This window comes from Muntiacus reevesi, chromosome 3, assembly GCF_963930625.1.
Source record: "Muntiacus reevesi chromosome 3, mMunRee1.1, whole genome shotgun sequence".
Taxonomy (NCBI): domain Eukaryota; kingdom Metazoa; phylum Chordata; class Mammalia; order Artiodactyla; family Cervidae; genus Muntiacus; species Muntiacus reevesi.
In genome coordinates this window covers 121,643,695-122,220,410 of record NC_089251.1, presented here as the reverse complement: position 1 = coordinate 122,220,410, position 576,716 = coordinate 121,643,695, and the positions used below count along the sequence as shown (strand labels likewise).

At 41.6% G+C, this 576,716-nt stretch overlaps 5 protein-coding genes and 1 pseudogene across 17 annotated transcripts; 3 read left to right on the top strand and 3 right to left on the bottom strand.

Moving 5' to 3' along the window:
- Nucleotides 1-17,985: 17,985 nt before the first annotated feature.
- IRS1 (insulin receptor substrate 1) lies at nucleotides 17,986-77,673 on the bottom strand. Its single transcript, XM_065930449.1, has 2 exons — nucleotides 73,105-77,673; nucleotides 17,986-19,023 (listed from the first exon to the last, which is right to left on the bottom strand). The coding sequence occupies exon 1, from the start codon at nucleotides 76,834-76,836 to the stop codon at nucleotides 73,126-73,128; it is 3,711 nt and encodes a 1,236-aa protein (XP_065786521.1). The 5' UTR covers nucleotides 76,837-77,673; the 3' UTR covers nucleotides 17,986-19,023; nucleotides 73,105-73,125.
- Nucleotides 77,674-109,388: 31,715 nt separating this feature from the next.
- On the top strand, nucleotides 109,389-251,255 carry RHBDD1 (rhomboid domain containing 1). 3 transcript variants are annotated; one of them, XM_065930446.1, is made up of 7 exons: nucleotides 109,389-109,515; nucleotides 137,132-137,629; nucleotides 139,220-139,352; nucleotides 170,646-170,734; nucleotides 174,030-174,086; nucleotides 193,167-193,310; nucleotides 248,612-251,255. In XM_065930446.1, exons 2-7 carry the CDS (start codon nucleotides 137,197-137,199, stop codon nucleotides 248,722-248,724), a joined length of 969 nt encoding a protein of 322 aa, XP_065786518.1. In that variant the 5' UTR covers nucleotides 109,389-109,515; nucleotides 137,132-137,196; the 3' UTR covers nucleotides 248,725-251,255. The 3 variants fall into 3 exon arrangements, with proteins under 3 accessions (XP_065786518.1, XP_065786519.1, XP_065786517.1); XM_065930447.1 differs by lacking the exon at nucleotides 248,612-251,255 and adding an exon at nucleotides 240,069-240,161; XM_065930445.1 differs by lacking the exon at nucleotides 248,612-251,255 and adding an exon at nucleotides 209,829-210,047.
- On the bottom strand, nucleotides 183,900-186,397 carry LOC136163185 (uncharacterized). The gene is made up of 2 exons (XM_065927626.1): nucleotides 184,870-186,397; nucleotides 183,900-184,121 (listed from the first exon to the last, which is right to left on the bottom strand). The coding sequence occupies exons 1-2, from the start codon at nucleotides 186,375-186,377 to the stop codon at nucleotides 184,007-184,009; spliced, it is 1,623 nt and encodes a 540-aa protein (XP_065783698.1). The 5' UTR covers nucleotides 186,378-186,397; the 3' UTR covers nucleotides 183,900-184,006.
- On the bottom strand, nucleotides 235,594-403,376 carry COL4A4 (collagen type IV alpha 4 chain). Of its 10 annotated transcripts, none has more exons than XM_065930419.1 (48): nucleotides 403,238-403,374; nucleotides 386,262-386,430; nucleotides 384,469-384,511; nucleotides 375,695-375,772; nucleotides 356,384-356,518; nucleotides 355,215-355,259; nucleotides 353,988-354,104; nucleotides 350,020-350,088; nucleotides 348,698-348,733; nucleotides 346,611-346,673; nucleotides 346,229-346,264; nucleotides 345,752-345,793; nucleotides 342,415-342,495; nucleotides 341,541-341,594; nucleotides 341,215-341,274; nucleotides 339,847-339,891; nucleotides 339,457-339,510; nucleotides 338,615-338,684; nucleotides 337,721-337,825; nucleotides 332,081-332,245; nucleotides 327,191-327,284; nucleotides 325,905-326,064; nucleotides 320,514-320,586; nucleotides 319,231-319,337; nucleotides 317,904-318,087; nucleotides 316,234-316,302; nucleotides 313,907-314,014; nucleotides 313,199-313,417; nucleotides 311,140-311,301; nucleotides 308,637-308,807; nucleotides 307,077-307,220; nucleotides 304,681-304,788; nucleotides 303,066-303,247; nucleotides 301,056-301,119; nucleotides 297,885-297,959; nucleotides 293,221-293,328; nucleotides 292,539-292,646; nucleotides 282,824-282,895; nucleotides 281,518-281,655; nucleotides 281,311-281,424; nucleotides 279,325-279,480; nucleotides 274,863-274,970; nucleotides 270,361-270,486; nucleotides 265,926-266,042; nucleotides 263,761-263,949; nucleotides 261,513-261,799; nucleotides 260,422-260,664; nucleotides 254,576-255,872 (listed from the first exon to the last, which is right to left on the bottom strand). In XM_065930419.1, the coding sequence occupies exons 2-48, from the start codon at nucleotides 386,315-386,317 to the stop codon at nucleotides 255,831-255,833; spliced, it is 5,082 nt and encodes a 1,693-aa protein (XP_065786491.1). In that variant the 5' UTR covers nucleotides 386,318-386,430; nucleotides 403,238-403,374; the 3' UTR covers nucleotides 254,576-255,830. The 10 variants fall into 10 exon arrangements, with proteins under 10 accessions (XP_065786501.1, XP_065786496.1, XP_065786497.1 ...); XM_065930420.1 differs by lacking the exon at nucleotides 403,238-403,374 and adding an exon at nucleotides 402,898-403,213; XM_065930422.1 differs by lacking the exon at nucleotides 403,238-403,374 and adding an exon at nucleotides 401,854-401,871.
- A 90-nt stretch (nucleotides 403,377-403,466) lies between these two features.
- On the top strand, nucleotides 403,467-571,837 carry COL4A3 (collagen type IV alpha 3 chain). Of its 2 annotated transcripts, XM_065930430.1 has the most exons (52): nucleotides 403,467-403,704; nucleotides 480,333-480,389; nucleotides 482,259-482,348; nucleotides 486,816-486,860; nucleotides 487,463-487,507; nucleotides 488,125-488,187; nucleotides 489,203-489,256; nucleotides 490,882-490,908; nucleotides 491,417-491,494; nucleotides 493,893-493,955; nucleotides 494,082-494,117; nucleotides 495,939-495,980; nucleotides 499,015-499,092; nucleotides 500,637-500,699; nucleotides 501,089-501,148; nucleotides 502,118-502,162; nucleotides 502,450-502,503; nucleotides 503,403-503,444; nucleotides 505,445-505,529; nucleotides 506,946-506,981; nucleotides 508,973-509,137; nucleotides 510,695-510,787; nucleotides 511,302-511,397; nucleotides 513,185-513,255; nucleotides 514,200-514,382; nucleotides 516,394-516,562; nucleotides 518,870-518,962; nucleotides 519,978-520,079; nucleotides 521,003-521,100; nucleotides 521,675-521,825; nucleotides 522,198-522,311; nucleotides 523,306-523,473; nucleotides 524,868-524,957; nucleotides 525,318-525,452; nucleotides 538,847-538,945; nucleotides 539,683-539,772; nucleotides 540,102-540,241; nucleotides 542,523-542,649; nucleotides 543,913-543,993; nucleotides 544,601-544,699; nucleotides 546,166-546,213; nucleotides 547,767-547,952; nucleotides 548,622-548,752; nucleotides 559,744-559,816; nucleotides 562,100-562,171; nucleotides 562,261-562,386; nucleotides 563,456-563,554; nucleotides 565,422-565,634; nucleotides 566,560-566,737; nucleotides 566,865-566,979; nucleotides 567,946-568,118; nucleotides 568,998-571,837. In XM_065930430.1, the coding sequence occupies exons 1-52, from the start codon at nucleotides 403,618-403,620 to the stop codon at nucleotides 569,080-569,082; spliced, it is 5,013 nt and encodes a 1,670-aa protein (XP_065786502.1). In that variant the 5' UTR covers nucleotides 403,467-403,617; the 3' UTR covers nucleotides 569,083-571,837. The 2 variants fall into 2 exon arrangements, with proteins under 2 accessions (XP_065786502.1, XP_065786503.1); XM_065930431.1 differs by lacking the exon at nucleotides 500,637-500,699.
- Nucleotides 479,598-479,716, top strand: LOC136165564 (U4 spliceosomal RNA; annotated as a pseudogene).
- Nucleotides 571,838-576,716: the final 4,879 nt, after the last annotated feature.

The window sequence follows — 576,716 nt, the reverse complement described above, 5'->3', positions numbered from 1 at the left end:
TTTATCTTTATATTTTTACTTTAAATTTATTTTTACTCCTACCTTTGCTTTATTCATTTATTTATATTTATTTTTGCTTATAAATTATGTTTTGTGCCTTCACCGATAGATCAGGAAATCAGTGTATGTTCATGACCTCCATTTCATTTTCTATCACAATCACTTCAAAATCATCAGAACTGATAAATATTCTCATTTTCAATTCCATCACAACATATCGGTATCAGTCTAAATGGAATCCATTATGATGCTAGCCCTTTTATTGTGCTTTCGATTCTGGTTCCCAGCATCCCCCACAGGTCCTAGCTCTCAGAAGAGAGGAGGTTTTGTCCCTGTCCTGTGAGGTTTCACTTCTGGGACGGCTGAAAGAAATGTAGCAAATTTGGAAACTAGTGACTCTGGGTTTCAAGCCCTAGGCAGGAGGCTTGGTAGAAAATACAGAGTCCAAGAGCCTGTGGAGAAGGCCACGTCCTGCAGCAGAAAGAAGGCAAAGCCATGCCAGTAGGAAGGCCTTGTGTGAACGCGGCTGATGTGCCTTCCTGGGACTCAAAGATAATCTGGGCAGAGGCTTGGTGGAGGACATAAATCCTGCTTGAGACAACAGAGACACTGAATCAGGAAAATCTGGGTTTAAGTGGTAAAGTGGTCACATGTGACCACCTCCCCTCCGCCCCCTCCCCCCACCCCCAGGCTAGATAGGCCTGGGAACATTTAGCTTACATCTGACATTAAAATGTGACTCAGTAGAAAAATACATTTTTGGGGGTAGATAAATAGCAAGGTCTGCTAAAACAGAAATGCAGGATTATAGATGTTTATATGATTCTCTTACTCTAATAGATACAGATGTGCAGTTTTGTCTTGAAAGAACGGAAGGCAAAGCTGGATAAAAGAAGGAAATATGTCCTCCCACAGCTACTTACAAGCTTTCTCAGAACAGAATTTAAACTCACAGTCATTCTCACCTTTCTATTCTCTCTTATAAAACACACACACACACACACACAAAATACCCTGGGATTTCATATTCCACTTCCAAATGTCCAGAACTTCCACCCCCAAATCTTCAAGGGCCGAGATCCAGAAACACGAAATCACCTTGTCGCAACTCTTTCCTGTTGCCATCATCCAGAAGCCACGTCTTCCTTCTCTGAATTCTCATGATATTTTATCTATATCTCTCATGGAACTTATCTCTTTCTGGCTTGTATCATAGTTGTTTACACGTATGAGACACCACGGTCCAGAGAAAATAACCACTGTGGGCTTGAGAGTCAGACCTGTCTGGGGATGGATTCCAGGTCCTTCCCTCACAAGGTGGGTGGCCTTGGGAAAATACCAGCTCTTGAGGGCCTCCTTTTTTTTGGCAAAATATAAAAGTAATAGTCTCTCATGATGGTTTTGAAGACAGGAGATAGTATACATAAAACACAGTGCTCAGGAGCATACCAAAAATGTCAGTCATTAGTATTATCGTTATTTATCACGTTATTTTTGTATTTCTTATCCCCCCTATGAGAGTATCTATTTATCCATTCATTCAACAGACATTTATTGAAGACAAACTAACATGACAGGCACTGGGGACCACATGGAGAAAAAGATAGAGAGTCAGTAGTCTTGCCTGGAGAATTCCACGGACAGAGGAGCCTGGCAGACTATAGTCCATAGGAGTCAGACACGATTGAGTGACTGAACACAAAGCCAGGATGTAAACAAGCAAGGAAACAGAGATAGTTTCAGATGAAGAGTAATGCTGTGAAGAAACTAAGACAAAACATGCCATAGAGCGTCAGAGGTCGGGGGAAAGAGGAAAGGTGTCTCTGGGAACGGAGTATTTGGGTTAAAATCAGGATAAGAGGTCAGCACCTACGAGAAGTTCTGAAGCCAGAGCATTTCAGGAGAAGACCCCAGCGAGGAGGCTCTGAGTGAGGAGTGAGCTGACAGCAGTATCGGGAAGGAGGGCAAGGTTGGAGGATGGAGTCCCCCAGGGACTCTTGATTTTGTGTATGGATTTTTTTTTCTTCATTATACCCTTTTTAATCTTTGCACTATTGGTATACTTTGTGAACTGCTTTGTTTTAGCCAGAAAGAGAAAAATGAATTTTGTACATTAAAGCGTATATGTGGACTCAAGAAAACTGGTACAGATAAACCTATTTGCTGGGCAGGAATAGAGACACGTTGGTAGAGAATGGACCTGTGGACCCAAGGTGAGGGTGTGGAAGTGTGGAAGTGGGGGGAGGTGGGATGAATTGGGAGACAGATTGACAGCCCCTCAGGCTCCAATGTCCATGGAATTCTCCAGGCAAGAACACCAGAGTGAGTAGCCATTCCCCTTTCCCGGGGATCTTCCCAACCCAGGGATGGAACCAGGGTCTCCTACCTTATGGGCAGATTCTTTACCGTCTGAGCCACCAGGCAAGGCCCTAATATATACACCACCATGAGTAAAATGAATGGCTAGTGGGAAGGTGCTGTATAGCACAGGGACCTCAGCTTAGTGCTCTGTGACGACCTAGAGAGGGGCGGGATGGTGGTGGGGTGGCGGGAGGAAGGCTCAAGAGGAAGGAGATATACCTATACAAATAGCTGATTCACTTCCTTGCACAGCAGAAAATAACAAAATATTGCAAAGTAATTATACCCCAACTTAAAAAAAAAAAGGCACATGAAAAGGTGCTCAACAGGTTCATCATTAGAGAAATGCAAATCAAAACTACAATGACGATCACCTCATACCTGTCAGAATGGCCATCATTCAAACAAAAAAAAAATCTACAAACAATAAAGGCTGGAGAGGGTGTGGAGACAGGGTGGCGTCGGTGGGAAAGAGCCCGGATTTTATTCTCACTGTGGTTGAGCAGCTCCTTGAAGACAAGATCCACTGGCTTGTACTGGGTATTCTGTCTGCCATTGGGTTTGCCTCCTGGAGGGATGCTGCCCAGGATGTAAGACTGCAGATTGCTGTGAAAGGTAGAGAAGAAGGGAAGGAAGGAGAATGGGAGGGGAGAAAGGGAAGAGAGCTGGAGGGAAGGAAGGAGGAGGATCAGAGTCCAGACATCCATACAGCCAACCATCCATATGTGCGATTCAATGCTTCTCTCCACTGTCAGGGGCTCAAGGAAACACCAAGGCCGGCGCTAGTGGGTGGGGAAAGCTTCCATCCTCCCACGAACATCTGGTGTCACCCTGGTCCCTTTCCTCGCGTGGTCCTAGATGGTGGCGGGGGCTGAGGAGCCCGGAGATCTCATCACTGCCCCTGACTCGCATCGCTGGCAGCTCTGTCTCTCAGGTCGCCGATAACGACTGTCAGATGGTCTCCCTATGAAGCAATAAGCTTCCCCAAAACAAAGAGGCCAGCCAAGCTCCAGGAAAGCTGCAGTCTGGACAAAACACACCAGCCTGGAAAAAATTAAGAGTTCATGAGCAACTGAACAAAGGACCTCCGGGAAATGCAACGGGTTAAACACGAGCACACAGTGTTCCTGACACCCTTGAACGCGCAAGGAGAAAAATCATCACACATCCCTGGTAAGGGGAAAAGAAACCACGAGAGAAACAAGTCCGTGCTGTCGCAGGAGAACTAAAAATAATGCCGTGAGAGTTTGGGCCCGCCCCGAAATGCAGGGAAAGAGAGATGATAGGCAGCAGGGGAAGATGAGAAATGAGACAGGACGAGGGGGCCAGAGCCGGCCCTTTTGTCTTTCAGAGAGCGCTCCCTTCACAGTCTCGGTGGCACACTCCCCCCGGACCCCCTCCTCTGTAAGAACACTCTGGGCAGGGAGAATCTAGGCTATTGATGAAGCAGACACAACAGCTTCATCTTAAAGATATTTCTTCACTAATTTGGGTCTTAAATCTAAACAGAAGTAAACTCAACCCCAGGGGCCAAATGGTGCAGCAGGTATTTGCTAAGAGACAAACCTCTCTCCAAGAAGGCTTATGGATCAGAACAAAGCAACAGCTTTTGGATAAGCAAGAAGTATGAGAGTGGGAGACCTGGGGGTCATATCGGAATCCAACTTATAGGTGAGCACGTGTGGAAGGCATGAGCGTTTCTAACCTCAGATCAGATCTTGAAGAAAGTAGAGCAATAATCAGAATTAAAGGCAGAACTAGCTCATATGTTTGTTATTTGTCATGTCCAGTTTCCTCATCGGTGCCACTTTTGTGCTCAGAAACTGCATGAGTGCATCTCCAAGAAGGGGTGCCATGGTTACAAAATTCCATCTATGGTTTCGTCATAACCTTCCTTGGACCACAGGCCTTTTCCACCAGAAAGATAGACTCCAGACTTCCAACAAGGAAGACTTCTCGTGTCTAAGGCCTTTTAAACTTCATGGTTATAAAAAGGTAGACCCAACTCTTCTGGTATGAAGGAAGAGATTTTGTCCAAAAGTCATAAAAATGTTTAGAATTTAAATTATTCTGCAAGGTCTACAATGTGTGGGGTGCCAGCTATGGGCAAAGCACTGTATCAAGTGCTCTGCATGTGGTGAAAGTGCCTTGAATGCTCTCCAAACCTCTGCAAAGTAAATGTCATCAGCCGTATGTTCCAGAAGGTAAAGCTATGGCTCCAAGTATTTGAGCAATTTTCAGACAGTCCCCTGGCTAATAAATGGGATTTCCAGGGTGGCCTAGGACTGACTAATTCTAACACTACAGCCCTTTTCTGGAACAAAAACGCATCACTCCACAGCTACATAGAAAAAATTAAACGGCATTGACAAAAAAGAAAATATTAAAGGGCAGATTTCATCTGTACAGTCATCTTTGGTGAAAATCTTTGATAACTGATTATGTTTTCATTGGAGGCTGAACATCATAATGCAATACACACAGCGGATATAGTCTTCTTACCTGAAATACCGTATTGTAGTGTCCTAGAGAAGATACTTTGAGTTTATAATCTCCAAAGAGAAATGGTCTTTGTAAATTTTTGGCTGGGGTTTTCCTTGTGTCATGAGGATCAACTCCATTGCCGGGGCACCAAAGAGTAAAAATAGATTTCCCATTAGTAGCAACAAGTAGGAGTTGTTTGTCAGCCAGAAGGAAATTCATTCTTTTCCTGCTTTAGCTCTTTTTCTGCCAGCAATTAAGCAATGTTCATCAGAGGGTGAGTCATAGCCAATTTCATGTACTGGTAGAATAGGTTGTTGTTGTTGTTGTCCGGTCAGTTGTGTCTGACTCTTTGCGACCCCATGGACGGTAGTACAACAGGTCTCCCTGTCCTTCACTATCTTCTAGAGTTTACTCAAAATCATGTCCATTGAGTCAGTGATGCCATCCAATCATCTCATCCTCTGTCATCTCCTTCTCCTCCTCCCTTCAATCTTTCCCAGGATCAGGGTCTTTTCCAAGGAGTCAGTTCTTCAGATCAGGTGGTCAAAGTATTGGAGCTTCAGCCTCAGCATCAGTCCCTCCAATGAATATTCAGGACTGATTTCCTTTGGGATGGACTGGTTGGACCTCCTTGCAATCCAGGGAACTCTTAAGAGTCTTCTCCAACACATGGTTCTATACTCCTTTCCCAATTTGGAAACAGTCTGTTGTTCCATGTCCAGTTCTAACTGTTGCTTCTTGAGCTGCATACAGATTTCTCAGGGGGCAGATAAGGTGGTCTGGTATTCCCATCTCTTTAAGAATTTTCCACAGTTTGTTGTGAGCCACACAGTCAAAGGCTTTGGCATAGTCAATAAAGCAGAAGTAGATGTTTTTCTGGAACTCTTTTGCTTTTTCGATGATCCAACAGATGTTGGCAGTATGATCTTTGGTTCCTCAGCCTTTTCTAAATCCAGCTTGAACATCTGGAAGTTCTCGGTTCATGTACTGTTGAAGCCTGGCTTGGAAAATTTTGAGCATTACTTTGCTAGCGTATGATGAGTACAATTGTTCGGTAGCTTGAACATTCTTTGGCATTGCCTTTCTTTGGGATTGGAATGAAAACTGACCTTTTCCAGTCCTGTGGCCACTGCTGAGTTTTCCAAATTTGCTAGTATATTGAGTGCAACACTTCCACAGGATCATCTATTAAGGTTTGAAAGAGCTCAGCTGCAATTCCATTGCTTCCACTAGCTTTGTTCATAGGCCCACTTGACTTCGAATTCTAGGACGTCTGGCTCTAGGTGAGTGATCACACCATCGTGGTTATCTAGGTCATGAAGATCTTTTTTGTATAGTTCTTCTGTGTATTCTGTGGGAAAAAAGCCCAGCTTATCAGAAATGTTTTCATCACTCCAGAAAGGCCTTGGATTCCAAAAAATCATTTTGTGAAAGGAGAACACCCAAACTCAATCCATCTGTAGAGCTGAGGGGAGAAAGTGGTGGGGACAAATTTCACTGATCTAATATTTTGCCATAGGCTAGCCCCTAAATTCTATAAAAATTTCATAGCACCACAAAAATCACGAAATTTTCTGATTCTAAGATGCCATCTCTCTGTTTTGAATCTTTAATGACTGTACTAGAAGTCATAGACGCCATGCCCAGGAATAAAAAAATACACAGTCATACCCAGGAAAAACACTACATTTGCTTTTAGAGTGTAGACAAATTTCTGGATGTCAGGTTAAGATCAGATAACCTTCATATTTTATAAACAATGAAGGAAAGAGCCAGAGAGGAGTGCTTTGCTCAAAGCCACTCAGCGGCAAAGCAAAGATGAGAGTTGAAGTGTTGCACAGTCACTAAAAGAAATACCCCCATCAGAGTCTCATCTGTCAAACATTTCAGCAAACACAAATAGCAGGGTTACTCTATTCAGGAAGAAATTTGTTTAGCTCAGCCAACCTCATTTTCTTTTTCAAAAGATGAAGTAAACCAGGTTCAGAAATCTAATACTTTTTTACATATGGGGCATGAGACCCTGCTAACTGGAGAAGTTGGTATGTGGTAGTGATGCAAGTGGTATGTAAAATTAAAGGAACAATTTGAATTTAAACCAGAAACTCGCTGCTGATGTAAAAAACAATTTAGCCATTTTAGATGCATCATTAACTTTTCCTCCTAGAATTTTATGATGGGGTGGGGAAGGAGAGGGGACTGTGGTATGCATGTGTGTGTGTGTGTGTGTATAAGTGGTGTGATATGGTGCGTGTGTGTGTGAGATGTGCTGTGGAGGGTGTGTGTGTGTTTTGGCTGCCATCTTCTGTGAAAAGCAAATGTTAAGTTGTAGTTAATTGAGCTTCAAGAGGTTAAAGAGAGACAGCTGAGGAGCACTTGCACCCAACCTAAGAAGAGCCCCCCAGAATCATCAAAAAGAACGTTAGACTTGGGAGGTGGGAGTGGGGGAAGGGAACATGTTGTGTCCAGCAATGGGAGTGTGAATCAAGAACTCTTCCCGTGGTTGCTTAAGTAAACGGTTAATAATATGTGGAAGAAAAAATATATATTTTTAAATAGATTTATTGCCCATATATTAGCACCTGAAGAACAAATAAAGTAAGTCAGCAGATCAAACCAGTCACTCTTAAAGGAAATCAACTCTGAATTTTCATTGGAACAACTGCTGAAACTGAAACTCCAATACTTTGGCCACCTGATGCAAAGAGCTGACTCATTGGGAAAGACCTTGATGCTGGGCAAGATTGAGGGCAGGAGGAGAAGAGGGCAACAGAGGGTGAGATGGTTTGGATGGCATCTTTGACTCAATGGACATGAGTTTGAGCAAACTCCTGGAGATGGTGAAGGACAGGGAAGCCTGGCACGCTAGAGTCCATGGGGTCACAAAGAGTCAGATATGACTGAGCCACTGAACAGCAACAAAGTTTAAAAGAAAACAAAGTTAACAAGAGAGAGAGAGAATTTCCCACAGGGCATTTTCTGACAACCCTGGGTCAGAAATGTGTATCAGGATTTCAGTGAACAGTTCTTTTTTCCAGGTTCCTTGTCTTTCAATTGTTGAAACTCTGGAGTTGGACGGGACTGAGTGGGAAGGCCAGCACTACACGTACCATCAAATGACCTTAGACAGGTTCCCTTCTAGATGTGTTTATTTTACTCTTCAAAATGGCGTTATATGCAATATCTACAAACGTTTGGGATGAAGGCATAGGAGCTGATCCATGAACAATGACAGGCATGTAGCAAAATGCTTGAAAATGTGAGCCGTGGGTGTTCCTCGGGTTTTCACTATATCTGATCCAGAAGGAGTTCTGAATTCATGGGCAGGAGACTGGGGCCCTTAGGTCCCTGACTTTACCTAAGAACAAGGAGTTGTACCACTGATGTGTAAAGGATTTAACCCTTTCAGATTCTCTGATGCCTTCTGGTCTCTTTGAAAGCTGGCTACAGGAGCCTTTCCACCTGGTTACTCTGAGTCCCACATTCCAGCTTTCTGGTCCTTATAGCTGTCCCATTTCAATGCTGTCTTTGTCCCAAACTCCGCACCTGACTCTCCAGGTCGACCTCAGCCACCCTCCAGGATAGGACTTCCCAGCCTGTGCACCCACTTCATACACTGCAGACGGGGCCATGAGAGCACCACAAAAGGTGCTAAAAGGGCATTAAAGCCCTTTCAGGATCTGTTTTAATCAACCTGGTACAGATACAGTTTTAAAATAAAGTCATGTTAAATAGCAGTAGAACTGAAATTCAATTTTCTTACCCACAAAACCATGGTCCAGACATAGATCACTTTCAGAACAAATATGAGAGTACCACGGGAACAAGAACTGGGGCAGCAGATGCAGGAAATGTGGGTTGATCCCTGGTTCTAGAAGATCCCCTAGAGTAGGAAATGGTAACCCACTCCAGTATTCTTACCTGGAAAAATTCCTTGGAGAGAGGAGCCTGGTGGGCTACAGTCCATCCATGGAGTTGCAGGGTCGGACATGACTGAGCACATACTCTCTGCTCTGCCACATCACAGCACGTAATGCATACGAGCTCAGTCACATCCGACTCTTTGTGACCCCGTGCATGGACTGTAGCCCACCAGGCTCCTCTGTCCATGCAATTTTTCCAGGTAAGACTACTGGGATGGGTTGCTATTTCCTCTCCATAGCACATAGCAATTCCTCAACAATATCATGGATAGGATGAAGGAATAAATAGTGGGATTTTATAATTTTAAAATTCCAAGGAGTTGCTTTCAAGCCTAATAACTTTTAACAATGGTTCTTTTTTTAATCCAATAATCTTCATCTCATAGGTTATCAAGTATTATCTTTCTGACCAGAGTCCATGCTCTTGGCACTGTTTTCATTCTCAGCACTACAGTTGATGACAAGTTGGGAAAAGAACCTGGGAAAGGATGCCTGTTTACTGTTTCTCCCATTGGTCGAAGTCCTGCTATTCTGGAGACCATAGTCTATTTTGAACCTCCTTTAGAATCTCTTCAGGAAATCCTCTATTTGAAAGTGATAACCTTTAATTGACTATTTGTGCTTTTTTTTTTTTGGCTCTTGATCTAGAAAAACTGAGGCACCAAGGACAAAGTATCATTCTAGATTTACTCTAATTCAGCTCCATGTGCTTAATTGTAAAAGCATTTTAGTATTTGTAGGCAAAACTTAAAGAAGTCCATTTAGCACTTCAACAATCAACCACATAGGTTGATCCTTGGGTTGAGAAGATCCACTGGAACAGGAAATGGCCACCCACTCCAGTGTTCTTACCTGGAAAAAGTCCATGGACAGAGCAGCCTGGTGGGCTACAGTCTGTCCAGCAGCACTGTAATTGTGGCAGCAGATCCAGAAAGCTCCTTGAACAGGGTCAGAATTTCAGAAGCTCACGAAAGGCTCTCTGTCTCATCCCAATGCTCTCTCTTAAAAAGCAGTGATTATAAGGCTGGACGACCTTTTTCCATAAAGGACCAGATGGTAAGTGTGCTACTTGGGGGGCTGTTTGCTCTTTGTCACAGTTACTCAACTCTGCCATTGTGGTGCCATGGGCAATATGTAGATGAATGAGCAGACCTATGCTTCAATAAAACTTTATTTACAGAAACAGGCTCCTGGGCTGGATTTGGCTTCCAGACCATAGCTGGCTAACCCCTGATTGACTGATCACGGAGTGTTGTGATGTATGGTAAAACCAGCACATGGGGATTCACTAAGATTCTCATCCAACTCCCTTTGTGTTTTATGGAATATTTTTTCTTTCTCATTAAGAAAATCAGACATGATCAAAAAACCCAGAAAATTTAAAATTCATCCATAATGCCATCAAACATGCCACCACTTGTAATGTTTTGAGATTTTTGTTTGGGATTTTTTTTTTTTTAACATTTATTCATTTATTTGGCTGCATCAGGTCTTGGTTGCAGCATGTGGGATCAATTCCCTGACCAGGGATCGAACCTGGGCCCCCTGCATTGGGAGCTCAGAGTCTTAACCACTGGGCCAGCAGGGAAGTCCCTGGGATTTTATTTTATAGAATCAGGATAATGTTGTATTTACTGCAAATCTAACTAGTTCTCATACTTTTATGCTAAGTTTTACATTTCTACTTTATAGATTGTGCTTTTTCAGGAGCCAGGAGAAACTCCAGCAACGTCATCATTTCTCTCACATTTACAATTAGAGGTTGTGGGACTTGAGATTTGAAGAAACTTATACAGAGAAGGGAGCAGAAAGGATACTGCCTAGTGACTGCCAACAGTACATTCCTCCAAGGTCAGGGTGTAGAACAGCCCCAGAGAGGAGTGTGTCTGTGTGTGTGTGTGCACGTTGGGGAAACAACTTGTCACTAATACAGCTTCCTGAGGCCCCTGTTAAAAATCCTTATGTTGTCAGGAAATTCTGTAGGTAGTATACAGTCCAAGTTTTGAGATGCACTGTGGGTTCATGGGGTTCAGGACACGTCACCCGCAAATACAGCTCTTTGGCCACTGAATATTTTAAGCTAAATGAGTCTGAGAAAGCAGCAGCAGCAGCAGCAGGAAGGTCACCCTGACCTTCTCCTGCCCTTCTCCCCTGAAACAGGTCATAAAACCGTCATGTGAGAGGTGCCCTCAGAGCATATACCTCAGAGGTATACTCAGAGCAGAGAAGCATCCTTATCCCCAAAGACAAAGAGATGCCAAGAAGAATGCAGACAGGACTTGCTTAGTTTCCCCCAGTTTGGTACACTAGCCCCACACTACTTATCCTATTCCTCCACGAGGGTCTACACTCATCAAATGCAGTGCAGAAACACTCAGCTGTTTCTTCGAGTCCTTAGAAAGCCAGGGCACCCATGTCATGTAAAAATTCGTGCATCTCAATTCATAGGTTTTTCTCTGGTCAGTTTGTCTTTAATTTTCAGTCCAAACCAGGCACCTTCAGAGAGTTAAGGAAAACCTTTTCCTGCAGGGCATATGAGAGAGGGTATTCCTCTACTGAGGCAGCTTTGACCATTCTATCACTTCAAGTCAGGACCCTCTCCAGCTCAGATGACCCCACTTTTTCCTATCGCCAATCTTGGTCCTTGATCTAACTATCAGTCTCCCTACCAGAGAATGTAAGGAGTTCTGATTGAAAGGATTTAAGGAAGCAATATGTAAAACCTGATGCCAAAGCACACCACACACACACACACACACACACACACACACACACACACACACACACACACACACACACACACATACACACAGGCATCTGGACTTTTTTTGTGGCTTTCACATCTCACCTACTGTCCTGGTATGTTCCTGAAATAAAATTATCTCTGTTCTGTTGCTGGGGACTATGTAGGTGGCTCAAGTGGTAAATAATCCACCTTCCAGTGCAGGGGAAGCAGGAGATGGGGGTTCAATCTCTGGGTCGGGAAGATCCCCTGGAGAACGAAATAGCAACCCACTCCAGTATTCGCGCCTGGGAAACCCTATGGACAGAGGAGCCTGGCGGGTTACAGTCCATGGGGTCTCAAACAGTCCTTGCTGAAAAAGGGCGAATTTTTTGTTGGCCTATTTTTGGCCATGCCTCACAGCTTTCAGGATCTTAGTTCCCCACCAGGGATCAAATCCTGCGCTCCCTGCAGTGGAAGCGCAGAGTCTTCACCACCTGACCCCCAGGGAAGTCCCAGGGGTGAACTTAAGCAAACCACTATGGAATCAGAAAAAGATTTTTTACACTAGACACAAAGATAAGGAATTGAAATAAATGTAATAAGGGTCTGTCACTTTGTAGGGTGAAAGTTATAAGTTGGAGAGAGTTTTTCTTCCTGGCTCCTGTGAAATCGTATTTGCTCAGTATATTAATACAAGGCAGGTGAAATGATAGTGTTTTTAATGTACAGAATTTAATTTTTTTTTAAGTACTTGGAAACCAGAAACTTGCAATGGTGAAGATGGGAATACAAACTTTGCCATCGCTCACTCCAGGGTTGAGAGGCTGGCCATCCCACAATATCCCGGGACAACACCACGTGCCTTCTCTCTTCTGCTTGCCTTTCTGGGAAAGAAGGATCAAGATAGTATCTACCTCTGGTTGCTAAAAGGGCAAAATGAGATAACTGTTGTACATCCTGGCGACTATGAATGCAGAATAAATGCTGCTATTGTTTATAATAGAATCAGTGAGATAATTACAGATTCTCCTTGCCTGCTCATTCTCACAGGCATCTTGCTGACAACATCTTTCTTGCTAGTCTGTTCCGGCATATGTGTAAGGGTAGTAAGACAATTATTGCTATAAGTTGGGCATTAATTCACTCTAACTAGACTTCCCTCAAATTAATACTAATTGGTGATGTTTACTTGTAATTTCAATAGAAGTTAAGAGTGATGTTTGCTTTGCAATACCACTGGGAGAGGGAAAAAATCATGTTTTTTAAAAGAATAAATGGAGGAAGCCAATATAAAGTGAAGAGGAAATAATGACTTCAAGCATTTATTCAGTCACATTGTGCATGACTTCTGAACAATAAAAATATCATTTACACTGCATGCCAGGCAGAAGGAAGAGTCTCTGACCTGGTGTACCAAGTAAGGGTAAGAAAGGCAGAAATCTGTCTTTTTACTCTCAGTGGAGCATCATGCTCATCAAACAAAAATTAATTTAGAAAATTATATCTCAAATCTGTTTCCAAAGTGTTCAATAATTTGGGTCTGCCCTAACAATATGAGACACATCCATCATCTGTTTATTTAAGCAAGAAAGCTCAATTTGGGAGGACCTGGGGAGTTGGCTGTTTATATATTGGTCACATAGTTTATTATTTTCAAAAATCCTTGATATTTCATCCCTTCTTAGAGCGAAAACAATCCAAAAGACTCCACTTGTACAGAAATCAGGATTTTCCAGATGTGCCAACCACAAGGGTCACCTATTTAAATACACCATCCCAGGCAGCTCCAGGGGATCAGCATTTTGAGTAAGTGACTCCAGTCACCAGATAAGCTTGAGCAATACTTCCCATACCCATTCTCAGCCCTGACCTGTACTGCAGTCCTATATTTATAGAGAATATAAAAAGCAACTGGAGGTGCAAGGAACTGAGAGAGTAGCAGCAAAACATATACATTACCATATGTAAAATGACAGCTAACGGGAGGTTGCTATATAACACAGGAAGCTCAACCTGGTGCTCTGTGACAACCAAGGGTGGGATGGTGGGGGGTGGGAGGGAGGGTCAAGAGGGAGGGGACATAGGGCTGATTTAGTTGTTGTTTGGCAGATATCAACACAACATTGAGAAGCAATTACCCTCCAATTCAAAATAAATTCTAAAAAAAGGAAAACAACTGATACCCAGCCCCACCCCAGGCAAAGCGCATCAGCCTCACTGGAGGTGGCCTGGTCCTTTTTGTTTTTCAAAAGCTACTCAGATCTGCGTCAGAAAAAAGAGCTTTATTGAAGATCATCAAAGCTGTTCTGTTATAGCAGCTCTCAACAGCTCAGCTGGTAAAGAATCCACCTGTAATGCAGGAGACCCCGGTTCATCTCCTGGGTTGGGAAGATCCCCTGGTGAAGGGATAGGCTGCCCACACCAGTATTCTTGGGCTTCCCTCGTGGTTCAGACTGAAAAGAACAACGCTCCTGCAACGCGGGAGACCTGGGTTCGATCCCTGGGTTGGAAGATACCCTGGAGGAGAGTATGGCAGCCCACTCCAATGTTCATGCCTGGAGAATCCCCGTGGACAGAGGAGTCTGATGGACTATAGTCCATGGGGCCTCAAAGAGTTGGATGCGACTCAGCACAGCAACAAAACACATATCTTTCCACCCAGGGAAGGATGGATTTTTGCTCCTCTCTCTCTTCCCATTACTTCACCACCAAAAGCAACTCATAGTCTGTCTTTTCAGAGGACTTTTTCTTTATCCTCTTGGCCATTGGAAGCCAGGTGAAGAGGGACAGGATGAGGTAAACCTATCCATTCAAAAATCATTTATTAAAGCATTTAAACAGTGTACACTGCTCTTATGCAATCAAGTGGCCCAGAAAACTTTAATTGGTAGTTTGTTTCATGTCCCATAATCGAAAACATGAAGGATCACTAGCATTCACATCCGTGAATTCATTTAGACAGTTTTCTTTAATTAACGATGAAGACACTACAGTTCTAAGTACCAGACAGAATCAGGGGGGAAAGAAAAACTGAAAAATAAGCATAACACTCTAAAGAAAACTTGGAAAAAGTGAATCTAAATAAAAATATAGACCTGGCCTGGTACCCATTACATATATACATCATACATATGTTATACAAATATATACAGTAAATGTTTTGGTAGCAATATAGACCATGCATTGGTCCTTTTGAACACAGATGAAGTAGCACCAGAAGCAGCGCCACCATCTTAAGATGATTAAACCTAACTGCACACACATCAAATGAAAAAATATGTATGTATTTAATTTGGCCCACCCTGTAGCCAAGAGGTGTAAGGAAAGAGCTGTGTAAGAAAAATGGTTCAGGGAACTACATTCTTAAGCCAATAGCCAAATTCTAACAAGAAAAAAAAAACCACTAAAGATGTCCATACAAATTTTTCTGTTTACTGAATTTGTCCTATCACATGACATCTTGATCAACACTGAGGAAATTAACAACAACAAAAAAAACCAGAAGTAAATAGCCAAAGTCTATAATACCAATATCTCTTGGTATACACATCACAGATGCCACCAACACATTAGGAAGACAGCTCTCCAGCCATGCCTTATGTTTTTCTAATCATACTAGCTAATTCTAAGCTCTGGATTACTGATAAATTCATTAAAAGTAGGGTCAAACACCTCCAATATCATTCCACCTCCTCCCAGCATCTAAGTTGATGCTCTGGTTACAAGTAGGGAAGAAATCTAATATGCCATCTGACCCATCCCTTGTCTGTCCACCCTTAGGAGACTGATTACATATAGAGCTGTGGAGGGACCCTCATGATCCTCTCTGGCTTGGCTTTAGAAATGACCAATGGCTCCAAGTGTTTAACCCATTGATGGTCTGCTGATTACAAGGCTCTATCTGCCCTCCACGACTAAGCTTACAGAGTGAAAGTCTTTCCTCTTACTATTGGCAAAGTCCTATTTCCTCACATCCCTAAGAGCGTATGCTTTCTTTCAAATTTCTCAGCAAGCTGTATAAATGCAGCATTAACTCCAGCGAACATATACGAGGCCCTAGGAACGGTAACTCTCCGGTCAAGTCACCGCAAAGGATGGAGTGTCTATTTGGCCTTGATCCATTCTCCTTCCCATGCCTTCCAGAGGGTCTCATCTTTTCCGAGTCAAGGTCTCCATCCGTGAAGTGTTTCTAGTTCCATTGCCTCCCTGTGTGACAGGCCGACCCATAGAGCTCTGCTAAGGCAGCTGGAACACTGCACATTCATCTCATTTTTTGTGGCCCTGTCATCAGTGGATGATGACCTTCCTCCCCCCATTGTGAAATCACCCGTAGTAAATAAAAATCCATTTTCAACTACATGGTATATTGCATTCAAGATGCAGGACTGAACAAAACAGGGCTTCAGCACTGTCAAATACTGTTTCTTACGGTTTAGTAAAACTGTTTTAACACTTTAAAGATCTCAGATTTAAAAGATAGCTAGGAGGCAAGCATCAGGGAAAGAAAAGTTAAAAATCTCTACTTTTGGCTAGATGAATTTGGGAATATTCATTTTTTGCAGTCAATGTCAGTTCATCAAGAGAGTCCCTGACCTTTGAAAGTTAGCAAGAAATAGCCACAAATGTAACATCAGTACTGAATTGTCATTATTGACTCAGGTGGTTGATCATTAATGGATTCTCTTCACTTTTAGCTGGTTCTAGGACCTTTTTTTTCCCCCCAGGATAAAGATATCATCAAAGTCATGGAACATATTTGTTCTTTCCACAAAGGAGAATTTTAAAACTCTGCCTAAGTCTCTAAGAAAGAACACTATGAAAGGTTGGTCTCATGAAGAAAAAGCCACTAACTTATAGGTTAACCAGAGGCCACTAGAAGTCCCATTAATGTAAGCCCTTGGCTGGCCTACAAATACTTTGAAATGGATAAAAGCCAAGTCTCCCAAATAAGAACTGAACACAAGGACTTAGCAGCTGAAGGTCAACTCCTCACGGAGACAGAACATGAGTTTTTGCCTTAAATACCAGCAACTTCCAGTTTTAAACGGGTGAAGTTTGATAGTACCAGCAGACCCAGCTCAGGGACCACTAGGAACAGCTTAAATAGGAGTGTCTTACCTTTATACTACATGACTCAACAAAACAGACGAGAGAAACAGAAACCAAGAGATGTTTTTTCCAGTCTAGTTCATTTCTTGTTGTCACCCAAAATATGTTAATAATCCCACATGCAGAGGTACCTTGGTAATACACATTCAGAGTTTAGGTTCCTTGAGAAATAACCACCTTTATAGGGAAGTGGGTGGGGCTGACTTTGTTCACTGATCTCTCTCCTTGACTACTTATGTCCTCAAGGGAAGAGAGCGGGACAGCTTGCTTCCTTCCTACACCAGCGAGAGTATGAGTCAGAATACTTGAAAAATAAGAGCTTGACTAAGAAAGTCTTTTTTATGAAAGGGTACAAAAACAAAACACTTTCATATCAGATTTTAAAAATCGGTGGTGTTCCCTTCTAATAGGAAATGATGTCATTCAGTAAGTTCCTTGAAAACAATGGGTTCTTATGACTACAGACCTATTTATCTTAGAAATTGATGAGCATGCAAATGCTTAGAATCTGCAATAGTGAACATTGTACAAGAGTCTGTGAGGTACATGTCATCCAGCTGAATTAACAGTAACACGGGCCTCAGCAGGGGAAGGGGTCCACTGGTTTCTATTCCCTTTTGAGTAGAGTGGGGGATTGGGAGGGGGGTCCCTGACCCGTTGATGAGCAGCCACTGCGATGGCCCCCAACCCTGGCCCCTTCCTGGCAAAGCCTCCCCCAACCAGGGAGCTCAGCCCTTCAGTGAAAGAAAATCTTGCTCCTCTCAACAGCAGGGCTGGGGATTCCTGATAGAGCATTGACACAGGCTCCAGGGGAGTCTGATACTAGACTTAATTCACTGAACTTTTAGGAAGTTTCCTGATCAAAAGATTCAAAACTCTGTAGGCAATTTCTTTTAGTACGTTCATTGCCATTTCTCTTTCACGAGGAAAAATTCTAAGATGTGTGTACTTTGCAAACAAGAAAAGGATTAACATTTTCACTGCTGGCTAGATGTTTCCCTAGCAGGTCATTAGCTTTGACGTGCTCTCTGCGCCCTGGGTCTTATTAACTAATCACACACCAGTAGCCTGGGCTTCTGGCCAGGCCAGTAGCCACCAGGGCGAATGGACCAAATTCCATTCAGTTAAATAATGTAACACTGGACGTTCTCAGAAAACACGAGATAAGAGTCTTAAGGAAAGTGACATATAGTTCTGGTCATCGTGAAAAACATGTTCTGGAATTTTAATTTCTGGTTATAAATGAAAGACAAGTACTCACTTGTCTTACATCTTTCTTGAGACAATGCAGGAAATGAAAGATCCTAACGTGTGCAACAGGAAAAAAAAAATTTGGTGGCAATGGGAACAGGAAGCTTACAGAAGTGGGGGAAGGGGGAGAAGAAAAGATCAACAGTCTCTAGTTTATTATGAATAGAAAGAAATTTCCAGAATTTACAAACACCCACATTATTCATTCCAAAGAGAGCTTTTGATTCAAAGGGATCACCCATGTTTCCTCCTCTTTACAGTATATACAAAGGAAGACACTGATTGCCTTTTCTTGTAATTTTGCTTCCATTCAATTGCCAATTTTAAGCTGACACTTGAAAATACCCAGCAGAATATATCCTTCTTCAGTTTCATTAACATGGCCTATTGCCTTACAGAAAAAAAAAAAAAAAAATACAAAATTAAGATCAATTCTTGTAAGGATCTCAGCTCAACATCAAGGCTATATTACAAGAGATAGTATCAGCAAATAGAACTATACAATTGAGAACCAAAATCTATGGCACTATGATTCTTATTATATTACTTTTCTGAATTACAATCTTAAAACAAGGATCGTACCCTATTCTACTCTTGTTAGCCTTGTTTTAAGCATTTGCTCCACTCTTTACAATAGAACACTGTATACCTCAGTTTGACATCCCCCCCAAAAAAGATGTGCTGTAAGAAAAGTTACATTTTAATTAAAAAAATTACACATATAAATCAAAAACCTATGTTAAATATTTAATACTCTCTCCACCCAACGCGAACAGTTCCATAGGAAATAATTTACAATGATGCTCTGTCGTACACAGTTTCAGCAGCAGATGAAATGTGTCTTGTAAATGCAATGAGCGTAAACTCATTCTCCTGTGGCACGGTGGCCCATCAGCTCATGTGGCCAGCTAAGTCCTTAAGGTTGAAGATGAAGTTTATGCAGACTCATTGTTCTGGGGTCACAGTGCTTTTTTTCTTGGCACGATATAGAACGTGCAGTTCAGTCAACAAACTCCTGAGGATTGTGTAAAGTAAACAAACTGAAATGGGTGCATCGTACCATCTACTGAGGAGGAAGATGTGAGGTCCTGGTTGTGAATCATGAAATATTTAGAGTCTGGGTACCCATGAGTTAAAGGAGGATTTGCTGAGGTCATTTAGGTCTTCATTCTGAAAAGAAAAATGAAAGAATCCGTCATTATCAGCATCTCAAAACACACGTTCAATCTTTTTTTTAGGGTTATTCTTTAAAAAGGGACAGCGGGACAGCATGGGATAAACTGAACTCACAGGCACAAGCAGTCCTGAGTACTTCAGAAAAATAAACAAACTGTATTTAACTTCTTTTTTTCTTTCAAAATGCAAGAGTCTAAAGCAATCACAAACTCACAATAGTCAATATTAAGTCAGCAAACCAATCGATGTGGTTTGGAGGTTTCAGAGGTTTAGCAACACAAAAACACAGAACACTTTGATGTTCTTATGATCAAAATAAAAACGTCCACTGCAGCTTTCATGTAAAACAACTACAAAATATGGTAAGCAGGTTACCGTCAGGCTATGCTTAATCTTCTTTTGATTAAAAGGCAACTGGAGATTTTAGAATTTGAAGTTGCAGGGTTTTCCCATTATAAAATCTGAAATTGGTTTTTAAGTTGACATTGGTTGATAGGAAAATTCGAGATGCAAAAGAATGTCTAAGCAAAAGAGACCTAATTAATCATTAAATTTAAAAAGGGGGTTCTAATTTAGGTCTAACAGAGATAAGTTATTCTGGAAGAAACACAACATTTCTTCTACGCAGTTTAAAAGTCAGATTACAATGAGTGTTACCCATTCCCCTGAGAAGGAGACCCCTTCTCAACCTTATAAAGTCTCATTTGCTCTCAAGTCTTAACATTAGATGGTCCTTCTGAGGGCCTTCTTTTTCACGTATCAAAAAGGTATCTATAGAAACATCAATATTTATAGGATGTCCTATAAGCAGGAGGTGGCACAGCAGAGCTAATCAATAAATACCTGTCAAATAAGTAAATGGTTGCTTTAAGTACTATCGAGGCTACAATGGTGAATTCTGCTATAGGCTCTGCTTTTCAGAAATTCCAGCAAGGAATGTAAGCTTCATTCACAAATAGAGAGAATGCAAAGTAAAAACAGGATGAATCCCACAAAAGGTGCAATAGGCAAAAAGCTGTTTATCAGTGGTCCCCAATCTTTTTGGCACCAGAGACCAGTTTCATGGAAAATAATTTTTTCCAGGGCTGCAGAGAAAGGATGGTTTTGAACTGATTCTCATAAGGAGCGTGCAACCTAGATCCCTTACATGCACAGTTCACAGTAGGATTCACACTCCTATGAGGATCTAATGCCGCCACTGTTCTGATGGGAGGCAGAGCTCAGGCGGTAATGCCAGCAATGGGGAGCAGCTGCAAATACAGATTAAGCTTCCCTGTCTCGCTCATCCATCACTCACCACCTGATGTGTGTTTCAGTTCCTAATGGTCTACAGACCAGTACCAGTCCATGGTCCAGGGCTTAGGGACTCCTGCCCTAGATGTACAGAGGAGGGAAGAAGGTTTCTAGCTGGGAGTGTAAAGTAAACACTGCACTGACACAGTTGGCTTGGTTTGGAAGCCAAGAGTCTGGAGATGTGGAAATGGTGTTTCAGTAGTGGCACATAGCAGGAACTCACTAAATATGAGTGGAACGAATGAAAGGGACAAGGCATACGTCCCACGGAGGGCACAGGACAAAATAAGCCCCGGGGGGATGAGCACACAGCCCTGATTGGGCCAAGTGAAGAAGGCAGTTTTGTCAGAACACAGGGTATCTGCAAAGGGGAAAGAGGAGAGACGTCTACAAACATAGGTTGTGTAGATGGTAAGGAACCGTGAATGACAGACCAAGACGTCTTTAAGTAAGTGAAGGGACCACAAGGACATGCTTTGTGATATGATCAGTACACAGCAGTAATGATCCATGTCCACGACAAGGACAGCAACAGACCTGAAAGTCCACACAAGGTAAATGTTGACCAATGCAAACTTTTTTTTTCTTTCTCTGCCTCTCTCTCTCCTCTTTGCAGGAGAGCATGGCTGGGACCCAGCAGCATTAATCGTCTAACCACTGAAAAAACCTGAAAGTACCACTTTCAGGTAAGCTAAAATTTACCAGATAAGGATTCAAGTTTTACTAAGAGATTTCTGTTCATTTCACAGTATTAACTTCAGTCCTAAATGACAGATAAAGTCTATGTTTCTACTTATAAAGAAAAACTTGACATGGAGACATGAAGTTAAAAACAAACAAACAAAAAAGCAAAAAGCCAGGCTTATCTCTTTCATTATCAAAGAGACAGGATTTACTTCATGTGATTGCTACAAGTGAAACAATAACTTAGCCTTTCCAAAACCCCAGAGATCTTACTTTCAAGTTTCTTCTGAATCCATATTGCAATCTATCAAAATGTTCCTACTAGGATATCTACGTACAGCTTAACACAGCTTCATACATCCTAAAATTAGGTAGGAAGGCCATGTTTTATTAAAAGGCTTGAGACAAACATACTGCCAATTTAAAAAGTCAAGGGTATGCTTTTGATTTTACATCTGGCTCTCATCCAGAAGAGCTGAATGAACAGCTTAGCCCAGGAACAAACTATAACCAGTTGTGTCATCACACATGCCAACCTGCAAGGATGCACAAGGGTGGAAATTGGGGCCCCTTTGAGGAGAGGAAAAGAAAAATATATGGTCCCTGGAGGCTGAAATCTATTGCTTTGGACCACACACACATACCCTTGCACCCTTGAAACCATCCTGGTAATTTTTCACAAGTAGTATGTTCAAAGGGCAGGAAATCAAAGGATATATCAATTCCATCATACACTGTCCCCTCCAAAAAATTTTGGCATACTACTTTTCAAAGCCTTTATCGTAAATCCTGGTCAACATAGGCCTCAGTCACTAATGCTACTTACCAGTGCCAGCTGGTCTCGGAATAAGGTAAGTGAGAAAGTGGTAGGTAAGGCTGACATGGAAGGGATAGGAGCAGAAGCTATCAATAAGCAAGAGAGGAAAATTTAAAGGGACAGTCTGAAGTTTGCCCACTGTTTATTTTTGTGCAAGGGGGTGTGTGTGTCTGTACATAAAGTTTAGCTACTGAGTAAACAAGACAGATTTTTCACAAAGACCCTCAGTGAGGACTCTTGCACACAGCCACCTCAGATCTGCATACTTATTCCAAGCATGCAGCATTGTTCAAAGCATTTTTGGAATGCCTTCTTCAAGACCCCTTTCTTTCTTGCAACTGCCTTCTCAGCTTTGGGCATACCCTTTTGAATGGTCTCTATAGCAGCCAGCTTGGCCCTTGGAGGGCACATCTGATCTTTGGAGACAGTCAAAAAGCTTTGAGACCCAAATATGGTGAATAAAAGAGCTGATTAAGCTGGGAAATGGTTCCCAGTGAGGTATTATCTAAAGCCAAAGAACTCCAAAACTAAAGTTTCAAAAACATCACTAGAGTTTTGTTGGAAAGGAACTGTCCTAACTTTACAGACAGACCTTACAGATGCCTCATGGGACTTCAGTTTATCTGTCTATATCCCTACCACTACACACTTGCAATCCATACGGCTGAGCTTGAATAAAGCAACCCACTTGAAGAAGGGCACCCATGTAAATTTGTTTGCATGCACGGCATGATATAGTGACTAAATGACAAAAATAGACATCATCTATGAATGTATATTCATACATTTTTGCAACTTGGGAATATGTTTAAAAAAACAAAAAGCAATACCCATCCATTCTAAGCTCCTATAGTCATTAAATGTAATAAACATCTGTTGAGTAACACAAATACAATGGTAAAGACTATAATACATACTGAAAAAGAAGACACGGGTAAAGTGTGTTTAATGCACTTTATATATACCATTTCAAGACTCCCAGTCAACCACACAAGGCAAACATTGCTAGGATGTTTTACAAAAACTCATTTGTAGCACTCATAAACTGGAAACAAGAAAATGCAAAACATATCCTTGGAGAAGAACTGTGCAAATATCAAATGGTGATATTCCTGTGATATATTCTCTCCAGTTACATCACTGGGGAATAACTTTTGAACCCAGAAATATGATGCACCTGTCACAAGATTTAGTAGCAGGAAATTACATTTTGACAAAAATTTCATCAGCACATCAGCATCTATGGTCCGCATGTGTCTTCCTCACAGGATAAAATCCGCCTAATCCTGTTGCCAGTAATGAAAAATGTAATTTTTAAAGCATTATCAAATAAGTCAACACTCGAGTATGCTACTTGAGACCTATGGATTATTGCATTATTGTATCCAGTAGGAATTTACATCTCCTGGACTCGACCCACTTAAACTCTTGGCTAGAGCTGAAAAACAAATAAAGCTTCTGCTGCCTTTCACACTGTCTCGGCCTACTCATTAGTCTCCACTGGGTGAGCAGCTGAAACAGCATACAGTTATGATATAAGTACAAAAGAAGGATCTGCGCCTTTTCAGCAATGCATTTTTAGTCAAACCCACTGTCTAAAAGTTTTTATCTTGTATTTAAACACCTTGAAACTTCCTGCCAACTTGTTAAGTGCAGCATAGTTGGAATACCTGGTTAGAACATCACTTTCTACTTTACTAAGAAAACAGAAGTAAAAATATTGTAAATTGCTTGGCTGTTGTCATGCACTAAAATGTAGCCAGAAAGAAACTCTTCCTCATCCAACTATGGTGGAAAAAAAAAAGACTGTAGTAATGACTTTTCTTCAATGGAGATCATTGTTTGAGATTTTACACTATAGACTCAACTAGAAAAATTCATACAAATAAATTCCTCCACTTGAAGAAATGTGTCAAACAGCATATTTCTCGCTCGCTTAACATAAACAGCTGTGACTAGGAAAAAAAACTTCAGAATAATAAAGAAAATTTATAAAAGACAGTAAATATAAGGAAGGAATAAACATAATGCATTAGAATCATTATAATTCCTGTCACCTAAGGAAAACTACTATTTAGTTATGGTTCTGATTTCACTATTTACTTAAAAATTTTGAACTTTTAGTATTCTATATATAATGTCAAAGATGTTTAAGTAGTAAGGAAGATAATGCTTTAATAGATTTAATATTTAGATCTTCCCCATTCTGAAAAATCTGTTATAAGATAAAATGTTAACCAATTTTTTAAACCTTCTTGGTATTTTAACCCCTTTCCCATTCTTCCCATTGTGTTTGGGGAGAAGTATGATCATTTAAAAGCAGAAAAATAAATAAATAAGTAAAACCCTCTGGCTTCTTGGGTTTGTTTTCCAAATGCCTAAGTCCTTAAGGAAATGGCACAAGCAAAGTATTTAGAAAAATTGGTGGGGGCATAGGGGGACTCCTTTCAGAGGAGAAGATTACCTTTGATTGGGATTAGAAAAAAAAAGAAGATGGAAGGGATGTGAGAGCAGAGAGGTTGGTGGGGAGCTCTGTACCTTGCCCGAAGCTGAACATGGCACCAGTGATATCTCTCTATATTCTGTCTTCCCAGGTTTAATTTCTTTTTCACACAGTTATATTCAACTGTGTACTACTAACCATGACCACAGTTCATTTCTTCGGCTACCCCACTGATGCTAATGCAATTAATTCACAGTCACGTACGGATATGAGAGTTGGACCATAAAGAAGGTTGAACACCGAAGAATTGATGCTTTTGAAGTGTGGTGCTGGAGAAGACTCTTGAGAGTCCCGTGGACAGCAGACAAATCAAACCAGTCAACTCTAAAGGAAACCAACCCTGAATATTCATTGGAAGGACTGAAGCTGAAGCGCCAATACTTTGGCGACCTGATGCAAAAGAGCCGGCTCATTGGAAAAGAGCCTGATGCTGGGAAAGATTGAGGCCAGGAGGACAAGGGGGCGACAGAGGATGAGATGGTTTAATAGCATCGCTGACTCAGTGGACATGAGTTAGCGCAAACTCCAAGAGATGGTAAAGGGCAGGGAAGCCTGGCATGCTTCCATGGGGTCACATGGGGTCACAAAGAGTGGGACACAACTGAACAACACGTGGCCAATTTAAAGCTGACCAAGCCTTCTAGAATGCTTCCGTATAATAAAACACCTTAGAAGACACTGCAAAATTACTGTTTTTAAGTGTACCTGAACCCTGAAAAACAGGCCCAGTAATTCTTTTTTAAATCATCAGTATCAAATACATTGACAGTCCTGGTGGTGTACCATGTCATCTCACATGGATAAGCAAGAGCAGGGATCTGTCTGATGGACTGTGTGAAAGCCCTTATGCAAGGAATGTCCTGGCTCAGGGTTTGGCTTGTTCCATGTGCGCTTAATGGTAGCATCTAAGGCAGAAGCAGAGTTACCAGCCCAGCTACCCAAGGAACAGAGAATTAAATCCAGACAGCTTCAAGTTTGGGACAGGGGGACTGTCTCTCTGCTTTTCACAAGGTACTACTGGAAGTGTGCGGGCAATCTGAGACTTTGGGAAAAGACAGATCTAAGTAGCGAAAAAACATTCTCTTTTAAAGCCTTCAGACCATAATCACCAAAAAGAAAAAAAAAAAATCAAGTGAGGATTGAACTCAAGAAGTCAAGTTGGAGGTAAGACCCAAGGTATTTGCTACTTTTATGTTGAAAGGAGACAGCCATTTTAGCTAAAGAAAGGCAATGAACATCTTTCAAAATAGGCCAGAAGTGAGCTGGAAAGACTTGGTTTCATGGTCTTAAATGGCAAAGGCTAACCGACCGGCCAAGCCAGTGCTTTAATGGAGCTGCTTAAATAGCAGTTTTGCCCAGTGCGAGTCACATGGGGGAGGGCTGGTGAAAATAACACGATTGCTGGCCAGCCCTTCCATGGCGCAGAGTTGCCAAGGAAAGAAATTCAGGGAGGGCTGCCAACATGTGAGAGGCCATCTCGCTCCAGCTTCCCTTTTGTCCCAGGGAAAGACCTTCTGGCAGGGCTGGTGACTTCAGGGGACCACCAATGAAGACAGGCACACGTATTATGCATAGGAAAGAAGAGAAGGAGGGACCGAGACACTGCCCATCACGCCCGCCAGCTCCCGCTGTGGTCCAGCCGGGTGATGCTGTCAGAACGTGGATTTCTCCTTCCCCCGCAACAAAGGGCAGAAGACGGAAGGGGCTGGAAACTTTTCAAGAAGGCTAGGGATTTATGGAGAAGACGATTTAAACAACGACAACATACGGTCCTCAACCATGAAAAGTATTCCATCAATGACCTACTAAGGAAATCTGAATAAATATTCAGAGATCTTTGAAGCCAAAGACTAACCACTTCAGTTACTACCCATGTTTTTCTTAAAGACAGAGCATGCTGATAAAGCCAAAGGTAATTAAAACATAAAGCAAAGGGGCTGTCAACCGCCTAACAGTCCCCCCCACTAAATGTGAACCCAAATGCCTCAAATCTCTCTTCTGCCAAAATTCTAATCTGTCCCCACGTAGTAATACATGAAAATCAAGGCAGAGGAAGTCAGAGAAACAATCCCTCTAATATTTCAAGTCAGACCACGTGTGCTGGGGGACAGGAAGTTTTCATTTTCACAGAGCTCAACTAAAATAAACCTGTTACTTGAAGACATGAAAATAATATGATCTCATCTTCCCTACCTGAGGAAGAAGGTCATAAAAGTTGCCTTCTTCCGCTTTCATGGGAGCTCTTTCTGCAGTATATTCTCCCCAACAGGAATTACAATTGCACCTCTGAGGTTTATATTGTAATTTCATACCAGTTTTGCTTGTTTGTCTGTTTGTGTCATGTTCAGAAATATGGGACATAGCTTTTATTTGGCTCTGATACAAATCTGTAGACTTAAATGACCATCACTTCATTTACAGTGTGGTATAGAGAGAGTAAAAAGTGTTTGCAAGACCGTTTCTATTAATTAGCCAAAAGGAAAGCAGGTGAATCTCATCCCCTTGCCTTTACTTCTTTCTGCTGAACACTAAATAGACATCACAGTCTTTGCCCACTCCCTAGAGTCGTCTCATAAACTGAAAGAAAGCAAGGGCCTGAGTGTACCTTCGAGTAATTGTCTGGCTGTTCAGTGTTTCTTATCAGCCATCATCAGCTTCTCTGTAACAGCCCAGGAACAAGAGTATAGAACAAGCATCCGCACAGACGGCCCTAGGTCTGCAGAGGGCTGAGGCAAGGATCATTAATGCCACTGACATCACTTTTGGCAGCCAGAGAAAAGGGAAAACCTGTGTTTAATCTATTTCCTACTCACCACAAGTTTTAGTCGGAGTCCCCGATAATATGGGTTGCGGTTAACTTTATGGAAGAATTTGGTAATGCAAGAAAAATGTACTGAATTAAACAAGCATCTTTCAAAGGAACCACGAGGTACCACAACCATGTGGCCCTGATCTCCCTCCTGTAGGTGTTTTGGTCATTAAACTGGCCTAACAGAGAACAGGGCCATTGCCAGCTGGTCCTAGGAAAGTCAAACTCAGTAGAGGACTTTCCCTACTACACGCATCTGATTAACATCTCCGGAAACACATCATTGTAAATCACAAATAAAAAGGATTTAGCCTTTGTCTTCCTTCTTCTTGCTTTGAGTATATCAAGGGGAAAGTGTTGGGGAGAATTCATCTGGGATTTTGGCAGTTAAGTATGCGTGTGCATGCTCAGTTACTCAGTCATGTCTGACTCTCTGCGACCCCAGGGACTGGAGCCTGCCAGATCCCTCTGCCCATGGGATTTCCCAGGCAAAAATACTGGAGTGGGTTGCATTTTCTTCTCCAGGGGATCTTCCCAACATAGCGACGGAACTCGCCTCTCCTGCATCTCCCACACTGGCAGGCAGATTCTTTACTACTACTCCATGCAGTTAAGTGAGCTGTTTTTCTTTTTTTCCTTAAGCAGCCTAAATAATGAAAGAACACTCTCTGAAACCGACTGTTTCCCTTGAGTTGCCGCTACCTGAGTGATATGTGAATAACCCATAAGCAATCTTGAGTTCTAAAATGTAGTTTAGGACACTCCATCCAGCAAGGTTATTTTGAGAATGAAGATAGAGCCATTACATGGTTGTTATGTTTTTTTTAAAGACTGATCAATTTTAACTCAGGACTTATTTCCAAGTTAAACTTAAAAAAAATACTAAGAATGTACATTCTCTCTTCTCCTGCTTCTCTTCTCTCCATAATTTTGGGCATGTTACAAACCCTTGTAAACCTCAGAGTTGTCACCTGTAACATGGGCTAACAGTCCCCATTCTATAGGGTCATCACTTGAGGTTCAATGAGATAATACATGAAAAGTTCTCATCATTGCGCCTCACACATAAAAAGCCCTCAGACATTAACTCTTACTGGTACCATTCTCATGAAGAACTAGAAACCCTTGGATCTCATATCCCCTCCTGATACCTGAATACATAGCAGCCAAAAATGTCCTGGTGGGAGAAGGAAGCAACAGGGAAGCCACAGATCAGATGGCAGCCAAGAACCGAACCTGAAGTCAAGATTAGGAGGTGTCTTGGGAAGAGAGAAAAGTTACTTCAGAGAGGAGGTGGGTGTGGGGGAAAGGCCAGAACATAAAAGTAGTATTAGTAGTAAAACGCTAAAAATAGGACCTTGTGAGATGAAGTCCTTGGTCTTTAGACCAAGACCTGCTTACCTACTGAATACAAAGGGAACAACTCCAGTTGAACACTGGGATAAACAGCATCAGCAGGCCTTTGAGTAGCTCTTCAGTGGATGCCATCTACAGGAATGTCACAGAAAGGCCACTTCTGCTGCTTGCCAGGAAGAAATTAGAAGTTTGAAGATTCCCCACCCTATCTAAGTCAGCAAATGAAAAGACTTACACATGAGAGAATTTACAAAGAGTTCTCATGAATAGACTTGAATGGATGTTCACTGAGATTCTTTTGCACTATCTCCAGGTGCTAAAGCTTGTTTCTAATTGTTGGGGAAGGAACTGAATGGCTTTTGTTTCCGAATTCTTTTCCCCAAACTCTCAACTGAACAGGAGAGTGAGGCCAATGCTGCTTGAGGAACTTGACGAACAACTGAAATTGCTGCCAGATGCACATGTCTAATTGTTGGCAGCTGGAAAAGGAAGGGAAGACATCAGAAAGATGATCTGAAATAATTGATAATGGACACATCGCTCTCATCTCTAAGGTCTTTGAAGCAGACAATGATGCAGATTTCTAACCAACTGCAAACACTTCTTTATTGTCTTGGATAAGGGGGTAAAACTTTTCCAGTGGAAAAGAGGGGCTGACCTTTCATGCACTGACCTCAAGCTCCCGGTCCTCCACTTTCATCTTTCAAGTCACACCACCACTGTTCCCATTCTTCCCTCTTTTCTTTCATTATTGGACATCTTAGCCTAGTCATTTTTGACCTGGAAAATGATATTTGCTGAAAATTCCCTACCAGCATGCTGAATTAAGTGCTTCAAGCCAGTTCAGGGCTGAACTAGCAGCATTCTGAAGACAGTTGGACCAAGTTCTTAATGAAGAGGTAGCGACAACTCTTAAGGAATCCTTATGAAGACTATTTATTGAGGGCTCTGAGGGAATCATAGTCCCAAAGGAAATAAATGGGGTCTGTGAAGGTGATCCCCAGGCCCACTGGAGGACCAGGCAAAAGTCACGTGGACTTCAGCTAAAATGTGCTTGTGGGGCTAAGCCCACTTCTCATGCCCGAGACCCTCTAGCCTCCATGTATTCCATGAAGTCTCTAGAGCAATAATTCTCAATTTGAATGGGCAGGAATAATTTCCCCCTCAAGAGACACTTAGCAATGCCTGTAAACACTTCTTCTGGTTGTCACAGCTGGAGTTCAGACAAAAGAGAAACTGTTGGTATTTACTAAGTAGAGACCAGAAGTGAAAAGTGTTAGTCGCTCAGTTGTGTCCGACTCTTTGCAATTCTATGGACTGTAGCCTGCCAGGCTCCTCTGTCCATGGAATTTTCCAGACAAGAATACTGGAGGGGTTACCCACTCCCTTCTCCAGGGATCAAACCCCAATCTCCCACACTGTGGGCAGATTCTTTACCATCTCAGCCACCAGGGAAAGCCCAAATGGAGAGCAGGAACACTACCGGATATCCTACAGTGCCCAGGCCAACTGTGACAAAGAATTGTTGTTGTTGTTGTTTAGCCACTCAGTCGCGTCTGACTCTTTTCAACTGTAGTCCACCACGCTCTTCTGTCCATGGGATTCTCCAGGCAAGAACACTGGAGTGAGTTGCCATTTCCTTCTCCAGGAGGTCCTCCCGACCCAGGGATCAAACCTGCATCTCTTGCATTGGCAGGCGGGTTCTTTACCACTGAGTCACCTGGTAAGCCCACAGCAAAGAATCACCTGGCCCCAAATGTCAGTTGAGCTGAGTCTGAGGAACCCTGTTCTGAAGTTATTGCTGTAGCTGGAGGAAGACACACACATGCTTATCAACTGTTTCTGGAATTCCCACCAGTTTTAGGGAAGAATCGGAGGGAAGATGCGCTCTTGGTTCTGAGGCTTTATTTCTGACTGTCACACCATGACCTGAGTCCCAACGGTGCCTCCCAATTTATCACTGATGGGAAGTTACCTCCACTGTGTCCTGCTCCCTCATGACCTAGAAGACATCTAGTTAATCTGATTAACCAGTCCTACCCCGTGTTTGCCTATGTCCCTGCTCCAAAGGAAAACAGGAATCTTCTGGATGCAACGAACAAAGCTGACTGAAGAGGAGAGACAGCAGGATTGCTGAGGCCAAAGCAACAGGTCTAGGGGAAGACTATCATTCTGACCCACAGGAGAGAGATCAACCCCACAAAGAAATACATCTGAATTCTCCCAGGTCTGTATCTCTGCCCAGCTGAGCCAGGACCTTCTGTCTGGTCTTGAATGAGTCATTTGATCTCATTTTGCCTCCATAGAACAATGAAGTGGAGAAAACATCTCGTTCTCACAATCACTTGCAAAACTCCATTAGATGACAAGAGGAGGACATTGTGAAGCAGAAGACAGTTTCCTTACGTGGCTTGTGACTATTAGTCCTGTTCACTGCCATTCAAATATCTGGGAGGGGGAAAAAAATTAAGGATTAGGTCCCCTCTGTTCCAGAGTTAGTCAACTTTTAAAATAAATCCACTAACTTTGCTCTCTAAGGGGCAACTCCTAAGTCACAAAACTGTTTCCCACACGTTGTTTTCACTTTATGAAATAAATATCCACCTTGGAAGATGATTTATTACAAAAAAAAATAGTCAAAGTACAAGACTGAGATAGAAACAGCAACTGGAATTTCTAAATATAAGATGTGTTCCCAGGAAGACACTTTTAGGTCTGTTTTCCCTCAACTTAAACTTGAAGAAAAATAACAGAGGAGGTGGAGGAAGGGGGCAGGGCACATGTACCATCATCAGTAAGAGAATTCAGGGTTCAAAATTCTAAAATCTAGACCATGCGCAGAAAGAACAAATTGATTTCCAGGTAGTAAAATACAGATTTTTTTCTCATAAAACTTCGTGATAGTAATAAGAACAGATCCTATTTTCAATATTGGCCCCAGAAGCTGCCACGGTCCTAAGATACACAAAGAAAACAATAGCGTCTATTCTTTCTTGACTGTAGTCTGAGCTGCTGACAAAATGCCTTCAAAATAAAACCGAACCACACAATTTCACCATTACTATCCACCAGCGACAGGCTATAATTAACACTTAATTAACAGCTCTATGATGAGCTCTGCTGAATTCTGCTCAAAAATTGCCTTACATTTTTTCCATAAAACCAAGTCACCAGTGGACAACGGCCTACCTGTTTACTTGGCTTCTCCACGCTTTTCTTCCTCAACAATCAGTTAAGGAACGGGACTACGTTGAGGTCCAGACCAAGACAGATTCTTCAGAGATGCTCGTCTTCCGACGTTTAGCTCTCTTCACTCCCAATCATCAGCAGTTCCTAACAGAGACCCTAATACAGCCACTGACTTAACACACATCGTGTCTTCTTGGAGCCTCCCTAGAGAACTTCCAGTAGAAATAAAAGCCATTGCAGACTCTTTCAACAGAGGTACAAGCACTGGAAACACCCAGATCCTTGCTAATTCCCATTCTATAGAAATTAGCTGGAGAAAGTCAATAGGAAAGTGACTTGAGAACCACTGCACATAAGTAAATAAGCTGGGACCCTTCTCCATGGTGGCCCTGTGGCCCTGCCTTTGGCCATTCACTTGTTCCAGAGACAGAGCCAGGAAATATAAGAAAAACTCAACAAAAAGTGAACTCATACAATATCACTTATATGTAATGAACTCATACAATATCACCTATACGTCTAATCTAAAATATGATACAAATGAACTTATTTACATAAGAGAAACAGGTTCACAGACTTAGAAAACCAACTCATGGTCACCAAAGGAGAAAGCAGGGGAGAGATAAATTAGGAGTTTGGGATTTGCAGATACACACTACTATATGTAAAACAGATCAACAGCAAGGTCCCACTGTATAGCACAGAGAACTATGTTCAATATCCTGTAATAAACCATAATGGAAAAGAATATGAAAAAGAATATATCTATGAATCACTTTGCTGTACCCCAGAAACTAACACAATGTTATAAATCAACTATACCCCAAATTTTAAAAAGTCCATTTAGCAAGTTTTTCCCACCTGAGAGCACTATCAAAGTGGTAAGGAGGATGTTACAATGACTAAGCAAAATACACACATGGATGACAATTATCCCAATTTTTGTTTTAGACACCCCATTCCTATTGCTATAGGCAACTTCCACTGCACGATCAAGTCACTGTATAAAGGTCTCATGGATTAACAGGAACAGAACAGTCAAAGCAGTCTCAGGCCTGATATTATGGGGACTTCCCTGATGGCTCAGCAGATAAAGAATCCACCTGCCCATGTAGAAGATGCAAGGGACATGAGTCCAATCCCTGGATGGGGAAGATCCCTTGGAGGAGGAAATGGCAACCCACTCCAGTATTCTTGCCTGGAAAATTCCATGGATAGAGGAGCCTGGCGGGCTACAGTCCAAAGGACTGCAAAGAGTCAGACACAACTGAACAAGTGAGCACAGTGGTACCTTGACCGTGTGGTTAGTTAAGAGTTAAAATGATCACTAAAAGAGTTGCCTGAGCTCACGAAACTGGTTAGTAGTAGCATGGAGGTAAGACGGAGCCTCTCCACCCACATTCTTTCTAACCATGAGTCACTGAACTCTCAGTAGCCCAACTCTTTAGAAAAGCAAAATAGAAAAAGAAGATAGGATAGTATTCCATATATATACATGCAAAACAAACTCCGTGGCAGCTCAGTGACTCAGCTACAAGCAGGGGGTTTCTTTAGGTGATGGATGTCAATACAGAGCAGAAAAAGACCTCCTCCAAAGCCTCTGAAGACTATACATTTGTTGTAACTGAAGATTACACAGCAATTTAGTTTGAAATCTTTTAACATCATGGGTATGAACAGGAGCTGAGATAGAAGAATACTTGCTAAAAATATTTCTGCTTTTGCAGTACCATGCCTGGCTTTGGCCTCCACTGTTAAGGCATACTAGAGAAAAGTACAGAACAAATAAATCACAAAGAGAGAAAATAAAGCAGTGTTCATCTCACTTTAATGTGCTTAAGGTCTCCTGAAGATTTGGTTAACAATGCAGATTCTGAATCTCTAGGTTTGGAGTGGGGTGGGCCCCAGATTCTGCATTCCTAACCAGCTCCCAGGTGATGCTGGGGCCGCTGATCAGAGGACCACACTTCAAGAAGCAAGGGAGTGGTGATAGTGGCATAGTCGTTAAGTTGCATCTGACTCTTTTGCAACCCCATGGACTGTAGCCCGCCAGGTTCCTCTGTCCACAGGATTTCCTAGGCAAGAATACTGGAGTGAGTGGCCATTTGCTTCTCCAGGGGATCTTCTCGACACAGGAATCGAACCCACATCTCCTACATTGGCGAGTGGAGTCTTTACCACTGAGCCATCAAGGGTTACACACTGAATCAAAATATGCTTCCACTTTCCCCGTGAGTATTAATTCATCCTCCAAAATCTCTCTGAAGAACAAGGATGATTCCACGTGTTGGCATCTCATCCCCGGAACCATCGATGTGTGCAGAGGAAGACCCAGAAGCAGCACATTGGATAGTATCAGGGGATGAGGCAAAGCCGTCATGACTTAAAGGAATCAACATTTGGGAAAAACTGAAAAATAAGCACAAAAAGATAGTCTGTGTGTGCTAATAATTTCCATTCAGGTCAACAGGCAGTAGGAAAATGATCCCCATTTCTACAGGAAGGCAAACAGCCCTGATTCAAGCACATGGCCATCAGTCTGATTTATCAGGTAGTCAGTTATCAGATTCCACTTCCCTATGCAAGAAGTTTCACAGGAATGCAAAGCCTTCATTCTTAGATGGCAGCTTCCTTCCCTGGGCTGGACCCTGTGCTGTGACCAGGAGGTACAAGTTTACTGGTCTGGAACAGAAGCCCAGGCAAGGCAAGCATAGATTTCTAGTGGCTTGAGAAAACAGCAGGAAAATGATGAGGTGGCCAGAGATAGTCTCCAAGAGCTAATTGCACTGGGCACGGCACTTCATATCCCGGCCTTCCACCCAAGTTGGTTACCCCAACCAATTGGGACAGAGAATGTACTTCGCCAAGATCTCTGGGAGACAACAGTAAGGGACATGGCACTGTGGAAGACTTGAGCGCCCCCAGCGCTACCTATCGGGGACGCAGGGACTTGAGCAACCTTGAACAACATCAGTGAGTTCCTGGTAAAATGCCATTAAAAGCACCTAAGTCACTAGCCTGTAGCAAGGCTTAAATGAGAAGGTGACTCTAAAACATGTGACACAGACTCTTGACAACTGAGCCAGTTGCAGAACAATTCATTCATTCTGTCCAGGAGCTAGAAACCACCAGAAACCATAATGGGAGGGGGACAGAAGAGGAATGAAAGGGGAAAGAAAGTACCTGACATTGAAGCGCTCTGCTCTCGGTCATGCCCAAAAAGTGTTGTCATGGAAACTCCAACATTTACACTCATCATATGACACCACTGGTCTCAAATTAGGAATATTTCCCGAGTTACAGCTGTTTTAACACTGGGTATGAAGGCACTTCCGATGTGGTTTTGAACTTACAATTTAAAAGCTGAACCATTATTAAAATTGATTGTCCTTAGTGAGTATAAAGCACTTTACGCTTTACTAGTTGAAAGGAAAAGCTACATCTAAGCATGGTAAATTCACACCATATTCCATATATTCCATGAAGTTTAATTTCCTAAGACTGTGGAAAAGCTTCATTTGACTAATATCTTTCCCCTGATAGTTTTTGAGGTTTCTTCTCTTCAACTCTCAGCTTGATTTATCAGTGTTTAATATATAATTGGCACTCAATAACTGTATTATCTAAAAAAGTATCTATAGGAAGGAAAATCATAAGTATTCATACACATATTCTAAGGTCCAAAAGACTTAATTAAGGGTAATTTCAACAAAAGAAGAAATGGGTTATGAAGTTTTCTGAGATTTGCCTCACATTTGGCAGTGAGTAAAGTCAGGGTTTGTTAACCTTTTAAAAGGATTATCCTCTTTTGCTAAAAAAATAAAAATCTCAACCAATTTTTTAACACTACAAGTTAACTGTGGCTAAGAAAATAAAGAAATTTTAATATCGATTATAACTGATTTCAAATAATACAAACTCTTGTCTTCTCCTTCCTTCTCAAACATTTCAGCAAACCATTCCTAGGGTAAAGATGTGGTACATAAAATTACCAAATCCACTAACACCCATGAACACATCACAGTAATTTAAAGTCTTCATCAACAACATAGCCAGCATTTGCTCTATGTCAGGCACTATATTAGGGGTTTTAATATGCATTGTTTCATTTAATCCTCACAGCCACCCTAAGACTGTCCTACTATCCCTGTTTAAAAATGAGTAAATTGAGGTTCAAAAAGAATGTGTAAATTCCTCCAGATCTCAAAGCTAGTAAGTGGGGCAATTTGGATTCAAAGCCATGCTCTTGATCATGAATGTATAGACAATGCTATAAAAAGAATGGGTGGAAGTGCTGTCAAACCTCTCATCTAAATAGAGGCCACTAGAACATACAAAGTTATTTTTATAAAAGGAAATGAAGAGTAAGCTTCGTGTTTACAAAGGGTAATGAGAAATTACATAGTGAAATGCCATTCTGATAAATCTATATGAAATCAGCTAAAACAACATTTCACATAATAGGCACCTGGATCTCGGAAATGCCTTCACTTCTGGAAAATAGTTTGCAAAAGAGATTGTCATCATAAAAGCACCTCTTCAGCCTTTAATTCATGCCCTCCTGGAAAAACAGTAAATATGAACTCTCTCATTCCCTGGAGAGTCTAGACAGTGGTAGATGCAAGCAACTGGGTGTGACTAATAGATTCTGACAAACACACACACACAGAGCCCTAAGGTAAAGAGTGAGGCCTCACATTTACTGGCCCCATAAAATAGAAACCCTTTTCACTCTAGGATCGTAGCTCTTCTGGCCCAATGCTTGCAGCTCAAGATCTAGTGGGCTCGGGGCTATTTTTATCTGACAACTTTTCCTTCAGTCCCTTCCATCCTTTATTTAAAAAGCCAAAATAAAAACCAAAAAAAAAAAAAGGATACTTATAGAGCCATAAGCCATACACTAGAATAGGTAAAGAGAAGTCCTCTGACATAAAAACCCACAAAAGAACAGAAGATGAAAAAGTAAATCACAAACAGCTGCATCTCCCCTCCCAATTGTTTACATTCTTAGACATCCACTTTTCAAAAATATTCCCTACGTAGATCAAAACAGGCTGTACTTTGAGAAGGGGCAAACAATGACGCTAGCTTTAAGATATTACACAGTTTACATATAAACAGAGCTGAGTTTATGTGCCTTATTCTGGTTGTCGAGAACAGATCTGAAGGGCTCAAATAGAGAGCTATCATTGTGTTAATTATCTGTCTACAGAAAACTCTAAAATACAAAGGTGACCTTTACAATTCTCTAGCTTGAGTGTATGTTCCCCATTTACGGTATAAGATACTACTGGTTTCACCAATCAAAATAATCCAAAAGCTTTCTCAAGTTGAACTTGGGGAGCACAAGCCCTGGCTGACACTGAATGTAGTTACTGGGGTCACTCTGTCCCTTCATTTCCCATTCTTCCCCGCCTCCTCCTCTCAACTTTCCCCCCTCCTCCTCCCAACTTCCCCCCTGCCCTTCCCGCTAATCCCTTCTACCTATTTATCAAATCAGAACCACCCATAAATACTTCTCAGCATTGATATTGATTCTCATCACTGTTATTGGCCCCATACCAATAACCACTGTTCAGATTCTTGCCTCTGAGAATTACAACACGAATCCACCATTAACGAACTCTAAGGGCATGGATCTGCCCATTCCATCATCACCTATGCACCTGGAAGAGAAGGGAGGACTTCAGTCTCTAAAAGTCTAGTTTGTTACATTCTCAAGACACCAGTAGTTGGCAAAACCTCTTTAAAACACACCACCCATTCACAGACCTCGTGGCATTTACTTTGAACTGTCCATATCAAAGGGGAGACTTCATTCTAAAATATTCCAGCTTTAACTGAAAACAAGCCCACTCCATCAGGAGCAGCCAATTAATGACAGCCAATAAGAAAATTCAGGTAGACAAAAGATTTGGCTGTCCTGAACTATCATTAAGAAATCATTTATCCTATACCCATGTGTTTCAGGTACAAGCCAAGGTGAATCACCAGCTTCATCTTTCTGAGAAAGTTCTGATGTTAAAATCTGGCATTGATGATCTCAATGAAATCAAAGCACATGCTCCGTGGAAGGTGGTGAAACAGCCCTGAATATGCATTCCTTGTCAGTGAATCATGGTTGCCCAAAAGTTTCCAAGGACTGTTTGTAAATATTAACCCTACAACAAGGTCAATGTCTTGACATCCAGAAAGGTGGCTCCAAGTGTTTCACACCCCGAGGTTTCATGATGAATAAACAAAACAATATAGTCTACCTTTAGAATATTAGTGAAAAAAGGTAGTTTTGAAATCAGATGACTTTATTGATCAATTATACCTTTACTGATACATTACAATAGCAATGTGAATTCAGACTCAATGGTCCAAACTACAACTCCAATAGAATTACAAGGAAGCAGCAAACTGACTCCTTTAAGATATAATGGTTCCAAGCAGGTTTTTTATTGATCTTTGCTGCCCAGATTCATCATTAAAAGGGTTGGCTTATGTATATAAGTTTGCTAAGGAGGGAAGTGAAAATGTCTGTAGAAGCTTCAATGCTCTGGAACAGAACTCTTCTATTCAAAAATGTTATAATTTTAAAAAAAGATATTGGGACTTCCCTGGTGGCTCAGTGGTTAAGACTTTATGTTTCTACTGCAGGGAGCACGGGTTCTACCCCTGGTTGGGAAACAAAGATGCTGCATACCGCGTACAGTGTGACCAAAAAATAATATATATATTTAAAAGAAAAAAGATATGACGGTTTCTCTCCTTAATAGTCTTCAGAGAAGGAAACCACATGTAGCCAAAGAGGGGTCTGTATCCTTATTTTCAATGATGAAAGGCAGATATAAGAAGTACAAATTTGATAGTTTATAAAGTGTTACAATGAATGGGTCATGACAATGACTCCAAGTAATACAACATTTGGGGAACCTACAATATACAGAGTGAGAAGTCCTAGCACTTAATGGTTAGCACCACTTCTGCAGATCTAGTCCTGGATATGCAAAAAGCCAGCAGCTCCAAAACATGTTCTACAGAACAGGAGCTCCAAGAGAAAGAAGGTTCTGTGGCTAATGACACTTAGGCAGTATCTCCCTCTTGACATTAGAACCTTCACATTTTGTTTAACCATGTGTTTCCTAAACTTCTGATCAAAAATATGTAGATTTTATTTCATAGTAATGACTCTAACATCCTGTGAAACACACTTTGGAGAAGACTATGTTAAAAATTCCACGACCACCCCCCCGGCCCCCACCCCTTGCAAAAAAGCATTTGCCCTTGAACTTTGCTATTCAAAAAATATTATGATGACATATCACATAAAATAGTATACAGAGATAAACTAAAGAAATGTATTGGGGGATGGAAAAGTTGATAAAAAAATTAATTGAACACAAAAATATACTTTGAGAGTATCATATCTGTTTTTTATTCCTAAATTCCTAATATCATTTGTAGTCAATAATTTACAATGTGGCATGCATATATCAAAAGTATTATTTGCTGCTTTGATTTTTTAAAGAAAGTGAATATACAGAGAGAAAATGAACTGAAGAGCGGAGAGAGAAAACTTCCTTCCCTAATCATTTAAAATAGACTTGATTTGACTTCAGAAAAATCATCCTTTAGTTTTCCTGGTTCACGTATGAAAGGTGTTTTATTTTTACCTTCATTGGTGGATAAAGGTCATATAAATGAAATGGTTTATTACTGTACAAATAGTTTTAAATAATAATTGAAGAAATACAGACAAAAGTAAAAATATTTTACACTGCTAGAAAAACCAACTCTACCATTAGGCTACCACTATGACCAACCACCTAGAAAGAGTACATTTAAAATTAAAAAAGAAAATGAATGACAATATATATTATTTCAAAATATTAAACAGAATATATTATTTTTAGCCTCAATAGTTTCTCAAGATACGGCTGGGCATTCTGGAAAAATGTGAAATTTGAATGTTTAAATGTGAATATTTAGATGGGCAGAAATTTTACTTTATGAGGTTAAACCTTGATTAAAATAGAAATAATTATAATAACTAAGACTATGACTTTGATCCCTTTCTTGGCTTCCAAAAGGCTGTGGTGATATGCATATTTTCTAAGATATCTTTATGTATATAAGTTATAAACTCCCAGAAATATGGAAATGAAACAGAAAGAGCATAACATTTTATAGGAGTAATCAAAAAGACAATGGTGGCAGGGAAGGGAAGTTAAAGCACCAGATGTAAATGGCAACAGCCCCACAAGGGCTGTTGAGGACACAGTCCAATCGAAGATGCCTAAAATGTCCAAGGAAGTGGAATTTTTGCAACTCTTCTGATAGACACAGGGATTATCTTGAAGACGTTTTTATAAATCCCTGTAGCAAAAATGCTCAGCACACATTACAAATTATTGTAGCCAATAATTGCAGAATAAGAGAGCCTGTGCAATTATACATTCACTTCTGTTTGTGCCCAGAAGATGACTCATAGAGGCCCAGTGGGGGATCGTGTAAAAATAAGCCCTAATATCCAAAACTGCCTGTTTCAGGGGAAAAAAATATTACACAAGGCTCAAAGCACAAAGTCACAACTAGTAAGTAATATTCATTAGGCACTCATGTAATATTGAAATCCAAATGCTCATTTATAAATGTGAGATAAAGTTGCTGTATTTTTACAAATGAAATGCTGGTAAATGGAAAAGTTCTTTCCACAAAGTATAACATCTTGTACAGAGCAAACTTTTACAGTGGTCTGGAACAAATGAACTTCTAAACATGGTACCTGCATGTAATAACGGGGCAAATGAGTACTGGGTTCTTGAGTCTGAAATTACAAAGGTTTTGACATCGCCAGCAAAGCATGGCAGCTGGCAAACATTCCGAACCATTAACCCACCAAACAGCAGCTGAAGCAAGCCGCATTCCAAAACTCTACAACCTCTTCTTATAATGTAGTAAAATGCTGATGTGCAGGGAAATTTATTTCCTCTACTAAGGCTGAATGAAGACCATGTGAGCATAGAAGAGCTCATTACAGAGCAGAGAGAAATTTTCATATGTATTTTAAAAGTGAATGAAAAGTAACACCAAAACTTAACAATTTTCAAAATTCATGTGAAGGCAAATAAAAACCATTTTCTAAATCTAATTTAAAACATGCCATTTTTTTTACACTAGCAAAAACTCTAGAGACTCGAACGTCATAATAAAATGTAAATATGCCATGAATCATGAAGCCATGAAAACAAACGGAGATGTTTTGTCTTCTAGAGCTCTGTTAGAATTCATGCACAGGCTTAGAGAACAGAAAAGTCACTCACAGAATAAGCCCACCCTCCAAACAAAAGTCTTCTCCTTTAGGTGCATAAATTAAATTTAGAGTTCATTTTGCTTGTTTCATTTTTACATTGTTTGTTTTGTTGTCTTGTGCCCTAAAGACAAGATTAAAACTTAACTTTAAAACCAAGATTCCATAAGTGGCTTTACAAAAATGTTGTCTGAAATATTATTTCAACAAAAGGTAGCATTTAAAATCTCTATATTCCTTGGAGCAAGTTGAAATACCCAGTTAGTTTATAAAATGTCAGTAGCAGAGAATCTCAGGAACAGCAAATCTAACGGTGTCCGGTCCACACTTCCCTACAAAGATAAGCAGTCATCCTTTTTTTCCCTTCTTAATCTGCTGTGGCTCCATTAGTAAGCCCCTAAAAATGTAACCTGGCATTTACGCTCTTATCCATCTGGAATGTCTCTACGTCAGAGGAAAACCCTCACCCCCCTGTGAAAGATGAACAAGGACACAGCTGGTGGAGATCTGGGCACGCAGGAAGGAACCCCGCTTAAGTGCCTACATCCACATGGCTCAGTGGTTAATCCTGCATATACCCTCTTCTTCCCACCTTCCGATGAAGCCAGCGAGGAACTGAGTGGTTTGTTTTTTTTATCACTGAATTCTGTACTATTATCAGACACCTAACAATTCTTTTGTTGAAAAGATATTACAAGAACAAAGCCTGAAAACTTGCCATCGAAGCTGTCTGAAGTCCAGGGTGTTAACCGTCACTAGAAACCTTGGAAACAAATGTGTACAAGGTTAAGGCCAGTCTTGTGAAAGTAACATTGTGAAATCTAATCCTGCACCTCTGCCCCCCTCCCAGCAGCAGACTCACACATGTGCCTTGCAGTGGAGATTTGGGAATTGCTGAGGTTTTCCACGCTGCTTCCATGAAAACCAACACTTCTAGGTTTCACTGCTGGCTCGCGATGTGAAGCTAAACTTAGACATCAAGCTGCGTTCTCTATCAAGCTACAACATCTCACTGGCTGTGGGCAGGAATGCGAACGTACAGACAACTCTAATTAACTATTGGTTTTAACGCTCAAAGCAGGGCAATCAAACCCAGCTCTCCACATAAGTTAACTACAACGGCAAAAAAAAAAAAAAAAAGCTTTGGCATGCTTTCAAAGCCTGGTGGGCTATGGTCCATAGGGTCGCAAAGAGTCAGAGAGGATGGAAGTGACTTAGTACACATGCATGCTCGGTATTAAATTTAGCTTTTGTTGAACCTGAGGTTTTGACAGTACAACCACAGGGGGTGCTATTTACACCATCATCTGTATGAAACAGTCCCAAGGAGTGGTGATCAGGTGGTTGTGGGTTTTATTAAGTCTACCCAGAGGTATAATTGGAAATTATCCATTTTATCTCTGATACTATGCTTATGTAATTCTTCCCAACCACTTCCTCCACACTGGTCAGCTGTCAATTACAGTGATAAAGTTTTGCTTCTCGTCTAGTCAGTCAGTTCAGTCGCTCAGTCGTGTCCAACTCTTTGCAACCCCAAGAACCACAGCACGCCAGGCCTCCCTGTCCATTACCAACTCCCAAAGTCCACCCAAACCCATGTCCATCGAGTCGATGATGCCATCCAACCATCTCATCCTCTGTCATCCCCTTCTCCTCCTGCCCTCAATCTTTCTCAGCATCAGGTCTTTTCAAATGAGTCAGCTCTTTGCATCAGATGGCCAAAGTATTGGAGTTTCAGCTTCATATCAGTCCTTTCAGTGAACACTCAGGACTGATCTCCTTTAGGATGGACTGGTTGGATCTCCTTGCAGTACTAATAACTGAAGACACATAATTCATGTCTCCTGTGATATAACCATCTAAAAAGGCATGAGACCATAGAAATGTAAAAACAAGATAAAGAGTAAAACATTACAATGTAAATTTTACCTAACAGGTCTATGTAAAATTTCTGTTGCCAGAACTCAATTCTGTTGCTACAGCTGGAAAGCAACCACAGACAATACATATATGGGTTTAGCTGTGCCCCACAAAATGACAGAAACAAGCGATGGTCAGATTTTAGGCTCTAAGAATAATCTGTTGACTCAATCCAGTGTGAAGTCAGTAAAACCACATATTTCACTGTAAATCAGAAATAAGAATACAAATGGGAGAAAGAAAGATAGTGCTAAGTCATGTCTGACTCTTGTGATCCCATGAACTGTAGCCCACCAGGTTCCAACATCCATGGGATTTCCAGGCAAGAATACTGGAGTGGATTGCCATTTCCTTCTCCAGGGGAACTTCCCGACCCAGGGATTGAACCCAAGTCTCCCGCATTGCTGGCAGATGCTTTACCGACTGAGCTATGTGGGAAGCTTTTAAGAATACAAAAGGGACTGCACATAAAGCCAAACTGAGGGGTGAGGGAGGGATGGATCAGGAGTTAGAGATTAGCAGATGCAAACTACTATATACAGAATAGATAAACAAGCTCTTGCTATTTAGCACAGGGAACTATATTTGATATCCCGTGATAAACCATAATGGAAAAAAGAATATATAGGGAATTCCCTGGTAGTCCAGTGGTTAGGACTCCATTCTTCCACTGCAGGGGGCCTGGGTTTGATCCCTGGTCAGAGAACCAAGATCCTGCAAGCTGTGCAGTGTGACCAGAAAAAAAAAGGAAAAGAGTGAGTGTGTGTGTGTGTGTGTGTGTGTGTGTGTGTGTGTGTGTGTGTGTGTGTACTGAATCACTTTGCTATACAGTAGAAATTAACACAACCTTGCCAGTCAACTATTCTTCAATAAAATTAAAAAAAAAAATCAGCTCAGAGTAACTACCCTATAAACCGAAAGCACCTATCAAATGCAAGGAAACAGGTAAGGAAAACAGCTAACAAGTGGTCTGCCCAAATATAAATAGGTTATTTTTATTCCTATGGAATATTATAATACTATTTTGATCACCCAGAAGAGAACAAGACTACCTTCAGAACATTCTGTGTCTTTATCTTCCTTTAAAAGCTTTTGTAGTAAAGAAGGCACAGAAATTTTCTGAATGGAAAGATAAAAGGGGAAAAGAGACAATATCTTCAAAGGCAAGGGATGAAGATAGTGTAAGGAATAAAGAAGCTTCGAAGACCACATGGCTCAGTCGCTTACACTGGAGGGTCTTGTTAGTTTTAAATACACCATTCTCTAAATATTCCCCATACCACTCTATTTTCGGCTCCTTTTTATTCAAATGACTACATTTTTAGGGTTTTTCTTTTTATACCATATTGTGGTTTCTTCAGTCCTGGAATTATGCAAGGTTCTGTATGAAGGCTCTCTGGGAAGGCTACTATGCACATTTATGACAAAAATATGACAAACAAAATCCATGAGAAGTGCCAAAGATGCCACATCTCAGATCCTGGTGGTTCCCCCACTTTAAATGCTAGCATGACAATGAAATGAGCCACTCAGAGAGCATGACTTTCAAAAGATACCATCTGCTTTCTCTCCCTCTCTAGCACCAATGATCCAAAACATTATAGTACATTTGATTTCCGATACCCAAGGTATCAACATTTTTGTGGTCTTTCTTGGTTTCTATAAGTTATATTCCATTTGGAATTACTCATTATCCTCACAATAATTTCAAATCAATTTTAAATGTCATCAGAAAGGATGTTACATGAATCCCCCATTCACAAAAACTCTGACTTCTGAATTGAATTTCTCTTTAGCAATACCAAAATTATTCTTTTCTTCTTTGGCAATACCAACAATGAACCTCAGGACATTTAAGATGTCCTACTTAATATAGAAATCTTTGAATCAGTCACTTAGTAGTCAGAGCTTCAAAACTCATTTATATCAATGTCATACAATATATAAACCACAAAACAAATACTAGTACTAAGATGAAAACCCTTGACATAACTTTGCAAAGGAAGCATGGATAACTTTTAACAGTACACAATCCAGTATCATTTTTACCCCATTTGAAAACAAGTTTTATGATTTTTTTCCCCACACCAGATTTTCTAAATAATATTTTGCTTTTGCTCTTATTGCACTAATTAAAGTGTGTGCTCCTTTGGTGATAACAAGGGATCACTAAAGAAATGTGACAAAGATTCAAATTTAAAATATGGATTTTTAAAACTGGACTTCACAAACCTAACACAAAAAGACTGGGGAAAAGAGAGAACAAATGAGGATGTTATGAATCCAGAAAAGGAGTTGAGGCAGCCGATCATGGTGTTGGCATCATGGCATCATCACCTCTGTGCAAGAATGCTCTATAGTCAACTTAAAAACTCAGTGTTATAACTCATAAGTGTTATAAAAGTTCAGTGTTATAAGTGTTTTAAGACATAAGTGGTATAAGTTCAGTGTTGGGAGTCATCAAGTTCTTATGCTCATCTGTACATATGTGAAGGAAATCCTAGTGCCTTAGTCATCTAAAGAATCTGCCTGCTAATGCAGGAGACGCAGGAGATGTGGGTTCGATCCCTGGGCCAGGAAGATCCCCTGAAGTAGGAAAAGGCAACCCACTCCAGTATTCTTGCCTGGAAAATTCCATGGACAGAGGAGCCTAGCAGGCTATGGTTTATAGGGTCGCAGAGAGCTGGACACAAAGCAGCCCCCATGCATACACATGTGAGCAGATCAGAACCAGATCACCTGCCTCACTGGTTTTCCTACAAGATTATGCCCCACATGCGACTAACGAAGTGCTCCCTAAAAATCTTAAAAATGCAACAAACTAGTGAATATAATAAAAATAAAGCAGACTCACAGAACTAGAGAACAAACTAGTGGTTACCAGTGGGGACAGGGAAGGGGGGAGGGGAAAGGGTAGGATAGTAAGAGGGACAAACTACTAGGTAAAAAACAAGCTTCAAGGATATACTATACCACACAGGGAGCATAGCCAATATTTTATAATAACTATAAATGGAGTATAACCTTTAAAAATTATGAATCACTACATTGTACATCTATAACTTAATATTGTATAGCAACTATATGTCAACAACAAAAAAAATTAACTAAAACAAATAAAGACCTAATGGGGCACAATGACACACACATGATAGTTACAGAAATACCATCACTATAACGCTTAGAACTCTACCGCCCAAATTTTGATTCTTGGTAATTCTCTTCAAAGCCAACAAAATCCGCTTCTATTTCCATTTCCTTCCCCTTGGATTATATCCCTATCTACCTCAATCTCATACTAGCACTTCATCAATTCATATTTCTTAGGAAAAAAAAAATCTGCTCAAACTCTCCTCCTTCAGGAAACACACAGTCGAGCTGACATGAGAATTCGACATGAGATAATCCCTTTAAGATCTAAAATGTTATTGACTAGTAAGTAGCAAGCTCTTCATGAATAGCTATTTGTTGTCAGACAAACTACTTTGGAGGGTCCTCTTGATGCAGCTGTCTTCAGGACTGGTTCATATCCAGCACTCAAGGCCAGGAGGAATTTTGATGGAGGCCCTATGAGGAATCGGCAACTTACTTGCGTTTGCTACAAAGTTGGCTAGCATCACTGTTCCAGTGAGTTCTTGAAAACAACCCATGAGCACTAATGGCCTTTCTTGGGCCCACAGAAGTGAAATATCTCTGGAGTTTTGCCACCTGCTTGTTTAACAACTGGCCTCGCAGCTCTGAAACAGTAAGAAACTCCAGTTTCTACGAGAAAAATGTGGGGGGCAAAATAACTGGCTTCCCATGACTGTCTTCTACCACACCCTGAAAAGGAATATGTATGATGCTATTATCAGCTGAACCTAACTGGTACCAGAATAAGGCCATTTTTAAAAGTAAAATCTATTTAACACAGGGACCTGATTTTCATAGTGAAAAAGAAAAAAAAAAGCAAGGGAGAGGTTGAATGGAATTTTATATCGGAAAACTAAAATATTGGACATATTCAAACTAAAATATATGAGAAAGAGCTCTTTTATCCTATGTTTATCAAAAAAGCTTTAGTTGCATCTACTAGCAAAGTCTCAGAATGAATAGACTGTGGTTGAGTATTCATTTTTTGAATTATTTATCCTTCATGTTTCATCTTTGATTTCTTGTTTGGTTTTCATAGAACAACCACATAAAGGATCATTTCTATAAAAATAGTCAAAGGTTTCACTAGTTTCCCCAAGGGCTTCTCATCTGATAGCTTTACCATTTGCATTAAAAGTACTAAGAAAATAATTACCTTTGATTTGTTTCTTCAACCACTGACTCATCTAATTCTGCTAGATCTTATCATTGACTACTTGAGAATCCTAGCCCTTCTTTAACGACTCTCATTGACTTCATGAAATCCTGCACCTTTTGCAAAATGTACGTTTTCAATGTTGACTATAATGACGGAGGCACAGTCCCTGGTTTAACGATCATTGCTGTTCAGTTGCTAAATTGTGTCCCACTCTATATGGACTCTACCAGCCTCCCTTCCTTAGTTATTTGTAATGTGATCATAACTCAAACTGCTACAAATCCATCTAGAGAGAGAAAAAACTCATTTAATTATGTTGTTTTTAGTCGCCTTCAGTCATGTCTGACTCTCTGCGACCCGATGGACTGTAGCCCACCAGGCTCCTCTGTCTATGGGATTTCCCAGGCAAAAATACTGGAGTGAGTTGCCATTTCCTTCTCCAGGGAATCTTCCCGACCCAGGGATTGAACCCATCTCTCCTGCATTGGCAGTGGATTCTTTATCACTGAACCACTAGGGAAACTTGGTATTAATGGTAGTGAGATAATATACAAGGGGAGTTTTAAAGTGGTTCATTCATAAATGGATATTTTTATAGCTTCTACTTCCCAACTAAATCCTTATAGCTGCAGGAACTTGTATTATGAAGATCACTCTTCCACCACCACCCACCCCAGTCACCCATCTATTAGGGTTTCATCAACCCGTTCACACATCCCTATGAAACTACTACAGCCAGCTGTCCAGAGCAGCTCCAAATAAGAGTGATCACAGAATTAACACTTTAAAGCACATGGCATATCCAAACATCATGAAAAGTTACTTCGACCAACATTTTCCAGGAAGTAGGTAAAATCTGATTTAAAGAAAGCAATAAAAGTCAGTGCTAACTCATGCTACCTGACTGGTGCCATATGTTTCCATGATAGGTTTTAAATGTCACAGAAAGAATGCTCTCAAACCTAGGTGTTGGAGAGACTCGTCTCTAGCATACACAAGATTAAAGGATTAAAATGAACTAATATTGCACTTCCTAAAACACACAGATTTCCACTCAGGGCCAGTCAACTAGCAGCCAACTGATACCAGAGAGTCTAAATTTGGATCTCATAATCTAAAAACCACTTAAGATAAAAAGAGTGCTGAAATAAGTACAAGCACCAATAGGGCCAATATGGGAATGGGTCATGTCAGGTGATATGGATTCCAAAACAAAAACAACCGAATCAAGGTATAAAAACTGGGTTAGTTATTTATACTTGGTATGCTTGTTGGAGGCTTATACCAAGGCTCTTACCCCAGAAGGAAGGGCTTTTGTCATTTCTTTCTTTTTTTTTTGGGGGGGGGGGATGTTGGATGATCTCTCGGTTTATTTTTTTTATTAATTATTTTTAATTGGAGGGTAATTGCATTACAACGTTGTGCTGGTTTCTGCCACACATCAACATGAGTCAGCCACAGGTATACATATGTCCTCTCCCTCTTAATTTCCCATCCCACCACTCTAGGTCATCACAGAACACTGGGTTTGAGCTTCCTATGTCATACAGCAAATTCCTACTAACTATTTTACATACAGTAATGTGTATGTTCCAATGCTACCCTCTCAATTCATTCTACCCCCTCCTTCCCCCACTGTGTCCACAGGTCTGTTTTCTACGTCTACAACTCCATTGTTGCTGTTATTGTTCAGTCACTCAGCCACAACTGACTCTTTGCGACCCCAAGGACTGCAGCATGCCAGGCCTCCCTGTCCCTCACTATCTCCCAGAGTTTGCCCAACCATCTCCATCATTACCCTGCAAACAAGTTCATCAGTACCATCTTTCTAGATTCTGTGTGTATGTGTGTGTGTGTGAGAGAGTCACTCAGTCATGTCTGACTCTTTGCAACCCCACAGACTGTAGCCTGCCAGGCTTCTAGACTCCATATTACATATATATATACATGCATTAATAATGCCATTCTACACAGAAGAATTGGGATCTGGCTTTAAAGAAACTAGAGAGGCATGTCTTACAAGGAAGGTGTCAACAATCACCAGGTAGGTGGCCGAGCATCCAGCTTGGCCTGGAACTAAGACCAAACTGTAGTCATAATATTCAAAGGACCCCGTTTGGCCAGTGGGCATCCCAGGGGCCTGAGCAGTAGGCTGCAAAGGCAAAACTGAAGAGGAAATCTCCTGAATGCACCCCTGGGTGATGCTGGGAATGAATGTAGGAAAACCAATCTAGGTCACAGGTGGCTTTAGTTCCTATCTAAGAGATCCCAGCTGATTGGCTCTATCAAAAGAAAAAACTCCATACAGAAGAACTCCATGTCTCTGCAATAGGAAACTTGATAGACATGTTGGGTGGTCCTGGCACATATGCTAACCTCTCTTAATGGAATTCCCATCACACTTAGAATGAATCCAAATGACTCACCACAGTCTATCAAACCCGCCAGGATCTGGCCCTAAATTACTAGTCCAGGCACATCTCCCACCTCTTTCTCTGCTCCTCTGGAAGCATTGGAACATGCTGGAATCGTTTCCATCGTAGGACTCCATCTGCTGCAGCTCCTCCTGAGAACAGTCGTCAGCAGCACAGTTTACATGACTTTCTCCTGCACCTCATTCAGGTGTTTGCTCAACACTGCCTCCTTTTCTGACTACCCTTATTAAAATCAGCCCATGCTACTACTTCACCTCTATCACTATCCACTACTTAAGATTCTCTGCAATGCTTAGTCTCTGAAATTACATGACTTTTGTTTGCTTGTTTATCATTTGTCTCTTCCACTGCAATCATATGTACTCCATGAGGACAAAAAAAATTTCACTCTGCCTGATTCACTAGAGAATCTCCATTTTCCAAAAACATATCTGGGCACAGAATAGATATTCAACAAGTAACTGGACACATTTCGATTGCATTGATACCAATACATTTTATGACGTAATAATGAAAATAAGCAAATAATCACTGATAAGATGAAAACAACCCCAGTCACAGCCAAAGGGCTAATCAAAGGCAAAGTGTTTGTGTACTGCGTAATATGCCAAGAGTTGACTGGCAAAACTGCCTGGAGCACTCCTCCGTATTTGCTGACCTTAAAATCCACTTGAAACTAGGCTCTGGCTATTACCAATTTGGATGCCCTCAAAAGTTCACTAAGTTCTTGATTCTTCTTTAAAAGTCATGAGAGCTGACTGAGGCAGGATAGATGGTACCTTCTGTGACCCGTTCTCCAACAGCATTGTAACACTTATTTGCATGACAGGACCATTCACACAGTCTCTGTATTTTATGGAACTCCATTCAGTATAGCTCAATATTGTTTATACAACTGAAAAGATAATCAGAACCTAGAAACTGGTACTAGAATTCTCCGAATCCAATGCTACCACCATCACCAAATCACTCTGTGACCACAAGAATGCTCTTAAAAGCATTGAAGACATGCCAAAGATTGCAATCAATGGCACAGAGTCAGAAAAGAGTTATGAACAAACAATGAAACTGAAGTCAACTGAGGACATCAGCCCTTGCCCAGCCAAGGATGGTCACTGGCAACGCAAAATACAAACGTCAAAAGCAGGACAGTCCAGGTCCCTATGATCAGTGACTGACAAGGAAAAAGAAGCTCAATCAAGACTGCCCACGGTGTCTCTGGGAAGTTCAAAATTAGACCAAAGCAGTCCAGGCCTCTAGCACCCCATGGAACCACTTCCGGGTATAGCCTTCCAGCCAACCAGGCCATGGATGGAAGACATAGCCATGCAAGACATGTCATTTCAGGCTTCTTAAGAGTTTCACTGCCTCTTAGGCAAAGAACTGACTCATTGGAAAAGACCCTGACGCTGGGAAAGACTGAAGGCAGGAGAAGGGGGTGACAGAGATCAAGATGGTTGGATGGCATCACCGACTTGATGGATATGAGTTTGAGCAAGCTCTGGGAGTTGGTGATGGACAGGGAATTCTGGCGTGCTGCAGTTCATGGGGTCTCAAAGAGTCGGACACAACTGAGTGACTGAACTGAACTAAAGAGTTCCACAAGAGGCTAGAGACTTAACTTCCATTTGAAAAGCAACAACTTACCATCCCATCATTGCAACATCAAAGTTGTTTAATAAAGTGATTCTTTTAGTGGTAAAAGGGGAGATAAGAGGACGATTCCGCTGGTCATTATCTCTAGAAAACTTTGCATCTATGACTCTTGGAAAACAGGTGTGTACAAAAAGTCATAAGTCAATGGGACAGTCTTCCAGCTTTTCTGAATGAACTCAGGTCACACTGATAAAAAGCATACATTTACCTTAGTTAAGACATATCATCCATTGATTGCCCTACTATTATATAAGACATGCCCTTTCAAGTTGTGTAAAATATAGCATCATGGTTTTCATTACTCTCCTATATGAGAAGTACAGTCACTGGGAATATACTCCTCTCTCAGAAACAAAACAGGAGGTTGAAAAAAAGAGCACTAATAAAGTTCTAGTAGTCATGAATGCATTTTTAAAACTTTATGGTTAGGGTTGACTAAGTCACAGATGCTCCGAGAGAAGGAAATGGCAACCCACTCCAGTATTCTTGCCTAGGAAATCCCATTTGTCAGAGAAGTCTGGCAGGCTACAGCCCATGGGGTCGCAAAGAGTTGGTCATGGCTTAGTGACTGAGCACTCACTCAGGATGATAATAAGGGTTCTTGGCTGATGCTACCACAAAAAAAGCTGTGTCATCTTGAGCAAGTTATTCAGCTTCTCTGGGCCTAAGTTTAAAAGTGAAGTGAAGTCGCTCAGTCGTGTCCGACTCTTTGAAACCCTGTGGACTATAGTCTACTAGGCTCCTCCATCCATGGGATTCTCCAGGCAGGAATACTGGAGTGGGTTGCCATTTATCTATAAAATGAGTGTTTAAAGCTTTATCATCTTTAAGGACGCTTACAGCCCTATTATTCTTCTTAATAAACTCAAGAGAGTCATACATGGTTTACAAAATCCACTCTACATGGAAAACAAAATAGCAATAATAACTAAAATGCTAACTCCTGACCTCTGGGTAATTATACATCATTAAGTAACTATGGCCAATGACCAGCTACAGAAGTGTGACACAGTTTTACACCTCCTCCAGTTTACTCCATTGTACTCATTTTTCCCCTGTTTTCTTTTTCCTTGACCAATGGAGCTGAATGCCCTGAACTTTGGACTACAAATGCACCAAGTGAGCCCTTGAAATTATTGTTCTCTACAGCTAACTAGCATTGTACACCTGAGCAAAGGAAGGAGCACACGGCTGTAGACGCCTCTACGGTCATGTGTACCCTCCTGCCATTTGTTGTTGCTGTTGTTCAATTGCTTGCTAAGTCATGTCTAACCCTTTGTGACCCCATGGACTGCTGCACACCAGGCTCCTCTCTCCTCCAATTATCTTCTAGAGATTGCCCAAATGCATGCCCACTGAGTCGCTGATGCTATCTAACCATCTCATCCTCTGCCTCCCTCTTCTCCTTTGGCCTTCCATCTTTCCCAGCATCAGGGTCTTTTCCAATGAGTTGGCTCTTCCCATTAGGTGGCCAAAGTACTGGAGCTTCAGCTTCAATCTTCCAATGAATATTCGGGGTCATTATCCTACTGTCATTATCCTTCCCCCAAAACCATGACCTAGAAAAATGCAAGTCAGGACCAAGAATGTGCTCACATCTAAATACCCACTCTCCCCTGTGGGGGAAAAATAAAAGGTAACTTTCAAAATCACAACATAGCCCACACTACCAAGGTCATTTTACCCCAGCAAGAGGAAATCCCATTCTTTCAGCTAGCTTACACGTTCCAAAAAGCTTGCTTTCTTTAGGACTAGTAAATTGCATCATTCAAATTCTAAGACCAACTTGAAAGAGTTAATCTAGTTCCTTCACTAAGTAAGTGAGTCATACTTTCCTTTCCCTGTGGCCTCAAGATGGTCACCATTCTACCCAGCACAGCCAGGAACACCAGTTTTCTCTGGCAAAAGGTGCTGGGACTCCAGAGTAGAGATATTTATCAATAAGAATTCTGGGGAAGGAAACATTCAGTGCCACCCATCAATACTTTTATTTTCCATATTTAATGTATAAAAAAATCCACAGGAACTATAAAATGCATGCACACACCTCCTTTTAAAATTTAACAAATACACTGCAGTCTTTAAACTTGATTTATACTTTCAGCTTCTAAAATAATTTAGCCCACGTGTAGAACTTTGTTCCTTCTGTGCCAAACTAATAATTCCTAGAATTTCACAGTACAAAATACTCATGCTCCAAGAAACAAATATCTGAACTAGAGAGTCAGAGTCAATGTATCTTTTCAGGCACTCAGTCACAATATACTTTTCCAGTCAAGATGTATAGGAAGCTGACTGAACTCGGAAAGCATTTTGAATAAGGAACAAACATAAACCAAAAGCATCCTTGTGTTGTAAGGGCAAAAGGGAAGTGGAGGGATTTAAACTCAAACCACTGCAAACCTTAGGTTCAAAAGGCAATTCATAGTTTCCAATTGCACTTTTACTTGATTCAAACAAAACTGTGAGATTGGGGAAATACCACTATAGCCAATGTTAAGGACCAGAAAATTAGGTCAAAGAAAGTTGGATCCCAGGAAGTGGCTGAATCAGGAATAAAATTCACCTCCCCTTATTTCCTGCCTATGCTGGTTCTATCATATCATTCAACCCTTCATGTATTATAGTCTACCTGGCCTTGCCTTGTAAACATATATAGAATCAACCTTATATGTACACACACAGTAGATGAGCCAATGGGATGAGTGAACAATAAAAAGGTTCTTCTCCTAGCAGAGTAAATACTATTGAGTAGTAGGAAATGAAATAATCTTATCAAGACAGGAAAAATGATGCTGGCAAATTCTCCCCAGATCCCTAAGCCCCCCTACTCCCCCTTTCTAAAATCCTCTTACAGAAGCTGATTACAAGAAATCAGGAAAGCAGAACTGAAACCAAAAGCTTATCTGACTGATAAGGACACACTTACACAGGATGCAATAAATTACCATTGCTTCCTGTTTTAAGTATTCTTATCTGGAGGACACTAAATTTTTTTTTTTTTTTTTTTTTTTTTACCACAGAACCTCACATTTAGGACACGTCCCAAAATAGGAGCTTCTGATCTTCAGCTGTCAGCTGAAATTGTTTCATAAATAGCCCAGCATATGTACTCTGGAGGCTTGCTAACACTCTAAATGCAAATATAGTCCAGTCACACCAATTCCTCTTAGACTTCGGTGGCAATTGAAAAGGTGCAAAATCCAGCAGCCCCAGAAATTCTACAGAGGATCCCATGAATGTCCCCAGTCAATGACCTATGGACCTCTATTTGGTTATTTTTGGAATTTTGAAACAAAAGCCATTAACAGAAACAGATCCCTATTTTTATTATCTGGTTCGTAAAAGAAGGAAGATTTATTTCAGGTCAGTTAATTTTTAAACAAGTTTAAAAATAGTTTTTGCCCAGAGATTCATTTTGATGAAAAGGATGTGTTTAAGGAAACCCTTGGGTCCTATATTTTTAAACAACTTTTCCAGAAGCTTTGCTAGTCAACAAGTACAGACAACAAAACTGATTATACGGGAACGTGCTTGAAAAATTACACATGTAACCCAAGGTAAGAATACATGCAGACACACACATACACAGTATAAAAGACGCCTAGCTATAATCTTTATGATCTAGTATGTCAGGAATTCTATTGCCAGAATTACACAACAAGTTGAGACAATTTCAGAGAGAGAGAGAGGAGAAAAAAAAAAAAATCAATTTTTTCCAAAAAAAAAAAGAACTATGGCACATAGCATAAATGGCCTGGGACTGTATCACTTGTCTTTTGTATCCTTGTATTTGAGCAAAATATCTATGCCTTTATGGCCCTCTTATCACTCTGTGCTATGATTACCTGCCCTACAGCACGCTCACCCCAGGTGGGTAAAAGGGGGGTTGACTGTTCTCAATGGAAGTCAATCTACAAGTGTAGCCTTAAGATTGATTTCACCTTGAACATAGTAAATGCTCAAAAATTTTTGTTGAGTGTTGAAAAACTCTTCAATATGCTCTTCAAGCCCCTTTTAGCCATTTGTTAAGTAATCGCCTTTTTTTAAGCCCAAGTGATAAGCACAGATTCCCACCGAGCGGCCCCTTTATGAGTCTAGGAACAATTCTGCAATCCAGGAAGGAAAGTCCTGTCCCCAGACTACAAGTCCAGACAGGAATGAATTTTGTGGCCGTCTTGTGAAATCCATGTCTGGTGTGAACCACGTCTTGTGTGAATCACACTGCACCCAGACCAGGTTGCAGTGCCTGACCAGTTCCAGATTCCTACTGCAGAATCGATGATGACCATGCTCACAGGATCTGGATTATTAACTTGATTCTTTGCGATCTGGGAAAGAATTATGGTAAGAAAAAAAATGTGTTTTTAAAATATCTATGTGAAGTTGCTTCAGTTGCGTCAGACTCTTTGCAACCCTAACTATAGCCTCCCCCACCGGGCTCCTCGGTCCATTGGATTCTCCAGGCAAGAATACTCAAGTGAGTTGCCATGCACTTCTCCAGCAGATCTTCCTGACACAGCGATTGAACCCACATCTCATAGGTCTCCTGCATTGGTAAGTGGGTTCTTTACCACTAGCGCCACCAAAATAGCTATAGCAAGACAATATAATAAAATATTCTTTAAAAGATTACTAGTGGAAGGATTCATATAACTGTTTCAAAAAATCCAAGTAGCTATGTCCTTGGAGGAAGAGAGCTCAAGAAGGCGCTGGTGATCACAGTGGCTCCAAGGTGATACAAAAATCGATAATGTTCTGATCTGCATTTCTCTAATAACGAGCGATTTGAACATCTTTTCATGTGCCCATTGGCCATCTGTATGTCCTCTTTCACATTGGTCAGAATGGCTATCATCAAAAAATCCACAAACAAATGCTGAAGAGGGTGTGGAGAAAAGAGAACCCTCCTACAGTGACAGTAGTGGCGTAACTTGGTAGAGCCACTGTGGAGAACAATATGGAGGTTCCTTAAAAAACTAAAAATAGAGCTACCATCACCTTGAAATCCCACTTCTGGGCATATATCTGGAGAGAAACATGACCCAAAAGGATACATGCACCCCAATGTTCATTGCAGCACTGTTTATAATAGCCAATACATGTAAGCAAATGTCCATCGACAGAAGAATGGATAAAGAAAATGTGGTACATATATACAACAGAATGAATTCTCAGCCATTAAAAAAATGAAATAATTCCATTTGCAGCAACAAAGACAGACCTAGAGAGTGTCATACCAAGTCAAGTAAGTCAGACGTAGGAGAAATATCATATGTTTGTTTATCTAGTCCACTGACCTCTTATGGGATATTTTCTTACATGTGTTTGAAGACCTTTGTGAAGTCAGCTTTTAGTTTTTTTAGGAAACAAACTATGGTACATCCATATAACGGAATATTATTCAGCAACATAAAGAAATGAACTATCAAGCCACAAAAAAGGACATGAATGAACCTTAACAAGCATACCACGAAGCAACAGAAGACAGTCTGCTAAATAAATGTATGTGCTGTGTGATTCCAATTATATAACATTTTGGAAAAGGCAAAACCACAGAGATGTTAAACAGATCAGTGGTTTACCCCCAGATGCTGGGTATTAGTAAGAAGTTTAAATAGGGAAGCACAGGGAGAGTGAAACTATTCTGCATGATATTGTAATGGTAAACACAAGACAACAAGCATTTGTCAAAACCTAGAACTTTATAGCAAAAAAAATAAACCTTAAGTGTGTGCAAAAAAAATATTTTTTAATTCAAGAGGTCATTGATTATAGGTGGAATACAGAATGTGATGGAAGCATCTAGATATATCACCAATGCATGATGCAATCTCTCTGAGGCAGGTGGAGATATGAGGTGTTGACCTAAGTAACTCTGGAAATGTGGCAAAAATCTACAAAACTAAAGGCAAAAGAAACTGCACTCTGGTTGATAAAGTCGTTTCCTATAGGGCATCTGTTGACAATTCTGACACTGCTACATACACATATGCAGTGGAATTGAACCAGTAAGTACATGGATGAAGGGTGGTGATAGCCAGGTTTCTCCCTGTTGGGGTGGGAGGTAAAGATAAGCAAAGGGCAGAGGCTAGAATAATCCACCAATAATCTGATCAATAATGATCCACTGATCAGAGTTCAGACATTAGTATGAACCCACGATTAGCTTAAGTTACTTACAGATGGTTACATGCAGAAATTTTTATAGATATATGTGCGTATTTAGTTGCTCAACTGTGTCTGACTCTTTGCAACCCTTTGGACTGTAGTCTGCCAACCGACTCTGTCCGTGTGTGTATGTATATGTGAATATACATACAACATTCCTACCTGGAAAATTCCATGGACAGAGGAGCCTGGCAGGCTACAGTCCATGGGGCCACAAAGAGTCAGACACGACTGAACAAACATACATATATATATGTATACTATATATTATTACATATATTATATATTATTATATAAACATATATATAGTATTATATATATCTAGGTTAATATACACACATACATTTCCTTGCTCTGACAGCTAAGAGAGCAAAAAAGAAATAACAATCCAGTAGCAACAAACAAACCTAGTGCCAAGATCTTGGTTTCTAACACAGTTCTCCAGTAAAAGGAATCAGAGCTCCCTAGACGAATGGATGATATTAGGACAGGGGCAGGAAATAAATAAGATAATCATGGAGCATCTTACAGCAATAGAAAATAGAGAAAAGTTTTAAAACATTCCTACTGGGTTAAAAATGAGTGATAAAACAAGGTTAGGTGATTATAAAAATATTCTTGTGTTCTGCTATCTAAATGGTTTTCAAACACCTTTAAATTTCCTGGCCACTTTAAAGAACCCTAAATGGTAAATTGTATTTGATGAATTCTTCTTTTTTACAGAAAAGTAGGATGATGCAAAATTTCTTTCTGAGGAAACTGACTGCAATTAAATGTCAGCAAATAAATATATATTTGAAACCGAGAAAGTCATATTCAGTTTAGTGAACATTGTCTACTCACTGATGGAACAGTTCATGTTTATGGCTATTGTCTTCTAAGAATTTCTGTTTAAATTTATTTCCAGTCTCATTTCCTCTTTTAGTAAACTGATTAATAACAATAGCAATGTTGCTATGATTTCCTGTTTTATATTCTGCACATTTAAATGCATTGTTTTATTTTTTTAATGTTTTTTTAGAATCTTACTGTACCTATAGAAGTTTATATATATATATAAATTTAAATATTCTGATAAAAATATAATTTATATCTTCAATTTAAAAATAAAAAGGACAGGGGTCTTGTTTCTTTTCATCACTACTAAAAACAGAGTGAGGGAAATAATCTCACATTTCCTCACCATAAAACCTGGTAACCACTAAAAAAGTCACCTGAAAATGGTGGAATTTACTCTTGTGGTGTATGGATATACCAGGAACATACCGAATATCCTTATTAGTAATATACACAGTAATATAAAAATAAAAGCATTTTTTAAAAAAGTAGTTTCAAGATACTGGTCTTTCCTTCCAAACATTTTATACAAAGAATAGATGCAGAGAAAAGTAAACATATTAAATAATGTTCCATCAGAATTTTCAAACGAAACTTCAGAAGAGAATTGGTATGACCCATAACCAGTTTTGCATGATAGTCTTCAAAAGAAACCTCTGAAACAGTGAAAACTACTACCGTCCAGTCCCACGACATACGCTGTGGTTCACGACATCAACACACACACGTGGCCCGACACACAGAGGTGGCCACACACAGACCAGCCTTTTCTCGGGCCTCCTGGAGATCCCACTCACCCCTCACACTCCTTCCCCGAGGGTCATCTGTTCCAGATATTGCCTTTCACATAAGGCAATCTCTCCCAAGCAGACACACACACCAATTTCAAGTCTTTACTTCCTTCTCTTTCATATCCTGTCCCATGAGGTCAGAAAAATGTGCCTGTGTTTCATTTGTGAGTCACAAGGTAACCTTGATCACAACTGAAAAGCCACAAGGAGTATAAAAAACATACTTAGATCCAGGCACAAGGATGCGAAGAGTAAAAGTACATGAACAAATCAAGGTGAACCCTTCAAGTCCATGAAAAGGGCTGGCAGTGTTTGTCCCTTCTCAGTGGGCCTTATTTGTCCCCCAAGGAAGCTGATTCTTTCTAGCCTTTCTTTCAACAGGTCCTCAAAAAGAAAAAAAAAAAAAAAACAAGCTCTATGAGGGGCCTAAATTTTCACCTGTTTTCTTTACAGTTGTAATTTAAGAACTTAGGGATACGCTTGGCACCCAGGAGAAATTCACTAACTCCTTGTTGCATTAATTAACCAGAACGTTTGAGTCTTCAGCACTTCCCCACAGCTATCTTCAAGTCGGGTTATGATTTCCTCAAATTTCCAGGTTCAGTCATGACAACAGCTTAATTATGGAATGAATGGAAATATTCAAGAAGTACTTACCAAGTGTCAGACAGTGGTAATGTAGCTAAGAAAAACTCTAACTCTCTGTCCTCCTGAATAGAATATGATTCTGTTCTATAGATAAATGAGGTGTTGGCACCTTTCCCATACTGTGGTTTAAAAACATATGGTCCCACATTCATTCATTCAGTATCTACAACAAAGAGTGTCAACCAAATGCCAGAGGCATTGCACTAAGCATGTAAACCTTGTCAACCACCCTGGCAGAGAGAAAAATAGCCTAATTCAATACCAGACACACGCCCAATGAAAATACTTTCACATTTTAGAAAGTAGCATAAATGCCAACGTGACTATGTAGGACCAAGGAAATTGAAGTCCTATTTAAGATAAAATAGAACATATTTATGTTATAGATCTTGGGGGTTTGTAGGGTTTTATATTAAAAACAATAAATTTTTGCTATATATAAAATTGCTTGGATGCTGTGAGCTTAATACTTAAAACTTCAAGCAATGCTGAAAAAATTACTATAATAAGTGATAAGCTAGTTGAGAACACAAGTTTAATCCTTTGGCCATCAAACTACCCCAGCCTCAACCAAGCACAGAAACAGAATGCAAGAGTCAAGTCTCAGATATTGGCAATCAGGGTCAACTGCTCAGACCAAGGTAAATTTTTAGCAGAGTAATAACAAGTACCACATTGGCAAAATGGACTCGTTTAAATTTAATTCCTTTCCCCAGACCTTATTCATATTTCAGTAGAAAGGCTAATTAGCAACAATATACTCAAGAGGAAAAAAAAGGATGAGCATGGGGACAAATTAGAAGGGTCCTCTATGAATCACATACTTAATAACTGGCCTGTTTTTGAAAAATAGAGGTAACTATGATACAATAATTGTTTTTCAAATACTTTTTGCATTGCTTTTGATATCTTCAAACCTCAGTAAAAATGCTATGCTTTGACCTAGATCAGTAGGCTACAATTAACATCAGAAGAACTCTATTAGTAGAATAAAAGTTGATGAACTACTGTTGGAAGCAGAGAAATAAATCTTGTCAAAACAAAGCAAAGTTTCTGTCAATCTTTCAAAGAATGGTTTGGGGGAGCAAAGGAAGTATGCAAGGATTTCAGACACAGCAATGATGCAGCTGTAACTAATTTTCCCCAAGTTTCACATCCGGTCATATCAGACTGCAAAGATTCCTCTAATTCTGTTTGATGATTTTTTTAATATCTTGTTAAATCTGAATTTGATTTTTAAAATATTTGGCAGGGCCTCAAAACAGATCCACAGTGTTGTTTTCATTTAAGATTTTTCTAAAGCTATCCTCTCCCTGGATTCAACAACTCTCTCCTTAACTGTCGATAAACAAAGTTTTAATTTGGCAAGCATTTTGTGAGCACCTCCACTGATACTGGAGTCATGAAATAATTAGTGAGACTACTCTCAAATAGCTTACAATTTTTAGGAGGAAAGAGGAGCATGAAACCAGTAATTCGAGTCAAGAAAGGGGCTTCCAGCATCTCTCAGGAAGGGGTAAACTTTCTGAAAGAAAGGAAAGAGACAGCGTGCTAGGTACACTGGAACCCAGAAACCAAAGGCTCTAGGTATTTTCTTTGATCTATTAAATGAATTGATTTTACACTGCAAATGCAATTTTATAGATAGTGAAAATCCATTCTGAACTCATCAGAGCTAAGAACTCTTCATGTATGTCTCTAAATACCTCCTGTCGCTGTTTTTTAAAATAATATTCTGCAAGCCAAAAAAAGAAAAAGCCTGAAGTTTCTTTATCTCATGAGTAACCATGGAATGGTGTTCTATTCTTAGAGAAGAGACATTCATTTAAAGTCCACCAAAAAGTAGCTAGTGAATTAGATCAAATTGGGTGGCATGGGGTTTTGTTGCGTACTTGATGCTGCAAAGACACTTTCCAAGAGCCCAGTGGGGTAGGAAGCAGGCTATGAATCTCACAATGACATTCCTCCAGAGAGTTTCAAGCTGGAGGCTAAAAGCACCAGCCATTCATTTTTCCATCCTGAGACACATTCCTCACCCAGTTCAAAGGCCCAAGAAACAACAAGCCTGCACACTTTCTGAAGGTCATCCCTTGCAGGGACTTGTGAGGGACCAAGCCTGCAAGATATTTTTAAAGACCTAGTTTTAGGAATAGAACACTTTTTATCAGACTGTAGTTTCCTCTCCATAACCCTCTGCTTCACCTCCCCAGCTCCCCGCCTCCCCGCCTACACACACACACACACAGTAAAGTTTAGGCAAAAGGGAAAGTCTTAATTATAATCTCAATGACATCTAGGGTGCCCTACTAGTGGAAGTAAAGTATTTTCAGAAATTAAGTCATTACCCACTCTTTCAAAAAAAAATGCAATATTTATATTCCTTAACCTGAGGAATGGGATCAGGTTTGAAAGGAAGTTACTGTTTAACTGTGGTTTAAAGCATACACTGGAATTGGGCAAGGGGGAAAAACAGCAATCAAGGGAGGATTTGGGGGTTAGGTGGGAGTTGCCAAAAGTAGGTTATAGATACCCGGCTCAGCCAGACCCTCAAAACACTTTAAGGAAGTCCCTCCCCTTCCCCTACCATGACATACTTCCTACAGTGGCCCCATTTTGTTTTGTTCTGTAACCCTGGGATCATTTAAGGCATGGGGATTCTGGTAAAAGAAAAAAGTAAATGCTGACCTACCAGAAGATCTGGGGCAAAGAGCTACAACCCTGCCTTGGCCTTGAGGGGGATGTTGCCAACCCTTTGGGTTTGCTTTCCGATAATTAGCAACTCTTGTTACCCAGATCTGGACTTGTATTCAGGTGGGAAAACCTCTTTTAAGTCATTTAAAAGTCTTTGACCCTATTTTGGTCATGGCTCCCCAGCTCTCCCCACTCAAGTTTAAGTTCTCATCTGTTTCAGCTTCCGGGGTCCGTGGGGAGAGGGCAGTTTTGGTGAAGAGGTAGAAGAAGGATTGTTCAAGATGCCTCAAGACCCTCTGGGCTCTGGATGCCTTTCCAGGACCACAGTTCATTTCCAGTCCTATCTGAGCCATTTGGGGGCTATTAGAAAGTAAAATTCTCCAGTCTAGGAAAACACCATGAATATTTTTACCAACCACCAATGGCATTAAAAATATAGACAACAGCCTGGTATGAGAAACCCCAGTAGTCACGTTTTTTGTTCTTCTCAGAGGTGAACTTCTAGCTTTCACCCATCCAGCAAGAGGCATTAATTCTTTCAAACTTTCAGAACTATGAGACTTCGGTGTCCAGAAACTCTTCAGAAAGATCCTTAACCTTTATACTTAATCCTACTACACTATATTAAGAACTAGTTATTCATTCAGTCTTAGAGAGGTTAAGGGTTGGGTGTCAAATGGTCGAGTACTACTATGAAAGTGAACCAGGGAAGTAAAGAAAGCAATGAAATGATAGTATGTGAAAATTTAGATACCTTCCGCTTCTCCATCAATTAGGAGAAATGCTTCAAAGTTAGAAAAAGAGACCATTTCTTAACCAATGCTTTTCTTCCTTCCTGGGTTATGTGCTTATTTTAACTTGACGATTCAAAAGAGGCATGGAAAAGAGAGTACTTTTCTTTTTCCCTTTAACAGGAACAAAGCATTGAATCTACTATAAGAGGTATCTTATCTGCTGTGTTCTTTCGTTGCAGAAATGTGAGGTCTGAGCGTGTTCTTCTATGGAAGACTGAGTTGTTGGGCATGTAACCAACTTTCTATAACTAAGTTTCAAGATTTATGAGCAGCTCATCTCTGGAAAGACAAACAAAAAAACAATGTTGGTGGTGACCTCTGAGAAAACAAACTGGGATACAGGTGTGGGAGGAAGCCTAAATGGTCACTCTATACCTCTAAAAAATGTGTAAACCACTTGAAACATATAGCATGTTACATGATTGCCTATACCAAAACAGTAAAGAGAAAAAAAAAAAAGTTTGGATACAGCAAACTATCATAAAACTTGGTGGACTTTTTAAAAAAATGCTTTTTTAATATTTCTAGAAGAAACTACTGCAAGCTTAAAAATAAGTATGACTGCACTGCACACCATCAACAAAGAAAGAGAGAGAAAAGAGAAACGAAAAAATCTCAAAAGAGATTATACTTCCCACCAGAAGCAAGCTCAGGAACCAGAGATCAGAGGGTTAGAGGTTTTCACTACTAAAAATAAAAGCCACCTACCCAAAGGAAGGGGGGAAATGTCCTTGAATAATAGAGCTTCCAAGACCAAAAAAAAAGAGATTTCACTTTTTTTTTTTTTGCAGTTCTCATCCTCACCCCATGCTTCCTAACACTGACCAACCCATGACAAGTACTCACTAAACTTCTGCTCATTTAACACCTGGACCCCTCTCCTGGCTGCTTCACTTAGAGTAAACATAACTTTTTCATGCTTCTTGAAAATGTTATGTTTGCTATCGAAAGAGCCAAAATTGAACCATTCTTCCAAAGGAGAGTTGCAACAGCTTTATAAACTCTTTTAATATACTAGTGTTATGGTGAGGCAGGAAGTTGAGGTTAGAATGATTAAGAAAAGTACAAAACTTTAAGGCAGATGGACACCTGAAGAGTAGGGAAAAAATGCTAGTTTTCATGAATTACACCTTCTGAATATTCCTTGGTGGCTTCTTAATATTCCCTGGTGACTCAGACGGTAAAGAATCTGCCTGAAAAAAAAAAAAAGAATCCGCTTGCAATGCGGTAGACCTAGGTTCAGTCCCTCAGTTGGGAAGATCCCCTGGAGAAGGGCACAGCACCCACTCCAGTACTCTTGCCTGGAGAATCCCCATGGACAGAAAAGTCTGGCGGGCTTACAGTCCCTGGGTTCGCAAAGAGTCCAACATGACTGAGCAACTAAGCAACTAAGTGTGTGCACACACACCTCTAAATCTTGATTTCTACCCTTCCCCAGAACACTCCCCCCCACCCCCACCAAGTTCTACCAGAAGGAATTTGGTAGTTCTTGGATAAACTCTCTTCATTCCCATTTTCATCCCCATTTCCTTGTCTCCATCCCCACCCTCTTAGCAAAACAAGTGCTATCTGGAACGCAACAGGTGCTCAATGGTACTTATTGAGGCAAAGGGGGAAGGAAACGAAGAGGAAATTGTAGTTTAGGGTTTGTCTGGCCAAAGAAAATCACTGACATTGAGGAAGGGAGGTGGGTGGCCTCTACAGCTTTGGAAAGTTCTTCTGATTATTTCCACAATCCCTTGGACTCAAGGATAAGTGTGATTATTCCTCACATTCCATAGAGCCCATTCAATAATTTTAAAAAGAAAATGGAGATTATTTTATTGGCAAATACTGAATTATAGTTAAATACATAGTAATTGGGAAGATCCCCTGGAGAAGAAAATGGCAACCCACTCCAGTATTCTTGCCTGGGAAATCCCATGGACAGAAGAGCCTGGCAGGCTACAGTCTATGGGGTCGAAAAACAGTTGGACACGACTTAGCGGCTAAACAGCAACAAAAAATCAAAGTAATTACTGAATATTTCCGAGACCGTCAACTGCTCTATTTTTAGCAAATCTCTTTTTTTAAATGTTGCCAGTCTCATTTAGATCATAATCTTCCTGAAAGTAAGAATCATGACTGTGCAAAATATAATTTGTTTGCCACACTAGATATATTTGAAGGAAAACAACAAAAAGAATGCCTCTTTGATCATTTCAACAAACATAACACAACTATGAATTTCTCAAGATGAACTAATACTGCTCAGTTATATGACCTAAATATGTCAAGGACAATCAGAGAACTCACACTGAAGAATTTTTTGGTCAACAGAAAAAAAGAGGGGAGGGTAGTTTATCAAAGTCTTTTCCTTACTATAGTCTTTCCCTTACTACAACTTGAGTTATACAGACATCTTCTTCAGTCTGACCAATTATCATCAGATGCATGTGAATTTGCCTCTAACAGAGGTGATGCTGGACAGGGTGACACAGAATGGAAAACAAAAACAAAATCACAGAATGGCAAAGACCATGAATGCAACTCGGTTTACTCAATAGAATATTCAATCTAGGGTAATAAAATCACAAAAATCTCCTCTCTGATTGAAGATAAATACAATTAAAATTATACTCTGACCCATATTCAATTCCATGGCCATCATTAACAGAAATGCAGAAAGGGGGTTGAAAAAGCAAAGCAGCATTTTTAAAAGCTGTGTTATTCAAAGATCACTGACTCATTGAAGAAGCACAAATAACATTCAGCCAAACAAATCTGTTTTAACAGACTACAGTAGAGCCTGCAGCAAAACTATTAAAATGGAATATGTTCCTCTTCCCATAGATGACAGTACCTTATACTTATCTGCTCTATTCTCCCCCTATTCCCTTAAATTAAGAATGGGAGAAATACTACCATTTTCATAACAGAAGATAAGAATAGGGGGAAAAAAAAGATATACTAGTCTATCGTTTTAAAAAGATTTACAAATTATTTTTTGCCATATTTCACCATTGTTTGAAATGAGTATACTATGATACCATGCTAATATTAAAATGTAATTCTGTTCAAGTTCAAAATGATTACAACTTCTCAGCCTATTTCAATAACATTTTTAAGAGAACTTTTCAAGTTTGCCACATAGCTATAGATTTTCATGGTAATGAAATAATGTCAATTACATAATTATAAATGTGGTACAGTATCTATAATTTAAAATACAAGAAAAGTACTAGTATGACAAAAGTTACAGAATATTTAGTGTGAAACTGACTTCAAGTTAATCCACCAGAAGTAATTTTCCTTTAATACAATTTCCAGTAACTCTGTAACATGAGGAAATAATTGAGGAAATGGTTTTCTTTAAAACAAAGCAAAATAAAACCTTAAAATGGTGAAGCGTTCCATTATACTAAAACTACCAACCCACCAAAATAAAAGGAATCATTTATATACAATACAGCTAAGAAATAGATCTGATTATAGGAGGAAGACTGGAAAAGCATTAGGTCAATGAAGTTTTGAATGAAAGAGTCAATAGACTATTCTAATGATTTATGAAATCCACATGGATGTGCCCAAAGGCTAGGACCGTCTGAAAGCATTGGCAACTGGACAGGGAGGGTTACACTGGGTCAGCAAAGCACTGAACAGCTCAGATGACCAATCAAAAATCTGACGCACAAAAACTGCACAATGCTAACTTCCGCCAGCAAGAGAAGCTTTGAGTTTTTTCACACACCTAACAGAGGAAAAATAAAACTAAACAAAAAATTGTGCATGACTTCCTAGAGTTCTCAATTGGCCTCTCTGATTTGCTCTCCATTCATTCAAGCGGATATCTCACTGAAGCATTCTGATGGAACAACTGAGAAACATTATCCATAAACAGACCCCCAGCTCTATTTCAACAGAATAACGCCATGGACATGAATTGGTTAAAGCCTGACCTAAACTGTCAATAAGGAATCTTCCTACGATGCAGGAGATAAGGGTTGGATGCCTAGGTCAGGAAGATCCCTTCAAGAAGGAAATGGCAACCCACTCCAGTATTCTCGCCTGGAAAATCCCAAGGTCAGAGGAACCTGGCGGGCTACAGTCTTGGTGGTGGTGTAGTCAGTCCTTAAATCATGTCCAACTCTGTGACCCCATGGACTATAGCCCAGCAGGTTCCTCTGTCCATGGGATTTCCGAGGCAAGAATACTGGAGTGGGTTACCATTTCCTTCTCCAGGGGCTCTTCCCCACCCACGGATTGAACCTGGATCTCCTTATTGCAGGCAGATTCTTGACCAACTGAGCCACCAGAGGCTACAGTCTATGGGGTTGCGAAAAAGAGTGGGACAGGACTTAGTGAGTAAACAACAGCATATTGTCAGGTGGGGAGGGGTGCTTCCAACAGCTGACCTTAAAGTGAAGGAATCAGCAGGTAACTTACATCCTTCATTCAGTTCAGTCATGTCTGACTCATTGCGACCCCACGGACCGCAGCATACCAGGCTTCCCTGTCCATCACCAACTCCTGGAAGCTTGCTCAAACTCATGTCCATCGAGTCAGTGATGCCATCCAATCATCTCATCCTCTGTCATCCCCTTCTGCTCCTGCCCTCAATCTTTCCCAGCATCAGGGTCTTTTCAAATGAGTCAGTTCTCCACATCAGGTGGCCAAAGTATTGCAGCTTCAGCATCAGCCCTTCCAATGAATATTCAGGACTGATTTCCTTTAGGACTGACTAGTTTGATCTCCTTGCAGTCCAAGGAACTCTCAAGAGTCTTCTCCAACTTACATCCTTACATAAATTTTATTTTTAAAAGAGGATGGGGGAGAGGAGCCAAACTGAGTTTAGAGAAGGTTCCAAAAACTTAGACTGGTATAGTCAGAAAGGTTTGTCTTAAGGTCTGTTAAAACCTGAAAATGCTCCATCCAAATAAGAAAGGTTGAAATCAGTCCTGAATTAAATCACAAGAGTGATTCAGAAGGTAGAACGGGACAGAACATTCTAACGCACTTCATTCCAACCACAACAACAGCTTCTCCAGAAAGAATCCTCATTACAACTGACCCATTAAAGAATATCTGTCATTTTCTACAAAATATCGCTATGTTTAGAGCTGCAAAAGAGGTTAGAATAATTTAGTACAAAATTCTCAAGTTACTGAAAAGGAAATAGGTCCAGAGAAACTAAGCGACTTTCTCGAGGTCACCCAGCTTAGGAAGGACACAGGCTGTATTACAACCCAAGATCTCTGGTTCCCAGAAACTGTTTTTTCCATTCTATCATTCAAGATGGAGTTAAATTATTTTCCAGGAATTTTGATAAACAAACAACAACAACAAAAAAAAGAACAGGGAGAGGGGAGGGAAGTATTCCCTTTTGAATTCCAAGTCTCTTACTCTTAAGACAATTTTGGAGATAGTGTTTATTTGGGGGTGGAGGGGTGGGGGGCAATCAGATAAATGACTACAATATGTGAAATGTTTATGGATTTATTTTTAAAATAAAATGCTACCCAAACATTGGTAGAAATCATGAAATGCTCAAAGTTTTTTGGAACAGAAAAGCTTGCTCCCACCTGCTCAGACACAGTATTGGGGCACAGAATTACCCAGGGGGCACAGAATTACTTCCTTACATTTTCACCTGTGATGTTTCAATCAACATCTAAGGAAAAATGCTGCCTTTGGGGCTTATTCAGCGACTGCAACAGTGATTGCCGGCTGCTGAGAAAAACTTATTTGAGAGCCATGGAGAGAAGAAAATACTTCCATGGAATTTCTCTTTGTTACTTTCCCTCTTTACTGTAGAAAAGACAAATGTGAACAAATTTCCAATCTCATCTAGTTATACAGCGCACAAAAATTTGGTGATGTTGAGGGAGAGCAACACCAATTTAGCAAGCTTTCAAAATCAGTTCGTCCAGCCTGTCTGATGAGCTGTCACTAGAGCTGTCACTGGTGGGGGAATCGGTTTTTTAGAAGCAAGCCGCATTACCTCCAAGCTCAGTAAGGAACCCTATCCAAGCCCTTATAATGAATCTCCAGATTCTCACGACTGGCAAAGATATATCAGATGTTTTCATTTCACCGGGAACTCCCGAGGGCCTAGAATGGTCAGTTTTTGTTGAGCTTACCTAGCTTCGTGCTTTGCAAACTGCAAGCACTCAGTAAAGTATTAACTCCAAGGCAAATTCAAGCCAAATGTGTTTTCCGAATGATCCCCACACGGTGCCTGCCACAGCACTTGTATTTTCTACGCCAATGTTTTGTTTTGTTTTTCTCTCCTCCCTCCTAATAGTAAGAGAAGTAAATGTAAAACTCCTGAGCCAACCCAATCAGTTCTAAGCCACGTGCTGTAGCTTCCTGGGAAGGTGAAGGAACAGGAACGTGGCGTAGTAGTAAACCGTAGTAAAGAGAGGAGGGAAACAAAATGGGGCACGTCACATGGTCACGGCCTGGATTTTTCTCAATTAAATATAAGAGGAAGTGTGCGTTTCCGGCCTCTGTCAGTGGGCTGGTTGGACTTTCTCATTCTTAGGATTCTGGTCTGGATGCACACTAACAGGGCCGAGTGCACAACATCCTCCGGGAAGGGGGTGGAGGGGGCGTGTGTTTGGCTCGGTTCTCGCGGCCCCAGAGGGAAGGGGTGGCGGGAGAGGGGTAGGCCACAGCCCGGATGCCTGGCCCGCCGCCCACGCCGGACCCCGACCAAGGCCCCCCAGTCGACCCCCTTCACCCGAGGCCCCTCCCCACCGCTGCTGCAGCACAGCCTGCGCTCGCGCTGATTGGCTCTGGCGGGGGCCAATCAGCGCCCGGCTGCCCCGCCCACTCGGGGCCAGTCTCTGCCCCGCTCTGCCCAAAGGCTCGGCCGCCGCCGCCACCGCCCACCACGCGCCGCGCGCGGAATGGGGTCCGGCCGCCCCCGCGCCCTCGGGCGACCGGCGACGGACCGGGTGGGAGTCTGAGGGTAGCCTCCGCCTGGATACTAACCCCTCCAACCCCGGGCCAAAAGGGCTTGTAGGAGGGAGGGGGAGCCAAGTGCCAAATAAATAGAGAGGCATGCAAGAAGCAAAGGTGACCGTGGAGATGAGAAAGTGCCAGACAAAAAGGCCACACAGCGAGGTGACAGGAGGGAGGAACGGGGAAGGAGAGATGGGAGGCAGACTTGGAGGTAGGAGTCCTGGAAATCACAGCTAGGAAATGCAGTGGAAGGAAGAAAAATGGACTTTTTCCCCAAGGGGACAGAACAAAATGACCCCCCCCCCCAAAAAAAAAGGAACCTAAAATAGATGGCAGGAGTCTATGTCTTTGCCAAAGCCTGCTCTACCTGCCCAGCAGCAGTTTCCAAACAAAACAAACTTGTAAACGCTGGTTGAAGATAGCTGGCTGCTGTGCCCTTTCTGCCCTGCTTTCGGGGCTCTCCATTAACTCTGGGGAGAGTAGGCCACAAGTACTGCGAAATTCTGAAATGGAGCCAAAGAGAGAGAAAGAGAGAAAAAAAAAAACAGACAATGGCAGGAACATTAAAGAAGAGGTGGGAGACGAGGGGGATGGGAGAGGAGGGTACCGGGGAAAAAATCCAGCAGGTTAGAACCCAGAGGAGACATGGATGGACGAGAGAGGAGAAGGGAAACCGAAAAGGTGATCAGACAGAAGGTGAATCAAGGGCAACCAACACTCCCGGGCCCCTGCGCTGAATGCCTCGGAAACATTCTCCTGTAACAGACGGTGGAAACCAGTCAACAAGCCGAGGCGTTTAAAATGAGTTAAGAGAAAGAGCACACACACATCTCCAAGCCCCTCACTCCTTTTCCTGGTTTAGGTTTTACCTGAGAAATAAGAAAGACAGGCAAAGATAGCAACTGCTGAGAAGTTAGGATTTGGTGCCTCACTTAAAACACACACACACACACACCCTCACCTCTCTCCATTTACATCTTACAAATACACATTGTAGAATTTTTCTGGCATGGTGCTGTCCATTGCTGGTCTATTGCTGCTCCAGAATTATTAAGGAATGATTATTTGGTTGTTCCAGAATACTATATTTTCCCTCAGAAAGTTAAGACTAGAAGATTGTTTTGTTTGGGTTGGTTTGTTTTTAATGTATCCTCAATAAAAGGAGGATTTTATTTTAAAGCCGTTTTGAAAAATGAAAACTTTATTTGGTCAACTTCCTTCAAAGCAAAATATTATTTATTCTACTTTCAAAAACAAAAAACCCTGATCAAATTAAGAAAACAGGTGAGTTGTTTCTTAGCTTCTTCTTTCTTCTTTAAAACCAAAATCTTGGCTCTGCTGGAATTTTTTTTCCCCCTTTCTAATTCCCCATTCCTTTATAAATGAGAAACTTTGCAACACAAACAGCTAAAGTGCTAGAGGGATCCACATGTCCCAAAACATCATTTGAAACAACCAAAATTTTTACTGTTGATGCACACAATTAAACCTCTCTTGTAGAGAAGGAATCATGAAAATAAATCTAAATACTAATCAAATAAATGTTTTGCATAATATCCCCTAAAATCTTAGTTTGAATGTTTGTATGCCTGTACCTTGTTCCAGAAAACAGCAAATGATATGGGTCAAATATTAGAATCAATAGGAATAAGAACCCAAAATACACATGAATTTCTTATGGATGGGCACATATTAAGAAGAATAATGTAAAAGCACATTTTATGAAACATATATAAAAAGGTTATCACAAGATAATGTTTGTCAGAATAAAGTGTTTCCAAATGCTGGAAACGTCTACATTGCCAACTCATCACATTATTTGCAAACTATACTCCTCTCCTCTTCCCACAATTATGACCACCAGAAAAAAGGCTCAACAGAATGAAGGGCAGGCTAATTTCCTATTAGAAATGTTTTTCATTTTCAGTACAGCCTTAGCCACAGAAGACCCGAAGCCAACTTTCAACATTAATGAGGCATCCACTCTAGAACTTAAAAGGCAAACAGTAAATATCCTATAAAGGAAGAGGACAAGGTTTAGCCCTGACATTCAATGCAGATGAAAACCAAACTCTTCCATCTCCCTGTCTTAATATTTCTTTTCAATGTAAAAATGTTAAGCAATTTTACAGAAGATGTACAGTAGCCCCTATATGATCTATGTGGGGGTCTCTGAACAGGCCTTAGCAAGAACAGACAACTGTAAGGCTGACACGGTGGGATGAATTTTCATAACTCTTAACTCAATAATGGGTCCCAGATGCAGGCAGACTTCACTGTGTAAAAGCAGCCATGCCTGTGAGGTGATGGGTCCGTGTGTGGGTAATATTTCATAAATCTTCATTCAGAAACAAAATGTCACCAATAATTACTTTCTAAAGAGAGTCATAGACAGACAGCTATTTCTCTAAATCTGTAAGCCTAAAGCAAGCTCTTACTTCTGAATCTTTTTAGGGCAACAGGAATAAAAATTGATGCTTCCCACTGCTACTTATGTTGCCTTGGTATTGTGAAATCACAGAACTAAAGTACACAGGGCAACTTGATAAGATCACCCTTAAGAGTTCTGAGAAATTACCTTGAAATGAAGGGCTTAGCCCCTGGATTAACAAATATTTTTGTAGAACTGTCCCTTCTAGAGACTGACCTCAGTATATAGTCAAAAGAAAACTTCCAGAACTGGTATTAACAGGATATATGTCTTGGAAATACTAAAGTACTTCACTTGGGAAACTCAAGGGGAAAAGCTCTCTGGAGTGGCTGCTCCTATGGATTTATCTGACCGTCAGGCACATGTCCCCTCCTGTGCCCAGACCTCTCCCTCCCAGGAGTGCACTCCGTACAGAAGCAGAGGGAGGAGAGGGAGGGGCCCTGGGGCAGAGGCACAGAATTTGAGCACCAGGTTAAAAGCAGTTTTGTCTTCTGACTTTGTCACCATGAAACGCACCTGCTGTGATGTCCAGTTGAGCTACTGGAGGTCCTCTGGCTGCTTCTGGAAAGTGATGCTGGCATAGGCGCTTAGATCCTCGCTGGAGCGGCTGGTGGGGCCGCTCTGACTACTGCCCAGAGGCTGATGAGGGGCCGGGAGTGGAGGAGGCTGCGGTTGAGGTGGGCACTCTTGAGGGCGCTGTTTGAAGTCCTTGACCAAATCCAGGTCAATGTAGTTAAGACCATTCTCCAAACCCCCAGCGGCCCCGCACACTGGGGTCAGCTCCTTGGGGGCTCCCCCGAGCTCCCCAGGCCTCAGCCACACGTTCTCGAAGGAAGCAGAGCTGTGGCGTTTGACATCCTCGGCGCTGCTGCTGCTGCCACCAGCACTGCCCCCGACGGCAGCCCCGGCTCCGAAGGGCACCGTGTTGCCCACCCGGGTGGCACTGGGCGTCGAGGAGAAGGTCTCGGAGCTGTGCCGCCTCCTGCACCCTTGCGGGTCGGCACGGATCACTTTGGCACTCTGGTTGCGGTTGGGACTGAGGTTCACCCGCGTGAAGGCGCTCGGGCCCCCCAGCAGGGCCGAGCGGGCCGCCAGCTCCCCTGGACCCGGAGGGGCAGTGGAGGAAACAGAGGCCGTGGAGGATGAGGAGGGAGCGGCCGCGGTGGCCCCGGGCAGGCTGGCTTCCTCCACAACGACGCCCGTCCGCATGTCGGCGTAACTGATGGGCGCGACGGGTGAGGTGTCCACGTAGTTCTGCCGGGGACCGCCCATCTGCATGGTCATGTAGTCGCCTCGGCCGCTGGGCACCGCCCTGGTCGGCCTGCACACGCTAGCAGCTCCAGGGGGCGCCGGGCCCACCCTGCCCGGCTGAACCCCCACGCTCTCCTGCCAGGTGGCCCTCCGGCCCGGCCCCAGGTCCATGTTCATATACTCTTCTGCGCCTGTCTCCTCCTCTCTGGGAGCTGGCTGGAGCTGGGACGGACACCTGATGGAAGGCGAGCTGTGGGACGCCACCGGGCCCGATAAGTAGCCAGGCTGATCGCTCCCAAATTCAATATTCACATACTCCCCTGGGCTCTTGGGCTCCGGAGGGAGCAGCAAGGGGGGCGGCGGCTGCTGCTCTCGGGCCCGAGGTAAGGTGCTGGCCTTGGGATCCCCCAGAGACAGCCTCGTGGGCCGAGCCAGGCGGTTGTTGGTCTGGGCAGCTGTGTCCACCTTTCGAGGCAGATGGGCCTGCAGGACCTGATGATGGAGATGCGGGAGCCCCGGCTCCGGCCGAGCCCCACAGTATCCCCCGCCCAGACTGTCGCTGCTGGTGGACGACGAGGAATCTTCTGCGGCCGCAGTGTAGAGGAGTCGACCGGAACTGGAGGAAAGGCGGAGGTGCTGGTGATGCCGGGGCTCCTCCAGCTCCCCAGGGCGCTGGGTGTGCTTAAAGGACCTTGGCAATGAGTAGTAGGAGAGGACAGGCTTGTGCTGGGGGTCCTCGGGGCCATAGTAGCAGTCGGAGGGGCTGCTGGTGTTGGAGTCCCCGACGGGCGACATGTTCATGTAGTCACCTGTACAAGACAAGAGTTTGCCACTACCGCTCTCCATCGGGAGTTTGGGGTGTGGCAGGGCATGAGAGTGGTGGGCCCCTACGCCGTTTGCCCAGAGTTTGCCATAGCTGCTCCCAGAAGGGGCAGCGCCGCTGCTGCTGCCGCCACTGCTGGGCCCACCTCCAATGTCAGGAGAGCAGCTGCCGCTTGGGGACATCATCATGTAGCCATTGGGGTCCACTCTCTGGGGATGGCGTCTGATGGGGTTGATGATCTGCTGCGGGGCAGACACGCTCTTGGGGCTCATGGGCATGTAGTCCCCACTGCCTTTCCGGCTGCCGGGCACCGGGGCCACCCCGGGGGACATGGGCATGTAGCCATCATCAGTGTGAAGGCTGGAGGTGTCTGGGCGGTGGTGGCCCCCACGCCGCTCCAAGGGGTGCATTTCCAGACCCTCCTCTGGGTAGGAGTGGGTGGGCACGAAGGCGGAGTGCCGGTAGCTGGGTACTCGGCCTCCACTGCCACCTCCTGGTGGGTAGGTGGGCATCATTTCGGTATATTCCTCAATGGAAGCCACAGAGGACTGAGACGGGGTTTTCTGGTGGGAAATGGTAGGCGAGGTGCCTGCAGAGTGAGTCCGCTTTCGGAACCGATTATCCAGATCTGCCACACCGGCTGCTTCTTCTCCTGGCAGGGCTGGGCTCGTGCCCAAGCCGGCAGCTGGCACGTAGCGGTGACCATTGCCACCCCGGGGCAAAATGTAGTGACCATTGGGGGCAGTGAGGGTGGAGGCCCCCTTGCCTCCCATGCAGATGTAGTTGCTTAGCTCCTCCTCACCCCGGGCAGGCGGGGTGTGGCCCAGGGAATCTGGGGTGACGCTGCGGAAAGAACTTCGGAAATCGCAGGGACTGGAGCCATACTCATCGGAGGAGATGAAGCCGCCATCACTGGGGGAACCAGACACAGAAGCACTAGACCGCCGCGGGAAGAGGCAGTCCGAGGTGGAGCCGTGGCCACTCGTGCTGCTGGACGACAGACTGACCGGGCTGGTGGCGGAAGGCGAGCAGCGAGAAGAAGGCATGGGGATGGAGCGGCTGTGGTTGAGAGGCGGGTGCAGCCGGGAGCTGCCTCGATGGCGGTGGGCGTGGGTCCTGTTGGTGCTAGGACTCACAGGACTGCCGTCCACAGAGGCGGGGCGAGACATGGTGCCTTCGCCATCACTGGAAGCACGCACGCGGAAGGAGCCCTGCTTCCCGCCCACCAAGCTGGCCGGGGAGGTGGCCGTGATGCTCTCGGTGCGCGAGCGGCGGGTCAGCCCCACCTGGCTGGGTGGAGGGTTGTTGAGGTGATGCCTCCGCAGCGGCACACTGATGGGGTTGGAGCAGTTGGAGGAAGACTGACTCTTGCTTCGAGGGCGGAACTCATCGCTCATGGCCCGCATGGCCTCCAAGATTGTCTCGTGCATGTTCTGGGCCACCACGGAGTCGTCCACCTGCATCCAGAACTCCCCCGGGCCCGTCACTGCGGAACGGCCCACTTCGATGAAGAAGAAGTTCTCTGAGTGGCCGCAGCGCCTGATGTTCATCAGCTGCAGCACCACGGCCGCCGCCTCCGAGTTCAGCTTCACGAAGCTGATGGTCTTGCTGGTCAGGCAGAGGCGGTAGATGCCAATCAGGTTCTTTGTCTGACCCAGGCCCTTGGGTTTCAGGATCACCTGCCAGACCTCCTTGAAGGCGGGTCCTGGGGGCACGTCCCCGTAGCTCAAGTCCTCCCCGGCCTCCCCGAGGCCGGAGCTGCCACTGCAGCTGCCCCCGCCGCCTCCAGCCCCAGGCGCCGCGGCCCCGTCGTGGTGGCCCTTGGCACGGTTGTGCAGCTGCAGGAGGGCCTGGTACCAGCTGTCCTGCTCGGCCTCGCTGTCTGCCGCGATGGCAAAGTGCTCGTCCCGCGTGTAGAGGGCCACCAGGTGCTTGTTCTTGGAGTCCGCCCGCTTGTTGATGTTGAAGCAGCTCTCCAGGGGGATCGAGCGTTTGGGGGCGCTCGACTTGTGCCGCCACTTCTTCTCGTTCTCGTAGTACTCGAGGCGCGCCGGGCCCCCAGCCTCGCTGGCCGCCCGCAGCACGAAGAATCGCTTGTGCATGCTCTTGGGTTTGCGCAGGTAGCCCACCTTGCGCACGTCCGAGAAGCCGTCCGTCTCCGGAGGGCTCGCCATGCTGCCGAGCAGAGGGAGGCGCCGAAAAACAACCGGGTGGGGGGCGGAGGCTCCTAGCCGCGGCCCCGCACATGCAAACAGGGCTGGAGGCGGCAGAAACCCCGACTCCGAAATCCACGCCGCCCTCTGCGCCGGGGAGGGGCGGTCGAGGGAGGACACAGCAGCTGCGCCAAGGAGATAGCCCCGACCCGAGTTTACTGGCGTTTCATGCCCTGGGGGGAAGGCAACGCGTCCGGCGCGAGTGCAGCCCGGATCCCCCGAGAGCCAAGTCTCCTCTCAGCCGCCGCGATCGGGAAGAAGCTAAGATGCATCTCTCGCCGCCGGGGCCAGAGTCCGGCGCTGGCAGGCGGCGGCCCGGGCGGGCGGGCGAGGTTGGGGGGGGGGGGGGGTCCTCGCCTGGCCCCTCCAGGCGCGCGCGCGCGCCTTCCCTCCGGAGTTCCTCTCTGGAAGTAGCGATTCCCGAGGCAAATTAAATATCCTTGGGCAGGGGGAGGCGAGCTGCCAAGTCCCAACGTTGCACGGGGTTCTCCCTCCTCCTCCTCCTTCGCCTCTTCCTCCGCCTCCTCCCACCCCCCGACCGTCCCCGCCGCCACCAGCCGCCCAAATACCAGCTCAATCGCGGAGACCGCGGCGCTGCGGCTGTTGCTGTTGCTGCCGCAGCCCGCGGACGCGTCCTCTGCAGCCCCCGATCGGGCCCATGTCGGCGGGCGGAGAAAGTGGCTTTTCCACGCGAAACGCGACTAGGCAGCCGGGGAAGCTGGGGGCGCGCCGAAGGGACAGGCTCATCCCTGCCCCTCGCTCCAGTCGGCCGGGGAGGAGGGGAGGGGATGAGGGCGGGAGGCGAAGGTGGGGGGGGGGGTCGGGGGTGCGGGGGGGAGAATGGGGAAGGAGTCGGGGGAAGACGCCTCTTCCCCGGGAGGCGCTGTCGCTACTTATCCCCTCCTCCCTCCTCCTCCTCCGAGAGTTGCCGAGAGCCCCAACCAAAACAAGCGGCGGCGTCTGGCTCTGCGCGCCGACCTCGCCGCCGTCTCACTCGGGAGGAGAAAAAAACACGTGACGGAGCCTCCGCGCTCCGCAGCCCGGCCGCCGCCGCCGCCGCCGCCGCCGGGAGGCTCCCGCCCGGGTCTCTACATTCCCGGCCGAGCCCGCCCCGCGCCCGCCCCTCTCCGCCCCCCGGCTGTGCCGCAGAGGCGCCGGCGCCCGGCCTCGGCACCACGCTCGGGCAGCGCCCCTACGCGGCCGGCCGCCCGGGCTCAGAGCCGGCCTCCTCGCGCGCCACCCAGGGCGCCCCAGGCCCGCAGGAATCCCCGCCGCGGGCGGGGGTGTTTGGGTGTCTCCCCGAAAGCACGAGGGGAGTCTGGGAAAACGGGGGAGGGGGGCGAACCCGGGAAGACGCAGGAGTGAGGGTGGGGGGCGACGGGGGGGCACTGCGGCTACTGGGCCCTGCGTGGGAGGGCCCGGGTAGGGGGGGACTCGAGAGCTGGGCTGGATCTTACCTAACAGGTAAGAGCAGCCCCTCCGGAGAGTGTTTCTTCCCTCCCTGGAAATCTAAAAGCTGGATTTCAGTTTCAGTGTGATAGGCCATGGTGAGATCTGTATTTTCGTGAGGTTTTACTACAGGACTTCTGGGCCAGCCTTTCACCTTGGAATCCCCGAATTTGCTGCAGTGAAGTACCACGACAGAACAGAGGGACGCCCAAGGGCAACGACTGGGGGAGGGAAGGAGGAGGTTATGGTCACTCCCAAACTAGAAGAGGGAGCCCGGGGAAGTGTCGTGTGTCCGGAGTGGTGGGGTTAGCTACTGATCCATTAGGGAGAGAATGTAAATATCACAGCTTCTCCCCACCCCATCCCACTCCCGTCTCATCCTAGCGAGCGGTCGGGGAGTCACACCTTGGGAGTGAAGGCTTGGGGAGAAATGAGACTCCCCTTATCACATTCCGAAACCTATTTGTGATTAAAAAAAAAAAATGTTAGGGACCTACAGAGGGTTCGTAAGGCCAAAACCCTACTGGGTAAACATTGGCCGAAGTGTCTGTTTCACACACAGCTTCCACACCCATCGAATCACCCCATAAAATTTTTACCCTTGACTACAAGGATAATCGGGAGAAAACAAGGACGGTGCCAGCTGAGCTGTACAGGAAAATGCGTGTTTCGTGGGCAGCAGAGGTCAGCAGCTTGGGTCTACCTGCGGAGACTCTTAGGCTGTTAGCTTGCGGTATCAATCACCACAAGCAAACGCTCCCCAAAGTTTCTTGTTTGTTAAGGTGATCTATAGATCATTAAGGACCCTTTAAAAAATGACTCCTCGTCTGTTTGACGTTATCTTATTTTACCACCCCAGTCCTGACCCGTTTGGGGGGTCTCCACCACCCCCTCCGCGTAGGAGACCCTCCCCAGTCGCCAGCTCTCAAGCACTGCCCGATGCTCGCGGCAGTGGAGGCGCTGGGCATGCGCTGGGCAGGACCCGCTGGGCTGCGGAGGAGCCAGCCTGGGCCTAATACCGGGCTGAGGGGCGGGGAGAGTTTCTTAGGGTAGCCTGCTGATTGGTGGGGCTGCCTGTCTTTCAAACCTTGCACTGCAGGAGGGGAGGTGGGGAGAGAGGGTGAGGGTACCAAGGTAGGTTGCAAAGCGTAGTAAAAAAAAAAAAAAAAAAAGAAGAAAGAAAGAAAAAAGAACCAAAGGCGCCATTCAGCAGCGTGTGAGATACGTGAACTGGGGTACCCGGTATCTGTGGAGGAGCTGCACCCCACCAAAGCCTGGGAGCGTTTCATTTCTTCCCTCACCTTCTTATTCCCTACCATCATGCAGCCTCAACTGAGCCTGGTTCATCTGTAATTTGTGTACACGCTGTTGAATTGAAAGCCCGCCCTTCTCTCCCTCTGACAGCTTGGTGATGTGGGCACACGTGCCCGCAACAGCAAAGCTATAAATAGCAGATGTAATCCGGTAACTAGGCGGCAATGACAGTGACCGGGATTCTGGGGGGAACGCATGTTTTATGGCGAGTATAAGAAGGGAATGCGAATAGGAAAGTCTGAAGTTAGTAGTAAAGTAATTGTGGGGTTTTACCCTTGGGGGGGAGGGGAGGTAAAAGTGTTGTTTACTAGTAATAATGTAATCTAAGGTCAAAGGGCTTTTTACAGGTTTGATGTTTAGCGCAGGGTGGGGGTGGAGAATATTTCACATTTTGTAGGAAAAATAATCCAAACCCATTTACTTTAGAAATGATGCTCCTCTTCAAAAATAAAACTAAATGAAGGTAGTATATACCTCTATGGGAAACAAAATACTGTTGTCTAGGAGAAAGAGGGATCTGAAAGATCAACCTAATTTGCAAATATTTTAGAAAAATCTTCACAGAAAGGTTAGAATTTTGATCACATAAAAATGTTATTTTTTTAATTATAAAACCGTTTTAAAAAAAAAAAAACTCTGTGGGAAAGGATCTCTGCTTTAAAAGCCCACTTCAGTGGCTAATATATTCATTAGAAATCATGAAATAAGTCAGATTGCTGACATTTTTTTTCCAAATCAATGGATTTCCCATCATAGATAATCACTGATGGTAAGATATTCTTGTCCTTTCTTCCTACTTGTTGATGTTTTACTGCCAGTGTTAAAGGTGTTTAATAGTTAATTAAAATTATACTATAGTAATTCATATTTCTTTACTTTCTTCTTTCATTAATGGGTTGAGCTAACTCTGGAAATGCATATATGGTTTATATAGAAAGTAGAAAGGATGCTTTTGTGGAAACTAACTGAAGTAATTTTGAGCAGGTACAAGTCTTATCCTGCCAGCCTCTGCTAAATTAGTCTTGTGGTGTACTATAATGAAACATACTGTATGAAAAATTGACTCCCAACTGAAAATTCTCAGAAACCAAAACAGCATCGTTACCAAACACTAATCTGTTGCTCAATGCTGCCATCTATAGGACACTTAGAGATGACTTGCATAACAGGCTAGAGTGTGGCAGTATTAGTCCCTCAGTTATGTCTAGAGACATGCGACCCCATGGATTCTAGCCTGCCGCTCCTCCATCTATGGAATTTCCCAAGCAAACATACTGGAGTGGGTTGCCATTTCCTCCTCCAGGGGATCTTCCTGACCCAGGGATCGAACCCACAACATACAGAAGTATAAGTTACTGGCAAAAATAACCAAAATGAGAATTGAGTTGGCTGAAGGGTCAACTAACCATTTGAAAATTAGAAAGTATTTCTTATATAAAAGTGATGCTTTACTTCAGTGAAATAGATTGCAACTGGAGGAGCTGTTTATATATTACCAACTCTAGAATTAGTTTTGACCATTTAGAATGATCCTTGGAGGAAAATAAAATTGTGTAGATTTTCTAACTTTAGTAGTTTTTTTAAATTTTAAGATTGCTCTCAGTGGTAAGCAATATTTGAATGCCTACTCTTCAAGACAGTATGAAAAGTATAAAAAGAAGCAGTTTTTAACAGTTTTGGTGGGGTAATAAGAGAGATACAAAATAAAGATAATTGATAACTAAAGTGTGTGTGTATGCGCACATGCGTGCCTGCACGTTCATGCATGCGAATGCTAAGTCACTTCAGTCATGTCTGACTCTTTGGGACCTATGGACTGTAACCCACCAGGGTCCTCTGTCCATGGCATTCTCCAGGTAAGAATACTAGAATGGGTTGCCATGTCATCCTTCAGCGGAACTTCCCAACCCAGGGACCAAACCCTCATCTCTTACATCTCCTGCATTGGCAGGCAGGTTATTTACCACTAGCATTAAATGTCAAATAAGTGGTATTTACTTAGAGTAGGTGGAGATTATGCTAGATAAAATAACTAAAGAAATATTTTGGAGGAAAGGAGCCTTAAGCTTGAATCTGAAGGGTGGATATAATTCATAAGTGATTGGTAATTTTTTCCCCCACTCAGGCATTTTAGAGTACTTCCTTGGGTTAGGCGTTAGGCTGGCCACAGAAGATCTAAATACCCTAAGAGGATCCTTCCCACAAGAAGCTTGCAGTGAAGAGAGACAAACGAATACAGTTCAAGGTACTGGGGTCTCAGGCCCCTGTGATCTACAGAGCGCCGTGATCTCAGGTGAGATTCCATAAAAACCAACTGCCTTCTCATTTTAAAAGTCATAAGTCACAGAGTCAACTTAGGGCCCTTCAGTTGTCTCTCTCCTTAATAACCTTATTTTCTCTTGTAATTAAAATCTTTCATCCTTTTGGATTAAAAATGTAAAAGTGAAATTAAGATAGTGAGCTGAAAAATCACATTTAGCTGGAAAATTTACAAGATCAATGCATCTCAAACCTGAGGATCTTGTTAAAATGCAGGTTCTGATTTAGAAGTTCTAGGGCAGGCTGAGGTCTGCATTTTTTACATACTCCCAGTGATGCTGATTCTGCTAGGGAGTAGATGTGGGCAGTACACTTGCAGTAGTGAAGTTCTAGGTGATTGATAGTTCATTTAAAGGCACAGTAATATGATGCTGTGAAAGTCAGGCAAGATACTTACATTTTAGGATTGTATGCATACCAAGAACAACAACAATAAAAAAATCTACTTAACTAGGACAATACAGAATGGAGGTTTCTCTCTTTTCAATCCCAAGTATCATATCTTTCTGACAAGTGTGAAGAGTTAATTCTGTCTCAAACATTTGTGTTAGTGTTTTCCAAAGTGTGAATATAAATGCACTGTGAGTGCTCAGTCAGGTCCCCAGCTCTTTGTGACGACTGGACTGTAGCCCATCAGGCTCCTCTGTCCATGGGACTTTTCAGGCAAGAATACTGGAGTGGATTGCCATTTCCTCCTCCAGGGGATCTTCCCCACTCAGGGATTGAACCCGAGTCCCCTGCACTGCAGACACATTCTTTACCCCTGAGCCATTGGGGAAGCCCCACAGAGAATGTTACTTACAGTAAAATTTGAGAATCACTGGTTTAGGCACACAGGAAAATTAATTAAATACTTTGGGAACAAGATTTCAGAAAGACACTAATACTTTCAAAAGACAATTTCAAGACTTTTTTTTTTGGTTTTGATATAAATTAAGCCAGAGATAAGGGGCTTTGCTCAGTGGTAAAGAATTCGCCTGCCAACACTGGAGACAAGGGTTCCATCCCTGCATCAGGACGCTCCCCTGGAGAAGGAAATGGTAACCGACTCCAGTATTCTTGCCTGAAAACTCCCATGAACAGAGAAGATTGGTTGGGTCACAAAGTCAGATACAACTGAGCACCCATGCATGCAAGCCAGAAATAAATAGATGGATGAGGTTGAAGGAAAGGGAGGAGGTGAAAACTTCATGCCACTGTTTAATTTTTCCATTTCACAAATTTTACCAATTGGCGATTTTTTTTAGGTTAGTCCTTAATAACTGACACTTATCTAAAAGACTTGCTTTTGCTTTTTAAAAATTGTCTTGATTGCTTTAATATGTTTTCATTTTCCTCTGCATTCTTTGTCGAGGATTGAGGTTTGGCAATTTGTTGTCTTAGATAATGCCATCAAATCTGTTGATCAGTTAGTTAATCTAAATAAAGAATCCTCAGCTGTTTCTTATATTTAAAGAGACATATGTTTTATGCAGAAAAGCACATGCCTAGAAGGGTTTGTAAACTTCATAACACTTCTTGTTGATTTTGCCTTATCTTTCTTCTTTAAGTTTTTGTGTGGGTTTTGTTTGTTTTTTGGTGCAATGCACTCAGTATAAAATGTGATAACTAAAAATTATCTTCAAAATATTATTTGTTTCTTAACAGGAATTGAAGTAATGATGAATTTCAATGTCTCTGTTAGGTGGCTCGGGTAAAGAACCCACCTGCCAATGCAGGAGTCATAAGAGACATGGGTTTGATCCCTGGATCGAGAAGATCTCCTGGAGGAGAGCTTGGCAACCCACTCCAGTATTCTTACCTGGAGAATCCCATGAACAGAGGAGCCTGGCAGGCCACAGTTCACAGGGTCGCAAAGAGTCAGACACGACTGAAGTGACTTAACATCCACGTACCCAGGGCTCTAGAGGTAAAAACTAATAGATGTTACTAACAAAGAATTGCTGGGTCCACATGACCCTCACTTTTCTCACACTCTCTCCTTAGATGCAAGGTTAAAAACCATCCTTTTTTCTTCTCTCTCTCTTTTTTTAAAATAGTTCCTCAAACTTCAGACTGGGGCTCGTGACGTCAGGTCCTTCATTTTAAAAAACAAAAGCCAGCTGATTAGAAGTTTAGACATATTTGCTATGTGTGGATTAGGAAGATAGGAGTTAATCTGAACTCAGGATGTTTGTAATTACATATTTACCAGCGGTGTTGCAGGGTTTGGCTCTTCAGATTGGCAGAGGACCACCCACATCAGAATCACCTGGGTGCTTAACTCAAAGCTTACATCCTCCCCAACTACTCCCCACTAACCCTCTCCCCCGCAGGGTCACAAAATTGGATGTTCTGTAGGTCCACGTGCCCTTCCCCATTTCCTACGCCTACTCCCAGGAATTTTATGTGTGCTAAGATTTGAACACTACTCATTAGTTTGCATCTAAACTGTTTATTTCAAGTGAGGATATTATGAAATTCCTATGGATTGAACTCCAGTAACTACTACATTCTGTCAATAGTTTTATTCAGAAATACTCTACCATATTTCTTAAAAACTTTTGACCATGACCTAGAGCAAAAAAGAAAAAAGGACTTCCCTTGTGGTTCAACTGATAAAGAATCCGCCTGCAATGTGGAAGACTTGGGTTTGATCCCTAGGTTGGGAAGATCCCCTGGAGAAGGGAAAGGCTACCCACTCCAGTATTCTGGCCTGGAGAACTCCATGGACTGTGTAGTCCGTGGAGTTGTAAAGAGTCGAACATGGCTGAGCGACTTTCACTTTCACTTTTCACTTTACAGCAAAAATACATTTACAAACCTCGTACCTCAAGCCCTGTCCACGGGTACACTTAACCGAAACAAACTTATTCTTACTCTTTGCAATGCACTCAGATCATTCTACTTTCTTTCTGTCCCCCTCTCTTGCTCCCCTGGCTCTTTTTCTTCCAAAGTTTGCCAAGATCTACTAAATTAATTTCCAAGCACATTCAGGTGTCATGACTTACAGTGTGAAAAGTTTGACTGTTAGCCTTCTGGTGTCTGTAATGTAAACTTTTAGAGATTTCTTAAAATTTTGAGAGAGGGGAGAGGGGAAGAGAGAGGGATAGAGAAATTTATAGGAAAGATTTCCAAGATAATATGTCCTCATTTTTACCAATTCTTTTAAAAAATATTTTCAGATGAAAGTTTACTTCTAGAAATCTACTTCTAGATTTATTAAAGTTTACTGATTTAAAATTTTCCCAGTAGCAAATAACAGCTTTCCTCTTTATCTTGAATTACTTTTTTATATAAATACTATCTGGCAATTTATTAACCAACAGAGCATACCAAACAACAAACTGTTTTATATCTTTCAGGAAGAAAAAAAACTAAATTTGAGAAGACGGGCACCCACTGAATTTGGACACAATTACGAGGTGCTTTAAGTATTTCCTTGGGGAGGGAACACAACACTTCTACTCAATTAAGAGAAACATTTGTACAGTCCAGGTCTTTATTTTTACACCCATCATGCCATGAATTCATAGAGAATGGGCTCCAACAGTTCAACTGTTAGAACTGTTTTTAACTCCTTAACATTGATCCTCACAAAGTGAACTTCTCCGGGTAGAGGAAACTGGTGTTTCATCTGAACCCAAGCCCCTTTCTCTTTGGTTTCCTTCTTCTGCTGATCATTTTCCTTCACACATTTCAGGAAGTTATCTCGACTCTAGGAGTGCTTCATATGCTTGATATACACATTAATTGTCTTGACCAGAATCTTGCCTTTAACTTGTTTGTTTACAGTGACACCAACAGCATGCTGGGTAATGTAGACTCTCCCCGTTTTGCCATGGTAACATCTGTGGGGCATTCCTTTTTGAATATTACCCATTCTTTTGATATCTACACCATCACTTCTCGTAGATTTGCATGTAGGTAGCCAAAGGAACAATTCCAAGTTCTCAAAAAGGCCTAGAGGATGTGTGGAGGGTACCCCTCCTCTTTCCCTTTCTGCTGGTCATTTTGGTGAATTGCTGGAAGAAGGTGGTTCCAGCCAAAAGGCTGAATTACTTTTAAAGATTAATGGAAAATAATTTAGCACATTCAAAGGACCAATATCAATATCAGCAATCATGTTAAACTGGAAAAATAAGAAACAAAATCGTATGTAAAATAAATCAATACCCAACAATATAATTATGTAAAACTGAAATGATTATATCATTGGTGAAAGTGAAAGTCACCAGTTGTGTCTGACTCTTTGTGACCCCACAGACTATGCAGTCCATGGAATTCTCCAGGCCAGAATACTGGAGTGGGTAGCCATTTTCTTCTCCAGGGGATCTTCCCAACCCAGGCATCGAACCCAGGTCTCCCGCATTGCAGGCGGATTCTTTACCAGTTAAGCCACATGGGAAGCCCTTTATGTCATTGGTGGACACACAATTTACCAACAAGTAAAAACCATACTCTTGAATATTTATGTAATTACTAAATATACTTAAACACATATATCTGTGAATTGGAAAGCTTTACTATTGTTTCAGTTCTGCAATTTTCTCATCATGATATAAAAGTAAAAAAATCAAGAAAATCCATTATAATTTGTTTTGGGTCAACTGAGAATGGCAGTTGAGCCATCTCATCTTTGCTCAGTGGTGATCTGCCCACTCCCCTCAGAGATCATGCTTGTTCAGTTCAGTCGCTCAGTCATATCCAACTCTGCGATCCCATGGACCACAGCACACCAGGCCTCCCTGTCCATCACCAGCTCCCAGAGCTTACTCAAACTCATGCCCATTGAGTCGGTGATGCCATCCAACCATCTCATCCTTTGTTGTCCCCTTCTCCTCCCGTCTTCAATCTTTCCTAGCATCAAGGTCTTTTCAAATGAGTCAGTTCTTCACATCAGGTGCCCAAAGTATTGGAGTTTCAGCTTCAGCATCAGTTCTTCCAAAGAATATTCAGAACTGATTTCCTTTAGGATAGATTGGTTGAATCTCCTTGCAGTCCAAGGGACTCTCAAGAGTCTTCTCCAACACCACAGTTCAAAAGCATCAATTCTTCAGTGCTCAGCTTTCTTTATAGTCCAACTCTCACATCCATACATGACTACTGGAAAAACTATTGCCTTGACTAGATGGACCTTTGTTGGCAAGGTAATGTCTCTGCTTTTCAATATGCTGTCTAGCTTGGTCATAACTTTTCTTCCAAGGAGCAAGTGTCTTTTAATTTCATGGCTGCAGTCACCATCTGCAGTGATTTTGTAGCCCCCTAAAAATAAAGTCATCCATCGTTTCCACTGTTTCCCCATCTATCTGCCATGAAGTGATGGGACTGGAGGCCATAATCTTTGTTTTCTGAATGTTGAGCTTTAAGCCAACTTTTTCACTGTCCTCTTTCACTTTCATCAAGAGGCTCTTCAGTTCTTCTTTACTTTCTGCCATAAGGATGGTGTCATCTGCTTATCTGAGGTTATTGATATTTCTCCCGGCAATCTTGATTCCAACTTGTGCTTAATCCAACCCAATGTTTTTCATGATGTACTCCACATATAAGTTAAATAAGTACGATGACAATATCACCGTGCCATCTTGCTTATGCATATGGACATCTGCACAGATGGCAATGCTTCCCACCAAAATTGCTTATTCTCTTTCAGTTTGGCCAAGGTTAGGTGTGGTTTATTTGTTGGCAACAAAATTGACAAAAATCTTTTTTTTTTTCCTCCTTAACAGCCTTTTCAATTTCTCTTTTCCTTAATTCCCTTCCTATCACATTTCAACAGACTCTAAAATGAAGCACCCCAGGTGGTTCAGCACCATGGAGAGCGTGAGGAAGAGAGATTACCAACATATCCTGATCATACAGGTGGGGGAAAAGATGCTCCTGAAATAGTTGCTGGACAATTTTCACTTAAAGGACATTACTGTAATGAAGAAAAGTAGAATCTTGATTCTCTGATATTTGGGAGAAGTTATTTTTCTGGACATTGTGTCAGTTTTTTTCTAAAACTTCTTCATCAAATTCTACGTAATTTAAGACAAGAACACACCCAGCGTAGGTAGAACCAGACACTGCCAGTACAAAGCATCTTTTGAAGTTTCATGTTTATGATGTGAGGCCTTTTATGTAAATTTTCAAATTTTTTAACAGTTGGGAGCCTTACCCACCTACCATGGAAGAGAATGCAATCATTCAGAGATACATGAAGTTGAGGATGGGTAATCAGAGGATTGTGTGAAGTCTCCCGTCTTATGTTTCTAGAACTGCCCTGGGAACTTGCAGCTTGTCCTTCAGTTCTGTGAACTACCTAGAACCCTTTCAGTAGTTTTCCTCCTCTCCCCTTTTAATTTTCCATAAGCTAGATTCATTTGAGTTTTGTTACTTGCAACTGAGTGTGTCCTAGCACTGCAGATATGTAGGATGAGATGGATAAATAAGAAGAAAGGTAATTCTAGGCTGGAAGCAAAACAAGTTTATAGCAAGGAAGCAGGGATGTAACCTGGGATTTTCTGGGACTGTGAGAAAATGAGCTTAAGAAAATTGAAGTGGTTTATAAGGAATGTATTTAAATAACTTCTCTGTACTAGAACTGAGTAAGAATATATTAATCTTTCAGCTCTTCAGAAGGCAGTTGAACAAGAGCTATACAAATTTTGAATGCATATGCCATTTGACCCAGCAATTCCACTTACAGAAGTGAATTCTATGGAAATAATTGTTCATGGATATTCATTGAAATTTGTCTTGTCATAGAAAGTGACTGGAAACAACATACATGTCCGTCAATACTGAAGTTATTAAATAAATTATTCCATATTTGAGTGTTGAAATACTGCATAGCCATTAAAGATAATTTAGGAAACTTATTTGTGTCACTGTGAAACAATTCTCACAGGAAAAAAAGTCAAGGTACAAAACTGTATTATAAATGCTCTCATTTGTGTTTTTTAAAAATCACAGGTATATTTTTATACATAGACAAACTCTAGAAGGGCAAAGAAATCTTAGCAATGGTTTTCTCTGGGAAAGGGACTCTGTTTTCCCATATTTTCTTATACTGCTTGTTTGTTTTTTTCAACTACATTCTTGTATTACTACTGGAATTAAACCATGATATTTAATATAGCAAGTGTAGAACAAGGAAAACTTTAATAACATGCAACGGTTATCACTTGCTTAGGAATTTCTATATAGCCATTGTTTTAAGCCCTTTAATATGCTTTCTCATTCAGTCCTCACAGCAACCCTATAAGAAAAATGTGTTTCTCAAATTGCACTTGACGTTGCTGCAAATAAGGCTCAAAGAATCTTAATTCAAAGTGCCATAATTCCAAACCCTGGCTCCAGAGCTTTTATCTTTAACCATTCCACCCCTTTGCCTCCATGAGTTGCTCCTGATTTTCCTGTAATACACCCAAGGACAGATTTCTGTGGCTGAAAAACTAAACTTCCTTGTAGAAAGCCTATCAGTGGCATCCAGTAAGGATTTCTTCATAATGACAATAAAACAAAGTAGAATAAGCTTACCCTTCTGTACCAGGAGCTTAGATTCAGGGTAGAGGTTTTCTTAAACTGAGAGTTAAAGTAAATGCCTCTTTGTAAATTTCACTAGAGAGCAATGAACAATAATAGTTTCTCCAGCAGTTGGAGCCATTAAATTGTTTTATCGGGGTAATGACAAAGTTGGACTTTGTAGTTAGATCACTCTTGTAGTTTTGGAGGATGGACCTAGAAGAGAAAAGTTTGGAGGCAGAGAGGTAATTGACATGGAAATTTATTAGGCATCTACACAGCACTCACTTTCTTCATCTCCTGCCAAGAGCACCCTGATCCTCTGTGGATTAATTCATAGAAGGTGATTAATTTAAGCCTTCCTTAGAACTGAATTGTCTTGTTCAATTGGCTCTGCCACTTACCATCATTGTAAATGTTGATAACTTATCTAACCTGCCTCATGTCTCAAGTATTAAAAACATGGGAATAATAATGGTTATCTCATTGGGCCATTGTGAGATTTTGAACAGATAGTTCCTATATTATCAATGCTTTATAAATATTAGTTACCATCATTATTGTTGTCTTAGCCATGTATTCTGAATGGGATTACTCCCACCAGTCATCTCTCTCATCTTTAATCCCTCATCCCTTGCAGAACAGGGCCTACCATGCAGTGGTGAGAATCATAGAAATTTTATCCTTCAAGAAGGGGTAAGAGTTTGCTAGGTCAACTCTCACCTTAACTTACTTTATTTTTCTTAAGTATCACAAGTTACGTTAAATATGCATGCATGTGTGCTAAGTCATTTCGGTCGTGTCTGACTCTTGGCAACACTATGGACCATAGTCCACCAGGCTCCTCTGTCCATGAGATTCTCCGGGCAAGAATACTGAAGATCCCCAGGGGATCTTCCCAACCCAGGGATCAAACCCACATCTCTTACATCTCCTGCATTGGCAGGTGGGTTCTTTACCATTAGCTACCACCTGGAAAGGCACAAGTTAAATATATCTCCAGGCAAATATGTGTTGAATAACGATGGTTTAAGGGAGCATTCCAGGCATGGAGAACTGTGTGAACAACGGTGGAAAGTCATGAAGAAAAGCAGGCGTTCTGTGTGGACTGGAAGAAAAGGAATACACCGCCCGTCTTAAATGAGATCATGCATATAAGGGATTAATCACCTCATAATCATCACAGTTCCATTATAAGAAGCAGGGACTACAAACTCTTTGAGGAGAAGAGGGTCCTCTTCATTTGAGAATCACTCATAGTACCCCATTGTAGAGCTGAATGCTTTTACATTAACCTCGAGGACCCACACAGCTGACTTTGAAAGCAGATCAAAGAGTTTGGAATTACTTAGCAAATAATAAGGAGTACTTATGATAAACAGGGGAAGTAACATGAGCAGATCTGAAAACAGAATAAAATGGAAATCTTGGGCAAGGTAGGTTAGGTAGAAACCTGTTTCAAAAGATCAAATGAGATAATGAGGGTCTGGGTTAGGTTCATGGTGATAGAAATGAGGAGGAAGGAACATATGTGGAAAAAAAAAAGAGAGAGAGAAACAACTCAGAGATGGGGATATTGGACTTTGAAAACAGCCAGCTGTTTGGAACAATTGTAAGAGAGAAGTCAAAGATGACTGGGATTTTGATCCTTAGCAGTTGGGAGAATGGTGGGACATCTGACTACTTTTTACATTTTTTCTATAAGAAATGGAAGACTATATTATGCACAGAAAAAGTAGTAGCTGGAAGTTAGCATGTTTGTGCCAGTTCCCAGTCCCTCAAGCCCACAAGGGTGACTTAGTTGGCTGATACAAGTTTTGCACAGGATATAGAGAGGAGTCCAGGGCTACAGGCCTCACAAGCAGCGAACAAGCCACCCTCCATCCTTGCCACGCTCCAGGGAGTGGGCAGTTACTGGCAGTCACTCTGTGCTCCTTGATCTATTTGACTGCTCACATGACTAGCTACAGAAACTGCCCAGTGTCAGAAGACAGATCTGTGTACCAGCTGGACACTAGGAAACAGTTTTCAGAGACTGCTTTGGGCCCATGGAGGATGTCCCTTCCAATGCCATTTTTTCAAGTGTACTCATGGATCAGTTTTAAGGAAAACTGGCTTGAAGTTATTTTCTTTTCTTTGCTCAAACTCTAACTTAATTAATTTTTCTTCTCTTAATCCTTATTCATTATTAATTAGAATTGTTGGTAAGCAACATTGGTTTTTGTCATGAAATTTCTGACCAGTAATTATATAAGCTAATTTCTACAATAAGCATGGTGAAGATTATTTTTATAACTCAAAATAATGGTGTGTTATGAGCAGTTTCCTAGAATCCGCTTTTGGAATCCTTTGCATCTAGTTTGGAGATTCTTTTCTATAATAAGGATCAGCACATCAGATAATACAGTTACTAAACATTTCATCCAAGCTTTTAAAATGCATTGAATATTTTACTGCTTAATTCCTCTAGGTAATGTAGAAATCTTTGAAGAATTTTTATATTGTATTAATTGAAGCATATCAAGGTCAATTGATTCCAAAAACCATAAACTCTACTTACATGACATGAGGCAAAAGTAAAAATTAAAACTTGTGATCTCTATTCCACTTCATTAATTCTTTTTGATGGAGGAAAAGGGTTATTTGAAGAGTTGTCACTAGATTTGTCCCTAGCAAAACTGAAGTGCTTATTGTTATTATTAGTCGAGTTGCTTGTCAGTTGGAAGACTGAATTTTCCAGAAATTCTTCAAAGTGTAACTTTTAAGACTCTGGCTACCAAAGGTTAATTCTTATCTTTCTCTAAGTTGTAATACATTCATGGGTTCTTCAGACATTAAAATCAAGGTCGACACTTTGAAGGAAGTAAAAATAAAAGTAGGCATTTATAGCTTTAAGTTTTGTTTGTTTGTTTTACAAAAAGAACTTCTCTGGGTGTCTCGTTTGTGAGGTAATGCTGTTGGCTCCTCTATTAGTGTGCAGGTTGGGCTGTCTTTGTCAACGTATCTGGCTTCAGCTAGGAGGTGGATTCATTAATGTTATGCTGACTTGCAGGCTACAAAGCCTCTGACGAAAGGTCATCACATCTGAAGTCTGATTTTATGTCAGTAGTTGACCTTCTTTTCACCTTCTTCCCCATGGACTTCTTAACTTAGTATTTCTAAAGATATTATACAGTGCCATCTTGCTGACTTAGATGAGACTATGACAAATTTAATGTCACTTCACCTTTGCAAGGGAGAATTCAAGACCTATCACTGTGTCCAGAACCCAAGTAGCATATTTGAATATTGTGAACTGCAGAACTGGTTGCATTAACTAGACTGGAATGGAAATGATGAAAAAAGGCAACTTGTGCAAGGAATTATCAGTTTATCTTCTGGAGAAGGTTATCTCAGAGGTCAAATGTTTCTTTTGTCTAACAATGTTGGAATAAAGAAACATTCCTACTTATAGTCCAGGCTAAGGGATGAATAATCTTTTAAACTGTGCCCTGTATCCAAAATGCTGTCATTTACAGGGTGTGAACACAAGATAGAAAACACAGGTTTAATGCCTTTCCCCACTCTCAATGTTTTTAAAGGAAAATTTGCATTTTGGTTGATTTTTCACTGAAGCAAAATGACAATTTACATTTCAATTGTGGTTTTCCCTAGGCACGCTAAAATGTGGAGTTCATTGAACATGTCAGTCTATCAGCATTTTCTACAGCTATTGTTTCCAGTGTCTAAAATGGTGTGACAATACCACTTTGATGATACTGTTTTTGTCCTGTATGACAGCGCATAGTGAATTATATACTCCTAATAATACATTTACTCCGTGAAGGTATGAGCAGGCAAGGTCAGAAGTTATGTTAATCATTTGGGGATGGGCTCATTTGGTCAAATGTCATCAAACAATCTTCTGAGAGCTAAAAATTAGTCAAATTATTGGCTTAACTAAAATGCCTGATGGGTTAAAGTAAATGATTATTCAGTTCTGTCACAGACAGTTGATCTGGTAGGCCTCGTTGACAATGTTCTAATTAATGCATTATAATAGTCAATCAAAAATTACTTACTGGGCACCGATCAGGTACATTACACTGATACTCAGTAGGGAGCCACAAGGAAATAACCCACTAAGACATTAGCTAAATGAAGACATAAACTGAGCAACCATAAACTGCAAGCTAATGGGGTAGACATTTGTCATTATGAAGTATCAACCTGTAACTATGGGACTGAATGACCCCAAAACACAGATGTGTTATGATCATCCAACTAAGCAGGGATCCAAAGGATCTAAAACCTAACCCTCTTTAAATCACAGCTGCCTCTGCCTGGGAAAATAGGGAAGGTGCAGAAGTTACGACTGTCAGTAAAATGACCACATAGCCTGCAAATTCTCCAAGGGAGGAACTCCGTTAATAACCATTAGAATCATCTGGGGATCAGGGAGCTTGGACAAAGTCAGATTGCTAGAAGCCACCTGAGACCTAATTAATGCAAATCCAGTATGCACATTTTAAATAAGCTCTTTAGTTAATTCTGGAGTAGACAGAGTGTAGTTTACATACTGAGAAATACACTTTATGGTTTCACCTAGAACCCTAGACCTATACCATCCTTTTTGTTTCTTTTGGGAAAGTACAACTTAAGTGTATTTTTAATGTATATGAAGTCTAATATGGATATGAGAATTCAAAACTATGATATCATTTTCAGGTATTATTTCTATTACTATTATCTTACTTTCTTAAATCTGTAACCTGGTAGCCTGCTGGCCGGATGTGGTCCATGGGTGGTTTTTTAAATTGGTCCAAATAGCATCTTTAAAATTAATTGTCAACATAAAGATTAGAAGATGATACATCAAAATTTGAAATTCTAATTTCTCTTTAAAAATCAGATGGTCTGAGAGCATTGCCCCTTGATTCCCAAATGGCCTCAGTCCGCCAGAACGGAAAAGCAGCTGCCGCTTTTGATGGCCAGTTTGCTATGATCGCGTGGCTCCAGGTCACCCCCCTGACACCATGGCCAAGTATCAGGTGCCATTTGTCACCACAATGTTTCAGATGCTTTCTTCCATCCAGCCCACTTGACTCATTTGTATCACCTGCCTACCTACTGGAGGCCCTAGAGTTGGTGACCCCTGTCTTAAGGGTGCTTCAAAACCAATTGCTTTTGAACAGTATTTGATGATGAAGACAGATATTCTGCATTCAGACTTGTTCGACTGCATCCCCCTGGGATGCCCACACTATGCTCCTGGGCAGAATCTGGGCTAATTCGTTTAAAGAATGCCCATTAATCAAAAGAAGGTCCAATCTAACTCAAGTCTTTCTAAGAGGCTACACAATTTGCCTTGTCTAACTGATGTGCATATTTTATTTTGTGTGTGTTTTTTAAAGCAAAAGGAAAGATACTGCTAGAGATTATTGTTTTACAGAAAACATGGTTACTATACTTTACCAAAAATAAAGATAAATAATAAATTTAAGAAACTCTTAAAAATTCATTTTAAATCAATCACATGTGATTAATGGCCCAAGAATATTAAATAGGCAACATGTTGTCCATTTTCTTTGTTCTATAAAAAATATAGTTAAAATATTGTGTATTATTTCTCAGCAAGGCCTCAAAAATAAAATGTGTTACCTTTACCCCAGACCAAATATAATCTGGCAATGGAAAAATAAGCCTTTCTCTTCATCATTTTCATCCGCTTGATTATGTACACTGAAAATAAGTCTCAAGGAAATTCAAAGTAAAAATCTGTTTATGAAATATTGCCTGGGTTTAAGTTTGAAAACTGCATCTCATATCATTTCTCTCCTGCAGTCCGGGTGTCCCTTTTAGCAGTGGAAGCTCTGTGGATGAGTTCATGGTGATTTAGGTGTGGGTTTTAAGTCTCTCATATTTTGTCTCTGTGAACTTAAAACTAGTCATTTTGATTATGAGCTTCTTATCTGTAAAATGTGATAATAATCCTACTTCATAGACTCATTAGGAGGATAAATGTGGTTTTATGAATGAAGTTCATGGCACAAGTTCAATAAATGATGAAGGTGAAGTCGCTCAGTCGTGTCCGACTCTTTGCAACCCCGTGGACTGTAGCCCCCCAGGCTCCTCTGTCCATGGGATTTTCCAGGCAAGAATACTGGAGTGGGTTGCCATTTCTTTCTCCAGGAGATCTTCCTGACCCAGGGATTGAACCCAGGTCTCCCACATTGTAGGCAGACGCTTTGCCGTCTGAGCCACCAGGGAAGTCTAATAAATGATGGCTCTGTTTTAATCAATGAGGGTGACTCTTTTTCTGATACTGTTGTTGTTCAATCTCTCAGTTGTGTCTGACTCTTCGTGACCCTGTGGACTGCAGCACGCCAGCCTCCCCTGTCCTTCACTATCTCCCAGAGTTTGCTCAAGTTCATGTCCACTGAGTCAGTGACGCTATCTAACCATCTCATCCTCTGCAGTCCCCTTCTCCTTTTTCCTTCAATCTTCCCCAGCATCAGTCTTTTCCAATGATTGGCTCTTCTGACACTGACTAAACAATATTTCATAGGTCCTGAGAAAAATCCCTAAAAAAGTATGCCTAAACCCTTGTTTCAGTTTTCCTTTTAAGGAAATTTATTCACCTAACAAAAGAAAGGCAAAGGAATGTATTATTCATGACAAAGCAGTGTTTAGGCTAATAGCTAATCATCACTGCTGACTCTTGTTCAGTCTCTAAAAATTAAGGTCTACAGAAAAGTAAATGTTTCTTTTAAAAATAAACTTTTATTTTTGAAAGTAAGATCAAAGAATCTATTACCACAGATCCAAAGGGGAATTGCTGGAAAGTCAGGTGATCTTTCAAAGAATTGCACTGAAGAAATGGGGCCTGTTAGCTAGACCAAGAAGGTGGATTAGTAGCACCCCCAGTATCAGTCAGACCTTTTCTGCTCTTTCTCTAGACTTCTGGATAAATCCATCCTCACTTATCCCTGCCACTCAAGCTGTTGTTTTTCCACCTCGGAGCAGAAGACTGAATATGGATGATGGAAAGGTTGATGTGACAGTTAACATCTTTTTGAACTCTTACTATGTGCCAGTCACTAAGATATATGTTTTATATGACTTATCACAATCAATCTTGACAAGAAGCCACAAAGGAAGGAATTATTGCTCTGTTTAAGAGGTTGGTCAGATCACACAGTCCCTTGGTTGGACTGGGACCCAAGCCTGGTTTGCCTGAATTCAAGCCAGTTATAAATGCAATAATGATTGGTAGTGTTTTCTGTATTTTTTTTTTTAAAGCAGTGAATGAATATATTTTTTCCTGTTAAATTTAAAATAGTCAACGTATTCTTTGCTTGAATTTGTTCCAGAGCTGTTGACTTTGTTTAGTTATATTTTTTTCTTTATTCTTTTCCTATGACTTACTGGCTCTCAGTAGATAGAGATTTTTAAACTCTTTTTTTTTTTGACTCATGCATTATTATAATTTCAGAGAAGACAATGGCAACCCACTCCAGTACTCTTGCCTGGAAAATCCCATGGATGGAGGAGCCTGGTAGGCTGCAGTCCATGGGGTCGCTAAGAGTCGGACACGGCTGAGCAACTTCACTTTCACTTTTCACTTTCATGCATTGGAGAAGGAAATGGCAACTCACTCCAGTGTTCTTCCCTGGAGAATCCCAGGGACGGCGGAGCCTGGTGGGCTGCCGTCTGTGGGGTCGCACAGAGTCGGACACGACTGAAGCGACTTAGCAGCAGCAGCAGCAGCAGTGATTGCCTCTCATGGACATCATAGCACAAGATATATTTATTAAGTAACTGCGAGTCATGTTTAGTTTACTGACTACTTCGATTTTATTTTGTTTGTTCCAAAATATAGCAAAACTGTATATTCTACCCATTTTTCTACACCATTAAAGTTTTAATTAAAGTGAATTTTTAAATGTTAAAAATTATGATGATTCTTTATATCTCAAACTTTACCTTCCTTTTGGCTCAGCAACTCTTAGGTCTAATCACATTTTAATATCTTTCTATCTTTGGTTTTTTCCGAATGTGCTATTTATTTTTTCTTTAGATCTTAGAATCTTAAAATACTTAAGCTGAAAGAGAACTTGGAAATAATTTCATGTGATTATTCCATCTTACAGTTGAGAAAATTGAGTTTTAGAGGGTTTAAATGACTTACACAAGACCACATAGCTAGTGTGAGAGTTGAATATCACATTCCCTGAAAACCACTAGGGAGTTTGGGTTTTTCAGTATGAGCCACCCAGTTTTCCTCCTTGCTTGGCCCTGCAATAAACTTTTCTCTCCCCCAACCTTTGCAGTTTTGGTTTGTTTGACCTCACTATGCAACAGGTACACAAACTTGGGTTTGACAACAAAATGATTCAAAAATGGTGTGTATGTATATAATGTATGTCAATTAATATATTAATATTAATACAACCTTCATAGATAGGGAGAGAGAAAAAAAAGCAACAAATGTTAACATTTAGGATATTTTGCAAATATACAGAAATTCTCTGTACTATTTTTGCAACTTTTCTATAATGTCTGCAACTATTTCAAAATAAATTAAAAACATAATTGGGACCATGAAAACTTATGTGATATGCATCCACTTAAAGACTGGCATTCTCATAACTTAAGAAAAATAAACAGTAAGCTATAAAAAAAATCTTCACTTAAATATATTTAACATTCTCAGATAAATGTCAGCCTTTACTTAGATAGTTATCAATTGAATAACAAATTCCCTGGAAAAGAGATGCTTTTGTTAGAAGTCAGGTGTGTTAGAAAAAGAAAAATCTAAATTATGTAAAGTGAATCTATCTGTGTTCATAGGTGATGTCAAAAATTCCCTCCTCTTCTGCTCTGCCCATGGCTTCTATTTTCCCTAATCCTATTGTAGTAAATTAGGCAAAGCCTTAGTAATAATTCTGCAAATTTTCCTACTGTTCCTTTTATCCCAATTTCTCTCCTTCCACTCAAGATCACTCTGCTTCTTGTTCCCTCTAGTCAGGACTGACACAAGTTGGGAGACAGGTGTACTCATTGACCTTTAATAAAATTCATTCACTCCTAAGTGTTCTTTCAACAGCCCTATATTTTAAACATGGTATGTCTAACTGTGGGCTTTCCAGGTGTCTCAGTTCAGTTCAGTCACTCAATCGTGTCTGACTCTTTGCGACCCCATGGACTGCAGCATGCCAGACTTCCCTGTCCATCAGTAGAGGTTGTTCAAACTCATGTCCATCGAGTCAATGATGCCATCCAACCATCTCATCCGTTGTAATCCCCAGGAGACTCTGTGGATAAGAATCCACCTGTCAATGCATGAGACACAGGTTCGATCCCTGGGTCAGGAAGATCCTCTGGAAGAGGAAATGGACACCCACTCCAGTATTCTTGCCTGGGAAATCCCATGGACAGAGAAGTTTGACGGGCTGCAGTTGGTCGCGACTACACACACACACTCATGCCTAATGGTGGATGGAAGGGCACTTTTTGAAGAGATTTTAACTATTAGCCAACAGTGGTGGAGATACAGCTGTATATATGTCCTTAAAGAAGGTCCTAAAATCATCATGGACCATGGACTGGCAGGAAAAACAGCCTAAAAGCCTGCATCACCTACTGCTACTGTCTTCACAGCCTCATTTTCCGTATCCTGATGCAAATTCCTTCTTGAATATTTTTTCCTAGCAAGAATATTTGCAGATCTTCCTTTGCTAAGAATTCATTATCTGAATTGTTTTTTCATAAAGGACATATAGAGTCATCATGATATATTCTGTCAGATTTGAGGAGATGTAGTTTGGGAAGCCTTCTATGAGATCTCATATGGCACATAGAAAATGTGATATGGCAGTTTGGAGTGAAATTATTCATTGTAGTCATGGAAGCATCAGAATTTTAGTTGATATAAAAACAGAAGTGGCAGTTGCAGATGTAAAAGAAAAATGTTGTTAAAGGAATGGTTATTAAAATAAACTGCTTATTTAGGCTTTATTATTTGAAAGAAAAAGGAACTCTCAAACAATATCTACTATTATCCTGTAAACATAAGGAACAATGGGACATCTGTAAACTCAATTTAATTTTTAGATAATAATCATGATGAGTCAAAATACGATTAAGGAAGATTTATCCAAAACACTCAACAGGAAAAAAAAAAAAACCTTCCTGAAATAGAAAAATGTAGAAAATTGAAAGAAACACAGTCATTCAAAATAATTCTGAAATGGATAATAAATAGCTGTCATGTTATCTTTTATAGTTTAGATAATTAGAAACAATGAAAACTTAATGTAAACATGTACATGAATAAAAACAAAATTACCTTTTATGTGGACAATGATGTATCCGATGCCAAGCAGTACTAGATTTTAATATTCAGAAGTAGAAATAGTTTATGAGAAAGTTTGAGCCAGGAACTTCTCTGGTGGTCCAGTCGATAAGAATCTGCCTTGCAATGCATGGGATGCAGGTTCGATCCCTCATCGGTGCCCTGAGACCCCACGTGCTGGCAGAGCAACTAAGCCTGCTTGCTCCAACTACTAAGCCAAGCGCATCAAGGAAAGATCCCACATGCCACAATTAAGACCTGACACAGCCAAATAAATAAATATTTCTTAAAAAAGAAAGCTCGAACCATTAATCCCTCTAACCACTAGCTTTGTGAGCTTTGGTAAGTTACTTAGACTCTCTGATCCTCTGTTTCCTCATTTTCAAAACGGAGGTGAAGTGCCTGGCCCATAGTAGACAATCAACAAATGATGGCTAATAGTAGTTAGTAAAACAGTTCATGTGTATTGAGTGCTTATTGTGTCCCAGGCACTTTCATGAGAGGTCTAAATGCATTATCTTACTTGTCAGGGAGATGTCACAGTAATGGTAATAGTGAGATCTTATAAGATCTTAGAGGAGTGACAAAATAATTTTAAAATTTACTAAAATAATACTGAGTTGTAAGAAAATACAATCTGTATCTGAAGGTCTTAGGAGTAGAGTCAAGGGTTGGGTTAAAGTTCAGGGAATCCTGAGACTGTTAAGCTACTACCCTTCCCTTCTCTGGGTGCTTTGAGAAGTACTAAGCCTCCAGCTCGCCCATGAAGGTACTGCCGTTTCAGATGCTGAGATGAGTATGGCCTCACCATCTCTTGATCCTTCTAAGAGCCTGGGTCCCAAGAGAGAACCTTTGACTGACAGCTTCCCAGTTACATTCTTGCTTCATTAGACTGACTGAGTCGATTAGTGACAATTGATATGCAATTATAATAATGACCATAATAATGTTAAGATAATTAACCATCAAAGGTCTACTGCAAGTGCATTGCTCCTATTTGCACTTTTAGTGATAACTATTACTTCTAGGACTTCTCTTGTTGGCTGTAGAATGAACTCAATCATAATCAATTCTGAATTGTATATTCTTGATTTAAACCAATGACAACCACTGAAGTTCTAAAGCACATGTTTCCTTATAAAGGCTCAAAAATCATTCATTGTAAGAATTTCTAAAACATTAGCAAGTTGCTAGCATTCTTATTATTGTTTCAAGGGGTATTTAATATTCTCTATATTTTACATCCACAGTTTACCTCTAAACTTTACTAATTATTCTCCTGATTTTTTTTCCCATTCCATTTAGTCCAGTACATACATTTTAATGCTCATTCTGCTTGTGCTTAGCGTCACTCAGTTGTGTCCGACTCTTTGTGGCCCTATGGAATGTGGCCCACCTGGCTCCTCTGTCCATGGAATTTTCCAAGCAAGAGTACTGGAGTGGGTTGTCATTTCCTCCTCCAAGGGGTCTTCCCGACCCAGGGCTCAAACCCACGTCTCTTAACTCTCCTGCATTGGCAGGCAGATTGTTTATCACTGAGCCACCTCCTACACCAAGAATATTGGACATAATAGCATAAACTTTTCCTTTTCATTCCTTATTATTGATCAAAATAATACCCTGCTCAAATGTTACACAAAATATAAATCACAGTAATGATTGATTCCTTGTAATATTGTTCTCACTTTACTGGGTTTTTTTTTTGGGGGAGGCGGGGGCACCTGAAATTCTCTTCATTCATCTCAGTTAAAGAGTTAATTTAGGCAAATTGATAAGCAGTCCACACGCCTAAGGCCCCTTTAAGGAGGAGGTGAACATTCTTTTTCACAGTCTTTTGCCTTAGACACATAGGCCTCAAAGGCAGCAGTATCTCTCATTCAAGGACACGTTTTTTTTGAGCTCAGAATGTATGTTATAGGAGAAGGTCTGGGTAAAACTTCCACAACCTTGAGCTCTGGGTTAACCTGTTCCTTCTGGCTAATCTCATGCTGCTGTCATCCCAGGATGTATGTTATGGGAAAGGGTCTGGGCAAAATTTTCACAGTCTTGAAGTTTTTGTTTGTTTGTTTTTTTCGTATTCTCAACAACTAGCAGAAAAGTATATATTTCCCTACTTAAAACTAGCAAGGTGGGTAATATTTCTACCCCCTCTGATGTCTATGTCAGAAGTTTCTTTCTGTCACTATTACTTTAATAACATTTCTACTACACAAAGCTCTGAATGACTGAGACTGTCTTTGGTCCCGGAGTTAAATCTTCTCCTTTGGTTACCATGATTCTGGCAGAACACTGTAAGCTTTCATCTGTCATCAGTAGGTCCAATCCCACTTGTACCTCAAAGAAACTACTCAGATATCAACTCCACAAAGCATTCTCTCATCTCTGCAGTTTTGGTCAATATGATCTTCCTTTGAAGTCTTAAGTTAATTTAACTAAACTTCACCTAGAGCAGTTGGTTCTTTCTGGTTTCACTGAAATGTATGTAGACCCCTCTGCTCCAATACAAGACTAGAAGATCCTAGAGTATGGCTTCCAAAAACAATTTTGAGGTATCAACAGGGTTTACATACCATAAAGTTCACCCATTATCTGTGTATAGTGTGTCTTTGTGACTTTAATAAATTTACAGAGTTTGGTTACCATCTTCACAAACCAATTTTAAACATTTCTATAATCCCCCAATATTTTCACATGTCTATTTGCAGAAGTACGAGTCCAAATTAATAGTCTTTTTTAATATAAATATCCAATCTTCCTAGCATTATTTGTTTAAAAGACTATCCTTTGCCTTGGCAGTTTGTTGAAAACCAACTGACTACATAAAGGTTTATTTAAATTCTATTCCATTGATCTCTATGCCTCTTCCTACACTGATAATAACCTGTCTTGATGTTTGTAATGTTATCAAGTCCAAACTCAATCTGCTCCCTGCTTGACAGGCTAGTGAATCCGAGAGATGAGGTGTTGAGGCAAGAAACATGACTTTATTTGGAAAACTGGCTTACCAAGAAGATGGCAGACTGATGTCTCAAAATAACCATCTTATCTGGGTCTGGATGCCAGTTTCTTTTATAAATCAGAGGTGGGAGGAGGGGAGGCAACAAAGTAAAGAGGCTGTTAAGGGAAGCACACTGATTGAAACCGCCCACCCTGGCCAGGCACCATAGTAACCATTTGCATGAGTTGTTTTATGACAGGAGATCCTGATAAGGAATACGGAACTATTAAGCCATCACCAGCCAGAAGAGTTCCGGAAAGGTCGAGAGGAGACCCTGCCTGTCCATCCACTTCCCAGAATCCCTCTTGCTAGCATCCATCTTGGTTGAGCGATGCGTGCGCCACCAGGAAAGACTCTGAATTAGAATGGTTGGCCAAAGACCACCAGGAAACTAACCCCATCACCATAAAACCCAAGACTGCGAGCCACATGGCAGAGCAGTCCTCCTGGGTTCCCTCACCTACTGCTTTCCACCTGGGTGCCCTTTCCCAATAAAATCTCTTGCTTTGTCAGCATGTGTCTCCTCAGACAATTCATTTCCGAGTGTTAGACAAGAGCCCAGTTTCAGGCCCTGGAAGGGGTCCCCCTTCCTGCAACAAGGCCATTAATCTGCAAATATCTCCTAGAATGGCAGGCCTCAGGCAGGGGGATGTGTTAGTTTCTTCCTTTCTGCCACCTAAGGTGGATACGGTTCTGACGTCCATGGGGTCACAAAGAGTTGGACACTATTGAGCTACTGAGCGACTGAACTGAACCGCATTGACCTAAGGAGGATAGGGTTCTGGACAAAGTCACTTCAGTTTAACAGTCAGGCAGAGGGGCAGGATTCTCTAAGGTAGGCCATTATGTATGATTGAGCTTCCATGGTGGCTCAGATGGTAAAGAATCTGCCTGTTATGTGGGAGACTTGGGTTCTATCCCCGGGTTGGGAAGATCCTCTAAAGAAGGAAATGGAAACCTGCTCCAGTATTCCTGCCCAGAAAATTCCATGGACAGAGGAGCCTGACAAGCTCCTCTCCAGGGGGTCACAAAGAGTCAGCCACGACTGAGCAACTAACACACATATATATAATAACAAAAGCAAGTCAAAGAAACAGTTCCAACGTGGAATCAGAATTGGATTGTCCCTGCAAAAGTAACTTTAGAGTACATTTTGAGTAGTCTCATTCCTCTAATTTTGTTCTTTTTCAACATTGTTTTGGCTATTATAGATGTTTATAAAAATTATAAAAATCAGCTTGTCCAATTTCTATCCAAAAAATCCTAAGAATTTGAGAGATTGTGTTGATTCTATTATCAATTTAAAACTGCCATCTTAATAATATTACAATTCGGGTCCATGAATATGGAATATTAATTTCTCTCAGCCATTTTAAGTAGTTTTCAGTGTATGAATCTTCATCTCTTTTGTTAGATTTATTTCCAAGCATTTTATTCTTTTGATGCTATTTGTAATGAAATGTGAAATATTTCTTGCCTTATAGGTAAAGAAGGATATCACAGCCAGGAGGGATTCCAGCCTTTCAAATGCAAATTTCTTAGCCCAGGAAACAGTACTGGTTACTAGGCAGGCACCAACTGCAATCTAGGCAGCATATTAAAAAGCAGAGACATTACTTTACCAACAAAGGTCCATCTAGTCAAAGCTATGGTTTTTCCAGTAGTCATGTATGGATGTGAGAGTTGGACTATAAAGAAAGCTGAGTGCCAAAGAATTAATACTGTTGAACTGTGGTGTTGGAGAAGACTCTTGAGAGTTCCTTGGACATCAAGGAGATCCAGCCAGTCAATCATAAAGGAAATCAGTCCTGAATATTCATTGGAAGGACTGAAGCTGAAGCTGAAACTCCAATAATTTGGCCACCTGATGTGAAGAACCGACTCATTTGAAAAGACCCTGATGCTGGGAAAGATTGAGGGCAGGAGGAGAAAGGGATGGCAGAGGATGAGATGGTTGGGTGGCATCACTGACACGATGGACACGAGTTTGAGTAAACTCCAGGAGTTGGTGATGGACAGGGAGGCCTGGCATGCTGCAGTCCATGGGGTGGCAAAGAGTTGGACACGATTGAGTGACTAAACTGAACTGAACTGCTTCTCAGGTAAGCTCTGAGCAGCTGGGAGTTGGGGCGGATGTTAGAAAGTGCAAGAGGCAGCCATCAGCTACATCTGCAACCCATTAAGGAGAAGGAGGGCTTAAGGAAGAGAAAAGTGAAAAGCAGGATTTGGCCCCAGATAGATGAGAACACTCCTGAGAGTCCCTTGGACAGCAGGGAGATCAAACCAGTCAACCTTAAATCAACCCTGAATACTCATTGAAAAGACTGATGCTGAAGCTGAAGCTTCAATTCTTTGGCCACCTGATGCCAACAGCCAACTCAATGGAAAAGACTCTGATGCTGGGAAAGATTGAGGGCAGGAGGAGAAGGGAATGACAGAGGATGAGACGGTTGGATGGCATCACTGACACAACGGACATGAACGTGGGCAAATTCCAGGATATGGTGAGGGACAGGGAAGCTTACTGTGTTGCCGTCCGATGGGTCGTGTAGAGTCTGACACGACTTGGCAACTGAACAGTGAACAGGTGAGATGCATATGAAGAAAATGATTTTAGTAAGCTTGGACGCTTACATCTTCCCATACATAAGAGTGCTAAATCCCTTAATGCACGATATCTGGTTTTCCTTAATTAACAATAATCTTTTAATATTCAGATTACCTGCCCCTTGCTACAAAACTTCTATATAGCTCAATTCCTCCCCCAGCCTCCTGCAAAACAGTTCTCTTGGGGTCACCTGAGATGCCGTCATGAAGGCTTGAAGTCCTCATGGATCCCATGGAATAAACCTAACTCAAATTTTAGGCTGCATGTATTCTTTCAGTTGACAGAAATTATCTTATTTTTGGACTTTTAACTTGTATTAGAGATACATTTGAAAAATTTTGATCTTATATTCAAAGACTGTGCTAAACTCATTTATTAATTCTAGTAGTGTTTGTATGTGTGTACCCCACTGTTTTTGTGGCCTGGAGAAAATACTTTAAAAGAATATAAACTCTGCTGTCAGTAAGTTCAGAGGTCTATAGATACCTCTTAGGTTGATAGTGTTGTTCAAGGCTTCTATAGCCTTAGTGGTTTCCTGTCTAGTTGATCTACCCATTATTGACAGTGTGATATTAAATTATCAAGTTATTGTCTATTTCTACCTTCTCACCAATTTTTGCTTTATGTATTTAGGACTGTTTCAGGTGCATGTACCTTTCTAATTGTTACAGTTATTGACATTTTATTATGAAATGTCTGTTTCTAGAAATACTTGTCTTAAAGTCATTTTATCTGTCATTATTATTGCCACAGCAAATTTCTTATGGTTGCCATTTGCAGGGCCTATCACTCTTAAGTATTGTTGTTAGTCTTTTTGTCGTAATACATGATGCAATTTTGTACTTAAAGTTATTTTAATTTTGAAGTTTCATAATAATTAAGCTATAAATTCTTTGATGAGTTTCACACACCTTTCCCTACAGTGTTGGGTATAATAAATACTTGATCCATTAAAAGCAATCAGATAAGAAACAAGTTCCTCTTTAAACAAAAGAATCCAGTTGTGTTATTTGCTAACAGTGTTGTCGTCTGATGCTTTGTCACCTTCAGTATAGATTTTGAAACCTGAGAATGACACTTACCTGCCCTCCTGCAAGTTCCAATCCTAGACTTATGAAATGTACAAAGGTGTATTCAAGAATCACATTTTAGGAGCACTCATTTAAGTCAGATGGCTTAATCCCAGGCATTACTGCTCTCATGAAAAACTTTTGTAAAGAACATTGGGACTCCCCTAGTGGTCCAGTGGCTAAGACTTCATGCTCCCATTGCAGGGGGCCCAGGTCCAATACCTTGTCAGGGAACTAGGTCCCACATGTTGCAACTAAGACTTTGCATGCCACAACAAAGGTTGAAGACCCTGCAGGCTGCAACTGAGTCCCAGTACAGCCAAATAAATAAATATTAAAAAAAAAAAAAAGCAACAGAAAATTGTCCAGACCATTACATCAGTTCAGTTCAGTTGCTCAGTCGTGTCTGACTCTTTGTGACCCCATGAATCGCAGCACGCCAGGCCTCCCTGTCCATCACCAACTCCCGGAATTTACTCAAACTCATGCCCATTGAGTCGGTGATGCCATCCAGCCATCTCATCCTCTGTCATCCCCTTCTCCTGCCCCCAGTCCCTCCCAGCATCAGGGTCTTTTCCAATGAGTCAACTCTTCGCATGAGGTGGCCAAAGTATTGGAGTTTCAGCTTCAGCATCAGTCCTTCTAATGAACACCCAGGACTTATCTCCTTCAGGATGGACTGGTTGGATCTCCTAGCAGTCCAAGGGACTCTCAAGAGTCTTCTCCAACACCATAGTTCAAAAGCACCAATTTTTTGGCACTCAACTTTCTTCACAGTCCAACTCTCACATCCATACATGACCACCGGAAAAACCACAGCCCTGACCAGACAGACCTTTGTTGGCAAAGTAATGCAACTTTACTCTTCATGAGAACAGTATACTGTTCATGAGAACCCCATGAACAGTATGAGACCATTACATAGGTCCCTGATATTACTCATAATGTGCATAATACTGCTTATTCTCACAATTAAGATACAAGAGTACACTTGAACTTTAGGAATCATTATCTTACAAGGTAATTTATAATCGTATAACTTGTGTTAAATGACCTTTTCAAGTATTGATTCTTTGATATTTTGAAACCTTGCCTCAGAAAAAAGATCTTGTTGACTGCCACATATGTTTATGTTAAAGATATTACAATCATTATCCAAGTGATCTGTTTGTCAATTTAAATAGCGTCTGAGTTTGATACATATTGATGTCGATGGGCTTAAAAAAATTTCTGTCTGCTCAATGAATCCTATAGGACAAAAAAGGGTCATTTTTAAAAAAGCTATACTTTTTCTATACTCTTAAATCGCTATGAAATTGTTCACTGATAATACTTGGAATCGAATATAATTGCCTAAGTATACTTCTAACCCCCCTATATAATGACATTTTTATGAGATTATTACATTGAGCCTCTTTGATTTGTGGCTTCCTTAAAATCACCTAGGTATTCGATATGTTAGGAAAGGGACAATAAAAATTACACAATTATTGAAAGGTGTAAGTGGTGGTAGAGAATGGAAGCTAAGGATTAGTATTAGCTAAACTGGTGCTCATGATCTTGGATCAGGAATAAAAGGGAACATCTTCTTTTTGAGAAATTAGTTTTTTTTTTTCTAAGGAAGTAAGGAGAAGGGGATGACAGAGGATGAGATGCTTGGATGGCAGCACCCACTCAATGGACATAAGTTTGAGCAAGCTCAGAGAGTTGGTGATGGACAGCGGAGTCTGGTGTCCTGCAGTCCATGGGGTTACAAAGAGTCGGACACGACTGAGCGACTGAACTGAACATAACTGATACAAAAATATTCCTACTGGCAATTCACCTCCACCCTTCAGCTGAATTTCTATTTCGAGAAACACAGCTTCTCCTTGTCAGCCATATTTTCTGATCAGCATATTGTTTTCAGAAGAAAGGAATAACTTGCAAGGCTCAAGGAACATACTTGCAAGTTGCCAAGATTCTTCTTTATCACTTGAAAGTCTGTTATACACCCTGCACGTGAGCTAAATCTTCATTTAAATGCCAAACTCCAAAATAAACATTTCCATGAAGAATTCTTGCAATACATAATAACAAACGATAATCAAAACACTTCTGATTTAGGCAGTTTTTAAGTAGACTATCTAAACACAGCTGCTACAACTTCCAATAAACACAGGGCAGCATAGAACCACCCGCACTTGGTTGCTCCCTTGGAAAACACGTTATCTTCCCCTTAGTTATCATATTGCATGTAGTACAGTATTTAACTTAACCTGACTCCAACAACAGAACATAAAACTTGCTCCAGGGCAGAAATGGATCCATAATCAAAATAGCATCAAATGATACATTAACAAAAATTACTTAACACCTAAAGCCTCAAAATGGCAAATGAACTTCGAAATGTAGCCTCCAAGGGAAGCTCTAGGGAGTGAAATGTACAGCCACAATCTTGTTTTGCTAGCTTGCTTTGTAACCACGGGTTCCGCCCTGAGATAGGTGATGAGCTAATCTTCGGTGTCTGATAACTCATGAACAGGTGTCTCTTCCGCCATCCAGTTCACGTGTGTTATTCCTCCACACAGTAGGTCCTGAGCCCGTGGGAGGACTCCGCCCGGAAGGGCAATTTCTCAGCCCCGATCGGGCCTACTCCATCCCACATCCAGGTACTCGAATGCAGGCTTTACGCATGACGGGCTGCCAATAGTTACTTATGGCAGAAGGAATATTATTATCTAGGTGTCACTCAAGCTTGGAAGACAAGTGGAAGGTACAAACCCTCCACACTCTGCTCGGCCGCAGCCCTTTCCCTGTCGCATCCTAGGAGCCTCCTCCAAGCCACCAACACCGCTCTCGGTCCAGCGGGGAAACCGGCGAGGAAGAGCACGCACGTGCGCGCAACCGAGCATGCGCCGTGGCCCGCCTACTGGGCGACGGCAGACGTTGCAATATCAACCACTCTCTCTCCCCGCCCCCAGGCCGCCGGGACCTGGAGCGTCCGGGATCCGGCGCTCGTGCGTGATGACGTACTTGCTCGCGAAGACGTGGGGACGCAGGCGGGCCGTAAGAGAGCGTGAGTTTCCGCGTCTGTTCGTCGCCGCTCTGGTAGTCCAGTTGGGGCCGCGGGCGCCGGCGGCTGTGGGGCTAGGGCTGCGGACGGCTGTCGGCGCTTCCTTGAGGCCCGAGCAGGGGCGGGTTTGGAGGCCCAGCCTCCGCATCCAGGGATCTCTAGCCGCTCGGAGAATGGGGAGTTTCCGGAACAACTCTATCCGGGGGTCTAAGCGTCTTCACCCTCCGTCTCTGCTTGAGGCTGATTTCACCGGGAAGGACGGGCAGAGGCGTTGAGAGGATGAGATCGTTGGTTTCGGGGAGAGGGGATGGTTAAAGAATCCCTTATGAAAGCGGGAAGTTTAAAGTGGTGTTGCATCAACAGTGGCTTGTGGTTTCAGTTTCTCTTGTAAAGAGTAACTCTTTCTCTGCACCAGTGTATGGCAAACACAGCCCTAACCTGAGTAGTGATTATTTCCCTTATTAGGGGACAGGAAGTAAACTAACTGTTCACAACCCTTTTATGTCCGGGCCTTATAAACCTATTCAAAAACGGATCCTATGTGTTTATGTTTTTCTAAACCAAGCGTAAGCTCTCTTGAAGACTCAGGGTCACCAGCACAATAAATTATTGCGTAGTCATCACTGAGTCATTGAGATGGGTACGCCCTTTTGCAGTGACAGCTGGACTTTGCGGCTTTTTTTTTTTTTTTTTTTGTCCTTTGGAATTGTTTCTTAAAAATCTGTCTGACGTCTCACATTTATATGACACACTTTTGTGGTTCTAATAACTTTTAATTAAATCTAAAACTTTTACTAATTTGCTGCTGGCGTGGCAAGGGTTGGGAAAACAAGTCATCTTAGAAGAATGCAGTGCGTTGCGTTCCTAAGTTGTCTCAGTATTACTGGCATCAACACCACCTGGGAACTTGTTGGAACTGCAAAGTGGAGAGTCTTACCCCAAACTCCATGAATCAGAAATCTGTTTTAAGGAGATTGCCAATTGATCCCAGTACACCTGGGTGCTACAGTTTGAGAAATGCTGGCGGAAGTGAAAAAGAGCAGCCAGCCGTTGTGGAGTCACAGAATGGAATTTGAATCCAGGTGAAGCCTTTCCTAGGTTTAGGATCTTGGACTAGTTACAGGTAACTTCATAGGGCTGTGGGTATTCTGTGTGAAAATTCAGGAAAAATGTTTTAACACAGGTGGGAAACGAGATGTTTTTAAGTAATTTGCCTAAAATAAGTACATAGATTGCGCTAGAAGGATTCTTCTTTGGTTTATATAGGAGTTGTAGTGCACGAATATTGTGCCTCTGCTGCTGCTTAGAGGACAGTTTGTTTATGGATTCTCATTGTGTTGTATACAGTTGAGGTTGTGCAGTGTAGGATATTCAGTTAATACTTATACTGTGGTGTTTAGAACCACATTGGTAATTGTGTTAAAGAGTAGTTTTTAATTCTTTGGCCTCTTGGTCTTTCCCATGTAATTGTACCTTCTTTTGATCCAGAATTTGGTAAAAAAGCTAAAGTAGATAACTGACCATAGACCAGCCTCAGCCTTAGAGTTGAGAAGTATTACAGAGCAGTGACTGGGAAACAAGAGGCAAGACTGAAGATGTTTCGCTCCTTATCTTTTTTCCCACGTATCATACAGCTCCACGATATTAGCAGAGAAGGCCTCATCCTATCCACTTATCTCTGTTTTCTGGAGGCATCACAGGAATTAAGTTAGATATGCCCTCCATCCACTGTTTTGACCAAACGTCAGTTGCAGTGTTTGCTTACAACTTTCTTCCCTTTTCAGGGCGTCAATGTTGGGGGTTTATAGAGAAATATTCAGGGCCTGAAGCCAGCTGCCCTAAAGCCTAGACTCACTGTGATGTTGAGAAGAGTGCCACTGAGACAGCACGTCACTCTGATTAGTCCTCTGCCCCTAACTCCGCACTGTGGTTCCTGGGTATTGTGGTGAGTTTTCAGATTAACAGGAGTCAGTGTAGATTTCAGCTCCTATAAGTAGTTTTGTTAATGTTGCTACTAAATTAACACTGTTCCACCATGAAGCGTTCACTTTTCACAAAGACCCATTTTTCTTGTCCTCTGTGTCTGAGAGGCAGATCTCTGTGGTTGGGGTCAGACAGACCCTGCTTTGAACCCCGCCTCTGTTATGTACTGATCATGTCGAGTAGACAAGTTAATATCTTCCCAGTACTCATTTCCTCTCCTATAGAGTAGGAGTCATGGTATGGACTACCTTAGGACATTGGATAAAATAAAATCAAGTGCAAAACACGTCTGTTACTCTGAGAGGCTCAGTTAACTGGTAAACGTTGGACAAAGGTAGTGATCACGTCAAATCTAGCTTGATCTCATTCATTGCCTCATAATATTTTTATAAATGAGGTGATTCTGTTAATTACCTAACTGCACTGCTTTTTTTTCTTTTTTAAAACAAAATGCTGAGGAGTCAAAGCTTTCATGTTATTATGTATGAGAGAAAGCAGACCCTTGGAGAAAGTTAAAACTCAACCCAGTGGAAGAACACCATTTTCAGGTCTATACTGTAACAGAGCAACTTTCCTGAATTGTTTTGTGTGTTTACTGAAAGGACAATGTCAGGATCGGGGGCTAATATTTAAGTATCTTTAGTTAACAAGGATAGCTAGAGGAAGGGGCTCTTGTCACATCAGATGAGACTTCACTAAAGACATGCAGCAAAGAATAAGAAAACGATGTCAGCTCTGAAATCATTATTTTTCAATATGGATGCTTAATGATAGCAAAGTGAAAAGTTTTGTGTTTCATTTTTTAAAATACCAAAAATCTCTTGTATTTCTGTGTATATTACGTATGAATATGTGAGCATGGAAGGCGTCATTACTAGGTCGTAATTTTGTTTACTTGGGAATGTATGATCATGTGGGAGTGGGGACTGATAATCCATACATTATACATGTATTTGTAAAAATTCTTTTAAAAGCCATTACAGAGATAGAAGTGCCTTAAAAAGATCACCTTTTGTGCTGCAGTTCCAGTCAGTCATCTAAGCAGGGGACCTCAGATTTTCATAGAAGGAGAAACTGTTTAGCATCATCTTGTAAAGCTCAGGAGCTGAGAGGCTTTGAGAGAGTTTGAAGGGCTTATCCTGAACCTCCTGCAGTGACCCTCCATGGAGGCTGAGTCAGAAGGTGTGAAACCCCTCATCTTGGTGTGGAAATCCTCAGGAGATGAGCGGTACTGTATACCCAAGAAGTCTGGGCACTGAGAATTCCTGAGTGGGATTCACAAACATGTTCTAAAAACAACTTCCAGGGTTTTCAGTGATGTCAAACATGCCACACATATGCTTTTCTTGCAGAGAAATGAGTGGCTATTAGAAAAGAAAAATCCAGGCTTCAACGTGATTTATACAAAAATAGGAATCTAGGCACATTTTTTGAGAAATCATCTGAGGTTTTTTTTTGTTTTAATCACTCTAAGCTTGTGACATCTGTTAGCACAGTTAAAACTATTTACTATTTTAACTGACTGTTGTTTAGCATTATAAGTGACTCAAGGAAAAAGAAACAAGGAGTCAGTGGAAATATATTACTTGTGTTTACTGTCCTTTGGTTTTCTGTTGTATGAAAACAGCTGGTTTGCATTTATATGGCAAAAGGTTTTTCTTAAAGAGTTAATTTCCAGTTAAGAGTGAGCTTTCATAAGAAAAATAATCTCAAATGCTAAGTGTTTGTTAGATTGTTATTAATATCAGTAGTAGTCTTATCACATCATCCTTTTTCACACATTGAGGAGGGTTTCCTGGTGACAGCTGGAGTGTGTGTGGGGGGGAGTCACTTTCAATCAACCAGCTGCTCTGTGCAGCATCATGATGGTGATATTTCAAAGCCCGTGGATAATTTTGGCCTTATTCAGAAGAGAAAATGTATCAAATTTCTGGGAAGCAATAGATAGTGTGCAAGAGCCCTTGGGGATCTAGCTGGTAGCCAGCTAACAATGTGTGCATTCAGGTTTGCATGTTGGTGTTATTTACCACCTCCTCTTGTGGACATTGTTACATGGATATCATAATTATAAAGCAATAATGTCTAGTTCCATGGGGGCAGAAGGCTCATTACTTTATGGAGAGGAAGGGAGAATGGAAAACAAACTTTGGGGATGTACTATGTGCTTTTACATGACAGGCTTTTACATTTCTTCCCGATGACGCCAGAAAGTAAGGGGAATTTTCATCATCCATGGATAAAGAAAGTGAAGCTCAGCAGGATTGATTATGTGATTTGCCCAAAGCCACGTACTAGTAAGCATCTAGATTTGACCCCAAATCTGGCTTTAGCCCCAGGAATGTTGTTACTACACCAGTGGTTGTTTCTCGATGGTGTTCAGTTGCTTATGCATTTTTTTAATCCAAAGTCAGAATCTCAGGATAGTTATATGAATGAAATTTAGATATAGATGACAATGACTTCAGTTTTATATAAATAATATATAAGGATGTGTGTGTTTCCCTTGAACAAAGTCTCTTGGGCAACACTGTGAAAGAAATTTTGCTACCTTTTTGTATGTTACAAATACCAGACATTTGCAGTGATGGATATTGTAATGAATCAGTTGTGATTCTGAGTTTGAACAGATGTAGGAATAAACATTTTGCCTGATGCCCAGGTAGTAGAAGTTTCTTCATGCCAGAGTCTTCAGGTCTTTCTCTTTCCAAGGAATGTTCATTTTGTATTAATAAGGGACCTTTTTGCTTTCTAAACGTTCACCCTGTAGCTGTTACATCCACCAAATGATGACTTAAAATTTCATCCATTTCTTTTTGTGGAATGGCTCCACTGTTTTGACTCTGAGTGTCCCGGTCATTTCATCTCCCTCCTTGTTGCCCACAGGATAATACTTGCTCCAGTACTTTCTTTCTTTCTTTCCTGCTACACCCCATAAAGTGTTAGTTGCTCAATCGTGTCCGACTCTGTGACTTCATGGATTGGGGATTGTAGCCTGCCAGGCTCCTTTGTCCATGGGATTTCCCAGGTAAGAATACTGGAGTGGGTAGCCACTTTCTTCTCCAGGGGATCTTCCCAAACCAGGGGTTGAACTGGGGTCTCCTGCATTGCAGGCAGATTATGGAGCCATAGAAAAGTCCACATCCTATACTGAATTTTAAAACTTACCTTGTGCTGTTTTCCAAACACTTGATGCATCTTTATTTGCAGACCTGTTACAGTTCTTTATCACACCATAAATGTTGCTGTTTGTCTATCTGCTTCTCTCTCAAAACTATGATTGTCTCTAAGGACAGTGCTTGTCTTTTAGTAGATGCTCAGATATTTCTTAAATGATGGAATATAGATGAAGATATATTGACTTACATGCTTAGTGCTTTTATTGCTGTAGTTTTGCATTCATTGGTTTTCTTCTCTGGGTTCACGATTAGAGAAATGTGGATATTTAGATCTGTTAATGAAGTGCATTATGGTGGAAAGGAGGGTTAAACCTTTCCACAGAAAAACATGTAAGAGATACCTCTGTGTTCCTTCCTGAAGGCTGTGAAATTGAAGTCTCTTACCCCTTTGTCCTTTTTTCCTCCCTCTCTCTCTTCCTCCTCTCCTTCCTCCCTCCCTTCCTCCCATGAATCTGAATAATTCATTGTCCTAAAGTTCTAGCCAGAAGTTCCTGTCAACTGCTAACATTTCATTAGGTGTGTAGACTAGTCTTACTTTCAGTGCAGAACAAAGGGGGTACATCACTTCAGTAATTAGAAGTTTTCCTTAAAAATCGTCAATCTTGTATAAGTAGAAGACACATTTAAGACAATCAGATCTTCCTTTTGAAAGAACATTCTTCATTTAGTGTCCAAATTTATGCACCAAGTGTGTGGCATTGAGAGGGCTTTGTCTGGTGTACGCAGAAGCTGCTCTTGTGCTCACCTCCTCAGCTGTGTGCACGCCTCTTCGGGAGTAGCTTGTGTGTGGCCGACCTTTGGGATGCTGCTTATATACCCTACAAGTTGCGGTTCTCCTGTCAGCTAGAGTGTTGTATGGACTCAATAAAAAATGAGAGTTGGTGATGCTTGAAAGACACTAGGATCTGCTGCTCGCCCTTGGCAAACGCCCTAAGATCTGGGTAGGGTTCTTCGACTGTGAAAACAGACATTAACTAAGTTACCTTGATAACTTGTTCAAGAAAGGAAAAGCTGCTCAGTCATGTCTGACTCTTAATGACCCCATGGACTATACAGTCCATGGAATTCTCTCGGCCAGAATACTGGAGAGGGTAGCCATTCTCTTTCCCAGGGGATCTTTCCAACCCCTGGGTCAAACCCAGGCCTCCCACATTGCAGGCAGATTCTTTACCAGCTGAGCCACAAGGGAAGCCCAACTTATTCAAGAACAGGAGATTTAATGGAAATATATGAATAAGCTCAGGAAATCTACAGAAAAGTCAAAACCACAGGACAGCAGCCAGGTGAGCTCTCGAGGCTTGAGTAGACTTGGGTAGATCTGGAAAATTCTTTAATGTTCTGAATATCAGATCCAGAAGCTGTTAGTATCTCTGCACAAGTTTTAGATTCCAGGAAGAGAGCTGTTATTCCAGTTTTGGTCAGCGTCACCCTCGAATCCATGTAGGAAATGCACCTTGATTTGTGGTACTTCCAGGACCACATAGCGTCACCCTCGAATCCATGTAGGAAATGCACCTTGATTTGTGATACTTCCAGGACCACATCCAATGGAAGTGAGAACCATCTCTCACCTGTTACTGAAAGAATGAAATTGATGCTGGCCAGGCAGCAAAGCAAAACAAAAAAACCCAAGCTGTCCCCACCACCTGGTAATTAGCCAACGTCCTGTGTGCTTGAGGAACATGAACATCTTTGATGTCTGGCATGCCATTCCCCTCTTGACTTGTTCCTGTGCTAGGAGGATTTCAGTTCCATAAATAATTCACTAACAGTTCTTACATGCCTTAGTTTAAATGGGGTTGTGGCTCTCACCTTTTCATTGACTTTAGGTAAACAAAGAAGTCTGGTGTGGAGTGAGTGTGAGTGTAGAATCGCTTAAATCCTCTTGAAGGGAGGGACGGTGGACTGCTGGCATTGCTGCTGCCTGAGCGCCTCCTGGTTTAAGGACCCACGTCTGAAGGGCTGTCAGTCGGAGGACTTTAATGAGCCCTCATTACACTAAAACTTGTAGTCTGTGAGAGAAGGAACTGGCTTATGATTGATACTGGAAATCATAAGTGATGATGGATCAGAATTGGAGTTGGCACTAATTCACCTCACGATGGAGCACAAGTCAAGATTATATACAAAATCCAGTATTTCATTTTTCATGTATAAAGATCATCTAATCAAGAGTATTACACTCTAAAAGGGGGGGAGAATTAAAATTTGCCATCTGACTTATTTTTTTTAATCCTAAAATGGAGGCTCATTATATTCTCAAATGTAATGACCAAGATCATCTTGATGAAAACTCTGTTTTGAGATTTTATTGTTAAATTTATTTTAATTAAATTTTTTTGGGGGGGGTTTGTTGTGCTTTCCACATACCCCATCATGTTTTTTTAAAAAGTGTACAATTGTATCACACAATACAGTTTAAAAATGTAGGATCATAGGTAGCCCAGAAAGAGGCTATTTGGTTACTAAGTTATAAAATCAAGCTTTTTAGAGTTTTTAATCTTAAACCTTATTTTATGTGTTTATATGCATTAAAAACCATATCACTTTCCAATTTTTGATTTTATATATATATATAATCTCATTTGAGCTTCACAGTCCCAAATGTGGCTACATTATCTCCTTGTACTGGTGAGAAACCAGCAGTTAGTAACTTTCCTATAAAGTCACATGGCTGGCGTATTTTGGAGCTTTTACCAAAGACCATGCTCTTAACTACTGTCCTGTACTGCATATGTTAATATTACTAGTCCTGTATGTCATTTTGACAAAAAGCACCATGATGTTTCCTTAGCCAGGGTCTGTCTGTTTCTACCCCCGCCCACTCCCCTTTCGCTGACAACTTCTTTGTCTGCGGAAACTGTTCGAACGTGTTGTGCTATCCATCATCTTGTGCGTCTGTGTGCTGTGGATGTGGCAGCAGCTCCTGTATTGCAGCAGTTTGCCCTGTGAAGACTTGTCCTTTATGTCTTAGAGCAGCCTGACAGCCTCTCGTGTTGAATTCAGCAAGGTTGCTTTTCGTCTAACAAAGCTGAATGTTGGCTTTCTAGGTGAAAAAATAATTAAATGCTTTTAAGGATGTATTCGATTAACAGGAAGCAGATCTGTGTAAATTAATGATAGCCATAATGATGTCATAGCCTTGTCTTTTGTTATTAACCAGGTAATTGACCAGAAGTGGAAGCTTACTTCACCAACAGTGGTTTGACCTTGTATGCTGCCCAGTTAGTGAAACATGCACAGTGCGTGTAAATGCGGTCGGCTCATTGAGCTGCGTGTGTTGTCAGAACATCTGATCTTGGGTTCGTTCTTTCATGCTTCTTTACTTGTTTGCTGAAATTGTTGCCCTCGAATGTTGTACTGATATCTCTTACTAAAAGCATCTGGCCAGACACAAATGTTTTGTATCATTGAATAATTGTAATTGAACGTGAAACCTTGACACTCCTAGGACATACAGTCAAGTAAACAAATGCCAAAATTAAATGAGTCTTGGTTTTAAATTCCATGTGAAGGACAGTGAAACAGCTTTTGGTAGAGAAGACTTAAGGGGGAGAAAATGGGCACACTTTGTAGGTTGAAAGAGAATTTATCCCCTCTTATTCTAATTTGTCCAAGAAAGTTCAGAGTATATGGTGTTTAAATATTTGAGGGATGAAAGCCTCTAACCTGGGTAGTTTGGGTTACAGAGTGGAATGATAGAAATAAAACACAGAGTGGATGTGGGATAACATTGGCTAAAGAAGAGTGATTCCTGAATACAGACTGTCCTCCTTCCCACACACTTTAGACTTGAGGAATAGTCAGCTCTGCCAAAAGTGACAGAGGAATCCCCCAAACCACCAGACTATGAAATCATGCAGTAAAAACCAGACAGCTAATGGTGCAAAGGGTGCTAGGAGCAAAATGCGCAAAAACTTTATCAGTGGTACCTTTAAAAAAAAAAGATAGGAACCTAATGGTAGCATGGTTTTACACTCCTTAAATGATAAATATAGAAGTACATAAGAAATACAGCTCTTTACCTTCCCAGAATTCTAAACTTTGCTGTCAGAAGTGGATGTCAGAAAGACTGAAGCTTGTGAATTGCTGTCAGGTGGTGGAGGAAGGATCATCTGGATGTGTGAGTCGTAGCTGGAGATGTAGAGGTCCGTGACTCATTAAGTGCGCAGTGAACTTTAGGCCACAGGTGGGTGTTCAGAGTGTGCAAATGTGTATGTTTTATGAAATTCTGTGCAGCTTGCTTTAGCGGAGTGCAGTTTCCTGCATTTACCTAGGACTTTTTGCTGATGAAACTGCGCAAATCCGATACAGACTTTGTATTCAATTTGTTCCCTGATATATAAATATTAATTTCATTTGGACAAATCTGCTTGTTACAAAACGAGCAGTATAGCAGAGCTGAGCAGCCTAATGCATTTAAACTTCGCTAAGCATATTTTGGGCTTCTGTGGTGGCACAGTGGTGAAGAATCTGCCTGCCAGTGTGAGAGGTGTGGGTTCAATCCCTTTGTCGGGAAGATCCCTTGGAGGAAGAAATAACCGACTCCAGTATTCTTGCCTGGGAAATCCCATGGACAGAGGAGCCTGGTGGGCTACAGCCTATGGGGTTGCAAGGAGTTGGACACGACTGAGTGACTAACACATATGCTAACAGCACAAATACCTTTCCTCCTTTTATCTGCTTTTTCAAAGTCTGATGCAGGTGAGGAATCCTCCCTAAGGTATTCTCTGGATTGAATTGGCATCACTTTTTTATATTGGCACATATTTGTGCATTTATATTGGCACAAATTTGTACATTTGCCCATTTTCAGAAAGTGTCAGTTTTAGAAATGACTTAAGACAGAAGTTGGTAGTAAAGGGGGAAAAAAGCAAGCAAATGACTGAGTAGCTCTCAGCAGAAGAGAGCACAGGCACTTCTTAGGTGAAATTAAGCCTTTTCTAGCTCTGGTAGGATTTTGCACAGGGAAGGAGAAGTCTGAACAGTGTTTTATGACAATGTGGAAATGATTCCTCCACAGCAGTCCCTCGGGTGAGTGAGACCTATGTCAGGGCCTCAAATAATATGAAGGTGCATTTCTGCAGAAGTCCTTCAAAGGCAACGTGATGTGATCCGACCAGGCAGTATTTGGAGATTTGGCAAAGAAATTTGCCCTGGAAACTCAAAGCCCTTTTCCTTTGCCTTGTCAGTTCTCTAAAAATGTATTGTTCTTTTGTTAAGATTCTATATACACCCAAGTTCGAACCATCTGTTGAGTTACTCATCACTGGGTACTTTCTTATGTATCATGATCACCCTGAGTAAAATAAGAGGAAAGATTGGGTAAAGGTTACCCTTTCCTCCCAAAGAGGCTGTTATATAGAAATTTTTACACTTCATGAGTATTACCTAAATATTTGTTGACTGTGAAAAGAAGATACCCCTTCCAGGGTGAAACACAGGGCTAAGAGTTGGAAAAGTGTTGTTTAAAAGTTTGATGTTGTTCAGTCACTAAATCAGACTCTGTGACTTCATGAACTACAACACGCTAGGCTTCACTGTCCTTCACTATCTCCTGGAGTTTGCTTAAGCCCACATCCATTGAGTCAGTGATACTATCTTATCCTCTTCTGCCCTCCTCTCCTCTTGCCTTCAGTCTTTCCCGGCATCAGGGTCTTTTCCAATGAGTCAGCTCTTCTCACCAGGTGGCCAAAGTATTGGAGCTTCAGCTTCAGCGTCAGTCCTTCCAATGAATGTTCAGGGTTGATTTCCTTTAGGATTGACTGGTTTGATCTCCTTGCTGTCCACATTAAAAGTTAGAAAAGATGTTTGCCTCTCTGTGGCTTAGATTAAGCCTTACTTTGCAGGATTGGACCTGAGGGTGAAAGAATGCTGGGCAGGACACCCTTCACATCCCCCTGCTTCATGCCCTTCTTTCCGGAGTCCTTGTCAGGTCGAGCCCTGGTCCTGGTGGGAGAAAAGTCAGCGAGGAAGCAGGGGCTTTTGTTCCTCAGCTTCTCTATGTGTATAGAGTATATTCCAAAATGAGAAAAGTGACATTTGGATTACTGTTACTGTTTTGTTTCTTAACTTGATTTTAGAAACAGATTTTGTTGTTGTTGTTTTTTAAGCTATGGCAATGATAATTACCAAAAGAAGTTGGGTATTTGAACATTACTTTGTACCTCAAGTTACTTTGTGTCAAGAAACAGTTATATTTGGTAGAGTAAGAGCTCTGTGTTCTGAAATTTTCTATATTTGAAATAACTCAAAGTGCATATATATTTTGGTGTGCGATGAAAGTCACCAACTGCACTTTCTTAGCAAAGACAAATCTTTATGCTCGAATAGTGTCCTTCCTAATTCTTTTGGTGGTTGAAGTGTCATATCTCTTATCAAAAGACAGTAGGAGTGACTTCCTATTTCAACTCTGATGTGTAAAGAGCTTGCAGGTGATTACCTCAGTATTCACAACAAGAAGAACCCTGAACAAACTGAAAATCAGTGACTTTTTCTTAGATCTGTCAGAATTGAGGTCACAGGGCAAACTGTCACCCCAGATCTGGAGATAAAAGTTTATTTTGAGAATTGCAGCCAAGCTTGTGCTCACAGTAGAAGTACCTTTGTTCTTGTTGTTGAGTTGCCCAGTCGTGTCCAACTCTGTGCAACCCCATGGATTGCAGCACGCCAGGTCCCCCTGGCCCTCACCATCTCCCAAAGTTGGCCCAAGTTCATGTTCGTTGCATCAGTGATACTGTCCAGTCATCTCGTCCTCTGATGCCCACTTCTCCTCATCTGCAACGCAGGAGACCCGAGTTCGATCCCTGGGTTGGGAAGATCCCCTGGAGATGGGAATGACTGCCCACTCCGGTATTCTTGCTTGGAGAATTCATGTAGTACCGCTTTTAGTGGGCTGCCCCGGTGGCTCAGATGGCGGAAGTTCCATACCTAGTGATGCGTGGCTCAAGAGTTGGTTAGAACTTGGGCTTATACAGCATCCTAGCTAAAGAACAGTACATCTCTTTGAGAAGTGACAAGACGAAGGAAAAGGGCTTTGAGTTTCTAGGGCAGCAAACGGAAGGCAAAAGGGTCAGGGAACTAATGGAAGATTAGGGCTAGTTGATGAAGCTTGCCATGCAGATTTTTTTTGGAGCCAATTTTAAGGTTGTCTCTGGTGATTAACTTCTGTCCTGCCTGGTAGAGGGGGAGTGGTAGGCATATTTATGTCCTGCTTTTAAGCAGACTGGGGAAGCAGAGAGCTCTAGTTGTATCTGCTTGTTCTTAATTATATTCAGCTCAAGATAATCCTTATGCCAAGTGGCCTATTTGGGGGTGCGCCGCTCCTGCCCTACAGCCTACCTAGGACCACGGCCACTGAGCAGTATAGTAAGTCACTGAAACGCTTACACGGTAGTCCTGACAAACTGCTGGAGAACAAGAATAGGCTATCTTAAGAGTCAGAAACTCACAACTTTCGTGCAGACACACCTGACTCACAACTTCCTTTTAAGAACAAGGACTCTGGAGCCAGATTATCTTGATTAAAATCCCCTACTCATCTGTACAATGGAATAATACCTGCCACATAAAGTTTAGAGGCTTGAACGGGATATGCAGGATGACAAAGCTAAGACGACTTAGTGATGAGTTTGATGTCCTTTGTTCACAGAGTGGGAGCACAGGGCGCCTCCCAAGCAGTGGAGCCTTATTCCTGGGGAATCTGGGGCCAGGGCGAGTTTTATAAGGGCTTCCCAGGTGGCATAATGGTAAAGAATCTGCCTGCCAATGCAGGGGACGCAGGAGATGTGGGTTCGATCTCTGGGTCAGGAAGATCTCCTGGAGTAGGAAATGGCAACCCATTCCAGTATCGTTGCCTGGAAAATTCCATGGTCAAAGGAGACTGGCGGGCTACAGTCTGTAAAGTCATTAAGCGTTGGACCTGACTGAGCACACACACATGTACGCACATGGGTTTTACAGAAAGTTAGGAGACGTAAGGAAGAAATGGCATGGTTGGCTAGGAGGTAGGAGGTGGTTTCCTTTTGAGGCCAGCAGGACCTGTTTTTCAAAAGAGTAAGGTGACCTGACTAAAGCTGATCTGGAGGATTGTGCTTGGCGTTAGGTTTCCCGGGCAGCGAGGCTGCTCCCATAAAAGCAGGCTGACTTGGGTTTAGATTTGTGAGCCAGACCTTTGGGACAGCCTTCATCTTGTGGGTCTTGATGTATGAATTAACTTTGGCAGGCACAAGTGCATGCGTAAAGCTTGAGAGCAGTGCTGCCAAGGATGAGCTCGTACTATATAAGAGTGTAACTTTAGTCAAAGTTTTGACTTTTGTGTTTGACCCGTGTTGAGGAAACCTTAAACCCAAAACCCAGTAACAAATGTGTATCTCTGTTTAAGTCATTAAAACACAAGCTGAGATTGAATGTGTTTACGGTGTGCTTGACATCATTCTAAGCACTCGGTGTTTTAGGTCACGGAATCCGTGCAGGAATTCTAGGACCAGGTTTGTTGCTATTCAGTCATCCAGTTGTGTCCAACTCTTCACAACCCCCTGGACTGCAGCTTGCCAGGCCTCCCTGTTCCTCACCATCTCTGGAAGTTTGCCCAAGTTCATGTCCATTGCATCAGTAGTACCATCCAGTCATCTCATCCTCTGACACCCTCTTTTCCTCCTGCCTTCAATCTTTTCCCAGCATCAGGGTCTTTTCTAATGAGTCAGCTCTTTGCATCAGGTGACCAAAATACTGGAGCTTCAGCCTCATCATCAGTCCTTCCAATGAATATTTAGGATTCATTTCCTTTCAGATCAACTGGTTTGATCTCCCTGCTGTCCAAGAGACTTGGACAGGATCAGGTTTAGCTATTATTATTATTATTCCATTTTCATAGCAGGAAACAGGGGCTTAGGTTAAGTGACTTGCACAACTTCACACAGCTCTTAAGGCTAAAACCAGTCACTGGGATCAGTTTAGACTCCAGAATATGTGCTGTCAAACCCCAGGGTATCCTGAAAACACAGTGTGGTAGAGATGATAAAAAGCCTCTGGTGACATCCTGTTGGCACAGGTGGTTTGTGCCTATGGAAGGCATTGTGGGAGATTTCATGAATGCTGAGATGACTGAGAAATCTGACACTAAGGATGCCACTCAGGAGTGGGGCTCTGAAGATTGGGGCAGAATTGAACGGGTTGGGAGGGGTGGCAGGGAGTGTGTCTCACCTCAGGGCGTGATGCCACATCCCTGTGCCCTGGGTATCCTCTGACAGACTCCCAGCCTCCAGTACCTGCGGTTCTTTACCCGCGTGTTTTCTGTGACCCCTGACATCCACCGTTCCTGCTCTGACAAGCCACCAGTGACAGGGAGTTAAGGCAGAGTCCTAGCCCTTGGCATTAACACTGGGGCGTGTCTGTACCAGCTCCCAGAGTTCCCAATGAGATAAAGCCCAGCACCCACAGTGATAGCTCACTTGACGATACATCCATTTCAGTGGGTCTCATTATTGCTATGAGCAATACCTACCTTAAACTGGGTGGCCCTACCTTAGCTCTTTGGCGAGATCTTATTTTTCATGTAAGCAAACCCTTGGCTAAATGGAAATATTTAAACTTTCACCCTTTTAATCACTTTTTTTCTCATTTATTACTACCTAAAATAGTTCTCATTGAATTTTATGCCATATAAGGAGAGATTGAACTAAAAATGAAACATTGTTTTAGCCTTTTTTTTTTTTTAAAACCTATAAGAATTCTCTTAAACTTGAGTTTACCACCAAGAAGCAGTTATGTGAAAGCAAAGTAGCTGACATCTTGTTTCAGGGTTTCTATTGAGTTAAAAAAAGATGGACTGTGTATCAGAAGTTTGAGCTGTTTCCTGGTCTGCCTCTAGATCACAACCTAAAATTCCAAAAGATTTTTATTTAACCCTATATAGTCATTCCAGGAATCTGTTATGTGCTGTGGAAATGTGCTGCTGACAAGTGCTCAGTCGTGTCCGACTCTTTGCAACCCCATGGACTGTGGCCCTCCAGGCTCCTCTGTCCATGGGATTTCCCAGGCAAGAATACTGCAGTGGGTTGCCATTTCCTTCTCCAGGGGATCTCCCCAAGCCAGGGATTGAACCCAGGTCTCCTGTATCTCCTGTGTTGGCAGATGGATTCTTTGCCACTAGCAGAACCTGGGAAACCTGTGGAAATGTGGACATTTACTTTTTGAGTGATGGACAGGCAGGTCCATGGAAGTCTCGCAAAAGCATAGACAGTAGTGGCAAGGGTTGCGTTTGTGAGAGGCAGAAGGTTGAAGGGCTTGCCAGATTAACAAGCACTGTCTGGTGTAATGAGCTGCTTTTGAGTTCCGGTAGTCAGGTTTAAGAGCATTGTCATCTTGGTGTCTTTAAATGAGAAAGAAATGGGATTTCTCTCTCTTAAGCTTTCTCACCAAAACTGCTGAAAGGATTTCCATTAAATTGGGCAGTTATGTTCAGAATACTCAGACTTAAAAGCTATGGGATGTATGTAAAATTCACTTTGGTGACCTCTGGTGGTGAGAGAGCCCCACAGAACTGCCCATCTGTGGAGATGGCCATAATTATTTAGCACCTTGGACAGAGGAATTTAACATTTTCCCCAGAAAGTCTCAAGGGCAGAAGCTTCACTGTGCTCCTTCTCATCTGGGCAGCTCTACAGAGCAGGCTTCAGAATGACTAGCAAGACAGTAAAGTGACTGTTTTTTGTTTTTCCTCAAGTGCTGGAGAGACCAGCTGGTGGACAACATGGAACTAAGTTTGTCTTCCCCAGATTGTGAGAATTAAGTGAAATGAAGCAAGTATACTATTTTGTAAACTATAAATAGCTGCATAAATATTAGTTATTATTGAGAACACTATACAAATATTATAGGACTGAAGTATAAGCTAAAATGCTTGAAGTTGATCTGATGATTATTTTATATCAGCTAATACTTACAAAGTCCTTACTATGTTTCAGGCCTAGTCCTATGTGTTTTACATATACTCACTCATCAACTACTCTATGAGGTAGGTCTTAGTATTTTTTTTTTTTTTTTTAGTAGTATTCTTTAGTATCTATTTTATAAGGGCTTCTCTAGTGGCTCAGAGTTTAAAGCGTCTGCCTCCAATGCGGAAGACCCGGGTTCGATCCCTGGGTTGGGAAGATTCCCTGGAGGAGGAAATGGCAACCCACTCCAGTATTCTTGCCTGGAGAATCCCATGGACGGAGAAGCCTGCTAGGCTACAACTCCACCGAATCGCAAAGAATTGGACATGACTGAGCGACTTCACTTCACTTCCCTGGTGACTCAGTAGTAGAGATTCCGAGTGCCAATGCAGGAGACATGGGTTTGATCCCTGGGTTGAGAAGATCCTTTGGAGAAGGAAATGGCAACCCACTCCAGTATTCTTGCCTGGGAAATCCAATGGAAAGATCCTAGCAGGCTACAGTCCATGGGATCACAAGGAGTTGGACACATTAACAAGTCCATACAGATGATGACAGGGTCATAGAATTCCAAACAGTTGAGCCGGAATTTGAACCCAAGCCATTAAGCTTCAGAGTCTACTGTTAACTATGATACTATCCAGTCTTATTAGAGTGATGATGTAGAGAAAGCTGATCTAGGTAAGAAAACATGATGGGCTGGGGGCAAGGAATAACATGATGACCTTGGATTTTAAGCAAATTGAGTCAGGCATAACTTAAGTAAGATTGGGGGAGGAGCATCAGGTGATAAGGGTCTGACCTTTGGTTGGGTCTGTCACCACATAACATGTGACATTATTAATGGCTGCTTACTTGTCTGGAACATTACGTTCTGTGTCATTTTAGTGATCTTAAATCCTAACTCCCCGGAGATCATCTATTTTGTCTTCCACGTGGATGACATTGATATTAGTACTTAGGATGGCCTTGTAAAAGATAGTTGGACCTAGTTCCATAAGGTATGGAAAATTTTGTATTTGTTTTCACTTGGAGAGAGGAGCTCTCATGTGTTAAAAGCTAGGTGTAGTGTGTTTAAGCTAGGTCTGGTAGCTGAAAATCAGAAAGATTTAGCCCATTGGTATCTGAGAGAGAGTTTAATGGTTGTCTCGAACTGGGTAAGAGTTTCTTACACAGTTATGAAGATGAAGTGTACGAGATTGGAGAACCATTGTGTACATGGGGATGTCAGCAGTCTTCAAAAGGGGAAAGTGTTCTCAATTCCCGGTTTCTTTTGAACCAGAGGGCAAGCTGTAGATATTTCCATGAACAGACACTGGAGTGTAATTACTGAGTGTCACGATATTCATAAAGACTAGATTCCCATTACCTTCTTCCTATAATTTGATTCCGGTTTTCATTGTTTATTCACGAAGTCAGTTTTCGTTCGATTGTCCTCATTTCTTTGTATCTCTCTGCCTCTAATGTGAAATAAGAAAACAGAATCCTATGCCGATGCTCTTTGATTTTTATCATTAATGTAGCTCATGAAGTCATGTAACAGATTTTGATGGCCAGAAAAAATCTGTTGTTTATGTCATTAAATGTTGATGGTCCTCTGTCGCAGCTTCCACACCGGATCCCCGGAGTTCCCCATTGACTCATCAACTTAGGGAGATGATGCATTCTGGTCAGTTGAACACTGTTCAGTGGTATGAAGCCAGACCATCTGCTATTACATTTAATGTTTTAAGTACTAAGTTTTAAAAGTAAAATTCCTATGTTACTGATATATCTATGTATATTGTATTTAACAACTATCACATTTTAAGCTATGTAAGCTTTTTGAAATGCATTCATATATTTGAAAAGGGGAACAAATTACTTCACAAGTGTTTGGTTCATAAATTCTTGTTTTCCACTAAATGCAAATACATATTATACTGAAGCATTTTCTTATTTTCAAAAATATCTTGAAAATCTGCACTTTGTAGTTGGGTTTTCTTGGAGCTAATACCTTTAGGAAAAATAAAATTATGCTAAAGTATATCAGGAAGAAGAACAGATTGTATTATTATTGTCCTGAACCAAAGCATTCTCATCTATTGGCCGTATAGTAACAGGTGGTAAAAGCAGCCTCTTACGTTTGGATTAGAAAAACCTTGAATGAAAGGTTGCTGAGAGTTATGGTGTCAATGAGAAGAAATGATCCATTTCAGTTCACTCTTAGAGAAAACAGACTATGCTGGCAGTGAGAGAGAAAAAATGGATCTAATTGTTTTGTGAACTCACTTGGGCGAATATCCAAGTCAGTGTGGTATTTATGATGCTCTAATTTGTTGTTCAGCTCTTGTAATTTCAAAAGTCAAGGACGTTTTTATGTTTAGCATATCCAGTCTGCTATTTCCATAGTTTTTTTTTTTTTGCTTTATTTGAATCGATAAATCATACTGACCCTCTGCGTCTTTCAAAAAAAGATTTTACAGTGTGTAGAGTTGAATGTCTTGGCCCCAGCTTGGCCCCTGCTACTGAAGTGCATTCTCCTTCACTTTTAGCGCATCGCATCACAGGGGAAGAGATGGATGGTAGTGCTAAAGTTCTGGCAGTTTAACCAGGATGACTTTGTGGTTCCATCTTTTTTTCATCATCTTTCTTTTTTTTCTGAGGTGTTTGTTAAACTGTTCCTTGAAGGGGGTGTGGGAGGGAGGTTGAGGGAAGGGAAATGTTTATCTGTATGGTTACGTGTACCACTGAACATGCATATTTATATATATATATATATATTTTTTGAACATGTATATTTATATTTTAAACATTAAAAATTTAAGCATTTGCTCAACATCAATAGTTGCTAGAGAAATGCAAGTCAGTACTGCTTCACACCCACTTAGGATGGCTATAATAAATAAGATGGATAAAAACAAGTGCTCTTGAGTATGTATGAGTATGGAGAAATTGGAACCCCTTACATTGATGGAGAAATATTGCCGGGAGAAATATCAATAACATCAGATGTGCAGGTGACACCACGCTTATGGCAGAAAGTGAAGAACTAAAGAGCCTCTTGATGAAAGTGAAAGAGGAGAGTGAAAAAGTTGGCTTAAAGCTCAATATTCAGAAAGCTAAGATTGTGGCATCCGGTCCCATTACTTCATGGCAAATAGATGAGGAAACAGTGGAAGCAGTGGCTGACTTTATTTTTCTGGGCTCCAAAATCACTGCAAATGGTGATTGCAGCCATGAAGTTAAAAAATACTTGCTCCTTGGAAGGAAAGTTATTACCAACCTAGACAACATATTAAAAAGCAGAGACATCACTTTGTCAACAGAGGTCCGTCTAGACAAGGCTGTGGTTTTTCCAGTGGTCATGTATCGATGTGAGAGTTGAACTGTGAAGAAAACTGAGCACCGAAAAATTGATGCTTTTGAACTGTGGTGCTGGAGAAGGCTCTTGAGAGCCTCTTGGACTGCAAGGAGATCCAACCAGTCCATCCTAGAGATGATCAGTCCTGGGTGTTCATTGGAAGGACTGCTGTTGAACCTGAAACTGCAGTACTTTGGCCACCTAATGCAAAGAGCTGACTCATTTGAAAAGACCCTGATGCTGGGAAAGATTGAGGGCAGGAGGAGAAGGGGACGACAGAGGATGAGATGGTTGGATGGCATCACCGACTCAATGGACATGGGTTTGGGTGGACTCCGGGAGTTGGTGATGGTCGGGGAGGCCTGGCAAGCTGCGGTTCATGGGGTCGCAAAGAGTCGGATACAACTGAGCAACTGAACTGAACACTGATGGAGGGAATGAAAAATGGCACAAAAATTTGGAAAACAGTCTGGTAATTCCTCAAAAAGTTAAGCATAGAGTTACCGTGCTAAGTCACTTCAGTCGTGTCCGACTCTGTGAGACCCTGTGGACTGTTAGCCCACCAGAATCCTCTGTCCATGGGATTCTTCAGGCAGGCAAGAATCCTGGAGTGGGCTGCCATACCCTTCTCCAGGGAACCTTCCCAACCCAGGGATCGAACCCACATCTCTTAAGTCTGCTGCTTTGGCAGGCAGATTCGTTACCACTAGTGCCATCTGGGAAGCCCCAGAGTTAACCCAGCAATTCTCTTCCTAGGTATATGTCCAAGAGAACTGGAAAGATATGTTTCTAAAAGAAATTGTACATGAATGTTCATAGCAGCAGTATTCTTTATAGCCAAAAAAGTGGGAGTAACCCAAGTGTCCATCATAAATGGGTAAAACAGTGTGGTTTATCTATATAATATTGTTGGACCATGAAAAGGGACTCTTAAGTACTGATGCTTCATACAGTGTAGATGACCCTTGAAAATAGCGTGCTAAGTGAAAGAAGTCAGACACAAAAGGTCACATACCATATGATTCTGTTTGTATGAAATGTTCAGAATAGGCAGATTCATTGAGGTGAAAAGTAGGTTAGTGGTTGCCAGGTACTGGGTAGGTGGAGGGTTAAGGAGGTAAGTGGAGAGAGTTTCACTTGGATGGAATGAAAATATTCTGGAATTAGATGGTGGTGGTGATTGTGAAGCCTTGTGAATATGCACAACCCACTGAGATGTGTAGTATAAGAGTAAAATTTATGGTGTGTGAATTATAGCTCAGTTTTTAAAAATCAACACTTAAGCATCTGGAAAGTCAGGCATTAGCAAAATATTCAACCTGAGTGATAGCAGGCCTCTGATAAATACTTGCAAAGTGACTTAGACAAACATACGTTCTCCTCTATGATTTTTTTAAGAGGATATGCTTAAATATATATGGAACCTAAATTAAATTTTCCAAAGGTGTGAAGATAGTAATAATGACATATCATTAATCTGCCTCAAATATGTATTGATAATCCTTTTATTGATTCTTAAAGAAAAATCTCACAAAATTTTAAAAGATCTCAATGAATAATTTTAAGATCTGTTGCACTTTTAATGACATAGAAGCCTGTTTTCAGAATAGTGTTTGATTTTTCCTATTAGGACTATAGTTTCTTTCTTGTGATGTTAATTTGGTTACTATCAGATGCCAAATTGGGAATATAATTTATAACTGGTATGTATGTTTGCAGTTTAATAGCCTGAGTTCTTGAACATTTAAACTGAAAATTGAGATACAATGTCACCATGATAAATGGTAATGGTGAAATATTTCTTGCTTTTATAAGTAGAATTGAAAATCACTATACTTAGTTTCTTTTCCCTTTTCGTAAAACTCCTTTCCCCTGTGAGACACGTTGGTTTCCCAAATTATAAATTCAGTTTCTTTTGTTTGTTCTAACTACTTAGTTTTTCTTATTACATACCTGTTTAATTTTTAATTTCTCATTAAAAGTAAATGTGGCTAATTTTCCTATCAATATTTTAAGAGGTCTTCCATTTCTCTCTGTCACAGCCATGATGCAGCGCTATCTTGTATGTATTACTGCATAATTAAAATGCCATTATTTTATCAAATAGTTCCGGCAAAGCAACTTATTAATACATTTTAAATGGAACAGAAGTTTATTCCTGTGAAGTTGAGGTAAATGTTACAAACACTGTTCAGGAACTGAAAGTATTAAGTGGAATAATGTGTATAGTGCTATGAGGAAGGCTGCTGCAATTGTAGGAAAAATACTTAGGGGTGAATGTATCATAGGTATTCAGACCTTGTCAGTCAGTCTCATTTATTGTATAACGTAGATATATTTAACATGCTAATTTTGATTCATTGGACAAACACAAGTCATATAAGTATATGAGTCACTGTGCTAGGCTCTGAGTATTCAGTGGTAGCCAGCATTTATGCTGTGACCATGGAACTCCTGGGGTCCTGAGTGGCTGGATCATAGCTGATGAGGCAGAGACCAATGTGAGATGAGCCCAGAGGGGCAGGCGGGGCAGTCCTTATCACAAGCATGTAGCTGTGGTCAAGAGTTTGGACTTCATCCAGCCTTCAACAATAAGCCTTTGAAGGCTTACCACAGGGGATTCCAGCTTCAGTTTTATAAAGATTACTCTGAGCAGTGGTGGAAAATGGTTGGTGGGTATAAGAAGGAGAAGCAGAATTTGTTGTAATCCAGGCAAGCTGTGATGGTGGTTTAGATTAATGTAGTGGATCTAGGGGTAGAAGGAGGGAGATTGATAAAAAGTAGTTTGGAAGAATTAAAGTGTAGTGGATGGGATTAGGGGATGAAGAGGGGAAAGTATGTGTTGAGGATGTCATCAGCATCTCCAACATGAATAGCTAGGTAGGCAGAGATTCTGTGTCCTGAGATCTGGAGCGTGGGGGGAGGGCCAGATTTGGAAGGGACCTTCCAATGCTCAGGTTGGGACATGTTGAGTGTGAGAGGAAGGAAGTGCTTATAAGTCGAGGGCAGGGTTGGAGCGAGGGCGCAACCTGGTCTTCCTTGAGCTGGTATGACTGGTTATGGTCTGGGTACAGATTAGAATAAATAAATCACTTTCAAAACCAAACACATTGCTCCAGTTTCTAGCTCATCAACCTTGCTTCTGTGCTGTCTCCTACAGCTTCAGTTCAGTTCAGTTGCTCAGTTGTGTCCAACTCTTTGTGACCGCATGTACTGCAGCACACCAGGCCTCCGTGTCCATCACCAACTCCCAGAGTTTACTCAAACTCATGTCCATTGAGTCGGTGATGCCATCCAACCATCTCATCCTCTGTCGTCCCCTTCTCCTGCCTTCAATCTTCCCCAGCATCAGGGTCTTTTCCAGTGAGTCAGTTCTTCACATCAAGTGGCCAAAGTATTGGAGTTTCAGCTTCAGCATCAATCCTTCCAATGAATATTCAGGACTGATTTCCTTTAGGATGGACTGGTTGGATCTCCTTGTAGTCCAAGGGACTCTCAAGAGTCTTCTCCAACACCACAGTTCAAAAGCATCAGTTCTTCGGTACTCAGCTTTCTTTATAGTCCAACTCTCACATCCATACGTGACTGCTGTAAAAACCATAGCCTGGACTAGTCAGACCTTTGTAGACAAAGTAATATCTCTGCTTTTTAATATGCTGTCTAGGTTGGTCATGGCTTTCCTTCCAAGGAGCAAGCGTCTTTTAATTCCTTGGCCGCAATCACCATCTGCAGTGATTTTGGAGCCCAAGAAAATAAAGTCTGTCACTGTTTCCATTGTTTCCCCATCTATTTGCCATGAAGTGATGGGACCAGATGCCATGATGTTAGTTTTCTGTGAAAAAGCCAATTTTTTAACTTTCCTCTTTTACTTTCATCAAGAGGCTCTTTAGTTCTTCACTTTCTGCCAGAAGGGTGGTGTCATCTGCCTATCTGAGGTTATTGATATTTCTCCCTGCAATCTTGATTCCAGCTTGTGCTTCATTCAGCCTACCATTTTGCATGATGTACTCAGCATGTAAGTTAAATAAGCTTAGCTTAGCTTTCTAGAAATTTCTCTATATTGGTGGACAGGACAATATTCATCTTATAGTAAATGCCACTTGTGATCTGTTGTCTTTAGTGTTCTTAGAACCGTGCCTTCCTGACCCACAAGGTCAAGTTACATATTTGATCTTCACATGAACTAGTTGGATTTTCTGTTACCTTGTTACAAACAGACTACACCCCTCACCTTGGATGTCTGACTTGGTATAACTTATAAGAAAGGAAGCTGGGCCACAGATCTGATATGAAACAATACTGATTGATCTTCGCTACTTAAAACTCAAAAGTTCCTTCTCTTGGCCTTTGTGAAAGCAGAGCCTGACACATGTTATGCACTTCTCACATTGGTTATGATTTTATCTGCCTTTGCAGTGTTAAGCATAGCATGTTGTTTTATTCATCCTGTGATTTTTTTGCAGCCAGTATTTCTATTTCCTTCAACAAATAGAAATGGGCCATTTAAGGACTGAGATTGCAAGTATTTTGGCCTTTGCTATGCCTCTGGTGCCTGGTACAGGGGCTGGCATGCATTCAGTACTTGCTATCTATTAAATAAATTAGTGATTGAAGGTATGGCTGAATAGTCATTCTGTGAGAGCAAGAGATTGGGCAGATTATAGTCTTCCTAGAAGGTTGTGTCTCTGAAATCTGAGAAATAAAGCCTGTAAAATATAAATTTGGGAACCATCCTGATAAAAACAATTATAGAAACCGTGAGAGTGGAATTCCATGAGTGTATGCAAAACAGAGTGTAAGAATGGAGGGAAACTGAAACGCCAAGAAAGGGGGATTGGAAGGAGTCAGACCTACAGGAGAGCCCAGCGGCCCAGGGGAGCAGTCATCAGTGGGGAGACAGAGGTGAGAAGGGAGGAGAACAAGAGGGGGCCTTTGGGTCTGAGCAGAAATCAAGCAAGTGTAATGTGATCCTGGGTGCACAGCCTGAGAGGCTTGGGGAAATGCCACTACCTTTTTGTTTGTACTCTTCATCTCGAGTAATTCCAGTTGAGAGGGAACTTTTTCTTAAGCAAAGACATAATTACTTTTGGTTTTCTGCTGCACATATGCCTGGTATCATAGGACACTGTACTAATACTGAAGGGTTTATTTTGTGATCTTTTAAGCTGGTTACTTAATGACCATGGCCATATTTTTCCATTACTCCCATTACAGGTAATGATGTTTGATATATATATATATATATATATATATATAACACTATTGAGGGGAATTGCAAACTTGTCACAATAGTTGGAGATTTGAAAATCAACCTGAAAGTCAATGGGAAAAATGTAGACTCTTTGTCCAAGATTATCTGGGAGCTTTTTAGTTGAAATTTTATTAAATTCTGTAGTTTATGAGATTGCTACAAAGCTATAATGACATACCCTGGCAATAAAGAAATTTGGTTGGTAATAATGGAGATACACATATGACACACATATATATGTATAATTTTTTCTTTTAGGCATGATGTTAATAAAAATCCATATGGGGGACGGGTTGGGGAGTACATTTGAGTTTTATTAGAATGCTGTCATTTGTGAAAGCTTTTTCTCTTAATTAAGATTATTTTATTGTAATGAAAAGTTGTTGTTTAGTTGCTCAGTCATGTCCAACTCTTTAGCGACCCCATAGACTGTAGCCCGCCAGGCTCCTTTGTCCATGGAATTCTGTAGGAAACTGTACTGCAGTGGGTTGCCATTTCCCTCTCCAGGGGATCTTCCTGACCCAGGGATCAAACCCATGTCTCCTACGTTGGCAACTGGGTTCTTTACCCCTGAGCCACCTGGGAAGCCGCAGTGAAAAAAGACGCTACCATTTACCCAGCACCTACTTTGTTCTAGACATGTTACAGTGATCCTTGGAAGGAGGTATTATTTCTAATTTAAAATGAAGAAATTGAAGTTTAAGTAGTTTGCCCAAGGTTCCAGGGCTAGTAAGTAGGAGAGTCTAGCCATTTTTTAAATCCAGATCTATGCACTTTCCAGTCTGCTGTCTGAATGAGAATCTTTAGTGTATCAGAGTGAGGTGTATATTTGATTGGAAGCCAAGAAAGCTCAGAAAAAGGGAAATCAGGCAAGTCAGAAAACCACTAGATGAGAACTTTTTCAGCATCCTTTCCCCTAATCTGCCTGTTTACCCATATCTATACCTGACACTTGTCTTCTTACTTGCGGTGGACAAGGCTGCTCCTCTCAGGACTTGACTCCTTTTGTTTATCTCTCGCATCTTTAGTCTGTTTCCCTTTCTTGACTAGCTTCTTCCCAGAAGCGTAACCTATACCCTTTCCAAAGCAAAGGCCTTCGGTATTGTTTAATCATTGCTGTGTAACAAACCACTCCAAAACTTAGTGAAGTTAATTTAAGATATTTACTGGGCTTCCCTGGCGGCTCTGTGGTAAAGAATCAGCCTGTCATTCCAGGAGACACGGATTTGATCTGTGGTCAGGAGGCTCCCACATGCCACAGAGCAGCTAGGTCTGAGTGCTGCAATTACTGAGCCTGCTCTCTGGAGCCGGGAACTGCATCTCCTGAAGCCCCCACACCCTAGAGCTTGTGCTCCAGATTAAGGGAAGCCCCCACACTGAGTAGTGGGCCCTGAAAGTAGAGAGCAGAGCCTGCTCACCGCAACTCGAGAAAAGCCTACACAGCAATGGCCAAGCACAGCCAAAAATAAACAGATGGAAAACTTTAAATATCTTATTGTTGATAAAAGCTATCATTTGTTTAGTTCACTGTTTTTTGAGTCAGCAAATTAGTCTGGGCTCAGTTGGATTTGTGTTTTAGGCGCTCAGTTGTGTCTGACTCTTTGCAACCCTATGGGCTGCAGCCTGCAAGGCTCCTCTGTCCATGGGGATTCTCCAGGCAAGAAGACTGGAGTGGGTTGCCACGCCCTCCTCCAGGAGATCTTCCCAACCCAGGGATCGAACCCAGCTCTCCCGCTTTGCAGTCGGATTCTTGACTGGATTCAGAGCAACTAGGGAAGCCCAAGAGTACTGGTGTGGGTAGCCCTTCTCCAGGGAATCTTCCCAATCCAGGAATCAAACCGGGGTCTCCTGCATCGCAGGTGGATTCTTTACCAGCTGAGCTGCCAGGGAAGCCCCCAGTTGGACTTACTTATTTGTTTTTGGTCAGTTCAACAGGTCTGTTTCTGAGGCATTAGCTGGTCAGTGGCTGCAGCCATCAGGTGACTAGAGCCCGTGTTTCCATCCTGCAGCAGGCCAGCCTGGACTTGTGCATGGTTGCGTGGGAGGGGTTCAAATGAGAGCGGAAGTCTGCAAATCACCTGAGGCCTAGAATCAGAACGAGTGTCCTTTGCTCTTCATTCTGTCAACCAAAGTAGGTCACAAGATCAGCCCAGGGCATGGAGAAGTAGACCAGTGAACAGGGTACTCTTTCCTCGCTGGTGAATCCAGTTTACCCTTCAAGACCATAACCGTGTCAGGCTGAGGCACGGCCTCGGGTCGCGGCTTCCTAGGTCCCTGCATTTAAACCACTGTATGGCAGCTGTTGGTTTACGTCTTAGTAGACAATGAGTTCCTTAAAGACAGTGACCGTGTTTCAGTCCAGGATTTGGCACATAGTGGAACATTTGAAAGTGGAAATTTTTGTGAAAATAAAGCATTCTAGCAGTTAACATCTGGCAATATGGACTAGAAGATAATATATGCTTGCATTTTAAGACTTGCCAGTGTCAAACAACTTTGGGGCAGACTCTAGTATATCAAAATAAAAACTTCTTTAAAATTAGAAAACATTCCGAGAAGAAATCACTAAGTATCTGTGTACTATCATTAAATATCTGTGTACTCTCTTTGTCTTTTTGTTAGGTTATAAGTTTTTTTTTATACAGGAGGCAAGTCACATTTTTATGGCATGTTTGTCAGAAAAAGCATACCCAGCCATTCACTGGCCCACTGGGATTTGGGATAACATTTCTCCTTTAGGATGTACAATGAGGAGAGATGGCAGCCGGTGTCCTGGGAGTTGCTCTGGGCAACACAGAATATAAATGTTTCCATTAAATGGGAGATGAGATGTATGTAACATAAGCTCATCTTTCAGTGAGCATGTCTTGTCGATGCCCTAATTCTTAATTGGTGGATTCTCATGTGCATTTTGTTTATTGTGTTTTAGATTCAGCTGCCTGTGTATTCCCCAAACCTGACCACATCTTCCCATCTCCAACGTGATATCTCACCATGCATCGGAGATCAAGAGGAGTTAGCATCGGGCTACTTCTGCTCCTTTCTCAAATCTTCCAGGTCGGGATCAACAATGTTCCACCTGTCACCCTGGCAACGCTGGCTCTCAACATCTGGTTGTTCTTGAATCCCCTGAAACCGCTACTTAGCTCCTGCCTCAGCGTGGAGAAGTGTTACCAGCAGAAGGACTGGCAGCGCCTGCTGCTTTCCCCTCTTCACCACGCGGATGACTGGCACTTGTACTTCAATATGGCATCCATGCTGTGGAAAGGAATTCATCTGGAGAGAAGACTGGGCAGTAGATGGTTTGCCTACGTCATCGTCACATTCTCCCTCCTCACTGGGGTGGTGTACCTGTTCTTGGAATTTGCTCTGGCAGAATTTCTAAATGAGCCTGACTTCAAAAGGAATTGTGCTGTGGGTTTCTCAGGTAAGGCAGACACATGTATCAAGGTAGCCTGCATGAAGACAGTAAGGGAGGTGAAGCGGGGGTCCCAGCCGGTGAGGGAGCTGACATCTGAGTGGCTAAGGACTGCTGGGGCTTGGATTTTGGAGAAGAGGCTTATTGGGGCACAGGAGAGTCATTGATTTTGCTATCTCCCATTATGCCGCATTGTTCATTCTTGGACCGTTTACACTATGGTCTGCCCAAAGGTGGTTTTCCAGGAAATAGGATTTTGGAAATATACCCTGGTTCCGTTGTGATGGGGCCCAAGAGAGAGATGCACTGGTGTATTTGTGATAGGGAGTTCTCTAAAAAGATCACGCCTCTCAATAACACCATTAAAATAAACGTACCACACCCTATGATGGCACCTCCTTACCGTGATATTCTCTGTTCGTGTGTGTGTGCTCAGTCATGTCTGACTCTTTGTGACCCCATGGAATGTAGCCCACCAGCCTCCTCTGTCTGTGGGATTTCCCAGGCAAGAATACTGGAGCAGGTTGCCATTTCTATCTCCAAGGGATCTTTCCGACCCAGGGATTGAACCTGCGTCTCTTGCATCTCCTGCTTTGGCAGCCGGATCCTTTACCACTGCGCCACTTGGGGGGCTCAGTCTCGTTGCACAGTTTATGCTGTTTAATTAATGTAACAGGCCCATAGGGAGGTGGCCTTGTGTTCATTTCCTAAGTTAGGAAGCTAAGGCACAGAGAAATTAGTCACGGTTATACACCTTGTAAGTGATGGGGCTGGGATTTGAACCTAGTCTACATGACAATCCACATGTTACCTTGCCTCTCACTGTTGCCCGTCACTAGTTCTTTTCTTATTTTTTTCTTGTAGGACTGAATTGCCATCAGGACTTAACATAGGTCTTCTAAAAATTAGAATGTGAAGGGTAGGAGGGAAATTGTCCTGAAACAGAAGGAAAACAAACCCTTTCCTGTCCTTTCCCCTTTCCTCTAAGATACATCTTCATGAGTCTAATTGTGTGAGAACAAAGGAAATATGCCCTGCCTTCAATATATCTTTCCATAGGAGTTAGAAAAACACACATTAATGGTGTTTTTTCAAATTGAGTTAAAAATCACATAGCATACAATTAATGAATTTGAAGTTTAAAATTCAGTTGCATTTAGTACCATTACTAGTGTGTTATTCCCATTTTGTGTGTTATATATTTAATAGCATACTCAAAGTCAGTATGAACTTCTGTTAAGAAACATTCAAGGAGATTTCCCTGGCGGTCCAGTGATTAAGGCTCCGGGATGCCATTGTAGGGGTTGAGGGTGTGATCCTGGTTGGATTACTACAGTCCTACATGCTTTTCGGTGCAGCCAAAAGATCAAAGAAAAGGAAAAAAAAAAAAAAAAAAGAAACATCGAAGGAATGGTTACCTTCAGGATTGTCTTTCTGCCAAATGTTCAGGTTGACTTTTTATAAGGAGTAGGATATATATCAAAGCCAAGAGTTGAAGTAGTCAGATAATCATTTTCACTTCAGTTAGTTTTTTTGGCCATTGTTGATAATCTCTGCATTTGGATTGCTGATATTTGTATCCTCTTCATTCTCTTTTAGGAGTTTTGTTTGCTTTGAAAGTTCTCAACAACCACTGTTGTCCTGGAGGCTTTGTCAACGTTTTGGGCTTTCCTGTATCCAACAGATTTGCTTGTTGGGTGGAACTCTTGGCTATTCATTTCATCTCTCCAGGGTAAGTGTTTACTCTTAGAGAATGCAAATGAAGGACCTGATATTCCATGGAGAAAGAACTGTAGTAATAATGAGGTAACTGGAGTTTGTGCTTTAACTCTGAGGACAGAATCCAGTTAATAGTTTTAGTGTCAGATATTCCTGTGTTTGAATCCCATCAGCTACTGAGCTGTGTGATTTTGATGTACTTGTCTTATGTGAGTTTCCATTTTTCACCTTTTAAGTAGAACCTGGTACACAGCTTAGGGGGTTAATATTAACCAGCCTGTCAATTAGTGAATTCTAATAATGATAATTCAAAGAGGCAGGTAGAAACCACATAATTTTAAAGATAAAAAAATCAAAAGATATTTTAGAGGACTAATGCTTTTAAGCCACTTTAGTTGTGAATTGTCTTGGTGATTTGATGATACACTCTATAAGCAGAAGATTTTACCCACGGTCTTGACATATGAACTGGATCAACTCTGAACTGTTTTGGCGTGGATTCACCTCCGTGTCACTGTGGCTGTGTCCCTGGAGCTCCAGGGAACATAGTTTGGAAATCCCTGACATCTCTAAGTTTTCCTCTATAGATGGGGAGAAGGAAATTCAGAAGGCTTGGAGACTCACTGAACAGCTGGTGGTAGATACCAGGCTAGTTAGGATTCCAGCCTTCTGATTCCGGGTCTCTATGTTCCCAGGGGAGAGGGGATGGCGTTGGAGGGTGCTTTTCCACTTTGATTCTTTTCTCTACTTTCTCTTCAGAAAAAGGAGTGAATTGTTTTATATTTCCCTACCTCTTCCACCAGCTGCACTTCTCTTAATCTGTGTAATGCAACTGGAAGCCCATGGTTTGCATATTTATTTTTAAACTCTGGGGATCTGGATGCTGTTTGGAGAAGGGAGAGATTCAGGAAAGTTCAGAAAGAAGTATGGATATTTTTTAGCTGCTTTTCTTTTCAGTAAGGAGCTCTTTTGTTTTGCTTTTGGTTTGTGACCATGTTGGGTGTCGTACTTTATTTGAGAGTGTTCTTCTTGGGCTGCGTGTCAGGCCAGTAACCTTGAGTCCTTCTTTAATGCTAATTTCCCATCCCGACAGGGCAGCCTTCGCCAGCTGGTCTGTAAAAGGCAGCGGTGTGGCCACTGAACTCCACTCATTTGCAACTGTATTGTTATCTTGTGACAGTTCCACCAAGAAAGCCTAACAAAATCTTCAAAGTTTTCTTTGAAAAAGGGTCCAGTAATGTGTGTCCCCTATCTGAACAGCCTTCCCTATACCTTGTCACTCACAGCTCCCTGACTTGCTCCATGTGACTTGGTTCTCTGTGTAGACCAGAGACTCTTGTGTGTGAGGGCAACACCCAACATTCATATGAAAATCACTCCCTCTGGTACTTGAACTTTTATTCTATAATGAATCCATTGAATAGCTGTGCCTTTAATATTCTCATGCAACTATTGCTTAAGACTCTCATCATGCATTTTTATTTTTTTAGGAACACCTCCCCCATCCCCAGCCCCGTCCTTTTTACATAGAAAAGGCATGGTTGCATTTTTATGTAATATGCTTATTCTGCATGGAGGGACCTGATACTCTGAGCCTGGGAATTAAATGGAATTTCCTTTGAAGTTTGAAAGACTAAATCTTTTGGTTTTTGAAGATTTGACTACTTTGAATGATAAACTGATGATATCCAAGCATCTCCTTCTGTGGTGTGTCCAATAGAGACAGAGTTGAGGGCTGGTCCAGGAAAGCTAAGAAGGGAGTGCTTCTTTGAGATGGATCTTGGAAGAATGGGAGAAACCAGAGCTCTGCTGCTCCGCATTGTTATTCTCCTGGTGGTTGTCAATTAGAATTTTCATTGGGAAAACACTACAAATCTTTAGAACAAAGCCTGCTTTATTGATGGGTTTAATGAGCTGCCCTTTGGGAGGGAAAAAAAAAATCTGCCAAGCAAACATTTGTGGCCCACTGTGTTTTATGAAATCCACAGAATTAGTAATTTCCCCCAGTTAGGGAGTTTTATGGAGGGAAGTCACTCCAAACAGCCAGCCCCGTGAGAGGTATGGACCTGCACAGCGGGGTGAAGTAACCACTCTTCTTTGCTTGGCCTTTTGCTCTTGATGCCGAAAGCTCAGCTTCTCTTTACGCCAATGCTGAATCACATTTTGGAGACAGTTTGGGGTGAAGTAGAAAAGGATAGTTTTGTTGCTTTGCCAGACAAAGGGGGCCACACAGCTGGTTCAATGCCCTCAAACCCTTGTGTCCCCACTTGGGGAAGATAGTGAGAAGTTTTATGGTAATTGTTTGAAGAGGGAATGATCAGTCCATGGCCATTTCTTCTGATGAATTAGTGGTGAGGTAAGTAGGAGTCAGCATCATCAACTTTCAGGTCCAACTAGTCTGGGGTCTATAGGCTTGTGGGCGGCATACTGTCCTTAATCGTTAACATCTCCCACTTTGAGCTGGGGTCAGAATCTGCAGAGCAGCTCAGAGAGGTTGTGTGTATCCAGTAATGGAGAAGCAAGCAGGACCTTGCCTCGAGGCTGCTCTTGACTGTCGGTCCCTGGCTTTGCATCCTCTCCGTTTCCTGATTAACAGCTGCTTGCATCTGCTCACTGGACTCAGGGAAGGTCCTGGAGGCTAAACGAAGGCTGTTTCCTACAGCCAAAGAAATGGGGGACACAAAGGCCTTGTGCCCGGGAGCCCCGCACGTGTCCCTTCCACATTCCCGTGGGTGGCTTGCTGCAGTGACAGCTGTGCCTCATTGGTCTTTGCCTTTCCCCGTGTGTCCTGGGACCGCGCTCGGTGGTTGAGTCTGAAGAAGTAACCCTGCTCCTTAAGGTGGTACAGGAGGGAGGAGATGCCAAAATTCTAATTTTCACCTTAAAGCTGAAATTTTATTAACCATAGATACCATTGGGGTGTTTTGTTTTTTTTTTCTTGAAGGCTCACATTGTTTATTTTTAAGAAAATGCGTGCCATTTCTTATTTAACCGTGGGCAGTCAGTTTTTCTTTCGAGTAAGTGTGATGAGGCAGAGTTCATAAAAACAGTGGCCAGTTCATCTCACAGCTCAACCAACCACACTGGTGCTTCTCTGGGAGATTAGTACCTTAGTTGGATATAGAGTTGAAGCGCTTTATGCTTATTTCCCATTTTGTCACATAATATATGAAAAAGATGTATACTTTTTAAGAAATTAAAATTTTGCTATTTATCAAGGATATTCTTAGGCAGAGCTTCCATTTTCCCCTTTGAGTGTGAATCTGTGGCTGTGAGACACCCAGAACTCTTGATATTTTTTTGGAGTCACTGCCTTGATTCACTTGATTCAAGCAGCCAAGGCACAAGCGGTTGTACCCCCCTATTGCTTTTATGTCGTTGTTGTTTAGTTGCTAAGTCTTGTCCGACTGTTTGCAAACCCCTGGACTGTAGCCTACCACCTCCTCTGTCCATGGCATTTCCCAGGCAGGAATACTGGAGTGGGTTCCATTCACTTCTTTGGGGGATCTTCCCCACCCGGGATCAGACCCCTGACTCCTGCATTGGTGGGTGGATTCTTTACCCCTGAGCCACCAGGGAAGGCCCCCTTTGCTTTTATATCATTAGTGAAAATGCCAGCACATGGAGAGAGGCTCAGTAGCATTATGAAAATAGTTTAGACTTCATGAACTGCTGGAAGGGCCTGTGGGACCTCCCGTGGTCCGTGGAGCCCACTTTGAGAATCACTGCTCCCAGCTCTCAGGCTGCCTCTCTGGCACTGCACTTGACTGTGTCTTAACTTGTGTGAAAAGAAAGATGGTAGCTTCATGCAGCCAGGGCTGGGAGAGAAGGGGAAGCAGTGAAGTGTGCAAGAACACATGTAACCATTGAAATCACTAATTAACAATTCCTAATTAGCCTGAACTGTTAATGCTTTGTCTGAAGGAGGGTGGCCACTTGTCTCTGTCATTACAGGGACTGATTATAAGTTCTGTTCCACACGAACTTAGATGCAGGGAACTCCCTATCCTACTTTGAGTTCTGTCCTTGCTTACATTTTGTGATGAGGTGCTTCTGGCATATTCGTCTAAAATGCAACATGCATGTTCTTTCTTCCCCAGTAGTGCTGAGATAGGGAACATAAAAGACATACCTTGTGTTTGAGTGCCAGTTGACACCTCTGTGGAGTTAGCTACGTAGCAGTCTGTTGGATTTTTGCCTTGGGAATTAGGAATGAGGTTGAGGAATAACAATTTGGATGATGATGGTTACACCATCTCCTGTCCCACGTGTTCTTTTAGAACTTCACTTAGAGATGGGGCCCAGGGCTCCTTCCCGTGAATTGAATGGGTTTGTGGCTCATTGCGATCAATAGATGGCAGCAGAAGTGCCGTGTTACTTCTGAGGCGAGAAGTCCCTTGCCATGTGAGCGGCAACACTGGCTGCGGAGCCCACATTCCCTGGCACCCCCATGCTGTGAGGAAGCAGCCCAGAACACGTGAGTGAGTGACTCATAGATATACCTGTGTCTCAGCCCAGCCTCAACATGGTGGGGAAGAGACCGACCATCCCGTGTGCTTCCTGAATTCCTGACCCACAGAATCTGCAAGTGGAAGGAAGCAAGTGTTGTCCTGTGCTTCTGCATGTGGGGAGATTTGTCCTGTGTAACGTCAGACAGGTGAATGAAAAAGAAGTGGGGAAGGTAGAATGAAAAGCAAAGGAGTACACAGGACAGTGTGGGAGAGAGGGGAGTGAAAGTGGAAGAGAGCCAAGGAGGGAGGCTTGGGGAGGAATGCATGCTGGGATACTGTGGTACCACGGGTCACAACAGCATCACCCATCAGGTGGCAGGGCTTTAAAGCAGTGGTTGGCACTTGTGGGTTCCAATCCTTTAAAAGGTTCTGAAATCAGTGTAGTGAGACCCAAGCAGCATTTGAAAGAGAGAGAGAGGAAGGAAGGAAGGGGGAGAGGAAAGAAAAGAGAAAGAAAGACTAGTGTTGAGTGTGGTAAGGGTATTATTTCCAGGAACATATGTTTTGGGTGTATGTGTGCTACATTTCTAAAGTGTATTTTTATTGTGGGATACAGTACAAAAATTTTGGGAGATGCTGCTTTAAAGCAGCTATTGGTTGCTTAAACTAGAGTTAAATGCATTTACTCTAAGATCAGGGACATTTATTGTCTTCAGTGGAAGAGCATTAGATCACCAAGTCTTGAGGGGCAATGAGAATAGGCTATGATGACAGACTTCTGCCAATTTATTATTTTTCATTAGAATAAGTATTAATTCACAAGACTTATTAATTAATAATCATGCCAGCTCTCCAGATAGCTGTCTATATGGATATGTGTGCTAACGGATTTAGACTTCACCTACCTAAATCAGAACTGCCAGTAACGATTGCTCAGTTATAAACATTATTCTTAAAAATCCTTTGGAATTCAAGAGAAAGGGTTGATCTAGAGCAAAGGAGACAATGAAGTGTAAAAGTTAACACATTTTCTCCAAATGTGCAGCATTCCTTTCCAAGCTTTTTAATGTATTGATAGAATTATTTCCAATAGCTTAGTAGAAAATAAAACTCAAATGAATACAGGGTTAAAATACACCTTGGGAGTTGGTGTAAACAAACAAGTGACAAATAGGTAAATCCAATGATACCCAAGTTACATGTGCTTTGGAGAGAAAGCTCCTTTAACAAGATGGACACGTACACACTACTATATTTAAAACCGATTACCAACAAGGACCTCCTGTATAGCACAGGAAACTCTGCTCAATGTTATGTGGCAGCCTGGATGGGAGGGGAGTTTAGGGAGAATGGATACATGTATACATGGCCTACTCCCTTCACTGCTCACCTGAAACTGTCCCAGCGTTGTTAATTGGCTGTACACCAATACAAAGTAAAAAGTTTAAAAAAACGGCCTGATGGATGAGAGCTAAGGAGGAACCGTGGTCTTCTCAGGGCCAGGGAGGGTAGTGGCAGCTCATTGAGAGGAGAGACAGCTGCTGCATGAGATTCCTGTTTTTCAAGTGTGGATTAAGCTATTTTTTCAAGAAGTTACACCAGTTCATTATGTCATTTTTGTCAGTTTTAATACAAATTCACTTGTATTGGGGGGGGCATCATTTTAAAAAAAACAACTACTTTTTTAGTAGGTATAATGTACTGTTGCCAATGTTTGGTGTGCTTGTGTATGTGTATATATATACGAATTTATTTATTGGCCAGAGTGAACGTTTTCTGAAGCATTGTTTTTCTGTTTATATTATACAATTACATCTTTTGTTTTGTATCTACTGGCATGCTTGCATTTTTCTACTAAAGTCGGATGACACGTGTGTATAGAGTTGATACCCACCCTCTGGTTTATTTCATGGAAGCATGTTTTCACAGCCTGTTAACTGGTTCAGCTTGAGTCAACATTCCAGGACTCTCCTGAGCAGATTCTTCTTCTGCATTCCTTGGGTGTCCATTTATACATTTCCTTCCTTCTCTCTTTACAGGCTCCCATAAAGGAAAGTTATGTGAGTTATAGAAAAGAGTGAGTTAGTTAGTTTGTCTCCCAGGAGGGCTTACAGTTGCACAGAACTCAAGGTGAGAGCAAGACTTAATGAAAGCAATGATTCCCTTGAGTTAGGTTTTATGAGATGAGAATGAGAACTTTGGAGGCAGAAAACTTTCCCTCCCATTAGGACTGGAACTTTTTGAGGGACAAAGGAGTGTATAAATCATTTCCCTAGCTCTGGAGTCCAGGCTTGTGGCAAGAGAGAAGGCCCGGTCTTGTCCTGGACAGCTGACCCATCCCTGACCACTTACGAAGACCCTCAAGCTGAATAGGAAGTGCATTAAGAGCAGAAAAGAATTTTATCTGACTGCTGTGTTTTCTTCTTTCTTTTCTGAGAGATTTAGTGTAACAGTTTCTTTTAAAATCTGGTTATATTACCTAAAGAATTAAACTGAAAAGAAAGCAGTAGCCAAATGAGAGTATAACCTAATTTCTCAGCTCCTAATTGAAAAACAGTATATTCATGCCTGCATGGCATGGCTCATAGCTTCATTGAGTTTCTCTAGCCCCTTCGCCTTGATAAGGCTGTGACCCACCAAGGGGTATTCACTGTAGGAAAGTTCAAAATATATACAGATAAAGAACACAAATTGCCCATAATCTCCTACCCAGAGAAAACTACTTTTAGCATTCTGCCATTGCATACCCCTCACCTCATATACAATTCTGTTTCCTACTTTCTTGTTTAACTTATTACATACAAGCACAGCTCTTCAGAAGCCTCATTTTTAATGGCTGTATAATGATTTGTGTTGTAGTTTCCTTATTTTATCATTCACTAATTTTACATGCTAATTTTATTACCTAATCATCCAAATTACAAGTGAGAATGTTTAATTAAAGCATTATTTGCTAGTTTTGGCTCCCAGATCTGAATATGTCCTTGGAGTAGATTTCCAGAATCAGTTCATGGGTTTGAACTATTTTTCATGGCTCTTTTATGCATATTACTTACTTGTTTTCTCTCAGTTTGTTCTCATTTACAGCCCACCAACAGCATGTGGCAGCGCCTACTTCCCCACTTCTTGACTAGACTGAATATTTGCTATAATATTTTTTTAAAAAATCTGATATGTAACAAAAATTGTTTCCTTACTGCTGTTTATAATCTTTTGTTAGTGAAATGGGTCAACTTTTTATTCCTTTCTAGTAAGCTTTATTTCCTTGTCCATGACTTGTCTTTGTGTCCCCAAGATATTTTCAAGATGCTACACAAACTTAGTGACTGAACAAGAAGAACAAATCAATTGTTTATTGTTAATGAGTGGTGACTCTGAATTTCAAGGGGTTCCTGTTAGGTTATATATACTAAGAGACATTAAAAGGCAGAGACATTACTTTGCCAGTAAAGATCCATCTAGTCAAGGCTATGGTTTTTCCAGTGGTCATGTATGGATGTGAGAGTTGGACTGTGAAGAAAGCTGAGCACCGGAAAATTGAAGCTTTTGAACTGTGGTGTTGGAGAAGACTCGTGAGAGTCCCTTGGCCTTCAAGGAGATCCAGCCAGTCCATCCTAAAGGAAATCAGTCCTGGGTGTTCATTGGAAGGACTCATGTTGAAGCTGAAACTCCAATGCTTTGGCTACCTCATGCGAAGAATTGACTCATTGGAAAAGACCCTGATGCTGGGAGGGATTGGGGGCAGGAGGAGAAGGGGACGACAGAGGATGAGATGACTCGATGGTGTCACCGACTCGATGGACACGAGTTTGAGTAAACTCTGGGAGTTGGTAATGGACAGGGAGGCCTGGCGTGCTGCGATTCACAGGATCGCAAAGACTGAGCGACTGAACTGAACTGAACTGAAGAGACATTAAGTACACAGTACAGTTTTAAGTTCTGTAAATAATAACTTGGGCCTTCCCTGATGGCTCTGCGGTAAAAAATTAACTTGTAACTCCTTGACTAAACTCAAGGAGTTGGTGATGGACAGGGAGGCCTGGTGTGCTGCAGTCTATGGGATCATGAAGAGCTGGACACGACTCAGCAACTGAACTGAACATTGAAAAGAAATGAAAAAATGAAAAGTTGCTCAGTCGTGTCCGACTCTTTGCCACCCCATGGACTGTAGCCTGCCAGGCTCTTCCGCCATGGGATTTTCCAGGCAAGAATACTGGAGTGGGTTGCCATTTCCTTCTCCAGGAGATCTTCCCAACCCAGGGATTGAACCCGGGTCTCCCGCATTGTAGGCTTTGGTATATTTGTTACAGTTGATGATCCAATATGACACATTATTATTAACTAAACTCCTTACTTTATACAGATTTCCCTAGTCTTTACCTGATGTACTTTTTCTGTTCTAGGTTGTTAACTGGACTCCTATGTGACATTTCATGTCTCCTGAGGCTCCTTTGTTAATCAGCTTGGGCAGTCATAACAAAATACTATAGATTGGATGGCTTGAATAACAGAATTTAATTTTCTCACAGTTCTAGAGGCTAGAAGTTCAAGATTAAAGTGCCAGCATGGTTGGTGTCTAGCGAGGAGTCTCTTCCTAGCTTATAAGGGCTGTCTTCTTACTGTGTCTTCACATGACAAAGAGGCCGAAAGAGAGCATGCAACCATCATGACCTTACCTAAACCTAATTCTCTCCCGGAGGTCCCATCTCCAGCTATTTTCACACTGGGAGTAAGGGCTTCAACATATGGATTTGGGTACGGACAAAATTCAGTCCATGGCAGCTCCTCTTGACTGTGAAATTGGTTTTATTTTTAACAAAGAGTTCAATTCAGTTCAGTCGCTCAGTCGTGTCTGCCTCTTTGCGACCCCATGAACTGCAGCACGCCAGGCATCCCTGTCCATCACCAACTCCCAGAGTCCACCCAAACCCATGTCCATTGAGTCGTGATGCCATCCAACTATCTCATCCTCTATCGTCCCCTTCTCCTCCTGCCCTCAATCTTTCCCAGCATCAGGGTCTATTCAAATGAGTCAGCTCTTCACATCAAGTGGCCAAGTATTGGAGTTTCAGCTTCAACATGAGTCCTTCCAATGAACACCCAGGACTGATCTCCTTTAGGATGGACTGGCTGGATCTCCTTGCAGTCCAAGGGACTCTCAAGAGACTTCTCCAACACCACAGTTCAGAAGCATCAATTCTTCGGTGCTCAGCTTTCTTAATAGTCCAACTCTCACATCCATACATGACCACTGGAAAAACCATAGCCTTGACTAGTCGGACCTTTGTTGACAATGTAATGTCTCTGCTTTTTAATATGCTGTCTAGGTTGGTCATAGTTACAAGCTATTTTTCCTAAATGTCCATGTGTATAAGCATTAACTTCTTTGTTTTGCCCTCTTGTGATTCAGAAGCAGTGTTCAGTTAGCCATTGGCATGGCTTTCATGCAAGTTTTTTGTTTTCTTTTTTTCTTTAAATTAATTTATTTTAATTGGAGGCTGATTGCTTTACAATATTCTGGTGGTTTTTGCCATACATTGACATGAATCAACCACGGGTGTACATGTGTCCCCCATCCTGAACCCCCATTCCTCTAAGCAAGTTTTAATTCAGGTGTATGAACATATATTGTCTTTTCTTAAATGGCACTGCTGTGGTTCCATTGTAAGATGTGCATGTCCTACACAGAGGTAGATATGAGAAATTTTCATCCCAACTAGAGCACACCAGCGTGGAGGACTCCTGCTGTCGGTAAATTACTCAGACCTTGTTTTATACCTGCTTCACCCAATTGGTTGGCTCAAAATAACAGAGAAGAACAGTAGGCAGAAATGAGGAAGCAGCTGTTTTTCCAGTTGAATGCAGAGTTGTCTGGAATAAGGTTCACTGCACAGGTTGAAACTAATTGGCCATCATGCTGTGATGTAATTGTGGGTTTGTGAATGATAATACCTACCTAATCTGTACTTAACTAACTAGGCTTGTTAATGATCAATTCTGGTGACTTGGTGACAGGTGCAAGGCTTGGGTTTACTGTATTGACTGTCTCAGGTAATGATGCCTACAGGTTAGTTTTAAAAGAAAATTTTTTAAAAATTAAAAAAGTCATATGCCGTAAGTTAATAGATGCATCTTATTAAATTAAAGAGCCTTGTGTAATAATGTGTTTTACAGGAGAAGGTGTTTTTTAGTCTGAAAAGTTAATTACCACTTGCAGCAATTATTTTGAGTTGATTGTTTTCTTACTAATAGTTTTTTCATTAAAAAAAATGAGCCCTGTGAAGTATAGTACATTTATTTCCCTTGGGAGTATCAGTATTTAGAATGTGCACTTTGGTCTACTTGGATCTTTTTTTCAGGAGACATTTATTGCAGATAAATGTTACACAGAGTTCACTCTCAACTAATAAGATGGTAAATCACATCTCTGGAGATGTTGTGGTATATTTACTTAATTCTTCCCATTTCAGTATAAGAAGGAATGTTTTTAAATAGAAAGTTCTTTATATTTGCTAATTTCCCCTTCCTCTTCTGCAGCATTAAATGATTTTTAGTTAAAAGTCTTGGGAGTTAAATAGTCAAGAGGACTGTTTTCCATTTACATTCAGGTTTGGTTTAAATTATGCAAAATGAAGACAGTCGGTGCTATGAATTGAAATCATTAGTGCATCAATTATTCCATGATAACCAGCTGAGAACAGGCTGCAGACTACATGAATGTTCCTTCTATTTCAAGTTGGCTTCTCATTAGCTTATATGAGAGATAAAATAATTTGATTCTAATTTATCTCTCTTTAAATGGACATTGTTCCCCTCTGAATTCAAGACGAGAGCATTTTAATTTTGCAGTTGTTTATAACACACAGGTCAAATAAATAACAAATTTTATTTCCAGCAATATATGTCTCCTTTATGATTTATATTACTGTAGTTTCTTGATTCTAAGACATACTTTTTCCCCCTGCATCTTTTTAGGGCAAAATAAGCCATGAACATAATAAAAATAACATCATAAATCTGTGGGGATAGTAAGGGTTATTTAGCAAATAGTTACTTGAAGAAGAGTTTAACCATTTGGAAGAAACTGTTGTTCAACTTAGAGTTTTAACTCACTATACCCTAAAACAACTTTCATGTAGCTTATGTTTAGAAGATTTAAAAAATAACATCTAAAAAATATCTAAGAAATTTCAGGGAGCGGGGATCGGGATGGGGAATACATGTAACTCCATGGCAGCTGCAATGTTGCAAAGTAATTAGTCTCCAACTAATAAAATAAAATTTAAAAAAAATATATCTAAGAAATTTCAGTGAGGTAAATTTTTCAGGTCTTGAGTTGGGAGGAAACTTCTAAACATAAAACAATAACAATCTCAAATGAAGGTAAAAGCAATTTTTTCTAGGTCCAAATATTATTAGTTAAAAGGCCAAAAATATATCAGAAATATATTTGGAAAAAGAGGATCATATTTTTGTGGTGAATAGTACTAATTGCAAGAAAAAGTCCATCAATAGGCTGTTAACAGAAAAAAAAATCAATTTTATGACCTAATAAATGTATGATAAAAATTCATTATTGACCAAATAATGAATATTAAAATAATGGACTATTTTACTTATTAAACCAATAAAATTAAAAGATTATCACTGTAGTTAAGAGTTTGGTGATATGAAAGTTTACATAAATTTCTGCTGGTGCTATATTTTGGTATAAACTTTCTGAAAAGTCATTTGGTGATATGTATCAAAAACTGCAAAAAGTTTATAGCCTTTAATTTGGTAATTACTTTTCTAGGAAATTGTCCAAATTAGAAATAACAGTAAATACAAAATAGATGTAACTTACATCTATCTTTTTTTTTTGTATTTACTGTTATTTCTGATTCATTATCATAAACTGTTGGAAAATTGGAAACTACTAAACAATCCAATAATAGGTAAATGGTTAAATGATAATGTAGTATAATATTATATAGCCATTAAAATGCTATTTTCAGAGATTATTTTAATAGAATTGGAAGATCCTCAAGTTAAGAGTAGAAAGTAGAATACAAAGTATTACATATGATGTGGTTTCAATTTTTTCTTCCCAAACTAAGAATAGTCACAAAAAGGGCTAAGGAAAAACAGATAGCAATATTATTAGTATTAATGTTATGGAATTTTATCATTTTTCTTTAACTGTTATTTGGTCAGATTCTCTATAGTGAGCATGCATTATTTTCATGGAATGACTTGAGTTATTAAAATATAAACAGCGTATTTGCATGATCCTTAACTTTCTTGTCCCTCCCAAGTTCCAGGAGGGCAGAGCTATCATCTGTCCTGTTCTCTGCATATCCTCAGCGTCTACAACAGTGCTTGATATATCATAGTTACTCAGTAACATGTACGTTTGTTGAATAAAGACACTTTGAGGTGACTAGCCCAATTAAAGACAACCGGCAAAGTGTAAGTTGAGTTACTGACCTTGTTCAGAAGTCTAGAGTAAGTCAGATGCAAAACCTGAGTGCCGAGTTGGAAGGCACATCCATTCAAATGGACAAAGAGGAAAGGCCATTTAGGAGGCTTGAGAGGCAGCTGACCAATGGGGCTAGAATGGTGGAAGTGCCCCTGGGCTCATCCCATCCTCCTGAGAGACCGCATGTTCCTAAACGAGATAATGAAATAAGCAGGGACTGTGCGCCGGCTACAAAGGCAGCTTTAATCACCTCTAAAACTGCAGAGGTCTTACAGGCTATGTTGTCTAATCACAAAGCAATGATAAGGACTTTAAAAACTAAATATGAGGGGCATCCCTGGTGGTCCAGTGGCCAAGACTCTCAGCTCCCAATGCAGGGGGCCTGGGTTCGATACCTGGTTGGGAAACTAGATCCCACATGCTGCCGCTGAGACCTGGTGCAGCTAAATACATAAATACTTGAGGGGGTGGGCACTGAATATGAGTAAAAGGAAAAAAAACAATTCTAATAATTATTCTTAATCACTTAGAAATTTAAATAACTCCTTGATGAAGAGGAAATGATAATTAAAAAAAAAAAACTTTAGAAATGAATAGCTGGAGCACTCCATATCAAACCCTTAAGTTCTTTCTATAATATAGTAAACAAGTTTTTAAAAAACTTTAAAAGGTCAATAAATGAAGTCCTCATCTTAAACTAGAAAAGGAATCAATACAAGATTAAGGAAAGATGGAATTGGTAAAAAGTAAAACTTTTTTAAAGAAGAAAAATAGATAACTGGAGGGCCATATCTTTAAAAAGATGAATCAAATGGGCAAACCTGTGGCAGGCTTAATTAAGAAACTTAGAAGGAAAATTTGAAACAGTAGATATGAAAAAGATGTAAGCATAGATAAGGAGGAGGCTGGATCAACTTTCAAATGGATGTATGTTTTCATAAACTTTTTTTCCCTGTATTAAGAGATAGCTTTTTGATTATTAAAATGTTGGACTCATTAAACCCAAAATTTCTTTGAAAACATTATTGAACAAATAATACGGATATGTAATTTTTTACAAGTCTCTGAGTTTCCAGGAGGTATTCCAACATCAGTATTGCATCCAAACTTGTAGAATTTATTTGATGAGATCTTACCAAGTGTCAGTTTGTGAGGACTTAAATCCTGTAACTTTGGAGGGAAGATGTCCCAGTGTAGGTGACATTGCCCAGATTTTTTTTTTTTCTTCTTCTTCTTGTTTAGAGCTTCCTGTTTTAGTGGCCATGCGGGACTTTAGCTCCCTGACCAAGGATCAGACCCATTCCCACTGCTGTGGAGGCACAGAGTCTTTAACTGCTGGACCACCAGGGAAGCCCTGACATTGTGCAGATTTTGTTGAAACAGTTGATTTTACTTTGAGTGTGGTATGCATTCATCTCATGATATAAACCAAGTAACTTGAACTCTGAACAAAGGCTCGCTTTGCTTCCTTTTCCTCTCCAGTGATTTCGTGAAGTGTGATGCTCCAAGCAGGTAAAAATACTTGAGGACTTGATAATGAAAGACTGTATACAGAGTCTGCTTCTCTAGCACATGTTTTTATAGATGTTGAAAACGTTGTTGTCAAATGGTATTTTAAAAACTGTCAGGTGTGTGTATTTTTCAAATGAGTTTTAAATAATTCAGTACTATGCAGGCGGTAGAAAAACTGCTTTATAAACTGGCAGTGCTCTTTTGTACTGAATATACAAGTAGAGTCTATGAATTAAAAATGAACACTTTCTGATCCATCTTTTTACTAATAACTGGTGTAGTGTTGATGGAAATTCACCGTTACTGTTTTTTCTTTGTTTTTTACATTTTCCCGTTAGAGACTTGCCTTGAAGTTATTTAAGCACAGGTATCTCATGTATGTGTGCGCATGTTCTGTCGTGTCTGACTCTTTTGCGACCCCGTGGACTGCAGCCCGCCAGGCTCCTCTGTCCATGAGATTCTCCAGGCAAGAATACTGAAGTAGGTTGCCATTTCCTCCTCCAGGGGCTCTCCTCCACCCAGGGATTGAACCCGTGTCTCTTGAGTCTCCTGCACTGGCAGGCGGGTTCTTGACCACTCTCTCACCTGGGAAGCCATCACACGTGTGCTTACGGTGATACAGGTCTCTAACGGGAGCAGTGTCTGGTTTGTCTATCCTGATGGCTGACTCCTGGCAGCCTCCTTCCCTTTTCTTCCCTCTTGTGTGCTGCTGACGGAGGGGTGAGGAAAGAGTCCATGTGGAAGACAGTTCACTTTGAATAAGTGTCACAGTCCTCAGAGCTTGCCCATCCAGACAGTTGGTGTCTGAGTAAACTTGTGGAATATTAAAAGTCCTCTCCTTGATTTGAGAGTCTAATTGGGAGTAAAAAAGTAAGGGTCATGGATTATTATGAGTCTTCACCACATTTCTCACTGATTCATCACTCCTCGTATTTCTCCTGACTCATCCAGGAAAGCTCATCTCTGCAAGAAGCTAAGTGGCATGCATCATCCTGTGTACAGTTCTTCTTCCTGCCTATAAAGAATTATAGTTTTTCTGAAGGCAGAAAAATTTTCTTCTTCATTATGGTCATTACTATGGCTCATATTTGATTTTGTTTCCCTCAGGTGTTTTGCACTAATAATAGTGGTATTAGTCATGTTCTAAAAAGATGCTTACTCCTTGGAAGAAAAGTTATAAGCAACCTAGACAGCATATTAAAAAGCAGAGATATTACTTTGCCAACAAAGGTCCATCTAGTCAAGGCTCTGGTTTTTCCAGTAGTCATGTATGGGTATGGATGTGAGAGTTGGACTGTGAAGAAAGCTGAGCACCGAAGAATTGATGCTTTTGAACTGTGGTGTTGGAGAAGACTCTTGAGAGTCCCTTGGACTGCAAGGAGATCCAACCAGTCCATCCTAAAGGAAATCAGTCCTGAATATTCATTGGAAGGACTGATGTTGAAGTGAAGCTCCAATACTTTGGCCACCTGATGTAAAGAGCTGACTCATTGGAAAAGACCCTGATGCTGAGAAATATTGATGGCAGGAGGAGAAGGGGTTGACAGAGGATGAGATGGTTGAATGGTATTACCGACTCAATGGGCATGAGTTTGAGTAAACTCCAGGAGTTGGTGATGGACAGGGAGGCCTGGCGTGCTGCAGTCCATGGGGTTGCAAAGAGTCGGACATGACTGAGCTACTGAACTGAACTGAGCTGAATCATGTTCTGTAGTTGTCAGATCTCTTATCTGAGAACCTCAGAGTGAAACATTAAGTGGCTTTCATGGCAAAAGATTTAAGGTGTATTTGCCAGGATGGAAAAATGACCGTAAAGTCACAGTGGTTGAAAACACCTGTCTTTAAGCTTTTTTGCGTTATAGCGGTTTTAGGGCCAATTTTAGAGATTTGCCCTAAGAAATGGTAAAAGTTCACTTAAAATTCATAAATTCCACTCCAGTGTCTCCCAGTGCACCACATATGATTGCTATCAAGATGGCTATCAAGTATCTTGAGCAGACTGATTATACACTGTTTAACACACACCCTTTGTAACGGTGTTTCAGATAATACAAGACTGACTCGATCTGAGTACAGTAGGGACCCCCTTCTGAGTGAATATGTTCCAAGACCCACAGTGGATGTCTGAAATCAGGGATCATGCTGTACCCTATATGAATGTTTTCCCTCTACATACATACCTAGGATAAAGCTCAACTTATAAATCAGACACAGAGATTAACGGTTATTGTTGTTGCTGTTGTTCAGTTGCCAAGTCACGTCCAACTCTGCAACTCCGTGGACCGCAGCATGCCAGACTTCCCGCCCTCACCGTCTCCTGGAGTCTGCCCAAGTTCACATCCATTGAATCAGTGATGCCATCCAATTGTCTCATCCTCTGTCACCCTCATCTCCTCCTGCTTTCAATCTTTCCCAACATCAAGGTCTTTCCAAAAAGTTAGCTGTTCACATCAGGTGGCCAAAGTATTTGAGCTTCAGCATCAGTCCTTCCAGTGAGTATTCAGGGTTGATTTCTTTTAGGATTGACTGGTTTGATCTCCTCACTGTCCAGTGGAGTCTCCAGAGTCTTCTCCAACACCACAGTTCGAAAGCATCAATTCTGTGCTCAGCCTTCTTTATGTTCCATCTCTCACATCCATACATAACTACTGGAAAGATTAACAGTAACAATAATAAAATAGAACAATCACAACAATATCCTGCAATAAAATTTATGTGGATGTGGTCTCTCAAAATACCTTATTGTACAAATTTAATATTTTTTCCATCTTAATTAAACGCTTATCACACACCACGATAGCCAAACTTTTGCAGTTTGAGATGTGCCAGCAAAGCTAGCACAATTTTTTTTTCCTGCTCAATTTCATTGATAGAAGATTCATTCTTATTGCAGATTTTAGCAACTTCAGTGTACAGTTTTTCCTCTTTATTAAGTTGAAAACTTTTACCTTTTCACTTAAAGGAAATACTTTATGGCTTATCTTTGGCAGATCTGAATTGCCCTTGTACTTTGGGGCTGTTATTAAGTAAAATAAGAGTGACTTGAACACAAGTCCTCCAATATCATGATTGTTGATCTGATAACCCAGATGGCTACTCAGCATCTCCAGCCATATATGCTGGACAAAAGGATGGCTGAGAGACCAAGACAGTGACAGATTTCATCAGGCTACTCAGAGCAGCACACAATTTAAAATTTATGAATTTTTTATTTCTAGAATTTTCCATTTAATATTTTTGGACCACGGTTGACCTTGGGTTGCTGAAACGTCAGAATGCACAATTATGAATAAGGGGGCACTGTTATATTTAGTCTGAAATGACTCAACGAGAGCTGTTTTTCCCTGTCCACATAGAGGTGGACTGCCCAGCTAACGAGATGGGTGTTTTTCCTATGCTCCATATTATTCTAAAATCCTCTTCTGAAGTCTTCATTTTTAACGATGACTTTGAGGTCTTTTGATCTATATTCCATAGAATTTTGCATGCTGGTTTCAGTTGAGTTTTCATAAGGTTCAGCTCAGAATCAGCACTTAAAAAAAAAAAAAGATTGGATGGGGAACGGGCAGCAAAAGATCTTAGAAAACAGTAAAGAAAATTAAAACCACCTGGTGAAGCAAGTCTTTTAGTAGATTTGAAGGAGGTACACATAGCTGTTTTGAAAAAGTTTGTTGAGGGGTACAAATTAGAAATCAGTAGATTAGTTCAGTTTGGGGAAATGTTTTATGGGTAAAACACGATCCAGTATATTGTTAGACTTGTGTTACATGAACTGTTATATGGCTTCTGGTCACGCATGTGGCGTCTTATCCTCATGTTCCTTGTTGAAGATTATACATCCTAATTATGCTTTCCCAAACTTAAAAAGTCTGAGCAAAGGCAAGCAGAAGGTGTATCCATCAGTGAGGAAGTGCTGGATACAGATGCATTACTCTTTTCTCCTTCTTTCAACACACAATTATTGAACGCCACTCCTGCTTTCTCTTAGCTCTCCCTTTCACAATCCTGGCCCTTGGTTTTACTTTTCAAAAATTCAGTTCCTCATCTGTTATGTAGGAACTGCAACAGTATGCATCCCGTGGATTTGTTGGGAGGACTAAAAAGATAAACAGAAAACGTCCTGAAATCAGTATCAGACTCATTGGAAAAGCTCCCACCATTTCAGTGCCTCTGAGCTGTCTTGTGTGGGTACAAGAAGAGTGGCAGATGAAGCTCACACAAGTCCAAGGACATCAGAGCCCCTGAGAATGACACCTTACTGGATAAAAGTATCTACGTATTTTAGAGAGCTCTTAAAAATAGTAGATGCTCCATCACTCAGTGGTGTCCAGATCTTTGCAGCCCCCTGCCCTATAGCCTGCCAGGCTCCTCTGTCCATGGAATTTTCCAGGCAAGAATACTGGGGTGGGTTGTCATTTCCTACTCCAGGGCATCCTCCCAACCCAGGGATTGAACCCGCATCTCCCATGTCTCCTGCACTAACAGCCAGGTTCTTTACCACTAATGCCATCTGAGAAGCCCTTTAGAGATAGTAAATGAGTATTTAAAAAGAGTGTTTCTCAGTTTTAACAAGTGAGATGAGTGGATTTTGACTCCCATTTTAATACTTCCAGTGTATTAAGCATTATATGGACCAATTTTATGTGTATTTTCTCTTTTAATTCTTGCAATAGTATTTTTATTTTCTCCCGCACATGATAAATTGAGCTGTATCTAATACAAGGGTGTGGTGGTTGGTTTAGTTGCTCAGTCACGTCCAACTCTTGTGACCCCATGGACTGTAGGTGCTAGGCTCCTCTGTCCATGGGATTTTCCAGCCAAGGATACTGGAGTGGGTTGCCATTTCCTTCTCCAAATACAAGGGTGTAAGTTCTGGGAATTCATAGAGTGAGTTGAACATTTGCGTTAATATTTCTTTAGTGTGGTAACATCCTTTTTGACACTTTTATTAGAATTTTCAAACTTTACATGTCTGGCTTTCTCACAAGACTGCAGCAGAGATGTCTATCAGCACTGATGTCTCATTTGAAGGCATGACTGGGGAAGGATCTGCTTCCATGCTCATGTAGCTTTTGAAAGAACTCAGTTCTTCGTGGGTTGTTGGACTGAGAGCCTTGCTCTTGGCTCTCAGCCGGAGGCCATCCTTAGTTCTCTGCCACTTGAATCTTTCTGTAGGTCAGCTCACCATATGGCAGCTTCCTTCATCAAAGGCAGCAAGGAAGAGTCTGCTCACAAGGCAAAAATTAGAGTTTTATGTCATATGATCATGGAAGTGGCATGCTTTATTCTATAGATTAGAAGCAAGTCCCAATCCCATCCATGCTTATGAAGAAAGGGTTTATGAAGGGCGTGAATAGCAGGAGTCACCAAGCTCATCTTAGAATCTATCCACCAGGACTTCTTTCTCAGGAAAGCTCTCTCCACACAGTGACAGGGTTAACCAACAGCTCATGTCTTACGTCCTAAGGCTAGCAATTCTAGGGAAAATAGAGCCACTCATCTCCTTGTCGTCCGTACATGTACCTGTTCCTTAGCAGTTAGGATTCTTATGGAAAACAGAAAGTAACTCGGGCATATTTAACCGTGGATAGACTTATTGGAAGGATGACAAGCCGCTCTTAGGATTGTTGAGAACAATGGAGTGTTGGGCGGGGGGAAGACCTGTGAGGTCTGGATGGACCCCTGCGCCCCTTCACTGCACTCTCAGCACTGTATTCTCAAGATGAGGCGTGAGGTGTGTCTCACCGGCCGTGTATCGGTCCCATGTCTGTGCTCCAGCTGCCAGCAGGGCAGATGAGGGGACATCTGCCCTGCCTGGGCCGCCTCCATCAAAGGTGGGACTGTGTATCTTCAGCTGTGACAGTGCTCCTGAGATGAGCCCGTGTGGATCTCATGGCTTCACTGGGATTACATTGTCCACCCAGATGTTCAGCCTAGTATGTTGTCTTACATAAACGCATTCTACTCTAATGGGCGGTTTTCAGAACTGTGCAGCTGGTGGTTCTTTGCCCTTGTTCAACATCAACTCTGCCTCACAGGCATACCAGTAAAGCAGCTACAGGAGCAGCATGTGATGTCCATGGCATGCCTGGGTCTCTTAAGTCATGGAGAAGGTTGGGCATTTGTAGAATTTTGTTTCAGACCAGATTTAACCACAAATGGAATTTACCTTTTCTGAAATTATAGGTTAGCCTTATGATCCAGTTTTGTTTCCCCAGTCTTTCTGTTGGATTTAGAGGCTCAGGGATTACCCTAACTCTTTACTGTCTTCAATTTTGACCATGTTTATATGACTTTCTTGAATACGTGGGTGCATTAGCTAAATTATCATGTTGTCCTAAGAACAAAGAACTTGTAAATCTTTTGAAGTAAGTTCACATGTTTCCTTGCACGTATTTTCAAAGCTATACCTACTCTCTTGCTGCCTTTCAGAATATATTAAGACCAACTTACCAAGAAGGGAAACAGATGTCACTTCTCTGGGGGTACATTGTAGGGTAAAGAGTCTTGCCAACACTCAAAATGTTTTTCTTGTTAGCCTGCCATGCCAGCTGAAATCTCATCATTAGAATTTGAATTTTGGCTTAAGATCAGTGGGCCTCAACCCCAACACATAAAATCACCTGGGGACTTAAAAACAACATAATCAACAAGTAACCCAACAAACAGCAATACCAGGTTACCACTCGAGAACAATTCTGCAGAATTTCTGCGAGTGGTGTCCAAGGAGCTATGACTTTGAAAATCTCTTAAAGAGACTCAGTTGAGAGCTAGGATTGAGAGCCAGTGAGTTAAGACTCCCACCTGGTAAGAGAAGCCTACCATTTGTGTTCTGGTATGTATAAGCGCAGTGTGGAAGTCACTACCACAGTTCACAGCCAAGACTGTTCCTTGCTGTCCTTCTCTTCTTGTGTACCCCATGAAGAGCTCTCATTAATTGGGGTCATCTAAGCCAGCCTCTGCCTACAGCTTCAAAGAGCCCAACTACCATAGGGCCATGAGATTTCCAGTTATGACACTGCTTCTGAAAATACCTCTAAAAGGCTGATTTGCTTCATAACAGTAGCATATGTTAAAATCAGGCTATAAACAATCCCACTTCTCTTTCATTTCACATTTACTTTCTGGAGGTGATATGCACATAACCATTCATGTGGTATCCAGAAATATTTTCGTCTGTAGTAATAGCAGATGGCAGAGCGTTTTTCCTATGCCAAGTTACATTTACTCTGCCGCAGCACAGTGTGGAAGTGATCATGGCCTCTTTCAAATAGTCTGACTCCCCGTGTGCGTTTCAGTTGTGGTGGGAAGTTTTCTTGCATATCACTTCAATATGTTGTAGATTTACTTGGAATCCTTGGAATGTGTGCATGGTGTAGTCACATGAAAAGTACTTTGAAAAATATTTTTGAAGCTTAATGATTAAAGGTCATCAATTCAGGCAAACAATTCGTAAGCATTTGCTGTGTGCTAAGCTAGTGGTTTTTCACTGGGAGAGGTGGTGTGAGCTCCAGGAAGGATCTTGGAAATTTACAGGGTTGTTTTCAGGTATCATAACGATTAGTGGGGGAACCTGCAGGACCATCCCCTTCAACAAGAATGTCCTGCGCACACCACACCCCCATTCTGTTGAAAGGACTTTTATGTAGGTGAAAAACCTGTTTATGATTATCTGAGCCTGAAACCTAATTGTGCTTTTCGTGTAAACACAAAGATTTTCCTCTTTGGCATGGGTTTAATAGGCAGTGACTTTTTCCAGGAAAATTGTAAATAGAATTGTAAATGTAACTTAAGAGAAGATTGTACCTTGCATTATTCAGAGTCAAAAATCTCCCATAAAGTCATGTCACCAGTGAAAGCCTTCCTGCAGTGTTTGAGTCACAGAAAGCCCATCTGTCCCCGCCTGCATTTGTGAATCTCGCCTTCATGCAGATTCCGTACATAGGGGCAAGCAAAGGACCACTTTATGTGTCTTCTGGTGGTGGTGTGCCTGGACATTTTTTTAAAAATCTTATTTATTATTTTTGGCTGTGCTGGGTCTTCGTTGCTCCGTGAGGGCTTTCTCTGGTTGCGGCGAGTAGGGGCTTCTCTTGTCGGGGAGCATGGGCTCTGGGGCACAGGGGCTTCAGTAGCTGCAGCGTGGACTCAGCAGCTGGGTGCATGAACTCAGTTGCCGCACGGCTTGTGGAATCTTCCCGGATCAGGAACTGAACCCGGGCCCCCTGCATTGGCAGGTGGCTACTCACACTGGACCACCAGGAACGTCCCTGAACATTTGTAATTCATCGTCCTTTACTGTGTGATTTAAAAATTTCTTGTGTTTATGCCTGGGGCATTGAATTGAGATTGAGTGTATGTGCTGTGTCTGTGTTTTTAAAAATATGTGTGTAGATACGTTGTTTATAAATTCCATTACAAGAAAACAGTGAGCATTAAAGAATATTCGGGCTTGGGGGTTGTTGGGTGTGATAGGGTTCGTGGCCAGTAGGTTCAGGAGCAGGGCAACGGCAGACACACCTGCAGACAAAGTCTTAAACGCTGGAGGAACTCAGACGATACCGCAGGAGCCGAGAGCCGCCCCTGCCTGGTCCTGAGGCAGCGGTCAAGGGTGATCAGGAAGGCTGTTTGACTCGGGCTCAGTGAGGCGAAGGGCACAGTGCATATTAAGCTGTGCGGAGTGGAATCATGGCTTTTGCAAATGGCTCCAGCCTGGGATGGGGCAGGGCTTGAGGGCAGTGCAGAACAGATGGAGAGATTTGGGGCAAATGGAACTTCCTCAACAGTGATATGGACGATATGGGAGAGGGTACTGTAGGAGGTGTCCGCTTACATGAAGTGTGTGGTGAGGAAAAGAACACCGGCCTCACTTAGAGTTAATACTGACTCTGTAACATCTGTGGTCCAGTTAAGTGTATTGGGTTACTCATTTATTTTGTGTGTAATTTCACTTACCGGTTGCTTTCATTTAATTTGGCACAACTTCTCATTGTTTTGAAGGAGCTTTGAATAATAGCACAGCCTCTAAAGAAACTTACTAATGCTACAAAGCTAGTGATCTTGATTTCCATCTGGAGGTCAACTTAGAAACACTAGCATGTGCCAAATGGAGGAAAGCTTTCTTAATGATTTACCTCAACAGCAACAGCAAGAGTATTTAGATTTATCCGCCACATCAATAAGAGAAATGTTGTCTTTTAAATGAGAGCCTTGTCCAGTTACTGTTTGCTTTGTATCTTTTTAAAAAATCATGAAATTCTTCCCAGGGTAGCTCAGTGGTAAAGAATCCGCTTGTCAATGTAGGTGACACAGGAAATACAGGTTTGATCCCTGGGTTGGGAAGATCCCCTGGAGGAGGAAATGGTAAGCTACTCCAGTAATTTTGCCTGGGAAATTCCATGGACAGAGAAGCTGGCTCCAGTCCATGGGGTCACGAAGAGTCGGACATGACTGAGCACACACCCAGTAACATAGTGAAAACACTCTTTTAAGGAATTTGGAACAAAGAAGGGGGGATGTTCTTTCCCTCCATATTATTGGTGGTTATTTTTATGTATTTCCTATTTTTAGATGTGTATACGTGTATTTGTGTGTGTATAATGCATCAGAACCAGGGCTTCCCTGGAGGCTCAGACAGTAAGGATTCTGCCTGCAATGCAGGAGACCTGAGTTCGATTCCTGGGTCGAGAAGATCCCCGGAGAAGGGAATGGCTACCCCCTCCAGTATTCTTGCCTGGAGAATCCCATGGACAGAGGAGCCTCGTATGTTATATACTTAAAGATAAAATATCATGGCCCTGTGTATACAGATATTCTGGGAGTCAAGTAAAGTTAAATATATGAACATTATTTTGAATCATTCTTCCTCTCAATTTCCAACTTGGTATCCAGCTATCTAGTGAATACTCCCCTCAGTATTTCTGTTTAATTGTCTTGCAGGCATCTCAGAGTAAACACATCAAAATGGAGCTCTTACATTCTCCCCTCTCTCACTCCCCTTTTTCTCTGGTTTTCCCCATCTTAGTAGGTGGTTCCCTCATCTGTCTCATCATACAGGCCAGAAGCCTAGCTTTTTCCCTTTTCCTCACCTCCTGCACTGAATCTATCAACGAATCCTTTATCTTGGCCACCAAATAGACCTCAAGCCATTCTTTTCTCTCCACACTTACTGCTCCCACCCTTTTCCAAGCTGCTGCCATGTCTCACCTGAGCTATATCAGCCTCCTTCCTGGTCTGCTGACGCTCGAGAGTCTGCTCAGCAGACAGAATAGATCACTCTTAAGAATTCTCCTTTTTAAACTTCTCCAGTGGCCTCGTAATGTACTTATGAAATAACCCAAATTCCTCTGCATGGCACATAATGCCTACAGGACTTGACCTTTACCTGTTTTCTAAATTCATCTCATGCCAAAATTCATGGTTTCCATCATCTCATTGTATTCGGCCACCTCATAGCCATCTCAGTGTTTATAAAACACCAAGTTCTTCCTTTCCTCAAAGCTCTTCCATATGTACTTTTCCCTGCCAGAAGCTCCCATCCTCGCCTTGTGGCCTGCCAGCTTCAAATCCTGTGTATGTCACTTTAAATGCCACTTAAGGAGCCATCCCAGACCACCCGAGGGAAAGTGGAGTTACTTCCCTACACTTAACACAGTTTACAGTTAGTGTGTGTGTGTGTCTGTGTCTGTTTCCCCACCATTATAAGCTCTGTGAAGCAGTGACTATTTTTCTTGCTTATGTAGTAGTCAGTCAATAAGTATTTGGTGAATGAATGAATGCTACTTTCTTGAACCAGCTTGTGGGATTCTCTTGCTGCCAGGCTGAAAGACGTGGACTTGAGACCCAAGGAATTGCTTGGTGTCGACTTTTATAAATTGGAAGCTCTGGTGTAAGAGAGTCTCCTCCAACCTTTGTAATGCTTATTTTTGTCTAGGTCTTGTTTGTCTGGGACTGAAGTAAATGTCAGCGGTCAGCTCCCAGTTCTGTGTTTGAGGTTGGGGCCATGTTTATCTAACCGACATGGAGAGTAGAGATTGCGTTACCTTTAAGGAGATATAATACTGGAAGGCGACTAGTTTTTCCTTCTGAGGCCACAGCGCGCTGAAGAGGGCATGAGGAAGGTACGGTGAGAGACACATAGATCAGGTATCTCCCAAAGTGCCATTGCTAAAGAAACAGGCTGGCTGTGGTTGAACAAAGCATCACAGATAGAAAACAGATGGTTTAAGAACAGGGTATCTTGGGAAGAAGCCACCTGATCAAGATTTTCCGTAGTGATGTTCATTAAAGCTGAAAAATTCTTGCTACATCTTGTTTCTGTCATGGCAGTCAGGGACCTTTTATTAAGATGGCCAAACCTTCTGATCCACAGTCCCTACCTGGTAGTAACTGCTTTTACAGGAGGAAATTCTGGAACATCCAGTACCAGAGGCCACTTCTAGCTGACTGTCTTTAACCCTACCTTATTGTCTTACCTTATCCAACACTGGGTCTCCATCAAGTTGCGTCCTTAATGAGGTCTTTTGCTGTTCATCCACGGTGAAATCACGCCTTAGAGTAATTCATTTCCTGCTTTCTGAACTGTGCCTGAGAGGATCACCTCTTCAGTTGTAGGCAGAGTTTGCCGTTTAACAGAGGTCCTGTAGAGCTTGTCCTGGCTTCCAATCATGACTTTAGTTTTGGTTCTTCAGAAGCGCATTTGACAGTGGGAACATTTGTATAACCGCTTAGCTCAGCCTGACAAATAATTTGCCTGTTAAAGGAGTCGGGATCAGCCGATGCTGGCATAGTAGGAAAGAACACTGTGTGTTGGTATTAATAATATTGTCTGCGTATAGTCTGTGGGACTAAAATCCACAATAGTATCTTTTCTTCAGCTTTATTGAGAGGTAATTAACCTATGATCCACAATAGTATCTTAGTTTTGCTCCCAAATTACCTTTCCACCATCACTATGTAGCAACATTGATTTGATATTTGCTTTTCATATTTTTTTTTTAGTTTTTTTTTTTTCTATAAACACGTATTGAGCTCCCACTCTGTGCTCAGTACGCAAGTTCTGCATAGCTGGAGGTCCACAGGATGAAAAACAATGATGATTTTTCATAAATACAGAAAGACATGAGACCTTAGGTTGAAAAAACAACAGCAAAGCTCAAGGAGGGAATTCAACCAGTCTACAACTGGAATGACCCATAATGACAGTAAATCTAACACAAAGAGGGAATCTTACAGGCTGAGCCTTTAAGGCTCTCTGAGGAGAGCCAGGTCACCTGTAGAAGGATGACTGTCCAATGGTCAGAGCATTTCTTAGCAGCCGTAGTAAATTCAGAAATAGGACCTTCTCGAACATACAAAGACTGGCAGAGTTGTTTACTCTCAGACTTGAACTGAAAGAATTGCTAAAAGTTGGATTTTAGAGAGAAAGAAATTGATCCCAGATGTAGGTTCCACCATGAGAGAGCAGTGGGCCGACAAAGAAGTTGGACATGTTCATAAACTTAAGTGATCTAAGGAAATGGCTGTCTCTGTGTTAGGATTTGAATACAAACAAAATGTTTTTCCAATTGAATATGTAACTGCTTAGACTTAGTGCTGGTATTTGAAATTCTTCTGTTTGTGAGGAATTGTTTTCAGGCAAGGATTTTTAATCAGAGGTCCATGGATAGGGTTCAAAGCATCTATGAAGTTCTTAAAATGATAAGTGACATACCGTGTGAATGTGGAGTCTTTCCGCAGACAGGATTCATGGCGTTTATCAGACTTTTAAAGGGATTTAGAACCTGGACAAGCTAAAGGACCACTGGATTATTATATTGTCCCCCTATTAAGAAGAAAATAGCACTTAACATCAGCACTGAACTCGCTCGGACAGTGGGATCGGAGCGTCTGGACTTGAGTATCGGGTCTGTCGGTACTTTGCAGAACCATTGAGACCCTGGACAGGCGATTTGCCTTCTGTCTGTAGTTCACACAGCGCATAACCTGTGTGGCCACACACGGCAGTGGTGTATCTGGCTCTTGTGACCGCATCTCACCATCGCAGTCAATGTTTGACGGTAGCTGTTAGGATTTTCTAAAGAGTTCGTCTTGAGCTACCAGAAGAAGGAAAGCTTCTAAGTGATCAATTTTAGACTATGATAATAGACTTAGTGCTGTTGTTTTGTTCCGTGAACACATGGCTTGTGGAACATGTTGTCCAAGTGTGCAGGAGTGAGCACGGGGGGACGTGTGTGTTCAATCATTGTCTCTCCCAGTGAAACTTGATACTAAAGCAGGTCTTCACTGGTGACCGGTGTTCCTTGTGCTGTTAGAATGTAGTTATAATGTAGGTCAGATGTGTGCATTTTGTGTGTTAGTTTTAATTCTACTTCTCCACTCCTTCAGGAGTTGTTTACTAAGAACTGGAGTCAGGCCACTTATCAATGCTTCCGATGCTACCATTTGTGGCCGTGGATGCAGAATTGAGGACAGTGGTTCTGTCCCTGAGGAATTACTGTAGATTAGGATAGAGGAGAGCAGGTCGCCACCAAATCCTCATCCTAGCCTGAGACCTTCTCAGGCTGTTCCTAAAAGCAGGGTTTCCCCAGCCTGCCACTTGGGGTGTCAGCCCGCAGGTATAAGTAAGAGCAGAGGAGGGTGCGCCTTCCAGGAGGGCTGCCGTGTAGCTCGGGGAGCCTCAGATGTCAAAAATGCTGAAACATCTGTCTAGCATGTGCCATTATGATCATGGTAACACTGTCTGTTTCTGAAGCTGTGACATTTGACATTCCCAGCCACTGGTCAGAGAGCCCAGGTGTGTCTTCTTCCCTCAAAACCCTGGGCCTCCTTTATCCCTGCCTCCTTCCCAGCACCCCCAGGAGCTGGGATAAAGTGTCCTAATCCTAGGACTGGGCTGCCCCATCCTACCGGGGAGGAGATAGCACCCAGCTCCACTTCCATTTCCTGTCTGCAGGGCTGTTTCCTCTCTCATGACTTGGGTATCTCTTAGAAGGCGAAGGGCAGTGGTTTGTCAAATGGTTACCTACAGCATGGAGCAGGTCAACTCACCTCTTGAGACAAGCATATGATTCCTTTGTCATGGATGGCATCCTTCCCTTTTCTGTCTGTAATGTTGGGACTTTCTCAGGGGTTGTTTGTTTGTGTTAGCTATGCCGTGCAGCAGGTGGGATCTTAGTTTCCCGACCAGGAATCAAGCCTTCACCTGCTGCACTGGAAACGCAGGGTCTTAACCACTGGACCACCAGAGAAGTCCTGAGAGGTTCTCAGTTTAGACTGAATAAGATCATAAGCTCTTCTTGTTTTTTAAAAGAAAAACATTTCTATATAGCTTAAATGAAATGATAAGGACAGTAAGAGTGTTGAGATGGGACTTCAGTGGAAAATGCTGAATTTAGGCAGATAATGAAATACAGTCTCAGGTCTGCCAAGCCTCCCTTCCTTCGTTATTTGTAATGTGATTATAACTCAGACTTCTACAAACACATTTAGAGAGAGAAAAAATTCATTTAACTATGTTGTTGTTTGGTCGCCCAGTTGTGTCCGGCTCTCTTCGACCCCGTGGACTGTAGCCCGCCAGGCTCCTCTGTCCGTAGGATTCCCCAGGCAACAGTACTGGAGCGGATTGCCATTTATTCCTCCAGGGGATCTTCCCGACCCAGGGATAGAACCCAAGTCTCCTGCATTGGCAGGGAAATTCTTTACTGCTGAGTCATCAGGGAAGCTTAATACAATATATACATGTCTTTTTTCTTTTTACTATATTAACTATATTATGCTGTAATTTATAAATGAGGTTTAAACTTCATTGTTTAATAGGTTGGGACTTAAAATTGACATTTTCTTCCATGTCATGTTACAGCTATCTAATTTACCATAAAGATTGGCTTAAATAGTTTCAAAGATATCAATGTATTTTATTCTTTTCAGTTAAATTGAAGTTACTGTTTTTAAAAATTTGATTCTGGCCTCTTCTTTGTGTCTCTCAAACCACCTCTTTCTTTGCCATTCCTTGAACTAGTTGGAGAGTTTATTTGCCTAAAAATAGAATAAAATAAGTACAGTTTGGGTTTTTTTTTTTTTTTGGAAAAGCTAAAGGAAAGTACAGTTAATATTGTTCTTCCCTGAAAATGGGAAACTGTCTGAGGCCATGTTTTTCTTATCAGGTCAAACATGCTGTTAGTTAGAGATATTTGATGAAAGTAACAGCTATCCTTAAGGAATGGTTATGTGTGTGTGTGTGTGGGCGTGCATTTGTGCACACATGCATGCCCACACATGGTGTGACTTTCAGTGTGTGTAGACGCATACAGAGCCTTGTTTGGGCAGTAGTGTGATTGAGTTGGCTGTTGGGCAGGACCATCCTAACTACACAAGGCTTCCTTTCATCTTTTTCTCTGAAGTGCTCCCTTGTCCGTTTCTTTCCTGCGAGCCAGGAAGTCTCCCCAGCCTTGAGGCCATGGCAGTTGCTTGTGGCTGCCTCACTTGTGGCGTTAGGGCCTCTTGCCCCTGCCCTTTGCTGCCGTGGTCACGAGGTGTATTGGGTTTGATTCTACGTCTCGTGAGGGTGACAGCATCAGCGGCACGGCCCGGTCCCTGCCATGGCAAAGCCTGTGCTCCGAGGCTGAAGGTGCAGCGACTTTAAATCGCCTCCTGCTCTTCTCGCTGAAACCATCCTGGGACGCTGGAATCGTGCTTTCCACACATATTTGGGTGTCTGTCCTGTGCCAGGCACCATCCTAGGTGTGCGAGATACCTCTGTGTAAACCACAAAAGTCACCGTGCTCTTGGCGTTCACATCGGCTCCGTGGTAACTTCTGAAGGAAGAGGAACTCTTCACCTGGGATGTGAAGAGTTGTTATGACGGGGTACTCTTCAGCCTAGCCTGGGGGTCACCAGTGAGCTCTTGAGGGGTATGGCAGTGGGCTGTGGGGGTGGGTTTAGTAGGAGATGAGGATGGAGAGAAGAGATGGGCAGGGCCATGAGTGCGGGGGCCTTGAGCGCAGGCTAAAGGGTCTGTAAGCAGGGAAGTCAGTGAGCCCCACAGGGTAGCAGTGACGACGTGACCTCACCTCTGTTTGGGGAACATACCCGACGGAGGGCCTGGGCTGCCCTGAGAGCAGGTGCTGGGGGCGGCAGAGAGCCATGCTGCATGATCTTCCATTTACTCTTTTTACTCATTCAGCATGTACTTAGCTGGGGCTTGCCTTGTATTTATATTTAGAAGCAATTGCTAATCTTAGATGCTATTTTAAGAAGAGTGGAACCGATTTATTCTCTATCTCATCTTTCAAGCTTGAAGTTTACATTTTGAGGTTTTTTGGGGGCTGAGGGACTGAAAGATCCACATTTATGCTGGGGGGTGTGGGAGGAGGTGGACATCTCAATCTCTTCTACAAAGTGTCTCTTGTTCTTTGCCTCACTAGTCAGGGTGGGAAAACTGTAGCTGTCTGCTCTGTGGTGAACACAGGTAACGCCAGAGCCTCACAGTAGCTGTGACTAATTCAAGATTTAATTCAGAGGAAATGCATTTCATTGATACTTCCTGATAAGAGCTACAGACATAAAACTGGAAGACGTATAATGGGTTGTTTTGACAAAAACGCTTCTGCTGTCCTGAAGGAGACCACTCACTTCTCTTGGTCAAGGAGAGAGATTGCCTTTTAAACCTGTTATGTTTGTTATTCATTGTACTTTTTTTTTTTTTTTCCTCGTAAGGTAGGAAGTGATGTCCTTGGGACTGAGTTAAATGCTGCTCAGCATGAAAGATGTGATGCAGAGCTAGAGTCTGCAAACTGTGACTCACTGACACGCCCCTGGCTATTGAGAAGACCGTGGGTGCTCCGCAGCAGAGCAAACACTCATGAAGGTTCTCCTTCTCTCCTAGGACTTCCTTTGCCGGGCATCTGGCTGGAATTCTTGTTGGACTGATGTACACTCAAGGGCCTCTGAAGAAGATCATGGAATCGTGCACAGGTATGGAGCAGACAGGGCTTCTCCATGGCTCAGTGGCAAAGAATCCACCTGCCACAACACAGGAGACACGAAAGGCACTGGTTCGATCCCTGAGTTGGCAAGGTCCCCTGGAGAAGGAAATGCAACCCACTCCAGTGTTCTTGCCTGGAAAATCCCATGGACAGAGGAGCCTGGCGGGCTGCAGTCCATGGGGCTGCAAAGAGTCAGACACGACTGAGCTGAGCACACAGCCCAGAACACCTTGGCACGACTAGTTGGAAGTTCATCTTCATTTTAACCCCAAGTTTCCCTGTGAGTCAACTTAGGAATTCCCTAATGGGCTCTTTTTAAACTAAGAGGTGAACCAGCTGGCGCTGGTCCTCAGCTCCAAAAAGGAGACTGAAACCCCCACTTTTAAACCTGCTGGTTTCTTAGGGGACAAATGAGGTACACACTTATACCCACAGCATTATTGCCACTCACTGAAAACCACTATTTCCTTGAAATTCAGAGAACTAAAGCAGGTTTAAAATATGCTTTCTTCTGTAATATTCCATGAATTCAAAGTGCAAGGCAAAATTAAAAAAAGAAAGACAAATCTGTGTTGAAGTACAAGGTCAGTATTTTAAAGAATTCAGAATGACTACTAGGTCCTTGGCAGGCGAGACATATATTCATGCATGACCAGACCAAGTCTGTTATTCCTGAAGCATGGCTCCTGCTTTGTAATTAAAAAAAATTTTCCCTTCTAATTGCTGCTCAATGAAAATACTTTATTTTACTTAGGAAACCTACGAATTTTTTGGCTCTCTTAATTGAAAATGCTGTACTAGTCGTGACTTATAAGGGAACTGTTTTGCCAACACTTGTTCTATAGACCATATGAGTTCCAATATTTCATCTTTTACTCATGGGCAATCTTCTGAGACTATTTTACTTTCTTTTGAACCATAAATAATTTGTTTTCACTATTTGTGCTGATGACTGGTATTCTTACAAACTGTATAATATTCATGATATTAGAAAGCTTTCCAAACATTGTGCCCTTGCCTTTATTAGCTGGTTGTATTCACTTTTAGGTAATTTTTACAGACTGTGTTGCATCCACGCAAGTTTTTATTTTCCTACGTTTGCATCTTACTGTGTTTCTGGTGTGTGTGCCTGGAGGAGGCCGCAGGAGCTTCCTGTATTGAAAATGTAGAGTTTTATTATATTTTTGATACAGGGTAATTATGGAAATCCAGTTATGAGTTTTGTTGCCCACATGTCCTCAGTGCTGATATAGGAAAAGAAATAATTCTTGGGAGTCTAATATTTTGTTTCCTTTTTGTATGGGGGTGTCTGAGGATTGAGTGGTTAATAAAGCTTTCTTACAGACATACTACGAAATTTAGGCAAATATTTTGTTTTTAAAGAGGATTTCCCCCATAATTATAACATTTTAACTTTTAGTTTCCTGCTTGAAACCTTGCCTGTTTTCTAAGACGACTTATTTTTATATAATTCTATTTTCAGTATAACAAATAGAAAATTGAATACTAGAACTTGAAACATTCAGTGCTGTTCACAAATAGCCTGTAATCTCTGCCTTTTTTTTCTGGCAAAGCAAGAGAAAAATCTAGAGTGATTTGAGAACTGAGGTGCCACAGGAGCCCTGTGGAAAATATATGAAAGCAGCTGTCTGACAACTCCTGGGAAAGGAGCATCACGCTGAAGGTGTCGCCTGTTACTCTTCCCTCTCTCCTTTCCTTCAGCAGTGCTGAATTTTCTATCCTTTTGCCCTTTAGGGGTAAGAAACAGAAAAGTCCCTTTGGAGGGGTAAGAACATGGCTCACGAACACCCTTGTTATGGGGCATGTTCTCTCTATAGCCAGAGCATCTCTACTTGTACAGAGATCTCAAAGACCAAGCTTGGTCCTGTAGAAGGCAGAGACCATCTTATGTTGTCAGGAACCTTAAGGAAGTTCAGAGAATATAAGTTAGAGTTTCACTGTCCCCACCACGTTCTGTTCCCTGTAGGACTAACCCCAAACAAAAGAATATATTTTAATTGTTCAGAAATTATTTATAATGACTTTGAGCTTTGTTACAAAGAAGCTAGTAATTGTTGGAAAGAGTGGTAGTTACAGATTTAGGGCTATTCTATTTTTATTCCAGTACCATCTTTTTTTGTTTACTATAGTTTTATAGTATACAATGGGCTTCCCAGGTGGCTCAGTGGTAAAGAATCTGCCTGCCAGTGCAGGAGACAAAGAAGACACGGGATCGATCCCTGGGTCAGGAAGATCCTCTAGAGAAGGAAATGGCAACCCACATCACTAGTCCTGCCTGGAGAATCCCATGGACAGAGGAGTCGCAGGCTACAGTCCAAGGGGTCACAGAAAGCTGGGTATGACTAAGTGGGCACGGCTGTGTGACTGGGCACACACACGTGCACATACTGTTTTGTTTACTGTAGCTTTATAACATCAGTCGCAGTCAGGAGTTGTTAAGACAGCTATTATCAAAAAGACAAGAGATAACAAAGTTTGGTGAGGATGTTAGTGAGAATGTGAATTGGTGCAGCTGCTGTGGAAAATAGCATGGGGAGTCCTCAAAAAATAAAAAACAGCACTACCGTAAGATCCAGGTTCCTGATAGCATTTGTTCACTATAGCCAATATAGGGAAACATCCCAAATGTGTGATGAATGGGTGAAGAAAATGTGGTATGTGTGCATGTATAATGGAGTATTATCAGTCATAAAAAGGAAACTAGTCCTGTTTTTGACAAAGTGGGTGAACCAGGAGGACATTGTGCTAAGTGAAATAAGCCAGATAATTAAGTATGTTGTCACTTACATGTGAAATCTAAAACGCTGAACTCACAGAACCAGAGAGTAGAATAGTGGTTTCCAGGGGGTGGCGGGTGGGATAAATACAGAGATGTTGGTCAAAGGGTACAAGCTTTCAGTTATAAGGTGAGTAAGTTCTGGGGATGTAATGTTCAGCATTGTGACTATAGTAAATAGCACTTCATTATACTTGAAATAGTACTTGAAATTTACTAAGAGAATAGATCTTACATTTTCTCATATGTATATACACACAATGGTAAGTATATAAAGTGATAGATGTGTTAATTAACTTAATTGTGGTTATCATTTCATAATATATATGTGTATTAAATCATCCCATTGTACACCTTTTAAAAAAATCACCACCAACCTAAACATGTACAGTTTTAATTTGTTAATCATACCTCAGTAAAGCTGGCAATAGGGGTTAGGGCAGAGTCTATGGCTACAATTAAATTTTTTTTTTTCCTTCATATTTAGGCATTTTCCCCTCCAATATTGATTACCCAGGACAGCAGTACTACTTTAATAGTTCAGGTAAGTAACTTTATTTCATTTAATACAGTTAAACTTGTTTTTAAAAATTATACTGTTTATTACTACAGAGCTCCTGTAAGGTAATATGAGTTTATGCTTCTGGAGAGTACACCAGATATTGGGTCCTTGTGCCTCTAATGTCCCTGGAACCTAGATGCGGGGGCTGTCCAGGGAGCATATTTGGATGTGAAAATGTTGAATGATTGGCTTGAGGTTTCTCAGACATGTTAAGATTTATATGAGAAACAGGCCCCTTGATACTCAGCTTAAGAGACCATTCACTGGCTAAGTGTTAGAAGTTACTTTCATATATATATAGTTCTCCACGGTCCACTCCACCTACATATTCAGGAAGAATCACACTTACTGTTAAGAAGCTAAGATAGGTATTCCTCTAATAGTTAAAGAGGCGAAGGTATTTTTTTCTAGAGGTCTTTGTAAATAGGTAGAAAGGACTTCCTATTGAAGCATATGACCTGTTTTAAGCTAAAACCCTTACATTCCAGCCTGACGAGGCTGCACTGTAATATCCTGGATCAGTACCAGCAGACAAGCGTCAAAGAACCCAAGCTCCAGAGGCAGTGGGTGGCTTTATAGTCCTGCCTGCCGAGAACCATTGCAGTTTAAATATGGAGTCAGCAACCTTTCCTGTAAAGGGCCAAACAGCTACTGTTTGAGGGTCTAAAGGCTTTGTTGACCATATATAGTTTTTGTTTGAATTAGGCAACCTGTCGTCATAGTGTGACGACGACCATACACTGTTCAGTCACTCAGTCATGTCCTATTCTTTGTGACCCCATGGCCTTTAGCATACCAGTCTCCTCTGTCCATGGGGTTTTCCAGGAAAGAATACTGGAGTGGGTTGCCATTTCCTCCTCCAGGGGATCTTCCCAACCCAGGGATCGAACCTGAGTCTTTGCATCTCTTGCATTGGCAAGTGGGTTCTTTACCTCTAGTACCACCTGGGAAGCCAACCATATACTATTCATAAGCAGATGTCCTTAGTTATGTTCCAGTAAAACCTTATTTATAAAATCAGGCAGTGGGCTGTATTTGTACTCCGACTTGTAGCTTTTCGACCCCTGGCTTAAATAATACAAATACCAAGAATTATATAATGAGATCCATATTGGTGCTTCTGCTTTATTTTCCCATACAGTTTTCTGATCCTCAGTCTGGTTTCCGCAGTAGCACTCTGAGAGTGGTCGTGCGTGCATGTTTGGCAGCCTGACCACTGTGGGAGAGAGAGAAGCAGCTATAGTCCTTGTCTCAGAGTTTGTAACCGGGACTTGATTGTAGGTGCCATGCATTTGGAAAGGCAAAAGAGTAGAAGTGAATAGGACTAATCTGAGTGTAGGAAATAGAATGGTGAACCATGGAGTCAAGTAGTACAGAATAACATGATAGTTAATGTTCAACAAAATCTCCAATTGACCCCAGGAAGATTTCTGGAGGTTTTTCTGTACACATCGTTTTCTCCTTTGCTGTATTCCGCCCTGCAGATTCCACCTTTGCTCAGGGAGCCTGCTGCATCTGGCTGTATCCTTCCCTGCTCCCCGAACCACAGTCTAGAGAGTGCCTTCAGGCTCATTTCCTTTATTTTCCTTCTCTCAAGATTCAGAATCTTGAAGTGCCAATTATACAATGCCTGAAAACATCCATCTCATGTGTTTTCTCCCTTCTTCTACTTGATTTGGTAGAAGATCTCGTCTAGTGCCAGCTGCTCCTTCCTGGCAGAGGTAGGAGTCCATTTCAGAGATACTGATGCAGTGCAGTCAGCGCTCAGCCTGGAAGGGAGGGAGCAGGGTTGCAGTTACCAGAGGTCATCTAGAAGAGGTGGAGCGCTGGGTCTTGATGCATTAAGTAAGCATCCTTATTTAACTTGATGGAGTTAAGGAAAGCAGTGAAAGGGAAGGGCTTTTCAACCCTTTATGAAAAAGCCTGGCTGGAATTATCCAGAATGTAGTGGAGTGCCACTGAATGATTTACTCCGTAGAATGATACTCTTAAGATTACGATCAAGATATGTTTTTGATGTAGTTGTAAAGGCTTGGATCATGATGGTCAAACTTGGCTGTTGATGTGAACCACTTGAGAAGATTTTACAGTGTGTCCATGACTTGAATTCAACCCAGACCAGTTAAGTTAGTTAAGTTATAATTGGGGTAGGGACAGGGGCTTGGACCTTTTATTTATTTATTTATTAAAAAAAAAAAAAAGCTTCTCAAGTGATTTTAATGGATTCAGGAAGAAAAATCATAGGCTTAGATGGTTGGCATTGCCTAGGCTTATGGACTACAGTGATGAATACTGTTGTTCCCCAGAGGCTTCACTCTGAGGCTTTTACTTCTGATGCTCTGGATGCTTAAATCCTGCAACTGTGGTCTTGGTGCAGGAGAGGCACAGTTGCTACACAGTGCAAGCTCACTTGCTTCTATCTGAACTCACCTGACAAGAGGAGGTGTGATGATTAGTTGTCAACAGAGCTGATACAGTCTTATGGAAGGACACTGGGTCCTTTTGGTTGTTGGTTATGGAGGCCAGCTCACACTGACTTAAGTTTGAGTAGAGGTTTCTCAGTCCATGTGACTCAGAAGAGGTGAATCATACAGGAAGACCGTTTTGGCTCTGTCTCCCATCGTGATTTCTCTCTTCCTATTGGCCTTATTCACTCCAGTATATATGGCTCATAATACCTCAGAGTGCTAAAGGAAAAAGGACTTCTCTCCTGGTTCATTTTTTAAATCTCCAAGAGAAACAGGAATGATCCTCTGGATGAAGAGAATAATAACATATTTGTGCATAGACGTGGCTTGAACTATCATCAATGACCTCATCCCAACATCTTCTGTGACAATTGGGAATTGAGGTTTAAAAATGTTAAGTATTTTGGCTAAAGTCATACAGGTACTCAGCTACACAACTAGCACTAAACATGCAGGTCACTGATTCCTAGCCCCTGCTGTTTCTCTTGTATAGGGATATGACATAGACATTCTACTGATTTAATCTTAGCAAAGAGGGCAGTTTCCCTTACTGACTTGGCTTTCATCTTTTTTGAACTTCCTAAGAAAAAAGGGAAACTTGCTAAAAGCCTCCTTCATATGAAAGAGGCATAAGCATAGCAGACACACAGACCAGAGATTGAAAGGCAACAATAAAAGCCTCTCTCGCCTTCCTTTCCTATCCCCTGTAAGATTACCATATTTATATTTCTTCCGCTGAAGTGATTGGATTTCTTCAAAGGCAGCACTACATAAGGCCAGGTGGCCATGCTAATGGTCACCTAGGGAACTTTTATGAGAGCATATGTATCTCTTACAGGCAATGATTTATTCTGAATATGGCCGTCCTTAGCTGGAAAAGAATTTATAGGTCACAGAACCTCATGAATGTTTAAAAAGCTGTTACCAATCTTTCTGATCTTGGTGGTGTTTCTTGATCTCTTTTGCCGTGAAATCCTGGTATGTGTATAGGGAACAGATGGAGTAGTTTATAGAATAATGATAACCAGAATTTCTTTTATTACAGAGCCAAAGTATATAACTACAAAAGAATATTAGACTAGCATTCATCGCAGGATATAATTTAAACTTATTTATTTTAAGTGTTTGATAGTTAGGTTTTTCTAGCCATGTTTATTATGAAGATTTAAAAATATCTTATTGGGCCAGTGGAACAGCTGTAGGAAATTTTTGGTCCTAGGAGATCTGTCCTCATTGTAATAGATATTGATGGGTCCTGTTGATAACTTGGGACTGATCATGTAGAACCACACTAGTTTAACCACACTAGTCTTTTTGACTTAAAGCACTAAAACTTTCCCTTTCTGTCTCCCCATGTTTTGTCTGGCAAGTACCAAATTAGATTTTATAATATTCAGATGTTTAGAGTTATAGGCTTTATTTTGTGAAGGCACTGCTCAGTTGTGCTTTAAATAAGAAATAGCACGAAGAAAGATGTTCATCTCTATCAAGAAAACATTGCCTCAAGTCGTAGCAAATTTATCTGTCAATTGAAACTCCACAGATGTATGTCGTGTTTCTGGTATCTGTGTAGATAGATATTCAGAGCTTTGGGGCTATTTTGGATTTTGAATTAGCTGAATATTTTTGAGGGTAGGTAGGTAGAAATGCTGCTTAGACCTTCTGCAACAAAATGACTTTCCACAGGGATTTGAAAGTGGTAATGAGCCATATGGGAAAGTGCCCAGTGTGCTTTTCGTGTTGCAATAAAATAATTGGCACTCTTAGGGAATTGGGCAGTCTCTCTATTCAGGATTGCTGAAGCATCCTGTGGTATTTAGTGATTTGTCCATAAATATTCTATTATGTTCTGGAATGGTTGTCCCTGTCTTTTTGTTCTTTGTAAAGCAGATGTATTTATTATGTATTGATCATTTGTCCTTATGTGAAAGGTTTGGGGAGTTGTTTTTTGTTTTTTTTGTTTTTGCTTTTCGATGACAAGCACAGAAAGCAGGGTTTGTAGCAGTGCCATAGTCTCCTTTATCTTAGGATATGAAACTTGCTGGTATGTGTTCCCCAACACAGTAGTGGGAGCTGAATTTTTCTGATTGTTCTGTTGAGTAGAAACCAATTTGAGGAAGAGTGTTCATATTAAAAATTGTGTCCAGATCCTATTTCAGTCCTAAATCATTGAGGGGATTTGAGGATATATTCTTATCCTGATTTAAATATCATAATGTTTATATTTTGACTTGGGAAATGTCAGAGAGAATACAGAAGTTGGGTTACAGGAGGTGTTTGGTAAATCCCCATTAATTTCTGGGCTTCCCTGGTGGCTCAGCTGGTGAAGAAAGTGAAAGTCACTCAGCTGTGCCCAACTCTTTGTGACCCCATGAACTATATAGTCCATAGAATTCTCCGGGCCAGAATACTAGAGTGGGTAGCCATTCCCTTCTCCAGGAGATCTTCCCAGCCAAGGGATCAAACTTAGGTCTCCCACATTGCAAGTGGGTTCTTTATCAGTTGAGCCACCTAAAGAATCCACCTGCAGTGTGGGAGACCTGGGTTTGATCCCTGGGTTGAGAAGATCCCCTGGAGAATGGAACAGCTACTCACTCCAATATTTTAGGCCACCTAAACAATAGAAAATTGCATAACTTCTTTGGAAAACATTCTAGTGGTTTCAAATGGTTAAATATAGGATTACCATATGACCTAGTAGTTCCACTCTTAAGTACTTACCTAAGAGAAATGAAAACATATGTCCAAATAACAACTTATATACAAATATTTGTAGCAGCATTATTCACAGTAGTAAAATGGTAGAAATAACCCAAAAGACATCAGTCGGTGAGTGAATAAACAAAATGTGATATATTTATACAATGGAATATTACTTGGCCACAAAAAAGAATGAAATAAGGATTTGTGCTACAACATGGATGAACCATGAAAACATTATGCTGAATGAAATAAGCCATACATGAAACACCACATATTATATGATTCCTTTTATAAAATTGTCCAGAATAGGCATAGCTATGGAGACAGAAAGTAGACCAGTGTTTGTTTAGGACTAGGATGATCAGCCTAAAACTCAGTATTCAAAAAACTAAGATATTGGCATCCAGTCCCATCACTTCATGGCAAATAGATGGGGAAACAATGGAAGCAGTGACAGACTTTATTTTCTTGGGCTTCAAAATCACTGCAGATGGTGACTGCAGTCATGAAATTAAAAGACACTTGCTCCTTGGAAGAAAAGCTATGACCCACCTAGACAACATTAAAAAGCAGAGACATGACATTACTGACAAAGGTCCGTCTAGTCAAAGCTATGGTTTTTCTAGTGGTCATGTATGGATGTGACAGCTGGACCATAAAGAAAGCTGAGTGCCAAAGAATTGATGCTTTTGAACTGTGGTGTTGGAGAAGACTCTTGAGAGTCCCTTGGACTGCAAGGAGATCCAACCAGTCCATCCAAAAGTAAACCAGTCCTGAATATTCATTGGAAGGACTGACGCTAAAGCTGAAACTTCAATACTTTTACTACCTGATATGAAGAACTGATTCATTGGAAAAGGCCCTGATGCTGGGAAAGATTGAAGGCAGGAGAAGAAGGGGATGACAGAGGATGAGATGGTTGGATGTCATCACCGACTTGGACATGAGTTTGAGCAAGCTCTGGGAGTTGGTGATGGTCACTCCAGGTGAAGCCTGGTGTGCTGCGATTCTCGGTGTCACAGAGTCGGACATGACTGAGCAACTGAACTGAACTGAGGCTGATCGGGGGTTAGTAAGTGAAAGGTTGTTGATTTCACACACACAGGCACACCATAGAGTTAGTAAAGTATAGCAGAAAACATGTTTACTAGGAGAGTAAAGAACTAGAGCTTCAATCATCCTTTCCTTGTCTTGAATATCCCGGACAAGTCCCCAAGATGAAAGGTTGTTGCTCTGAGCTGTGTGTTACATGGGATCTGTGACCTCCGGAGGAGAGGATTTTGATCCGGGTCCAGAGATGAGGCTTGACTGCTTGGAGCTTTTTGTATAGCAAAGTTTTATTAAAGTGTAATAGAGATAGGGAAAGCCTCTGACATACATCAAAAGGGGACAGAAAGAGTGCCTGCCTTCCTAGTTTTTAGCAAGGTGTTTTGTGTCTGATAGAAAGCTATTTATCAGATAAGAGAGATACCTCAAGGCTGAAGGAGTTGCACCAGGCCCCTTTCCCACAATATGCGCTTTTGAGATAGAATGGCATGAGGTGTGTCATCCCCAGGCCATAAAACAATTGACAGGAATACTGGTTTGTTGAGCCATTATCAGCCCAAGGTTTGAGGAAAGAAGAAAAGTCTTAGGGGGAACCATTTTGAAGAAAGGCAAATTCCAAAGCAAATACATAGTTTCATTAACATAAGAAAAACACATTGGTTAGCTCAAGGCAGAACCAGGTGTCCTCAACACAGAATTAAAAGAAGCCTCTTTTAATTTTGTGTAGAGAAGTAAAACGAACTGCCACTTGCAGTTTATTTCCTCCTGCCACTCAGGAACCTCTGACCTTCCTGCCTGTTAACTCTCTCATAACTAAAGAGTGCAGGTTTCTCTGGGGATGATAAGTGTTCTCAAATTGTTTATGGTAATGACGGCACAACTCTATGAATTTACTAAAATCCATTGAGTTATATGCTCTAAATTGATGAATTATATAGTATGTCAGTTAAATCTCTTGAAAGTTGTTGTAAAAACACAACCAATAGACACAGATACTTTACATGACAAATATTTATATAAGCACTTATAGTTAGATTATCCAGCTGAATTTTATTGTCATTTCATTTTTTAAAACTAATTACCAGAAATTCTGAACATGAAATTTTAATTAACCAGGTTCTACCCTCCAGTGTTCTTCTTGTTGGCTTTTTTTCCCCCCCTTATAGTCTTATTAAAGCAATAAGTTTAAACTCAGGCCTGTACTATGGTGATATGGAATGATATGGAGGCATATGGCACAGGATCCATAGTGATGGGTAGGAATTTTCATCAGCAACAGGAAGCACATTGATTAAACATTTGAAACATTATCTTCAAAGAGTATGACAGTGGCAGGAGAGTGTTATGCCCGATGTCCGAATCCCCGAGCGGGAAGAGAGAAGGCTTCCAAGGCAATGCAACTCGCAAAAAAAGGGAAGTTTATTACTGACTCGAGCCAGGGCCTTCTGCCTCCGCCATCACAGTGGTGCAGGGTCAGAAAAGCCCTGAGCCCAAGCTGTTACAGAAATTTATAAGACATGCATAATCAATTAGTAGCTGGCTTAAGCGGATTGGTTACATGTTTACAAAGCAATTCTATTGGTACAGACTTTCGCGGGCTTTTTCAAACCTGGGCTTTCGCGGGCTTTCTCAAACCTGGGCTTTCGCGGGCTTTTCAGCTTTCCCCTTTGTCTCTTACTGGGCGCATATTGATTGGCTGGCTTCAGGTTACCTGATGGGGGTGGGGAATCTTACCATTTCGGGGAAAGCTAAAACTTAGGTCCAGGCTGCCTGTCATGGAATTAACCCTGGCAGCCTCACATTCCCCCCTGTCTTCTTGTTCCTATAGAGGAATCTTTCTCTTCATCCTGGGCTACCATCTGATATTGCTGCCTTAATACCATAATCTGAATTGTATTGAGACGTTCTTTAATAAATGACATTAGCCGGTTTAAAATACAAGGGCCAAATGTAAGTGTTAATAATAGCACTATAAGTGGCCCCAGGAGGGTGGAAACTAAGGTGGTCAGCCAGGGGGAGCGTTGAAACCAAGACGCAAACCATCCCTGTTGGGCCTCTCGTTCCCTCTTACGTTGCGCCAGCCCTTCTCTCACTTTTGCCATAGATTCTCTTACCACTCCTGTATGGTCTGCATAGAAACAACATTCTTCTCCCAGAGCCGCGCAGACCCCACCCTGTTGGAGAAAAATTAAGTCTAATCCTCTCCTATTCTGCAAGACCACTTCAGACAATGAAGTCAGAGACTTCTCTAAGTGGCTGATTGATTTTTCTATGCGAGCTATATCTTCATCTATGGCGGCTCGTAGGGAGGAAAACCCTTGGCCTTGCAGAGACAGTGAAGCTATTCCTGTCCCTGCTCCTGCCAGCCCAAGACTGAACAAGGCTGCCATGGTAATCGCACTGATTGGCTCTCTCTTTTGTCTTAGCAATTCCCGGTCCCAATGTGAGTACATAACCTCTTCAGAGTGGTATAAGATTTTTGGCATTACAGCAACCAGGACACAGAATTCTTGATTCTGGTTAAAAACCTTCACATTTAAACATGGGGTTAGCCCAGTATGTGAACAAATCCACCAACCCCCAGCCTCTGGCACAATCCAATTTTTGCCATGTAAGCGTAGGTTACTGATAGTCCGGGCACAGAGGGGAGTTTTATCACGTGGCACTGTGCCCAAACAGAGTCCCTGTCCCCAAACTTCATTCATTGTGAGGCCAACCTTGCGTTCTTCCCATCGGCATTGGGGCGGGTTCTGGCCTGAAGACAAGTGGTAAGAGACATTGAGGCCTATAGCCTCATAAAAAGGTGGGTGAAGATTATAACAAAGCCAACAGGACTGGGTCGCGTTAGGGTTGGTATGGTTTAAGACCGTAAAGGCTGCATTCACTAAGGCCCATAGGGGGTCCTGAATTGTTGAGCTAATGGTAACAGCCAGAGGGCCAGGGGTCTCTGTCAATTTGCCTCTAAGGCTCGGAGTAGAGGAGATGTTAAATGTTCCCGGCGAGCTTGGTCTGAAGGTAGTTGGCTTGGGGGTCGCCTTGTGCCCCTGTAACGTTTTGATCAGATTGGGACCTAAACTATGTACCTGCACTGGCTCAATAACCTGTTTAATGATCAAAAGCTCGCCTGGGTAGGGGCCGGGCCAATTTACATGAAGCTGAAAACCCCAAGTCAGTCCTGAGGTCCAGCGGTTTTCTTTTTTCGCCCGTTCCTGGTTAAATTGTACTCGTACCTGAGGGCCATGGTGTCTACGGTCCTTGAAGGTGAAGCTAACTAGATCTCTGTTTCCGACATCCCACCTCTGGGGTCCATCACAAGAGGTCACACAACTCCAGCTCCTGCAATAATAGCTTTCTATGCCACCACAGGTTTTCCAGTTATTTCTTACATAGCCCGGGCAAGCCCAGAACCCCAACCTATGGTTTTTTATCCCATCCCTATAATACTTATCATAGAGACCGTCCTGCTTTGCGAAGAGGCTTGAGAGGTCGAAGTTCAGGTCCGGCCACCAGGTGTTCGGAGGGTGGATTCCTGATGTCTCATTGAGCAGCTCATGAGTTTGCCCGTCGCTGAGTTTCCAGGTGATCTTAGCAGGTTGATGGGGGTTATGACTGGTCGCTCCTGGGTCGATGAGAGCTGCCATCAGCAGGAGAATTAGGAGGCCTCCCGGCGGGCGAGTTTCAGTTTCAAAGGATTTGACGGGTGAGGACTCGCCTTCCATTCTGCTCGTGCTTTTTCCTGTTCTTCCGGCGTGGCTTGCCGCACGTGATTGCAGTGAACCCAGGGTCCAATTCCGTCGACCTTGACAGCAGTAGGAGTGGTAAGGAGAACAACATAAGGGCCTTTCCATCTAGGTTCTAATACTCTAGATTGGTGTCGTTTTACCCAAACCCAATCACCTGGGCCAATATTATGTGAGGGAAGAGCCCTCCTGTTTTGGCCCTCGTGTATCTCTCGAATCAATTTCCAAACATGGTTATGCACCTTACTTAATGCCATCAGAGTTTGCTGGAATTGTCCCAAAGTAGGGGGTGGCAGGCATTTTCCTTCGAAAATAGGATACACAGGAGGGGGTCTCCCATATAAAATCTCAAAAGGAGTAAGATTCAGCTTATAAGGGGTGTTACGCGCCCGAAAGAGTGCAAAGGGAAGGAGGGTCACCCAGTCCCCGCCAGTCTCTATTGCCAACTTTGTCAAAGTTTCTTTTAGGGTCCGATTCATTCTCTCAACCTGTCCTGAGCTCTGGGGATTATATTCGCAATGTAACTTCCATTTCGTCCCCAGAGCTTGGGCCAGCCCTTGTACAATCTGGCTCACAAAGGCAGGTCCGTTATCAGAGCCCATAGTCACCGGCAGCCCATACCTAGGCACTATCTCCTCTAAGATCTTCTTAGCAACCACTATTGCTGTCTCTCCCTTAGTGGGGAAAGCTTCTACCCACCCCGAGAAGGTATCTACCAGAACCAACAGATAGCGATACCCGTACTTGCCTGGCCTTACCTCAGTGAAATCTATCTCCCAGTGTTGCCCTGGCTCCTCCCCCCGGTACCTCATTCCCGAGTGCTGCTTCTTCTCTGCCCTCATCAGCTGGCACGCTTCGCAGGCTTGAATTATCTCTCGTACAGCTGCATTTTGTCGAGGGAACCTCAGGCAGGCCGTCTGGAGAAGTGTTAGGGTCTTTTTTTCTCCCAAGTGGGTAGTTGTGTGCAGGTGTTCACACAGGTGACGACCCAGGGTGGCAGGCAATATCAGGTTGTTGTTTTGGTCCCGGTACCATCCATCTTGGTCATCCTTCTGGAGGGTGGCATCCTTGTTGATCCAAGCGAGATCAGGGAGGGAATAGTCGGGGACTGGCGGCAGAGTCCCCATACCAGGAGGTGGAAGTCCCACAGCTAATATGGGGGCGGCGTAGTCCCGGCTAGCCGCTTCTCGAGCGGCCGCATCAGCGGCACGATTGCCCCGCGCCTTAAGGTCTTCTCCTTTCTGGTGACCGGGGACATGTACTATTGCTACTGCCCGGGGCAGTTGGACAGCCTCCAGGAGCCTGCGAATCTCGGGCAGATTTTTGACCTCTTTTCCCTCAGCTGTCCGAAATCCCCTTTCTTGGTATATGGGACCTTGAATATGGGCAGTGCTGAAAGCATATCGGCTGTCAGTATAAATGGTGACTCTCTTCCCTTTGGCTTGCTCTAGAGCCTGTATTAGGGCAATCAATTCTGCTTTTTGCGCAGAAGTGTTTGGGGGAAGTGTCTCAGCCCATATTGTCTGCCCTGAATCATCAACTATGGCGGCTCCCGCCTTCCTTTGCCCATCTTTTACATAGCTGCTCCCATCGGTGAACCATACTAGCTCACTGTTGCTTAAGGGAACATCAGTTAAGTCTTTTCGTGCCGCCAGGGCCTCAGCCAGTATCTCATTGCAGTCATGGAGAGGGCGGTCCTTCTCTGGGTTAGGTAGGAGCGTGGCCGGATTTAGGAAGCAAGGGGTCTGAAAACGCACCCGTGGGGCATCGAGCAGCAAGGCCTGGTAGTGTGTCAAGCGGGCATTGGAGATCCACTTACCCGGCGGCTGCTTTAAAACCCCTTCGATGGCGTGGGGGGTGTACACCGAGAGTTGCTGTCCATACGTCAACTTGTCAGCGTCGCGGACGAGGAGGGCTGTAGCTGCAATGATGCGAAGGCAAGGGGGCCACCCAGCGGCCACCGGGTCTAATCGCTTCGAAAGGTATGCTACCGGCCGCTTCCATGGTCCCCATTGTTGCGTCAAGACCCCCTTTCCTATTCCTTGCTTCTCATCTACAAACAGCTGGAATGGCTTATTTGGGTTAGGCAGGGCAAGGGCTGGGGCTTCTAGTAGGGCCTGTCTAAGCGTCTGGAAAGCCTTTTTCATTGGCTCAGTCCAAGTCCAGTTTGGGGTCTCTTTACTTCCCTCATACAAGGGCCGGGCCTTCTCAGTAAACCCCATAATCCACAGTCTGCAATATCCAACAGTCCCCAGAAACTCTCTCACCTGGCGAGGGGTTTTGGGCTCTGGTATCTGCAATATTGTTTCTTTCATGGCCTGAGTTAGCCACCTTTGTCCCTGCCGGATCTTATACCCCAAATAGGTGACCTCTTGCCGGGCTATTTGTGCCTTCTTTGCGCTAGCACGATACCCCAAGATGCCTAGGGTCTGTAAGAGGTCCCCGGTGGCACGGCTGCATGCCTCCTCTGTGGTTCCAGCCAACATGAGGTCATCTACATATTGTAGCAGAATGACCTCTGGGTGGCAAGCCCGATATTCGCAGAGGTCCTCACTCAGAGCCTCATTAAACAAGGTAGGGGAATTCTTGAACCCCTGTGGGAGACGGGTCCAAGTTAATTGTACTACCGGTTGGCCCTCCCCCTCAGTCCACTCAAAGGCAAATATCTCCTGGCTCTGGGCCGCCAGGGGTAGGCTGAAAAAGGCATCCTTCAAGTCCAACACAGTATACCAAGTGTACTCAGGCAGTAAACTGCTCAGGAGGGTATATGGGTTAGGGACAGTGGGGTGTATGTCACTCACCCGCTTGTTGACTCTCGCAGGTCTTGGACAGGTCTGTAATCTGTCCCCCCTGGCTTCTTCACCGGCAGTAAGGGGGTGTTCCAAGGGGATTGGCATCGCCTGAGAATTCCGGCATCCATGAGACGTCGAATGTGGGGAGTGATCCCCCGCCGAGCTTCCTGGCTCATGGGGTACTGTTTCACCCTCACAGGAACTGCCTCTGCCTTTAGCTCGATGACGACCGGATGTCTCTGTTTGACTAGTCCCATCCCTGCCGTTTCTGCCCAGGCCAATGGGTATTTATGGACCCACGGTTGTACATCTAGTGCTATGGTCTCTGAGGGCTTAGGCACAAAAAGTCTGTATTCATCTCTTAAGGCTAGGGACAAGACATGTATCGGTTGTCCAAGTCCATCCGTGACTGACATTCCCCCAGGGTCAAAATGGATCTGAGCATTAACTTTAGTCAACAAGTCCCGTCCAAGTAGAGGGGCTGGGCATTCTGGTATCACCAAAAACGAATGGGACACCTGGTGGGTCCCCAGATTTACTTTCCGTTCTGTGGTCCAACAATATCTTTTTGTCCCCGTGGCTCCTTGCACTAAGCTGGTTTTTTTAGACATTGGTCCCAGTTTTTTATTTAAAACAGAGTGTTGGGCGCCAGTATCTACCATGAAGCCAACGGGTTTCCCCTCCACATGTATGGTTACCCAGGACTCGGGGAGGGGCACTGAGTCTTGACTCCCCTAGTCACTGTCTTCCCCCGCATATAGAACTCGAGTTCCAGGGGAAATTTTCTCTCTCTGGGTCATTCCTCTCTTTGAGTCCCTCTTAGGGCACTCGTTTTTCCAGTGCCCCTGTTCTTTGCAGTAGGCGCACTGATCCTTCTTTAGGGCCTGCCTTTTTGGTTTTTCTTTTTCTCCCATCCGGGGGTCTCGAGGTTCCCTCAATTCTGTTCCGGCCTTTATCCCAGCAAAAAGGATCTGGGCTAGCTCCCTCTGGTTCTTCCGGTTTTCCCTCGCCCTATGTTCCCTATCTTCTTTCCTGATCTTCTCAGCTAATTCCCTTTCCTCCCGTCGAATTCGTTCTTCCCTTTCTTCTGGGGTCTCCCTATTATTAAATACCTTTTCAGCTACTTTCAGTAAATCCTGTATTGTCTGTTCTCCCAATCCCTCTACCTTTTGTAATTTCTTCCTAATATCTGGGGCTGCCTGATTTACAAACGCTAACAGAACTGCAGCGCGTGACTCCTCAGCCTGGGGGTCCATAGGTGTATATTGCCTGAAAGCTTCCATCAGCCTCTCTAGGAAGGCTGCTGGGCTCTCAGTGGGCTCTTGCCTTACTAGATTTACCTTTGCCAGATTCGTCGGCTTTCTTGCTGCAGCCCGCAGGCCAGCCATTAGAGTCTGGCGGTACACTCGGAGATGCTCCCTACCCTCCACCCGCTCAAAATCCCAGTTAGGCCGCAACAGAGGAAACCCCTCGTCCACGAGATGAGGCTGGGCGGTTGGTCTCCCGTCGGCCCCCGGGACCCGTTTCCGTGCCTCTGCCAGGATTCGCTCCCGTTCTTCCGTGGTGAAGAGCACCTGCAACAGCTGTTGACAATCGTCCCAGGTGGGGTTATGAGTGAACAAAATGGAATCTAAGAGGTCAATGAGGCCTTGGGGTTTCTCTGAGAAAGGAGGGTTCTGGGTTCTCCAATTGTACAGGTCACTTGTGGAAAAGGGCCAGTACTGATAGGTTCGCTCTCCGTCCGGGTTAGCTGGTCCCACTCGGACGGGGAGCGCCTGAACAGTGGATGAAGGTAACTCTGGGTCCCCAGGGTCTTGCCCACCTCTATCTCCCCTAGTTCTCCCCCGGGTCCCCAGTGCCGGTCCCCCCTCATGGTCAGTTCCCGTTGGCCCTTTTAAACCTCTCGGTTCACCCGTGGGAGCTTCTCTCCTCGGAGGGGGTTGCGAGGAGGGCACATATGGCGGAGGCCTTATCTCCGTTTCTAGATCTATCAGGTTTGGATAAGATGATTCCTGAAGGACTGGTTTTGGGTCTTCTTTCTTTTTGGTTTCCTCCGGGGGGATCTCCATCACCAGGACCTGTGAATTGGAGGAACTAGGAAGTGTATAAACAAAAGGTTTTAACCATTTAGGTGGATTTTCCACTAAATCCTGCCAGACCATGACATAGGGGACCTGATTCGGATGGCCCCAGGGATCAGGAGCCATAATCTTCTCCTTCACAGCCTGTATGATGGACGGTTGAAAGGTGCCTTCCGGAGGCCATCCTACCCGAAAGGCGGGCCACTCTGCAGAACAAAAAGTTATTAATTTACTTTTCTTGACTAGCAAAGACAAGTTATGGGCCCTGGCCCTGACATCCGAAAAATGGTCAGTCATGAGAGAAAGTGGGGTAGATTCTCTCTGACCCATGGTTAAAATAAATGGTAAGGAAGAAAGAGAGAGAAAGTCACTGAGAACGACCACCAAAAATCCTACCGGGAGTGGTGGCGGCCAAGAGGTTGGGCTTATGGTATGCTTTTGGAACTGTTTATGTGCCTACGTCGTTGCACAGAAGTTTTCTTGCTGGGGGCGGGCACCCTAGGGGTTTCTAGCCCGTTCCGTGACCCCCTTATCCTCTCACGGGAGTCTTCAAGTGGCAGGCGCCCTAATGGCCTTTAAGTGCCTGACCCGTGCCCACAAGAAGAATTTTAGGCCACGTCCTCAGTTAGGGATGTTAAAGGAGAGTTTCACCCGGTCGGGCTCTAGTTACTGAGGCTCACTTATTGTAGGGCCTTCAGAGTCCGCCAGAGTGTAGCCCTGGCCAGGATTCATCAATTGCCCCACAACCGTTCGCCTGTTCACTGAAACTCCCGAAAAGAAAAGGAGTGGAGGGGAGATCGGAGAAGAAGAGAAGGAGAATAAGTCAGAAGAGAAAAGAACGATGCCCCAGAAGAGAACGAGAATAGAGACAATGCCGGCACACACAAAAACACGGAGAGCCGAAGACAAACACACGGACAAACAAACGTCGGCCGACGACACAGCGCTAGATTTTCGGGCCCCCTGAATTTTATCTTACCGAATGGCGTCCGCTGTTCACCAGACTCGGGGTCGGGAGAGGAACTTTCTTCCGCGCGGAGTCGGCTGCCTCCCAGCGCGTCCGCTGGCCTTGGCCTTACGCCGGCTGGTCCCCCCCCTTTCTAGAAAGCCTTCCCTGCAGAGTCGGCTGCCTCCCAGCGCGTCCGCTGGCCTTGGCCTTACGCCGGCTGGTCCCCCTTTACAGAAAGCCTTCCTTCTGTGCCAGATACGCACCCTCCTGCTCCCCAACAGGGCCCTGAATTTACTGTGGTCTTTCCTGAGCACCGGTGTTATTATTTATCCTTCCCCCTTTGTCCTGGAAGCGTTCTCTTCTCCCGGTCAAGGGATCCCGGACGAGCCCCCAAATGTTATGCCCGATGTCCGAATCCCTGAGCGGGAAGAGAGAAGGCTTCCAAGGCAATGCAACTCGCAAAAAAAGGGAAGTTTATTACTGACTCGAGCCAGGGCCTTCTGCCTCCGCCATCACAGTGGTGCAGGGTCAGAAAAGCCCTGAGCCCAAGCTGTTACAGAAATTTATAAGACATGCATAATCAATTAGTAGCTGGCTTAAGCGGATTGGTTACATGTTTACAAAGCAATTCTATTGGTACAGACTTTCGCGGGCTTTTTCAAACCTGGGCTTTCGCGGGCTTTCTCAAACCTGGGCTTTCGCGGGCTTTTCAGCTTTCCCCTTTGTCTCTTACTGGGCGCATATTGATTGGCTGGCTTCAGGTTACCTGATGGGGGTGGGGAATCTTACCATTTCGGGGAAAGCTAAAACTTAGGTCCAGGCTGCCTGTCATGGAATTAACCCTGGCAGCCTCACAGAGAGAAGGAAAAAAATTAAGTGGACTTCTTTCTCATTATGGGCTTCCCAGGTGGCACTAGTGATAAAGAACCTAGCTACCAAAGCAGGAGACGTAAGAGACTCCAGAAGATCCTCGCAAGGAGGGCATGGTAACCTACTCCAGTTTTCTTGCCTGGAGAATCCCCATGGACAGAGGAGCCTGGTGGGCTACAGTCCATTGAGTTGCAAAGAGTCAGACGTGACAGCAATGACTTAGCATGTGCACGCTCTCTCATTATGCCAGAATTAAGTTGTTAGTCTTCTGTGGGGAAAAATAACCTCTTCCAAACAAATTCCATAAATGTGAGCAATAAAATAAACTCAAACTGAGTTGAAAAATTTGGTGGAAACATCTTGCAAAAGTCACTTTGCCCCTTGTTAATAGTTTGTAAAAGCTTGACTCTTAAAGCATTATTTAATGGCCACGCTATCTCTTCTCTTCTTTGATCTAGCAACCAGTTTCTCGAAAGGGTTGGAATAGAAACTATGGATCTCTGACATAGAATTACAATTAGAGAAACTCTTATCATTTATACCTCACTGTAGTTACTACCATCTGAAGTATCATACCTAACACAGAAGTCCTACAGTATATGTTTTAATATTGATCTGTCTGTCATTGTTGGAGCCATTGAACAGGAAGGCTTTATCAACTGACATTTTAACCATTCTCTCAAGTCCAGCCAAGTCTTCACTGAAAATACTTCCAGGGTTAAGTAACTCTAAACTGAAAGAACCCACTCCATATGTCAGTAGCCCATTCCAGCCCCCCTCCAGTACAACTCATGACTTCTAAATTAGTATCTTCTTATGTAAAATAGTTAATCAGAACCTAATATAGAGCACAGACTTTCCAGGTAGCTCAGTGGTAAAGAATCTGACTGCAATGCAAGAGATGCAGGTTCGATCCCTGGGTCAGGAAGATCCCCTGGAGAAGGGCATGGCAACTCACTCCTGGAAAATCCCATGGACAGAGGACCCTAGTGGGCTATAGTCCATGGGGTCTTTAAGGGTCAGGCACAACTTGGTGATTAAACAACAAGTGTGTAGCACAGGGAATGCTACTCAGTACTCTGTGATAACCTACCTGGGAATGTTGTGCAGTTGCTGAGTTGTGTCTGACTCTTTGCAACCCCATGGACTGTAGCTCGCCAGGTGTCCCTGCCCCTCGCCACCTCCCAGAGTTTGTCCAAGTTCATGTCCATTGAATTGGTGATGCCATTCAACTCTCTCACCCCCTTCTCCTTTTGCCCTCAATCTTTCCCGGCATCAGGGTCTTTTCCAGTGAATTGGCTCTTCACATCAGGTGGCCAAAGTATTGGAGTTTCAGCATCAGTCCTTCCAGTGAATATTCAGGGTTGATTTCCTTTAGAATTGATTGGTTTGGTCTCCTTGCTATATGGGAAAGTTAAAATGAAAGAAAGTGAAGTTGCTCAGTCGTGTCTGACTCTGTGCGACCCCATGGACTGTAGCCTGCCCGGCTCCTCCATCCAGGGGATTTTTCCAGGCAAGAATACTAGCGTGGGTTGCCATTTCCTTCTCCAGGGGATCTTCCCAACTCAGGGATCAAACCCAGGTCTCCCATACTTCTGGTAGACTCTTTACAGTCTAAGCTACCAGGGAAGCCCAAGTGAAGTGAAAGTTGCTCAGTCGTGTCCAACTCTTTGTGACCCCATGGACTGTATAGTCCATGTTTGAATTCTCCAGGCCATAATACTGGACTGTGTAGCCTTTCCCTTCTCCAGGGGATCTTCCCAACCTAGGGGTCAATCCCAGCTCTCCCTCATTGCAGGCGGATTCTTTACCAACTGAGCCACCAGGTAAGCCCTGCTGTATGGGAATAGAATCTAAAAAAGAGTGGGTAAGTATGTTTGTATGTATAACTGATTCATTTTGAAGTACTGTAGAAACTAACATAATACTGTAAATCAGATATACTCCAATAAAAGTCAGTTAAACATAAATGAATATCTACTTCATCTTCAGCACATAAGGACTCAGGCGTGTCCAGTCCCACATGAACAATGTGGTACCATGGTGACAGGATAATTATTACCCACCTGCATGAAGGCATTCTCCATTGGTCATCTTTTTTTTAAACTTTCTTTTTTTTTTAATTTAAATATATATTTTAAAATTTTGCAATGTTGTATTTTTTCTGCTATATAGCAATACTAATCAGCCATAATTATACATATGCCCCCTGCCTCTCTAGTCTCCTTTTCCTACCCCCTCTCATCCCCCCAGGTCATCATACAGCGCCAGTCATCTTTTCTTATTTTGAGAATTATTACTCTAATCAAAGTAATGACATACATTATTTTAATGTCTTTTGCTTACAAAATAGGAAGTATGAAAAGGAATAGTCCGTGGCATTGTTCCATAACTTGTTCATTGTGCCCGTAGGCTATTCTGGATATCAGGATTATTACCCATATGGCGGGCGAGGTGCTTATGAAGATGTCCCCAGGAACTACGACACGTACACCGCGGGACTGAGTGAAGAGGAGCAGCTGGAAAGAGCATTGAGAGCCAGCCTCTTGGACCAAGGTAGGGGATTTGCACCCTTCATTTATTTTAAAGTACATACCTCACATGGTGTGATGTCTGAAAAAGGGCTGTTTGTAGCAAATTAAACTTTAAATAGTTTATAAAAAGGAGATGTAGATGAAAAAAATGTGTGCAGATTGTGATTACAAAGAATGGGGTGAGATGCCATATTCCCAGCAACCTAAGCTAATAAGGTGCCAGACTATGTATGTATTGTTAAAGTGGTTCTTTTTATAGGCCTGCTGCACTCAGTGCTTTGGCATTAAAGTCAAGAAACCTAAGAAAAAAATTCTTAGGTACATGAACGAAGGGTTTACGTTGGAATGCATATCTCTAAGGCAGGCTATATGGCACTATACATCAAAGTGTCGCCAGCAAGCCTTCTTCAGAATCACATGGGCAGCTTGGTGAGAATGCAGACTCAGGGTTCAGCTGCAGGCCTGCTGAACCAGTCTCCCTGAGGGCAGAACCTAGAAATTTGTATTTTTAACTGACTTTCAGATGATTCTTTTACCAATTAGTGTATGAAAAGAAAGTGAAAGTGAAGTCTCTCGGTCTTGTCCAGCTCTTTGCGACCCCATGGACTGTAGCCTACCAGGCCCCTCAGTCCGTGGAATTTTCCAGGCAAGAGTACTGGAGTGGGTTGCCATTCCCTTCTCCAGGGGATCTTCCCGACCCAGGGATCAAATCCAGGTCTCCCACATTTCAGGGAGACGCTTTACTGTCTGAGCCACAAGGGAAGCCCTATGTGAAATAGTATATGAAAACCGCCCTATTTATTTTGCCATCTTTCTTCTAGGTTTAGTAATAAGTTTTGGTATTCCTGTTTTTATTGTTTGTGTGTCTGAGTGTTAGTGACTCAGTCATGTCCAGCTCTTTGTGATTCCATGGTCTGAAGCTTGCTAGGCTCCTCTGTCCATGGAATTCTCCAGGCAAGAATATTGGAGTGGGTTGCCATTCCCTTTTCCAGAGGAATCTTCCCAGCCCAGGCCTCACACATTGCAGGCGGATTCTTTACCATCTGAGCCACAAGGGAAGCCCTTTTGTTGTTTAGTAGTGACTGAAAATCATCTGTTGATTTGATAAGCATTTATTAAGGTCTTGTTATGTTTCATGTACTATGTTAGGAAATACAGAAAGGTAAAAAAAAAGTGGGGGGGAATCTTCCCCCACAAAGTGTAATTTCTGATAGGGGAGAGGTCTGTTAGATGCCATTGTTCTTGGGTTGCTGAGCTGTGCCTGACTCTTTGAGACCCCATGGACTGCAACCCGCCAGGTTCCTCTGTCCATGGAATTTCCCAGGCAAGAATACTGGAGTGGGTTGCCATTACCATCTCCAGGGGATCTTCCCAACATCTACTGCATTGTCAAGAGGATTCTTTACTCCTGAGCGACCAGGGAAGCCTGCTCAATACCATAAGTAACCATAATATTAGGTACCTAAGAGAGGCTTCAGCCATTTGCTGGAATCAGTGAGAAGGGGTGAGCTTTTTCTTAACTAGATCTATCAGAGTTTCACAGAAGAGGTGGTATTTGAGCTTATCCTTGAAGAATGTGTAGCATTTGCTGAGATGTAGAAGGGCCTTCCAGGCAGGAATCATATCCTCTCAGACACAAGAGTAAGGGGTGTGGTCATCCCATCCTCACTTTTGAATAAAGTGCTAAGAGAAGAAGGGGAAGAAGAGTGGGCAGCTAGGCTGGGGCCTGATCACAGAAGTCCCAGAATTAAATAGGCCACGTGGAAAATGGGTCTGGTATATGATGTAACCTCCAGTAAGAGTTCTGCACGGGAGAGTGATGTGATCAGAGCTGTGTTTCATGGATCCAGCAACAGTCATGCCAGGAACAAGGACTGAGCATGAATGGGGGGTATCGGGCATTTTACAACATATGACAGGAGCACACAGATTCCCACAACTTGGTTTCTAACATTAGGAATACAGTCTTAGCAGTAAGAGTGTGCGTGGAGGTGGGCAGTGACAGCAAGAGGGAAGACAGATCAGAAGACTTGAAGTAGTCTAATCACAGAGCAAAGTCTGGATGATGAAGGTGGCTGAGGCAATGAAGAGGAAGAGATAAATCAGGACTTCTCAGATGAAGAGTATCAGAACTGTGGTCTGTCAGTCGTCTATTACTGGGTAAAATCGCACAGACACACTTGGCCTAAAACAATACATGTTTCTTCCACATATATGGTTCTGCACGGATGATCCCATGGGCCAGGCTTCGCTGGCCTTGGCTGGTGTGCTGAGGTGTCTGCAGTGGTCAGCTGGGGTTGGCTCTTCTAGGACAACCTCCTCTACCTGCCTGCCTGACTGCTGTCTGATGCGATGGTGGCGATCCGTCTACACGTGACCCACCATCCAGCCGGCCAGCCCAGGTTCGTTCACCAGGCCTCAGCCCGAGGGTTCCCAGGGAGAATGTGGGAACATCCTTAAGCTGGTGCATTGTTGGTTCTGCTGTATTTTGTTACCGAAGCAAGTCAGGAGACCAGACAAGATTCAGGGAATAAGGAAGTAGATTCCTCCTCTTCCTGGGCTGAGCTGTAGAGTCGCATTGCAAAGAGGATGCACAGAAGCAAAGATGGATTAACCAGGAATATTCTTGCCATCACCAGCTTTAATGGACTGCCGGTATCACAGTCACTGGAAGCGTGCCTTAGCCTTGGAATCCTAAACACTGGGGCAAGGCCCAGAGGCTGTATTTTAACAAATTCTAAAGGTTAGTCCTGGGCACAGCAGGTGCTTAATCACTCCAAGGTAAGACATGAAATATTATGGGAGGTAAGGATATTATGTATTTAATAGTTTAATTTGGAGCAAACCATAGTTTTAACAGAACTGTGTCTGAATTTGCTACCTTGGACTGTCCATTGCATGTAATACGATATGCTCTATTGGATGTAAATCTTAGAAGTGCAGTAGAAATGTTATCACTGATAAAAATATTAATCCCTGTGTATCACACACACACAAAAGTAAGGAAGTCAGGGCAAAGCTACTAAGCCTGGACTTTGTACAAAACTTTATTTAGTACCATAGAGAGACAACAGGAGGGGATTTTTGGAGTGATGGCAATATTCTGTATCTTGGTCATTGTGATGGATATACTGCTCTTTGCGTTTGTCAAAACTCACCTAACTGTATCCCACAAAGAGAACATTTTCCTTAAAAGGTGTTTTAAAAGATGTAAGTAGAAATTAGCAAGAAACCCAATGAAATAACTGGTAGTCTTGCAAACAAACACTATAAAAATCATTAGTGAAAAGGCCTTGTTTAGAAATGAAACATTGTTATAACTGATTCACTTTGCTTACACCTGAAGCTAACTCAACATTGTCAATTAGCTATATGCCCCCCACCAAAAGGAAAAAAAGAAACAGGCCATTCACATGGTGATAAAGGGTCGCTTCCTAGTGGACATGTTAGTAGGGAAGCAGGGAGACTTGGGGTTCATCGCCTGAACCCAGTGATTAAACCTGGCAGCATTGTTATGGGATGGCCTGATAGCGTATGTCTCCTGATGCGACGCCATATGAGGAACACAGCATCGACTATGACGGAGTCTTACTGAAAATGCTTAGTCTTCCAGAGTAAAGGTCCATATACAGGAAATACATGGAATAGCGGAATAAGTCAAGACATCATATAAAACATGAGCTTTCTACAATTCAATGAGACTGATCTCCTGGAAAAAAAATCAATGTCAGATAAAAAGCAAGATGTGACTTTTATATTAAAAGGAAGTAACAAGCAAACACAAGCACCTTGAAAAACTGGTTCTTATAAAGAGACCTTTTTTGAGGAAACAGAAACTTCGTATTTGGGCTATATGTCAGATGTTATTTGGGAAATAGACTAACTTTCTTTGAGGTGACAATGGTATTATGGATAAGTAACAGAAGGTCCCTTATTCTTGGGAGATACCACTGAAGTATTGTATTTGGAAGCAAAGTAATATGTCTGCAACTTACTTTCAATTTTTAGATGAAAACAGCTCTCTCCTCTCTCTCCTTCTCATTCACTCACTCAAATAAAGGTGAGAAACTGCAAACTTTACCCTGAAATATATCTCTTGAAAATCCAGAATGACAATACTAACAATTCTAATTAGTTCTACAATTAAGAAACCAATTTATGAAATTAATGTTTTCCAAACTTACTTGACCACAGAACTTCGTTTTCAGTGAATGTTTTTAAGAGCATATGGAACTGGTTCCAATGAAACTGATCTGAAGAGATCTCTTAAAATGTGTATATGTACAGTAATGGGCAACAGCAAAGGAAATAACTTTGCAAATTGTTTATATTAATTTCAATTTTATTTCCCTTAAAACATTTCATGACTGTCTTACTAAGCGTGAGAAGTCAAGGAGACATTTTAAAAAATGGACCTTATTATTTTTTAGCCTTATTTCCTGTAGAAAATTGTTTGGTTTATTTTATAACCATTGACCATTATGGTAGGTACCTTTGTTTTGAACCTTACTTTTTTTCATTCATTGTTATGTTGTAATCATCTTTTCATGCCATCAAAAACTTTGAAACATACAGATCCTCCATATATTTTCTTAAACTTACACCTGTTTCTTTTTTTTTTTAAAGACTGGAGATCTTTTTTAAAGATGAGAGATCTGGAGATCTGTCTCAAAGAGTTGGACACTGCTTAGCGACAGAACCTGCAGGCACAGCGTGTTATTAATAATAGTATTTTTAATTGTGTGTTTGTTGAGATCATTATATATTTTTCTTCTTTAGTCTATTGTTAATAACTTAGTAAATAATTTCTATTTTCAAACTCTGTCCTTGGAATTCTCCAGGCAAGAATACTGGAGTGGGTTGCCATTCCCTTCTCCAGGGGATCTTTCTGACCCAGGGATCAAACCTGGGTTTCCTACACTGCAGGCAGATTCTTTACCGTCTGATCCACCAGGGAAGACCCAGTCTATTATTAATAACATACTAAGTAATTTTGATTTTCAAACTTGAAGCAGGTTTGCATTCCCAGGTTAAATCTCATGTGTTTGTGATGTTTACGGTGCATCTTGGTGAAGTGCCATGTGTACCCAAAAAGACTGTGTGTTCTGCTCTAGTTGGATGGGGTATTCTACAAATGTTAATTATATTAATTCAGTTGATAGTGTTGCCCAGGTCTTCTAATCCTTGCAGATTATCTGTCTACTTGTCCTGTTGAGCACTGTATTTTGAATTTTGCAGAATTACTATAATATTGAACATGTACTATAAGGTCACCCTCAGTGTACCAACAGCTTTGAATCCCTCCACCGCCACCTTGTTTCTGGGTGGGGGCTGATGTGGCTGAGTGTTTCTCAGTGTCTGCTTGGACTTCATTTTCAAGTCCTTGTGCTGTAACTGGGTTAGGTACTCCGTCCCCTCCCTTACCCCTCCTCCGGCGGGTGGCACACCATTGTTCCTCCTTGTTGTTCAGTCACCCAGTCGTGTCCAGCTCTTTGTGACCCCGTGGACTGCAGCACGCCAGGCTTCCCAGTCCTCCACTATCTCCCGGAGCTTGCCCATCAAGTCGGTGATGGCATCCAACCGTCTCATCCTCTGTTGCCCTCTCCTCCTGCACTCAGTCTTTCCCAGCATCGGGGTCTTTTCCAAGGAGCTGACTCTTCTCTTCAGGTGGCCAAGGTATCGGAGCTTCAGCATCAGTCCTCTACTCTTTCCTGACCCAGGTATTGAACCCGGGTCTCTTGCATTGCAGGCGAATCCTTTGCTATCCGAGCCAACCAGAGAAAGCCCATTTACCTGTTGCTCTCTGCTTTTTAGCCTGGCCACGGGAGCTGGTGCAGGGTGTGCTCTAACTCAACCTCAGTTCAAGAAGTTGCTGTGTCCCTTGGTTTGGAGGCATGGTCTTTTCAGTGTCCCTGATCCTCCCTCCGGTTTAGAGGGTTTTTTTTTTTTCTTCCTCTTTCTAAGCTGTAGAAGGCTTTCACTATTTCCGTAAGGGAAACTTGGTTTTTGTCTTTCTTGCAGACATTTAAGTCTTTTGTTCCTTAGAGACAGTAGAGAAGAAGGATTCAGGCAGTCTTTCCTGTGGTGACTGCTGTTCTGTCCCTCAGGGCTACCCCAGGAAGGACAGAGGACAAAGGACACTTGCTCTGAACTCACCTGTGTCTTTATAAGGACCACTGGAGGTCCTGAGAAGAGCCTGAAAGTTGGGTGTGAATTCCTTTATATTGCAGCCCCCTATGTGTTCTGTGTTATGTATTCAAAGAATATAATCTTGCTAGCTGTCTCTCTGCCTTAGCAGTGTGTTAACAGTGTTGGCTGAATTCTTCTAAGTGTCCAGTAGAGCCTGTCCTGGGTACCCAAGGACTCCTGGAACATCTCAGACTTCAAATTAGCTGACTGCCCTACTGCCGTCCCTTTCTCATAGGTTCAGGACAGAATATTAGTTTGCAAATTGTCCAGCATTTATGCTTAAAGATGATAGTGGTGCTTTTTCCAGTTTTCTATATCCCCAATGGAAACCAGAAGTGTTTCTGAATCTTCATTGGGGGTTTCAATTTATCATCTTAGTACATTTATTTATTAGCTTTTTTATTTTTAAATAAGGAAAATCTTCCCCTCTTGAAGAAGGTAGAATCTATAGGCTTGTCTTAAAAGCCAGGGTAAATGCTCACTTCTTTTTCTTTGATTCCCAGTTTTCAAAAAAGAAGTTAGCGTAATAGTCACCAATAATACTGGGATATGAAAGGGCCAAATTGTGGAAATTCATTTGGCAGAATACCAGTCCAGCAAGAAACATCCAGCACCAAATTAGTTTCAGACCTCTCTTTAGTTGGATATACTGGAAGAGTAAATTAAAGAATCAAGGTAGCAACTTTTTTTAACCTCAGAATTTGCTGTTGTCATATTTCTTAACAGTGTACCTGGCTATAATTACAAGTCCTAAAGCTCATGCCAGGAATAACAATTCCAAAGGAGCCTTTGTAGAAAAAATATCGAAATCCCTATTATTTCAAGAGGCTTTTGCACATTTACTACCATTAACAGAAATCTTGTCCTGTTCCGTTGGCAGTCTCAGCTTTTATAAACGAATCCAAGAGGCAGCTGATGCCACAATAATAGAAAAATTCTGGATGAGAGCCATCTCTTTCTTTGAGTCAAAAGGCAGATGCCAACTAGGAACATTAGCTCATTGCATTTTCCTCTCCCCCTCCCCCACATCCTTCCATGTATAATTTGTGCCTTTTTTTTTTTTTTTTTTTTTTTTAAATAGCCTGCCACCAAGTTCAGCTGTCAGTTGGGTACAAAGCTGTGTCCTTTTCAACTTCTGTCTGCCAGCCTGGAGCATGTGTACTGGTTTAAACTGGAAATCCTCATGACATGTGGAGTAACGTGTGTTGCTTTTCCTAGACTCCTCTGAGAGGCAAACGGCCACAGTCACACTCCGGCTCTCTTGTGAAAATCAAGCAGAGTTGTCACCCCCTCCCCACACTGTACAGTTGGGGTTACTGGCTGGCCATATGTGGAGCTATGGTGGGATAAACTATAATACAAAGGTCTTGGCTTTAGATTGAAATGAGTTCCTGCTTTGTCTCTTAAGTCCTCACATATAATATTAATCAGGGGAGCCATACTGGAAAAGAGTATCTAGGTTCCAAATTAGTATGTAGGGCTTTTGTTGCTAAAAGATCACTTGTCAGTATCTTTGAATCCTATTTATAGTCATTTATATTCGTAGGGACCAATTCAGGTATATTTTAAGTGAAAAAACAAAGAGAGGATTTAACTGAGTTGTCTGTTTTGCCTTTTATTGAAGCTACACCAAAGTATATGCAAATAACATTTGTTTATTATTGTATGGAAAATTTTGAAAAAAATGGAGTAAATTACATACATGTTTTTAATCTTTCATCATATGGTATATCATATGGTACGAAGAGAAAAGGCTTAGAACCGCAGTGGTCTGAATGTCAGTCCTCACTGAACTAACTTTACTTGAGATGTGTGTCACTGAACCTAATCAGATGTTTGCTTTATTACTATTCTTTTTTTAATAATAAGAGAGTTGAAGTGGGTCCCCTTCAAAGTTTTCTTTCTTTTCCATTCTTCTGTGGTAATGGACTGAGTAGGCAGGCATAGCCAGAAAGAAATGGGGACATTGAGAGGTGTCGGGCATTGACACGTTTGTCATCTAGGTCTCAGGGCTGATGGCTAAAAGATCATTTCTATGTTGGAAGATAAAGTCACACTACTGTCTAAGGCAGATCTACATTGATATGTAAATACGTTTGATGGTGGTACCTTCTTTAGTCGCTTGATTGTATGAGTCTTCACTGGCCCAATGCAGGCATAATGCAGTTGGCGATTTTTAACGTATGCAAATGTTTACGGCTCGCCTGCTTGGCCTTGCAGGCGTGTTGGAGGCCAGAACAGAGATGCACAGCTCATTCTCTGTGACCACTTAACTTTTTTTTTTTTTTTAAGTAATTTGATGTGTTTTCCCCTAGGAAAACTTTCTCTATAATGAAAAAGTGCCATCTGCCAGATTTCCTAAAAGCAATTTCATCGCAGAACACTTCCTTTAGATTACTGGTTCTTACTCCCTACTCTCGACATTAGAGATATTCATTTCAGTGAGTAAAGTTTGATATTTGAGACTGTAGCTAGATGTGAAATTGTGCGTGTAAAGAAATATAAATACATGCTTTTTCAAACCTGCGAACTAACATGTGAATATATCCCAGTCAGGAAGGGAAAGAATAAAATAAGTGGACCAAGGTTCTGTTTAGGTTGCTATTGGGAAGGAGCAGGCTTCTGTTGAGGTTTTATACTTAGAAAGATTAACTCTATCTTGGCCACTGCTAATATAAAAAAAAAATAATGATACATGTAATTGAAACACATTTGAGAAGTTGACATTAATAGTTCTTTGTGAATTTTTTTATAATTTTCCCTTTGCCACCTACCCCCACAATCACCATTTATTTAAAGTATTATTCAGATGCTAATGAGTAGATTTAACAATAAACAAAACTCTAATGAAGTAGTTCCACTCACCCACATCTTCTCCATCCTGTTTTGGGGGCTAGCAAGTCTTAGTGGTTGCAGGAATGTTGCCTGGTGGATTGATCACATTGCTCTGGATGACTGTTCATTCTGTTCCTTAGCAAATCCCTCTTGAGGCCCTTGTCTGTGTGTGATACTGTTGAGTAATAACAGGGTACAGAAATGAGTAGGTCTTCTTCTTTGTTTTCAAACCCAAAGTATTATTCTTTTTGCTGAATGACAGGAGATTTAAGTGACTTCACTTCAGCTACCCCAATATATTGGATTTAGGAAAGAGATAAAGTAACTTTTGAAATGAGTTGGTTCCTTTACTTATCCATCTATGAAATTCTCTGATTCAGCAACTGTGATTCCTTAAGCTGTGTAAGAATTTTATAGAATATCAAATTTATTAATATGATGATTGGGATACTCAGGTTATCTATACAATTTTTTTCTTTTTTTAATCTGTACAATCTTTAATACCAAAGTTATTGATGGGTATATTCAGTGTCTCATAAGATCAGACTTAACTAGAGAAAACTCTTTTAATATAGGCATGTTTAAGAGATTCCTCTTTCCTATAAGATGTTTTAATTAGGAAGAGAGTTGTCAAATAGTGCTTTAAAATGATAGTATATTCTATATTCTTATTAATCAAACAATTGGAGGTGTGAAAAATTTTCTAATTATATGTATCTATACTAAAATAGGAAACAAAACATATTCTCTTTTGTTTGGAGCTAAAGGCCTAGACTTTGTTTCACTGACTCAGCAGTTGACATTTTAATGAATAAAATTAAATAAATTAATTTTTTAAATTTGAGCCTTTCTTGTAACGTATACCATATAATTGTACCATATAATTTTAAGTACATAACTGCAGTCTTGGGGAGGGACCTCTTATATGAATCCTTTGCTTAACTTACTTAAATTATTTTTAAAGTAGGTAATGGAGAATGATATAAGACTATACCATTTTCAAACACAAATGACATGGAGAATGACCTTAAAGGTCATCATTGTCTGACCCTTGACTTTACCCAATGAAGAAGCAGACTAGGAGAAGTCAAGAGACTCACATCCTCTCCCAGTGTGTATCTATGTCTGTTAACTATGGACAGTGGCCTGCCCTGGGGATGCCGGAGCGACGTAGGTCGGGTTCCCCAGGCATGAGGATCCTGGGAGTCAGGACCTTCCTGGAAGGTGCGAGATTGAATCCACATTTCCTCGTGCTCCTATGAGTCCAGGTGGAACTCATAGCTGAACCTTGAATTAGCTTCCACATCCGTCTTCTGGGCTGCCTGCAAATGGATTCCCAGCTTTCTCCCAAAGTTCTCCCTGAATTCCAGATGTCCCGGGGTGGGTGTTGCTGAGGGCCTGAGACAGGTGGTGATGAGCACCTGAGCTCAGTTCAGTTACTGTGGTCTTCTAGAATGTGGACAAGTGTTGTCATGCTGGTTAGAAAAGAATATATTAACGTGGAAAATACAAATCACCAAAAAGAAAAGACAAAAATTAGTTCATAACTCCATCACCCACATTAAAACCACTCACACTGAATCTTTGCAGCTACCCATAAGATAGGCACCCAGAAGAAACCGCTGTACATGTTTTGGTGATTTTTTTTCCAGGTCCATGAGCATTAGTGATTCTGTGCCAGGAAGGTTCACAACCCCACACAGAAGCCTATGAGATAAGCATTTGTCTTTGTAGTCATTGTTTTAGATTGGGAAACAGAGAAGTTAATTGGCAGGCCTGGAGTCACATGCTGAGTGGCAGACAACAGGCGAGAAGGCCAGACTCCTCTATTCCTTACTGGGACACTTTCTACGTTGTCCAACATAGCCTCTTCAGGAAAAGTGCCTGTGGGCTGCTGTGAATTGTCAGCTATGGAAGAGTCCAGCGTGAATCTGTCTGTAGCCCTCCACACAGTCAGCCCGCATGGCTGAGCTGGAGTTATGTTTGTATTCTTGGAGGTGGATCGGCCATTGCAATCATCCTGACATCAGAACGCTGAAAACTCTTAGGTAGACATGGTCATGATAGTACAGTCTCAGCTAAATTGAAAAAGATAGTATCATTTACAGAATGACAGTGACATTTCTCTTACTGTTGTCTTCGCATCATTGGCCAAGTTCTTTGGTTGATTTTTTTTTTTTAAGTAAAAGATATCCTGACATTAATTAAGAATTGTGAAATCAATAGTTTGTATAAGAGAAGAATGACCTACTTATGGCAAGAAACTTGCGTCTTAGGTATCTAATAGAACACTCACCAAAAAATATGCTTCCTATAGACAGTCATAGATAATCTTCTGGGCAGTCGTTTATTTCTACCAAAAATTATAGCATGTGAGTTTGAAAATATTGTTTTTACTGTGGGCTTAATTAATGTCATTTGAATTGTTATTTGCACTGCTTATTTAAATAGAACTCAATTTTTCTTCAATGGCTTTATTTTTAGAAAAAGATTCATAACAAAAAGGAATAAATGTGCTTGCACTAAGTGTGCCTTAAGACATCAGAATTTTACATTGAGCTACCACCTGCCAATGCAGGAGATAAAGCAGACATTACTTCAATCCCTAGGTTGGGAAGATCCCCTGGAGGAGGAAATGGCAGCCCACTCCAGTATTCTTGCCTGGAAAATCCCATGAAGAGAGGAGCCTGGAAGGCTACAGTTCATGGGATCGCAAAGAGTCAGACACAACTTAGCTACTGAGCATAAGACAAAAACAGCAACATTTTACACATTCCTCTAGCTCCTTGCTGGGCTTCCCTGGTGGCTCAGGCGGTAAAGAATTCGCCTGTAATGCAGGAAACTTGGGTTTGATCCCTTGGTTGGGAAGATCTGCTGGAGGAGAGGGTATGGCAACCCACTCCAGTCTTCTTGCCTGGAGAATCCCCATGGACAGAGGAGCCTGGCAGGCTATAGGTCCATGGCGTCATAAAGAGTCGGACATAGCTGAGCGACTAAGCAGCAGCTAGCTCCTTGTTAATAGGAATCATTCATGTGAGAATTTTCACTGTCTTTTACTCAGCCTCTTGAATCTTACTCGGAGTTGCACGTGTTCATCCATTTTGTTGTGTTGTTTTGCTAGTGAGAAAAATCAAGAGTCATATGTTGGTTTCCATTTATTACAGAACCACAAATAGCTTTCAAAGTGGTCTAGTTTCATCACATGGCAGTTATCCAAGGATTCAAAACTATTTATAATTCTGTTGTATTTTGTTATGGAGAGCCAGATGTGAGAGTCATGCATAATATGTATTTATATATCTTCGTGAATCTCAATTAGGGATCAGCAGTCTTCCTGTGTCACATCTGTGTTATTTAAATCTACTTTTGTTGTAACACAGGACCAAAATTGTGCAGTGTTATGAAGATTACTATAAATATTAAACTGATTAAAATTACATTGTAATCATCTGCTTTAGAAAAATTGCAAATGGCCTAATCATGCCCCAAAAGGAAGTAGGTGAAATAAATCATGATCTAGAATAATACTCAGCCACTAAAAGGAGAAGCAGGTTCATAGTGAGTCAAATGAGCAAGATATAGCAATATTCTAAGTAGAGACACATCTATTTTTGTAAGACCTAGTAAATGTACTATTAAAAAGATTGGAATAATATTTAGCAAAATGCCACTCATCCTATTTCTCGGGAATAAGATTATGGTGACTTACTTTCTTGTTTTGACTTCATGCCATTCTCTCAGATGTCTGCAAAATCATGTAGAACTTTTATTAAAAAAAAAAAATATGAAAATCTACACATTGCTAAAAATATGCAGTATTGGCCTTCCTCTTCTTTGATGTTATCCGCAGCCCTACTCTGTTAAAGGCATCAGCTTATTTTTTGTAGAGAAATGCAGAGAAAACTCCACTTCACGCCTTCACCTCCAGCCTCTGTGGGCTACTTACTCCATCAGAGTCATGAGGGAGATGGTGCAGAGCTGATATCGAAACTAGGATCTCTCTACATCCAGTCCCCACTTTTCCATTTTGCTCATTTCCTTCTTTCCCTTCTCATCTATCCTTCAATCCTTCCAGGCTAAAAGTATCCACATACTCTGGGCAGGAAGAACAGTGGCTTCAGTGACCAGTAGCTAGCTCTCTCTGGCTGCTTCAGTGATTTCTTTCTTTTTTTTTTTTCTTTAATTAATTTGTTTTTAATTGAAGGATAATTGCTTTACAGAATTTTACTGTTTTCTGTCAAACCTCAACATGAGTCAACCATGGGTATACATATATCCCCTCCCTTTTGAACCTCCCTCCTGTCTCCTCCCCATCCCACCCCTCTAGGTTGATCCAGAGCCCCTGCTTGAGTTTCCTGAGCCTCACAGCAAACTCCTGTTGACTATCTATTTTGCATTGGTAATATAAGTTTCCCTGTTACTCTTTCCATACATCTCACTCTCTCCTTCCCTCTCCCCATGTCCGTAAGTCTGTTCTCTTTGTCCGTTTCTCCATTGTTGCCCTGTAAATTAAGGGATCCAGAACACACTGGATCCTGTCTCAGTGGAGTGTTCAAGAACCACGGCACTAGGCATTGCCATCTGACTTTACAGTTCACAGAAGTTAAAGCTGCACACATTTTACTAAGCGCATTTTTTTCAGATCAGTTGTGCGTCACCTCAGTGGAAGGTGTCTAGTGATTGACACTCAGAAGTTTGGGTCTCCAAGAAAAGGGGGAGTCTGGCATGTTTTCTGTGGAAGAGAATTTTTGTATTGCAAAATACACTTTTTGTGTTTCTAGGAAACAGTGGGAGTTGACTCTAGGATCATAGTGTTCAGGATTCCCTGCAAATCCCTCCAGAACAACACAAAACCCAGTAGTTTGTAATTTTCATCTCAGTGAGACTAAAAGGAGCTCGGGGTGATGCCGAAATAAAATGTAGCCTAGCCCACCGACATTAAGGGAGATAAAGTGTTTAATCAGTGTCTTCTAGAAAGAAGTGACATCTGCATGGAACACCTGCTGTCTTCATTATAACTTTAAATGAGCTGTGTCTCTGGGGGTTAGCAGGCCCTTCTTTTGGCACACCGTGCTGTTGCAGAGATAAACTTTAAGCCCCAAGTAATTCACCATCGTGTGGAAGATGCTTTTTAGGGAGACATGTGGGGGTAAGGAGGAAAATGAGCCCCTGCCTTCAATCACTCAGGCCCAGCGAGGACCATCTTGAGCATAGCTTTGACACTGTGACACTTGTCAGGTTATGACAATGTTTTCTTACCCCCTCGGCAACCCTAATTATTTGCTAATTATTATCATTTTAATGTTTTATGCATCAGGAAGGCATGAAGACAGTGTTTCTTGGTTTATGGCCATAACTGTTTCCTGGAATTCTGGATTTCTTTCTTTTTTTAATTTTAATTTTGAACTTTTTATTGTGTCTTGGGGTGTCACTGATTACCAATGTTGTGATAGTTTCAGGGGAACAGTGAAGGGACTTAGCCATACATGTACATGAACCCTTTCTCTTTCAAACTCCCCTCCCACCCAGGCTGGCACGTAACACTGCGCAGCGTTCTTTGTGCTCCACAGTAGGTCCTTGTTGGTTATCCATTCTCAATATAGCAGTGTGCACATGCCCATCCCAAACTCCCCTAACCGTCCCTCCCCCTCTGGCAACCATCAATGCGTTCTCTAAGTCAGTGAATCTCTTTCTGTTTTGTAAGTTTATTTATAGCATCTCTTTTTAGATTCCACATATAAGGAATGTTATAAGATATTTCTCCCTCCCTGTCTGACTTAAACTTCAGTCAGTATGACAATCTCTCGGTCCATCTGTGTTGCTGCAAATGGCATAATTTCACTGTGTGCTTTGAGGAAGGGATCTGACTAGTCACTGAGCACTGCCCGTGTTGATGGCTTGTTTCTCTTACACTTTGGCTCATTACTGCAGGAGCAGACAGTCCTGCATGTGAGGGACAAGGATGCATAGAAGGGAAAGAGCAGCAAGGAGCGCTTTCTCAGAGAGCCTTTCAAACCAGTTACCATTTTGGCAGATTATCATCTAACCAAGAATGATTTCCATAAGCGGTGGCTGTGAAAATGATGTTTAAGCAGCCATGTGGTTCATCTTATTAGCCTGAAGGGAAAATAACTCACCACCAAACTCTGCCATGGTGTAGATAGGATTGTTTGAAACCCAAATCAAAACATCTGCTGTTTTTCAACTGTGCGAACCTAATGCTTTGTCCCCGTACAGCTGCTGTGCACTCTAGCTCTTAGACCTTGACACCAGACAAGGGGGACATCTTCAGAGTTAATGAGCTATTAGGACATTCTTTCCTGTCAATTAGCTGGTAGAATAATGAGATCAAATGAGCACTGTCCTTAAAAAACACCCAGACTTGTATTTTCTAAAAAGAGTGTCTTTCTCTGCTGTTTTAGTGACTTGAATAGAGAGACAACTGTTTAACATGAAAATAAAAACTGCACCTACAGCAGACAGAAGAGAGATATACAGACAGGATCCTACTTACTCTAAACTCAGGATTCACAGATTTTCCTCTTGAGTGGATGTAATGACAGCATAACAACTGCTTTCACCTTGATTGTCCTAAAGACTGGCAGACAAGTAATTAGGGGGTGAGCATGTTTTCTCATGTGAATACATGTATCATATCTAAAGTTTGAGGCAATCAAGGTATCCTAAATTTGAATTAGTGGGCTCCAGACCATGGACCATCTAAGGATTTTGATTTTCCCCTGAATGGGATGAGAAGTTAGGGAAGGGTGTGCCTGAAGGAGAGAGGGGACCATGGGGAAAGGCCCTGAGATGAGAGGGTGGCCCATTGTAGGTTCTACAGTGGTTGCAGCACCAACAGAGTTTTCAGTGTGCGGATCAGAGTGGCAAATGGGTGGGAATCGGGTTGTCAGAGGCTCATTAAGGGTTTTGCACTTGACCTTGGAGACAGGGCAAACCATTGAGACTCGAGTGCGGGGGTAGCAATAAGGTGAAATCTGGATTTTAAGCTCACTTTGCTTTGTGTGGGTTACAGGAGAGAGATGGAATTTGAGTTCCAGCATGCCAGGCACCATTATTTAATGACATGCATGTGTATATATGTGTATGTGCATGTGTATATTTGTGAGCATGTATGTACATGTGTGTTCACTCAGCCTGACAACTGCAAATGAAGTGTTACTATTTACCCATTTCAGAGAAGAGGAGACTAAACTCAAGGCAGGCAAACTGGAGTCCCATAGCTAATAAGTCATATATAGAGATTTGAGCCCAAGGAGTCTTGGTTCCAGAGTCTGTTTACTTCATCATTACATTGTTTTGACTTTCACATTGTATTGGTAGGGTCATTGTCACAATATTTTACTTGATAATTAATATAGTTAGTAGTATTCTTAATGCTACTAGTATTTTACTAGCTTAATGAACTGTTTTTGGTATTCATACTCATTCTTATAGGAATGAAATTAAAAATTGTAATTAGCTAGTTTTCTGTAAAATATTCATCAAAAACTTTCAGGCTTCCCTGGTGGCTTAGTGGTAAAGAGTCCACCTGCCAAGGCAGAAGACACAGATTCGATCCATGATCCAGAAGGATCCCACATGCCACAGAGTACTAAGTTCGTGTGCTATTAACTACTGAACCTGTGCTCTAAAGGCCGGGAACCAAAACTGCTGAGCCCACATGCCACAACCTGCTGAAGCCTGTGTGCCCTAGGGCCCATGCTCTGCAACGAGAGAAGCCACCGCAATGGAAAGCCTGCACGCTGCCGCTAGAGAAAAGCCCGAGCAGCAGTGAAGACCCAGCACAGCCAAAAATAAAAATAAATAAAAATTTAAAAAAAAAGGTTCATCAAAAAGTTTCAAATTAAGTTTTCCAAATAGAGGTTTTTTAATGTCTTCTTGGTCAACGTTAGCCTTCCTATGGGAATTTCTACTACACATTTCATGGTTGAGTGCTTCCAGAACCTTCAGTGGAGACGTGTGAAAGTGGAGGGAATATAAAATCCCCGGATGTTTTCCAGCCCACAGCTAACACTCAGCCAACGGTAGACAAAATCTTCCACTTCAGTGGAAAGTTAGAAAAGATGATATTAAATGGAGGAGAGTGGACTTTTATGAAAGGTACAGCTCACTGATATCAAGGAGAATTAAAGGAGTATTTGTGACCACGCTTGGTTTCTGGAAAAAAGAGAATCACCATTGGATCCAGCATGACTGTGGGTCCATCTAAGGCCTATAAGACAAGAAAGGTCAAGTGTACTGTTACTGAGTAACTCGAGACGATGTTTCAGTGATTTGCGTGATTTTCAATCCTGGCTGCCAGTCAGAATCATCTGAGGACCTTTTAAAAATTATTGGTGCCTGGACCCCCAAATAAACCAGAGTCCACAGCCAGTGGGGCAGGGGTGAGGGTGTGTACACGAAATCAGCCATGTGGGCGCAGGCTCTAGGATTGCGTTATGAGCATCCTGCGATTCTTGCAGGTCTTCACGTGGGGAGCTCCTTGAGGACAAAGGAGAGAAGTTTCCATTTATTTCTGTGTCACTCTCTAGCTGTAGAAGAAGACAGAGGGTACCTTTAAAAAAAATTTTTTTAATTGAAAGTACAAATAGTACCATCCATTTAGTAGTTACCTAGATTTCTAAATTCTATGTAATGTTTAGAATATATGGAAAACCCATATTGTGCCAGGTATGAGCAAGGTAGCCACCCCTCTTCCCCTTAAATGAAGATTAAAACCAAAGTCTCTGCCTGCAGGAAACTTAGTTAAGTGGAAGAGAGAGAGAGAAGGTTGGAAAGAGGGAACTAAAAAGGAATCAGCAGAAACAGCCGTTGTCTGGGTAAACCTGTTGTTAATCAAAGAGAAGGGTGACTGATGGTCTGTAATATTTAGGAATGGGATGGATTGATGGGAGGGAGAGAGGAAGAGAGAGTGGGTTGTGAGTGGTTTCCTCTTAGGTTTCCATGAAAAGAAAGGAAACCATTAAAACCAACTTACATCACATACTAATTCTTCTTGGAAATCATGCAATTAAGAAACTGTAGAAGAGCATGTTTGTTTTTCATTTATTCTGTTTTTTAGGCTTGCCTTTATTGATGAGGAATGTTGACATAAGCATAAAGCAGCACATTTTAATGATTATTTCTTGTAGTGTGTTTTCTTTTTCAATTATTTTGCCTTTTAACATGTTTCTTATTACAGAGGCATGAGATTCTTTTCCAGGCCTTTTAGTGATTAGGAAATTTGCAATTCACAAGAGCACCAATTAGAGACGATTATAACCTGACGGGCATGACTCTGCCATTAGAGGAGAACTCAGCTGACACTTTCAGAAACTGTGCAAAAAAAAAATGTTAGTCTAAGAGCCCTGTGGCAGCAGTTTGGCCTTATAAGAATTCCGCAGAGTTCTTGTTTGTAATAATATAGTTATTCCTTGGATTATAATAACTGTGTAAGAGCCTTAACACTCACCACCTTGGTCCTAACCCCCTTGGCACAATGCACCCTAGAAAGAGAGGGTATTGACTGGAGCCATGCGACTTGACCACTCGTCCTGGAGTCTGCAGCATCATACTCCCTGTTCAGAGCTGTTTTTTTTACTGTATCCTCTAAGTTCACTTTTAAGCATAATATGCGATCAGAAAAATGAACGGGATTATTCAAAGAGTAATAATACACATTCTCACCATTACAACTATAGGATTGGCCAAAAAAATTGTTTGGGTTTTTCATAAGCTGTTATGGAAAAAACCCAAACGAACTTTTGGGCCAACTCAATACATATCCCCCTCTACCTTAGAGGGTTGTTAATAAGATCCTTTGGTGCCTGCATTTGCTTTGAGGAGTGTCTGTTGACCAACTAGAGCAGAGAGGTGAGGATCTATCCTTTAAAATAAATGTTAACAAGTTCCATTGACCAGCTTGCATCAGCTAGTTTTCTAACATGATGTTGGGAGCTCTGGTGGGTTTTCTGGCATCTTTATTTAACTGAGCTTTCTTGTGGATGGATCCAGAACATCCTCCAACTGGATTTTCTTCTTATGCATTGAGTGTCTTGATGCTGTGAATTTTTGGCCAGATTCATCTTTAATTAATTGATTAAATTAAGTATCAAATGATTTTTAAGACAAAATTAGGAGTCAACTTATATTTTCTTAGTCTAATTTTATAACCTTTGTACACAATTGGATTTTCAGTTGAAATCAGCCCTAGTATTGACGTTTTGCTAAATGCCAAACATTAGCTCTTTGAATTGAGGGGGACTCCAGCAACTGCTTCTCATTCATTCCCTAAACACTCCCGGCAGCATCCATGTGCTGGGCCGTCTTCACACAGTCAGAAATGTGCGTCTTTGGAAGGACCTTTTAAAGCAGCACAAAGTGAGAATAATTCTCTGTTTTGAGCCCCCTTGCCCAAGTTGCTACTTAAGAGGATCAAAAAGTTGATTAACCCAACTTAATTTAAAATTGTCTTAAGGTAGTTATTTTAAGGTAGTTATCAGATACAGTTCATCTAGACGGCCGAAGCTTTGCCTATCAAGAATTTGGTTTTTTTCTTTTGAACTTTTTATTTTATTTTGGGGTATAGCTGATTAACACTGTTCTGATAGTTTCAGGTGGACAGCGAAGGGACTCAGCCATACATACACATGTATCCGTTCTCCCTCATCAAGGCTTCCCCATCAAGGCTGCCACATAACACGGGGCAGAGTGCCCTGCGCTATATAGTAGCTGCTTGTTGGTTATCCATTTTAAATATAGCAGTGTGTACACATCCCTCCGTTTCCCGCAGGCAACCATAATGATGACTGTGTTTTAAAAAACATGTAAAGCAGGGAAACAGGGCAAAGATAGGAAGAGCGGAGAGTCTGTCTCCGCCTCAGTCTGTGAGGAAGCCCTTTGCAGCCTGCCTTTCACGCCTCCACACAGTGTGGGCTTCACAGCCAGTCAGGCCCCAGTTGGAGTCCCAGCTGTCTCTCCTTCATCAGCGAACAAGGTAATTAGGGGATTTATGGGGATTCTGTGGCTGGTGGTTAGACCCTCCTCTCGAGGCCGTGGTGACAGCCGCCTGAGTCCTGGGATGAGTGCCCCCACCACCCAGCTCCCAGAGAAGGCCCTGGGAGAGCTCCTCCTCTTTCACACGTGCTGTCTTCGCTTATCTTAGGCCACTGGCTAACATTTATCTTTTGGCATTCATTTCAAGCCATCCTAGAGATATCTCCAAAAAAGATGATAATTGTAATGAATGCTTAAGCACTAATATTTAGCAAGCCCCCTTGTATGTACCAGGCCCAGCAAGGACATTACATGCATTTTTACCTCCTGAGCTACCAGGGAAGCCTTACATGCATTTTTAAAAATTTAGTTTGTACAAGAACTCATGAGGCAGGGCACAGCTGAGGCATACATATTAAACGTATTAGGGCTTGGTTCTGATTCCAAAGCACCGCATCCTGCTCCAAGGATCTCGTTCTCAGAGTGTGAAATTCTGTTTCTACCCCCATCCAAAGCCTCCTGGGTGGCTCAGTGGTAAAGAACCTGCCTGCCAGTGCAGGAATGAGGGTTCTATCCTTGGCTCGGGAAGACCCCCTGGAGAAGGAAATGGCAACCCACTCCAGTGTTCTTGCCTGGAGAATCCCATGGACAGAGGAGCCTGGTGGGCTGCAGTCCATGGGGTTGCAAGAGAGTCAGACACAACCTAGCAACTGGAACAACAACTGAACAACAGTCAGCCAGCACATACCTTGAGCTGGGTGCTGGTCTAAGCCCTTTCTTTGTATTAACTGAGTTAAGGTTCACCGTAACTTTCTGCAAGGTCTGTTGATGTTCCCATTTTTCAGATGAGAAAACCAAGGCACAAAGGGGCTCAGTAACCTTTCCACTTACCCAAGGTCACAGAGTGTAAACTGGGTCTCAAACTCCGGTTCTTAAAGCCCCCAGCTGTCCTTCCCCTTTACACTTAAGCGGTTCTTAACACTTGTTTTACAATAAGTCTCAGACTAATTAATGAAAAGACAGGAATTCTCTCCTCCTCACCTTAACCATCCCAGCTATTCTTTCTGCTTTTCCAGTAAACTTACAGAATTCTTTTCCTTATCCTTGCTACAGTCCTTCTGAAGTAGTGATATATTGACTGTTTCATCCAAAGGCTAAACCAAGACTAACGCCTAAGCAAGGAAGAACAAATAGTGAATTCATTAACTGGGAATCTATTTACAATCCCCAAGGCTCATTGTGCAGGCAGTGCTTCTGTATCATTTAGAGTTGCTAATAAACGAAAGTCTTTGCATCTTTCCAAGCGTCTTGATATTTACCAGTCTCATATTTTACCATAGGAAGTGGCTTCAACAAGCATATTCATGTGTTGACAGTTCTAATTAATACAAGTAATTAGTCCTGACAGTAGAACTGTGAAAAGAAGACCCATTCATAAATTTGCTAATTATGTCACTCTGCTCAGAATTTAATTGCAGTCTAGTCTTTAATCATTTCTGTATATGGGCAAAAGGCCAGCTGACTAAATTCTTCAGACTTTTACATTTACCACTCGTAAAGGAATTTTGTCAAAATTAATTTATAATTGGAACATAACGGTCCGGTGTGCAGAAGTGGTGAAGAACAGCGCTCCTTCTGCAGAGAAACAAACAGGAGAATGGGGAAAGCCAGGCAATGAAGGAGGGAGGGAGAGACGAAGGCATCAAGAGCGTCCACATCCTTTCTTAGGTATCTACATCTATGAGGTTTTGTGTACTCATATTTCAGTGTTTTTCTAAAAAGTCAGGTAGTTTTATTTAGGCTGTTCATATGCTCATGGTACAGAAAATTTCAAGACAATTTGTTACCCGGACCCAAAGTTGAGCCCTCCTCTCTCTGATGTTAATAGCCTATTTTTCAAACAAGGACATCTGTTCTAAAACAGGGTTTTTCTTACTGAGCTGTTAACCTCGTCTGTGTGTGTGTGTGTGTGTGTGTGTGTGTGCTCAGTCATGTCCAACAATCTGTGACCCCGTGGACTGTAGCCTACCAGGCTCCTCTGTCCAGGTCTATGGCATTTCCCAGGCAAGATTATTAGAATGGGTTGCCATTTCCCCCTCCAGGGGATCTTCCCGACCTAGAAATTGAACCCGCATCTCCTGTGTCTCCTGCATTGGCAGGCGGGTTCTTTCCTACTGAACCACTTTGTGAAAGTGTAAGTTGCTCAGTCCTGGAGAAGGAAATGGCAACGCACTCCAGTACTCTTGCCTGGAAAATCCCATGGATGGAGGAGCCTGATAGACTACAGTCCATGGGGTTGCAAAGAGTCAGACATGACTGAGCGACTTCACTTCTTTTCCACTGTACCACTTTGTGAAAGTGTAAGTCGCTCAGTCGTGTCCGACTCTTTGCGACCCCATGGACTATACAGTCCATGGAATTCTCCAGTCCAGAATACTGGAGTGGGTAGCCTTTCCCTTCTCCAGGGGATCTTTCCAACCCAGGGGTCGAACTTGCATCTCCTGTGTCTCCTGCATTGTCAGGCGGGTTCTTTACCACTGCGCCACCTTTGGGGCTGGATAGTGCCTTGTTTCAGTGGGATGGGGCCATCTGTGCACTGTGGGATGTTGAGTAGCATCTGACTTCTTACCCACTGCGTGCTCGTGCCCCCTTCCTCCCAGTTGTGATGGCCAAAAATATTTCCAGACACTGCCATTGTTCCCTAGGTGGGCTACACTGGTTGAGAGCCACTGCACCAGAGTGTAAGTTTAGATGAAAAAAGAATCAGGTAAACTTGTGTATAGGATGCTTACCTAGAAGCAGTTGTAGCAAAATCAATAAAGCACATCACTTAAACACAATTTGGTAATACGAAATTCAGATGGAATGATGCTCCTCGAGTTTCAGTACCTCCTTCAGTATCAAGTTCCCTCTGGTTCTCTTGGATTGTAAGTACAGTAGTGTTTAGTATTAATAGTAGAGTAGTTGTATCTAAAATCCTTTGCTTCTCGTGTTAGATACACTGGGCTCTTAGCTTTCATGCATTTTAATATTTAGAGTTCTCACCACTGTAAGATGACCTTAAAGTTATGGATACTCGGCTGCAGGTGTTCTTTGTTTTTAAGTTCGTGAATTCCTCCCTTCTTGTCTTGCCTCCATCCGGTGCTTAGATGTTCAGTCCTTTGTTTCAGTTACTCTATTACAAATACTTCAGTGCCTTTGCTGCTCAGTCCTTCGGGACATCTGGGACCCAGCATCTGGCAACTGAGCCCGATTGGAGAATGTGACCCAACAGAGCAGACGGAGCCTAAATGACATCGACATTTCCCATGTCCTCGACTTCCCAGAGAAAATGGAATCCACCTGTAGGTAACACCTTTGGCATCTCATCATGAAAACTACAAACCTACCTGCATCCACTCGCATACTTGTTCCTCCTGACAGCTGGGCAGGGAGGGCTCTTTCCTCTTTTCAAAAGCTCGTCGTTCACCTGTCTTCTCTGCTCGGGAAAATCTGTTGTTACTGATTAACTCTCTCTCCATTCTGTCTTCAGGTTTTGAGTCTTTACCAGATCCTTCCTATCAACATGTAAACCTACTCAAGTCTCTTTCCTCCCTCATCCCAAAGAGAAGGAGACAGGTCAACAACTTGACTGACTTTTATTCACCACCTTTCCTTTCCATTTACAGTCTCCAAAGTCTTCACTTTCACTCTGGATCTTCCCTCCATTTCTTCAGTCGTGTTGCTGCCTGCTACCCCCCTCCCCGCCCCGCCCCTTACTCTCATGAAAGTTCCCCAGTGATCTCAATGTTGCTGAGGCTTGGAGACACTTTTCTTCCTTAGATGTACTTAATGTTACGTACTCGCTCCTTGAAACCCTGCCTTTTTCCTCCAGTTCTCCTGATGCCCACCCTCCCAGGTTTCCCACTGCTACTCTGCTCTAAACCTTTTTCTTGGTCTACTTTGCAGGCTCCCCCCATACCCCCACCACCACCCCCTGCCACCTTGGAATATCAGTTTTCCTAATGACTTTATTCTAGGTCTTCTTTTCTTCTCTTAAGCTTTAGTTACTATTTGTACTTCAAATTTATCTCCTCCACCCAGATCTCTTTCTGAAATCATAGATAAATGAGCTCAAGGACATCTCACATGCATCACATACAAACCTGAATTTATGGTAGCTTTTCTACCTCCCCAACTTGCTCCCTGTCAGGTGTTACCTCCTGGATATCGGTCAGTAACCAGGTGATCTTGATCTAACTCAAAATATGTCTCAAATCCACGTCCACTCGCCTGGGCCACTGTTATGACTGGACTGTAGGAGGTCAGGACAAAGAAGTGTAAGAGCCAGATTCCATAGGGCCTTTCAGGCCATTGAAGGACTTCAGTTTTTCTCTTGAATGAGATGGGAGCTATTGGAGGGTTTTCAGCACAGGAGTATCATAATAATTTAATTTGATTTTGTAAAGGATCACTTGGGCTATTGTGTTGAAAATAGTCTGTGGGGTGGCATAGTGGGTTGAATGGTGACCCCCACCAAGAGATATATTCACCCAGAGCCTTAGAATATGACTGTATTTGGAGTAAGCCTCTTTGCAGATGTAATAAAGTAACAAGGTGATATCATCCTGATTGGGTGGGACCTAAACCTAATGGACATGAGTTTGAGTAAACTGGGAGTTGGAGATAGACAGGGAGGCCTGGCGTGCAGCCGTCCATGGGGTCGCAAAGAGTCGGACACGACTGAGGGACTGAACTGAACTGAACTGAAACCCAATGACAGCTGTGCTGATGAGTTAGACAAGGGGAAGACAGACACAGAGGAGGAGGCACAAGTGGAGACAGAGGCAGAGGGGAGCAGCAGGAAGACCAGTCAGGGTCCCGCTGCAGTGATTCAGGCAAGGGAGGACCACTGCCCCCATTCTGATGGCAGCCGTGGAGGAGTGCAGGGTGGTCAGCTTCTGGACACATTTTGAAGGCAGAGTGGAAGAATCTTTGACAGAATGGCGGTGATTATGAGAGAAAGAGAAGTGAAGGGAGTAACATTTTTGGCTGAGGGCACTGAAAAGTTGGAGTTCCCATTAACCTGAACACATAGAGCAGGTTTGCAGGGGAAAAAACTAGAGCTCAGTCTTGAACCTGGAGAGAGTGACAAACTTTGAGAGCTCCACGTGGGGATGGAGTGAGATTAAATGACAGGTATGGTCTGGAAGTATCAGCATGATGTAAATAATATTTAAATTCATGAACGTAGATGGAATCACCAGGGAACATAAATGGAATCCTCTTCTTATCAATGGAGAAGAGGATCAAGGACTGAGCTCTGGGGGTTTCCAAGAGGTTGAAGAGAAAAGGAGGCCAGCAAAGGAAAGTGAGAAGGAACCAGTGAAGCAGGGTGAAAAAACAGAGGAAAAGAGAGCAGGTGGTCTAGAACTGAGGTCCCCAGCCTCTGGGATCTAATGCCTGATTATCTGAGGGGGAACTGCTGGGAATAATAATAGAAATGAAGTGCACAGTAAGTGTAATACTTGTGTGTGTGTTGTGTGCGTGCCGAGTCACTCAGTCATGTCCAACTCTTCTCGACCTCATGGATTGTAGCCCGCCAGGCTCCTCTGTCCATGGGATTCTCCAGGCAAGAACACTGGAGTGGGTTGCCAGTTCTTCCTCCGGGGAATCTTACCAACCCAAGGATCAAACCCAGGTCTACCTGCATTATAGGCAGATTTTTTTTTTTTTTACCAACGGAGTCATCCAAATCATCCCTCCAAACCACCTGCCTCCCGGGTCTGTGAAAAAATTGCCTTCCATAAAACTGGTCCCTGGTGCCAAAAACGTTGGGGACCACTGCCCTCGAGGACAAGTTTTTCTAGGAGGAAAGAGTATTCGTCTGGGCTAGGTGCCCTGGTGGTCCTGGGCGGACAAGGACTGAGAAGTGACCTGTGGGTTTAGCAATGCCGAGGTTAGCAATAGCCCTGACAGGAGCTGTTTCAGGATGTGAACCGTTCCTGGTGTGATACAGACCCTGCTATTGTACCTTGTTCCACCAGAGTTGAAAGCCCCGAGCTTCTAAAAGCTTCAAGTTTCTTAATCATCCCCCACCCCTAATAAAGGGTGAAGAGAAGGACCCTGATGACTCACATAGGCTCCATTACTACTGCTGGGTTCCCCAGCCTTAAGTAGTATTAAATATATGAATTCCTGATGCTACTCATCCTAAGCAGCAGAGAATCACCCATGTGAGAAGCGGCCTAACCACAAAGCAACATTTGCCTTTGGTGTGGACCATCTCGCCTTGTGCTTTTTCAGCGTAAGGCCAATAGTGGAAATTCCTAATTTCCCTGCTGTAGTACATGACCGTGTCTGGAGGGGTTCTCCTCAGGGCCCTGCTCAGTGGCTCTAGAGCAGCACCGTCTTACAGAAGTTTCTGCAGTGATGGACGTGGTCTTTTATCTTCTGTGTCCAAAATCGTAGCTGCTAGCCACATGTGCTGAGTGCTTGGAATGTAGTTAGAACAACTAAGGCGCTGTATTTTTAAGTTTACTTAATTTTAATTCATTTACATATGAAAATAGCCATGTGTCTTGGGTGAGACCCAAAAGTCTGTAGTTCAACAGGCTCTGCAGGTGATTCTCTTGCACACTGCACAGAATGGTTTCCTAGAGCTGGGCTCCACCCCTAGAATTCCTAACTTAATGGGTTTGGGGATGAGGTGTGAGAATTTGGGGCTTCCCAAGCTCAGTGATAAAGAATCCACCTGCCAATGCAGGAGACACAGGTTTAATCCTTGGGTCAGGAAGATCTCCTGGAGGAGGAATTGGCAACCCACTACAGTTTTCTTGCCTGAAAAATTCCTTGGGCAGAGGAGCCTGGTGAGCTACACTCCGTGGGGTTGCACAGAGTCAGACATGACTGAGGCTGGCACACAGTAGGCATTTGACTTCTTAAGAGGTTCCCAGGTGATGCTCGGAAGCTGAACTGGAGGTGACTTTGAGAACCTGATGTACAAAATGGGCCTTCTCTTTGGCCCAGATCCCCAAGAGTCAATTCCGTAAGTGCCATATAACAAATACTTTGTCAGGATATCCCGAGTATATCCTATGAACTTTATGAAAATCTTTTTAGCTATTTTTTTCTCATGATCCAGTAATGAGCAGTGCCTGACTCATTGAGGAGCTCACAGTTCTGGGAACTGAACCAACAAGTCTGCAGTCTTTAGGACAGGCCTTCAGGAAGGGTAGGCTGATGCTCCGGTGCTTCGGTGGAATTTCTTCTTTGTCTAGGAAACCTCAGTTTTGCTCTTAGTGGTTTTCAGCTAATTCAGTCAGGTCCACCCAGACTTACTAGGATGGTCTCCCTTGAAGTCAACTGATTAGAGACATAATGATATAAAGGATCATAGCTTGAAAGATGTGGTATTTGTTTTGCTCCTTGAAGAATGGGAGAGTCTAGTCAGTGAGGACTAAGGGAATAGATATTTTAGGAAAAATGAGCAATCAAAGGTGCCAGGACAGGAAAGTACAATTGGTATTTGCAGACTGGCCAGTTGTTGCTGTATGATCTTTCATTGAATCTCCCTTTCTTCATCTAAAAAAAATGGGTTAAATACTTGTCATAACTGTCCCCCAAAATGGAACGAGGTGGTGTTTGAGGGTGCATTTTAGAAACAATAAACACTATTTGATCTCTAGTAAAGAAAGCAGAACACCTAAGAATTGATGCCTTCAAACTGTGGTACTGGAGAAGATTCCTGAAAGTTCCTTGAACAGCCAGGAGATCAAACCAGTCAGTCTTAAGGGAGATCAAACCAGTCAGTCTTAAGGGAGATCAACCCTGAATATTCACTGAAAAGACTGATGCTGAAGCTGAAGCTCCAGTATTTTGGTCATCTGTTGCGAACAGACAACTCTTTGGAAGAGTCCCTGATGCGGGGAAAGATCTAGGGCAGAAGGACAAGAGGCCATTAGAGGATGAGATGGCTGGACGGCATCACTGATGCAGGGAACTTGAACGTGGACAAACTCCAGGAGATGGTGAGGGACAGGGAGGCCTGGTGTGCTGCAGTCCATGGGGTCGCAAAGAGTCAGACACGACTGGGAGACTGAAGATCAACAGCAGCAAAGCACTATGAATACCAAGATACTTTATAGCAATGTTAGTGGTGGTAGTATTTGTGTATAAGTTTGTGTGGCGAAGAAAAACAAAAAAGTTTGGGCAGTAAAAAAGAGCCTGATTCTTGTGGGTTTTGTCTAAAATAATGCTTGTTTTGGGAGAAAAAGTATAGGGTTGGACAAAAAGTTCGTTCATGGTTTTGCATTACAGCATATGGAAAAACCCAAATGAACTTTTTGGCCAACCGAATAGTTTCAAATGGGTTAATAGGAAATAAAAATGTCCCTACATATGCAGTCACACCTGACTGCAAAAATATCCCTACATATGCAGTCACACCTGATTGCCACAGAGGTGTGGTAGGCATTTGATCAGAGCCTAAGATAGCTCAACATTCTTTCCACAAGTAGACCTTAGGCATCTATTTTGGATGCTTGAGATATTAGAGGTGAGGTAGAGTCATTTATTATAAAATCATTGAATAGTTTGCCTAAATAGGGAGAGAGAGTTAAATGATTTTCAAGAAAGTTGTTCCCAGGCAACTGCCCTTGTAGCCAGTTTACCTGGCCATCAAAGAGAGCACTGGGTGGGAGTGTGGGGATGCCAAAGTGACTACCATTTGCAAACCTCTTTTCTCTGTCCCCCACCCCCCACACCCCAAGCTCTGCTCTACAAACCAAGCTAATTTTGCCAAGCCAATTTCCCCTTGATTTTTAGAGCCCTATGCATTTTGGATGAAATTTAATCCACATGTTCCTCCTGAGTCTCTTATGCCCAAGCCATGAAAATGTTATTTGTAAAATGTGATTCCATGTTTGAAGTCACTGTAAAGTATTTTTAGTAGATTTTCGTTCTTCATCATGCAAAATTTTTCTCGGTTTGTTTTCTTGTTTTATTTAAACACATTGTATATGATCCTAACACACATCCTGTGGTGAGACGCAGAAGGAATCTTGAAGCCAGAAAGAGGGTCTATTCTAACACAGGTGAAGGAGCCAGGTTCTACTTGCACAAGTTTGTAACTATTATCCCTCTTCACTTATGTTCTGTCCTGACCTCCTTTTCACCTGGTCATATCCTACCCCAGCCTTCTCCTACCTGCTCCCTAAAAGGGTGTCCATGAAAACGAATAGGGAAAAGAGAAAGTGAGAAATAATAGAATCAAACTGCCTCCTAGGACACATTTCTGTGTTATGCCATGTGACCCTTCCTTTCCAAAGCTGAGATCATTTTCTCCTTTTACATGCATGCTAACATTGCCCCCCCTGGGAAGATTAGGCTATTTCATGAAATGTCTACAAAAACGAGAAGTAAAATCAAATTTAGGAGCAGTCTGCAGTTTCTCATTCCTTGGGCAAAATAGATGGTGGTATCTGTTTAGGGCTGAGCTAATTGAAAAATGGTTTTATTTTTACCAAAGCAAGCAATTTTTTGTTTGTTTATTTTTAAACCATGGTTTGTGTGTATGTGTGTAAGTGTGTGTATTTGTGCGCACACGTTGCGAAGTTGTGTCCGACTCTTTTTGACCCCATGGACTGTATCCTGCCAGACTCCTCTATCCATGGATTTCCTAGGCAAGAATTACCGGGATGGGTTGCCATTTCCTTTTCCAGCGGATCTTCCCCACCCGGGGATTGAACCTGGGTCTCCTGCATTGCAGGAGGATTCTTTACCTGCAGAGCCTTTAAACCGTTGTCTCTTTGGAATCTCATAATATAGACCCGGTTTTATCTTTACTCGAAGCATCCTGGTTTATGTATGTCTGTCTCTCAGAGACATCTGTGGGCTGCAGAAGGGCACCAAAGCAGCCTTGTTTTTAGGGTCTGGTGGAGATTTGTCTCTGTTCTGAGCACTGATTCCCACATAGGCAGCAGGTATAGCACCCAACATGGTAAGAGACATTTCCCACCAGGAGGAGCTAAGATGAGAGGGGTTAAATTTTGACTTCTCATGACTCTGAGCTTATGAAATACTTTCCTACCATTTAATGAAACATTGGTCCTCAAAACTGCCCCTAAGGCTATGGTTATCTGGTTGGTTATTTTTTCAAGAAGAAAATGAGGCCCAAAGGGGTAACTTTCTTAGGCATGTCATAAGGTGGTGGGGGTTATTCACATGTGACTCTGTCTCTGCTGCACTGTACACTCCAGGGGGCAGAGACGTCCTGTCCGTCCTGTGGGGGCATTTGAGGACTTCTGTGGGCTTTAATTTTGGAAGCCCCACCCCCACTCCATATCATCTCAAATGTGTTCAAACATGTGACATCCCAGCCGTAGTATATTAATACATTTTTAAGTAAATGGCTGTAAATATATATATATCCTATTTATGAGTTGAGATATTAAATGATCAATATGGTACATTTCATAGGCATTTAATCAAATATTTATTGCTGTTCAGTTTTATAGGTTGTTTTTTTTTTCCACTTAGGGAGTCAATTAATTATTTTGAGATCTCAGACATTTTCATAGGCTTAGTCCCTGAGTACTGGTCCCACAGAGGATAAAGCCATCCCCCTGCTCTTATACTTTTCTGCTCTGGAAAGGGGCTTAATAAATATTTGTTGGACGAATGACCACTTAGTGACAGAGTGAAGGAATGAACAAATGGCTAAGTAGTAAATGGTAAAGTCTGATATTAAAGCCCACGTAAGCCCTGGATGGCCTATTTCTTTTACACAGCCATCCTGGTGGACACCCCCAAACTCCATTCAAAACATGGTCCTTGTCTTTCTCTCATTGTTCTTTTTCAAGCCGATTTTCTACCCTATTACAGCTAAGGCACACGGAAGAACAGACTACAGGTTATTTGCATTTCGGTAGTTCTTCTGAGGGCTTCCCCGGTGGCTCAGTGGTAAAGAATCTGCCTGCCAATGGAGGAGACTCAGGTTTGATCCCTGAGTTGAGAAGATCCCCTGGAGGAAGAAAGGGGATTTCAGTATTCTTGCCTGGAAAATCTCATGGACAGAGGAGGTTGGCAAGCTATGGTCCACGGATTCGAAAGAGTTGGACACAACTTAGTGATTACTACTTAGCGACTACACATACACTCAGAGTTCTTAAGAAGGAGTAACCACCTCAGGGTGATAATCAGTTCTCTGTTTAATTGCCCTGGTTTATTTGCTTTGCCTTACAAGTGTGGGATAAATGGTGGCTGTTATTATTATTCAAATACTCATTTTTTGACAAAACCGAAGAAGTGTTTTTGCCTGTCTTTTTTGTTTTGTTTAGAATTCTAAGTGTTAGCTCTCAAGTGTTTCTCATGTGATATCTGTGTTTTCAGATGTGACTTTTTTTAAATCTAAAAGTGAATCTTTGTGGTTTCTCTTCAGAGCCCTTAGATTTGGATTTGATAGCTATTGAACATGATAGAAAGCTAGAGTTCCCTTCTTAGGCAAGGATACGCAAAGGAAACGATGAGAGGGGAGAGAGATGAAGATTGTGTAAAGGACAGAGCCATGCTTTCTTCCTCAGTCCTGAGTTCACCTCTACATGCTAGATTGCTTCAGTCGTGTCTGACTCTTTGTGACCCCATGGACTCTAGCCCACCAGGCTCCTCTGTCCGTGGGATTCTCCAGGCAAGAATACTGGAGTGGGTTGCTATGCCCTCCTCCAGGGGATCTTCCTGACCCAGGGATCAAACCCACATCTCTTAAGTCTCCTGCATTGGCAAGTGGGTTCTTGATCACTAGCGCCACCTGTGAAGCCCTGGTTTATCCCTAGAGAAGTGGATCCTCACTTGTCTTACATAAATGGATACCAGGATAGATTGCTGTTCTCAGATCATCCCAAGGTCTTTAGAGGCTGTGACGGATCTCGCTGGATGGATCCAGGGCAGACCAGGGCTAAACCAAAGACCTGCAGTGCCCCTTGATTGGCTGAGTTTGTGGGCAAATGATGCCCACAAAGAGGTGCAATGATGGAACTTACTGTCCATCCATGGGAAGTCTTTGGCATTGAGTCCTTCAATAAATACTCACTGGCCACCTGCATGGGGACCACCAGCAGGACCAACCAGACTTCTCCCTGGAGTCCAGACCCTTGATCAAGCTCTCGCTTGAGGTATCACTTGAAATGACCTTGGTTTTTATATCTCATTTTTTGGTTGGATTTGGTTGTATGTGCACAAGTGTCCTTGTGTTTTCAAAAGGCTGAAACCTTCTGTTTATAACGTTGGAGAGGGAAAGAAAGCCTGTAACATAGAAAATGGAAATGTAAAACTTCAGTTCCTCCACTGCTTTATTTTTTCCGATTTCTTTCAAAATCTCTTGATGGACTTGGACTTCAAAATAGAGGAATGCACTTTTCTGGTAAGCGGCCTGAGCTGACCCCTAAAAACGGTGCGCTATTCACTCGACCCAGGAAACCCCACAAAATCATGCAAATCAAGAGGTTCAAATCTTCGTGTTCACTTTAAGGACACTCGTGAAACTGCCCAGGCCATAAAGGGTATGCATATCCGAAAAGCCACCAAGCATCTGAAGGATGTCACTTTAAAGAAGCAATGTGTGCCATTCCGTCGTTACAACGGTGGAGTTGGTAGGTGTGCACAGGCCAAGCAGTGGGGCTGGACGCAGGGTCGGTGGCCCAAAAAGAGTGCCGGATTTTTACTACACATGCTCAAAAATGCAGAGAGTAATGCTGAACTTAAGGGCTTAGATGTGGATTCTCTGGTCATTGAGCACATCCAAGTGAACAAAGCCCCCAGGATGCGACGCAGGACTTACAGAGCTCATGGTCAGATCAACCCCTACATGAGCTCTCCCTGCACATTGAGATGATCCTTATTGAAAAAGAACAGATTGTTCCTAAACCGGAAGAGGAGGTTGCACAGAAGAAAAAGATATCCCAGAAGAAACCGAAGAAACAAAAACTTATGGCCCGGGAATAAATGCCGCAGAAAATAAATGCAAATAAAAGTTAAATAAATAAATAAATAAAGGAATGCAGAGACCTTCTTGAGTTTGTGTTGTCCTCTGGCACTATCCTTCCTCACGGATTCCTGCCTGAATTTCCAACCTGGGCACTCTTGTGCATGTTCAGTATTTGCTTTTTCCAGTGTGTGTATGTTGTATATATACATATGTGTCCTACACATGGCCATGTATACACACAGACATATATATATGTATATATATGTATGCATATGTGAGTATATGATTGTCCTTAAATGATTTGATTGTCCTTAAATGATCTTTTTCTAAACTCATCTAGACCATTTAATTTGTGGCAGGAATCCCAAAGTATATTCTCCCCAGAGGAAGAACAAGATTTGCCTGGCATCAATTTAAGAAAATAATTACTTAAGAAAATTGTGCAAGATGTTTTCTTACACTGGAGATTCTGGTGACATGCAGTGGGGGCCTGCGTGCGGGGACCTCAGGCCTAATTTTGTCTAAAGAAGTTGGGAAGATAGTATTTTCTTTTTTTTTTTAATTGAAGTGTAGTTGATTTACAATGTTATATTAATTACTGCTATACGGCATAGTGATTCAGTTATATATATGTGTGTGTGTATTTAATGTTCTTTCCCACTATGGTTTATCATAGCATATTGAATGTAAGTTCTCTGTGCTAGACCTTGTTGTTTATATATGAAAGCTTATATCTGCTAACCCCAAACTCCTTTCCATCTCTCCACTAGGCTCTTCCCCCTTGGCAACCACCAGTCTATTCTCTGTTGTCCATGAATCTGTTTCACTGATAGGCTTATTTTGTCATATTTTAGATTCCACACATAAGTGATATCATATGGTATTTGTCAGGAAGGTAGTATTTTCATATTCCACTCAGCTTCCTCATGCTTTGTCATTTACCCAAAACTATCCCCTTTTGAAGATTGGTATTTTCTTTATTTAGAGCAAAGCTCCATTGCCTTGGAAGTATTTTCAAAAACAGTTTCTAGATGTGACCTCTCACTCTTCCTGCCCTGTCCCCTTCAACCAGGAACTTTTCCGTTATTTTACCTTTGAGTTGTTTTCTTTTTAGAAAGCAAGGTAAATTCAACTGAGAATAGGCAAGTGGAAAAGTCGTAGAGATAGTCATTCTTGGAAAGGCCAGGCCTCATATTGTCACTGCTGTTATTGTCTTTTAAGGAGTGATAGCCAGGGGAGAAGAACCTTGACCTGATTCTTTCGCTGACAAAATCACAGCTGATCTTATCTCCCTGGTAGCATGTCTGTGAGCCTTCACATACAGCTCTAGGGCCAAGAACTATGAGTATGCTGTCCTAAAGTTGTAATCCTGACTGTTTACCCTCCTAGCTGCCCACTTCTGTGCATCCCCTTTTGTTCATATGAGCTAGTCAGTAGCAGAATGCCCACCTACCCACGGTGAACTTGAGACTTTGAAGGAAGGAGACCCACATGCCTCATAGCCTTTCCTCGATCTTGACAGATGGCCGCCGTGTTTCTCATCCAGGACATCTTTTACGCAGCACTGGGTGTACAATTTAAGTAAACAGAATTCCGACTCTTCTCTGAGTTCTAAGCATACTTAACCATCAAATGTAAGTCTGAAATTTGGTTTGAAATTAACTGGGCCATTTGCCTGCTGTTGAACCAGGTGGGAGGAGAAAGTCAGTTGAGAGACACAGAATTCTTTCATGGAAGGTTAACAGCCTACCAACTGCACATTGGATTATCTGTGGCCCAACTTCAAAGAGAAGCCACAGTTGAAACACAGTCGTGTTCTACCCTGCCTGAGCACGATGGACTGTGTCCTGTGGCCCGCTGAGCTGTACGGGTGAGGGCCCCTTGTGCTTGTAAGCTTGCTCTCTGGGGCACCTCTGACGCCTCCAGGACACTCATTTCCCTGAGAAGAAGTGGAAGGAAACCTGTCTGCCTTGTACATCAGGTTGCCAGCCCGTTACAGGGAGAAGGGGCCTTAGGAGGGCGCCCCCTGGTGCCTGGGCGCTGCTTCTAAGCCTGCAGCAGGTCCTGTGACCGGCCTGCCGAGGGCATCTGGAGGGACCCCAGTACTGTTCTTGTGATTTTTTTTTTCTTTTAATTTTATTTCTGACTCTGCTGGGTCTTCATCGCTGCGCCGGCTTTTCTCTAGTTGTGGCGAATACGGTCTACTCCCTAGTTGCAGTGCACAGGCTTCTTAGGGCAGTGACCTCTCTTGTATTGTGTTGAATATCTTGTACTGTATTGACGCACAGGCTTCAGTAGTTGCGGCTCCTGGGCTCTGGAGCCCAGGCTCAGTAGTTGTGGTTGGGCACATGCTAGGTTGCTCCTCAGCACGTGGGATCTTCCTGGATCAGGGATAGAATCCATGTGTCCTACATTGGCAGGTGGACTCTTTACCACTGGGCCACCAGGGGAAGCCCCCGTCCTTGTGATTTTTTTTTTTTTTTTTGCTCTTGATGGTATTGCCTATGTAAAACTTGCGCTTCATTTATTCTGCCCCCTGTCGTTTAAAGAGACATCATCTTTTTTTAAGAGGCCCCGCGCCAACAGTGGCAAAAGGCCATGTGTTTGGTACGAGACACAGGTTCCTGGCTGTGACAAGGATTTGTGCCTGACAAATCAGACTAGGAAACCAAGTCACTGCCCTCCTGAGGTTCGTCTCTCCATGGAACAGGGACCTTTGTGGTCATTTCATCCCATGCCTTTGTTTTCAAAATGAGGACCTTGAGGCCCAGCGAGGTGAAGGGCCAGGGCTAGGCCTTGCCCCTCTGGTTTCCCAGTTTGGACTTCTGTCAGCCCTGCAGCTCCTCCTCTGTTTTGTTTTGCATTCACTGCGGCCTTGCCTTCGTGACCGCCTCCTCTTTCTCTCTGTAAACATTAATATGAAATATATTTGCTTTGCTTTTCAGCCTTGCCCGCCACCACCCCGACCCCCACCCGCCGTGTGTCCAAAATAGCCGCCGGAATCATGAGAATGTTAGGTCTTCAGATGTTTATAATCTGAAAGAATCCCTTCTGTTTTTTTTATAATAAAACTACTTGGATGTCGGTATTTTATGTTGGAAAGGCAAGCCAAGTTCACAATGCAGCAATTACAATGCAATGCATTATGTATAATTTGTAGCACGCCCCAGGAGCAACGGTAAACCGTGAAATGCCATCCCAGCCCCACAGCATAATTAGCAGGATCAAACGCTGCCCAGAGAGGAGCACAATGGTTGTCGTCCGAGGTCCACCAGAGTAAGGGAAAGTTCCGATAAAAGCAGTACACCCCAAATTATATAAAAAGCAACCCCTATATCAGGCTGCAAATGTCAAGAACCTTCACTGCTAATTGAGGAAACCTTTTGAGGTTTAACAGCTCATAAATTCGCACTGGGAATGCCCCATTGTTCTGGGGTTATAAGTCTTGTCTTTGAAATTTAGCAGTTGTACTTTTATATTGCATTCCTCCAAGAGTCCCGTTGTAAACATGAAGGGTTTGCATTTTAACATAAATTTGAAAAATGTGGTTTGAAAAGAGCTCACCACATCAAAGGGAGGCTGTTTGGGCATGTTTCATAAATTCTTTTTTCTATAGTATTTAAAGCTACAAATGACTCATGGAAGTATGTTCCATTTAGATCAGTCATACTAGTGTAGCTTTTAACGCCCTTGTTTTTCCTTCCCTAAGAGCGCCTGTGTCAGAAAACAAGTCTACAAGCCTTTGACCAAATCAGTTGTCCTTAATCTAGAATCTTCAGATCCATAGAGACAGCTCTGGAAATGTTGTTCCACTTGATCTAAATAGCAATAAATTTTGTGCGTTTTCATGGTTTTTTTTTTAAACTCAAAAATCTCCCCCTTATGAACTCTCAATGTTTTCTTTTATCCACATGACAATTACAGTATGTAGTCCATGGGGTGACAAAGAGTCGGAGATGACTGAGCAACAGGCTTCCCTGTTGGCTCAGATAGTAAAGAATCTTCCTGCAATGCAGGAGACCTGGATTCGATCCCTGGGTTGGGAGGATGCCTTGGAGAAGGGAATGGCAACCCATTCCAGTATTCTTTCCTGAAATATCCCATGGACAGAGGAGCCTGGCGGGCTACAGTCCATGGGGTCACAAAGAATCCGACATGACTGAACAACTAACACACACCCCTGTGTCCTCATAGTCCCCCAGTTTTAAAAACCCACAATGTTGGGTTTTTGTTTTTGTTTTTTTTTTTATGCTGAGCTACCTGCTAATGTGAAGAGAGATGTGGGTGGTGGTTTCTGAAGCAGCGTGGTTGAGGGGAGTGTGGGGACCACTGCTCTTTGGTCTGGCCTCTGGGGATCTCAACCTCAGGAAGTCTCACATGCCACGCTTGAGCCTCAGTCTGGATGTAAAATGAGGACACTGGTTAAATGCCTCCGCATCTTCCTCCCTCCAGTTCCTGCTGGTTCCTTTATTTATTCATCCCTGGGGCCAGGAGAATTTGAACACAAAGCCTCCTGCTCACCCCACAAAGCTCACCACCTTAGGAGGATGTGCTAGACTGAGATCACCAGAATCCTGTAATTTGCTAGAAACTAACTAACCTTGGCATTGTGTGCTTTGGAGGAAGGAGACGTGATCCTGGGAGAGTTCAGAGCAAAGTGGGGCATGCCACTTGCCTGAGAGCTGGGGGAGGTGGGGAACAATCCCTGGGAGTCGGTGCTGAGGGAGGGCAGGCTTACTGGACTGGCTACAGAGCTTGATCTTTGTTCTTGGGTGAAAGGAAACTCTTAGAGGACTTTAGGCCGAGGATAAAGTTGATGAGATGCATGTTTTTGGAAAGCGTTCCAGCTCCCCTCTGGAGGATGGCTGGCTGAAGACCAGAGCGCGGGGCAGGACGCGTCTCAGGGCTCAGGCACCAGCCAGCCTTCCGAAGCAGGTGGCCCAGGCAGGGCTGGTGACAGGGCAGGTGCTGCGGAAGGGACGAGTCAGAGGGACGTTCAGGTGACGATGACAGGATCTGGTGATGGGCTGAAGGGGGCAGGTTAGGTGGGGGCAACTTCCAGGACAGCTGGGGTCTGAACATGTGTGACTGACTGAGTGGATGGCAGGAACGTTCCTGGGGTGGGGCAGCTTGCAGAAGGCCATCAGTGTAACAGCAGGAGACCCTGACCCTCCAATGCTTTGGGCCAGGCGCTGGCGTCCTTTACTCCCTTCCATCCAGAGCACATTTCTAGGTAGGTTTCTGCATCACACAGACAAGAAAATTCAGGGTTGATGAGGAAAGTGACTTCTCCGAGGGCCCAGTGGAAGGGGAAGAACCAGTATTCAAAGGCAGCTCTGTCTGGCACCAGAGCCCGTTCCCTTCCACCAGAGCCAGGTGGCCAGAGGGCCCTCTTATAAACTCCGATGTCCACTTCAAACTCGAAAGGGGGTTGAATTCTTCAGGATGAGATGGCTGAAAGAGAAAACAATGAAGCCTGGTGGCAGGCCCAGAGCCCCGAGAGACGCAGAGTCTGGTTCTTCCCCATCTTAGCTGTGCGAAGCAGGAGACCCAGTCACCCTCTCTGGGCTTCAGTTCCCCGGCTCTTAAATGCAGACAGAATCCCGCCATCCCAGGTCCTCCTCAACCCCACTCTAAAAATCCATGATTTTAAGATGGGCTGGCTGCATCTCACGTGGAATCTCCTTTCCACCCGTGACACAGTCTTTAAAGCGTCTTTCTTAACTGTAGGTAGGCCTTTCAGTACTCGCCTTTTCTCTGGTCACGGCACACACTTAGATATTCCCAAAGATGCTCAAGAGAGCAACATTTTCCTCCCCACTTACCTAAAATCATGTTATCCGAAGTAAGCTTCACTCTAGATTCCTAACTTGGCATTTAAAGTTCAAAAAATTTCGTACTGAGATCTCCCTGTCTGTTCATAAGTTTGATTTTATTAGAAATTATTTGACAGACGCGTAAGAATAAGGTAAGGAAATGGCACTCCAGCAGTCTTGCCTGGAGAATCCCATGGACAGAAGAGCCTAGGGAGCCACAGTCCATCAGGTTGAACAGAGTCGGACACAACTGAAGCAATTTGGCACAGCAAGAATTAGCTATTTTTATTACCGAGTCTCCATAGCACAGGCCATTTTAGAATCGTTTCTGAAGAAATCTAGGTTAGTTAGAGGCAGACTATTTCAAAGGGGTGCCCACAGTCTGAGAAAGCCCTTGGCTCCTCCTCAGACTGGGAGGGCTTGTTCATTGGAGACATTTCAGTCGCAAGGCACGTCTGTTAACACACATACCCGTGCCCACACACAAGCACGCACACACACATACACGCTCTTTCTTTAATGGATCAGAACTTGGTATGGGTGGGGCGAGTTAGTCAGACCTAACAGAACACAGAATACAGCAATGCAGCTCAGGTTAAATACCGTCGAATACAAAAAACAAGCATGTTTTTAAGATGGCGGTCCTGCATCTGGGGTAGTTTATCGCGTCATGAAAGTTCCCCACCGTCCCAGTTCAGGGCCAGCTCTGACCCAGAGGAAGCATTTCTCAGCTCCTGGTGCAGAGAGCAAGGCTCCTGTCTGTTGGTGTTTGTGCAAAAGACTCTCCCAGCTCGTCCACTCTGAAGAGATTCACGTGCGTCCCCCTCACCGCCCCGGTTATCTAGGCCTTTGCCAAGGAGCCCACTCTGGTTTTCTAACCCACCAGCCATTCAGAAATCACAGGGCTCGGACTGTTGACACGGATGTTGTTCCTCTTCCAGTTACTCTTCCTCTTGGCCCCTGCTCTTTTTTAACCCAGCAAGTGCATCTGCCAAGGCCCTTGCATTGTGGTTTCCTCATGGACTTGGGCTGGTGAGTCTCTCGATGCCCACCCCAGCCCAGCCTGCCAACCAGGCCCCTTTGAGACCAACTGTGATGCACCCTCATTGCAGGCTTTCCCCCGAACAGCTTATCTTCCTCTCTTTCCACCTGCAAGAGAAGCCGGTCAGCAGCTTCCAGCTCTTGTGAGAGCTTTGAACTACAGTGTTCTCCTTGACTGCTCATCATCTTGGGGACCGTTTCCTAGGTCAGGGATCGTTTCTGTAATTGTGCCTTGATAACTGATGTCTCTTGACGTGTAGTTATGCACTTAACATGTAGTTAAGTCAAGTTTATTTGAAAAGTGGAAATAATTTGAGTTTTTACAGTCTTTGCGACAGCATTCATCAGGGATATACATATCACATCTCATATCTCAGCCTGCATCCAGGTACTGAAGGCCTCTAATGTAGTGGAACCCCAGAGCCCAGATGGCCTCCATGCAATGGTTAGGGGGAACAAATAGATGAACCATGTTCCAAAGCCTCCGCTCGCCTTTTCTCACCCATTTATGCCTCAGGGTTTGGAAGCTGGTTGTTGGCAGAGGCGAGAAACCAAGATTCCCGGGCCTTGAAATTCCCTAGCTGCTACCATTTACCTCTATCTCTCAGGGTCCTCTAGCCCCATGGGCCTGATCTGGCCCCCCGGACCCCGGCCTCCTCTCTGCTGTCATGTTAGTTGTTGTTTTGGTTCATTCAGCAAACATTTATGATGCACCCACACTGTCCCAGGCACCTAGGATTTAGAGGTGAGTGGCTTTGCTCCTAGGACAGGCTGAGCGGCCAGTGTCAACCACTCTCACATTATAATTAATAGACTCACCAGGGCAACACTGTGATCATATTTGGTATATTCTTCAGGAGAACTGGGTTGCCTTGGTGTCTTACATTTAAAATCCATCTCCTCCAGGACTGAGCCCAGCACATCCCGGAAAACCACCGGAGCGGATTCTTTACCAACTGGGTTATCAGGGAAGCCCCAGGGAGGACATGACAGAAGACAGTGTTTTCAACAGCAAATGGCATCGTGCCAGTGCTGATGGTCACAACCACACAGAACCCCGGAATATAGCACAGCATCCCTCTGGCCCACGTTTCTCAAAGTGGGGCCCAGTAGCATCAGACCCACTCGGGGTGCTTGTGAAAAGGGCAGATTGCTGGATCACGTTAAAACCTAGAACCTGCCTCTTGCCATGTTCGCCCACGTGCAAGTTTGGAAGTGACTGTTGCAGACCCAGTGTCTCGTCTCTAGAGCTTTGATGCGCCACACGCTCTGCAGGACGGTGACATGGAAGCAGTGGGTGGATGTAGGACCTGTTACATGTTTCATCTTAATTGCTGCCAGTCAGTCTGGCCACCAAGCCTGGGGCCAGCAGTCCCAACCCCCTTCCCTCCCAGACCCCACACCCTCGCTTCTCCTGACACGCAGTGACCCGGCAGTGGTGGTTCAGTGTGATCTGGACGTGACCCCTGAGTGCTTGCTGTCAGCGAGAAGTTCCTGATTAAAGTCTCTTTGTCCCTTTCCAAAATTCTCCTGTTGACCTTCCATCTTTTTACTTTCTTTTGTTCTTTGATTTCTTGGGATGATCTTTACTTACATTTTTTTATTTGTTGTTGTTCACTCACTCAATCACGTCCAACTCTTTGCAACCTCATGAACTGCAGCACGTCAGGCTTCCCTGTCCTTCATCATCTCCTGGAGTTTGCTCACACTCATGTCCATTGAGTCGGTGATGCCATCCAACCATCTCATCCTCTCTTGCCTCCTCCTCCTGCCTTCAATCTTTCCCAGCATCAGGGTCTTTTGTAATGAGTCAGCTTTTCACATCAGGCGGCCAAAGTATTAGAGCTTCAGCTTCAGTTCTTCCAATGAAAATTCAGGACTGATTTTCTTTAGGATTGACTGGTTGGATCTCCTTGCAATCCAAGGAACTCTCAAGAGTCTTCTCCAATACCACAATTCAAAAGCACCAGTTCTTTAGCACTCAACCTTCTTTACTGATCACATGGATCACAGCCTGGTCTAACCCAGTGAAACTATGAGCCATGCCATGTAGGACCACCCAAGACGGATGGGTCATGGCAGAGAGTTCTGACAAAACGTGGTCCACTGGAGAAGGGAATGGCAAACCACTTCAGCATTCTTGCCTCGAGAACCCCATGAACAGTATTGTTTTATGCCCAAAGGTTACAAGGTATTTTCAGAAGATGATTATTTGAGTCAGTTCTAGGGAGGTGGATGAACCCAGAGCCTGTTATACAGAGTGAAGTAAGTCAGAAAGAGAAAAACAAATATAGTATATTAATGTATGTATATGGAATCTAGAATAATGGTATTGATAAACACATTTGCAGGGAAGGAATGGAGACGCAGATGTTGAGAACAGACTTGTGAACAGAGGGAGGGAGGGAGTGAGTGGGACGAATGGAGAAAGTAGCACTGACATACGTACATACAGTGTGTAAGATAGACGGCTGGCGAAATGGTGCTCTAAAACACAGGGAGTCCAGTCCGCTGCTCTGTGATGGCCTACAGAGGTGGGGTTGGGGAGGGGAGGGGGCTCAGCACAGAGGGGGATGGACCCGTTCAGTTCAGTTCAGTCGCTCAGTCATGTCCGACTCTTTGCGACCCCATGAACCACAGCACTCCAGGCCTCCCTGTCCATCACCAACTCCCAGAGTCCACCCAAACCCATGTCCATTGAGTCGTGATGCCATCCAACCATCTCATCCTCTGTCGTCCCCTTCTCCTCCTGCCCTCAATCTTTCCCAGCATCAGGGTCTTTTCAAATGAGTCAGCTCTTCGCATGAGGTGGCGAAACTATTGGAGTTTCAGCTTCAGCATCAGTCCTTCCAATGAACACCCAGGACTGATCTCCTTTAGGATGGACTGGCTGGATCTCCTTGCATTCCAAGGGACTCTCAAGAGTCTTCTCCAACACCACAGTTCAAAGCATCAATTCTTCCGCTCTCAGCTTTCTTTATAGTCCAACTCTCACATCCATACATGACTACTGGAAAAACCGTAGCCTTGACTAGATGGACCTTTGTTGACAAAGGGATGGATAGATATATAATTATGGCTAATTCGCATTGTTGTATGACAGAAAACAACACAACATTGTAAAAAATTTTTTAAAAGCATTGAGGTTTCTGAGGGAAATATGGCTAATTCCAAGTGGTCTATGATTTTAAAAGTCAATGATAACATTACCTTGGGCCTTTGCTTAAAAAACTGGACGTTGATTCAAAACTCAAGTCAAAGGAAATGAGAAAAAACTGAAATAGGTCTAAATATCATCAACAGTGCTTCTCTCTACCTCTGTCTTCGAGTCTGGGCAAAGAGTAAGCGTGTTGGGGATTTTGTTGTTTTCTGAGTGGAGGACCTGGCCCTGTGCGTGACAGAGGGGGCACTGTCTACTGGGGTTTTATCCTTTCTGGGGAGGGAGCCACTGTCCCAGGCAGTTATGAGCCCACCACTTAGAGCAGGGCCTCACCCACTAGGAGGCACATCCCTGCATCCGTCAGATGGCCGAGGGTCTGCTCAGCAGCAGGGATAGTTAAGACCTGCTGAACTACTGGTTACCAAGCTGCTGCCTTCCAAGACACCCCATGACCTCTCTGATCCCGGGCCGACCAGGACAGTGGCAGCTGAGTGTCCAGGATCACAGGCTAAGGAATTGAAAACATTCTCCAGGGAGGAACCTGGAGGTGCTACAGGCCTTTGAAGATTTCCAGGACTCAAGTGTACTCCCGTGTGTAACACCCTGGTCCTGTGCAGTTGGAACCACTGCATCAGGTACCGTGAACATGAGCGCCCCATGACCCTCCTTGACCTTGCTTCCTCCCTGGGGTAGCAAGGTCCCTGGGGTCGTCAGCGCAAGGAGAAGGGGCAGGGGGATAGAGGGCTGGGGCACATTTAAGTGAGGGTCTGGGTAAAAATGTAAACCAGGAAGCAGAGCCACTTAATACCGAATTTAAAGCATTTTTAGGACTGCTGCATCCAGGATTCGTTGTCTGATTATCACAGATTGTATCTGTTTCTCTCTTCTCATTTGGAGTTAGAATGATCCCAGTCATTTCCAGGAAGAAGCATGCAGCCGTGGAAGGCAATATGTACCATAGCAAGGGTAAATTCTGAGTTTAGAGCTGGTTAAAATATCTACATCCACATCCATACCCATAACCACATCTGTATCTCTCCCAGGGCCTTGTCAGTCTCCTTTGCCCTGGAAGAAATCTGGTATGACATAGAAACTGCTAGACGCTGGCCAATAATCCCTGGGTTTCAGACCATCTAGACAATAAACAACTCCATAATATTCAGTGCAGCAGCTTCTGTGAGAGCCCATCTGTTTCAAAATAACCCTAATTCTGCTTACTATGCGGAATGCTTTGTTGACTGGAATTTGTCCTAGTTTTCTGCAGCAGATTCAGAGTCATAGGCCTCTCACTCCACCTGCTGGCAAGTATAAATACTGGCCTGAAACCTGGGGTGGATATTTTCAGTTGGAAAAAAAAAAAAAAAATCTGAGCTGTAGCTCAGGGATTCTCAAAAGCTAGCGTAGCTCAGAGTCACCTGGGAGCTCATTAAAAATACAGTGGCCCGGGCTCTGTGCCAAGCCTATGAATCGGAAACTCTCAAAGAGCTCTCCTGGTGATTCATACACTCACATCTCTGTTAGAGAATCTGGAATTCAGGGACCTGAGCCAGCGAAGGTCAGGGATGACCCCCCGCCCATCCTGCTCATTCTCGAACAGGGAAAGTGACAAAGCCAACTTTAGGTACCCACTTCTATACTGGTAACTCTTGGTGGTGAGAGTCAAGGCTTTATTCCTGGATTTCCCTGGTGGCCCAGTGGATAACAGTGGATAAGAATGCCTGCCAGTGCAGAGGACCCAGGTTCGATCCCTGGTCTGGGAGGATTCCACATGCCATGGAGCAACTAAAGCCTGGGCCCCACACCCACTGAGCCTGCACTTTAGAGCCTGCGCTCTCAACAAGAGAAGCCACCGCAATGCAAAGTCCATGCACCACAAGGAGTAGCTCCTGCTCGCCTCTGCTCGAGAAAGCACGCACACAGCACCGAAGGCCCAGCACAACCAAAAAGGAGGGAAAAAAGCTTTATTCCTTACCCAGGGCTCAAGGTGACATCACCAGTGATAAGTCATATGATTGTGTGGCGTGATGGGAAGGGCACTTATCCTCGATAGTATTCTGCCCAAAACCCTAACCCCAGTCGAATGATGAGGAAAAGCATCAGTCAAACCAAATCGAGGCACATTCTATAGGCTAGTACTCCTTAGAATTGTCAAGGTCACGGGAGATAAGAAAAGACTGAGAAAGTACCACCGGCAGGAAGACACTAAGGAGACCTGACAACTAAATGGAGTGTTGGACCCTGGAACAGAGAAAGGAAATGAGTGGAAAAACAAGTGAGATCCAGGGCAAGTCTGGAATTCAGTTAACAGTAACATGCTCATCCCTGTAAATGGTTGGTCTTGACAACTAGACCGTGGTAATATGTTTGGCTCTATTACCTCGCAGACTTTTTTAAATCTAAAAACTATTCCCAAATAAAAAGTTTATTAAAAATTAAAATATCAGGGGGTGGGAAGGGACACTAAGTTAGATCAGATGAGTTGGAGAAAGTTTGCAAGGAGCACAGCCTGGCCAAATCTCAGTCCAACTGTCAGAAATCACGGCCAGGCTGGCTGACAGGCAGGCAGAGTAGCTGCCCAGACCACCGGCCGTGGAAGAGGCGGATTGCTGGCATGACCCACTCTGCCCTCTTTGGCCAGCCAACCCTGATGCCTCATTGGGTGGGATCTTACATCTCTGTGTGGAGGTCTAAAATGTCCAGTCTAGCTCCCTCATTGTGCAGACGGGAGCCTGAGACCCTGGAGAGAAGTGAATTGTCCAAAATTCTGGTGGAGCCAGATGCAAGCCCACCTGTATAAAGACCATGTGTTCTTTTCCCCAGTGATTCTCAGTCATTTGATACATTGTCTACAGGAGAAACACCTGGGTGGGTTTTCATTAAAATATAGCTTTCTGGGCCCCAACCACTTAATGCAAAGAATCTCTGCCTTTAGGATCTAGTAACTCTGCATTTTTAACAAGTTCTTCTTTATTTGCACATGAAACTTAAAGAATCTTTGCAGAAAGCCAGACAACTGTCCCATTCATAGATTCTCCAAGACAGTCTAGCTTTGCCCAGACCTCTTGCATTTGAGCTCCTGAAGGGCTCTGACTCCTGTCTCCATTGGCCAGCTGCTTGCTTTCTATGGAGACTGTGCTCATAGTCCAGGGCTACTAAAAGGCCTGCAAGGGGAGAATTCAGTCCCAGCTGAACGCTTTTATGATGATGCCCTAGCAGGTGGTGAGCTGCCGGAGCAGAACCCTGTGGGTCTTGAGAGGAGGCTATTTAATATCTTTTTGAGCTCAATTGATTATAGTTTAAATAATCTCATACCCATTTCCCTCTCCTTTTAAAAAATAATTAAATTATGTTACTCAGGCCTTCCCTGATGGCTTAGTGGTAAAAAGAATCTGCCTGCCAATGCAGGAGGCATGAGTTTGATCCCTGACCCGCGCAGATCCCATGTGTCGTGGAGCAACTAAGCCCAAGTGCCATAACTACTGAGCCTGGGAACTGCAACTATTGAAGCCCACATGCCCTAGAGCCTGTGCTCCGCAAGGGAAGCCACCACAGCTAGAGAGTGGCCCCTGCTTGCCACAACCAAAGAAAAGCCCACACAGCAACAAAGATCTAACACAACCAAACATAAAAATTGAATAAATTTTAAAGTTTTTTTTTAAGTTACTCAAAGATAACCCTATGATCAATGAACAAAAGGAGGTGTGGGATCCAGGCTCCAAGGAGCCACTAGAAGTTCCATCCTGCTTGTCCTTTCCCCACCATGGCCCGTCTTAACGTCATCAGAAAGTCCAGGCAATGAAGACAGTGGAAGCCCTCTGTCTATGAGAGGAAGATGAGAAGTCAGAGCTGACAGAGGACCAGGCGCTGGAGGAGCCAGAGACTGGTAGGTAACCATTTGGACCTCGGCATTCCCTGCAGGCCACGAAGATGCAGGCCAGGCAGGAGGTGCGGGGCAGTGGCCCCCACTGTGAGGTCCTGCTAGGGCCCTGTTTGCAGGCAGGTGTGGGATCTCCATCAAAAGCATCCAGAGAGGCTGCAGCACCCTTCCTGGGCGAGTCAGGCATGTTGGTCTCGGAGCTTCAGAAAAGAGTGTGGGATTTCATCTTTCTGAAAGGTCTTCATCTTTTATCTGGCATTGTCTGTACTCATGTATATGTGTGTGTGTGTATTTTTTTTTATCAGAACTCTCTGCCCACAAAAAGACTTCCTTATTCCACTTTCTTCTGTTGTGCAGTGTTCTCCAATCTGTCCCTTCAGACAGAGCTCATGTCTGGGTTCTCTCTGCCATCCCAGCCAGGCATGTGGGACCTCATGGTACTAGGCAATGAGGATATGGGAGCAAAGGGAGGCCTGCATCTAGTTTTCCAAGAATTTTCTCATATCTGTCCAGTGGATATTCTTAGGTGATTTTGAATTTAAAAACAAAAATAAATAAAAGATGCAGTCCCAGAGTGTATGGAACTGGGAAAGATACTCTTGGAGACAGTTAACCTCAGTCTGCAGAATCAGCTGATGTCACTGAGTAAACTCCATCTGAGACACCTCCAGATTGGTGAGCATTCTGTTTTAGATCAAAGAGAATTGGAAACATCCTAAAATTTGAAACATTTACATATTAAATTGTATATAAATCATTGTATAGATTTTAATACTAAAGAGATTTTTACTAATGGGATTTTATGTATAAATATATATAAAAGGTGCTTGAAAATCATTCCTAATTTCATTAAAATCCCTCTTGATAAAGTATTAAGGTGATGACAGAATTGTGAAAGGATCACAGACAGATTGATTTAAAAAATGGAAAATCCCTTTAGTATGAAAATCTACATCCATTTGTTTATTTTTGTTTTGTTTTGTTTTAAAAAATCTGCATCCATTTGTTTAAAGAAATACATACCTCATGTTACAGTGTTTCCTAATGGGAGACATTTTGCTCCTCAACCTCTCTCTCTCTCTCTCTTCTTTTTAAAATTTATTTCGGCTGCACTGGGTCTTAGCTGTGGCATCTAGTTCCCTGACCAGGGATTGAACCCAGGCCTGCTGCATAGGGAGCAGAGTCTTAACCACTGGACCACCAGGGAAGTCTTCAGCCTGTTTCTTTGCTGCTCCTCCAGCCTATTGAGAATTATTTCTGTAAGAACTTAGAGGCTGTTCTCTGTTTAGAAAATACATGATGTAGTTAATTACCAAGCCTGACATACACAACTGGACCTCTTGCCTAAAACCTTGTCAAGGGAGATCCTAATTCTGGTTACTTTGTTATCCAGAAAATCTTGCTGTTTGCAATGAGGCTTATCTACAGCAGAAGGTAACATTTTCCCACTGCATTCTAAACAGACCCTGCCTCCAAATCAAGTGTAAAAGCAATAGTATTGTTCAGGTTTACAGAGTCTGGTTTCAGAATTAAGGAAGACAACTGAGACACAGCATGCCTGGAGCAGAGTAGAAACAGACATGAATTTGACTTTGGACTCAGTTCCTGACCAAACTGTGTGGCCACGGCAAGCTCCTTAAAGTCTTTAAGCCTCAATTTTTCTAGCTGTAAAACAGACGAACTTCTACTCAGAAGGATAAGTAGAATAAAAGCTACATAAAGCAATATGGTGAATCTCACAAACATAGTGTAAAATGAAGCTACTCACAAAGGGTACATATTGTATGAATCCACTTATGGACAAAAATAGATAAATCTCTGCTGTGAGAAGTCCCTGGACCAGTGCTGGGAGGGAGCACATGGAGGCTTGTGAGTGCTGGAAATACTCCTGTGTTTTGGTCTGGATGTTGCTCCCATATGTTCCGTTCATGAAAATTAATCAAGTTGTACACTTTTTCAAAGGAGGGGAGAGTAAGTAGGGAAAGCATGTAGCAATTACCCAGAAAACATTATCTCCCCCTGGACTTTCTCTTTTTTTTTTTTTTTTGCCACATGGCATGTGGTGGCTCAGTGGTAAAGAATCTGCCTGCGATGCAGGAGCTACAAGAGATGAGAATTTGACCTCTGGGTCAGAAAGATCCCCTGGAGAAGGGCATGGCAACCCACTCTAGTATTCTGGCCTGGAGAATTCCATGGAGAGAGGAGCCTGGAGGGCTGCAGTCAATGGGGTTGCAAAGAGTCAGACACGACTGAAGCAGCTTAGCACATGTGTGGGATCTTAGTTCTCTGACCAGGGATTGAACCCATACCCCCTGCATTGGAACCTGGAATCTTAACCTCTGGACCACTAGGGAAGTCCTGGACTTTCTCTTTTTGTTCTAGAGCTCAGACGGTGCATTGTCTATATTGCGAAAAACTCTAGATCTGACCGTAGACCCAGTATTTTGGATTACTCAAATTGCTGACTGAATTATAGCCTGTTGATTTTAAGTCAGTTGTGGCTAGTTAAGGTCCCCCAAATTAGCCAACTAGAACAGGCAGAGAAGTAGAACAGGGAAAGTAGCAACTGAGTTGATTTCCATTCAAAGCTTCTCATTTGGGGATTCCAGGTACTGTTTCAGAACTAAGAAATTCCTACTCCTGTTCCTTGATTGGTGGTATTCAGTCACTAAGTTATTTGATGCTTTGCAGTCCATGGACTGAGCACACCAGGCTCCCGTGTTCTTCACTATTTCCTAGAATTTATTCAAATCCATGCCTGTTGAGTCAGGGATACTATCTAATCCTCTGCACCCCCCCTTCTCCTTTTGCCTTCAGTCTTTTCCAGATTCAGAGTCTTTACTTTTTCAACTCATTGGTTGAGGAGTAAAAATGTGAATTTCCCTCTCTCAAGTCACACCTGTTAATAAGTGTTACATTACTATAAACCATAATGAAACTTCCATCTGTATGAAAATTATGAGACTTTAAGTGATTTCAAACTCTTTTTAGAGATGGACGGATGGATGGATAGATAGGTCATTGTAATTAGTGACTCAAACAATAGAGTAGTCTTATTATCCTTGTACACCTCCCACTTTCAAAGAATATCTTGCTAATTATTGCACTTGGGATTTCTTCCAGGTCTTTTTGGTCATAGTAAATGATTTAGCAACTGTGCTATCAGAAAGCATTTTGCAAGCTTTAAAATTCATGGAATTCTAACCAAGTAACATTTTTTGAAAGACAGACTATGGGTCCCATGCTACTGCCCTCATTTGACAAAGGAAAAAGAACATTTAGAGGTTTCTTGGTTTACAAAAAATGTTTTAAGTGATTGCCTTCCATGGGTCCCTGATTTAAGGGAAAGATATGCCATCCTGCGACTTCATTTTAGTGTAATTTCACTGAATGGTCTAGAGGGCTCATCAGATCATGGCAGCATCTATGAATACCAGCAAATTAAGCATCTCTGTTTACAGGGATGGCGAACAGTAGGGAGAAGGGCCATCAACTCACGGCATTCTTTTTAGCAATTCTTATGTGGATGGAATTGCTTCTCCTCCCTCAGATGTAAAACGCAGAGGTTACTGCATTATACATAAGCGTAGAGAACTGAAAATTTTTTCCATCAAGAACCACAGGTCAATAAATCTTATGGTCTCACCATTGGTGCCATAATTGAGCTAAATCTTCTTAAACTGGGCACTGTTCCTGAGGTTCTTTGAAGCATGCTCACTCTTTCTTTCAGTAAAATTGAGGGCTGACCTCCATTTACAGGAACACAGAAGCAAGGCTCATAAATACTAATATTGTGTACCAAGTTCATCAGAGCAAGGCCGTTTCACCCAAGTCTGTAAACGTTCAATGCATGATTTTACTCAGCAGAGAAAAGAAGGTCTCCAGCTTTCCCAAAGCCTGTAAGGCTCCTTCTGGTTACAAAAGTGGGGGTCACAAATTACCCCTTTTGCATCTGTTTCTTGGAGGGTAAATATTTAACACATAGTGACCCAACGCTTTGTACAAAACACTCCCAGTTGTTCCTCAAACAGAATTAGGCTCTATCTTTTAAAACATTTTTTATTTATTTATTTTTGACTGCACTGGGTCTGCGCTACTACACACAGGCTTTCTCTAGTTGTGGCGAGCAGGGGCTACTCTTTAGTTGCTGCGCGTGGGCTTCTCATTGCAGTGGCTTCTGTTGTCGAGGAACATGGGCTCTAGAGCACAGGCCCAATAGTTGTGGCACACAGACTTGGTTGCTCCTCCATGTGGGATCTTCCTGGACCAGGAATCGAGCCTGTGTCCCCACAGTGGCAAGTAGATTCTCAACCACTGGACCACCAGAGAAGTGCTGGGCTCTTATCTTTTAAGAAGTCATTGGGAATTTTATTTTGTATCTGTCTTAGTCAGTGATAGTAACAAGCAGACATTTAGCCCCTGATTCTCACTGATGTTAGAGGTTAAAAGTCCCAGCGTCCATTGGCCATCAAGCACTAACTGCATGCCTGGCACTCAGCATTTTATATGCATCATCTCTCCTTATCCTCTCAACAACCTAACAGGGGAGGTACTGTTACTAGTCCCATTTTACAGATAAGAATACTGAGGCTGAGGGATGGTAACCTACTTGCTCAAGGATATATAACCATACATGGAGGAGGCACAATTTAATTCCAGTCATCAAACTCGAGTTGTAGCAAGGACCCTGGTAGTCACCTTGCTCCTCAGCCTCCTCTGACAAGTGACCGAAACAGAGCCTCATGGAATGAAGCCTTCCCTGGGGTCTCCCCCGCAGCTGTATGCACAGCTGGAAACATCTCCCATTTCCAGTACAGCCACAGGGACCTCTTCTTCTTTTACCATCCAGCTGAGGCCCGTTCGGATCTTTTCCTATGTGCTCAGGCTTTCCAAGTGGCGCTAATGGTAAAAAACCTGCCTGCAATGCAGGAGACATAATGAGACGTGGCTTCAATCCTTGGGCTGGGAACATCCCCTGGAGGAGGGCCTGGAAATCCACTCCAGTATTCTTGCCTGGAGAATCCTATGGACAGAAGAGCCTGATGGGCTACAGTCCATAGGGTCGAAAAGCGTCGGACATGGCTAAAGCGACTTAGTACATATGTAATCAATGTAAGTAGATATTAAAAGCACATTTCTTAAGACCCTTTGAGAAATAGCTTCAGAGGATTCTGGAGTCTAAGAGAGAAATGATAGATCATGTGACACAAGAGGAAAATACAGAAATGGATTAAAAAACAAATGAAAAAGTGTCGATTTGGAAGACAGAGCTCAGATGAGACTGAGCAGAGCAGCTGAGAGGCCCTGACCCAAAGTACAAATGATGAATAGGATGGGTGGGTTGCCGACTGATATCAAATACTCAATTGCCTTTAAAATATCACAGATTAATTTAGACTTGAAAACTTTCCAAGAAAATTAACCACCAGCATTAAAAAGAATGGAGTTCAAAACCTGAAATGAAAGGATTAAGTCATTCTTCAGACAATAGGGTGGTTTGATAAATCAGAAACAATGTTTGAAGGACTTAAAATATCCACAAGAACATCCAAGTCAGGCATTGTCCATCGTTGTTGTTTTGTGGTTGCTATACCCGAGGCCTTCCCAGGGATCCTAAAAAAACCCCAATGACTCCAGCAGTCAGTAGAATTTAAGGGGACCCAATGTGGGAACTTTGTGGTGGCTCAGACAGTAAAGAATCTGCCTGCAATTCAGGAGACCTGGGTCGGGAAGATCCCCCGGAGAAGGGAATGACTGGCTACCCACTCCAGTATTCTTGCCAGGAGGATTCCACGCCTGGCATGCTACAGCCCATGGGGTTGCAAAGAGTCGGATACAACCGAGCGACTAACACTCTCACTTCTGCGTGGGAACTTCGTGGCCACATCTGTCATGACAGCAGAGTCCCATCAAGTTGAGGACTTAGGCTGGTTCTTCTTTTTCTCTTTTCAAATAGTGAGCTCCCCACATATCTATACAGGAAAGGGACTCTCTGGGTTTGGGCAGGAGGATAAGGTAGAAGGAAAAGATAAGATGCTTAACCTACTCGATGTGTTAGAAGGAACGGGATTGCGGGAAAGGGGAGGAGAACTCGAACTGCAGGCAGAACACCTGGGTTCATGTTTTGCTTCTCCTCGTGCTAGCTTCGTGACCTTAGCTTTGTCCCTGACTCTTCCTGAGCCGCAGTTTCCTCCTCTGTAAGGTTGGCTTCATGAAATCTGGAATAAAAACTAATTGAAATAGGATACCTTAAAAGGCTCTCATGAAGGAGTGATTATTTGTTCCTCTCTTGATGTAAGTTTTCTACGTGGGCACGTGGCATTTCTGCCGTTAGCTCAGCCTTGGCTCTCCTCCAGCGCCCCAAGCGGGGCTCCAGAGAGCTTTTGTGCGGGCTGCCCACTTTGAGATCTGGACCCCTGGAACCTTCACAGTCTGTCCTCTCTAATTTCTCCCTTTGCGGAACAGCTTTTTCTCTTGGACGCTGCGAGTCCCTTTGGGTGTCTGAGCATCTTTCAGCATCTGTGGGCTCGCGCCCTGTGGCCTAGAGTCAACATGCCACGTTGAGCTCGCTTCTGACTCTGCCCACAGCCCAGGCCTCCCAGTTCCCTGCCCAGCTGGAATGGGCTGTCACACACTGGCCCATGCTCATGAGTGCAATTAAGGATGGCCTTGTTAAAAACAACTGTCAGAGGAGAAGCAGGATTTGGATCTCATTGTATAAAGTAATTTGAAGCCGTAAACTAATAGTAATTGGATTCATGAGTTTCTCTGTAATTTCAAAGTGTTTACCACTTTAAACAGAGAGAAAGCCCTTTACAAATGTATATGGCGAAAGCTGTATCCGGTAAAACTTTTATAGGATTCATGGAATCTCTATGGTAAAAGTGTTCTGGGTTTGAACATCATCTTCAGTGAACGTTGGTAAAATAATGGATATTTCGCTGATCAAAAAAACCTCGAAGTGGGGTTTATCCAGTGGGAGGGAGCGTCGGGCTTGGCCCACCCCGTTCACTTTTGGGTGAACTAGTCAGAAACTGTTACAAGAGGTCTGGGAGGGGTAATTCCCTCATGTCTCAAAAGGAAAGGAGAACCACATCTGGGTGAGCCTTGGGGTCTCTCTCGCAGTGTGGACCAAAAACTGCCTTCTTAGACATTTCTGTCTGACCGCTGAAATGCTAGTTGTAGCTCAGCAAACTGACTGTTAGTTTCACACTGCTTTCTCTGTCATCTTTTCATCACAGGTTTAACAGTCGCCATGTCGACATATTACCTATCAACATCTCCAACACTCAGAGTGTGAGCAGGAGGGATCACCTGTTTACTTGTTTTCCCTCGTGGCTCCAGCCCCCTTGCCCACCACCTACCCTTCCTGGCTTGGCCAGAACTTCAGAGTCAGTTATCAGAACCTCAGAGGGCAGTGTTGAGTGTGGTGGTCTGGCTGTAACATACAGAACTTTTGATGGATGTAGGTGATGGAAGCAGGCCTTTCAAAATGAACTCACAGAGTTAGCAGAGACTCAGAAGGGGAAAAGTACAATCTTTTTGGTCCACGTGCTGAATAGTGAATCTACTATTTGTCTGTATCCATCAGTGATACCCTGCATGGCTGCCTCATTGCGAACATTAAAGCTCTTTTATTAGACTTAGGTTGCTGGTTCCTTGAGATCAAGGACTGTCTGTTATTCCTTTATTACCCTCGCCCCCACAACAATGCCTGGATCTTCCATTGGTTTTTTCTTTGTTTGTTTTTTTAATGCAGTAAACTGAAGTGCTTCTGTCATTGCAAATGATTTTCTTGGTCTGTTTGAAGCCCCAAGAAGGTCTTTTCAGTAATGACTTCTACGGTCCTTCATATGATCTTCACATACTATGCCTGTACTTTTGCCTGCCTGCCCCAATACTGGTCATTATGGTAACCCAGCCTTTGCCCTATGGGCCATGATGCCCCGTGGGTGCTTGTGCATCTGACAAGTGTGATTCCCACTGGCTGGTGAGGTACAGGAGACAGCAGGTTAGAGGGAGAAAAAGGGAGACCCTCAGACTCATTGGGAGACACCCGCGAGCACATCCAGTGAAGACATTACAGATAGCGACCAAGTTATTTCTGGGCATAAACTCAGCCCTTGAGACATTAGGGAAATTAAATGATGCGAATTATGGAGCATGGTGGGGAAAAAAAAAAAACAACATAGAAATGGGAGAATTGTCAAGAAGTTTCAAAATGAGTCAAACTAGCTTCATGGACTAACTAGACCTCACTAAAAACGTTTACTTGATGTCGCAATGTCATATTGACAGCTGCAGTTGAAATATGTTTGTTCTGTCTCTGTTTCGTGCTAAAGATAACACCCAAGCCCTCTCCCTCCCCCGCCCTTGGGATCTGGGGTGCCAAGCCCTGTGAATGTCAGAACAAGGGCAGTGCTTGATTCTACCTGTGCTTTCTCTTCAGGAAATCGCAGAAGCAGCCCCCCGGCCTACGGGTTCCGTCTCTCACCAGAAGAAGAAATGAGGAGACAGCGGCTGCACAGATTTGACAGCCAGCGAGGCAGCCCAGCCTTGTGAACAAACACAGTCCGGCTGTGCAATAATTACCCGCAGACCCTCAGTTTTGTACAAAGGCAGAGAGGGCGCGTGACCGTCCCAGTTGCTCACCTCTGCAGTGGCCTGTCATCCTGCAGCCACCATGAGTCCAGCTGATGTTTTGAGCTAGTTGACATCTTGAGACCAGGCTTGTTTTGACAGCCCCCAGCTCTCTGGGAATGGCACTCTTGACCTTGTTCCCTTGCAGACAGAAGCTCGGGCGTCTCCACGTGGGGACCAGTTTCCACGCTCCCGTCTCTCCTGCTGACTCAGCGGAGCTCCTGCCTTGTTATGTCTTTGAGGACTGTGACCTTTGCCAGGAGATTTGTGTTCACCAGCCCAGAAGATCAGGTCCTCCTCCTGCTCAGTGCCCGACTTGGCAGGAAGCGGGGAGCCATCCCTTGTCCTCCTGGCACGTTGCCATGTGACTTTCCAGGCACCGGATGTAGCCATCATTGCAGGGTGTCGTCCTGGCCTCCCTTGCCCAGACGCCTCGGTTCCTGGGGCCCCCGTGTCTGAGCGGTGTCTGCAGTGAACCTGCTTTTCTCTGATGCCCCTCTGCCTTCCCAGGATGTGTCAGTGGGAAAGCTTAAGTTAGACCTCAGACGGGAAACCAGTTCCACACTCCACGACCCGGCAGGCGGCACCGACAACCCAGCTCCTCTCCATCCCAGAGCCTCTCCGGGGACGATGTCACATCCTGGAGCTGCGACTTGTATTTAACTAACCAGCAAGGCAGCAGCAGGTGCCACATGCAGAGGAGTGACCAGCAGCTTGGTCACAGAGAAATCTTTCCTGAGGAAGTATTTTTTTTTTCTCATAAAAGTGCCTTTTAATTGACCACTGTAACAGCCACCCTCCAAGACACTCCCCTAACACACAGACCCCAAGTCACTTAAGATGTGTTTCCTGGTGCTTGTGTTTCATGAATAAAACGAAAAGGTCGAATATCACTGATGTCTTACATCACTGAGGTATTTATATTTAAAGAGAGTTAGAAGCAGAAAAGGATCTTCTCTATGGCTTTATCTAGCATTTATATAATTTTCTGTTTATGAAAGTAATATATATACCTTATATATGCATAAAGCCAACATCTGGCAGGAAATGCACCTACATATTAACAGAGGTTATTTAGGAAGGTGGAGTGCATAGGATTTTGCTTTCTATTTTTCACAATTTTATATTGTTCTCTTTTTAAAATGTGTGTATATGTATATGTATATGTACTACTTTTGCAGTAGGGAAACTGATTTATATAATAATGAAGAAATATATAACCAGGAAAATGGATTCAAGAATAAATATTGTGTCTCTGTTGATAAAATTTACAATATAAACAAATACAAAAAAATACATGTGCAATTTAAAAATCACCTGTCTCCACCAGGGTTAAAATTTTAAGGATATTGCTTTCTCAGGCTTTGTATATGTTTCACAAGTTTGGAGCATACCAACTATGCAGTTTTGTGTCTGGTTCCTAATCTCAGCTGACCTGGATGAGACTTTGTCACTTGCATGTAAATGAGCTAACAAACCACGTGAGATCTGGGAGCACTTTGACCTGCCAGCTGGAACAATGTTACCTGAGCTCCTCAGCTTAATTTCTGACAGATACAAAGCGACATGCAGCACATTGATAGTATGAATTGTATCTCTGAGCCTTGCAGCTTCAAACATTTTAAAATTGAATTGTTTAAGCCAAATGTCATTCCTCTTCTCCCAAACTCTTCGAACTTGTTTCCCATGACCTCTGCTGGCGATGCGTGCATACTAAGTCGGTTCAGTGGTGTCCGACTCTTTGCAACCCAATGGACTGTAGCCCACCAGGCTCCTCTGTCCCTGGGATGCTCCAGGCAAGAATACTGCAGTGGGTTGCCATTTCCTCCTGCAGGGGATCTTCCCAACCCAGGGATCAAACCCGGGTCTCTTAAGTCTCCTGTATTGGCAGGCGGGTTTACCACTAGCGCTACCTGGGAAGCCCCCTACTGGGAATAACCTCATTCTTACATTCCATCTTCTGATAGCACATTGTAAAGGTAACTCTGACATTTATATTTGGCTCTATGATTATTTGTACACAACTGTAGAAAGACATGCCTCTACACAGGAGCACAGATTATGAATGGCTGTGGAATGAGGTCTCGTTAATGCCACACTTTCCAGCTCTCCCACTGCATCACCCAAAGGCTGGCCCCTGCCTCCCAGTAGAGGCTTATTCAGTGGTGGTTTCTCACCAGAGTATTTTTTCAATGCAGTAAAAGTCCAGCCACTGTATACGGAGGTATTTATAATTTTTATGGCTGTCAAGTCTAGTAATAGTAGCTCCTTGCTCTGTTTCACTTGTCAGATGTAAAGACACCAGAACTGGATTTCAGATGGTGTAACTGTAATAGGCACACCTTATTTATGGAGTGGATTATCACTAAACTTTACAGATGTGGGAAAGGTCATTTCAGTTATAAATATAAACCAGTTATCTTAGCACAACAATAAAGATGTTTTGGAAATTATTTTAATTATTTTGTTCAGTTAATAGGCTTGCTTGTAACCAAGTGCTTATTATTTTCAATATCCATCTTATTTTTTCTTCCTACAGTAAGGAATCTCCAAAGTTACACCACAAAACTGAAACTGGGTTGAGAAAGACAAACAAAAGTCAGTGTATTCAACTAATTATCTCTCAGGGAGTAAGCATTTAGAGGTGGTTTTAAATTTGGTTTCTTTGCTTAATAGTGATTTCCCGGTTGTCTGTTAAACATTCCCATGCTTTGGTTGTCATCAGTCAACTTAGGAGACCTCTTAATTCAGACTCTTTCCTTGGTTTTCAAGATGAGGAACCAGTTAAAATTGCTTCCTCTTTATGAACTTGAATGTATTTAGTGCCTGTGATTCCAAAGTTGTACTTAATTGTTCACAGCCCCTCTGTCCTTTTAAGCTCTCTGTTGTTGAGGCCTGGACAGTAAAAGGCTGGTTTTTGTAGAATTGGGGCCAGTGTACATATCCATCACACATTCTGCTGCTTGGGAAGTAAGTTAAGAATCTGAATAAACGGAGTCGCTCAGTTGTGTCCGACTCTATACGACCCTATGAACTGTAACCCGCCAGGCTCCTCTATCCAAGAAATTTTCCAGTCAAGAATACTGGAGTGGGTTTCCATTTCCTACTCCAGGGGGGATCTTCCCGACCCAGGGATAGAATCAGTGTCTCCTGCTTTGGCTGGCAGATTCTTTACCACTGAGTCACCTGGGGGATTAAAAGACAGACCTATCACCAGAAAAGGACAGTAAAACCCAGAGGGTGTGGCAGACTAGCCGCCTCCTTCCTGGTCCTAGTTTCTCTTGAAAGAGTCAGTAAAGAATTATATTCAATTAATAACTGATGAGAAGAACTGACTCATTGGAAAAGACCCTGGTGCTGAGAAAGATTGAAGACAGGAGAAAGGGGCAACAGAGAATAAGATGGTTGGATGGCATCACTGACTCAATGGACATGAGTTTGAGCAAGCTCCGGGAGATGGTGAGGGATAGGGAAGCCTGGCGGGCTGCAGTCCATGGGGTCGCAGAGTCGGACACAATTGAGTGACTAAACAACACGTCATTAAAAAACAAAATCCTATCATCTCTTCCCTTCCCTTCCTGTGGATTACTGCAATCATTTTCTTTTTGCTTTGCCCCAGTGTTTTTTAGAGTCACAGACTCCCTGCTTAAAATCTCTGTTCATTGCCCCACTCAATACTTAAAACTCATCTTCACTCAGTTCTACACAGCGCTGCCCATTAATCTTCCAAAATGCACCTTTGTGATGCCACCCACCATCTCAGTACCTTTTTATCATTTCTCTGTTGCCAAAGGATAAAGGTCAAACGCATTCGCCTCAACCATGGGGCTCCAGCCAGCCTTTCAGCCTCACCCTCACTTGTCCCTAAGGGAGCCTGTGCTGCCGCTAACAGGTCTCATTGCTGTCCAGGCCATGAGCATTCCTGACCCTGTGACTTCCATGCAGTAACCTATCCCTCTCTCTTAGATCCTCATCCAGATCCTCCCCGTTCTGCCCCCAGAATGATCTGCCCTTGGAGGGTGTTCATCACAGTTTCCACACGCTGCTTAGAATCGCTAGTTATCCTGAAGTGAGAGAAGGTCTTTGGACTGTAAGCTTCACAAGGGCAGGACTTTGACTGTGTTTCTGTGCATCTCCTCATAGTACCTGATACAATGTCTGAAGTGTTAAAACCAATAAAGTTTTTGTGGAGTGAAACAGAAAGCTCATTTATAACATCACCAGTGGCACACGTGAAAAGGTGTGCCTGTTGCTGCTTGATGTTGTTGACTATGTGTCTGTTTTCTTGAATCACAGGAAAGAATCACTTGAAAGAAAGCTTTTGTCCATGTTGTTCAGTCGGTCGGTCTTGCTCGACTCTTAGAGACCCCACAGACCCCACAGACCGCAGCACGCCAGGCTTCCCTGTCCAGTATCTCCCAGAGTTTGCTCACACTCATGTCCATTGAGTTGGTGATGCCATCCAACCATCTCATCCTCTATTGCCCCTTTCTCCTGCCCTCAGTCTTTGCCAGCATCAGTCTTTTGCCCATAGAAGCAGAAACATCCAGGCCTTCCCCAAGGCTTACCGGATGGTGGGGAGAGGTCTCCATCCTCCTGTGCCCAAAGCTGGTTCCATGTCATGAATGCTGCAATGAAGTGCACAAAACTCAAGAGTCCAGGACCTTCAAAGCATATCACCAAGGAGCCCCCGTGGCTACCACCAAGTCTGGCCACTGTTCCTTCACAGGTGTGTTAGTGTGTCTGTTGCTCACTGCTTTTTCCCCCATGGCATTTTTGACATCTTGTTCAGGAATCTTCGGATGAACTGGCAGATTGGAACATACGATTTATACTTTATCAAGGAAAACCAGAACATGACTAGCAGAAATCACTGAATTTTGTTGTAATACATATTGCTACTTGGGCAGAGAATTGTGTGATAAAACCAGTAGTATGGGAGGCCATGGTGTAGCGGTTAAAACACAATCTTAAGCAATTGATGGACCAGGGTTCAAGTTCTCCTGGTGTTGACTGTGTGACCCCGAGCGAGTCACTTATCCTCTCTAAACCTCAGCTTCCTCATCTGTAAGATGGGATAGTTGGGAGGTTGAAGAGAGCTTGTACCACAGGGTTCATACTGTTCCTGTCATATGGTAGGTGCTCAAGAAACATTCATTTGCTAACATTATTGCTCTTTGAGTACACGACTGTGCACGCTCAGCTGCTAAGTCACGTCCAACTCTGCAACCTCATGGACTGTATCCCGCGGGGCTCTCCTGTCCATGGATTTCCCAGGCAAGACTACTGGAGTGGGTTGTCATTTCCTCCTCTGCAGGATCTTCCCAACCAAGGGACCAAAACTGCATCTCCTGCATTTGTAGGCAGACTTTTTTTTTAACCACTGAGTCACCTGGGAAGCCCAGTTGGACCAAATAACCACTGAAGTTCCCTCCTAATTAAAAAAAGGTGCTCCATGAAACAGCTATTGAATATCTGCACTGCACCCACCCCTGTGCCATGAGAATAAAAATACCTCCTAACCCCTAACTTTCAGTTACTCTGGTTGTCAGTAACAGTACCTTACATTTTATATCTCTTTGTGATTATATTTCTTAGTTTTTTAAAGATTTTTTTGAACTTTTTTAAAGTCTTTATTGAATTTGTTACAATATTGCTTCTGCTTTATGTTTTGGCTTTTTGGTGTGAGGCATGTGGGATATAAGCTCCCTGAAAAGGGATCAAACCCACACCTCCTGCATTGGAAGGCAAAGTCCTAACCACTGGACTGCTAGGGAAGTCCCCTATAGCTCTTACTTTTAACCCTTAGAGCAGCCCTGTGAAGCAGGTGGTCTCATTTTTCAACTGGTAGGACAACTGAGACCCACGAGATCAGAGCCCCATGCCGGCGGGCGAACGCAATTCAGCAGAGTTTTGGTTTCATGTCCACCCCAGCTCACCACTGCATGGAGGACTGCTCCCTGGAGCCTCAGAATCACGCTTTCCCAAGCCCGGGGGGGGGTGGGGGTGGGGGATGGGGGGGGCGGGCACTATCTATGCTCCCCTCATGCTTTTCCCATCTGCAGATCACACTTCTATCATGTAACCTTTCCTGTTCCCCCCCACCCCCGAGCCAGCCCTAAGGCAGGCCATATTACAAGGTAGGTTAAGTAGTAAACTCACTTTGGCTTGAAAGAAAATAAATGCACCAGATAAAACACAGTTGCTTTTGGAGGTCATCAGAGAATTTTATATATAATAAGTGATAGTATAAATTGCAATACAACATTTCAATGTCAATAGCAAACCAGGCTCCTTGCAAATGTTACATGTTGAAAGTCTTTAACTTTACAACTGTAGGTTAGATAAAGGGATGCAATTTATCAGACACATTTCACATTTTTTTCCTATGAATCATTAAATATTTAAGCACCATAAAATTCAAGCATTTCACATGGATGTGGCAGCCAACCTTGGTGGTTGAAAATGCATTATGCAGAATCTCTGGAAGATAATAACAGTGGCAATTGCAGAGTACTGATTTTTAATGTCAATTGTTTTGTTCCCTGCAGAACTTCCTGATAATGATCCTGCAGGAAACAGTGACTTTTTTTCACATGTGGTACAGTAACTTTGAGAATTGAAATAAAATAGCTTTCCCAAAGATGTTAAGAATTGACCAGGTATAAATAATTCTAATCAGTAATTTATATGCCCTGTGAGAATCATCATGTTCTACTATGTAAAGAATCCCAAGAAATATGTTTTCATATGAAAGGGCTGGTTTTAAATCGGAGATGTGGCCATAATAAATGTATGAGGTCAGCTATGTGCTGGACATATAATCTTAGAGTTAATTTTCAATGCAAGAGTAGGCATTAAGCCCCATGTTGTAAATGTGGAAAACGGAGGTCAGGGAGTTGGTGTAACACACAGGGTGCTGCCGCTGGAAAGGAACAGCTGAATTGAAACCTAGGTTCAACCAACTTTAAGGCCACATCTTTCCACTGTTCTTGAAGCCCTACCAAATAAAAGTAACAATGATAAAATTAGGCTGGTGAGCTGACAGAAGAACAAATCCATGTAATTTCCTGAAACACAGAGAATGATTTATTTTATTATAATCTCTAAGAGGCTCAAAATAAAACCCTTGATAAATCCAGTTTTAGTAAACCATTCTGTTACTCTTTTCGTCAGCACCAATAACACATACAAATTTTGTAGAGGGGATTTTATGCTAGGACACTCAACATCATGAGGGAACACAGCCTACAGCATGAGTTAAGACATCACATTTCCACAAAGAGTCTTCTCTCATTGTCAAACCTCTCAAACGTTATTTCTAAAATTTCAGTTTATGGAAAAGTATGCTACGTTTCAGAGGAGCCTTGGTGACTCAGGGGTAAAGAATCTGCCTGCCAATGCAAGAGACATGGGTTTGATTCCTGGGTCGGGAGGATCCCCTGGAGAAGGAATTGGCAACCCACTCCAGTATTCTTGCCTGGGAAACCCATGGACAGAGGGGCCTGGCGGGCTACAGTCCATGGGGTCACAAAAGAGTTGGATATGACTTAGCGACAAAACATAAACAAATAAGCTATGTTTCAGGAGTGAGTGATGGTTAAAGTTCATCAGTCGGCTTTCTGTCAACAATTGTAAGATGAGATTGTGGGTGTGCAGATAGGTTGTCACATTAAAATCGTTTGAAATAAGAAATGGTTTGTACTTGTAACCATTTTGTCAATGAGAACCGATACCCAGAGCTGAACATCTAATGTCTAATGATGCATATTTGAATTGTCAGTGAAGAAAGAATTGAAAGTCAATAACATGCTCAGCTCTACATGAGCCCTGAGCATACAGCAATGAATGAAGCATGGTCCCTGCCCTCTGGGCTTACATTTTAGCAAGAGAATGAAGGCAGCGGGATGAGACGTTACAGGAGCTGTGGGGAAAGCATGAGAGAGTGAGCAAATCCCTGACTCGTCCTGGGAGCAGCAGAACGGAGGCCAGGTCATCATCGGGGAATTCACACAGTCCTCCCTACCAGCTAATTCAGTCTAAAGATAAGTTGTTGTCTGCCAGGTAAACTTACGGGGGTGGGACAGGGACATCGCTGGTGGAAAGAGCAGGAGCAAAGTCACAGAGACAGGAATGTGCCTCTGTGATGAGCAGAGAGTTCCCACAGGGCCTTTCCCCTCATGGGAAGCCATCTAGACTTCGTGGGCAGTGGGGTCATTTACCACTGCAGACAGTGACTGCAGCCATGAAATGAAAAGACACTTGCTCCTTGGAAGAAAAGCTATGACAAATCTAGACAGCATATTAAAAAGCAGAGACATCACTTTGCCGACAAAGGTCCATAAAGTCAAAGCTATGGTTTTTCCAGTAGTCATGTAGGGATGTGAGTTGGACCATAAAGAAGACTGAATGCCGAAGAATTGATGCTTTTGAACTGTGGTGTTGGAGAAGACTCTTGAGAGTCCCTTGGATTGCAAGGAGATCCAACCAGTCAATCCTAAAGGAAATCAACCCTGAATATTCATTGGAAGGACTGTTGCTGAAGCTGAAGCTCCAATACTTTGGTCACCTGATGCGAAGAGCTGACTCGCTGGAAAAGACCCTGATGCTGGCAAAGATTGAAGGCAGGAGGAGAAGGAGGCGACAGGGAATGAGATGGTTGAATGGTATCACTGACTCAGTGGACATGAGTTTGAGCAAGCTTTGGGAGATAGTGAAGGACAGGGGAGCCTGGTGTGCTGCAGTCCATGGGGTCGCAAAGAGTTGGGCATGACTGAGCAACTGAGCAACAACAAAAACCAAAGAATAACAAAATCAAGTTTGCATCTCGGAGAAATGATGATGAGAATTTTAAACTGGAGGCAGCAGCTGGGAGATGTCTACTACACGAGCAGAGGTGAAGGACAAAGGCTATGTTAAGACAGGTGCAGTGAGGTCGGAGAAGATAGCAATCCACAGGAAGTGGCAACTGAGGTCTGGGGGAATCTGAGAAGGGAGGAATTATGGTGGATCGGCCTCCCTCCGCTGGCAGCATGGATGGGCCACTCATTGAGAATAAGAGCCTGAAAGGAAACACCCTGACCCCCAGCTCATAGCAACTGTCTTTGGGCAGTCCAGAAGCATTTCAACTAACTCGCTGCAGGAGAGGGTTTGGGAGAAGGACCTTTTGGTAAGGATAATCACCAGTAAGGGATTAGGAGAAGAACTTTAAAGCTCTGTTCATCCTTCAGAGAGAAAGGAGAGAAGTACCCTGAATGGGTACCTAGATAAAGAAACTAATGGCCTAAAAATTACTGTGGTTTTCTAATGCAAGATAGTTATTTTTTCCATCATTTTGCCTTTTCGAGCATTGAAAATAATTTTTCAAAATCAGCAGGCAGCATTTTACTGCATTTAGAGGGGACTCTTGTGATACTAGTATTTTGAAATCAGCCTTGTACACTACCGTGGGCTCACTGTGGAGGAACTTGTCTACTTAATTCAGGCTGTTTTTTTTTAATTTATTTGGCCAGTTTGTTAAGATAATATTCTAATACTAAAATGAAGGTGTTTAAAATAGCAAACAAGATATGTTTCCTTATGGTCCATCAATCACCCTTTCGTCTTCCCAGAAAATGTTCTCAGAACAATTTCGTGAATGAACAAGATGAATTTTTGGAAGGCTTGAATTTAGGTAATATATTGAAAAAAACTTTTGGAATCAGAAAATGGTAATTATAAATAAGGTTGAAATTGGCTTAAATTTCAGGTGTACGCAAATATTTAACATGCCATAGCAGAGTTTAAAAAAATTAATAAATGGGTCAAATGAACTAGGAAATATTCTGGTACATCCAAGGTAATATTTCCTCTTAAAATGTACATTTTTCTCTTTTTACCAGGAAGCAGGCTTAAAATAAATTGCCATCCTGGGGGGCAGCCCAGAGCAAGATTCATTTGAAATACATTCTGCATATAAAAGCACACTCCAAATCAATATTTGGCAAGAAAAGCATTTCTTATAAACAAAGTTTTCATTATTATTAAGTGCATTGAAACTAAGCACTAAAATGAGTGTCACTTTCTCATGGGAAATTTCTTTAGTTTTCTCTAAAATACCAATTTTTTAACATGAGAAAAGGAAATTTAATAAAAGTCTTTTCCAATAAGCCTTTTGATTTTCAGGATTAGACCACAGAATTCTAGCAAAATAGAAAACATATCCTTTTGCTAGACAGAAAACTACTCACTATAAAATGACATGACCTCTAAGCTTTTATTAAAAGAATAAAAAGCCAAATATCAAACTGCTGCCTTGGTCTAATATTGATATAGAATACAAGAATGTTTTTAGGATAGGAAAAACAGGATGCTCCTGTAAAACCAATAACAGAACACAAGATTCAAGCTGTAGGTTGTCTTTGTTGCATTTAAAAGTGTCAGGTCTTTGGTGGGGGTGGGGGGTGATGATGACTTAAATGAATCTTCTTACCTTAGTTTAATTAAGTCGGCCCTTAATTTTCTCCCAAGCGCATAATGATAGCTCTGTCACTTCCCTGCATGAGATGCCATTATGTGGATGGAGGGAAAGTGTCCTTTGTGGGGCTGTGGGGCGGCTCTGTAGGCGTACCCAGGGGAGGGAAGGGGTCTGCTTTGTGTGAACGTGGCCCCATGTGGCTCCAGGCCCATTAACACACACACACACGGAAGACAAGGCAGACCCCGACTGGGCCAAAGCGGCCTGTTTGGAAGTTCACTGCAGTGGGGAATCAATTTTTGTGAATCACTGCCTTAATATTCATTAATAGCTTTTAGGCTCTTAATCCCTTATTGAACATATTTTTGCCCCATAATTGCTACTTTTCCAAAGGGTTACCAAAGTAGGCATTTCTATTCTCTGAAAAATGCAGAAGGGAACATAATGTTTTATGTTCATCTGTGATGTGTTTTATGCTAATGTTGCATCTCTGGAATATACCAACCGTGGTCCTTCATGGCATAATGATTCATTCTGCTTTGAAATGAACTGTTAAGGCTGGCTGTGTGGGTTTTTTTTTTTTTTAATCTCCTTGGGTCATGGTTTTACAATTATTTAAAGTGCATGGAAAAATAGATTACAGAGGAAATCATTTTGAAACGTAGGAAATCTCTACTTCCTAGTTCATTTGCTGGCCTATTTTTTTTTTTTCCTGTAATATCCATCCAGAAGCCCATTGTATTATAGAGTAATTGACTTCAATTGTTTGAGTTGCTATTAACCAATGAATGAAGTTTCCAGTAATGTCAGTTGTAATCTGGCCTTTATCGTCTATTTGCCTTCCCCTGAATTAGCATACTTTTAAATAAAGCCAGCTTTTCCCACCATCTTCAATGAAAGAAGAATATCTGGGTGTCGTCTAGATTGGTAGGTCCAAGCAAATCCATATGTGTAGCACTTGCTTAATCTGTCTGGAACAGAGGAAGGAATTATACAGTCCTCTGGGAATAACCACATCAAAACAGAAGGAACGGCTAAACCAGGAGTCTAAGATGAGCACCACTGAATCTCTTAGCACGTCCTAGGATATCTCAGCCTCCTGGCAAGTTTCTCTTGGCGACCTGATTGTGAAAGATGGGATCTTAGCTATGCTTCACACAGACCTGGCACCTGCTGATTTTCTGGCGTTGAGCATGGCTTTCTTTCAAGGTGTCCGGTAACGGAGCAGAGGAAAACTGCAAGTCAGGTCTCACCGTTGTCAGCCAGAAACTATACTTGTTGGCAAAAAAGTGGCAAGTTCCCTGCCGGCCTTGGCATTCCAGGAACGGTGCGGCTCTGAAATCCTCTAGGCAGCTGCCTGGGGACATGAGGGCCTGCCCGCCTCCTTGATCCCCAGCGCCTGTGTGCTACCCAGACAACAGGAGAGAATTAGGGCTCAGACATGCACAGGCAACCCCAGACCCAACCAGTGACACACCCAGGTCTGCGCCTGACTTTACATTTTCCCTAAAAATCATGCCAGGAAGAAGAGACTATGATCTGCTAAGAAAAGGTGGCTCAGTGGTGAAGAATCTGCCTGCAGTGCCTGAGATGCGGGAAACACAGGTTCAATCCCTCGGTCGGGAAGATCCCCTGGAGGAGGAAATGGCAACCCACTCCAGTATTCCTGCCGAGAAAATCCCATGGACCAGGGTAGCCTGGCAGGCTACAAGTCCATGGGATGGCAAAGAGTCAGTCACGACTGAGCAATCAGGAAAGGATGGGCTAGCCTGGTGGCTCAGTGCTAAAGAACCGGCCTGCCATTGCAGGAGATCCTTGGGCAGCCAGATCCCCTGGAGAAGGGAATGGCAGCCCGCTCCAGTATTCTTGCCAGGGGAATCCCACGGACAGAGGAGCCTGGTGGGCTGCAGTCTATGGGGTCACAAAGAATCCGACCGGACACAGCAACTCCATAACGACAACAAAGCAACAGCTACATGGGAAAGGAGATGGGTGCACACACACAAAGAAACCCCTTTCACTAAGGGCTGATGCAAATCCATCCTCTAAATTCTACCCAAGTAATAAAAAAATTCATCCACAATAAGCAAAACAGAGTGGCCCTGTGTCTCAGCAGGCTATAGTGTGGTGTGGCCTTCATGACTCCCATGCCAAACTGTCGCCCATCGGCCCTGGATTCTCAAAACTACGGTCCAGTCCAGATGGAAGGGGTGCGGAGGCGGGTCTTAGGGACGGCAGAGGTGCGGGGGCTCACCATGAGGAAGGAGTACCCGATCCAGAGGCTCCTCCAGGCTCGCGGACACGGGGGGATGGACTGGTCTTGGCTGTGCACCGCCACGGCCTGGGCAGGGGCCTCGCACACGGCGCAGCGGCTGATGTAAGGGCGGATCTCGTCCTCCGAGAGCGGCTTCATGGGCAGAGGCGCGGTGCTCGCCAGCCAGTAGGACCTGTCGTTCCTCCGGGCATAGTGGCACACCTGGTGGATGTTGCAGTAGGCGAAGGGCAGCGTGCTAAAGATGGGGAGGCAGGAGCCTGCCAGACCTGGGCAGGGGAGACCACGTCGAGGCTGAGTGCTGTGCTCTGGGATGACCTTCCCTACCTGGGCCCCTCTGCAGACACTCATCTGGCATTGGGTGGGGGATGGGGACGGGGGCACAGGGTGGGGGTGGGGGGGCCTGGCCAAAGCCTGCTGCTGTGGGCACCTGACCACTTCGGCCACTGCTCAGGTCTCACGGGTCAGGCCGCTTTTTCCCCTGGATCCCACATCACTCTCCTGAGTCAAGCAACAGGCCAGGATGCTCGAGAGAGACGTGAGCACACCTCTTCCTCTCTTCTCGGAGAGCTTCAGGAATTTTCAGGAAGCTGCTGGCCCCGCTTGGTGGGGGTGGGGAGCTGGAGGAGCCAAGAGGCAGTGGGAATACAGCAAGACAAGGCTTGAGAAGTGGGGACTCGGGGGTACCCAAGCCGGATGGCTGCAAGAAGTGATCAGAAGCCAGGACCTGAATTCCGAACAAGGTTTGGCCAGGTTTGGAGATGGTGGTGATGGTTCAAAGGAAAGGCCTGTTTATACAGCAGTAAAGATGGTCAGAGGTAATTAGGGAGCAGGAGCTCAAAGGACTCAGAGCAGTTCAGCCCCGGGGAAGGTGGGCAGAGCAGGTCTGGGTCTATGTCTAGCGTTGCTAGAGTATTAAGTTGGCCAAAAAGTTCCTTGGGGTTTTTCCCGTAGGATTACACATTTTCAGCCAATCCAATAAAGCAGACCAGAGGATGCATGCTTGGTCCACCTCGTTAAGGAGTTTGGGTTTTATTCCAAGAGCTCTGCAGAGCGCAGTCACAGTGGGGTGGCTCTGGCTAGAGCAGGGCCGGGGAGCTGACACTGGCGCCCCCCACAGGCCTGCAATGCTTTTATCACCCTTACTGACAGCGGGGTCACGCCCAGTGAGAGGTGACAAGACGCAAGTCACCACCAGCTGATCCTGTGGGCACAGCCCTCCTGCACCTACCACTTCAACCACCACTATCTTAGGGAGGACATGAGTGTCAACATCTGGGGACTCAACCCTCAGCTTAGAAGTCAGTTTCTGAGGCTTACAAATCCACTATTGGAAGTTGACAAAGAGTGCTAAGGAATGACACTCCAAGTAAAGTTCTAATGTTGTTAAAAGGTGTAAATTTGCAACTAGTAGATACATAAGTCCTAGTGATCCAATGCATAGTGGAATGAATATAGACAACAATATTGTATCATAATCATCAAATGTATGAAGAGATGAGGTCCTAATTATTCCCACCACAAAAAAGAAATGATAACTATGTGATATGATGGAGGTGCCAACAATCGGTACCATGAAGTCATTACTATATATATATGCATCAGATCAACACCTTCGACACCTTAAACTTACATGTTATATGTCAAATGTATTTCATTTGACAATGAATTCCAAAAGAGTACTGGAGTGGGTTGCCATTTCCTTCTCTAGGAGATCTTATTGACTCAGGGATTGAGGGAGTTTCTCCAGGAACCAACCATATCCTGATTAAATCATTTACATTGGGAAATAAAAGTTGGTTTTTATATCAGAGTTATACTTACTGAAAATTATTTTTAAACTAATACTATGTAGTCAGATTATAATAATTATTAAAAATTATAAATAACATAACATTTTAAATGGTTATTTTGTAAGTTTATTTTATAATAATTATAATTTTAAAAATTTATAAAAATTTTATATTTGTTATTTTAAATTTTATAATAATTAGTATTTAAAATTAGAAATAAAAATATAGTAATGATATAGCCAGTATGAGCTTTCTTGGCACCTCACAGGGTCATAGATTTAACAAAATTAATTGAGAATTAGCATGGTAGTTGAAAAAGAAAAAAAAAATTTCATAGAAAATGAGTGATCATTTAAGATGTTAATGAATCCATGAAACTAACCCAAAAGTCTTGCTCATAAGCAATGAACTGGGGTGAACACATGCCATCTACGTACCTAGGTCTTGATTGTGAGCTTTCTCCTGTCCTTCCAGGTATAGCAGACTATACCCAGTCCAGAGCCTGGGCATGCCCGTGGGGCAGGTGGGTTCTCCATCGGTCTGACTGTGGAGAACCAGGAGGAAGCCACTGAGGTATCCAGGGCCAAACCCTATGGGCCCAGGATCCCCCACGGGCCCAGGAGGGCCTGGAAGAATAAGGAAACATAAAGAAAGGTGGTTTAGGGAGCTCAGTTTAACAGATATTTCCAAGTACCTCTGTCTGATACTATGCTAAGTACTCAGAGAGCAGAGAGGAATGTCCCCCTTACACAACTGCAATGCACCCCAACAACTCATTCAACAAGGACCCCGTTTAGCAGCTTCTAGCTGCTTGGGTTACATCAGCGTACAAGCAGTAGAAAATACCTGCCCTCCTACAGCTTACATTCTACTTGAAGAGGAGAAATGACAAGTAATAAGCATAATGAAAAGGTAAACTATGAAATACTCAATAAAGGGTAAGGGCTGAGAAGAACCACGATGGGATAACGACAGCCAGTGTGCGATCTCCCAGACTTTTCCAATTAGACTAGGAGTCTGCTATCTGAGAAGGTGACTCTCAGGGGTGGGCCTGTCTTACACCTCCCAGACTCACTCCATGGTCCTCCCACATTGTCAGTTCCATTCTAAAGACAAGGGTTTAGAATCCATTGTGATTGTTGTTTAGTTGCCAAGTTGTGTCTGACTCTTTGCAACTCAGGGACTGTATAGCCCATGAGGCTCCTCTGTCCATGGGATTTCCCAAGCGACAATGCTGGAGTGGGTTGCCATTTCCTACTCCAGGGGATCTTTCCAACCCAGGGATTGAATCCGGGTCTCCTGCATTGCCAGGCGGGTTCTTTACTGCTGAGCCGCCAGGGAGGCCCATATGTTTGGCTTTGTATCTTTTTTTATACGAAAGGCAAGTGGAAGAAGCCCAAGTTCTAGATCTCTAACTGGCTGATGGGAAATGAACAGCTATACAGAATATGAGCAGGGACATCTCCTTCGGCCTCTCTAAGGGGGTGACCTCCTAAAGAAGGTCAGTGACTACTTCTGATTGCCAAAAGCAGAGGGTGGAGTTAGACTTTGACACCTTTAAAAAAGGTGTTTGTTAAAAGTTTTTGTTTCTGGAAGACTGGCAGCTCTTCTCATCTATGCTGTAAACCAGAGGCTATAACCTCGTAGCTTGTGGACTGCATCAGGCCTGCTCATGTGTTTTGTTTGACTTACCAAGATTTGACGAGTTAAGATTTCAGACTAGAAAAGCAGAGTATAGGGAATAGTGGGCCCACATTTCTACACAGCCACAATTTCCACATAAGAGAAGCCGAGCCCTGCTTTCAAACTGCAGCCCCCATTTTCCCAAGGCCCCTTCCTCAGCATCCCAGCTCCCCCACACCCCTTCACCTGCTTCTCATTACTAAGCTGGTACTGCCAGATATTCTCCACAGAGGAGACTGTATCTGGGAGTCTTCAGGCCCTAACATATTGTTTGATGAGTTATATTTCAGATTTATATCCTAAAGGCTCTTATCTGCCTTCACCACAGGCCCACTCACAAGTGGTTATGAAGAAAAGCCTTGTGTTCTTTGTAAGAGGCATCATTGACTCAATGGACATGAGTTTGAGCAAATTCCAGGAAACAGTGAAGGACAGGGAAGCCTGGCAGGCTGTAGTCCATGGGGTCGCAAAGAGTCAGACATAACTGAGCAAGCTGAACAACAAAATGTACTGATGGCTGTATGATAAGACGAATGAACTCGGAAAACCAGAGACCAAGTGATTCAGCCAGTTATGGACGTGAGACCACCCCTGCTGACCCTAAGATCTTCAGCACAGCCTCTCAACGGTACAGCATGACAGGATCACACTGGGAAAGCGAACAGCAGAAACGGCTGAGCCTTTTATGCTAATGAATAGTGCTTTGGAAGAGTAATGGACACAAGGCCTTGACCCGTTTTCATGATAGTCGAGCATCAGTTAGAATGTGGGGCGGGGGGTCCATTCTTTTCTGTTCCTGTTGCTTTGTCTCCCTAGAGCCTGGTGAGTTGGTACCTAAGGCAATGCTTGAGAGGTCAGACCTTGTACACAGTTCTCAGATTCACTGGGCCAGAGGAAAGAAGAGAAATGGAAACTCTACCTGGTGCTCCTGGACAGCCTGCTTCTCCCATGTCACCTTTATGACCCGGAGGCCCAGGGGGCCCTGGGAGGCCATCCTCACCCCTCCTGCCATCCAGCCCGGGCTCTCCTTTGCACCCTGCAGGACAGTTCACAACAGCAATGGCGACAATGACGTGACACCTGCTAGGCTAGCATTTACTGCCTGAATTCCACTTGGCAGCCTGGGGCCTCCCATCTGGACACACCTGCATTGGCTCGTTCATTTTGCAGGTACGTGAGGTCGGGATTATACCACCTCCTCTTGGCAGTTGGGGTAATTAAGACTCCAAGAGGTCAAGTACCTTGACCAATTAAGGCCAGTGAGCCAGGAATGGGCAGAGCCAGGATCTGAAGCCAGACCAGCAAGGTGTTGAGTGAGGCATTTTCATATTTTCTTCGTAGTCTTGTATTTGGATCTGGTTGGGTTTGTTTTTTTTTTAACACCGAACATCTATGGCTTTTGTCATTGAATATTTTCCTTAATAATGATGCTTTAGAAGCCTGAATGGAGGAATGAATACAACTGAAGAGCATTCAGTTGAGAGACAGTCAGGTTAAATTTAAAGCAAGAGCAGCAACTTTTAAAAATCAGCTGTTTGTTGAGAGTTCAAGGTACTAGGGAGCAGGGTAATCTCTTTATGTGAAATTATCTGATTCAGTCTATACAGCAGCCACACGACTAGGTGCTACCACGTGGGGAGACGGAAGCTCAGAGAGGCCACGGTGAGGGTCACGCGTGCTGAGGACATGGACCCAGCAGGCCAAGTGCAGAGGCTGCGCCAGGCATCACCAGCCCCGCGCTCGGGACACGCTGCAGGGCTCAGGAGTGCTCCCTGGGGCTTCGGCAGCCAGCCGTCACCCTGAGACTCCAGCCGTTCTTCCCTTAAGTGTTTAGTTTATTTCAGCCAAGGCATTAATTCATCAGCCGTGATCTGTTTTGGTCTGGGAAGCAGACTTGGTCCCTACCTGTGGCAGAGCTCGCAGCCCTTACCGTAATTATCTGAATTACTAGCCCCTCGAGGGTTCCGGTGTCTAATCGCTCTCCCTTCCGCGATCATTGTCCTTCTCTAGCCAATCTCTCTCTCTCTCTGCCATAAATCAGTCTAAAACCAATCATTATGTCAAAGAGGCTTCACTCCAGGAGCTGCCCCTCTTTTCTGCACTGGGCTGTGTTCTGGAGGCAGCGGGAGCTCCCTGAGGGAATGGAGGAGGGGCTGCCACACTCAGGGGACCAGACGACTCCCCTCTCACACAGGCCCCCCTTAGAGCCATCTGAAATGTGTGTCCCCCAAACCTTTACATTTTGCATCCCCTGCCTGAGTGGCCCCCATAAACCTCCTCTTTTTGTCCTACAACCAGCAGCCCCTGTACCCGATGTTGGTCACAGTACGTTCGATGTGGGCATCAGGGGTGCTCCTGGCTTTTGGGGTGCTCTCATGTCACTTCCTCACCTCTTGGGTCATAAATTCTCTTGGAACGTGCTGCACGTCTGGACTGTGTTCTTACATAGTCATCACTCAGTAAGTGAGAAAGGAACCCCTCTCCTCCTCCCTAGTGAGGGGAGGGGTGTCCCTCCCTGCCTAACTAGGCAGAAGCCTCTTCCTAGATGGCGCTGCTCTCTTTCCACCAGCTTCAAAGGGAATATCTGTTATTTTGGAAGGAACCTAGGGCCCCGCGGTGAGCTCAGAGCATTCTTCTCTTTCCATCCAAAGACATGATTCCAACATGTAGCCGCGGGGTGATTCTGGAAAGGGCTGCCCAGGGTTAACAAACCAGCAAACCAACAGGTGTATCGCAGAGAAGGCAGTAGCCGTTTCTTTCCAACTCCCCAAATGCAGCAAGCCCCCTGGCCATCTGGAAAAGAGTCCCCCAACCAGATGTTACAATATGGGCTTTGCTCCCTTTCGAGGAAGACAAACGGAAATTGTAAGCGGATGACGTTTTCCAAGCCCCAGGAAGGAAGGCTTTTGTTAACTTGACATGTAGGCCCAGAGCTTTTCATCTGGAACTTGTTTGCAGAAACAGAAAAACAAACGTGTGCTCGGTGGAGTCTGACTCTGTGACCCCATGGACTGTAGCCCACCAGACTCCTCTGTTCATGGGATTTCCCAGGCAAGAATACTGGAGTGGGTTGCCATTTCCTTCTCCAGGGGATCTTCCTGACCCAGGGACTGAACCTGCATCTCCTGCATCGGCAGGCAGATTCTTTACCATTGCACCAGGAACAGACCTACATCTGAAAGCCCAGCACTGTCGGATGGAGTCCCTCCTCTGAGAGGGTCAGGTGTTGAAAAGAAATGCTCCCAAACAGGATGGAGGGAATGGCCATGAGACAGTAACAGTTCAACCCAGAACGGAAACCACTTTTAAGTTCATCACAGGAAGCCTCAGCCTTTGAGGGCCACTCAGGAAGGATAATTGTAGAGATGAATGAGACGTGTGGAGAAAAGCATTAGACCTTCTGTTATCCAGGGTTCTTAACAAATTCAGGTTTTACTTGGTGTGGCCGTTACCCACTCAGATTGAGCAGGAAGGAGCCAGAAGTTCATTTTTTTCTCTGTAGATCTCAGCTGCAGCACTTGGCTACAAGATCAGCTCAGAAATGAAAGAGGTCTTGACGGAAAACAGGAAGAAAACCATATTATTTTAAGCCGAGGTGGTACTTCTGTGGGGCAGTTGATCCTTCACAACCAAACTCAGGGTGGTCCTCAATGCCCTGCTCAGCCTGCTGAAAGAATCTCCTTCAGAAAAGGAAAGATGACCCAAACCCATAAGGGTTCCAAATTTCCAAATTTGCTGCCATATCGAATGCAGTACTTCAAAAGCATCATCTTTTAGGATTTGAAACAGCTTAGCTGGAATTCCATCTCCTCCACCAGTTTTGTTCATAGTAATGCTTCCTAGGGCTCACTTGACTTCACAGTCCAGGATGTCTGGCTCTAGGTGAGTGATCACACTATTGTGGTTATCTGGGTCATTAAGATCTTTTTTTGTATAGTTTTTCTGTGTATTCTTGCCATCTCTTCTTAATCTCTTCTCCCTCTGGTTAGTCCATACCATTTCTGTCTTTTATTGTGCCCATCTTTGCATGAAACATTCCCTTAGTATCTCCAATTTTCTTGTAGAGATCTCTAGTCTTTCCCATTCTATTGTTTTCCTCTATTTCTTTGCTTTGTTCACTTAAGAAGGCTTTCTTATTTCTCCTTGCTAGTCTCTGGAACTGTGAATTCAGTTGGGCATTATCTTTCCCTTTCTCCTTTACCTTTCTACTTCTCTTTTCTCAGCTATTTGTAAGTCTTCCTCAGACAACCATTTTGCCTTCTTGCATTTCTTTTTCATGGGATGGTTTTGGTCACCACCTCCCATGCAATGTTACAAACCAAATGGTTTGGTTTAAATACTTAAGAATCCGGCCACCCTGACAATGACTGAGCAATGCCCAAGTCCATTAGGTGAATAAGGCCATCTTTGCCAGAATTTAGAGTGACCCTCCCCCTCTTTCCTCTTCCTCTTCCAAGAGATACACCTCCTCCTCCCTTCTTATGGGCTGTTTCTGCTCCATGGAGCCCCGATTCAATAGTTTTTAATTCAAGGTCAAACCTAATAATGATTAGGTTGATTATTATCATTACCAAGGTCATTATCATACTAAGGTCATTATCAACCTAATAATGACTACTCGTAGAGCATTTACTCAGTGATGCTAAGAGATTTCAAAGCTTCATGTCCAGGGACTTCCCTGGTGGTCCTGTGGTTAAGAATTCACCTTGCAATGCAGGGGACATGGGTTTAGTCCCTGGTTGGGGAACTAATATCCCACATGCTATGGAGCATCTAAGCCTGCATGCCACAACTAAGACCCGAGACAGCCAAATAAATAAATAATTTAGGCAGATAATTATTTCTTGGGGAAAAAAATTAAAAAACCTCATGTCCAAAAGCCGCCAAAGGATAAAAGTTAAAAAAGGCGTTCCCCTAAAAATAGAAGGAATATTGTAGATCCCATTGCGTGCATGCATGCTAAGTCACTACAGTCATGTCTGACTCTTTGTGACCCTATGAACTGTAGCCTGCCAGGCTCCTCTGTCCATGGAATTCTCAGGCAAGAATAGTGGAGTGGGTTTCCATGCCCTCCCCCAGGGGCTCTTTCTGACCCAGGGATCAAACCCTGGTTTCTTATGTCTCCTGCATTGGCAGGTGGGTTTTTTACCACTAGGTCCACCTGGGAGGCCCATAGATCCCATGACTACATGATTAAACCTTTGGATAAATGTAGAAAAACTGTTAAAGGGGAAGGAGATTTTCATGCTTGATCCTCAAGAGTTGTTTAAGTTCCATACAAAAACCTACATAGCAAACACCCAGGTTTTCATTTCAGCAATCTTCAATGCCAGTAATCAGAGCGAGGTTCATACCTGGTCCCGGTGGGCCTCTCATGCCAGGAATCCCCATGGCTCCTTCCGGTCCTCTCGGGCCTGGTACCCCAGGAAGCCCTGGGATTCGGGGGCAGGCATCCAAGTCTGCTGGGGGCCCAGGCTCACCTGAAATTGGAATCACCACCTGTATAAGGGGTTCAAATGCTTATGAACCAGTGCCTTCTGCAATTTGGATGGGCTTCTGACACCACGCTGGAATGTTATCAAGAATGTTCAGCCATCCATGTCAGCTCTGTGAAGACAGGACTCTGTCTTGTTCACTATGGGGGGCAGGCAAACTTCTCCAAATCTTTTCGTTGAGTGACTGAATGAATGAGTGAATAGGATTTCAGAGGAAGCAAAAGAAGTAGGAAATAGTGAAATCTGGCTGAGACAGTGACTGTTTGGTGCACTTCACGGGATTTGCCGTCTTTGGGCCATTTCTTACTAGGTGCCGGCCACAGGTGGCATGGGGAGAGGACCTGGTGGGTTCCTCACACTTAGCTTTACATTGCTTTAATTCAGCTGTCTACACTGCAGCCAGCTGGGTTTCCAGTGTCTGCTACTCAAGGAGACATGATTTCAGGATGGCTAGAGGCACTGAGGCAGCAGTGATTTTCTACCTTGAGTGCACGTTGACATTATCCAAGACAGTTATAAACATTCAGATATCTGGGCCCCATCCCAGAAATAGTGGGTTAATTGGTACAGGATGTGGCCGGGGCAGTGACCTCAGGCTTGACTGTACAATAAATCCATCTGCATAGCTCTTCAAAAATACTGCTGTGGAATTTAGAAACACAGTACAGATGAACCTATTTGCAGGCAAGGAACAGGAATGCAGACATAAAGAAGGCAAATGTGAGCACGGGGCAGGGAAGGAATGAAATGGGAGATTGGAATTGACGTATTAATATATATATACTGCCATGTGTAAAACAGATAGCTAGTGGGAACTTGCTACATAGCTCAAGGTGCCCTGTTGACGACCGAGGTGGGTGGGATGGGTGACGGGGTGAGAGGTCCAAGAGGAAGGGGACATGTGTGTACAAATAGCTGATTCACTTTGCTACACAGCACTGTAAAGCAACTGTAATCCAATTTTTTTAAAAAGTACTACTGCCGGCACCCCACCTAGATTATTAGAAAGGAATCTGTGTGAGTGAAACCCAAGCATCACTAATTTTTTAAACTCTCCAGATGATTCCAATATTCGCCCAGGCTAAGAAGCACCACTGGAAAGCCGTAGCTGTGACCTAAATACATCATGACTGTCTCTCAGGCTTGTTAGAGCCCTGAGTCTCTGAGCCAGTAGGTCTGGGGAGGGGGCAGCAATTTGCATATTCTAATAAGTGCCTGGGTGAGCTCAATGGTACTGATGTGGGAATCTCACTTTGAGAACTGTAGCCCTAAAGGTTGAAATTTTTTAAATTCTTGGTTACATTCACATCTCTAAGATGGTTTTATTCTCTCCTAAATCTTCATTCAGTCTCCCAGCAGTCATTCCACAGAGGACCAGAAATAATAGCTCTAAACAAAAATGATGACCGCTAACACCTAGTGGATGCTTTATCATGCATCAGAAGTGAAAGTGTTAGTCGCTCAGTCGTGTCCGACTCTTTGGGACCCTATGGACTGTAGCCCGTCAGGCTCCTCTGTCCATGGGATTCTCCAGGCAAGAAGACTGGAGTGGATAGCCATTCCCTTCTCTAGGGCATCTTCCCAACCCAGATCCAGGGATCAAACCCAGGTCTCCTGCCCTGCAGGTGGGCTCTTTACCATCTGAGCCACCAGTGAAGTTCAACATGCCTCAGACCTCCTGCTAAATGCTCTATGACTGAATGTTCCCACCCAGGCTGTGGGTATGTGCTGCGGTCATTAGAATGTTATAGGGAAGAAAACTCAGGTCCAGGGAAATAAATGACATTTATTTATCGACAAATAAATGTCATGCAGCCAGTTTGTGGCATAGTGTAGGTTAAAATCCAAGACACCTTGGCTCCAAACCTGTGCTCTTCACCACCACCCCATACTGCCCTTCTTAAGGACTCTGAATGTCTACGTGCTGAATTCTAAGAAGTGCAGCATATTGTAAAGCACATCCTTTAATTAGTTATCGATTTCTTAAAATTCATGCAAATGTGCCAAATCATTTTAAAAACAAGGATAAAGAAGTGAGAAGATCCTAGAAAACCTGGCCATAATGGCAACGGAGTCTACACGATAGTAACTGTGTCTTGGGAAATGGACTTGAATACTATAAGCAGTTTGGGATTTAACCTCCTAGAAAATATTGTGTGAAACCACAAATAACACCAAGTTAGAGGTCTTTTCACGGTATGAATAGTTTAATGTAAAACTTGGCTTTTTTACTCAGGGTGAATTGAGAGATGTATATTTCTTATTTTTCCTAGATAATCTGGTGTGTTAAGGTGGAAATTCACCAGTGGGGATGGAGTGGAAGCAGGTAAGTAAAGGCAGGGCTGGGTATTTGGCTGGTACTTTATATTTAGGATGTTGATGTTATCATCTAGTGAGTCACAATATATACTGTGACTACAGACATTAAAAAGGCTAAGTGAAAACTCATTAAATATACAGCAATAATTTTAAAATATAAACATTAAAAGCAGCCAGATTTCTTAAAATTCTGATTTTGCTTTTTCTTTACTTTTTGACAAACCAGAAGTTGAAAGAAAGGGACCCAGGTATCTCTTCTAAGGGCCCTAAAAATAATATACAGCGTCTGTATTCAGGGCAACATTGCTTGGGGTTAATAACAGTCTCTTGGAGAGAACAAACGCCCACATTCAGGGTTTTCCTTTCCTTCTTTTGAGAAACTCTTTTTATTCTCTTTGAAAATGCCAGACACAAAATCATATGTTGCTTTTATAATGTAGAGGATTAAGTGCACACTTAGTTGAAAAGAATGGCATTTTCATTTTAATACACAAAGGAACTTGCTCATGGAAAATGCACCTTGGGTGTGACAGGAAAGGTTTGCCACAGCCCCTGACCGGTGGTCAGGACCCATCTTTTCGTGTTGTTGATATTGTTTATTTTAGGGATGTTCTCTGTATTCATATTGCAGAATTTAGAAAGGAAACGTACACTGGTAAGTACTGTAGCATCTCACATAGAAAGCTCATTCCCTGTGCCTGAACTGAATTATATAAGCCGAGTCTCTACACTGCCTTGACAACCTCTAAGGAGGTTCAGCACTGGGACACCGTAATATAGGGTTACTATATCTGTAATGAGGAAGCGGAAGCATTCAAATCTAATATAATTAGATTTAGCACCCCATCTAAAAAATTGAACAAAGTTGCCCTCACAAATACAGTGAAAAAAGCAAGTATGAAAATGACTGGAAACAAGATTTAAAGGAAATTATTCATCTTATAGCAAGGCTTACCTCTGGAACCTGGAGAGATCCAAAGCCAAAAATGCGAGGCCACATAACGATTTTCATAAGGCGGAAAGAGATTATAAATGTGCAAGTTAGGACAAAAGTGAAATAGATTGAAAATGCAAATAATAATTTGAGGACAGCATAGACAACCAGCAGAATGACGGCATCTTATTTACATAAAAAGTCCACATCCTTGTTACTGACAAGAATGGCTATGATGAATGAAGTTTTCATATCTAGAAAGACCTGAAATGAAACCAGCTTGCACAATATAAAATTCAAGTCGGTTTCTTACAGCAAATATGCCCTAATTTAATGTATGGAAAAATTCTGTCCTTTCAAAGGCTTCTGGAAATTCCATATTAATTTGCCGAGTTTTGTAGATTGTTCACATAAAAGAAATACAAGATGAATCATAGTAGATCTTCATCATGTTGTTCTGTGGTCCATCAAAAACAGTACAGTCTTCGTACTCTTTGGACTAGAGTGCTAATTTAAGAGACTGCAAAATATTCAGAACTGATACCACACTGCTGTCATATTGACTTAGGATCCTGAAGGATATGACTTCTGCCAATCTCAGATACACATGTGTGCCCTTCCAACTCTTCCTTGGCTTCTTTTGACTTTGATGAAAACCTGTTGTCTATAGAGCTGAAAAACCAAATTGCCTTTCATCTTCATAGAAACTAATATACTTGACAAGAAACATTAAAATAAAACATCTAGAAAAATTAACGGTAGGAAATTTGGAGACAAGAATATACAATGTTTACATACAACGATCAAGTCTGTCTTCGGATCTTGTGTGAAGGAACAAGAGTTTATTTATCTGAGAAATAGTGTATGTAAAACCAACTCCTAACTTTCAAACTCACTTGTTCTAATTATAGGTAAGATTTCCAAACCTGAGACTCTGTCACGCAGCTTGAGATAAACATAATCTTTATAAAAAAGAGCTTAACTTCCTAGAATTTGCTGATAATTTCAGAATAATTACTTTCTGAAAGATGACCCTCATAGTAAATATTTTTTAAAAAACACTCCATGTGGGCTGCTAGCTGGAGATGATTAGGTGTTAGACACTTACCCGGAGGACCCAAAGGCCCTCGTCTGCCTGGAGCTCCAGGTAAACCTTTGTCCCCAGGTAGCCCAGGACTTCCAGGTGGCCCCTGTGGCCCCGGGAATCCCATTGGTCCTAAAAGAAACATGAAAAGGAGGGCACTAGAATGACGCATTATAAAGACAACAACAACTTGATGGACTGAATTCAGAGGTTCGCTCCAGCAAAATGCAGGGCAAAGTCAGCCTCAGATTGGAGAATAGCTCCCTCTTTCTTCTGGAAGGCTGAGAAGAGTTGCCTCTGTCTAAAGGAAACACAATAATCCATCAACAGGACAAAGGAAAATTAATCCATGACCAGGACAAAACTAAGTGAGGATGAAAACCCAGTAACCCTGAACTTCCTCTGGAGACAGTCAAAGGACTGCCACAGAAAGGGAAAATTAGGAAAGATGCTCCACTATCTGGGAACACCCACCCTGATCCTGAGAGTCCACCCTTCTCTTCCCCACTCTCTCAATTTCAGCCAGAGCAGCCACTCAAGTGCCTCATACACACTGTTCCTTCTCCCCTCCTCATCCAGGAAGTCCTCCACATTCTGTAGGGTGCAGATCACACCAAGGAGGCTCTCCCTGGAATCCCAGCCCAAGTCCAGTTGCTTTGCAATAAGCACTCAGAGAAGTGTGCCTCACCACCCAAAGCAAGTCTCTCATTTAGCATAGTTCTTGTTCAGTTGCTTGGTCGTGTCAGACTCTGTGACCCCATGGACTGCAGCATGCCAGGCTTCCCTGTCCTTCACTATCTCTCGGAGCTTGCTCAAATTCATGTCCATTGAGTCAGTGATGCCATCCAACCATCTCATCCTCCGTTGTCCCCTTCTCCTCCTGCCTTCAATCCTTCGCAGCATCAGGGTCTTTTCCAATGAGTCAGTTCTTTGCATCAAGTGGCCACAGCATTGGAGCTTCAGCTTCAGCATCAGCCCTTCCAATAAATAATCAGGGCTGATTTCCTTTAGGATTGACTGGTTTGATCTCCCTGCTGTTCAGGGTACTCTCAAGAGTCTTCTCCAGCACCAAAATTCAAAAGCATCAATTCTTCAGCGCTCAGCCTTCTTTTGGAGTAGCAAATGTCAACCTACTCCTGTATTTCTTAAATGCCTGGAAAATTCCATGGATAAAGGAGTCTGGAGGGATATAGTTCATGGGGTTGCAAAGAGTCAGACACGACTGAGTGACTAACACTTCAGCCTTCTTTATGGTCCAACTCAGTTAATATAGATGGATACTTTAATGTGAGTATCTTTCTTCCCTTATGAAACCATATATTTAACTTAATTAGTGGGTACTCCTTTTGAATTTGTTCACTACTATATTTCTGTGGATTCCTAGTAATAATTTATGGAACAGATCAAATATTTCCCACTGGGTAAGTCTAAAAAAGATAAGCTGAAGAAATTCCCTCATCCTTTTAACAGTTAAGCACTCTTTGGCCCTAGGCTCACTGGAATGGGAATTAAGAAGCATAATTAGAGGTTCTACCAATATTTCCAACTCTTGGTACACCCTTTGGTAGGTTGCTATTATTTATATGTCTTGCTATTTCCCTAATCCTGAAGTATATTTCCAGGTGAAAGCTAATTCTCTAGGGAAGACACTGGGGAGGAGTGACTTATTAGGGAGAGGAACAAGGCTGTATAGCCAGCCCCCTTTCTCTCTCTTGGTGATTTGAATGCTAGGTGTATCTGACCAATCCAGGAGTTTAATTAGAAGCCAAAATACCAGCAGATATAAGCCACAATTTCTAAAATTGATTTTACCGCTAATAAAGGTGAATAGGATGGCTGAGTACTGTTGTACAGGTTGTGCACTGCACAATTTCAGGGATGCCATTTGTGTTCTAGTCATAGCAGCCTCATGGTGATTCTGACCTTCCCTCTGCTCTAATCGTTTAACGTATTTCACATTTGTTTCAGAAATCAGAGTGCTAGTTACTGGTATCCTGTAAAGTTCAACATTTGCATCTCAGGTATCAAGTTTCCTTATTTATGATATAAGGGAACTAAAATGGATAATCTTTATTGGTCTTTTCTCAACAAAATGTCCTATGAACCTTATAATTCTCTAAAACTGTTACAGCCAAAAACTAAGGTCCCCAAATATTCAGTTCAGTTGCTCAGTCGTGTCCAACTCTGTGACCCCGTGGACTGTAGAACGCCAGGCCTCCCTGTCCATCACCAACTCCCGAAGTTTGCTCAAACTCATGTCCTCAAATTGGTGATGCCATCCAACCACCACATCCTTTGTCGTCCCCTTCTCCTCCTGCCTTCAATCTTGCCTAGCATCAGTTCAGTTCAGTTCAGTCACTCAGTCGTGTCTGACTCTTTGCGACCCATGAACCGCGGCATGCCAGGCCTCCCTGTCCATCACAACTCCCAGACCCATGTCCATTGTGTCAGTGATGCCATCCAACCATCTCACTCTCTGTTGTCCCCTTCTCCTCCTGCCCTCAATCTTTCCCAGCACCAGGGTCTTTTCAAATGAGTCAGCTCTCCACATCAGGTAGCCAAAGTACTGGAATTTCAGTTTCAACATCAGTCCCTCCAATGAATATTCAGGACTGATTTCCTTCAGGATTAAACGGTTTGATCTCCTTGCAGTCCAAGAGACTCTCAAGAGTCTTCTCTAACACCACAGTTCAAAAGCATCAATTCTTTGGCACTCAGCTTTCTTTACAGTCCAACTCTCACATCCATTTATGACCACTGGAAAAATCATAGGCTTTGACTAGATGGATCTTTGTTGGCAAAGTAATGTCTCTGCTTTTTAATATGTTGTCTAGGTTGGTCATAGCTTTTCTTTCAAGGAGCAAGCATCTTTTAATTTCCTGGCTGAAGTCACCATCTGCAGTGATTTTGGAGTCCCCCAAAATAAAGCCTCTCACTGTTTCCATTGTTTCCCCATCTATTTGCCATGAATTGATGGGACCAGATGCCATAATCTCCATTTTCTGAATGTTGAGTTTTAAGCCAGTTTTTTCAGTCTCCTCTTTCACTTTCAACAAGAGGCTCTTTAGTTCTTCTTCATTTTCTGCCATATGGGTGGTGTCATCTGCATATCTGAGGTTATTGATATTTCTCCTGGCAATCTTGATTCCAGCTTGTGTTTCATCCAGCCCAGCATTTTGTATGATGTACTCTGCATATAAGTTAAATAAGCAGGGTGACAAGACACAGCCTTGACATACTCCCTTCCCTATTTGGAACCAGTCTGTTGTTCCATGTCTAGTTCTAACTGTTGCTTCTTGATCTACATACAGGTTTCTCATGAGGCAGGTAAGAATTTAAGAATTTTCCAGTTTGTTGTTATCCACACATCAAAGGCTTTGGTGTAGTTAATAAAACAGTAGATGTTTTTCTAGAACTCTCTTGCTTTCTTGATGATCCAGTGGATGTTGCCAATTTGATCTCTGGTTCCTCTGCCTTTTCTAAATCCAGCTAGAACATCTGGAAGTTAATGGTTCATGTATTGTTGAAGCCTGACTTGGAGAATTTTGAGCATTACTTTGCTAGTGTATGTGATGCGTGCAATTGTGCGGTAGTTTGAACATTCTTTGGTGTTACCTTTCTTTGGGATTGAAATGAAAACTGACCTTTTCCAGTCCTGTGGCCACTGCTGAGTTTTCCAAATTTGCTGGCATCTTGAGCACAGCACTTTCACAGCATCATCTTTTAGGATTTGAAATAGCTCAACTGGAATTCCATCACCTCCACTAGCTTTGTTCTAAGGCCCACTTGACTTTGCATTCCCCAAATATTAGCAGTTAGGTAAAACCTAATTAAAATAAATATTTTAGTCTTAAATAGTGGGAGAATTCAGTAGTGAAGACACTTTTGTGAATATAAAAAGGCAAAGTCAGCAGTCTAAAACTGAGCTGTCCAATACGGAAGCCACTAATGTGGCTATTAAACAGTTGGAATTGGCAAGGTCAAACTGTGTTCTGCTCTAAGTTTAAAATACACACCAGATTTCAGCATCAAAGAGGAGCATCTTATTTGGGAAAGAAACTAGGTTTGTACAACCAGCCCTAATTATCCCTTTGATAATTTATATTGATTTTATGTTAAAATGCAATAATATTTTAATATATTATGTTAAAGTAGGAAAATCTATTTGTTTCTTTTCCCTTACTAAAATGTGGCTATTACATCTATTCATTACATATGTAGCTTGCATTAAATTTCTATTTTGTAGTTCTTGTCTAGAAGATTATCAAGCATGTTATTAGGGACTGACGATGAACTTGTGTCTCTTCTTCTTACTTGTCCACTGTCACCCAGATTTTAGGATTCTGGGCAAGTCAGGACATTCTGGAAATGTAGTCATTATTGCCATAGAAAATGAGAATGACCTCACAGTGGTGCACACCCCAGACCTGCGAGCCAGACAGGGGAAGTCATCTAGTACACTTAAAAGAATTATTTGCATTCATACCTTTCTGGCCATGTTTTCCATCACATCCTGGGAAGCCTTTGTGTCCGGGAGGGCCTGGTGGGCCCGGGAGACCTGGAGGCCCCGGCAGACCACAGTCTCCTGGTTCCCCTTTCAGAAGGTCGACACTCCCAGGTGGCCCTGGAGGCCCGGGTATTCCTGACCACACGAGTAGGCAAAGAGATTCTTTCAGTCAAAGACAAATGTGCATGCCTAAGAGCTTCTTAAGGAAAGGAATTTAATCATTTACAAGCAAGGGATGCAAGAAATTAGAATAAGAAGGTCAATAGTATCAGAGGTGAAGCAGTATGTCTCATGAAGCCCAAGTTGAGAAATGTAAATAGTCTGTTAGTAACTATTAGGACAAAATGAGCTATGCAAAATCTTCCTTCCCTTCAGAGCCATCCTTTTGGAAGCATCAGTTTGTGACTTTTCTTTGCATTGCCATCCCATTGCTTTCATGTGATAAATGGATGGATGTATAGATAGATGAATAGATGGATGGGTGAATGGATGGATGGATGGATGGGTAGATGGACGAATGGGTGGATGGATAGATGGATACATGGATGGATGGATAGATAGATGAATGGATGAATGGGTAAATGGATGGATGGGTAGATGGATGGATTGATGGGTGGATGAATGGGTGGATGGATGAATGGGTGGATACATGGATGGATGGATGGATAGATGAATAGATGGATGGGTAAATGGATGGATGGGTAGATGGATGGACAGATGAATGGATGAATGGGTAGATGGATGAATGGGTGGATGGATAGATGGATACATGGATGAATGGATAGATGAATAGTTGGGTGAATGGGTAATGGATGAATGGATAGATGGATGGGTGGGTGGACAGAGAGATAACAGATTTTTAAGAAAGTCTGACTAGACTCCTTGGTGGTCCAATGGTTAAGAATCTACCTGTCATTGCAGGGGACATGAGTTTGATCCCAGTGAGGGAAGATCCCAAATGTCTGTACACCACAACTAAGCCCATGTGTCACAACTACTGAAGCCCAAGCACCCTAGAACCGTACTCTGCAACAAGAGTAGCCCCTGCTCGACATTACTAGAGAAAGCTCATGCAGCAGCAAAGACCCAGTGCAGCCAAGAATAAATAAACCAAAAAAAACAAAAAAAAGAGAGAGAGAGAGAAAATCTGACTGATGATAAATGAATATCCACTCAATTAAATTTAAAATCCTATTTGAAAACCATTCTCTACACATGGTATTTGAGCTCAAGTTCTATTCCTACTTAACTTCTAACCTTCTTAGCATATTTTTGGGCATTTCAGTTTTTCATAGTGTAAAGCAGAATTATATATTTTTTATCCCACCCTCACTAAAACCTAAAGATTTAAAGGTTTTTGTCTCTCTGGAAGAGTTTTATGAGCTAGTAGGAATATGATTGCCTGCATTTGGCAGAAGGCTGCACGGAGCCACACTCTTATTCCAACTCCCCAGTCAGCTCTGGTTCAATCTTACTTTGTTAAATATTGACTAGCTAGAGTTCATCCCAGTGAAGTGATAACAGGAACAAAATGTACTGTGAGCAGCACATGAAGAGACTGTGTGTGTGAGAGAGAGCGAGAGAGAGAGGCAGGGGTCCTGTCATCTCTGGGCTGAGAGCAGTGCTCTATGTGCTAATACTGAGACCCACAAGGAGGATGGGACCACCTCCTGATGGTCCCTTCTGCACCCTCAAGCTCAGCATCAAGCCAGCGATAGGCAAGACTTGCTCTGCATCAGAGGTGGTCTGATGGAGTTGAAATAGAAGAGTGAGGGGTCTAAGCACTGGTCCTGGGTACAGTCCTCAGAGCTCCCCACGGCCCACGCTCCCCATTTTCCATCTGCCAAATTGATGGGGCTGCTAACGTGCTTCTACTTGACCATTCTCTCTGCTCCTCCATCCCTACAGGGGGGCAAGCATCTAAGGCAAGCAGCAGCATCACCCTTTGCCGTGACTGTCCCATACCTCTTAGACCATCGGGGCCAGGAGGTCCCTGATCTCCAGGCAGACCTGGGTCTGGAATGTCATCCTTAAGAGCTTTTCCTGGGGCACCTGGGGGACCAGGCAGTCCAGCTCTCCCTGAGGAGGAACGTGTTCAGCTGTTAGTCTCATGACATTTGGGAGGTTTGGTTTCAGTTATCAAGCGAAGGGCGAAGCATACTGCTTTCTTACCTGGGGGTCCTGGGGGACCTGGCGGACCTCTTTCTCCAAAAAGTCCCAGAGGAGAAATTCCTGGGTTCCCGGGGTCTCCTGTCTCCCCTTTAGGGCCGGGCATTCCCACTGGACCCTGGGGGCCCATTTCATGCGAACCTTAATGAGGAAAACAACATTAGCACTGCATTTTCTCCTGCTGTGTCCCTGGCGTGGGGGCTGGAAAGGAATTGCTTCCCAATGGGCATAGGACAGGAAAGGAGTGCATTCTGCCGAGATCAACATTGTCCACAAGAGTGATCCGAATGGCTGCACAGTCTTCCGGGGGTCACTGTCCCCTCTCTTATGACCCATCACACCTGTCCAGCATAGCTCTAACTTATTTTTATGATTGTTTCCCAGATTTAAAAACACAACCACTTAGTGACTATTCCAACCCTTCAACCTCTACAATCGTTAAGAGTGAAATGAATGAGATGGAAGAGTAAGTGACTGTGAATAAACTGGCTTGAGGTTTAAGATGGAAACTGGCAAATAAACAGAATCATTGTGTGGTTCCTCTTCCCTGAAAAGGTAGAACTCCACTGGTTTCTTGGAAAGGGCACACATTTTGCCAGACGATTTGGAAGAGCCAATAGCAATCCTAAGTGACCTGAATGACGTCTTGATCTTCCAAATCATATAAACGTTTTCTCCCTCCCCAACTACAGATTCAAACCCGGTAGCACAATTCAGTCCTTTTCTCACCGTCTCACAAATGGCAAGTCTGCTTCCAGCTACCTCGTCTGATTGCAAGCTCTTTTTCTGAGAAACTAATGCAACCAATGTGAATTCTATTCAAATAACAGAACAAGCTAAGATGTTGATGATTAGCCTATTTGTGGCATCAAAAATAACAGCAATTTGTTCAGGTAATTTGTTTTCACAGCAGGCTACTGAAGGATGCTGAAGTATTAATTAGACCCACGTGGTTGTACTTGGCATGACAACATGTAAAACAATACTCTAGTATCCTGACTATTTATTTGTTATTCATAACATTTTGAAATCTAGCTCCACCTAAGTGATTATGCAGAATATTTTTAATAGATAGTCACAAGCAGTATCAACAATAGGCAATGTTAACCCTCCATTCCTGCTTATATTGGGTTTTCTCAAGTGCCCGTTTGATAAGTCATCATCAAAACTAGAAACAGTTCCAACACGGTGAATCTAAGCTAAACCAGTGTCTCAGTTTCGCATCCGTATCTTGTGAAGGGAGGAAACACCAGTGGACTCCCATGGTTCGTTAATGGCAGTTCAGCCTCTTGCAAAGGTTCTCTCTTACCTGAAGCGCCTTTGCTGCCTTTTGGACCCTTCAAACCATGCAAGCCGTTCAGGCCGGGTGATCCCGAGGGACCTGAAACACATCACACGTCTGCGACCCACAGGGGAAGACCCTCTATTCACATTCTCTGACTGTACCTCGCACGCACAGTCCAGAGGAAGGTTAACTGACAGGGACCCACGAATTCTCCAGGTGGGAACCATGAGACCTCACCATCTAAACATCATAGGAAGGCAGAATCCTCGCCAGGGATCATCACTAGACACGTTCATGTGATGGATGTTTTCTGTTAACATAGACTGCTTAACATATACCTTTAAATATTATATATTTAAGTATTCTTTCTCATTATGGTTTATCACAGTGAAAGTGAAAGTGTCAGTGGCTCAGGCGTGTCCGACTCTTTGCGACCCCATGGACTAGAGCCTGCCAGGCTCCTCTGCCCATGGAATTCTGCAGGCCAGAATACTGGAGTGGGCAGCCTTTCCCTTCTCCAGGGGATCTTCCTGACCCAGGGATCAAACCCAGGTCTCCCACACTGCAGGCAGATTCTTTACCATTAGAGTCACCAGGGAAATATTTTTTTCCCATTATTCTTTATCATAGAATATTTAGTATAGTTCCCTGTGCTATACAGTAGGACCTCACTGTTTATCCAGTCAATATATAACATCTTGCATCTGCTAACCCCAACCTCCCAATCCATCCTTAATGCGGCATATATCCTAGAACATAACTTTATTTTTTCATAATGTTTTTTTTTAATGTGGACCATTTTAAAGTCTTTATTGAATTTGTTGCAATATTTCTTGTGTTTTAGTTTCTGGCTGCGAGGGATGTGGGCTCTTAGCTCTCCGACTGGGGACTGAACCTGCACCCGCTGCACTGGATGGTGAAGTCTTAACCACTGGACTGCCAGGGAAGGAAGTTTCCCTTTCTTTGGTTTTAACACAGTGCTGTTGGTTTCTGACCATATCATGAATCTCTTTCTCTCTTTCTAGACAGACACAGTCTAGAATTACCGAATCTTGGCATAGGAAATGACCTCCAACTTTACAACAATAAAGTCATTCTAGATAAGGAAGAGATTGGGTGGGAGTAAACCCCTGCTTCCCTCCTCCCATGCCCAGAATCTTCCCTCTCCGCCACGATCTGCAGATTTTAATTTCTTCACAATCTACCTGGATAAATGTAGTGACACAGTAAGGACAGGTGGGTCTGTAGCACACCAAGGAATGCGTGTCCTGCTGATATTTATGAGCACCGTGCCCTTCAGAGAGAACAGGCCTGCAGCTCAATGTGGCTGCAGCTATTTCTCTGCCACCAATTCTGTCAAAGAGAACCTCTCTGACGCCTCTTTACAGAAACCAAATTTATTTCATGATGATCACTGAGAACTCCATTCTCTATAACTGGATAGATCTCACTCATGCCTGCATCTCCTTCTAGAACCTTCTGTCAGATGTCACTAAGGAGCCATCTACTCATCTGATGTGTGCACTCGGTCGCTCAGTTGTGTCTGACTCTTTGCAACCCTATGAACTGGAGCCTGACAAGCTCCTCTGACCATGGAATTTTCCAGGCAAGAATACTGCAGCGGGTTGCCATTTCTACTCCAGGGGATCTTCTCAACCCAGGGATTGAACCTGGGTCTCTTGTGTCTCCTACATTGGCAGGCAGATTCTTTACCACTAGCACCACTTAGGAAGCCCAAAATAAACCATAAACTGTTACTGAGAGATACTATGGGAAGATCGAAATGAACTCTTCTGTCAACCCAATATGTATTATATTGGGTTGGCCAAGAAGTTCATTCGGATTTTTCTGTGTAAGATGTTATGGAAAACCCCGAACAAACTGCTTGGCCAATCCAATGTAATATGTGCTACATGACATATAAATATATGGATTTGTAGGGAGGAAGTAAAGGGAAGCAGGGAGAGAGGGAGGGAACAGACAGGTTACTAATCTGTACAGAACATCCCTCGCTGCTGAGTCTTCTGCCAAGTGCTCCATGCATGTCCGATGGACATGTGGATGGATATGGGAGAAGAATCTTCTCAGCCCCTGGCCAAGCCTGCTCAATAAATGTTTGTTGAGTGAGTGAGTGAATGAATGAGGAAATGACCAAGTCTAGGACAAGGAGGGTGAGGGACTGAACAGGGGGAGTTGTTGTTTATTGCTAAGTCATGTCCAACTCTTTGCGACCCCATGGACTGCAGCATGCCAGGCTTCCCTGTCCTTTACTATCTCCCAGAGTTTGCTCTAACTGATGTCCATCAGGTTGATGATACAATCCAACCATCTCACCCTCTGCTGCCCCCATTCTCCTCCTGCCCTCAATATTTCCCAACATCGGGGTCTTTTCCAGTCAGTCAACTCTTCACATCAGAGGGCCAAAGTATAGGAACTTCATCCTCAGCATCAGTCCTTCTAATGAATATTCAGGGTTGATTTCCTTTAGGATTGACTGGTTTGACCTCCTTGCAGTCCAAGGGACTCTCAAGAGTCTTCTCCAGCACCATAATTCAAAAGGATCAGTTCTTTGGAGCTCAGCCTTTTTCATAGTCCAACTGTCGCGGCCATACATGACTACTGAAAAAACCATAGCTTTGACTATTGGACCTTTGTTAGCAAAGTGATGTCTCTGCTTTCTAATATGCTGTATAGATTTGTCAGAGTTTTTCTTCCAAGGAGCATGCATCTTTTAATTTCATAGCTGCAGTCACCATCCACAATGATTTTGGAGCCCAAAAAGATAAAATCTATCACTGTTTCCACTTTTTCCCTGTCTATTCGCCATGAAGTGATGGGACTGGATGCCATGATCTTAGTTTTTTGAATGTTGAGTTTTAAGCCAGCTTTTTCACTCTCCTCTTTCACCTTCATCAATAGGCTCTTTAGTTCCTCTTTGCTTTCTGTCATTAAAGTAGTATCATTTTTGAACTCTGTGGGAGAAGGTGAGGGTGGGATGTTTTGAAAGAACAGCATATATATTATCTATGGTGAAACAGATCACCAGCCCAGGTGGGATGCATGAGTCAAGTGCTCGGGCCTGGTGCACTGGGAAGACCCAGAGGAATCGGGTGGAGAGGGAGGTGGGAGGGGGGATTGGGATGGGGAATATGTGTAACTCTATGGCTGATTCATATCAGTGTATGACAAAACCCACTGAAAAAAAAATAAATAAATAAATTTTAAAAAAAAAGAAAGAAAAAAAATAAAGTAGTATCATCTGCATATCTGAGGTTGTTGATATTTCTCCCAGCGATCTTGATTCCAGCCCAGCATTTCACATGATGTACTCTGCATATAAGTTAAATAATCAATATACAGCCTTGACATACTCCTTTCCCAATTTGGAACCAGTCCATTGTTCCATGTCTTGACCCACATACAGTTTTCTCAGGAGACAGGTGAGGTGGTCTGGTATTCCCATCTCTTTAAGAATTTTCCACAGCTTGTTGTGATCCACACAGTCAAAGGCTTTAGTGTAGTCAATGAAACAGAAGCAGATGTTTTTCTGGAATTTCCTTGTTTTCTCTATGATTTAGCAAATGTTGTCCCTTTGATCTCTGGTTCCTCTGCCCTTTCTAAGTCGAGCCTATACATCTGAAATTTCTCGGATTACATATGACTGAAGCCTAACTTGAAGGATTTTGAGCATTACCTTGCTAGCATGCAAAATGAGTGCAATTGCACAGTAGTGGGAATATTGTTTGGCACTACACACAATTTGGCATTCCAAATTCCTTTGGAATTGTAATGAAAACTGACCTTTTCCGGAGTTGTGGACACTGCTGAGTTTTCTAAATTTGCTGACATATTGAGTGCAGCACTTTGACAGCATCATCTTTTAGGATTGTAATCAAGGAGGGTGAGGGATTGAACGGGGTGAGAGAAAGCTATAAAAATGAGTGAACGCCAATCTCTGTTTGCATGTCACATCTTTCATTGATAGATTTATAGGATGAGTCAGATTGGGGGAAGTTAGTGTTATCCATTTGTATATAAATAATTCAAGCACTCATTATTTCTTCATTAAGGTAAATCCTCTGTAGAGTTCTTATTGGAAGATAGAACAGTTCATTGGTTCCACTTTATTTTTTATCAATACTGGAAGCAGAGTTATTACTATTTTAAAATCTAAACATTAAATTGGTGCAAATGAGTCATATTCTCTCGAAACCAAAAAAGGGGGGAAGGCACCCCCATTTTTCCTAAAGCTCTTATTTCCTAACCACTTTTATCAGGTCTAGCTGAGCTTGTTTTCCAATTCTCTTTCCTACTTATGAGCAAATGTTTCAAGTTTGCACCAAAAGAACACACAGACTTTCTTCATCTGCCAAATCTGGATATTTATTGCCATCTATCTGAAACGATAATACATTTTTTGAGACTACTCTGCTATTTCAATGTGTTTTGATCTCCAGCTTAAGCCACTGAGATTGACGGCTTGGGGACTTGGCTGGGGGTGGAATGTCTCAGCTCCTGCCAACTCCCCATTGTCACATCAACACGTCCAAATCCTGCTCTGTCACAATTTCAGCCTCTCGCCATTGTTGAACTGGCCGACCCTTATCTGACCCAATGTTATCTTTCTAAATTGAATGCAGCTACATCTGGGTAGGGTTTTAAGGGCAATTTTTCCTTTTTTTTTTTTTTACTGAAAGCTTTTTATCCATCCCATCTCTAAATCAAAAAGTTGTTCATGCATAAAATACATACAGGGCAGATGAGAGGTAATTAGGCTCACAAAACACAGTCCTCGGTAATGAGGCTTTTTTTTTTATTTACCTCTCTGGTCATCCTCCGGCTTAGCAACCACCATTTAAGGCTGCATATCGCTGCACACACAGGCGAGGGCGTTCTCTAGTTGGAGAATCTGATCTCATCTCCCAACTGTAAGCATAATTAAAGCTTCCATCTCTGTGAGCCAGCAGACTCGTGACCAGATGCCCACTCTGAGGTTTTCTTTTGTTGTCAAACTGAAACTGCTTCCCTATCCCCAGGAAACTTTCACAGTTTATACCTTTAATAGGGTGACCAACTTGTTCGTGTCTGCTGGTGCCTAGCCTATTTCTAGCACTGTGGGTTCTGTGTTCTGAACATTTCTTCTGGCCAAGGCAAAGCGGGACAGCTGGTCACCCTAACTTGAAAGCTGCTGGGAAAGAGACCTTTCTTTGAGCCTCTAGGTAATAGTTGAGCAAAGTGGAAAATGGCAAAACAGATTCTGAAATAAGATGGAATTCTCCTTTAATTCAGCAAATACCCGAGTGCCTACTAAGGGAATGCACAAGAGCCTAAGATAGGGTCCCCTACACTTGGAGCTTCAGCCCCCAAATGTACCTGGTGACAGGCACTGAGGAGACACGGGGCTGAGAGAGCAACCATCCCTGACTTGACAGAACCATCAGGCAATTGCCTCAAGGGTGGTAAAGGCTGTGCGGAAGGGTCAAGGAGGGGGCTCTCGTTGTAAAAAGGGAGGATGTGTCTGATTTTCACAACTGTGAGGTCCCGGGGCTGTCTGTGCTGATAAAAGACTTCTCTGGGAGCTTTGTTCTTATGAAACAGTTTACTTGCCATCGGCCGAAATAACCCAGCCCACATTCGTTACATGCTTTCATGCCAAAGCTTATTATTTTAGGCTTCTATTATTACAGTCTTCTATAGGGCTTCCCAGGTAGCTCAGTGGTAAAGAACCTGCCTGCAATGCCGCAGATGCAGGTTGGATCCCTAGGTCAGGAAGATCCCCTGGAGAAGGAAATGGCAACGCATTCCAATATTCTTGCCTGGGAAATCCCATGGACAGAGGAGCCTGGTGGGCTACAGTCCATGGGATGGCAAAGAATTGGACACAACTTAAGAACTAAACAACAGCAATGATGAATGCCTAACTAGGAATTGAGCATATATAGGTACTGGAAGTCTAAGCACCAAGCTATTTTTACCTATGTTGAAGTGAAAGTTTAGATCTGATGGAACACAAGCAGGACTCAGAATCCATATGGCCTGTTCTAGTAGAGCAAACAACTTGGAGTTCAGCAGCTGGTTTGTTCAAACAAGATAATCAGTCCCCTTGACTTATTTAGAACATACTTCAAATATTTAGCTTCTCAGTTCAAAGCATTTCTGCCAGAGTGTGGTTCATTTTTCTATCAGCATGATAAATGACAGCAATGGATTTATATTGTAGACGTTTTCATTCCTAAGAATGTATTTCACTGTTTTGTGGATTTAAAAAGGACTGGTTGTTCACTGGGCTGTTTGCAGGGAAACAGTGTCCCCGTATGGCCAAGAAACATCACTGCAGCATCCATCTCTACACTGGGATATACGTTTGGCTCAATTTCCTCATTACCTCACTCCTTCTCTTAGCAAACTTGTTTCATAGCACCGAATTATGATGTAATTGGAGATAATTTTGTTATTCGATCAAACTCACTAGCTATTAGTTTTTTAATAACCTCTCATACTGAAGCTATGTGGTAAGTGCAAACAAATTCAAGGAAAGGAAGAATCAGCAATCACAACACGAGCCTTGTCATTTGAGTCAAGCTGAGCGTATAAAACGGCACCCGGGCTTCCCTGGTGGCTGAGATGGTTAAGAATCTGCCTGCAATGCAGTCTACCTGGGTTTGATCCCTGGGTCGGGAAGATTCCCCGGAGAAGGGAAAGGCTACCCACTCCAGTATTCTGGCCTGGAGAAATCCGTGGACAGAGGAGCCTGGTGAGCTACAGTCCATGGAGTTGCAAAGAGTCAGACACTACCTAGCGACTAACATTTTCACTTTTCAGGACACCTGAAAATCCTTGCCATTTTACTATACTAGGAGGGTAGGAAGAAGTGGAGATTCCGTGAAAGTAAAGCAATGGAAAACATTTTCTTCTGGTTCTCTACCAACTTTGTCTCTTAAACACTCAAAAAAGCATCAGAGAATACCCCAACAGAGTTGTAGGGTTTGCCAGAGACAGGAAACAGCCACAGTAACCAGAGAAACTCGTAAAATAACAAAATTACTTTGCTTGGAATCCTAAATTTACCACCAATCACTGCACTTCACATTACTAAAAAGGCCAGTGAAGAGGAAGAAGAACAGTGCAAAGATATCTTATTTCTGTACTGGTGATGGGAGCTCGCACTGGTCTAGTTATTTGGCTGCATAGAAGTATATAAGTGTATACCAGCTCTTCAAAATAAACAACTTCCCTCTATCTATCTGACAAATGAAGAGGTGAGAGTGTAGAAAAATGTTACTTGGATTTTCAAAACAATAGACTGAGTGAGCCCAAAAGAAGGGATTTCCAATTCTCCTAAGAGGAAGTACTCTTTATTTTACCAAAATTGACTGACTGTATTTATGAGACAACTAAGGACCTCTTGGGTGGTGCTAGAGGTAAAGAACCTACCTGCCAAAGCAGGAGACCCACGTTCCATCCCTGGGTCAGGAAGATCCCCCAGAGGAGGGTAGGGAAACCCACTCCAGTGTTCTTGCCTGGAGAGTCCCATGGACAGAGAGGAACCCGGTATGCTACAGTCCATGAGGTCACAAAGAATCAGACACGACTGAAGTGACTTAGCACCCACACACATGAGCCAACAAACAGAATTGGGAGGAAAGGGGAAGAAGGAGATAGAGGGGTCTTGGTTACAGAAATCTACCAAGTAAGGCTTGACCCTTCAACTGTTGACTGAGGTAAAGACAGAATCTCAACTTCATAGCTACTCATTCAATTGTTCATTCTTCCACTTCTCCATCAATTAAACAATTAATTATATTTATTCACAAAAATAAATTTATAAATTGTAATTTTAATTTATAAATATATTTACACTTTATTTATTTTTATAAATAATCACAATAAGCCAACCAACAGACTTACTAGGAATCTACTTGTACCAAGGATATAAAAAATAGTTCTTAAAATTAAAAATCAAGCTACCATATGATCCTGCAAGCTCACTCCTGAGCATATATCTGGAGAAAACCATAATTTGAAAAGATACATGCATCCCAGTGTTCACTGATGCACTATTTACAACAGCCAAGACATCGAAACAGCCAAATGTCCATCAACAGATAAATGGATAAAGAAGATGTGCTATACATATACACAGTAAAATATTACTCAGCCATTAAAAAAGAATGAAATAATGCCATTGGCAGAAACACGGGTCAACCTAGAGCATATCATATTAAGTGAAGTAAGCCAGACAGTGAAAGACAAATATTATATGATAATGCTTATATGTAGTGATAAAAAAAAAATGATACAAATGAACTTATATACAAAACAGAAATAGAGAAGGGGACATATGTACACCTATGGTTGATTCATGTTGATGTCTGGAAGATACCAACACAACACTGGAAAGCAATTGTCCTCCAATTAAAAATAAATAAATTATATTTTTGAAAAACAGAAATAGAGTATAGAAAACAAACCTAACTGTTACCAAAGGAGAAATGGGGGGAGGAATAAATTAGGAGTTTGGGATTAACATACACAATATTATACATAATATAATCAACAAGGACCTATGTATAGCACAGGAAGCTAATATCAATATTTCATAATAACCTATATGGGAAAAGAATCTGAAAAAATAGATATACATGTAAATATGATTGAATCACCTTGCTGTATACCTTAAACTAAGACAACACTGTAAATGAACTATAGTTCAATTCTTAAAAATGATTCTTGGTTTTTAAAAAAACTTATATTCTGGGATTTCCCTGGCAGTACAGTGGTTAGGACTCCATGCTTCCAATGCAAGGGTCAGGAGGTCGATCCCTGGTTGGGGAACTAGGACTCCACATGCCTCATGGTATGGGCAAAACATTTAAAACCTTTTTTAAACTAAAAAAAAAAAAATTAACATTATATTCTGCTTGGTGAGAAAGATCTCTAAACCAAAACAAATGTGGTACAACATAAGCATTATGCTAGAGATATACAAAAAGTACTACGGAAAAAAATATTTTTTTCTACAATGAAAGAAATGGACTGAAAAGGAATTAGTACCATGGATGAATGGAGGGGTATGAGATTTGTTTATATATATAAACAAATATACATATTATATATATTATATATTATAATATACAAATATTATAATATATATATACACACACATATATATATATTCTATTCTACTCTATTCCACAAGACCTATATTATAACCAATCTACTACACTTTTAGAGGGATAAAAACTTAACCAGGAGAAAAGCATTTCTTCATCAAACAATGTACACGGGTTCCTCCTTCACCATAACATCTTATTCTTTTCTCTTCCTTCTACTTTGCACAATTGGCAAATACACATTTAATATCTGTCTCCCCTTCTCAACTGTGAACTCCATGAAGGCAGGAACTATGTCTGTTTTCTTCAGCATTATGTGTCTAGTGTCTAACAGAGAAATCTAGGACACAAGAACTTGACTCTCAGGGGAGAGGATAAATGCAAAGGCTCAGAAAATTGTGGAAAACAATGGGAGAAATGTCCTAAAAATGAGCATCATTTTGGTAGAGCTGGTCAGGGGACCAGGCCAGTGCTGCCTGAGTAAGAAAGAAAAGGAGGTGTCCATGGGCATCCTGGAAAAAAGGGGACCCCAGAGCATGTCCCTGGGGTGTGAGAGAGGCACTGTGAACTTGTGGGAGCATCACTGGCTAGAACTTTCTGAGGGGTCAGGGTTCCTTTTGACTTACCTTTTATTCCTGGAAGACCTGGTGCCCCTGGGTCCCCCAGGATGCCTCTTGGTCCAGGATCCCCTACTTCTCCTGGAGGTCCCTGCAGCCCAGGCCCCCCTGGATTACCTGAGGATGACAGGGTGGTTTTGCAGGCATCCAGATGATACACAAGTTTCATTAACTGGTGAGACCATCTATATTCTTAATATATGGGTACCTGGGTATTGTTTTATTACTTTTTCTTCCTTAACCTCCTAGTTTTAATCTCAAGAGGAAAAAATACACTTCAGATTAAAGTTGCCAATTTTGATTTGAAATTTTCACTTGATTATGAATTGGCAGGAGGAGGAGCCATTGAAATGTTGTGTTGAACGGGTGAGGTTTGTCTGAAGGCTAAAGAAGAGGAAATCAGCATCCTGAATGGAAGAGGCCTTAGGGAAGGCTGGAGAGGAGCTTTTCTCTGTCAGCCCATCACTTTGTGCCTGGCATCCTCCTTGGATGAAGACAGGTCTGTCTTCATTTGTTCCTAGACCAACCCAGTGAGATCAGTCTATCTCCAACTTAGGAGTCAGGGATAGGTACATTTAAGTGACTTGTTCAGAGTCACAGGTCTGGGAAATGGCAGAGCCAGCTCTGGACCAGTCTAAGAGACAAGAGCTAGATGAGTGCCCAGGAAGTCTCTGGGTGCCTTTCAAGTTACCTGGACATCCTGTTGGTCCAGAGAAGCCAGGAGGTCCTGGCCTTCCGGGGGGTCCTCCAGGACCTTGAGCACCAGGCAAGCCCTGCTCTCCAGATGCTCCCAAACGCCCTAAACAAAGAAGGATCGAACATCTGAGTAGTTGCAGCTGCTCTCCAAAGTGGTGAATCTATAAAACCTCCAACTTCAGTTCTTGCTTTTCTACTCTCATTTTTATATATATATAATTTTTTATTGAAAAGATATAGGAAAAATTGAAAACAAAACACCTATAATCCCACCAACTTAACATAGTATTTCATATGTATAACATTGTGCAAATAAGGCCTCCAATTTTATATTCTGATTTTTAATTAGTATTGTATCATAAGTAATCTTCCAAGCTTCATATCATTTTCATAATTATTGTTTTGAAACAACTGGCTGATAGTTTATTGAGTTAACCCTAATTAAATTAATTAACTAATTTTCTCTACTATTGGCCATCTGAATGATTTCTAACTCTTACTGTTATGCATAATGATCCTTATATATTTTCAATCTTTTTTTTTTTCTCCTATTAAATTGTTTCCTTAGGAAAAATTCCTAGGAGTAGAATTTTTAGGTAACAGAGTCTGATATTTTGGTTGTTTTCAATGCATTTTTAAGGGCTGAAGTATTTTAAAGTAAATCACAGACATCATGGAATTTCATCCCTAAATATCTCAGGAGGTATGTCTGAAAACATAAGAACATTTTCCTATGTGGCCAAAATAACATCATCACAGCCAAGAAAATTAATCATGTTCAATACTCATTCCATGCTTGAGTTGTCTCAATTGTCCTCTTAATGTCCTTCACAGCTGGTTTGTCCTCACTGGGTCCCTTTCCAGAACCACATATTACATCTGGTGGGAACATCTACTAGGTTAAAAAAAAAATCGACCTTGGTCCCCTTCTCAGGACAGTGACATGCTGAAGAGGAAGGCTCAGCTGCTTTTAGTGTCCAAGAACAGACCATTCAGCATTTGGTTCTTGAAAGAGGTTGCCTAGTGGTTTTGGATAAAGTCTTCATCAACTCACATCACCACACATAACCCACCCACAGCCCCACAACTCCAAGAGCATAACATATGCTTACTGAAGACTGTTTAGTTTTTGGATTTGCTTTCTTGCTAATCTAGTAAGAATAAAATGATACTTCAGACTTTAAGTCATATTTGATTACTAGAGACGTTGACTTGCCATGTGTTTATTCATTATCTATGACTTTAATACAATTTATATTTATAGGATAAACCAATAGTCTGTGCCAAAATTCATCAGTTGAATCTGCAAATAAATTACACGGTACTGTATTTATAAACCCACGGAGGTCAGAGTCACTATTCTAAAACACAAGAAACAAGCCTGTGTTAGTCTATACTTGTTCCTGATCAAATTTCAGATCATGAGCTTCACTGTGTGTTGTTTTATTTATCCTGAAAATATCCCTGCAGTAAAGGTGTTAGTTGTGTTAGCTGCTCAGTCGTGTCCAACTCTCTGGAACTGTAGCCTGCCAAGCTTCTCTCATGGAATTCTCCAGGCAAGAATACTGGAGCGGGTTGCTATTTCCTTCTCCAGGGGATCTTCCTGACCCAGGTATCAAACCCAGGTCTTCTGCATTGTGGGGAGATTCTTTACCATCTGAGGGCAGCAATTTCCTATTTGCAAATGAAAGTTGTTTAGTTGCTAAGTCATGTCCAACTCTTTTCCAACCCCATGAACTGTAGCCTGCTAGGTTCCTCTGTCCATGGGATTTCCCAGGCAAGAATACTGGAGTGGGTTACCATTTCCTTCTCCAGGGGAATATTCCCTACCCAGGGATTGAACCCAGGTCTCCTGCACTGGCGAGCAGATTCTTTACCACTAAGCCACCAGGGAAGCCCTTTTGCAAATGAAAAAACTGAACTATTAAAGCCTTGCTTCTCCAATCACAGTTGTATTAAGAACAGAACTTCTGAGTTAATCTCTACTGTATTTGTTCTCTGAAACAAAGGGGAAGTAGAACTGAACCCAAGGCTGCAGGTCCATGCCTTCTTGTTAGGCTTGTTCAAATTCAATCCAGCTTTTTTCCAGTCAATGAAAATTGCATGTTTAGGTAAACTCTGTGCTGGTACATAAAGTATGATGTAACTTTAAAAATTTAAGCAAAAGCCATGGCATTTGGGAAAGGGAATGATTTAAATGGTGATAACCACAGGAGACCAGGGAAATATAATACCAAGGCAAATTTTCTTGAAAAAGTGAGCCTATATATAAAATAACTCAGCTTTATGATTTTTAACTTAAAATATTAGGTAATATAAAAGGTCTCCATTTTGGACTACTTTCAGCTCATGAAATCTTACTCTCTTAAAGATTTTACATAAAAATAGCAGTAAGTGTGGAAAGATTTCTTCATGTTTTGCTGATGATGACAATGATGAATTACACTTTATATTTGTGTAGCACTTTTTGGTTTACAAATCACTTTTAAGGAATCTCATTTGATCTTCAGAACAACCTGTGATCTGCTTAAGGCCAGTTTACAGATGAGCAAACAGCTCAGAGATGATAAGCAACTGGCCCAAGACCACATATTCAGTGGTAATGGAGGTTGATTTTGAACCAGTGATTTTCCTTTCTGAGACCTCATTCTGCTACTTTTTATGAACCCCTACAATGCTAACCTCAAAGCTATTTTCCCCTCCAAATGTACACACATAAGCTATACATCTCAGTTAAAATTATATTATCTAAATCTATTCGACACGCCAGAGGTAAAAGACCCAAAGGGAAGGGAATGGGAAAGGAAGGTTTTGCCAGGGTAATGGCTTGTTCTTCTGTTAGATTTCCATTTTAGCAATTTATGATATAAAAACAAGTTTTAATTCATTCTTATTATAAATATGGCTTCCCTGTGCCTATAATTTATTGAATTGTGAAGGTAAATAGAGTGTAAATGGCTTCCCTTGTGGTTCAGATAGTAAAGAATCTACTTGCAATGCAGGAGACGTGTGTTTGATCCCTGGGTTGGGAAGATCCCCTGGAGAAGGGAATGGCTACCCAGGCCAGTATTCTTGCCTAGAAAAATTCCATAACAGAGGTGCCTAATGGGCTCTGTAGTACCTGGGGTCAGAAAGGGTCAGACACGATTAAGCCACTAACACACACACATAGAGTGTAAAGACAACTGAAACTCTATAAAATGTCTAAAGTTAAAAAACAAATTTTTATGTATTTTTTAAAATAAATAAATACATAAACAAGTGAAATAAAAACAAAGAAATAAAAATTCCCATAATAGATCTGCTCAGATAGTCTGTCATATGGAACGAAATGTCACCATCACCAGAGAGAATTTGAAGATAAAACATGGAACTATTAATATGAGACATTTAATTTACAAATGCATGCTCAGTCATGTCCGACTTTTTGTGACCACATAGACTGTAGCCCACCAGGCTCCTCTGTCCACAGGATTCTCCAAGCAAGAATACTGGAGTGGGCTGCTATTTCCTCTGCCAGGGGATCTTTCCAACCCAGGGATTGAACCGCTGTCTCCTGTGTCTCCTGCATTGGCAGGTGAATTCTTTACCACCAAGCCACCTGGGAAGACCTTAATTTACAAGGTCCTCGTTTAAATGTAAATCTGGTCTCTAACCTATCCACTATCAGCTTAAAAGCCCTGGGCATCACTGATTGAACCAATTACTGGTGGAGAAACAAATATTCCTTCCTGGCAGTGGATATCCTTGTGCACACACCTTTGTACATCTGTCTGATTATTGACTTCAGGTGTATTCCAACACGCAGAATTAGTAAAAGGCTATGTGTATTTTGTCAGCTGTGGGTCATCTACTGTAGGCAGCCACAGGCTCTATGGAGAGCAAGAACTCACTGGAACACCATCATCTGTTCTGAGGGATTACACATCAGCTGTTGCTGATAAATAGAGTACTGTTTCCAAAGACTTGTAGATGATGAGCTTTACATTTTTTATTTTTTTGGTTTGGTTTTTAGTAAATTAGATACACAGGAAATGCAGTATTCTATAATATTATATCTCAGGAGCAGCAGCCCTCGGGTCATTCACCTATGCTTTTGTGAGTAGAAAAGAAAGGGTTGGAATGAAAACCTGTCAGTTGAGTGGTTCTTGCTAATTATCATTTTTAATTACAGAGATTGTAAAAGGGTCCAAATTTTCACTTTTGACCCTGGGAAGTGTGTTGTTAACATCCCAAGTCATGGGACCCATGATGGAAAGAAGATGGAGAGTCTTCAGTGCTTTCCTACGCCAGTGTTTATACATAAGTTTTCTGTTTCTTTCTTTTTTTAAAAAAGATTTATTTATTTATTTGGCTGTGTCAGGCCTTTATTGTAGTGTACAGGCTTCTCTAGTTGTAGCACGTGGATATACTTGCCCCATGGCATCTGTGATCTGAGTTCCCTGACCGGGGATTGAACCCTTAGAAGGCAGATTCTTAACCTCTGGACCACCAGAGGTTAAGTCCCTACACGTAGTCCTTCTGATACGTAACTTAATGAGTAAAGAGGGGAGAAAATACTGATATAATCATTCCCAGCGAGGAGGATGAAGTAATTGTTCTATTTATCAAAACACACTTACTCTTTCTTGTTTGAATAAGAAAACGATGTGTCTGTACCTGGATATCCGGGGCTACCTGGCTCACCCCTTGGACCAGGTAGGCCAAACTGACTTGCAGATTCCCCTTTGTACCCTGTAAGTGATAAAATACACACATTATTTAAGAGAGTTTGTATTTTTTTCCTCCAAGTGATGTAATAACTTTCATGTATTTGTGTTTTTATCGTCTATCTTCAATGTTCCAGGAAAGGATTTTTTGAAAAATGCTTTTTTTTTACCCCTACATAAGAACATAGGGGATGCAAGGTGAGATTTAAGAATATAAGTAAGAACACAGATCCAAGGTGTGATTTAAACACACACACACATGTTTATAGTTCATAACAGTCATAAGAAACAAAGGATCTTAGTAAGCTTAAATTTTTAATTTTCTAAAGTAGTTTCAAATTTAGATGTCTATTTAAGAAATTACTTGGCATTGAGTAACTATATCCTCATACTGTTTTTCAGGAAGAGAAAGCAGAAATTGTTACTGTTTCAGCTACTGCAATCACATTTCAAGCTCTCTGAAAGGAAGTTCAACTTAGTGTCCTTGTTAAAAAAAAAAAATCACAAAAAGTCATCTTATTGATGACTTCACAAGGCACATTCAAAGGCCATTGTAGGCCCTGATTCTCACAGTCCACAGAGCTGTTCCGCACTGCTGCTGTGTCCTTTCAGACACAAAGACTCATTAATACATCATAGCTGAGAGTCAATTAAAAGCCGCTTACTCTATGGAAGGAAAGTTATGACCAACCTAGACCGCATATTAAAAAACAGAGACATTACTTTGTCAACAAAGGTCCGTCTAGTCAAGGCTATGGTTTTCCCAGTAGTCATGTATGGATGTGAGAGTTGGACTATAAAGAAAGCTGAGCACCAAAGAATTGATGCTTTTGAACTGTGGTGTTGGAGAAGACTCTTGAGAGTCCCCTGGGCTACAAGGAGATCGGTCCTGGGTGTTCATTGGAAGGACTGATGCTGAAGCTGAAACTCCAATCCTTTGGCCACCTGATGCGAAGAGCTGACTCATTGGAAAAGACCCTGATGCTGGGAAAAATTGAGGGCAGGAGGAAAAGGGGATGACAGAGGATGAGATGGTTGGATGGCATCACTGATTCAATGGACATGAGTTTGGGTAAACTGTGGGAGTTGGTGATGGACAGGGATGCCTGGCATGCTGTGGTTCATGGGGTCACAAAGAGTCAGATACGACTGAGCTACTGAACTGAACTGAACTGAGAGTCAATTATAAACGGAGGGTTCAAAATGGTGTAGTAGGGAAGGGCAAAATAACTGATGTGGTTGTAAGAGAAGAAGAGAGCTGTAGCACCTGCCCACCAACACCCCTTTAAAGGGGTCTCACCCACACCTTAGAGAAGGTTCTCCTCCACCTGACACTACTCCTAATTGTGGTTAGCCCTTTGAAGGGTACAAATCTGGTCCATCCCAGGTCAGCCAGCCTTTGAGAAATTGTAATAAAAAGTAAGAACTTGAGTTCCTTGCCTACTGAGGCAGAAATCAAAAGCATTTTCATGATGGAGGTTGGTTATCACAATGTCCTGGTACAGATCATGTTCAAGTGCAATCCAAACATATCCAGAGAGATCCAGAAAGGATACTGAATACAGAGTGATAAAGCTGGTTATAGGCAGAAAAGTGAAAATCAGACCATGGAGACAAGTCTCAAGAGAAAAAACTATGGATTGCCCGAGGGGTAGGTTCCATCAGACTGTGGTCCCACAGAACCATAGCTCTTATTTGTGGGCTCCACGAGACAACTTTTACTTCAGTATCTTCATTGTACTTCATTTTCTGGAAAAGATGGCCAAATGCAAGGAGGAAGGAAATGAGAAGAAATAGGTTTGTTCTTTGAGAGAGGCGAAACATCTAAAATAAATGCATAGATGAATAGGAGAAAAGACAAGGAGTGTGTTCTGAGCACTGAAGCTATACAATGTCAAAATCAAACATGAAAACTTTCCTATTTGTACGTATTTCTGAGGAGAAGATTTAAATTACTCTTTCTGAATAAGTAAGGGTGTACAGTTCATTTTTTTCATATAGCAATTATCCCATTATTTATGGAGTGTCTCTGAAAGTAAAAAGCATATTTCACTGGTAGTAAGGGAGAAGATTTTTAGGCAGCTCAATAACTACTGTTTCATATTTTAGGGTTATTTATTTTAACCTATATTGAAATAAAACATAACTGTACATCAAGCCTGTAAATTCACAGATAGTGAGGGTAAGGCTAAGGTTAAAAATGTGAATCATTTTAAAGTAGATTTAAAGAAAAATATTAACCCAATAGCACACAAAAATAGTAAAAATATTAAAGCTTGTGTGTAAACATTGCAATTTAAGATAGCCTGATTTTTGTTTGCTTGTTTATCTGCATAAAGAGTTAATGAAACCTCTATTTCTAAGGACATTGTTAACCTGGGGTTAACTTTTTATTCTATTTTCCTAGAAATCTGGTAAAGGTAGAATGTAAGTTGTGTTACAAGGCAACACTGTCTCTGGCATAAATTAAACTAAGGCCTGTGAGGCCAAATGCAGCCTGCAGACTTTTGTAAATAAAGTTTTATTGGAACACAGCTATACCCCTTTGTTTTCATGTTTGCTGTGTTTTCGTGTACTGTTGCAGCAGAGCTCACGCAGCTAAAGATATTTACGATCCGGCCCTCTGTCAAAAATACATTTGCTGACCTTTGGCTTACGGTAAAAAATCCCAATTGTAAATTACACTTGGCCCAGGAGTTCTTAGTGACTAGTACCACTTGGTGAGAAGCCAAGGCTGTGGCTTTCTCTATCTACCATGACTCTTGTGACTGAGCCCCTATAAGCTGCACCCATGCAGTTTTTAGAAGCGATACTGGTTCCTTGGGGGCATGAGACATGGGCCACCAAGGTGAGCTGTCACTCACGGAGCTGCAGTCACTAGAACGGCTGTGAGGACTCCTACCAAGCACGCGGACATGTTTTCTACACAGTACCGCTGGATCTGAATGACAAATACAGATGATGGAGGTCTTATCTGACTGTCCAGTAGAGTCTGTGAAGAACTCTTTCAATGTTGCCGTTTGATACACTTTGCTTTTCATGCCAAAGGTACTTGCTTACAATGCTACAAACACCCAGGACTATGAGCTTGGTGGATGGCTACTGTATTTCCAAGTCATACCTTTACGTCCTCTTGTACCATCAATTCCTGAAGGTCCCGGGCACCCTGGAGAACCTGGCTCACCCTGATAGTTTAATGAAACAGAAGTAAGACTTTAACTGAATTTCAGATACAAATGACACACTCTTAACATGACCCCATTATCATTTTCTATAACAAATTAGGCTTTTATGATTTGCTGTGGTAAAGAAAAGTGGAAATGCATTGCAAGCATATCACTGCATGCATCCAGTTTGTAAAAAGCTGACAAAATGCTTCCAGAATTAGCAATACCAACAGGAGGTATCCAGTTCTCTATAGTTGATTGTAAAACAGTAATTGCATCACATCATTTGAACTTGAAGCTTTGAATGAACGAACTGATACCAAATAAAATATTATTATAAAGCAGTTAAAAAAAAAAGTAGTTCATACCCAAAGCTTTAAAAATCTATTTTACTCCACAAATGAGTAGCAAAGTATGTTAGACATTATCCAGAAGTTGTAAGGTAGGCTCCTGCAGTTGTACTTCCTGGGGTATTTTGCTCATGATTGTAAAGATAAAAAAACATTTACATAGACAGCCCTCAGATTGGGAGAAAATAATAGCAAATGAAGAAACAGACAAAGGATTAATCTCAAAAATATACAAGCAACTCCTGAAGCTCAATTCCAGAAAAATAAATGACCCAATCAAAAAATGGGCCAAAGAACTAAACAGACATTTCTCCAAAGAAGACATACAGATGGCTAACAAACACACGAAAAGATGCTCAACATCACTCATTATTAGAGAAATGCAAATCAAAACCACAATGAGGTACGATTACACGCCGGTCAGGATGGCTGCTATCCAAAAGTCTACAAGCAATAAATGCTAGATAGGTTGTGGAGAAAAGGGAACCCTCTTACACTGTTGGTGGGAATGCAAACTAGTACAGCCACTATGGAAAACAGTGTGGAGATTTCTTAAAAAACTGGAAATAGAACTGTCATATGACCCAGCAATACCACTTCTGGGCATACACACCGAGGAAACCAGATCTGAAAGAGACACGTGCACCCCAATGTTCATCGCAGCACTGTTTATAATAGCCAGGACATGGAAGCAGCCTAGATGCCCATCCGCAGATGAATGGATAAGGAAGCTGTGGTACATATACACCATGGAATATTACTCAGCCGTTAAAAAGAATTCATTTGAATCAGTTCTAATGAGATGGACGAAACTGGAGCCCATTATACAGAGTGAAGTAAGCCAGAAAGATAAAGAACATTACAGCATACTAACACATATATATGGAATTTAGAAAGATGGTAACGATAACCCTATATGCAAAACAGAAAAAGAAACACAGAAGTACAGAACAGACTTTTGAACTCCGTGGGAGAAGGTGAGGGTGGGATGTTTCAAAAGAACAGCATGTATATTATCTATGGTGAATCAGATCACTAGCCCAGGTGGGATGCATGAGACGAGTGCTCGGGCCTGGTGCACTGGGAGGACCCAGAGGAGTCGGGTGGAGAGGGAGGTGGGAGGGGGGATCGGGATGGGGAATACGTGTAACTCAATGGCTGATTCGTGTCAATGTATGACAAAACCCACTGAAATGTTGTGAAGTAATTGGCCTCCAACTAATAAAATAAAATTTAAAAAAAAAAAATTAAATTAAATTAAAAAAAAAAAAAAAACATTTACAACAAAATCTATGATGTCTGCCATTGGATAGGAAGGCTTTGAAATCAGAATTTGGGTCATTTTTCACATGACTCTTTAATCTGGTGTACCAGCAGTCCTGAGGCAAGTCTCTATGAAGCTGTTTAAACAAAGAAGGAGTAGTATGCGGAGTAAGTGACTGGTCACTGGAACCAGGTGTGAGCACTGGCCAGAACTTAGTTACATCATGGCCTTCCAGAGTCTCCTTTCTTCTCTCAACCAACTTCTTATACTGGCAAAGTAAGATGCCTAATGGGCATCCCCAGGGTGAAAGGTTTTACTATGTCTTTCCGTCCAAGACAGCAGCTGCTTACCTGGTCACCCGGAAATCCTGGAAAACCAACGACCCCTCTCAGCCCAGGTGAGCCCGGAGGGCCTGGGGGTCCAGGAAGCCCTGGCTGCCCATTTCTCCCGGGCTCCCCAGGGTGAAATCCAGGTGGTCCATAGCTTCCTGGCTCTCCTCTCCTTCCTTGCATCCCAGGATGACCTTTATCACCTGATGGAGTTGGAAGAATTACAGACCTCCTGGAGGAAATTTGGAGCTGGGTGATAGTTAGAAAACAGGTCTTTGGTCCTACTTATAGGAGATGAGGGCTTCCCTGGTGACTCATATGGTAAAAAATCTGGAATGTGGGAGACCGGGGTTTGATCCTGTGTTGGGAAGATCCCCTGGAGGCGGGCATGGCAACCCACTCCAGTATTCTTGCCTGGAGAATCTCCATGGATAGAGGAGCCTGGCAGGGTGCAGTCCATGGGGTTGCAGAGTCAGACACAACTGATTGACTAAGCATATAGGAGATGAAGCCATGTCCTAGAGTTAAGAATACTAACCCTGTTCTAAACCACATCACAAGAGTTTCTGGCTTCTGTGATCTCACCGTAAAAAGGAATATTCCATAAAGAAACCCAGGGCTATCCCAGAGAGGAATGCTTTATTTATTCCAGCATCACTTGCTTTATTATAACATGCTTATTTTATAGATGAGGAAGGACTTAACCCACAGAAGTTAAAACATTCATCCTCTAACAACTAGTTAAAGAAAGAACCCAGATCTCATGCAGATCAGGTCTAAACCAGGGAGGGGGAACATAAACTTGCCATCAAACCACTTGCTCTGCAGTGTATCTGAGGGCCAGCAGCGCGGGCCTCAAGGAGCATGTTAGAAATCCAGACCTGCTGACTCAGTAACTGCATTTTAACAAGGGCCCCCAGGGATGCCCACTGAAGGCCGAGGAGCACCTTTTGTGCTTGAAATTCTGGATAGTCACTGTGCTATTCGTTTTAATGAAAGTGTTAGTCACTCAGTTGTGTCCACCTCTTTGCAACCCCATGGAGTGTAGCCCACCAGGCTCCTCTGTCCATGGGATTCTCCAGGCAAGAATACTGGAGTGGGTTGCAATTCCCTTCTCCCAGGGGATCTTCCTGACCCAGGAATTGAACCTGGGTCTCCTGCACCGCAGGCAGATTCTTTACTGTCTGGGCCACCAGGGAAGCTCAAACCGAGGAATACTATAAACCTGGAGCCAGTGTTTCAAGTATCTGTTTGAACTGATTCTCATTTGGAATATCCAAATCTATTTCTTTTTTATTCTGCAGGTACAAGGGCTTAATTGTTCCACAGTACATGGGATCTTCCCGGATCAGGGATTGAACCCGTGTCTCCTGCACTGGCAGACAGATTCTTTATCACTGAGCCACCAGAGAAGCCCCTAAACACATATGAACTACAGCTAAGTTCTAACATGGAAAAAAAAGTACCATGAGGGAGATTCCTAAGCATGCATCTTTATTTTTATCTAAAGAATGAACTTTCCTAAACTCTGTATTACAGTTTCCTTGCAAAAGTTGTCTAATATACATGCTTGTTTGAATGACCTGTAAAGAAGCTAATTTACTTGGTATGGTTAAAAAACATAATAAGCATTTACCATTTTCTCCTGGGAATCCACCATCCCCAGAAGGTCCAGGTTCTCCAGTTTCCCCCTTCTTAGAAATAATATCCATTTCTCCTTCATATCCCGGGGGTCCTCTTGCTCCTTTAGATATTAATTACATAAGAGCAAAACAAATTATGACTGTAAAAGAAGCATCAGACATGTGATTATTCCTTTGTGGCTCTTTACATCCAGTTTGCAGATTCTCATTCAACCAAAACTGTATTTATGTTCATAGACTGCACGGTATCAACATTGTTGATTGACTTCATAAAGGAAGGTCCATGCCTTTTACACTCCTTTCCCACCTTGTCCAGCAATGGTGTCTGATATATAGTAAGTCCCTACCTATGAATGAGTTATGTTCCTAGAGTGCGTCTGTAAGTCCAATTTGTTTTTAAGTACGACAAAGTTAGCCTAGGTTCCCAACTAACATAGCTAGCTTATATAGTACTATACTGTAATAGGTTTATAATATTTTTTACACAAATAATATATAAAACACACACACACAAATTTTTAATCTTATAATAGAGGATCTTGAAAAATAAAGTAGTACCTTACAATAGCTGCATGCAGGGACTGGCATCGAGTGAACAAGCAAGAAGAGTTACTGACTAGAAGAGGGACAGGAGGTGGGAGATGGCAGAATTGAAGGATCGTCAGCAATAGGAGACAGGGCAAGAGGCAGTTTCACTCATGCCTGACATTGATGGAACGCATGTTTGCATCTTTGAAGGTTCACAACTTGAAGATTCGTGTGCAGGGGACTTACTGTACGCTGAGTGCTCAGGGAATGTTTGCTAAACTCAAGCAAACTGGTCTCAGTGAAAAAAGGCTTGAAAAGTTCCAGGTCTAAAATACATCTCTTTATCCTGTAAATTTTAAATTGTCCATCTCATATTTTCCAGTTCCTCATTTTCCCCTTCCTTACTACCCTCCAATTTTCTCTTACATTAAAAGAACTGACAATTAATTTGGTTCTCCACATAGAGAATTCTAAAAGGTAGGAGGGGTGGACAATATTTCTCCTCGTTTGAGCAAGTACTGGCCAGTGGTAGATGTGGAGTGGTCTCATCCCAGCTTGGAGAGAGTCACTTACTAACAAGTCAAGAATTTTGTAAACTAGTTGCTAAACCACTGGTTGTTTTAAATCAGTCATGGTGGGAGTATTTGCAAACACTACAGATCTGGGCATTTTTAAAAAATTTTATTTGAGAGCCAGCCTACCAGCACATCACTGGAATTAACCCAATTTTAAATATTTTTAGTGACATAATTATATAGTAGCATAATAGCACAGCAAATATCACTTATCTAAGCTAGCAGAGAATGACTCTTTCATTCCTTGATTCTACATAAATAATTTGCTGGTTAGTAAAACAAAAAATAATAGTATAATCAATCAACTAAAAGAAATTTGAATAAAGTATGAGGCTATTTGCCCAAAGGGTTTTAAAGACAAAAATTTTTGTTTTTAGAAATTGTCAAGCCTTCCTTCTTAACAGTGGAAATGAATTTGTACCTTCACTCTCCACAGCCTCTTTGGCTAAGAAATCAAAGTAAATATTTAACAAGAATGGGCACAGAACACTGACACCAGTGGTCTTGAAACTTTTTTTTAATAATAGTGAAAACTCTTTTTTTAAATAAAGCTTGGGAGAGATGCAATTCACAGCCCAGATGAAAGCACACTCAAATAGTTGAATGGTCAGCAGGCTATGGCCCAAGAGCCAAATCCTGCCTGCTGTCAGTTTTTATATAATCTGTGAGCTCTGAATGATTTCACAATGTTAATCACTGGGGGAAGGGACTCAAAATAAGAAGAATAAAATGACATGTGAAATTAAATGAAGTTTCAATTTCAGTGTCCATAAATAAATTTTACTGGAACACGGCTATGTTTTTTTGTTTACTTGTCTGAGGCTGGTTTTGTGCTCTAAATACCGAGTTGCATAATTTCGACAAAGACCATAGGGTCTGCAAAGGCTAAAATATTTATATCTGGCTTTATACAAAAAACTGGTTTGTTTGCTTGCTTGTTTTCATTAAAAAACTTGAAGCAGGATTTGGGGGCCAGGAGCCCTGCTTGCACCCCATTCCCAAAAGGTGAGAAGGTTTTCTGAAACCCAAAAGCTACCCATCAAAGCCCTTGTTAATTTTCTCTGTTAATAGAACAATTCATTTACCACAGTCATCTGTGATAAGACTGAGAGGTAAGGAAAACAAATTTTGTTTAAAATCCTAAAACAAACACCACAGATTCAGAAGGAGCAGAATCTAAGTGACAAAAGGATCCATTTTATTTTTCAGGGATTGTATACTTACAGTTTCTGGCCAAAGACTGAAAACAAGCTGTGTTGCATCAAGAGGCTGTTAGCTGCATTTACCTTTGCCACCTTTCAGTCCTCGGTCTCCCAGGAAGCCAGGCCAACCCTTCTCTCCGTGTTCTCCCTTTCTGCCAGGGTGTCCATCCTGACCAGGTTTTCCTCTCTCTCCCGGAAAACCCAGGAAGCCAGACAGCCCCTGGGGTCCTGATGAATGAGAACATGAAAATTTAGGGGAAGTTTTATAGGCTAGTATGGTTCCTGGAACTGTGTTTCTTTCTTTCTTTTTTTAAGATTTTTGATGAAGAGCATTTTTTGCTATTTATTTATTTAGGCTGTGATGGGTCTTCATTGCAGCGTGGGCTTGTCTCTAGTTGAGAAGAACAGGAGCTACTCTTCGTTGTGGCGCTCCAGCTTCTCACTGTGAAGCGCAGGCTCTCGGGTGCTAAGGCTTCTGTAGTTGCGGCACGTGAGTTCAGTAGTCGTGGCTCCCAGACTCAAGAGCGCATGCTCAGTTAGTTGAAAGGCACAGGCTTAGCTGCTCCCCGGCGTGTGGGATCTTCTCCGATCAGAGATCAAACCTGTGTCTCCCGCATTGGCAGGTGGATTCACCACTGAGCCACCAAGGAAGCTGGGTGGGGACCATTTCTAAAGTCTTATATTTAATTTGTTACAACGTTGCTTCTGTTTCATGTCTTGTGTTGTTTTTGGCCACAAGGCATGTGAGATCCTAGCTCCCTCACCAGGGATCAGATCTCCACCCCTGCATTGTGAAGTGAAGTGAGAACCACTGGACCCCCAGGGAAGTGCCTATCTGTGTTTCTGGCCATCCATTAGAGACACGAACTTGCCCCAACTCTGAGCTTGTGCTCAACCGCTATCAAACTCACACCTGTAACAGCCATGCTGTCCCACTCAAGCTTCAGTTTTCCGCCCCACAGATCTCAACTGTAGGCCCTTATGCTTCTGAGTCCCAACTCCATAAACTTCAAGGGAACTGGGCCTGGGAGGTGGGGTGGAGTGTGGGGGCCCGTCCAGGGTGGATGCACACCTGCCCTGACCCCACTCTCTATCAGGACCCCCGGTCCTTTGGGCAGAAATGTTTATGGGTTCTGTATACCTAACTCCACCACACCCCTTTTTCCCATTAACTTAAACCAAAACATTCTGCCCCTGAAAATCACAATACAGAGGACACGAAGGAGGAAGGAGTCCCATGGGAAATGATAAAGCCAGGCTAATAGGCCAGTCAGGCTGTTTCCTGGGTCCAGAAGATCTGCTGGAGAAGGGATAGGCTACTCACTCCAATAGTCTTGGGCTTCCCTGGTGGTTCAGCTGGTAAAGCCTGCAATGTGGGAGACCTGGGTTTGATTCTTGGGTTGGGAAGATATCCTGGAGAAGGGAAAGGCTACCCACTCCAGTATTATGGTGTGGAGAATTCATTCCATGGACTGTATAGTCCACGGGGTTGCAAAGAATCCAACATGACTGAGTGACTTGCACTTTCACTTTCAATAGACCAGTTAAATCCTACAGTAAAGTCACATGTACAAGAGTAGTCTTCACCTGGCAGTGGATTTTAAGTTTATAAACTAAGGGAAATATTGGAAAAGCGATACACACCCTTTGGGCCTGGAAGACCAGGTAGCCCATCGTCTCCAGTGGGGCCTGGGAGCCCTGGAAGACCCGGGGTTCCATCTGCGCCCGGCCGTCCCGGGACTCCAGGGAGGCCCTTCATTCCAGCAGGTCCCAGAGGCCCCATGTCCCCTCGCTGTCCTTTCCATCCTGGGGCACCTGTGATGTGACAAACAGCAGTGACAACGAGGCATGAAGACTGAGAACCAGCTTCACACATGAGCAGGGAAAAAAAAAAATCCAGAGTAACTTCAATTGTGTATCTATGGCCAAGTAAACAATACTTATCAGCTAAAATAACAGTAGCGACTTTCCATCAGTTTAAGGTTATATTTTTCTGGCTGCTATAAAAAGAAAGGCAGATTATTTAAGTAAATATTTCCCTGTTGAGATGCATTATAAAGAGTCTTTTAAAATGGAAAATGGATAAGGGTAAAGAATTTGTATTTACTCTAGGGTGAGGTGAAGGTGGGAACTAACAGAAGAAAACATTCCAGGTGCTGTTTGAAGCTACCGCCAAGTGAATTTTGGTCAAGCTGTTTACTGTAATGAGAGAACTATAGGAAACAGCAACGTCATCTAGTATTACGGTGGTAAAAATAAAGTTCTAGTGGCACAGTTTGCTCCCATCTCATTCGGCTCCTTCAAGAAGGCATATTCCTGGTTTTGGATAGATGCCATTAGGATCTAAATAATAGATGACAATCTGAATGATGAAATAAAGATCCCATTGGAAATAGCCCCCTGGCACCCCTGTGTTGAGAGAGAGCTTTTCATGGGTCTTTGAGCTCCTATGATATCTTGCTGGCTGTGCCAAGAACACAGAGTCCGGACTCACCCTTATCTGGAATATTCTCAAGGTTGCATTGGCAGTGAGCAGCCTTGACATGATCTAGTACCTCCCCTGTGAAGAAACTGATGGGAAGAGCTGACTCATTGGAAAAGACCCTGATGCTGGGAAAGATTGAGGGCAGGAGGAGAAGGGGACGACAGAGGATGAGATGGTTGGATGGCATCACTGACTCAATGGACATGGGTTTGGGTGGACTCCGGGAGTTGGCGATGGACAGGGAGGCCTGGCGTGCTGCGGTTCATGGGGTCGCAAAGAGTCAGACACGACTGAGCGACTGAACTGAACTGAACTGAACTGTGAAGAAAACTGGGGCTTCCTTGGTGGCTCAGTGGCAATCAATCTGCCTGCAATGCAGGAGACACAGGAGATGTGGGTTTGATTCCTGGGTCAGGCAGATCCCTAAGGGAAGCCATGGCAACCCACTCCAATATTCTTGTCAGGAAAACCCCATGGACATAGGAGCCTGGCGGGCTACAGTTCATGGGGTGGCAAAGGGTCAAACACAACTGAGCCACTAACACTTTAACACTTTCACTTTCTTTCTGGTGAGAAGAGCAGGCTGTCATGCAGGTTACCTCATTATTGACCAGAGGATTTTTGCAGGAACTAACGCCTGTGGCCAGTGATTTTTATCTTGGCTGGCCAAAAATTAATTCTGTTATTTCGCTAACACTTTGCTGGCTATTTCATTCCATGTATGCTTAGTCACTCAGTCATGTCCAACTCTTCGACCCCATGGACTCTAGCCCACCAGGCTCCTCAGTCCATGGGATTTGAATGCTGGAGTGGGTTGCCATGCCCTCCCCCAGGGGAGACCCAGGAATCAAACCCGCATGTCTCCTGTGTCTCCTACCTTGCAGGTGGACTCTTTACCTGCTGAACCATTGGAGAAGCCCCAGTTACATCTGACACACCTGTAATGCCATGTACCATGTATTGGTACCATGAGTTTTAGTTTCACTTGCCATGTCAGAATCAATCACTAAAGTTTTTTGTCTTTTTGTTGGCCTAATATTCATATTGTCTGAATCAGAACTATATTCTGAAGAACTATCATCTTCTGAGAAACTACTATATATGTAACATGGACAATCAGATAAAGTATCTGTATAAAATTCACCAAAAAATTCTTCTTCAGTCAAAATTTTTGCAATGCATTAATTTTTAAAATTTTATGGTAATAAACTTTGGTTTATAAAATACACTAGGTTAGAACAAAAACCTAACAGGATAATGTGAATGATAATGACAATAAATTGTATAATGAACTCTTGATCATTTTAAGCTCTAACAACTTCACATGGTGATGTTAACTGTAATCACTCTCTAAAAATGTATTAATATATCTCCAATCAGTAATGTGTTACTATACAGCCATAGTAACCCAGGCTCAGAAACTGCAACCCATCATGTATGCAACATCCACTAGCCATCTTAGATCACACCTGAGAGACTTGGGTGACATGGGGGAATGTCACCAACAAGAAGCTCATGCTACTTGCTGTGCTGTGAATAATAATGTCCTTGACCCGAAAGTCTTGCTCCTGTCAGCACCCACAAAAGAACAAGTGAGGTTATTCCTCTGTAAGTAGGTACATCCCATACCTGTCGCAGTTCTTGACACCTGCCAATGCTTACCTGGACTGCCTGGAGCCCCGGGGAGCCCCGGTTGCCCTGGGATCCCTGGAGCACCTCTTTCACAGGAGTGACCAGGGGGGCCTGGGATCCCTGGAAACCCAGCATTTCCCTCTCGGCCTTTGGGACCTTGGAGACCTGGAAATCCGGGCATGCCAGCTGGCCCTGAAATGACAGTTCATTGTGATACTCAGGACATAAACCACACAGATGGCCTACGATGGTGTTGGTGTGGATCAGTATTGGAGGTAAACATTTTGATCCTGACTCAGGGCTCCAATGAGTTACGCCTCTGAATGCATTTTCTTGTCATAGATTATAGTGAGCTCCAAGTATGCCCAAAACTATGCCTGTCTATGAGAATTACTTGGTAAGGTTATGCAGACAATACAGAAGTTGCTTATGCAAACTTTTTTTAAAATGTAGCTCTTCCTGATTTTAATTAATCTCTAACATTGCAGCGGCCCTTACACCAAATCTCCACACTGCTTATACACCCTGTGTACATTGTCTGAATTGGCATTTTGTAAGTGATTTCATCACTAGAACTCTCAAATTTTTATATATTGAGAAGACAATACCATAATTTTCAGGAGGGGTAAAAAGTCTTCCATAATTCTGTACTCTAACCTAAAAATCTATTTTATTGTTTCATGTTTTCATTGTATTTTGGTTCATGTGTTTGCATTTTTTAAATAGTAATCACAGAGCACTTTCAGTTGTTGGATTACTTTACATTGCAAGTTAATATGCAAATATTTTCCATTTTATTGTAATCTTTACAGATATAGTTTTAATTGTTAATGCTGTTCAGTTGCTAAGTCGTGTCCGACTCTTTTGCAACCGCACAGACTGTAGCCTGCAAGGTCCCTCTGTCTCTGGGATTCTCCAGGCAAGAACACTGGAGTGGGTTGCCACTTCCTTCTCCAAGGGATTTTCCCAACTCAGGAATCAAACCCATGTCTCCTGCATCTCCTGCTTGGCAAGCAGATTCTTTACATTAATTGTTACAGCTGAGTAGTATTCCTTTGTGAGCATGTATATATATTACTTTACTGTTTTCAATTGTTCCCCTATTGTGGATAATACTATAACAGTATTTTCATATTAACTTTCACATTCTGTTGAACACATGCCTTAAATACATCTCAAAAGTGAGATGGTGGGATTACTGAGTCAAAATTATTTTCATTGACTCACATAATGTATTATCTTGTTCTGTTCCAATTAAATGGGTCTCTGCTTATGAATGTTTCTGGTTTATATATAAACTATTGAATAAGCTCCCTGAGGACAAAAAATGTGGATTATTCACCGGCCCCCTGTCTTCCCTGCACTGTTATATAGTACTATCCTGGATACCTATTAAATACAGGCCCGTCCGTTGTAAGAAAAGAACTAGAAGGGTGTGTGTGAAAGTCTGATCTGTGGTCCACTTTTGGTCACCAGGCTTCAGGGGCTAAAGTTCAGACTGCTGGGTTCCATGAAATTCTGATGCAATGAATCACAATTTCTGAGACTGGGGCCCAGAAGATAATGATGTAAATGACCCCCACCCTGGGATATTTTTAAGTACAGTAAAATCTGAAAGCCTCTGCTGGGGATCCTGAAGAATCCAAAGTGATTTCAGAAAAGAATGGGAATCAGTGCCAGGGGCCATCTCTGGAATGAAAGTCCCTCCAGCCTGTCACCTGTCCACCTAATACAGCATCTGCTGGCATCCTGTTCTGCCCTCTCTCAGTTGGGCAAGAGCAGTGGGAGGGTCACAGGGTTCCTACTCCTCAGCACTCACATACTGTCCTGAGTCCAAAGCAGGAGGACATCTGGTAGCCACTGGATCAGATTGAACTGACTGAGCCACAGTAAAACAACCAATAAAATGCAGAGGCAACTCTGGGTATGCAGGTTATTAGAAACGTAGCCACTGCCCATAGATGAGGGAAGATGCTCGAGTGAACATTTAACATTCTAGATTTTTAAGGCGAGACAAATCTAGACATTCCTCAGGGACCTGTTCAGGGACTTAGCTTTATGGACCGAGGGGACAGTGCAGCCTTCATACCTGTGGTCCCTGGACGCCCGACATCGCCTCGGAGTCCTTTGGGCCCTGGTGCTCCTGGAAGACCACTCTTTCCCGGGAGTCCTGGGTAGCCGATAGCAGGATCTCCTGGGGGTCCTTTCTGACCGTTCACTCCAGGTGAACCTGGAGCGCCTGGGGGCCCAACAGGGGAGGACCCCTTTTCACCTCCCAAACCTGGTTCTCCTGTATCACCACGGAAACCTATCCAACAGAAAAGTGTTTAACTTTTTACACGTACAAACATAAAACCAACACATGTGTAAGCATACTACTTCAATTAAAAACACATTATTTTAAAATACAGGGGTACTTACTAAAATTAAAGGGTAACTTAATAGGCAATATTGGGGGTTTTTTGTTGTTTTTGAAAAATTGTAACTGTGTTTCCTATAAGCCAATGATGTTTCCATATTGCTTTCATTTACTGGCAAACTGTCTAGACTGAGCAGTTTCTAACAACATAGACCAATGAATAGCCTATAACTCATGCTCCAGGCTTAAGGGGCCCTGAAAAGTTACAAAAGTATAACCCAGAAGTTATCAAAACATAGCTAAGTGCTTAATGTATCAAAAAAAAAACAAAACAACAACCCATCCCCCACTCACGTAGGGATCCCTGGGCCATTTGCTGACTGTGATCATCCAGTTTAGAGGTATCCAGACATTTCTAAATGAAAAGCTCTTATTTACCAGGTGGACCAGGTCTTTCTGAGATTCCTGGTTTGCCACGTTGACCCTTTTGCCCATCCAAACACCTCAGCCCAGGAGCACCCCGATGACCTGGAAGTCCCTTTGGACCTAAACAATAACAACAAACACAGACTCGATAAAACACAAAGCAAATGAGAACAAAATAAGATGACTTAAAAAAAATCCAAAACTATGTTAAATCTTTTTTAGGATATTTTCACTTTATGGAAGTAAAAGTGTTGCCTGCGTGTGCCTGATCAGTTGCTCAGTTGAGTCTGACTCTGTGACCCTGTGGACTGTAGCCCCCAGGCTCCTCTCTCTATGGGATTTTCCCAGCAAGAACACTGGAGTGGGTTACCATGCCCTCCTCCAGGGGATCTTCCCGACCCAGGAATCGAACCCACATCTCCTGTGTCTCCTGCATTGCAGGCAGATTGATTACCGCTGGGCCACCAGGGAAGCCCTAGCCATATTTACATAATCATTTTATGTCATGTGCTCCAAACAAGTATTTCACAGAGATGTGTATTAAGTTACTTTCTCAGAAGCCATACAGTAAAGAATTTACACCACCATTCAGACGAACCTTTTGGTACTTTCCTGCGCTGAGTCTCAAACACAAATACACGAGTACAACCTTCCTTCTAAGAGGACAGAGGTGGTGGCCAGTGTGTAGCTTGATGAGAAAACACCAGAATAAAGACCAAATCTATTTCCCTGCATTTACTACATTTGCCCTTATATGAAGTACAGGCAAAAACTACCTGCAAAAGGAATTGAGTTTTTTTAAACTTTCTGTGATTTCTTGCTAGGAGCTATCTCAGCTAAAATAACTTATAAATTATGGATTTCAAAGGAGTTAACAACTGCTAACTGAAACTGAGTGTTCACTTCCCTTGAGGCTGAAGCTGCTGAAAGTAATCACACACATTTTTTTACCCATCCATAGGGGTTCCCTGGTGGCTCAGAAGGTAAAGAATCTGCCTGCAATGTGGGAGACCCAGGTTTGATCCCCAGGTCAGGATGATCCCCTGGAGAAAGAAAGGCTACCCACTCCAGTATTCTTGCCTGGAGAATCCCATGGACAGAGGAGCCTGGCAGGCTACAGTTCATGGGATCACAAAGAGTCAGATACAACTGAGTGCCAAACACATCTGTCCATGACAGTACCATTCTATGTGAAAATGAGCATTCAGTGAATCCACCAACAGTTCTTCACTCCATAGACACAAAATTACACCTCCACAAGCTACCGTCTTGTGGTGGGTGGCCTGTATGTCCCACACTTTGATCTGGGGCTTGGTCATGTGACTTGCTTTGGCCAAAATGATCCTCACTAACACCATGAAGCAATGAGAGGTGTGAGGAGTGCCGGTGAAGCTGGACGCCACCCTTTTACAGGAGCCACAGGAGCAGGGCATACCCTGGCACCACAGAGGTACGTGTTGCAGATCTAACCTGACCTGGAGCCAGGGACCAAGTCAACAGAGATCATCTAAGGTCAACCAACTACAGACCCATACAAGAGAAAATAAATATGATTTATTAAGCCCACTGCAACTTGGAGGTTGTTACACAACATATTGGGATGAAAGCTAGTGGTTAAAGAGGGCAATAGAAGGTCATTCATCATTCAACCTTTAAACAATTTCTGTAGTGACATAGAACAAAAAGGTGACCTCTAGTGGCCATGCTAGTACTTAATGAATCAATTTAAGTGAACTCTGAATGAATATTGGGTTGGCCAAAAAGTTTGTTCAGGTTTTTCTGTACGATGTTATGAAATTTCTGGCCCACTCAGTAAAAAAGAACTAGGAAAAACAATCCCTTATATAAATTTTGGGTTAAATTCAGCTATAAATAAGTGATTGAATCAAGTGACATGATTGTATAAAAGTGTAGTCAGGGGTGTAGATGTGTGGGCATTTTTCAGGATGTCTCTAGTCAGAAATCTGGGTCTTTTGGACAGCAGAATAGAGTAAAACTTAAAATTAGTAAGCAACTTTTTCACTATTGGGGGAAGAGGTAAAGAAAAGATAAAGTTTTAAAATGTTCAGTTTTTGTGTTAAAAGGGCAGTCAGTTTTGGTGACACGTGATCAAATCAAGGTAAATTTTGCTGCACAGAAATATTATTCAGAGTGTGTTCGGTAGACTGGGGACTTAGGGGTAATGCCTATAAATCCTGTTTCCCCCGAGTCTCTCAAAACTTTACAATCAGGGTAGAAATAGCCTGAAGAACTCCCTGAGGATTTGCTATTGGTTTATCTGTCTTGCAGGTTCTTTTACTTTGAGAATGTGTATGTCAGGAATTTCTCCTTGATCTTACCTGGAGGACCATCAAAACCTGGAGGGCCTGGCCTCCCAGGGTATGTTACGTTACAAGGAATTGTGTCACCTGGAATGAAAAAGAAAAAAAAAAGTGACATTCATATAATTGCTAGATCTATGCAAGTCTCATTAACAGCTTAATCAAAATGCTTTTTCATATAGAAAATGTGAAATTCAAAAGAAAAAGACTCTTGGCCATCATTAGTTCAGTTCAGTTGCTCAGTCGTGTCCGACTCTTTGCGACCCCATGAATCACAGCACGCCAGGCCTCCCTGTCCATCACCAACTCCCGGAGTTTACTCAAACTCATGTCTATCAATTCGGTGATGCCATTCAAGCATCTCATCCTCTGTCATCCCCTTCTCCTCCTGCCCCCAATCCCTCCCAGCATCAGGGTCTTTTCCAATGAGTCAACTCTTCATAATGTCACTTGAATTACTTTTATTTTTAATTTCCAGAGGATCTAACCTGAAATCTGAACCTCAACTGTCAGAACAGTAATAAACAGAAGGGGAATAAGGAAAATGTTGATTCTTAGAAATATTTTAATTAATAATCTATAGAAAATAATAAATTTATAGGTCCATGGATGCCTAATACAGTGGAGTCAGAAGCTCTGATAAATCATGAAACAGTAGTAAGCATCCAACACTAAGATTCCAAGATTTGGTTCTGGATGTAGGGGAATTGTGCCCCAAGAAAAAGAGACTGGGAGAGAGATTAATAAAAAAAAATGCCATTTATTGAGGGCCTGCCACGTTTCAAATATATTCTCTCTCTCTTGTTTTCCTAATGACTCTACAATGTGGTTTTTGTCATCCCTCATTTTATTTAGTGAAAAAAAACCTTCAAAGTTGTGCCTCTGAGTTCTCGTCTCCTTTAAAACGCAATGTTCCCCTTTTAACAGAAATTACATCTCCTAATGTATTACACTAAATGCTGTCAAATAAAAAATGAACCACATGAATAAAAATCATGCTAGATGATTTTGATGGTCACAAACCATAATCTTAATCCATATCAAATTTTGAGTTATTTGTCTTTCTATGTCGTCAAAACAAAAACCAAAGATATATTATAAAATCCCACAATTAACTATGTAACCCAAGTTACATGTACATATTAAAAAATCTTAAATAAATCTTTTTCCAAGTTTTTAAGTTTTCAGCTATAAAACTACAAAGCACTTTATTGTTTGGAATTCAAATAACTGTCAAATATATTTAAAAGACCACTTTTTTTCTCCCTAGAATGCTTACAAATGGATTTTCATGTGCAATGCTGTATTTTAAAATGAAATGTTGGTGTTTTTTAACTAAAATACAACAAATTATCTTGAAACACTGTAAAAAAGAGAGATTTTTAATATATACACATATGTAATTTTAAGAGTCAGACTGTCCACAGTGATATGGAGAAATGAATGAAAGGCAATTTGCCAAACCAGTGAAACAGCAAAGACAGCTGAGCATTTTAAAGACTTGTTTTAAATATTGATTATGCTGCAATGCTTTTATTTGTTGACAACATTCAAGGTTTGAACAGCAACTTGTAGGAATTTTATTTTAGAGGTTCTGCCACAGCTGTAATATCTCTGCTCATAAGAGAGGCTCACTTTAGTTTCCGTAATTTCACCTGACATTCTGCCACAAGAACATTCAAAGTTACCTTTCTGACCCTTCCGACCATCAGGACCCCTGTTGCCTGGGTAGCCTGGAGCTCCTGGTTGCCCTCTCTCTCCTGGAGGGCCAGGAAATCCCAGGCCTGGGGGCCCCCTAGGTCCTGCTCTGCCAGGGGGGCCCGGCGGTCCAGGAGGCCCTTTATCACCTGGGGCTGCATCTTCGTGATCACCCTGGGAATATTTGCATCACAAGTCAATCATCAATCTTTGAAAGGCCATGAACACAAAGCTATCATTGTCATCGTAGGCTACAGAAACGCATGCAGAAAGCCAGTATTCCAGAAGTTATTTAATAGCAAGTGTGATTTAAAATGTTTAACCTAGGATGCATGAGACAAGTGCTCGGGCCTGGTGCACTGGGAAGACCCAGAGGAATCGGGTGGAGAAGGAGGTGGGAGGGGGGATCAGGATGGGGAATACATGTAACTCCATGGCTGATTCATGTCAATGTATGACAAAACCCACTGAAATGTTGTGAAGTAATTAGCCTCCAACTAATAAAAAAAAATAAAATAAAATAAAATAAAATGTTTAATCTAGATTTTTTACAGACATATACAGTATACGTTCTTCAGGTGTGTGTGTTATGCCTCAAATACAGAAAGTTATGTGTGTTACATTTTTTATTTTTAAAGATTTTTTGATGTGGGCCATCTTTAATGTCTTTATTGAATTGGTTACAACATTGCTTCTGTTTCCTGTTTTGGTTTTTTGGCCGGAGGCATGTGGGATCTTAGTTCCCTGACAAGGGATTGAACCCATGTTCCCTACATTACGTCTTATAGTCTTTTCTTATGAATTTCATTAGCTACATATGCTCTCCATCCAAAACATGTTTGAAAAATGCAGAAATGTCATTTATTCGCTGGACCCTGCATCAGCCAATATGTCTATCCAGTAGATCTGCACTAGTTCCTCCTTTCTGGTTTGCCACTTTGCCTCACCTGCTCCTCCATCAGGGACCAGGACTGAAGGTAATTTTCAAGACCTGTGTGTATCCTCCACCCTACAGAGTCAACTGAACAGTCCTGAAACCAGTGGGGGCTTCACAGAGACAAGGACCCCAGAAGGAAATAAACACCGTGAAAATAATACAAAGACTAGAGACAGAACATCTTGCCGTGATGAACCACCACTCAGGATTTTAGACCATCTGCAATATGCCATATCTTTATAACAACCATCATTTTGTGGCAGTGAATCAAAGGCGACTCTGATTTATAGCACGCTGACACTATACTGAGTTTAGCTTTTTAAACTGGGATGCTTTGTGACCGTATGAGTGAAACTCTACAGCAGGAGAATTATACATACAGGCGGCCCTGTATCCCCCTTTTCTCCAGCATATCCATCTCGACCGTGTTGTCCCTGCTGTCCTGGAAGTCCAGGGGGCCCATCAGGCCCTCTCTCTCCTTTGTGTCCTGGGAACAAAGGCCAAAAAATTTAAGTCCTTCTCAGCAGTGATCAAAGGCGAAAGGAAACAAAGGACTGAAAAAAAAAAATAAAGGCAATGACCTTGACTCTGCATGGGCAGGTAGAGATTCCTCTGAGTGTCTCAGCTGACTAAAGTCACGCACAGACAATCACACAAAATCAGAGGGGAGATTGACAGTGGCCAAACCTGCTGATTTTCTTATTAGAGAAGCATTTCTTTTCTCATTCTGACAAAGAGATTGTGTGTGGAGGTGCCAATCTCTACAGCATCTTCCTCAGCTTGTGTGATGCCAAACTTGGTACCCATGCCTTGGCTATAGTGAATAGGGAAATGGTCCATGGTCGAGTATGTGCCCCAGGCTAATCCAGTCCTTCCTGGACATTTTTTCCTAGCTAGAGCAAAAAGAAGTAGAGCTCTCTTTCACCTCTGGTTATGAACTTGGAGCCACCTGCGGGCACGTACCCATAGCCCAGAGAAAATCAGATGGGGAGAAAATGCAGACGGCACAATGAAAGATACAAGATGCTGAGACAGCCTCCCGATGCAGGCGTCCCAGTGCAAATCATACATCTAACCTTTCAAATTTTTCTTACGTAAGTCAATAAATTACTTCTCTAAAAACACTACTTCAAGCTGGGTTTCTGTCACTTACAACCAAAACATTCTTTTTAAAAAAATATTTATTGGACTTTGTTGGGTCATGTTTGTTGCAGCGTTCAGGCTCAGTTGCCCTGTAGTATGTGGGATCTTAGTTCTCCAACCAGGGATCAAACTGGCATCCCCTGCATTGGGAGGTGAAGTCTTAACCACTGGACCACCAGGGAAGTCCCCCCAAACATCCTTGATTAATACAAGATACTACAATGCAGTGAATAAACCCTGGACAAGTCAAAGGAGGTCTTGTTTTAATCAAACCCAGTTCACAACAAAGAGGATTTGAGTATGTGACTAAATGAGTGTTTGTGTTTTCAGATAAGATACAGAGGATTTAGGTTCAACATTCACACAACTCTGAAGGGCAGGAATATGTTTAAGCAAACTCTACAATCTCAAATCGAATTACAGAATTGACCTTAGGTCAGAGGGAAAATTAATGCGAAAGAATGGTTCATACATCATTCATAAAGTGGCAGCAGGGAGCAGAGTGATTGATTATGCTCACCTTTCACTCTTGATACAACCATGTCACCTTTTTCTCCTTTGCTGCCAGGTAGTCCTGAGGCACCAGGTTTTCCCTTGGTGAAAAGAACAAGTCAGTTTAACTGTGATGAGTCAAAAATTATTTGTATACACCTAACCTATCTCCTCTTTCCTTCTAAATCACCTGTTCTAGATTCTAGTTTGGCACCATTGATATCATTCTTTCCTCCCTGCCTTATAAAATCGAGATTCTTGAATTGCATGTAAAACTGGTGGGATCTGAATAAAGTCTGCGCTGGGGTCAATAGAAATCATTGTCAGTTTCTTGGTTTTGGCAATATACTCTGTTCAGATAAGATATCACTGGGGGCTTCTCTGGCGCTCAGTGGTAAAGAATCCGCCTGCCAATGCAAGAGACAGAGGTTCAATCCTTGGGTCAAGAAGATTCCCTGGAGGAGGAAATGGCAACCCACACTAATGGTCTCGCCTGTGAAACACCCAGGAGCTTGGTATGCTGCAGTCCATGGGGTCACAAAAGAATCAGACACTGCTGAGCAACTAAACAACAACAAGATATCATTGGGGGAAGCTGGGTGAAGGATTTGTGGAACCTCTCTGTATGATTGTGCAACTTTTGGGGAGTCATAATAGAAAAGCATCACAAAATAATTTACAATGAAAAAACTTGACTATCTTGGGTGTTGTAGTGTAGAATTGGGAGGAAAAGTAGGGGAGGTAACCACTAGCTGCCACTCGAGGGACCTCCCTGGTGAAAGTGAAAGTGTCAGTCACTCAGCAGTGTCCAACCAACCCAAGGATCAAACCCAGGTCTTCAGCATTACAGGCAAATTCTTCACCATCTGAGCCACTAGGGACATCCCTGGTGGTCCAGTGGTTAAGATTGTGCTTCCAATGCAGATGGTTCGATTCCTGGTCAGAGAACTAAGATCCCACATGCTGGAGGTGTGGCCAAAAAATTTAAAAATTAAAAAAAAGAGCTGCCACTAGAGTTGAATGCAGACGTTAGGGATGAAAGTGATGAAAACAACTGTGATACTGATGAACACTGATGAACAAAAGAAGGCAAAATAAGAACGCTTTCTGTCATCAATGTATTTCCACTTTATGACAAGTAAACAACTGATTTTGGCCAATGGGTTTATCATCTTTTGATCTCAACACTGCTCTGAGACTGGACTATTTGGGTCATGGTTTTGTAAGTGTTACATATTATCAAATATTAAGCTATCTCAAAAATCTTTTATCCTACTTTTGGTATATTAGAATGGCCAAGCATTACAGTAAGTACAGTTATAGACGCACACTGTACATAGCTTAAGGTCACTTATCTAGTGACTTCAATAATCAAGAAACATAGGTAAGAATCTGGAAGGAAGTAAAAATGACTGAATAGAATATTTGCTTTGCTTATACAGATGCTACTTTGTCTTATCTTCATACAACCTAACACCGTGTTCTAGCAGACTTCATTATCTTTGCCTAGTTTCTATTCGTTTGGGAGCAGTGAACTATGAAGGGGAGTAGAGGTACCAGTGGAAATAAGTGCAATGGCAGCATCAAACAGTGAGAGAAGAAACAGCCTAAAATGTACACAACAGGTATCAAAATCAAAGTGGACCAAACGGTTGGGAGCCACTTAGTGTAAAGAAAATATCGCTTTGCACACACCACTCAATACGCCCCAAAATCTCATTCTAGGACACCATCCTTCATGCAATGATGTCCAGAAGGGAGAGCTGGAAAAATTTCTTTGTAGAAACAGCCAAATGAGATAAGAAAAGAGCTTTAGAAATCATAAGGTGGGAATATAGGTGAAGCGTTCGTTGTCTTAATTCTTACTTTTACTGTCTATGCAAAGTCTTAAGTTAACAATGAGACTGGCCAAAGTGTCTGGCAGACAGCATCCAATCCAAGAGCTGGTTAATGAAAATGCCCTTCTAGTACATGAACTATCAAGACAGAAAGCTATTCCCAGAGCACATGAACCAGTTTCTCTCCAGAAAGAGATTGACAGTGGCATGCTTAAATAAATAAGACCGGAGTACCCTAAAGATCAAACTCACCCTGGGAGCCTGAACAGTTTACTTTTGCGAGCCCATGGACTCTTTGCAACCCCATGGACTGTAGACCATCAGGCTCCTCTGTCCATGGGATTCTCCAGGCAAGAATATTGGAGTGGGTTGCCATTTCCTTCTCCGGGAAATCTTCCCGACCCAGGAATCGAATCTAGGTCTCCTGCATTGCAGGCAGATTCTTTACTGTCTGAGCCACCAGAGAAGGCCTACACTCTCACCATGAAGATCAAATTCACCCTGGAGTCTGAGACGTTTATTAGCCAACACATCAGAGACTTGGGACAAACAGTTCTGATGCTCTGCCGGTGTAGAATTTTAAGTATTAGAGTCAGATCAGTGACTTAGTTGAGCTAGTAAGGGGAAAAAAAACATTACCAGCACTGTGTTTGGATTTTGATAAAGAGATTTACTGAGAACCTACAAGTTGCCAGGCATTATTCTGGGCACAGAAGACACTATAGTTAACAAAACCATCTTGCCTTCACAGCCTTGGATTCCAGTGAAACAAATGTGGAACCTAAAAAATTTCCAGGGCAGAGGTTCCCAGCTGGCTTGGAATGGAGAGTTAGCCTAAGACCTAACTAACATGTGTTAGTGAGAGCACTAAACACATGTGTTAACACAACAACAAAATCTCAGCAGCAACAAAGAAGACCTCTCCGCCAGGCATGTACCAGTTATTTTATACACAGCCAAAACAGGGACTTCAGCTGTAGATGCCCATCAGGGGGCCGTGCCCTCCTGAGAAGCAGGCAAAAGGGCAGAGTGAGGACTAGGGCACCCAACCTCTTCTCACAGGCACGACCTCCTCTCACAACCTCCTCTCTTAGCTTGTGGCAGCAGCGGGAGCACATCGGCCTGTGTTAATGAACTTCCAGTTTCTCAAAGGCAGCCACAGATCTCATATGAAGAATGCAAAAAGAAACACTGTGAGGACGAAACCAAAACTGCCCGAGGTTTAGCCCTTGTCAGCCTGTGGCCTTTGGTTTGTCCTGCAGCTCCTCAGGGACAGTGACCCTGGTCATCCGGTTCACTGGTGTGTGACAGCTCTCAACGCATGGCTGAGCTGAATTCCTACTAACCCTGGAGGACAGGTGACGGGATAAAGATTTTCCAGGAAGGCCACGGAGATCACCAGTGTCAGGTTTGGGGTGTGAAGCTTGGTCCACGTGCTCCTAAGCCCCATGCCTTGCACTCGAGCATCCTGGTGGGAAACTCCCATCCTAGGAAGTGCTCTCAGGCTAAGGCAATGACTATAAAGCTTTGGTCCAATTACAGAAAAAAAATGGCAGAGAACGTAAACCTACTTTTCTGTTTTGTACTTAGACACCAACCTGTGGCTGCTGGGGCCAGGGATCAGCAAAAGAGAGATGTACGGAGGAGCGAGAGTGCCCTGTCTGTGGGTCCTTTTGTCCATCCCTCGCCCCCTCCTTTCCTTTCCTGTGTCCCATGGTGTGAACCTGATCCCTAACTATGATCCCAATTTGATGAATTTAATACAGAGAAGTCATATGAACAGAAGCATACACGGAACAAAGACATCAGAAATACAGCCAATTAAATACAACATTGTAAATGAACTATACTTCAATATAAATTAAAAATTTAGAAACATTAAAAAGGTAAGCCCTGGAGCAACTGAATTACATAAACTTTTGCCAGGATAACCCTGGATGAACCTGTAACTCACAGGCCAAGACGCTAGCTCTGAGAAGCAACTCAGTGTGAAGGCAGAACAACTTTAGAGCCAATAAAACCTTCACTAAGATTAAATAACGACACGGAAAAATGATGATGAAAAATTGTTGAATTAAAGAAATCAGACTATAAAATGCAAAATACTTAGTAATTACAACCACATTCACTCAACATATGTGTATGAAGGATGTAGCTTCTCCTTGAGTTGACTTTGCTAGTGTGACAAGTGGGGTGTGGGAAGAGTGAAACAAAAACCTTCACTTAAGGCTCTGAAACTGGGATCTTATTTTCCCAAGATTTCCTGAGGGAAATGGAAAAGAGTGCACTGGGGCTGATGGTTGGGCCACAGGCCACCCCAAGATTAAGCCTCTGTAACAAAGGCTGTCCCCAGCCTCCAGAGGAGTGCCCTGGAGGACATTGATCTTATTCCAAGGGACAGCCTCAGTCCACGGCACTTGTAATGGTTCCTTGGAATGGTCAGCAAAAGAGTCACGGCAAGATCTCACCCACCCTCTGGCACAAAACATCATGTAAACTCTGACGGAGCCAATATTTATAGCTCCAGGACAATCGCTCATCTGGATCCTTCACTTGAATCATCTCAGCTTCTACTCAACACTTCCACTTGCTTGTCTAATTGGTGCCTCGAACTTATAATGTGCCCAGTGGCTCTGCATCCTTTCGTACCCCAGGCTTACTCTTCACGTTGTCCTCCCATCTTGGCTCCATCCTTTACTTCTCTGCTTTTCATATCCCATGTCTAGTCTCACAGCCAATCTGTAGGCTCTGTGGTCAAAACATATCTCCTCCTGCCACACCCAACATTAATATGGAAACCTGTCCACCTTCATATTTCACCAGGATTACTGGAGCAATCGCTCAGCTAAATTTTCCTACTTCCTCCCTTATCCTCTCTGGTCTGTCCTTAACAAAGCTACCAGTGTGATATTGTTCAAACCAATGTCAGATTTATCCCTCCTTAAGATTCTCCACCAAAAAAAAAAAAAAGATTCTCCACCAGCTGCTTAATGACATTCAGAGTACAAGTTCTAAGCCAGCCCTTCTACAAAAGGCTATGCTCTCCAACCCCTCCTAACCTCCAGCCATTTCTTTGACTTCATCTGCTACTCTGCCCCTCACTCTTTCCACTCAAACCACACTAGACAGCAATGGACTTTATTGCCATCTGCCATACTGTACATTCACTTGTCTATCTGTCATACTGTGTGTATTCTCCCAACAGAGAAGGGGCCCCAGGAGGGCAGAGATTGTGTTCTGGTCCCTGCTGTATCTGGAATAGCACCTGGAACACAGTAGGTGCACAATAAACAACTGACTGAACAAATGAATGATGAAGGGATGAATAAAAGGACAGAGACAATTTTTTGCCATTAATATACTTAAAGAGATTCAAAACATAAACTGTAATTCAACTATACTTCAATAAAAATAAATTAAAAATACATAAAAACATATATATCATATTATATATATTAAAATATACATATTACAATATATACAATATATGTATTAAAAACATATATATCACACTATAAATTAGAGAGAGGTACAACTGAATTATAACTCTGTTAAAAGATTAATACTGGAAAGTTACTCACCGGTGGCCCTGGAGATCCTTCGGCACCAGGAGGGCCTGGGGAACCTTTTTCTCCAAGCCACCCAGGGAACCCCAAGTCTCCTTTACTTCCTTGCCTCCCAGGAGGCCCTGGAGGGCCTGGTGGGCCCATGGGACCGGGCTGGCAGGCACAGAGCCCTGAGCTCCCTAGACAGAGGATAAAAGGCAGCTTTGTTATATTTCCTGAATGAAATCCCAATAAAGTCCTTACTATACAAAACCAATAGTGTGAATAAGAACAAAAAGGGTCTGATGCACACAATTCTTATCACAGACAACTGACAACATGTGATGGGGGAGGGGTACAGAGCATGATGTGGAGGTAGCTATGGGCTATGTGGGTAGACATATTGTTTCTAGACAATGGGGTGTTCTGTGTCTTAAAAAATTTATCCTGGTAAAATCAAGAGGAAAAGCTAATGCTGAATTCTATTGCAGAAACTTTGAAAATAAGAAAATTTCTTATTTTTAAAAGTTTAGATAGCTCTTATTTGGATCCTACTTTAAAAAAAAAAATCTCTTAATTTGGTTCCTGCTGAAAAAAAAAAACAACTAAAATTGGTTAGAGTATAAACTTTGAACATTTAAAGAATCCAAATAAAATATGTAAAGAGGATTATTGAATGCACTGCATATCACAGTTGATAATTCACTAAATGCATTTTCTACTCATCAGGTAGAAAAAATGCCTTTAGGATAATCAAAGTGCTCAGCTCTCATATCTGTCTGACTCTGTTGGTCAAAAATGCACCAAACAAGTGAAAGTGTAGAAACAGAGAGCTAGAGGCATTTGGTGAATCTAGGAAAGATGGGACCCACAGAGAGAAACTGAAATTGAAGATCAAAACTGTCCTACCTCTGCTTTTTTTCAAGGAATTGAGATGATTTCATGGAAAAGAGTCGCCGCTTTGAGACAAATCTCATGGCAGATAAGTGTCTCCTTTATACTCTAAAATATGGATTTGACTTTTTGGCAAGGTCTAACCACGTCACGGAGAATGCAATGGCAACCCACTCCAGTACTCTTGCCTGGAGAATCCCAGGGACGGGGGAGCCTGGTGGGCTGCCGTCTATGGAGTCGCACAGAGTCGGACACGACTGAAGCGACTTAGCAGCAATCACGTCAGAAGCACACAGTGAGTTAGGTACTCACAGGGGTAACTAAAGGGAGTAAAAAACCTAAATGAAAGGCCACACTGTGCATGTCATATAATGCCTCCCAACCCTCCACAGGCTGTTTTTTTCTAGAAATTCTACTTGGAGGGATACTTGCCTTTTTCTCCTTTGGAGCCTCGTCTTCCTGGAGGACCCACCTTGCCTTTTATTCCTTGGGGTCCAGGTTGCCCAAGAGTACAATATACAACTTCACAGTGGGATAGGGGAGTGCAGAGAGAATTACACAATTTTTGCGAATATCTATTACTGAACAAGTATCTCTCACACTTCAATCATCCCCTTAACCCCATTCTTTCTTCCACTCCTTTCTTAAGATTCTTTCTCTCTGATATAAGAATGTGTACACAAATAGACCATACAGTTGTCACAGCAAGCTTCTGGTACCATAACCATTGATTAAAACCACGCCTAATCTCAGCCCTAATTTAGTGGGTTGTAGGGTAAGGTAGGGAATAAAAAACCAAACAAATATACCAAAATAAAACAAATAAAGAATCAGTGTATGGCACAGATCATTTTTTCCCATTCAATTATCAATAATTACCTAATAAAGAAAGCAAAAAGCAGAGTTTGTAAAAGCAAAAATTCAGAGATATCTGATCAAAGATGACAGCTAAAGTACAAACAGTAAGTTCCTTGTTCTCTCCAAACAGACACCGTAAAAGAATATTATAAAAAGACAGAATTCTTTAAGACAAAGAAACAAGAGAAAGGAAACAACAGCAAAAAAAAAAAAGTAAAAAGATTTAGCAGATTTTAAAAAGCTGAACTCCAAGAAGGTTGTGGGGGAAGCAGAAAAAGAACACAGCTGACTGAAAAATCTCTCCTAAAGTTCAGGAATTGGTACCTCTGAAGCAGAATGACAGTGAGGCCCCACACAGGATGACTGCTCAAAGAAACAGCTAAATAGTTAAGAACTCTTTTTTGAAAATTGCAGCAGGAAAAAACAAACTCCCTCAAATAAGAGAAAACAGACAATACAGTAAGAAAAAGTCTTTAAAAAATAACTATATAGTTTAAAAAGCAGACAAAGGAAGGCATTTCATCCCTGAGACACGAACAAGCTGCTGCAAAAAGACACATTTAAGAGAAAACAACACCAACAACAAAATTCTCAGAAATTTTTAAAAAAATGGTTATAAAAGCAGAAATTTAAAAATCCAGAAGCAGAGTTGGAATATGGAGTTGAGGAAGTCTACCAGAAAGTGTCAGGAAAAATAAAAAGATGAAGATAATAGGTGAAGATTTGAAAAAGAGATGTATAGGATTGATTCTGAAACAGGCAAATGTATTGAGTCCAGAAATAGAAAGCAGAGGGAAAAAGCACAGAATATTTTCAAAAAATTACTTCAAGACATTTTTCCAGAAATGAGGGATATGTGTTCAACTGAAACTGCTCTGAGTGCCTGCAAATTTACCCGCACTGAGGTAAATCACTGTGAAATTTAAGGACATTGAATACAAAGAAAAATTCCTAGAAGCTTTCAGAGAAAAAAGAGACTTTAAACAAAGGATCAAATATCTAAAGATTATTGAACTTCTTAGTAACAACACTAAAAAAAAACAAGAAAGAAAGGAAAATGCCTTCAAAAACCTGAAGGAAAAATGATTGCAATCTAGAATTTTATATTCAACCAAGCTATCAATCAAATTTCACAGTAGAATAAAGGTATTTCAAATATCCCAAATCTATACACTTTCTCACAAAGCATAATGAGAGAGTAAACCAACAAACAAGGCTGAAGAAAGAAGGGAAAACCACTAGACCATTCAAGTATGACCTAAATCAAATTCCTTACAATTATACTGTGGAGGTGACAAATAGATTCAAGGGATTAGATCTGATAGACAGAGTGCCTGAAGAACTATGGATGGAGGTTCGTAACATTGTACAAGAGGCTGTGATCAAAACCATCCCCAAGAAAAAGAAATCCAAAAATTCAAAACAGTTGTCTGAACAGGCTTTACAAATAGCTGAGAAAAGAAGAGTTGTGAAAGGCGAAGGAGAAAAGAAAAGATACATCTAATTGAATGCAGGATTCCAAAGAATAGCAAGGGGAGTTTATCTCCCCTTCCTCAGTGATCAATGCAAAGAAATAGAGGAAAACAAAAGAATGGGAAAGACTAGAGATCTCTTCAAGAAAATCAGAGATACAAGGGAAACTTTTATGCAAAGATGGGCACCATATAGGATAGAAATGGTATGAACCTAACAGAAGCAGAAGATATTAAGAGGAGGTGGCAAAAATACACAGAAGAGGAGGTGGGAAGGGGGATCAGGATGGGGAACACATGTTACTCCATGGCTGATTCATGTCAATGTATGATAAAACCCACTGCAATGTTGTGAAGTAATTAGCCTCCAACTAATAAAAATAAATGAAAAAAAAATACACAGAAGAACTATACAAAAAAGATCTTAATGACCCAAATAACCAAGATGGTGTGGTCACACACCTAGAACCAGACACCCTAGAGAGAGCAAAGTCAAGTGGGCCTTAGGAAGCATCACTACGAACAAAGTTAGTGGAGCTGATGGAATTCCAGTTGAGCTATTAAAATCCCAAAAGACAATGCTGTGAAAGTGTTGCACTCAATATGCCAGCAAATTTGGAAAACTCAGCAGTGGCCACAGGACTGGAAAAGGTCAGTTTTCATTCCAATCCCAAAGAAAGGCAATGCCAAAGAATGCTCAGACTACCACACGATTGCACTTATCTCACATGCTAGCAAACTACTGCTCAAAATTCTCCAAGTGAGGCTTCAACAGTACATGAACTGAGCACTTCCAGATGTTCAAGCTGGTTTTAAAAAAGGCAGAAGAACAAGAGATCAAATTGCCAATATCTGTTGTATCATCAAAAAAGCAAGAGAGTTCCAGAGAAACATCTACTTCTGCTTTATTGACTACACCAAAGCCTTTGACTGCGTGGCTAACAGCAAACTGTGAAAATTCTGAAAGAGATGGGAATTACCAGACTACCTTACCTGCCTCCTGAGAAATCTGTATGCAGGTCAAGAAACAACAGTTAGAACTGGACATGGAACAATGGACTGGCTCCAAATTGGAAAAGGAGTATGTCAAGGCTGTATACTGTCACCCTGCTTTTTTAAATTATAGGCAGAGTACATCATGAGAAATGTCAGGCTGGATGAAGCACAAGCTGGAATCAAGACTGCTGGGAGAAATATCAATAACCTCAGATATGCAGATGATATCACCCTTGTGCTTGAAAGTGAAAAAAATCAAGAGCCTCTTGATGAAGGTGAAAGAGGAGAGTGAAAATACTGATTTAAAATTCAACATTCAGAAAATGAAGATCATGGCATCTGGTCCCATCACTTCACGGCAAATAGGTGCGGAAACAATGGAAACCATGACATACTTTATTTTCTTGGGCTGCAAAATCACTACAGATGGTGACTGCAGCCATGAAATTAAAAGACACTTACTCCTTGGAAGAAAAACTGTGACTAACCTAGACAGCATATTCAAAAGCAGAGACATTACTTTGCCCACAAAAATCCTTCTAGTCAAAGCTATGGTTTTTCCAGTAGTCATCTATGGATGTGAGAGCCGGACTATAAAGTAAGCTGAGCGCTGAAGAATTGATGCTTTTGAACTGTGGTGTTAGAGAAGACTCTTGAGGGTCCCTTGGACTGTAAGGAATCAAACCAGACAATCATAAAGGAAATCAGTCCTGAATATTCATTGGAAGGATTGATGCTGAACCTGAAGCTCCAATACATTGGCCACCTGATGTGAAGAACTGACTCACTGGAGAAGACCCTGATGTTGGGAAAAATTGAAGGCAGGACAAAGGATGAGATGGTTGGATGGCATCACCGACTCAATGGACATGAGTTTGAGCAAGCTCTGGGAGCTGGTGATAGACAGGCAAGCCTGGTGTGCTGCAGTCCATGGGATCGCAAAGAGTCAAATATGACTGAGCGATTGAACTAAACCAAAAGCGACCGAAGAAATATGTGAGTTGTGGGGAAAAAGGAACCCAAAGAAAGAGAGGCAGAGACAGACAGAGAGGTAGAGACACAATTCCTAGGATAACGATGAAGGAAGATCTCAAGGCAGGATCTTAGTATCAGCTTTTGAAATTGTAACCTGACCTAACTTGAACAGTCATAAAGCTCCAGAAGAGACTTATTCAGAGATAAAACTGGTAATTAGTTAGAATGCATGATTAAGAGATTTATACAATTCTAGATGATTTGAGGTCGAATTAGCAATAAGTACATTGAAAACCAAGCAAACATACAAAAAGAATGTAAGACAATTATTAACTAAATGCCATGCTGGGAAAGCACAAAGCAATATATATTATTATATGACTAAACCAGTGAATAACATTTATATAATCCTTCAATATAAACACTGAATATTTAACTAAAATAATGATGATAACTGTATTGATAGGTTGTAGAAATAGAAAACACGCATGTGTGGCAAGGAAAGAGCGACATTCATCTGCAGACAGGAAAGTCAAATGATAATGCTTAAACTGGAAAATTAAGAAATAGGGACACATGTTTGCTAAATGGTCATAAAAGACAAATAAAAGAAGATTCAGCTAACTGCATGGAAATAATTGCCCCTAGGGTGGACAGAATAGGAGAAGGGGTTGCCTGGGATGGTTATTTTTCACAAAAGGCTTTTAGAGCTGTTTGACTCTTAAATCTGGTCTGCATATGACTCATAAAAATAAAAACTATATTCAAAAAATAAAAACTGTGTTAATTTACAAAATTCTATCATCACACTTAAATTCTCAACCAAACATTTTCACATACTTTAATTGATGTGGTAGGTCAACATCAGTTTACGTTTTTGTATTATTAATAACACTAACTTGGCTTATGAAATATTAGACAACTTTTTAAAATTTTGGAAAGTTACATTTTCTGGATGATACTGCAAATACCAAATGCAACATAAATGTTATGAAATGTGAATGAAGAGCACTTTACCATCTGATCCTGGAGGTCCTGGCAGTCCTGGCACTCCAGGCAGCCCAGGTGGTCCCTGGTTGCCTGGTTTTCCTGGGGCAGAATCAGCTCTTCCAGGAACACCAGCTGCCCCTGGAAATCCTGGGTGACCAGGAAACCCTCGTGGCCCAGGAGGTCCTGTCATGCCTCCAAGAGAAATCAACAATGAAAACCACACATACTCTCAGATAATCTCACAGTAATACTCTCAAAAATTTTTTCTGTGGAAGAAATAAAAATCAGTACATCTTTCTCAGGCTGTGGGATTTTTTTTTAAGGAAAAAAAATTGTAGTTCAAAAATAACTGACTATACCAGCCATCAAAATGCCTCAACTCCTGTGAAACAAGAACACATGTGGTAATAAGAAAGATTTGGGGAATCAAGTTTTCTATTTTGTCCATTCTTTGGAATTATTGGAAAAGAAATATATATTATTTAATTAAATTTACTTTAAAAATCTTTCCACCTTGATAATTTGATAGAACCTAACCTGAACAAACATATCAGTACATTCAGGGAATTAAAATATGAGCTCACAGAAAGACAAATACTATATGATATCACCTATACATGGGATCTAAAGAATACAGCAAACTAGTGAATATAACAAAAGGGAAGCAGATTCAAAGGTATAGAAAACAAATTAGTAGTTAGTGGTGGGGAGAGGAGAGGAGGGAGGGGCAATACTGGGTAGGGAGCAACAAACTATTATGTATAAAATAGGCTACAAGGATATATTGTACAAAATGGGGAACATAGCCAATATTTTATAATAACTAACACTGGAGCATAATCTTTAAAACTGTGAAGCACTATACTCGCTCCTTGGAAGAAAAGTTATAACCAACCTAGACAGCATATTAAAAAGCAGAGACATTACTTTGCCAACAAAGGTCCATCTAGTCAAAGCTATGGTTTTTCCAGTAGTCATGTATGGACGTGAGAGTTGGACTATAAAGAAAGCTAAGCACTGAAGAGTTGATGCTTTTGGACTGCGGTGTTGGAGAAGACTCTTGAGAATCCCTTGGACTGCAAGGAGATCCAACCAGTCCATCCTAAAGGAGATCAGTCCTGAATATTCATTGGAAGGATTCATGCTGAAGCTGAAACTCCAGTACTTTGGCCACCTGGTGCAAAGAACTGACTCATTGGAAAAGACCCTGATGCTGGGGAAGATTGGAGATGAGAAGAGAAGGGGATGACAGAGGATGAGATGACTGGATGGCATCACCAACTCAATGGACATGAGTTTGAGTAAACTTCGGGAGTTGGTGATAGACAGGGAGGGCTACAGTCACGAATGAGTGACTGAACTGACTGACTGATACTGTACACCTATAACTTATAATATTGTACAGCAACTATACTTCAACAAAATTTTTAAATAAGGAGAAAATAAATGAGGTAATGCATTAAATCCTGCAGATTAGGTGTCTGTGTGTATGTGTGTTAGTCGCTCAGTCGGGTCTGACACTTTGCGACCCCACAGACTGTAGTCCGCCAACCTCCTCTGTCCATGGGATTCTCCAGGCAAGAATACTGGGGTGGGTTGCCATTTCCTTCTCCAGGGGATCTTCCTGACCCAGGGATCGAACCCAGGTCTCCTGCATTGCAAGTGGATGCTCTTCCATCTGAACTCTTAGGGTAGCCCTCAGATAGTTATTTAGCATGTAATTTTAAGCATTTGTGTTTTTATAATTATCATTGACTAGGAGAATTTAATGAGAAAATTGGTGTTGCCTTTTAGATACTAAAATGTGACATTTGGGAATGCTTATAATATGCTTATATGGAGATAGTCTTCTAATCTTTTAATCTCAAATTAAATGGGGAGCATACTTTCTTAACATAGCCAAAAAATTGGACTCATATAATTATCTATGTAGAGGTAAAATGCTATAACCATGTAGGTTGGTGGAAAGCATAGAGATGCTAGATTTGAACCTGGCCTCTGACTAGCAACCCACTCCAGTATTCTTGCCTGGAGAATCCCATGGACTGAGGAGCCTGGTGGGCTACAGTCCACGGGGTCGCAAAGAGTCGGACACGACTGAGTGACTTCACTTCACTTCACTTCACTTCTGTCTTTCGAGCCACAGGTACCAAAGTAGGTTATGTAACTTATTTAATTCTCTACATCTTCCTCAGAGGCTTCTAATGAGGATGAAACAAAATAACCCACATAAGGACCTTAGTGTAATATCTGGCTATAGCAAGTTCTCAGCAAAGGACTGGAAGTTCAGGGGAAGTCAAAGCAATATTCAGTGTGTTCAGGGGAAGTCAAAGTAACACAGGAGCAGCTGAATCCTGCCTCCCCTTCATACCCTACTCCACCCACCCCATACTGACAGCTTTGGCTTAAAGATAGCCGGAAGCCCTCATGTGACAGCGACCACTTCTCCTAGCTGCTTCCTCCTAAGCACACCTAGTACCAGAATCTCTCGGATGGAAGATGGTCATTATTAAAAGTGGCGTCCTGATAGCTCTCGCTTCTCACGCTCTTGCAGAACCCTGACGCTCTCCTAGCAAGAAGTGCAGGTCCCCCTCCCCTGCAATGTGGCAGCCTTTGGTTACTGTTTGCACTAATCAAGTATGGCAGGAGTGACGCTATATGGCTTCCTAGACCAGATTACTAAGACGATTCAGCTTCTGTCTTGTGAGCTGAAATGCTTGGGACTGGAGTCCTGAACCACCATGGAAGCAATATTATCACTTGGAAGCCAGCATGCTCTAAGGAAGTCTAAGTTAAGCGCAGAGCCACACAGCAAGGTTTGAGACTGTATGAGAGACGAATGAGAGAGATACCTGGCCAGTCTTCATGTTTCTATTCCAGCTAATCTACAGCTATAACTAGATGAAAATCTTTGCTCTGGAATCACTTGGCTTAATGCCTCCTGAATTCCTGAACCATGCAAAGAGTGTAGGGTATATACTGAATGTTGTTGTTTTAAGCCACTAGGTTTGGGGTTACTTGTTTAGCAACAGACAGTTGGAACCCTGTTTGTCTTCAGTAATGTAGCAAAGTAAACAGATGGCTTTCATTCCTGTGTACATGTGCTGAGGCTTTACGTATACATTCAGACATTAGCTTTACTCCTCAAACAACTTTGTAAAGGTTGTGCCTTAAAGATAAGGCACAGTAAATTTAGGCCCAGTATAAGAAATGCTAATAACAGCTAACATGGTGAGTCTTTATGCCAAGTTGTATTCTAAAAACTATACACATTACTTCTTTCAACTGTAACAAGAACTCAACTTTGCAGATGGGAAAACTGAAGAACAGAGAGGTTTAATAAGTGCCCAAGATCACACAGCTTGTAAGCACTAGAACATGAAACGTTGTTAGTTCACTGTATAAACACATAACTATTTCACCGTACTACACTGATTGTGAAGGCTGGGATTCAATCATAGGTGTTTGACTCCAAAACTTCACGGTAAATACTATAGATGATTATAAAATTGAATAGGTGTAATAAAGGCTACATACATGGGTGTCCTTAAAACAAAATGAACATGTACTCCTATGGACCTGGTTGCCATCTTGTCTTCCTAGCGTTCCTAAGACCTGACTTGGAATGAACCTGAATGCTGCTTGCTTGCTGTCTCACCCCGGGGCCAGGGGAAAAGCTCAACCAGCTTCCAACAGGGAGAATGGGTTGCACATCACAGCCTCAATCACCCACCGATAGGACACGATATCAATGAAGTTGTGGCCAGCATTAAAACTTTTTTTTTTCCAAAAGCAAAGAATGGAATAGAAAAGGGAGTGTCTCATATAACCCACAGATATTATTTTGTGAGATTTGTGTTTCAACCATATGTATGTACGGATATATATATGTGCATGATGTAATATAAATATTATACCATATAAAATTACTTCTTACTATGGGTTGAAGTCCAAATATGGGTTAATTCTTTTTCAGAAGATTTTTAGGATAAAGAGGCTTCTTGTTATACTTTGTTTGAAATTCCCTAGAGATATGTGTTACTCCCACTGGGTTTTGATTTCAATCTGCTGGAAGTACTATTTTATTATAAACAAGCCTGAAAGGAGAAATGTAAGATGAGAGCCTAGCGCCTCCTGACTGAGAGTAGTCTATATGATTTATACAGTCCTGGGTCAATTAAACCATGGCTACGATGTCTAAAGAGTAAATGAACTAAACAAAGCTTTATTTACTGACTTCATGGTCATCAGACTCTCTCAAGTGAAAGTCAGCTTCGTGGAAGATTAAACAAGAACTCTGTAGTTCATGGTTGAATATCTCAGAAAACTTTTTACTCCTCAAAGAAACATAACTTGAGACAGATTGAATAAAATTACATTTATTCCAGACTTTTCTTCTCACATGTTTAATCAATTCTCCTGGGTTCACAGAATGAAAATATCCTATAAACTTCTATTCCTAATATCACTGAGACTATTAACTAAGATAGCATTTAAAGGAGTTGAAAGGCCTTGTGTCAATAGGATTATTTCTCAGGCTTTTCATCAAATATGATCATGAGCCATTGGGTTTTTCTGTGGGGGATGAGACTGTTGTTTTTGGTTTAGAGGGAAGGAAGGAGAGAACTGTAGCTTTTGTTTATTTTTTTAACAAAGTATGAATCAAAATCCTACTTTTTAATTCACAATTTGTATTTCCACATTTCATACAGAATATTTAAGTTGGGGCCTAGGTGGATGAACTAAATTTTAACAACTAGATATCCACAGGGAGAGCCTTCCAAGAAGGTGGTAAAAACCCGAAGGCACACTCTAATCCTAGCAGTGGTTTTGACATCTTATCTGCATGTGGTAATCTTGCTTCCCCCGTGGCCCTATTGGTAAAAAACTCTCATGCCAATGCAGGAGACATAACAGATGTGTGTTCAATCTATGGGTCAGGATGATCCCCTGGAGAAGGAAACGGCAACCCACTCCAGTATTCTTGCCTGGAGAATCCCAAGGGCAGAGGAGCTTGTGGGTTACTGTCCAAATCGTCTCAATGAGTTGGACACCACTGAAGCTACTTAGCATGCATGCAAACTCATGGGAAGCCCATTATACATAGACACTTCTTATCATACCCCTAAGATAGTGACTGAATATTTCTGAGCAGCAGTCTAGGAACCTGGATTTTCTCCAATTAATTAGTCAATTGGTTTGAATTCTGTGTTTCTTAATCCTAGCTGTACATTAGAAGTAGGGGGACGATTTTATAACAGTAGATGCCTGGATGCATCCATCCCCTCAGAGAGTCTGACACTCCTGGTCTGGGTAGGCTCAGCCATCAGTATTTTTGAAACAATCCTAAGATGAGTTGGGCTTTGCCAGTGGCTCAAAAGTAAAAGAGTTCGCGTGCAATGCAGGAGACGTAGTAGGAGTCACAGGTTCAATCCCTGGGTTGGGAGGATCCCCTGGAGAAGGAGATGGCAATCCACTCCAGTATTCTTGCCTGGGAAATCCCATGGACAGAGGAGCCCGGCAGGCTACAGTCCATGGGGTCACAAAGAGTCAGATACAGCTTCACGACTAAACAACAAGATGATTTTAGTATCAGCTAGAGTGGAAAATCCCTGGTGTGGAGGAGGATGTAGCAAACCTGAGCTGTAAAAGTCAGCAGATTCATACCTGTACAGGCTTCCCCTGGTCTACCTGGGGCACCAGGAGGACCACGTGGTCCAACAGCCCCTGTTTCTCCATAGCGGCCGGGGCGCCCTGGATCCCCTGGAGGGCCTGCCAAAAATAATGACATCATGTGCATAGCAAACATATGTATACGTTAGAAAATTCATGCACAATTACTTTTTGGGAGGCTTGCTCAAATACAACTGGGAGATGGTTTTGCAGGTTCTCACCACATTTAAAATGCAGTACTTTAGACCCTCCCCCACAGACACGTGAAGTTGAAGTAGTGCTAAATTTGTCATTGATTGAGGCTGCCTTCTTCCTGGAGGCAGCATTGTGGCAGGCCTTAGTCAAATGGTTTTAAATGTGTTTAGCAATTAAAACACCTACTTTCTGAAAGGTAACATAATAAAAATCCCAGCAGGCAGTTTACACACTAACATAAAATTTGATGTCTTATGCTGATAGAGATGATTGAGATGTACATCTCTAGTAGCACTTGTATAATTGACACATTATGAAGCCAATACTTTGGCCACCTGATGTGAAGAGCTGACTCATTTGAAAAGACTGATGCTGGAAAAGACTGAAGGCAGGAGAAGGGGACGACAGAGGATGAGATGCTCCATAGCACCACTGACTCAATAGACATGGACTTGGGCAAACTGCAGGAGATACTGAGGGTCAGGGAGGCCTGGCGCGCTGCAATCCATGGTATTGCAAGGAGGTGGACACGACTTAGCGATTGAACAACAACAGTTACGCATTCATGGTAAAGTTCACATATTTAGCCCACCTACTGTATAAAGTAGAGAAAGAGTGGACCAAACTCTTCTTTCAGGACAACTTAAATCCCATTTCAGCATAATTGATAGAGAAGTCAAATGGAGCACAAACCTTTGAGTGGAAGAGATGGAGTTACCAAAACTCCTGGTGGTCCTGGCTGCCCACGGTCTCCAGGATCTCCCTGAAATCATTCATTCATTCACTTTTCTTAGAAATATTAACATTCTTCTCCTGTTTCCTGGCACTAAGTAAATATTAGAAGGGCCAAGAGTACATTCGTATAAGAAATAAAGCCTGTAGGCTGACTAGAGAAATAAATAACTGATGATGTTCTAAGAGGAACAAAAATAAGTAACCTCCTACCTATAAGCAGAAGCAAACAACCAACTAACAAAGTTCTCCCTAAAGAAAAATAAATCCAAATTCCAAAAATGATTCCATGCCCATAAACTAGATACCTCTGAAGCCATGGAATTTCTTCGATCTATAATAAGCATTAATGTCTAATTAGGCACTCTAGGACAAATGGTTTCTTTGCCTATAGCATCTGAACCTACATTTTTTTTGCAGCAAATATTGTCCCTCCTTAATTGTGTCATCTCAATGCCACCATGGCTTTCCCGCACAAGTGCTGAAGGTGAGGTCAGAGGTGAGAAAGGAAAGAAAAATTGCAGTGGTGGTCAAAGCAAAGAGTTCTCCACAGTTGCCTCTGTTTTCTATCATGATACTTATATGATCCCTATGGAATTTTTGAAAGTTTCAGTACTTTTCATCTGCTTCAAAAAGATCAATTCACAAATGTAAAGTATAATCATTATAACATGCATTAAAATAATATATGCAAAACTGACTCATTTTAAAAATGATATTTTGAAATGTTTTAAAAAATAAATTAGATAGATAAGGGATATAAGTTGTTATTAGATTGTACTCAAATAAGGTCACTTTTTTACCTTTGGGCCAAGAAATCCAAATGATCCAGGATCTCCAAATAGTCCTGGTTTCCCCTACAAGTAATAAAAAGCATGCCTTTTTAAAAAAAAAAAAACATGTGATTGTGACATTTTATCTCATTGACAAATTATCTCATTCTCATTTTATCTGAATGACACATGCTCCCTGAGATTCTGTACAAAATCTTAACACTGTTTTAGGTTGCATCAGAGAGTTTTGTGCTCTAGTTTTTGCACCCACAGCAAAATTATATAATTTATAAAATAAATGTGTTTCCTCTGCCATTACTCTGTATGAGTCTACATGCCCTGGTACAACTTTTGAATGATACTGAACTGCACCTACTAATGAAAAATGGATTTATCATCTCTGTAACGGTATACATTTACCTTTAATCCTGGAAAACCTGGAGATCCATAGGAACCAGGGTCCCCCTAATAAATTCACAAAAATCAACACAAGCAGAATTAAATAAAAATACATAAACCAATTCAATGAATCATTTTTCACCTTATGAGATTGCTTTCAGGATTTTTAATCATGCCTACAAAGATAACTGAATAAAGGAAATAAACATAAAAGAGATTCCATTTCTTTATAACATTTGCTATTTTAATTACTCTTCAATATTATTTAAAAAATCATGTCCTCTCCAGAGCTATAAATTAAGAATATAGTTTTGCTGTTTTTATTGCTCTTCCACTTTAATTTATTTAATGTAATGCTTTCACTGAGCTAAATATCTTTGAATCATTGCAATATAATTTGTCTGGAGATTAATAGTTGCTCTATGCATTATCGGCAATGAAAATTACTACGGAAGTCAATATTGCCTCATTAAGTACTAAATCTGGAGTCAAATAAACTGAGTGCCCACGCCTATTGGGGTCTGGCCTTCATCGTGCCTCTGGGAATGGGGATCCCATTAGCGACAGGTATGGAGATGTTGAGGCCTGATGCTGTACTTTTTTTTCTAGCTACTGTCCATAGATCAGTACTTTCTTTTGTCAAATAGGCTTAACTGAACAATTCCAAGCTACAACCACACCGACACGGAGCCAGTGAGAAAATGTCATGATCCCATTTTTGTTATTGTTTAGCTGCTAAATTGTGTACAACTCTTGGCAGCCCCATGGACTGCAGCATGCCAGGCTTCCTTGTCCTTCACTGCCTCCCGGAGTTTGCTCAAACTCATGTCCATTGAGTCAAGGATGCCACCAACCATCTCATCCTCAATTTTCCCAGCATCAGGGTCTTTTCCAATGAGTTGACTCTTCACATCAGGTGGTCATAGTACTGGAGCTTCAGCTTCAGTATCAGTCCTTCCAATCAATATTCAGAGTTGATTTTCTTTAGGATTGACTGGTTTGACCTTCCTGTAGTCTAAGGGACTCTCAAGAGTCTTTTCCAACACCACAGTTCAAAAGCATCAATTCTTTAGTGTTCAGTCTTCTTTATGGTCCATCACTCACATCTGCATATGACTACTGGAAAAATCATGCCTTTGACCATGATCCCATTACTTCCTGCCAATTCTCCCATCTTCTGCTTGCCTGTTTTATCCAAATGATGTGCACAGAAGGGATGCTCTGGGGGCTTTAGCTATCACTCAATTCTTGCTGAGCAAAATACAGTACTCCTCTTCAAGAAAATCTCCACTTTTGAGCTCTCAGAATTACTGATTGCATCTTATAAAAATGGGAGAGAGAAATGCCTCCAAACTCACTGAAGTTAAAGACAGCATGAAGGATCCTTACCCGAGGTCCTGGAAACCCAGGAATCCCTTTCTCTCCTTTACTCCCAATACCAGGTTCTCCCTTAAAAACATAACAACATTTAGAGGGGTTTAAGCAACTATATTTCAGCAATATGGAATGCAAAAACAAAATAAGAAATAAAAATTACTGCCATCAACTCAAAGGAAATGAATACTTTGGAATAGTCTTCCTACATGATTATGATAAAATAGTGAAAAATACTAGTAACAGATCAGCATTTAAAGCAAGGATAATAACCAAGTAAAATTTTTTAAAATGAAGGTAATACATCATATAAATTTTTCAACATTATTTGAATAAACTACCTTGGGTCCTGGTGGTCCAGGAGTTCCAGTCATTCCAGGCATTCCTTTAATACCCTAAAATTGACAAAGAATATAATCTGCCTTACTCTTATTTAACATACTGAATTACACCCATTTCAGAAATTACCTCTTTCAACAACCGTTCTCCTAACTTTTTAATAAAGGATTACCTTCAACTGTTGCTAATTAACAACTAAGATCCAAGGGCACCTTTAAACCTGACACTCTTCAGGCCGGTTCTGTGTGAGAGTGTAGCCTCATGGGGCATGGAAGAGGGGCGGTGGGGCGGGAGCCACCGTGGGACCAGGGCAGGAGATGGAAGCTGGGAATGTAGCTGTTGAGAGGAGAGGCTCATTTTGAACAACATAGTGAAACTGAATCCAGTAACTGAAAACTGATAGGAGAATTTGCACATGGCATCAATAACATCAGTGCTGGAGGCTGACAGAGGAATTAACATTTGCCAAGAGTCTATTATGTGCCCAGCTCTATGCAGCTGTCACCTTTTCAATGACCCAAGCATCAGATCCATATGTAACATCTAAAGGACAACTGGATTTCCAGTGGTCTTTTCAGCCACCATATCGAAGACACGAATGGGAGACTAGATCCTGGAGGACATGTCAGCATTTGCAGCCCAAGCTAGGTCTGCCACTCAACAGCTGGGTATAGTTGAGAACACTGGTAAACCTTTCCAAGCCTCCTTTTTTCAGCTCTGTATAGTGGAGCTAATAATAGTACCAATCTGTGAAGGCTGCCTTGGGATGGAGGCAGTGTGGCACGTAGGTACTCAGCTTTTTGCTGGCATGGGAACGTGATCAGAAAATGTTGGCTATGACTACTTTATCAAAGTATCATATGAATTGAGAATTACCTTTTCTCCTTTATATAGACCAGAATCTGGTGGCTGCACCAACAGAGTGGGTCCCGGAGAACCTTGCTGGCCAACCTCACCCTTTAAAAAAAAAAAATCAAGATAATAAGAATGCCATTTTTAACTTTATTTTGAAATGAAATTTGAAGCAAAGAAGCTTTTCACAACTGTGATATAAAGCTTATAATCCTGTGCAACATGTATCATGGATTTAAAATAAAAAACTTGGCAAATATGTCACTTAATTTTGTTTTATTTTATTATTATTTTTTTTATTTTTATTTTTTGTCACTTAATTTTAAATGTTTATTGTTTTTCATAAATAATACATACTTATTGTTAAAAATGAATTTAAAAAATAAAAGTGATCCATAATCCTACTATCTAGAGACAATATTTATTAAAACTTTGGTATAGTTCTTTTGGTGTGCATGGGCTTGTATATATTTGTGTATATACACATGTATATGTGACTAAATGGTGCCTTGAACATATTAAAATATATTATAATCATAGTAAAATTATATAATGTCATTTAAATATATAATAGTTTATATTTTTATATTTTATTAAAATTTTAAATCACAATATATTTTACAACAATATTTTTTGCACATTTTCCTATTATACTAGAAATTCTTTAAAAAAAACCTGATTTTCAACACCTAAGCAATAATCTTTCATAATAATATATTATACTTACTAAGTTATTCCACTTTGGTTTGGTTTAGGTTATATCTAGTTCATTAATATTTTACATCTCTTTGTAGGAAATTATGAGTCAAGAGTTTTCATTTAGGTCATTAGAGATGTTGTTCTCTACAAGAAAAAAATGTTCCTTGGATTGGTTTTGCCACAATACAACAAAAACACACCCTTAATTAGAAGATAGTTATTTCATACTTTTCTGAATCTGAATTTCTACTATTTTGCACCTGGAATTATCTTCCTTCTTGTGTTAAAAACAGGTGATAGGTCAGGTTGTCACCTGTGTGTAGAAACCAGGCCCTTACTAGACTGGGTTCCTTTGGGCAAGTTTCTTAAAATCTCCTTATCCTTAGTTTCCTTAACTCCTCAAAGTCTTTCTCTCCTTCTCTGTGAAATGGGGATTATAATACTGCCTGCCTCAAAGTATCCTTGTATTGAATACATAATGCACATAAAATGCTTACAACCAATAATTCAGTTCCCACCCACACCTGGGAAACTACAGAAGAACCAGGAGGTTAGGGATGTGGGTTTGGTTTGTTTTTCTTGATGTACCCTAGTACCTAACACAGTGAGGGTGTAGCAGCCATTCTAGTGGCATAAGTTGCATGAATAAGTAATTGAACAAATGCATAAACACCATGTATTTGCTTATTTAATAAATACATAATATGGATTGGTAAGATAATCATACTTATTCCTGTAACTGGAATAAAACTATACAAAACCCATATAGGCTGGCCAGCAAGAAGCCTCTTCCAAATGTTGGTCATGCTACTGGTGTGTTTTTTTTTTTTTTTAATATTGTGACAGTACCATATATTCATTTCAGTCAAAAGTACAAAAAGATAAATTATGAAGAACAAAATGTAAATGATCCATAATCATACTCCCTAGGAAAATATGAGTAACCACCATTTAGGACAGTCTGCTCTGAAAATGGAGTGGGCAACATGGTCTTGGGCATTGTGAGAGCTCTGCACAAACATTTTAAAATTATGCCTTTATTTACGTAACAATCCAGAAGAAATTTTTAAAAGTGTATTTCAGATAATTTGAACAGCCACCTCATAGTCAAATATTTCCATGTTACTATAGGAGTAACCGCCTGAGTTTGCAAACACGTGTAACTGTGTTGGTACTGAGTTCTCTAAACTTGGCAATGCTTCCTCCCTGTGTGAGATTTCTCAAAATGCGGTGCACAGGTTTAGGGTTTCTGATAAACATACTCCAAGTTTGGAAAACGTTGTTCTCATCTATTTTTACCCCAGTCATTTCGCTAAGTTGGTGGTTCTCAAGATTGGGAGTCGGGGGCATGAGAAGGGAGGGGAGAGTTTGGATGTGCCTCCCTCCAGGAACATTTGGCAAGATCGTTTGACATTTTGGTTGTCACAATGAAGCGGAAGGAATCTTACCAACATCTAGCAGGTAGAGGCCAGGGATGCTGCTAAACATCCTAGACTGCACAGGACAGCCCCACGATAATGCATTAGTATTGTGAAGGTTGAGAAATGCTACTCTACATGTAGATTTTAATAACTTTTGCTGTTGTTTTGGTTTTACAAAGTTGAGCTTAGTCTTTTGTCACCTGTACTTTCTGCCTAGCATTGCACTTCCCCACATCATGATGTCTTCCAATATATTTTTGGCAAGTGTGTCCTTCTGTTAAATGGATGTACAGTAACTTACCCAACCCCATGCTGGGACCCCATGAGAGGGGGGATCAGGTCTGTCTCACTAAAGCCCCACTCCCAGGACCAAACCTAGCCTGGTACAGGGTGGATGCCCAGTATCTTTTTACCCAGAGTTGTTGAAAGAGCCCATCACCAGGGACTACCCTGACGGTCCAGTGGTTAAGAATCTACTTTACAAGCCAGGGGATACACGTTCGATCCCTGGTTGGGGAACTAGCATCCCACATGCTGGAAGCAACTAAGCCTGCCGTCTGCAACTACTGAGCTCGCAAGCCTCCATCTGCAACTACTGACCCCATGAGCTGCAATGAAAGATCCCACATGACAAAATCACAATCCCACATGCTGCAACTAAGACTCAACACAGACAAATGAATAAATAAATATTTTTTAAAAAGAGCCCCTCACCAACTCTTAAGCACTGCAGATTGCTTCTAGATGAACAGCCACCATAAAGCACTTTGCTAAAGCTTGTCCTTATTTAGTGTCCTACTTCAGCAGAAAGGACGATAAGTGTGAAGGGTGGAGGGAGTGGAAGAACGTGTGCTAAATGCCTTGGATTGCAGCTATTTATGTTTCTACTTATGTGTGAAGTTTCGGATTCTGATGAAATTTGTAAAATTAAGTCAAACAAATCTGTAATTAAACATAATTGTTACTCTGGATGTAATCCCAGAATCATTCCATCTCTTTGGCCTAGGAGGAAGTGTGTCATGTAAATTAATTTGAATTTACTATTAGATTTTGTCAGAACTGTCGTTCCATAGCCAAGGGTAAGGATAACCTAACAAGTCAGCAAAGACAAATCGTTGGCCACAAAACTGGACAGTGATGAGACGATGAACACAAGTTAAGTGATAATCAGAACTGCCTCCTAGACACGGGCAGTTCATGCATTTTAACATCTGCTCCTCTGTGCAAAATGGGATTCTTACCGGGTCTCCCATTTGCCCCTTTACTCCCACGCCAGGATTACCCTGGAAAAGAAAACAAAACAGAAACTCATTGTTTTTGAATATTAAAGAATAACTACAAGCAAGTAAGACTTCTGGTTAGGTAATTTGTTGAAGTGTATTAAATAGGGCTTCCCGGGTGGCTCAGCGGTAAAGAATCCACCTGCAATGCAGGAGACCTGGGTTTGATCCCTGACTTGGGAAGATCCCCTGGAGAAGGAAATCACAACCCACTCCAACTCCAGTACTCTTGCCTGGGAAATCCCATGGCCAGAGGAGCCTGGGGGGCTGCAGTCCATGGGGTCGCAAATGAGTCAGATACGACTGAGCAACTAAACAATGATTTATTAAATACTTAGGGAATTTTAAAGAGGGAAGACATGATTCTGACGGACATCAGCAGTCACTTATCTTGTTGGACAAGGATTTCACTTGTGTATCTTACTCATGGCTGCCTACCTTCAAGCCTGGACTCCCAGCAGGGCCTGGAGGTCCCTAAATCAACAGCAAAAACACACAAATCACACATCAGTCACAGAAATCAGAATGTGGCCTTGTTGGGTGTCCCAAGTTCTTCTTTAGGAAACCCTTAATTCTGAAACATGCACAGTGGACTTCCTACCACAGCAGGGCTGCTTGTCCCCACCTCAATGCCACCCCCAGGGGGGATCTGTGCTTCAGAATGGACTCACCCTCATAGTGGTGGGTGTGCGCTGATTCATCAGGTCTCACAAAGGACCCACCTCGGCCTGACCCAAGACTGCAATTCTGCTTTCTTCTGCTTTATTTAAATGTCAGGTCAGGGCTTCTAACGGAACAGCATCAGCAATGCGGTACTTACTGATAACCCGGGTTCTCCTGGGTACCCCGCTGGGCCTGCTGGGCCTCTCACTCCCCTTGATCCCTAAACAGGAGGAAAATCAGCACCTTTGTTACCAAAAACCATAAGCATTGTTCTTGCAAGAGCTACATGTAATCGCAGGTAGATCAAGACCTTGAAGAAGTCAGTTCCAGACACACCTGCCCTCTTGAGTCGTCCTGGACAGCAGCCCTGACAGTTGGGGAAAGGGCACAGAGCAGGCAGGCAGCAGTGCCCAGGTGGGGGTGCCTAACCCCTACATTTGAGATTAAATTAAGACCCAGAGATCAGAGAAAACTTGTCCCACATACAACTTTAATAGACATCAAGATGCTTTTAATTGCCAGGAGAAATATCAATAACCTCAGAGAAGCAGATGACACCACCCTTATGGCAGAAAGCAAAGAAGAATGAAAGAGCCTCTTTTTTTTTTTTTTTTTTTTTGAAAGAGCCTCTTGATGAAAGTGAAAGAGGAGAGTGAAAAAGTTGGCTTAAAACTCAACATTCAGAAAATGAAGATCATGGCATCTGGTCCCATCACTTCATGCAAATAGATGGGGAAACAGTGAGAGACTTTATTTTTGGGGGCCCCAAAATCACTGCAGATGGTGACTGTAGCCATGAAATTAAAAGATGCTTACTCCTTCGAAGAAAAATTATGACCAACCTAGACAACATATTAAAAAGCAGAGATATTACTTTGCTGAAAAAGGTCCATTTAGTCAAAGCTATGTTTTTTCCAGTAATCATGTATGGATGTGAGAGTTGGACTATAAGGAAAGCTTAGCACCAAAGAATTGATGCTTTTGAAGTGTGGTGTTGGAGAAGACTCTTGAGAGTCCCTTGGACTGCAAGGAGATCCAACCAGTCCATCCTAAAGGAAATCAGTCCTGAATATTCATTGGAAGGACTGATGTTGAAGCTGAAACTCCAATCCTTTGGCCACCTGATGCAAAGAACTGACTCATTGGAAAAGACCCTGATGCTGGGAAAGATTGAAGGCAGGAGGAGAAAGGTACGACAGAGGATGAGATGGTTGAAAGATATCACCGACTCAATGGACATGAGTTTGAGTAAACTCCAGGAGTTGGTGATGGACAGGGAGGCCTGGCATGCTGTAGCCCATGGGGTCACAAAGAGTCAGACATGACTGAGCAACTGAACTGAACATTAAATTAAAACATTAATGTAGTTATACTCTATTCTTTCAACATGCCTAAAAGATCAACGTGAATAGGAATGTCCCCAATTCAAGATCAAGGCAATTCAGCCTTCAACAAAATTCACAAGGAAAGGTAATAGCTGGGCAGTTCTAGAAGTATGAACAGAGGCACTCTGTTCTCAAGCTCACCCTGCCCACATCCGATGATGTGTGAGCATGCAGTGGCATTCCTCTCTCCTAGAGGATGAACTGCTACTTATTTTAACATCAACACTGAGATATCTCATTGAAAACATAGCAATGAGCTTCCAGAGTAGGAAGAGAACCAACCTGGGAAATAATCCCAACAACAGCCAGAAGTCACCAAATGAAATCACAGTGAACCACTAGGAGGCAAAATTGCTTTCAGTTTTAATCTTGTGAATACTGATGAACTGGAACAAGTCTAATCACTGAATTACATATTCCAGGAACAAGAAGACGGTGCAAAATATTAAACACCATATACAATTACTGATTCAGCAGGCAACATCGCTTTCATTGGACAGATATGATTTAGGTAGTTTCAAAGAGGTACGTTTTCCTAAATATTAAGTGACTGTGGCTACCTGAGCAATACCAAATGATCACTGCAAGACTGAAGAGGCAGGTGAGTGGGAGCCAGCTGAGATTCAAGGATGGCTCTGTGGGCCTGTGATCAGTGCAGTCACGTAGGGCCTTGTGTTTGATTTAAAGCTCTGCTGTCATCATCTAGAAATCTGTAATAATTTTTGAACAAGAGTGGGCCCTGCAAATTTAGGTAACCTGTCTTGCTAGTGGGGTTGTTATGGGGACCTGCTAACCTACAAGCAGGGACCACAGGTTATTTGGGGAGCAAACAAGCTCAGGGCCTGCCCCGAAGACTTACTGGTGAGCCGGGAGGTCCTGGGTCCCCTCTGTCGCCCTGCAACAGTAGCGGTACATTGCATTAGAAGAGCAACACTGTTCCCCTAAAACACACACAGGCAGCAATTATCTGGACAGTCCGTGCAGTTTGTTCAATTTGTCAGCGTAGGACAGACAGCTGTGGGTAGGGCTCTGTGGAAGCGCTTTCCTGATTTTATTCTTAAGCCCCAAAATGCACTTCCACTCAGTCGAAACCAACCAGAACCAAGGAAAGATCGCTGAAGTCGTGAGGACGTGGAACCAATGTGCGGGGCGGGAATAGAGACACAGCGTAGAGAACGGACACGTGGACACACGGTGGGAGGGGAGGGTGGAACGAATGGGGAGATTAGGGCTGAGACATCTCCACCACCAGGTGTAAAAGAGACAGCTAGTGGGAAGTTGCCATGAGCACAGAGAGCTCAGCGTGGAGCTCTGTGATGACCCAGGGGGGCGGGATGGAAGGTGGGGTGGGGGGAGGTCAGGAGGGAGGGAATGTGTACACATGTGGCTGATTCCCTTTGTGGTGCAGTGGAAGCTAACACAACATTGTAAAGCAACTATACTCCAATAAAAATAAAATATCAATTTTTTAAAAGGGGATTTCATCTTTCATTTCTAAAGCCTCACTTGAAAGGTTCCACTTCATCAGCGTTGGACCGTCTCTCTTCTGACTGGCAGACCTTGGCTGCCTTAATGGATGCTTTGTTATCACCCCAGAGCAGGTGCAAAGGGAATTTGTGTTGCAATTCTCTCACACCTGCCTTTGTGCTCATCTACGGTTTCGTGACTCTGTCCTGAGACTTTACCTACTTTTAAAAAATCAAGGAGTGTATATTCTCTTGAATATGGACTTTTTTTTGCAAAATGTAAAATACATTGTAAAATATACATATGGTAAAATTTAGTATTTCAACCATTTTTAAGTGCACAGTTCTGTGGCATTAAATACATTCACCACATTATGCAGCCATCACCAACTTCCATTGTCCAAACTTTCCAGTTCCTCAGTGGAAACTTTGTACTGATTAAATAAGAGCTGCCTAGTCCTCCTCCCTCCAGATCCTGACAAACATCATTTCACTTCCCGACTTTATGAATTTGACTACCCTAAGAACCTCCTCTAAGTGGAAATCACCCATTTTGTGTCCTTTTGTGACTGGCTTATTCCACTCAGCATAATGACCACAGGGTTCATCCATGTTGTAGCATTCCAAAGGAAATCTCAGGCCATGTGTTTTCTGCATGGGTTTACCTGTATGGAAAAAAAAATCATTTGAAATCCACCCTGATCATAACACTTACCTGCATACCTTTAGTGGCACCTAAAATGAACACTGAATTTCCTTTTTCTCCTTTTTCTCCAGGAAGGCCCTGAAAACAAAATATTCACTTGAGAGAGGAAAAGAGCATATTACTATTTCTGTATTTTCTTTTGCAACTGAAATATTACCGATAAAATTACTGTTATAATCATATTTCACTAGTGGAGATTATTTTATTCTCATTATTATTATCATCCTCAGTTACTCATATATACTTATTCAATATTTGCTTAAGATCTATTAAGGAATCTTCTAAGATGGAATATCTACTAATATATTCATAACCATACTACAAATATATATTATACATTATAAATAAATTATATATTTATATAGGTTACACATAATGCTAATACATTTATAGTTATTTTCTAATTATTTAGCAGGAAAATTGCATTTTTCCTTACAACATAATGTACATAGTACTTGGATTATTCTTTTAAGTAAATAACATTGAAGTTGTCAGTTAATAATTTATGCCCCAAAATAGCAAAAAAATTATTTTGTCCATTTAACTATTTTTATTCAAAACAGAGCCTAGGTACCCTTTGTAAGATTAACTTAAAAAAAAAAAATCTGTTTCTTTTAGAAGGTTTTTGCATGTATCTGCAAGTTTGTTGACTTAGAGTAATTTTTAAAAGTGAACAAAACACCTTAATGTGCTTTCACCCCTGTTTCCCTATTTAATATCTTTTATGACCAACCTAGATAGCATATTAAAAAGCAGAGACATTGCTTTGTCATCAAAGGTCCGTCTAGTCAAGGCTATGGTTTTTCCAGTGGTCATGTATGGATGTGAGAGTTGGACTACAAAGAAAAACTGATGCTTTTGAACTGTGGTGCTGGAGAAGACTCTTGAGAGTCCCTTGGACTTCAAGGAGATCCAACCAGTCCATCCTAAAGGAGATCAGTCCTGGGTGTTCATTGGTGGGACTAATGTTGAAGCTGAAACTCCAATCCTTTGGCCATCTGATGTGAAGAGCTGACTCATTTGAAAAGACCCTGATGCTGGGAAAGATTGAGGGCAGGAGGAGAAGGGGACGACAGAGGATGAGATGGTTGGATGGCATCACCGACTCAATGGACATGGGTTTGGGTGGACTCCGGGAGTTGGTGATGGACAGGGAGGCCTGACATGCTGCGATTCATGGGGTCACAAAGAATCGGACACGACTGGGCGACTGAACTGAACTGAACTGTCCTACTTAATATCTTAGTACATCTTAAGTTGGTTGCTCAGTCACTCAGTTGTGTCTGACTCTTTGTGACCCCTTGGGCTACAGCCTGCCAGGCTTCCCTGTCTACAGAATTTTCAGGCAAAAATATTGGAGTGAGGTACCATTATATCACATTTCTATGAAGCACATGCAGGTTTCAAAGTTAATCCCTGTTAGGACAGTGCTTGACTTTGCTTCCAAACGGAGGTAACTAAAGAGTTTTGTGGTAAATTACACCACCAGTTTTCTTGAGAAATCAGATTTTCTTATACAGATAATTGTTGCTTCTCACAGTTCCAACACACAACTGAACTGTGTTTCAGTTCCACAAATAAGTTATATCACACCAGTCCTCCAACCAACTGCTTCAAATTTCAGTTACCACTGTGTATTAACGGAGCCAACACATAAAACACAAACATCACTGCTAGCTCAATGGATCACAGATCACTATATAAGTAACAGGTGAATGAAGATCACCAAGTGATCATATCACTCCTTTCAAAGTCTACCAGTGACTGGTCACTAATATCTGTTAGCTCACACACAGCGAAGTATATAGCTGTGTTGCCTCTGGTTTCTGACCCAGTGAGACACTCAAGTGACATTTCGTGAAAATAAATCATTGAAAGAGAGAACTGGCCAACAAACATGAAAAGGAAATGAAAAATGCTAATAGTGGAGGCGAAATTCAAACAGAATGTAAGTGGAGTTATGGAAAAAAGAGCTATTGTGAGAGTGTTGTCACTACTGTCTTTCAAGCCAGAGGAATTCAGTGAAGATAAACATATCCACATAAAAGAAGGAAGCGGTTGTGACTAAAAGAATGAAGATGTACCAGAGGAAGTGACACAGACAGAAGAACCTCATGTTAAAGAAACTCTTACAGATATTTCACCACACTGGAAGCTGGTCCAAACTTAGAAAAGAGGGTGAGACTCACCAAAGCACAAAACGCCCCTCCACTTCATGTCCTAAGTTACAGGACCAGGAGAAGGCAAGCCCAATTCAAACTGTCTTTAATAAGTTTTTACAAAGAAAGAAAACCCTTTAATTCTCAATGTTTTTAATGTTTTAGATTATAATGTGATAAATAAATATTAGTTTTAAAAATTACCCCTATATATTTATGAAGTTTTAATGAAATATCTTAAAGGTCACAGAACAATAGTAATTTTCCCATTGGATGTCAAGGTTGCTTTGTGTGCCTTTGGATTCCATGCCATTCTTAAAGTCTCAACTTCTGGGCAAAGTGAGGACCACCCATATATGAAATGGATCAAGGGGAAAAAAAATCACTTTTCAAAGAGACTATTATGACAAACTTCAGTACTGTGATCAGAACAATCTGCTGTGTTAAAGCTAAAATTGAGAACCCTGGTATCTCAGATGTTCATGGATGCTCAGTAGTGAGCTCGGTGTGATCCAACTTGAAGATCTTAAGAAATGTGCATTCACCAGACTGCACTTGCATGTTCAAGGGGCTGAGTTTGAAAACAAATGGTGGTTGAGAAGCTTAACCATGGAAGTTGGTTGTTACTTGATACTACAAGAAAAAGGTGAATATGGACATTTTTTTTTGAGTTCTGTGTTCAGACCATTTCCACTAGGATCTGGAGCAAAAGGAAAATGCATAGAATAAAGTAAGATGAAAGTGGTGATGAGAAAACCTTTTAGAAGGAATCTTGGGTGATGCTATTTAATTAGGGAAGCAGAAAGGCTGAAAAACAGGCACAGAAAATCAGTTTTGAAAGGCCAAATCATCTCCAGTCTTTATTTAAGTGAAAAAAGAGAGAAATGGGATATAAGTGGTAGAGGAAAGAGTCATTCTTACTAAAGTTACATTTAAATAAAAGTGCAAACTTTTGAAGGAAAAAAAAACCCACTAAGAGCAGTAAAGGTCTCTTAAGTGCTGGATACTGTCAACTATTTCTGAACCTCCACTCCAAACTCCTGTCATTTATTTATTTCTTTTGCATTATGGGGGCTAGAAAGCTAAACACTACATTTCCTAGACTGCTTTGCAGCTGGCTGTGAGGTAGGGTCCACCTGGGAGATGTACTTCTGAGATTTGGGAGGCAGAAATGAGCAAAACATCCTCTTCTGGTACTGTTGATGCAGCCAAGCAGGAAGATAGAAACCTAAGTGTTTGCTGGTGTCTTGAAGTGAGGATGAGAGGCAGTGGTTGAGGTGCAGGAGCGGCTTCTAACTTCTGGATCTCAGCTATGTGTGAGCCCCTGAAATCTTGCAGTGACCCCAGAGTTTTAATCCTCCAACTGTTAACATTAAGTGCCAAATTCCCTGTATTAAATTCCTCTCTGTTTGAAATACCTAGAGGGGTTTAAGTGGCTGCAGTGAACCCTGAAGGATAAACAACCTCAGTTTTGCTAACTGGCCTCCCTTCCTCTACTATCCATTCTCTATCCAGCAACCAGAAACATCTTGGTAGAACATCAGTCAGATCAGATCACTTCCTTCCTTAAAACCATCCAGTGTCTTCCCAAGCCATGGAAAAGAAAACCCAGCCTCCTTCCACAGTCTACAAGGCCCCATGTCATCTACTGAGACAGCTGTTATGTCAACTCTCTGTTCTCATCATCCAATCACCCCCATCCGTTCACCAGGCTTCCGGGATACTTGTAATAAATCTGTTTCTTGAACACATCAAGTCTGTTCCCACTGGAAGCTCTTTTTACTTGATTCCCACTAAAATGAGCTGTGGCTGTCTTACTGGGGGGCCTCGTGGGCCAAGAACTCCTCTTTCTCCTGGCATCCCTGGATCGCCTCTTGAGCCATTGTGGCCATCTATGCCAGGTCTGCCTCTGGATCCAGGAGGCCCTGGGTGTCCCTACAGAAAACAAAATTATAGGTGAGGTATTTTTGCAAGAATATAAAGATTGAAGGCAGGAGGAGAAGGGGACAACAGAGGATGAGATGGTTGGATGGCATCACCAACTCAATGGACATGAATCTGAGTAACCTCCAGGAGTTGGTGATGGACAGGAGGCCTGGTATGCTGCAGTCCATGGGGTTGCAAAGAGCCGGACACGAGTGAGTGACTGAACTGAACTGAACCAATCATAACAAAATGGTTATGCAATATGCGTTCCCAGATTACGGCCTTTATGACTCATATGTTGTTCAGTTTTGTGAATCTTCCTTTCCCACCCACAAATACTATGTAGTACAGTGCATATATGCATGCTAAGTCACATCAGTCATGTCCAACTCTTGGGACTCTTTGCGACCCCATGGACTAAAGCCTGCCAGGCTCCTTTGTCCATTGGATTCTCCAGGCAAGAACACTGGAGTGGATTGCCATGCCTTCCTCCAGGAGATCTTCCTGATCCAAGGATCGAACCCATGTCTCTTATGTCTCCTGCATTGGCAGATGGGTTCTTTACCACTAGCACCACCTGGGAAGACATGAATTAATTTTCATACACTCCAATTCATTTAGTCTGGAATATTTTCAGAGATTTGGGAGGAAATTTTCCTTGAAATCCTCAGAAAGACTCTAATGAATTATAACCATCCCCAAATACCTTTTTCTTCTTTCCTTTGATTTTCACATTAGAAATGAGAGCTTTAAGCCCACTCCCACCATTAGGACTCACAGCTAGTAAAAAATTTCATAATGAGAATAAATTTATTTCCAGAAAATTATACTTGAGCTGACAAGTACATCTAGCTCATGTTCTAAGACGTTTTTCTCCAATCAGTTTGAAAACCATGTTCTTCAAGTAAAGTGTTTTGGTCTCAGAGTTATTATACAAAATTGAAATGCACATACCCTGCCATTTATGAAAATAAAAAAATAAAGAAAAGTTTGCCATTTGCTATTGTTTTTGTTCAGTTACTATACAATATATATCATATAAATACATTAGATCATGTGACTTTAAGGCTTTGATGAGTATCTTCCCCCCCAAAATGGAGAAAACTTAAGGATACTTACAGGTATCCCATCCAGACCTGGAAATCCAGGAACTCCAGTTGGACCCTAAAATCCCAGAAAATAAAACAAAGGTATAAAAGTTACTAAATTATTAGATTAACCAGTTGACTTACTTAAAAGCATTAGTAATTAATGGCTTGCTTTAAAAAAAAAAACAACCCTTAATGGGCACTGTCATCTACTTTTACATTAAGGAGCTCAAATGCCAACAGTTAGAAATCAGCATTTTGTTCCCTTCTTTTTGTACTTAGGAAGCCAACATGGCAGTATCAGTTCAAAGAATACAATACTGGATAATTAGAAATTCAACTTCCCAGAATCTCTTTATCCTAGAGAAAGAAAACCTTAAAGGTAAACATGAGTAATTGACAGAACCATTTTTGCACACTCACACTGCAATAAGATCTCAAATTCTCAACAGAGAATAAAGAAGAGTTTTACATCCATATTATAGCATATTATACAACGTTTCTAAAGGAACAAGTTCAATACAACAATTGATATGGAATGATTTCTAAGCCATGTGATTGAGTGAAAAGAGACTTGGCATGCTACCTGTAGTCTCATTTAGGCTTTTTAAAAAGTCATAAAGAAAACCACTCCTCACTGGATACATTCATGTTTTTTCATATCATTTTGTGCATTCATTTTATCTGGGGCTGTGCAGGGTCTTCGCTGCTGCACAGGCTTCTCTCCAGCTGTGGCGAGTGGGGGCTACTCCCTAGTTGTGATGCTCGGGCTTCTCACTGGGGTGGTTTCTCTTGTTGTGAAGCATGGGCTGTAGGGATGTGGGGCTTCAGTAGATGCGGCTCCTGGACTCTAGTGCACAGGCCCAGTAGTTGCGGTACCCGGGCTTAGTTACTCTGCGGCATGTGGGGTCTTCCCAGATCAGGGACTAAACCCGTGTCTCCTGCATTGGCAGGTGGATTCTTCACCACTGAGCCACCAGGAAGCCTGACACGCTCTTCTCTCTAAGTATCTAGAAAACATCCAGAGAGGCACGCTCCTCTGGAAAGGGGCTAGGAATGAGGGTAGATTATACAAGAAGAGTTCAGGCTTAATTTTTATAAGGTGCAAATAGGTACAACTTGTGATTATACAAAAATAAAAAATCTGGTATAGCAATGCTGGTGAGTGGTTAAATGAGTTTCCCTTAAGAAGAGGCTTACCTTGTCACCTTTGTCACCTGCTGCTCCAGGAAGGCCACTGTCACCTTTCATGCCTTTCTCTCCTGGGATCCCAATGGGTCCTGGGGGTCCCAGGGGTCCAATAGGACCCTGTGGCCCTGGGGGTCCCGGTTGACCCTAGGAAGAAAGATTTAAAAGGTAAGGGAGAGGTGGATGAGCCTTAAGTAGAGTTTTCTAACACAAATATATGGTGACTCGGGTTTGCAGAAGACTGGAAAATTAAAAATGCAGCAAATTTTAATAAGAGAAGGACAAATATTGAATTAATTACCAAAAAAAAAGAAAGAAAATGTTGCCTTTTTCGATCTGAATCAAAGCTATACAATAAATCTGAATTACTGCATGTACACACACACACATCTACATACCGACTGAAAGTGAAAGTGAAGTCGCTCAGTTGTATCCAATTCTTTGTGACCCCATGGATTGTAGCCCATGGAATTTTCCAGGCGAGAGTACTGGAGTGGGTTGCCATTTCCTTCTCCAGGGGATCTTCCTGATCCAGGGATCAAAGCTGGGTCTCCCACACTGCAGGCAGAGGCTTTACCTCTGAGCCACCAGGGAAGCCCTCTTATTATTTTCATTCTGTCATTGAAATTTGTAAATCTTGAGCTGTTTAGTGAAGTAAGTAATTTTTTAAAAATTTATTTGGCTGCATCGTGTTGTAGTTGTATGGACTCTCCTGTCATGGCACACGAGTTCAGTAGTTGTGGCATGTGGGATCCTAGTTCCCCAATCAGGGATCGAACCCACATCCCCTGCATCACAAGGGGACCCCAGGGAAGTGCTCTGAAGTAAGTAATTTTTAAACAAAGTCTCATTAACATTATGTTAGTGACACAAGAGTGAGGAAAAACTGCCAGATCGTTTATTTCCTTCAAATGGCTAACGACTGATCTGCCCTTTTAGAAAGAAACATTTCTCTTTTAGCTGATTTTATCTGCTCTCTTATCCCTAATTTGGAAGCTGGCTCTCCACGTCACATTATTTTATGCAATCTAATTTCTTTCCCGGAATGAAAATATCACTTTTTCTTTTAGGCAAAGAAGTTTCAGGAACTCAGCTCTCCCTCTGAACACACAGTGGGAACATCTCTGGGACAAAGATGAGGCCTGTTCCCCCTTTGCATTTAGATGCACTGATGCCATGAATGCATGTTCAGTTACAAGAGCGAATCTCACAACTCTTTCTATTCTGAAGTAGGCAGCATCAGTTTCTCTGATCAGTTTCCAGACGATCATATCTAGCTTCCTCCTTGACATCTCCTTGAATACAATGGTTGTTGTTGCTGGTCGCTCAGTCGTGTCAGACTCTTTGCGACCCCACGGACTATAACCCTCCAGATTCCTCTGTCCATGGCATTCTCCAGGCAAGAATACTAGAGTGGGTGGCCATTCCCTTCTTCAGGGGGATCTTCCTGACCCAGGGATCAAACCCAGGTCTCCTGCATTGCAGGCCGATTCTTTACCACCTGAGCCACCAGGGAAGCCCCAAATACAATGGTATCTCCAGCTTAAAAAAATAATTCAAAATAGAACTTTTAATTTTTCTCCCCAGATCTGATCTTCTGTTCACCTTCTCCAGCTCCAGAATATTAGGGATCACCCTTGCTATTCCTCTTTCTCCCACACTACATTTAACCCATGCTCAATTCCTAGCTATTTCACTTCCAAAATAGATCTGAAACCTCCCCTCCTCACTGTCTGCTGCCTTGCTGCCACACCGGTGCAGCCAGCATCCGTGAGACCTGCACTCTAGGCTCCCAAATGGCACTCCAGCTTCCTCTTCACCCCTCCCAGCCTTTCTCCGAGTGACATGAAAGAAAATCAGATCATGGCATGGCCCTGCTTTTCAAGTCAGGCTTACTGCAAACCTTTTGCTGCAAGCAAAGTAAACCCCGTGCTCCTCACCTTCCAGGCCTCACAGAGAGTGACCTCAGATTCCCTTGCACTCCGTGCTGTGCCCGCCCCACACTCACCGCGTCCGCCATGCTGCTCTTTTCTGTCCCAGGGCCTGGGTGCAAGCATTCCCCGAAGGCTCTTTCTCTAGATCTGCCCACGACGTGAGTCTCTCCTGAACCGCCACCAGTAAAGGAGGATTCTCAGTGCATCCACATCCCCATTAGTCTCCAGCAGGGCACACTATCTACTTCCTTCTTAAGATCTTAGCATTTCACATTTTTTTAACTTTTGGCCCTCCTGCACAGCCTATGGGATCTTAGTTCCCCAACCAGGGATCGAACTTACGCCCCCTGCATTAGAGTCTTAACCACTGGACTACCAGGGAAGTCCCTCACAGTTTTACAATTATGTATTTGCTCATCAGTTCAGTGTCTGCTCTCCAATGAGATACTAGCACCATGAGGGTGGGGACGTCTGTTCACCATTTAAGTCTTCTATCTACCACCTGCCATGGCCTTTGGCTTAGGAATTAATGAATGAATGAAGTGTTCATGTGGTTGTAACTAGCTCTCAGGCTTGGTGGTCCAATCTGACCATCCATCCACTCCAGAAACACCCTACCTGGAACCCTGGCAAGTGATTTTTGAACTTAGCAAAAAGGAATGCTATCAAATGCAATGTTTATGACATATTCCTTGATTTTATATTTCAAATTTATTTTTATAAAATAACCAATGTATGGGAATAATGAGGCTCTTTGAATGAACTTTAGAATCTAAAGTCAGGGTTTCTAAATGATACTTCCAGCCTTTGCATTCAATCTCTGTCAATAATTTGATGTGAGCAGAGAGTATCTTAGATTCAAATGTTTTTTTAAAATAACTCACTTTGCAGTCTTAACACCTCTAGAAGAGGTAAAGAGAAAGCTTTTTAACGAGAAGTTTATAACAGTGATTTCGCCACTGCAGGGTGATCTGGCCACATGACACCATGCACCGTACACACACAGGTCCAGCTGTGTTGTCTGACAGCTTCAGAGTCTGTGCTCTATTCCATTACAGTCTGAAAACTCTCTGTATCCATCTGAAGTCAGACTGTTCACCTGCCATTTTTTTGTGTTTCCTAAAAATTTTCCAAATATTTAAGAAAAGGCATTGAATCTCCCCTTTCCCTACCAGACAACCTGGATGACTGCATTTAGTGAGCAAGTGAAGTCTTGATCTGTGGAGAGAAAAGCTAAGTGGATTTCAGGGGAGATCTGTTCAGATGAGATCTCTTAAAGCTCTGGGCAATTCTGAATCATTAGTGCTCAGCTCCAAGCATGCATGGGGCTTCCCAGGTCGCTCAGTGGTAAAGAACCTGCCTCCAGTGCAGGGGACTCAGATTCAATCCCTGGATTGGGAAGATCCCTGGAAAAGGGAATGCCTACCCACTCCAGTATTCTTGCCTGGAGAATCCCATGCATAGAGGAGCCTGGGGGGTGGGGGCGACAGTCTATGGGGTCGCCAAGAGTCAGACATGACTTAGTGACTGAATAACAAAAACCACAAAGTGTGCACAGGACCCTAGAATGTAGAGCCATCCTTTGGGTGTGTGGGGCCCAGGGGAAAAAGATTTTTTGAAGAGTCCCGCCTACATAAAAATTTGAATCATCTGAAATCAGTGTGTAAGCACCATTCTGGTGACCCAACCTCAGGAATCCTATGAATGAAATCCCACAAGGGGGCGAGGGAGACTGTCCTGTTAAGCGGCCACCCCCTTGAAACCAGGGCCAGTCATGGGGCCCAGCCCCGAGCATGAGCCCCAGAGCTCCTCATGTGCCCAACCCCCGTTGGATAAAAACTCAGAGTGCATCCTGCTGAAACTACTTAAAGCCCAAGTTGGAGCTGCTACTGCCTGGGTACCACTCAAGCAAACTTCCATAACTTCTCTGTCCCTATAAATGCTCCATAAGACCGAAAATGGGGTCTGTCCACTCAGCCTATCACCTAACACCAAGCTGACCTTGGGCTCTATGCCTTCTTCCTCGTTCCTTTTTCATTACTGACAACCTTTAACATCTGCCTACATTTTATAAGTCAAAATCATACTTAATTTGTACTTTCCCTTCTCTTCATGCATTTTCATTATCATTAGAATAGCTGCTATTCCTGGAGCACCCATAAAAATACTATAAGCTTAGAATTTTCAAGGAAGCTTAAATGTATACATAAGTGTTACAGAAAAGACAACAATAAAATATAAAATCTAATCATATGGGCACCAACCATTTAGGGGCACTTTGAAGGCATATCTATTTACTCTAGATATTATACAATTTCTAAACTACAATCTAAATGTCAGCATAAATAATAACTTCAGCTGACCTTTTCTATGTGTTAATTAGTCTCAGTTGGTTTTGATTAAATCCCATAAGGCTCAGGAAATAACTGCTTTTTCATTAAGTTTGGAAATTATCTGTCTTATATATCATTTACACAAAAAGTTCTAAATTATGTATTGTGAATGCTGTACTTTGCAGTAACCTATGATCTAAAAACAACAAAATGCATGTCTGGACAGAAAAGGGGAACAGAAAGGACAGCCAACTCACTGGCTATAATTCTCTTTAATGTATTTCATTTTAGACACGCAATGCCGAGTCCAAGCCACTAATGGAACTTTGGAGAGAAAAGGAAAAGGAGTGGAAATATTGAGCACAGTGGCAAGAATGATAAAACTGCATTCAATATAGAAATGTGCCCTGACTGAGCACACGCCACCTAAAGCACCCTTAAACAGAAATACATCAAGTGATGGTCATTTGTATTATTAAATTCTCTGTCCCTCCCTTTTGCCACCTGCCCAGCCCTGATCAGTCACACTAACATCCCTGAATGAGGGATGTCAAGCTCCTCAGACTTCTGTGTCTTATCCCTGAAGCAACCCTGCCATGCCCCCCAAGGCATCTCTCACTCCTCCCCTGGAAAAACCCCGCTGTCCGCTACCCTCACCCCACACCCTTCAGAACAAGATGCCTGCGTAATGACACTTCCCATCCACTCCTGTGATCACCTCTTTGTCTGTGTGGCCCCAGCCCCACAGCCACCAGACCAGAGCTCCTGGCAGACAGCGTCTAGGTGCCCGAGGTCATGATGCAAGAAAGGCAGAGAGCAATACTTAACAAAATCACGTGGTCAGATCCACCACCCAACCCAAGGGAAGACTGTCAAGGATCTGCTTTCTCCTGGCTCTGAACTGCCGTCCCCGGAAGTCTGGCTGAGAGTAGGGATGGGGGCCTGAGATGACCCCACCCGGGCTGAGCAGAGCAGTGGCCCTGGACGCTGCCCTGTCGGTGTCTGTGGTTGTTGAGACCTGACATAGGGGTCTTCCTTCAACCCTACTAAACTGCACATACAACCCCTATCGTGCAAGTGAAAAAACTAACAGAGAACATTAAAGGCCTCCCTTTTATGGGATAGACTTTGCGTTTTGTTCTATATGCAGTATTGTTTTTTCCTCTTAATAGTTATCTTATTACAGAATACATCTTAAAAAATACTCTAAAACCTTGTATACCAGTATTAAATATGCCAGAAAGCTGTTCACAAAAACTTCCTGAGCACCAATATTTGAAATAGTCATTGTGAATTTATCTAACCTGAGTAAATCATTTATCCACAGTGATGGAATAATTCCAATTTCATTAAATCACTTCATACAAAAGATGGGATCAATAAAAGAAAAAACATGTTTAAAAGTAAAGAGTTGAGCTTACTAATTTATCAGGCAACACTAAAACTAACTTCACGATGAATAGACATAAATAAGGGGATGACAGAAGATGAGATGGTTAGACAGCATCACTGACTCTGGACATGAACTTGAGCAAACTCTAGGAGATAATGAAGGACAGTGCTGCCGTCCATGGGGTTGCAAAAAGTCGGATGCAACTTAGCAACTGAACAAGACAAGACACTTCCGTAACTACAGAATCATTAAATAATCACAAGAATTTTGCATCTTTAAAAAAAGGGTTTTTTTTTTTTAAGAAATATTCCACTCCTACCCCTGCACCTTTCACCCATGCTAGGCAATGGATCAGTGCATTTCAGTCACTGTAGCAAAAAGAAAAAAATGCCCAAGGGAATGAATGGCTGGCTGTCAGAGCTAGGATCTCTGAATTTTTTCTTTTTTTGCTACTGTGGGTCTGGAATTGCCTCTGTGGTTTATGACCTTCGGTGAGAGACGGTGAAGTCAGAAAAAGGATTCAGTGAATCCAGAAAGGACAATCGGCCTGACAGCCGAGGAAGCTCTGGCATGCCATGGGAAGCCGCCAGGCCACGGCTTTCTACCCAAAGGCCAGGCGGACGCCGAGTCATCAGACCCATTCACGCGCCTCCCACTGTGGCTGCAGCCACACCGGGCTCTCGGGCCAGCTGAACAAATAAAGGCTGAAGGCGATCGGAGTGGACACTGGCTCCCACGCCTGCCTGGCTCGCGGAGGCCAGAGCATTCCTTTAGGATTCCCCCTCATTAACCGTCCGTGTCAGATGCGTCTCTTGAGCTGGGCGAGGATCAAACTCTCTTTATTTCACAACATTTAGTACGTGAGACGAACAGAGAAGATGATATGTACATTTTTAAAACCTAAATCTTCAAATCAGCCTTTTGGGCTACCATTGGTCTGCTTGCTTCCGGGAACCAAACCCTAAGAGGAACGGAGGGACACATGTACACCCGTGGCTGATTCATGTTGATGTATGGCAAAAACCACCACGATACTGTAAAGTAATTAGCCTTAAAATAAAATAATTAGTTTAAAAAAAAAGAAATCCTTCACCTATTGAGCAGTATTGAGGACTGGGAGAAATAGCTACAGATAGACAATGACAGATGCATGTACAATCACACTTTTTCTGCCACTACTTCTTGCTCTTTTAGAATCAGAGAATCCGTGCAAGAAGTCTGAATGAATGCAATGAATGAACAAATAAGAAAGATGCTTTTATTATACTGTTGTTTAGTCACTAAAGTGAAAGTGAAGTCACTCAGTTGTGTCTGACTCTTTGTGACCCCATGGACTGTAGACTACCAGGCTCCTCTGTCCATGGGATTTTCCAGGCAAGAATATTGGAGTGGGTTGCCATCTCCTTCTCCAGGAGACCTTCCTGACCCAGGGACTGAACCCAGGTCTCCTGTATTATACAGACAGACACTTTACCGTCTGAGCCAGAAAGTGAACATGAAAGTGAAGTCCCTAAGCCATGTCCAACTCTTTTGGAACCCCATGGACTGCAGCCTGCCAGGCCCCCCTGGTTTTGCTTGGAATTTTCCAGGCAAGAATACTGGAGCAGATTGTCAATTCCTTCTCCAGGGGATCTTCCAGACTCAGGGATTGAACCCACATCTCCTGCATCTCCTGCATTGGCAGGTAGATTCTTTCCCACTGAGCCATCTGGAAAGCCTTTTATTACACTGTTTACACATAAATTTCCAAATCACTCTTGGCCAATAAGACCATGACACTGATCATCAAAAGTGTCACAGGAAGGGAACGGTATTTATTTATTAAGCTTGGTTATGCATCTGCGGTGTCCATATATTACTTTGTTTAATCCAACCTGCAGCACTGAGGACTGTGGATTATTATCCCCGTATAAATGAGGAAGGTCCACATACAACAGTGTTCATCAGATCAGTTAAAGACCTCTATTTTTGTGTTCTCAAGTCTAACTTCCTAGTCCCAGCCTGTATCTCTGACTGCTCTTTAGAAACTTCTGTGAAGCTTCTTCGCTGTACATGTGCACTCATCATGTCAGAAGCTGAGCTCACCATGCCCAGACTGGTTTTCCTGCCTTTTTCTTCCCTGACTTGGCAGATAGTAACTTGGGTTTCTTCCACCAGCTAAGCTCACCACCCAACTGTCAGCTTTGCTGACCCTAATCCTCCTCCCAAGACCAAGTCTATCACTTCTTTCTCTGAATTAATTCTCAGATGTCTGTCCCTCTTTCATCCCACTGTGGAGGCCCTGGGTCATGTTCTGGTCCTCCACGGGGGCTACCCAAGCACCAGCCTCCCCCGCGTCCCTAACTGCAGTCTCCCCCTCCCTTGCACATGTCAACTAACCATCTGTCTTCCCTTCGCTGTGTCCTTGCCTCCATCAACACTGCAATGAGCACAGCCCATCTTCCTCCACCCTGGCAAACCCTGGTCCCCGAGTGTCTGCACCCACACCCTCTGCTCCAGCCACATTTCTGTCTTCTCTTTGCCTGAAGGAATAGCAGCCCTGGCCCATCTGTTGTTCAGAGTCAACCTTCCCTCAATGCAAATTATGATGACAATGATGATGATGCCAGGACTTCACTGAGCACTTACGCCATCCTGGTCACTGGATAAGTACTGTGCCTTCCTCTCATGGAATCCTTAGATCCGCAAAGCACAAAGTCATCCTGTGTCTGCTTTTTCATCCCCAAATGAGGAAGCCTAGGCTCAGAGAGATGAAGGCCACTTGGCTACGACCTGGAGAAGCAGAGTCACGCCCAACTTCAAAGTTGCTGCTTCCCTTTTCACTCCAGTCCTAATCAATCTCACTCTTGTATAAACTCTCATATCTACCCTCAAGCAATTAATACCTACATAAGCTTAGCACTTATTTCTCATTATGGTTTTATGCATGTTACTTTAATATCTACTTGGGGTGATGTTGTCCAGTAAGATTATTGAGACCAGGAGTCTGTGTACATTTTTATTACCACCCCCAGCCCACCTTGGCCACTGCCTTCCACAGTATAATTAAATATACACTCAAGCACTTATTTATATCAAAATTAACAAAGAAGGGTTTGTCAGCAACCCTTTTTAATTATTGGTTGTATTTCAACAACTGTGCCACTAGGTGGCACTATAATATCACTTAAAGCTCAACTAGGCCTCAATGGGCAGCCTGAACCCTTTGGGGTGCTTCCAAGGTCCTCCTCTATTGCAGATGAAACAATTGCTGGAGATATAGAAGGATGATAAAATAAATAACATAAAAGGTGTTACTCAGAGTAGACAATCCAAGGAGACTGGACTGCAATGGCAGAGTGTTTTCTTGGGCCTTAATTTCACCTCACTTAATGAAGGAACAAATTGGTCAGTTAAGTCTGTAATATCCCTGACTCAGGATTTTCAGCTGTTTTAAAAAAATTTTTAATGGAGGTAAAATGAATATTATTTATGTTTTCATTAATATAAGCAGGACAATAACTTGTTCTTCCAAATCATTTAAAATTCATTTATTAATGTCTTTTAATTTGATAAATAGGCTGTATTTTTGTGTTTTTCTCCAGTTTTTTGGGAGGGAGGGCCACACCTCAAAATTTGTGGAATTTTAGTTCCCTTGGGCCCATGGCAGTGAAAATACAAAGCCCTAACCAGTGGACTGACAGGTTAATTCTCAATGGGATACATCTTATACAGTGCTGTATCAAGTATATCATTAAAACTAGAAGAAAGGGAATTCCCAGGATCTCAGTTCCATTCCTGGTTGGGGAATTAAGATCCTATAAGCCAAGCAGCAGAGCCAAAAAAAAAAAAGATAAAAAAGATGTACAGCATAATGATTCAACTCACATACATCATGAAATCACAATAAGTTTAGTGAACATTCCTCACCTCATATAATACAGATCAAAAAGAAAAGAAAAAAGTTGTTTCTTAAGCGGAAGCTTGATGCAATGGGAAAAAGTGCTGTCCTGAGAACTAGAAGACATGGTTTTGCTACTGAACGATAAACAAGGTCACTCATTTACTATACAGTATAGGGAACGTCAATATCTTGTAGTAATCTGTTTGGGAAAGAATCTGAAAAAGAATGTGTGTGTGTGTGTGTGTGTGTGTGTGTGTGTGTGTGTGTGTGTGTGTGTGTGTGTGTGTGTGTGTGTGTGTGTGTGTGTGTGTGTGTGTGTGTGTGTGTGTGTGTGTGTGTGTGTGTGTGTAACTGAATCACATTGCTATACACCTGAAACACTGTAAATCAATTATATTTCAATTAAAAAAAAAAAGCCACCCCTTGATCCAGGTCAAGGAACACTGGTTTCCCATCTTCAGAAATGGTGTAACATCAGCCCAGCATCGTACCCCTCCATGTACGATGGTCTTCAGCCCAGACCTCCCACCAGGGCGACTACAGTAGCCTCCTGACAGGTTTCCCCCAATAATTCTCCCTGCCCCTTGTTGCCTTCAATATATTCTCCGAAGAGCAGCCAGCATGTTCTTATAACATAAATCCAACCTGTGTCTACTCCGAACATCTTTCAAAGCCTTGCCTATCCTTCAGGATATGCTGTATCTGATTTTTCAATTGCGTCCCTTACCACTCGCTCCCTCCCCTACATGATCAAACCTTGCTGGCCACCTTGTGGTCCATCCAACACACCAGCCCATCTCCTTCTTACTTCAGGGCCTGAGTAGGGGCTGTTGTCTCTGCCCAAACACTTACGGTGGTTTGAAGCGTGGCCTCAAAAAGATACGTTTATGCCCTAAGCCTGGAACCTGTGGATTTTGCCTTGGGTGGCAAAAGATGTAATAAACCTAGGGATTTTGAGACGATGATTTTTGTTCTGTGTTACCCAGGTGGGTCCTAGAGGCCATTACAGGTATCTTTATAAGAGGAACATGTATCTTTATAAGAGGGACATGGAGGAAGATTTGGTCCAGACACCCAGGAGAGAAGGTGATGTGATGATAGAGGCAGAGACTGAAGTGATGTAGCCACAAGCCAGGGCTGGAAGAGGCAGAGAATGGGTCTCCGTTTTGCCTATGGAGAGAACACGCCAGGCTTCCCCTGACCATCGCTGGGTGACCTCTGGTTCCACCAGGTCCAAGATATCTTTGCACCATCCACCATGCACACATAGGCTTCTGCACAAAATCAAGTTAGGGCACTAGATTATCCACCTGGGGAGGAAGAAAGGATCTTCGTATGTTCTTTTCCCTGATGCATCCGAAACATCCAGACCACCCCACATCTGGCACTCATCAGGCACCCAGTAGGAACGGGCGGAAGGTGAGTCTGTCTTGCTTGATGGACTCCCAGCTCCAGGCCACAGGGACCCACCTCTTTACCCCCAAAGCCTCACAGCCTCCTCGGATGCCTGGCACATGGGGAATGCCCAATGGTTGTTTGCTGAATGAATGGAAGGAATAGTTGTTGCTGCTGTTGTTCAGTCGCTCAATCTTGTCCGACTCTTTGCAACTCAATGGACTGCAGCACGCCAGGCTTCCCTGTCCTTCCCTATCTCCACCGGTTTGCTCAAACTCATGTCCAATAAGTCGGTGATGCCATCCGACCATCTCATCCTATGTCGCCCCCTTCTCCTCCTGCCTTCAATCTTTCCCGGCATCAGGGTCTTCTCTGGTCGGTCGGTTCTTCACATCAGGTGGCCAAAGGAGCTTCAGCTTCAGCATCAGTATCAGTCCTTCCAGTGAATATTCAAAGTTGATTTCCTTTAGGATTGACTGGTGTGATCTCCTTGCAGTCCAAGGGACTCTCAAGGGTCTTCTCCAGCACCACAATTCTAAAGCATCAATTCTTCAGTGCTCAGCCTTCTTTATGGCATAGAAGGAATGAATGGCTAATAACTGAGTGATTTGCAAATTTATATATGTGTGACAAAGGAGTGAAAAAAAAAAAAAAAAACAGCACTCGACACAGTTGTTTCCCCGTGGATTTCTTAGCAACTTAGGGAAAATGGCATGTGAAAGGAGAAATATAATTTTCTCTCCTAAAAACTCTGTAATTCATTTTAACTAGTTTAGTCACATGCTACCTTGGCACGAAACAGCTGTTCTTGTAGTCACAAACTCTGCTCCCGTGTTCCTGTGTGGAAGATGCCCTGCGTGGAAATGCACCTTATTTCTTACCACCACCACCAAGGCTGACTCCACTTTGGTAATGACCCTGACCCTCTCAAGTTCAGCCTAGTCCCACATTTGCTGAGCTCTGCGCCCGCCTGGCCACGGTTCATGCTGGGTCGCAGAGCTCAGCAATCATCGTTGCTGTGGGATTGAACTGAGCGCGCGCGCGCACACACACACACACACACACACACACACACACACACACACACACACACACACACACACACACACACACGATTGAACTCCACCCAGGAGACCAAGGGCACGGCTGTGAAACCACTGCCCGTTTAAAGAGGTGACTGACTGGGGCAGACAAGCCAAAATCTACCTTCAGACCCAAACTGTCACTGGGTTTTCTTGATGAGGTTTCATACAGTTAGCCTGTTTAGTAAATAATAGAGGCAAGTTATTTAATAAAAGTAGCAGGCAAATATAGGCTTGCTTTCCTTTTTCAAGCACAGATGTTGGGTTTAAAGAGCAAGGTCATCAGCATACCGAAAGCCATGCTAGTTAGTTGGAGTTATTCCTCTACATTGTTTAGTCGCTAAGTCGTGTCCGACTCTTTGCAACCCTATGGACTGTAGCCCTCCAGGGTCCTCTCTCCATGCGATTCTCCAGGCAAGAACACAGGAGTGGGTTGCCATGTCCTCCAATTCCTCCATATTATGTGAGTGCTAGGTCACTTCAGTCCTGTCCGACTCTTTGCAACTCCATGGACTTTAGACTGCCAGACTACTCTGTCCATGGGATTCTCCAGGCAAGAATACTGGAGTAGGCTGTCAAGTCCTCCTCCAGGTGATCTTCCCAGCCCAGGGATCAAACCCACATCTCATAGTCTCCTATGCTGGCAGGCGGGTTCTTTGGAACAGCCTGAGAAGCTCCATTCCTCTATATGGATATTGGCTATTAATGATATTAATAGGCCAAATGATATAAAGTGATATCTCCTCTCTACCCCCAGGTCTCCCATGCCCTGTTCAGAAATATTCTCACGCACTGACATATAGGATTCAGTCTTTTAACGTTTGTATGTTTTCCACTCTTTAAAATTTAAGGTTAATATTTATGACAAGGGGAACTCCTTTAACCAGCTAAACCAGTTACAAGCTGGCAGGTGGCAGGCTGAATTCTACCAGGAAATTTGTTTAATTATTAGGCACTATGTTTTTGTTTTTTTTTAATGCTGATCCGTTTACTTGACAAAAGGACCACGTAGCCCCTCAGAGTCCGCAAGGCTGAGGCCCCTTTCTGGGACCCCTCACTCAGGTCACCTGCTGTCACCTCAAGGCACCTGCAAGTGTCAGCTCAGGTAAGGCTTCATATATCAGATGATTCTCCAGCAGAGACCCAATGAGCTAGGGAGTCGGTCCTCGGAGAAGAAAGATGCAGCAAGAAAAAGAAGACATCAGAACCAAATCACAAAGAGGTGGTGACAGACTAAATTTGCCAACTTCTCTGTTGTCACTGTAATTTGCTTCCATCAAAATGTAGCATAATCAACTTATGCAAGCTTTGAGAACATGAAAACAATTGCTCCGAACCATTTATCGGGCTACAGTTAGAGAGTGTACTAGAACACAGATATGTGAGTGATAGAGAGGTTGAATTCTAGGGCTTTGTGTGCAAATCATCTAATGATATGAAAAATGTTAATGATAGCTAAAACTTCCCAAGGAAATTCCATTTTTATCATGGATTGCAAGCTCTTAGGAGTGGAAGGGACAAGTGAATGAGATTGCAGGAAATAATACCTGTATGTACGCATGAGGCAAGAGCTCGGGCCTGGTGCACTGGGAAGACCCAGAGGGATCGGGTGGAGAGGGAGGTGGGAGTGGGGGATCGGGATGGGGAATACATGTAAATCCATGGCTGATTCATGTCAATGTATGGCAAAAACCACTACAATACTGTAAAGTAATTAGCCTCCAACTAATAAAAATAAATGGGAAAAAAAATACCTGCATGTATTTTGGTGATTTCAAATTCTCAAAAGAAAGACTGGTTTGCTAATGTGTGATTTTTGGTTTCCAAACCAAAAATAAACTAAGTCAGATCGTGAGTTTTAAGCCATTTGACCTTCTTATGTATAAAACTACCAAACTATGAAGTTCTATTGACTTAACAGTTACAAGACTCCCTTGAATGGAAAACAACATATATTTTTTTCTGGAATAAAATATAGAAGGTGTCTTTATTATCAAGCGAGTTACTAAAGCAACCTTATAAAAGGTTCCATCCTGGTCTGTGATGACGTGTATGTAATTTTCCCTACAAGAAGACATCCATCAAAACACAGCAATTTCTCCCTTGAAACTGTTGTACTGCGCTCAGTTGTGTCCAACTCTTTATGACCCCGTGGACTGCAGCCCGCCAGGCTCCTCTGTCCGGGGGATTCTCCAGGCAAGAATACTGGAGTAGGTTGCCATTCATTCCCTCCTCCAGATCTTCCCACTGAAACTGATAAAGAATAATTTGATATCCTACCCAATGTTATGCCATTAACATCCCTAAAGAGGGACTATAATGGGGTTTGGGGAAATGTTATGCAGAGTCACAAAATATTTTAGAAACCAATTAAGTTACTGTCATATGTGAAAAGTCATGCCTACATCACAGAACCATAGGCTTTTAGGAGGACAGGACCAGTCCTCTAGTATAAACTCTTAACTCCCAGGTGAGGGCTCTGAACTCCTCCCCCAAAACCAAAGGGGTAATTCCCAGTGTCCTATCCTCAGACTCAAGGTCTTTCCAGGATACTACTAAACCTTCAAAAGATCTGAATACAGCAATGGCCCTGTTCCCTTCTGTGGCTCAAAGTGCTTATTTCTGGTTCTACCTGATATTCACAAAAAAGTCTAAACTCGGTGAGATGCTCACTTACTAACAGGTTTACACGTTGTGTGTAAAAAGACTTGGAGGAGAGACTTCCTGCTAATTCTATTCCCATTTCCCTCGGACTTGGCAGGTCTTCCCACATACATGCTGCTTGTGGCCTGGCTACCAGCTCAGCCTCCCAAATCCTGTCCAGGCTCAAATCTGAATTTTAAGTTACTGATTTACGTGTGTTAACTACCTATTAGGTGCCATCTACTGTGATCATCTCAAAGAAATACCTCCAAAAATGACTCTCAGCTTTCAAAGAGGAGAAACTAATGTAGGCAACTTATATTTCTAGAGCATCCACTACGAGCCAGGAACCAGCATAAACATTTTACACGTGTCCTTTACAACCACTTTGAAGAACATGCTTACAATCTAATCAAGAGGGGCAGACACATCCACAGTCGAACCCAGAGCTAAAGGTCAGAGCTCAAGAAACATCACAGAGGGAACCAGGTTCACATTAGGGGGCCATCCGCACTGTCTGGGACCAGGCAGGAGGCCTTGTGGGGGGTGGAGACTCTCTTGAGTTCCTTTGGAGAGGGCAGGAAAGATGGAGACCGAGTGGAAGTGGGAAGGCATCCCAGAAAAGGGCAGAGGGGATGTGTCATAAAATCAATAAATATTGAGTGATTGCTTTCTGATCATGAATCCCTGGATGATTTATTATGCTGCTTCTAGAGCCGACTCATTGGAAAAGACCCTGATGCTGGGCAAGATTGAAGGCAGGAGGAGAAGCGGGCAACAGAGGATGAGATGGTTGGATGGCATCACCAACTCAATGGACATGAATTTGAGTACCCTCCGGGAGTTGGTGATGGACAGGAGGCCTGGCATGCTGCAGTCCACAGTGTCGCAAAGAGTTGGATACAAGTGAGTGATTGAACAAAAACAAACAAAAAGTTTTTCAGTATTATCTGAATGGTCTATAATAATTGTATACGAATATTACAATAAAAACTGCTATAACCATTAAAAAAAAAAGGTAGAGTGGGAATATTTAGATTGTGTTTGCGGGACAGTGAACAACCCAACTGATGCGGTGGGAGACGGTCCAAGGGGAGGTGATTGTGATTACTGATGAGAACACAGGTGGAGGCTGGCCTGTGAGCCTCCAGCAATGCAGGGGTGAGACTGAAGGAGCCCCCTTGGTTCCTGCCCTTAGATGCATCCCAGTTCAGTTCAGTTCAGTCACTCAGTCGTGTCCGACTCTTCCAGATCCCACAGACCGCAGCACGCCAGGCCTCCCTGTCCATCACCAACTCACAGTGTTGACTCAAACTCATGTCCATTGAGTTAGTGATGCCATCCAACCATCCCATCCTCTGTCATCCCCTTCTCTCCAACCTTCAATCCTTCCCAGCATCAGGGTCTTTTCTAACGAGTCAGTTCTTTGCATCAGGTGGCCAAAGTATTGGAGTTTCAGCTTGAACATCAGTCCTTCCAATGAACACCCAGGACTGATCTCCTTTAGGATGGACTGACAAAATGTGGTCTACTGGAGAAGGGAGATGCATCCCAACTCCACCTCAAACCCCAGCTTCTGTCTCCACTTAAACCCTCGCCCAGCCTGGCTCCCCAACCCTTACTATAAACACAGCAGCTTTGATTTGGGGCTGGACAAACCACTCAGTCAGCCGTGCCCCTTGGAAAGAGCCTCAACCCTCATAATTCGGCTTATTCCTATTTCTATCGTCCACCTTGAGCTGTCACTGCAGCGACTGGAGAGATGGCATGAGAATGGCTGGCTGCCTCCCAAACCTCCTCCCGGTTATGCACAAGCCACGCCCCCAAATTCCTAGCTGGAGACCGTCACCAGCGCCTCGCAGCCATCACCGGGGATCCATCTGTGCCAGGAAGGGCAGAGGTTGACCGGTGTTGCGCACACAGCTCTCCCTGACCACCCAGAAACCGGGATGAAGACAGCGGTTCACGACGACAGAGGGCCACCCCAGTGAGTCCTCCTGACCCACCCCGCTGAAGGTCTGGTGATCAGAGACAGCACATCCTCTACGGATGCAAATGCCTGTGATGGTTCCACAGCCCAAGGACACGGAAGACAAAGCACCAAGGGGGTAAATATGAGGAAACCCAGGCTTGGGCAGATCCAAGTGGCCATGGGGGCTCCCGAATACTAGGGTGAGAACTGGTATTTGAACCCAAGTGTCATCCTCTTCTCCTGGACACGGGGCAGATGCTGGGGCTGAGACCAGACATCTGGAAGTGGTCCCTGCTCCTTCCAAGTGAAAGTGAAAGTGTTAGTCACTCAGTTGTGTCTGACTCTTTGTGATCCCATGGAGGTCACTCCAGTCCGTCAGGCAAGAATACAGGCATACAGGAATATAAGAAGAATACAAGGAGATACAAGAATACAGGAATACAGGCAAGAATACAGAAGTGGGTTGCCGTTTCCTTTTCCACGGGATTTTCCTGACCTAGGGATTGAACCCAGGTCTCTTGTATTGCAGGCAGATCCTTTACTGTTAGGGACACCCACCTCTTCCATATATAACCAAGTTATTTAAAACTCTTGAAATCCAGGGTTCCCCGTGGTGACCGATGGACATAACAATCCTTCTGGCCTCAGAACTGCTATGGACCGAGGGCAGGATTTCTCAACCTTGGCACTACTGGCATTTGAGGACGGATAGCTCTTTGATGGGGGCTGTCCTATGCATTGTAGATATCAGGCAGTCACGGCCTATGAACCACTGGAACCAGGAGCACCACCAAACCTCCATGCAGGTGTGTCAGTTAAAAAAAAAAAACAAAAACGTTTCCAAACATCATTAAGTCAGAGGACCACACCTACCTGGCTTCATCTTTGTTCTGTGGCATTCCCATCCCATTCCTGCCATGGAGCTGATCCCTCCATTTCTCTTGAACCTCAAGCTCCAAGGGTCTTAAAATCTTGGCTTACAATCTTGGCACGTTTACGTGGACAACCTCATAAAAACACCAGGCTTTTTTTCCTGACTATTGGGTCCACTGATATGAAAAATGCTAAAGCATTTCTTAGGCTGCTCGTTTTTAGGGTCCTAACTTTGCTTTCTGGCAAATGTAGTTTTTAAACATTATCATGGTGGTCCTGTGGTTAAGACTTCACCCTCCAATGCAGGGCGTATGGGTTCAAATCCCTGGATGGGAAGCTAGGATCCCATGTGCTTCATGGTCATAAAAACACTAAATAGAAGCAATACTACAATAAATTCAACGAAGACTTTAAAAAATAAATAAATCATAAAAGTGGCTGGGGAAAAAGCTCAAGAAAGATTCTGATCACCAAAAGTTGTGATGTATTGAAGAAACAAACCAGTTGAGGCAGAAAGGGATTTGTCATAACTTAAGCTCAACAAGAGAGCTTCTCTGATGGCTCAGTGGATAAAGAGTTGGCCTGCAGTGCGGGAGAGCCATGTTCGTTCCCTTACGTGGGAAGATCCCCTGGAGTAGGAAATGGCAACCCACTCCAGTATTCTTGCTTGCCCATGGAGAAGTCTACGGACAGAGGAGCCTAGTGGGCTACAGTCTATGGGGTCACAAAGACTCGGACATGACTAAGTGACTAACGTGACATGACATGAAGCTCAACAAGGAAGCTGCTTACAGCAAAGGACTTGACAAACGAGCCACACACATACTGTATAACTACTGTGTGAAGATAAAGCATTACTGTGGGAGAAATACACGGTCCTTTCTCTCAGAAAGGTCACATTTTGTATCCTTGTGGACTGATCTTTATGGAATTGTGCTTTTTGAGCATCACACACAGCCCTGTTGGATCCATCTGGACATGTTTCAAAAACCACTGACCTGACTCAAAATTGTTTAAAACTTCTGAAATATACTCTTTTCTTATAATATGGTGGGAGTGTTTTTAACCAACGGGATGGCTTGATCTAATAGTTCCAGCACAGGTGAATTAGTGTCTGCCAACTGCTACTGTCAGGATATGTGAGAGAGGTTTATAAATAAATGTTCAAGAGACCCCATATACTGTAACCAAGAGAGTTATTATTCTCAGGACAGAGAATAGAGTGTGGTCATCAAAAGCACTGTCCTGAGTGGACTTGAGCAGGGTGCTCAATTGTTCTGTGCTGATGTCTTCAGCTCTGTTAAGATGGTACCATAAGATGGGAAGAGAGTTATTGTGAGGGATCGGTGAGCTAAAGCATTTTGAGCACGTCAGACCATTTTGAGCACGTCAGACCAGGCATATAAGGAGCATATGATAAATGCAACTGTCACTTTGATTACGGAACACTATTCCACAAGGTTATAAAAGACGTCCAAGAGTCATGTGGTCAAGTGTCTAGAAACACTACTTTAAACAAAGTTAAGTAGGTTTTTTCTTAACTCACTGCAGTATTAATACTTCTCAACTAGTGCTTTTAAAACATGAATATCAATATGGCAACCCAGCGTGGGCCATGTACACCAGGACCCTTTCTGTACAAGGTGATTCAACAAAATTTTAAGTGAACAATACGTTATTGATGACAGTGGATAGGATGCTGGGTGGAAGATCTCTAGAACTTATTCATCTTGCATAATAGAAGCTTTACGCCCTTTGATTAGTAATTTCCCATTTTCCCCTCCCACCACCCATGCCGAATTTTACATGACTCACCCGAGATCCCTTTTCAGGAAAGCACTGGCAAAGAGAGCAATCTCTTCCTCCACAGAGACCGATAAACTTCTTTCCACCCTAGAAAGTGAAGCACTGATTTAGTCAACCAGTATTCATCACCTAGCTGGGTACACAATATATACATTATAGCAAGTATTCTTGGTTTCGCTAACTCATGAGACGTCCACAGTATAGTTTTATCTCTGAGTCTCTGAAAAGACTAATACTGATACATAAAAAGGCAAAGAACTTACACTGTGGCTTGTTAATCAAGGGGTTGACGAACTGGAAGTTTGGGGTTGATATATATATGCTACTGACACTATGTATAAAATAGATAACTAGTGAGAACCTACTCTAGAGCTCAGGAAACTCTATTCAGTGCTCTGTGGTGACCTAAATGGGAAGGAAATCCAAAAACAAAGGGATACATGTATATATATAACTGATTTTTCTGTACAGCAGAAACTAACAAAACATTGCAAAACAACTATACTCAAAAAAATTTAATTAAAAAAATTTTTTTAAAAAGAGTTGATGATTATGTGAGCAGGATAAAAGTTTACATGAGCTAGGGTTTTTTTCTCCTTTGAAGTCATTTATGTTTAACCAGAATCTTCTACGATTTGTCTCTCTTGGTAAGAGTTTGTTTACCAAGTTGTGAACAATTTTAGAATGTTAACTATGCAGCTGGGAAAACCGCACGTATACCACAGTGTCTAACTTAAATTATAAGAGGGACTTTTCTTCCAAGACTCTCTTCCTTTACCTCCAAGACCAGCTAAGGCATGTGACCCCCAGGGAGGCCGTCGTGGGTCAGCACTTGAATTAAAACTCTTCCTCCTACAGCTGGCCAACACCCCAAGACGGTTCCTCTGACGTGTCTCTCAAACCGAAAGCTTCTGAACTTGAGTAATTTGGGCCTTTTCCCCGCTTCTAGCTAGCTCTTCTACCACTAATTTAACTTTAGAAAGTTAAATTACAACATGATCACATGTTTTCTTAACTTTAACTCATTCTACACACACACACACACACACACACACACACACACACCCCCCATGGGAAGAATCGGCCCCATTTTCTCACAAATCCTCACTATGTACGTGGCAAGTCGTCAGTCATTTCAATACAAAAGTACAGTCGTAGAGGAGTGGTGTCCATGAGGAGACCCTTAATGACAGCCAGAACGGCATATGTGCAGTGAAAACACACCCAGCGTTGATTCGTTCGCGGTGCTCAGGGTTGCATGTTGAGAGGGAAAAGTTGGTACAACAGCTCTCGGTGCTGGGAGCTGAGGGTACAGGTAGGACCACGTGTGTCCTCATAAGTTACTTCAGCTGTGTCCAACTCTTTCATGGACTGTAGCCCACCAGGCTCCTCTGTCCCTGGGAAGAATGCTGGAATGGGTTGCCCTGCCCTCCTCCAGGGGATCTTCCTAACCCAGGGACTGAACCTGTACCTCTTGCATCTCCTGCATTGGCAGGTGGGTTCTTTACCACTCGTGCCATCTGGAAAGCCCCAGATAGGGCCACACACTTCTATAATTAATAGATCTTTTAAAACTAACAGCAGTGAAAACTTTAGCCTTTAGACCAACACATAATGGGGAAACATCACACAGCTGAACCAATACGTACTGGTCTCTTTTTTAAAATTGGGGTGTATTTGCTTTACAATGATGTTGTGTTGGTTTCTGCTGTTTGACAAAGTGAATCAGCTGTCAGTCAGTTCAGTCGCTCAGTCGTGTCCAACTCGTTGTGACCCCATGGACTGCAGCACACCCGGATTCCCTGTCCATCACCAACTCCCAGAGCTTGCTCAAACTCATGCTCACTCCACTGAGTCGGTGATGTCCTCCAACCACCTCATCCTCTGTCCTCCCTTTCTCCTCCTGGCCTCAATCTTTCCCAGCATCAGGGTCTTTTCCAATGAGTCAGTTCTTCATATCAGGTGGCCAAAGTATTGGAGCTTCAGCTTCGGCATCAGTCCTTCCAGTGAAACAGCTATATGCATACATATGTTCCCTTCCTGCGGCCTTGCCACGGCCTCTCCCCATTCCCGCCCCCTCCAGGTCACCACAGAGCACTCAGATGAGCTCCTTGGGCTATGTAGCAGGTTCCCAGCAGCTGTCTGTTTTGTATATGACAGTGCACATTTGTCAATCTCCCAATTCATCCCCTCCCCCGTGTCCACGTATCTCTTCTCCATGTCTGCGTCCCTATTCCTGCCCTGGAACTAGGTTTATCTGTACCACTTCTCTAGATTCCACATATATGCATTAATATACAAAACTTGTTTCTCTCTTGGGGACCTAATTATGCTTAAAAGATTCTGCACAGCAACACACACAGTTCAGATAGAAGATAATACATATACATAGATATACTATACATAAATATACAAACACACTTATGTAAAACATACATGAGGATACATGTATATGTATGAAATGCACAAATGTACACATATCCCCTTCATTACATATACATGTACAAAAGTATACAGCCCCATATACATACAGAAGTGCATATGTATATGTGATGTGAGGGAAAGGAGTCTAAGTGGCATATTTTTCTTTTCAATTATACAATTAAGACCTCTTTTTTCTTGAAAAATATGCTCAGAAACAATAAAATATTTTGATTAATCATTAATTAAAAATACATTTTTATAAACATAACTCTTATGGGTCATTGAAAAATACATAAAAATTTGAATCTTGACAAGAGCTAAGGAATCAGATAATTTAAGTTAAAAAATGTAATTGAAGTTTCAGATACATATACCTCTTGAGCTTTGGGTAACACTGTTATCTATGAATGCAAAAATGTTAAGTTCCAAAACCCTGATAAGGTTAAAAAAAAAAAAAACAAAAACCATCAAATGTTCAGGGCCAGGTCAGGACAGCATGAAAGCACTTGAAATAACTATTCTGAACACTTGGGTTCATTTAAGGTTGGGATTCAGTATTATGTGTTCAGTGAAATATTAAAACAGCCAGAGAAAAAAGGTCAGTTGATTAGATGGCTTGATAATAGAGGCAAGTTTGTTATTTTTTAAGCTTTATTATGCTAAGCATTATTGAGATGTTTGTAGCAAAATTACATTTCAGAGAAGAATCGGTTTAAAGTAGATTAGTAGAATTCTAATAAAGAAACACATATAAAACTTCAATTTGGACCAATAAAAGAAAAAAGCAAGAGGCAATTTTAGTCCCCACTAAGCTCTTCTACATCAGACCTATCCCAACAAATATCACTTTAAAGGAAGGAGGCATCTATAAAGGAAGAAACTGTACCTCAGAACCAGATTTCATAACCCCATTAAAAAGAGATAAAGGCAGTATCTCAGACAAGTCAACATTCAAAGTACAAACCACATTTGTACTAGCATTCTCAAAATATACTAGCATTCTCAAAAACCAATGTTACTCTTCAAAAAGAAAAAATTAAAACTCACTATCTGTTTTATCCTAGATATTTTAAACAAATATTTGTTGCATAGAAAGTTCAAGAAAATATTTTACTAATTTCTAGATTAATGATCTGTCCTGCATTTGTGCTTTTATGGGTCTTTTTTAAACAAATAACATATGTACATGATAATTCTATCAGTTCAAAACAGTGTAATGGAAAAAGAAATTTTCTCTCCTAACTCTGGTCCCCAGTTCCTTATCCTAAAGATAACTGCTCACCTCAAGTCCATGTCTGGGCATTTATGAGCATATTTATTAATACACAATGACCAAACACACACACGCTTTTGGGGATTTTGTCCTTCTTCTGTTTTTATGCAACAGGTATATTTCTTTGTACCTTGCTTTTCTCACTTATGTCTTCCAAGTCATTCCGAATTACTGCATATGGCTACCCATTAAACAAAATATTGGGTTGGCCAAAAAACTCGCTTGGGTTTCTCTATAACATCTTACAGAAAAACCCAAATGGACTTTTTGGCCAACTCAATATTATAACTTATTTAGTTAGTCCTTATTAATGGACATGTAATTATCTCCCCTCTTGCTTCTGAATGCTACCTTTAAACTAATACTCTTATGCACATATATTTAATCATGTCAGAATAAATATATACAATAAATTTTAAATAAGGAAATTGTTATGTCAAAAGGCACATGCATTTAAAATCCTGATAGATGATGCCAAATTGACTTTCCATGGAGATTTTATCAATTTATATCTCTACTTTTAAAATCCACCTACAGTACAGTGTCTTTCTGTGAGAAATCTCTAGAATCTCTGCACACCAGAAGCTGGCAGGAAGAGCCAAGATAGAATAACCTTTGTTCAGGTGTTATATGCACTCATATGAAACATAAAGAAGTGAAGGACGTAAAATCTGGCACTGTATAGACTTTTATAATAGAAAAAAGAACATAATACAAAAGAAACTTTAAAAAGTCAGGTAAGAGGAAAAATGATCCACAAACATATATTTAAGTGTGTTTCTCTTCATTATTTGAGGTGATGCTCTGAAATGCCTGTGAACTAAGCTGGCAGGTTTTATCAAGCCCACTTCCCACAGGAGAAAACTGAGTCTAGAATAGTTATGAGATGAATCCGTGGCAGAGGAACCCAGGGCATCCTATTCTTTAATGCATGTGCTTTCCGCTCCTGACTAAAAGAGAAAGGAGAATGAATGGCAACTTTCCATTTTGATTCACTTTGAAAAGACCTCTGATAACTTGAATCACAGAAGCTGGACTGGATCGGTCCAAGCTACAGGATGGATAGACAGAGATGTGTTTATTAGTGTGATTTAAACCAGTCTGACTGTCTCAAGGTCAACCTGAACACAGCCTGCCTCCAACAGCATTTCCTAGAAGGGTCTGAAGTTGGGTTTAATCACTTAGATTCTCTAGAGAGGAGCAGAACAGAATGTTCAAGGCTTATCCTTCTCCTGAGTTAAAATGTTCAAATTTAATTTTATACTTCTTGATTTAATCTTGTAATGGCCCAGCTGCTTCCTTCTGCCCTCTGAAAAAAGTTTTGAAAAAATAGCTCTGTTTTAAAACAAAGAAATGTCTAATACCTAGGAAATTTTGTACTAGTCTTGATGGTAGGATATAAAAGAAATATTACAGCCCATTTAATTCAACACTTCCTTCTAACAAATGAGAAAAAAGCCCCAGAGAGTGACTTGTTTAAAAATATAATAAAGAACACAAACAAAACCCAAAGGTAGCTGAAGGAAAGAAACATAAAGATCAAACTTGAAATAAATGAAATAGAGACTAGAAAACAAGAGAAAAGATCAATAAAACTAAAAACTGGTTCTTGGGAGAAACCTTTAGCCAGACTCATCAAGAAAAAAAGGAGAGGGCTCAAATCAATAAAATTAAAAATGAAAAAGAAGTCACAATTGACACGACAAACACAAAGGATCACAAAAGTCTGCTACAGGCAATTATATGCCAATAAAATGGGCAACTTGGAAGAAAAGGATAAATTCTTAGAAAGGTACAATCTCCCAAGACTGAACCAGGAAGAAACAGAAAATATGAAAGACCAATTACATGTACTGAAATTGAATCTCTGACTAAAATAATTTCAACAAACAAAAAGTCCACAACCAGATGGCTTCACAGGGAAATTCTACCAAATATTCAGATACGAGATGACACCTATCCTTCTGAAACTATCCCAAAATATTACAGAGGAAGAAACACTTCTGAACTCATTCTATGAGGCCACCATCACCCTGATATCTAAATCAGACGAAGATATCACAAAAAATTAAATTATAGGCCAATATCTCTAATGAACATAGATGCAAAATTCTCAACAAAATACCAGCAAACCAACTCCAACAATATATTAAAAGGCTTACATAGCATGATCAAGTGGGATTTATCCAAGGAATGAAAAGATTTTTCAAGATCTGCCTGCAAATCAAACAACATGATATACCCCATTTACAAATTGAAGAATAAAAACCATATGATTATCTCAATAGATGTAGAAACAACTTTTGATAAAATTCAGCATTCACTTATGAGCTAAAAAATAAGAAAAACTCTCCAAAAACTGGGCATAAAGGGAACATACTTCAATATAAAAAAGGTCATATATGACAAACCCAAAGTTAACATCATACTCAATGGTGAAAACCTGAAAATATTTCCTCTATCAGGAACAAGACAAGCATGCCCATGCTTGCCACTTACACCTAATACAGTTTTGAAAGTCATGTCACAGCAATCAGAAAAGAAAAAGAAATAAAAAGAATCCAAATTGGAAAAGAAGAAATAAAACTGTCACTGTTTGCATATGACATGATACTATACATAGAAAATCCTAAAGATGTCACCAAAAAAACTATGAACTTAGTAAAGTTACAGGATAAAAATCAACAGAGAAAAATCTCTTGCATCTCTATACATTAGCAACAAAATATCAGAAAGAGAAATTAAGGAAATAATCCCACTTACCATCATATCAAAAAGAATAAAATGCCCAGGAATAAACCTACCTGAAAAGGCAAAAAACCTGTACTCTGAAAACTATGACACTGATGAAAGAAATCAAAGACAACCCAAATAGATGGAAAGATATATCATGTACTGGGATTGCAAGCATCAATACTGTTAAAAAAAAAAAAAAAAAACACTAATCAAGGCAATCTACAGATTCAATGCAATCCCTATCAAATTATCAACAGCATTTTTTTCACAGAACTAGAACAAACTTTTTTTTTTAATTTGTATGGAAATACATAAAGCCCCGAATAGCCAAAACAGTCTTGAGAAGAACAGAGCAGGAGGACTCATGCTCCCTGAATTCAGGTTATACTACAAAGTGGCAATAACCAAAACAGTATGGCACTGGCACAAAAACAGACACAGACATCAATGGAACAGGATAGAAAGTTCAGAAATACAACCATGCACTTATGGTCAAGTAATCTACAACAAGAATGCACAATATAGAAAAGAGAATCTCTTCAATAAGTGTTACTGGGAAAACTGGACAGCTACATGTAAAAGAATGAAATTAGAACATTCCCTAACACCATGTACAAAAATAAACTCAAAACGGATTATTGACCTAAAAGACAGGATAGTATAAAACTCCTAGACGAAAATATAGACAGAACTCTCTTTGACATGAGTTGCAGCAAAATTTTCTTGGATCTGTATCCTAGAGTAATGAAAATAAAAACCAAAATAAACAAATGGGACCTATTTAAACTTAAAATATTTTACACATCAAAGGAAACTATAAACAAATTGAAAAAAAACAACCTACTGGCTGGGAGAAAATATTTACAAATGATGCTACCAATAAGGGGTTGATTTCTAAAATAGACAAAAAGTTCATACAGCTTAATACAAAAAAAAAAACAAAAAACATAACAACCAAATAAAAAATGGGTAGAAGACCCATTAGACATTTCTCCAAAGAAGATATATAAGTGGCCAGCAGGCATATGAAAATATGCTCAAGATCACTAATTATTAGAGAAATGTAAATCAAAACTACAATGAGGTATCGCCTCACACCAGTCAGAATGGCTATCATCAAAAACTCTACAAATAATAGATGCTGGAGAGTGTGTGGAGAAATGGGAATCTTCTTACATTGCTGTTGGAAATACAAATTGGTGCAGGCAGTATGAAGAACAATATAGAAGTCCCTAAAAAACTGAAAATAGAGTTACCATGTGATCCTGCAACCCCAATCCTGGGCATATATCCAAAGAAAACTCTAATTTGAAAAGACAAATGCAACAAAATATTCACAGCAGCTCTGTTTATGATAGCCAAGACATGATAGCTAAATGTCCATCAACCGATAAATGGATAAAGATGTGATATTATATGCATATATATATATACACACACGCACACATATAAGGAAATGTGTGTGTATATATACATATAAATAATGGAATACTGCTGCTGCTGCTGCTACTGCTAAGTCTCTTCAGTCGTGTCTGACTCTGTGCAACCCCATAGACAGCAGCCCACCAGGCTCCGCCGTCCCTGGGATTCTCCAGGCAAGAACACTGGAGTGGGTTGCCATTTCCTTCTCCAATGCATGAAAGTGAAAAGTGAAAGGGAAGTCGCTCAGTCGTGCCTGACTCTTAGCAACCCCATGGACTGCAGCCTACCAGGCTCCTACGTCCATGGGACTTTCCAGGCAAGAGTACTGGAGTGGGGTGCCATTGCCTTCTCCGTAATGGAATACTACTCAGCCATAAAAAAAGAATGAAATAATGCCATTTGCAGCAACATGGATAGAGATTGTCCATGAAGTAAGTGAAGCCAAGTAAGTCAGAGAGAGAGAGAAAGATACCATATGATCTCACTTACATGTAGAATCTAAAAAAATGATACAAATGAACTTATTTACAAAACAGAAATAGACTCAGAGACACAGAAAGCAAACTTGTGGTTACCAAAGCCGTGGGGGAGATAAATTAGAAGTTTGGGATTAACATAAACATACCATTATATATAAAATAAACAACAAGATTTTACTGTATACCACAGGGAACTATATTCAATATCTTGTGATAACCTATAATAGAGAAGAATCAAGAGGCAGATAGATAGAGACATATAACTGAATCATTTTTCTGTTAGTTCTGAAACTAACACAGCATTAAGTTAACTATAATTAATTTAATTAACTATAATGTAAATTAACTATACTCCAGTTTTTAAAAATGGTTTAAAACAGTATAATAAAAGTAATGCATTCAGTAAAGTAAATTTTCAACATGAAATCAGAGCTCATTAATGGACTTACCCCATATGCATATTGTACAGAAAACAGAATAAGTATGAGTGACCTACAAGAAAACAAAAATGCAGATTAATTTCAACTGTCGGTTTTCATGCAAAACAAACTAAAAAGCCAAAGGACATAGGAATTAACTCCAAAAAGCTTTTTTTTTTTAGTTTCTAATAGGCTACTATCACCAGTTGATGGTCATCAGTGACCAGATAAATGTTACCCTCTCTCCAGATAGCATGATCCCATTTCCTCAGTCAAGAAGTACTCACACCCTTTAATGTGGCCCTCACTGTGCTGGGTACCATAGGGACACTGGGAGGTGAGACCCGGATGGATGGATAAGCGAAGGGAGATGACTCTCAGAATAGAAACCAGAGGAAAGCAGGAAGCGAGCAGCTTTGCCCAGGAACTACTGCAAAGATTAAGGTATTCTGGATGCTGTTAAGTGGGAACGACCAGAAGGAGGGAGAATGGAAGAAACCTAAATGGGCTGAGGAGATAATTTGGGAAACAGTATGGAAAAAGCCTCCTTCCCATCACCCTCTCTTCCTCCATAGCCCATCAATACATGCTCGTTAGCTTCAAAATTTTCCATATTTTTCACTATTTACCATTTCCCTGTCATAACTCCCAATATTTTGTAGTCACTTTGAACAATCTCATACTATTAATAGTTTGCTACTGATGCTGTAGCACATGACCAAAAACTTGGTGACATAAAACAACAAAAATTTATTTTATCATTCTAGAGGCCAGAAGTTTGAAATAGGTCTCAGTGACCAAAAAAAAAAAAAAAAAAATTAAGATGTTGGCAGGGCTGTGTCTCTTCTGAAGGCTCCAAGGGACACTCAGTTTCCTTGTTTTTTCTGGATTCCAAGGGCTGCCTGCATTCCTTGGCCTGTGGTCCCTTCCACCTTCAAAGCCAGCAGTGACCAGTCAAGTCTCTCCCGCTACATCCCTCTGACCGCAGCTTGCATCATCACGTCTCCTTCTCGACTCTCAATCTTCTGCTTCCCTCCTTCACTTCCAGGGTTTTAGTCCCTCAATTGTGCCCGACTCTTTGCGACCCCACAGGCTATAGCCTGCCAGGCTCTTCTGTCCATGGGATTCTCCAGGCAAGAGTATTAGAGTGGGTTGCCATTTCCTTCTCCAGGGGATCTTCCCGACCCAGGAATAGAACCCGGGTCTCCTGCATTGCAGGCGGATTCTTTACTGCCTAAGCCACCAGGGAAGCCAAAAGGGGACACTGCGGCTGAGTGGGCTGGGGGACCCTTGTGATTATACTGGGTCCCTCGGATAATCCAGGATAACTTCCCTATTGCACGGTGAGCTGATTAGCAATCTTAATTTCATCTATAACCATAATTCTCCCTTGCCACATAACAGAACACATTCAGAGGTTCAAGGGACTAGGGCGTGGACAGCTTTGGGGGGGGGGGGGGTCATCATTCTGCCTACCACACTCATGCAGTGCATTGTCCTAACTGCTATAACTGCTAGTTATAGGGACACTGCAGCTCTGGACACGAGAAGGTTTTTGCTATTCAAACCCAGTGAATAGGAGAGCAAGAATCTGTGGCCTTGTACATTCTCCCACTGGGTGATTGTGTGGCTGCAATTCTAGAAGAGAAGAGAGAATTGCTGCTTAATAATAGATATGCTGTTTAACAGGATGTTGGCAGGTAAAATTTATAGATTTCCGGAATACTTTGGTTTTTTGACACTCAGATAATTTATACCTATAAAACCAACACTGGGGAGAAATTACTAAATAAAAGTCAGTGATCACACTTGAGGACACTCACCAGGAATCTGTGGCCAAGAGCTTGTTGCAGCTGAAAGAACGCCTTACCAATGCCATGTGCACAAATTACTTCATATTCAAGTCTTGGTACTCAACAAAAACTCTGTCACTCTTTTTTCTTCCAGAAGACTCTCATCTGTAAGTGAGGTTCTATGTCCTGGGTTTAAAGTCTGTATATGGCAAATATAAAATATCTTTTAAAATACAGTATGCATTACAACATCGAAAATAATTGCTTTCATTATTCACAGTTAGTGATGGAAATATTTTCTAAAGGGGAACTTCAACAGTGTTTTGACATAACACTCTTTCCTTAGTGATGAGTAAACTGAATATATATCAATTTTAAATTCTTAGAAATAAAAATCCAAATCCTTTCATTCAGAAATACATTTTTCAGAAATGAAAAGATACACGTGCATAAAACTTTTATAAAAATTATTGTTTCATTTTGTAACATGAAATTTTCTTCTATTTAATCTTTTCTCTTAAAAATTCAAGCTAAAATTCACTCAAGTGTTTTTATTTTTTGAAACTAAAAAGGAATCCCCTAGTGTAGAAATGAATGTTTTGCCTACAAACAGCAAAGATACATAAACATGTTTTATGTAAAATGGTACAACATTTTGGCAGGTCATCAAAAAGTTAAACACAGAGTTACCATATGACACAGCAATTTCATTCCTAACTAATTCCTAATTTTGTCCTGAACTGATGAAATGTGTTCATATATAAACTTGTACATGAATATTTACAGAGAATTATTTGTAATAGCCAAAAATGGGAACGACTCATTTCCATTGATGACTAAATAAGCAAAACGTGCTACATCTATACAGTGAAACACTTCTTGTTGTTTTTAGTCACTAAGTCATGTCCAACTCTTTTGAGACCCCATGCACTGTAGCCCAGCAGGCTCCCCTGTCCATGGGAATTCCCAGGCAAGGATACTGGAGTGGGCAGTTGTTTCCTTCTCCAGGGGATCTTCCCAACCCAGGGACTGAACCCATGACTCCTGCATGCAAGCGGATTCTCTACCACTGAGCCACCAGGGAAATCCCACAATGGAATATCTGACCATAAAGAAAGAATGAAGTACCAACCAGTGCTACAACATAGAGGAATCTTGAAAATGTGATGCCAAGTGAAAGAAATCACGTACTGTATCATTCCATGTGTATGAAATGTCAGAACAGGCATATTCATAGAGACAGAAAGTATTAATAGATTAGTAATTATCAAAGGTTGGAGGAGGGGTGATTGGGAGGTATGGGGTTTTCTGGAGGGCAATGTAAGTGTTATGGGTTTAGATAGGGTAATGGTTGCACAATATTATAAGTACACTAAAAACCACTGAATTATAAACTTTAAAAGAGTGAAAATCTTGTGCTTTATTTTTGAAACTTATCTCAATTTTAAAAAAGAAAAAAATATCTTGACTTCAACTACCCATATACTTTGAGAAAAGCTTTCTTTGGCTCAAAGAATTTGAAATGTCTCATCTTCAAAACTTTGGCTTCTCTAAAGACCCATACCTGTCAGAATTGAGTACAGAGAAGGAAACGGGAATGTAGAATGTTACAACTTATTTTTAAATTTCTGGGTAAAATCTAGATAAACTCAATCAATATTATATTTATGAGAGACTAGTATTCCAAGTAAGCATCAGAATGATGTTCCATGACAATTTCAAAACCAAGTAGAAACAGAATCACTTTGAGTATCTAGATCTTTTCCATTCCTAAATCCATCATTGACGTAGTTTTCTCTTTACCTTCTAGAAGCATGTCTCAATAAAACAAATTACTGTTTTAAGAGGAATACATAAATTGGCTTGAAACATTCAAACTGTATTTGATATTTCAGACAAATAGGAAACACAGTCAAAGATTAAAGAACACCAGAGGTATTTGCTTTTTAATCCCAAAATAGATACATCATGCATTCAGTCTGCACACATGATATGATAAAGTATATCCCCCCCATTTCTATCCTAGTGCAATATGATTTTATACTTGAAAATCATATTAATCACTCCACTATATTTCCCTGCAACAAAAATATGTATATAAATTCAATATTTTCATTTATGACCATAAATTTCTGCATCTTAAAAAATGTTTTTCTTCTGGGTTGACATTATTATGGTTATTAGTAGCATATAATTCATCCAAAAAAATAGGTATGTCTTGATAAACAATTATGGTTGTTGTCTAGTCGCTAAGTAAACGAGCTCCCAAAGGTAAAACAGTTTTGTTGACAGTTTTACCTGGAGCAAGCCTCAGATGACTACGAGCTCATCTCGCGCATCTGTCTAGCCTGAAAACAAAGCCACAGAGGAGTCGCAGAGACTTTAGAACCACTCTCCTGGCTGGAGCGCAGCTCCAAGGTCACAGCTAAGCAGAGGCCCATCTGGCCGTCAGCTGGACACCATGAACAGTGGTGTGTACTGGACTCTACAGTTCCCCAAAGGCTGTCTACAACAATCCACAGCAATCTACAAATATTTCCTTTGCTGCAACCACCTGTGTTAAGAGCACAAAACTTTTTGTCTCAACCATGCTTTTGATGACACCAAATAAAATTTCTCATAAATAAAAGGCTGCCATCACATGGGAGAGGCCAAGGCAGTGTTTCTATTGAAGTTTGTTTTAAAAAAAGAAGAAGGTATAAACAATTCGAGTGCTATGCCACTAAAACATATGCAAACAACAGCTTTGGGAGACTGTCTACCTAGGAAACTTTTGCAAAAGTTCTGTACCTTTCAAAGGGTGTGCTTTATTCTGCCAACCGTTATTCTCAAGCAGGGAGTGTTGAGTGCTATGGAGGGCTATATCGGAGCCCCCCGCCCCAGGCCCCATCTTTGGCTCTTAACTGCGAGGATAATCAGGTTTCCATCACCTGAGTCCATCTTCTAAGCACATGGAAAGGTTAAGGATAACCACCTGACCCAACCCAGAGCTTGACTTAGTGACACAGAACTCTGAGCCGGAGGATGGTACAAAAACATCGTCTGAACCAGTCCTCTTGGAGAGTTGAAATGAGGACACCGAGAGAAGAAAGGGAGATGAGGGAAGAAGGATACGTCCTGTACATCCTCAAGTACAGCTGGGTGTTAGAAAACTGCGACAAGTCAAGGTCAAGTGCAAGTCTGAGTTTAGAAGAGACAGATAAACTGCGTAATCAGACAAAGTTGTTTCCAAGAAAATGCAAAAACAAAGAAAGCCAGATAGTCTCAAGAAAGGAGGAAAACCCAGCTCATTCCTGAGAGCCCTCCCCTACCCCGACAGTTCTTGATGTAGTCTTGAGGTCAACTCGCTTTTCTTGAGCAAACCCGGGCAGCGAGTCTGATAAAAAGCACTGCCTTCACCACAGCTGGTCCCAAGGCTGCGTGCGACACACCTCGGGAGGCCATCTGGGGCCACACACCCCCAACAGGGAAGCTGAGCATACGTGCCCTGAGCCTTTGACATTCATCTTGTTCACTAACCCAGTCCGTAATAGGCTCTTGCCCAACAGTATATTTCTATCATGTATTTCTAGCATGTATATGTCTATCATGTAATTTCTAGCATGTATATTCAGCAGATATCATGGTGTTCTCTTTCTCCAATTCTGGGATGTTTTTTCCCTCCGCACATCTTTATGAAAACGCCTAGACTCCAGTTTCCCTTGGACTCCTTAAGAGTCTCTGTCCAATGTTTTCCAAAGGCCTGGGAACAGGATCTGAGAGCCTCCAAGCCATTCTCAGTACCCTGGGGAATTTGTTTTCACTGCAACCTCATCTTGAATACAAATACAGCCTCGCTGGAGTTCTCATCCACGGGGGCGTGGTGGTTGGGGGGGCCAGGGCCAAGACTGGAGGACCAGATAAACAGGAGACTGAGGACTGGAATCTTCTAGCCACAAAAGGTAGCAGGGATACAATGTCTTTTCTTTTCCCAAGGAACATTAAGTCTTTGAGCTCTTTCGAACAATATTTGCCCTTTCAGGGAAATCATTTTATATTAATTCAATGACTACATGTTCTTTCCTTTGACTTTCTGATACTGAGCTATCTGAAGACTCTCTCTCCAAGGTTAAATTTTTTTGGATGGTCTGAACATGTATTTCTATATACTTTTATCTTTCCAAAGTAGAATTCCTAAAGGCTAAGCTTTTGTAGAGAAATAATCAAGGGTAAGGGGCCAGGGTGGGGGGTCGGGGGAGAGGCAGGGTGGTTAGAAAAATGCTCCCAGAAAAAGAATGGCATGCCTGGGGCTGGATATCTCCTCTGAGGCTTATACCTTTCCTGTTACGGGATCACCTGACCTTTCCCCAACATCCAGGTTGACTGCTTTCTAAAATCCCATATCTTTGGGTTGCCTCTAGCTGCAGACTTTCAAAGCCTCCAGGTTGATGAGAGCTTTTTAGTGAAAACAGTCAATCCCATCAACCATCACAAAGGTTTTTAAAGCAAGTCACGAACCCATGTGGCCCACGGACTACTGGAATGTGGTGGGAGCATCATGTTCCCTGAGAAGGAACTGGGGAAAAAAACTTGAGAACAACTTAAGTAAATTCTTGAGAATATCTCTACATTCCAACAGGACCAGAAGGTTGTTGGATTGTGGTCAAGCCTGCCCCCACCTTGCCCTCCTTCTAGATTCAACTGAATTGTTTGAGAGTCTTTGCATAGCCCTCAGGTGACCCTGGAGTTGAGTTTGCTAGTCCAGGGCCAAACGGCTCATATCTCAGCTAATCTACCATTCTGCCAGTACAGGCTTTTATTACCATTTTTCTCCATGAGGTCTCCTCCCAGTATCAACAGAACATTTGACAACAATCATAAGAATGTCATAGGTGGGAAACACACAGAGGTGACACTGTTCCACAAACATACAACTGATTTCCAAAACCGGATGTGCCCTTTACTTCCAAGTCAAGACTTGACTCAGAATGCTGGAGGTCTCTTGCCAAAAAAGCTACACCCCCAGGTTTCTCTTGGTCTGTGATTTTCCCTGCAGGGCAGGGATGGAGCAACTCTGGATTCCCTTGGCCTTTCAGATTTCTGAGCGCTGCCTTTGGTGTAAGCAAATCCCACTGCCCACTGAGAAGTGCCCGCCTGCAACCAAGAGTACTGAAAGACTGGCATTCACCTTTGAGGACGTCTTCTCTCCTCCCTAGAGTCTGGCTATCTTCTCCTGGGACCTGGTGATCTCATGTGGGAGATCAAGAGCAGGACTCTAAGAAGTAGAAAGACTTGTGTTCAGATCTTGATCACTTACCAGTATAACCCTGAGCAAATCTGTACCACTCTGAGCTCTGCATTTCTCAGTATGTAAAATTAATGCTGGAAAGAACTGCACGAGTCAAAATCCATGACTAGTACAGTCCCTGTTATTGTTTAGTCTGCTAAGTCGTGTCTGACTTTTTGGGGACCCCATGGACTGTAGACCACTAGGCTTCTCTGTCCGTGGGATTTCCCAGGCAAGAATACTGGAGTGGGTTGCCATTTCCTTCTCCTGTGTCTCCTGCATTGGCAGGCAAATTCTTTACCACTGAGCCACGAGGGAAATTCCCTGGCATGTGGTAACACTCAATATATGTCTAATTCCATCCTTCCTCATTTGTCATGCAGGCAAAATGAGCTCCCAATAAATGAGAGCAGGGTTAGAAAACTGGGAACTGGGGCAGGCCTGGCAGACCTCAGGAGGGAGGCAATACTTAATCTGGGAATGAAGGAAGATCCGGAGAAATGAGGAGAATTAAGCACTGACAGTCTCTCTTAAAGGACCTTGTAAACATCGGGAGAAGTCACTGAGAGGGAGGACTCCTCAGTGAGTGCAGAAGCAGGTATAGAGGAAGGCAAGTCTGGTCAGAATCGGAGTTAACGTAAGCGGACACTGAGAGGACACTTGTGAAAAGGTCAGCATTTGTTTTTGTCAATGACTGAGCCTTCTGCTGCTACCACAACTGCTGTGGCTGCTGTTCCAACCCCACGCCCTTCCTCCTCCTCCTCTTCCCCATCATTGTCAACATCTTCCCCATCATAAGAAATTGTAACAAGCAGCATGGTCAGTAGGCTCCTTATATGCTACATCCTGTGCTAAAGGTTTAACACCGATCTTCAATCTTCACAACAACCCTAAAAGGTAAACAACAATGTCCTTTTACAAGTAACTACAGTTAGTAATTGGCTTCCCTCATAGCTCAGTCGGTGAAGAGTCTGCCTGCAATGCAGGAGACCCAGGTTTGATTCCTGGGTCGGGAAGATCCCCTGGCAAAGCAAATGGCAACCCACTCCAGTATTCTTGCCTGGAGAATCCCATGGACAGAGGAGCCTGGCGGGCTATAGTCCATGCGGTTGCAAGAGTCACACACAACTTAGTGACTAAACCAACACCACAGTTAGTAAGAGACATTTCCAGGGTTCAAATGCTAAAGTTTTCCTTATTAACCACTACATGACACAGTTTCAAAGTTCATGAAAATTCAAGGGCACATTTCAGGAAATGCATCTCTGGAAAGAACAACTTTAGCCTTCAATATAATAGTAGCAGGGAGATTCACTCGTAAACGCAGTGATGCACTCTGATACACAGACATTCAGTTTCCTGTGAATCCTAGAAAACGAGAGTTCTCCTGTGAAGGTCTTCATGTTTGGAATTTCACCTCTAGAAACTTCTACAGGACAGTTGGCTATCTTCAAGGCGCTATTTCTAACTAGACTATAGGAAAGTTAAAGCATTTCAGGCAGCTATGTAAGCAAACAAAAAAAAAAAAGAGAGAGGGGGGAGAGAGAGATTTCACAGAAGTTTCCAAATGAACTTTTAAGGTTAAACAGAAATATTGAGACAAGCACGCAGTTGGTTTCAAGATAGGAGGAAAGCTTTGTCTTGGGAGGGAAGGCTCCCAGGTACCTCAGTGGTAAAGGATCCACCTGCAAATGCGGGGTCACAGGTTCAATCCCTGGATTGGGAAGATCCCGTGGGAGGAGGAAATGGCAACCCACTCCAGTATTCTTGCCTGGAGAATTTCGTGGACACAGAAGCCTGGTTGGACATGACTGAGTAACCAAACGCACACATGGGCCTTTTCTAAGGACAGCCTCAGTTAAGTTCAGTTCAGTCGCTCAGTCGTGTCTGACTCTTTGCGACCCCATGGACTGCAGCGCACCAGGTTTTCCTGTCCATCGCCAACTCCCGGAGCTTACTCAAACTCATGCTCACTCCACTAAGTCAGTGATGTCATCCAACCATCTCACCCTCTGTCTTCCCCTTCTCCTCCCGCCTTCAATCTTTACAAGCGTCAGGGTCTTTTCTTCGCATCAGGTGGCCAAAGGATTGGAGCTTCAGCTTCAGCATCAGTCCTTCCAATGAATATTCAGGACTGATTTCCTTCAGGATTGACTTGTTGGATCTTCTTGTTGTCTGAGGGACTCTCAAGAGTCTTCTCCAACACCACAGTTCAAAAGCACCAATTATTTGGCGATCAGCTTTCTTTATGGTCCAACCCTCATATCCACACATGACTACTGGAAAAACCATAGCTTTGACTAGAAGGACCTTTGTTGGCAAAGTGATGTCTCTGATTTTTAATATACTGTCTATGTTGGTCATAGCTCTTCTAAGGAGAGCTTAACCATCTCAACTTTTCCTTGTGTCTGCATCCTGCCTTCTGCCCACCTCTGTCTGCCTTCCTTCAGGCAGGAGCTGGTTCTAGAGACTGGGTCCCCTTAGCAGGTGCTTCCCTAGGGGACAAGACCTGGAACTAGACTCCTCTAGAAATGCTTCTGCCACTCTGGAACCTTATAAAAGATTCCATCCCTCACACCTGGACTTCAGAGCTGTGCCATTTCCTATTCTGCTACAGACCAAACACTCAGTGTTTCGGTGTCAGCTTTACACATTGGAAAATAACTGAGCAAAGTCAAGAGAACGTGTTATGTATTGGATGTGATATCACGTAGGCAGAGTGGTCAAGACAACCAATGTTTGGAAGTTTCACAAAATCATAAGAAATTCCATTATTAAAGTGATTCTTTCTCTCCTAAAATTTGAAAATGTGGTTTTTTTTAATTCAAAAATTAATGGTAAGAAGAGATCTATTTTAAATTTTTACAATTAAAAATTTAAACATTTGTTTTCTTTAAAATTGCTCAGTCATGTCCAACTCTTTGTGACCCCATGGACTATACAGTCCATGGAATTCTCCAGGTCAGAATACTGGAGTGGGTAGCCTATCCTTTCTCCAGTGGATCTCCCTGACCCAGGAATTGAACCAGGGTCTCCTGCATCACAGGCAGATTCTTTAACAACTGAGATACAGGGACAAAATAAAATAATACATAGAATCTTGACTACATGTGAAAATTACAGGGTTTGCAAATGCAAGTATACTAAATATATAATAACTTTTAAAAATGATTTTTCTACTAATTAGCCTGACATTAACCAAAACAAATTTTTAATCATTTCTATATACCTTTAATACAACATAAAAACACCTATGATTATTAGTCACTCAAGAAATAGCTATTATATCAATATCTGTCAATTTTCCAGTTTCTATCAAATGCCATGCTAGGCACTGTGGATACAAGAGTGAAATCAATCTATCTGAATATTGAACTTTCAATTATTGAACTTTCAATTAACTTTCAAATATCCGAATATTGAGTTTTCAATTTACCAAATAGTGAACTCAATTTGAAGTCAACTGAACTCAAATATTCAATATTTCTTTTAAGTAGATTGGTAAAAACTAAAGATGCATACTATAATCATTAAAGTAACCACTAACAACAACGCAGAGAGATATAACTAGAAGTAGAAAAAAAATTTAAATGGAACATTACAAAATATTTGATTAACACAAAAGAATGCTAGGAAGAAGAAAGGGGATAAAAAACAGATTAGATAGCCATATGACCCAGCAATACCACTTCTGGGCATACATACCGAGGAAACCAGATCTGAAAGAGACACGTGCACCCCAATGTTCATCGCAGCACTGTTTATAATAGCCAGGACATGGAAACAACCTAGATGCCCATCAGCAGATGAATGGATAAGGAAGCTGTGGTACATATACACCATGGAATATTACTCAGCCGTTAAAAAGAATTCATTTGAATCAGTTCTAATGAGATGGATGAAACTGGAGCCCATTATACAGAGTGAAGTAAGCCAGAAAGATAAAGAGCATTACAGTATACTAACACATATATACGGAATTTAGAAAGATGGTAACGATGGCCCTATATGCAGGGCAGAAGAAGAGACGCAGAAGTACAGAACAGACTTTTGAACTCTGTGGGAGAAGGTGAGGGTGGGATGTTTCGAAAGAACAGCATATATATTATCTGTGGTGAAACAGACCACCAGCCCAGGTGGGATGCATGAGTCAAGTGCTCGGGCCTGGTGGGCTGAGAAGACCCAGAGGAATCGGGTGGAGAGGGAGGTGGGATGGGGGACTGGGATGGGGAATACGTGTAACTCTATGGCTGATTCATATCAATGTATGACAAAACCCACTGAAAAATAAAAAAGAAAAAAAATTAAAAAAAAAAAAAGAAAAACAACAACAACAAAAAAAAGAAAAAAAAAACAGATTAGACAGATAAAAAGTAAACAGATGACAGACCTAAAAGTAACTATATTGACTATGCAAAAATGCACTAAAAATTGAAAGGCAAAACAGTGGATTTAAAACCGAAAAAAGAAAAAACTCAAATATATGCTATCTAAAAAATACATACTTTAAATAAAAAGACGCAAATAGGTTAAGAGTGAAAAGGTGGAAAAAGAGTGAAAAGGTGGAAAAAGATACACCACACAAACAATAAGCATAAGGAAAGTAGACTGGTTATATTAAAAATGGACTTCAAGATGGAAAGTGACACTTAAAAGTCACAGAATGGGCAAAAATATTCAAAATAAATACATCTGCCAAGGGTCTTGTATCCAGAATATATAAATAGCTATTGCAACTCAACAGTAAGAGCAACAACCAGTTTTTTTAAAGGGGAAAGATCTGTGTGGACGCTTTGCAAAAGTTCTCTGAACAGTTAATAAGTACCTGAAAAGATGTTCAACATCTTTAGTTACTTGAGAAAACAAAAGCACGATAACTGCCACTGTGTGACCATTTGAATTGCTAACATTTCAAAAGCTGGCAATACCGAAAGTAGGTGCCAAAATTATATGGGGGAACCAGAACTCTCATACACTGCTGACGAGAATGAAGGTCCAGTTACTCTGGAAAACTCTTTTATAATTAAACATACACCTACTCTATGGTCCAGCCATTTCACTCCTAGGTATTTATTCAAGAGAAACGGAAACACATGTTCACACAAAGCCTAGTACAAAAATAGCCATAGTAGCCATATTTCCCAAACTGGAAACAATTTAAAAATCCAACAGGTAAAGGGATCTTTAAAAAAGTGATGTCCATACAATGGAATTTTACTCAGCTACGGAGCAGAACAAACTGCTGATACACAGAACATGGATCCATCTCAGTATTGTTCTGTTGAGTCAAAGAACCCAGACACCAAACGGTACATACTGTATGACTCTATTTATATAAAATCCTAGAAAATGCCAACCAACCCACAGAGTCAGAAAGCAGATCTGTGGTTGCCTGCAAATGGACAGGGAGAGATGGATGGACTAAAAGAGGACAGGAGGAAACTTTGGGGAGTGACTGAAGAGCTCTGTATCCAGGTTCATCCTATTGATTTCACAGAGTGCATGCATTTGTGAAACTCCTTGAATTGTGTGTTTTAAATAGGTACAGATTTTGGTATGGAAATTATACCTCAATAAATTTATTTTTAAACAAAATTGTTTCTATATTAAAAATAAAATGAATCTTTGTACATGCTCGCAAAGGTCTCATAGTACAAAAAAGTAAAATGGATGACTCTGTTTCAGTGTTATATAATAAAGGTCTGGACAAAGGTCTTCACAGAGACCATGATCTCTGACCTTTGACCTAGATCTCAAAATGTAAGGGTTGCATCAGACGGACATTGGGGTGGGGGGTCGGGGCAGGGTGGGTGGTTCCTGAAAGTGGGAAGAATGGCAAGTATAAAGGCATAAGATAAAGAAGGGTATACAGTGAACTTGAGACATATGAGTGATACACGAGATTTTTCAAAAGTTGGTTTTGGACCATTCTTTTCTATCCAACCGTAAACTTCCAGATGTTCAAGCTGGTTTTAGAAAAGGCAGAGGAACCAGAGATCAAATTGCCAACATCCGCTGGATCATTGAAAAAGCAAGAGAGTTCCAGAAAAATATCTATTTCTGCTTTATTGACTATGCCAAAGGCTTTGACTGTGTGGATCACAATAAACTGTGGAAAATTCTTAAAGAGATGGGAATACCAGGCTGCCTGACCTGTCTCTTGAGAAACCTGTATGCCAGTCAGGAAGCATAGACAAGTCCAATTAGAACTGGACATGGAACAACAAACTGGTTCCAAATAGGAAAAGGGGTACGTCAAGGCTGTATGTTGTCACCCTGCTTATTTAACTTATATGCAGAGTACATCATGAGAAATGCTGGGCTGGAAGAAGCACAAGCTGGAATCAAGATTGCCGGGAGAAACATCAATAACCTCAGATATGCAGACGACACCACCCTTATGGCAGAAAGTGAAGAGGAACTAAAAAGCCTCTTGATAAAAGTGAAGGAGGAGAGTGAAAAAGTTGGCTTAAAGCTCAACATTCAGAAAACTAAGATCATGGCTTCTGGTCCCATCACTTCATGGGAAGTACATGGGGAAACAGTGGAAACAGTGTCAGACTTTATTTTGGGGGCTCCAAAATCACTGCAGATGGTGACTGCAGCCATGAAATTAAAAGACACTTACTCCTTGGAAGGAAAGTCATGACCGACCTAGACAGTGTATTTAAAAGCAGAGACATTACTTTGCTGACAGAGGTCCATCTAGTCAAAGCTATAGTTTTTCCTGTAGTCATATATGGATGTGAGAGTTGGACCATAAAGAAAGCTGAGCACTGAAGAATTGATGCTTTTGAACTGTGGTGTTGGGGAAGACTCTTGAGAGTCCCTTGGACAGCAAGGAGATCCAACCAGTCCATCATAAAGAAGATCAGTCCTGGGTGTTCATTGGAAGGACTGATGTTGAAACTGAAACTCCAATACTTTGGCCACCTGATTCGAAGAGCTGACTCATTGGAAAAGACCCTGATGCTGGGAGGGATTGGGGGCAGGAGGAGAAGGGGACGACAGAGGATGAGATGGCTTTGGCATCACCGACTCAATGGACATGAGTTTGAGTAAACTCCAGGAGTTGGGGATGGACAGGGAGGCCTGGCGTGCTGTGATTCATGGGGTCGCAAAGAGTCGGACACGACTGAGCGTCTAAACTGAACTGATTCTATCCAAAGAAGGGTGAAGTAATCTGTAAAGAGAAAGAGAAACTTCTGGAAGCTTTAATATAAGCAAGTTACACGATGCATGTGAGGAGTGTAACTAACATTCACCAAACCTTTTACTAGTGCTTTTTCAGGCATGTGGGAGATCATTGCCTCATCACTTTCAAAATGAAGTGTGACCACTTTGGTTAATGAGATGTGAAATAGATGTAGCAAGTGTCACAGTAGTTGGCAGATTTCAGAGCAGTTTTTGATTCACTGAATGCTCTTCCCCTTCAGAGGAGATCAGAGAACAGGTTGAGTGGGAATTTCCAGGCGGTTCCTCAGTGGTTTTGATAAGCAGAATTCCCCTCAACCCCTTTCCCACCTCCCTATACCCTGTGATGAAAATGTGTGTGTGTGTGTGAGTCGCTCAGTCATGTCCAACTCTTTGCAACCCCATGGACTATGGTCTGCCAGGTTCCTCTGTCCATGGAATTCTCCAGGCAAGAACACTGGAGTGGGTTGCCATTTCCTTCCCCAGAATATGTAGAATATGTATAAATGGAGAAGAAGAGTTTTATTATTGGAAATCTCTGAAGTTTGGGGGTTATTTGCAGATGCCCCCAAGGTAACTGGTTCTTTCTGATACAATGTGAGCTTTTATTCAGACAGTAACATATCAGGTGGATTTCAGAGGACAAACATTGCAGAGAACTAGCTAGAAGGCTACCATAGTTCACAGATGATAAGGCAGGCCCTGGGAAGGGCCATGACCTTAATTGAAAATAACTCTGAGACTGTGAAGAGCCTCTTGATGAAAGTGAAAGAGGAGAGTGAAAAAGTTGCCTTAAAACTCAACATTCAGAAAACTAAGATCATGGCATCCGGTCCCATCATTTCATGGCAAGTAGATGGGGAAACAATGGAAACAGTGACAGACTTTATTTTCTTGGGCTCCAAAATGACTGCAGATGGTGACTGCAGCCATGAAATTAAAAGACACTTGCTCCTTGGAAGAAAAGTTATGACCAACCTAGACAGCATATTAAAAAACAGAGATATTACTTTGCCAGCAAAGGTCTGTCTAGTCAAAGCTATGGTTTTTCCAGCAGTCAGGTATGGATATGAGAGTTGGACTATAAAGAAAGCTGAGCACCGAAGAATTAATGCTTTGAACTGTGGTGTTGGAGAAGACTCTTGAGAGTCCCTTGAACTGCAAGGAGATCCAACCAGTCAATCCTAAAGGAAATCAGTCCTGCATATTCATTGGAAGGACTAATGCGGAAGTTGAAACCCCAATCCTTTGGCCACCTGATGCGAAGAACTGACTCACTGGAAAAGACCCTGATGCTGGGAAAGATTGAAGGCAGGAGAAGGGGATGACAGAGAATGAGATGGTTGAATGATATCACCAACTTTATGGACATGAGTTTGAGTAAGCGCCAGGAGTTGGTGACGGACAGGGAAGCCTGGCATGCTGCAGACCACGGGGTCGCAGAGTTGAACACAACTGAGTGACTGAACTGAACTGAGACTGTGAAAGAACCTATGTCTAATTATTTTTGAGTGTTAAAAACAGAAAGCTCTTGAAAGAAGAGAGATGACTAAGTGCTAAGGTAAAGTTTAAAAATAATTAATTTAAAATGTAATTAATATTAAATTTAATCTTTCAAAAGGATTGAAGAAGGAGCTACTGGCAGTCTGGCAAAACACATCACATCAAAAGCCTAGGCACACTCCTATCCAGAGAAGGATATAGAAAGATCATAAACTTTGGAAGAAATCAGACCTGGGTGTGAATCCTGAGTGAATTTGTCAAGTCATCCAGTTTCATTCATTCAGCAAATAGTAAACAACTTCATTCATGCACTAACTAACTTCATTCATTCAATAACATTAAAGAACACCAAAAAGGCCACTGTCCTACTGGAGCTGAACTCCAAAAATAGGGAAGCAAGCACTACACATTTAAGCACTGTGCAGAAAACAGACCTGATATTGTGACCATGAAAAGGGGGCAAAAACAATAATACAGGCCTTGTCAAAGGTCATTACCATTTCACTTTGTTCAAAACTCTCATCTGGCACCAAGTCAAAAGCAGAGATTTCTGTGTCCTTTGTACTTACAAAAAGGACTGCCCTCACTTTCCTTTTGTTTTATACATTTCAAGAGCCAGCTGGGAAACTCTCGACTCTGAGACCATTTTTTAAAAAATCAAAAATTCTGGTTAATTAACACCATCTAGTGAGCATACTCTGAATGTTCATTGGAAGGGCTGACGCTGACTGCTGAATTAGATTCCCACAATTTTTTAAGGTGGGCACACTGATGATGCCGATTTCTAGAAGAAAAGACCCTAAGCCAGACTAGTAAGTGTGGAAAAGATGCAAAATCTAAACTCTACTGCAGAGACCACACTTAACGTCTCCTGCCTCTTAACCCTGTTGACATCACAAGTTTCTTTCCTGCTCCTTTGTAGCATTAGAAGTGACTTGCAGTTGACTGTTGCCACCCCTTCTAAAGTCAATAAAGCCAACTCTGGACTTCAGTCAAAATGACATCTTTTTAGGAAAAGGCAATTGAAATCCAAATTAAGAAAGCTTCTGCACTTCAGTATAAAGAAGGGGCATTTAACTCCAGCATTGAGGGTTGTTGTTTTTTTCCAGGAAGTAATGTCAGTTCATGCAAGACTGGCACAGGCCTCTCAGAAATCTTGGACCCTTATTTTATCAACAGAGCACCTGATATCTCATCTAACAAGGACGGCAGGAGAAAGTTTCATAAGCACTCTCCTTATCAATGTGGAGCAGCTATAGCAACATTGTGAGAAACTCCAGAGAGCTTAAATAAAGATACTTCAACACCTGGGGACTTCCCAGGTGGTGCTAGTGGTAAAGAACCCACCTGCCAATGCAGAAGACCAAAGACACTTAGGTTTGCTCTATCCCTGATCGGAGAGATCCCCTGGAGGAAGGCATGGCAGCCCACTCCAGTATTCTTGCCTGGAGAATCCCATTCTCAGAGGAGACTGGCAGGCCATAGGGTCACAAAGAGTCAGACACAGCTGAAGCAACTTAGCACGCAGGCACTTGAGTATACAGACTCCCATTGCTGGGGAGTCTGGTGTAACTGGCTTGGGGTGTTCTAGGATTTTTAGAGGCTCCATAAGAGATACTAATATACAGCCAGAGTTGACATGTCAGGGTTTCACCTTACCTACAGAGGTGCAGAGGTCTAATATACCGTGACCCCATTCTAATTGCAAACAAGTGGTTCTCCACCATCAGCCACGAAACCACACATTTCACACGTGCTATCTGATGACCAGCTACTGCAGACATCAGCAACCCTGATCCAGAGTAAGGGTTCTTAACCTGGAGATGGAATTCAGGTGGTCTGTGAACCGTGGGTGGGAATCAATACTACATCTGTCTTTTCACTAAACTTTCCTGGAAGACCAGCGTTTTCTTCAGCTATGAACACAGCTAACAAACCACAACAGTATCGGCGGTTCTTGAGACTGTACCCATTGGTATCTCTAAGTCACGTTTCAGTTTTGCAGTCATCACGACTTTGAGATTACGGTTGTTTAACAGATCTGCTGTTAGATCGAAGTATTCCGTGCAATAATCACGATGCATGTATGTTACTAGATCATGACTTTACTACTTTGATGATTTGTTCCAGTAAAACGGATTCTGAGAATGGTAATACTGTACGAAGGATCTGAATGCTTCGCCAGAGCCCATGTGGTCAGTGGCACGAGAAAACGGCTCGAGCCCTGCTCTGCGGACGGTGCCGAGCACGTCCGCCTCCAAGGCCACCTCGGAGAAGAAGAAGCGCCTCTCAGGCCGGAGGCACCCCGACAAAGCTGGCGCGCGGCCTCCCGTGCACTTCCGCAGATAAGATTTAACGTGAAAAGCCAGTTCAACGCGGCGGAGAATCGGCTGGATGAGCTTTCCCTTTCCCCTCAGCTGCCTCCTGCTCTTGGCATTTCGGAGTGCCCAGACCGCCAGGCTGGTAACTTGAGCCTCCAAATTAATCAAAACACAACAGCACCCAGTTCAAGCCCAGGCAGACAAGACTGGAGCCAGACAAGCTCTCCTCCCGTGACCCTCAGGCCCAACTCCCCAGCCCCGCCCGCCCGCCGGTGCGCCCCACCCCGGGATGCCGCGCCCGCTTCCTCCGCCGCCCGCGCCCCCAGCCGGTGGCCCGGGCCCTGGGCCCCGGATCGTCCAGACCCGGTCATGGTCGCCTTACCTCGTGGGGACACCCGCCGCCCCGGGGAGCTGCCGCGGCGCCCGCCCGCGCGGCGCGCACCTCCCGCCGCGCCCAATTCCACGCGCCACTGGGCCACCGGTTCACCGCGCTCTCACCGCCGCTGCGTCCGGCGGCGGCCGGATGGAGGCGGGTTGAGAAGGGGAAAGTGGCTAGACGGCACCGCCGGGGAGCCCGGAGCCAGCGGGGCCACCCGAGTGCCCACCCCGGCGCGCCTCCCGCTTAATCTGAGGCAGGGCCGCTGGCCACTCCCTCCACCCTGCTCGGTCACCTCCCCTTCGCACACCCCCCAGGTCCCCACCTCCGACTCGCCACCTCTTACCCCGACTCGCACCACTTTGCCGCGCCGCGACTCCTGAACCTCGGGCGCATCACCTCCTGCACCCCTTGCCCTGGCCCCGCGGCCACCTGCCCCGCAGGCGCGCAGCCTTTCCTCGCCTCCCGCGCGCGCTGCCCGGGGCTGAGGGACGTCGCCTGGAGAGTTGGAGGGGAGCGGGCGGGGGGGACGAGGGCGGGACCTGAGCTACTTCTTCCCTCCCTGGAAGCCTCGGTGGGGAGGCTGAGCCCTACAAAACCCGCCCCGAGCGGGCTGGCCGGGCGAGCTTCACCGCCGGGCTCCCAACGCGCGCCGCGCAGGGGACGCGGGGGCCCGAGAGCCTGCGGGTCCCTGGACCACGCCGGGGCTCTGAGCGGTCGCCCACCATGCGCCCGAGGACCGCGCCGAGGCCGCCGGCGCTGCTGCCGCCGCTCCTGCTTTTGCTTCTGGTGGCGGCTCCCACGGAAGGCAAGGTGAGTACCCGGGCGGGGGGCGGGGGAGGGGGACGGCGCGACCCCCACCCCGCTTCCCCTGGCAGCCTGCCCCGTCCGCGGGAAGCGCTGGCCTTGAACCTCTGCTGGTAGGTGCGGTGACAGTGGGCTCTAGGCAGACTCCTGGTTGGAGCAAGCGAGGATGCCCCGGGACAGGTGGAATGCGCGGGGTTGGAGGAAGAGGCGAGGGGGGAGGCTTGTTTCTGGTTCCCTAGGGATCAGGGGTGGGAGCTAGCCCTCCAGAGGGAGGGAGAGAGGGAGCCAGGTAGGTAGATGGATGGATAGATGGATAGAAATGCAGGCAGATGTATATAGAGAGATGTGGGTGGATAGATAATCGCCAGGGATGAGCGCTTGAGAGCACCGGATGTAGAGACATGCGAGGTCACCCTGGTGAATCAGAGCAGGCAGCATGGCCTGGCAGAGAGGACAGAGGGCTGGAGTCCCAGCCCTGCCACTTCCTAGATGTCATCTCACACCGAACTCTGACCCCTCCTGTTCCTCCTTGTCAATACTTGACCTCCGGGGTTCCATCAGTTTTGTTGAGAAAAGCAAATGCATCACTGAAAAGTTAGTAGCACCTTACAAAAGTCATGTTAGGATAAATCAAGCAATCTGTCTCCGTGACTTCTGTTCGAAATGTGAGAGATCCTGGATTCATTTAAATCACCCTCCATATTTCTTGTTATCTGAGAAGATACATTTTTTTGTCCTCTAAACTGTTAAGACTCCTGAAGTAGGCTTACTGGATGTTAACTGGTGGAAGTGCAATTTAACTTTTCAGATGCTTTCTGTGACTTCTATTTTTGTAAGTTTTAAGAACTTAATTTGGGATGACAATGCAGTATAAATTTCATTTCCCAGGATGATCAGATTTTTTTTTTTTTTTACAAATCTCATGGTTAAGATTGTGATTGGAAATTAATCATCACATAAGTATGTGTTACATGAAAAGATTCTTCCAACCTACAGTCACAAGTAATCCAAGTATTTTCCTTTTCAGTTAAAATTTATGACATTGCAGGTGAAGCTAAAACCCTCTTTATCACCTCCATACCTTCCCCCACCCCTGTCTAAAGAAGGGTATCCACTCTCGCCACTTGGGTTTCTTTTCAGATATTTTTCTGTGCATACGTATATGCATGTATAGACCCACAAACAATATGTGTTTTGTATGTATGTTTAGCATAATTGATACCATATACCTTATACTACTTAAGGCAGATCTACCTCTTTTTCTTTTTGCATTATTGCAGTTTTCCACAATATGAATATGCCAAATTTAACTGAGCCATTTCCCTATCAATGAACATTTAGGCTCTTTAGTGTTTTATACTCTAAAGGATTTTATAATCCATGTAATCTCTTCATGAAGTTGGTCCTAATAAAAATGTGCTTTACCTAGACTAAGGATGACCAACCCAGGTAGCTCAGTACTTCTGAACATGATGGCTAGAACTCAATCTAAGTCAGTATAGAATGTCTGCCAGCATTAATCCAGAAACAAATACAAGTGAAAAAAAAATAGCTGAAGTATCTGTATGTGTGTGTGAGAAGGGCTGGGTTTGCACATTCTTCTAGAGTCCAAAGAAGAGGGGAGATTAGCGACAGGTGGAGAAAGAGGGAAAATATTACCAACGAGTAAAAATCAGCCTGAAAAAAAGGATGCTCTGTGATCATACCGCCTCTACTTATACCAATTCTCAATTATACTGTCTTATTCCTTATTGTTTTTTACATAAGAAATTTTCTGTCTTACTTTTGGCCAAATCTTGGAGGCTACCTGCTGATGTTACAATGAATCCATTCGTATTATTTTTATCATCGTTTGAAGTAAGCCTCTGTTAAAACTTTGCTGAGTTACACAGTGTCATTAGAAAGCATGAAATGTGCTCTCATCACATAGCAAAAAAGAAATCACAGCAAATTAACTGATAACTGGTCTGCCCGATGCCAGCACGGCTCCCTTCTAAGGGTAATTCTGATGTTGGGTGAGACTGTTGACCTCTCTGAGCCTCACTCTTTTCATCTGTAACATGAGGGAGTTGAAACCCTTCTTGAGGTGAGGTTTAACTGAGTGAGGCTTTGTGGGGAGTGGGGGCACTCTTCAGGGCCAACTAGGTGTTGGCATTCTAGATTCAGATTTAGTAATACCAGAATCCACCTTTTTCAGAAAAGAAGCTGGAAATCTAGTTTCCATTAGGAATCTCTTAAATTCTAAATATTAGCAAAGAAATTAAAACTTTACAGAAGTGAGAGCCAGATGTAGTCATTGGGCCATCCTATTTATCATCTTTGTGCTACATAGTTACAGACATATTTTGCTCTAAATTCCTGTGATTTCATTTTAGTATTTCTCAAAACAAAGAAATAGTGCTGTTCACCCTCTATTCCGAGTTCAGGCGGGGTGGAACTGTCCACCCACACAATTTGTTCTGAAGAACCCTGAGTAAAATCCTGCTGCTGCATTGCTGAAGGCATCCAGTTCCGGGCCTGACTGTTCAGTACATGCCCAGTTTTTATAGCTGTTCCCAGGCCCAGCTGGAAATTGGGAGGCACTCTGCCACTGCCACCGGCGGCAGATCTGGGAGAAGTGCAGAGAAAGCGCCTTCTCTGATTATCTGGGGAAGGTGAGATTCATGGTTTGAGATATAGTTTAGCCTTCCTCTCTTTGCCTTAAAATTCCAGACAGGGCAGGAATATGGCCAGCAAGTATCAGGAACCGAATAACAGCTGTGTTTAGGGAGGGTGCTTCTCAACTGATTTGGCTTTTAAATCTAAAAACAAAAAATTAAGTTGAATTAAGAAACATTTCAAACAGACAAAAAGTCATGTAACAGACTCCAGTTTATCTGTCTCTGAGATTAAGCAAGTATTAAGTTTGGACCTGTTTGTTCTCACATCTCTCCTTTCAGGAAAAGAATAAGTAAATACAAAAAGTCCTACATTCATTTTTTGCCTCCTCTTCCATGCATGGTTTTATATTTATGTACCATGGATGCATGTGTGTGTCAGTCACCATAAAAAATAAATGCTATTGTTGTATGGTCCTTCAAGTGTAGTAAATGATTTCACATGATACATACCTATTGGAGCTTGCTTGTGTCAGTCAGCAGGATATTTCTGGATTTTATCCATGTTGATACATAGAGATGTGATTTGTTTACGTACATATAAATGTAATAGCTGCTGCATATGTAATAGCTGCCTTATAGTACTCAGTTACATAAATAAAGTACAATTTATTTTTCCATCTGCCCAAACAGTAAGTTTGTTTCTTTGCTCTCCTCTTACAGAATTGAAATGTACAGCTTTGTATATGTACCACTGTGACAACCAGGTGTTGAATTGCTAGGGGGAACTCAAAGAGGGTTATCAGAGAAAACATATTTTAAATTGTGTTAGGGATTGTCAAATCGACTCCAACAACAGGCCACAGTACCTGTTTTCCTATATCCTCAGCAAAACTTGGTGTACTGAGATGTTAATGGATATGAAATCAGATCTTGTTTTGACTAGTGAGTTTAGGAACCTTAGCATTTTTTGATTGACAGTCTATAATTCTCTCTGAGTGAATTGCATAAATAGGTCTTTGCCTATTTATCTTTTGTGACCTTTGCCTTTTTGTTGCTAATTAATTAGAAGTTGTTTATATTTGGATACTGAATTAATTCTTCTATTTAAATATGCAGAAAATATTTCATTCCAGGTTTTGGCTTACCTTTTCATTTAGTTATTGGTGCCTTAACATATAATTTTTCTTTTCACTATAATTTCAGACTTATCCATGTTTTCCTTGATTTCACTGATTTTGTGTTTCGCATCTTGTTGAGATCTCTTCCTTCCCCGGGATTATAAAAATGTTCTCCTATGGTAAAAAAAAATTATAGTTTAATTCTTTTGCATTTAAGACTCAATCTTTGAATTGTTTTCTACTTTTGGGATTATAATCTTATCTTTCTCCATAGAGAAAAAGAATTGTCCCAACATTATTTATTAAAAAGTTCATCCTTTTCCTCACTGTTTTGCTGTGTTACATCTGCAAACATGTGTGCCAAACACTCATTAATATTTGATCTGTTTGAATTCTTACATAGGTCTGTTTATTCGGGGCTTTAATTTCTAACAATGTTTTAGAGTTTTCTGGATTTTTTTAATTTCTAAGTATTTGACATTCTTAGTGTTATTATAAATAATATATTCTTTTAAAAAATTTATAGTCTAATAAATTTATTAAAAAGTAGTTGAATTTTATATTTTGACTTTGATCAAGCAACTTTGAATAGTCCAAATGCATTTAAGGCTAAAAAGTTTCCCCTAAACACTGTTTCAGCTGCATCATACAAGTTTTGATAAAAACTACTTTAATATCACTAAGTTCAAAATCTTTTCCAATTTTTTCTTTGTCTTATGGGTTACTTAAATGTTTATTTCTTAATTTTGAAGCACAGGAAAATTTTTTAGTTATTTTTTTATTGAATTGTGATAGAGATGATATTCTGACTTCAATTTTTTCTATATTTCTTGTCACTAGATCAAAATTTTTTATCGTGTTATTGAAATTGTGACATGTGTGCATACATGGGATTTTTTTTGTATATCCTATATTTAACCTGAGATTATCTATTTTGCATCGTCTTGAACATTCTCAGATTTTTTTTTAATGTTTTTAATTTATTTTTTTAACTTTTTATTTTGGGGTACAGTCGATTAGTATTGCGATAGTTTCAGGTGAATAGCAAAGAAACTCGGCCACACATACACATGTATCCGTTCTCCCCGCAAACTCCCCTCCCGTCCAGGCTGCCATATAACGTTGAGCAAAGTTCCCTGTGTGCTGTACAGTAGGTCCTTGTTGGGGATCCACTGAAACGTAGCAGTGTGTGCATGTTCATTCCAAACACCCAAGCTATCCCTTCCCCTTGGCAACTGTGAATTCATTCTCTAAGTCTGTGAATCTCTTCTGTTCTGTAAGTTCACTTGTATCGTATCTTTTTAGGCTCCGCATATAAGGGATGCCATATGATATTTCTCCTCTGTGTCAGACACTTATTTTTTATATTTCTCTTCCGCACTCTCTACTCCTGGCATTCTCAGGAGCCAAGCTCAGCCTTCTCATTTTTCCCCCACTTCTCCTGACTTCTCATGTCAGATATCTTTCCTGTGTGACTGAGCTTCTCCTGGTGCTTCCTCCCTGAGAGGCCAGTTCGGCTCTGGACTTCACACAGGCACGGCCTCGTGGGCCTTGAGAGTCCCCCATGGTTTCCTGTTGCACCCCAAAAGTGCAGGCCGTTAACACCTGTGGGGCAAAGCTCTGACCAGCGGAAGGCGGGAACCGCTGGATAAACTCTTCTCTTTTCCCCACAGAAGAAGGGTCTTGAACTGCAGAGGTTCTCACGGACTCTCCAGGAGACCTCCTCATCAGTTGTCTTTGAGACCAAATTGTAACATACTGAGCTTTTCTCTTTTTTTGGAAGAGAGATATTTATCATTTATAACAGATATTTATAATTTCAACCACGTGATTGTATACACTACAAATGGAGGCTAGCTCAGGTCCTTTGGGTCCTAGTGACAAGCTTCCAGAAACCTCTACAATACCTTCAGTATAAACCCATGCAGGTAGAATATTGATCAGAAAACCCTAAGCTGGATGTCACTTCCTGGTTCAAATGAAACCTGGATAATTCTCATAGGCCCCAGTAAAACTACTAGGAAAACCTAAGTCTTCTTGATAATAACTTTTATTTAAAGGAAAGTGAACCCAAGAAATCACAGTGGCTGCCTTTCTTATGGGCTTCCCAGGTGGTGCTAGTGGTCAAGAACCTGCTTGCCAATGAGGAGGCATAAGAGATGTGGGTTTGATTCTTGGGTTGGAAAGATCCTCTGGAGGAGAGAATGGCAACCCACTCTGGTATTCTTGCCTGGAGAATCCCATGGACAGAGGAGCCCAGAGTCATGACCCACCTCCGTTTAGGTCCCTATACAGTGACTGTGATCTTGAAGAATGTGTCCCTGTTGCATTTCCATATCCCTCATCATTGAAAGTTGTCAACAACTTAAATGCTCACGACAGTCTCTCTAGTGTTCATCGAGGGCTTAGTAACTGTTCGCTCTCATTATTACTATCATCACAATGATTACTATTGCTAACATGTTGGACTTTTGTCTCTCGTGCTGTTTCCCAACCTGCTGTATCCTATGACATGCTCCCATCCATCTTTCAGTGTTTAATTCTTTCTCCTGCTGCTTGTAATGTCCAAGAGATTTTCAATCTACTATAATTTTCCATAATGAAAAAGATCTCTGAAACTATTCAACAAGGGTTATAACCCCAGATCTATTAATTTCCAGTTTTTTTTTAAACTTTCTGCCTTAGTTTCCTCATCTTAAAATGAAAGTAAGAGATCTACCTCAGGATTGCATGAGGATTAAATGATTTAACACATACAACACACACTTTACCATGCCTGTCACATAGTAGTCATCCAGTAAATGTGAAATGTGATTATGTTTATTCACTAAATGTTACTTTCAATGACTCTTCTTATTTCTACATGTTCTTTTGGCGTCTAAGTCTGTCTGGGGTTTTCTGATTTGTTGGGGTTATTTTTCGGTCTTTTTTGTAGAGATTTTTCCCTCCTTTTTATACCTTTAGTCATTCTGCACTTATTTGTATTATCTTTCTGATTCTTTTTGCACGATTTCAAGATTTGGGAGTGCATCTTGTTTCTTGAGTCTGTTGACTGACACTCATGGGGAGACCCTGTAAATGAGAGATTTGTGGGAAGTAAGCCTCCTGTGTCATCACAGCTTGCACCCTCACCCACTCATTGCTCCCACACTGGAGCTGTCCTGCCCTGGGAGAAAAAAAAAAAGAGCAAAGTAGTTCTAAGGCTCCCAGGGGATTTCCCCCACTTGGACAGACTTATGTAATAACAGTAATGGTTTGGGGGGAGGGGGATGGGTGTACCAAGCATGTTTCCTTTCCTGTTCTCAAGGTCACCCTCCTCAAGGCCTCTCCTACTGCCCACTTCCTCCAAACATGCTATTCTTACATTTTTTAAAGTTTTTAAAAAATTTATTTATTTTTAATTAGAGGCAAATTGCTTTACAATGTGTTGGTTTCTGCCATACATCAACATGAATCAGTCATAGATTTACGTATATGTATCCCTCTTGAACCTCCCTCCCACTTAACCACCCCCATCCCAGCCCTCTCCACTGCCCAGAGCACCAGGTAGAGCTCCTGCCTAGACTTTCATTTGATGACCGGGGCAAGGTCAAGGCCACACAGCAAAGCCACCAGCTTCGTCTCTCTGAACAGACTAAGGTTCTTTCTCCTTGAGTGTCTCTGCGGGGTTACAGTCCTTAATTGGTTTCCAAACATGGTCTAGGGAAATAGTCTGCATTAAATGCAATTTGTCATTGTATTTCCTTATCATTGTTACCGTGTTACTCAGAACACAGTAATAACTGCCCAGCGTTACCTGTGCTAAGGTTAACTTTGTTAAACACTGCTATTGATTAAGACCTCTAAACCTACATATGTATGAACCAGACAGCTGGGATATCTGGTCTACACACACCCTGTGGCCCTTCATCCTTATGCAGTTAACCACACTCGTGTTGTGACCTTCAGTCAAAAAGCAGCCATCCATCGCTTCTCAGCCTTTTGGCTAAGATCAAATGTAAAAAGCAGCCTTCCACCACAGTCATAGGTTTTTCAAGATCAGTAAAAAAAACTTTGTTCTACAAAGTTTATATTCAGCCTCAGCCTAAACTTTGTAATCATAACAGATTTTCACCATAGGTCATTTATTTCACTTCTGTTTTCAGTTTAAGAAAATAAGGAAACCAAAATTGTATCAACTTCTTAACAGGATAGACAAGTTCCATATTAGCCCTACTGCCATGGCCTTGAGCTTAACCTCTCTGAGCTGTCTTCCTCTCTAACAATCTGATAAGAAAGCATCTTACTGCAAGTTCTACATCATCTTACAAGATCTAATCACTGGCTCTTATCTTCTCTAAACACCCACCCATGTGTGTTCTCATTCCTCCTGGGGATCTTCCGGTAACCCTCAATTAAGCCTTCTGACTTCAAGTATGTTTTCTTAGCCAAAACTGAATTAAATTATATCAGCTTTATATGTAATATAAGCTTTTTTCACTTTCATTGCTTTTGTAAGTTAGATAAATAAATATCTATATCCATGCCATCGATTAGAAATATACTGTGAGCCATAACTAAGAGTTTTCCAGTAGCTACATTAAAAAAGAAAAAACAGATGAAATTAACTTTGATCGATTTTATTTATTCTAATATATCCATAACAGTGTCATCACAATGTGTAATCACAATTTTATAAACATTGAGAGATGTGTATCTTCTTTTCATATTAAGTTTTCAAAATCTGCTGTCTGTTCTGCACTTCTAGAACCTTCCAATTCAACTAACCACATTTCAGGTGTCTATAGCCATGTGTGGCCATCATTCTAGATAGCAGAAATCTACTTAAATTACATCCAGATATGAGAAGGGGTTACAGTTCATAAGCATTTATCTCTGGATAGAACACATTTGCTCTGATTACTTGCCATAAGAAATAAACATGTGGCCAAATAATAAACATCAATTAAAGAGAGTAAATCAACATGGGTTGTGCCTAAATAGCCATACAAATTTTTTCTCCAGAAAAGTAAGATAGTTGGCCTTGGCTGCAATGTTTAAAACTATGCAGATTACCATTTGTACAAGTTTAATTATATTGCAATTATATTGCTCCATTATCAAAATATGAGTAAGTTATACACACTCAAAAATTGAAGAACACATCACAAAAACAGCAAACACCTGGCAAAAGAAATGGAGAAAATTATGAATGTATTGAAAACCAACATGTTACACCTTGCCTTTCATCTTAAACTATAGACTGTGTGCTTAGTCCTGTATGACTCTTTGCCACCCCAATAGAATGTAGCCCGCCAGGTTCCTCTGTCCATGAGATTATCAAGGCAAGAATACTGAAGTGGTTTGCCATTTCTCCAGGAGATCCTCCTGACCCAGGGACTGAACCCATGTCTCCTGCACTTGCATTGGCAGGCAAGTTCTTTACCACTGAGCTACCTAGGAAGGCAAACTATAGACTAAGTTATCACTAAAGTTCAGCTGGGTAACAAGGCTAGTGTTAGCCTGAACAAGTTGCTTCCAAAAAGGTCTCTAGCTTTCTTACCTGAAGATGATGCTCAATACATCATATCATTAGTGCTCAATACAGTACTTGATACAAAGTAATACCTAACTTTTATATTCTAGCCACAGTTATTTTATTATCTTTAGTAAAAGCAGGAAAGAGAGAACAGGAGAAAGACATGGGCACATGGCGAGGTGCTGGGGATAAACTAAACAGCCTGAATCCCTAACCATGATGGATTTGGGATTCTAGTGGAGTAGGAGAGAGAGACAGGAGCTCAGTAAACAAACGTGCAACTACGGATCTTGATACCTGCTGGAAGAGAATGGGATGTGGTGATGGAGAAGAAGAGGTTCTATCTTAGCCCACCTTTCTGATAAAGCAGCATACAAGCTAAGGCCCAAGGAGCCAGTGTGGAGACAGCCTTGGGAAGCTCTGAGGAATATGGTCCAGGACTTCTAGACAGTGGAGGGAGGCAAGACACTTTCAATCTTTTAGCTCCTGTGTTGTCAAAGCATAAAACTAAGACCAACAGAACTTTTTTTTTAAAGGGAGGGGGAAGAAAAGAGCTGAGTTTATTTACTCACCACCAAGGGAACACATGCCCCTGAAGGAATATGCTGAGTATTTTTTTAGACGTGGGAGGAAGGATGAGGCAGGGAACCCCAGAGAAGGATGACTCATGGTGGTCCTACTAATAAGGATGGAAAGCTGCTCACTGAACAGGGTGGGATAAGTCCACAGGCCTGTATGTAGCTGATTGTGGCATGATTTTAAGGTCTGCACTGAACAAATAAGTATTTTAACAAAAAAGGTATGATGCTGTGTTTATGCTATTTACAAGATAGTTGTCACATTAGTAATGGATGAGTAACAAATTCACAGAACAGTTTGGTAATGGGCCCACATATAAAGTGGTGTGATGAAAACCTTCTTTTGCTAACTGTCTCTTCTCAGTCTCAAAGGGATGGGTCTGGGTTTGCCCCATGTGGCTGAGAAGAGGTAAAACTGAGCCAAAGAGACCTTGTCTCAGGTGACGTAAGCCCATGCCGGGGAAGGCGCTAAACCAGGGAAAGATGAAATCCACCTAAGGACTGGAGACCTCCTCACTCCAAACCCAGTAGCACCAGCCTCTCTTGAGTGCAGGTCTGGGACACAAAATGTCATGTCGGGCTCCACTCCAGGCCTCCCCGACTGGAATCTCCACTTAATGAATTCAAAGGATTCCTGGGCATATTGTTGTCTGAGAACTGCATTGGCCTTGATAAGGACGCTGGAGGGTCCTTCAAACTGTGACTGGCCCTGGAGTATTTCAGGACAGTGACATGACCCCAATTTTAGAGATCTGTGTGGCTGATCCCCAGAGAAGGTTGACTGCTCTCTCCCTGGGAACCCAGCCTACGTGAAGGAGAAGTAACTAAGCAGGAACCAAGTCTTACTGGTGCTTTCTCCTTGGATTCTTGGATTCAGAAAGAAAGGAAGGGAAGATGAACCAGTCTAGATCAGTAGAGCAGGTGCTCAGTCTGTCTTAATTGATTCAGTGAGGTTAATTTGAGAATTATTTATGTACAGACAAAGGTTAAAAATCCACTTCAAGAAAAAAAATATCTAGTCCATAGTGTGCTGCTCTGTACACACAAGGTCAGACTATCAAAAAATATTTCCCTTTAAGGAAGTCCAAAAAAGATGGGATATATGTACACATATAGCTGATTCACTTTGCTGCGCAATATATACTAACACAACATTGTAAAGAAACTATACGCCAATAAAAAATTTTTTAGCAAGATACAACAGCAAACTTTAAAAGAAAAATCTCTCTACATATCTTGGTAGGTATTATGTATGTATGTGTGTATACATGTAAATATACACACAAATATATTTAAAGAATATTTTATAGTCTCAGGATTTTGATGTTGATTGTTATAGGAAGATAATGGCCCCCAAAAGTATAATTTTCAGAACTATTTAAAAATGTAGCCATGTAACCAAAAATATAAGAATCTTTTCTTTTTCTGACAGTAGTTTTGGGGAAAGTTAGGAAAATTTTCCATTTTTAATCTTTAAGATTGATGTTTGTTAATTAGGTTGTCTCGCCGAATTGATTTCTTAGAGAAGTGATCCCAGTATTTAAAAATAAGTTCAAGTGTATTTAGAAATCTCGGGAGGTTTGTCATTATGTAGACAAAACAGTCAGGTCATTGGATTTTTTTTCCCACCAAGATATTTTGTTGTTGCATGAACTTTTCAAGCAAAGGTTCAACAAGCGGAAAGCTGAAAAAATTTATAGTATTATCCTTTTGAGTCAAATGACAAAGTATGTCTGAGAAGAGGCAACACGGCTAATATTCATTTCTTTGTTTAACCAGATGATAGGATAATTTTGTGCTGTTTATTTATGTATGAAATCGTGAAGACTGAAGAGTTTACATACCGGCTTTAAAAATAAAAGGTTGAAGAAGATTTAAAAAAAGGTTGTATGTGTTGTATAAGCTTTGTAAAATGGTTAAAAGTACAAAATGAATTATAAATATAAAAATTATCCATGATCATATTACCCATAGACAATTGCTATTAACATTCTGGTCAGTTTCCTTCCCGACTTTTATTCTGCTTTTTTTTTTCACCTAAGAATAGACTGAAAAAAATTTCCTGGGTCATTAATTTTTCCGAATATTACTTTTAATTATCTACAGAGTGCTTCATTAGAGGTGGTACTATAACTTATTTAACTAATGCCCTTCTACTGAATATTTTGGTTATTTCCAATTGTTTAGAAATAATACTACAATGGAACTCCTTGAAAATAAACATTCATTAAAATTACACTTTAAATGATTTTATGTGTAGATACTTTCTTGTTAGATGTCTGACTTTGTGCTTTTCTGAGAGCTAGATGGCAAGGTGATATCATTCCTGATTTATAGGTGAGGGTCTGATCCAAGAGTTTTCACCAAGTTAGTGGAAGGAGTGGATTTAGAACTGAGAGTTCTGGATCTTCAATAGAGCTCTTTCCTACCAAAACATCACAGATAACGGAAAGAGTATCAGATGCCACTTCATCCATTATTTAGATAACTAAGTACTATTTGAAATAAAATTGAATTTTTAAATGTTTCACTAATCAAAATTGAATGATTCACAACACTGCTATCTTTTTACAATCACAACACTAATGAAATACCTTATTTACTTATTTATCTTGCCAATCTAGAAAGATTTTAACTCATTTCCATGTCGCTTCCCCTACTGGACTCCTTGGAAGACAGATGTTATGTCTTACCCAACTTTGTGATTCCAGCTCTTGACATCGTACTTGGTGTTACTGGTCCTCAATGAATGTTTGTAGAATTGGATGTACATTTTATTAAACACTAAAACAAAAAGGTCAATAAAGAATTAACAGGCTGATTCACGTTGGTGTCTGGCAGAAACCAACACAATATTATAAAGCAATTATCCTCCAATTAAAAATAAACAAATTTAAAAAATAAAACAAGCCTGCCTATTTGAAAAAAGAATGAACATACCTTTTAATCCTTTGGCATAAGAATAAAAATAAAACACTTTTTCAGATGAAATATTTTTAATGATTATACTCCATTTTTAGATATTGTAGCATATTAGCTATATTCCCTTACAATATATCCTTGTAGCTTATTTATTTTATGTAGTTTGTACCTCCCACCCCCTCCCCCTAACATGCCCTTCTGCCCTGCCCTCTCTACACTGGTACCACTAGTTCATTCTCTATATCTGTGAATCTGTTTATTCAGATATGACTTATGTCTGAATCTGTTTATTCAGATATGACTTATGTCATATCTGAATAAGTCATAGCATACAGTAAGTCATAGCATACAGTATTTTATTTTTCTATGTCTGACTTATTTCACTAAGCATAATACCCTCCAGTCCATCCATGTTGTTGCAAATGGCAAAATTTCATTCTTTTTTTTGACTGAGTAGTATTCCATTAGGGCTTCCACGGTGGCTCAGGAGTAAAGAATCTATCTGCAATGCAGGAGCTGCAGGTTTGATCCATGGATTGGGATGATCCCCTGAAAGAGGGCATGGCAACCCACTCCAGTATTCTTGTTTTGAGAATCCCATGGACAGAAGAGCTGGTGGGCTATAGTTCCACCAGGTCACAAAGAGCCAGACATAACTGAAGTGACTTAGTGCACACACACATGCACGCAATATTCCATTGTGTGTATATATCACATCTTCTTTATTCATTCATCCCTTGATGGGCATTTAGATTGTTTCCATCTCTTGGTTGTTGTAAATAATGCTGCTGTGAACATTGGGATGCATGTATCTTTTCAAATTAATGTTTTTACTTTCTTCAGCTATATACCCAGGAGTGGAATTACTGGATCTTATGTTGGATCTATCAGGCTTCTCTGGTGACACTAGTGGTAAATAACATGCCTGCCAATGTAGGAGACTTAAGAGACTCAGGTTCCATCCCTGGGTCAGGAAGACCCCCTGGAGGTTGGCTGCCCCCTCTAGTATTCTTGCCTGGTGAATCCCATGGATAGAGGAGCCTGGCAGGCTATAGTCCATAGGGTTGCAGAGTCAGACACAACTGAAGTGCCTTAGCATGGATGCACACATGGGAGTTCTATCAATATTTTTAGTTTTTTGAGGAGCCGCCATACTATTTTCCATACACCAATTTACATCCCACCAACAGTGTACAAGAGTTCCCTTTTCTCTACATCCCTACCAACATTTGCTATTTGAGTTTCAAATGAAATATCGAATGCTTCATTCATTAATTCAGCTGATTAGAATTAGATAATGCAAAGATACAACCAGCATGGCCCATCCTCAGTTTATGGAATATGCCACCAAGTGAAGGGTTTTGATAAGTATGCAGACAATAGGAATGAAATTATACATACTGTCACACAGCAAATATGCAAAAGTGAAATCAGAGTGGAAGTGAGAAAGAAGAGAGATTCGTAAATGTACAGAACATTGAACGTGTAGGCTGTATATTAATCAAATATGTGATGGCAGTGGAGCCAGAAAGTAGTAAGATTTTAGTGACTTAAAAACATAGCTTATCCTCAACTAGAGTACCGAAAAAAGAGGTGGAACAAGTGTACTTAAATAACCTCGTGGAGTTACCGGCTGGTATTTTCACCTTCTTCAGCCTCAGCCTCAGCTGGAGCTCTTCAGCGTTTGGCATCAATGTCCTCAAGGTTTACACACATGGACTGGATTCTCCTTCATTTGCTCTCTTAGGCAAAAGCAGATTCCACAGTCCCTTCCAAAAAGTGATAAAAACTTAAGAACAATACTGCATCTGAAATCTCATGAGATAAGTTTCCTGCTGATTGGAGGCCAGACTATGTGCCCCTGAAGATGCCAGCGCTCTCTGATTGCTGCAGATAAGGCTGGAAAAAGTCAAGGGGTTGATTTATCCAGTACCGCGTGGGCCTGGGGTTGTGCCCACAGCACTAGTCAGAGCGTCTGCTCACTGAGACCTGCTCAGACCTCTTGGAGATGAAGCATTCAGAGGGCATGTGACCAGAACAAGCAGCATCTCCAGACCCTAGGAGGACAGTCTTGCAGGCAAGGATATCTGAGGCTCCCTGCCAGTCAAGAGAGGCCACACTGAGCCGCCGTCAGAGCCCTGTACTCTCTGCCAACAGGAAGGCACTGTTGTGACAGTCTGGGGCAAGTCACTTGAATTCTAAGACTCTTCATTTCCTCAATCATAAAAATGTGGTCATAAAACCTCTCTCTCCTATTTCCAGAAATAATACAGTTGAACACATCTCGCACACAGTTAAGCATGCTACAAATGCCAAGTAGTATTGAGATAGGAATGAGTTTCAATATCAAGAAAGCTGTAGTCCAAATACATTTCTTATACTCATTTAATTCTCCTATTATTTTGTGACCTAGTATCTTCTTCCTGGAATGTATTAAGGAGTGTCTTATTTTCAAAACTATTATTCAGTGCATTCTTTGCCACTGGTATTTTCTAATAACATTATTTGGAAACCTCAGCAGAAATGGCATCCTCCCGTAGCACTGTCCCTGTCAAAAAATGAACAGTTTATTGACTTTACACCATTCCGTGTAAATACTGGTGCTAAAACTCAGCCGATGATTTCATGGCTTTGATGGTGACTTTCCAAACACCTCAACTAAAATATCTGTTAAGTACAGAGATAGTCCTGCATAACATTTAATACTAATAATCTGTCCCTTTCTAATCTTTAAGATATAGGCTCTTTGGCCTGTATTTAAAAGACAAGTTATGTAGCCAGCTTTGGCACACTCCCTCCCTCAAATTCTGTTAATATGTAATCTGCTGCAACTGCGTAGAAAGTGTAAATTCATTTTGTGCCCATTCACAGATCATCTTCGGTGCAATGCATTGAGCTAAGGAAACTCTTGGAGTGCCTTCCAACAGAGGATTGATCCTTGAGGTGTTTCATGCTGAAGCTGCTAGAACTCATTATCAGACCTGGCAAAATATTTTTTCTGTGTTGATTTTTTCTTCCCTAACAATAAAAGTAATATATGCCCATTTGTGAACATTTGAGATATATAAATAAATATAAAGACAACACACACAAAAAAAGTACTCCTAATATAAGAACCTAGGGGCAGCCAGTGTTAATATTTTGGTATATTTATGTAAAAATAAAGCCATACATCATATACATATTGTATCCCCCTTTTTTTGATGTTGTATTACATTGTTAATATTTTCCCACGTCATTAAGCATCTTTAAAAGTGAATGCATAAATTTCATGGTGTTTGTTGTTATCATTTTTCTTTAGTGGCTAAGTTGTATCCAACTCTTTGTGACTCCATAGACTGCAGCATGCCAGGCTCCCCTGTCATCACGCTTATATACCATAATTTAACCTAAAATTTTGATATGATAAAGAAAACTATGAAGAATTCTTCCCTGCTTATAATTTTTTATAATAAGCTCACAGAATTCTTTAGATCAATTGGCATGCTTTTTTCTTTCTTTATACCACAAGTTCTACTCATCCAGTAATAAACATAATTTAAATACTAAGCAAGAAGAAAACACAATTATGCAAATCTTATTATGTAAATATAACTAGAGCTGACATTTTTATATAAATTCTATTTTTTTTAACTTAAACCAAAATGTGACTTGGTGTATGATATGAGCAGAAGATATACATTTTAAAAATTTCTCCAAAGTAGCAAATTTCCCCATCATATCTGCAGTGATCTACCCATCCCCCATCGATTTCTAGTGATTTCAGTTCTGCCTCTAAAATGGATATGTTGAATACAGTCAAGATTTTCTTAGAACGCAAGTCTGAGGATGAGATACACACAAATTGAATAAGTCGTTTAGCAGTCATTCCCCTTGTTAAAGACCTGGAGTTAGCCTCGTGTTAGATAGAGTTACAAATTCTCACCTCAGCCAGTCCACCTTTTCTTAGTGCCCTGCACCCTTATCCTCAGCTGTAAATCTAGAATGAGGTTGACTCAAAGATCTCCATTATCCCTTACCATAGGACATCCCGTTGGTTTTAGATCATTTCAAGCATTTGGAGAGAAGGTCCTATTTCCCAATGTGCGTTAATTTCAATCAGTGAAAATTTTTTCCCTCTCAATTGCACTCTACCTACCCTATCCCCTCATGCTTCTCTCATGCATTTTTATGAGCTCCCAGCAGGTGACATTTGAGCTTACAATCTACTGGATTTTTTTTTTTTTTAATTTTAGGTTTCTTGAAGGCCAACCTGACTAAAACCATGCATCTAAATTAGAACTAAATTGATTTTCTTATGTCAAATTGAGCAGTAACTTGATAAGCATTCTAGTGCATTATAAGCCCAGGAGTAGATTATATAGTGATTGTATTATAATCTCATATGCAAATAATACTGTAGAGAAAAACAGGATTGAAATAAAGAAAAGACCCAAAAAACTCACAATTTTGTAAAGGAGGAAAATGTTGGAAATTCTGACCTGCGCCTGCTGAAACACAGGATTAGTCAGACCACTCTTGAATCATCACACATTAGATTCAAGAACTTTTCTTTAAGCAAGTTAACACAAATGTCTTGGAAAGGAATGGAGATCATTCCGTCGTTTTTGAGATTGCACCCAAGTACTTCATTTTGGACTCTTTTGTTGACTATGAGGGCTACTCCATTTCTTCTAAGGGATTCCTGCCCACAGTAGTAGATATAATGGTCATCTGAATTAAATTCGCCCATTCCATTTTAGGTTATTGATTCCTAAAATGTTGATGTTCACCCTTGTGATCTCTTGTTTGACCATGTCTAATTCACCCTGACTCATGGACCTAACATTCCAGGTCCCTATGCAATATTGCTGTTTACAATATTGCCAAACATTCATTGGTTCAAATTGTCAACATCTGTTGGATCATTGAAAAAGTAAGAGAGTTCCAGAGGACCATCAACTTCTGCTTTATTGACTATACCAAAGCCTTTGATTGTGTGGATCAAAACAAACTGTGGAAAATTCTTCAAGAGATGGGAATACAAGATCACTTTACCCATCTCCTGCAGGTCAAGAAACAACAGTTAGAACCGAACATGGAACAACAGACTGGTTCCAAATTGGGAAAAGAGTACATCAAGACTGTATATTGTCACCCTGCTTACTTAACTTATATGCAGAATACATCATGCGATGTACCGGGCTGGATGAAGCACAAGCTGGAACCAAGATTGCTGGGAGAAATATCAATAACCTCAGATATGCGGATGACACCACCCTTATGGCAGACATGCGATGTGCTGGGCTGGATGAAGCACAAGCTGGAATCAGGATTGCTGGGAGAAAAAAAATTTTAAAAAAAAGATTGCTGGGAGAAATATCAATAACCTCAGATATGCAGATGACACCACCCTTATGGCAGAAAGTGAAGAGGAACTAAAGAACGTCTTAATGAAAGTGAAAGAGGAGAGTGAAAAAGCTGGCTTAAAACTCAACATTCAGAAAACTAAGATCATGGCTTCCAATCCCATCACTCCATGGCAAATAGATGGAGAAACAATGGAAACAGTGACAGACTATTTTCTTGGGCTCCAAAATCACTGCAGATGGTGACTGCAGCCATGAAATTAAAAGACACTTACTCCTTGGAAGGAAAGTTTTGACCAACCTAGACAACATATTAAAAAGCAGAGACATTACTTTGCTGACAGAGGTCCATCTAGTCAAAGCTATGGTTTTTCCTGTAGTCATATATGGATGTGAGAGTTGGACCATAAAGAAAGCTGAGCACTGAAGAATTGATGCTTTTGAACTGTGGTGTTGGGGAAAACTCTTGAGAGTCCCTTGGACTGCAAGGAGATTCAACCAGTCCATTCTAAAGGAGATCAGTCCTGGGTATTCATTGGAAGGACAAATGCTGAAGCTGAAACTCCAATCCTTTGGCCACCTGATGCGAAGAACTGACTCATCTGCAAAGACCCTGATGCTGGGGAAGATTGAAGAGAGGAGGAGAAGGGGATGACAGAGGATGAGATATTTGGATGGCATCACTGACTCTATAGACATGAGTTTGAGCAAGCTCCAGAAGTTGGTGATGGACAGGGAAGCCTGGCATGCTGCAGTCCATGGGGTCGCAAAGAGTCAGACACGGCTGAGCGACTGAACTGAGTTGAACATGAATGCAACGTGTTTAGCATTTTTTGATGTAAAATCTGGAGACGAAAGGAGATCAGTCCTGGGTGTTCATTGGAAGGACTGATGTTGAAGCTGAAACTCCAATCCTTTGGCCACATAATGCGAAGAGCTGACTCATTGGAAAAGACCCTGATGCTGGGAAAGATTGAGGGCAGGAGAAGAAGGGGACGACAGAGGATGAGATGGTTGGATGGCATCACCGACTCAATGGACACGGGTTTGGGTGGACTCCAGGAGTTGGTGATGGACAGGGAGGCCTGGTGTGCTGTGGTTCACGGGGTCACAAAGAGTCAGACATGACTGAGTGACTGAACTGAACTGACTGACAGGAAACTAATACCAGTTACTCTCAGCATTCACCCACTAGCATACTGTAAATGATTTACTTGGGAGTCTATTTCAGTGAGTTTTACCTTCAGGAGATAGCAGTAGGAAAAGCTTCGCTAAAGCCAGACTTGTTTTTGCATGTGAAAATGTTGTGCTTTTTCATTTGAATAAATCACTGAATTGGTCTAAATAGAGTGGGTTCTTTGTTGTTGTTATTATAAGCTTTTCTGGTCTAGAATTTTCCTGTTTACTCACTATGAAGAAGGACAGTGCTTTTCGCTTCTAAAATTGGAGTGGTAGTTCTGACTATAAGCAAATTGAAAATGGTCATGTTCATCAAAATCACCACAGTGAAGCAGGACCCAAGAGATGGTTTCCAACAGTCCATCTCTGGGGCCTTGAAGAGAAATACAAGTGTACATAGCCATGCATAAGTATAATAATACACACCTATAGATTTCTATATATGATGATGGTTAAATGTTACAGTGTCTATAAATGTTTGGCACAGTGTCTGGCATGTTCAACCCACTCCAGTATTCTTACTTGGGAAATCCCATGGACAGAGGAGCCTGTCCACCTTTGGGGGTGGGCTATAGTCTATGGTGTCACAAAGAGTTAGACATGACTTAGCAACTAAATCACCAAACCACCACTGGCGTGTTGGGAGCTCAGTACTTGTTCATGGCAGTGGGTGGTGGTATTTGGCAGTCTTTGACCAAGTCAGATCTGGTTTTTCTTACTAGAACCCAGAAGTCAAACTGCTTTTGTTAACTTTGCAATCTCTTCTTGCATACTGAGAGAGTTGTTGAGCTGTTCATTTTTAAAAATGAGATCCTGGTTATATGGCAAGTTATTTGTTTTAATTTCAATTTACCAAGGGGGATACACATGAATTAAATTAGAATTGTTCCTAATAACTTTATATTCAAGGACATTGGGCTTATGAAAGATTTGACTTTCCAACATACGTGCAGTGATTTCCAAGTAGATACAATCTCAAAGGTTGTACTCTTGTGCTCAGTCACTTTAGTCATGTCCAACTCTTTATGGCCCCATGAACTGTGGTCCACTGGAATCCTCTGCCCGTGGAATTTTCCAGGCAAGAATACTGGAGAGGGTTGCCACTTCTTACTCTATAGGATTGTCCCAACCCCAGGATGGAACCCCTGTCCCTTATGTCTCCTGCATCGGCAGGCAGATTCTTTATCAGTGGGCCACCTGGGAAGCCTATATTTAAAGGTTATGCATTTTTAAAGGGAGGAGAGTGGTTCTGCTTATTTTCCTTTTTGCCATTTAAAAAAAATTGAAATTATATAGATACACATCTTGAATTGTTCTCCTTAATATACAGCTTTGGGGGTAGATGAGCCTGTGATAATGGTGAACAGCATAAGGACAGGGTGAATCTGAGGAGTTTCTCAGAAACCAGAACCCAGAAACATCTGAATATTCCAGTCAGAGACCAGAGGAAAGTAGTGTGTGGGAATAAGAGAGACATAAATCAGAGGGCTCTTTAATTGTATTTGACTTCAGACTGACCTGGTCAACCCAAGGAGAAGATGGACTCAAACTTCGTGGTTATTGAACTTGGCCAGAAGGACCCAAACAGAGAGGAGACAGTATGTCCAAGGCTAACAAACAGAGGGAAGCCAGTCAACACCCCAAAAACGAGTGTAGTGGACATCTGCTCTTCTCGCCTGCCCAGACTCCTTCCTTCCTTCTGGTGATAGCATATTGATTTTACCTCGTTGCTTGTGCCAAGGCTTGGCACGTGACCTCAGCTGAGCCAGTCAGGTGCCCTCTCCCAGGAATTTGAATCTTCAACTGAAAGCGCAAGGAGCTTATTCATCCTGACAGCAGTGCCCCGAAAAACTTTCCGTTCGTTTTTGTACCTTGATCCTCGCCACAGCCCTCAGGCTGGTCTTTTCTGAGGCCTGTTGATTTAACTTTTCTTCAACTTCTGTGTGCTGCTCCATGTCATTCCAGCAAATTCCTCTTTTATCATTGACTTAGCCTACATAATTTCTGTTGCTTGCCACCAAAGAACCCTGGCAGGGATTCAGGAATCCAGACAGCAGTCTGGCCAGCAGAAATGGTGGGTCAGCAACCCTCTACCCCAGTCAAGGAGTCTCTTATATTAACATGTGAGGAGAGAGTTCCCCTTAGGAGCAACATTCAGGTTGACAAGTGCGCATGGATGAACTTTTGCTAGGAAACTCATCTGGCAGTCATCCAGGATGGACTGGGGAATGTGAGAACTGAGTTACTGATTAATCATTGCTTATCACCGAATTAGGAGGCTCTTTCTGTTTTGTATGCAACTGAGAGCCAGTCACAGTCAAATCGAAATTGACTCAATCAATTGATGAAAGAAATAGTAGCCATTGAAATATTAGGCTTCCCTGGAGGCTCAGTTGGTAAAGAGTCTGCCTGCAATGCAGGAGACCCAGGTTTGATCCCTGAGTCAGGAAGATCCCTTGGAGGAGGAAATGGCAACCCACTCCAGTATTCTTGCCTGGAAAATCCCATGCACAGAGGAGCCTGGGGGACCTAGAGGCCATGAAGTCATGAGCTGGCAACTAAACCACCTCTGAAATATTGTCTCTTCCCAAAACATGTCACTTGGAACAACTACTTAGCACATTCATGAAGGTAACTTTGTTTGCCAGCTTGATTTCAGCCCTCAAAAAGTTCTGGCCTCTGCTTTTTGTACAAGAAAGACCTGGTCAAAATTTTTGCTGCCCTGCTATATTTTGGTATTCATGTCTAAGTCTATTTTCATTAATTATATCCTTTTACTTTGCAAGGCCTGCCTTTTTTTCCCCACCAACAATAATTTTTAACTGCTTTAAATAACTTAATTTGAACATGCTCAAAGTTCATACCCAGAACCAAATAAACTGAATAGAGCATTTTAAAGATAAAAAAGTCTGATCTTTTCTTTTTCTCATTATGCACATTTTGGAAAACTTCTGTCTAAACTTGTGTACACATTCTTGACCCTTACTTTGCATAACTGACTTGTTTGACTCTTGACATTAGGCTGATTTTTTTTTTTTTTAAGAAGTGGATTCAGTCAACCAAATTGTAAAAAATAAAAACCTCCGGCCAAGTACAAGGTTTGGTTGATGATTGATGAAATGAATGGGTGGCTTGAGGTGATTTTTCTCAGCAGTTACCACAGATAGTTAGTACAGAGGATTGCTAGTCAGAACACCAAGAACAGGTAAAATCTCCAGGTGGACTGCTTAACACAAGAAAAGCAACCTGGCAAGCTTTTCTTTTTTAAAAAATAATTTTTATTGGAGTATTGTTGTTGGTGGCTCAGATGGTAAAGAATCTGCCTCCATTGCAGGAGACTCAGATTCAATCCCTGGGTCAGGAAGATCTCCTAGAGAAGGGAGTGGCTACCCACTCCAGTATTCTTGCCTGGCGAATTCCATGGACAGAGGAGCCTGGTGGGCTAGAGTCCATGGAGTCACAAAAAAAGTTTGACAAGACTGAGCAACTAACACACAGGCATAGTTACTTTGCAATGTTGCGTTAGTTTCTACCATACAGTGAAATGAATCAGCCACATGTATGTGTGTATATATATCCTCTCCCTTTTGGACTTCCTTCATTCAGGTCACCACAGTGCATTAAGTAGAGCTTCCTATACTGTACAGTATGTTCTCAATAGTTACCTAGTTTATACATGGTATCAATAGTGTATATGTGTCGATCCCGTCTCCCAATTCCTCCCACCCTGTCTTTTCCCCTTGGTATCCATATATTTGTCTCTAACTGGCTAACAAGCTGTTTTTACTCTTGAGTGTCAGGCAAAGCTTTCATTACTATGGGAAAGGCAGTGCAAAATGCAGGTTTTAGGTTCATCTTCAAATACAAAAGGAGAATGTGTTTCATTTAATTTTGTATACAGTGGACCAATTTCCCTCCTCTCCCATGCTGCTATTTTAATCTTTTATAAATATTTGGTCCCATTGAGATCAGAGGGTGAGGCCCCTGTTGAGACCTGTGGGTAGTTGTGGTCCCAAGTCACTTCAAATATATTTGAAGTTGTAATTAACTTATATCTTCAAAAGAAAATTTGAACCCATCAAGGAATAAGTGTTTAAGAAATGTCTATTAAAGTATTTACTGTATCTTTAATACACTTAGCAGGAAAATTAAATAACGTTAATACTACCAATACAGAGTCGAAATGTAGAGAAAATGAAGATAATTTAGTTCTTGACAATATCATAATCTGAGGTGCCGCTCAGAGGGACAGAAAATTCTACCCAGAGTAACTAGTTAGAAACTACTTAGAAAAAAAAAAGAAACTACTTGGACCAACTCCTCTCACTGATGGGTCTCCTCACTGACTAGATATTTTCCAGTTATTTTCACTACACATGGTGAAACTGCAGGTGCTTAACCACACATTTCTCCTATCCTTGGCATGAAAGAAAAGTGAAAGTGAAGTAGCTCAATCATGTCCGACTCTTTGCAACCCCATGGACTGTAGCCTACCAGGCTTCTCCCTCCATGGGATTCTCCAGGCAAGAATACTGGAGTGGGTTGCCATTTCCTTCTCCAGGGGATCTTCCTGACCCAGGGATCGAACCCGAGTCTCCTGCATTGCAGGCAAATGCTTTAACCTCTGAGCCACCAGGGAAGCCCATCCTTGGCATATATGGTCTTTTAAAAGTTCAGAGTACCTGATTCAGGATAATAGAATAATTCTCCATTTTCTTCAGGAGTCAGGAAGCTCAGCCACCTTTCAGATGTTGACTTCCCGAATTACTGAATAGGCTTCCTGGGTGGTTCAGATAGTAAAGAATCTGCCTACAATGGGAGAAACCTGGATTCAGTCCCTGGGTTGGGAAGATCCCCTGGAGGAGGGCATGGCAATTCACTCCAGTCTTCTTGCCTGGAGAATCCCTGTGGACAGAGGAGCCTGGCAGGCTGTAGTCCATGGGATCGCAAAGCATCAGACACGACTGAGCAACTAAGCACAAGTTGCTGAATGGGTTCTTCTGCCAGCTGAGAAAACTAGAGATAAGGTGAGATGAGGATGGGGGAATGATGGTGAGCACACTTCTCCAGCTGGGATGAGATTGGTACACCTGGCTCTGCTTGTGCTAAAATGGACTGTGAGTGGTGTGGCGATGGCGGGAGAAAAGTATGGCAGAAGGGAAGCCCCCTATACAACCCAAATGAGTTCACTTGCTGTTTTGGCTATACATAGATAGATAGATATAAATAGACATAAATATACATGCATACATGCATATATGTGAATGACACTTTTTTAACGGGGAACAAAGAGTCTCCCAGTATCTCAAGAAATTGTTTTCTGTAAATATATGCACTGAACAATAAGAGAAACCGAAATCTAAATCTTGAGATCTCATGGATAGCAGAAGTTAGTTTAGGGCATGTTTAGTAACCAAGTCACCTCATTGTCCCTTGAACTGCGGGAATTACAGCAACCCTGTAGAAGTCACTGTCCCAGCTCATCAGCCACCTCACCATCTTTCCTGTGTTCCAGCTCCTGCTTTCTGCTGACTCAGTTTCTGCATTGTGGTTTCACATCTTCTCATTCACATCTTCTCCTGCCAGACTGTCTCCCTTCTGCCTTCTCTGTGTTGGTCTGGGCTTCTGTCACATCTTCTCCTGCCAGACCGTCTCCCTTCTGCCTTCTCTATGTTGGTCTGGGCTTCTGTTCCCACTATCAAGCACCTGATTCCCCACTCCAGGGAGAATCTGATCTGTGCAGCTAATAACTTCATCTTTGCCCTGATAATAGCTTTTGGGTCAGGGTAGACCACAGGACAATGGATTCACCCCTTTGGGCCAACGAGGTGTGCCCAAGGACATGATCTATAATAAACTTGCAAACAACAACCCCTATTAGCTTGCTTCTATGGGGTCTTATGAGCACAGTGCCTCAAAAGTACTTCCTTTTAAAAATTAAAGTAAATGCTAGTAACACGAGATATTTATCTGATTGTTCTGCTCCAATAAAAAGTATTTTAAGCCTAAATCTAACAACATTTCTTTAGAGGAATCCTGGTTTATTTTTCACTAAGTTGTTAAAAGATTTTCTTCTTTTAAAGTCACTTTTAGTATTAACACTGGATTTTTTTTTAAGTACCTGGAGTTAAAAAGTGATAACTGTTTGGACATTGTACCCTTTCTCTAGATTTTCAGTCCGATTCTGTTGATAAGCAGATATTTAACACTGAAAAAAAAGGATCCCAAATAGCCTTTTCAAAGCTCAGCGATCCATTGTGAGACATTGGCTTAACACAAAATACTTTTACATAACCCAAGCCACCAAGAGGGATATCCGGTCAGCTATTTTTAAAGCCTCCTCCCCGATACCATCTCACGTAACAGGGTTACAGCAGTTTGCTTAGAAAATTGGCACAGGTTCTGTGATTCATGAAATGAAAACCCAAATGAAATGTTTTTCACTTGTTTAAAGCTGGAACCATTTTCACTTAAATGTGCTGCAGTACCAGAGAAATAACATTCTGGATTAGACACAAATATATGTGTACACTGAATGTAGTTTTTTGCATTATTAGATACATATGGTAATATGTACTGGCTTTACCCAATGAATGATTTTCTAATTAATTAACTCGTTCAACAAGTGTTTCTGAAGTACTTACCGTGTGCCAGCTGCTGTGTTATAGCTGGGGGCCCAAGAGTGAGGAAGGTGGGCCTGCCCTCATACAGAGTCCAATCCAGGAAGAGTCAGGCGATTGCAGTGTCACACGACAGGACTGCATTGTGGTGGAGGAGGCCTGCGACAGAGGCATGTCCAAGAAGGCTTCCTAAAGGAAGTGATATCCACGCTAGGACTTGAAAGGTGAGGAAAAGCGGCCAGGAAGGAAGGGAGGCAAGAATTTTCCAGCAGAGAGAGCAGTCCATGCTGGATTAGGGCTTCCTGTTGGCGAGCCAGAGAGTAGATCAGCATGCCTGGATGTAGAGAGGTAGGAGGAGGAAGGAAGGAGGCTGGAGAGCTAGGCAAGCGTTCATCATACAGGGTCATGTTAAGGGATTTGGACTTGACCGTAAGAGTGATAGGGAACACAGAGACCAGATATATGATGAGATTTATGCTTTAGAAAGAGAACCCTGGTTGTGGTGTGGACAATTGGAGGCAGGGAGAAACTAAGACATGGGGGTGATCCAAGTGAGAGATGGAGGTGGTCCAAGAGAGGGTAAGGTGAAGAGGCTGGAGAGAAGCAGGCAGATCTGTGAGTTTTTATGATCTAGTCACTAGAACTTGATGATGATAGATGGACGGCTCCGTATCTACCCTAAGTGTGAAAGTCGCTCAGTCGTGTCTGACTCTTTGCGACCTGTGGACAATAGAGTCCATGGAATTCTCCAGGCCAGAACACTGGAGTGGGTAGCCATTCCCTTCTCTAGGGGATCTTCCCAACCCAGGGATTGAACCCAGGTCTCCTTTCTTTAACAGCCGAGACCCCAGGGAAGCCCATATCTACCCTAAGTCATCATCAAAGCACTGCCTTCAACTAAGGACTTGTGCTTCATTCATTTTCAAATTAGTATCAGTGAAGAGTTTGTCTGTTTTACTATATTAGTAGATATTCCTTTTAATCAAGTAAGAATTAAATAATCCAGAGTTCCTGTTATATCTTGTAATTGTAAGTAACCCAGAATGCTATTCAAAATTATATAGACAATAAAAAGATTTTTTTTTTTTTTTGGTTCCTGTAATTTAAAAATCCAGGATCAGGAAGGTTTCAGGTAAGGCTGGATCCAGCGTTTCTTTTTCTTTTTTTTCAGAGTTTCAGTGATATCATGAAAGACTTGGTTTCTTTTGCCTCTGCTCTTTGTACAATGTCTGCTTGATCCCAAGGTTGCTTTCTGTCATGGTCTCAACAACACATTTCCCTGTCATGTTATGTCCACGATGAAGAGAAATAATCTCCACCAGTTATTACTATTCCCCCCTAACTCCCAAATCAGGAAGTTTCATTTCTCAGGACCCTCCAGGGAAATGTTTTAGAGTCCTATCTCTCAAGCAGTCACAGTTGCCAGGGAGAAGGGTGGAAGAGAAAAGAGGAAAGAAGAAGGATGGCAAGAGGAGAGGGGGAAAAGCAAATATCCACTACATTCAGCACATTTTCCTTTGCATCTTGACTGCTAGCACTGTTGTAAATGAGTAGAAATACTCACCAAACAAGGAGACTTTGAAATAAATTCTCATCTTCTAGTGCAAAGCATATGCATGTCCCTCCAGAGCTGGAGGCATACTCGACTGAACGGTGCTTCTGCCTCACCGCCACCCTGGCCCACCTGTTCCATGATCCTCTCTTACTTTCTCTACTTGTTCACCAAACATACCTTGAATCTCATCTTTTCCAGATTCTGACACTCTTTTAAAACATGGACATAAAATGATGCTTCTCATAGCAAGCCTGCTATTCCTGAATAACTAAAATTGAAATACTGCTGCAGTCTAAGTCAAATACACAAATAGATAAATGTGTTTTATATATTATCTAGAAACATACATACTTTTCTATTTCAGGTCCAAACTTGTTATGGATGAGGGACTTTGTATATCCTCTTATTGTGGCTGAGATGTATAATGGTTAATTTAAAATAAAATGCATCAATTATTTTCTATTATAAAAGTAATATGCTCATGGAAGAAAATGTACAAAATTCTAAAGGTTTAAAAAGAAAAAGTTAATCATAATTTCACTACTTAAAGGCAATATCATTAATGTTTTCAGTATTTTCCTCTAGCATTTTTATTATGTATAGAATTTTTTTAAATATAGGTGTAAAAATACTGTATATACAATTCTTTGGCCCTTTTTTCTCTCATAAAAATGGGCTCCATAAATAATATTTAGGTGGTATTGAAAACAGTTTCTAACATTCATGCTTTCTTGGCTATTTCTCTCTTATTGGATATTTAGAACCTTTCAACTTTTTTATTACTTTAAATAATGCTGCTATAATCATACTTGTATATAAAACTGCTTCAGATTTTAGATTATATTCTCTACATAAATTCCCAGAAGTGGAATTCCGGTATGAAGGAATCTGAACATTCAAGATTCTTGATGTATACAAAAGACCTATTTTTTGAATTTGGATTTTCTTCCAAGAAAAGGGAGGGCAAGTGAGAAAGTAGGAAATATAATCAGCTTTAGGAGAGTGTTTTGAAACGCAGTCCACAAAATCACTCTGCCTCAGCAGTATAAAATTGTTGAATGGCTCCATCTAAAAAGAATTTATGAAGCACCCCTGGTAGCCAGGCCTGGTATCAAGGACTCAAAAGTAAAATGTGCCAAGGGGCTGCAATCAGAAATTACAGTGACTCAGCAAAACAGAGTTATCAGATTTCAAAGTCAGCCTAATAATTCATCTTAGGGGCAGATGCGGCTAAAATTTTACACTATTGCCTTCAACTTCAAGAAATTTCAATGTAATTCTGATAGAAATAAATTGTGAACTTTTAATGGAAACCACTTTTCGTTATTGCAAAGCGTAAAATTAAAGATTCTTTTCATAATTCATTTCTGGGACACTAATAATAGTGAGAACTTGAAAGTATTGCAAGTGCTTTTAAGAAGAACAAATACATTGGTGTAAATTTGATCATTTCTTCATAGGCAGTGCTCTTATCAAACAAGCTAAGGCCAGTCATAAAGAGAAAAACAAAAACAACCCAATAGTTGACAGGAGAAAGAAATTTGTATTTGCTGAAATTTCAACTGTGAACGTGCCACTGTTAAGTTCTTCATTCTACAAAGTACACTTTTTAGAAGAAAGAATTTGTTTGCTCTAAATTATTCATTTTTTTGTCATTCTGGTTGTAGGTTGAAAAGCAGGACATAATTTTAGCACAGAGTATTAATGTTAAGTCACATTTTACCATTCAGATGCAAAATGTAGTTGAAATACGGGTGGTTAATTTATCCCAAACAAATGTGACTCCAGGTGCTGACATCCTATTTCATCTTGAATATTTTGTCCAAACCTAGTTATAGGGTTGTGAAGAAGGCTCGGTTTTTGTCCAGTTGCTATCTTTTCCCTATCACTTTATAGTGTGCAGGGGGGTTCCCTGGTAGCTCAAGCAGTAAAGAATCTGCCTGCCAATGCAGAAGACGCAGGTTTGATCCCTGGGTTAGGAAGATCCCCCTGAGACGCAAATAGCAGCCCATTCCAGTATTCTTGCCTGGGAAATCCCATGGATAGAGGAGCCTGGCAGCCTACAGTTCATGGGGTCGCAAAGGAGTCAGACACGACTTAGTGACTAAACAACTACAACAACGTGTACAGAATGCTTTGAAATGTTAAATGTGATTTGGGATACATTATCTCGTTTGACTTACTCATTTCATTTTCTCCAGAATCTAATAAGGGAGTAATAAAGTCAGAAGAGTAAGATAAATACCAACCCAACCCCTGGGCTTCGGTTTTCTCATCCACACTTATTACATCTCAGCTTATTGTGCGGATCAAATGATGTTCTACATAAAACATGATCCTCTTGCCCTGGGAGTGGTATTGGGATGTAGATGCCCCAAGTCCTCAATCTCTGAATGTGTCCCTTTTTCTGGAATTTTGCTCTGTGTGTAGGGAGTGGGTGTGGGAGTGGGGTAACTGGGTGGGATAGAAGTGGCCTGAAAGGCAGAAAGAGGTGTGATGTATCCTCTGTATGGTGAGAGTGCATAAAAGATCTCTGATCAATTTGGCCAAAATAAGAATTTAGAGCCATATTTCTCAGTCTTTCTGTGGTGAAGGAGCAGGTTTGTTTTACTTTTCATTCTATCATGGACCAGTACTTTTGTAAAATTTAATGAATGAGAATTACAGAAAAGTAGAATAAAGAAAATATAAAATATAAGCCCAAATATTTTATTTTAGAATTAACCAACATAAAATTGTTCTGCCAAGTTGCTCTAATCTTAGTAAGTACTTACTCTCATGGTCTGAAGTTATTTTGTCATGTTCAGGTGAGAAACTGAGACCCATGCACTATTTGAATTGCACTGCTTTAGAGGAATTGAAAGATGCAATTAAAAATTAATCTGAGATGTCAAACTCTTTCTGCTTCATCCAAGGATACATCTTTTCCAGTGTTCTTAGAATACTTATAAAAATAAACCACAACCACAAAGAAAAATGGAAAGAATCCCACAAATTTCACCAAAAAAGTTTAAGAATCAAAAACCATTTACAATGCAATAAAATTAAAAACAACAAAAAGCTTATCTTTACAAGTTAAATCTTCCTCCTAAATAACTCTTAATTTAAAGAGGAAATCACGATCACAGTAGCAGGATATTTAAATAAATGTTGATAATGAGAAGCTGAGGAATGAAATTATATAGGATGTGTCCATAGCATCCTCTGAGGAAAATGCATAGCCGTTGTGTCCCTCAGGGTCCCAACGAGAAACAAGTGCCACATCCAAAATCAGATACCTTGAAAAAGAAAAAAAAAAAATCAAATACTTTGAACAGAGTTTATTTGTGGAGACATTGTTAACAAGAGTGAGATTCAGAGAGACCATCAGAGATAGTACAGCAATCAGACTGTTTTCAGTTCTGTCTGCTTCCTTTCCCAGGACCCTGAAATACAGTGGTATCAAGTTGACCACCGTTTTGAGAAGTGCCAGGGTCAAAAGTAGAGGGATCCGGGAGTCCGAGGCAACCCAGCAGGGAGGGAGCCAAGAGAATAAAGACCTTGACTTCATCTGCTCTGTCCCTCACCTCTCCTTTTTTCCCTCCATCTCTGGCCAGAGGCCTGACAGCTCAGAACCCCCTCGTTGTGTGACCTCACAGTCAGCCCCGCAGCCCCTGCAGGACAGAGGATCACTGAAAGTTACCTGCCACCACTGTAAGCCACACTCTTAACAAAAGAAAGAAGATAAATAGTGGAAATAACCCACTCAAAAAGTTTCTTAATAAATGCAAATATAGAAAATTAGATCAGGAGAAAATTAAGTAAATATTCCAGGAAAATAGTTAAGTTTCAGGTTATTAAACCATTCCATGCGTAGAGAAAAATAAGAGATGTCCTGATTTTTTGTTTTCATTTTTGTTATTTTACAAAGTGTCACAAATCAGTTGCAATCTTGAGCAAAAAGCCCAGGAAAAATAAGACCATAATATCATGTAAGAGTCCTGATGAAAAAGTCCAGAGTAAAACATGAGTAAAACAAAATAAAATAATAAAAATGCAGTATATTTCACCAGGACCAAGGAGAGTCATTCTAGAAATGCAAAACTGTTTAATACTTTTATTTATAAAAGGATTTATAAATGCTTTATTTATTTTGTAAATAAATGTAATTTATTTTTTATATAATTTTATTTATAAAAATAATTTATAAATTATTTTTGACCATGTTTGTAAGTCAAAAGAGAAAAAACATAACTGAATCTCTGTAGATACTAGAAAGCACTTGAAAAATTTTCAGTCATTTCTCACTACACACACACACACACACAACTTGGAAAAGAAACAGCAGTTGGATAATTATAATAGCTAATACTTACTGAGCCCACCTACTGTGGGCCAGCATGCCAGCATGGTGGTAAGCTTTTCATAGGTATTAATTAGAATGTCCCAGCACTCCCATGAGATAGCTTACAATTATTATCCCATTTGACTAATGAGGAAATGACGGCATGAGGTATCCCATTTTACTAATGAGGTAATGGGTAGGGTCACAGGCTTGCTGAGTGGTGGGCAGGGATGCTAGGCTAGCAGTCTGGCTCTAGAACTCAGGGTGTCATCATTCCAGTTTATTGCCTTCCCCACATGCTTTGTGAGTTGCAGAAATCATATTTATGCCCAGGTGAAGAAAAGGTAAATGCCCAATCTCTTGGAAATAGCCCCTTTTGACTCTCACCTGAGTTACTGGCCCAGCTTGTAGGCTGCTGCTTCTTGGGATTGTTGCATGTTTCTCTTGGCCAGAATAGATTAAATTCAGTTCTTAGCTATCTATGTGGATCATCTCATGTAAGTGATAGCTGGGCAGTTATCTTCATTTTGTAACCACTCTTGGCATTGAAACTAAAGTCTGGAAGTGAGATGTTTGTTTTCTGCACCAGGATTTAATCAAACTTAGATTTGTAAATGGCCGTTATAGTTTGATGAGAAGTGGATTCTTAACCTCAAATTTTAATTTTTTTAAATTATCCTAATGCTTATCTAGAAATTCAGATATAATGTATCGTGTATTAAGAACATAAACTATTATGTCAACCAAGTATTAAACTTGTGCTTTAAATGAACCAAGTAAAATTGAAGACCTTACTTGCTTGCTGACAAATGCTCAGTCATGTCTGACTCTTTGAGACCCCTGGACTGTAGCCACTAGGCTACTCTGTTCATGGGATTTTTCCAGGCAAGAAGATCCCCTGGAGGAGGGGATGGCAACCTGCTCCAGTATTCTCGCCTGGAGAAATCCCACGGACGGAGGAGCCTGGTGGCTACAGTCCATGGGGTTGCAAATAGTCTGCTATTACTGGGCGACTGGATGTGTACACGCGCACACACACACACACACACACACACACACACACGCAAGATAGAGTTACATTTTAGGAACAATGTGCAGGTATGAAGGATGGCTGGAAAGAGAACTGAGTGACTTGGAAATAGCAGGAATTCAGATGGTCTGTGTGAATCGAAGGAATCAAAGCAAGGAACCCGAGACTTGTCCTTCACCCCACCCTACCTCGCCGTCGTCACATGCCGTTGGCGCACAGAGGGGGTGTGACTTTGGGCAAGGGACTTCCCTCTCTACAAGTTTACAAATGTTCACAGAAGATTCAAAATAGTCCTCACAATAGGGGTGGGGAGTAGAAGGTACTTACTGTCGGATATAATATAGACTCAAGGATGTATTGTCCAACATGGGGAATATAGCCCACGCTTTGTAATAATTGTAAATGGTATGTAATCTCTAAAAATTGTATAAAAACAAAACAAAATCGTGCTCACAATACTTAAAAGTAAGATGACTAAACTGGAGGGCTATCTTAATATTTTATGCATATCTAAAATTTTTCCTCTGTTGGTTTAACACTGGAAAGTACCAGCGATTTTTCAGTCTTATCTAAGGACACCGTTAAGCTTCTTCCGTTGTGGCTCAGTTGGTAAAGAATCTGTCTGCAATGTGGGAGACCTGGGTTCAGTCCCTGGGTTGGGAAGATCCCCTGGAGAAGGGAAAGGCTACCCACTCCAGTATTGGGGCCTGGAGAATTCCATGGATTGTATAGTCACAAAGAGTCAGACACGACTGAGCAACTTTCACTTCACTTCACTTCAAGGACACAGGAGAGAAAATTTTAATTAAGCAATGAAAAATTCAGGTGAGGCACAGAGAAGCACATTACCAGGAAGTGAAGACTGATAAAAGGCTTCCCAGGTGGCTGAGTGGTAAAGCAATCTACCTACCTAGGCAGGAGACTCAGGAGCCTCGGGTTCAATCCTTGGATCAGGAAGATCCCCTGGAGGAGGAAATGGGAACCCACTCCAATATTCTTCCCTGGGAAATTCCATGGGCAAGGAAGCCTAGCAGACTACAGTCCATGGGGTCACAAAGAGTCAGACATGACTTAGCAACTGAGCATGCAGCACACAGACTGGTAAACGTGGCAGTGGGGCATCTCAAAATAAATATCTTGTGATGTTTATCACACAAAAAATTCCATCTTCCTCTGGAGGATTTACCTGGGTAATTGCAAACACTGTGGCTTTATAGCAGAGTTAGTTACCAATTTCCTTGTCTATTATCCCCCGTCCCACCGTCCCTTGGGTTATTTCTATCACTGACACCACTTGGACATATTTGCCCCTGGAAATTCTTGCCCGTGGCACACCATCATTGTAGAAAAGAAGTGTTTTTGAGACTTAAATGTAACCAGGTAATCAATGCCCCTTTGTAATTCATTTTGGCTCATTCTACAACAGGACTGGGTCAAAACAGACTAAAGGATTTATCTCTAATCTGAAACATTCCAAAGAGATTGATTTGAAACTTCTCTAAAGTCCCTGAAAATACTCAGCTGGAGATATGACTCAGGGTCAGGCTGAATCCCCTGCTTCTGTGTTCCAGGACAACAACCAGGGCATGAAAATCACCTAGGGGAGCTTCTTAAAAATACAAAATCCCAGGCTTAAGATGAATCAAAATGAAGACTGATTACAGGGAGCAGCAGTTCAGAAAGGCTTGTGCTTTTACCATGCTCCCTGGGTAATTCTTGTGCACCTAAAAATGTTAGAAAGCTAGTATGAAGGATGGCTCATGCCTTCGATGATTTTTAAGAGAACTCAAAGTTGAGGCAAGTGTTTTCTTTATATTTTATATGCTAATTCATAACTTATACTTCATGTTCGCTCATAGCCTTGAAGGTACTACATTCCCTAGGCATGAACATGGTTTGACCTTGTACTAGCATGCTCGAAGTAGAAGGAATCATAGATATGACCTTGACCAACCTAAGGAAGCTGAACATCAAAAAGACTGAAGCCTTTAATGTGTGCACATGGCTAAATGCTAGTAGAATCTGAGTGTGGGCTGAACCTGGCCTGTCTTCAGACATTTCTTTTTATGATATGATAGTCATTGGAAGAAAAAGAACAGGAATAAATTTTGTGCCCTTCCGTAGTGTATGTGTGCATATTGAGTTCCAAGCAAGGTTTGGTTTTTTTTTTCCCCCAATCTAGAGCTACTTTTCAATAGAATATGGGATTCAAGTGTTCACAAAGTCCTTCCTGGGTGCCAGCAGCCCAAGGCGCCCTACTGGTCTCCATTGTCTCAAATAGTACTGATTCCCACATAGGGCTTCAGGCTTTGTTCTCTTATTGGTTCTCATCCATCCTCTTCTCTTCTGCATCCTTGGCTCTTTAGGATTGGCCCACTATCTAGTTTTTTCCATAGTTCCAAACACAGCTACGGTGCATAGGTTGGTGCTTAAAGAATGCGTGTAGACTTAAGAGTTGTCCAGTTTTAGAAAACAAGAAAGATGATGATAGATGTTCTCTAAAGCTAAAACTCAAAATGGCTCAGACTCACAAAATCATTCATAGCAGACCCTTTGGCAGTATTGTTGTTGTTCAGCTGCTAAATCAAGTCTGACTCTGTGACTCCATGGACAGTAGAACGCCCTCAACCTTTCCCAGCATCAGGGTCTTTTCCAATGAATCAGCTCTTCACATCAGGTGGCCTGGAGCTTCAGCATCAGTATAGGGGTGGAAAATCTTTTCCTCTACCCTCTTGTGCTTGTACCTGAGGCTTGTAAACTAAATGAACAGAAGCCAGATTAACAGAAGAAAAGCATACAACTTTTATTTGATGTTAATATTTTTATATGCATGACAGCTTCACAGAAAAGAAGTGAAAAACCAGGAAGTCGTTAGACTTGGGGGCTTATATGCTATTTTAACAAAGGACAATAAATTGTGAAGTGACTAGACAGAAAAAGAGGATATTGGGCTTTTGCAAGTGCTAAATATATGGATCCAACCAGTCCATGCTAAAGGAAATCAGTCCTGAATATTCATTGGAAGGACTTATACTGAAGCTGAAACTCCAATCCTTTGGCCACTTGATGTGAACTGACTCACTGGAAAAGACCCTGATGCTGGGAAAGATTGAAGGCGGGTGGAGAAGGGGACGACAGAGGATGAGATGGTTGAATGGCATCACCAACTTAACGGACGTGAATTTGAGTAAATTCTGGGAGTTGGTGATGGACAAGGAGGCCTGGCGTGCTGCAGCCCATGGGGTCACAAAGAGTCGGACACGACTGAGCGACTGAAACTGAAATATATGGGGGAATCTAATGGTAGATAAAAGTTACTTCTTAAGGTTTGTTTATGCAGACTCATCTCGGTGCTTTGTCCCTGGGAATAAGGGTTGTTCCTTCTCCTGGAATGGAGAGGAGAGAACACCTTTGTAAGGGAAGTATAGGACCTGCTTTTAGGCAGATAAGGGGAGGGCAGAGAGCACTTTCTGTATCTATTCACATTTACCTCCAGCTCAAAATAATCCTTAACCCAAAGTAGAGATTTTTGAGGTAACATATTCTGATCCTCTTCAGCAGCACAAATAGAGCTAAAATGTTTGGAGTCTAGTTTCTAGAAACCTAGGCACACATTCCCAAAGTACGGTTCTCTAAGAGAATGTTTTAGTTCTCTTTGTGCTTTGTATTTTTAAACTTGTCTCTTTAATCAGTTACACAATATTAATTACAATTAGGTTTATGGTTTCAGTGTTCAACTACAAAGGTCAAATCTCTGCTTGTCTTTTGGTTTTTGGTTGTATTTTTTTCTAAAATTTTTTATGCAAATTTTTTAAAATGCAGAAAATTTGTAAGAATTTTTCCCTGTAATTTACTGAAATTCAGGTTAGAAATTCTATTTTTTGCACTTAATTTTAATGAGAAAATCATAAAAATGTCTCAAATGTTTTTCAAAATAGTTTTGCTTATACAAATAATTTAATTAGATCGAGATGTTACCCTGTTGAATCTGTCTTCTAGAGTCTATCAGTCCCAATAAGGAACCAAGAAAGTAAAATGTGAACAGTATTGACTTAGGATCTGTGAAAGAGCAAGAGGATATTTTCTCTCTATATAAACAAATCCTCTTGTTTACAACTTCATGAGCAGTTTTAAGACATGAAACTTTTCCACTGAAGAGGAAAACAATTCCTCCTGTTGGTAACATTTTAACAGTAGGTTAATAGGAGGGACATAGTTTAGTGAGTTCAAAAAGCAAAATCCAAAATAAGGAAAATCAAAGAAAGAAAACCCAAGGTATTTTGGGTTGAAAAAGCAAATTTGTTTCATCCCAGACTTACACTGTATTTGGGGGCCCTCATCTCAGTCAGTGGTTTTAGTTGAACTCTGAAGGCAAAAGAATGGAAGCAGAGATTAGTTTCCCGTTGACCTTGATGTCAACAGACTGAAATCCAAGGTGTGGGGTCATGTGTTTAAAGAAACAAATAGTTCATTCTAAATTCTGAGAAATGCCTGATGTTATTACAGACAGCAGTCAAAAACAATTGTAGAATAGAAAGGATGCTGAATGGAACAAGAGATTTAAAACCACTTATGGGACTTAAGCATTACAATCATATGTACTTCTCTTACTGAAATTTATGACTCTTATCTATTGGAAGAACTTCCCAGATAGCCCAGTGGTAAAGAACCCAGCTGTTAGTGCAGGAGATGCAAGAGTCAGGTTTGATTCCTGGGTCAGGAAGATCCCCTGGAGAAAGAAATGGCAATCCACTCCAGTATTCTTGCCTGGGAAATCCCATGGACAGAGGAGCCTGGTGAGCTACAGTCCATGGGGTCGCAAGAGTCAGGCAAGACTTAGCAACTGAGCACACACAAATACATCTATTGGAAACATAATCAGATTCATATTATCATAAGCACCCCCTAATCCCAAATAAGATATTGGTCTAGTTTCCCATTACTTGTTTTGACAAATTCTTTAGACACCGAAAGATGTTGTAGTTAATATTCTATTAGACTATTCCCATGGAATTTTTTTTTCTTATTTAATTGTACTTCTTAGCAAATGTTAACATTTTTACTCTATGTATTTCTTGAACCCTTCATTTCTATACTATGACTGTCTTTCTTTGGCGTCCCAAGTTTGCTGTTTATTCTGGACTGATGATGCTGGTATGCTGGTGTTAAAAATGAGACCATACGGACTTCCCTGGCAGTCCAGTGGCTAAGAAACTATAATACACTTTAAATACCAACCCTTAACCATTAACCTGAATGCCAGTGCACTAAGCCCTATTTAATAAGTTTGATTTTAGGGTTGGTAGCAGCACAAAAATCCATGTTCTGAATTCCTTTCCAGAATTCTTGTATGTTCTACTAAATGCAGGTTCATAGAGTTTGATGCAGCATGTGTTCAACATGATGTGACACTGTAGGGTGTCCAGTGGGTGATCAAGGCAGCACAAGGCTAGCTGGCCTGCAGTATACAATTCACCTGTGGTCAGACTGCTGGGTAATTTAGCCTAGTCTGCATTCGTGACTATTCCCATGGAATTTTTTTTTTTCATATTTAATTGTCCTTCTTAGCAAATGTTACCATTTTTACTCTATGCATTTCTTGAAACCTTAATTTCTGTACCTTGGCTATCTTTCTTCGGCATCCCAAGTTTGCTGTTTGTTCTAGACTGATGATGCTGGTGTTAAAAATGAGGACACGGGGACTTCCCTGGTGGTCCAGTGGCTAAGAATTGGCTTTTCCATTGCAGAGGGCATGAGTTCAATGCTTGGTGAGGGAACTAAGATCCCACATGCTGCTCAGCATGGCCAAAAATAAATAAAAATAAAATTTTTAGAAGAAGCCATATATCATAGGAGCAAAGTCTGTTTTTATCTCCCAGTTCATTTTTTTCTCAGCAGTAATATTCTACAGAAAAAAATTTACAGATATTTTAAAAATTATCAACATAATCTAAACATTCCCTTAGAACAAAAGCTTCTTGAATATGGGATGTTCATGGCTAGATCTCCAGCAGCTAGATCATTGCCAGGCACATGGTAAGGGCTTCATAAATATTCATTGACTTACAGTCTTAATTAGAACCTGGAAATACAGTAGTGAAAAATAATAAGATCTTTGATTGCATGGAGCTTACATTATTCATGAGAAGGACAATTTGCAGGATGAATATCACTGATTGGCATCTCAGTGGCACATAGTAGATCTGGACTATCTGAATTCAAATCTAAGTTCCACTATTTACTAGCTGGGTGACCTTGGGAAAATTACTGAGTCTCTCTGTGCCTCAGGTTTTTTCAACTGTAATATGTTGTAAAGATTAAATGAAATAATATAAATAGCTTACTTGGACCAATGCCCAAAACAGAAATAGACTCACATAGAAAACAAACTTATGGTTACCAAAAGCGAAAGGATGGGAAAGAGGGATAAATGAGGAGTTTGGGACTAACATATATGCATTGTTATATATAAAATAAGCAGCAAGGACCTACTGTATAGCACAGGGAACTATATTCAATATCATGTAATAATCTATAATGGAAAAGAATCAGAAAAAAAGAATACATATATGTAGAACTGAATCACATTGCTGTATGTTGTTGTACAACTCTTTTTGACTCCATGGACTCACTCAACTAGGCTACTCTGACCATGGGATTTTCCAGGCAAGAATACTGGACTTGGTTGCCATGTCCTTCTGCAGGGGATCTTCTGACGCAGGGATTGAACCTGCAGTTTCCTGTATTGGCAGGTGAGTTCTTCACCACTGAGCCACCAAGGACGCCCCACTTTGCTGTCTACCTGAAAATAATGCCACATTGTAATCAACTATAATTCAATTAAAAAATAAAACAATGTCTGGCACACGAATGTACAATAAATCTAAGCTATTACTTTTAGGTGTAACTCGGTACTAGCTTGATTTTGATTTTTTCTTCCTTTGCTTCTTTTTGTCTCTCTCCTTTCTTTCTACCTTAATTACTTTTGCTTCTCCCTTTCCCCTTCTCCTTCACTCTCATCCCGGCAGGGACTCTCTTAAGCATTACTAAATTCATCATATACATGAAGGGGCCCATGCTGACTCATAATACAGAATTTCTGAGTTTCTAGAGATGGGCTAACAGAATCCCCTGTTGGTGTTTTTCTTATGAAGTCCGCTTCTCTGGCTTAATCTTGTTACCGACAATTGCCTAGCTGAACACAGGACCAAAAATCCAGGGATTTTCACATTTTATTCCCAGACTTGCCTCAACCACACTTGGTCTCCTGCTTATATGTAGCTTTCCTGTTTAATCAGGGACCTAAAAAATGTTCCCTCACTGTGTGTCTGGATCCTTGGGAAAAAAACTTGTGTTGTCGAGCATGTTTGTGAGTGGGCACACATGTAAATACAAATCTTAAAAATCAGACCAGTTTTTAATTTTCTGTACACTTGACTAAAGGGTGTCCCAGGTGGCTCAGTGGTAAAGAACATGCCTGCCAATGCAGGAGACACAGGAGAGACCTGGGTTCGATCCCTGGGTTGGGAAGATCCCCTGGAGGAAGAAATGGCAACCCACTCCAGTATTCTTGCCTGGAGAATCCCACGGACAGCAGAACCTGGCAGGGCTACAGTCTATGAGTCACAGAGTCGGACACGACTGGTGACTGAGTGAGCACGCACGCATACTTGACTAATGGCTGATCATATGCATGGGTGTACAGTTCATGAACCTATGTGCAGATGCAACAGCAGTGTTGAAAAACAAGATTCATGTGTCCTCTCTGCTCACCTTTTAAATTGTGTAAATAAAAGTTGTAAAAATATTCAATTATATTCCATTTAAGAAACAAAAGTTTCCTTAGAAGTAATTGGTTATTTTACAAAAATTGTATAATACTTCCCCATGTTATCTTGAAATTTAGAGGTCTGATACATCTCTTGGTTGACAGTTTTAAACAGTCTTATCTATATGTGATAGCTAGAACCAATGGTAAATTCTTTTGTTCTAGATCAGTAATCTGCAATAACACAAACATTGTGATATTCCTTTATAATGAGAGAATTTATTTTCAGTGCTTCAGGACACACAATGTTCTTATTATACCCCATAGTGACAGAATTTATATCTCACATTGGAATTTATTTTTAAAGTTGTTAATCATCCCAGAGATGAGTACATTTTCTTGAGAAGATTAATTTGTAGTTGAAATTATTATGGATCAAAATTTAAAATAACAAGGAAGCAAATATGGTACTTTATCAATGATAGTACTATATGCTGTTTCATAATGATGGAAACTCATTAGAATACATCTCAGTATACTGGTATGCATCTCAGTACGATAAATACTTTTTTGAAATCTCCCCAAGTTCAAGATACTCTCTTTTGAATTTCTTGACCTATAAATCTTGTTAAGACACAGTTCCTGCTTTTAAAGCACTCTCATTTAATTAGGTTGAATATGATAAGGTCTATGTAACTGAATCCAATAGCAAGAAGTCAAATGTCATAAGCAAAGGCTCCTGGCAAGTCCGCCGTGTATCTATGGAGATGGGGAGCCTCTGAGCTGAGATTCTAGGGCAGCAGCTCTCACCTGGGTCTCCCCAGTGAAAATCAGTGATCAATTTTCCAAAATACTGACGCCTGAGTTCAGCCTCTGGGGATCTGATTCACTTGGACTGGGCTGTATCCTGGGACTTTGGAGGATTTTGAGAGTTCCCTGGATGATTCTAGTGTGTTAGTCACTCAGTCGTGTCCAACTCTTGGAGAACCCCTGGACTGTAGCCCGCCAGGCTCCTCTGTCCAAGGGAGTTCTCCAGGCAAGAATACTGGAGTGGATTGCATTTCTCTTCTCCAGGGGATCTTCCCAAACCAGGGATACAGCCCAGGTCTCCCATATTATAGGCACATTCTTTACCATCTGAGCCACCAGGGAAGTGACTGCCATCAATTGGTATGGTCTTGAAAAATGGATACGATTTTAATAGATGGGGATGGGGACTAGGGAGAGGGCAGGAATAAAAGGATGAGAGACCAAGAGGAGAGCCAGTATCGGGGGAAAAGTGAATTATCGTGGGACCAATAGAAGGAGTAGAAGGAATTGTCTGAATCCTTCTGCTCAAAGTGTGGCCCGCAGACCCACAAACTGGGTATCACTGGGAATTTAATGGGGATGCAGACCCTCGCATCAGACTTACTGAATGAGAATCTGCATTTTCAGAAGACCCCCAGGTGACTTATAGCAAGAGTTGAGGAGCACAGGCCAGATCACAGGCAGCAATGATGGCAACCACTGGCGTTTATACACTTCCATACGATTTTACATGTTATCATCTCAGCCGAGCCTCCTATCAAGCCATAAGGAAGTAGTCTTCATCATAGCTCAATTTCAAAATGGCCAAACTGAAACTAAGGAGGGTTTGGTATAGTTTGCTCAGCTAGAGAGTGATAGAGCAGGGATTTGAACTCTAGATGCCTAACTCCAAAGCTCTTGCCCTATAGTCATATAACATGTCACCATTTCTGTGGTCTTAGGGGGGTTCTAGGGAACCCCCTGGAGGAGGATGGCTTTGAGATAGCCCCAGGTAGAAATCTAAGTCCTGGACAAGGAAGAGCCGGCCTGTGAAAGGGCAAAGACACCCACTCCCACCCCCTTGCCAGAGCTCTAGGGGGCTTGCTGTCTGCACCCCTAACCTTTCCCACTCCTGCACCCTGGCCTTTCATTCTATGTTACTAAAAAGGAGTTCTTGGTGCCTTAGAGGAAAAGTTCAAGGAAAATGATCACAAAATATAATACCCCCATGCAAATGGAATGCTTAATCACTCAGACTTAAAATATTAATAAAAATCAAACACAGACTGGTGGTGGTTTAGTCACCAAGTCGTGTGCAACTCTTGCAACCCCATGGACAGTAGCCTACCAAGCTCCTTTGCCCATGGGATTCTCCAGGCAAGAATACTGGTGTGGATTGCCATTTCCTTCTCCAGGGGATCTCCCCAACTCAGGAATTGAACCCAGGTCTCCTGCATCGCAGGCAGATTCTTTACCAACTGAGCTACTAGGGAAGCCCCAAACACAGACTAAAAGGGCATAAAAATAAATATCTCTTCCAAGTATTTCTCTCTCTCCTCTTATTTCCTTTCCTGTCTCTTCCCTCCTCTCTCTGACACACACACTTGCACATATAATAGATGTTACCTTGACACAGAATTCCAGAAAGAAGAGCAAGATTCAAAATAAAAAATAAGAAAAAAAGAATTAGGGAGTACACAAAAATTAAAAGAACCTGTGCTATATCAAATATTTCTAACACATTAAAATTGTTTTACCTAAAGTTTTCACAAAATCATTTTTACTTAAAACAACAGTGGTGGGGGAAGGAAGGACAGGGAAGAGGGGAAGAGCTGTGAAATTCCCAAAGGAAAGTAGACGGGGAAGGGGGCATTCAAAGTAAACTTAAAAAAATAACATGTTTTAGCCTAAGTCAGCTATTTTTGAACACTAAATGTGGCTTGAGGAAAAGCAATTCTGCCTACCATGGTCGTATGTCACTGACGTGGTATAGCCACCAGCACGATGCTGGGTCCTATTACATGCTGCGGTACTTTGAAGGTTATCTGAGGATAACCTTGGGAGGTTCCCCAGGAATGTGTGGTCCAGGCTGCATGCAACTATGTCAGGATGCTCAATTTCAATGTCAGTTGTCTACAAGTCAACTGCTTTCTCAGTGGACCATCCCACCCTTCCCTTCCTGCTCTCCTCACTCTAGCCAGCTGAGTCCAATAGCATGAAGTCCTCAATATGCCTTGCATTTTTTTCACCTCTAGTCTTCACTTACTATTCTTTCGTGATACATCTTCCCCAATAGATCTCTTCTTCTGAATCCTACGCAGTCTGTAGAACCCAGTTCTAGCCCATCTCTCCTGTAGAGAGATGTAACTCCAATAACTCCTGTATAGATCCTATATAACTCCCCAAAAGATCTCTTCTTCTGAATCCTACAGTCTGTAGAACCCAGTTCTAGCCCATTTCTCCTGTAGAGAGATGTAACTCCTGTAACTCCAATCTTATGTGATCTTCACTTCCTGTGAATTAGAACAAGTAGATGTGCTTTTTTCAAGTCATCCTTCTTTATTGTAAAACTGTAGTGTCGTTTTCATTACTATATAATATGTCATCTTATGAATGTAAGAAAATTGATTTTTTCATCCTTCCTTGAAATATATGTGGGGGTTTGCCATTTTTACTATTAGAAGCAATACCACTGTGAATATGTCTGTACATTTGTCCTGGTGCACATGTGTCGGGGTCTCTCCAGGGCATATCCTGGGTGTGGAATTGCCATGGAGTAGGGTGTGCACACTGTTAACTTGATTAGAAAATCCTAACATTTCCAGTGTTCTTATTGGAAACCAGTTAGCAGTCTCTCAGCAGGGTATGGGAGATTCAGTTTCTTCTCATCTTCACCAACATTTGGTGCTGTCGGACTTAATTTTTGCTGGTCTGGGTCCCACTTTTAGGCTTTCCTGGTGACTCAGGCGGTTATGAATCTGCCTGCAGCACAGGAGACCTGGATTAGATCCCTGGGTCAGGAAAATACCCTGGAGAAGGGAATGGCTACCCACTCCAGTATTCTTGCCTGGAGAATCCCCTGGACAGAGGAGCCATAAGTTCGCAAAGAGTTGAACATGGCTAAGCATACATGGGACCCACTTTTACTTTTGTCAAAACGGTCCATGTATGTTTACAATGAAATATTACTCAGTCATTAAAAGGAATGAAATAATGCCACTTGTAGCAACATGGATGGACCTAGAGAATGTCATACTGAGTGAAATAAGTCAGACAGAGAAGAAGAAATATCATATGACATCCCTCATATGTGGAATCTAAAAGGAAATGAATACAATCAAAACAGAAAGCAATTCACAGAGTTATAGGACAAACTTATGGTTGCAGGGGCATGGGATAGTTAGGAGGGCTGGGATTCTCATGTAGACACTGCTATATTTAAAGTGGATAACCATGTATGACAAAACCCACTGGAAAAAAAATTATAAATCTAAAATAGAAAAAAATAAATAAAGATAATGAAAAAAAGAGAGAGAGAAAACAAATAAATAAGTAAAGTGGATAACCAACAAGGACCATTGTACAGCACATGGAACTCTATTTAATGTTATATGGCAGCCTGGATTGGAGTGAGGTTTGGAGGGAGAATGGATCCATGTGTACGTATGGCTGAGTCCCTTCACTGTTCACTGTAAATTATCACAACATTGTTAATCGGATATATCCCAATACAAAATAAAAAGTTTTAAAAAATGGTACATGTGAAGTCATACCTAAATTTTGATTAAATATACAATTGTTCAGTTTTCTAATGATGTTGGACATATTTATATATGTTTATGGACTGTTTGTGTTCCCTCCTCTGTGAAATGGCTGATCCTATCTGTTGTCTATTCTTGCATTTTTGATTCTCAGGGATTAGCTGTATGTGTTGTGCATATCATATTGCAGTTTATGATTTATCTCTTCATTCTCTTTATAGTATCTTTGGTAAAGAGAAAATATTTTCATTTGAATATGGTAGAATTTATCAATCTTTTCATATGTAATCTGTGATTTTACATCTTGCTTATATAGCCTTCTCTACTGAGATCATAAACATACACTCAAATTTTCTTATAAAAGTTTAAATATTACTTCTTGTCCCTTTGAATCCTTAGTGCATTTTGGCATGGATCCTTTGTAAGGTATGAGCTAGAGAAACTTTGCATTATTTTCTGTACAGATGACCAGCTGCCTCAGCACCATTGAGTGAATAGTCTATCCTTTGCCCAGGGATCTGCGATGCTGGCTCTGAAATATACAAGGTTTCCGTATATGCAGGTCTAAGTCTGGGTTCTCTGTTGTTCCATCAGTCTGTTGTCTCTCTCTATACCAGCACCACAGTGCTTCATTACTATAGTTTTATACAATATATCTTGAAATCTACACCCGTTATGTTCTCCTCCTGGTCCTTTTATTCAGATCTGTTTTGGCTATTGCAGGCCTATTACACATTTTTGTATGTTTTAGAGTGTGCTTCTCACTTGCTGTGGTTCTTGGTCATCCCCAGTGCATATTGCTCCTTCTTACTGCTAAAAGCGCATTCTCAGCTCACTCCCAGGCCTCAGATGTCAGGCCATAGAATGTGGTGAACATCTTTGATTTGTAAGTCCTGGTAAAAGTCATAGGAGATTTCAAAGTCAAGGCACAGGATTGACCCTATTGTTTATTTGAAGACTATAAACCTGCTTGGAGAACTCCAAAATTGCAACTCGCTGCTGAGCAACCAGCTACAGAAGAATGTTGGATCCCACCAAAAAAAAGATACCCCACATCAGAGGACAAAGGAGAAGCCCCAACAAGATGGTAGGAGGGGTGAAACTGCATTTAGAATCAAACCCCATACCTGTCAGAGATGCTCAGAGGGTTCAAACAAAATCTTGAGCGCACCAGGACCCAGAGGCCCTAAGACCATGGCATCCGGTCCCATCACTTCACGGCAAATAGATGGGGAAACAGAGACAGACTTTATCTTCTTGGGCTCCAAATCACTGCAGATGGTGACTGCAGCATCTAAAAGATGCTTGCTCCTTGGAAGAAAAGCTGTGACCAACCTGCACAGCATATTAAAAGTAGAGACATTACTTTGCTGACAAAGGTCCATCTAGTCAAAGCTATGGTTTTTCCAGTGTCATGTATGGATGTGAGAGTTAGGCCATTAAGAAAGGTGAGCGCTGAAGAATTGATGCTTTTGAACTGTGGTGTTGGAAAGACTCTTGAGAATCTCTTGGACTGAAAGGAGATCAAACCAGTCAATCCTAAAGGAAATCAGTCCTGAATATTCATTGGAAGGACTGATGTTGAAGCTGAAGCTCCAATCCTTTGGCCAGCAGATGCAAAGAACTGGCTTATTGGAAAAGACCCTGATGCTGGGGAAGATTGAAGGCAGGAGGAGAGGGGGATGACAGAGGATGAGATGGTTGGATGGCATCACTAACTCAATGGACATGAGTTTGAGTAAGCTCCGGGAGTTGGTGATGGACAGGGAGGCCTGGCGTGCTGCAGTCCATGGGATCACAGAGTCAGACATGACTGCACGACTGAACTGAATTGATAAACCTGCTTAAAGTAAAACTCAAGAAACTTCCCTGATGGTCCAGTGGCTAAGACTCTGTGCAAGGGGCCAGGCAAGGGACCTGGGTTCAATCCCTGCTCAGGGAACTAGATCCCACATGCCATAACTAAGATCCAACACAGTCAAATAAATAAACAATTTAAAAAGAGAAAAAGTAAAACTGAAGGCCCTTGCACTAGAGATAGTTCTTGCCTCAATCTCTGTAGCCTTGGCCATTCATAAACAAACCTGTTTTATTCAAACTTTTTGGTTTGACATTTAGAAATTTGTAAACACCATAATTACTTCCTTTCATCTTGACACAACTTGGCTTTATCCAGAGCAAATTGATGTCACAGTGCTATTCTCTGGGTGCTGTGCAACTTAGGTTTGTTAGAATCTCTTAAATAGCTACAGTGTAGCCTGAAACACAAATTAGAATTAAATTAAGAGAAACCGTATGTTACAGGAGTATTGAAACCTAGAGAAGGTTTTTAACCAGCCCAAAATCACATAGTATGAAAAATAACTCAAGTCTTTTTGCTCTCTGTTTAGTTCCAGTTCTTTCTACTTTATACCAGTGGCCAGCAAACTCTTTTTGGAGAGTCAGAAGGTAAATATTTTAAGCCAATTGCTCTCCTGGAAAGACTGATAATGTTTTTACATCTTTAGACTCTTTGACTCAAGGGCCATACAAAACCAGGTGGTAGATCAAGTTTGCCCTGCAGGCTGTATGTCTACCCCTGCTCTAAACCACACCTATGAGATGTAAATTCTTGTTTCAGTCTTATTCGGTGATAAGAGGCATATGAAAATAAAATTAGAGCCCCAATGGAACAAAGAATCTGATAACATTTTATAAGCAACCACAGATGAAACTATGTTCCTGGGAAGAAACTAACGCTTTTTATTTGAGAATCGCTTCTGAATATGACTTGAGTAAATTGGATTCTGGTTCATTTTACCTTCCACACATTCGGAAATCTGTATGGCTTGGGGACTCTTTGGTTCAAAAACCACAATTAGGAGTGGTGATTGATGTGAAAATTCTTGATAATCTATTAAAATACAATGTTTTAGTATTATTTAATGAAATCCCTTAAATATGCACACTGAGAAAGCATATCAGACAGGTCATTCATTTTTTGAATGTTCTGTGAATAAAGATGTCTCCAATGGGGACTGTGTCGTTTGTGTCCTTTCTGATTTAGCCATATGTTGTTTATCGCATTTTTAAAGGAAGTTGCATATTCATGGCAGCTCAGCATCCAAACCTTTTTCGTTTCTTGCCCTAAATCCAGATGACTGTAAAGTGTATTCAGAGTGGTGTCTTTTTCGTTTTCTATTCTGTAAGCCATAGGCTTTAATAACACATCACAGTCCTAACACTATGTTCTGGTGTACAACTGGCTTTCCGTTCTTCAAATGCTTGTTCATTACCAGTTATAGACATTTGCTGTGTAAAGTGAAAGCCGTGTCAAAGATTCGAGGTTGGAGAACTTGTGACTCATTGCCAAGTCCTTTGAAATATGCTCATGGATACTGTTAACTTCCTTCTCATTTATGTAGTGTCCCGTATTCTGAAGGGCTTTCTTCTAATTTCATAGAGCTCTGTAGTCTGGGCGTCTGCTTTAAGAACCTCTTATCACATCATTACCCAAGGTCACTATTTACCGACTCCACAGAAATGAAAAGTGTGCCCGAAAATATGTGTTTTCAGATTGACTCATTCTTGAATGTATGAAACCTGTATTAGAATTTTTGTTTTCTGTTGTTTGTTGTTTAGTTGGGTTAGAATGTCGGACTAACATGAGAAATTAACGTAAACTAAACTTAAAACATAGACATTTCTCAGCAATGAATTTTTATTTTTACATTTGTGGATAAGTCTGTAGCCAACTATTTCCTTATCATCATCTTTCTTTCTTTTTCTAAAAAAAATGAAAATTGTTCTTATTGTTTGTTTTCCTGATTATGAGGTAATGTACACACAAAGGTCTGGAAACAATTCAAGAGAGTAAAAAGTCAAATATGAAAGACACCATAACCCCACCCCCAGAGATACGTCCAGAACTTCTACACATACACATATATGTTTCATACAAAAATGTGAAATATTACCATACCGTTTAGCAACTTGCTTTCTTCATTTGCAGTCATATCTCCTCTCCAAGGTAACATGTATAAAAATTCGCTCACTTTTTATGTATCCCCATAGTAATCCACTGTACAGATGCTATGATGTATGCAGCCAGCCCTTTTTGGAATCTTGTTTCTTTCATGGGCAGACTTATACTTCCTCAGTTTTTTCTTTCTTCATATAGGCAGGTATAAGTTTCATCATCTTGGATTTTTTGTGATAATCTTTTTTATGAATTAATTTTTTTTGGAGTGTGTTACTTTACAGTATTGCGTTAGCTTCTGCTGCACAGAAAGATAAATCAGGCGTGCATATGTCCCCTCCCTTTTGGACTTTCTCCCCAGTGAGGTCTCCACAGCGCGTTAAGTAGAGTTCCTTGAGCTGAACACCCCACCGTTGTCCGTTATATACATGGTGTCAATAGTGTACAGGTGTCAAGCCCAACCTCCCAATTCCTTCCATCCCACCTCTTCCCCCCTTCTGACCTTGGTTTTTAATGATATTTTTATTGATATTAAAATTTTAATTATGATAAAGCAAATAAGAGAGTGTTTACATGTTACAACATGGATGAACCTTGAGGACGTTATGCTAAGTGAAATAAGTCAGTCACAAAAGAGACAAATCATTTGTGAGTCCACTTACATGAGGTTCCGAGAGTTGTCAAATTCACAGAGACAGAATGATGGCTGTCAGGAGCTGGAGAAGAGGGGAACTGGTTCGATGGGAATAGCATTCCAATTTTGCAAGATGGAAAGAATTCTGAAGACTGATTGCACCACGTAAATGCACTTAACACTACTGAACTGACAGTTAAAAGTGATTAAAATGGTAAATCTGAGGTTACCTATGTTGTGTGACAATTTTTAAGAGAATATATAAAATGTGACTATATATTTTATTTAATTTAAAAAGTAGTATTAACTTATTAGCTATGTAAACACCACCCTTACCCAGCAATTTCATTTATCTAGAAGATAATTTTTTAAAAAACCTAGACAAGTCCACAAAACTCCTGAACTTTGTCTACGGTTGAAGCATTTAGGCTTTATCCCAAGTCTCTTTATTCTGAATTTATAAACGATTCTACCAGACTCTAGTTACCTGATTTCTTAATCAGTAGCACATATGAAGCAGAAATGCAATAAGAGTACAGAGAGCTACAGAGAATGCACTAACAGTAGAAAGGAAGAACGGCAGAGTGCCAATCCCAAAAAAATGTCCTTCCTCAAAAAAAGAAAAGCATATTTAACAATTGAAACTATATACTACCTTGCAGTCAAATGATATGGATGCAAATCTCCTATACATGTAATGCCGTCAGCCAACAAATATTTCTTAATCATCAGTGATGTGCCAAGAAACCATTAGGACATGAGAGTGTTGACAGTGACAGCGATAGTGTTTAGAGAAGGATTATGTCACTTAAAATCTGTTGACAAAGGCAGAGGAGCATGGAATACAATGACAGATGATCAAAGTTCGGGCACTTTGAGACATAAACTCCAGTTACCTGTAAATTAGATTTAGAAGAGTGCATCTTTCCCAACAATCTTGGGTCCAAATGAGACTTTCTTTTTAATCATCATGTATGGTCTTTCCTGATGGCTCAGGTGGTAAAGAGTCTGCCTGCAGTGTGGGAGACTTGGGTTTGATCCCTGGGTTGGGAAGATCCCCTGGAGAAGGGAAAGGCTACCCACTCCAGTATTCTGGCCTGGAGAATTCCATGAACTGTATAGTTGCTGGGATCGCAAAGAGTCGAACACGACTGAGTGACTTTCACTTTCACTTTCATGGATTAGTGACTTGACTTTGACTCCAACCATTATGCTTCTTTTGTAGCCAAGCAATTTGTAAACATGGTCTTCCCCAAGCAGCAGGTGTCCAGGTTCTGAACGCACAGTTGTTTGGTTTTAAATATTTGCAACAGAATGTCTTTATTTAAACCACGTTGCTTTCTTGGCTATCGCCCTTTTTCGTTTCGGTATTTGTGCCAGGATCCACAGTTTATAGATTGGGGTTTTAGCAAAAGCTAGTATCAGACAGAAAAAAAGTAGTTGTTGTACACTACATCACTACATGATAGTGAATTCTGGGATCTTCTTCCCTTTTTCCAGGGAAGCTGTAAATTGTAAAAAATTGTCAGTATGTCCTCTATCAATGTATTTGCCATATGAAAATTCAGAAATGAAATTTGTGATATCAGCAACTGAATTCAATATCAGAGATCATCGTTCAAGAAAAATATGTTTGTAAAGAAGATTTGAACACCACAGTCTCTGATGGGACCTTATTTCTCTTTGGAGATGAACTTTTACAACTTGGAGGCCTTCAAGTTAAATATTATTTCGGACATTACTAGTTTTGCTTGTTCCATTCTGCAGAGTGTTTCTGCAAATAAGACTGTGCTTCCTAAAGAGCAGGCGATGCTCTCAGCATTGCTGTGATATCCACATGTATCCATTAAAATGTAAATTCCAAATCCCAGAGTAAATGATTTTTTAAAAACTTGAATGTGACTGAGTATCAACATTGTGTGATGACTATGGCATGGCAATAGTCATCCATAGGCAATCCTGTCCATAGGATTTCCCAGGCAAGAATACTGGAGTGGGTTACCATTTCCTTCTCCAGTGTGTGTGTGTGTGTGTGTGTGTGTGTGTGTGTGTGTGTGTATTCATTTATATTTCTGTATAATGGTCTGCATATATATGTATACATTATATATATATATATATAATTATTTTGAATTTGCCAGAATTGCTAAATCCCTTTTAGTTTTCTAAATGTAATTATACATTTGAAAGGATGTCATATAAAAACACTGCATTTTTTTTAATAGGATGTGATACTGATTATATCTCTGTCTTAAGAAAACTAATTTGAATGCACTTTTGTTGTTCTTTCTGTAGTCTTCCTTCCAAAACTAACAGTGAAGCAAGTTATCTAGATGCCTGCTCTGAACAATCAAACTCTGTTTCAGCAACAACACAGAGATATTTTTAATCGTGAGAGAAAAGCAAAGCAAAACATCAAAGTGTGCAAATAGAATCATCTCAGAGAGCTCCAAAATGTATCTGTTGCTTAACATTTAGAAAGTTGGTGATCCGAATTTCAGTTACTTTGCATTCTAAACTATGTTATTTTTGCCTACTTGTACTTTTGATTCTAAAATACAGATTAATAAAAATTCTTTAATCATCTCCTTTTACATTCCTGCAAAACAACTCTCACCATTACACAGAATTTCTCATACTCAAATCAAAAATAAAATAGAATAGAATGAGATCTCTGTCCTCTGACCCAGGATTTCTCTCTCATCTTTACCTTTTCCACTTACTCTGCTTTCCAGCTCATGCATTTATTCTTCGCTTAGTGTCCCCGCCTATTTACAATTCGACTCTGTGCCAGCTAGTTGATATTTTCCCCCAGTGCTAATCCTAAGTACTTTAGTTAATTCTCCTGTGGCTTTCTCATTTATCTGCTCCTAAGATTTTATTTACTTGGCAATAGTCTTGTCGGGTAGGACTTCCCTGGTGGCTCAGATGGTAAAGCGTCTGCCTATGATGTGGGAGATCCGGGTTCGATCCCTGGGTCAGGAAGATACTCTGGAGAGGGAAATGGCAACCCACTCCAGTATTCTTGCCTGGGAAATCCTGTGGATGGAGGAGCCTGATAGGCTATAGTCCATAGGGTCACAAAGAATCGAACACGACTGAGCGACTAGTCAGGTCGGGCCTTGGGCAAACAATGGAAACAGTGACAGACTTTATTTTTCTGGGCTCCAAAATCACTGCAGATGGTGACTGCAGCCATGAAATTAAAAGACGCTTGCTCCTTGAAAGAAAAGTTATGACCAACCTAGACAGCATATTAAAAAGCAGAGACATGGAGAAGGAAATGGCAACCCTCTCTAGTATGCTTGCCTGGAAAATCCCAGGGACGGAGGAGCCTGGTGGGCTGCCGTCTGTGGGGTCGCACAGTCAGACACAACTGAAACGACTTAGCAGCAGCAGCAGCAGCAGCAGATTGCCTTTGACACCTTAAATTCAACTTCTAGGAATCTTTCCTGAAAAAATAATTTAAAATGAAGATAAAACTTTATGCATTAAAAAAAAAGTACATCATAGTGTTATCTGTAAGGTGGAAAAGTTTGAAATAAAATAATGGTAATGAGGATATTATTAAATAAAAAAAAAAAGCAGAGACATTACTTTGCCAACAAAGTTCCATCTATTCAAAGCTATGGTTTTTCCAGAGGTCATATGTGATGATGGTCATATATAGATGTTTACAGTTGGTCTGTAAAGAAAGCTGAGCACCGAAGAATTGGTGCTTTTGAACTGTGGTGTTGGAGAAGACTCTTGAGAGTCCCTTGGACTACAAGGACATCCAACCAGTCCATCCTAAAGGAAATCAGTCCTGAATATTCATTGGAAGGACTGATGCTGAAGCTGAAGCTCCAATACTTTGGCCACCTGCTGCGAAGAACTGACTCATCTGAAAAGACCCTGATGCTGGGCAAGATTGAAGGCAGGAAGAGAAGGGTAGGACAGAGGATGGATGAGATGGTTGGATGACATCACCGACTCAATGGACATGAGTTTGAGTAAGCTCCGGGAATTGGTGATGGACAGAGAGGCCTGGCGTACTGTGGTCCATGCGGTTGCAGAGTCAGACACAACTGAGTGACTGAACTGAACTGAACTGAGTCATTTCGGTAAGAAGAAAAATTCAGTCAGTCATCAGAATGTCTAAAATATCCACATGTTTGTTTTTACCAGAGACAGAGCTTATGCTTTCTTATTTATTTTTGTAGGATGTCTCACTCCAGCTGTCATCATTACAGTCACATGCTTATCTCTCCATAGTCTGTTCTCTGGGTGCTGTGAAACATTGTATTACTCTTGATAACACAGTTTCACTCTTAACCTCCTTTTGTCATTACAATTGTATATATATTTATAGTTATATAAATGTCACCTACCACCAACTTTAGGTACCAACTTTATGCATTTAGCAACTTGTTGTCTGTCTTTCATCTAGTCAACGTTTATTGAGCATCCTCTGTTGGTGATTGTAGCCCCAATGCTATCTCGAAGTATCCTATCCTTTGAGGTTTAAAACTACTTGAAATTCTTTGAATGCCATCTCAAATCCATGGGAAGTTCAAGTCCTGCCCAAGATTTCTACAGATTCGCTAAGGTCTGCATTTTCTTGGTAGGTTCTCCTTCTGATTTCCTGTGCTTGTGAAAGATTGAATCTCCCAAGCATCTCAGTTTTCAACGCTCTTCTTCCATTCATGGGTCAGAGCAGGAGAGAGAGCTGCTTGTTCAATTTCCCCAGAACCAAGCAATTTTATTGAACAATCTTAATGGACGAACCAGGGACAACACAGAAGACCCCAAATGTACTTCTAATGTGCTATTTCTTACTCTGGGTGGAGTCATTTGTTACATGACTCTCTTTACCTGTTCATACCTATGGTCCCCCATGCCCACCATTCTAGTTTGTCTAGAGGGCCTCCTTTTATTAGCCAAAAGGCCCATGATGTCCTGTGACACAGCTGAGGAGGCAGTTTCTCCTCTGGGAGAACTGCTTCTCCCAGACCTGCCCTGGGAACTGTCCCTGCTGCTGGAAACACAGAGATGAGTAATGTGTGGCTTTCTGTGAGATTTGTCAGGTGGTGGAGGAAGACATGTAAACAAATACATACAATGCAATTAGACATGTATTTTAAGAGCAGTTATGCACAAAACAGAGGAGAGAGCCACTACCTACCTAGGGAGTAGGTCTTCCAAAAAAACGTAACTTTTGAATGGCTCCTGAATGAGCAAAACTTAGCCCAGCAGAGTAAGGGGTGATGAGAAGTGGGCTCGCAGGCCAAAGAAGGACCATGTGGAAAAGCACAGGAATGTGAACAAGAGTGAGGGTGAGCAGTGACCTCTGAGGCGGGGGAAACAGAGGGACCAGAATACAAAAGGCTCAGACATCCACTGAGGGGTATCAAGCTGAGGAACAAATCATTTTCACCCAGGCGTGATATGATGCCATGTGGGGAATTTATTTAGGGTTGGTAATTAATCCCAACTGTCTTCTATGTTTTTAAAATAAGTGCTGTTTTCATATTTCATAAATAGCACAAAGGTTCATATAATCGTTTTTCAGATAAGTCCTAGTTCTTGCTCCATGCTTAATATGCTGAAAGTGAAAGTTGCTCAGTCGTGTCCAACTCTTTGTGACCCCATGGACTATACAATCCATGGAATTCTCCAGGCCAGAAGACTGGAATGGTAGCCTTTCCCTTCTCTGGGGGATCTTCCCAACCCAGGGGTCGAATCCAGGTCTCCTGCATTGCAGGCAGATTCTTTACCAGCTGAGCCCCAAGGGAAGCCCAAGGATGTGGAGTGAGTAGCCTTTCCCTTCTCCAGCGGATCTTCCTGACCCAGAAATGGAACCAGGGTCTCCTGCATTGCAGGCGGATTCTTTACGAACTGAGCTTCCTATGCTGAGGATTCTCAAAGTGTTGTCTGGGGAACCCCTGCAACCCAATTATCAGGGCTGCTTGTTTCAAATACAGGTGCTAGGCACTCAGACCTACCCTATGAGGAAAGGATGCTGGAAAAAGCATGACTACCAAGAGCTCCAGGTAACTTATAGTTACTAAAAGCTGAGAGCAGTTATCCTAAATTTTAGTTGTCGCATGAAACAAAAGAGAGAAATTTTTCTGAATCACAATGAGATTTGAACTGGTGCCATCGAAGGATGCTGATCGTAACAAATACAACGAAACTGTCCCAAACATTTATAGTATACATCTTCCAAAGCAAACTCTGGGTGTCAGATTCCCTTCTTATGCTTTGTAGAGAGTTACATTCATGATTTATTGGCTTGCGTTCAACCATGATCAAAATATTAATTGACAGCGCCTACTATCCACTGTTAAAGACAAGATATTTTCATAGGGGTGAAATTCCTAAGCCAGGAATTGGGCCCTAGCCTATTCAGCCACGAAGTTAGCTTGCTCGATGGTGAGCTTGCAGGTTTGTGGACAAGAAAGACTGCAGCCAGCACAGTCTCTGTGCTTGAAGTTTGCACTCTCCAAAATGCAGTCAGCGCCTCTATCCAAGGGAAAATCAAGATCAGGGCTACAGATGAATTCTGGGCCAACCTCAGAATCAGCATGAGATGAATGACCCTAAGGCCCCCTGCTGTCTTGATACTCCGTGACTTGTAACAAAGGAGGTCTCCCCTACCAGCAACTGAGAGCTCAGGCCACCTGCAAATTTACCTTTGTCTGCAGAGAATTGTCAGTTTAAGGTTTCTTCCATCTCTTGGTGGGGAAGAGACCCTGGAGTAGGAAATGGCAACTCACTCCAGTGTTCTTGCTTGAAGAATCCCATGGGGAGAGGAGCCTCAAGGGCTATAGTCATGGGGTCACAAAGAGCTGGACACGACTGAGCACACACACACACACACACACACACACACACATACACACACACACACGGTTCCTTCATCACATGTCTGAGTCATTTTTCTTTATAGTTTTCCTATGTTTATTCTATTTTTTTTTACTACTAGGAAGTCAAAACTAAATTGGTAGTTTTCCAAATTGATGGAAAACATGCCTTAATATGAACTTAGAATGCTGCTTTGAGAAGACAGTAAACTATAAAACTTTAAATATAAAGGAACAGGAAATTGTTTGTTTTTAAGATGAAATTTCTTTTTTTATTGTTCTGGGTGAACTTTATATTTTACTGTTCATTTTTAGCAAAGTAAATAGGCAGATGGTGAAAAAAAATAATAGTGATATTAATAAAATACTTGTGATAATAAAGGCAGAACAAAAACAAAGTCCTTCTGGTTACCCTCTCCCAAGTTCCCCTCCACAGAGGAAATCACTTTCAATTCTTGTAGCTATTTCTGCCAATTTTTTTTTTTTTTACCTCCATTGTTCTAAAAAACAGGCATTTGGAGTTATTCCTCAATTTGCAAATTTTGACATTCTCTATAGGCTTGCAGTTGGGTAGGTTAGGCCTCTCTCATGACCCACCTCGCTCCTTTTCCTCAAATCTTCTTATCATGCTTATATTGTAACTTTTGGTTAAATCAGTACTGTATGATTATGGAAATTTTGTTCACTGCTGAGCGACTACTTTCTTTCTCTCTGTCCTTTTTTTATTGGACTGTATTTGCTTTACAATGTTGTGGGTGTTTCTGCTTACAGTGAAATGAATCAGCTATATGTGTACAGATATCCCCTCCCTCGTGGGCCTCCCTCCCATTCACCCCATCCTACCTATCTAGGTCATGACAGAGCACCAAGCTGAGCTCCCTGTGCTATACAATACCTTCCTGCTAGCTCTCTATTTTACACAGCGTCGTGTATATCAGTTCAGTTCAGTTCAGTCACTCAGTCATGTCCGACTCCTTGTGAACCCATGGACTGCAGCACGCCAGGTTTCCCTGTCCATCACCAGCTCCCAGAGTTTGCTGAAACTCATGTCCATTGAGTCGGTGATCCCATCCAACCATCTCATCCTCTGTCATCCCCTTCTCCTCCTGCCTTCAATCTTTCCCAGCATCAGGGTCTTTTCCAATGAGTCAGTTCTTCCCATCAGGTAGCCAAAGTATTGGAGCTTCAGCTTCAGCATCAGTCCTTCCAATGAATATTCAGGACTGATTTCCTTTAGGATGGACTGGTTGGATCTCCTTGCAGTCCAAGGGACTCTCAAGAGTCTTCTCCAACACCACAGTTCAAAAGCATCAGCTCTTCCATGCTCAGCTTCTCTCAGTTCGTCCCATCCTCTCCTTCTCCTTCTGTGTCCACACATCCACTCTCTACCGTCCGCATCTCTATTCCTGCCCTGCAAATAAAAAGATATGGTACATACCTCTTAATATAATTAAAGGAATGTTGCTGCTGCTGCTAAGTTGCTTCAGTCTTGTCTGACTCTGTGCAACCCCGCAGACGGCAGCCCACCAGGCTCCTCTGTCCCTGGGATTCTCCAGGCAAGAATGCTGGAGTGGGTTGCCAACCATTTCCTTCTCCAATGCATGCATTCATGCTAAGTTGTTTCAGTTGTGTCCGACTCTGTACAACCCCATAGATGGCAGCCCACCAGGCTTCTCTGTCCACAGAATTCTCTAGGCAAGAAGAGAGAAGATGTACACTATCTTTGTTGTTGTTGTTGTTAACGTCTTTTTGTTGTGGTCAGAGTCACATAATATGAAACATGCCATCTTAACCGTATTTAACTGCACAGTTCCGTGGATCTAAGTACACTCACATTGTGCTGGAGCTCTCGCCATCATCCATGTCCGGGATTGTTCAATTTCCTAAACCGAAACTCAGTCCCCGTTAAACACTAACTCCTCAACCTCCCTCCCTATCCCCCGCTCCACGCCCTGCCCCGCCCCTGACATCTACCCATGTACTTCCTGCCTATGAATTTGACTCTTCTAGGTAACTCGTGTAAGTGAGTCAAACAGTACTTTGCTGCACCACCTACTGTATGTTGGAATGCATTTTTAAGATTAATATATTTTCTACAGACTGTGCGCTTTTCTTCCCCTGTGCTATACCCTAGGTTCTCATTCGTTGTCTAATTTATACATAGTCATGTGTATATGACAGTCCCAGTCTCCCAGCTTGTCTCCCCCTTTCCCCTCTTGGTATCCAGAGTCTGCATTGTGTTTCTATTTCTGCTTTGTAAATAGGTTCATCTGCACTGTTTTTTCTAGATTCCACATATATGTGTTGCTGTTGTCCAGTGCTAAGTCATGTCCGACTCTCTGCACCTCCTGGACTGCTGCACGCTAGACTTCCCTGTCCTTTGCTGTCTCCCAGAGCTTGCTCAAACTCTGTCCATTGAGTCGGTGATGCCATAACACATAATATATATATGTGTGTGTGTTAATATGCAATATTTGTTTTTCTCTTTGTGACTTACTTCACTCTATATGGCAGTATCTAGATCCATCCACATCTCTGCAAATGGCAAAATTTCGTTCCTTTTCATGACTAGTATTCCACTGTATATATGTGTCACACCTTTAACCATTCCTCCATCAATGAACATTTATGTTGCTTCCATGTTCTGGCTCTTGTAAATAGTGCTACATGACTTATTCTCAGAAGTGACCCAACATCACATCTGCCTTATTCTCTTTGGTCATACAGACCAGCCTCTGTTAGTGTGGGAGGGGCTGTGCCAGGGTGTAGACACCAGGGCGAGGTATCCCTGAGGCCATCTTGAAGGCTGGCTACCAAAGCTCTGGGTTCCAACTTTTGTTATTTCTTTTCTCTTCCTCCTGTGTATATGCCCACGTTTTAGGGCTGCCTCCCCTGGGAGTTCTCCAGGACCCCTATCCAGATGGTGTTAAAATGGTGTTTCTTGATTTGTGCTCCCAATTCTGTAGAGGAGGCCAGCTCCCGGGTACCTCGGTTAGCTTCAGACTCAGTCTGACTGCCTAAGACATTGCTCCCTAACTCTCAGCACACTGAGAATATGCATCTTGTTTTTTGAGTGTGTCTGTTTTGTTTTTTGTTTTTATATCTTATCTTTTATTGGAACAGACAATATGTGCCAAGGTATTCATAAATGTACCATCCCACTTGACTTAAAAGTTCCACCCACCTCCATCTTCCAAAAATTAATTGGCATCTTTAATCTGGTTTTGTCTTCTCGCCTATTTCACTTGTCTTGTGAGTTGATACTTTTAATATTATTTATCCATCATCATATTCTGGTTTTCACAAGGAGAGGACACATACAAAGTTATTTAATGGACTTTCTTTCTGAATTCAGTCTCACAAGAAAGAAAGTGTTAGTTGCTCAGTCAGGTCCAACTCTTTGTAACCCCATGGACTGTAGCCCGCCCGGCTCCTCTGTCCATGGGATTCTCCAGGCAAGAATACTGGAGTGGGTTGCCATGCCCTCCTCCAGGGGATCTCCCTGACCCAGGGATTGAACCCATGTTCTCTTATGTCTCCTGCACTGGGAGGCAGGTTCTTTACCACTAGCACCACCTTTTCTGCTTTTATTCAGAGTAGTATTCTTGTGTAAGCAGTGTCCATATTTCCAGATAATGTGACATCAGAGCTGGCCCTCGAATCCACAGAAGGCTTACTTTTGGAAAAGGTGTCCTATTTTATAAGTGATGCACAGCTTCCATCTTGCATACTTTTAGGTTCCAGGTACAAAATGGATTTTTCCTTAAAAGTCTTACATTTCTGTGACTAAGTACTAGGTTTCTAAAAACTTCTAGCAACCATCCCAGAACCAAAGATGAAAAGTACTAAAACATTTAAATTCCCTCTGGATTTGTCATTGACAGTCGCTGTAGGTAGCCAAGTAGCAGCTTGTGGAAGTGGTACAAGGCATGTGGTGGTTCCACATGGACGAAAGCTAAAGGGTGGCTTCTCCAGGGAGATTTTCACCCACCTGAAGCAGCACATTCTGGAGAGATCAACCAGAATCCAGAAGTGCCTGGTTCAATTGCCATTTAACAGATAAAATCCTATTAAGTGCTTACTCACTGATTACCAAATGAAAAAGGGAGAGCTGAGTTTTGTATACAAGCTACGTTTTATTTTTTTTAAAACAGTATTATACTTTTATTACAAAATTATAATATTATAAAAATATTATAAAAGATATTTTCTGAAAGACCTGGTCCTACACACAGGCAAACCAGGCATGCAGACTACGGGGCCCTTTCCCCAGCATGTCTCCACCTGTGGTCCTGAGGCTGGAATTTTCTACTCTGTGTGGCATCTGTGGCAGGGGTGTGTATATGTGTGCATCTGTGTGTGCATTGATTCTCGAAAGACATGTCAGATTTTTTAAAAATTAATTCATTAAAAAAAAAAATTAATTCATTAGCATGCCTTATACAGTATGCGATGAACTTGCATCACCTCTCAAAGGGAAAAACCACGCATCGATAGATCTCTAAGCTAGCAGTGGCTGACCGGCGCGGGTGGTGGGCAGAGAAGCAGGCAGTCATGCCTAGTTTAGCACATCACGGATTCATCCCTGTGTAAACTTTCACCAAACTAAGGCAAACGAGAAAAATAAGAACAGTATAGAGAATTTTTACAAAGAAAAATGCACTTGTTTTCATATTAAAGGAGCATCTTGTCCTCTGTGAGCATTTACTTACTTCCTTTATCGTTTTTCAAATTCACTTATTTTCACAGAATGATGACAGTGGTAGAAGATAGATTGATGAGGGAGTGGGTTTGTTTGTGGTTGTAGGTGGTCATATGGGCTTCCCAGATGGCACAGGAGATGCAAGCAACGTAGGTTCAATCCTTGGGCTGGGAAGATCCCCTGGAGTAGGAAATAGCAACCCTCTGCAGTATTCTTGCCTGAAAAATTCCACAGACAGAGGAGCCTGATGGGCTACAGTCCACGAGGTCACAGAAAGTCAGACACAGTGAACACATCCACACAAGGTCATTACCCTTACATAGCAAATTACAAATAGGATAGTCCTCTGTTGGTGTCCACTTTAAAAATTATTTTATTTTACATCTCTGTAAGTTCCAAAGCACTAGAAATTTTTGGATCAGATGATCTGCAGGGATCTTCCAGTCCCCAAACTGCATTAGCTTGGACTGAAGTGTGACAGAGGGAAGGAAAGGCAGGTGAGAGGGGATAGGAGGAAGAAAGAAATTCCTGTCTGACACTTGGAGGCAGAAAACTATCTGTCACTGGAGCTCAGAGCTGATAAATTCCTTAGCTTCTCCTTTGATACTTTTAATGTAACTTTTATACTAACACAAAAATAAAATCAAGGTCTTTCACACTAACAGTTAACAGGGTTTTTTCCTTAAATGATCAAGAGGCAAAAATCAAGGATATTAGGTAGATACCCAGATGAAAGTGAAAGTCACTCAGTTGTGTGTGATTCTTTGTCACCCCATGAACTATGCAGTCCATGGAGTTCTCCAGGCCAGAATACTGGAGTGGATAGCCTTTCCCTTCTCTAGGGGATCCTCCCAATCCAGGGATCAAATCCAGATCTCCCATATTGCAGGTGGGTTCTTTACCAGCTAAGCCACAAGGGAAGCCCAAGAATACTGGAGTGGGTAGCCTATCCCTTCTCCAGCGGATCTTCCCGACCCGGGAATTGAACTGAGGTCTCCTGCATTGCAGGTGGATTTTTTACCAACTGTGCTATCTGGGAAGCCCACCCATATAACAAGACAGAAAACAAATCCCACAGAGATTTTAGTGATGAAACACAAAAATTTATTTACAGACGCCAAGATCTGAAGTTCACATAATTTTCTTGATAACAAGCTATTGTTTTTAATTTTCTTTCAAGTATTTGAAAATAGAAAGGCCATTCTTAGCTCTCATGCCGCACAGACACAGAAGGCAGACTGAATCTGATCTGTGAGCTGCCCTGGGCCACCCCACTGGCTTCATGAATAGTCATATTATGCTTATTGCTGGGATCTGATGACAGCATCACAGCGCAGTGACTCAGTGAGGGGACGAGGACAGGGGATGTGTATTCTCTCTCCCCCGAAGTCTCAGTGGCCCCCTGTGGGTGCTGTTCAGTGGCTAAGTCATGTCAACCTCTTTTGCAGCCCCATGGACTGTAGCCCACCACAGTCCTCTGTCCATGGGATTCCCCAGGCAAGAACACTGGAGTGGGTTGCTATTTCCTCCTCCAGGAGATCTTCCCAGTCCAGGGATGGAACCCACATCTGCATCACCTGCATTGCAAGCAGATTTGTTTTCACCACTGAGCTGTCAGGGAAGCCCCAGTGGCCCATAGAGCCGATCAACACTGAAACAAGGCATAGGGTTGAGAATATGGCTTGAGTCAAACCACCTGGGTTTGGATTCCCCAGCTCCACTCATGACCACCTCTAGCCTCTTCATCATCTCCCAGCCACCTTATCTAGAAGAAGGGACTGATCATAGCACCTGTCTCCTAGAGCTGTTATCAGATGTCCATTGGACCATGTACTAGGCAACGCACCCTGAGCAGAGCTCCCAAAATGTTACCTACTGGTATATTAGACTCCTGATTGAAGTTCATTTTCTCCACAGCATCCATTACATGGAATTCTGCAGAGTCTGTTCATCTTACATGAATGCCAAAGACCTCATAGTTTTACTGAACTCAGAACCTTTTAGGGCAAGGAAAAAAACCCTGCTCATTAATGATTATAGATATGTGATAATGGAATATTTCCTGCCATATCAGTAAACAAGGATGTCCCAGCCCTGAGGGAACTCAGAAAAGAATCCCTGCCACCTAGCAGCCATCAGACTGCAGCCACTCCCAGCTTGAGACCTGAGGAAGCTCAGGTTGTAAAAACACAGGAAACTGGCTGATAGCTGAGATGCATATCAAAGGAATGATTTCAGTGAGCCCGACTCTTGCAGCTTCCAATAGAGAGAAAAGTGCTAAATTCTCTAGCTTGGGGTATCTGGTTTCCTTTAATTAAAATCATCTTTTGATGTTCAGACTACTTGCCTTTTGTTACAAAACTTCTGCATAGCCTGGCTCCTCCCCAGGCCTCCTCAGAGCCATTCTCTCTGAGTTTCTTGAGATGCTGTCTCCCAGACTTGACTTCCTAAAAATTCCCACAGAATAGAACAGAACTCTCAACTTTCAGGTTGTGAATGTTTTTCAAGACCACCTATAAATGCCACTCGCTGCTTTTTGTGAGTTTATTCCCCAGTATTTGGAGAAGGGAATGGCGACCCACCCCAGTTTTCTTGTCTGGAGATTTCCATGCACAGAGGAGTCTGGCGGGCTACAGTCTATGGGGTCACAAAGAGTCGGACATGACTTAGGGACTAAACAACAGCAACATTCCCCAGTACACCAGAGACATCTGATTGCCACCTTCTTGGGCAGAGCCAATAATCTGTATGCTTGCTGTGGTCCAGAAAATCAAAATGGGAAGGCTGAGTTAGATGTCTAGGCTAGTGATGTCTCTCTGGACAGAAAAATGGGAAGTGGCTGTCGCTCCTGGCCAGGGAAGAAGGGGCCACTGCAGAAAACAACCCATGGATGTCTACCTCCCTCATTGGAGGGCATGCCGCCAAGGCTCACGGTTGGTTGCTTAAGGCAGAGGCAAATGGAAGAAAGTGAAAGTGAAGTCGCTCAGTCGTCTCCGACTCAGCGACCACATGGACTGTAGCCCACCAGGCTCCTCCATTCATGGGATTTTCCAGACAAGAGTACTGGAGTGGGTTGCCATTTCCTTCTCCAGGTGATCTTCCCAACCCAGGGATTGAACCCGGATCTCCCGCATTGTTCAGTTCAGTTCAATCGCTCAGTCATGTCCGACTCTTTGCGACCCCATGAATCGCAGCACGCTAGGCCTCCCTGTCCATCACCAACTGCTGGAATCCTCCCAAACCCATGTCCATTGAGTCAATGATGCCATCCAACCATCTCATCCTCTGTCATCCCCTTCTCCTCCTGCCCTCAGTCTTTCCCAGCATCAGGATCTTTTCTTATGAATCAGTTCTTTGCATCAGGTGGCCAAAGTATTGAAGCTTCAGCTTCAACATCAGTCCTTCCAGTGAACACCCAGGACTGATCTCCTTTAGGATAGACTGGTTGGATCTCCTTGCAGTTCAAGGGATTCTCAAGAGTCTCCTCCAACACCACAGTTCAAAAGCGTCAATTCTTCGGCACTCAGCTTTCTTTATAGTCCAACCCTCACATCTATACATGACTACTGGAAAAACCATAGCCTTGACTAGATGGACCTTTGTTGGCAAAGTGATATCTCTGCTTTTTAATATGCTGTCTGGATTGGTCATAACTTTCCTCCAAGGAGTAAGTGTCTTTTAATTTCATGGCTGCAGTCATTCATCTGCAGTGATTTGGGAGCCCCCAAAAATAAAGTCAGCCACTCTTTCCACTGTTTCCCCATCTATTTGCCATAAAGTGATGAGACCAGATGCCATAATCTTAGTTTTCTAAATCGTGAGCTTTAAGCCAAATTTTTCACTCTCCTCCTTCACTTTCGTCAAGAGGCTCTTTAGTTTTTTGCTTTCTGCCATAAGGGTGGTGTCATCTGCATATCTGAGGTTATTGATATTTCTCCCAGGAATCTTAATTCCAGCTTGTGCTTCCTCCAGCCCAGCATTTCTCATGATGTACTCTGCATATAAGTTAAATAAGCAGGGTGACAATATACAACCTTGACGTACTCTTTTTCCATTTGGAACCAGTCTGTTGTTCCATGTCCAGTTCTATTGCTTTCTGACCTGCATACAGGTTTCTCAAGAGGCACTGTAAGCAGATGCTTTACAGTCTGAGCCATCAGGGGCGCCCGACGCAGATGGAGGGACCCTGCAAAGAGCAGCTCATGGAGTCTGTCTGGCACGGCCAGCACCCAGTCAGCTCTTCTTTTCACACACAGACACTTTGGCCTCAGGCTATTGGCTGGGCAGAGGGTCAATAATCATCATGCAAAATCAACAGAGCTGCTCAGTAGAGTGTTAACCAGCTTTGAACGCTGCCAACTTCCCCTTCTGCTAAACCAGGCTGGGCTGGGTGTGGGGGAGGGGCGCCCCGAGGGGGGGCTGGGCACATCTGTTTCACAGGGTGCAGGGAAAGGGGCGGGCGATGGATGCTTCAAGAGTAGAAAGGGGAAACGCCCAAGCTTCCTTTGGAAATTGGTTCCTGGCCTATTCAACGAACAATGTTTAAAAGGTATGCCCATATCTAGATCCTTCATTAGCTTGAAGAGTAGAAATTAGATAATTCTGTTACTGCCTGCCAGTGCTGAAGAGATGTCAATTTTGTGAGACACAGTTCCTACTTGCAAGCTAGTCAATCTAATAAGTTCTCAACTCACGAGCATCTGAGTAGCAATATTAAGTTAATAAATGAATAATAACCTACATTCTTGATTGCCCTCTGTAACAGCTGAAGGTGGAGAAAATGTTTTCCTAGACACTCTTAAAGTCCCTAGCTGGGTCTGAAAATGAAATCAAGAAAAACAGATTAACAGGAGAAAGGCATACATGTATTTTTCAAAACTTTTTTTTATGTGGGCCTACGAGTCTTTGCAAGAGAATCAAGACCCAAAGAAGTGACCAGAGGAGGAAGCATTTAGCTCTTTTAGACAAAGAAGCAGTAAATTTGTGAACAATTGATTGGACAAAGGGGTTTGGGCTCGAGGTAGTGAAGGGTGAAGGAGTAACTAGAAGATAGGGCTAGATTAACAAGGTTTGTATACAGATTCCTCTAGTGCCCTCTCTGGACTGATAAATTCTATCTTTATTAAATTTCTTTCCTGAATTTAAGAACAAAGGGAGGAGTTTCTTCTGCATTAGTGCTTTTTAGTTGCCTTCAACTCAAAATAATTTGTATATCAAAGAGGCAGGTTTGGGGGTGACACTTCTGATTTCCTTCACAGCCCTCCTCAAGCATCCTATGCATTCCTCTAAGTGCTTTATCAGAGGTAACCCACTTGACCCCATTTTACAGATGTGGAAACTGAGGCACCAGAAATCACCCAGAGTCACACGGGTGGCTTGGCAGAGCTGGGATTTAGACCTAAGAAGTCTGCCCCAGGGCTGTACCCTTAACCGTTAGGTCACAAACCTCTGAACAGAAGGCAGACAGCAGGTGATACATAGTCACAGTGGAAGTTGAAACAGAGAGAAAAGTGTGAGAAGTGATTGTTCAGCATGCCCAAAATTGCTTCCTGCTTTTGTAACATATTTGATATGCCACCTTTCATTTATGAGCACCCAATGGCACTGGTGCTTCTAACCCCAATGTTTATCTTATTAAACAAGTAAAACAAGTTGTTTCTGTGCTCATGTACAAATCATATTTGGTGAATTAACTAATATATTCAATATATTTTAAGATGATTATTAATGAATGATACTTTTTAGTCTGTCTGACAATGGCTTAGGACAATTGATACTGGACAAAAGATTTCAGGAGGAACTACCTGGGAAGGTGGTGGCTTGTTTGGAAAAACATATCAGACATTAACGTGAATGTCCCTTGATAAAAGCTAGTGGAGCAAAAAAGGAGAGGGTGGCAGCCCCCAAAGACTGAGTCTGCTACAGAATGCAGGGCACTCTGTGTAAAGATAGATCTTAATGTCTTCCTTTACAGGTGACGTAACTTGGAAGGATTAAGTAATTTTCCCAAAGCTCCAGATCAGTTTAGTTCAGTTCAGCCACTCAGTTGTATCTGACTCTTTGTGACCCCATGGACTGCAGCATGCCAGGCCTCCCTGTCCATCACCAACTCCCAGAGTTTACTCAAACTCTTTTCCATTGAGTCAGTGATGCCAACCAACCATCTCATCCTCTGTCGTCGTCCCCTTCTTCCCTCGCCTTCAACCTTTTCCAGCATCAGGTATTTTTAAATGAGTCAGCTCTTCACATCAGGTGACCAAAGGATTGGAGTTTCAGCTTCAACATCAGTCCTTCCAATGAACATTCAGGACTGATCTCCTTTAGAATAGGCTGATTTGATCTCCTTGCAGTCCAAGGGACTCTTCGGAGTCTTCTCCAACACTAACAGTTCAAAAGCATCAATTCTTCGGCCGTCAGCTTTCTTTATAGTTCAACTCTCACATCCATACAAGACTACTGGAAAGGCCATAGCCTTGACTAGATGGACCTTTGTTGGCAAAGTGATGTCTCTGCTTTTTAATATGCTATCTAGGTTGGTCATAACTTTCCTTCCAAGGGACAAGTGTCTTTTAATTTCATGACTAACAGTCACCACTGCAGTGATTTTGGAGCCCAAAAAAAATAGTCAGCCGCTGTTTCCAATGTTTCCCCATCTATTTGCCATGAAATGATGGGACCAGATACCATGATCTTTGTTTTCTGATTGTTGATCTATAAGCCAACTTTTTCACTCTCCTCTTTCAATTTCATCAAGAGGCTCTTTAGTTCTTCTTGGCTTTCTGCCATAAGGGTGGTGTCATCTGCATATCTGAGGTTATTGATATTTCTCCCAGCAATCTTAATTCCAGCTTGTGCTTCCTCCAGCCCAGCATTTCTCATGATATACTCTGCATATAAGTTAAATAAACAGGGTGACTATATACAGTTTTAATGTACTCCTTTTCTTATTTGGAACCAATTTGCTGTTCCATGTCCAGTTCTAACTGTTTATTCCTGACCTGTATACAGACTTCTCAAGAGGCAGGTCAGGTGGTCTGGTAATCCCGTCTCTCAGAATTTTCCACCATTTATTGTGATTCACACAATCAAAGGATTTGGCATAATCAATAAAGCAGAAATAGATGTTTTTTTGGAATTCTCTTGCTTTTTTGATGATCCAGCAGATGTTGGCAATTTGATCTCTGGTTCCTCTGCCTTTTCTAAAACCAGCTTGAACATCTGGAAGTTCATGGTTCACATATTGCTGAAGCCTGGCTTGGAGAATTTTGAGCATTACTTTGCTAGCGTGTGAGATGAGTGCAATTGTGTAGTAGTTTGAGCGTTCTTTGGCATTACCTTTCTTTGGGATTGGAACGAAAACTGACCTTTTATGATCTGAGAGAACAGCATAGAAACATGTATATTATCAAGTGTGAAACAGATCGCCAGCCCAGGTGGGATGCATGAGACAAGTGCTCGGGGCTGATGCACTGGGATGACCCAGAGGGATGGGATGGGAAGGGAGGTGGGAGGGGGGATCAGGATGGGGAACACATGTAAATCCATGGCTGATTCATGTCAATGTATGGCAAAAACCACTACAATATTGTAAAGTAATTAGCCTCCAACTAACAAAAATAAATGAAAAAAAAAAACAAAACTGACCTTTTCCAGTCCTGTGACCACTGCTGAGTTTTCCAGATTTGCTGGCATAATGAGTGCAGCACTTTCACAGCATCATCTTTTAGGATTTGAAATAGCTCAGCTGAAATTCCATCACCTCCACTAGCTTTGTTCATAGTAATGCTTCCTAAGACCCACTTGACTTCACATTCCAGGATGTCTGGCTCTAGGTGGATGATCACACCTCTTCTTAATATCTTCTGCTTCTGTTAGGTCCATACCATTTCTGTCCTTTATTGAGCCCATCTTTGCATGAAATGTTCCCTTGGTAACTCTAATTTTCTTGAAGAGATCTCTAGTCTCTCCCATTCTATTGTTTTCCTCTATTTCTTTGCACTGATCACTGAGGAAGGCATTCTTATCTCTCCTTGCTATTCTTTAGAACTCTGCATTCAAATGGAAATATCTTTCCTTTTCTCCTTTGCTTTTTGCTTCTCTTCTTTTCACAGCTATTTGTAAGGCCTCCTCAGACAGCCATTTTGCTTTTTTGCATTTCTTTTTCTTGGGGATGGTCTTGCTCCCTGTCTCCTGTACAATGTCACAAACCTCCGTCCATAGTTCATCAGGCACTCTGTCTGTCAAGCTCCGGATAGTAGCTGGCAAATCTGAAGATAGATCTCATACAGATTTGGCAGAAGGCCTATGACTTCTGGACTTCTTAGGCTACAAGATTTAACTGTTTAAGGGTCTCACAAGTTTAACTGTTTAATATGCAACAGTGCTAACATATCATGGAATCCTGGATTACTTCCTGATGTGATTAGGAGAAAAGTCAGAAAATCACTACTAAGATTCTTCTGCTGATGATTTCTTACTTCATTAAGGTACATGGAAACTAAGAGGTACTTTATTGTTGGAAGTCGAAAAAATCATTAAAATGTTACTTAAGCAGTTTCCATCATTATGCTTTCTTAATAGTTCACAGCATTTGGCTATACTGATTTTAAAATGATCCAGCATTTGAGTAGTAATTAGTGGGTTATATTACATTAATATAATCATAGTGTTTCAACAGTGAGTCCAAACAAGTGGATCAAATGCAATAAAAATGAAAATATGGCCACTCATATTCTAGTCAACTTATCTGAATTATTGAATTATTAAAACATATTCACAGAGTTAAAAATTTATTTCAAACATAAAAAAATTATTTTAAGAAAAGCAGTCCAATTAAGAGAAATGGATCTCTTGAGTCTGGGACTGCTGTTACCACCATCCAAAGACAGTGCCATGTCTTATTTTCACATGGCCCTGGGCTTGGCTCCCTGCTTCTAGAGAAGCAGCTGAGTATCAGCCAGAGAGCTGCCCAGACGGTAATTTTGAGTTAATTCAATCAGCTGGAGCATCCACAGGTCAGCAACTTCACATCCTCTGAAGTCCTAGTCAGTTCAATTGTGCAGATATATAGCCAGGCCATGCCTTGCCAATTTCACTGAAAATTCAAGTGAGAAGAATTCTGGAGCAGTTCTGCTCACCTGGGCCCAGAAACACTGCCCCAGACCTGGTTCTGGAGTCCTGCCAACAGTGCTGAACGTCTACATGTGGGTGATGCGGCGGATGAGTAGATGGTCCAGTAAATTCCCTTTCGCTGACTCTCCCTCTAGCGGTCAGCCTCTAACCAGAACTCTACGTACTTGGTGTACAATAGACTGATGGATGCCAGTGCCCGCTGCCCCCCTTGACACTCCTAGGCTTTCCCAGCACACCGACATTCGCCTGCTCCACGGTGGAGATGTATGATTGCCAGAAGTTAGCTGCTTCTGCCAGTTGTACTTGTTATTATAACAAAGTCATCTAATTAAATATTAAATAACAAATTGGTTAAATACAAATGCAGAAAAAGACATGTTTCTGTCTTAGGTTGGAAGATTTGATAAGATTAAAACTGATAGGAAACTGCTGTTCAGTTAAGTGTGGCTGAGAAAACATTTTAAAAGTTAGAGGGAAACATGGATTCATATCTAGAAGGACTCTATACTCAGATTGCATCACCAGCCTCTTTAAGCAATTGGCCTGCTCCAAGAAACCCAAACTAGAAATGTCAGTGTTACTGAAGAGGAAAAGTTAAAATTTGACATAACCTCCTTCTCCTTCTGCCTCTGTAACTCAGCTTGGCCCTTGCAAAGCCTAGATCACATAGGCCACGTCGTCTCAGAAAGTGGGGACTTGCAATGGGAGGAACTGGAGTTTATCTCACTCACCCTTATCCTGCTCTTTGCAATCGCCCAGCCCCTGCAAACCTGCTTAATCATGCCTGTCCAGGTCAGACATCCCCCTCCCCATCCTGACTGCTATTGTCATGCACACGAAACCCCTTAGTTTAAACCAGCCTATTAACAGCGAGTGTTGCCCAGTACAGTCTGTCTATAAAAATTTTGTGATCCCTTTGTTCAGGGCTCAGAGCTTGGAGTGTTAACTCCTCTGGGCCTGCTGGCATAAGAAACCTGAGTTCTCCAATTCTCTGAGCATGGTGCTTGGTTCTCGAGTACTGGTTTCTGCAACAGTACATTATGGGTGTGACTTAGCAAAAATGATGCTGTAGCCCTCTAAACAGCAGCTTCATTCCCAAAGATGGGACCTGGGCCCTACTTCACAAGACTGAAGAATTGGTGTGCACATTTTAAGTTAAAATGTCTAAAGTGCTCATGTATCTTCTATCTGTTTTTGATTCCTCACTTTAACTTCTTAAGCTAACCAACCGGCTAGCTCCAAACCATCAAATTGTTGTAGCCATGCGTTCTGGAAAACAAATTCACTCAGAAGGACAATGCAGATATAGTGGAGTGCAGTTTATTACACCTGCGGGCCCAAAGCAGAATCTCTCTCCTCTTAGCCAAGGACCCTGACCCGTTTTTGTGAAAACCTTATATACCCTAAGTGTGTGTGCACAAACCCGCCTCCCCAAATTCCCTGAAACTAGTCTGAACAAAGGAAAAAGAAAGATACAATCAAAGTTAACCTGTGATTCATATGCCTTAAGCCTAGGTAGTTAACAGTGGACAATTATCAATAGGCCTGCGGTCATACCCCAATAAGCATAATAGAATGTATGATTCTATTCGGTTACACAGATAATTAGGGTATTCTTTTAGGTGACAGAGAGTCTAGGTACAAGCCCTGGGTCTGATTTTCCAGTTGGTATGTCGTTTCCATAGATACTGGGCATATAGCTTAAAGTCCACAGTCCAGCCCAAGATAGAGTCCTGCTTTCAAGATAGAGCCTGTTCTGTTTTCTCCTTGAAAATAAGACTTCTACCTTCATGTGAAAACCATGAAATCAAATAAAAACAAAAGCTAACTATGTCACCCATGAAGGTTCAAGACCCAAACTCAAGGACAATAATAAAGTCAGGGACTGTGATTTTGATGCCAGGGCACAGTGATGAGTATTGCTGTGGGTGGCGATGGGAGGACAGTCCCCAGACAGGAGGAGACTCAAGGGGACAAACGAGAGCTGATACCCGAGTCCCACACCTGCTCTCTGGGTGCAGTCGTGTGGGCTCCAAAGCTGCTTGGAGCTCTGACAGTCATTTGTTCAGACCTCATGTATTGATTATAGGTGAAATCACTGATTGAGACCAACTCTCTGGTATGAAAAGATTTTTTATTTATTTATTTTTTGAAAAGATTTTTTAAAAATTAAATAACTTTTCATTTCCTAACGGTCAGCAGGAGTCTTGAAAAGCTGAAGATCTTGTTTAAGAGCTATTAATAGTAACTTGAAGTCATTGCATCAGAGTCCCTTTCTTAGGTTTGAAAATGATGTTGTTACTGAATAATAATGTACTCGTGTTTGGGGGAGATGCATGCAGAAGTGTTAGGCATGAAGTGTCCTGGTGTTTACAGTCTATTTTTCAATGGATTGGCAAGGAAGTGTATGTGTGTGTGTGTATGTGTGTGTGTGTGGAGAGAGAGAGAGAAACAGAGAGAAAGCGACAGCTGGAATGGCTAGGAGAGTATGTTAACAGTTGGGAGACCTAGATGAAAAGATATATAGGTGTTCATTATACTGTTTTTCAGTTCTTCTGAGGGTTTTAAAAATTTTCCCCCCAAAATGTATATATCCAAGCAACTAACAACTAATTAACCTTGTGTTAATTTTAACATGTGTTAAAATAGCCAAAGCTTCTAGTTTCATTCTCTCCCACTTCAAACATAGTTGTTCAGAATTCATACATATAGAATGTGTGTGTGTGTGCGTGTATATATATAAAACATTTTAATCATGGCAGCCCAGCAATAGCCATATATATCACATGCCTTGAAATTCCAGGACCAATATGGATATAAACAAATTACCAGTGCTCCATTCACTCATTGATCCATTCAGTCAAACCACAAGCATTTGTTCAGGACATTTTACAGCCAGGGTTGCCAATGTGTAAAAGACTGGACAATTCCTTCTCTTCTGAGGCTTAGGGGCATCAAGAAAAATATACATTACACATATAACTGCAAGTGGCCCATTGGAGCATATAGGAAAGGGGACCTGATCTTGTTTTGGAGGAGTTCATCAAACATTTTTTTGTTAAAACTAAGACTGAAATATACCCAATAATATATGACTGTGACTTACTCCAAGAAATAAAACTTAAGATGGCAGTTCTTCATCTATGAAGAACTGATGCTTTTGAACTGTGGTTCTGGAAAAGACTCTTGAGAGTCCCTTGAACAGCAAGGAGATTAAACCAGTCAATCCTAAAGGAAATCAACCCTAAATATTCACTGGAAGGACTGAAGCTCCAATACTCTCGCCACCTGATGCAAAGAGCTGACTCATTGGAAAAGACCCTGATGCTGGGAAAGATTGAGGGCATGAGGAGAAGGGGACGACAGAGGATGAGATGGTTGGATGGCATCACTGACTCAATGGACACAAGTTTGAGCAAACTCTGGGAGTTGGTGATGGACAGGGAGGCCTGGCGTGCTGCAGTCCATGAGGCTGCTAAGAGTTGGAAATGACTTAGCAACCGAACAACCATGTGCACCTTTTTAGGACTTAGAGGATTGCCAGTTTGCCTCCTCCTACCTGTGGCCCAGAGATGCTCCAAATACAGGTCTTGTGTGATGTCTGGGAGGCAGAAGAGTCAGAGAGGCTCAGGATCTACATGAAAGAGTGGCCACCACCTCTGTGTAAACTGGAGCACCAGGTCCTGTGGGGTTGAGTTTCCCTGCCCCAGTATCTGGCTCCCTTGGGTGTAGGACTCAGACTTTCCTCTCCTGAGGCCCTACTGCCTCCTCCAGACACTGTGGAGGAACAGCTCGGTGGTCCCTCCATGCTTGGGGCCAACCATCAACAGGTCCCTACACTCCAGAAACCAAAGCCAGGGAAGATCTTACCTTCAGGCAGCCTTTGCTTTCAGCCCAGTGATGAAAGCCTCTCTAAAGCCTGGCTACCTTCTTGGATTGAGAGGGAAAATGGCATCACAAACAAAAAGTGGATGTGCAGACTAGGGTCCAAGTGTTCAGAAATCTTTAAAGAATTAGCTGTACCCTATGGACTGGGCTTGTGGATATTGGTTTAGACTGGTAGTATCAGAGTCACCCAGGGGGCCTATTATAGATTACTGCAACCAACACAAGGGTTATTGATTCTGTGAGTCTGGAGTGAGGCCAAGAATTTGCATTTCTGATAGGTTTCCAGATTCTGCTGATACTACTCTGAAAATCCATATTTTGAGAACAAGGACTTTAATAAATGTTAGTATTGTTGTTCAGTCAATAAGTCTTGTCCAACTGTTTATGACCCTGAGGACTGTAGCCCGCCAGCCTCCTCTATCCATGGGATTTCCCAGGCAAGAATACTGAGTGGGTTGCCATATCCTTCTCCAGGGGATCTTCCTGACCCAGGGATTAAACCCCCATCTCCTGCATTGGCAGGCAGATTCTTTACCACTGAAGTAATAGGGAAGTCCAGATATTAGTATGAAGCGAAGTGAAGTCGCTCAGTCATGTCCAACTCTTTGCGACCCCATGGACTATAGCCCGCCAGGCTCCTCCATCCATGGGATTTTCCAGGCAAGAACACTGGAGTGGGTTGCCATTTCCTTCTCCAGGGGATCTTCCCAATCCAGGGATCGAACCCAGGTCTCCTGCATTGTAGGCAGATGCTTTTACCGTCTGAGCCACCACGGAAAGTATACTAAATTAGCATACTAGATTTGGTATATATTTTAGTATACTTAAATATGTGATTGAAGTGAACACTAAGGTTTAAAAATCCAGAAAAACAAGATTAAAATAATTAAGCTAGATATGATCTAATGACCCCCAGCATCTGGGAGGAAAAGTGGAAAAATTTAGTCTTCTTAAAGAATGCCAAATAGCTAACCCTTGGGGGGAAATATAGACCTTCATTTTTAATTATTTATTTTTCATTGATAGAAATTGTGATGGGTAAAAATGTGAGAATCAATGATGAGTGTATGAAAATGACTATGGTCTCCCCTTTCTTGAATAACAGCATAGCCTACTGCCCTGGGATTAGAAAATAGATTCAATTTAAAATTTTTTGTTTGTGTGCTTATATTTTTGTTTTTTAATTGTTTATTTTTTTGGCCGCACCAGGCAGCATGTGTGATCTTAGTTCCCTGACCAGAGATGGAACTCGTGCCCCCGGCAGTGGAAGCTCGGAGCCATAACCACTGGCCCACCAGGGAATTCCCAGTGTCTTTTTATTTTGATTGCACAGAGTCCTCACTCTGGGACTATCTGAGGCAATTTCTTTTTATTTTTCCTACCAGCCAGCACATCTTCTAGGCTTGCTCTGCCTCTATTGTCAATTAATGTTTTTTCCTGGGGAAAATAAACTAATTTTCAGTTAATATTAACACCCCCCCCCCAAAAAAAAGATAAATATATAACCATAGAATGTGTGTCCAAAATGTTTAAATCCACTATTTAAAACTATTTCTCTCTTTCTTCCTCTGCTGGCAGAGAGGAATTTAAAAACTGGCCTTCATAAAATAATAAATAAAAACTGACCTTCAGCTTTGCGCAGTGGCAGTATCGTAGCCAATGAGGTTTATCCGAGGCACGATTATTGCTAATTGAAAAATAAAAACTGACCTTCATAAAATAAATAAATAAAAACACCTTCATTAGAGTTGGCATGAGCATAGATGTGAAAGCTAGGTAGGTCTAAGTGACCATTTAGATGTGTGAGTTCCCAAGGTCACAGCTCAATTTTTTTTTTTAATAAGAAAGAGCATTTTGATATCAGCACCAGTGAATAAGCTTGTTCTTGAAAATACATGATGGATAGTGATCATCCTTTTTCAGTCTTAAACATTATTTCATGAAAAGAAAACTATAGAATTATCTACAGAAGATATCACCAATTAATATATACAAATTCAACTATGTTCACTTTGTTGAACCAAGAAATCTGCAAATATTAGACCATTTTCTCCCTACAACAATGGCAATTTCATATGATTCAACTATATATTGTTCTGAAAAAAAGAAGAGCTGACTTGGTCTTTTCCATGAATAAATCACTTGAAATTCCTGAATACAATAAAAATGATGTATAGTTATCTGACAGTTCTGTGTACATCTCACTTCTCTACTCTGCTTCTATTGATAAATTGCTACGGTATCACAGGACTCCTGCTAAATGGTGCTTGATGCTCAGAGAACAGAAAAATATGTTTGCTTTTGTTCTGTCAGTTGGAATTTATTAAGCCGTTTTTAAACAAAACCCTTTCTCTTTCTCTCTTAGGGCTGCATCTGTAAAGACAAAGGCCAGTGCTTCTGTGATGGGGCCAAAGGGGAGAAGGTAAAAACAAAACCTTCATTCTGCTCCTTTTCTCCATAGAGCTCATTAACGATTCACACTCTTCCTTCATTCGTAGCAGACAGATCAGCAGTACCATATTCCATTCCCCAAATCCATTTTTTTTTCTTTATTGGATTTGTTACTATATTGCTTCTGTTTTATATTTTGGTTTTTTGGCCAGGAGGCATGTGGGGACTTAGCTCGCTGACCAGGGATTAAATCTGCACTCCCTGCATTGGAAGGTGAAGTGTTAACCACTAGTGTTAACAGTCAGAGAAGTCCTTTCCCCCAAACAATTTTAAAGTAATTGTATGTCAATATTAACCTGGAGTGGTGGAAAAGCCTTGGAGGGGAGCTTCAGATAACTGGTATAAATGCGGGCAATTACTGTAACTCTCTCGATCTGGAAACAAAAAATATTAAGTTAAAGAGAAAGAAAGTTTTTGAGAATGATCCGTATGTGTCCCCTATTTACACTGTTGCTGAAGGCGAGAGAATTGAAAACAGCCTGGTAGACTCACTTGGACGCAAACGAAACCCGCAGATTTTTTCCTGCAGCATTGGTGTAAGGGCGCCCTCTGGTGGAAGAATATTGCACAAGCACTCTCTCGAGGCAAAAATTCAGCGAGACCAAGTAGCTCCATTGCAGAATTGGAGTAAAAAATGAGTGCCGTGAAATCTCATTAATTCGCTCCATTAACTTTCAATTTGTGATAATTAAGACGGAGCCAGAACTAAAATTTTTCCTTTGTTTACAAAACCCTTTTCTCAGATACACTAATGAATTGCTTAACAATATTGAAAGATGACTGCTTAAAAATATTTTTTAAAAAGAATGCATTTTAAGCTCTTTAGACAAAATAATTTGCACGTTAATTACAATAAAATTACCATATTTAAAGTATTCTATGATTCGTGTAGTTTAATTTAGTTTTTCCTGAAGCTGTGAAAGTGGTATGTTCAGATCCGTGTTGAAAAGCTATGACTCATTCTCTCATTCAAGAAGCATTTATTGAATCCCTCCTCTGGGTAAGGTGCTGTTCAAAGTGTGAAGGTAACAGTCTTGAGAGGGGCCTAGCAAATTCTTCTGCTTTTCGTTTTATTGGATGTGTCTGTGCACACATCATGTGAAATAGCTGACTTGCTCCGTTTAAAAAATCTTAGTTTCCATTTGTCTACTAGATTATCTGAATCAAACCAGTGGTCTTAACTGTTGAAGAGTAATCCCAGGATCTGTGTTCACGGGAAGGTTATTTGTTGGCAGAGCCATGTCCCTTACTGGGCCTAAAATTACTCCCTAATCCCAAGGGCTTTCCCATATTATCATCTCCTAACTATGCAGCTCACACTTTTGGTTTTGCCACTCTTGATATCTCGCCTGCATCTCCTCCACAAATAGCAGATTGAATTACTAATTCCTGTGTAATCAAGAGAGGACTGAAACTCATAGCCTGTGTGTTGTTCTTTCGAGCTACATAGCAATTATGCACACTCCCAAGACATTCCTGAACCTGACTGTCACTCTCTCTCCATCCCCCAAAAACACCCTTCACCAAACTCCATCTTTCTAACTGGGCTTGCCCTCTCAGTGGTTAATTCCCTGAATCTCTGCTCCGTGTAGCTCTGCCATTTGGGTAAAAGTCGAGTTTCCAGGAGACCAAAGACAAGTGCTTTCAAGCCTACAGACAAATACTAGCAGAAACATTCCAGTTGCTATTACACTTAGTGTTGAGTGCTATTTTTTTTTTTAATCCAAGGGACAAATGTGCAAAATGTTATCATAATATCATGAAGAATAGAAAATGATGGTTATGTTTACTCCTGGGCATTACTATTCTGTGTGTGTATTGTCTTGTTTTGGTCTTACAGGGGGAGAAAGGCTTCCCAGGACCCCCTGGGCCTCCCGGCCAGAAGGGTTACCCAGGTCCCGAAGGCCTGCCTGGACCACAGGGACCCAAGGTATGTTAGCCTGTGAGTTTGGAAAATCCCCAGTCCACTTAAGCTTCTTTATGACGATGGATGCCATGGTAAATTCCTGCTCCAGTCTTAGCTGGGCCCTCAGCTAAGGGCTTCTCATTTCAAGCTATCTATTTTAAAAATGGAAGTGTATATATATATATATATATATATATATATCAATATATTTACACTAAGATGTGTAAATTAGCTATATATATAGCAGCTAGGAAGCTGCTGTATATAGCACAGGGAGCTCAGCTCAGCCCTCTGCTGATCTAGAGGGATGGGATGGGGGTGGTGGTGGGCGCAAGGTCCACAAAGGAGGGTGTGTGTGTATATATATAGCTAATTCACGTTGCTGTTCAGTAGACGCTAACACAATATTGTAAAGCAACTACATTGTTTTTCAGCCACCAGGCTGTCTCAGACTCTTTGCGACCCCATGGATTGCAGCACACCAGGCTTCCCTGTCTTTCACTATGTCCTGGAGTTTCCTCAAGTTCATGTCCATGGAGTCAGTGATGCCATCCAACCATCTCATCCTCTGTCATCCCCTTCTCCTCCCACCTTCAATCTTCCCCAGCATCAGGGTCTTTTCCAGTGAGTTGGTTCTTCACATCACGTGGCCAAAGTGTTGGAGCTTCAGCTTTAGTATCAGTCCTTCCAATGAATATTCAGGACTGATTTCCTTTAGGATGGACTGGTTTGGTCTCCTTGCAGTCCAAGGGACTCTCAAGAATCTTCTCCGGCACCACAATTCAAAGCAATTATACTCCAATGAAAAAAAAGAAAAGAAAAGACTATCAGTATCTTTCAGTCCTTAGCTCTATGTCCTCCCACTTCCTGATTTAGGGGTCTCCACATCTGCATCAAAGAGCTGACTTATTTGAAAAGAGCCTGATGCTGGGAAAGGCTGAAGGTAGGAGGAGAAGGGGACAACAGAGGATAAGATGGTTGGATGGCGTGACCAACTGAGTGGACATGAGTTTGGGTGAACTCCGGGGGGTGGTGATGGATAGGGAGGCCTCGCATGCTGCGGTCCATGGGGTCGCAAAGAGTCGGACACAGCTGAGCAACCAAACTGAACTGAACACCTGCATTGGCCCCTCGTGGGTTTTTTTTTTTTTTCCCTCCATTCAAGCCCTGTCCTCTACCTGTATCCTGGTCACTGGGATTTCCACTAGAATCGCATTCTGATGGTGTGTCCTCTTTCTCAGATGTTTCAACTTGGTTATTGGTTTTTCTCTTTCCATCTTTATGCAAAATCCATACCAGCATATAACTTCCTCTGGATCTTTCCACCACTATAATCCAAGGACTGCCATCCTTTCTGTCTTTCTTATCTCAGTCAGACTTCTTTAAAAAAAAAAAAAGATCCAACCACACTGTCTGTGGCTCAAATCCTATTCACTCCTTAGCCAGCAGCAGTTTGCCTTCTGCTCCCTCCCGGAAAACCCACGACTTCCACTTTGCCCTCGACCCCCAACAGGTCAATGGAGAATTCTGTGTCTTTGTCTGACCTGGACCTCTCTGCTTTGTTTCCAGCTGTGTGGCTCCCTCTTTTCTCCTTGAAACACATGCCTTTGTTTCTGGAATCCTCCTTTCTCCTCTCTCCCCTCCCCAATGCTTTTCCTTCTTTCCTGGGTTCCTATTTCTCAGCTGGGTTCTTCAGTGTCAGGCCTCCTAAGGGTCTTACCAGAGCCCACCGCCCTTCACACTCATCACACATTTTTATCCTAAAGTCTGTGATACAACAAAGGGCTTTGTTTAAATAAATGCCCTAGAGGATTTGCTAAATAACTGCATAACCACTAGATTTGCTGATGGCTCTTTTCTGCTGTGGAATTAAGCCTGGACTCAAGCCTGGGCTCTCACGCACCCTCGGGGTCACTCGCCTGCCTGCTGGCTTCCCGGAAGCTATGAACTAACTAATAAGTTGTGGAGGGTGATTATAATTTTTAAATTATAATTTTATTTTATTTTATTTTTTTAATTATAATTTTAAGTCTTTTTAAATTTCCAAAGAAGTGTTACAGAATATTTAGGTAACATTTTATGTGAATTTGTTGCAGGAAGGGGCACCCCTTCCAAGGCTCTTGTCTAACACTCGGAAATAAATTGTCTGAGGAAACACACGAGTTGACAAAGCAAGAGACTTTACTGGAAAGAGAGCCAGGTGGAGAGCAGTCCGGTGAGGGAACCCAGGAGAACTGCTCCGCCACGTGGCTTGCAGCCTCAGGTTTTATGGTGATGGGCTTAGCTTCTGGGTTGTCTCTGGCCAGTCATTCTGACTCAGAGTCCTTCCTGGTGGCACACGCATCGCTCAGCCAAGATGGATTCCAGCGAGGAGGATTCTGGGAAGTGGCAGGCTATGTGGCGGCTCCTTTTGACCTTTCCCAAACCTTCCGGTTGGTGGTGGCTTATTAGTTCCGTGTTCCTTACCAGACCCTCCTGTCGTAAAATAACACACAATTGGTTACCACAGTGCCTGGCTAGTGTGGGAGGTTTTAATCTGTGTTTCCCCTATTCTGAGTCAGGCATTGGGACGTTTCTTCTTGACTGGATTTCTTTTACTCCTCATGTTGATCTCATTGGTCATGATGATGGTGACATATTATTATCTTCATCTTAGAGATGAGGAAACTGACACTCAGAGCATGAGGCAATTTGTCCTGGGTTAGACAGCTAATGGGCGGTAAAATCAGAGTTCAAATCCAGGATTATATGATGCCAGAATCAAATTCCTTCAGCCAAAGAAATTAAACCCATTCCCACAGCTGCAAGACTGACTGTTTTCCAGGCATTCTACTTTACCGTATTCATGTATGCATTCTGTTTCTTCATTTCTCCTTCTCTAATCCTAATATGAAAAAAGTCCTTTAGATTCTGGGTATTTAGTGTCTGGTTTCAGACATGTTTAGTGTCTGAACATTCTGCTACATTCCTTCAGGGTGTGGTCTCAGATTTCCCTTCTTTCCCTGGAGGGGAGTTTGTCACTTCAGCACTGGACTTAAGATCAGCCTGACGCTAACTCTCTCCTTTTTTTTTTGTCCCCTGCACTCCACTCTGCTGGTTTCCTTAGCTTTTCTTTAGAGAAGTCAGTAGTGAATTAAAATTAGAGTTGTAAACACATGGTGCTTTGTGTGGGTTACATGATGTGCAGGTATTCTGTAACACTCATCCAGAAAATTGATACAGTAAACTATAGCTTAGACCTGCTGTGTTCTATGCTGTGCTCAGTCATGTCTGACTCTTTCTGACCCCGTGAATTGTAGCCCACCAGGCTCCTCTGTCCGCGGGATTTTCCTGGCAAGAATACTGGAGTGGGTTGCCATTTCCTACTCCAGGGGATCTTCCCAACCCAGGGATTGAACCCACATCTCCTGAGTCTCTTGCATTGGCAGGCAGATTCTTTACCACTGCTCCACCTGGGAAACTCATAGCTTAAAGATTCAGCCACAATGATAATTTAACCCAAGGCAAACAATCAGAGAATATTAAAACCTGATTTAAAAGGCGTTGCAGATTTATAAAGGTCTTCAGTCTGAATATTTCCTATATGAGACAGTTTATAATGGCAAGGTGAAACCTGCAAGTCACGCTTCTGGCATCTGCAGATTACAGACAGCCCCTGGCAGAGGAGGGGGTCATGGTCAGGCACCTAGGAATTCCACTCCAGACAAGAAAGACTGCCTCTGGCCTTGATGGTCCCATCTCAGAAGTCTCTGTAACAACCCTGTCCTCAAATAATCAGAAATACCAAAGCATACTGAAACTCTCAGGAATGAAGAAAAACTTTTGGATGACAATGGAACTTTCACACCAAGCGGTCTTGTTAAAACAGTTTTGTTTGGGGTTATTCTCTAAGAAACAGAACCTCCACGTGTATTCATTGTGTGTTTTAAAGCAAGTCTATCTCTGGTTCAGGCAGTTCTCCGTTTGCTGTTTATTTATTTGTGCCCGCCAGGCACATTTTGTTAATAAAGTAGTTCTCATGCACAGAAATATTGCCTGCCATTCTTGGCCGCCGTTGTAATTGTGTTGTTCATCCTTATCAGCCCACGGCAGCTGTCTGGCTAATGTGGGGCTTTTCCCGCAGCCCTTCTCAGACACTAATGTGAGCAAGAATCATCATCAAATCTTGTTGAAATGCAAATTCTGAATCAATAGGTCTGGGAGGTGGGGGAGACCCAGGATGGTGCATTTCTAACAAGCTCCCAGATGATGCTACTGTTGGACCCCCCACCTTGAGTAGCAGGGGTATGAATGGATTTCTGTTTGTCCTTTCGGATAAATAACTATAGCGCCAATGAAACAAGCAAGCAATTGAACCGTGTTAACAATGAAATAATCGCAAGAGCAAAACTGTGTGGCGTGTGAATAAAACTAGGACCTTTCATGTATGGGCTTATTAGTGCCAAGTAATTGTCACAGGGCTTACCTTTTGTTTTTTGCATTTGGATCTAGGGCTCTCCAGGATCTCCAGGACTGACTGGTGCCAAAGGCGTGAGGGTTAGTAGTCCACCCAGTCTATCCCGCTTGTTTGATGAAAAATCTTGTTTTAAAAAAGTGAAAAGAAACCCGGCACTGTATAAGTTATACAGACGTCACAAAGGAGTAGGTTGTGTGTGATCCACTTCTGCAGATGACGTTCAAGGGCAGGTAAAAGCGGTCTATAATGGTAGAAGTCTACACAGTGGTTACTCACTTGGGGGTAGGTATTAATCCACTGGGAAGTTGCATGAGGGTACAACCTGGGCTGGTGGAGAAGTTCTGTATCTGGTTGGGTGGGAATCACCAAAGTGTGCATATGTACACAGGTTAATGTTCCTCAGTCTGTTTGTGGAAGATTGGAGCACTTTATGCAAATTATGCCTTAAAAAATCTATCCCCCCAAAAAGCCAAAAATGATCTTAATTTTGTCTTTTGAAAAGTCATGTAAATGTAAGATTTACAAAGTTTGTCAAGCTTTTTTTGTGTGTTTCAAATCGCTTTTAGCTGTTCCCAATTATAGTTACAGGATGGAGGTTTAGGAATGATAAATCATGTTTTGTTTACAGGTTGAACATTTTTAGTTTTTTTCTTACCGTCTTTCTTCTTTTCTATATCTTTAGGGAATAACTGGATTACCAGGATTTTCAGGTTCTCCTGGACTTCCAGTAAGTAGTGAGAAAATGTGTAAATGGAAAAATAAGTAAGCTCATTTTAATAAAGATGTTAAATCACTAACACAAGAAAATGAGTATGATGTTTTGGCTACATGATCAAAATGTCAGAATTATAGTGTATTAAGAATGTGGATTTATAGGATATCAAGTCAAATTGTATTTTCTGAAATGTAAGCAGAATAGAATGAAATAGATTGGGGTGGGATGGAATGGGATGAGACAGATTAGAATAGAATAGGATAAATCTACTTAATAGCACAGGATAAAAATAATCAAATAGCTACACTGTGCACACTTCCCTCTTCTCCTTTCTTCCAGCTTAATACAGCATGTTAATGGACTCATTTTGTATAGAAAGACCTTTTGCTTTATCTTAAATAATATACCTCACTTGATAATTTATGGTTTTAATTAGGCTATGTTACTTCCTATGATTTTAATTTAAATTATCTAAAAGAGCCAGTTTACTGCTTAACTATTTAAATAACCATTTATACTTAAATAACTATCTAAATTAGCCCATCTTTTCCCACTGTGTGCTCTGCTCTGTTTCTACCTGGCCCTGAGCCTGAATATCTTTTCTTTCTGAGACTTTCTCTGTTTTTTAGGGCATCCCGGGCCATCCTGGACCTTATGGACCTGCTGGTTTGCCAGGATGCAATGGTTCCAAGGTATGTATCTTCTCACACAGGAGATGGTTACTTAGTGCTTTGCTAAATGAATAAACCTGGGTGACATAGCAATGAGATGGCCTAGCCTTTGCTTGAAATGTTGTTTTGGCCAGAACCAGTGGTATGTGTCTTCAGGACAGAAAGGTGATGATTTTCTTTCTTTTCATGCTGTTTTCTTTATTCTTCCAGCTTTACTGAGATATAATTGACACATAGAACTACCTCAGTTCAAGGTGTGCAGCATAATAACTTACATACATCATGAAATGATTATCACCACAAGTTTAGTGAGCTCACCATCTCTTATAGATACAAAATGAAAGAAGGAAAAAATTTGGTGTGTGTGTTAATTCTTAGGCTTTATTCTCTTAACTTTTAAAAATGAACAGTGTTAATTAGATTTCTCACATTTACATTGTATCCTAGGACTATTTATCTTATAGCTGGGAGTTTGGAGTACCACTTGACTGCCTGCACCTCATCCCCCCTCCCTCCACCCACCTTGTTTTCAGATTATGTTTTAAGGAAGTTCTCTCATATTCTCCCACAGGAAGGTGACTAGGGCTTAAACAGATATTTGCGTCTGAGGTTGTGATTGAATATAAACCAGAAACTAAAGCTTAGAATGCAAAGTTGGCTTTTGGAAATCAAAGACTGAGCTTTCCAATGTACACTCATCTCCTTTGTCTCCTGACTGCACTCTGCTTTTTCCCCAGGATGGTGGCCATGAAAGGACTAATTACAAAAATTTCAAGGAAGCAGCCATTAAAAAGTTCTTGGCACAACTAGCCTTTTGCCGTTTATGCACAACTTGAGAAACAGTAGATTCTAATCCTGTTTTCAATTAAGATAATGGTTTTCTAGTCTTTAGCCTCATGATCCAGTAGCTGTGAGGAATTTGGGTTACTTTGTCTAAATTTACTGCTGCAGGGTTGGAAGCAAGGAACAGGGGAAATAGCACAATAGGCTGTTCTAGAACAACTAAGAAGAATGACAAGCATCATGTGTCTTCCAGGGAGAGCCAGGGTTCCCAGGACTTCGGGGGACACCAGGCTACCCAGGGATACCGGTAGGTTCATGTTTCTAACTCCCCATCCAAGACGTGATGTACAAGGAGTTTCCTTTGAAATGATCGTATACAGAGATCTGTCATGACCTTGGGGAAGTTGAGGTCAGTCAACAGTAGACATTTGACTACTCTTCGCAGCCCCACCAGGCTCCTCTGTCCATGGGATTGCACAGGCAAGAATACAGGAGTGGGTGGCCATGCCCTCCTCCCGGGATCTTCCTGACCCAGGGACTGAACCCACATCTCTTGCGTCTCCTCTGTTGGCAGGCAGATCCTTTACCCCTGAGCCACCTGGGGAGCCCAGTAGTTGGGAGCAGAATGAATAAATGCACTGGGGTTTGCACTTTGAGACTTTGTTTTGCTTTTGAGACATTGAAGTAGAGCTCTGAGATAGACAGTGGGAGACACCTGGGTAGGTGGTGGTGACTCAAGGATGGAAGAGAGGAGAGAAGGGCCTTGAAAGTGGGGCTTAGACAGCATGTGAAGGGAGGTAAGCCTGTAAGGGAAGAAGGGCCCTGGGAGTAGAAGAAAAGCAAGAGGGGTATATCCTGGAAGTCCAGGGAATTGGCTTCCAGATACTGTTAAATAACAAAAATTCAGCTGAGTAACTCTGACCACCTAACTGGCCTTATTGGATGATTCACGAACCCAGCTGCCTCCTAGCCAGCAAGGAAAGAGTTGCCTCCAGTCATAGAGAGCAAAGGATTTTAAAGTCAGAGAGAGAATGAAAATATGACATTCTTAGCAAAGAATGTATTGTTTTATTAACAAAGAAGGCACTGTCTTAGACAAGGTAGCCTGTTAAGGGGAACAGAAGGGGCTATTGGGCGGAGTATCTCATTAGTGCTGACCAGGAAGCTCCAGGTTGGCCGGTCAAAGGTCACATTCCTGGGGAAGGTTAAAACCAATGTCAAGGCAGGTATTAAGTCTTGGTTTACTGCACTGGACCTAACAGGAGTGATTCCATTTTGGACTCATCTCCATTTTAACAAATTTCAGTAAAGGCGAGTAACAGACAGCTTCTTAGTGCTGTTGAGAAGTTCAGTAAGTCTATAACATCAAAGTCAATGCAGACTTTAGCAGCCTGGCGTGCTGCAGTCCATGGAATTCGCGAAGAGTTGGACACAGCTGGGCAATGGAACAACAACATTTCCATGACAGATGGAGGCAGGAGGCAGATATGGGCCTAAGGAAAAAGTGCGGATGAACAAAGTGAGCGATTTGTAGATGACAGGAAGGACAGATAAGACAGGATGAGGCAGTGTATTCAGGAGGAGACTGGTTTCCCTGGCGGCTCAGATGGTAAAGAATCTGCCTGCAGTATGAGAGACCCAGGTTCAATCCCTGGGTCAGAAAGATCCCCTGGAGAAGGGAAAGGCTGCCCACTCCAGTATTCTTTCTTGGAGAATTCCATAGACAGAGGAGCCTGATGGCTACAGTCCATGGTGTCTCTCGAGTGAGCAACTGACACACACTTTGTTTAAATGAGAAAGACTTGAGCAGATGTAAAAGTCATCAGGAAGCTTGCAGCAGGAAGAGAAGCAGAATAGCAGAGAGAAGGACAAAGCAGGGGTGTTCTGTATTTGGTTTGCCTCTAGTTTTTAATATGATGCTCTTTTCCCTAGGGTGTCACTGGTTTGAAAGGAGAAAAGGTACGTGATTTGTGGCATGTTATTGTTGAAAAATCCCTAATTGTACACATGAAAGGCACATCTATTAAGATATGTCATTACAAGTCAGATTTCATGATTAATTCAGAAATGATACTTATTCCTAATGAGCGTCTGCTACTCCTTGCCATAAATATGTCTTAAGGAATACAAGCTTCGTATCATCCTTTCGGAAAATAAGGTCTGAGAAAGGAGAACTGATCTTATGATCAGGGCTCCAGATTCCAGATCAGGAAGTGCCACACATTTTGGTGCCTTGGGAAATGGTCTATTACTCTTGTGTCTTCCCTCTATAGTCAGTGGTCAATTTTAGAAAACATGAAAATGCTTTGAATTCTTCAAAACAAAATAACTAAAAAATCCTATAGCATTTCTCTAAGTATATATCCTGGAAGCGCTTTTATCCTTGAAACAGTATGACCTTGAATAATCATTTAAAGATGTTTTGAAGATAAAATGCTGCTGATGTTTGATGAATTTCCTTTTCAAGGGCGCTCCTGCTGAAGGAGAAGGTGTAGGCCTTGATGGAAAAGGTGACCCTGGGTTGCCAGGAGCTCCTGGATTCCAGGTACACACTTCAGAGAAGGTCTCTATCATTCTCCATCTCTCTCTCTGTGTCTCTTTCCACCTCTTTTTTTCTCTTCTTTCTCTCTCTCTTCCTCTCCCTATATCTTTCTCACCCTCTTAAAAATATTTTTTCACATTCATGTTTCTTCTATTTATATATTTCATTTTATTCTAAAACTTTCACCTCATCATAAGAAACTACATTAAACTCGTATAAAAAAGATGCTTTTGTACATATGTATTTTAGTCTCTTCTCAAGTCTCAGTCACCCAAGCTTTCTTCAATCTAAGGAGGAGATTTCCAGGAATGGTTATGTTCCTCTTAGTATTTGTCAAAATCCAGGATAGGTTTGTATCCCACATGGCATGCAATTTAAAACTGTAATATTAAATAACAGTCCTATTGTAAAGTATGCATTATACTGATATTTTATTTAAATGCATCTTTCTCCTGCTGAATAGTTTGCTTTCTGACAGCTATGCTTGTAGCCTGAGGGTGATCCAGAATATATACAACCTGTTCAGCTGAATATCCTTTACTTCATGTTTAAAAGGAGTCTTTTGATGCTAACTTTCAGATTAATTAGAAATATCTTAATTCAGGAATATATGTGAAAATTCCTGGGTAGAGATTGGTATTTGCCTGAGCAAGTCAAAGAGTTTGAGTTAAGGTTGTTGAACATTCATCTAGTGAGCCATGCCAGCTAGTGATGCAAAAGTGAACAGTGATGCAATTAGAAGCCATCAGAGAATTTTATTTATTTACTTATTTTCGGCTGTGCTGGGTCTTTGTTGCTGCTCTCAAGCTTTTTCTAGCTGCGGTGTGCAGGCTTATCACTGCAGTGACTTCTCTTGATGAGGCGCACAGGCTCGAGGTGTGCGCGCTTCCGCAGTTACGGCACACAGGCTTAGTAGTTGCGGCTTGAGGGCTTATTTGCCCTGTGGCGTGTGGGATCTTCTGAGATCAGGGGTCAAACTGGTGTCTCCTGCACTGCAAGATGGATTCTTAACCACTGGACCACCAGGGAAGCCTGGTCATAGGCTTTTGAGAAAAGACACAAAAGTTGATGGCTCCTGTTTGTTTCTTGTTTGCTTAGGAAGCATTAAGGTGTCAGATGCTGAGGGTAGGGAATCTAGTAAGAGGAGACAGTAGCAATCTGGGACATGATATATCCCTTAAATGTGTGTTGAGCATTGGCAATGTACTACAGTGAGCTACTGCTGAAGGTACAAGAGTGGGACCTTCAGTTCTACAAGAAATCCCCCTTACCATCCGCCTGCCAGTTAGGTACCTGGAGCTATTTAGGCTCTGGGATACCATAGTGCACAAATCCCCAAAAGCAGTTTAACCAAAATCCTTGCCCTCGTGGCACATGCCTTTTAGAAGGAGAAAATATTTCAAAATATAAATTACTACCTATGTGTTGTGTTCAGTTCAGTTCAGTTCAGTTGCTTAGTCGTGTCCGACTCCTTGCGACCCCATGAATTGCAGCATGCCAGGCCTCCCTGTCCATCACCAACTCCCAGAGTCCACCCAAACCCATGTTGGTGATGCCATCCAACCATCTCATCCTCTGTCGTCCCCTTCTCCTCCTGCCCTCAATCTTTCCCAGCATCAGGGTCTTTTCAAATGAGTCAGCTCTTCACATCAGGTGGCCAAAGTATTGGAGTTTCAGCTTCAACATCAGTCCCACTAATGAACACCCAGGACTGATCTCCTCTAGGATGGACTGGTTGGATCTCCTTGCAGTCCAAGGGGCTCTCAAGAGTCTCCTCCAACACCACAGTTCAAAAGCATCAATTCTTCGGCGCTCAGCTTTCTTTATAGTCCAACCCTCACATCCATGTGTGTTGTGTTAGATAGTAATAAACACTGAGGAGAAAAATTAATATTGGGTTGAGGATAGGAAGTGTCTAGGTTAGAAGGAGTACTGTGGCTTTAGATTGGATGTGCAGGAAGGCCCGTGGAAAGGATTATGTTTGAGTAAAGACAAGAAAAGGGAGCAGAAGTGAGTCATAGAGATAGACATTTGGGGAAAGAGGATTCTAGGCAGAGGGAAAGCAGGTGGAAAGATCCAGAGGTAGGAGCATGCTTGGCGAGAGACAGAGAGAGAGGCAGGGAGAGGAAGTTTTTCTAAAAATCTTAGAAGTCTTCTAAAGTAAAGCAAATGCTTTGGTCATTTTTCTGGAAATAGTACCACCAGGATGGTGGTACCTCCAAGATAGTATCACCAAGATAGTCCTGGCACATGGCACATGGCCTTTACTGAAATTAACTGCAAGCATAAACGGGAAACATTATACCCTGATTTTACTAAAATAATTTAAGGCATTTAACTAATGGACATTGTTCTTCAGTAAGAAGTAAATTTAAACTTTAATTCTTCTCTTCGTTTAAAGGGTTTGCCAGGCCTTCCAGGTTTTCCTGGACCTGCGGGTCCAATTGGCCCTCCAGGATTCCTTGTGAGTATGAAGCCACCATGGCAATAGACATCGTAACTAATAAAAGAATCATAGCTTAAAAATTTTAAACAGAATTGTAGGCTTGGTGCACTACCTGCTGTAATTTTAACTGATGGATTTTTCCAGGGCTTTCCGGGAGCCATGGGACCTCCAGGACCTAAGGTAGGTTGCAATCTATATGTTGTACCAGCCAGAACATCCTAACCGATCTAAAAGCCAACTGAGTCTGATTGCACATGTGGGGCTTTGCTGGGGCTGCTCTTTGGGACTCAACGAGAATCCCCAGCGGGGACATGAACAGTTCACCTCTTTATTCTCTTTTCCCTGCACTTCAGTAACTTGACCTCTGATACAAAGAGTCTTAATTCAATTATAAGGAGCTCCTTGTTGGGAAGAGAGCAAGGATTCCTAGTCTGTAAGTTTCCATTTCTCATAGTCCTGCTGATCTCCCAGTACTTTATCTTATACATTTTTGTACTAGGCTGCTTCCCAAAACCAACCTGTCTTCATACTAGAAACTAAAAGATGGCTGTTCATGTGCTCATTAAACAGGGTCCTGCGTGTCTTTTTGTTACAAAAGTCAACTGTTAGGATTGGGGAGAAAGGAAAAAAAAAAAAAAACTTTTTTCTTCTATCTTCTTAGGTTCAGTGACTGGGTTAACAGGAGAAAAAAGGTTGATTTCATATGCATATGGAGACCTCACAGAAATGAAATGAAAACCCCAAAGAAGCAATCAGACCCAGAGGCTTGTATACCGTTTTAACAAAGGGTGATACATTTGTGGCGAAGTATCAAGACATAGGAAGTGGGTTGTGAGCTTCTAGGGGCAACAAATTGTGGGAAGGTAAATATAAGGGGGAAAGTAGTGGAAGATAAGGGTTATTTCAGTGAAGTTTGTTGATGCAGGTTTAAGTTGGTGCTGTCTCCTGTGATGAGCTGTCTTCTCTTCTGTGTACAGGAGAGGGGAAGCTGACATTCACACAGGGATATCTATGCCCAGCCTTGAGGCCCAGGGGGAGAGGAGAGAACTGTTTCTGCATTCACTGTTTCTCAAATTACTTCAGCTCCAAAAGAGTTCTTCTGCCAAAGTGGTGTATTTTGGGGCTAGATAGTCTAATCTTCATTAGTTTAAGTAAGAAAATGCTGACAGAGGGCTGAGCCTCACCAGGAAATTAGTACTAAACACAATATCTCTTACTATCAGGTAAGCCTTTGTGTGTAGGATACTACCCAAGGTGCTTTCACATTTTATTGTTTCATTGATGTGTGCGTGTATACACACACACAGACACACACATACATACTCTCTGAGATGAACAGGTTCAGGTTAAGTGAATCATCACACAGTAATTGGCAGAACTAAAGTTTAAAATCTTTTGATTCGTCATCCTGAGCTTTTCCCTACTGCTTGTGGCCTAATGGGATGAAAATCTGCAAACTAGAAGCAAAGAAACAAAGAGACATTGGTTGAAATGATAAATTTACTGAAGAGAGATAATTCACATTAGACTTAGCTCATGTTCTAATTTACTGGTGAAGTCAGATTAGCTTGAATTCTGTTTTTAGTTCTCTATTAAGTTTTGAATTTCAGAATCCTGAAGTGCAGCTACACATCCCTCTTATATTTAAGACTAGAAAACAGGGCATCAGGAAGTTACATATCCAGCCAGCAGATTTAAAACTAGCTGGTGGCTGGCTAAGCCAAAAAAAATGTCCTCTGAGCGGGCTTCCTCCTCCACCCCAAACCCTTTCATGCCATCACTTGCTTTTTTAAGTAACTCCCTTCAACTTTCTGCACTTTAAGATCTCTGCTTTTAAAAGAAACATTTTGCCACATTACTCCAAGCAATAAAGTAACTTTTACAATCCTAACATTACAATTAAAATGTAAGTGTTCAGTTACAAACAATGGAACTTTAATGGGCTTAGACTGTATATTTGTATTCATTAAAAAAATAATCTGGTTTTGTCTTTTCTTACAGGGTCACATGGGCGATAACGTGCTAGGACAGAAAGGAGAGCGGGTAATTTATATACTATGGTTTATTTGTGGGCAGAATATTTTATAAACCACACATTTTGTAATGCCATTTGTGGCAACATGGATGGACCTAAAGATTGACATACTGAGTGAAGTGAGTCAGACAGAGAAGGAGAAATATCTGATGATGCCCTTATATGAGGAATCGAAAAAGAAATGATATAAATGAACTTGTATACAAAACAGAAACAGACTCACAGACTTAGAGGAAACATGATTGCCAAGGAGAAAGATGAGGGAAAGGGATAGTTAGGGGCTTTGGGATGGACATGTATACACTGCGGTATTTAAAAAGGGTTATGAACAAGGACCTATTGTATAGCACAAAGAATTCTGCTCAATGTTATGTGGCAGCCTGGATGGGAGGGGAGTTTGGGGAAAAAATGAATACATGTGTATATATGGCGGAGTTCCTTTGCTGTCCACTTGAAACTGTCACAACATTGTTCATCAGCTACACTCCAATAAGGTAAGAACAAAACAAAAAAGTCTTAATAACCCAGATAACCACAAAGATGTAATCACTCACCTAGAGCCAGACATTCTGGAGTGTGAAGTCAAATGGGCCTTAGGAAGCATCACTGCAAAGCTAGAGAGGTGATGGAATTCCAGCTGAGCTATTTCAAATCCTAAAAGATGATGCTCTTGAAGTGTTGCACTAAGTATGCCAGCAAATTTGGAAAACTCAGTAGGGTCACAGGACTGAAAAAAGTCAGTTTTCATTTCAATCCCAAAAAAGGGCAATGCCAAAGAATGTTCAAACTACTGCACAATTGCACTCATTTTGCATGCTAGCAAAGTAATGCTCAAAATCCTTTAAGCTAGGCATCAACAGTATGTGAACTGAGAACTTTCAGATGTACAAGCTGGATTGAGAAAAGGCAGATGAGCCAGAGATCAAATTGCCAACATCAACTGGATCATAGAAAAAGCAATAGAATTCCAGAAAAACTTCTACTTCTGCTTCCCTGACTACACTAAAGCCTTTGACAGTGATCCATCACAACAACCTGTGGAAAATTCTTAAAGAGATGGAAATACCAGATCACCTTACCTGTCTCCTGAGAAATCTGTATGTAAATCAAGAAGCAACAGTTAGAACCAGACATGGAACAACAGACTGGTTCCAGACTGGGAAAGGAGTATGTCAAGGCTGTGTATTGCCACTTTACTTATTTAACTTATATGTAGAGTATCTTCATGAAAAATTGCGGGCTGGATGAAGCACAAGCTGGAATCAAGATCACCAGGAGAAATATCAATAACCTCAGATACACAGATGACACCACCCTTATGGCAGAAAGTGAAGTAGAACTAAAGAGCCTCTTGATGAAAGTGAAAGAGGAGAGTGAAAAAGTTGGCTTAGAAGTCAACATTCAGAAATCTAAGATCATGGCTTCCAGTCCCATCACTTCATGGCAAATAGATGAGGAAACAATAGAAACAGTGACAGACTTTATTTGGGGGGACTCCAAAATGAAATTAAAAGACTCTTGGTCCTTGGAGGAAGATTCATGACCAATCTAGACAGCATATTAAAAAGCAGAGACATTACTTTGCTGACAAAGGTCTATCTAGTCAAAGCTATGGTTTTTCCAGTAGTCATGTATGGATGTTAGAGTTGGACTATAAAGAAAGCTGAGCACTGAAGAATTGATGTTTTTGAACTCTGGTGTTGGAGAAAGCTCTTGAGAATTCCTTGGACTGCAGGGAGATCAAACCAGTTCATCCTAAAGGAAATCAGTCCTGAATATTCATTGGAAGGACTAAAGCTGAAACTCCAACTTTGGCCACATGATGCGAAGAACTGACTCACCGGAAAAGGCCCTGATGCTAGGAAAGATTAAAGGTGGGAGGAAAAGGAGATGACAGACGATGAGATGGTTGGATGGCCTCACCGACTCGATGGACATGAGTTTGAGCAAGCTCCAGGAGTTGGTGGTGGACAGGGAAGGCTGGCGTGCTGCAGTCCATGGGGTCACAAAGAGTCAGAAACGACTGAGTGACTGAACTGAACTGAGAGTATACCATGAGAAGTGCCAGGCTGGATGAAGCACAAGCTGGAATCAAGATTGCCAGGTGGAATATCAATAATTTCAGATACGCAGATGACACCACCCTTATGGCAGAAGGCAAAGAGGAACTAAAGAGCCTATTGATGAAGGTGAAAGAGAAGAGTGAAAAAGCTGGCTTAAAACTCAACATTCAAAAAATGAAGGTCAAGGCATCCAGTCCCATGCAAATAGATGGGGAAACAATGGAAAGAGTGACAGACTTTCTTTTCTTGGGCTCAAAAAGCACTGTGGATGGTGACTGCATCCATGAAATTAAAAGACACTTGCTCCTTGTAAAAACTTTAACAAATCTAAACAGCGTATTAAAAAGCAGAGACATTATCTTGCCAACAAAGGTCCATATAGGCAAAGCTATGGTTTTTCCAGTAGTCATGTACACATGTGAAAGTTGAACCATAAAGAAGGCTGAGAGCCAAAGAACTGATGCTTTCAAACTGTGGTTTTGGAGAGGACTCGAGAGTCCCTTGGACTGCAAGGAGATCAAACCAGTCCATCCTAAAGGAGATCAGCTCTGAAAATTCATTGGAAGGACTCTTACTGAAACTTAACCTCCAGCACTTTGGCTCCCTGATGTGAAGAGCCAGATGCTGGGAAAGATTGAAGGTAGGAGGAGAAGGGTACGCCAGAGGGTGAGATAGTTGGATGGCATCTAACTATCTGACTCAATGGACATGAGTTTAAGCAAACTCCAGAAGATGCTGAAGGACAGGGAGGGCTGAAGTGCTGCAGTCTATGGGGCCACAGAGTCAGACACAACTGAGCAACTGACCACCAACAACAAAAGACTTACTAATACACATTTTATTAACTAAGTCACATTGAAACCAGAGTATTTGCCGTGTCTCAAGTTTTGTTTGCTTTATTTTAAGTAAGGACTAAAGAGGAAATGTAGATCTCTTATGCTTAAGTTTTTTTTAAATTCCTGAGTGTATTTGTCTTTAGGGTGTGAAAGGATTAACAGGACCGCCTGGACCACCAGGAACAGTTATTGTGACTCTAACCGGCCCTGATAACAGAACGGTAACTCCTCTGTTTTATTACTAGGCTCCTGCCTTCCTCTCTCTGCCATGAGGCCCTTGTGATCCCTTACCTCTTTTATAAGCTCTGTCACCTAAGTCCACTTCCCAGGTGGCCCAGTGGTAAAAAAAAAAAATCTACCTGCCAACTCAGCAGACAAAGGTTCAATCCCTGGGTTGGGAAGATCCCCTGGAGAAGGAAATGGCAACCCACTCCAGTATTCTTGCCTGGGAAATCCCATGGACAGAAGAGCCTGGCGGGCTACAGTCCACGGGGTCCAAAAGAGTCAAACAAGACTGAGTGACTAAACAACAAACTAAGAATTAAACATAAATCATCCCTCTTTTTAAAAATTATGATTGTTTTGATAATACCTTGATTGCAATATAATTTACATTCTGTAATTTTCACCATTTTAAAGAAGGAATTCATGGATTTTAGCTATAATTAATTTTTAATAGCATTATTGAGGTATAATTTGCATAACAGATAATTCACTCATTTAGTGTGCAATTCAGTGGCTTTTAATGTATTCACAGAGTTGTGCAACTTACCGTGGGCAATTTTAGAACATTTTCATCACCCTAAAAGAAATAACTTAGCCATCAGTTTTAAATATAATTCATTTTTAATGATAGAAGCTATCAAACAAAGCTAATAAGTTAAAACATGGTGACATTTTATATGACCAAAATAATAACTCTCATTGAAGATTGGAAAAATGTTGCTTGAGGAAAATAACTGAACTTTTCAGAATTAATCAACAAAAGTAAATTTAATAAAATCTAAAGCTTTATTGGCTAAAAAATTGATTTAAAAAAAATCTTATCTTGAGAACATTAAGAGCTGGGAGATTTGACCCGGGGATAAAAAATGACTTTTTAAAAAAAATGATACCCCAAGAGAGTACTAACATTGGGAAAAAATTGTTTTTGAAAATTATATTTTCACAAAATATTAATAAAATGTGATAAGGCCAAAACAAAGCTGATTAATGACTCAAATCCTCATTATAACATTTACTCAGAAAACACTCGATCTCAGTTAAAATAATTTCAATATATTAAAAATGAGAGTAAAATATATTAGAAATGATCTGATTGTGCTTATAGAAAACTGATTCAGGAGTTAAATTAGTTTAATATAGTTTGATCTAAGTTCCTTTCTTTTTTAAAAAAAGACTGTAGAAAGGATATATTGTATAGCACAGGGAATATAACCTGTGTTTTATAGTAACTATAAATGGAGTATAATATACAAAAATCTTAAATCACTACATTGTACACCTGAAACTAATATAATATTTGTAAATCTACTATACCTCAATTCAAAAAATAAAATGCAGCATAAAAATGTTTGTGTATTGTTTCAGGGGGTTCACAGGTATAAAATTCAAACTGTGAGAAATGGTGATGTGTTATGTTAATAGGAGGCATATATGTAACTTGAAAATCTAGTTCATTAGACAGCTAGAGGACTTTTCCAAATGTAGTCAATAATATCTTGTTTGCTCTCTTTCTGATGACCTGAACTTGCTTTTGTGACAGGACCTCAAGGGAGAGAAGGGAGGCCGGGGAGCCATGGGACAGTCCGGACCCCCTGGACCCTCCGTAGGTCACTTAGAATCATATTGTTCCCTTGAAACAAAAAGTAGAAACTTAGAGCATATTTTGACGTACGAACTACCTTTAAGGCTTAATATTAGCTAAAGCGCGATAGCATTTTACTGCAGGGATCATAAATGCTAGAATTATTTTATGGCCACTTCTAGCTGAAATCCCTGCACTGTTTTACATGCACCCTCTGTCACCCATCTTGTGATTTATCTTCAGCATCTGATTTTATAGCATCTGTTTTTAATTTAATATTAATAAATAAGATGTCCCAATTAGATAACCTATCATTTCAAAAATTTTAACGGAAGGGAAAAGTTCATAAAAATCAATGTAAGTCAAAGATCACTAATTTACAAAACTTGACCTAACTCTCACTAATACAGGGGCCACCTGGAGAATCTTATGGATCAGAAAAAGGTGCTCCTGGAGAACCAGGCCCGCAGGTGAGTTTGGAATTCAGTGTCATGTGCAGCCTAAATTAATCAAACCCAGGTCTTCCACATTGCAGGTAGATTCTTTACCATCTGGGCCACCAGGGGAGCCCCAAATTAGTCAGTATTCAGGACTTTATAGATGGCAAGTACAAGATGCTTGGGGCTTCCCAGGTGGCGCTAGTGGCAAAGAACCTGCCTGCCAACACAGGAGACGTGAGACGAGAGTTCCATCCCTGGGCCAGGAAGATCTGGAGGGCATGGCAACCCACTCCAGTATTTTTGCCTGGAGAATCCCCATGACCAGAGGAGCCTGGCGGGCTGCAGTCCATGAAGTCACAAGGAGTTGCACAGAACTGAAATGGCTTAGCCCATAGTACCTAGCATGCAGCACTCTCATTGTTTAAAAACGCTAAAAATCATACACTGGGAAAAGTATATTTTTTCTAAGATAAATATTCAACTAATATTATTTTTAATTTTATCATGGAAAGTAAGTACCATAATAGTTAATCCCATAATAGTTAAACAGCTCTGTCTCTTTAAACACTATGAAATTCCTTTTATTTGTATATTTAAATATAGGCACGTCTGCAGTTCAGGGAATTGCCAACATTGCAAATATATACATTGACTGTGAACGCCTCTCTCTTTCTGAATTTTCCTGCTTACATCTCTGTTCAGCGCTTCCCTGATTTTCTTTCTTTCTAAGCTTAGATGGCTAACTTAGTTTAGCCAGGACATGGAAACAACATGTGTCCTTTGACAGATGAATGGATAAAGAAGATGTGGTACATATATTCAATGGAATACTGCATGTGTGCGAAGTTGCTTCAGTCATGTCTGACTCTTGCCTGGAGAATCCCACGACCCTCCCTAACTTCCCAGTCTGACTGGCTTCTGCCTTTCCTGGCAGAAGGTCATTGTCGGTTCTGCAATTAATAGTTTTTCCTTCATGTTTTTCTTTTGTTTTTGTTTTAGGGAAAGCCTGGAAAAGATGGTGCCCCTGGTTTTCCTGGTACTGAGGTAAAGATGTGACTTGGCCCATTGATGTATTGAAAGTCAGTCCTATTAGACCAAGAAGGGTTTTTGAGAGTCGCTCATGGTGGGCTACAGTCCATGGTGTTGCAGAGACAGAAGCAACTGAGCGACTGAATACGCATGCATTTTTAAGTGTTACACCTCTCGGTGGAGAGGGGTCATCTGAGCACCCCTTTTCTCCCCCCAGAAAGGAGTTTAAAGCATTTTGCTTGCTACAGAAGAAATTGATTATCAGAGTGTCTTCTGATCTATTCACTTTGCTCTTCTCTTAGGGAGCCAAAGGCGACAAGGGTTTCCCTGGGTTAAGGGGTGAAGATGGCATTAAGGTAATTCCCTTCCTAACATCAGCTTTCAGCTTTTATTACTGGCTGGGTTTTCTCCCCCTTTTCCTCCCCACATCCTGAAACTTGGTGCAAGGAGTCGCAGTCAGACTTCACTAAAATACCTCAGCATATTTGTTAGGAAGAAAGGAGAGCTGTGGGGCTTTACTTAAACACTCGAAGGGAAAGATGTTAAACCTGTTCTGTGTAGTGGAAGTTGGCTGAGGACCAGTGAGATTTCAGCTTCCCATGAGGAAGGAGTTGGAAAGGACCTGTGATTGGAGGAAGTTTCGGCTCATCGGAGGTCAAGCATGGTCTGGACCCTGTGAGTCTCAACCCGGGTCATGATGAACTGAACGGTCATCATTGGTGAACTGTGGACTGGGTTTCACATCAATTTATTTCTGACAACACGTTATGGATTTCAAATAATTTTCCTATATAGGTATATTTATGCAGTGTCAAGGTTTTTATCCTTTGATATTATAACTTTCTGTAGAATTCAGGAATGCCCTCTTCAGTAAGAAAGTTTGATTGTAGCTTGGACACTGGGAATTGCCCACAACCCATGGCCTGGCTTCCTTGTGCCTCTCGTCCAGGTGTGAACAGGGAGAGCATGCAGCGATGCAAGCATCCTTTGAAGGGAGTGATGTGGAAGAAACCAAGAGAACAAGAGCTGCTTCTTCCAGACCTTGTAGATAGGATTTCTGCCTCAGATATGGCCCTCCAGAAAAATAATCAAAAGTCAATATCCCTTTTGTGCTAATTTGACTTGTACATTTCATAGAAATAACATCAGTTTTAGCATAGATTTGTTTAACTATGCATTTTGATTTCTAAGTATACCTAACATGTAAATACTTTTGCTTAATGTGCTCATAATTTGTAACTGTCTTTCAATACAGGGGTGGAAAGGAAACGCTGGCCCTCCAGGATTTCGTGGTCCAGTAAGTATAATGAAGAACAATATTAACATTATGCTTGATCAAGTCTCCAAATATCAAGGAAATTTGGAATCAATGTCCCTTATTAACTGCTATGATAGAGATGATAGTATTTACCTTTTTATCAATTCAGGGCAAAAAAAAAAAATAGCTATTGTCATTATTTGTCCATTCGATAATGGACAAATATTTTTATCTGGTCCTACTTGGTCCCTGGAATGCACTGGCAATGCCCATCCTGGGCTGCAGAGAAGAAAAAGCCTTTGTCTAGACAGGCCTGGCCTAAGGTCATCCTGCACCTTTGAGTAGCATAGTAGGGCGGCAGTGAAGGACAGCTCAGGTACTGGCCGTGGTGGAGAAGGACTTCACCTACTGGGCCCTGTTATGACAGCCCTGAACTATAAGGCAGCAGAAGCTCAACTTTGGGTTAAATTCAAGGCCTGAAAAAACCAGTGACCCCAACCCAAGCTTCCTTGGTGGCTCAGATGGTAAAGAATCCACCTGCAATGCAGGAGACCCGGATTTGATCCTTGGATCAGGAAGATCTCCTGGAGAAGGGAATGATAACCCATCCCAGTATTCTTGCCTGGAGAAGTCCATGGACAGAGGAGCCTGGTGGGCTATCGTCTATACGGTTGCAAAGAGTCAAACATGACTCAGCAACTAACACTTTCACTTTTAAGCTTAGAGGCAGGTGATCTCTCCTTCCCACGTGGACATGGATTTGATGTCCATCAGCTCCTGGCAACAGGGTGGGCATGCTGTATATAGTGACTCTGTGGCTTAAGATGAGTGTGAATGGGACCCAAGCTCTGAGTTCCGGTACCTTCCTTTGCTGCCTCAATTGACAGTGGTTCTCACATTCAGAGTGCAGAGTAGAGCTCCCATTTAAGACCTGCAAGCGTGACAGAAAGGTCCCTGGTGACAGAGGAGTCACTGGGGGAGTGCGTTTGTGTCCTCCTACAAATGCAGTTCCCAGACCCCCCAGGCCAAGTAAGTTAACTCAGTAACTGAAGGAGGGTCCCAGAAATCAGCTTCTTTACCTTGCAAGCAAATGATTCAGATGACAATCCAAAGATCCTTTTAAGGGGTTGCTGGGAAGATGAAAGGCTAATTTGTGAGAGTACTTTGCCAATACTTGGCAGATACATACATATCTTGATGGATTTTATGATGGAAGAGTTTATTACACTGTTATTACTATTATTATTATGAATTTTTTTTCACTTTATGCATACAGTTTTAACTACAAAGTTCTTGTTATAGTTCTTTAAACAAGTCAGTAAGCTAATTGGCCCCATGCAGCATAAAGCTGAAAAAAGTTTTTAAAAACTTATAGTTCCATCTTTTTTTTAATGCTCAATTCCACATAATTCTGCAGCTTCTACTGACTTCAGAGGAAGTTCTGCTTTGGAAGGAGATGGTTAAGGAAATGAGCAGAAGGTCCATTGATCACTTCAGAAATACTAATAATCCTCAGTCTTTGGACCAAGGAAACGTTTGTCTGAAGATCAATGCTGTCCTGAAATTTAGAGAAACAATGAAGTATTTTTTTGATGTATAGGTCCCAACGTACTTTGAAATAAAAGCGTTTTTAAAAAATGAAATAATGAAATAGATTAGAATAAAAAATATCAGAGTTGATCATATGTTGTCAGAAGTTACTCTTTTGTAAAACTTTAATTTCTATATACATACTCACATGTATATAGATATGTATATACATATTTAAGTGTGTGTATATGATTTGGGCCACATCAGAAACTGTATTTCTAAATGAAAGTCCATGAAATATGCACTGTCATGATACCAGGTTAACTTTTAAATTTATCCATCCCATATATCTAACTGCCATGTTTTTCTAACACATAGGCCTGTGAATTCAGAAAACAAGGAACGTATCATTTTAGTCAAAAAAGAAGAAATTGAAGTAATTGTATTTGGCAAGTTACCATAAATAGCTATCTTTCTTTTTTTTTTTTTCAATTTCATTTTCCTTTAAGACAGAATATTATGATGTATACCAGGAAAAGGGAGATGAAGGAATTCCAGGCCTACCAGGGCCCAAGGGAGCTCGTGGCCCCCAGGGTGAGAAGAATTTTCTTCCTAAAGCATTTGCTGATCATCCTGTGTCTTTCATTCATGCAATATGTGTTTCAAGGCATGTGTTTATAGACCTAGAATTTGCAAGAGGAAAGGGGCAGTCTCCTAATGTTCAAAGGTGGTGGTATTTTTTGATGTTTCCTAATTTTCATATTTTCCTAAGAAAATTCCTTAGGTGGTGTACAGTAGATGGTAACTGATTATCTTTATGCATAATTAAATATCTTTAAACATAACATTCACATCTGATAGGAAGACACTAACATAGCCAGAGGGCAGGAAGAGGGAGTATTCAAAACCAGCAGTCCCAGAGGGATTACAGAAGAGAAGATGGAGCCCCGAACAGCTCTCATCTGAGCAAATCTACACAAATAGGGACAAGAAGGAACTGAAGCCCTTGCTTCCTGACTTCCAGGGCCATGAATTAAAGTCACATTGACTTATATTCTGTCCATTTTGATGGTTGAGATGATCTTGTCTAATAAGCTCTATATCTCACCGCACATTGAAATACCCAAGAACTGCTGAATAAGAACCATGTCCCCATTTCTTCCTTCTGATTCTGATGTAATTGCCTGGAGGAGGGCCCTGGATACTGGCAGGTCACAGAAGCTCCTTAGATTAATTCTAATGTGTAGCAGGCTTGAGAACCACTGATCCAGGAAAATGATTGATATAAATAAGATTTCAAGGAGAATTTTATTTAAACGTGTAAAAATTCTCATTGTTTTAAACAAATGGACAGATAATTATTAGACACATGTTTTAAAAAATCTGATATGCTCACTATAAATTGCTAATATACATCAAAGAGTTGGAACCCTACTTGGTGTTATAGCTATAAGTGATCTGAAATGGATCCAGGCCACATTTGAGGTTCTTGACAATTTTCGGTGATTTGACCTTCTGACCTCTAAATCATCCTAGCAGAGTGCCAAACACAGAACAGCTCTTAGGAAATATCTGTTGAGTTATCTGAAGATGATAAAGCACTATAATTTACTTTAAAAAAATATATAGTTAATTTACAATATTATATTGGTTTAAAGTGTACAACATAGTGATTCAATACCTTTGTAAATTTATTTAAAAATAATGGCTGTATTTCCTTGTGCTATACAATATGTCCTTATTGTTTATTAATTTTATAGATAGTAGTTCATGTCCCTTAATCCCCTACTTCGCCTCCTCCCTGTTTTTGAGTGTTAGACATCTAAGATGAATGTAGTTTCTTCTTCGCAGTTTGTCTAAATGAGTGAACTTTTCTCATATTTATGTGAGAATAGAGGAAAAGCATGAAAAATGTATTAGTAATTATCATTATATTGCCATCTAAGATTTCAATAAAGGAAGGAGGGGGTATTTCTATCTTTGTGAACAATTACTGTTATGTATCCTCAGGTCCCAGTGGTCCCCCTGGAGCCCCTGGAAGTCCTGGTACGTACATGTTTCTCGGATACCAGTACAAATACTTTTAAAAGGAAAACATGCTGCTTTCTAATGAGTTTGCATTATTTACGTAAGACTGATGTTTCATTAATTGATATACAAGTGTTTACAACTTCTTCATCATTAATTTTGGGACCTTCAGGGGAAAAGGGAGGAAAACTGACCCAAAGTGATATAGGAATGCTCTTTTTCACTTCTCAGTAGTTTTAACTACTACTGAGCTTCCCAAGTGGCGCTAGGGGTTAAGAACTCATCTGCCAACACAGCAGACTTAAGAGACGCCAGTTCATTTCCTGAGTTGGGAAGATCCTCTGGAGGAGGGCATGGCAACCCACTCCAGTATTCTTCCCTGGGGAATTTCAAGGACAGAGGAGCCTGGCAGGCTATAGTCCACACGATTGCAAAGAGTCAGACACAGCTGAAGAGGCTTAGCACACACACATTTTAAACTAAGTGTCAGGCAGTAACTTTGATGTGGGAGCAGGAGGCTTGAAACTCAGAAAAAGATACAGAGAAAGGAAACGGTTAATTTTGTGACAATTACTTTGGTTAAAGTGATAGTTTAGTTTTCATAATGTATCACAAGTTGCCTAAGGATACATAGATACAGTTTTTATATTTTAATATATATTGTTTGTAGTACATACACAATTCTGTGAAGTGTAAAAATATTCATGAATTACTAGAGTGGTTGCCTCTTGAAAGAGGAAGAATAGGGTCAAGGATGGTTAGTTAAGGATTAACCACAGTGGCCTCAGTTTTAACTGTCATTCTGTAATGGGTCATCTTGTGAAAAGGAAACAAAATAAGAACAAAATAGCAAAGATTTGATAAACCCTTGCATTGATTATATTTCATTTTTCTCTATACTATGCTGTATATTTTAAAAATAATTTTGAAAATGAATTAAGGTTAAAGAGAGTGGAGGACTATATGTATATTATGATTTTATTGTAAAAGAAAAGAGGAAATGTATACATATTATGTGTGCTTGCATATACATGGAAAAATATATACCAAACTCTTAGCAGCAGGTGTTTCTTGAAGATGAAATGATGCAAATGGAGATTTTAGAGGTCCGACCAAATACTAAGAAAGAGCACCTCCCAGTATTCTTCCCCGGTGGCTCAATGGTAAAGAATCTGCCTGGAATGCAGGAGACACAGGAGACGTGGGTTTGATCCCTGGGTCGGGAAGATCCGCTGGAATAGGAAGTGGCAACCCACTCCACTATTCTTACCTGGAGAATTCCATGGATAGCGGAGGCTGGCAGGCTACGGTCCATAGGATGGCAAAGAGTCGGACACAGCTGAAGCTACTTAGCACACACAGCACACAAGACAGTTGGCAGAAATAAACTTCAAATGGGCTTCCCTGGCGGCTCAGTAGTAAAGAATCCTCCTCCCGATGTAGTAGGTGTGGGTTCTATCCCTAGATCAGGAAGATCCCCTGGAGAAGGAAATGGTAACCCACTCCGTTATTCTTGCCTGGGAAATTCCATGGATAGAGAGCCTGGTGGGCTATAGTTCATGGGGTTACAAAAGAGTTGGGCATGACTTAGCAACTAAACAACAACAAAATTTCAATTACACTTTTCTCTCTTTCTTATTTGAGACACTGAAAGATAGGCATCTTCTAGTCTCTAATTAAAAAAATTACAAAATATTTAGCATATATTGAGTAATTTCTCCTGAAATCCTTTTGAATCAAGAGACTACAGTGAATCCCAACTTCTGTTTCATTCCCTTGTAATAAAGCACATAAGTTACCCGGTGGGAATAGAGTGGTCTGAGCTCTGCTGTATTGTGATAGTTGAACCAGATCACAGGTAAGGGAGGGAAAAAAATTCACTTTGTTTCATATGCTCTATATACTTTTTGATTGTATAATGTTTACAGGACTATCTCACTTTTTCAATTGAAAAGCATATGTTAATCAGTGGGAAATTTTAAATACAATAAATGATTATTTTCTCCAAGGGTCATCAAGGCCTGGCCTCCGAGGAGCGCCTGGAGTACCCGGTGTGAAAGGAAGTAAAGGGGAGCAAGGGCCCCCAGGAAAGACTGCAGCAGGGCCTCCCGGGTCCCCCGGCTGCCCTGGTTCTCCAGGTCCTATGGGGTTCCCGGGACCTCCAGGCCCACCAGGTAAAGATGCTTCAAGGCACCCTTCTGCATGTGATGCCCAGGGACAGAGGTGTGCCCATTGGGGCAATGAGCCTTACATGCAGCTTGGCCATCCGTGTGGACCTTAGGTGCTATTTTTACACTGGTGTTTCATTTTATTAGCTGCCTGTGAAACCATGACTGCTTGGCAAGATCAGCCCAGCAGTAACCCGAGGACAGAGAAGGAGGCAGGGACAGAGGAGTGGAGCAGAGAAGGAGGGACTTTTATCACGTTGGCCTAGGCCAAGCGCAACTTCTTGTTCTGTCTCTGGATACTGTCTTCCAAGAAGCTGTATAACTTTGTCTCAGGATAAACTTTTCCTCGGGACCAAGAGGCAAAAGTTTCTCCAGGGATAAGATGAACACCCTACTATCACCACCATACACACATACACACACACACACACACACACGCGCGCGCGCGCACACTTCCAGACTCTTTTCATGGCTTCCAGGGCCATCCCATGCCTTGGCATCAGCAGGAAAGCCCCAGAGTAGGAAACTACAGGTGAGCAACATGAACTGAGGCAAGAAGTTGCCAAGTAAAGTGGGTCAGAAACCACAGAGCTGCTGCCCGGAGGATGTGAACTGGTACCTGGAGGTTCTGATGAAGTTGTCCTTTTCCCCCCATCCTATGACAGAGCCACTTCACAAAATGTGTTGACTGATAGGAGTATAGCATCTCAAGAACATACAGATCACGCCATGTATTTTAAAATGCCTTTCCTGGCAGGTACCTAGGAGGTCTTATTTCATACTCAGCCCTCCTACTAGCCTTAAGAATCTTCCAGAGATCTTTTTAAGAAAGGAGGAGTCATTATTTGTAGACAATATTATTAAAACATAGAAAATTAAAAAAATAGTCTGGAAAACTTAATAAAGAAATTCAGTTAAGTACCTAGTTCTATGAGTAATATTAAAAAACAAATAGAGGAAGTTCCCTGGTGGTCTAGTGGTTAGGATTTGATGCTTTCACTGCCATGGCCCGGATTCAATCCCTGGTCAGGAGAACTAAGATCTGATAAGCTGAACAGTCTAAATAAATAATAAATAAAAGCTTTCCTCTAGGCTAATAACCATCAAAGAAATTATCCTATTAATAGGCATAATGTCTAAGAACAAATCTGTTAAGTTAAGGAGGGTATCTGTGGAAAACAAAACAAAACTAAAATGCTTCACTATGTGTCAGGGCTCTTAGCCCTCTGGGTTTTTTTTCCAAATGTAGGTTTTATGTCCTCATTTTATTGATGACAAGCCTGATGTGCATATCTTGAAGCTCAGGAATGTTCAAGTCAGGATCTGGAACCCGGGGCACCTGCAATAGAACTGCATCCTTATTTAAAAAAAAAAAAAAATCATGTGTGTGATGTGAAAGGAAAGCTGGTCAGTCTTTTCAGTTGTAGGTAACCTTCAGAAGACTCAACTTGCAAAACAGAGATGGGGAAATGCATATAAAATAAAGACATTACTAAAACACTTGCTAATTGAAAAAAATACTTAAAGAAATAAAAAATTAGCTTAAATGTTGTCTCTTTGCAGGTGGTATTGTTTTTCGTGAAGGTCCACCTGGAGTCGGTGGACATCCAGGCCATATAGGGTCGCCAGGTATCCCAGGAGTCGGTGGACCCAAAGGTTAGTTCAGTCGGTGATGTTTGATCAGAATGAGTCATTCTCATCACCATTATCATTACTTATTTTATACTTCCCAGAGACAATGACCCCAAACAGCAGACAGTCACAGATGGCTTATTTTCCAAAAGGATTACCTAATAGTGTTTATTTCTCTGGAAATCAATCATTTATTTAGCACCTGTGCAATAAATCATTGGCTGTTCCTAGCATGTGAGCTTTATCCTGCACTCGAGAGAAAAACTGAGATAGTAAATATTTGTTACTGGGCTCTTCGGATTTCCTTTCTATAAAGCAAAAAAAAAAGAAAAAGAAAAGCTCAGATACAATAAGCAGATATAATAGATGAATTATTTTTTATGAATATACATGTCCTAGATATGTATGAATACATACTTATTTTTCACTACATGAAAAAAATTTAGATGTAATAAATGGTCATGTGGTTGGAAAGTTTCAGTCCTTTCTGAGGACTCGGTGTGGGCTTGTGAGTGACGCAAGTGTGTTCTCATTGCAGGGCAGCCGGGCCTCTTGTGCACACAGTGTCCTTATGTCCCAGGATCTCCAGGCCCCCCTGGATTGCCAGGGTTAGAAGGCGAAAAAGGATTCCAAGGTAGGGCAGTTTACACCCAAGTGTTTCTGCAAGTACCAAAAGGCTCCGCTCACTGGACAGAAAAAAAAAAAAAAAAAGACATCAGATTGCTCAATGTCAGGATGTGGTTTATATGAATCTGGAGGGAAACCTTCAAAAACACTCTGTTAACATAAAGGAGGCCAAAAACCCCATAAAACATGACATTTCCCTCCATTGCATTTTAGTTGCTGACTACCTGAGACAAGCCTGAGAGGAAAGGATGGGGCAAAGAACAGGGGTAGTATTTTTCCTTAGCTTCTATTTGGTACCCAAGTCTCTGGGGGAAAATGTTAAAAAACCAAAAGGAAAGGAGGAGAGAAGCAACAAAAGGAAAGCTATCATAATTTTCCTACATCCCCAGAGTCATCTCTGACCCAAAGCTTGAGATGCAGGTGGGCAGCTCATTGCTGCTGCCCAACCAGTTGCATCGCTATATTTTCCTTGGTTTCCTTACATTTGAGGAATTACAGCTATAGCTTAAAGAAGATGCATAAATGGTAAGACTGTTTTGATTACTATAAAAGAATTCTCCTGACTCACATCTTGCATTAAAATAAAATATGAATAAACATTTGTTAGTAAACTGACCTTAGATCCATCCAAAAGACCCTCTAAAGGGATCTTCTTTACCAAAATATTTAAATACTTAGAGGAACTATACAGTTGTATAGCAAAATGCAATTTAGCAACAGATATCCAGAGCCTCAGAAAGGTTTTTACCTCTTTGGACCTGGAGGTACACTTTTAGGAATTTATTGTAAAGGAAATCGTTGGTTAAATTCACAGAACTAAATATGGGGTATTTATCATAGGACTGTTTACAACAGCTAAAATTGAATAAAACAATTCAAATGTTTAAAAATAGAGACTTTGCTGGTGGTCCAGTGGTTATGACTTCGACTTCCAATTCAGGGGGTGTGCGTTTGGTCCCTGGTCCAAGAGATAAGATCCCACGTGTATCTTAGCCCAAAAAGCAAAACATAAAACAGAAACAATATTGTTACAAATTCAATAAAGACTTTAAAAATGGTCCATGTCAAAAAAAAATCTTAAAATAAATGCCTAAAAATAGCTGTTTGCTGAATAAATGATCTGGCAACCCACTCCAGTATTCTTGCCTGGAGAATCCCATGGACAGAGGAGCCTGGTGGGCTGCAGTCCATGAGGTCACAAAGAGTTGGACACAACTGAGCAACTGAACACACATACACACACACACACACATGTACACATGCACACCCACGCAATAAGCTACAACCATTTAAAGTGAAGCTATAAATCCGTATTTATTGACATATGCATAGTGTGACGCCAAAAAGGTATATTATGAAGCCCTGCACATTTATGGATATAAAATTTTACAAGTAATACACATGAAAATTTTAGCAAATATTATCTTCTGGTGGTAGATTTATGCATGATTCTTATTCTTTTCTTTCAGTATAGTGTTTTTTACCATGAACATCCATTACTTTTATCATTAGGAAAAAATAAGTGTATTCCTTAAAATTATAAAGACAAGAATTTTAGGAAGCTAAAATTTGAGTACTTATTTTGAACATAACTCTTTTTCCAGTTTTATAACTCCCATTGTCATCCTCCACTGTGTGTTTTTTTTGTTTTTTTGTTTTTTTTTTTCACTGTGTGTTTTAAGATAGAAATTTTCTTTCTTCAGAAGAAAACGCCCTGTTTTCCTCACACACTGCCTTACCCTGGCTGCTCCAAGTTTGTGTTCAACGACCACTTAATAATTTACTGCTTTGCAGGAGAACCAGGGGCAGCTGGCATTAAAGGAAGCCCAGGGTCCCCAGGAAGTGCTGGTCTTCCAGGATTTCCAGTAAGATTTCATGGTTTTGAAGCTTTATTTAGGTTCAGTTTGGAGCACTCTGGAGATAATGGTTGCTGTCCATATAAGTTGTCGGTTTGGTGCCTCAGAAGGAGGCTTACTTAATAATAAAGCGCTTGGTTGATACTTTTGGATTGAGTGAATTAATGAATGTTGTGTGAATGAATAAGTGAATTCACGAATTTATCATGATTTCAAATGGTATCAGAGACAGAAAGTAGATCAGTGGTTGCCTGAGGCTGAGGTTGGGCACAGGGGTGGACGGCAAGTAGATCTGATGGATTTGGAGGGGTGATAGAAATGTTTTAACACTGGATTGTGGCGATTGCAACACAATGTGTAAATTTACTAAAAATCATTTAGCTGTAGTTTTACAAAGGATTCATTTTATGATATTTATACTTCAATATAATTGTTAATAAATTAAAATCAGAAAGTTATAGTTGGATAAATGCATTTAAATCAAATTATCCTTGGATGCATATTGTGGGGCTTCCCTGGTGACTGAGACAGTGAAAGAATCTGCCTGCAATGTAGGAGGCCTGGGTTTGATCCCTGGGTCTGGAAGATCCCTCAATAAAATCGTTAAAAATTTAAAACCAGAAAGTTATGTTTGGATAAATATATTTGAATCAAATTATCCATGGATGCATATTAAAATTTATCAGTATTCAAACATAATCTGAATTATAATGATGGTGGCATCATATTGAATTATATTATTATAGGTGTTGCATTGAATTATACTAACTGAATTTTTTTATAGTTTTGGAAGTAAAAATAAAGCCAAAAAGCTTGACATACTTGTGGGTCAAAGAAAGTGTCTGGAAAATAATTCATGTCCATTAAAATTGAAAAGTTCTTACTGACATTTTTTTAAGATTGACAAGAACAACTGTACCCAATGCAATGCAGACATTTCTCTACTACCCTAGGGATTCCCAGGTGCTCAGGGTCAGCCAGGACTTAAAGGAGAAAAAGGTGAAGCATCTCAGCCAGAGGGACAAGTGGGTGCCCCAGGGGATCCAGGACTCCGAGGACATCCTGGAAGAAAGGGCTTGGATGGCATTCCTGGAACTCCGGGAGTGAAAGGATTACCAGGACCTAAAGGAGAACCGGTTGGTACTCAGCAACTTTTTCCAAATTACCTTCCTTCTGAATGAAGGGCTCTAAAGTTAAGACATCAGCTGATCTCATTTCAAAAAATTTTTGGAATTTCAGCACAGTTCATCCCTCAAACCAGAACAAATATTTATAGTATTTTGACAAAATAAATATGTAGCACTCAATATCTTTTTTTCTCAATGATTTTTTCAGCCCAAATAAAATTCCACATTGACAATGATCTTGTCTCACACACAAGTAATAATTCCACATTTGTATCAAATGAGTTTATAGGGAAGTTCAGAAAATGATTAGTGACAGAAAGTTTTAGTCAGTATTTTGGGGACATTGTTCATTCTTTTAAGTAAAAATAAATGCCTGAAAGGACAAAATATTTAGTGTAATCAAAAAAATCTAAAGTGTTGTCATTTACAGTACTTAAGCTTGTATAAATCCTGTCTTTTCATGTGTAAAATCTCTCACATGTTCAAGTGAGAGGTTCTTACTGACTTTTATTTTTAAATGTCATAGAGGCAGAGGCTGACCACTTATCACATATATCTGAGAGATTCACAAGGCATACTACTCAGCGTGTTTCATGAAATACGAGTTCCTCCAAGGCTTATCAGTGTCATCCAATCAAAAGTGTTCTACCTTGAACAGGGAAACTTGGAAACAATTTAAAGCTTCATTCACAAACCCTTTAATATGAGAATATGAATTGACTCCCCAGATGTAGATACGATATGCAATCTTTCCTACATCTTTTTGTGTACAAAAGCCTCTTTGGCCAGAGCAGCTAGCAATGCCAATGTTTCAGACTCATCTTTGGCAAACTGCCAGCTGTCCTTCCAAGGTGGTAGTTATGCTTAAAAAGGGCTGGCATATGGAATTCTTTTGTTCTAGCATTAATACAGTCCATGAAAATGAAAGTAATAGTCACTCAGTCGTGTCCGACTCTTTGCGACCTGTAGCCTGCCAGGCTCCTCTGTCCATGGAATTTTCCAGGCAAGAATACTGGAGTGGGTTGGCATTCCTTTCTCCAAGGGATCTTCCCTTCCTGGGGATCAAACCTGGATCTCCTGCACTGCAGGCAGATTATTTACCCTCCGAGCCACCAGGGAAGCCCAATACAGTCCGTATGATGCTCATTCACATCTCCCTATTTTTTTTATTAGTTCTTATTATGTCCCAGAAAGTAAGGGAGTATCAAGGAACTGTTTTGAGTCTTACACCCTGCCATCATAAAAGAAGGACTACGTAGCCATTTGTTGACATTGAACAATGAAAGTCCTGTCAGATGGGCTTCCCTGGTGGTGCAGAGGGTCAAGAATCTGCCTGCAATGTGGGAGACCTGGGTTTGATCCTTGGGTCAGAAAGATCCCCTGTGGAAGGAAATGGTTTCCCACTCCATTATTCCTGCCTGGAGAATCCCATGGACAGAGGAGCCTGGCAGGTTACAGTCAAACATGACTGAGTGACTAACACTTTCACTTTCACTTGGGGGGAAAGAGGAACTTCAATTATTTTGTCAAATTCAACTTTAAAAGATACAACTCATTTTCAAAGCTAGAGATGATGAAATTAACAAAAGATTTAATAAAAAAATTAATACAGATTCAATATCTCCTCTGTAATGAAGATACCTGGTGAAAACCAATCAAATGATGATTTGTTGTACTGGGTTTATTTTAGAAATGTGACATTACCATGAATGTCAACTCTGATGCCCTTTGCATCGTTGGCCAATCTGAGGTGAGATTTCTGGGCTGTTACATGTGTAGCATTCCATTATAGGACGTCTCAAGTGGGACTTGAGAGCGTTAATGACATGTTGCTGGATCCCAAAAGGCAGGAAACAACAGACATCAATCAGTGCTCATTTTAGAAACAATGCCTTCAATAACAACTGCCTTTTAATTCAGGATCTTCTCAATGATGACCTAACTGGTATTCATATTCATGTGAGATTGTGTAAGGAGATACTGGATGAATCACTATACGAACATATTCCTGTTGATACAGGCCCTGAGTGGTGAGAAGGGGGACCCAGGTCTTCCAGGGGATCCTGGTATCCCTGGGTCCCCAGGACCCATAGGACCCGCTGGACCATCAGACTATGGACCACAGGGAGAGCCTGGTCCAAAGGGCGCCCAAGGACTTCCTGGAGCCCCTGGACCACCTGGAGAATCCGGTTGGTTAGTTTTCTTTCCAGTCCTGTTTTCCTGTGGAGTGGGTTGATGGTTCCTAGAGCTAGAGGGAATGTAACTCCCCCAAGACTACTGAATATATAGAAATTTACTTCTAATAAGAAGACTGTGTCAACTTGTAGACTCTGGGAAAGAACATGGAGGCTGTGGTAGAGAGCAATGTTACTGAGCAATGCAGCTGAAATTTCCTAGGAATAGTCTATATCCATTCCTGATATAGAGAAATGGAATGGATAGATCCTAAGAGATGAGTGAAAGTCAGGTATGACAAAACAAAGGGGAGGCAGAGACCTGTAGGATTGACCTTAAGAAGCCTCTTCCTAGCCCCAGAACCCACTCATGTTATTGCAATTTGTTCTTTTTGATCCATAACCTCATAAATGGCTTATGAATAAAATTTCAAAATATCTAAGGCAAATGAAGAAAAGTTGTATTGACAATAGTCATTAAGTGCCATTAATTTTAGGATCTATGTGTACTGAACATAGCTGTGGTACTCAGGAGGGATTGGACCTTCATGTTTACCCATGATGGAAAACATGGCTGAAAAGGAGAATTTCCTGTTACTGACAGTGTTAAGTAATGTTGCATTGGTAATTTTTCACTTCTAAAATCACTCTAGTGATTCAGTACCAGTGGTTTCCAAATCTTTTTATAGCATCCCTCACCAGGAATAAGATTTTGAATGCAGCATCCCCTGTAGTATTCACATACATTTATATATACATTCCTCGAACAACACTATATGGGAGTTAGGGGCACCAACTCTCCATGTGTATAACTTAGAATCAGGCTTTCTGTGTGTAGCTCCTCCCTATCTGTATAGTTCAACCTAGCCTGTCATGTAGTACTCTAATATTTACTATTAAAAAAATCTGCCAATGAGTGGACCCTTGCAGTTCAAACCCATATTGTTCAAGGGTCAACAGTACATTATAAATTGCGTGCATGCATTTCTGTCCATACACATATGTAAAGCTTATTTTATGGTTATATAAGTTATATGAGTATTTTTTTCTGCACCTACTTTAAGGCTGATATTCTAATCCAAAGATTGACACACTATAGCAGACCACAGTCTAAATCCAGCCCACCGCTTACTTATGTATAGTCTACAAGCTCAGAGTGGTTTTTATATTTTCAATTTATTGGAAAAAAATTTTTGAACAATATTTCGTGACATGTAAAACTTATAGGCAATACAATAAACACTAAAAGTCGTATTTCCTATTAAGTTTTATTGGCACACAGATTGTTCCTCACTATTCTCACACTAGGAAAACAGAGTTATTGCAACAGAGACACATCTGGACCATAAAGTCCAAATTATTTACCATCTGTCCCTTTAACAAATAAGTTTACCTTCTTCTAATTCATCTTCAAATCCTCCTCTGTTCTTTCAAAGGGAATATCATCATCAAATTTCTCCCATCAGATTACTGTAAACTTATTTTTTCTATAAATATATGAATATATGGGTGATTCTAATCAGTAAAAATTGTTTTAATATTGGCCTCTGTTTTCAGAGGGCTTATCTATTGGCTCAACAGTAAAGAATCTGCCTGCAATGCATGAGAATCAGGAGACCCAGGTTCAGTTCCTGGGTTGGGACGATCCCCTGGAGGAGGGCATGGCAACCCACTCCAGTATTTTTCCTGGGAAACCCCATGGACAGAGGAGCCCGGCAGGCTATGGTTGCAAAAAGTAAGACACAGCTGAAGCAACTGAACATGCACACACACACGCAATTTGGTCAGAACATTATCTCAAATCTTTCACTGGGAGGCAGTCATTATTTCTTCAACACATGAGGAACTCAGGTTAAAAAACATGCTCAAACTCATAGACCTTACAAAGAGCAGGGCCAAGATTCAAGCCCAGTTCAACTTGTCAGGCCTCACTTCATGCTTTATTCAGTAAACCATACTGTCTTCCTGTGAAAACTAGCCACCCAATAAATAATTACCCTACCAGTATTCACTAGCAGTTAGGCTGAATTCCATATTATCACTATTTTTTTTAGAATAGGTTCTCTTAATAAATCAACATGTTGGACTATTAACTAAAACAAGGCTTAGCCAATAACAGATGCTTATAAATATTTGTCAATTGAATAAGAGAGTTTCTATGAGCTAGTCATCTTTAAGCCAGGTTTAAAGCCTATGGAAGCAGAGATTATTTTTTATATCCCTTGGGGTATGTTTATGAATCCCTTATAATTATGTTTTTTCCTTCTGAACAAATAAAAACTTCAATATGCAAACCAATCTTATGCTGTAAATTTTCTTAAGGTCCTGAGGGAGAAACTGGTGTTTTGACACTAGTCCCAGGGCCCCCAGGACCCCCTGGGCCTCCAGGCCGTGCTGGTCCCCAGGGTCCACCTGGTGAGTATCCCCTTTGCCACGTCTGGTACATGGGAGCAGATGGCACCCTGACTCTCCTGGCTAAAACTCTCCCATTAGAAGGAAAACAGATTCATTGGCTCCAATAAAGAGCTTAGGTCACAGGGGACAAACCAACAGACAGGAGACTTGCTGTTGTCCTTTGAGGTTATCTGGACTATTCCCATTAGTACTTCTGACTCCAAAAGAGAATCGATACAATTCCTTAAGAGGGACTGGAGAGAAGAACAGACTTCCTGGATTTTTGGTGGAGGAGCAAGCAATGTGAACTGCTGGTTGATTGGGACAGTTCCCATAGCTTCTTCATTTGAAAGCTTAACTTTTTTGCCAACATCATCTAAAACTTAACGTTACATTCATTGTGGGGCGTGGGGGCATATAGTTCACGACATCAAAAATAATTCATTTTAGAAGTTAAATTATATTTTCAAAATTATTTACAATATTGTATATTAATGCATATATGTGGAATCCAGAAAAATGGTACTGGTGATCCTATGTGCAGGGCAACAAAGGAGATGCAGACATAAAAGTCAGACTTTTGCACACAGTGGGGAAAGGAGAAGGTGGGATGATTTGAGAGAGTAGCATTGAAACATGTACGTCACCATATGTAAAATAGACATCCAGTGGGAATTTGTTGTATGATGCAGGGAATGAAAGCCACTGCTCCGTGACAACCTAGAGGGATCGGATGGGGTGAGGGGTGGGAGGGAGATTTGAGAGGAAGGAGACAGGTGTATACCTATGGCTGATTCATACTGATGTAAGGCAGAAACCACCACAATTTATAAGGTAATTATCCTCCAATAAAAAATAAAAAATTTTTAAATTACTTGTGCTTCCTAATGATAAGCTCATTAGATAGGAATGGGTAGGAAGTTGGGGTTATTATTTCTTAATTTCCAAAAAGGTCTGGAATAATGCAGAAACAAACATCTTGTTTTATGGCAAGATACAGGGAAGGTGCTGACATGGATGTCTGTGTGTTTTCAAGGTATCCCTGGCTCCAGAGGAGAATGTGATCTGGGTCTCCCGGGGCCTGATGGTGAACCAGGAATTCCAGGAATTGGATTCCCTGGGCCTCCTGGACCTAAGGGTAAGTTTTCAAAAAATTTTAAACACAAGGTTCATTGTGGATATTTATAAAATGTAAACACATGTAATGAATAGCATAGGAAATATCCATTAAATCCTTCAAAATGATGTTTTCCACTAGTCTTAAATGGGGAAAAAAATCTTAAAATAATTTTAAGCAAAAAAGGAAGAATTCACATTTTATGCAGTCTCATCTCAATCGTATTTTTTAAAATGCACAGAAAAAAATAAAAATAAAAAATAAATAAAATACACAGAAAAAAACTGGACGGAAATTTACCAAAATGGTAATAATGATTATTTTTGATTGTGGGATTGTAAGGAATTTATTCTTCTTAATAGATACCTATACTTTGTTGTTGTTCAGTCACTCAGTCATGTCCAACTCTTTCAACGCCATGGACTGCAGCATGCCAGGTTTCCCTGTCCTTCACCGTCTCCCAGAGTTTGCTCAAATTCATGTCCATTGAGTCGATGATGCCATCCAACCATCTCATCCTCCTTTGCCCCCATCTCCTCTTGTCCTCAGTCTTTCCCAGTATCAGGGTCTTTCCCAATGAGTCACTGCTCGAATCAGATAGCCATGTAAAAATTCATTTGGCTGTGCACTGTATGTGAAATATACTTTTTTAAAAAGGCAGCCAAATTGTCAATCAGTATCAGTGGTTTAAACTAGAATTGCCAGAATTTAGTAGCTCTAAACAACAAAAATACAGAAGGTAATTTTTTAAAGTTGGGAACCAATATAGTCTAATTTGGAATTTACTTTTTTAAAGTGCTAATTTAGCAGTTGTCTTTCTCATTTCTCAAAGTTTCGTGAAAACTCCTAAGGCTGCTTGCCCTGCAAAAGCACTTTAAGATGAGAGAGCTACTGCGTAGGCTCTTTTAAGACTTATCTTACAATCTTTATTATTTTTTCTCTAGGAGACCAAGGATTTCCAGGAACCAAAGGATCACCAGGTTGTCCTGGAGAAATGGGAAAGCCAGGCTTACCTGGAAAGCCAGGCCTCCCAGGAATCAAGGTCTTGGAGAATTAAAATTTAAACTAATATCAGGGAGAAGAGGAGCAATTACAGTTGGCCAGTTCATATGCCCTTGCCAGTCAGAATGCTCTGTGTGCAGAAATTACCAATATATTTGTAGATGACGAAGATACTGATTTTTTTTAAGTTTCTTTAAATTATTCCTCCCCTTTAGAAAGGAGATAGAAGGTGTAAGAATACCAAGTTGCCTCTCTATTTCTTCCTTAATCTTCAGAAGCATTTGGAGTTCTTAAAATGGGAAAGCTTTAGAAACCAACATGGATAGCTATGAGAAAAACTATCAAAAGGAGAGATATCTAGACTGTAGAAAATTCCACAGTGTTCTTAACAAGTGGAGGCTAGGAAGAATTAGTACGCACAATTTTATTTAAAAAGTCAGCAACTAGAGTTGAAAAAGGGAAATGGATGGAATGGTGGAGACTATGCAAAAAGGGATGTAGAACCTCCATCTTGGAGATATTATTTTCAAATAAATAGCTCTAAAGACCAGTCTATAGTCAGTAAGGATTTGAAAGCATGATGCAGTGAAACTAACATCATTTTTGTGCCCTAGGGAGAGCCAGGATTAGCCATGCCTGGAGAACCCGGAGCGCCAGGTTTGCCAGGAGAAAGAGGCAGCTCCGGGGAAACTGGAGAAATTGGACTCCCTGGACTTCCGGGTCTCCCTGGAGTTCCAGGAACTGGGGGGCTTGATGGACCACGAGGTACAATAGCAAGTATGGTTACCTTTTTCCACTGTGAGCTCAGCTACAGTGCTGCCATTTGAGTGTGTAAGTGCTCTACAAGTGAAGAATTCTTCTCAAACTTCTAACTCAATAAATAGAATGCAGGAGACTTAATTATTTTTCCATTCAATTTTCCATTCCATTGCTGCCCTACGTTTGTTCCCTCTTTTTTCCTTCCTTCCTACTTTTCTTTTAACCAGTGTCCTCTGTATTAGACATAGGACTATGGTACTATCAATGGTAATAAATATAAGTTCCATTCAGGGGGGAAAGTTATAGGAGAATGACTGGCATCGCAATACTAAGACCTTGAGTTTGGCACCTTATTGTGTTTGGGACTCTATTTTGCAGGGGATCCAGGGAAGCCTGGGCCACCTGGAGAAAGAGGACCCCCAGGAAGGTGCGCAGAGGGTCCCATGGGAGCTCAAGGACTTCCAGGCTTAAATGGATTGAAAGGGCAACCAGGTAGGGGGAGGCCCTTGAAACCAATCACCAGGTGGGCAGGTGACATGGGACTCCTACTCTGAGCTTTGCTGCCTGACATGAGAACTGTCCAGTAAAAAGTCCTGACCACTGATCAGCAGGAAAAGTGATTTCAAAAACAGAAACCTGTTGTCATAGATTCATTGCAGTGAATACCATCGATAGAGTAAGAGACCTGAAATTACTATAGTAAAATTGGTCTATGTCTTATATGCAAGAAAATATGAACACTGAAATTATATACATATATATATTTACATATATATACATATAAACTCTCAAAAATATTTTACCTTGAATACTTTCATACATATATTAAAGTGGTAAATGTATCCTAATTATTGAAACAGAGTGAATGTATGTAAAGATATATGTTTACAAGTTACAAACTAGAACATATAGTCAATTGCTTTACAAGCAACATAAAAGAATATGAAAATAAATCTAATTATGAAGATGAGGTGGTCATGGGGAATTTACTATCTTTTTGGCTTCTCTCAACCAGGTTTGTGAACTATTTCTGGGGGGATAAAATCCTTTAGGACTCAGCTACCACACTTCTAATATGATCACAAGCAAAATTTTAGCCAAAATGTTAGTTGTTGTAGTGGTACTATAATTGTTTCCAGAGGCATCTGAGACTTGCCAGATGAGTGGTTCAGTACCAATCCTGCAAGTTAAAGACTGAGCCACGATCAGAAAGTGCCTTCCCAAGATGCGCCTGCAGGACTAGAAAATAAATCTAAATTCTAGATTATCATCACTTCATGAAGCATTGAAACACAGAGTCTTAAAGCCAGAAGGGATGTTTGAATTCTACAAAAGGGGACCTAAATCAATCAATTAAATCAATCATGAGATAAGTGTGTGATTTGCTCAAATCACAGAGCTAAGTATTTACAGCCATGAAATATATCTGGATTTGGTGGGGAAGGCAGTTGTGTGTTCATTTTTTCCTTCATTCATTTATATACAGGCAGAAGAGGTGAAACAGGGCCAAAGGGAGACCCAGGTATCCCAGGCTTGGATAGGTCAGGATTCCCTGGAGAACCTGGACTACCAGGAACGCCAGGTCACCGAGGGGAGATGGGACCACCTGGTCCAAAAGGATATCCGGGAAATCCAGGATTTTTAGGGCCACCAGGTACCCTTGCTTTTGTTATTCTTCTTCCCTTGTTTTCCACATTTTCCTTTTAAGTTATTGTTGTTTAGCCAGTCATAATTCCACTTGTTTGCCTTAGCATGAATAGAATGCTAGATTTCTAATTTAAAAAAAATAGATATGCAACAAATAACAAAGGTTTACTGTATAGCACAGGGAACCATACTTAATATCTTGTAATAACCTATAATGGAAAATAATCTCAAAAATGATATATATGTATATGTATGACTGAATCACCTTGCTATGCACCTGAAACATTGTGAGTCAACTATACTTCAGTAAAATATATATAAAGAAAAAAAAAACTCACAACAACAAAAACAAGCAAAAAAAGACTTTAAGACCTGTAGCAATAAAACTCCTAGAAGAAAAAAAAATTACAAATTCAATCTCTTCACTTCTCATAGATCTATTCAGACTTTCTATTTCTTCTTGAGTCAATTTTGGTAATCTGCACCTCTAAGAATTTGTCCTTTTTGTCTAAGTTATCTAATTTTGTGGCATATCATGGTTCATAATATTTCCTTATAACTCATTTTATCACACCACTTTTTATGGTTTGTATGTTTGGGGGAGAATGTTTCAACAGTCTTTTCATGGTGTAAGGACCTCGCTGATCTCTCCTCAAGAGAAGAGCCCAGAACAGCATTGACATATATACACGACCATGTGTAAAATAGGTCGCTAGTGGGAAGTTGTGGTATAGCACAGGGAACTCAGCTCCGTGCTCTGTGATGACCTAGAGGGTTGGAATGTGGTGGGTTGGGAGGGAAGCTCAAAAGGGAGGGAATATGTGTATACTTATAGCTGATTCCTTTTGTTGTGCAACAGAAACTAATATAACACTGTAAAACAATTATACTCAAATTTTTAAAAGTTTTTAAAGGGAATTGAAAAAGGACTCAATCTGCTAATTAACCTTTCATTTATGCTATTGAGCCTCTAGTATATGCCATCACTGTTCCAGGCCCTAGAGACACATTGCTGAATAAGACTCCACCTCCGACAGTGGGGACACAATAACAAATACATCGAGGAACTAAATTCATCTAGAGACAAAGGTTGTGAAGGAAGTAAGATAAGGGAATATAATAGAAAGTTATTGATCAAAGGTTGAGAGGAGGAAAGTCTCCCGAACTTCAGCCATAGTCTCTCCTCACCCACAAGTGTGATGTACTATCAATGACTTCTACATCTGTGATGTAAGAAAAAGGCCATTTCCTGACCCATCTCCTAGACTATTATGATTATTTTCCTATTTACAGAAACCATTTTTTCAACTCTCTTTCCTCTAAGTATACTTTATTTTATGGAGTATTTGCTTTTCTCATTATTTACAATGTGTGCTGCCTTGTGTTAATTTCTTTCCACAGGTGAAAAAGGAATAATGGGGATGATGGGGTTTCCAGGCCACATTGGTCCCCCAGGGCCTCCTGGGAACCCAGGCACCCCAGGACAGAGGGGTAAGTGATGGAGTATCTTCCAGCTATTAGAAGGTATGAACAATATTCATTTAATTAGCAGAAACATGAATTATATTTTATTCTTTGAGGAGAAAGTATTTCTGAGGGAATCTTGTATTTAATTTTGCAGTTTTCCGTATTCCTTTTTCTCCTTTGAACAGAGGCATATTTTTCTCCCTATAGGCTTTGACCACTACCCTCATGTGGCTGCCTGTTTGGGAGCAACTACTCATCAAGTTCTTAGCCCTACTAACCTTTTTTGGTTTATTTGTCTTGTTTTATGATAAGCACTGTTAGCTTTCGAATCCTCATGGACTTCTAAAAAATTAAGGGGCTGATGCTGTTATTCCTGTCTTTTAGGGAGCTTTGGAATTCCAGGAGTAAAGGGCGCAAGAGGACCCCCAGGAGCCAAGGGGGAGCAGGGAGAGAGAGGAACTCCCGGGTCTCCCCAGATATTCCACCTAGTGGGGGACAAAGGGGAGCCAGGACTCAAAGGTAAAGACTTCTTTACAGGTAGACCAGAACGTCAGAGCTGATTCTAGGACTAAGAAATTATCCAGGAAAATCCCTTTAGTTGACATTATGAGCACCGTGAGGCCCAGGGTTTAATTTTGCCCCAAGCTCACAAAGCCAGTTGATGGCTGAGTTCCACTAGAATGGGTTTTGTGTGCTTTAATAATAATACATCGCCTCTTTAATCATAACTTTTTATTTCTAAGTTAATTCTGCATTTTAGTCTGCTGTCTTTAAACTGTCACCAGTCAATTTTTAGATTCTAAGCCTCAAAGCCCCCCTTTGGCCAAGAATGGTGAAAATGAAACCTTTAGAAAACTCCACATAAAAAACCTCCCTGACTGGAATAGAAACCTCCACTTCAAATTCTACTCTGTTCTATCAACTGCCAGGATGAATTTTTCTGATTGCATCTAAAAACTGCTTCTCATGCTCAGAGACCTTTGGAGAATAATTACTGAAGAGAAACTGTTTTAATTACAAGTCAGTGACTTTAAAAGGCTGATAATTGTTAGCTACAGCTGTTAAGATTCAAACCCATTCACATTATTTCAAATTATTTAAGCACTTTGTATGATAGGTTTTGTTATATGATCAATGCAATCAATATTAAATCAAAATTTAAGAAAGTTTGCCTTGCAGTCTTCCTGATCAAATTGAGTAACTTTAGTAAAACAGAGAATTGCTGGGTAAAATTAAATGTTTGCAGATCAAACTTATATAGCAGAGAAGATAGTGTGCTTGTAGTTGCAAAACCATATCAAGTTTTGGGTAATTTGTAATCAATTTTGAGAAGTCAGATTGTATTCAACAAATATTTACTTGTTTTTCAAGTAAGGATTTACAGTCCAAGTACAGATTTGATTTTAAAATTCTGTATAGATTTCTGTAGACCAGGCTGGCAAGCTAAATAGCCATCTCTCCTAGAATTAGAAAGGACTTTACATAAGTGACTTCGACCAGTGTTCTGGAGAGTGATTGAATCCAACTTATTCTCTAACTTAAAAAAACGGCTAAGCATTGGAAAAAAACTACAATTTTTTTTCTATAAAGGAAAATGAGCAAGTCAAGGTCTTTGGGATGTGTGCATACTTGCTAAGTCACTTCAGTCATGCCTAACTCTAAGGTCTTTGGGATGGTCCCCCTCTATCTGCTGTCAAAGAGATAGTTTAGTTATAGGTGCATACAGAATGCACAGAAGATTGTGTTGCCTTTTTAACAATGAAATAGAAAGTAGTATTAATTTTATAAAACTCCTCTGGAACTGGTCTAAGTCAAGACATAAAAAGAAAAAAGAAATACTGGCACAAATGTCCAGTCTTCATAAACAAACACTGCTTCACTAAATTATCCTAGATGATTTAGGTAGTGTTGCAAACATTTTGGAAAAAAAATATGAATAGCATATCTGTGCTTGCATAAACTAAATTTGGCTCTAACATCATGAATGCACAATGGAGACTAATTTATAATTAAAAATTGTTTCTATGAAATGTAGAAGGACACATGTTACTTCTTTGCTTCTAACAAAGTACAGTATGCATGGAGGCTGTCCTGTATGTTTCCTTTTGGCTTTTCAAACACATAACCAAGGATCAGACAGTGAACAACAACAGCAAAAGATCATACTATCTAGACCTCGCTAATTTCAATATGATTCATTTTTTTATCTGAATTTCTGACTTGAAGACATCCATTGCAAATAGTGGAAAAGCTATTAAAGGTACAAAAAAGCAGTCTTCCCCTCCTTGAGGAGTCTGCATGGGAGATTTAAGCATACGTGCAAAGAGAAGGAGATGGCAACCCATCCAGTGTCCTTTCCTGGGGAATCCCATGGACAGAGGAGCCTGGTAGGCTACGTCCGTGAGTCACAAAGAGTCAGATATGACTTAGCAACTAAACAACAACAAAAAGAAAATGAATAATACAATAGAACTCTTGTGTTACTTTTAGCAAAGACCTATGGAGCCCTTCCCACATGCAGGTACTGTTCCAAATTTTACAAATACTGACTCATTTAATTCTCACAACAACCCTATGCATAGATGACTGCTATCATCCCATTTTACAGATGGGAAATAGAAAGGTCAAATTACTCAGTGTCATTCTGATAGGAAGTGCAGAGATGGACCTCACTCTGATGTGGTACCAAAGTCCATGCTCACTGAGGGCGAATGGATACATGTGCACGTATGACGGGCTCCCTTCACCGTTCACCTGAAACTGCCACAGCATTGTTTGTTAATCAGCTATCCCCCAGTACAAAATAAAAAAGCAAAGTCTATACTCAGCCTTCTCACTCTGCCATCGGCTGGGTACCAAGACACTGAGCTCTGTAGGAGATGAACACAGCAGCTGCTGCTGCTAAGTCACTTCAGTCGTGTCCGACTCTGTGCGACCCCATAGACGTCAGCAGAGAACACCTCAAATGGGGTAGTCAAAGAAGCCTCATGAGCCCAGGAAACTATATTCAATATCCTATGATAAACTATAATGGAAAATAATATGAAAAATAATATATACTGAATTACTTTGCTATACAACAGAAATAACACAACATTGTAAGTCAGTGATACTTCAATAAAATAAATTTTTTAAAAAATCCTCCATGAAGGAGGATTTAAATTGTGAGTAGGTTTCAAATAAGCAAGGAATATTCTTGGCTTAAAATCTTTCCAAGTCTCCCCTTGCTTTAAGAATTCAAATTTCTTAGACCAGCATCCAAGTTTCTCTACCATTTGCCCTTTGCCTACCTCTCCAGCCACATAATATTTATCTACTCAACAATTATTTTTAGAACCTACTGACTGGGCATTTTACTCTGTCCTAAAGACAGAGGGGTAAACAAAGCGGTGCTAATATCCTGGTCACGAGGAAATTCAGCTCAGTGGAGGAAAGAGGCAGTCATGTCTCTGAAATGATTTATATCCAGGGCCAGGTAGTAAATACCTTAGGCTTTGTGGACCACCTGTGACCCTAGCTGCATATTCTTCTCTAGTGTTTCTGTTTGCTTGTTTACAACCCACAAAAATGTGAAAGCCATCCTTGGATCTCCAGCCATAAAACATTAAGCCAAATTTGGCCCACAGGCAGTTGTTTGCCACCCTTTAAAAAACAAACTAAATGAATAAACCAAATAATACATATTTTAGGTTATGGTAAAGGACATATATGGAAAAAAACAAAAGTTACAAAATAAAAAATTCTAACTTCTTGCCACTTACCACCCCTTCACACACGTATTTTCTTGTCTAGGAATTCCTGTTCCATTGCATGCTTTCTCCATCCAGCTGGCTCCCACTTGGTCTTCAAGATTGAGCTTAAAAATATCACCTCTTCTTGGGACTTCCCTGGTGGTACAGTGGTTAAGACTCTGTGCTCTCAATGCAGGAGGTCTGAGTTGGTTTCCTGGTTGGACAGCTAAGATCCTGCATGCCTCATGGTGCAGTCAAAAATAAAAATCGAATAAAAATTTAAAAATTCCCCATCCTCTCAGAATTCTTACCTGTAGCACATTGTGCCCAACTCTATTACAGAAACTATCTTGTTGGGTGGTGATTTTTTATTTGGCTCTCTCCAATTAAATACTAAAAACCGGGACAAAGGGAACATGATTTACTTGTCTCCAGTACTCAAAACAGGACCAGTCTATTAATTAGTACTCAATCCATATGTGAATGAATGAACATGTAAGCAGCGAAACTATCAGACAAAGGAAGTGAATCTGCTTGAGGAAAGGCACAAGTCAGGCCTTGGACTAAGTGCCCATGAAGGGAATTCATCATTAACTCTGTAGGCCAAAGAGAGGCAATGAATCTTTTTGAGCAGGAAAAGAATGTGATCAAAACCATGTTTTAGGAAAAGCAGGATGGTGGTGTGGGACTGATAATTCCAGCATTACCACTAACTGATGGTGTAACTCTAGATTAGTTCATTGACTTCTTAGTTCAGTTCAGTTCAGTTGCTCAGTCGTGTCTGACTCTTTTCCACCCCATGAATCGCAGCACGCCACACCTCCCTGTCCATCACCAACTCCCGGAGTTTACTCAAACTCATGCCCATTGAGTTGGTGATGCCATCCAGCCATCTCCTCCTCTGTCGTCCCCTTCTCCTCCTGCCCCCAATCCCTCCCAGCATCAGGGTCTTTTCCAATGAGTCAACTCTTCGCATGAGGTAGCCAAAGTATTGGAGTTTCAACTTCAGCATCAGTCCTTCCAGTGAACACCCAGAACTTATCTCCTTCAGGATGGACTGGTTGGATCTCCTTGCAGTCCAAGGGACTCTCAAGAGTCTTCACCAACACCACAGTTCAAAAGCATCAATTTTTCGGCACTCAGCTTTCTTCACAGTCCAACTCTCACATCCATACATGACCACTGGAAAAACCATAGCCTTGACCAGACAGACCTTTGTTGGCAAAGTAATGTCTCTGCTTTTTAATATGCTATCTAGGTTGGTTATAACTTTCCTTCCAAGGAGTAAGCGTCTTTTAATTTCATGGCTGCAGTCACCATCTGCAGTGATTTTGGAGCCCAAAAAAATAAAGTCTGACACTGTTTCCACTGTCTCCCCATCTATTTCCCATGAGGTGATGGGACCGGATGACATTCACTTCTTTTCTTTCTTTTTTTTTTTTTTTCATTTATTTTTATTAGTTGGAGGCTAATTACTTTACAATATTGTAGTGGTTTTTGTCATACATTGACATGAATCAGCCATGGATTTACATGTATTCCCCATCCCGATCCCCCCTCCCACCTCCCTCTCTACCCGATCCCTCTGGGTCTTCCCAGTGCACCAGGTCCGAGCACTTGTCTCATGCATCCAACCTGGGCTGGTGATCTGTTTCACCCTAGATAATATACATGTTTCGATGCTGTTCCCTCGAAACATCCCACCCTCACCTTCTCCCACAGAGTCCAAAAGTCTGTTCTGTACATCTGTCTCTTTTTCTGTTTTAAATATAGGGTTATCATTACCATCTTTCTAAATTCCATATATATGTGTTAGTATACTGTAATGGTCTTTATCTTTCTGGCTTACTTCACTCTGTACAATGGGCTCCACTTTCATCCATCTCATTAGAAATGATTCAAATGAATTCTTTTTAACGGCCGAGTAATATTCCATAGTGTATATGTACCAAAGCTTCCTTATCCATTCGTCTGCTGATGGGCATCTAGGTTGCTTCCATGTCCTGGCTATTATAAACAATGCTGCGATGAACATTGGGGTGCACGTGTCTCTTTCAGATCTGGTTTCCTCGGTGTGTATGCCCAGTAGTGGGATTGCTGGGTCATATGGCAGTTCTATTTCCAGTTTTTTAAGAAATCTCCCCACTGTTTTCCATAGAGGCTGTACTAGTTTGCATTCCCTCCAAAAGTGTAAGAGGGTTCCCTTTTCTCCACACCCTCTCCAGCATTTATTGCTTGTAGACTTTTGGATAGCAGCCATCCTGACTGGCGTATAATGGTACCTCATTGTGGTTTTGATTTGCATTTCTCTAATAATGAATGATGTTGAGCATCTTTTCATGTGTTTGTTAGCCATCTGTATGTCTTCTTTGGAGAAATGTCTGTTTAGTTCTTTGGCCCATTTTTTGATTGGATCATTTATTTTTCTGGAGTTGAGCTGCAGGAGTTACTTGTATATTTTTGAGATTAATCCTTTGTCTGTTTCTTTGTTTGCTATTATTTTCTCCCAATTTGAGGGCTGTCTTTTCACCTTACTTATAGTTTCCTTTGTAGTGCAAAAGCTTTTAAGTTTCATTAGGTCCCATTTGTTTATTTTTGCTTTTGTTTCTAATATTCTGGGATGTGGGTCATAGAGGATCCTGCTGTGATTTATGTCGGAGAGTGTTTTGCCTATGTTCTCCTCTAGGAGTTTTATAGTTTCTGGTCTTACATTTAGATCTTTAATCCATTTTGAGTTTATTATTGTGTATGGTGTTAGAAAGTGTTCTAGTTTCATTCTTTTACAGGTAGTTGACCAGTTTTCCCAGCACCACTTGTTAAAGAAGTTGTCTTTTTTCCATTGTATATCCTTGCCTCCTTTTTCAAAGATAAGGTGTCCATAGGTTCGTGGATTTATCTCTGGGCTTTCTATTCTGTTCCATTGATCTATATTTCTGTCTTTGTGCCAGTACCATACTGTCTTGATGACTGTGGCTTTGTAGTAGAGTCTGAAGTCAGGCAGGTTGATTCCTCCAGTTCCATTCATTTCTCAAGATTACTTTGGCTATTCCAGGTTTTTTTGTATTTCCATACAAATTGTGAAATTATTTGTTCTAGTTCTGTGAAAAATACCGTTGGTAGCTTGATAGGGATTGCATTGAATCTATAGATTGCTTTGGGTAGTATAGCCATTTTGACAATATTGATTCTTCCAATCCATGAACACGGTATGTTTCTCCATCTATTTCTGTCCTCTTTGATTTCTTTCATCAGTGTTTTATAGTTTTCTATGTATAGATCTTATGTTTCTTTAGGTAGATATACTCCTAAGTATTTTATTCTTTTTGTTGCAATGGTGAATGGTAATTTTTCCTTAATTTCTCTTTCTGTTTTCTCATTGTTAGTGTATAGGAATGCAAGGGATTTCTGTGTGTTAATTTTATATCCTGCAACTTTACTATATTCGTTGATTAGCTCTAGTAATTTTCTGGTAGAGTCTTTAGGGTTTTCTATGTAGAGGATCGTGCCATCTGCAAACAGAGTTTCACTTCTTCTTTTCCTATCTGGATTCCTTTTTACTTTTTTCCTGCTCTGATTGCTGTGGCCAACACTTCCAAAACTATGTTGAATAGTAATGGTGTGAGTGGGCACCCTTGTCTTGTTCCTGATTTTAGGGGAAAGGCTTTCAATTTTTCACCATTCAGGGTAATGCTTGCTGTGGGTTTGTCATATATATTTTTATTATATTGAGTTATGTTCCTTCTATTCCTGCTTTCTGGAGAGTTTTAATCATAAATGGGTGTTGAATTTTGTCAAAGGCTTTCTCTGCATCTATTGAGATAATCGTATGATTTGTATCTTTCAATTTCTTAATGTGGTGTATTACATTGATTGAATTGTGGATATTAAAGAATCCTTGCATTCCTGGGATAAAGACCACTTGGTCATGGTGTATGATTTTTTTAATATGCTGTTGGATTCTGTTTGCTAGAATTTTGTTAAGGATTTTTGCATCTATGTTCATCAGTGATATTGGCCTGTAGTTTTCTTTTTTTGTGGCATCTTTGTCTGGTTTTGGAATTAGGGTGATGGTGGCCTCATAGAATGAGTTTGGAAGTTTAGCTTCTTCTGCAATTTTCTGGAAGAGTTTGAGTAAGATAGGTGTTAGCTCTTCTCTAAATTTTTGGTAGAATTCAGCTGTGAAGCCATCTGGTCCTGGGCTTTTGTTTGCTGGAAGATTTCTGATTACAGTTTCGATTTCCTTGCTTGTGATGGGTGTGTTAAGATCTTCTATTTCTTCCTGGTTCAGTTTTGGAAAGTTATACTTTTCTCAGAACTTGTCCACTTCTTCCAAGTTGTCCATTTTATTGGCATAGAGTTGCTGGTAGTAGTCTCTAATGATCCTTTGTATTTCAGTGTTGTCTGTTGTAATCATTCCATTTTCATTTCTAATTTTTGCTAATTTGATTCTTCTCTGTTTGTTTCTTAATGAGTCTTGCTAATGGTTTGTCAATTTTGTTTATTTTTTTAAAACACCAGCTTTTAGCTTTGTTGATTTTTGCTATGGTCTCTTTAGTTTCTTTTGCATTTATTTCTGCCCTAATTTTTAAGATTTCTTTCCTTCTACTAACCCTGGGGTTCTTCACTTCTTCCTTCTCTAATTTCTTTAGGTGTAGAGTTAGGTTATTTATTTGACTTTTTTCTTGTTTCTTGTTTCTTGAGGTAGGCCTGTAATGCTATGAATCTTCCCCTTAGCACTGCTTTTACAGTGTCCCATAGGTTTTGGGTTGTTGTGTTTTCATTTTCATTCATTTCTATGCATATTTTGATTTCTTTTTTGATTTCTTCTATGATATGTTGGTTATTCAGAAGCGTGTTATTTAGCCTCCATATGTTTGAATTTTTAATAATTTCTTTCCTGTAATTGAGATCTAATCTTACTGCACTGTGGTCAGAAAAGATGAATGGAATGCTTTCAATTTTTTGGAATTTACCAAGACTAGATTTATGGCCCAGGATGTGATCTATTCTGGAGAAGGTTCCATGTGCACTTGGGAAAACGGTGAAGTTGATTGTTTTGGGGTGAAATGTCCTATAGATGTCAGTTAGGTCTAGCTGGTCCATTCTGTCATTTAAAGTTTGTGTTTCCTTGTTAATTTTCTGTTTAGTTGATCTATCCATAGTTGTGAGTGGGGTATTAAAGTCTCCCACTATTATTGTGTTACTATTAATTTCCTCTTTCATACTCATTAGCATTTGCCTTACATATTGTGGTGCTCCTATGTTGGGTGCATATATATTTATAATTGCTATATCTTCTTCTTGGATTGATCCTTTGATCATTATATTGTGTCCTTCTTTGTCTCTTTTCACAGCCTTTATTTGACAGTCTATTTTATCTGATATTAGTATTGCAACTCCTGCTTTCTTTTGTACTCCGTTTGCGTGAAATATTTTTTTCAGCCCTTCACTTTTACTCTGTATGTGTCCCTTGTTTTGAGGTGGGTCTCTTGTAGACAGCATATATAGGGGTCTTGGTTTTGTATCCATTTAGCCAGTCTTTGTCTTTTGGTTGGGGCATTCAATCCATTTACATTTAAGGTAATTATTGATAGGTGTGATCCCGTTGCCCTTTACTTTGTTGTTTTGGGTTCACGTTTATGCAATTTCTGGGTTTCCTGTCTAGAGAAGATCCTTTAGCGTTTGTTGAAGAGCTGGTTTGGTGGTGCTGAATTCTCTCAGCTTTTGCTTGTCTGTAAAGCTTTTGAATTCTCCTTCATATCTGAATGAGATCCTTGCTGGGTACAGTAATCTAGGTTGTAGGTTATTCTCTTTCATTATTTGAAGTGTGTCCTGCCATTCCCTTCTGGCCTGAAGGGTTTCTATTGATAGATCAGCTGTTATCCTTATAGGAATCCCTTTGTGTGTTATTTGTTGTTTCTCCCTTGCTGCTTTTAATATTTTGTGTTTGATCTTTGTTAATTTGATTAATATGTGTCCTGGGGTGTTTCACCTTGGGTTTATCCTGTTTGGGATTCTCTGGGCTTCTTGCACTTGGGTGGCTATTTCCCTCCCCATTTTAGGGAAGTTTTCAGCTATTATCTCCTCGAGTATCTTCTCATGGCCTTTCTTTTTGTCTTCTTCTTCTGGGACTCCTATGATTCGAATGTTGGGGCATTTCACATTGTCCCAGAGGTCCCTGAGGTTGTCCTCATTTCTTTTGATTCTTTTTTCTCTTTTCCTCTCTGCTTCATTTGTTTTCACCATTTTATCTTCTACCTCACTTATCCTATCTTCTGTCTCCATTATTCTACTCATGGTTCCCTCCGGAGTGTTTTTGATCTCATTTATTGCAGTATTCATTTTTAATTGACTCTTTTTTATTTCTTCTAGATCCTTGTTAAACATTTCTTGCATCCTCTCCATCTTTGTCTCCAGGCTATTTATCTGTAATTCCATTTTGTTTTCAAGATTTTGGATCATTTTTATTATCATTATTCTCAATTCTTTTTCAGGTAGATTCCCTATCTCCTCCTCTTTTGTTTGACTTGGTGGGCATTTTTCATGTTCCATTACCTGTTGGGTATTTCTCTGTCTTTTCATCTTGTTTAGATTGCTGTGTCTGGAGTGTGCTTTCTGTATTCTGGTGGTCCGTGGTTCCTTTTTATTGTGGAGGTTTCACCCAGTGGGTGGGGTTGGACGATTGGTTTGTCAAGGTTTCCTGGTTAGGGAAGCTTGTGTCAGTGTTCTGGTGCATGATTTTGGATTTCTTCTCTCTGGAGTGCAATGGAGTGCCCAGTAGTGAGTTTTGAGATGGGTCTATGTGTTAGGTGTGACTTTGGGCAGCCTGTATGTTGACACTCAGGTCTATGTTCCTGCGTTGCTAAAGAATTTGCATGATATGTCTTGTTCTGGAGCTTATTGGTTCTTGGGTGGTGGTTGGTTTCAGAGTAGGTATGGAGGCTTTTGGATGGTCTCTTATTACTTAGAGTTCCATGTAGTCAGGAGTTTTCTGGTGTTCTCAGGTTTTGGGCTTAAGTCTCCTGCCTCTGGATTTCAGTTTTATTCTTCCAGTAGTCTCAAGACTTCTCCAACTATACAGCACTGATAGTAAAACTTCTAGGTTAATGGTGAAAAGATTCTCCCCCGTGAGGGACACCAGAGAGGTTCACAGAGTTACATGAAGAAGAGGAGAGGGAGTAGGGAGATAGAGACGAGCAGGAAGAGGAAAAGGGGGACTCAAGAGGAGAGAGACAGATCTACGCAGTTGTCTGTTCCCAGAGTGTTCTCCATAGCCCAGACACCCACAGAGATTCACAGAATTGAATTGGGAAGAAAGGGGAAAGGAGGAAATAGAGGTGTTCTGAGGTAGAAAAGAGAGAGTCAAAAGTGGGAGAGAGTAATCAACAGACTCCTGAATAGAAATGGGAACTGAATATTGGATTCTTAAATGTCCAAAATTTATATCACATACTAAAAACACAGATTAAAAATCTAGCATAGAGGTTAGACTCTTTAAAACACAATACTTAAAAACAAAAACAAAAGCACCAAAAAAATTTAGAAATATATGAAGTTTGGTTTAAAAATAGGGCTTCTCTCTTTTTTTTTTTGCAAGGTTATAGTGAAATGAAAATGAAAATTAAGGAATAATAGAGGAATATTAGAGGACTTTAAAAGGAAATAAGAAAAACAAGAAAAAAAAACAAAAAAAATTTTTTTTCCCTAATTAAAAAAATCATAAAAATCTATGAAAATGAAAGTTAAGGAGTAATGGGGGAGTAATAGGGAATTTTAAAAGAAAATAATAGCGGAAAAATAAAAAAGAAAAGGAAAGAAAAAAATTTTTTAATTAAAAAAATTTTTTTTAATTAAAAAAAAATATATATATATATATATATATCTAGGAATTTCTCTGGAGCTGTTGCGGTCAGTGTGGGTTCGGTTCAGTTTCAGATAGCTCCTCGTTCCAGCTTACACTTCTCGATATCTACAGGCCCCTTCCGGTGTAGTCGGTGTTACCTACAGGGATTTTAATCTGTTGCACCGGTCCTTTCTGAAGCGGTTCCCTTTGTTTGTTTGGCTTCCGTTTGCCGTCTCTTCGGTGTCTAATTTCCGCCCTGACACAGGCGGGCGGAGGTGATCTCTTATTTAGGTTCGCTAGTTCAGTTGCGCTGCGGGGAGGGAGGAGCGCTGCAGACAGATATCGCTGTGTGTGGGGAGCACTCACCATTTTCCAGCCACACTGAGTTTGTCCCCACTCACGGGTGTCTGTACTTTCCCCGTCTATGCTGCTCAGGCTCCCGGCTGCTCTATAGGGAGCATGCCCGCATTGCGTGCAGTTCCAGTTTTCGGGTACTCCACAAAAGCGCGGACTCGGTTGCGCCTGCATTTTGTGCCTTCCCCGGCCTGAGCGACTCAGGCAGCCAGGAACTTGACGTGCGCATTCTCCCCTCTGCGGCCCCAGCCTCAGTTTCTGTGTGCGCTGGATGTCAGCGGCTTGTGTTTGTTCTCAGGAGCTGGCCTCTAGGCGCGACCCTCCCAGCAGATGTCGACCATCCAGAATCTCAGGAAGTCTCTGTATAGAAACTGGAGGCCTATTTGCAGTGTGGGAGGGGATGCCGTCTCTGGGGCCGAGTTTGCCCCTTTCCCCTCCCCCCTGCCTCCTACCTCCGGCGGGGATGGGCCGATCTGCCGCAAGCTAGCTCTTCTCTGGAGTTTCTCAGTTCCTTTGTTTTACGAACGGCCGGCAGTGTGTTGGGGCTGGTTAGTTTTCTCTCTTGCTATCCCACAGTTTAAAAAAGCTCCCTCCGATTGCTCTCAGGGCCTTCGGGCCCGGTCCTTACCCTAAGCAATGCCGCCCGCTCCTCTCCGTTCCACCCCCACTTGCTGGTGGCGGATGCGGGCATCTGGGGTATTTCCTGCTGGGAGTTGCTTTTAGGCACGTAATCTGTGGGCCTTATTTAATTTTTCCTTACAGTTAGGTTGCCCTCCGTGATTCAAAAACTTCCCCCAGACCCACCAGTGCGAGGGTTTCCTGGTGTTTGAAAACTTCCTCTATTAAGACTCCCTTCCCGGGACGGGTCTCCGTCCCTAGCTCTTTTGTCTCTCTTTTTATCTTTTATATTTTGTCCTACCTCCTTTCGAAGACAATGGGTTGCTTTTCTGGAGGCCTGATGTCCTCTGCTAGCGATCAGAAGTTGTTTTGTGAAATTTGCTCAGCGTTCAATTGTTCTTTCGATGAATTTGTAGGGGAGAAAGTGGTCTCCCCATCCTATTCTTCCGCCATCTTGGCTCCTGCCATTGACTTCTTAAGGGGTCTCAGTTTTCTCATCTCTCCACCCAATCTGGAAAGGCTCAAGAATTCATTGAGATTGCCTGAAGGTTAAATCAGATAACTAAAAGAAAATAATGTCTTCCATAAACCAGCTACTTGATAAATTATAGTTGTAATAGATGGATTAAGAATGCAGTAGTCCAAATAAGAATAGTGTATTAGATGATCCTCTGTCATTAATTAAAAAAAAAAGAGGTACTTCCCTGACGGTCCAGTGGTTAAGAATCTGCCTTACAATGCAAAGGACATGGGTTCGATCCCTGGTCAGAGAGCTAAGATCCCACATGCCACTGAGCAACTCAGCCTGTGTGCTACAACTACTGAGCCCTTGCACCACAAATAGAGAATCTGTGTGCCGTAATGAAAGATCCCCCATGACACAAGGAAGATCTCACATGCCACAGCTCAGACTCAACAAATATAATAAATAAATATTTTTTTAATTTATAATAAATTCTATAAATATAATATATATTTATAATTATAAATAAATATAATAAATACATATTTTAAAAATATTTATAATAAATAAATATTTTTTTAAAAAAAGAAAAGAGCTGTATTTAGGCCACTAATTCCTAAAATGTTGGTTTAAAGTGTAAACATTATGATAATTGCTGGTGTTCTTTGAGAACGTGACCTAACTCATGCCAGGAACTGTCCTAATGTTTTTTATGTGTTATCTCATTTAATCCTCTTTTTAAATGAAATATAAGCCCAAATCTGCCCATGCTCTTAACAAATATTCTATGTATGTTATAATAATAGCTCATAAATTTTTTTTTAGCTCATAAGTTTTAATCAGGATGTGGAAAAGTCTGATAGAATTCTAACCTGTATGTTTAATACATGGTTTTTAACTTTAGGACTTGCAGGAAAGCCTGGTGAGAAAGGAAACAGAGGCAATCCAGGGTTACCGGGTATAAAAGGACTCCCAGGGCTTCCTGGGCCAGCAGGACCACCAGGTATGACTGATTCCCTAATAGAAATATTCCCTAATAGAAATATCAGGTGTCACGTTTTCCTAGACCTAAATGTAACAAAAGTGTGTTTCTAGAATATGAATTCTGCCCCAACAGTGTTCCAACAGAAATCTGCTTCTTATAATTTAACCAAATTGTGGTCAGCCTGCATTAACTAAAAATATTAACCTACATGAAGTTCTATTTTGCATTCAAAATGTTAATTTGAAATTGCTGGTATATATTGCAAGCTATCATTTATTACAATATCATATATCCTGGAAGAAAGTAAGAAAACGCTTTAGAGGCCTCTTTCTACTTTAAACAAGTTATTCAGTTTGCAAAGTCACTTTTTAAATAAATAAATTTGTCCCCTATTCCCCGTGACATCACTGATGAAATATATTACATGGTTATAAAATTTCCTTGTTGTATTTGGAAATCTATTATTGTCTAGTATTGTCACAGTAGCCCCTTCTTTCCTGCTGGCCTTGGTCCTAGGATGATTTTGATGTTTGAACTCCAGGCCTGCTGACCAAAATATAATTTTCTCTAATTGTACATTTTCTGAATTGCCAGTCCCTTCCCTATTTGAAGGCATAAAGGCAGCTAAACAAGTACCTAAACCAGCTGGTCTGGTTGCTCTGGGTGCATTCATTTGTGCAAGCAACAAATGTTTATTCAGCATCTACTGTGTCCAGAAACTACACAGAGCATATGACTATTTATTTGTTCTCAAGGTCCCAGAGGAGAGCCGGGCAGCATTGGGAATCCCGGTGAGCCAGGACCACGTGGCATCCCAGGAAGCATGGGAAACATAGGAGTACCAGGTAACACGTAAGGTCCTATTGTGAGCCTACCACCTCCTGATGAGTTCTGATTCTACATATTCTGTGTTGTCACTTTGGTTTTCCACTTGGTAGAAAGTTGGTGTACAACTAGATATGCTTTTAGACAAAGGTACTGTATGCAGCAAGAACATGAGAATGAAATAAATATTTACACTGTGCAGAAAATCATCCATTGAGGCTACTTGACACATGAGAGCTTCTGAGAAACCAACTTCATGGCAGAAAGATGGTTTGAGCAAAGGTCAGAAGTAGAATCCTTCAAGATCTCTGCCTTTACCTATTTTACCTGATTTCTTTCCTAATTTCAGGTACTAAAGGAATGAAGGGAACTGTGGGATTCCCGGGTCTAGCTGGAAGTCCAGGCCTCCCAGGTATTCATGGTCTCCAAGGAGATAAGGGAGAGCCAGGTTACTCAGAAGGTGCAAGGCCAGGACCAGCAGGACCAAAGGTATGTAGGCCATGGAAGTATTTACGTTTTGGTAGTAGAATGAGTCCTTTTAAATATCAACAAGCATCTGGATTCATTGTGGGCAAGGAAAATTGAAAACATTACTGTATTTTCAAGTATTTGTTTGGGTTTTTTGTTTTGTTTTGTTTTCCTCTCTCTATAACTCAGGATGTCTATCACACAGTTTAAACTTTTGAGTTTATTTTGTCCAGTTTCAACCCCCGAGATATTTCTCATAACTGGCCCTGTAATTTATGCATGCTTCCTGGTGGGCTTCCCTGATGGCTCAGACTATGAGGAATCCGTCTGCAATGCTGGAGACCTGGGTTCGATCCCTGGGTTGGGAAGATCCCCTGGAAGAGGGCATGGAAACCCACTCCAGTTCTCTTGCCTGGAGAATCCCCATGGACAGAGGAGACTGGTGGGCTATAGGTCCTGGGGTCACAAAGAGTCGAACACAACTGAGTGACTAAGTGCATACACACACACAATTGAGGATGTCTATCACACAGTTTCAACTTCTGAGTGTACTTTCTCCAGTTTCAACCCATGAGATAGTTCTCATAACTGGCCCTGCAATTTATGTATGCTGCCAGCAGAAGTCAGTGATCACAGGCCCGTATAAGATTGCCCAGGCAGTGTTTATCAGTCTCTGCTCTGGATTCAAATCACACATGCTTACCAAAATAAATTTCCCAACTTTATAATAAAAAACACTTATTAAACATAATAAAAGATATAAAATAAAATAAATTTAGAGAATTATTTAAAAACACACACACAAATTCTAAGATATGTTTATCTTTCTTAATTGTTTTAGAACTTTATTTTCATTGCATTACACAGAGAATTTATTTATCTTGTCCCAGTGTTTTCAGCACTTGTGCTCTGTTGAAGTCCTCCCTTGTATGTTACATCATGCAGTAACCAAAGGTTTCAGTGGGGTTCAGTTGTTCTTTAGGTTTATCTTCTTCCAACCTTTCTGTCTATAGCAACTACACTAAGATTCAGAGCAAGACTGAGAGAGTAGCTAACAGAAATTCCCACAAGCTGGGGGTTTTAACTTGTAATTCCATGGACCCCTGGGGAAGCCTATTGGATCCAAAGAAAAATTGAATCCAGATCGATTTCATCGATCCTGAATTTGAATGAAAACCATTTGGAGATAGAGTTTTTTGTTTGTTTGTTTTTCTTTTATAGGAGTCTGTTATTTTTCATCAGACTTTCAAGAGTATGTGATTCCAAAGAATATAAAAATTGTTACTTAGGGGACTTTCTCCCTGATTCTGTTTTGAGCCAATAAAATACCACCTTTCCTAAAGATTTCCTCCAGCTATAAATCAGCATGAAAGAAAAATTTTTAGAAACCACAAAGGCCCAAGAAAGTACCCCTTTATTACTTGGAGTACAAACAAATTTCCCTTTGCCCTTTATTTTTAACTAGATCCTCAGAAAACCAGGGAGAAATTCTTTCCATTCTTTCCTCAATGAGTAATTGTATTTGACTGAATTCATTCAATTAATTAACAGTTTCATTTAGATTTAAATTTTTCATAGGTAACTACAGAAGAAATTTTTAAAAAACTGTACACTGTACACAAAATAAGCTGACTTTATCATGCTGGCAAATCTTAGTAACAGAGTAGTATTTTAATCAGCTACCATCAAGATTCTGTTAGTCACTATCAAATCCATATGTTCTGGCTTATCATAAAAGCAAGGTACAGATTTAATGAATAGAAAACCATGGAAAGTTTTGGGTTTTTTACATTTATTTATCTGCATGCAGAGTATCTGATGAACACACATCTATTTGTTCTGTTTGCTTCTTATACCTGACTTAAACATTACAATTTGAACATATACATTTGTGATTAATATCTGTCTCCCAGTGGTCTCTAAATTTCCATGAAGGCAGGGATTGTATCTATCACATATCTGTATGCATACAATCATATTCCTGGCTTCCTGGGCATAAGACAGAGGTCCCATGCTGGTAAGGACTTCATGCTTGATTTAATCCTCTGCCATTTCTGTCTTGAATTGCTTTAAAAAAGTTTATTTTTAAAACACAAGAGAGGTACGTTTTCATTTTGCACTGCACCCCACAAATTATGTAGCCATCCTGTTTCCAGCAAGTTTTCAAGGTGCTGGCTCACAGCAGACATTTACCATGAATTGCTAGATAAGTCAATAAATGCAAACTAACATAGTTTATACTTAATTCTGATCACATATTCTGCTTATATGAGAATTTTAAAGGTGTTTGACTGAATTTAAGGGAGATCCAGGATTGCCAGGTGACATGGGCAAGAAAGGCGAAAGAGGGCCCCCTGGCGCACCTGGACGTTCGGGGCCTGCTGGACCAGAGGGACTTCCTGGGAGTCCCGGACCCCCTGGCCACCCAGGTGAGCCTGGCTTTGCAACCTGAATGCTGGAAGCCTGACACGTGTATGACCCTCGCTTCCTAGAATAGTGAATGGAAAGCTGTTTAGGCTTTTGTACTACAGTTGTCTTCTTTCACCTTTGATCTTTAAAATCAAAGACACTAAGAAAGAGCAAATGAATTGCAAGGAGCTCATTTCAGGCCAGTTTGGTGACCTGAAATCTTAAAACTTCCTGTAAACAAAATCTGGGGAGTGCTGCCTCATGTGAATTCAACCTAAAGGCATGAAATGTTAGCTCAATGTCCTTAGGATATTTGTATTCGTTTCCTTGGGCTTCCAAAGCAGATACACAGACTGGGTGACTTAAACAGAAATGCATTTTCTCAGTTCTGGAGGCTGAGAGTCTGAGATCAAGGTGTCCCAGAGCTGATTTCTTCTGAGGCCTCTCTCCTTGTCTTGTAGGCGGCCTCCTCCTCCAGGTGTCTTTCCTCTGCGTGTCTGAGTCACAATCTCTTCTTATAAGGACATCAGTCATGTTGGATTAGGGTCACCATCTGCCTTGGTGACCTCTTTTTAACGTAATTACTTCTTTAAATACCCTCCTGGGAATTCCCTCATGGTCCAGTGGTTAGGACTCCACTGGGGGCCAGAGTTCAATCCCTGGTCGGCGAACTAAGATCCCATAACTGGGGCAGCACAGGCAAAAAATAAATAAATAAACAAAGACCTACCTCCAAATGCAGTGATATTTTGAAATACTAAGTGATGAAGACTTCGGCAGATGCATTTGGGGGCAACACAATTTAACCTGTAACACTGTTGATCTGAGACTTTTTTTTTTCCTGACATGTTTCCAGTTTGAACATTGGGTTGCTTTCTTATTGATATTTGCTTATTTGGGTTTTCACTTCATTTGATCAAAAACAACTACTCAGTCACTGGTTTGCAGCTTCAGGTCTTACCTAAAGGCAATATTTAAACTATTTTTTCCAAACATGGAAAGGTTCAATGGATTTGCTGCTAAATCCCAATTAAAGTAATAAATCAGATATTCAGCTGTCCACCTGGCTGGGGTACGCATCCCTTTGAAAATGAGTGGACACAGCTCTGCTGTGCTTCTCTGGGGAAATAACATCCAGGACAAAACCCACTGTGACTGGTAGCAGGAGTGACCCATGAAGACCAGCTTGAGCACAATTGACTGTAACAACTGACGCTTAGCCATTGTTGGAATCATTCATCTTGTGGTTTTCTTTTTTCCTTTCCCTCTCTCTTCATTTACAGGGAAGTCTGGTCCTGGTGGTGATTTGGGGTCCAAAGGAATCAAAGGCTTCCCTGGCTTTCCAGGAATAAAAGGCCCTCCAGGTTCCATTTTTGTATTTTGTCTAGTTCCCTTTTGTGAGGGAAGCATGTTTTCTATATGGTTGGAATCTCTTTCTGCCTACCTGTATCTCTGACCCACAACTGCTCCTTGGAAGGTAGCTTCCAGTTACCAGTTCCCGACAACAGTGCAGAAAAGTGAGGTTAGGTGTAAATCAAAGATCGGGCTTCCCAGATGGTGCTTGTGGTAAAGAACCTGCCCGCCAGTGCCAGAGACATAAGAGACATGGGTTCGATCCCTGGGTCTGGAAGTTCCCCTGGAGGTGGGCATGGCAGTTCACTCCAGTATTCTTGCCTGGAGAATCCCCATGGACAGAGGAGCTTGGTGGGCTACAGTCCATAGGTGTTCTAAGTCAGACATGGCTGAAGCAACTTAGTGTGCTCTTCCTCCCAATTCAAAGATCAGCCAACCTACGCAAAGTGAAAATCCTCATGATAGCACTAACCAGTCCATGGCCTTCACTGTGAATTTAGCTTCATGTCACTACAGTTCTGAAAAATGAACACTTTTTACAGAATTCCACACATCTGGGGTTCACATCAGGCCATTGATAGGAAGTAAGTCCTCTCTTTGAATGGCTTTTTTTTCCAGGTCCTCCAGGATTGCCAGGAATTCCTGGCCCAGTGGGTGAGAGAGGTAATCAAGGACTTGATGGAATTCCTGGTCCAGCCGGAGAAAAAGGAGAAACAGGTACAGCTTGCTCACCATGGATATACTAGTTTTACTTTTCATAGAATGATTAGTGACACTGTAATTCTTCACCATTCTAGGAATTCTTCCCTGACAGAACTGATGACCTTTAAGTTGTTCTGGGTTGCAATAATTTCATTACCAAAGTGAAGTTGACCAAGTAGAATAAATTTTATATATAGGTCAATTTCACATTAGGGAATATATATGTGTGTGTGTTAGCCACTCAGTCATGTCCAACTCTACAACCCCATGGACTGCAGTCCACCATGCTCCTCTGTCCATGGGATTTTTCAGGTAAGAATACTGAAATGGGTTCCCACTTTCTACTCCAGGGGATCTTCCCAACCCAGGGATCAAACTCACATCTCTTGTATCTCCTGCACTGGCAGGCAGATTCTTTACCACTGTGCCACCTGGGAAGCCATATATAAATATAAATATATACATATATAATGAAGATGAATATATATTGTGTGTCACTCAGTCATGTTTAACTCTGACAGGTTGTTACTGAACTGTGAAAGACACTGGGATTCTTGGCCTCTGGAGGAGAGGAATTCAATCCGGGGCCAGTGACGAGACTTGATCGCTCAGAGCTTGTGTGTGATAAAGTTTTATTAAAGTATGAAAGAGACAGAGAAAGCTTTTGACATAGACATCAGAAGGGGGCAGAAAGAATACCCCCCCCCTGCTAGTCTTTAGCAGGATGTTATATAGCTACCAGCAGGCTGCTAATTAGAGAAAGGGAATGTCTCAAAACTCAGAGATAGGCACCAGGCCCCTCACCCACAATATGCATTTTGAGATAACATTGGCACAAGGTGAGTCATCCGGGGCCATAAAACGATTGACATGAATCTTGAAGAAAGGCAGGTTTCCAAGTAAATATATAGTTTCATCAACATAGATTAGAAGAGCAATGTATGAGTAAAACATGCTGGTTTGTTGAACCCTTATTGGTTCTGAGTCTTAAGCAGAACTGACTTGAAGAAAGACAGAGTCTAGGGTAAATACATAGTTCATTAACATAGCTTGAAAGAAACATTTTCATATGAAAAATGCATTGGTTAGCTCATGGTTTGAGAAAACTTAAGTTAAGGTGGAACAAGGTGTCATCATGGCAACACGGAATTTTAAGAGAAACCTCCTTTTAAATTTGTATAGAGAAGGGAAAAAATCTGACACTTGTAGTTTGTTTCCTTCTGCTGCTTAAGAGAGATAAAAAAATCATCTGACACTTGCAGCCTATTTCCTCCGTTTGCAGACCCCTAGCCTTCCTGCCTGTTACCCTCTCAACTCTTTGCAGTCCCATGGACTGTAGCTTACCAGGCTTCTCTGTCCATGGGATTCTCTAGGCAAGAATACTTGAGTAGGTTGCCATTTCCTTTCTCTATAATATATATTATATGATATAAATTAACTGTATATATAACATATTGAAATACAAACATTTTCTCTTTCAGGCTTGCTGGGAGCACCTCCAGGTCCAAGAGGGAAACCTGGTCCTCAAGGTGAGTGGTTCTTCTTCCCAAACCTGGTGATGTACATCTTCAAGGACAGAATCTGATTTAATAGCCCTGACAGATACACGTAGCATTTTGAATTAAAGAAGTCCCAGTGGTAACACAGGATATTTATATTCCTAGCAATCAAGTAAAAATGTTCCATTACTACCATCACAACAAAATGAACACACTAGGACACTGTGATCCAACTTTCAGATTTCCATCTATGAAAGTAAAAAGACTTCTTCTGTATTTCCTTCCTTGTTATCAGCATGGTTAAATGTATCACCTCCTAAAAAGATGGAGGTGGAATTGACAGCTTCTTAAGGAGTTTCCTCTCCCTGCTATTCTGAGCTGCAGTAGTAACACTAATCTTTTGCCACCTTGTTCTCTTCATTGGTCTGATTCCAATCCCTGAAGCCAGTGTGTGGCTCAGGCTACTGTTTATTCAGGGCTTTCCCATAACTCTCTCAGGATCTCAGACATGGCAATTTACTGAACATGTCATTAAGAACATACAAGTTTTTTGTTTGCCTCAGACTATTGCCAGACCCTTCAAGCATCTCAGAGCTTGCAGAAAGCTGAAATCATCTAAATTCATTTAAAAGTATAAATTACAGTCATAAAAAAGAACATGGTAGACAAAGTGTTAGATATTCAGTTTTATTTTCATCATCACTTTAAGCATTCTCTTCACAATATATAATTCCCCAAGTCCTTACCTGTGCCACCAGCCTCATCCTCACTTTTCCTTCTTCCTTCCATCTTTTCCTATTGTCATGCCATTTCCTATTGGATTGGCTAAGTTCATTTAGGTTTTTCCGTATGATGTTATAGATTTTATTTCTAGAATATTTCTAGAGTAACACAAAGGAGGGGGAGATTATTTTCAATTCATAAAACATTTTCCATTCATGAATGTCAAAGCACAATTTCTTGAAGGTTTTCTGAGATTAAATATATTAAGTTGTGACCTTCTGGGGGAGTCTTCTTTGGTAAATTCAAATCTCTCATCACCATTTCTCCCAGACTAGTGTTTATCTTATAGGGGAGAAGTAATCAGAGGACAGAACAGAAATTGCAACTTTGTCGTTCCTTTGTTGGGGTTTGGCTGGGCAACACTTGAAATGCACAAGCCGGCCCTGAAGTTTAGCTTTTTAATGCTCTGTTGAATTATCAGTGATTAAATAAAGTCATTGTCATGAAAATTCACCAGATAATAACAGACAGAACACTTTAGAGCTTATACTATGCTTTTTCATCTGCATATTCTCTCATTTGATATTTAAAGAACAGTGTTAAGTCAGATGTTACCTCTATTTTTAAAATAAAAAAACAGTGAAATGACTTTACCAGGAGAAACAGATAGCTGGAGGCAGAACTGAGTCTAGTCTGAACCCTGTCTTCATAGACGTACATCTCTCTTGTTGGGCTCTTTAAAAAAAATTATATTTTGAGTCTTAATACCTTTAAGCAAAGTGTCTCTGTTATTGGGGATAACCACAAACTATAACATCAAATACAGGGGCATTACAGAAACTTACCACTTTTCTTCGCAGGAGCCAAAGGAGACAGGGGAGCAGCAGGCTTGCCCGGCCTCCCTGGCAGGAAGGGGCCAGTGGGAGATGCCGGGCCTCCAGGGCCCGCTGGCATGACAGGACCTCAAGGGGCACCAGGCTTTCCTGGTGTAACCATCCCTGGCCAGAAAGGAGATCGAGGTCCACCTGGCTCCAGAGGAAACCCAGGTAGAGAATCTACTTTTAATTATGGTAAAAGAATGAAAATAACATTTGACATCAGGAGCTCTCAACCCACTCATGTGACCATCTTGCTTCTTTTTCCTTCTGGTCTTCTCTGTTTTCCCATTCCCACCTGTCCTCACATGGAGTGCATTAGGCTATTGGTGTCGAAGCAGAGGGACCTGTTTGAAAAATTAGTAAATACTGGCACTTCCCTGGTGGTGGTGTGCTGGTTAAGACTTTGCCTTCCAATGCAGGGGGTGCAGGTTCGATCCCTTGTTGGGAAACTAAGATCCCACATGCCTGTGGCCCAAAAAAACAAAACATAAAACAGAAGCAGAATTGTAACAAATTCCATAAAGACTTAAAAAATGGTCCAAATTAAAAAAAAATTTTTTTTTAAGAAAGAAAAATGAGTAAATATCAAGTTCATGAGCCCCTAGAGAGAGAGAAGCATCCATTCACCAGTACTGACTAAGCCCCTACTGTGTGTAAGGTACTGGGTTAGGCACTGATTATGCTCTAACAAACCGTCATCAAGGAGAAGCAGTTCCTGCCTCACACCTCGTGGCAGGTAACGTTAAGGTGCAGGGTTTGTTCTTCACTCAAAAGGGCAAAAACAGAACCTGCTAAGCTCCCTGAGTGGTAACACTGACAGGCTTTTTATGAATTCAGGCGTGCCTGGTCCTCCTGGGCCTCCAGGGAGTCCTGTAGAAGGCATAAAAGGAGACAAGGGGTTGATGGGAGAGCCTGGCCAAAGAGGTCCACCTGGAGCTGTAGGAGACATGGGGCCACCGGGTCCTCCGGTAAGTGGGAAATTATTTTGATGTCTGACCAACCTAGACAGCATATTAAAAAGCAGAGATATTACCTTGCCAACAAAGGTCCGTCTGGTCAAAGCTACTGGTTTTTCCAGTAGTCATGTATGGATGTGAGAGCTGGACTAGACAGAAAGCTGAGTGCCAAAGAATTGATGCTTTTGAACTGCAGTGCTGGAGAAGACTCTTGAGAGTTCCTTAGACAGCAAGGAGATCCAATCAATCCATCCTGAAGGAAATCAGTCCTGAATATTCATTGGCAGGACTGATGCTGAAGCTGAAACTCCAAAACTTTGGCCACCTGATGTGAAGAGCTGACTCATTTGAAAAGACCCTGATGCTGGGAAAGATTGAAGGTGGGAGAAGGGGATGACAGAGGATGAGATGGTTGGATGGCATCACCAACTCAATGGACATGAATTTGAGTAAACTCCGGGAGTTGGTGATGGACACGGAGGCCTGGCGTGCTGCAGTCCATGGGGTTGCAAAGAGTCAGACACAACTAAGCGACGGAACTGAACTGAATGCTTCTAAGTTGACTGCCAGGATCAGATGTACCTGGAAGCATCACAAGTTTCCCACTTGTGATGCTTCTATGCAGTGAACCCAAAAAAATGACAGAGTCTGGAAGGTTCAAAGAGTCCAAGGACCTTAAGAGTTGCCAGATTTGGTGTCTAAGAGGCCTGTGAAAGTTCAGTCTATTTGGGACCCTTCTCTTTGTCATCCCTGACCTCATCTTGTTTCGACTCTGAACAATTTCATGTAGAAGCTTGGAATCACTCTAGATGACAACAAAATTTTTCTCTATTAATAGGATTTCAAAATCATCTTTGCCGTCCCCTAAATGACTATTTTCCCCCACAACCTACTTTCCAGTATTTATGAATAGCTGTCATTTCCTTCTGGGTATTTTCTCTCCCAATAAATATGTTTTTCCCTCAATTTCAGTTTAACTTTTCATCAATGTGCCTCTATTCTGAATATATCCTAGTTTGCCAATACCTTAAGAATGCAGCCCCTGAGATGAATACCTTCTAGGAATATGAATTCGGTACCCCCCACAGAGTAGCTAGAAGACAGATAAGTCTCACTATCCTGAACATTCTGTTTTATAATCCAGTCTACAAGTCCACATGGGGCTTCCCAGGTGACTCAGTGGTAAAGAATCTGCCATCCGATTCAGGAGATGTGGGTTTGGTCCCTGGCTCGGGAAGATCCCCTGGAGAAGGAAATGGCAACCCACTCCAGTATTCTTGCCTGGGGGATTACATGGGCAGAGGAGCCTGGTGGGCTACAGTCCATGGGGTTTCAAACAGTCAGACATGACTGAGCTACTAAGCAACAATAAAAACAGAATTCCACATGGATTGTCTGGCTGCCTACTCACCACATTATCATCACACGTTGAGTTTACGGTCAACAAAAGCCCTTGTGCCTTTTCCACCTGAACTGCTAATAAGTTTCCTCCATTACTTTTTGTCTTGTCCATTTGTGTATCTGTGACTTAAGTGCAGAACTTTCACATTTATTTTTCTTAGATATCATCTTGTTCCTTTAGGCTCATGCTCCCAACCTATTAAGATCTCTCAATCATAACACCTCACTTAACACCATAGCCACCTTCCCTAGCTTTTTCTCAGCAGCATATTTGAAAAGATTTCTCCATTTACATCAAATTCCTGGAAACTAATGATGAAATCAGAGTTATGTCATAGTGGTTCTGTGTTATCTTGTGATGGATAATGAGGTTCTTTTACATGGTTTGTTGCCAGGATACATGTTAAGCTGTCTTGGTATGTGGTTTCCAGAATCTACTTTTTAAAAACTTTTTAAAAAATGAGATACTCGCCTATCTCCAGCATTAGGTATTTCTCCTGTACTTCATGATTTTTTGAAAGTGGCAAACACTGATATTACAATCACATTGGAAGTTCTTCCAAGAACACTGGGATGTGGAAAGTCTAGATTGGAAATGCAGTCTCTCTTAAATTATCTGTAGTGTAGGCTTCTGTATTTGCACCCAAAAGATAATTCTTATTATTCAGTCAATAAGTCATGTCCAACTCTTTGTGACCCTATGAACTGCAGCATGCCAGGTTTCTCTGTCCTTCACTATCTCCCGGAGTTTGCTCAAACTCATGTTCATTGAGTCAGTTATGCCATCCAATCATCTCATCTTCTGTTGTCCCCTTCTCCTCCTGCCCTCAGTCTTTCCCAGCATCAGGGTCTTTTTCAATGAAAACTGACTCCTTGCCCTTAACAACTCTCTCCTTGCAGGAAACAGCTTCCTCCCCACCCAAGAGAAGGGCCTGGCACCAGACCTTTCTCCCTGGTTACCTTTACCTCTGGAGAACAAGCCAGACTTGAAAAGCCTGAGAATCCTTGATCACATGCTCCTGTTTACTCTCCTCCCTTTTTTTTTTTTTTTTCCCATCCCAATCCCCCTTCCCACCTCCCTCTCCACCCGATTCCTCTGGGTCTTCCCAGTGCACCAGGCCCAAGCACTTGTCTCATGCATCCCACTTGGGCTGGTGATCTGTTTCACTATAGATAATATACATGCTGTTCTCTCGAAACATCCCACCCTCACCTTCTCCCACAGAGTCCAAAAATCTGTTCTGTACATCTGGGTCTCTTTTTCTGTTTTGCATATAGGGTTATCATTACCATCTTTCTAAATTCCATATATATGTGTTAGTATGCTGTAATGTTCTTTATCTTTCTGGCTTACTTCGCTCTGTATTATGGGCTCCAGTTTCATCCATCGCATTAGAACTGATTCAAATGAATTCTTTTTAACAGCTGAGTAATTTTCCATGGTGTATATGTACCACAGCTTCCTTATCCCTTCGTCTGCTGATGGGCATCTAGGTTGCTTCCATGTCCTGGCTATTATAAACAGTGCTGCGATGAACATTGGGGTGCACGTGTCTCTTTCAGATCTGGTTTCCTCAGTGTGTATGCCCAGAAGTGGTATTGTTGGGTCATATGGTAGTTCTATTTCCAGGTTTTTAAGAAATCTCCCCACTGTTCTCCATAGCGGCTGTACTAGTTTGCATTCCCACCAACAGTGTAAGAGGGTTCCCTTTTCTCCACATCCTCTCCAGCATTTATTGCTTGTAGACTTTTGGATAGCAGCCATCTTGACTGGCGTGTAATGGTACCTCATTGTGGTTTTGATTTGCATTTCTCTGATAATGAGTGATGTTGAGCATCTTTTCATGTGTTTGTTAGCCATCTGTATGTCTTCTTTGGAGAAATGTCTGTTAAGTTCTTTGGCCCATTTTTTGATTGGGTCATTTATTTTTCTGGAATTGAGCTTCAGGAGTTGCTTGTATATTTTTGAGATTAATCCTTTGTCTGTTGCTTCATTTGTTATTATTTTCTCCCAATCTGAGGACTGTCTTTTCACCTTACTTATAGTTTCCTTTGTTGTGCAAAAACTTTTAAGTGTCATTAGGTCCCATTTGTTTATTTTTGCTTTTATTTCAAATATTCTGGGAGGTGGGTTATAGAGGATCCTGCTGTAATTCATGTCGGAGAGTGTTTTGCCTATGTTCTCCTCTAGGAGTTTTATAGTTTCTGGCCTTACATATAGATCTTTAATCCATTTTGAGTTCATTTTTGTGTATGGTGTTAGAAAGTGTTCTAGTTTCATTATTTACAGGTGGTTGAGAGTTTTCCCAGCACCACTTGTTAAACAGGTTGTCTTTTTTCCATTGTATATCCTTGCCTCCTTTGTCGAATGTAAGGTGTCCATAGGTTTGTGGATTTATCTCTGGGCTTTCTATTCTGTTCCATTGATCTATATTTCTGTCTTTGTGCCAGTACCATACTGTCTTGATGACTGTGGCTTTGTAATAGAGTCTGAAGTCAGGCAGGTTGATTCCTCCAGTTCCATTCTTCTTTCCCAAGATTACTTTGGCTATTTGAGGTTTTTTGTATTTCCGTACAAATTGAGAAATTATTTGTTCTAGTTCTGTGAAAAATACTGTTGGTAGCTTGATAGGGATTGCATTGAATCTATAGATTGCTTTGGGTAGTATAGCCATTTTGACAATATTGATTCTTCCAATCCATGAACACGGTATGTTTCTCCATCAGTGTCCTGTTTGATTTCTTTCATCAGTGTTTTATAGTTTTCTATGTATAGGTCTTTTGTTTCTTTAGGTAGATATACTCCTAAGTATTTTATTCTTTTTGTTGCAATGGTGAATGGTATTGTTTCCTTAATTTCTCTTTCTGTTTTCTCATTGTTAGTGTATAGGAATGCAAGGGATTTCTGTGTGTTAATTTTATATCCTGCAACTTTACTATATTCGTTGATTAGTTCTAGAAGTTTTCTAGTAGAGTCTTTAGGGTTTTCTATGTAGAGGATCATGTCACCTGCAAACAGCAAGAGTTTCACTTCTTCTTTTCCTATCTGGATTCCTCTTACTTCTTTTTCTGCTCTGATTGCTGTGGCCAACACTTCCAAAACTATGTTGAATAGTAGTGGTGAGATTGGGCACCCTTGTCTTGTTCCTGATTTCAGGGGAAATGCTTTCAATTTTTCACCATTGAGGGTAATGCTTGCTGTGGGTTTGTCATATATAGCTTTTATTATGTTGAGATATGTTCCTTCTATTCCTGCTTTCTGGAGAGTTTTAATCATAAATGGGTGTTGAATTTTGTCAAAGGCTTTCTCTGCATCTATTGAGATAATCATATGGTTTTTATCTTTCAATTTGTTAATGTGGTGTATTACATTGATAGATTTGCAGATATTAAAGAATCCTTGCATTCCTGGGATAAAGCCCACTTGGTCATGGTGTATGATTTTTTTAATATGCTGTTGGATTCTGTTTGCTAGAATTTTGTTAAGGATTTTTGCATCTATCTTCATCAGTGATATTGGCCTGTAGTTTTCTTTTTTTGTGTTATCTTTGTCTGGTTGTGGAATTAGGGTGATGGTGGTCTCATAGAATGAGTTTGGAAGTTTACCTTCTTCTGCAATTTTCTGGAAGAGTTTGGGTAAGATAAGTGTTAGCTCTTCTCTAAATTTTTGGTAGAATTCAGCTGTGAAGCCATCTGGTCCTGGGCTTTTGTTTGCTGGAAGATTTCTGATTACAGTTTCGATTTCCTTGCTTGTGATGGGTGTGTTAAGATCTTCTATTTCTTCCTGGTTCAGTTTTGGAAAGTTATACTTTTCTAAGGATTTGTCCATTTCATCCAAGTTGTCCATTTTATTGGCATAGAGCTGCTGGTAGTAGTCTCTTATGATCCTTTGTATTTCAGTGTTGTCTGTTGTAATCACTCCATTTTCATTTCTAATTTTGTTAATTTGGTTCTTCTCTGTTTGTTTCTTAATGAGTCTTGCTAATGGTTTGTCAATTTTGTTTATTTTCTAAAAAAACCAGCTTTTAGCTTTGTTGATTTTTGCTATGGTCTCTTTAGTTTCTTTTGCATTTATTTCTGCCCTAATTTTTAAGATTTCTTTCCTTCTACTAACCCTGGGGTTCTTCACTTCTTCCTTCTCTAATTTCTTTAGGTGTAGAGTTAGGTTATTTATTTGACTTTTTTCTTGTTTCTTGTTTCTTGAGGTAGGCCTGTAATGCTATGAATCTTCCCCTTAGCACTGCTTTTACAGTGTCCCATAGGTTTTGGGTTGTTGTGTTTTCATTTTCATTCATTTCTGTGCATATTTTGATTTCTTTTTTGATTTCTTCTATGATTTTTTGGTTATTCAGAAGCATGTTATTTAGCCTCCATATGTTTGAATTTTTAATAATTTCTTTCCTGTAATTGAGATCTAATCTTACTGCACTGTGGTCAGAAAAGATGACTGGAATGATTTCAGTTTTTTTGAATTTTCCAAGACTAGATTTATGGCCCAGGATGTGATCTATTGTGGAGAAGGTTCCGTGTGGACTTGAGAAAAAGGTGAAGTTGATTGTTTTGGGGTGAAATGTCCTATAGATATCAATTAGGTCTAACTGGTCCATTGTGTCATTTAAGGTTTGTGTTTCCTTATTGATTTTCTGTTTAGTTGATCTATCCATAGTTGTGAGTGGGGTATTAAAGTCTCCCACTATTATTGTGTTACTATTAATTTCCTCTTTCACACTCGTTAGTGTTTGCCGTACATATTGCGGTGCTCCTATGTTGGGTGCATATATATTTATAATTGTTATATCTTCTTCTTGGATTGATCCTTTGATCATTATGTAGTGTCCTTCTTTGTCTCTTTTCACAGCCTTTATTTGAAAGTCTATTTTATCTGATATGAGTATTGCGACTCCTGCTTTCTTTTGTTCTCCGTTTGAGTGAAATATTTTTTCCAGCCCTTCACTTTTAGTCTGTATGTGTCTCTTGTTTTGAGGTGGGTCTCTTTTAGACAGCATATGTAGGGGTCTTGTTTTTGTATCCATTCAGCCAGTCTTTGTCTTTTGGTTGGGGCATTCAATCATTTACATTTAAGGTAATTATTGATAGGTGTGGTCCCGTTGCCATTTACTTTGTTGTTTTGGGTTCACGTTTATACAACCTTTCTGCATTTCCTGTCTAGAGAAGATATTTAGCATTTGTTGAAGAGCTGGTTTGGTGGTGCTGAATTCTCTCAGCTTTTGCTTGTCTGTAAAGCTTTTGAATTCTCCTTCATATCTGAATGAGATCTTTGCTGGGTACAGTAATCTAGGTTGTAGGTTATTCTCTTTCATTACTTGAAGTATGTCCTGCCATTCCCTTCTGGCCTGGAGGGTTTCTATTGATAGATCAGCTGTTATCCTTATAGGAATCCCTTTGTGTGTTATTTGTTGTTTCTCCCTCGCTGCTTTTAATATTTGTTCTTTGTGTTTGATCTTTGTTAATTTGATTAATATGTGTCTTTGGGTGTTTCACCTTGGGTTTATCCTGTTTGGGACTCTCTGGGCTTCTTGGACTTGGGTGGCTATTTCCTTCCCCATTTTAGGGAAGTTTTCAGCTATTATCTCCTCGAGTATCTTCTCATGGCCTTTCTTTTTGTCTTCTTCTGGGACTCCTATGATTCGAATGTTGGGGCGTTTCACATTGTCCCAGAGGTCCTGAGGTTGTCCTCATTTCTTTTGATTCTTTTTTCTTTTTTCCTCTCTGCTTCATTTTTTTTTTTAATGTTTGCAACACTTTATTTACCAAAAGAGATAAAATGATAAATTTCTCTGCTTCATTTATTTCCACCATTTTATCTTCTGCCTCACTTATCCTATCTTCTGTCTCCATTATTCTACTCATGGTTCCCTCCAGAGTGTTTTTTATCTCATTTATTGCATTATTCATTTTTAATTGACTCTTTTTTATTTCTTCTAGGTGCTTGTTAAACACTTCTTGCATCCTCTCAATCTTTGTCTCCAGGCTATTTATCTGTAATTCCATTTTGTTTTCAAGATTTTGGATCATTTTTATTATCATTATTCTCAATTCTTTTTCAGGTAGATTCCCTATCTCCTCCTCTTTTGTTTGACTTGGTGGGCATTTTTCATGTTCCTTTACCTGTTGGGTATTTCTCTGCCTTTTCACCTTGTTTAGATTGCTGTGTCTGTAGTGGGCTTTCTGTATTCTGGTGGTCTGTGGTTCCTTTTTATTGTGGAGGTTTCACCCAGTGGGTGGGGTTGGACGATTGGCCTGTCAAGGTTTCCTGGTTAGGGAAACTTGCATCGGTGTTCTGGTGAGTGGAATTGGATTTCTTCTCTCTGGAGTGCAATGGAGTGCCCAGTAATGAGTTTTGAGATGGGTCTATGTGTTAGGTGTGACCTTGGGCAGCCTGTATGTTGACGTTCAGGGCTATGTTCCTGCGTTGCTGGAGAATTTGCGTGGTATGTCTTGCTCTAAAACTTATTGGCTCTTGGGTGGTGGTTGGTTTCAGTGTAGGTATGGAGGCTTTTGGACGGTCTCTTATTACTTAATGTTCCCTGTAGTCAGGAGTTTTCTGGTGTTCTCAGGTTTTGGGCTTAAGTCTCCTGCCTCTGGATTTCAGTTTTGTTCTTCCAGTAGTCTCAAGACTTCTCCAACTATACAGCACTGATAATAAAACTTCTAGGTTAATGGTGAAAAGATTCTCCCCTCTGTGGACACCCAGAGAGGTTTACAGAGTTACATGAAGACGAGGAGAGGGAGGAGGGAGATTGAGATGAGCAGGAGGAGAAAACGGGGGACTCAAGAGGAGAGAGATCTACGCAGTTGTCTGTTCCTAGAGTGTTTTCCATAGCCCAGACACCCACAACGATTCACAGAATTGGATTGGGAAGAGATGGGGAAAGGAGGAAATAGAGGTATTCTGAGGTAGAAAAGAGAGAGTCAAAAGTGGGAGAGAGTAATCAACACACTCCTGAATAGAAATGGGAACTGAATATTGGATTCTTAAATGTCCACAATTTATATCATGTACTGAAAAACAAAGATTAAAAATCTAGAGTAGAGGTTAGACTCTTTAAAATACAATATTAAAAGCAAAAACCAAAACACAAAAAAATTTTAGAAATATGTATGAAGTTCAGTTTAAAAATAGGGCTTCTCTCTCTCTCTTTTTTTTTTTTTTTTGCAAGGTTATAGTGTAATGAAAATGAAAATAAGGAGTAGTAGAGGAGTAATAGAGGACTTTAAAAGGAAATAAGAGAAAAAAAATAGAAAAAAGAAGAGAAAAAGAAAAAATAACAAGAAAAAAATTTTCCTAATTAAAAAAATCATAAAAATCTATGAAAATGAAAGTTAAGGAGTAATGGGGGAGTAATAGGGAATTTTAAAAGAAAGTAAGAGAGAAAAAATAACAAAGAAAAAAGAAAAAAATTTTTTTCTCCTTAAATTAAAAACAAAAAAGTAAAAATATATCTAGGAATTTCTCTAGAGCTGTTGAGGTCAGTGTGGGTTCGGTTCAGTTTCAGATAGCTCCTTGTTCCAGCTTACACTTCTCGATATCTACAGGCCCCTTCCGGTGTAGTCGGTGTTACCTACAGGGATTTTAATCTGTTGCACGGGTCCCTTCTGAAGCGCTTCCCTTTGTTTACCTGGCTTCTGTTTGCCTGTCTCTTCAGTGCCTAATTTCCGCCCTGACACAGGCGGACGGATGTGGACTCTTATTCAGGTTGCTAGTTCCATCGCGCTGCGGGGAGAGACTGGCGCTGCTTTCCCCTCTACGCTGCTCAGGCTCCCGGCTGCTCTATATGGAGCATGCCCTGCGCTGCGCTTGGTTCCCTCAGGGCACTCAGGCCCGGTCCTTACCCTAAGCAATGCCGCCCGCTCCTCTCCATTCTGTCCCCACTTGCTGGTGGCGGATGCGGGCGTCTGGGGTACTTTTCTGCTGGGAGTTGCTTTTAGGCACGTAATCTGTAGGTTTTATTTATTCTTCCCCTCCCAGTCAGGTTGCCTTCTGAGATTCAAACACTTCCCCCAGACCCACCAGTGCGAGGGTTTCCTGGTGTTTGGAAACCTCCTCTATTAAGACTCCCTTCCCAGGATGGATCTCCGTCCTTAGCTCTTTTGTCTCTCTTTTTATCTTTTATATTTTGTCCTACCTCCTTTCGAAGACAATGGACTGCTTTTCTGGGCGCCTGATGACCTCAGTTAGCGATCAGAAGTTGTTTTGTCTTCAAACCCATACAAAAAAGTAAATAAGATAAAGAAGGGCAGATAATGAGTTTTTAAAATACGTTTCATGATGTTTCCAGTAACTGATCTGAAGGATATGGAACTCTGAAATCCTGGACAGCTGCCACTTTCTCCTCTGCAGTCTCCTATTACAGTCTCCATGCCAGTAAGGGAAATCCTGCCTCACTTTTTGCCTGCTACATTAAGAGTCTAGCGCTGGTATAAACAGTCGACTCCCTGGTGTCTATTTTACTCTGTATAAGAGCCATATGTTATGTACTGTAACACAAAGGAGCTTCTTGTCCCTTGGGTCTTTAATTAAAAGAAAATTTCAGCTGAAAAAAAAAAAAAAAAAAAAAAAAAAAAAAAAAAAGAAGTTGTTTTGTGAAGTTTGCTCTGTGTTCAATTGTTCTTTTGATGAATTTGTAGGGAGAAAGTGGTCTCCCCGTCCTACTCCTCCGCCATCTTGGCTCCTCCCTCACTCTCCTTCCTTTTTTAAACTCACACCACCTTATCTAAGAAATAGGACCGTTCTTCCTTTGGTCTTCAAGCTCCAAAGACAGCTGGCTCAATGACCAGTTTTGTTACTGTTGGCATTTTCAGGACCTTCAATTCATTGTTTTCAAGTAATAGCATTCTGTCTCAATCCTTACGGATAGTATAAGACTAGAGGTGACATACCTTCTGACAAACAGCGCTTTTTGGAAGCCTTATTCCCTCCCCTCTCCTCCTATGGCCTTGCTTGAGCATCTCATGGCCACAAGGGTAATCGGTGTGAACCTGCTAATATGGGAGCATCTCGGCCCGGTCAGATCTTGCATCCTTGCCAAGAGTGAGGTCAAAACTCCGCTGACACACACTTCCTACTCCCATCCCTAGAACCTGTACTTCTATCACTTTGACCAGAGTAAGTTACAACTCTGAGAGCTTAGTTATAATGATGGTGGTTGTTACAGTTCAATAACATCTCTGTTTTCTTTGCAAGAATTACAAACACAAATTATAACTTTCATTCTGGCAATCTGGTACCTGTTCTTCCGGAAAGATCTCCTAATGCCAGGAAGTTCAGTTCGAAATACAGACTATCCAATTGTATCCGATACACTAACATACATTCACATCAAAAGTTATGTTCTCTCTTGTGTTCAAAGGTAGTTTTTACTTCTTTTTTATTGAAAAATCATAGACCTAAGGTGAGGTCTAGGTGACACAGAAGTTACAGGAGGTGATATAGTGGATTAGAAGGTAAAAATGATGTCTACCAATTTTAGATCATTCTGACCCAATATAATAAAATATCTTATATGCTTAAAAAAACTATAATTAACATTGTGATTTTAAAAATTTGTCTTTGGTTTTGCTTCTTCTTATTTGAAATATAGGGAGCACCAGGTGTCCCCGGTCAGCCTGGGGCCAGAGGTGATCCTGGATTCTATGGATTTCCAGGCTTGAAAGGTACTGTTTTTGTTCCGTCCTCTATGGTGCAAAGGCAATGACCACGAGTCACATTTTAGGGCACACAGATGTTTACTGAACCCAGAGTGTCAGAACAGGCTGGGTGCAAATAGGATGAATGAGAAGGAAGAATGAAGCAGGAAGACTGAGGGCTTAGTTAGAATGCACCAGCACCCAACCCCAGAGGCCTTAAAAATTAAACCATATCTTAAGGATGGAAACTAGAAAAGCTTAAAACAGAAACAGTTTGAAGTGGTGACCTTTGAGTGTACTGATGTGTGTTGGGCTAGAGAATGGGGAACTACATCAATAGCAACAGTGTTGCTTTGAATGATTTATTTTACTTTGTGCCTGTGTGATAATTTTAAAAAGATGAAAATCTAAAAGAATATTCACAAACTGATCATGGGGGAGGGTAAGTAAATTTTTATATGCATATTTAAGTGTTTCATTTTTTTATAGGGCACATGTATTATGTTTTTTAATCAGAGGAAACAGAATTTGGAGTTTTAAGTTTAAAACATTCATACACATAAAATTTAAACTTCAGGTGTTCAGAAAATCCCCCATAATGGTACTATGACCTCAAATGACATTTTGAATATTGGATATGTTGTCTTAGCAGGTTGAATCCACTGGGATTGTTTTGTGTGTGCAGGGAATTGATGATCATAGTATAAATAGATGCTAAATTAGTAAAAACCAAAGTGAACAAAAGCACATTTCCATGAAAGACATTTTTCCAGTTCTGAGGGAGGACAAGGTGGAGGTCAAAGATAGCCTTTTCAGTTTTTCAATCCCGACTCTTCAAAAAGCAAAATAACTAAGGAGAAACCAAAGCGAGAGATTCTGAGAAATCTCACTAGCCACTGGGTGGGTGAACACTGGCAGGCAGCCTGGGGAGGATGTGGACCATTTGTCACTCTTCCAAGTCTCAGAACAGGAACAGCTAAAACTTGAAAAATTATAGAAATGCTATACCAAAGAAAGAAATATTCTGGTGAAATATTTAGATGTATATCAAGGGCATGTGTGCATGCATGCTAGATTGCTTCAGTCATGTCCGATTCTTTGCGACCCCATGGACTGTAGCCCGCCAAGCTCTTCTGTCCACGGGATTCTCCAGGTAAGAATACTGGAGTGAGTTGCCATTTCCTCCTCCAGGGGATCTCCCCGACCCGGGGATCGAACCCATGTCTCTTACGTCTCCTGCATTGGCAGTTGGGTTCTTTACCAGCAGCGCAACCTGCAAAGCCAAGGAAGATTCATAAAATAAGAAGTATTAACCAGTTCTTTTGAAATATGTTCCATGAAACACATTCAGCTATTCTCTTAGATGTCAGAATAAGACTGTCCATCATCTGGCACCACTAATGAGTTTGAATTCTTTATTTGGAAATTTTTATTCCCCAAAAGATTAGGCATCTTCTGGTAGATATAAGCAAATATTAACATATCCTCAAGTTCTGATATCAAGTGGATAATTTATAGTGTGATTGCCAGTTAACTTTTGATAATATAATTGTTTTATTATATTTCTGCTATGAATATCATATTTAGTATTAAGTTCTAAGTAATTAGCAACCCACTCCGGTATTCTTGCCTGGAAAATCTCATGGACAGTGGAGCCTGGTGGGATACAGTCCATGGGGTCTCAAACAGTCAAACATAACTTAGGGACTAAACAGCAACAATGTAGATGTGATATGTACATTGTGTCAAGATTTTTAAAAAGAGTGTTTCTCCAAACTAATGTTTCTTGGTAACTTTTTATACATGTCAAAGACTGAGAGAGAAAACTTACCACTTTGATAGTTTAATCAAACAAGATATTCCATATGAGCTCATGAGAGTTCCTAATATAACTAACTTTGGGCTACTAGTAAAGCTAGAGTAAGAAGCCGAGACAGTAGATAACTATGACAACCACTATAACTCACTAGGAAGTCCTAAAGTAAGATTTAATGTCACTTCATATTTTACCTTAAATATTAAATTGGTTTCTGAACTTAAAAAGTAAGAACTCTTCCTCTTCAATGCTAAGATACTAGTTCTTAATGTGTACTTCTAGAATACATTTTTAATAAACAGTACGCATGACCAATTGGGTCCAAATAAAATGCTACAACCCATGTGAATATAACTAAGTTGCAGTCCTTGTCATGCAACTCACAACCTCCAGTCATCAATCCCAGAATCTCCCCTTAGAGACAGTAATCAATCTGAAGAGCTAGGAAACCCACTGTTGTATGTGGAATGACATTGCCTTTTTTTTTTTTTAAGGGGAGAAGGGTAATTCAGGATTTCCAGGACCACCTGGACCTCCAGGGCAAATTGGGCCAAAAGGACCACCTGGTAAATATATTATTTCCTTCATATTGTTCTCAGTGAAGAAAGAGTAGCTCATCAGGAAAGCCATCATCCTCTTCTGTTCATGCCAATAGGTGTACGTGGAGAGCCTGGCACAGTGAAAATCATCTCCCTTCCAGGAAGCCCAGGCCCACCTGGTTCAGGTGGAGAACCAGGGATGCAAGGAGAACCCGGGCCCCCGGGACCACCAGGAGATCCAGGTGTGGAATCACTAGAAAGTCTTGGAACCAAACTTCTTGTAAAGAGATTTGGAAACAAACAATACAACTTCACAGAAAATGTTATACATTATAGTGTTTTTAATAATCGGCTTTCAGTCATTTCAGTTCAGTCGCTCAGTCATGTCTGACTCTTTGCAATCCCATGGACTGCCACATGCCAGGCCTCCCTGTCCGTCACCAACTCCCGGAGTTTACTCAAACTCATGTCCAATGAGCCAGTGATGCCATTCAACCATCTCATCCTCTGTCATCCCCTTCTTCTCCTACTTTCAACCTTTCCCAGCATCAGGATCTTTTCAAATGAGTCGGCTCTTTGCATCAGGTGGCCAAAAGACTGAGCTTATTTTACTCTAGACCAGTAAATCAAAGACATTTTGACCCTATTGACAACTGGTGTTTATAGTATAAAGTTGAGCAAATACACTATAGGGTACTCAGGATTGTTTTTTATTAAGGTAAAAGTATGAAGGCTATCTTCTCTGAAAACTGCCAGTCTTAGAGCTCTATTTCTAAATTGTTGCCTGAATAAATCCGAGTTCTATGTAAAATATTTATACCTTTCCAACACTTTGCACAGCACTTGGAAAATTAGTAAATGCAAATGTACTTACTATTACTATTATGAAATCTTTTAAAATTATTGGTGCATGGAAATTGAACCAACTTCTTTCTATTGGCCTAGCATATTGTAATAGACCTCTGGATGGAATTGTGTTCTAGGTTCATCTGAATCACCTGAGAGATGAGAGATTTTATTACTTTGATCAATATAAGGGCATAGTGAATTCTGGAGTAGCATTAATCTAAATGGTAGCACAGTATTAAAATGCTGTATTTCATATTCCCCTAGTTCATTTGTTAGTCTTTTTTCTCTCCCTTGGGAAATAGATTATAGCATGTTGGATGACCAGTTGTCCCAGTCTGCCCAGGGATAAGGGTCTCTTTCTATTATTGACACTGGGGAAGTCTTGGATAAAATGGGATGGTTGGCCACCTTGCCTTTTATGCTATGTGAACCATTCAATACAATGTTGGTTTTTTGCTTTAGGACCCTGTGGGCCAAAAGGTAAACCAGGGGAGGATGGGCCACCAGGACCTCCTGGACCAACTGGAGAAAAAGGCAACAAAGGTTCTAAAGGAGAGCAAGGTAAAACAAAACAAACAGCTAGCTGGCTGTTCTTCACTGAGGGAGAGCTGTTCTCTGTATATAGAGAGAAAGGAGGCTTGTTTGAACTTGTGAGAACTCTAAATATTTCAGTGTGTGCTGTGCAGAGAAGACTAAGCCAGGGGCAAAACATTCTTTTTGAAAGAGACAATCAAGAGTTATTGGAATATACCATTATTCCTGTATCTTAACTGGGCAAATGTACTGATTTTTAACCTGCAGGCTCATAGACTCATAGACCTAATGAAACACCAATTCTATTTTCAGAAAAGCTGATACTATGTACTTAGGTAATAACATCTGCCTCTAAGCAGGGCACCTGATTTTTGATACCTACTGTAGAAAGTGATGATCTACTTATTTAAGATTAAGGTTTATAGACTTCAATTAAGAATGGGTTTTACTTATTGGCCTGTTGATACACATGCATCTTATGAGATAAGAGCACGGCAGAGTTAATAAAGCACATAGATTAATACAGAATTTGCAAACTATCATACTTATATAAATTTTGCTATTGTAAAATAAGTTAAAATCACCTTATAAATTCTCTTCAGTTTAATTTTTAGTATTAATCTAATTTACAACAGAAATATATGAGTTGCACATGTTTTTTCAAAGAAAAGAAAAAGAGTGGCACCTAAGGCATAGTTGGAAAAATGTTACTTTGATATGAATAGAAGAGCAACTTAGTATCATTATTCAGGAAAGTCATTTTCTAACTATGCCGTCCTTGAATACAATTCAACAACTCATGTGTGTGTCCTGAAAAGGAGCCTCTTTTAAGTACTTCAAGCTGAACATAAGCTTATATGTGTCAATTTGATATGCCTGAATCAAAGTCTACCTTCTGCAAAAGTTTCAAAACACCCTTCTAGAAAATATCTAAATGTCCAAATCTTATTTTTTAGGATTGAATCTTTGTTAAAGTAAGAAAAAATTCTAAATGTGATTTCCCAATACATTGACATATGCCCAGATCTACTATGACACAACTGTATAAAGATTAGAGATTTGTCTTTAAAAATTCAAATATAATGCTAGCTAATAATAATAATTGCATAATTGCTCATGATTTAGTACTGTCCTGACTGCACTTTAAGACACTGTTAATCATTTGACTTTCATCAAAGTGTGTTTTTCAAAGTGGTAAAAACAAAACTCTTATTAATAATTATATGAATTTAAAAACTTTACTGGTCACATCTGGCTTCAAAATGGGGCCATAGCAAGATTGAGGAATCTACAACACAAACTGTGTTGAGAATTACTAGCAAGTAGACAGAGATGGTCTTGATGCCAGGCACCGAAGGGCAACATAGAGATGAAGAACTGATCTCAAAAAATTCATCATCAGATATAAACAAATATTTATAACAAGAGTCATCTGTAATAAAATAGTCAACATTTAAGAAAGTTCTTTGGCCATTTTATAAACCATACTTCTTTAGGACTCCTTTCTGTAGTTGAGGCTTAATGCTGCTGCTGCTGCAAGTCACTTCAGTCATGTCTGACTCTGTGTGACCCCATAGATGGCAGCCCACCAGGCTCCCCCGTCCCTGGGATTCTCCAGGGAAGAACACTGGAGTGGGTTGCCATTCCCTTCTCCAATGCATGAAAGTGAAACATGAAAGTAAAGTCGCTTAGTCGTGTCTGACTCTTAGCGACCCCATGGACTGCAGTCTACCAGGCTCCTCTGTCCATGGGATTTTCCAGGCAAGAGTACCGGAGTGGCTTGCCATTGCCTTCTCCGTGAGGCTTAATAAGTATATGTAAATATTTGAATTAGTATTTTGGATAAACAAGTTTGAGGTTTTGTGTTGCCACATGAATAGTGTGTTTTTTAAAGGACCACCTGGATCCGATGGCCTGCCGGGCTTGAAGGGGAGGCCTGGAGACACTGGACCACCCGCAGCAGGGACAGTGATGAGGGGCTTTGTCTTCACCCGGCACAGCCAGACCACAGCGATCCCCTCCTGTCCAGAAGGGACAGAGCCACTCTACAGTGGGTTTTCTCTTCTCTTTGTACAAGGAAATGAACAATCCCATGGACAAGACCTGGGTAATGCCCCCTGTTTAATTTCTATCCACTTCGTTCCACATACAGACAATACATTTTTATGGCATAGGGTACTTCCCTCTGAAGTTAGGTGTAAACAATCCAAATATCTTTAGCACTTTTGTTTTTATTTTTTGTTTTTTAATTTTTACAATGTTGTGTTGGTTTCTGCCATACAACAATGTGAAGCAGCCATAATTATACGTCCATCTCCTCCCTCCTTCCCCTCTCCCCATCCCATCTTTCCAGGTCATCACAGAGCGCTGCTCCACAGCGATTTCTCACCAGCTATCCATCTTACACCTGATAGTATATATCTGTATTGATGCTACTTTCTCCATCCATCCCACTCTCTCCCTCCCCTACTGTATCCACAAGTCTCTACCTCTGTGTCTCCATTCCTTCCCTGCAAATAAGTTCATCAATACTTTTTAAAGAGAGTAAATAAGACATTGGCCTCATGTCTAATATTCATTCTGGATTGTAAGCTCTAGAAGGAGCCAATCTAGTTGGTCTTATTTAAAAAAAACAATTTTCACTCAAATAACCTGTCTGCTATTCAGGCTTAAAAGTAAAATCTGTTCCAAAGCTTGGCCTGGTTATTGGCCATCGCATACATATGAAGAACTGGGGATACTTTGAAGCAAAGACATTTTCTCAATGACCTCTGCTAGTCCTCAAGTTCTAGATGATTAGAAAGGGCCCCAGAAAGTGTTAAAGGTGGAAGAAGGAAGATTTATGTCCCTATTGGATCTTTAATGCCTATCAGTATTAAAACTTTTCAATCACACATTTTGCAAATAGCTCTTTTGTGTCGTGTTTCTCCAGTTTTTGCCACACGTTATGTTTTAATTAGCTTCTATCTAGTAATGATAATCAAAATAACTGGAATTTACTGAAAGTGATACCCAGTCTGATGTTTTATTAGGAACACTTGGCAGCTGCCTGCAGCGATTTACCACAATGCCATTCTTATTCTGCAATATCAACGATGTATGTAATTTCGCATCTCGAAACGATTATTCATACTGGCTGTCAACACCAGCTATGATACCAATGGACATGGCTCCAATTACTGGCAGGGCCCTGGACCCTTATATTAGCAGGTAAAATCCCAGTCCCTTAGTTTCATGATGGCAACAGGTGAACCACTTCCTTTGTCACAGAATGTAAGGCAGCACACAGTGGTGCAGAAAGTGGTGATGCACCCGTATTTTTTGTTTCATGTTACAGATGCACGGTCTGTGAAGGTCCTGCAATTGCCATAGCTGTTCACAGCCAAACCACTGATATCCCCCCCTGTCCTGCTGGCTGGATTTCTCTCTGGAAAGGCTTTTCTTTCATCATGGTAAGGAGAAAAGGAACAGTACATTCATAGTAAACATTACCCATGGAATCTTACATTGGGCTGGATGAGATATGGTCTCCAGGAATGATATTGTTAGACATCAGTGTGCACAATCTGCTGTGAATATTTGCTTGAAAATCTGCAAATATGCTTTAAGTTTGTTTGTTTTTGTACATAATGGAGCATTTTAAAAAACAGACTTCTCAGAAAGAGATTACCCACATATTCTAAGTAAGACCCTTTGAATTTCCTTATGAAGATGGGAACTAAAAGAGAAATAGCGTTTTAAAGAAAAATTCTCCAGATACAAGTACTAAATGAAGAAATCTATGGATTGACATTTGCGATTTTGATACCTGCACAGATGTGGTTGGTGATTATTCATATTTTGTGTAACATCTTTCATGATACTTTATTCTCCCTTCTTTACACAATCACTAATTCAACAAATATTTATTGAATGCCTACTCTGTGCTATGCTATGACCATTCTAGGCACTAGGATACCAGCAGTGAACCAAAGTTCCCGCTCTCATGGAGCTTTTTTCATAGTAGTAGAGATATAAGTGAGAAGACAACATAACAATGGCAGTACGTAGCGAGTTCAGATGATGAGCAGTCCTATGGAGAAAATAAAGCAAGATAAGAGGAGCGACTGATAGGGATGAGGTCAAGGAAAGCTTTGTGGAGCAGGCCCCTGAATGACAAAAAAAAGAACAAGTCAAACGTGGGGGGCGGAAAGCATTCTAGGCAAAATAAACAGCTTTTAGATTATTTTTGATGACTATCCTTCAACTTGGAAGGTACCTGGAGTGTTACAGTAAATTTGGGTAAATAGCACAAGAAGTTCTATTCATGCTTTCTTTTTTTTTTTTTTTTTTGTCTTCTATTAAGAAAAAAAAAATAGAGCATTGAAAATGTGAGCACTATGCACAGAATTCTCATTTGGATCCTTTTCTTGTGACAGTTCACAAGTGCTGGTTCAGAGGGTGCTGGGCAAGCCCTCGCCTCCCCCGGCTCCTGCCTGGAAGAATTCCGAGCCAGTCCATTTATAGAATGTCATGGAAGAGGAACATGCAACTACTATTCAAATTCCTACAGTTTCTGGTTGGCTTCATTAGACCCCAAAAGAATGTTCAGGTAACTATTCAAAGTTAAGTTTAATCTGATGACTCAACTGCATAACTATTCAAAGGTCGCCTGTGTTAGATTTTCATTCCCTGCATGCTGATGTACTCACATTAAAAAAAAACCTCCCTGTGCCAATAAAATCCTGTTTAGCTGGGCACTCCCAGTGTACAAGTGGTCTAGAGTCAACAAGTAGCCCTGGTTTGTGCTACTTTACCAACAAAGACCAAAAAATATGATTTTTGTCATTGTTAAAAATATTTAATATTGATATATGAATTTATAGACTACTGAAGTTTATAAACTTCATTATAAACTTATAATGAATATAAATTTATAAATTTATAAACTACTAAAGTGAAGGTGTTAGTTGATCAGTCATGTCTGACTCTTTGCAACTCCATGGACTGTAGCCCATGGACTGTGGCTCCTCTGTCCATGGAATTTTCCAGGCAAGAATACAGGAGTGGGTTGCCATTTCCTCCTCCAGTGGATCTTCCCAATGCAGGGATTGAACCTGGGTCTCTTGCATTGCAGGTAGATTCTTTACTGTCTGAGCCACCAGTGGGCTCAAAAAAAAAAAAAAAACTATTAAATGATCTACTGATTTTAATTTATCGTGTTGGAAGACTTTAGAATATTACAGAGAATTAAAAGGGTAGGAGTATTTTTTCAGAAAAAAAAAATCTGTAAGTTTGCATTTATAAGTTACTGCTAAATACAACTAAAATGATAAAGTGTTGACATATGTATCTTTTCAGAAACATACCTCCCTGAAATAAAGTTTAAGTGAGCTACCATATTTATTAACAAAACTCAGACCCAGGAAGTATTTCCCTTTTATCTATAAATTGATGAGATTTTTGGTGTTCTTTTTGCTTTTGATTTCAGAAAACCCATTCCATCAACTGTGAAAGCTGGGGAGTTAGAAAACATAATAAGTCGCTGTCAAGTGTGCATGAAGAGGAGACCATGAAGAAATAAAGAAAAAATAAAACTGTTACTTTTCATCCTAAATAACCAAGTAATATTGCAGAACATGCACTTATTTAAGTATCTTTCTCTCTTGGAACACCAGTACAAAGTTTCTATTTGTTTCCCCACATAACAAAGCCTTCTTTTAAGTTAGTTCTGTGATACTGGTCTCTAAATCTGTACTGTGTCAAAGTTCCCTAATGCAAAGCACTAAGCTTTTCACAAAGTATCACCAAAATCTTGTATTTCACTTTTATCCCATGCACTAAGTAAACGGTGATTGTATAAAGTTTGATACTACAAGTGAAGAGCTATTTGGTCCACTGGATTCCCAGGATTCACCCCCCGCCCCTTTCTATTCCAATCTTGGAGACTCAGGGAGGCTAAATCTGTTTTAGATTGCCTGATCACTCAATTCCCAAAGCTTTAGACCCTGGGTAGGGAAGGGGATGAAATGGGATATTAGAGCATCATGAATAAACTGAACTTTCAAACCTGGTGAGTAATCTAAGACCTAAGGGAACCAAAATTGAATTGAGGTTCATGGATTGTCTAGTGCTTTTTCAAACACACCCAAGACTAAGGCCAGAAGGGGGTTGCCCTGAACAGAATAATAATAGCCTTGGAAATACTGTATGGTTTTGGTTTACATTTTTTAAAAGACATTTTTGCTTGTCCATTGAATTCATTTTACTACAGCAATATAGCTTGCTTATATTCAAATAGATATAATTTTTACCCTTAGTAAATTAACTACACCCACACAAATAACAGATTCCTTGATGTGCACTTTATCCCCATCCCTATAAATGTTGGTGCATACCTTATAAACTAGCAGGTCAGCAACCCATGGAATAACTGAAGGCATTTGTTGGCTAATCAGGCTCAAAATATTTTTCATTTGCTCTAAATATTCCATTTAACCTGGGTGTTGAAAGATGTATTTCCTTGTTAACTACATAATTCTTCCTTTGTTAAAGACATGTTTTTGATATTACATATTCTTATAAACGATTTGAAGAGTCCATTGTGTAAAAATTGTGATGTACAAATTGTATAGTTTGGTGGTTGTATGTCTTAAAACTTGCTTTTCAGTGTGTTGATAACATTCCCAAGTTTACCTAATTCAACTTAAGATTTTATTCAACACCAAGTCATATCCCAGGCACTGCACTAAATTATAGACACTAAGAGGATGAAAAGAGACTTGTTTCTGATCCAATATCTCAGAGAAGGTAACTTACTGTCTCTGTTAAGAATTCTACTTGTCTAAGTTGTTTTTCCTCCTTTTTTCTCTTTGTTCTTATATTTCATCAGAATAATTCAGCAGGCCTCAATAAAGGTTCAAAAATAATATTTATGCCCAGGGAAAGCCCAGGACATCTAGCTTCTCCTAGGCATTACAGAAGCCAAGGTATGAAAATGTTAAGAAAATGAAAATCTACAAAACCTTAAAGACCATTTATACTTGATAGTAGCACTATTTGATGAATCTCAGAGGCCAGATGTCCAGAGATTAAAGCTCCGCAGATGCTTCTTAATCCACCGAGGTGGAGTTGGTGGTGCTGATATTTAAATTCAGGTTATTGCTTCAACCTCAGTTGCTCTGTAAATGAAGGTGTGACCCCAGAGGAAAGCACAGACTGTCACCTTGGTTGGCATCCTCCACTGCTCATGTGACGGCTGATTTCAAGCGATTTTTACATTTAAGCTGAGAAGTGCATTTTACTTAGATTATTTGCTTAGACTCACCTTATACTAAGACTTTTTTTTTTTTTTTGCTTTAAATATATCCAACTTTCTTAATTGTACCATAATGGCATAAGGCTAGCTGATCTACACAAACCCTCTGTAGGTCAGCAATTCTCAAAATGTGGTCCCTGGACCAGCAGCATCAGCAGCATCTGGGTACTTGCCATCAATGCAAATGCTTAGCCTAGACATTTAGAATCAGAAACTCTGGGGGAAAGGCCCAGAAATGCATATTTTAACAAGCTTCTCCAGGTGATTTCTGACTGAGAAGAACTGTTATAGGCAAACATCCAAGAAACTATTCTACAGACAGTTACCACTGTCTGTATAAATAAGGTCAACCAATATTGCTCCATCCATACCTCTCTTTAAAGTCCAAAATCACAAGTGACCTCAAGGTCATATAATTTTACTAATGAGTTAAAGCCCTATATTGGTGCTAATGGCAAATGACTGGCCTCTGCTTGTCCCCAGGCTCCCTCTTTTCTTGTCCCATTATCAGTGTTTAACTTCTGAGGAAGACAAGTGATGTTAAAACATTAGATCCCAATGAAGCCATATTGAAAGTGGCTCAGTTCCCCTTCTAAGACTGAGCATTGAAACACAGCTCATGAGCATTACTTTCCAGATACCCATCAGTAGTTTATAAAGTTATGAAGATTTAACTTTGTAGATAAAATGTAAATAACTTGTTTCTTTTAAATCTGGGGCTTCAACTTTGGAATTTCACAGTGTGCTGAAATAATGGGTTTCTCAGAGGTGTTTTTGCAAGATAAACATTATTAAATAATTTATTTATAAAAGTATTACAATAATTCTAAATTTGAATTTTATTGCTAATTTAACTTACAAAGATTTTTCTATGCATCCAGTGCAACTTACTGCTACTAAACTTAATTTAATATTTACTCTATAACCAAATGAAATATATTTAAAATATATTGAATATTTTATATTATTATATCTTGACAGAATTACAATGTTGTACTAATATTTCTGTAATTACACCTTAAATATTATGTTGTTGTATTGTCTAAGAATAAAATTGAAAAATTTATATCTGGTCTTGTTTTTTTCAAAATATAAACAAGTTAATTTTTTTTTGGATTGTAAAAATAGTATATGTTCACTGTAAAAAATAACAGTAATTATGAAGACTATATAAAAATTGCCATGATCTAACCCCTCACCCCCATCCAAGAAAATTAAGGTATTATCATCTCAGACTTTTTTCTTGTGGGCATATTTTTCAAATCAATAGGTAAGAACTAATCAGTATTTATATGGATTTCTCTACATAAATCAATGAATTGGCTGATGTTTAGTTTTATTATGGATGTATTATGAACATTTTATTTCATATTTGTCCAATTGTTTCCTCAGGATAAACCTCTAGGAGGAAAACTGCAAAAATCAAAGGAATTGCCATCTTAGGCCTTTGAAATATATATATATTTTATACACATACATACATGTTCTCCAGAAACATTGCTAGAATTTCTAGTTGCATCAATACAATGTTATGAAAACATTCATCTCCTTATGCTTTTACCAATATTGGACATTGCTGTTCCTTCACAGTTTTGCCAGTCTCAATTTACATTTTGCTCATTATCAGCAAGGCTGAACATTTAGCACTTTAAATTAGTATTGGGGTTTTTATTTATCTTAATTAATACTTGAGGTTTTTTTTTTTCCTGTGAAAGGCCTAATCATATCTTTATGCATTTCCTATTGAGGTATTTAAGGAGTTTTCATAAATCAAGAGGAAAAGGTATAAATTACAGAAATTATGGATCTTATATTTTGATGTTTCCCACTTATAATGCACCCTATTCAAGGAAAAATATTCATAAAATTTCTAAGGTAGAGAATTGGTAAAGATGAATGCCTTTAATATACAAAAATCTGAACTCTCATTGGTAAGGAACTTTTGGGGTGTGTCAAATGACAATAAAGATATCATCATATGAAAACAAAGAATGAATGGTGATGCTGGGAAATAATTCCAAGAAAACCAAGAAAACTGTTACCCAAATATTTAGAAACAGTTTCATAATTGGACCAAAAAATCTAATTAGAGAACATTTTTATCAAAAAGTATACTAATCCATTTTAATGAACTTATTTTTACAAGCAGAAGAATGAATGCTGTGTTGAGTCCATTCTCTCTACTTATAAGCCTGTTTAGAAAGAAAAGTCTTCATCAGTCTCTAAGAGATTCCCTGTAACTCATTAACAGGGCACTTGCAGAGCAATTAGTGTGCCTCAGTCACCTCGGTCTTATCCCAGCTCTGCTTACTGGAAACTAAGAGACAACCAGACACAGAAGGAAAAGCAATGGAGTTTGCTCAAACTCATGTCCATTGAGTCAGTGATGCCATCCAGCCACCTCATCTGTTGTCCCCTTCTCCTCCCACCTTCAATCTTTCCCAGCATCAGGATCTTTTCCAATGAGCCGGTTCTTCGCATCAGGTGGTCAAAGTATTGGAGCTTTGGCTTCAGCATCAGTTCTTCCAATGAATAGTCAGGGTTGATTTCTTTTAGAATTGATTGGTTTGATCTCCTTGCTGTCCAAGGGACTCTCAAGAGTCTTCTCCAGCACCACAGTTCAAAAGCATCAATTCTTTAGCACTCAGCTTTCTTTATAGTCCAAGTCTCACATCCATACATGACTATTGGAAAAACCATAACTTTGATTACATGGACCTTTGTTGGCCAACTGATGTCTCTGCTTTTTAATATGCTGTCTAGGTTTGTCACAGCTTTTCTTCCAAGGAGCAAGCATTTTTTAATTTCATGACTGCAGCCACCATCTGCAGTGAGTTTGGAGCCCAAGAAAAAAAAGTCTCTCACTGTTTGTACTCCTTCCACTGTTTCCACTTCTGCCATGAAGTGATGGAACCTGATACCATCATCTTCATTTTTGAATGTTGAGTTTGAAGCCAGCTTTTTTCACTCTCATCTTTCATTCATCAAGAGGCTCTTTAGTTCCTCTTCACTTTCTGCCATTAAGGGTGGTGTCATCTGCATATCTGAAGTTATTGGTATTTCTCCCAGCAATCTTGATTTCAGCTTGTGCTTCAGCCAGCCTGGTATTTCACATGATGTACTCTGCATGTAAGTTAAAAAAGCAGGGTGAAAATATACAGTCTTGATGTACTCCTTTCCCAATTTGGAACCTGTCTGTTATTCCATGTCCAGTTCTAACAGTTGCTTCTTGACCTGCATACAGATTTCTCAGGAGGCCGGTCAGGTAGTCTAGTATTCCCATCTCTTAAAGAATTTTCCAGTTTGTTGTGATCCACACAAAGGCTTTAGTGTAGTCAATGAGGCAGAAGTAGATGTTCTTCCAGAATTCTCTTGCTTTTTCTATGTTCCAACAGATGTCGGCAATTTGATCTCTGACTCCTGCCTTTTCTAAATCCAGTGTGTATATCTGGAAGGTCTCGGTTCACATACTATTGAAGCCTAGCTTGAAGGATTTTGAGCATTACCATGCTAGCATGTGAAATGAGTACAACTGTATGGTAGTTTGAATACTCTTTGGCATTACCGTTCTTTGGGACTGGAATGAAAACTGACCTCCAGTCCTGTGGCCACTGCTGAATTTTCCAAATTTGCTGGCATATTAAGTGCAGCACTTTCACAGCATCATCTTTTAGGATATGAAATAGTTCAGCTGGAATTCCATCACCTCCACTAGCTCTGTTCATAGTTGTGCTTCCTAAGGTCCACTTGACTTTGCACTCCAGGATGTTTGACTCTAGGTGACTGATCACACCCTTGTGGTTATTCGAGTCATTAAGATCTTTTTGTATAGTTCTTCCGTGTATTCTTGCCACCTCTTCTTAAACTCTTCTGCTTGTGTTAGGTCCATACTGTTTCTGTCCTTCATTGTGCCCATCTTTGCATGAAATGTTCCCTTGATATCTCTAATTTTCTTGAAGAGATCTCTAGTCTTTCCCATTCTATTGTTTTCCCCTATTTTTTGCATGTTCATTTAGGAAGGCTTTCTTATCTCTCCTTGCTATTCTTTGGAACTCCGTGTTCAGATGGGCATATCTTTCCTTTTTTCTTTTGCTTTTTGCTTCTCTTATTTTCTCAGCTATTTGCAAGGCCTCCTCAGACCAGGCTCAATTTAACCATCCAGATAAATACTACTCTCTTTAGGTTTTTGGAGAAAATCCCATGGGCGGAGGAGCCTGGTAGGCTGCAGTCCATTGGGTCGCGAAGAGTCGGACACGACTAAGCAACTTCACTTTCACTTTTCACTTTCATGCATTGGAGAAGGAAATGGCAACCCACTCCAGTGTTCTTGCCTGGAGAATCCCAGGGATGGGGGAGCCTGGTGGGTTGCCGTCTATGGGGTCACACAGAGTCAGACACAATTGAAGCAACTTAGCAGCAGCAGCAGCAGCAAAGTGTTTCTAAAAATAACACTGCTCAAAACCTTTTTAGAACTATTGCTTTGGAATTACCCTTAACTGCAACTTATCAGTCAAGTAAGGAAATAGATCTCATTACTTTATAGCCAAGACGTACAATATGCTCAATATGATTGCTCCATGAAAATAGTGAGATGAGTAAGATATAGACCTTGGTCTCAAACATGGAACTTATCATCTGGTAGGAGAAAATAAAGCAAATACATAGATAATTATAATATGCAACAGAATGTGACAAGTACTGTGAGTCAATAAACAATGGTTCATAAGTTGGAGGCCTCAGAAAATAACAAAAGTGGATATTTTAGGTGGTCTTTCAAGGTTAGTTAAAATTTTAAGAAACAGAAGTTGATCAGAGGCAGGATGGCATTACAGGTGGCAGAAATACATAAAGGTAAGTATCAACAGTTCGAAAAGCATGAAGTAATCTCAGAGAACAATCAATGATCAAGAATATATACATGTATATCATTTACACACGTAGTAAATTAAGTGGCATGGCAGGAGGTGAGGGCCATATTAGAGTTTAGAACACCATGGTGAACTTGTACATCATTGGTTGGTATTAGAGACCCATTGAAGACTTTGAGCCAAAGAGTAGAATGATCATACAGATGGTAACATGGAAGATTCAATATTTCAGGATCACAGTCTTCATTTGAAACTTATTTCAGTTTCCCTGGTGGGGAATGGACAGGAGTAAGAACCAAATTGTAAGTACTGAGAAGTAGAAAGATACTAGTGGAGCAGCAAGACCCTCATTCCTAAATGTTTTGGTTATAGCTTATTTAGCGTGGTCTCTAAATTCCCCCAAAAGGTTGGCTTGGAATAGCTGATCATTCCTAAGATCATCTGTACTTAAAGGATGATTTGTCAATATTAAAAAGGGGCCCAAGAAGGAAATTCTCAGAGGACTTCCAAATTGTTTTAAAGAATGGTAACATCTCTAGATGTTACCAACATTCAACATTCAGAAAACTAAGATCATGGCATCCCGTGCCATCACTTCATGACAAATAGATGGGGAAACAATAGAAACAGTGACAGACTTTATTTTGGGGGGCTCCAAAATCACTGCAGATGGTGACTGCAGTCATGAAATTAAAAGACACTTGCTCCTTGGAAGAAAAGCTATGGACAACCTGGACAGCATATTAAAAAGCAGAGACATTACTTTGCCAACAAAGGTCTGTCTAGTCAAAGCTATGGTTTTTCCAATAGTCATGTATGGATGTTAGAGTTGGACTATAAACAAAGCTGAGCTCCGAAGAACTGATGCTTTTGAACTGTGATGTTGGAGAAGACTCTTCCGAGTCCCTTGGACTGCAAGGAGAGCCAACCAGTCCATCCTAAAGGAGATCAGTCCTAGGTGTTCATTGGAAGGACTGATGCTGAAGCTGGAACTCCAATACTTGGCCACTTGATGCTAAGAACT

Coding starts and splice junctions, on each gene's coding strand:
- IRS1 (XM_065930449.1), bottom strand. CDS start 76,836: ATGGCGAGCCCTCCGGAGACGGACGGCTTCTCGGACGTGCGCAAGGTG.
- RHBDD1 (XM_065930445.1), top strand. CDS start 137,197: ATGCATCGGAGATCAAGAGGAGTTAGCATCGGGCTACTTCTGCTCCTT. Junction 170,735..174,029: donor GATCATGGAATCGTGCACAG/GTATGGAGCAGA, acceptor CTTCATATTTAG/GCATTTTCCCCTCCAATATT. Junction 193,311..209,828: donor AGCCAGCCTCTTGGACCAAG/GTAGGGGATTTG, acceptor AAAAACTTTCAG/GCTTCCCTGGTGGCTTAGTG.
- LOC136163185 (XM_065927626.1), bottom strand. CDS start 186,377: ATGAAAGAAACAATATTGCAGATACCAGAGCCCAAAACCCCTCGCCAG. Junction 184,122..184,869: donor AAGCAGCACTCGGGAATGAG/GTACCGGGGGGA, acceptor ACTGCTGTCAAG/GTCGACGGAATTGGACCCTG.
- COL4A4 (XM_065930419.1), bottom strand. CDS start 386,317: ATGGCATTGGTAAGGCGTTCTTTCAGCTGCAACAAGCTCTTGGCCACA. Junction 341,595..342,414: donor GTCTATATAAAGGAGAAAAG/GTAATTCTCAAT, acceptor TGTCAATTTTAG/GGTATTAAAGGAATGCCTGG. Junction 260,665..261,512: donor TCGGGTACTCCTTCCTCATG/GTGAGCCCCCGC, acceptor TTGTCTGGGTAG/CACACAGGCGCTGGGGATCA.
- COL4A3 (XM_065930430.1), top strand. CDS start 403,618: ATGCGCCCGAGGACCGCGCCGAGGCCGCCGGCGCTGCTGCCGCCGCTC. Junction 521,826..522,197: donor GGGGCTTGATGGACCACGAG/GTACAATAGCAA, acceptor TCTATTTTGCAG/GGGATCCAGGGAAGCCTGGG. Junction 565,635..566,559: donor ATCCCATGGACAAGACCTGG/GTAATGCCCCCT, acceptor ATGTTTTATTAG/GAACACTTGGCAGCTGCCTG.